Below are 576,716 nucleotides of genomic sequence, written 5' to 3' on the forward strand. Positions count from 1 at the left end.
AGAGTTCATTTTAGTTTCGTCAGTATGTACTGTACTTCCTCGATTCAATGGAGCACGTTATCATGATTTCATACGGGATACTCTACCTGTGCTGCTAGAACATGTGCCTTTACAAGTACGACACTGTGGTTCATGCACGATGGAGCTCCCGCACATTTCAGTCGAAGTGTTCGTACGCTTCTCAACAACAGATTCGGTGACCCATGGCTTGGTAGAGGCGGACCAATTCCATGGCCTCCACGCTCTCCTGACCTCAACCATCGTGACTTTGATTTATGGGGGCATTTGAAAGCTCTTGTCTACGCAACCCCGGTACCAAATGTAGAGACTCTTCGTGCTCGTATTGTGGACGGCTGTGATACAATACGCCATTCTCCAGGGCTGCATCAGCGCATCAGGGATTCCATGCGACGGAGGGTGGATGCATGTATCCTCGCTAACGAAGAACATTTTGATCATTTCCTGCAACAAAGTGTTTGAAGTCTCGCTGGTACGTTCTGTTGCTGTGTGCTTCCATTCCATGATTAATGTGATTTGAAGAGAAGTAATAAAATGAGCTCTAACATGGAAAGTAAGCGTTTCCGGACACATGTCCACATAACATATTTTCTTTCTTTGTGTGTGAGGAATGTTTCCTGAAAGTTTGGCCGCACCTTTTTGTAACACCTTGTATAGGGTGGTCCATTGATCGTGACCGGACCAAATATCTCACGAAATAAGCGTCAAATGAGAAAACTACAAAGGACAAAACTTGTCTAGCTTGAAGGGGGAAACCAGATGTCGCTATGGTTGGCCCGCTAGATGGTGCTGCCATAGGTGAAACGGATATTAACTGCGTTTTTTTTAAAATAGGTACCCCCATTTTTTATTACATATTCGAGTATTACGTGAAGAAATATGAATGTTTTAGTTGGACTACCTTTTTTCGCTTTGTGATAGATGGCGCTGTAATAGTCACAAACATATGGCTCAAATTTTAGACGAACAGTTGGTAACAGGTAGGTTTTTTAAAGTAAAATACAGAACATAGGTACGTTTGAACATTTTATTTTGGTTGTTCCAATGTGATACACGTACCTTTGTGAAATTATCATTTCTGAGAACGCATGCTGTTACAGCGTGATTACCTGTAAATACCACATTAATGCAATAAATGCTCAAAATGATGTCTGTCAACCTGAACGCATTTGGCAATACGTGTAACGACATTCCCCTCAACAGCGTGTAGTTCGCCTTCCGTAATGTTCGCATATGCGTTGACAATGCGCTGACGCATATTGTCAGGCGTTGTCGGTGGATCACGGTAGCAAATATTCTTCAACTTTCCCCACAGAAAGAAATCCGGGGACTTCAGATCCGATGAACGTGCGGGCCATGGTATGGTGCTTCGACGACCAATCCACCTGTCATGAAATATGCTATTCAATACCGCTTCAACTGCACGCGAGCTATGTGCCGGACATCCATCATGTTGGAAGTACATCGCCATTCTGTCATGCAGTGAAACATCTTGTAGTAACATCGGTAGAACATTTACGTAGGAAATTAGCATTCATTGCACCACTTAGATTGCCAACCCCCCCCCCATGAACCTTGGACCTTGCCGTTGGTGAGGAGGCTTGCGCGCCTCAGCGATACAGATAGCCGTACCGTAGGTGCAACCACAAACAACGGAGGGGTATCTGTTGAGAGGCCAGACAAACGTGTGGTTCCTGAAGAGGGGCAGCAGCCTTTTCAGTAGTTGCAAGGGCAACAGTCTGGATGATTGACTGATCTGACCTTGTAACAATAACCAAAACGGCCTTGTTGTGCTGGTACTGCGAATGGCTGAAAGCAAGAGGAAACTACAGCCGTAATTTTTCCCGAGGGCATGCAGCTTTACTGTATGATTAAATGATGATGGCGTCCTCTTGGGTAAAATATTCCGGAGGTAAAATAGTCCATTCGGATCTCCGGGCGGGGACTACTCAAGAGGATGTCGTTATCAGGAGAAAGAAAACTGGCGTTCTACGGATCGGAGCGTGGAATGTCAGATCCCTTAATCGGGCAAGTAGATTAGAAAATTTAAAAAGGGAAATGGATATGTTGAAGTTAGATATAGTGGGAATTAGTGAAGTTCGGTGGCAGGAGGAACAAGACTTCTGGTCAGGTGACTACAGGGTTATAAACGCAAAATCAAATAAGGGTAATGCAGGAGTAGGTTTAATAATGAATAGGAAAATAGGAATGCGGGTAAGCTACTACAAACAGCATAGTCAACGCATTATTGTGGCCAAGATAGATACGAAGCCCACACCTACTACAGTAGTACAAGTTTATATGCCAACTAGCTCTACAGATGACGAAGAAATTAAAGAAATGTATGATGAAATAAAAGAAATTATTGAGATTGTGAAGGGAGATGAAAATTTAATAGTCATGGGTGACTGGAATTCGAGTGTAGGAAAATGGAGAGAAGGAAACATGGTGGGTGAATATGGATTGGGGGGAACAAATGAAAGAGGAAGCCGCCAGGTAGAATTTTGCGCAGAGCATAACATAATCATAGCTAACACTTGGTTTAAGAATCATGAAAGAAGGTTGTATACATGGAAGAACCCTGGAGATACTAAAAGGTATCAGATAGATTACATAATGGTAAGACAGATTTAGGAACCAGGTTTTAAATTGTACGACATTTCCAGGGGCAGATGTGGATTCTGACCACAATCTATTGGTTATGAACTGTAGAGTAAAACTGAAGAAACTGCAAAAAGGTGGGAATTTAAGGGGATGGGACCTGGATAAACTGAAAGAACCAGAGGATGTACAGAGTTTCAGGGAGAGCATAAGGGAACAATTGACAGGAATGGGGGAAAGAAATACAGTAGAACAAGAATGGGTAGCTTTGAGGGATGAAGTAGCGAAGGCAGCAGAGGATCAAGTAGGTAAAAAGACGAGGGCTAGTAGAAATCCTTGGGTAACAGAAGAAATATTGAATTTAATTGATGAAAAGAGAAAATATAAAAATGCGGTAAATGAAGCAGGCAAAAAGGAATACAAACGTCTCAAAAATGAGATCGACAGGAAGTGCAAAATGGCTAAGCAGGGATGGCTAGAGGCCAAATGTAAGGATGTAGCGGCCTATCTCACTAGGGGTAAGATAGATACTGCCTACAGGAAAATTAAAGAGACCTTTGGAGATAAGAGAAAGACTTGTATGAATATACGAGCTCAGATGGTAACCGAGTTCTAAGCAAAGAAGGGAAAGCAGAAAGGTGGAAGGAGTATATAGAGGGTCTATACAAGGGCGATGTACTTGAGGACAATATTATGGAAATGGAAGAGGATGTAGATGAAGATGAAATGGGAGATATGATACTGCGTGAAGAGTTTGAAAGAGCACTGAAAGACCTGAGTCGAAACAAGGCCCCCGGAGTAGACAACATTCCATTGGAACTACTGACGGCCTTAGGAGAGCCATTCCTGACAAAACTCTACCATCTGGTGAGCAGGATGTATGAAACAGGCGAAATACCCTCAGACTTCAAGAAGAATATAATAATTCCAATCCCAAAGAAAGCAGGTGTTGACAGATGTGAAAATTACCGAACTATCAGTTTAATAAGTCACAGCTGAAAATACTAACACGAATTCTTTACAGACGAATGGAAAAACTAGTAGAAGCCAACCTCGGGGAAGATCAGTTTGGATTCCGTAGAAACACTGGAACACGTGAGGCAATACTGACCTTACGACTTATCTTAGAAGAAAGATTAAGGAAAGGCAAACCTACGTTTCTAGCATTTGTAGACTTAGAGAAAGTCTTTGACAATGTTGACTGGAATACTCCTTTTCAAATTCTAAAGGTGGTGGCAGGGGTAAAATACAGAGAGCGAAAGGCTATTTACAATTTGTACAGGAACCAGATGGCAGTTATAAGAGTCGAGGGACATGAAAGGGAAGCAGTGGTTGGGAAGGGAATGAGACAGGGTTGTAGCCTCTCCCCGATGTTGTTCAATCTGTATATTGAGCAAGCAGTAAAGGAAACAAAAGAAAAATTCGGGGTAGGTATTAAAATTCATGGAGAAGAAATAAAAACTTTGAGGTTCGCCGATGACATTGTAATTCTGTCAGAGACAGCAAAGGACTTGGAAGAGCAGTTGAATGGAATGGACAGTGTCTTGATAGGAGGATATAAGATGAACATCAACAAAAGCAGAAGAAGGATAATGGAATGTAGTCTAATTAAGTCGGGTGATGCTGAGGGAATTAGATTAGGAAATGAGACACTTAAATTAGTAAAGGAGTTTTGCTATTTGGGGAGCAAAATAACTGATGATGGTCGAAGTAGAGAGGATATAAAATGTAGACTGGCAGTGGCAAGAAAAGCGTTTCTGAAGAAGAGAAATTTGTTAACATCGAGTATGGATTTAAGTGTCAGGAAGTCATTTCTAATAAGTATTTGTATGGAGTGTAGCCATGTATGGAAGTGAAACATGGACGATGAATAGTTTGGACAAGAAGAGAATAGAAGCTTTGGAAATGTGGTGCTACAGAAGAATGCTGAAGATTAGATGGGTAGATCACATAACTAATGAGGAAGTATTGAATAGGATTGGGGAGAAGAGAAGTTTGTGGCACAACTTGACCAGAAGAAGGGATCGGTTGGTAGGACATGTTCTGAGGCATCAAGGGATCACCAATTTAGTACTGGAGGGCAGCGTGGAGGGTAAAAATCGTAGAGGGAGACCAAGAGATGAATACACTAAGCAGATTCAGAAGGATGTAGGTTGCAGTAGGTACTGGGAGATGAAAAAGCTTGCACAGGATAGAGTAGCATGGAGAGCTGCATCAAACCAGTCTCAGGACTGAAGACCGCAACAGCAACAAATTGCCATCGATACAATGGGGGCTAATTATCCTTCCTACCATAATGCCCCACCATACAATCACCCAGCATGGTCGCTGATGTTCCACTTGTCGGAGCCATCGTGGATTTTCCGTTCCCCAATAATACATATTATGCCGTTTTACGTTACCGCTGTTGGTGAATGACGCTTCGTCGCTAAATAGAACGCGTGCAAAAAATCTGTCATCGTCCCGTAATTTCTCTTGTGCCCAGTGGCAGAACTGTACACGACGTTCAAACTCATCGCCATGCAATTCCTGGTGCATAGAAATATGGTACGGGTGCAATCGATGTTGATGTACCATTGTCAACACCGACGTTTTTGAGATTCACGATTCTCATGCAATTTGTCAGCTACTGATGTGCGGATTAGCCGTGACAGCAGCTAAAACACCTACTTGGGCATCATCATTTGTCGCAGGTCGTGGTTGACGTTTCACATGTGGCTGAACACTTCCTGTTTCCTTAAGTAACGTAACTATCCAGCGAACGATCCGGACACTTGGATGATGTCGTCCAGGATACCGAGCAGCATGCATAAGTACACGCCCGTTGGGCATTTTGATCACAATAGCCATACATCAACACGATATCGACCTTTTCCACAATTGGTAAACAGTCCATTTTATCACAGGTAGTGTATCATGAAGCAAATACCGTCCGCATTGGCGGAATGTTACGTGATACCACGTACTTATACGTTTGTGACTATTACAGCGCCATCTATCACAAAGCGAAAAAAGTGGTCCAAGTAAAACATTCATATTTCTTTACGTACTACACGAATATGTAATAAATAGTGGGGGTTCCTATTTTAAAAAAACGCAGTTGATATCCGTTTCACCTATGGCTGCGCCATCTAGCGGGCCAACCATAGCGCCATCTGGTTTCGCCCTTCAAGCTAGACGAGTTTCGTTCTTTGTAGTTTTTCGTTTGACGCTTATTTCGTGAGATATTTGGCCCTGTCATGTACCACCCTGTATATATATTAAAAATAAGCTACATACATATGCATGAATAAATAAGCACTGTGTGCTGGAAAAAATTTCTATAATTTCTATAATTTTTTTTCCAGCACACGGTGCTTATATATCCATGCATACATAGTATGCTGCTTATTCAGAAAAAAATAAACTGAATGTATTTACACACAGGCATACGTTTTGAAACACGCATCTAGTCTCAAATGCACGCACAAGCATACGCACAGACACGTAAGCACTCACACATGCAGGCACACTATACATCACACACATACAATATTTACACTGTGATAAATGTGCCATACTATTTGGCACAAGCTCTCACTCACCCAGTCATTCACTCTCTCTCTCTGTCACACCATTGAGTCCCCCACCCCTACATGCAGTTGAAGTAAATAGTGTGAGTACAGGAGGTTCTCGATCCCGTCATCACCAATGGCTCTTTTATCGTCATGAGGCGACAATCCAACTTTAGACTGCAGTAAAGTACACCTCGTGACCGAGCGGGGTATCCGCGTGGTCTAGGGCGTATTGTCACGGTCCGCGCGGCTCCCCACGTCGGAGGTTCGAGTCCTCCCTCGGGCACGGGTGTATGTGTCGTCTTTAAGGTAAGTTACTTTCAGTTAGATTAAGTAGTGAGTAAGCTTAGGGACCGATGATCTCTGCAGTTTGGCCCCACAAGACTTTACCACAGATTTCCAAATTTCGAATTCTAGTTTGCTGTACCAGATGCGGAGGTTGCATTGGAGCACCACGAACACCGCCATACAGGCACTGCCAGTAGTCTTTGACCGTGAAGACATGTGATGCTGCATATCGCACACCCTTAGCCTGCCTCTAGGTGGCTGCATCTATTGTACGATATGAGTACATTTTGGATCTTAGACTCACAAAATCCACAGTCTACAATCCATACTCCGATCTTTCATTAAGCCGGTAACCTCCTTGTTCTGAGGTCAATACCAAAGGATTATCGGCTGCGTATCCCAATGTGTCGAATTCATTACCATGACACCTCGTTACTTGGTACCGATCGCACTTTTCCACCCAATAGGTGAAGCTGTCTGTATCAGTATAAAGTAAATTTGGTTCCACAAAATGAGTTTTAGAGAACTCATAGTGGAAGCAGTACACGTGGAGTTTGGAGATGTCCACTATACACATATCCATATAGATAGGTTTCATAAATTGTACTGAAACCTTCGACACCTCCACAACAACAAAGTTCTCACTGAAAACAGTAACCACCTAAAATTCGGTCTCGTGGTGCACCAATGCCCATCCCATTCACTCCTAATCAAAATATCGCGTTCATTTCTTACATTCTGCATTGTTTTACTGACAGTGGAATTATACATTAATTTATAAAAATCTTTTTCGAAATCCCTGGTTGTACCCAACCTCTTATCGGGAATTAATTCACTGCTGGAGATTACCATGAATTATGTACCTCTGCTTGTGTCCAATGGTAGTCATCAGTTTATTGATAGTGCTTCCTCACACAACTTGTTCCTCTGGATATAAAGGCTAGTCGCTTCTCATTTCATGCATGCTAACAGGGTATTTGAGGTCTGCCTCCACCACATACCCTACACCAGAATCAGCTGCCAACCCAATATTTTTCCACCTCATCCCACTAATTTGTTTCAGGCATACTTTGAAACCCACCAAGCAGAAGTGGCTGTGTCATTGCGTGACTGTATAATTATTTACATCTAATTTTAGAACACAACTTGAATTGAGAGACGTGTTGAACCTTGTACCCATATGTGGATTATTTGCTTTGACATGTCTGTGGACACTGGTAAAGTCCTGCACGGACCCCGCACTCAAAAAAAAAAGAAGCATACCAGCATTTGTCAACAAGTTCGACGTGTGCCTCGTTTTCTTGAGAATTACGTCCGAGGGCAACCCAGGCGATGTGTAATAAAAGGTGGTGTCCACAGAATATGTGGCCATGTATACAGTCCAGAACGTTTCAAAAATTTCCACAAGCATGGGCACGTTGTTGTGCATGTGTACTCTTGCTTATTCACCCAAACTGGGAATTTTGAATTCCTGCCAGACATTCACAGTATGCTCATAATCTGCACTAGTTCCAGCATTGCCCGTAAGAGTACTGCTAAATCCAGATATGTTCGGTAGCCTGGTTTTGTCGAGTTTAACTTTACTATCCAGATACTCACCTGGGAAAACTTCTTTCCTAGTCACAACCTGACACTTTACTTTGGGAGGATATGCATATAACTCAATTTGTATTGGTAGAGTTTCAACGAGTTTCTGGAGTGGTGCCTGCATAAAACGTAGCATGTCAAGGAATCGGGGTGTAATTTTTGACGTCATTCGTTTGGAGAATGATATATGATTCCCAACACTCTCAGGCAGGTCACTGACCTGATTTTTCTCACAGCTGAAACTAGCCTATTGCTCAGCTATAAAGTGAGTTTCATACCCGCCTAAATTATGGAAGAAAACAGGTATTTGACGCAGTAACTGATACTTCAAACTGCATACATTGTGAGCTGCACCACAGAATTTCCCCAGTAGATAACAGTAGCCCTATTGGGAGTTTCAACTTTTCTGCGTAATGGAAGCCTACAGATATGACAGTTAACTGCATCATTGTATAAATTTTTATCTTCCTTCTTATTCGGTGGTGAGGATATTGGTGCTCTAAAGCCTATGAACATCCGATGAGAGTTTTTCAAGTTCAGTGAGCAGCCAAACTGCAAGATTATCCCCAACATAAGATTCATAGCGATTAAGACTTGAATCATATCAGTATGCAGTTTGGTATTCTGCTGCATATGATACATGTTTTTGCGTGAAGGTGGTACGTGAAGCTAAGGTGTTCCCTTCACAGCCGGTGATAAGGGGCAAGCAGACATTCATGATCTGCATATCCAACTAATGGACATTGTTACTGGTGGTGAACATTTTTGAATTTAATGAACTTTTTTTTCTTCTGTAGACGTAACAACGTGTTCCCTTTCCTTGACTGACAGTCCTTCAGATGCCTTTTTAAATATTTTCTTCTGACAAGGTATTTAGGCACATGAAGAAAATGTTTTTTATGTTCTTTTTCCGACAGTTGGCTGTAAAGGACGTGGGACATGTCTTTGATCCAAACATAACGCTGATTATCACCTTCAGAGATCAGTCTGGAACCGTGCGACCGCTACGGTCGTAGGTTCGAATCCTGCCTTGGGCATGGATGTGTGTGATGTCCTTAGGTTAGTTAGGTTTAAGTATTTCTAAGTTCTAGGTGACTGATGACCTCAGATGTTAAGTCCGATAGTGCTCAGAGCCATTTGAACCATTTTGAACCATCAGAGAAGAGTAGCATGTTTCGAAAAATGGAGTGGTTCAAAAATGGTTCAAATGGCTCTGAGCACTATGGGACTTAACATCTCAGGTCATCAGTCCCCTAGACCTTAGAACTATTTACACCTATCTAACTAAGGACATCACACACATCCATGCCCGAGGCAGGATTCGAGCCTACGACCGTAGCTGCCGCGCGGTTCCAGACTGAAGCACCTAGAACCGCTCGGGCACCAATGGTCGGCAAAATGGAGTAGTCCAACTACGATATGCTTGTCCCGGTCATTTTGCTTGCTTTTTTGCTTCTTCTCCAGACCATAAAAGTGAACTGATATTTCAAGATTTTGTGCTTGAAATTTTGGTATGTCCTGTATCTCTACGGAGAACTCGATATTGTGAAAGTTATAACATCCACGAGTGTTAAGACCTATTCCATACTGAAATGTGCGCCGCAAATCTTTTGTGTAATTGCTTTCGCAACCTAGGACTGATCCTGCAAAACAAGCGTTATCCTTTTCGTTTTGAATGTTAATACAAGCCTGCTTGTTCTTAATATCCTCAAGGGGTTTGATATAACTGGATCCTTCATTTAAGAAGTCATAGACATGAATACGTATGTCGAGGTCTGGTATTTGGCTGAGTGCTTTAGCTGACACTCTTACTTCCATCTTGGAAAACAGGGCCAGTATAGCATCCAAGCTGGATTCACGATGCCACTCGATGACTGATGTACTCCGAGATATAACGCCATTATCACCCCAGGTGTAGTGCAGGCTTTCCTCCTCATCAGCAACTGCTGTTTTGAAAGGGGGGAGGGGGAGGGCGTGAGCCTACTCGCAGCAGAGTAGTGCAATACATTTAATGGCATTACATATCAGATTATATAGGGCTCTGAGGAGCTCTGCCTCCAACACCAGCAAGCACGCATCTAGAAACTTGGCTGGGTCACGATAACTCTCCTCCCCCACCCTCCCCTCTTCACCCGGCCAGATTCTCAACTCTAGTGAATGAGACACACCTCTCATAAGCCCCAGAACCGACGAGTGTTCTAAAGGCTCATAACGCTCCTAATATGATGTCCTTCACCATCAGGAAAGGATAGAGCACTATCGCTAGCCTTGGGTTCATTATCATTAACACTACAACTAGGCACTGGGGAGGAATACCCTCTGGGGTGACTGCTGAGGCACACATACGTTTCACTGCAGGCGAGGGCAAACAGTTGGAGGCGCAGCAGGAGGAGGTGGTGGCGGTGACCTCCCGTGGGAGCATCCAGGCTGTGGAGAGGACGCTCATCCATGCTGCTGCATGTTTCAGCTTTCACCATAGCCAGCCTGGGAGGTGAGATATCGTTGTTCTGACAGAACCACCCTTGGACGCGAGAGGGTATGCGAAAGTATGGGGGCCGTCACTGCAGCAGCTGTGGATGCTTCTGCTACTTATCACACAGCAAAAAAGGTTCAAATGGCTCTAAGCACTATGGGATTTAACATCTGAGGTCATCAGTCCCCTAGAACTTAGAACTACTTAAACCTAACTAACCTATGGACATCACACACATCCATGCCCGAGACAGGATTGGAACCTGCGACTATATCAGCAGCGTGGTTCCGGACTGAAGCGCCTAGGGCCGCTCGGCTACAGCGGCCGGCTATTCCACAGCAATGAGCGGCACTTTGCATGGCGGTGCATGTTGCTCGGGTGCATGTTTGATGCCCCCCTATAACCAACACTCCAGGCACACATGCCACAGTAAGCTGTTGTTGTGACGGTCTTGATGGCACTTCTGTAAGATAAGAATAACAGAAAAAAAATTAAGCACAACACTCAAACTTTTTTAAATATATTCTGAAAACAAATAACAACAATTAATAAATTAAGCATATCAGCATTCCAGAATCTGCTAGCTCTCCCACACAATCAAATACTTCCTCCTCCTCATCTAAAAGGGCGAGATGTCACTATCTTTCAGAAGCCACCACCTTATGCACTCACTCTGGTATGTGACCCTCTCCAGAAGTTTGTGGAGCCACCGATCCATCACACTAAAGTCGTCTACAACAAGATGCTGATTATAAGAAACAACAACAAAAAATACATATTAAATTTGCCTACAGCGAGATACTGGTTATGTGTAACTACGAAAAAAAGTTAAAAGTTCATACCAGCTGGAAGCGATGACTGCTGGTGACCATTCTCGATGCATATCCCTGCTAGATTCTCATTCTCCACTTGCTCCATAGCAACACTTTCAACAATGAAGGATATATGCCTGAAACAACTGTATGTGATGGAAAGAAAGTCTAACAGCAATATATTACAAGTGTAGTTACGGTCTCGCTACATTTCAGCCACCATCAGCCGCTCAATGTTGGCCTGCTGCAGCTCTAATGCTGCAAGAGCGAGATCAAAAATTATATGAACACTTGTTATGATCTGAATACATCAAGAGCTCTTTTCTGAGCATGTAAACTATCGCACGGAATTTGGAGATGTACAGGGTGATTATAATTAAAGTTAAACTTTCAAAATGCTGTAGAAATAACACCACTGGTCAGAATGACGTCAAATTGCAACGAAATTTATCGGAGCAGGGGAAAAACGTATGGCAGCAGGAAAAAATAGTGCGAAAATTGATCAATGGATGGCGCTGTATGTGTCAGAATACGTAAATGAAAATACCTGTCATGCACACGATCCATTGAACCTGGTATAAACACGCCGGGTACACGGATTTTCCTCCCTTCGCGTCTGACACGTTCGGTATGACTGTCTCAATGCAGGATAGCGTTCTGCTTGTAAAGCTGTATTACAAGAATGATGAGTGTGCACATGTCGCTCAGCAGAAGTTCCGTACATTGAAGGGCTTGAAAAAAGGCGTTGGTCTTATAAGTGCCGTGGGCTTGGAGAAAATGATTCGGAAATTCGAAAAGATGGGTTCTTTTGTGTGCAACCTGGTAGAGGGAGGAAACGAATTGATTCGACGTCAGTGGAAACAGTGACCACAGCAATGCAGGAGGAGACAAGTGGTGGTGTACAAACATGTAGTGCACGGAGAATTGCCCGAACATTGGACATACCAATGAACACGGTGCGTAAAATCCTTTGCTATCCATTCAAAATTACCCATGAGCACGAGTTGCTTCCTGTTGACCTGCAGTGACGGTGTGGGTGCTATTCTGTCATTCTGCGTAACGCATTAATCTGAGATGTACCCTTTAGCCTGTGGCTCCTGCAAGATGCAATTTCCACCCCCACACTACTACAGAAGTCACACAGACGCTCCTAACGTTCTAAAGAGAAATGCCTGAAAAACTTTCAGCAATAAATATCTTCTGGAGTCGTCCACTGTAAGGAAATGACACAAAAATTCACAAAATTTCTTACGTAACTAGTGGGATACTTGGGTACTGGAGTAGTGCTAGTTAGTGTAAGAAAAATATGAAACCAACGAAAATTATTATTTATTTTGCAAAAATACTGAGAAATCACAATGGCACTTTTGGTTATGAACTGAAGAAGTTATTTCCAGGTTCTTTTCGGAATTTGAAGTTACCTCTTAAGGATAGGATTCGCTAATGAAATTTCTATACAAAGTTTAAGATTATTATTGACTTGACAGAATGGCTGAGAGCCGCACCTACTCAACTGGAATAATTATCCGTTAGAATGTTGCTGGGTACGGTCGAGGCTGTTGCGTGTGAAATGCAGTGAAGTGTACTGTTGTGGAGGAAATATGGGGCTCGCAAGAGCTGTAGCGCACAATACCGTAAGCTGCGATGACTGCTGTCTGCGCCGCTCGCTGCTGACAAATAAGATAACTCTCGTTCTATCTGGATTGACCTTTGCCAATCAAACTCTCCCTATGCCTTGATGAAGTCAAGGACTCCTATTCGCCCCTAGTCTGACTATTGGCGTTGTACTCCGGTCAGATAACCAGTCCACCCCGATGCCACTCAAAAATTCGCTCGCAGGCGTTTAAGTATAACTCTGTACGTTGACATGGCACAATAAGTGTGGCGGCCAACACAGTGAACAATGCTTAATTGCAAGGACTCAATATAGAGTCGCACTCTGATTCGCTCTCAACAGAGGTGCTCTCCCAGTGAAGTACTGAGGAGAGACTTGTTCCTCGCTCTTTGAGTACATGTATGAGCGCACATGCTCTCGTTACGTGTTCGCGCTCCAAGAGCGACAACGGAACGCCACCTCTCCATGCCAGACGTGAAGAGGTATATCATTCGGTCTCTTCCATTACTCCTTCAGCTCAAGGCGTCAGGAATATCGTCTGCAAATCAGCATTGCTCTTCTAAAATGGGAGAATGACGTTCTGTTTAAGGTGACCAATCCAGAAATCTGTAGCATCGCCGTTTGGCGTTTGCTGTCTCCCTGTGAAAACCTCTGAAACTGAGTGCTATGTTTGCAAAGAATGCGTAGGCAGGGTGCTCCCACACAATGTAGCGGAATTTGCTTTTAAGCCAAACACGGGGTCGTTCTCCCCTTTCACTCGGGCAAACTCTGTCCGCTCCATGGGCAGTCGCCGTCCGACGTAGATAGGCTGAATCATTCTCTGAAGGGACTGGCCTCTCGGCGTGTGGTCTGCCTCTCCGGAACTAAAAGCTCTTGTGACCATCGTGTCTTGAATGTGTGTGTGTGTGTGTGTGTGTGTGTGTGTGTGTGTGTGTGTGTGTGTGTGTGTATGCCAGCCTCGAGTATCTCAACTTGTTATTTGCATATCGTTTACATGAATTCATACAACATTGACTTTATCTTATCGAGTTTGGGTTCGAATGAAGCGTCTTGATGTGCGGAATGTGATGGTGAGGGCGGAATATGTAAGCAATGAAGGTCAGAAGACCATGACGTCTTACACTGCCAGCAAGAGGGACCTTTGCTTTAGAATTTCTTGCTCGCATGGAAGTGGACAATGATCGGCCATGGCAGATTTTGTGGACAGACGAAGTCCACTTCCATCTGACAGGATATGTCAATACACAGAATTGTCGAATATGCTGAATGGAAAATCAACCAGTACCACTTCATCCTGAAAAGGTCACTGTGTGGCGCGGGTTTAAGGCATCATTTATCACAGAGCCATATTTTTTCGATGAGGCTGGAACTTCCGATCCTGTTACCAGTACTGTCACTGGTAAGCACTATGAGTGTCTTGCGCAACCACATCATTCCAGTCCCCAACACCGTGGATGTGTGGATGGGATCATTTTCATGCAAGATGGTGCAGCTCCGCACACTGCAAATCCAGTTAAGCAGCTGCTGAAGCACCATTTCGGAAATGTTAGAATTATCAGCCGCCATTACCCTACATCCTGGTCGTCCCGATCACATGATCTCAAGCCGCGTATCTTCTGGCTGTGTGGATTGGCCGTGCGGTTTTAGGTGACATGTCACTCCAGCGTAAGTTAGTTTTAGTGTGTAAGTCTAGGGACCGATGACCTTAGCAGTTTCGTCCCTTAGAATTTAACACACATTTGATCTTGTGGCTGTGGGGACATCTGAGATATGTTGTGTTCAGTGTTCCGATTTCAAACTTAGCTGCATTGAAGGCATGCATTGCGCAACACATTCTGAACGTGACTCCGAAAACACTTTGATCAGTTGTGGAACATGTTGTTTCTCGATTTGCAGAAAGCGGTGGACAGCGTATTGTATATGTTTTGCGCCAGTCACGCCGAAATTAATAATTCTATTTGATTTTGACTGATGTTTATATGCTCTTTCCGGCTCAGGACAACTAAAAACCAATGTGATTGATGGTTTTATGCGATTTTTGGCCTCAGGACAATTACAAACCGATTTTTTCCGTCCAATGTGATATGACCTTGCCATCGTGGATCGGTATACGTAACTAACAGTATCACACCTGTACACCCATACACACTGAGTAGTACAGTTTTTTTAACGTCAAACATAAGCTTTAGGCATTGTTGTATGATTCATTTGTCATTTATAGTCGACCACTATTAAATTACAATGCTAAGAAGGCCATCTATTGCTTCATTTTGCTGCCATACGTTTTCCCCCTTCTCCGATAATATTCCGTTGCAATTTGACCTCATTCTGACCAGTGATGTTATTTCTACAGCTGTTTGAAAGTTTAAATTTAATTACGATCACCCTGTACTTTGATGGTTGTGGCACAACCTCTTCCCCTTGCTGGAGACTTTCTGCTTCCAGCTGACGTTCTAAGTCAGTCAACATTTCGGGAATGAATGCTGCAATAGCAAGAAAAATAACTTTTATAACCACTTGTTATTAGATGGGTAGGTCACATAACTAATGATGAAGTATTGAATAGAATTGGGGAGAAGAGGAGTTTGTGGCACAACTTGACAAAAAGAAGGGACCGGTTAGTAGAACATGCTCGGAGGCATCAAGGGATCACCAATTTAGTATTGGAGGGCAGCGAAGAAACAGATAGAGGGCTCTTCCAAAATCATCCTTTGTTTGTTGTCAAGTTACTGCATGTGGCTAAATGGTTCAAATGGCTCTGAGCACTATGGGACTCAACTGCTGAGGTCATTAGTCCCGTAGAACTTAGAACTAGTTAAACCTAACTAACCTAAGGACATCACAAACATCCATGCCCGAGGCAGGATTCGAACCTGCGACCGTGGCGGTCTTGCGGTTCCAGACTGCAGCGCCTTTAACCGCACGGCCACTTCGGCCGGCTACTGCATGTGTCCAGAAATTTGGATCCATCTGCTATCTTTAGAAAAACACTCTTCGTTCATTCTGGGACAGTCCCAATTACAGCTGCATCGCTGGAAATATATGTTGCTGGGAGGAAAATGCTAATAAAAAAATCTGTTGATCATGGTAGATGCCCACTGCCAAACGACAAACAATTATCTGCTGATTTCTCGTTGACTGCTGGTGGCCACTTCAGGCAACCCCTTTGGCATGGAAGTGGAGGGAGGGGATGCTGCTAGTGTGTGTTGGGAAGGCAGCCCAGTGTGTGTGGTCAACCAAGGCAGCTGTGGTCCACCCTGGTTGGCAGCTCCTACAGCTCGGTTGTGGATGCCAGACACCACGCCAGGCAGCGCGCATCGTGCGGTTCGAATCACTGCTCAATCAGCATCAGGCCATTGTGCGACTGACACACCTTACTGGAGAGTTGCGAGCATGTGTCATGCCACGTCTAGCACCTGGTGGGGCAACCAAAATATACGATACAACTGGAAGATAAATAAGAGTATTCCTGTCCTACAAAATGCAAATTATGTCCTCTGCAGTGCATAATTCCCCAATCTCCCATCCTCTTTTTTTTTATTTCTATCGCCCATCTAAATCTTATAAACAATTTCAATCAACAATTTCCGTTTATATTACGTCCCCTGAATTGACCGTTCAATTTTATATGGACAATTAAAATTTTCCTGCTGAAATTGGAAATTCCTACCAACAGGGTAGGTGGGGGAGTGGAATCGGTGGGGAGGTGGAGGGGTCAGGAACCCATACGCTAGGTGAAGAAAACTCATGATGTCATCCGAGGTTGGGGATGAGTGGAGGCAATTAATTGATCAATTTAATTAATTTGGATATCAATTTGATATCAAAATTTTGCTTATGCTGCCTTTACCCTACTACTCAGCTGTGTCACTTAAAGAGCTATTGAGATTGGCACTCAGAGTTTTGTTGGACGTCCTCCTGAGGGATGTCATGCCAAATTCTGTCCAATTGGTGCATTAGATCGTCAAGATACCGAGCTGATTGCGGGAGGGCGCCCATAATGCTCCAAATATTCCTGATTGGGAAGAGATCCGGCGACCTCGTTGGCCAAGGTGAGGTTTGCCAAGTATGAAGACAAGCAGTATTGTCATGTGTGGGGAGACATGGCCTTGCTGCAATGTATGTCCAGGATGACTTCTCTTGACCAGGAACGCCATCTTCACCTGTGCCAGTCTTCTTTTTCTGTCCTCCTTGCTCCATCCGTAAGGGGTTATTTTGCTGCCTAGGTAGCAGAATTCGTTAACTCGTGTACTTCATGATCACCAATCCTGATATTCAGTTTCTCGCTGTCCTGATATCTGCTAGCCCACATTACTCTCATCTTTCTTCGACTTCCTCTCAAATCATATTCTATACTCATTAGACTGTTCATTGCATTCCACAGATCCTGCGATTATTCTTCAGTTTCACTGAGGATAGGCCGGTATTGCACTATCAAATTTCTTTGTCAAAGATTTGATCAAAGATATGATCAAATATATTTGACAAAGGTCTTTGACGTGGCGCTAAAAAGGGGTATTACACTGTCATCATATTTTTCGTCAGAGTTCAAGATGGCTGACAATAACTTGTTATCAACCGCAGCAGTTGCATGTACCACAATTACACTGTGTGCGCACATGCGGAAGAGAAGCGGGGGAACAAAAGGAAACGTACCTGGGTGAAGACGTGGGTTATACGACGACACGATAAAAGCATTGAACAAAACTTGTTAAGTGAGCTTATAGTGGAAGACGTCAAGTCGTACATCAATTACTTAAGAATGGATGAGCATACATTTCTCTATATGCTCAGTGAAGTGTATCAAAGGTTCAAATGGCTCTGAGCACTATGGGACTTAACTTCTGAGGTCATCAGTCCCCTAGAACTACTTAAACCTAACTGACCTAAGGACATCACAAACATCCATGCCCAAGGCAGGATTCGAACCTGCGACCGTAGCGGTCGCGCGGCTCCAGACTGTAGCGCCTAGAACCGCTCGGCCACCCCAGCCGGCTGAAGTGTATCCTCATATCACAAAGCACAATACTCACTTAAGAAATGCTATATCTGCAGAAGACAAGCTCACTGTAACACTCCGATTCCTTGCGCAGGAGAGAGGTTAAGTTAGGTTAGGTTAGGTTAGGGTAGGCTAGGCTAGGTCTCCAATTTTCTTAATCTATTTTTGTATTCAGGGTGCGTCACGCTGTAGAGCGCCTCATCAGCTTCATACATCTCTATTAATCTTGTAGTTGGCGGTACATACCAATTGTATTTACTGGCAGTGTTTATAAAAACATTATAGATGACAGAACGCTGCAGCAATGCTAGCGCTCCTTTGGTAACAGCCGGCCGGTGTGGCGGAGCGGTTCTAGGCGCTTCAGTCTGGAACCGCGCGATCGCTACGGTCGCAGGTTCGAATCCCGCCTCGGGCATGGATGTGTGTGATGTCCTTAGGTTAGTAAGGTTTAAATAGTTCTAAGTTTTAGGAGACTGATAACCTCCGATGTTAAAGTCCCATAGTACTCAGAGCCTTTGGTAACATGTCACATTGCAGTGAACAGAAGACAAGCGACTTCTTTGATCAAATATACAGCGAGGCCCTAGATTTGATCAAATATTTGACGACATATGACAAAGTTCCCTATTACACCATCAAATTCGTTTGACAAAGATATCTGACAAAGATATTTGACAAAGAAATTTGATAGTGTAATACCGGCCCTAGCAATGTCATCATTCAATATCCTTTGGTATCCTTTCACATAGAATTTTAACCTCATATTTGAATATATCTTTTATTTCCGTCACTGCACCACAATAATTTTCTATTTTATTGCCATCAGCTAGCACCTGTGCCCTTTCATTAAGCACCCAACTCAGTCCCTGACCTCACCTGGCGACCACACCTATACCGTCAGCGGAGCGTATCGCGTCGATTTTCTGCCGATGACAAACAATTCCCGAATCGGTATAGCCCAGTACTCCCTTCACTGCCAATTCAGTGTGGAAATTAAATATCGGCAGTGACAGCGACCAGCCCTGCCCGTGTGCTTTTCCCTCGCACGCCTGCCGTCCGCTGCAGGGGCCGCGCACCCAGGTGGGGGTTAGGTGCCAGCGGCAGCCAGCCGTGTCGCGCACAGCCCGGGCCGTAATTAACATTCCTGTCCCGCGCTGCCTCCGCCACTGCTCCAGACGTTTGCAAATTACACGGCCTGCCGCTAATTGCACGGCCCTCGTTAATCAGCACCAAGACACACACACAGCGCCTTCACACACTCTCGGTCGGCCGACAACCGTTGAAACCGAGGCATCCGTCGCTCTCACTCCACCCCCTCCCCTTTCCCAATCTACACCACTCTTCTGCAAACACACTCGCACGCACGCGTTCTTTGCAGCGTTTGTGTAGTTTTCTGGTTGCCCCACAGTGGGTGGCGTTCTTCTTTGCAGTAACGCAGGCTTCCAAGGCGAATTTTTTAAGACAGTTGAGCTTCCGACGTACCCCTGTAGCAGTCAGAAAGATCCGCATCAGCTGGATTGACCGGTAATTAGACTCTCACCACAAAGAGGTGGAGCCCCTCCACGCCCACACCGGCATGATGGCCAACTCAATAGGTCTACTGCCATCTCTGCATAAGGGTTAGTTTTCACTAAAGCGAGGTGTCGCAGGATGTGGGTACTGCGATGTTTGCGTACGTCTGGTTAAGGTTAACCATTAATACGTGCTGATCTGGAGATAGATTGGGTCGAAATCGAGCGTAAGGTAGCGGTTTGAAGGGCTGAGAAAAAAAAAGTGCCAAGGCAAGAAGCAAGGGAAAAAAACCTCTGCGATAGTTAGGTCAGGTGGTAAGAGCAGTAGCGGTTGTCTTGCTGCCAGCGATAGGTTGTGTAAGGATAGGCTTTGTTAGTAGTGGGTATCATGCATGTCGATACCTTGACGTTGTGCGGTTGTGCTGCTCGGCGGCCGGCGCTGGGTGCTGGTGCAGAGTCCTCGTTCAGCGTCAGCAACCTGCAACAGTTAGGTTAATTATCGTTCTTGTGTCCGATAAGTCATAAACCGGAAGCACAGTGTGAGCGAATATTGGCGGATTTTTTGTGCGTCTGTGGGCGAGCTCGTCGGCGTCCCTGCTGTGGCCTGTTGGTCGGCTCTAATAGCAGCTGGTAGTTGCCAGTCAGTGTTGCTGCTATGCAGGGGCTTGCCGACGTTTGTCGCTTGTTTGCGTGTGTTAGTTTACTGTGGTGTCACCGCTAGACACCACACTTGCTAGGTGGTAGCCTTTAAATCGGCCGCGGTCCGTAGTATACGTCGGACCCGCGCGTCGCCACTATCAGTGATTGCAGACCGAGCGCCGCCACACGGCAGGTCTAGTGAGACTTCCTAGCACTCGCCCCAGTTGTACAACCGACTTTGCTAGCGATGGTTCACTGACAAAATACGTCCTCATTAGCCGAGACGATAGTTAGCATAGCCTTCAGCTACGTCATTTGCTACGACCTAGCAAGGCGCCATTATCAGTTGCTATTAATATTGTGAATCATGTAACGGCAAGACCGACGTTCACCATTTATGGATCAAAGTTAAGTATTCCACCAGCTACGTCCGTTTTTTTCTAAAGTCTAAATTCCTTGTCCTGTTCCAGACCTCACGCCAGCCTGCGTGAGCTAAAACGCGTGCCTTTCGGCTTCCTCTAGATTCCTGGGTTGGCTCTCCTGCCAATCCACAACATTTACCATAGGTGGCTATGCCCTAGCTAGCAGCGCTCATATTCTGAGGTGGGCCGATTTGGTTGTAGTAGTGCGTACCCCCAAGACGCAAAATTCATGTCCACGTAATCGATTAACGGAGTGAAGCTCCCTGTGCAATCTTGCGAAATGAAACAAGTCGCGCAACGGATAACATCTTATAAAGTCTGTTTTAATAGGGGTAGGTTCAAATGGCTCTGAGCACTATGGGACTTAACTTCTGAGGTCATCAGTCCCCTAGAACTTAGAACTACTTAAACCTAACTAACCTAAGGACAACACACACATCCATGCCCGAGGCAGGATTCGAACCTGCGGCCGCAGCGGTCGCGCGGCTCCCAGACTGTAGCGCCTAGAACCGCTCGGCCCCTTCGGCCGGCTAATAGGGGTAGGCCCACCGTTAAAAGTTAAGAGTGGTCCATGAAATACACAGATCTACTACCACACGACACCACATTTCAGTTAAGGAAGACACCTAACTACTAAATGAAAATGCGTGTTCATAAACGATGTAATCCATTTTCCCTTAATGTGCTTACAAGCAGGCAAAAACTTCAACGAGGTAACACTGAATGCAAAGTTAGAGAGAAAACTACGTCTAATTAGGATATTGATACCAATTTTAGGATCATATAATGAATGTTGCGAATGGCCAAGCGTCGAGCATTGAGCCGTAGTACAGTTAGCTTTGAAAAGCGCGCCGCAGCGCGTAGCGTGAAGTAGTCGCCCTCCGTTTTCTGGCGGTGGCGCCGTTTTGGCAATTGAAGGCTTCGGTGTCTCCCTCTAGCGGGAAAGGGGAAAAGTGGGCTGTTCGCGTGGGTTTAAGAGGTGGCTGTATGGGCTCTCGTGTAGAGTTGGCAGTCGGGGCATCAAGAAGCAACTTCTCCGCCGGTGCTAGAGGGACAGCACGCAGACCGCGGCATCAGCGTAAGCGACGCGAGCAGCGGCTCCGTGGTATGGGGCGTTAACTGCTCGTCGCGAAAGGAATCCTCCTGAGCGTGGGTCCGTAAGGGGCCTAATCTGCAGTTCGGCCGTATGCCGTCGACCGGCGAGGAGGTTCTGAAAATCGGCGCGTCTTCCTGCGTCCGTTGAAACGGCTGGCAGCGGGCGGCTCGGCAGAGCATTTGGAGGTGCTGCGTTGGTTCAGTCCTGGGAGCCGTAACGCACCAGCAGTTGAGTATTGATTGTTGACAGATTTTATGAAGTTTAATTGAATTCAATTTACTTATCATAGTTAATTATACCAGCCGTATTTTTTTTTTGGGGAGGGGGGGGGGGGGTTGGTTTCCCGCCATTCATTCTCGTCTGCCCACCCGCGGGAAGGTGGTGATATTAGAAAGGGTGGTCCGTTTGTCCACTTTTGAGGACTAAATGGGTTGAGTCAGAGTAAATCTGTGCTTCGGATTGCTACTTTCCCCCCCAGCTTACTTACGGGTTTATTTGACTGTTAGCCTCTGCCATGTCTGTGAAAGTCTAGGGCAACAATGACTGTACTGTTTCAAATGCAAGGCAGTAAGAACTGATCCATTCTCTCGCCTGTCATAACTAGTATTACTGGACTCACGTGTAAAAGGTACTCTAAGAAAGAAGAAAAATTCCTTTTGTCTCTTGGTAAGAACTAGTCAATTGCATAACGAATTCCTGCTCATCTGGAAGCTGTAATTTACCTAAATTTATGTTTATGTGTGTTTGGCTATTAAAGGCAAGGTTGTTAATGTACGCCGTAGTGCATTTTTTTTATATTGTTTCTAGTCAGCAAAAACTGTTGTGTGTTTTTCCAATTCAATACCTTTTAAGGCTTTACACAACGTGCTTATGTGTTTTATATAGGTACTTGGTTATTAGTGTGTTTTCTTGCCATGCAAAAGTTTGCCATTTCATTACGGGTAGAAATTGTTGCCTCAAGTTCGCAAGTCCTACCTGGCGAGTGTGTGTGTTTGCCGTAAGTTAACTGGCAGAAATTTGTTAAATTTATTTTTTATATATTTTGGAAATGTGAGTGAACCCGGGAGGGGGGGGGGGGGGGGGTGCATGACTCATGCGTTTTGGTTTTTCTGTTTTGAGAACTTCTGTAAACAGGATTGTCATTATATGTTGCAGACAAATTAGGTTCTGCGCCATTTAATGAATGGAGTGAAATTCACCTCTAATTTAGCAGAGCTTGAAATATTATACAGCGTCGCTTTGTATATGTTAAATTGCTTGCCTGTACTTGCTTTTTACTGGCGTGAAATTTTTTATTGTAATTTAATCATTTAAAAGCCCTTTCCTATCGTAAATTGTGACTTATTTGTTAAATGAGTGTCTTTTTTTTTTAAAAAAAAAAACGTAAGGTCTTGCACCAAATTTTAATAAAAAGTGTTACTCAAAATTGTGTGTAATTTCACCAGTTATTCCTTGGCACCTACTTCCACTTTACATTTTGTGTATTGATTGAGATTAATAACCTTTGGTGAACCAGTAGTAATTTTACAGTTCAAGCATATCAGAAAGGGCTACTGAAAAGTGGACTCGGAAGAACAAGCACTGTTCACAGTTGCAACGTACATCCTACAAATCAAACAACTAGTGCAGTCATAAACTACCGAAATGACTAACTCTGCAAAGTTAACAAATACCGTGCCCCCTGAACTACTCCAAGGAAAAGCATTGCTGGCCGAATCTCACCAAATAAACTTCCAGTACTTGGCTCCGTGAGCGGAGCCTGTGAGTGACACTCAATAGTGTACTGGAACCATCTTCGCATGTATGGCTCATAGGGGCTGCAAAACTGTCGTTCGTGGAGGCAGGAAGTAATGTGTCTGTCAACTGAAATTCTAATTTCTCTCTCAAGTTTCGGAAAATCTCCAAGTTATCTACCAATGACGGTAATCGTTCTGAGCATCGTCCAGTATCCAGCCAAGTTTTGCCGAGATTGAGACCACCGCGCCAATGAACTTTCAATATTTCAACAGAGCATAAGCAAGATTGAGACTTTTTGTTTATTTTGTGCGCAGGGGCACGGGCAGAAGCTAACCGTCTATCTAGCCACTATAATATAACAAAAAATAAAATTTAGATATATGGAAATAATGAAATTAATTAATGGCAGATAAGAAAATAATAAATAGGTGGTCTGAAATTGGAATTTTGATTACTGTTTCGTATGAAATTTTCCGGCGTGTAGGACAAGCGCAATAAGCTGAGCTATGCCTGTAAATGGGTAAAAAAATCTTTTCGTATTAGTTCCACATAAACGAAATAATCTTTCTTTTCTTGTAGGTTTATGCTTACCAATTAATAATACTATGACCGATCACTGTATCCACCTACAACATCTTGACCGTGTCCTTTATATTGTTGTAATCGGATCTTCGTGATAGCTCCGAAGTACAAATGTGGGCTCGTTTTTTTTCTATATATTGCAGTACTACTTGGAATAATGACTCACACAACTTTTCACTGGGAAAATAATATTATATTCTGCCTTCGATGCATATAAAAAATACAGACTTTTTACTTATTCTCACAACCAAAATGGCTACCTCCGATTACGCTCTAAAATAACATGCGTCTACCTTCGTTCATTAACCGAGAGCGAGTCCTTCTTACCGAGGAACAGGAAAAATATCTTCTGTTTTATTAACATTTTAAAATTAAAAATACGTAACGGTACGGGCAGGCTCTACGCTGGGCTACCGCTTCACATCTCCTCTTTGCCTTTGAAGCAAACGAAAACATAAAAGCAAGAAATGCAAAAGTACATTATAAATGCACTCCCTACTGTATTCTGTCGGAAATGTCTTTATTTAGGGAGACAGTATACAGTAGCTTTGTTTACAATGAGGCTCATAGTTTGGTTACTTGGTGCAAGTCAATGGAGTTTCAATACCCTTATGTTTGAAGAAGTATATTTACATAGCTTCATTTTCTTGTCTATTGCAAGATCATACACATAAATACATTCACATACATTTACATTACATAACTGCACGTCCATGTTGTGCTAAAGCCTTAGTTAGTTATTTATCCTTACATTTGTTAATCTGTATAGGGTGAACAAGGGAAGAAATTTAAATTTTTTAAATTGTCCTTTCACCCTGTTTTAAAAATTGTTTTTCTCATTTGCTTTCGGTTCATTGGCAATTCTGAGAAGGTGTCTGAGCCGTGTACGGCTCGCGTTGATGCCGGTCATAGCTTGGCGTCTTGTAATAGCGATAGTGGCGCCACGTTTTCTTAGTGTGTTCACTGGCTCCACTACGTTTGCTCGCCTTGTCTGTGCGTGAGTGGCAGCACCAGCTCTTATCGATAGCGCGTACTGTGGTACCGTCTTTGGAGCGATCTCTAGTATTTCCGGGTCGTCGTGTGTGGAGCTAGTTGAGTTGGGACGGAGCAGCAGTGAGGTCTGGACAGCCAGTACCGCTGGGGACACATATGAACTGTCTGATGGAAGGATGTGGTCGCGAGAGTGCAGGACCACGTCAAGGACCGGATTCAGCGAGTTTTAGTTGATTGGACCATGACATTCGAGTAATGCAACTTTTACCTGTGTGTGTGTCTGCCTGTCGAGGTGACCTAGTTAGTTGACGATTTATACTAGGATCTTTCCCGTGCCTGACTTGAGTGGGAACGACCGTTGGTTGGTCGTTCGGTCGGTCACAGCAGCGGACGACGTGTATTTGGTCTTCCGACCGCTTCTGGCTTTTTTGTGTCTGTGCCGAATCATAATTCGTCCATGTTGTTTTACAGTGACTGGTTTTAGTATTGTGAGTTATTGGAGGAATTGTTTTCCCGGAACCGTGTGTATCTTGTGCTTTTAATGAGCAGTTATTTTAATGCTGTCTGCGTACTGGGTTTGGGGAGGAGTTGCGATCGGACATCAGTTCGGTTGGGGCGCAGCAGCGAGCAGGTCTGTACAGCACGAGGGGAAGCCGGGGCCGCTGACGGCGTGCTGCCACTGCCGGATCGAGGAGGGGTAGCTGTGAGAGCGACGGCTTCGCTGCACACTGAACCCTGGACGTTTGAGTGAAGAGTTAACTGCTAATGCAGCCCCGACTATTCTGAGATCTCGCCTATGGGCGGCGGGTAGTTGCTTCCAAGGCCGCTGAGCCCGGCGGCTACGAATGAAGTGTTTAGAGGCGGTGAAATATTGCAGCCGTCTTTCTTTATTTGTCATTCATCATTGAATTCAGTATTGTTCTTATTAGTGAAGTGCAACCACCGGTATTTTCTGCCCTGTGGCCGCTAACGCCCCAGTTACCTGCCATGGAGGTTAGCATACTTTCCCGGCAGTGTACCTTTCCTCATCATGTTGTGCTCTAATTTAGGTATCAGTTTTGCCCATTCCTCTAGTTCCACGTTTTCGAACGTAAGTTCGGCTGGTTTGTATCCTGTTGATGTGTGTGGTGCCTACCACACACCCTGACTCCAAAACAGTTACCAAATTTTACCAATTTGTCGGGGGACGATTGTTAGGCTCGGACAAACACTGTCGGGTGCGTTCGCTTTGTTTCATTTCAAAACACAGGAAACTGTCGGAGTTTTATTAAACTCTCGTCCGTTAACAACGCTGACCAGGAGGATGGAATAGCATTTATATGCTGTGATGACGTGTTGTTGTTGTGGTCTTCAGTCCTGAGACTGGATTGATGCAGCTCTCCATTCTACTCTATCCTGTGCAAGCTTCTTCATCTCCCAGTATCTACTGCAACCTACATCCTTCTGAATCTGCTTGGTGTATTCATCTCTTGGTCTCCCTAAACGATTTTTACCCTCCACGCTGCCCTCCAATGCTAAATTGGTGATCCCTTGATGCCTCAGAACATGTCCTACCAACCGATCCCATCTTCTAGTCAACTTGTGCCACAAACTTCTCTTCTCCCCAATCCAATTCAATGCCTCCTCATTAGTTACGTGATCTACTCACCTTATCTTCAGCATTCTTCTGTAGCACCACATTTCGAAAGCTTCTATTCTCTTCCTTTCCAAACTATTTAACGTCCATGTTTCACTTCCATACATGGCTACACTCCATACAAATACTTTCAGAAATGACTTCCTGACATTTAAACCTATACTTGATGTTAACAGATTTCTCTTCCTCAGAAACGCTTTCCTTGCCATTGCCAGTCTACATTTTATATCCTCTCTACTTCAACCATCGTCAGTTATTTTGCTCCCCAAATAGCAAAAGTCATTTACTACTTTAAGTGTCTCATTTCCTTATCTAATTCCCTCAGCATCACCCGACTTAATTCGACTACATTCCTTTATCTTCGTTTTGCTTTTGTTGATGTTCATCTTATATCCTCCTTTCAAGACACTGTCCATTCCGTTCAACTGCTCTTCCAAGTCCTTTGCTGTCTCTGACAGAATTACAATGTCATCGGCGAACCTCAACGTTTTTATTTCTTCTCCATGGACTTCAATACCTACTCCGAATTTTTCTTTTGTTTCCTTTACTGCTTGCTCAATATACAGATTGAATAACATCGGGGACAGGCTACAACCCTGCCTCACTCCCTTCCCAACCACTGCTTCCCTTTCATGCCCCTCAACTCTCATAACTGCCATCTGGTTTCTGTACAAATTGTAAATAGCCTTTCGTTCCCTGTATTTTACCCCTGCCACCTTCAGAATCTGAAAGAGAGTATTCCAGTCAACATTGTCAAAAGCTTTCTGTAAGTATACAATGCTAGAAACGTAGGTTTGCCTTTCCTTAATCTTTCTTCTAAGATAAGTCGTAGCGTCAGTATTGCCTCACGTGTTCCCATATTTCTACGGAATCCAAACTGATCTTCCCCGCAGTCGGCTTCTACCAGTTTTTCCATTCGTCTGTCTCATAAAAGTTTTGCTTGTTGCTCGGGTCACGCATCGGCATGCGGTTGCGCGGCGTGGGTTGGGCATTGTTGTCCGCGCTACTGATTTCTCTCACCGGCGGACGGCTGGTTATAGCTCCGCTTACCACCCACGCCGATGATGTTGCCGTACTTTGTTTGCTAACTATTTCGTTCATTAGTCTTTGTTCTACCTGTTTGATATCATGTTCTAAGCGTTTTTAAAATTTCCTCTTTCTCCTTCCATGTAAGTACGTTGTTCGCGTACACAATGTTCGGTTAATGCTGTGTTTTCATCTTTTGTATTATCCTTTACTGTTTCACAAAGTTGCACAATATCTGAGCTGATTCTTTAATCAGTAATAAGTAATCCTATCTCCACGATGATTTTTCCTACACGTCCTGGTAAGTCGTCACAGAACGAACGCAGCTTCGTTACTTCTGATTGTAAATTATCTATGTTCACCTGCGTATTCTTTTGCATTACCTGTAAATTATCCTGAGCTTCTCTGATTCCGAATAGCTCCTGTCCATAAGTGCGTGTGGGTGTTTCAAATTTTGTTCCCGCTGTGCCTTTTAATTTCTCATTCATCGTGAACTGAAGTTTGTACGTGTTCGTTAATTTTCCTATCCGCCTCCATGGAGATTTGCGAAATCTGCTGTGTGAACTTCATATCCAGATTACTGAGTTCTGTGCGCATATTTTTTTTACTTCGCCTGATATATGTGTCATGTTTGTATTTACCTTCCCGATCTCGGAGTCATGTCTCTTTGTATTGTGTCTTAACTCCACATGTTTGAATTTATTGTGTTCATGTCTGTTTGTATTGTTTCTGTAAAGGCTCGACATAAGCCTTGCATATCTTCCCTAGGTACTTCTGGCCTACGCATGTCAACATCTGCGTCTGTACTACTTCCATTTAGAACATTCCTCTGCCTTGAGGTGTCATTAATTTCTTCAACTGTACTCAAAGTATTGCTTGTAATGAAATGTTCTGTATTCACGGGCGTCGAATGCAACAATGGAACGGAGTTGGTAGATCCCAGCAGCCAAATAATCACCGCTTGACGGTTCCAAACCACTCGTTATGTTTTGCAAATACAAGTCTACTACGTTGGTATTTTGATTTTGAAATGACATTTCATTATCGTTTTGTCAATCCATTATGAAAATCTTTACGTCTCTGCAGTTACCAAAATTAATATTTTCTCTGTTTGGATTTTACTTCCGCGCTATTTCTCACGCTACAGAATGCACTACAGAATGTACTTTTAATCTCAATTGTTGTTCACTCAATATGCTTTTCGTACTGATAAAGAAATTTCATTCTCTCTACTTGATTCCAGTTGCTTTAGCCTCTGAAGCTTCAGGTTCTGGATTTTAGGAAATAGGTACTTGGATTTTATAATAGGTCTACTAGGAAAGTATTCTCTACATGCATTGCGCAGTCCTACCTTGTAGTTGTCTTGTAACTGGTACTTCCCTCTATTGAACTTTTATTTGTCCACTCTTCGTATTGTTGTCTTCTTCCTTCTAATTTATTATTATTTTTTCAGTTAGTATATTTCCTGTATTACATTATTGTCTCCGGCATGTCATCAGAGTACATGGAACATCAAGAAATTACTAACATACATGTATATTCTTTGTCTTAAGAATATTAGTACTCACTGTTTTGCCCACTATGTATCGTACCTGTCACTTGTCACTATGTAATACGATAGTAAAAAATAAAATTTAGATAAATGAAAATAATGAAATTAATTAATGGTCGATACGAAGATAATACAGAGGTGATATGAAATTGGAATTTTGATTACTGTCTCTTATGAAATTTTCCGGCGCGTCGGAGCAGCACAATAAGCTGAGTTATGCCTGTAAATGGGTAAAAATTCTTTTCGTATTAGTTCCACATAGTACACAGGTGGGCTTCTCGGTTTTCTGCATATTGCAATACTACTTGGAACAATGACTCATTCAACTTTTCACTGGTAAAATAATACTATATTCTTCATTCAATGCACATCAAAGACACAGACTTTTTACTTATTCTCACAACCAAAATGGCTACCTCCGATTACGCTCTAAAATAACGTGCGTCTACCTTCGTTCACTAACAGAGAGCGAGTCCTTCCACTTACCGAGGAACAGGAAAAACATTTGATGTTTCTTTAACATTTGAAAATAAAAAATACATGACGGTAGGCGCAGGCGCTACGCTGGGCTCCCGCTTCACATTTCCTGTTTGCCTTTGAAGAAAACGAAAACATGAAAGTAAGAAATGCAAAAGGCACACCGTACCACGTTCCAGAGCAGCCGTTGGGACGCTGTCTCTCGCAGTTCCCGCGGAACACTTCCAGCTGCCGTTTTCTTTAAGTAAAGGAGACATTCCTCCATGTAAGCATCGCGCCTTTGCTTGAGTGCTTTCTAGCCGCTTGGTGGCTTACCATCCATCGTGTTAACATTGCGAGCCTCAAGTAGGGGGAGATGTGAGGGTGGCGGCTGCATCGGCCCTGAAGATCACTTAAAGCTACACATTTATGGCTGAGGCAAAAGTCAGATGCTTGAGTCCTCCGACGTCTCTCTCTGTTAGGCCGCTGCGCCTAATAAACGAAAAACAAACTTCTCGCACACCGAAATGAAAAGCTAATTAAATTCCTAGCTTGACCATAAGCAATATGTGGAATTACATCTACATCTACATCCATACTCCGCAAGCCACCTGACGGTATGTGGCGGAGGGTACTTTGAGTACCTCTATCGGTTCTCCCTTCCATTCCAGTCTCGAATTGTTCGTGCAAAGAAAGATTGTCGGTATGCCTCTGTGTGGACTCTAATCTCTCTGATTTTATCCTCATTGTCTCTTCACGAGACGTACGTGGGAGGAGGCAATATACTGCTTGACTCCTCGGTGAAGGTATGTTCTCGAAACTTCAAAAAAAAAGCCCGTACCGCGCTACTGAGCGTCTCTCTTGCAGAGTCTTCCACTGGAGTTTATCTGTCATCTCCGGAACGCTTTCGCGATTACTAAATGATCCTGTAACGAAACGCGCTGCTCTCCGTTGTATCTTCTCCATCTCCTCCATCAACCCTACCTGGCACGGATCCCACACTGGTGAGCAGTATTCAAGCAGTGGGTGAACAAGTGTACTGTAACCTACTTCCTTTGTTTTCGGATTGCATTTCCTTAGGATTCTTCCAATGAATCTCAGTCTGGCATCTGCTTTACTGACGATCAACTTTATATGATCATTCCATTTTAAATCACTCCTAATGCCTACTCCCAGATAATTTATGGAATTAACTGCTTCCAGTTGCTGACCTGCTATATTGTAGCTAAATGATAAAGGATCTATCTTTCTATGTATTCGCAGCACATTACACTTGTCTACATTGAGATTCAATTGCCATTCCCTGCACCATGCGTCAATTCGCTGCAGATCCAACTGCATTTCAGTACAATTTTTCATTGTTACAACCTCTCGATATACCACAGCATCATTCGCAAAAAGCCTCAGTGAACTTCCCATGTCATCCACAAGGTCATTTATGTATATTGTGAATAGCAACGGTTCTACGACACTCCCCTGCGGCACACCTGAAATCACTCTTACTTCGGGAGACTTCTCTCCATTGAGAATGACATGCTGCGTTCTGTTATCTAGGAACTCTTCAATCCAATCACACAATTGGCCTGATATTTCATATGCTCTTACTTTGTTCGTTAAACGACTGTGGTGAACTGTATCAAACGCCTTTCGGAAGTCAAGAAACACGGCATCTACCTGGGAACCAGTGTCTATGGCCTTCTGAGTCTCATGGACGTATAGCGCGAGCTGGGTTTCACACGATCGTCTTTTTCGAAACCCATGCTGATTCCTACAGAGTAGATTGCTAGTCTCCAGAAAAGTCACTATATTCGAACATAATACGTGTTCCAAAATTCTACAACTGATAGACGTTAGAGATATAGGTCTATAGTTCTGCACATCTGTTCGACGTTCCTTCTTGAAAAAGGGGGATGACCTGTGCCCTTTTCCAACCCTTTGGAACGCTACGCACTTCTAGAGACCTACGGTACATCGCTGCAAGAAGGGGGGCAAGTTCCTTCGCGTACTCTGTGTACATGAGCATTTCGCTAGTAGTAATACAAATTATGAAAATAGCATCTCAGTTACCCATGCATTATGTTGACAGACATAGGGAGCCCTAGCAATGCATCTTCAAGTGATCGATAAGCCTCATATCTGCTCTGCTGAGCTGCAGTTTCTCACCATGCTCTGCAAACTGTAGAGTAGAAAGCTGCAAGTGACACGTGTTGCAATCCGCTACACACTGGCTGCTGACTGCGGCAACGTCCCTTCTCTACACGTGCAGATCAAGTGTTCTGAACCTCTGTGGATCAAATGCCTCTCTCAAGATATCCACTCAAAGTATTTTTCTCAGATCCCTAGACGAAGTGTTTCACACCAAAACAATCTTCCCACTCCTTTCTACAAAGCCCACACAGTTCCCTTCTGCAAATGAAAAGGATCTACAAAATGATGGCCATGATGTTGTTGTGAACAAAATACACTACTGGCCATTAAAATTGCTACAACACGAAGATGACGTGCTACAGACGCGAAATTTAACCGACAGGAAGAAGATGCTGTGATATGCAAATGATTAGCTTTTCAGAGCATTCACACAAGGTTGGCGCAGGTGGCGACTCCTACAACGTACTGACATGAGGAAAGTTTCCAACTGATTTCTCCTACACAAACAGCTCTTGACCGGCGTTGCCTGGTGAGACGATGTTGTGATGAATGACAAATAAAGAAAGACGGCTCCAGTATTTCACCGCCTCTAAACACTTCATTCGTAGCCGCCGGGCTCAGCGGCCTTGGAAGCAACTACCCGCCGCCCATAGGCGAGATCTCAGAAGACAACATACCATCACGTTTCCGACTTTCATAAAGGTCGGATTGTACCCTATCGCTATTGCGGTTTATCGTATCGCGACATTGCTGCTCGCGTTGGTCGAGATCCAATGACTGTTAGCATAATATGGAATCGATAGGTTCAGGAGGGTAATACGGGACGCCGTGTTGGGTCCCAACGGCCTCGTATCACTAGCAGTCGAGTTGACAGGCATCTTATCCGCACGGCTGTAGCGAATCGTGGAGCCACATCTCGATGCCTGAGACAATAAATGGGGACGTCTGCAAGACAACAACCATCTGCACGAACAGTTCGACGACGTTTGCAGCAGCATGGACTATCAGCTCGGAGACCATGGCTGCAGTTACCCTCGACGCTGCATCACAGACAGGAGCGCCTGTGATGGTGTACTCAACGACGAACCTGGGTGCACGAATGGCACAACGTCATTTTTTCGGATGAATCCAGGTTCAGTTTACAGCAGCATGATGGTCGCATCCGTGTTTGGCGGCATCGCGGTGAATTGCACATTGGATGCGTGTATCCGTCATCATCATACTGGCGTATCACCCGGCGTGATGGTATGGGTTGCCATTGGTTACACGTCTCTGTCACCCCTTGTTCGTATTGACGGCACTTTGAACAGTGGACGTTACATTTCAAATGTGTTACGACCTGTGGCTCTACCCTTCATTCGATCCCTGCGAAACCCTACATTTCAGCAGGATAATGCACGACCGCATGTTGCAGGTCCTGTACGGGTCTTTCTGGATACAGAAAATGTTCGACTGCTGCCCTGGTCAGCACATTCTCCAGATCCCTTACCAATTGAAAACGTCTGGTCAATGGTGGCCGAGCAACTGGCTCGTCACAATACGCCAGTCACTGCTCTTGACGAACTGTGCTATCGCGTTTAAGCTGCTTGGGCAGCTGTACCTGTACACGCCATCCAAGCTCCGTTTGACTCAATGCCCAGGCGTATCAAGGCCGTCATTACGACCAGAGGTGGTTGTTCTGGGTACTGATTTCATAGGATCTATGCACCCAAATTGCGTGAAAATGTAATCACATATCAGTTCTAGTATAACATATTTGTCCAATGAATACCCGTTTATCATTTCTTCTTGGTGTAGCAATTTTAATGGCCAGTAGTGTAGTTCAATAATTGTCACCCTGTATGTATGCGAACTGACCTTCGTGTACATCTTTTAGAAACGTAAGTAGACTCACCAAAAGTAACGTTGCTGTAGTTATTATATGTCGAGCAGGGAGAACTGGTTTTGCTGGCCGATATTTTCGGCACCCATGTTGATTTCCTTGGAACAGTTCATTTTGTCGAGGTACAGTAGGTCGTCATGTCTGAACGAAGATTACATTGTAGAATTGTGCTGCAATTGATTCAGGCGAGCAGGTGTGTGGCCTGTTCCACTGCCTGCACAGGGTGAGTGTTACCTTAGCGATCCTCTACGTGAGGTCCTCCGAGCAGCGCGCGACTGCTTGCACCCATCGCTACGCTGTGCCGCCGGCCGTCTTCCGCCGATTTATTGTTTCCGCAATGCCGGCGCAGTAAACGTGGTGGCATCCTCTGCGTGTTTACTAGGCGTTTCCCGCCTGCGATGCTAACGGCTATGCTAGCGATCTTCACTTCGTCATTGCTAACAGCCGATAAGGGAGTGGAGTCTGTGTTTGTTTTGTTTTACTTTTTATGGATCTTTGTTATTTTTTATTACTGTTTTTATTTGTAAAGTATTGACTCGAAAGAAAAATATAAATTTCTCATTATATAGAGCCAATGTTAATACGATCCGTTGTTGGTAACAAGGGAGCAGGGCTCTTTAGTCTATAGACAAACTAAATGTTAGAAAGAAAAGCTAATTTATCAGCTACTGCTGTCGGAGGACAATTAGTCGAAATGCGACTGGAAAAACCTGTCAGATATCTTCGTACACTATGCTGCCGATACACAATATGATTATGACTGAGAACAAACATGTACTTTCACTGGACACTCATCTTATTCCAAATTTTCCTTCACTACGCTTGTCTGGTACTTCATCTACGTAACTCTCGTCCCCTAAGGAGAGTTTATTCTTAATTTCTAAATTATCATGCTCTACACAGTTTCTGTGCTGTGAACTGTATGAGACTTCGCTGTACTCTCTAGTCTACACACTTTTTTTTACTTCGAAGTATCACGGTTAATAGCCAAGGTAATCCTGACATTTTCCTTCCACAAAATTGTGACTTCTTTCACAATATTTGGAGTCCAGACAGCTGAAGATGAAAAGTAGGAAACTTAGCCAAATACGTGTTTAAACAAAAATGCTAATAAGTTGCAAATCCAGACGCTTGAAAATCATCTACTTCGCCGAAAAAAGCCTGTGGAATCACACCACTTTTAGTTGCTGTATCGAATGGCATGACTAACTCTCCCTTATTTCACGGGATCTCCCGTGTTGTAGCAGTTCTTCCGTTTTTAATTTTTGTCATCGGCTCCGTTTCCGACTGCCTGTTTCTCTCGTATATTTCGTGAGTGACCACTGTGGTACTAGGGCATGGTGAAAAGTAATACATCCGATTTGTTGCCTTTTTAAATTAAACAACCTTTATTAACATTCTATAACTTTATTCTTCATTTTTTTTCTCAACATAGTCACCCTGTTGATGATCACATGTCTCCAATGAGACTTGCTTGTTGATACCATTGCTGTAGAGTGTTTGACTGCTTCGACTGCTTCATTCAACAGAGTGAATTCTCGAAAGTGTTGTTTAAGTTTTGGAAACAGATGGAAATCGGATGACGCCAAGTCGGTGTTGCATGGACGATGATCACTGACAGCTGTAAGTAGGCTGTTTAGGTTTTTATGTTGGTAACATCACGTAGCGCTCTGTATGAAAATCACTGGCTGTGCTGTGTGCAGTCTGCGGTGTTGTTCCATTGTGTCGAACTTTTGAAGCTTTTGTCCCATTTGTTGCATTAATTGTAACAACAATGCACTGGTGTCTGAAACATGTTCCTCAGTGCTATCCGGCAGTGCATTTGAACCGGCAATATTTGCATTTTGAAAAGCAGAAAATATGTCTTGACTTATTTGAGGAAACGGCGAGGCCGCAAAACCTGAATCTACAGGATTTGCAAGATTGTGTCCTGTCATTTCGGATTCCTGAGGCGAGCTGTTGCCGACCGACCGATCTATAATGCTTCCCTTATCGCTAATTGTTTCTCTGTCTACAGCATTATTTGCCGCCCGCTCCATTTCCCTATGCCCAATTACCAAATGGCTGCAAGCAGTCACGCGCCGCTCGCAGGCCTATCCTACAGAATCGCTAAAACTACGCTGTGCCGGCAGTGGAATTGGCCACAGCTGCTCGCCTGAATCACTTGCAGCACAATTCTACAACATAATCTCCGTTCAGACATGACGACCTACTGTACCTCGACAAAATGAACTGTTCCAACGAAATCAACATGTGTGCCGAACATATCGGAGAGCGAAAACCAATTCTCCCTGCTCAACATTTAATAATTTCAGCAATGTTCATTTGGTGAGTCTAATTATGTTTCTCAAAGTTGTACATGAAGGTCAGTTTGCATACATACTGGGTGACAATTATTGAACTACACTACTGGCCATTAAAATTGCTACACCAAGAAGAAATGCAGGTGATAAACGGGTATTCATTGGACAAATATGTTATACTAGAACTGACATGAGATTACATTTTCACGCAATTTGGGTGCATAGATCCTGAGAAATCAGTACCCAAAACAACCACCTCTGGCCGTAATAACGGCCTTGATACGCCTGGGCATTGAGTCAAACAGAGCTTGGATGGGGTGTACAGGTACAGCTGCCCATGCAGCTTCAACACGAGACCACAGTTCATCAAGAGTAGTGACTGGCGTATTGTAACGAGCCAGTTGCTCGGCCACCATTGACCAGACGTTTTCAATTGGAGAGATCTGGACAATGTGCTGGCCAGGGCAGCAGTCGAACATTTTCTGTATCCAGAAAGGCCCGTACAGGACCTGCAACATGCGGTCGTGCAATAACCTGCCGATATGTAGGGTTTCGCAGGGATCGAATGAAGGGTAGTGTGGTGTGCGTACTGTAAGACCTTCGGTACACACACCATCAGATTAGTCTACTTGTCGCTCTAACGAAGTAGGCGAGTGTCAGCAATATGTCTCGTGGTCTTATTGTGGCGTGTTTATCTTCTGCCGTTAGGTCAGACGATAGAAATGCCACTTGCACGCTTAGAGTAGCAGATTGACGGTGACTAACTTTAAACACAACTTGATTAATTTTCACACACATTTATTAAAATAATAAAAAGCATAGAAATTACTTAACTTGATTCTGGATGCTGTTTACAATTGACAATCTAAAGTTCCTTTGGTCTTGGTACGTTAATCTTAATCTCACATATCTCTGATACTTGACAAAGTGTCTATACATTTCTCTTCACGGCTATGTACAGGAATATGATAATCTTATTAGGCGCAGACTGAAACTTCACTACAGACTGGTACAGACTAATGCAGACTGGTACAGACTAATGCAGACTGACTAATCGGAGGTCTGTACACTCGTTATAATACCTCGCGCGTTCAGGTATCACTGCGCGAGTGTGATCCGCGAGGAGAAAAGGTTCTACGTTAGTAGCAATCTCATTGGCTGCGTTACATATTAATACGCGGATCGACGGAAGCAGAATTTGGTCCGTCTCTATGACAGCGCCATCTCGTAGTGCGGAGACGGACGAGCGCTGCGCCTGCGCTGTTGTGCTTAGCGGGGCGCGCTCTAGTGGGAAAGTTCTGTACGCGCTGACTACGCGGAACTATGTACACAATAGGTAGAGCCAAGGGTCGTAACACATCTGAAATGTAACGTCCACTGTTCAAAGTGCCGTCATGCGGTCATGCCGAGACGTGTAACGAATGGCACCTCATACCATCACGACGGGTGGCACGCCAGTATGGCGATGACGGATACACGCTTCCAATGTGCGTTCACCGCGATGACGCCAAACACGGATGCGAACATAATGATGCTGTAAATGGAACCTGGATTCATCCGAAAAAATGACGTTTTGCCATTGGTCCACCCAGGTTCTTCGTTGAGTACACCATCGCAGGCGCTCCTGTCTGTGATGCAGTGTCAAGGATAACCGCACCCATGGTCTCCGAGCTGATAGTCCATGCTGCTGCAAATGTCGTCGAACTGTACGTGCAGATGGTTGTTGTCTTGCAGACGTCCCCATCTGTTGACTCAGGGATCGAGACGTGGCTGCACGATCCGTTACAGCCATGGGGATAAGATGCCTGTCATCTCGACTGCTAGTGATACGAGGTCGTTGGGATCGAGCACGGCGTTCCGTATTACCCTCCTGAACCCACCGATTGCATATTCTGCTAACATTAATTGGATCTCGACCAACGCGAGCAGCAGTGTCGCGATACGATGAACCGCAATCGCGATAGTCTACAATCCGACCTTTATCAAAGTCGGAAACGTGATGGTACGCATTTCTCCACCTTACACGAGGCATCACAACAACGTTTCACCAGACAACGCCCGTCAACTGCTGTTTTTGTATGAGAAATCGGTTGGAAACTTTCCTCATGTCAGCACGTTGTAGGTGTCGCCACCGGTGCCAACCTTGTGTGAATGCTCTGAAAAACTAATCATTTGCATATCACAGCATCTTCTTCCTGTCAGTTAAATTTCGCGTCTGTAGCACGTCATCTTCGTGGTGTAACAGTTTTGGTTCAAATGGCTCTGAGCACTATGGGACTTAACTTCTAAGGTCATCAGTCCCCTAGAACTTAGAACTACTTAAACCTAACTAACCTAAGGACATGACACAGATCCATGCCCGAGGCAGGATTCCAACCTGTTCAGTCCCCTAGAACTTAGAACTACTTCAACCTAACTAACCTAAGGACAAGACACACATCCATGCCCGAGGCAGGATTCGAACCTGCCACCATAGCAGGTTCCAGACTGTAGCGCCTAGAACCGCTCGGTGTAACTGTTTTAATGGCCAGTAGTGTATATGGATCATATAGATATATCCCTGGTGTAGTTGTGCAGTTGAATGGTTCAAATGGCTCTGAGATCTATGGGACTTAACATCTGAGGTCATCAGTTCCGCCGGCCGAAGTGGCCGTGCGGTTAAAGGCGCTGCAGTCTGGAACCGCAAGACCGCTACGGTCGCAGGTTCGAATCCTGCCTCGGGCATGGATGTTTGTGATGTCCTTAGGTTAGTTAGGTTTAACTAGTTCTAAGTTCTAGGGGACTGATGACCTCAGCAGTTGAGTCCCATAGTGCTCAGAGCCATCATCAGTTCCCTAGAACTAAAAATACTTAAACCTTGAATGAAATTTTCACTCTACAGCGGAGTGTGCGCTGATATGAAACTTCCTGGCAGATTAAAACTGTGTGCCGGACCGAGACTCGAACTCGGGACCTTTGCCTTTCGCGGGCAAGCGCTCTACCGACTGAGCTACCCAAGCACGACTCACGGCTCGTCCTCACAGCTTTACTTCTGCCAGTACCTCGTCTCCTACCTTCTAAACTTTACGGAAGCTCTCCTGCGAACCTTGCAGAACTAGCACTCCTGAAAGAAAGGATATTGCGGAGACATGGCTTAGCCACAGCCTGGGGGATGTTTCTAGAATGAAATTTTCACTCTACTTATTTAGTTCTTACAGTATAATGCCACGCTGTATAATTACGTGTGTTAGTGTTGCAAGATTATTATTTCCTTTCTGGAATGTCATCTTCGCAAGTAATTTTATTAATTGAAAAATAATTATTTGGAGTAAAAATATCTATGCAGGAACGGTGTATCAACTTACTAGAAGTATAAATGAGATACACATAAAAGTATGTAATTAATTCATAAATTCAAAATGCTATTATTCGGGTTCTGGACGGTAACTAAAACTGTTCTTTGTTAATTTGATTATTCGGATCATCCTAAATTAACGTAAAATAACATGGTTAAAGAGTGACATTTCTCTTTGAGTAAGTTCAGTAATGTTATTGGGAAAAGTAGAACAAATTTGTGTTTCTTTGCTTACATTTTTTCACTAAACTCAAATTGTAAAATTTATAGAAAAATTATGTTAATGATTTAGAGTGCAAATAGAACAACACTTTTCAGTTTTTGTCCCTTCAGGACTGTCGACCGATACCTGTAGCTCGTAATACGTTTCTTCAGACGGAAAACGCACTAGGTAAGGTCGTACTGATTCTCATCCCAGTGATGAATACAACCAGTGTCGATCGGTTGATGTTCCAAAAATAATGACTAAGGCAAGGAGTGCAGAGATTGTGTACAGTGTTATAAGGACAACCCGCCCTAAAAACTGCTAAACGCATGGAATAATAATAATCCTCTTATTTTAGGCCACGGTTAAATACCTTTTAAAACCGAAATCATTAAAAACTTTCGCATACATGAATCATTACAGTGTCTAGTTGTCGCAATATTAACTTGCTCTTGTTCACAGCTAATACGTTAGTGTAATAAAATTACGGAAGTGTAAAGATGCGACGAAAAACACAGACAAGTTGAAGTATCGATCACAAAAATAGTGAAATCATCAACGTTAAATCTGGTTTCTTCGTGAAACACCAGTTTCAGATTGATAATTAAAAGTATAATTTCAAAGGATCGTTTTACAAGAGACATGGAACATATTACTGGCCTGGCGCAGAAGGACTATTTCCAGTAAACGCACATCTCAAAGTAATAGTCTTTAAGGTTAATGTTTTTCCAACATTTTTACAGAAAGTAAATTCCTTCCGTGAAATGATATTCTAGAACACCTGCCGAATACCCATGTACCCTGACAAGCATGGAAGCGCAAAAATCATACGAATAACGCGATTTCCTCAACAGTTCTAACTCAAAATTCCTGTTCTTTCTCGTTGCCCAAGAGCCATTCTCAGCAAATGTACATCGCTGAAAAAGAAAATTTTTCTTTTTAGTTTGAGATTCCGGTGCCACCTCACATTTTTTCTGTTCAGTTACTACGTGAGACTTGTCTAATATTACCGTAGGCATCAACCACTTTTATCGCGGTTTCATTTCCGGCGTGAAGAGTTGTACGCATGTCTCACCTACAGTAACAAATCACTGCACAAAATCAGCCCTATTCCATTTAAAAGCTGTGGAAACATTGCTGAGAAAATAATTTTATCATTGTGAATTTTAAAATTTTCCCGGCGAATGGACTGTTCAAAGAAATTTCAGGCTTGCAGCTGCTCATCGTTTAATTCATTGCACGACTGGGCAACTGCCGATCGTCTTCAGGTTAACAATCGAAGACAGACGAAGACTTGCTCCGTTCCGCCGTATATAGCACGCTGCAACTTTCCCGCGCGTGCGTCGAAATCGAGTTGACAAACGGACCATACTTCCCGGCTGGACTCAGCTGTCCTCTGCATTTTTCTTTCTAACATGCCCGAAAGAGCAGACACCATTTTAACGCTGGAGCCATTATCAATCAAGATATGCAGGAATTACGACATGTAGCTGCTAGTGAGCGTTGATTTACATAATGAGGAAATATAGAAAATTTGTACCCGATCAGGATTAGAACCTTGGTCTCGTGCTCACTAGGCAGACGCTGTGACCACTGAGCCATCCGGACTCAGTGGTCATCGCAGGAGAGCTTCCGTAAAGTTGGGATGGTAGGAGACGAGGTACTGGCAGAAGTAAAGCTGTGAGGACGCGGCGTGAGTCGTGCTTGGGTAGCTCAGTCGGTAGAGCGCTTGCCCGTGAAAGGCAAAGGTCCCGAGTTCGAGTCTCGGTCCGGCACACAGTTTTAATCTGCCAGGAAGTTTCTTACTCAAACCTTAGTAACCTAAGGACATCACACACATTCATGCCCGAGGCAGGATTCGGACCTGCGACCGTAACGGTCGCGCGTTTCCAGACTTAAGTGGCTAGAACCATTCGGCCACAGCGGCCGGCTGTGCAGTTGAAATTTATCTCCTTTAAACCTTCCCTAAAATCATTTTCACTTGTTATCTCCCGTACAACCACATGAAATATTGGTCACACTAGTATCGAATGCTCTGCTTATTGCTGTTACATACTTTTCTGTCGTTTACCTCGTCAGTGACTTTGTAATGAATTGTGTCCGATAGAGACATACGAATTATTTAACTGACAACAAGATGACGAGCGCGATTTTCCTGTCGTGTGCTCCCGCGCCGCGGTTTTAGGGAGGGCTGCCGGAGTAGTACGGTCAGCGCGCTACGTTATGCGGCCGCACGCGCCGCCCACCCGCTGTCAACAGAGCGTGGGCCGGCCGCTCCCTGGCCAGGTAAACACCGAGCGGCCGCCTTCCCGCTGTGTCGCAGGCGCGCGCAGACAGCGGCCGCGCCGCCGGGCGGCGCCTGAGCCGGCATTAAGCAGCACCGCTCTGGCCGAGCAAACACGACACGGCACAGCACTGTCCGCTGCGCTGCGCTGCACTCCGCACCGGAAACCGAGGACACGACACCGAAGTCGCCAGGCAGGATACTTCGAGACGGAACTCCAGAAGCTGCTGTGTACTGAAAGTTTACCGTCTTACCTCCTTGCCTAGGGACGCCAGATGAAAGTTGATGTCGTCAAGCCCTGAATCAAAATTACGCAACGGATAACTGGGGAGAGGAGCTTGAGAGCGCTACCTAGAGAGCGTGTCCTTTCTGTACGATACTAGGCGAGGGGCTGGAGGACTCAGACGCTGATGTGTGGGTCCCTGCATTCTATAGCTTTCATTTTAAATAAATTCCTTAAACTTGCCTTCTTTGTGATTTTTAAGGTATGTTAAAGATAGATGACAGTTGATTTCCCATTTATTTTAAACATTATCACTCGACTTTACAGCGATAGCAGCAATTGTTTCAGTTTACAGATATTACAATTTTACAACTTATAGCTCGGGTATATTATACACTAACCTGCACGCACACTTCTAAGGGTAAGACGGAATTGCGTTGGCCAATATTTTACATAGGACATTCACTATGTGAGGAGGATAACGGGCAAACTGGGGACCAGATACTTTAACACAGGGGGTCAAATTTCCGGTATTAAACGAGCACATTCATTACCTTACACAATCCGAAGCTGGAAATAAAAGAATTAGTACAAATATTCAAATACCTCTCTTCCATGCGTGAACATTGAGACAGACGCACTGAGGGCACGTCTGCTCACTTACCCGTCTTCTCAAACACGCCTAGAATATGGACGGCACCCGGAAGTCTTCCTGGGCCCCGGCGGAGGGGGTGGTCGAAGCACTGGGCCGTGACCAATCTCTCCACCCCAAATCTTGTGACACTGGAAAGTCTTTGACTTTTACCTGCCTGTGCTGTCTCTCTGATCCCCTACCCAGGAGTAAGGTTGGCACTGCTATACTACAGAACTACTTCCCAACAAAGATTTGGCCACGCTTTACGGAAAGGTGTGAGGAGGATTAGGAAAGTTCATGTGCAGATTCACATCCACGTACAAGAAATGCATAATACACGACACATATAAATACGTATTACGAAGCCTGACATTTCTTTCCACCCGTCCACATGGGTTCTGTTGCATCCGCGGGCGGCCGCGTCGTATAATAAAATTGGCTGCGGAGCCGCCTCTGTTTCTATTTCCCGGTGCGAGCGAGCAGCGAAACCTGCTGCTTGTAGAGCGGAAACTACTGTACCGTTTCAGTACTTTTACATCGAATAATAAAAAGTGTACAAGTTCACCGATGAAAAATAGTTCCACACCACGGGGTCTACATCTACATGTACATACATACTCCACAAGCCACCATACGGTGCGTGGCGGAGGGTACCTCGTACCACAACTAGCATCTTCTCTCCCTGTTCCACTCCCAAACAGAACGAGGGAAAAATGACTGCCTATATGCCTCTGTACGAGCTCTAATCTCTCTTATCTTTGTGGTCTTTCCGCGAAATGTAAGTGGGCGGCAGTAAAATTGTACTGCAGTGAGCCTCAAATGCTGGTTCTCTAAATTTCCTCAGTAGCGATTCACGAAAAGAACGGCTCCTTTCCTCTAGAGACTCCCACCCGAGTTCCTGAAGCATTTCCGTAACACTCGTGTGATGATCAAACCTACCAGTAACAAATCTAGCAGCCCGCCTCTGAATTGCTTCTATGTCCTCCCTCAATCCGACCTGATAGGGATCGCAAACTCTCGAGCAGTACTCAAGAACAGGTCGTATTAGTGTTTTATAAGCGGCATCCTTTACAGATGCACCACATCTTCCCAAAATTCTACCAATGAAACGGAGACGACTATCCGCCTTCCCCACAACTGCCATCACATGCTTGTCCCACTTCATATCGCTCTGCAATGTTAAGCCCAAATATTTAATCGACGTGACTGTGTCAAGCGCTACACTACTAATGGAGTATTCAAATATTACAGGACTCTTTTTCCTATTCATTTGCATTAATTTACATTTATCTATATTTAGAGTTAGCTGCCATTCTTTACACCAATCACAAATCCTGTCCAAGTCATCCTGTATCCTCCTACTGTCACTCAACGACGACACCTTCCCGTACACCACAGCATCATCAGCAAACAGCAGCACATTGCTATCCACCCTACCCAAAAGATCATTTATGTAGATAGAAAACAACAAAAAAATAGCTCTGAGCACTATGCGACATAACTTCTGAGGTCATCAGTCGTCTAGAACTTAGAACTACTTAAACCTTACCAACCTAAGGACATCACACACATCCATGCCCGAGACAGGATTCGAACCTGCGACCGCAGCGGTCGCTCGGTTCCAGACTGCAGCGCCTAGAAGCGCACTGCCACTCCGGCCGGCAGAAAACAACAGCGGACCTACCACACTTCCCTGGGGCACTCCAGGTGATACCCTCACCTCCGATGAACACTCACCATCGAGGACAACGTACTGGGTTCTATTACTTAAGATGTCTTCGAGCCAATCCCATATCCTCGTACCTTAGTTAGGAGTCTGCATTGGAGCACCGAGTCAAACGCTTTCCGGAAGTCAAAGAATATGGCATCCGTCTGATACCCTTCATCCATGGTTCGCAAGATATCATGTGAAAAAAGGGCGAGTTGCGTTTAGCAGCCATTCTCCCTGATTTCCACACAGAATTAAAAAAAAAATGTAACACATAGGTATTTGTAGTTTGCGGCGTCATGTAAAATAACTCAAAAAGTTTTGTGGAAAAGTAACTTTAAAAATTAAACTGTGGGGTCTTTCCGAGCCTCAAGAAGGAATGTTTTGCCGATGACCCTTCCCACAAGTGTGGAAGGTTGCTCCGTTTGAGAAAAGGACGTTTGCTAGATAAATAGGGGTCACCTGATGTGGTCCAACACGTCAACAACAAATTCGTGGTGAGCTGCAAGTGGTTTCCACACAACACCTCCAGCGAGCTAGGTGGCACTGTGGTAGAAAAATTGAAATGAGCCTACGGCATTGTGGGCCGGGATTCCCCCATTCGGGGCAAGTACTTATTGCATTCGACGCCACATTGGGCGACTTGCGCATCGGAGATTGGGATGACATGATGATGAGGACAACACAACACCGTTCTTGAGCGGAGAAAAATCTCCTGCCCCAGCCGGGAATCGAACCCCGGCCTCTTAGCATGGCATTCTGCTGCGCTTATCACTCAGCTACCGCGGGAGGACGGCGCCAGGCCTTCCGAATGCGTGTCCAGGAGGCAGTGGTTAACACACTGGACACGCATTCGGGAGGACGAAGATACAAAGCCCTTGCGTCCATCCTGATTCAGGTCGTCCATGCCATCCCTAAACTGCTCCAGGAAAATGTCGGAATGTTTCTTTTGAAAAGGCACGGCTGATTTGCTTGCACCAATCCGAGCTTATGTTCTGTCTCTTATGACATCGATGTCGATCTTCCCTCTTTTCCTTCAAAGCTTCTATAATCCGAAATTCATAAGTGTGCAAGCGAACCTGTTTATGAAGTATCTTGTCTGCTATTGAGCGAAATTATGTAATTTGTGTCTCCCCTCCCAACTCTTACTCCCTGGTGACTACACCATACTAAAAACTGTTAAGCTTACAGCAAGTTGCGTTCAACACATCATTGTTATTGAAAGCATCGTGCGATGGAGTGCTTAATATGTCTTATTTTTGTGTATATTGTTCAAAACCTTTCACTCCCTATATCTTGTAGCTGCTACCATATGAAAATACATCTATAGAGTTCATTCCCAGTTTTTCTTCGATTTCTTCATTGTGGACACCCTCCTGCCATTGTTCCCATCTACTAGTACCTGCAATCATCCTAGCTACTTTAATATCCGTAACCTCAACCTTATTGATAAGGTAACCTGAATCCACCCAGCTTTCGCTCCCATACAACAAAGTTGGTCGAAAGATTGAACGGTGCACAGATATCTTAGTCTTGGTACTGACTTCCTTCTTGCAGAAGAGAGTAGATCGTAACTGCATTAGCCTTGCTACACCTCGCTTCCAGTTCTTTCACTATGTTGCCATCCTGTGAGAATATGCATCCTAAGTACTTGAAACCGTCCACCTGTTCTAACTTTGTTCCTCCTATTTGGCACTCCATCCGTTTATATTTCTTTCCCACTGACATTACTTTCGTTTTGGAGATGCTAATCTTCATACCATAGTCCTTACATTTCTGATCTAACTCTGAAATATTACTTTGCAAACTTTCAATCGAATCTGCCATCACAACTAAGTCATCCGCATATGCAAGATTGCTTATTTTGTGTTCACATATCTTACTCTCACCCAGCCAGTCTATTGTTTTCAACATATGATCCATATTTAATATGAACAACAGTGGAGACAGGTTGCAGCCTTGTCTTACCCCTGAAACTACTCTGAACCATGAACTCAATTTACCGTCAACTCTAACTGCTGCCTGACTATCCATGTAAAGACCTTTAATTGCTTGCAAAAGTTTGCCTCCTATTCCATAATCTCGTAGAACAGACAATAACTTCCTCCTAGTAACCCGGTCATATGCCTTTTCTAGATCTATAAAGCCTAGATACAATTCCCTGTTCCACTCGTAACACTTCTCCATTATTTGTCGTAAGCTAAAGATCTGGTCCTGACAACCTCTAAGAGGCCTAAACCCACACTGATTTTCATCCAATTGCTCCTCAACTAATACTCGCACTTTCCTTTCAACAATACCTGAGAAGATTTTACCCACAACGCTGATTAAAGAGATACCTCTGTAGTTGTTACAATCTTTTCTGTTTCCATGTTTAAAGATTGGTGTGATTACTGCTTTTGTCCAGTCTGATGGAACCTGTCCCGACTCCCAGGCCATTTAAGACCTGACATTCCACTGTACTTGATGAGTTCCGACTTAATTTCATCCACCCCAGCTGCTTTATTGCACTGCAATCTATTGACCATTTTTTCTACTTCCTCAAACGTGATATTATTTCCATCATCATTCCTATCCCATTCTACCTCGAAATCTGAAACATTACTGATCGTATTTTCACCTACATTGAGCAACTCTTCAAAATATTCCCTCCATCTGCCCAAGGCATCCACAGGATTCACCAGCAGTTTTCCTGACCTGTCCAAAATACTTGTCATTTCCTTCTTACCTCCCTTTCGAAGACTGCTAATTACACTCCAGAATGGTTTTCCAGCAGCTTGACCCAATGTCTCCAACCTGTTTCCAAAGTCTTCCCAAGATTTCTTCTTGGATGCTGCAATTATCTGTTTGGCTTTGTTTCTTTCTTCAACATAACTTTCTCTGTCTACCTGAGTTCTAGTATGTAGCCATTTTTATATGCCTTCTTTTTCCTTTTACAGGCTGCCTTGACTGTGTCATTCCACCAAGCTGTTTGATTCCTCCTACTTTTACACACTACTGTTCCAAGACATTCTTTAGCCTCTTCTAGTACTGTGTCCCTGTACCTTGTCCATTCCTTTTCCAATTACTGTAATTGACTACATTCAACTAACTTGTACCTTTCTGAGATCGCTGTTATGTACTTGTGCCTGATTTCCTTATCCTGAAGTTTCTCCACTCTTATCCTCCTACATATGGACCTGACCTCCTGCACTTTCGGCCTCGCAATCCCAATTTCACTGCAGATTAAATAATGATCAGTGTCATCAAAGAATCCCCTGAATACACGTGTGTCCCTAACAGCCTTCCTGAATTCCTGATCTGTTATTATATAGTCAATGACAGATCTGGTTCCCCTGCTTTCCCACGTATACCGGTGAATGTTCTTATGTTTAAAAAAGGAGTTTGTGATTACTAAGCCCATACTGGCACAGAAATCCAAGAGTTGCTGCCCGTTCCTGTTGGCCTCCATATCCTCTCCAAATTTACCCATAACCTTTTCATACCCTTCTGTTCGATTTTCAATCCTGGCGTTAAAATCACCCATGAGCAGAACACTGTCCTTGTCCTTTACTCTAACAACTACATCACTGAGTGCCTCATAAAAACTATCCATCTTATCTTGATCAGTCCCTTCACAATGCGAATATACTGACAATCCTAATTTTCTTGCTAGACACTGTCAAATCTATCCACATCATTCGTTCGTTTACATACCTTATTGCAACTACGCTGGGTTCCATTTCTTTCCTGATGTAAAGCCCTACACCCCATTGTGGTATTCCTGCTTTGACTCCTGACACGTAGACCTTGTATTCTCCCACTTCTTCTTCTTTCTCACCCCTTACCCGAATGTCACTAACAGCTAAAACGTCCAGCCCCATCTTACTTGCAGTCTCTGCCAGCTCTACTTTCTTCCCAGAGTAGCCCCCATTGATATTAATAGCTCCCCATCTCATTACCATTTGTTTGCCAAGTCGTATCTCAGGAGTCCCTGGTTTGTCAGTTAGAGGTGAGACTCCGTCACTTCCAAAGGTCCGAGGCATTTTGCTCTGATTGTTGCTAGCATATTTAAAGTACCAGGGAAGCAGGTTGCTAGCCTTACTTGCCCCGAGTCCCATTGGGTTTTACCCCTAACGGCTGAGGGACTAACCGGTGGATTTGGTAGTCTTTGCCGTATGAGCACAAAGGTGACCACGACTCAGAGTATGTCCGAGATGCCCAGCCTTATTCCAAAGTAACTGGTATCCCGACCGTCGGGACCACTTACTTGGCCACTCATACGTTGCCCGTGGTTCATGAACTAGGACATGACTACAGGAACCCACAACATGAACCAAAGTCAGTATAAATTTGAAAACTTAAACCACGGAATAATGTAGATAGAGAGGTAAAAATTGACACTCATGCTTGGAATGACATGGGGTTTTATTAGAACCAAAAAAATACAAAAGTTCACAAAAGTACTAGGTGCTCCCGTCCGCTGCTGGCGCGCCGCCACGTTGCGTAAGCGAAGGTCAGCGTTGCCAGGCGGGGTCAAAGGTCAACTGATAAGAACTTTAACATTAACATGCTGTTGCCTCCTTGAGCCCCCGGTTCTAGATGTACCCTTGTCCGGTTCTCAGCTACGCTACCGATCACTTTATTTATGAAAATACAAAGTACAGTCACCAACAAATTTTACATATTCACATACTTCTTTACCTTTAAGCCAAATGAAGACAGACTCATTAACAGATATTTTTCTCTTACTGCGGGTATACAAAGACAATGGAGAAGGGGACATATACACAGATTTACCAAAGTCTTTATTAGCAAGTTCTCCAATGTGATAGGTACGGTAAGCAATAATGTCTCTGTCTACAGGAGAATACGTCGTCGTTCTAAGCAGACAATTTACAAAACAATTGAGAACATCGAATTCTCTACATCTGCCGCAGACAAGAAGAATACAGTGAAGAATATTGCTGCAACTGCACTTGTCGATGGACCATGTGTTTTCTGTGGATGTAGACTTAATTTTAGCATTGACATTAACGATTCATTTACTCATGGTAATGGTTGGCTTACTGTAGCCATTGTACGAGGTGGTACTGGAGTTCCGTCTGTTGGTGGCCTTGAAAGTTTTGTAGACAGAGACATTACTGCTTACCGTACCTATCACATTGGAGAACTTGCTAATAAAGACTTTGGTAAATCTGTGTATATGTCCCCTTCTCCATTGTCTTTGTATACCCGTAGTAAGAGAAAAATATCTGTTAATGAGTCTGTCTTCATTTGGCTTAAAGGTAAAGGAGTATGTGAATATGTAAAATTTGTTGGTGACTGTACTTTGTATTTTCATAAATAAAGTGATCTGTAGCGTAGCTGAGAACCGGACAAGGGTACATCTAGAACCGGGGGCTCAAGGAGGCAACAGCATGTTAATGTTAAAGTTCTTATCAGTTGACCTTTGACCCCGCCTGGCAACGCTGACCTTCGCTTACGCAGGTACGCCGATATGTTACAGAATCGCATCATCCCCAGCCTGGCTGATAAACACCTGCTGGAACGTACGATGTTTATGCAGGATGGCGCTCAACCCCATATTGCTAGACGCGTGAAAGATCTCTTGCGCGCGTCGTTTGGTGATGATCGTGTGCTCAGCCGCCACTTTCGTCATGCTTGGCCTCCCAGGTCCCCAGACATCAGCCCGTGCGCTTATTGGCTCTGGGGTTACCTGAAGTCGTGATCGACCGATATCTCTAGGGATGCTGAAAGACAACATCCGACGCCAATGCCTCACCATAGCTCCGGACATGCTTTACAGTGCTGTTCACAACATTATTCCTCGACTACAGCTATTCTAGAGGAATGATGGTGGGTACATTGAGCATTTCCTGTAAAGAACATCATCTTTGCTTTGTCTTACTTTGTTATGCTAATTATTGCTATTCTGATCAGATGAAGCGCCATCTGTCGGACATTTTTTGAACTTTTGTATTTTTTTTGGTTCCAATAAAACCCGATGTCATTCCAAGCATGTGTGTCAATTTGTACCTCTCTATCTACATTATTCCGAGATTTATTCAGTTTTCAAATTTGTACTGACTTTTTGATCACCCTGTATATGAATGAAACCATGTCTTTCTTTGTGGTGTTGTTGCCCACACATTTTGCGGTCGAAACCGACAGTTGGGAGTGTGATGAGTAACAGTTGGATGACCTTCGACACTGCTGACGTCGCACGGACGATTTAACCCTTTCGCAAGGATCTCGTGGGCCAGAAACTTCACTGAACGTGACAGAGCCCCTGTGGAGTGTAGTAGAACCGCAGTTTCTGCTCTGGTGCCGTTAAAAACTATTCTAAGAGATTTGAATTCGAATCGAAGCAGCAAAAAGTACTTCTAGATTTTCAGCCCTCCTGCTTCGCGGCCTCCTGTAGCGTGATGAAACAGACATGTGACATTGACGCATGTGTGAATAAAACGGCAAATGGTTCCTCTAAGATCCCCCAGTATTGCAACATCCTCGGTGCCACTCGCCCATCTTCGTTGAAAAATTTTGGAAATTTGTGGTAAGTTCCTATGGGACCAAACTTCTGGGGTCATCTGTCCCTAGGCTTATGCACTACTTAACCTAACTTACGGTAAGGACAACACACACGCCCACGCCCGAGGGAGGACTCGAACCTCCGACGGGAGGAGTCGCGCGAATCGTGGCAAGGCACCCCAGACCGCACGGCTACACCGCGCGGCTCGTCTTCGTTGAGCACTTTGAAAATGTACCTGTGCTGAGACAAACTGTGAGAAGAGTCTTAGGCACCTGCAGGCCGGTTAAACTGCTGTTCTTGAGCCTTCTAGGAGGCATGGTGAATCGGTGGGGTATCAAGGGGTTGCCTCCTGTGGGCATCTAGAAATCCGTCAGGGGCTCATTTGCATACATTTTTAAAGCGCTTAACAAAAGTATGCGGGCTGCATTGAGGGCGTTGCCGAACTGGGAGGTCTTGAGGGAACCTTCGCCGTTTTATTCACGCACGTGTAGTGCCACATCCCCCCACGTGATCACAGGTGGCGCGAAACAGTAGGGCTGAGAAAACATGAACACGCTTTGCTGCTTCGGATCACGTTCACATTTCGTCGAATGGTTTGTAATGGTCTCCAGTGGCTCTACCCTGTACACCACAGCAAAAATTGCAGCCGCACTGCACTCCGAAGGTGTGCGATCACGTTCAATAGGGTCGCAGCCCAACGGTGTCCTTAGAGTAGGGCTGAATCGTCCGGGAGGTGTCACAAGTGTCGAATGTTGTCAAGAACATCGTTCCGTTCCTCAGCACACTGCGAACTCTCGTTCTCGACAGCGAAATGTGTGCGAATCGACGGCTCAATGGAAGGAGTGGTTTCACTGACGGCCGTTATGCCAACCGCTAAGGCCTTTTCGTGTCGATTGTGAGCGGCGGTGCGTCTGAAATGATTTCCTCGGCCACCCATAAGAGATCGCGTCCTTTCGAAGCTTGGCGTTGCTGTTCCGACCTCCATCAAAGAGGCGTCAGAAGAAGGGGTGAAGTGTGGGTAAGAGGAGGTGTGACGACCTTCCGATCTTGTGACGCGTCCACGGTGGCTTTGGGCAGTGGCGTCACTAACACACCTTACGCCTCTTCTGAATTATGGCCGTTTTTTGCTGTGTCGACCGCGTGCTGTGTGAAGCATTGCACAGCCCATGGGTGACGTCCCATAGCACCACGCTTTTGCGTTCTTACAGAGGAACGTTGTTGGCACTTTTGAGCCAAACTTCAAATTTCTACATCGTGATGAGAGACAGCTACAACGTTTCGAAAAAATGGTCTTTTAGTTGTGTTGCACAGTGTATTCGGCATCTATTTTCCCCAAGACCAATGGTGACCACGTACTCCTGAAACGAAACCCTCACATTTTCTTAACTACATTAATTGTCAAGACCTTCGTACAGCACTTAACTCGATAGTATTTTTTTCATTATAACAGCAGATCTATGAGATATAAATTCAGTAATATAATTTCTTTATGGATCTAGAAAGCAATCTAACGCTGCCGCTTTTAATAAACGAAGCCACACTGAAATCTTAAGTGTCTTCCTCGTCATAAAAGATGTTCTACGACAATTTGCTTACATTTTGGTTATTGAGGTTTCGAGTCGTTTCGTTCGAAGTTAGTGCTTTATCTCAAGAACACATGAGGTAATTTATTCGCATCTTCAATAGTAACGGCTCTACACAGTGTCATTATTGAAGACATGACCTTTCAGGGCACAGATACCACTTTTAATATAATGAAGAAAGCCACACAACGTTGAGTCACTTTATGTTCATTTTTGTTCATTACCATATTCAACATGAGTTCACCTTCAGTTCTTGTTGTTGTCGTTGCAGCCTTTAGTCCGAAGACTGTTTTGATATAAATCTCCACGTTAGTCTTTTCTTGTGTAAGTGTCTCCCACTCTCCGTAACCACAGCAGCCTACATGTATTTGAACCTGTCTGCTGTACGAGTATTCAAGCCTCTAAAATTTTTACTTCTCACATTTCTTTCCATTATCAGACTGACGATTACTTGATGCATTGCGATATGGTCTGTTAACTGTTACCTTCTGAAATTATAGTTGGTTCCCTTTTTCCCCCCAGTTCGATTCAGTACCTCTTCATTAGCTATCCGATCTATCTAATCTTCAGAATTCCTCTGCAGCACCACATTTCAAAACCTTATGTTTCCTTCTTGTCTCTGCTGTTGATCGTCAATGTTTTTCTTGCGGTAAAAAGGTACACTTCAGTTTGAAACTTTCAGAAAAGATTTCCCAAAGCTTAAATTTATTTTAGATCAAATATTTCTTTTTTTCAGAAACTTTTTTCTTATTCTCGTCTGTTTGCATTTTATATATTCTCTGCTTCGACCTTCGTCAGTTATTTTATTGTCCAAATAGCAATATGTATTACAAGGTATATTTTCTTATTTTATAATCCGCTTCCTCTTTCCTTCCCATAATATTGTCTTCATATTCTCCACCTTAATCTAGTCCTATACAGGGTGAATCACTAACTGCTGCTACCATGAATAACTCCGAAAGTACGATAGGAGCTGAAAAGTTATTGGGACAAAAATTGCATGGGACAACGGAGGCCATAATATGACGTTTCTTTCTTATTGCTAGGTGGGGCCGCTTGAGAGATATGTGGGTCAATATGGTTTTTTTTTTTTTTTTAAATGAGATACCATAGTTTGATACTTACTTTCTCATAGTGGCTATCGAGACGAATCCAGAGATGTGTAACAGTCAGGACTTTGAAGGTCAACGAAGGTCACAAAGGTGCATGAACGTCAATTTACAGAAGGTTTTCGAAGTGATGACCATTGGTATCAATGCGGTGCTGCAATCTTCTTATCAAGGATTTAAATAAAATCAAATTAATAAATGTGTCATCCATCTGAATCTGAAGTTGAGCCTATCGGCAGAATTCAATGCGACGCATACAATCCGTACCAGTTAATTCTTGGCGGAGACTGATGTAAGGGTGATATTCATGGCGATGCAGAACGCGAACAACACTACTCTGACACATGCCAGATTCCCTTGTGATTTTACGCGAACTAACACAAAGATCTCGAACCACAGTGGCAAGAGTACCTATTTCCGTTTCCTCGTTAGTAACTTTCCCCTTGCTGGATATGTTTCTGATGCATTAGAGATCCAGTTGTTCTCAATTTATAATACACATTTTTAAATGTAAGACATGTAGGGTGAGTACGTTGAGGATATCTTTCAGCGTACAAGTCTTTGGCTCTCACTGAATTTCGTTGGCCTTCTCCGTAAATGAGCAGCATATCGACTTGTTCTTCAAAGGAATACATCATTCACATTCGCTTGATTCGACGATACTAGTCTTACCGTTCCTATTAGTGTTGTATTTCGAAACCGTCGAATTGTGTTTACATGTCAACGCCACGTTAGATGGATACGCTGTATTCGGCGAATATTTATTATTTGCTTGATATACGATTTGCTTCGATAAGTGCCGATGTGATAAGAAATACCATCGATCCATGATAAGATTGCAGCACTGCATTGATACCAATGGTCATCACTTCGAACACCTGTAAATGGACGTTGACCTTCAAAGACCTTACTGTTACACATCATTGGATTCGTCTCAAAGCGACACCACCTAGCAACATAAAACAACATGTTATAGTCCCCGTTGCCCCATGCAACATTTGTCCCACCAACTTCTCAGCTACTATCATACTTTCTGAGTTTTTCTAGTTAGTAATAGTTAGTGACTCGCCCTGCATATTATTTCCACCTTTGGGCCCTCCCTACTCCACTTAATATTGGCATGCCATCTAAGCTTTTTCATTGTTTGGACTGGTATATCTCCTGTAAGAACGTCGGGCAGTTCTTTTTCAAGACGCAGTACCGTGAGGCTCACCGACACTGCCTTCGCTTCTGACGTTGCCTCCCCGTTAACGACATCTGAGCTGTGCTTGCTGCGAAGTCTGTACTTGAGACGCACAACATTTCGGGTATCCGTTCTCATGTAGGACCTATTCGTTTTATTAAGTAACATTGCGAAACTGTAGCTAAGCTTTATGGAAGTCAAGAAACACGGCATCAACTTGAGTTCTGCTATCTACTCCTTTTTGTTTCTGATGAACAAACACAGAAGATGGCTATGTTGTCTCCGATAATCTCAATGGATTTCATGCACACTCGTTTGTTTTCCGAGCGCCTTGTATTTTTAAGCTCAGTCCTTCAGCATGACGTTTCGTTTGCTCAGTAAACATGTGCGTGATTATACAAACATATTTTCCGTGTACAGCGTGGCTAGCAGGGATTGCGTAGCCTTTAAAATTACACAGGTAATTTACTTGTGGGCATTGATAAACGGTTTACATATACTAATAGCTTGCCTACTGAAAATACAGGCTTATATTTTTCTAGAGAATATTAAAAACTTGAGCAAACGGTTTTGTCTGCTGGTCGTGATGACGCAATGCACCAGTACTGTTAGCTCCGTCGTGGTTTGCCTTTTCATTGGCGATATTTAACAAGCACAAATACTTCTCCTTTTCTCTGCGCTTGAGCGCTGCGTTTCGACTGTTTACTCAGTACGTACTTTATATGAGCAATTATACTCCGAAATTACACTTTATGCCCCGTATTCTCACACACCACTTCTGTCCAGTAACCTATGCTGTCTACCGAAAGTATGAAGAGTGTACAAAAGGGAAGGCACGAAACAGCACTGTGGGTGTAATTGATGTCTTTATTCAAAAGTAATCACCAGAAGCTTGAGCTCAACTATCCCATTGTTTTAGGAATCGAAGGATTCCCTGTTTCCATAATTCCCGTGGCTGTGACATGAGTCAGTTCTCTACTGTATCCTTCAGTTCGTCGTCCGAATTGCATTGCTTACCTTTGAGATTTTTTTTCCTTAAGCAGCCCAGCCTGTTTGCTCTTGATTGGCTTGCGTAGACTGCGGAGTATCTCACAGTACATGTCCCTATTAATGGTTCCAAGATGTTTCATCATATCATCCCAAAGCGTTATACATGAATTTCAACCAGTTTGATTGTTACGGAGTTTTGTACTTTTTCATTTGAACGCTCCCTATTTCTCGACAGAACTGCTACTTGCGACTCAAGTTAAACCTACCAGCACTTTCTTGTCAAATTTTCCTGATGATTGTTTTCGTGATGGCTTATTCAGGGACTCTCTTATTCAGGAATTTACCATTTTAATTCATAGTTTGGTTCATTTTTATTTTTATTTTGAATGTTACGAGCCTTACTGACTCTATGCCTTCTCCACATGCCTCATTCTTCTCTGTCTTAAACGTTGATTGTCGATTTGGTGCTGATATTTTTCGTTACTGCGTCATCTCTAACGTTGTCTCGCCATCTGCTTCTGGGTCTTACTCTTCCTTGCATTCTATCTATTTTTCTGAAGTGCACTGTATTAGGGAATCTGTTCTCTGACATTCTCTCCCAGTTCAGCTTACTGTTGCTTACCAATGTGACGATACATTAAAACGTTTGTATAATTCCCACAGTCCTTTACTTTCTTTTTATCCTCCATTTTCTAGTATTTTCAGCGATTACAGGCGCAAAAATAATTTTTTAATACATTCCTTGCGAATGTTAACAGTTTTACTAAATTTTTCCCTAAACGCTTTAACAGCAAATCTATGTAACAAACCTAGCATAATAGTCAACTGATATAAATGAACTTAGAATTGGGTCCCTAACATAATAGAAATCACAAGGACGACGTAACCTTAGAATGTGAAACACTGTATCTCAGTCTGATTTTTTTGATCTATTTTAGATGGAGCGCATGAAACTGGACGCAATGAAGGAAACAACGTGGTTCGAACCCCCGCCCAGCTGCATTAATTCCGTCTATAGGTGAGTCCGTGCTCCACATCAGTCATCAGCAGTCAATGCCCGGGTGCCGGGATGGCTGATACCAGAAGATCGAGGAAGTGTATACATCACACGCTTCTCAGTATGTAACTGGCTACGATGTGGCGTTAAAGCCCAGTACCCATTTCTTATCACTGAAACGAGGGAAACACGCCGTAATTAGAGACCAAATTTTACACTTACCTGTCACAACGCGCCTTGGGGATTTAGTTCCATCTTCAGATGGACTTCGGTTGGTCTGCACAGTCCCCGTCAAATATTCTCCACTATTTTCCGGATTTACGCTGTGTGGTGCTCTGCACCTGACCTTTAGGATTGTTTTCAACGTACGATTTTTCCAATGTTCGAAACAGGCTGTATGTGCTAGGGGAATCACCTAAAACTTGCACCCCAAACACTGAGGAAATAAAAAAATGGCTCTGAGCACTATGGGACTTAACATCTGCGGTCATCAATCCCCTAGACTTAGAACTAATTAAGCCTAACTAACCTAAGGACATCACACACATCCATGCCCGAGGCAGGATTCGAACCTGCGACCGTAGCGGTCGCGCGGCTCCAGACTGAAGCGCCTAGAACCGCGTGGCCACACTGGCCGGCACTGAGGAAATAGTGTTACTGATGTGAAATTTTCACAGAATGGATTAGTAGTCAGGCGCTCGTATTGTTAGCCAATTAACACATTATAATAATTCTTAGGAAGTGTATTTTTTTGTGCAAACGTATACTCTTTTAAGTAGAACAATGGCTATTGACATTAACAAAGAATCTGAGTGTCATTGGTGTTTATTGCAGGAGTTAATTGCGAGTCGTTTACGAGATATTGTATTCTGAAAAAGTTTCAACACCAACACTTCTTTGTGCCATTCAACCTGTGTAATTGCTAGGCGCGATGTTATGTTAGCTTACAGTGTGCTTGCGATGTGTTAGTCAGTTAGTGAGTGACAGTCCATGCAGTAAGTCGTGAGTGAACGATGAGATTCACCAAAGCAGAAAAAAATGGACAAGCTCATGGTGTATGGAGAGTGTAGGAAGAATGCAGTTCGTTTTTGTACGCTGTATGCGGCAAGATATCACAATAGACGTAAACCACCTCTGCAATTACTTATCAACCCCTGCAACGAGTTACGCGAAAGTGGCAGTATAATCGTTAGACAACGTAACAGAAGGAAACAAGTGACGACAGAAGAGAATGAAGTTAATATTCTTGCTGCTGTTGCAATTGATCCGCACGTTAGTTCCCGCGCAATCGCACGAGGAAATATTGTGAGTCAGGCAAGTGTCCTACGCATTATCCATCGACATAGGTTTCATCACTATCACATCTCTCCATCGAGAGCTGCATGGAAACGACTATCAAAATCGTCTGAACTTCTGCGTATGGGCAATACGGAGGGAGACTCGAGATGTATCTTTACCAATCATGGGCAGGTAAACCACCGAAACATGCACTATTGGTCTGTTGACAATTTCCATTGGTTCCGTCAGGTGGAACGTCATTTTCCATAGAGTGTAGCCGTGTGGTATGGGATAGTGAACCATTAGCTCATAGACCTGTTTTTCATAGACGGGACATTTAACATGTACAAGTATTGCAGCCTCGTAACAGTCCATCTTCCACGGGTGCTAGAAGGCGTTCCTCTGCAGACTAGGAAAACCCTCTGGTACCAACGTTGTGGTTGTCCAGCGGCCGGCCGCTGTGGCCGAGCGGTTCTAGGCGCTTCAGTGCGGAACCGCGCTGCTGCTACGGTCTTAGGTTCGAATCCTGCCTCGGGCATGGATGTGTGTGCTGTCCTTAGGTAAGTTAGGTTTAAGTAGTTCTACGTCTAGGGGACTGATGACCTCAGATGTTAGTCCCATAGTGCTCAGAGCCATTTTGAACCATTTGTTGTCCAGCAACAGTGCACGAAATACTACAGCATAGCATATCTTCACGAATTGTTTGCAAGTCGTCGGATTGAACGCAGAGGGCGTGTACCTTGGCCGGCTCGTTCCCCGGGTTTGGCGCCTTTAGACTTTCTTCGTGTCGGAGTAGATGAAGAGGCTTGCACAAGATAGAGCAGGATGGAGAGATACATCAAACCAGTCTTCGGACTGAAGACCACAACATCAACAGGCTTTCTTCTATGGGAAAAGCTGAAAGATGTTGTCTACAAGGACATACCAGCTACACTCGATGAAATGCAACGACGGATTACTGCAGCCTGCTCGGATATCTCGGCTGAAACGCAAGCACGTATGCAGCAGTCGTTCCATGCCAGTGTGGAAGCGTGTATTGGCGCTGCCGGTGGTTCATTCTGAACACAACCTGTGATGACCTGTTGTCTCGATACTGGCCAGTATCCGCATGACTAGTGCCTACACATGTGTTTTGTATTGTACAAGTGTCGGGGTGGGGACTTTTCAAAATACATCTTGTAAGCGACTCACACTAGAATCCCGTAACAAATACCACTGACATTCTAATTTACCCCTTTTATACTCTAGTAACGTCAACAGGCATTCTTCCATTTCAAAAAGCGTATGTTTCAACAACAAAAAAACACTTTCTAAGTGTTATTACAGTCTGTTGATTAGCTAGCAATATGGGAACTTGTCTGCCAATCCATTCTGTGAAACTCGCACATAAATAGCACTTTCCACTTCCACAATATTTGCGGTGGAAGTTTCAGGTGTTTCACGCTGTGTATTCTCATCGGCTCTGTTATATGATTTCAATTAGACACCACCCAATAATGAATTAGGACTTCAATGACGACTAAATGAAACAAGAATCACAATTAATTCAGTTTATTATGATACATTGACTCATAAAACATCTGACAAGTAACAGTACTTCTGAAATAAAACTTAAGCACATCTGACTGAAGGGTCTAGGGTGATATTTTAATAATCGTGCACAAAAATGAAACAATTTCAGTCTGGAAGATGTATCGCGATTGTCTTGATGTACAGTACTAGAGAAGGGAATGCGTAGTATCTGTGACCGGAGTGTGAAGCAAACTGATCATTCGAATCTGAAGGAAAATCTTTAGAGTGAACCTTGAGGTTACTGAAACTCTATAAAAATGAATTTACTGCACCGAAGGATCATCTCACGGTCGCGGTTCGACCCCCTTTACTAGCCTGTAGGAGGACGCTGAAGCGACTGCCGAATCAGTCATTGGCGGCGCACGAACGATGCGTGCCTGCAGCTGAGTTCCAGTAAGCCCGAAATGTTTCTGACAAGGTAACCTCCCCATCACACCCCCCTTCAGTTTTAGTTATAAGTTAGCACAGTGGATAGGCCTTGAAAAACTGAACACAGATCAATCGAGAAAACAGGAAGACGTTGCGTGGAACTATGAAAAAAAATAACAAAAATATACAAACTGAGTAGTCCATGCGCAAGATAGGCAACATCGAGGATAGTGTGAGCTCAGGAGCGCCGTGGTCCAGTGGTTAGCGTGAGCAGCTGCGGAACGAGAGGTCCTTGGTTCAAGTCTTCCAGCGTGTGAAAAGATTACTTTCTTCATTCTCGCAAAGTTATGATCTGTCCGTTCGTTCATTGACGTCTCTGTTCACTGAAATAAGTTTAGTGTCTGTGTTTTGCGACCGCACCGCAAAATCATGCTATTAGTAGATGAAAAGACGTGCCTCTCCAATGGGAACGGAGAACATTTGATCGCAAGATCATAGGTCAACCGATTCCTCCACAGGAAAACACATCTGATATATTCTATACGACATATGACAGGAATATGTTGTCGACCCACCTAACTTGTACACATGGTAAATGGGTAAAAAGATTCTTCTACCTCGCCCGATTTAGGTTTTCTTGTGGATGTGATAATCACTCCCAAAAAAGTGATGAAAACATAAGAGTTTGTCACATAAACTGCAAAATGAATGCAACAGTTTCACAGTCGCACAGTTTTCCCTGTGCTCTGTCAAAACATGTTTTTAACGTTAGACCGTCAAATCCTGCATATGTCCAAGCAAATCTGAATATGTCCTGGAATTCTGGAGAGGGAAGTTGATTATGTGTGAGTGCCTGAACTTTGATAATTGTCTGAAAATAAGAAATTAAACATTTCACTCGAAGGAAGACTTGAACCATGGACCTCTCGTTCCGCAGCTGCTCACGCTAACCGCGGGACCACGGCGCTCCTGAGCTCGCACAACCCTTGATGTTGCCTATCTTGCGCATGGACTACTCACTTGGGATATTTTGGTTATTATTTTCATAGTTCCACACAACGTCTTCCTGTTTTCTCGATTGATTTGTGTTCAGTTTTTCAAGGCCTATCCACTGTGCCAACTTATAACTAAATCTGAGGGGGGTGCGATGGGGAGGTTCCCTTGTGAGTCCCTTGCTCATCTGCTCGGAGACGTACCTTGGCGGCTTCACAGGTCAGCGGGGGAGAAGCCTGGTGGTGGAGATCCCGGATATGAAGAAGTCGAAGTGTCGAAAGCCGAATATGGAATGATTCTTAAAAGGAAAACTCGTATTTCTGCGTGTTTCGCCCTTTACTTTGCCCTTATTGACTGGGCTATGAATATTCCAAGCGCCGACCATTAAAGGTTCCTAAAAAGATGCTGGTCCCGTTCCCTGAGTTTTTCCTTCAGGTGGTTAACCAGTAACGCGCTTTCCACCATCTACTGCCGAAAAAAGGCATCTCGGTCTCTTTCAGCTGCCGTTGAAGTGGGACCTCGGCAGCACAGTCTAGTTTCACTCCTAAGTTCCAGTTTATTTCATTGCCAAATTCTGGTAGTTCTCATACTGCGTAAACGTTCCTTTTTTATGGACCTGGCTGTCGGTGGCGCCTCATGCTTACAAAGAGTTCCCAAACTGCGGGCTCTCCCCCATTTTCTAGATGTTACCCGCGGAGACCAGTGCGTTCCAGAGAAAAACAGCTTCCCAGTTTTGTTCACAACAGTGCGTTTCCGGCCCGTGTTAAAGCCAGCAATTATCCTCTTTCAACTTCCGTGTCGTAAAACAGTCACTTCTGGAGGACGTACGCCGTGGAGATCGTATCTATGCTACCAGTGACGTGTACGGCGTCCGTAACTCAAAAGGGAAGTCTGGCTAAGCGACAGGTGTTGGCCTGCGGCCCGTCCACTACACCCTCCTGAGTATTCCCCCGGTGTGGTCCCTCTATCCGACTGTGAAGCCTCGTTGCTCGCTCGAGTGCTGGCAGCTCATTCCAGTGAGCTTCCAAAGGGCTTCATACTTATATGTACAGGACATGTTGAAAGGGTACAGTACCGCCCGACATTGAAAATAGGTACAACATACTTCATTATTCTTGTCAGAACAACACATTTTTTTCTAATAATAACTCAATTTCAATTAATACAGCAAAGCCGGATACCAGTGTGGGAAAGAATGACAATTTATTTATTTAATTGATCACATGTGCACTCCCACAAAATAAATCCCTACATCCAGTTTGGTGAGATCTGTGAAATGGATGAATGTATGGTCGTCTGCTAACTGCAGATAGTGAATGTGAATATATGATCATCTTTGAGACGATCCTTTGGACATCTTTGGTGGGACCAAAGAGATGAAATTTACCTGAGCTTTGAGCGCCTGAAATGTGGCTGACCAATACGGTAGCAAGGTGCTCCCCCACTTCGGCAGAGGTGCGAGACGACCTGAAGAACGGCCATTTTTCAGCACTCTGCCGCTGGATCTTGTGCTGTTAAGACCTGTCTTAGGTGTGGTCAGTAAAGACAAAAGAGTGGACACATGGTATGCATGTGGAATATTTAAGAGTAGTTTGAAATAATAATTTCTCTATTTCAGCAACTTTTGTGGGGAGAATTAAATGTCAAGCAGGTAATACTAATGGGATCGTAGTAATCTTCGGAAGTGACCAACGGTCACAATGAAACCACATGTAGCAATAAGTTGAAATACTTCCGAGTGCTTATGTTAAGCCGAATTACTGGCGTGTGTACTATAAGTTGGAAGTATTTAAGAAATGGCGTGTGTAGGACTTGAAATTAGAGACGAGTACTTCCACGTGGTGAGTACTGTGTGAGTCTCAATCTGTGTATGAGACAAAGGATAAAGAGAAGTACTCGTCCATGGTATCAGTTGAGGACTCGCGTGTGTGATGAATATGTTCTTAATATTACTTTGCGTGATATGTTTCCATGTGACGCTTGATTCAAACTATAATACTCTGAGAGAGAAGCAAGGTGAGTCAGCCGTCTATCCAGCAACGCCACTTGGCTTGCATTGCATTGCACAGGAAGACGTGCATATATCTCCAGAGTTCATAGTAGGAAAATAGAATTATGAAGTGGAGCAGTGTCGTGTGAAACTGGGATAAATATTAATTGAAGTGGGAAAGCTGAAAGTGATAATGTTGTGACTATTCCCTGTGTTGTATTTCATGTTGTAGTGTGGCGTATGTCATGTAATTTAAGTATGTGTGGTTTGCATGGGAGAGTAGCAAGGTAGTTTCAGAGGTAGTGGGTTATGCTAATTCCTTCTGTACCGCTCGGTCTGGAGGAAAGTTTCGTGATGATGATTGTGAGATTCGAAGTGTGAGACATAGTAAAAGATCCACCATCCTATCCAGAAAGTGCACTGTAGTGTTAAATAATTACGAGACCATAAGATAGAGATTCACCAATGTAAAGCCATGCCCACTGGGCGGAATTTCTCATGTGTTATTGTTGTAGGTTATAGAATTTATCGGAATAAATAAGATAGTGAAAAGAAAAAGATTGGTGGACTTTTCCTTCGAATTGTATGTTGTCATGATATCCAGAATTTATAATGTGTGCACCAGTCATATTCAGTGCGATGGCCACGTGTTGATAAAAGCCGTTAAATAAAAAAAAAAAATGTGGTATTGCCAGTGCATAGTGAACAGTCATAGTTCTGTAAATTACTGATAGTCAGATTACGTTTCCGTTGCGTATTATTCATATAGGAGGATAATTTGTAACTTAGTTGTGAGTACGAGAGTTCATGTTACTCGATAAATAAGAATGAATCCACTCGCTTGGCAGACCACTCATCTTGCAGGCCTGACTGCTTGATGCCACAGTATGAGCAAGGCATGTGGGTGCCTCTCAATGTAACCGAATAAAAATTTAAATGAAGATATAGTAATAATTAACTACTGACAGTCACTGGTACTAATATACATTTCATTTTTCTGTTATCGTTATAGTGTGATACCCCCGCTATATCCGCTGGGCAGAACAGGTGATTAAGATTGGGGAAAGGGCCAAATAAGGTTGGGGTCAGTTTCGCCTTCTGATTGTAATTTGATAACACTTTTACAACCAAAGCGGCACATAGCCGGACCTTTACAGAATGCAACTCTTTCAAGGCTGAAGGCCTCCAAACAAGAAATCTTAAAAACCAACAAGATAAAAATGCAATTAAAAGGCAAATAAAATAAATAAAAAACATATCACGGCTAAGTGGAAAACCTTAAGGCAAAGCAGATAGAACAAACATATGCAAGGTGCATTACCAATGGCTGAAGGCTACAATTAAGTTTCAAAATTTTAAAATATATTACCATAATCTTTTAAAGGCAGAAGGCCGCAATGTTTAAGCTTGAAAGATAAATTTAAGAATTAATTTTGCAAAATTTTTAAGAAAAAAAAGAAAAAATATCCATAAGCCTGAATTTAAAGTAGCTGACTCCAGATAATTAAACACCGGTGGCACTCAGAAGCCTCCAGGGAGGTCGGTCTGCCCTCATTCACTTAGGCGAGACAGGTGGTGAGGGTAACTACACTTGATCCGTCGGAACCAAACCAGGGGGCAGCCACGGACCGACCGACACAACAACTTGCTTCCCCTCAATTAGCACATGAGATCTCAAACAAGAAAGGTTACAAACGTGATAATCCACAATGGCGTATGTATTAGCTGTCAACATTACACACAATGCTGGACAGCGACAACAGGTGAGGGAAGGACGCTGCCTGAAATTACGTTAGTGGCCAGGGCAGGTAACCGGAACACTAACGGCTACAAGGCAGAAAATTCCACTGGCGAATTTTAGTCAACCAAAATTGTTAATTGCACCGCACGGCAGCTAAATTTCGGCTGTAGAAATACTCGGTGTTGCTCACATGAAAACCTCCCCTACAGCAAACCACCGACGTGGCTTCGGTTGTTTGAAACCACTACCCAACTTTGACGTCCTGGGTCGGTGAACCACGAAGCTCGTAGCGATCGGACAGCTCCACACACGCTCCGACGCTGTGCAGGGACTGCCAGCGGACCCAGCCGACTGCACCGCGCGGAGATAACTTCCCTCGTCCGCAACAACCGACCGACTGCCTCCAGACCCCCTAGCCGGAAACTATATGCACTAACCCAAAGATGGTACACAGCGCAAACATCGATACACATCACTGCTGCCACACGTAGAAGGAAGAAGAACCACGACGTAACCGCAACAAGGGCGGGAAACGAAACACAGATAAACAGCGAAGTTGACGAAAACGCATAGTTGAGAGTGAGCACAGCTCATAGTGGTTTTCATTCCGAAGACTGGTTTCATTCAGCTCTCCATGCTATTCTATCCTGTTCAAACCTCTTCATCTCCGAAAAACTACTGCAACTTACATCCTTCTGAATTTGCTTATTGTATTCATCTCTTGGTCTCGCTCTACAATGCTCCCCCCCCCCCCCCCTCTCAACACCCTTCCCACCAATACTAATTTAGTGATCCTTCATCTCTCAGAATGTGTCCTATCAACTGTTGGCATCTTGTATGTACTCAACTTGTGTCACAAATTTCATTTCTCCCTATTTCTATGTTAATTATTCTGATCTAATGTGTCTTTACATTCTGATTTTATGTTAGTTGCAGGACAGTTTTATCCTCTGAGCAGACTCTATATGCTGCTTACTTTACTTAGCTGAAGGAACATATGCGTGCAGCTCTGTGAATAGGACTGTTGTCATCTTGGAAGACGGTGATGTCCACAGCTTACTCGCCACGAAAATGTAGAAGGAAAGGTAACAGCTGGTCATCAAGAATGTTCAAATAAACACCTTGGTTCGTTTTCATGGAAACGAGAATGAGCGAGCCCAGTTCATGGCATGAAAAACACCACCAAGACGTCTCGGAACCAGGTCTGGCCTGAGCCACATCCTATTTTCACAGTGGTATGACCGCCATATTGACCCATCGGTGAACACAACGCCTTGCGTCATTTGAAAAGAGACAAGATCGCTTCTCGTCGGACCACACTACACATCTCCAGTCAGCTATTGTCTAGTTTCTATTGTCTATTGTCTAGTTTCTACATCACTTGGTCCATTGCAGATTGCAGTGAGCAATGGCCTTTAGCGAGGTAGCCGCCTCCACATTTTGGTTGCATCCAGATCTTTTCGCAGTGTCGCTCGGAAACTGCCGGAAATAACACGGCATTCGCTGAAAACAGTAATTCGTGTTGGTTTTGAAACCGACTGTCCTCGACAAAGTGTGATACTCTGCTCTGGTCCCTGCCGTTTAGGATCTTTTTGCGAGCACTTTTCCTATGTTGTTGTGACGACACGTAACGTTTATTGCTGAACAGTTGCTCTTACAAACAGCCTCCCATACGGACAAACAGGTTGCGTCTTTACCTATGGTTACTCGTACATTACGCACCTGGGTTGTGTGTTGCTCTGTTTAAAAAGAATTGCTGGATGTAGTCATAGGGTCGAGCCGCCCACGTCTCCTTTCACGCCCCGCAGCTAATTCGCTGCAAGTAATAATCTGTATCTGTGATCCTGCAGTCAAATAGTCTATGTATTGGCTAGAATTGCGAATTAATAAAATACACAGAAATACAAGATAAAAGTCGAATGAATAGCTTGATAACAAGTGTTCTATTCTAACGTCTCGAATTGATGAAGACGACGGAGAATTAGGCTGAATAATGTTTATTCAAGAGATGACATCTCAAACAAACGGGAAGGGGTCCAACAATATTCAGTTAAAATACACACGGAAAATACTCTTATCAAATGCAGTAAAGTTACATTGATAGCTTTACCAGAATGGTAGCAAAATCCTCAAACTAAATAGTCATCGATGACACGCGAAAACTAAGTCCATTGCGTAATTACAGCAAACGAAATAATCGTAAGTTGGAGGCAGTTCATATCAACATGATGATTCAGAAACTAACACACGCAATACAAAGAACCGTAACTCATGCCCTGTCTATCCTCATTTCCTCGGTTCCTTAACACAGGGGGAATAGGTTAGTCCTAGTCTTGAGCACAAATGGACCTGTCGAAATACAAAGTCCCTTCAAATGTTACGGTATTCGTACAGCCGTTCAGCGCCCAGAATCAATTACCTATTCGACTGGATCATGCACGTTACCACAGGAAAGTCAGCCTTCTTCAATGACTGGACATAAAGTCCCATCGCTCCCTTGAGCTCTTCACTAGAAAAGTCCCAGTCTCCACTTAACTCCCGTAGTGTCCCCCATTGTCCATCTCTCACTCGCCACCAAAAATACATCGTTCTAAATCTCTACAGACATGATTTGACTCACTTGACCACTTTCCCGCACTAAACTAATATATCATAACAATATTTAAACAAAAAAATGTTATAAACATCTAGCTGCATTCAGACCGCTTACGGAAGTGCACTCACGTTAAATGACAACGAATTATCATTAAATGTAGCTTAAACAATTATTTAGTCCTGCTTGTCAGACGTGCCTTCTGGCATTCTTTTACAAAGGTGGCGTCCGCTAACACAAGTGACAGACGACTTTTAAATTAGCACAGGTTTTTAACAGTAATTGCAATCAACGTTTAAATAAAGTTACTGGCAAAATAGTAAACTGTTCATTAAGTAATAACACAAGAATGACAAAATATTAGGTATTCTGCTGCTTTCAATTGCTGTGTAAATGTAGAGAATACAATGTTCTGGCAAACATAATGAAAAAGATGTGCAAGACGATGTAAATCCATAAATAAAATAGATAGATATACTTAGCTTTTAGGGATGATAGCTCAGTGCAATGCTATCATCTGAGACACAGTTTATTGAAATCGCATGAAGCGATTAAAAATTGTTTTTTCGGAAGGCCATTGTGAAAATTTTTTCACTGTGAGATATTAACTTCTGTAGTTTTGTAGATACTGAGATACTGTTGTGTCACTGGATGCACTTCATTTTTCTGAGCTGGCAGGTGTATTCAGATTTTCATTAATGTTTGATGTGCGTTATTGTCGGATCTTAGAGAGCAGTGACCTGGCCGTCTTTAAGAGTGTCTGACACTCCGCCATTTCCTGGAGCATATTCTCTACAAAGGCAAAGCGAGCTTCAGCCGTGCAGGTTCCCCGCTCTGGCGTTTACCCGTTTCCGGCGAAGCGCTCGTTCTGTCTGCACCTGAGCTCGCCTGGGGCGGAAACCGTCAATTAGCCAGGCTGGCCGCGGCGCGCCGTATGCACTGGCTCCACTTGAGGGTTCAGATGTGCAACAAATTCATCTCTCTTTAATACCAGGCCCAGGTGGACGAATATCTCGCCCCCGTACTCACTCGTAACGTTACATTGTGTTACACGGCAGTAAATAGTACACCATTCCTCGTAGTCACTTTGAACTGTTTGCCTTGATACACCAACAATTAGGGGAACTTGATTCGCGATGTGGTACATCAAGACACAATAGCTCCTTTCTGCTTTTCTGTTGCGTCTCCAGTTTGACAAATCTTACTGCACTGCTCCCGAACAACCGACTGGCGTATACCCAGCATTTACATAGGTGGTTTATGGTCACGTGACCGAATGGTGCCAGTTCTACACCGTCTACAGTGCTCAAAGCGACCATTGTGTTCTTTTAAGAGGACTACAGGTTTTTTGCCTGGTGGAGACGAGGAGGGGGATACTACTCTTCTTTGTTAATAACTTCCATTACTACTTTAGAGGTTGGCAGCAAAATAGCCAAGCTGTGTGATGTCCACTATCAAAACAGGCGCAGGATATAGGGTTAAAACTCAACTCATCCAGAACCAAAGCGGTACTGATTGATCGTACTAGGCTCGTTTGCCCGGAATATCCGAATGCCTACCATCTTCAACCCTACATGGGATAAACATCAACTTCTCTCCTTCAGCAAGAAGTTTACGACTAATAATAGATGAAAATATAAATCTAACTGAGCACGTAACTGTAATGTTCGAGAAGGCATCAGAATCTCTCCATGCCCTACAAAAATATAAAAAGCTCTTCCGTCTTGACCTGTAAGAAGGAACTTGTACAAAGAAGGAACTTGTACAAATACCTATAGTGATTAACCAGAACATTATAAACACCTACCTAATAGCTGGTATGTCCAGCTTTGGCTTGGGTAACAGCGGCAGCATGTCGTCCCATGGGAGCAATGAGGCCTTGGTAGATCGCTGGAGGGAGCTGGCATCAAATCTGCACACACAAGTCCCGTAAATTCCGGGAAGGGAGGCGATGAGCTCTGACGCCACGTTCTATCACACTCCAAATGTGTTCGATAGGGTTCAGATCCGACGAGCTGAGGGGCCAGTGCAACAACTGTAACTCGTCACTGAGTTCCTCCAACCATTCCATCACATTCTTGGCCTTTCGACACGGGGCATTATCTTGTTGAAAAATGCCACTGCTGTCGAGAAACACGATCTTTAAGAAGGGGTGTAAGTGACCTGCACCCAGTGAACTAGAGACCTTGGCCACCAAGGTGCCTTGCACGAGCTCCACTGGACCCATGGATGCCCACGTGAATGTTCCCCAGAGCATACTGGAGCCGCCGCCAGCTTGACTCCTTCCGGCAGTACAGGTGTCAAAAGAGCTGTTTCCCTGGTAGGTGACGCCCTCCCGTCGGTATTCATCAGACACTGCAGCACTTTCCCACTGCGCCATCGTCCAGTGCCGATGGTCGCATGCCCATTTCATTTGCAGTTGCCGATTTCTTTGTATTAACATTGGCACATGCACGACTTGTCGGCAAAGGAATCCCATCGTAAGGAGTGTCCAGTGCACTGTTTATTCTGACAGACTTGTGCTTCGCCCAGCATTAAAGTCTAATGTTAGTTCAGTCACAGTTTACTGCCTGTCCTGCTTTACCACTCTGTTCAGCCTACGACGTCTGACATCTGTAATGAGGGGTGCCCGCCGAACGTCAAGACGTCTGGACGTGGTTCAGCTTGGTTTAGCCACGAGTTGAAGACACTCACCAAGCACTCCTCGAACATCCGACAAGTTGGGCAGTTTCTGAAATGCTCATGCCGAGCCTTGAGGCCCTCACAATCTGCCCTCAGTCAAACCAAGATAGATCGCACGTCTTCCACATCCTACATACGGACAGCACACTCACTGATTATACGAGGTGCATTCAAGTTCTAAGGCCTCCGATTTTTTATCTAATTAACTACTCACCCGAAATCGATGAAACTGGCGTTACTTCTCGACGTAATCGCCCTGCAGACGTACACATTGTTCACAATGACGCCATGATTCCATGGCAGCGGCGAAGGCTTCTTCAGGAGTCTGTTTTGACAACTGGAAAATCGCTGAGGCAATAGCAGCATGGCTGGTGAATGTGCGGCCACGGAGAGTGTCTTTCATTGTTGGAAAAAGCCAAAAGTCACTAGGAGCCAGGTCAGGTGAGTAGGGAGCATGAGGAATCACTTCAAAGTTGTTATCACGAAGAAACTGTTGCGTAACGTTAGCTCGATGTGCGGCTGTGTTGTCTTGGTGAAACAGCACACGCGCAGCCCTTCCCGGACGTTTTTGTTGCAGTGCAGGAAGGAATTTGTTCTTCAAAACATTTTCGTAGGATGCACCTGTTACCGTAGTAACCTTTGGAACGCAATGGGTAAGGATTACGCCCTCGCTGTTCCAGAACATGGACACCATCATTTTTTCATCACTGGCGGTTACCCGAAATTTTTTTGGTGGCGGTAAATCTGTGTGCTTCCATTGAGCTGACTGGCGCTTTGTTTCTGGATTGAAAAATGGCATCCACGTCTCATCCATTGTCACAACCGACGAAAAGAAAGTCCCATTCGTGCTGTCGTTGCGCGTCAACATTGCTTGGCAACATGCCACACGGACAGCCATGTGGTCGTCCGTCAGCATTCGTGGCACCCACCTGGATGACACTTTTCGCATTTTCAGGTCGTCATGCAGGATTGTGTGCACAGAACCCACAGAAATGCCAACTCTGGAGGCGATCTGTTCAACAGTCATTCGCAGATCCCCCAAAACAATTCTCTCCACTTTCTCGATCATGTCGTCAGACCGGCTTGTGCGAGCCTGAGGTTGTTTCGGTTTGTTGTCACACGATGTTCTGCCTTCATTAAACTGTCGCACCCACGAATGCACTTTCGACGACACATCCATAACTCCATCACCACATGTCTCCTTCAACTGTCGTTGAATTTCAATTGGTTTCACACCACGCAAATTCAGAAAACGAATGATTGCACGCTGTCAAGTAAGGAAGACGTCGCCATTTTAAGTATTTAAAACAGTTCTCGTTCTCGCCGCTGGCGGTAAAATTCCATCTGCCGTATGGTGCTGCCATCTCTGGGATGTATTGACAATGAACGCAGCCTCATTTTAAAACAATGCGCATGTTTCTATCTCTTTCCAGTTCGGAGAAAAAAAATCGGAGGCCTTAGAACTTGAATGCACCTCGTACACGCACCGTGCGTGTGTCTGACTAGCAGTCATTCGTCGTCAGGTGACGCTGCTGTCGCCTGAAAGGATTTCTGTCGACAGTAGTGGTCATAATGTTCTGGCTGATCAGTGTAAACTTCCATTTATCGGTTACAGCGATGTTATCCTACAAGGCCTTTCACAGGAAAGTTCACAGTGCCTCGAACTGGTTACGAATGCCACTGTTGCTTATGTCTGCGATGTTCGACTCTTTGCTCACATTTCACCACCACATGCACAGCTATCTTGGCCGCGTGCAGGCAAACGCAGAGGTTTACATACCATCTGTCTTCTCTACTATTTTATCAGTGGGCACTTTCCTTCACATCTCTCCTCGTTCTTAAAGTCCTTGTCTGAACAACACAGAAGAAAGACCCGTCCCCATAAGAGCAAAATCCTTTCTGTCCCACTCAATCGTTCAGCCACCTTCTGGAAGTAGCAGGAACCCGCATTGTATTAGAGAGTTAAATAACAACTCCAACTGTAGAAGACGGGGAATGAGATATATGCTAAAGCAACAATGAGAGTACCAATGTCCCTGTATGCACTCGTTATCCTTGTACATCCCTCGTTCCAACCTGATCTTCCTCTTTTGTCTTAAATTTCCTTTTTCCAGAACTCCCCATATCAGTAAACGTCTATTCTGCAGACCAATAAATTCTTCTGTTATATGCCGCTATCGTTATTGCTATTAATGTCACAGCTATTGTCATTATTGTTATCATTATTCTTCTTTCTTCATTTGGGTCATCTAAGGACCACGCACGAATTTCATTGCTTCCTTCTTTGGTGTTCTTTCTTTTTCCTACAGTATTCTTTCATCTTTTCACTATGTATCGTTTTTCTATCCTCAGACCATTTTGCCATTGTCTTCTTCTCCCTCCTGCATTGGAATCCTTCCATTTTTACCACTTTCCTCTTGAAAGTCTCTCTTTATGTTGCATCTTTTTCACTTATGTTGTTTCTTTCCAATTTTTTCCTAAATTCTTGAATCTAGGCTATTGTTGACTTCTTGTCCCAAAGATATTTAGAAATCTGTTTGGTTAACCTGCTGCTGTTCGTTCCGTATAAGTGTCAAAATATACCAGTCGCCTCTCTCGTAGTATTTCATTATGTTTTCTATGTTGCAACAAACTTCTTCATTGCTTCCTAATTTCCATACCTCTGTATTTTTTGGTGGCCCAAGTATATTTCGGGCAACGGCCATGCCGCAGTGGTTGCACTGGTTCCCCTGAGATCACAGAAGTTAAGCGTTGTCGGGCGTGGTCAGCACTTGTATGGGTGACCATCCAGGCCACCATGCGCTGTTGCCATTTTTCGGAGTGCGCTCAGCCTCGTGATGCCAATTGAGGAGCTACTCGACCGAATAGTAGCAGCTTCAGTCAAGAATACCATCATAGCGACCGGGAGAGCGGTGTGCTGACCCAACGCCCCTCCTATCCGCATCCTCCACGGAGGATGACACGGCGGTCGGATGCTACCGGTAGGCCATTCGTGGCCTGAAGACGCAGGGCAAGTATTTTTCGAATAATTTTTCTTTCACGTTTGTGTAATTTGTAGTTCAGTACTAAACATTCACTTGCATAAAGACATTCTGGTTTTACTACTGTGTTATAGTGCTGTATCTTCAAAATTTTAGACAGACACCATTTGTTGGAGACATTCCTAGTTATTGCATAAGCTCTCTCCACTTTGTGTACTCTTTCTTCTACAGCGAATTTTTCTAAGCCATTTCCTCGGATAATTTCTCCCAAATATTTAAATTTATTTGCCCTCTTTATTGGGCCTATATCTGTTGCTAGGGATTCTGGAGCATTTTTTGTATTTGTCATAAATTTTGTTTTCCCTACAGATATTGTTAAACCTGCTTTGTTGGCTGTTTCTTCTAAGAGATTGATTTGTATTCCAGCATTTGTTAGGTTTTCAGAAAGAATGGCAAAATCATCTGCAAATGCTAAACAGTGAATTTCAATACCTTTGTTTTTAGTTCCCAGTCTGATTGGTGATAACATCTGTTCTTTTAGTTTTTGTTTCCATTCTCTTACTATTTTCTCTAGTAACAGTTAAAGAGGAGTGGAGACAGGCTGTCACCTTGCCTTACACCTGTTTTTATGTTGAATACCTTCGATATTTCACCCCGAAACTTTACTTTTGATTTGGAGTCTGTGAGCGTTTCACGAATAAGATTTGCTAATTTAGATTTGATGCCAAATTCTCTGATCAGTTTGTCTAGTGTTTCCCTATCAACCGAGTCAAAAGTCTTTTTAAAATCTATAAATGTTACAACTACATCTTTGGAGTTTGTAAGTCTGTGGCGAATTATGGACTTTAAGTTGAAAATCTGTTCTGAGCAAGATCTGCTCTTTCTAAATCCACTGTGATATTTTTCCAAATGCCTATCAAGTTTTGTTTCTACCTTGTTTAGTAGTATTGTTCAAAATATTTTATAAACCAGTGGCAACAAAGATATACCACTGTAGTAATTTACATTTTGCTTGTCACCTTTCTTGTGCAAGGGATGGATGAGAGCCACTTTCCAGTCTACTGGCATATTTTCAGTTTCCTATATTTCTTCAAACATGAGCTGAAGGTTAGTTATGATTTTTGGTTGAGACCATTTAATAAGTTCAGCTGTAATAGAGTCTTCTCCACTGGCCTTGTTCTTTTTCAGGGTACTTGTTGCTTTTTTAATTTCTTCAGCTGTAGGTGGTGGATCTGCTTCCGTATTTTCATGGAGATCTGGAAATTCTAGTTTACAGTTTGGTTCTTCACAGTTCAATCATTTTTCAAAGTAATCTCTTAGTATTTTACATTTATGGCTGTTGCCTAGGCCTACTTTACCATTTTCATCTCTGAAGCAAATACATGGAGCTTGGTAGCCCTTTAGATGACTTTTAAACATCCGATAGAAATTCCGGGAGCTAGTTTTTACGAAGTTGTTATGTATGTCAAGAAGTTGTTACTTCTCAAAAGATCTTTTAGCACTTTCTATAATTCTTGCTGTATCTTTTCTTTGCATTCTAAATTCATCAAGGTGTTCAGGCTTCGGAGAACATTTCCATTTCTTCCACTGTTTGTTCTTTCTGTAGCTGCTTCTTCACAGATTTCATTCCATCAGACTTTTTCCTTCATTTTTGTTGTTCTAAATACATTTTTCGCGGCCCTATTGATTTCTTTCGATATTTCTTTCCATTTCTCTGATTTAGTTACTTTAATTTCTTCCTGAAATTTTTTTTTACCTCTTTGGTGATGTTGAGCCTGTCTGTATTATGTTTAATTAATTTTTACTGTCTCTTTTAGTTTTTATTGGGGGGAATTTTCAGTTTAATTTTAGTCAGGTAATGATCAGAATCAAATTCCATGTTTCTTGCTACCTTTACATCCACGATTTCTTTAATACTGCATTTAGAAATAGAACCTAGCATTGGATTCAGAGAGATCCATGTTTTCGTCTTTCCGGGTAATATTTTGAAGACGGTTGACATTACCTCCAACTGAAATGTTATTATTATTATTATTATTATTATTATTATTATCATTTCTTTCCTTTCTCAGACGTTATGTCTGGTTAAAAATGGACAATGATGCGGACCTTTATCAAGCGTGACTTTCTTTTATCTGCACGGTATATGTTACATTGCATTTAGGAACTTTTGGGTAATTGAACATGTATCAATAATTACAGATTTCTGTAGTTATATATATATACTTTTGGATGTAGCTGTATTGCGTTGATGTACTGGTGGATGTTGTGTGGTATGACTCCTGTAGTTGATAGTATAATCGGTATAATGTCAACTTTATCCTGATGCCACATGTCCTTGACTTCCTCAGCCAGTTGGATGTATTTTGCAATTTTTTCCCCTGTTTTCTTCTGTATAGTTGTTGTATTGGGTATGGATATTTCGATTAGTTGTGTTAATTTCTTCTTTTTATTGGTAAGTATGATGTTAGGTTTGTTATGTGGTGTTGTTTTATCTGTTATAATGGTTCTGTTCGAGTATAATTTGTATTCATCATTCTCCAGTACATTTTGTGGTGCATACTTGTATATGGGAAGTGTTGTTTTATTAGTTAATGTTGTATGGCAAGTTGTTGATGTATTATTTTTGCTGCGTTGTCATGTCTTCTTGGGTATTCTGTATTTGCTAGTATTGTACATCTGCTTGTGATGTGGTCTACTGATTCTATTTGTTGTTTGCAAAGTCTGCATTTATCTGTTGTGGTATTGGGATCTTTAACAATATGCTTGCTGTAATATCTGGTGTTTATTGTTTGATCCTGTATTGCAATCATGAATTCTTCCGTCTCGCTGTATATATTGCCTTTTCTTAGCCATGTGTTAGATGCATCTTGATCGATGTGTGGCTGTGTTAGATGATACGGGTGCTTGCCATGTAGTGTTTTCTTTTTCCAATTTACTTTCTTCGTATCTGTTGATGTTATGTGATCTAAAGGGTTGTAGAAGTGGTTATGAAATTGCAATGGTGTAGCCGATGTATTTATATGAGTGATTGCTTTGTGTATTTTGTTAGTTTCTGCTCATTATATAAAGAATTTTCTTAAAGTGTCTACCTGTCCATAATGTACGTTTTTTATGTCGATAAATCCCCTTCCTCCTTCCTTTCTGCTTGATGTGAATCTTTCTGTTGCTGAATGTATGTGATGTATTCTATATTTGTGGTGTTGTGATCGTGTAAGTGTATTGAGTGCTTCTAGGTCTGTGTTACTCCATTTCACTACTCCAAATGAGTAGGTCAATATTGGTATAGCATAAGTATTTATAGCTTTTGTCTTGTTTCTTGCTGTCAATTCTGTTTTCAGTATTTTTGTTATTCTGTCTATATTTTTCTTTTAGTCCTTCTTTAATATTTGTATTATCTATTCCTATTTTTTGTCTGTATCATAGATAATTATAGGCATCTTTTTTTCCATCGCTTCTATGCAGTAGCTGTGGTTATCCAATACATAATCTTTTTGTTTAGTGTGTTTTCCCTTGACTGCTATTTTTCTTACATTTGTCTGTTCTAAAAACCATACTTATATAATTGCTGAATACCTCTGTTATCTTTAGTAATTGGTTGAGTTGTTGATTTGTTGCTGCCAGTAGTTTTAGATCATCCATGTATAGCAAATGTGTGATTTTGTGTTGGTATGTTCCAGTGATATTGTATCCATAATTTGTATTGTTTAGCATGTTGGATAGTTGATTCAGAGCAAGGCAGAACCAGAAAGGACTTAATGAGTCTCCTTGGTAAATTCCACGCTTAATCTTTATTGGCAGTGATGTGATGTTATTTGAATTTATTTGGATATTAAGTGTGGTTTTCCAATTTTTCATTACTATGTTTAGGAACTGTATCAGTTTAGGATCTACTTTGTATATTTCCAATATTTGTTGTAACCATGAGTGGGGTACACTATCGAAAGCTTTTTGGTAATCAATGTATGCGTAGTGTAGCGACCTTTGTTTAGTTTTAGCTTGATATGTCACCTCTGCATCTATTATCAGTTGCTGTTTACATCCTCGTGCTCCTTTGCAACAGCCATTTTGTTCTTCATTTATAATTTTGCTCTGTGTTGTATATGTCATTGATTTCTGTGTAATGATTGAAGTTAATATTTTGTATATTGTTGGTAGGCATGTTATGGGGCGATATTTAGCTGGGTTTGCTGTGTCTGCTTGATCTTTAGGTTTCAGATAAGTTATTCCTTGTATAAGTGTATCAGGGAATGTGTATGGGTCTGCAATGTAACAGTTAAATAATTTAGTTGGATGTGAATGTGTTGAGGTGAACTTCTTTAGCCAGAAATTTGCTATTTTATCTTTTCCAGGGGCTTTCCAATTGTGTGTAGAATTAATTGCTCAGGGCACTTCATGTTGCAAAATAATCACTTCAGGCATTTGTGGTATCATCTTGTATGTGTCTGTTTCTGCTTGTATCCACCATGCACGTCTGTTATGTTGCACCGGATTTGACCATATGTTGCTCTAAAAGTGTACCATGTCTGTTATGTTTGGTGGATTGTCTATTTTAATGTGTGTGTTATCTATTGTCTTGTAAAACCTCTTTTGGTTTGTATTGAATGTTTGGTTTTGTTTCCTTCTATTTTTACTTTTTTGTATCTTCTAAGTCGTTTGGCCAATGCTTGTAATTTCTGCTTCTTTCATCTAATTGCTCTATCGGTTTTTGTTGTGAGATTTTACCTAACCTTTTTCGTTTTTTGTCTATTTCATTTCTTATAAATTGTGTTAGCTATCTGATGTCTTTTCTCAGTTTTTCTATTCTGATCTGTAGTCTGTCTTGCCAAGCTGGTTTTGTGGGTTTCTTCTGTGTGTTGGTTGGTTCTGATCTCTGCCTAGTGTGTGTATTTAGTGTAGTAAGTGCTCCTATATAAACCAGAAGTTGTAACTCTGCCATAGTTGTATTTTCATTTATTTTGTTGTGTATGATTGTGTTGATAGTTGTTATTGTTGTTTCGACTTGTGGGTTATTTGGTGGTCTATGCAAGAATGGTCTAATGTCTGTATTTGTGTCTTTGTATTCTACATATGTCAGCTGAAATTTTTCTTCTATATCTAACATGTGTGTCACTTCGTGTTCTATTTGCGCTTGTTCTGGTGGCTGTCTTAAGATTTCGTTTTCCTCTGATTGTTTAATTGATGCGTGTTGTTCTTTGTTTGTTTGCTCTGGGATGTTTGAGTATTACTGTGTTTTCTTCTTCTTCTGAGTGCACATTATTTTGTTCCAGTATTTGTTGTACTTGTTGTCTGATGGTTTCTAATTCTGACTGGGGTATCCTGTTATTTTTGATTATTACATGGATCTGATCAGCTAGTCGTTGTTCTGTTAAAAATTTTAATTCTGGGTATCTGGTAATAAATATTGTGTATACTTTTGATCTGTATCCAGTTGAGTTGGTTCCTAAGTTTGTTGCTTCATAATAACAGTACATGAGGTGTCGGTTAACTTCATCTGACCATCTCATCCTCTGTCTTTGTTTTCCTTCTAGGGTGGTTTCAGGAAGCATGTCCTGCAAAACAGCTCTATTTGGATTTAAGTCATTTTCCGTGTGGTTAGCAGTGTCGTTACCATTGTGGACGGGAATAAGGTTCAAGCGTCATCCCCGACCATGACAGAGGCTTCATTAGTTCTGTCCTGAACCAACAAATCACACTAAAAGGGGGGTTAGCCCTATTAGTGGTTTGTTCTTTTCGTCGCCTTTTACGACTGGCAGAACATACCGGAGGCCTATACTTTTCCCGGGCCTCCACAGGTTATTGTTATTATTATTATTATTATTATTATGTTCTTATTATTGTCAGTATTCAAGGCTGCAGCTGCAGCAGCATCAAGTCATGCCAGTATTAATTTTGTTAGTACATAGACAATATAACTTACTCACACCACCACTGCAGACACTCAGATCATTTTAATACTAGTTGCCATTCTAAAATTGTTATTTTCTTAGGTGACTATGATGTAATATGTAATGTATATATGAAACCCCGGTGCGATGTTAGAGAGGCTCTGATGGCCCTAATGAGATCAGGTTAAATAAATAAATAAGTAAATAAACGCAAGCTCGTCGCGTAAAACTGACTGTGGGGGTAAGCAGACCTGCCTCAACTTCTCTCGACCCCTTACTACCATTGTTTACGTAGACAGCTATATAAATTATATCCGTCTGGGGGGGCGGGCTACACTGCATTACGGAATTACTAATACATATTTCAAACGCAAATTTACCCGCCCCCCTCCATTCCCTACTAGCGCTTTAATTTTGAACATCCTTTCTTAGTGAGCACTTACATTATATTTCGAATGTTCTCCGAAAAATTCATAGTTCTAGAATTAATAGTTTAGCCTGAGAGTCGATACATCAACAAAATTTTAAAGCCCCGTTTAGTCCATTAAGAGACTGAATTTTGAAAAAGCTCTCTTAGTGGGTGCTACGTCACACAAAGAACGTTTCTAATGCTATGAGTCACCATGTCCACAATTATATGTTTAATTAATAGCGATAACTGACACGTGAAAGTATACAGTAACGGAAGTAAAACCCTCACGTAGCGGGGATCCGTCAGCAAACCGTTTACGAGGAAATTACGGGTGAGTGGTTGCAAGATGCGAGTGACTTCAGTGTAAAATATTGTCCTAATTGGTACAAATGTATTTTAAATGTGAACTCTTTATTAAATCGCCACCTAATTGGCGTCAGATTTCACCTTTGACCTACATCAACAATAAACACCGTACTTTCTCAGCCGGTTACTTGTTATAATTTTCTGTATACTTGCACCTGTTAACGACGTGATCCACGTGTCATCCTCTTATTTAGAATAATACTCCACTCGACTATGCAAAATGACTCTGAGCACTATGCGACTTAACTTCTGAGGTCATCAGTCGCCTAGAACTTAGAACTAATTAAACCTAACTAACCTAAGGACATCACACACATCCATGCCCGAGGCAGGATTCGAACCTGCGGCCGTAGCGGTCATGCGGTTCCAGACGGAAGCGCCTAGAACCGCACGGCCACACCGGCCGGCTTAGACTATGCAGCAAGTTACGAATTCTTTCAAACATCCTCAGAATCACCTAGTAAATCTAAACCAGACTGTATAATTTGCTGCTCCTTTTCTTCAGCCGTGTAAACATTAGGGGCTTAGCTCTGAATTTTGAGATGATCCCAGGGAGAAAAATTGAAATTGGTCCGTACTGGAGCGTCAGACGTCATCTTAAAACTGCAGCCCCCACCTTCGGTGTACCGCAGTACCCAATCAACGACCGTGGGTAATATTTCAACTCAATTCGATGAGAACTTCCTCCACAAGCTTACATTTCTAATATACTTATATTATCCAGGACAATTTTCCATGCTGAAGTCAGATGTGGCACGTTGTTGTCGTTGTTGTCTTCAGTCCCGAGACTGGTTTGATGCAGCTCTCCCTGCTACTCTATCCTGTGCAAGCTTCTTCATCTCCCAGTACCTACTGCAACCTACATCCTTCTGAATCTGCTTAGTGTATTCATCTCTTGGTCTACCTCTACGATTTTTACCCCCCACGGTGCCCTCCAATGCTAAATTTGTGATCCCTCGATGCCTCAAAACATGTCCTACCAACCGATCCTTTCTTCTAGTCAAGTTGTGCCACAAACTTCTCTTCTCCCCCATCCTATTCAATACCTCCTCATTAGTTACGTGATCTACCCACCTTATCTTCAGCATCCTTCTGTAGCACCACATTTCGAAAGCTTCTATTCTCTTCTTGTCCAAACTAGTTATCGTTCATGTTTCACTTCCATACATGGCTACACTCCATAAACATACTTTCAGAAACGACTTCCTGACACTTAAATCTATACTCGATGTTAACAAATTTCTCTTCTTGAGAAACGCTTTCCTTGCCATTGCCAGTCTACATTTTATATCCTCTCTAATTCCACCATCATCGGTTATTTTACTCCCTAAATAGCAACACTCCTTTGCTACTTTAAGTGTCTCATTTTCTAATCTAATTCCCTCAGTATCACCCGACTTAATTTGACTACATTCCATTATCCTCGTTTTGCTTTTGTTGATGTTCGTCTTATATCCTCCTTTCAAGCCACTGTCCATTCCGTTCAACTGCTCTTCCAAGTCCTTTGCTGTCTCTGACAGAATTACAATGGCATCGGTGACCTCAAAATTTTTACTTCTTCTCCATGAATTTTAATACCTACTCCGAATTTTTCTTTTGTTTCCTTTAGTGCTTGCTCAATATACAGATTGAATAACATCGGGGAAAGGCTACATCCCTGCCTCAATCCTTTCCCAACCACAGCTTCCCTTTCATGCCCCTCGACTCTTATAACTGCCATCTGGTTTCTGTACAACTTGTAAATAGCCTTTCGCTCCCTGTATTTTACCCCTGCCACCTTCAGAATTTGAAAGAGAGTATTCCAGTTAACATTGTCAAAAGCTTTCTCTAAGTCTACAAATGCTAGAAATGTAGGTTTGCCTTTCCTTAATCTTTCTTCTAAGATAAGTCGTAAGGTCAGTATTGCCTCACGTGTTCCAACATTTCAACGGAATCCAAACTGATCTTCCCCGAGGTCAGCTTCTACCAGTTTTTCCATTCGTCTGTAAAGAATTCGCGTTAGTATTTTGCAGCTGTGACTTATTAAACTGATAGTTCGGTAATTTTCACATCTGTCAACACCTGCTTTCTTTGGGATTGGAATTATTATATTCTTCTTGAAGTCTGAGGGTATTTCGCCTGTCTCATACATCGTGTTCACCAGATGGTAGAGTTCTGTCATGACTGGCTCTCCCGAGGCCATCAGTAGTTCTAATGGAATGTTGTCTACTCCCGGGGCCTTGTTTCGACTCAGGTCTTTCAGTGCTCTGTCAAACTCTTCATGCAGTATCGTATCTCCCATTTCATCTTCATCTACATCCTCTTCCATTTCCATAATATTGTCCTCAAGTACATTGCCCTTGTATAAACCCTCTATATACTCCTTCCACCTTTCTGCCTTCCCTTCTTTGCTTAGAACTGGGTTGCCATCTGAGCTCTTGATATTCATACAAGTGGTTCTCTTCTCTCCAAAGGTCTCTTTAATTTTCCTGTAGGCAGTAATTATCTTACCCCTAGTGAGACAAGCCTCTACATCCTTACATTTGTCCTCTAGCCATCCCTGCTTAGCCATTTTGCACTTCCTGTCGATATCATTTTTGAGACGTTTGTATTCCTTTTTGCCTGCTTCATTTACTTCATTTTTATATTTTCTCCTTTCATCAATTAAATTCAATATTTCTTCTGGTACCCAAGGATTTCTATTAGCCCTCGTCTTTTTACCTACTTGATCATCTGCTGCCTTCACTACTTCATCCCTCAGAGCTACCCATTCTTCTTCTACTGTATTTCTTTCCCCCATTACTGTCAATTGTTCCCTTATGCTCTCCCTCAAACTCTCTACATCCTTTGGTTCTTTCAGTTTATCCAGGTCCCATCTCCTTAAATTCCCACCTTTTTGCAGTTTCTTCAGTTTCAATCTGCAGTTCATAACCAATAGATTGTGGTCAGAATCCACATCTGCCCCAGGAAATGTCTTAAAATTTAAAACCTGGTTCCTAAATCTCTGTCTTACCATTATATAATCTATCTGATACCTTTTAGTATCTCCAGGATTCTGCCAGGTATAGAACCTTCTTTTATGATTCTTGAACCAAGTGTTAGCTATGATTAAGTTATGCTCTGTGCAAAATTTTACAAGGCGGCTTCCTCTCTCATTCCTTCCCCCCAATCCATATTCACCTACTATGTTTCCTTCTCTCCCTTTTCCTACTGACGTTTTCCAGTCACCCATGACTATTAAATTTTCGTCTCCCTTCACTACCGGAATAATTTCTTTTATCTCGTCATACATTTCATCTATTTCTTCATCATCTGCAGAGCTAGTTGGCATATAAACTTGTACTACTGTAGTAGGCATGGGCTTTGTGTCTATCGTGGCCACAATAATGCGTTCACTATGCTGTTTGTAGTAGCTAACCCGCACTTCTATTTTTTTATTCATTATTAAGCCTACTCCTGCATTACCCCTATTTGATTTTGTATTTATAACCCTGTAATCACCTGACCAAAAGTCTTGTTCCTCCTGCCACCTAACTTCACTAATTCCCACTATATCTAACTTTAACCTATCCATTTCCCTTTTTAAATTTTCTAACCTACCTGCCCGGTTAAGGGATCTGACATTCCACGCTCCGATCCGTAGAATGCCAGTTTTCTTTCTCCTGATAATGACGTTCTCTTGAGTAGTCCCCGCCCGGAGATCCGAATGGGGGACTATTTTACCTCCGGAGTATTTTACCCAAGAGGACGCCATCATCATTTAATCATACAGTAAAGCTGCATGTCCTCGGGAAAAATTACGGCTGTAGTTTCCCCTTGCTTTCAGCCGTTCGCAGTACCAGCACAGCAAGGCCGTTTTGGTTGGTGTTACAAGGCCAGATCAGTCAATCATCCAGACTGTTGCCCCTGCAACTACTGAAAAGGCTGCTGCCCCTCTTCAGGAACCACACGTTTGTCTGGCTTCTCAACAGATACCCCTCCGTTGTGGTTGCACCTACGGTACGGCTCCTGTATCGCTGAGGCACGCAAGCCTCCCCACCAACGGCAAGGTCCATGGTTCATGGGGGGGGATGTGGCACGTAGGCCCACATTTTCAGTTACCTTCCGAAAGAATAGTTTATGTACACATGTTTACAGGAAAGCTACTGCTTCTGTTGTCGTATACATTCGTCCATGTAAGATTTCGCTATTAATTATTATACATCCTGTACGCAGGTTGATTCAACTGCGCCTACCGATCCAATTTATGCAACCTACACTACGTCTGAATCACGAACGGTATCCAGAAAGGTGACAGCCATGTAATGAGTATAGGTTCCCTCTCAGAGCTTTGGGCAGTACTGATGTTGGCCGGTTCGCTCTGGAAATGTGAAGCACATTGTCAAAATGTTTCAGGATATCTGCAAAAATATACAAAAACATCTATTGTACTAAATCGGTTTGTGAAAGTGCTTTAGCACAGTAACACAGCGAGTCATATAGCAATGTTTTCATTGGGTTTCATAAAACGGATCAGTAGGGGCAAATAAATCACCCTGTATATGAGCCCCACTGAACAAAGCATTATCAACGCCCTTAAAAGAGCACTCTGGTTGTTTCGAAGGTCGCATACACAATGAGCCGTGTGATACATTTACTGGCGCCAACAAAAACTAAACTGAAAGGTAACTGGCTTACGCCAACAACTGTCGTTAGGTTCACTCTTCGCGATATTGAAGCATATCAAAAGTGATTCTGATATTCATAAGGTAAAACGTAAGGACTGTGGCACAAGCCCCTGACCAAACTACCGGCCTGACTGCGGTCTTTCTATTTACCACGGTATTGGTGGGGGGAGGGGGGGGGAGGGGGTTGCATCTGTGGCCTTGGCCGTCTTTTATCCCCGGGAAGATGGCTGGTATTCGTTTTGACAGAAGGCAGGATGGACCTGAGGTCTTCCTGGACGGACTGGAATGTGGAAAAAACTTTTGCCCCTATCCAGGATCTTCAGAGGTGGAGCCAAACTTTCTACCCATTAGGCAGCCAAGACCACTCTCATTTCTATGCATGGACACAATCTAAGCAAAGACGCGATGAAATACATTTAGAAGAAACAAGATGCATCACATATGGGTAATCGGACAGACTACACTCCTGGAAATGGAAAAAAGAACACATTGACACCGGTGTGTCAGACCCACCATACTTGCTCCGGACACTGCGAGAGGGCTGTATAAGCAATGATCACACGCACGGCACAGCAGACACACCAGGAACCGCGGTGTTGGCCGTCGAATGGCGCTAGCTGCGCAGCATTTGTGCACCGCCGCCGTCAGTGTCAGCCAGTTTGCCGTGGCATACGGAGCTCCATCGCAGTCTTTAACACTGGTAGCATGCCACGACAGCGTGGACGTGAACCGTATGTGCAGTTGACGGACTTTGAGCGAGGGCGTATAGTGGGCATGCGGGAGGCCGGGTGGACGTACCGCCGAATTGCTCAACACGTGGGGCGTGAGGTCTCCACAGTACATCGATGTTGTCGCCAGTGGTCGGCGGAAGGTGCACGTGCCCGTCGACCTGGGACCGGACCGCAGCGACGCACGGATGCACGCCAAGACCGTAGGATCCTACGCAGTGCCGTAGGGGACCGCACCGCCACTTCCCAGCAAATTAGGGACACTGTTGCTCCTGGGGTATCGGCGAGGACCATTCGCAACCGTCTCCATGAAGCTGGGCTACGGTCCCGCACACCTGTAGGCCGTCTTCCGCTCACGCCCCAACATCGTGCAGCCCGCCTCCAGTGGTGTCGCGACAGGCGTGAATGGAGGGACGAATGGAGACGTGTCGTCTTCAGCGATGAGAGTCGCTTCTGCCTTGGTGCCAATGATGGTCGTATGCGTGTTTGGCGCCGTGCAGGTGAGCGCCACAATCAGGACTGCATACGACCGAGGCACACAGGGCCAACACCCGGCATCATGGTGTGGGGAGCGATCTCCTACACTGGCCGTACACCACTGGTGATCGTCGAGGGGACACTGAATAGTGCACGGTACATCCAAACCGTCATCGAACCCATCGTTCTACCATTCCTAGACCGGCAAGGGAACTTGCTGTTCCAACAGGACAATGCACGTCTGCATGTATCCCGTGCCACCCAACGTGTTCTAGAAGGTGTAAGTCAACTATCCTGGCCAACAAGATCTCCGGATCTGTCCCCCATTGAGCATGTTTGGGACTGGATGAAGCGTCGTCTCACGCGGTCTGCACGTCCAGCACGAACGCTGGTCCAACTGAGGCGCCAGGTGGAAATGGCATGGCAAGCCGTTCCACAGGACTACATCCAGCATCTCTACGATCGTCTCCATGGGAGAATAGCAGCCTGCATTGCTGCGAAAGGTGGATATACACTGTACTAGTGCCGACATTGTGCATGCTCTGTTGCCTGTGTCTATGTGCCTGTGGTTCTGTCAGTGTGATCATGTGATGTATCTGACCCCAGGAATGTGTCAATAAAGTTTCCCCTTCCTGGGACAATGAATTCACGGTGTTCTTATTTCAATTTCCAGGAGTGTATATTAATATTTTACCGGATACTTCCGAACTCAGAATAACACCACGACACATTCAACTGCCAGATGCAACCGCGTGCCCGCTGAGCCGGGTGAATCTTGATTACACAACGAAAACCGGCCAGAGATCGCCAGTGGCTTCCAGTCGCTCAAAGATCGTAGTGCGACCGCGGACGATATTGAAATAGCTCGATGAAGTTAATGGAGAGAAAGAACAACGTTATTACATTTACGAGGGGTAGCCATAAAGTTGTAGTTATCACGATAATAATGTAGGCTGAAGCAGTCAAAAATATTGTACCACCGCCAGGATTCGAACCTGGCTCTCCCACTTACTAGGCAGATGCGCTAATTGCTGTGTCGCTCTGGCGCTGCAGCCGACACAGCTGCGCGGATTGCTGTGTTATGTCTCCCTCCCACATACAGATGCCAATTCGTGCCTCTAGCCTATTTCTATTCCTACTGGTACAAATTTTAATTCAGTGCATCAGTCTAAATCATTATCATAGATAAAGGTGAGACTCAGTATGTCTCAGGAACATAAACTGTGCATGATTAACATATTACCTACACCTGTGGTACAGGGGAACTAACCCCATTTCGCTCACTGCTAACATACTACTCCAATACTGGAGAGCCTAGACAATACTGATGCAAGTTTAGAAGGACAGTAGCAGTGGGCCGAGCAGTTAATTGGGATTCGCTCAGGGAGGCAGATGCAACAGTTAGCACATCTGACTAGTAAGCAGGAGACACGGGTTCGAATTCCGTTGCTGGTACAAATTTTAATTCATTGCTTCAGTCTAGATCGTTATTAAAGACAAACGTGAAACTTAATATTTCTCAGGAACATCAGCTGTATATGATGAATATACCTTAATTGTCATTTTGGAAAAAAATATAAATCTAGCGCGATCATGGAATTGGTCTTAGTCCTTCTCTACAAATTCAGTGTTCAATGAAACATATTTTTCTCAACCAGAGATGACTTGGCAGAGACCTTAAGCCTACCACATCGAGAACCACCTTGTCCTCATACTGGGAATGGCTGCCAGGCAAATATTTTTGTATGCAAGAAGGAAGGAAAGAGGAGTCACTAGGTGCGTTTTCAGGAGAATACGGGGATGTGAGCCAGGCGTGAGGTAAAATTTGAATCAGCACGTTTCACTGTGTCGTCTGCACAATGAGCTGAATCACTGTCAAGGTGCAAAACCACCACCTTGGGCAGCTTCCCACAAGGCTTTCTTTTACAGCCTCCCGTTACCTCCTCAGCAGATATCATTTATGCTCCTGTGGTGGTTTGCCACTTAAAACGATAACCTGTTAGCACCACATCATGGCCATCCCAGAAAATACTCAGTGTGACTCTGTCCCTCTCTTCTACTTTTTCGGTGGTGGTGGATCCACGAGTTTCCTCTGTTTGGCTCTGAGCACTATGGGACTTAACTTCTGAGGCCATCAGTCACCTAGAACTTAGAACTACTTAAACCTAACTAACCTAAGTACATCACACACCTCCATGCCCGAGGCAGGAGTCGAACCTGCAACCGTAGCGGTCGCGCGGTTCCAGACTGTAGCGCCTAGAACCGCTCGGCCACCCCGGCCGGCTCCACTGTTTGCTTCGCTTTGTTGTCTCTGGGTCATAGTGAAACACCCAGCACTCATCCAAGGTGATTTGGCGCCTTAAGAAGTCAACTAGATTGGACTGACAAAGCTACGCCATTTCCCATTCTGCGCAGAAATCGTTTTCAATGGGCGAGAAAAGCCGTGGAATCAAACGGGCGGCGACCTTTATCGTCTTCAAAAAGTCTTATAATATGCAAAATTCTTATCTATGGCTCCTTTTCACTTTCCCCATCGCCGCCTAAATCTGGATTTGAATTTCTTCGAGCACCAAGGCCTCCACTTCTTCTGTGACTCCTTGCTCTTCGCATAGAGATGATTCGACACTTGGTTCTTCGTCAGTCGGACTTGTTTGATCACACTGCAAGCGTCTGCGTCATCTAACCACCATCTCATATACCTGTGCATTGTTGCCGTATTCTTCCAACATCGCACAGTGGTTTCTTGTAGCATTGTTTCACTTAGAATGTAGAAAATGAATTACCGCACCAAGCATCACCGTATCAGTGGGCTGCGTAGCTTCGTTTCGCCGCGTCCATCGGCGTGCTACAGTACTGCAGTGCGAGGATTTATGCGTAGGCCGGCCGCTGTGACCGAGCGGTTCTAGGCGCTTCAGTCCGGAACCGCGCTGCTACTACGGTCGCAGATTCAAATCCTGCCTCGGCCATGGATGTGAGTGATGTCCTTAGGTTAGTTAGGTTTAAGTAGTTCTAAGTCTAGGGGACTGATGACCTCAGATGTTAAGTCCCATAGTGCTCAGAGCCATTTGAACCATTTATGCGTAGCAAGACTGCAGGTACGTACCTGAAAACAAACAAAAAATTAATTACGTTACTTTCTTTTTCGTAGGTGATAATTAAAACTTACTGCCTACCCATCGTAACCCCTAAGATAAAAATACGACGCATCACGAACGGATTATTCGAATGGGACATAAATTGGTAGGTGTGTTGTACATGTACAGACAAAGAAATGATTACAGTTTCAGAAGAATTGTATAATTTATTCAAGAGAAGGAACTTCACAAACTGAGCAGGTAAATAACGCATTGACCCACTTCTGCCGCTTATGCAAGCGGGTATATGGTTTGGGCTAGTAGAAATCCTTGGGTAACAGAAGAAATATTGAATTTAATTGATGAAAGGAGAAAATATAAAAATGCGATAAATGAAGCAGGCAAAAAGGAATACAAATGTCTCAAAAATGAGATCGACAAAAAGTGCAAAATGGCTAAGCAGGCATGGCTAGAGGTCAAATGTAAGGATGTAGAGGCTTATCTCACTAGGGGTAAGATAGATACTGCCTACAGAAAAATTAAAGAGACTTTTGGAGAAAAGAGAACCACTTGCATGAATATCAAGAGCTCAGTTGCAAACACAGTTCTAAGCAAAGAATGGAAAGCAGAAAGGTGGAAGGGTCTATACAAGGGCGATGTATTTGAGGACAGTATTTTCGAAATGGAAGAGGATGTAGATGAAGATGAAATGGGAGATATGTTACTGCGTGAGGGGTTTGACACAGCACTAAAAGACCTAAGTTGGAACAAGGCCCCGGGAGTAGACAACATTCCATTAGAACTACTGACAGCCTTGGGAGAGCCAGTCCTGACAAAACTCTACCATCTGGTGAGCAAGATGTACGAGACAGGCTAAATACCCTCAGACTTCAAGAAGAATATAATAATTCCAATCCCAAAGAAAGCAGGTGTTGACAGATGTGAAAATTACTGAACTATCAGTTTAACAAGCCACAGCTGCAAAATACTAACGCGAATTATTTACAAACGAATGGAAAAACTGGGTAGAAGCCGTCCTCGGGGAAGATCAGTTTGGATTCCGTAGAAATGTTGGAACACATGAGGCAATACTGACCCTGCGACTTATCTTAGAAAGAAGATTAAGGAAAGGCAAACCTACCTTTCTAGCATTTGTAGACTTAGAGAAAGCTTTTGACAATATTGACTGGAATACTCTCTTTCAAATTCTGAAGGTGGCAGGGGTAAAATACAGGGAGCGAAAGGCTACTTACAACTTGTACAGAAATCAGATGGCAGTTATAAGAGTCGAGGGACATGAAATGGAAGCAGTGGTTGGGAAAGGAGTGAGACAGGGTTGTAGCCTCTCCCCGATGTTATTCAATCTGTATATTGAGCAAGCAGTAAAGGAAACAAAAGAAAAATTCGGAGTAGGTATTAAAATTCATGGAGAAGAAATAAAAACTTTGAGGTTCGCCGATTACATTGTAATTCTGTCAGAGATAGCAAAGGACTTGGAAGAGCAGTTGAACGGAATGGACAGTGTCTTGAAAGGAGGATATAAGATGAACATCAACAAAAGCAAAACGAGGATAATGGAATGTAGTCAAATTAAATCGGGTGATGCTGAGGGAATTAGATTAGGAAATGAGACACTTAAAGTAGTAAAGGAGTTTTGCTATTTAGGGAGTAAAATAACTTATGATAGTCGAAGTAGAGAGGATATAGAATGTAGACTGTCAATGGCAAGGAGATCGTTTCTGAAGAAGAGAAATTTGTTAACATCGAATATAGATTTAAGTGTCAGGAAGTCGTTTCTGAAAGTATTTATATGGAGTGTAGCCATGTATGGAATTGAAACATGGACAATAAATAGTTTGGACAAGAAGAGAATAGAAGCTTTTGAAATGTAGTGCTACAGAAGAATGTTGAAGATTAGGTGGGTAGATCACGTAACTAATGAGGAGGTATTGAATAGGATTGGGGAGAAGAGAAATTTGTGGCACAACTTGACTAGAAGAAGGGATCGGTTGGTAGGACATGTCCTGAGGCATCAAGGAATCACAAATTTAGCATTGGAGGGCAGTGTGGAGGGTAAAAACCTTAGAGGGAGACCAAGCGATGAATACACTAAGCAGATTCAGAAGGATGTAGGTTGCAGTAAGTACTGGGAGATGAAGGAGCTTGCACAGGATAGATTAGCATGGAGAGCTGCATCAAACCAGTCTCAGGACTGAAGACCACAACAACAACAGCATTGATTGATAGTGTTTGTTGCCAAATTCTGTCAATTTGGCGCCTTAGACCGTCGGAGTCCCGAGCTGGTTAGAGAGCCCTGCCAAAACGATCTCAGTGGATGCGAGATCCGGTGATCATGCTGAATGAGGTAGGATCTGCAAGTACGAAGACAATCAGTAGAAACTGTCGCCGTGTGCGGGTGGCCATCATCTTCCTGAAATGTATGCCCAGGATGGCTTGCCATGAAGGGTAACAGAACGGAGCCTAGAACATCGCTGTTGTACTGCTGCGCTATAGGGGTGCCTTGGCTGACAAGTATACGGCTCCTTCTATGACATGGATTGGCACCCCATCACTCCTGGTTGTCGGGCGATATGGCGGATAGCACTCAGGTTGGTGTCCCGCCAGCTGGCCGGTGTGGCCGTCCGGTTCTAGTCTGGAACCGCGTGACCGCTACGGTCGCAGGTTCGAATCCTGCCTCGGGCATGGATGTGTGTGATGTCCTTAGGTTAGTTAGGTTTAAGTAGTTCTAAGTTCTAGGGGACTGATGACAACAGCTGTTAAGTCCCATAGTGCTCAGAGCCATTTGAACCATTTGGTGTCCCACCGCTCTCAGGGGCGTCTCCGTACATGACTTCACCGGTCATTGGGGCTCAGTTTGACTTTGGACTCGTCACTGAAGACTGTTCTACTCCAGTCATTGATATTCCACGCCGAAGAGGCGTTTGGAGACGCCTCAGACAGCAGTGAGTTCCCAACCCGACTGTCGTCCGCTACAAGGCCCATCAACCAGGAGGTATGGTCTGGGGTGCCATTTCATTTCACAGCAGGACTCCTTTGGTTGTAATTCGCGGCAGCGTTACAGCAAAGCAGTACGTCGACGATCTTCCAGGAAATTGGAAATTTGTGGTAAGATCCTATGGGACCAAACTGCTGAGGTCATCGGTCCCTAAGCTCATACGCTACTTAAACCAACTTACGCTAAGGACAACGAACATACCCCAGCCCGAGGGAGGACTCGAACCTCCGACAGAGGGAGCCGCGACGATATCCTACTCCCCGTTTTGCTGCCCTTCATAGCAAGCCATCCTCTGCCTCCTCGACTTACATTTCAGAAAGACAATGCCCGCCCGCAGACGGCGAGAGCTTCTGCTGCTTGCCTTCGTGCCTACAAAACCCCAAGTTGGCCAACAAGGTCGCCCAGTCGCTCCTCAGTTGAGAACATTTGGAGCATTATGTGTAGGGCCCTCCAACCAAATCGGTATTTTGACGATCCAACGCGGCAGTTTGACGGGCTTCGGCATTTTATCCCTCAGGAGGACACACAGCAAGTCGATCAATCAATGCCAAGCCGAATGATTGCTCGCATAAGGGCCAGAGGTAACCTACGCTTTATTGACTCCCTCTGTTTGTGAAGCGCTTTCTCTTTGATAAATAATAAAATTATTCTGAAATTGTAATAATTTGTTTGTCTGTACATGTACATCATATCTAACGATTTCCATCCCATCCGGATAGTTCCTTAATGGTACGTGGTATTTTTTTAATTAATTTCTTTATTTTATGTGACTTACATAAATTTGTAGACGACGATTTCTGCTATATAGAATTCGGACATTGATTTCTGGGTGCTCCCTGGCGAATATGCAGACGCAGTCAATACGTCGAGGAGGTTATTAACTCGTGAATAATTTTCTGGAATTTCCTACGCTATCAGACCGACATCCACGTTTCATTTGTGAATTGCATTGCACTCTGGCAGTCTCAGGAAGTTCAAAAGTGAAAGTAAAGAATAACTTTAGTTTTTCAGATGTCTGAACAATCTTTAATAGTTATGCAACTGATCAACAAGATCTTCGAAGCCATAGCTGCAGCAGTAATTAATTTCAGGTTTCTTTCCACAGTTTCTACAAAGAGTAACGTTGAATGTATTACATTGTTGAAGATAACTTAAAATGAGGTTGATATAATAATAATAATATCGTCTGAGAAAGGAAAGAAATAATAATAGTAATCAACACCTGAAAAGAAAACGTTGAAGCTTAAATCCAAAACAATATTTCTCTTCTAAGGACGACACATAGTTACGTTGCTGTAGTTATGCAGATATGAAAAAACGTGCACAGGATCGCCTTTTATAAAGAGCTTAAAAACCAATTTCTGGAGCACCGTAAAACGTATTCAGACGGTTCCCTATCCCATATACGCTTGTGTTACTTGGTTGCAGGTGTTCAATTAATCGACTGGCCTGAGGAAACCTGAGTACTTCGAGATGCAGTCACCAACCCAGGAAGAAGCCACACGAAACGGCGTTTTAATAGAACTCCCCTAACGCTTACCATTTTATTAATTGTTTATAAACCCTGACTTCCCTCGCGAAATCTGAATAATCAGAAGAAGTCAATGGGAAAAATCCGTAACTGTGGCAGTATGCGGAAAATTCACCAAAGTCAAAGAGTGATCTTACTGCCACCGTAAACTGTCCCTCGCGTAAACTGCACTCAGTTCTACATTAAGAATGTTCCTAATTAAATTTGAGTTCAAAACTCGACAGCGTACGTCGTATCCATTCAACAGAGGAATTCACCTAAGTCCAGTCTATTGATCACTTCCAGCAAAATTCAAATCAAAAATGGTTCAAATGGCTCTGAGCACTATGGGACTTAACATCTGAGGTCATCAGTCCCCTAGAACTTAGAACTACTTAAACCTAACCAACCTAAAGACATCACACACATCCATGACCGAGGCAGGATTCGGACCTGTGACCGTAGCGGTCGCGCAGTTCCAGACTGAACCGCCTAGAACCGCTCGGCCACACGGCCGGCAATTCAAAATCAACATCGCTATGTTTTCTGGTAACGAATACATCAATGACCCACGTAAATTCCGCAACTATATCTCTGTTTCAGCACAACATTCAAGAAGAAGTTCTTAATTCTACCCCGACACTATGTAGATTTGTTCATGTCCAAATCCAGTATTGCACTGTTTCTTATTTTTTAATATTCTATTAGTGCATGAGTTCGTAGCGGTTTTCCATAACCATACAACAGATACACATAACACAGACTTGAGTCATCAATAATATTTCTCCTTCCCTATTTACAACACTCTGCCAATAATGAGTTAACTTTCCGATGCCGTTACTGTAGAAACCATGTGGTTTTGAGGCAAAGAACTCGTCGAGCCGTGTTCGGGGTGCATTTTGATCTGGAAAGAGAGTTCCATGAAGGCTGTTCGATAGAGAGTGGAAAATGTGAAAATCTGAGGGCGCAGCATCACGGGAATAAAGTGGGTGCAGCATGATGTCCCAACGCAACTCCTGTATAATCTAACAGAAAGTGGGCGGACGTCACCATGGAGTAGCATCATCCTGGATTGCGTCTGAAAGACGTTTCAGTTATTGACAATAAATGTCAGTAGTGATGATAACACCTCAAGGAAGCAGTTCGTAGTACACCACACCGTCGCTGTTCCACTAGATGCATAACATTAGCTTTTGTGGATGCACGGAGGTCTTTGTACGGGGGGTTGTTGCTTTATTTGGGCTCAGTCATCCGTTTCTTTCCTTGTGCTAGCATAAAGACACCATTTCTCGTCACCAGTAACGAAACAGGAAAGGAATGGTCGGTGTTGTTCACTAGCCAATTGATGAACAAGGAGGCATCAATACACGGCCACCCGTAGTTCTTTGTGATTTTGTCTTAGAGCATGCGATACCCATACACCCGATTTTTGAACCTTCCCCATCGCATGCATTGTCGCACGATGCTGGAATGATCACAGTTCATCACATTTTCCAGTTCTCGAGTACACTGACATGGATCATTGTGGATTAATGCGTTTAAAGGATCTTCATCAAGCTGCGAAGGTTTTCGTGAACTTGGAGAGTCACTTATGTCGAAACGATCCTCCTCAATGTTGTGTCCAATGGCATTATCCCCATATTCGGCGCCAATGTATCTAGCCGCTTCCGCTCTGTCATCCCTCTATTGAACTCAAACATAAGAATATGTCGGAAATGTTCCGATTTCTCCACTTGGCACTCCATTTTCTAGCGACCATACCTCCACTCACTATCTCCAAATGACAAAATGACAATATGTAAACTCAGACAGCTGCAGTTAACTACAAATAAAAAATGACAATCGGTAAATAGACCCATAGCAACCGGAATACCAGCGCCCAAAACCAAAACGCTACGAACTTATGCACCAATCTGTTATATTAGTTCTTTGTAATCAAGATTACGTGGTCTTTGATGCCTGCCACATTGTCTCCCGGCTGCTGGCCATCCGCTGTTGGTGGCGGAGTGTCCAGTCCAGCGCTCGTAATGCTGACACCGGTGCCCACTGATACACATCGTGCTTTCTGCAACACATTTTTCACAATGATTAAACATAGAATTTCCCCCATTATGGACTATGACTGCACTCTTATTAAACATCATCTGCAAGCGACAAGGTCGCGGGGTTGGCTTCCAAATAGCCCCGCTCACAGTAATCGGACCGTTACAGTATCTGATCCTTTTTTAACTGCTTGGAATCAAGTAACAGCACCAGATGCATTTCTGTTTTCGATGACCATCGGTTTCGGTCACCAAGGCTCTTAACAATATAGAGAAAGAAAGACATAGAAATGTTTTATGAAAAAGAGTAAAGAACGCGCATGTTGTTGTTGTGGTCTTCAGTCCTGAGACTGGTTTGATGCAGCTCTCCATGCTACTCTATCCTGTGCAAGCTTCTTCATCTCCCAGTACCTACTGCAACCTACATCCTTCTGAATCTGCTTAGTGTATTCATCTCTTGGTCTCCCTCTACGATTTTTACCCTCCATGCTGCCCTCCAATGCTAAATTTGTGATCCCTTGATGCCTCAAAACATGTCCTACCAACCAATCCCTTCTTCTAGTCAAGTTGTGCCACAAACTTCTCTTCTCCCCAATGCTATTCAATACCTCCTCATTAGTTACGTGATCCACCCACCTTATCTTCAGCATTCTTTTGTAGCACCACATTTCGAAAGCTTCTATTCTCTTCTTGTCCAAAGTAGTTATCGTCCATGTTTCACTTCCACACATGGCTACACTCCATACAAATACTTTCAGAAACGACTTCCTGACACTTAAATCTATATTCGATGTTAACAAATTTCTCTTCTTCAGAAACGATCTCCTTGCCATTGACAGTCTACATTCTATATCCTCTCTACTTCGACCATCATCAGTTATTTTACTCCCTAAATAGCAAAACTCCTTTACTACTTTAAGTGTCTCATTTCCTAATCTAATTCCCTCAGCATCACCCGATTTAATTTGACTACATTCCATTATCCTCGTTTTGCTTTTGTTGATATTCATCTTATATCCTCCTTTCAAGACACTGTCCATTCCGTTCAACTGCTCTTCCAAGTCCTTTGCTATCTCTGACAGAATTACAATGTCATCGGCGAACCTCAAAGTTTTTATTTCTTCTCCATGAATTTTAATACCTACTCCGAATTTTTCTTTTGTTTCCTTTACTGCTTGCTCAATATACAGATTGAATAACATCGGGGAGAGGCTACAACCCTGTCTCACTCCTTTCCCAACCACTGCTTCCCTTTCATGTCCCTCGACTCTTATAACTGCCATCTGATTTCTGTATAAGTTGTAAGTAGCCTTTCGCTCCCTGTATTTTATACCTGCCACCTTCAGAATTTGAAGGTGGCATATATCTATCAAATTCTAGGACATACAATTATGAGACAGGGATACACATTTACGTATCTCTCAAGCTGAGACTACAGAAGTTCAATATATCGTCCACCAGCGACACGAACAGTATCACATCGCTACTCGAATTCCCTCCATACTCGGGTAAGTACGCCCATCGTCACTGATGATACGGCAGTACGGAACCGGTTCTTCAACTCTTCTGGGTCCTCTAGTAGTGCTGGTGGATAAACGTTGTCCATAAAGAAATCCCACAGTGAGCGTGGAGGCCAGCTGACAAGTGCAAAGTCGCTGGCTGTTTGATGACGAATCCAACAGCTCGGTGCTTTCATTCAGATATTTGTGGACTTGGTGAGTCCAGTGACCTCATTCTCCATGTTACTGCAATATGAAACGGTCCTCGTTCAGCTTGGAAACATACAGTTTTGTAATATATCAAGATCGTTGTGACCATTAACGGTCTTTCCATCAAAGAAGAATGGGCCATAAACAGATGAGTGGGATACTGCACAAACCATACTGACTCTGTACGAATCTCGCACATGTTCACTGTCTGCATGTGGGTTCTGTACACCCATAATTCTAACACTGTATTTGTTTACGTTCCCGTTAAAGTGGAAAGTCGATTTATCACTTAACACGATTTGTTGTGCGAAACTCTTATTTTTGCCAATAGCACTCTGAAGCACGCCAGAATATGCCACACGTTTGCTTTGGTCGTCATGACGCAGAGCCTGTAACATCTGTAACTTGTACGGCTTCATAACCAGCCGACGTCTCAAAACACGCCAAACTGTTGTAGACAGTTGTTGCTCCAGACTGGCACGACAAGTTGATTCTGTAGGACTACGTTGGAAAGCGATTTGAAGTCGTCCGACTTTTCGTCGGAAACACGAGGGCGGATCCCGTTTCTCCAAACTGTCGATCCCATATATGAAAGTTGTATCCATTCGGAGGACCTGTTTGGTACTCCAACCTGAGACGTCTTTGTAATGCAATCACGGAACTACACTCCGCAGAACTCCAGAACACAACATGATTTCTGCTGAAGAGTAGCCATTTTGCAACATTTGACGGTAATCGTGCAAACAGAAGACAACGGACATCTAGCGGCAATGAATATAAACTAGACAATGTATTCGTTCTTCCAATGACCGAGCCGTTGCGCAGCGATCGATAGTTTCGACAACATAATAATTTGTATCACATAGTCTTTTTGAAACACCCTGTACTTTTCAGATTCGCAGTTGGATGTAATGGCTCAAAACTAGAATTATTGTAGAAACAGGAAGTGTGGTGTGTTGTTGTTAACTGTCTTGCGCCGCATTGAAGCTATACTTAATGACAACTGCAAGGCACGCGGTGGTCGACCACAGCAGCGCAAACGCTGGCTGGTGCAATACCTCGCTCTTCAGCCAAGAGAATTAAAAAATATAGGATGAGAAACAAAATTTGTGGCTGTTTTTCAATTTTAAATTAAAATTCAAAGACAAACAGCTAAAAAACGAAAAGTCTACTTTAAAAATACATCACATACAGGTGAAATTCTTCTGATAAAAAGCACTGAAGCACGGCACTTTCACTTAAAATCTGAAGTATCTGCACTGGGTGAGAAGTGTTATCAGAGGAGAGAATATGTTCAATAGGGTTAAGGGGTGTGTGTGAAGATGTAGGGGCTGTCAAGTAGGAAAACTAGGGAGAGGATTGGTAGGAGGGAGACTGATAGGGGGAATACAGGAAGATGCGGAGTAGTGCGATGTATGGGGAGGGTAATAGTTACAAGAGGAAAGGGATAGGTGTGGGTGGAGAGAATAAGTGGTTATAGACTGTAGGAGGGATAAATATGGGAGCGGATCTCACTGTCTGGGACGGGGAAGTTGCACTGAGTCAGGATATGAAGTGTGCGTAGGTATAGGGGTGGAGGGATGTGTTTGTGAAGGTGCGGCAGCATACCAAGGTTGGTGATCAGAGGGGAGACAATGGTGTTATTGTAATCTAGTCTGCGGATGGTATAGGAGATGCGGAGATGTTCGATGTGGATGAGAAGGGTGGGAATCTGATAAGATGGTAGAGGATCTATGTGGAGGAAGATAAACAGATGCGCAAAGCAAGGCGGAGTGCATGGAGTCGCAAACACTGGCGCGTTAAGCCCCATTTACTCGATCGACTTTCTTCTCTCAGTTGACTGCTCGAAACAAGTGAGTCTACTGCAGCGCCCCCGGCGCTTTACTCGTTTACTAGTCTCCTCTCTCTCGAGTGGTCATCTTCGTTTACATGTCAGCGCCAAAACTGTTTGCGTGTTGAGAGATGTCTGCTGTGCAGTTTGGCACCTGGACGATGAAGAACGAAATATATTAACACATTGTAGGCACCAGCAGTGATAATAAGGGTTTATTATTGACCAAAGCAAAATTCATAGTGGATGTACTAGTCAAACTTCGTGTAGTAAATTCTATACTCTCCTCAGAACTGAAAGAATAGTAAAAGTATCGTCCAAACATTTCAAAACATATACGTACATTGTCTAGGGAAAACATATACTTACAATCAAACAATACCTAGAACGATAAAAGCAGAGCCTTTTTACTTTGTCCTTTGTACCTTGTTTTATCTCTAAGTGCCAAATAACATCAAAAATTATTTTTCTCGTCAAATAATTTCACTTTTGAAATAATCATATCGAACATCGAAAACTGAAGCTACGATTTCTAACACTAATTATGCAAGGTGGCCAATGAAAATTATATGATTCTAAAGGTACTTTACCATTGGTGTGGACAAGAAAATCATGTGTGTTCATAGCCGTTAGGAGAGGTAAAAGGAAACAGATTACACACATGACAAAAGTTTTCCTCTGTCTCTCATACTGCTACAAACTTTCACTCCACGTACCGATCAGGTTCTATGATAGAAATGACACCATAAGTAACAACGTTCGGGTAATCACGTTCTCTGGACGTTCATGTTTAAGTGTTGTAGACAGTTCATTAGCAGTAACACACGCGTACCGGGCAGCCACAATGCCACAGCTGTTGAGTCGTTGTTGATGCCAGCAGTGGAAAACGAAACAACGTAGTTCAAATGGTTCAAATGGCTCTGAGCACTATGGGACTTAACTGCTGTGGTTATCAGTCCCCTAGAACTTAGAACTACTTAAACCTAACTAACCTAAGGACATCACACACATCGATGCCCGAGCCAGGATTCGAACCTGCGACCGTAGCAGTCGCGCGGTTCCGGACTGAAGCGTCTACAACCGCTCGGCCACGTCGGCCGGCCGAAACAACGTAGTAACGAAGCCTTTGGCTTGCTTTGTTGGGGTCATTTTCTGGCTCACTTTTGCCTAAGAGTAGACGGAAGTAACTTTGAGACCATTTCTCACCGTTACCACAGAACTTGAAGTAGGTTCCTACTTTTTAGTTTCTTCATTTTGAATACATATAACTTTCCTTGTTGTACGGAAACAATATTTATTTTAGACTAGCATAAAAGAACACTAGCGGGTCGGACTGAAAGAGAAAGAGCTAGAGTGGCAACTTTTGCGCAGACAAAGTAATAGGAATTTAAAAAAATGTTTAAATGTACGCTGCATGTACTTTCAAATAATTTTGAGAACTATAATTACGGTTTGATGAATTTACAGTGCAGATTTTGTAACGCAAAACATTTCGCATCTGACGTTACTTTGCGTGATACGGCGGCATTCACATTGTGTTGTCGTGAGGGAACAGTTAATTTTCCGCCGTTAAGACAAAATTTATTTATCAACGCAATGTATCAAGAACTCACTTCAAATGATCGAACAATTAAAGAGAAATCAAAGAATTATTTTAATAATTTTCGTTGTTAAAATGCAGCGTTTGCTATGATCAGTTCTGAGACTAAAATTTCAGAGATAGTTTTACGTGGAGTATATAACTCTCAGATACACGAATTTTTTCATTAAAGATCAGGTCCAATGACTTCATACTTATGGTCTTTCACCATGGTATGCGCAGTCATATTTTTATGACATCGACACAGATGGTCGAATTTCGACCACAGGTGATACTGGTTTTCATTAAAGCACATTTATCTATTTACGTTCTTAGTTATGAATAATGTAGGCGTTTTCGTTGTAAAACGTAAATATCTTTTTGCTTTCACATATTTCCTCTCTCTCGCTGGAGAACACCGTTAGGAAAAAAACCAGGGCCCTATGCAATCTTTTCAGTGCGTCACGAAAAGAAAGCAAACTACAGAATGAATAAGAAAAAGTAAAAACACAAATTGCATTTCTAAATTTGCAACATACTCGGAAATATAGGACTCTGCACTCGGCACAATTTTTATTCCGCTCGCTCACAGAAAGATGCCCACCAAACGACTGGAAAACTGCTAGAGTCACACCAATACCCAAAAATGGAAGTAGGAGTAATCCACTGAATTACAGGCCCAAAACACTAACGTCGATTTGCAGTAGGGTTTTGAGTCGTTTACTGTGTTCGAACAAAACGAAGCACGTCGAAGAAAACGATTTAACGACACGTAGTCAGCACGGATTCAGAAAATATCGTTCTTGTGAAACACAACTAGCTCTTTATACTCATGAAGTAATGAGTGCTATCGACAGGGGATGGCAAATTGATTCCATATTTTTAGATTTCCAGATGGCTTTCAACACCGTTTCTCACAAGTGCCTCCTAATCAACCTGCGTGTCTATTGAATATCGCCTCAGCTGCGCGACTGAATTTCTGATTTCCTGGTCACAGTTCATGGCAATAGTCGGAAATTCATCGAGTAAAACAGAAGTAATATCCGGCGTTTCCAGTACGTGTTATAGGCCCTCCATTGTTCCTGATCTATATTAACGACATAGGGGACAATCTGAGTAGCCGTCTTAGTCTGTTTGCAGATGATGCTGTCATTTACCGTCTTGTAATGTCATCAGATGATCAAAACGACTTGCAAAATGATTTAGATAAGATATCTGTATGGTGCGAAAAGTGGCAATTGACCCTGAATAAAGAAAAGTGTGAAGTTATTCAAATGAGTACTAAAAGAAATCAGCTAAATTTCGTTTACGCGATGTCACACAAATCTGAAGGCTGCAAATTCAACTAAATACTTGGGGATTACAATTACAAATAACCTAAACTGGAATGATCACATAGAAAATATTGTGTGTAGAGCAAACGAATAACTGCGCCTTACTGGCAGAACACTTAGACTGTGGAACAGGTCTACTAAAGAGACTGCTTGCACTACGCTTGTCCGCCCTATTCTGGAGTACTACTGTGCGGTGTGGGATCCGCATCAGGTGGGACTGACGGATGACATCGAAAAAGTTCAGAGAAGGACAGCTCGTTTTATTTTATCGCGAAGTAAGGGAGATAGTACGACAGACATGATACGTGAATTGGAGTGGAAATCATTGAAGCAAAGGCGTTTTTCTTTGCGACGGGATCTTCTCATGAAATTTCAATCACCAGTTTTCTCCTCCGAGTGCGAAAACATTCTGTTGGCACCCACCTACATAGGGAGAAAAGATCGTCACGATAAAATAAGAGAAATCAGGACTCGCACAGAAAAATTTAAGTGCTCTTTTTTCCCGCGCGCTGTTTGAGGGTGGAAATGTAGAGAGACAGCTTGAAGGTGGTTCATTGAACTCTCTGCCAGGTACTTTAATGTGAATAGCAGGGTAATCACGTAGATGTAGATGTGATTGACGTTACAGACACACTCTCGACGTGGTTGGCTGCTGACTTAAACGCAGTGGGGATGAAGGTGTAGTTCATAAACGAACTAGTTCAAATGAACTATTCCCGGAACGGGACTGTTTGGAGCGGTCTTTCTTTTAGTGGACCAGAGTTCTTTTACTCCTCGATTCCCTTACGCAGTGGAGGTTTGAATGCGCATGAACAAGTTTCCGCTCCATTGATATTCAGTACACCCGATTTTCAGGACCTAAGCGTCCGTAGTTCTGAAATCCTAACGGTGAACTGTGTGCACTGAATCGGATAGGAAGACGCAGATCGTTCCGTTAGTTTGTAACCTCCCCCTCAGTTATCGACCTTAATGACAGTGAAAAATTAAACCGCGTGTACCTAATGGAAATTTGGGAAAGCAATCGTCACCGAAGTTAATCTGTCGGTAAAGAGCGAGGATAGGGTTACATCTAAATGAAAGGCAAAATGCAAATGATACTGGTGGAAATTAATTTTGAAAAGGGGTCAAGTTAATAAAGAAACTAAATGTGCGGTCGTTACGTTAACAATTAACTAGCGGTAATTAGATATTTGAGATTTGGGGGAAATTACGGTCGCCAGTCCTAAGGACAATTACTATAGTAACTAAAAAAGAAAGGTTATTACACATACAATTAGCACTAGAAGCGTGGCAACTGAAGGTTAACATGTGTAGTGTGAAAACTGAAAGTTTGTCAGAAGTAATACATTTCTCTACACTCTGACTTACTTTAGCAAAAGAATTAATAAAACCGGAAAATCGAAAGTTAATTTAGTGACTGAAGTTAATAGTGAGCTTTCTTTCTGAAGCACATCGAAATTCAGTAAAATACGGTTAGTCTTGGACTACCTCAACAATCATTTCAAAAGCAACTTGACTCTACGCAATTTAGAAATAAGAGATTAAACTTTGAACTTGAATTAAATGATTCTGAACAATTAACAATAGTAAAATTTTGTACGTACCAAGCTGAGCTGCAGTCACAGGTAAGCTAAAATACGGTAACAAAACTCGCACTCTTAATTTGTGCTTGAGTAATCTAAATATTGTAGCCAGCTATGAATACTTTAACTGAACTTTGAAATTAAAGCAGTGAAATCGAATTATAATGCTTTAATGCTGGCGTTTGAATTTCAACGACACTCGGGTTCATTTCGGAAAAGGAAGGGACCCTGCTTGGCAAAGCAATTGGGACAATGAGCAACAAAGGTTCATGCTACGTTGCTGTAATTTTGTGATTTGAACAGTTTGAAAAGCTGAGGTCTGCCATACAGTTCTGAAACTTTACATGCTTTTAGTCTTCCTTGTTGGTTGATTGAAGGTTTGAAGTCGCCGATCGAGGAGGTGACGACAGTCACTCATTGTCGGCCGTCGCTGTTGCAGAAGCTGGATGCTGGCGCGCCTTCTTCTTGACACGGTCACCAGGCGAAACGGGCTCTTGATGTGTGCCAGCTAATGCTTCCCGTCCGCGACACCGTGCTAGAAACTACCATAGCCAGTCGATCGCAATTACATGCTGCCAAACCCCGAAAGCCCGGCAACTTGCGGGAGCGTCACACAACACACCTGCTCAATCGCACTACTCCAACCATACTCCCCCTCGCTGCCCGCGCTCCACGTGGCAGTGTTCACACTACCAAAGATCCTAAACACTTAGGTTCTCCATACAACCTATCGATGTATTCGTTCGATAGCATAGTTTTCCCTAGGCAAGACCCAGCGTAAAATACAAATAATATTTACAAAACAAACCAATTATACATCGACATAAATGCATAAATATATACAAATAGTAAAACAATTACAATATACAAAGACACAGAAATGTTATATCTTCAGGTAAAAAAATAAGGAAAAAAATTTATATTACAATAGATGGAAATAGGAGGATATGCATTTCCGGCGTTACAAGTTCACTTAGTTCAGACTACATTGGTCGTCATCTAAATATTTCTTCCCCATCTTGTGCACTACTTTTGCGAACTGTTAAATAAGAACGAGTTTTTCCTTTTTTCAGACCTTATCAAAAAAGAAAAAGAGCTAGGAAGCAGATGTACGCTCTTGGCGACAATGAGAATACATTAATCTTTAGTGCTTCCCATTTCTTAAGTTTCCAAGTAAAGATCTGTGTTCAAATTGAAAGTGCTCAGCCCATTCTGACAGAAAGGTTGAGACTAAAAAAAGAAAAAAAAATCCTTAGAATATGCACATAACAGTGTTTCGTTTTACTGCTGCTATCATTTATTTGTACTTTGATAGTAAAAAATAATTACAGTACTGGCCATTAAAATTGCTACACCACGAAGATGGCGTGCTACAGACGCAAAATTTAACCGAGAGGTTCAAATGGTTCAAATAGCTCTGAGCAATATGGCACTCAACTTCTGAGGTCATTAGTCCCCTAGAACTTATAACTAGTTTAACCTAACTAACCTAAGGACATCACACACATCCATGCCCGAGGCAGGATTCGAACCTGCGACCGTAGCGGTCTCGCGGTTCCAGACCGCAGCGTCTAGAACCGTACGGCCACTACGGCCGGCTAACCGAGAGGAAGAAGATGCTGTGATATGCAAATGATTAGTTTTCAGAGCATTCACACAAGGTTGGCGCCGGTACGACACCGACAACGTGCTGACATGAGGAAAGTTTCCAACCGAGTTCTCATACACAACCAGCAGTTGACCGGCGTTGCTTGGTGAAATGTTGTTGTGATGCCTCGTGTAAGGAGTAGAAATGCGTACCATCACGTTTCCGACTTTGATAAGGGTCGTATTGTAGCCCATCGCGATTGCGGTATATCGTATGGCGACATTGCTACTCGCGTTGGTCGAGATCCAATGACTGTTATCAGAATATGGAATCGGTGGGTTCAGGAGGGTAATACGGAACGCCGTGCTGGATCCCAACGGCCTCGTGTCACTAGCAGTGGAGATGACAGGCATCTTATCCGAATGGCTGTAACGGATCGTGCAGCCACGTCTCAATTCCTGAGTCAACAGATGGGGACGTTTGCAAGACAACAACCAGAAGCACGAACAGTTTACAGCAGCATGGACTATCAGCTCGGAGACCATGGCTGCGGTTACCCTTGACGCTGCATCACAGACAGGAGCGCCAGCGATGGTGTACTCAACGACGAACCTGGGTGCACGAATGACAAAACGTCATTTTTTCGGATGAATCCAGGTTCTGTTTACAGCATCATGATGGTCGCATCCGTGTTTGGCGACAACGCGGTGAACGCACATTGGAAGCGTGTATTCGTCATCGCCATACTGGCGTATCACCCGGCGTGATGGTACGGGGTGCCATTGGTTGCACGTCTTGGTCACCTCTTGTTCGCACTGACGGCATTTTGAACAGTGGACGTTACATTTCTGATGTGTTACGACCCGTGGCACTACCCTTCATTTGATCCCTGCGAAACCCTACATTTCCGCAGGATAATGCACGACCGAATGTTGCAGGTCCTGTACGGGCCTTTCTGGATACAGAAAATGTTCGACTGCTGCCCTGGCCAGCGCATTCTGCAGATCTCTCACCACTTGAAAACGTCTGGTCAATGGTGGCCGAGCAACTGTCTCGTCACAATACGCCAGTCAGTACTCTTGATGAACTGTGGTATCGTGTTGAAGCTGCATGGGTACCTGTACCTGTACACGCCATCCAAGCTCTGTTTGACTCAATGCCCAGGCGTATCAAGGCCGTTATTACGGCCAGAGGTGGTTGTTCTGGGTACTGATTTCTCAGGATCTATGCACCCAAATGTAATCACATGTCAGTTCTAGTATAATATATTTGTCCAATGAATACCGGTTTACCATCTGCATTTCTTCTTGGTGTAGCAATTTTAATGGCCAGTAGTGTACGTATTTCATTTCAGCCTGTTCACCAAAGTAATTCAATAAGGAGGTATCTCAAAAGGAATAGAAAGGAATAGTTCCGTAAAAGGAACTACTCTGCCCGTCTCTGGGGCACAGTTACGAAAGGAGCACGTACTTATGGTAGTCGATGTTGACCAGAAGTCGTCCATGTAAAACGGGCCTGAGACAGCGCGGCTGCTGATAAGCCCTCAGTAGGGCGGGCGTGGCCAAGCCCGGTGGGTGACGCCCGCTGGTCGCCTATCAGACACACATCTCCGCTATAAAACCTACGCCCCTGGACAGGGCGGCGACACTACACGTGTAATGTTCCTCCCTTCCTTTTTCCTCCCTCCGTGTCGCCGACCTTCTATTCTGCCGCAGTCGCGCATTACTCAGTCGCGCCCTTACGGGCCGCCCGACAAGAGCCGCCATCCGTTTGTGGAGTTTATGGTGGAGGCGGCAGGCGGCGAGCAGACAATGGCCGCGGCTGCCCAGTCAGCCGATCCACATCGGCTTATATGGTACGCTGCTGCAGGCGCTAGTGCACGCACCGGCCGACGAACTAGCTACCGCCGGCTGTTAATAACCGGCTGGGGTGGAGGAAATCTGCCGTCCTCGTACTTCGTCGTCTGGAAGCAGTCTCTTGTAAATGGCTGCTTCTTACGTATGTGCTGACGCTGCCTTTGGCTAACAGCTATACACGTTTCTTGTTCATTTTTTACAGAACTACTGAAAACCACACAAGAGAAGATAACATCTTGGACCTACTGATAACAAACAGACCCGAACTTTTTGACTCTGTAAACGCAGAACAGGGAATCAGTGATCATCGGGCCGCTGCAGCATCCCTGAATATGGAAGTAAATAGGGATATAAATAAGGGAGAAAGGTTTATATGTTTAGCAAGAGTAATAGGAGGCAGATTTCAGACAACCTAACAGATCAAAACGAAAATTTCTGTTCCGACACTGACAATGTTGAGAGTTTATGAAAAAAGTTCAAGGCAATCGTAAAATACGTTTCAGACAGGTACGTGCCGAGTAAAACTCTGAGGGACGGTAAAGACCCACCATGGTTCAACAACAAAGTTAGGAAACTACTGCGAAAGAAAAGAGAGCTTCACTGCAAATTTAAACGCAGCCAAAACCTCTCAGATAAACAGAATCTAAACGATGTCAAAGTTAGCGTAATGAGGGCTATGCGCGAAGCGTTCAGTGAATTCGAAAGTAAAATTCTATGTACCAACTTGACAGAAAATCCTAGGAAGTTCTGGTCTTACGTTAAATCAGTAAGTGGATCGAAACAGCATATCCAGACACTCTGGGATTATAATGGCATTGAAACAGAGGATGACACGCGTAAAGCTGAAATACTAAACACCTTTTTCCAAAGCTCTTTCACATAGGAAGACCGCACTGCAGTTCCTTCTCTAAATCCTCGAACAAACGAAAAAATGGGTGAGATCGAAATAAGTGTCCAAGGAATAGAAAAGCAACTGAAATCGCTCAACAGAGGAAAGTCCACATGACCTGACGGGATACCAATTCGATTCTACACAGAGTACGCGACAGAACTTGCCCCCCTTCTAACAGCCGTGTACCGCAAGTCTCTAGAGGAACGTAGGGATCCAAATGATTGGAAAAGAGCACAGGTAGACCCAGTCTTCAAGAAGGGTCATCGAGCAGATGCGCAAAACTATAGACCTATATCTCTGACATCGATCTGTTGTAGAATTTTAGAACATGTTTTTTGCTCGCGTATCATGTCATTTCTGGAAACCCAGAATCTACTTTTTAGGAATCAACATGGATTCCGGAAACAGCGATCGTGTGAGACCCAACTCGCTTTATTTGTTCATGAGACCCAGAAAATATTAGATACAGGCTCCCAGGTAGATGCCATTTCCCTTGACTTCCGGAGGGCGTTCGATACAGCTCTGCACTGTCGCCTGATAAAGTAAGAGCCTACGGAATATCAGACCAGCTGTGTGACTGGATTGAAGAGTTTTTAGCAAACGGAACACAGCATGTTGTTCTCAATGGAGAGACGTCTACAGACGTTAAACTAACCTCTGGCGTACCACAGGGGAGTGTTATGGGACCATTGCTTTTCACAATATATATATAAATGACCTAGCAGATAGTGTCGGAAGTTCCATGCGGCTTTTCGCGGATGATGCTGTAGTATACAGAGAAGTTGCAGCATTAGAAAATTGTAGCGAAATGCAGGAAGATCTGCAGCGGATAGGCACTTGGTGCAGGCAGTGGCAACTGACCCTTAACATAGACAAATGTAATGTATTGCGAATACATAGAAGGATCCTTTATTGTATGGTTATATGTTAGCGGAACAAACACTGGTAGCAGTTACTTCTGTAAAATATCTGGGAGTATGTGTACAGAACGATTTGAAGTGGAATGATCATATAAAATTAGTTGTTGGTAAGGCGGGTGCCAGGTTGAGATTCATTGGGAGAGTGCTTAGAAAATGTAGTCCATCAACAAAGGAGGTGGCTCACAAAACACTCGTTCGACCTATACTTGAGTATTGCTCATTAGTGTGGGATCCGTACCATGTCGGGTTGACAGAGGAGATAGAGAAGATCCAAAGAAGAGCGGCGCGTTTCGTCACAGGGTTATTTGCTAAGCGTGATAGCGTTACGGAGATGTCTAGCAAACTCAAGTGGCAGACTCTGCAAGAGAGGCGCTTTGCATAGCCGTGTAGCTTCCTGTCCAGGTTTCGGGAGGGTGCGTTTCTGGATGAGGTATCGAATATATTGCTTCCCCCTACTTATACCTTCCGAGGAGATCACGAATGTAAAATCAGAGAGAATCGAGCGCGCACGGAGGTTTTCCGGCAGTCGTTCTTCCCGCGAACCATACGCAACTGGAACAGAGAAGGGAGGTAATGACAGTGGCACGTAAGGTGCCCTCCGCCACACACCGTTGGGTGGCTTGGGGAGTATAAATGTAGATGTAGAAGTAGTGGATTCCATCTAACGATTCGTGCCGCTGTCTTACGTTCTTAAAGATACAGTGTGAAGCGATTAACATTGCGACGTGGCATACAGGACGTTGCTAAGGCTGAGTGTAGTCGAGCTGGTTTGGAAGGAGTTATAATTTGAATAATAAATCGTGCAGTCTACGATCCGCCAATAACTTTTCACAGTTGAACCTATCATAATCCACTTGCTAAATTACCAACAAAGGTAAGCATGTAGTTCTACACTGTGAGGTGATGAGAAGAAGAGAATAGCAACATCAATCAATGTTTCTCAGCAGTTACAGGAGTCTGAACTATTATCTTGATCATAAACTGGTGTGTAGTGTATGTATTTAATAAACATTGGCTGATCACAGTGAGAGTCATTACGCAATTAATGAGGATTACAACGTCAATCAGGATAGTTTTAACTTTTATGGTACTAACGATTACGAGTTAGGTAGAAGGAAGTCAAAACGGAGACGCAGCTGAAAGTGAAAGCCCAAATTTGAAGACGGGCACTGCATTATAAGATCCAGGAATAGACAGTAGTCGTACTGAGAACAGAAGACAGAATGTGATAAAACAGTTTTCACAAAACCTGGTAGTAGATCATCAAAAATTGCGGCAAGAACTGAACAGAAAACTTAGATGACAATAAGAAAATTGTGGATTTGAAGTAAAAACTACATGATCATAAGTAAAAACTGAACAAAACACTCAATGGTAATACTCCTATATTGAGAACAGATTTGAATAAAATGTTGGATAAAAAAGTGGGAGATATTTATAACGATAAGCAAGATCAGTTCACTACATTTAAGAAGAAATTTAGCGAATCACTAGACATGTAACATTTGATTTCAATCAAGGGGTTAAGACATGCTGTCAGCAGATAGATATATATGTAAGCAGATTAGAGGCTCAAGTGAACTCACAACAGAAAACTATTAAACAAGCTCTAATGTATAGCACAGTTGCGAGTAACAAAGTACTTCTTGCACGAAATGAGTGCGAACAAAATGAAACGTGTCATTAAAGGTATCAAAGGGAAATTCGTTTCGATCCACAACTATGATTGCAGCAAATGATCAGTGTGTAATTTCTTTCAGACACACTGGGAACTAAATAGTTATCTGGAAAATACCCTCAGTGACAATGACTTGATTATCACTTTGATACAATATTTTCCATAAAAAGAATGAAAACATATATCGTCATGAACGTTCTATTGACCTTTTAGAAGAAACTGAATTTTCATCGATGCAAAACGCTGTGGCAAGATAATTTTGGGCCGCTGTTATGGATCAGCAAAATGGTAATCGATCAAAACACTCGCAAAATTACGTGCACAATGATTATCACTTTAGAAATTACAAAGGAAGTAGGACAGATTTTGAGCGGTAGAACAAACTGCCAGTACAAGGCAAAAGATTTCAGCATCATTTACCTCTCTGCAGTACCAGTGACACCCATCTAGAAAATGAGCGGATGCCAGTAAAATAAACATAGTTCTCGAGGAGACACGCTCTGATAGATGCAAATAATTTAATGAGTCCTCTTTGAGGATATAATGCTCAAATACGATAAGGAAGACGTTAAGATTGAATTATTGAGGGAAGAAGAATAAACTACAGATCACGCTTTAATTGCAGTGGTTCAAATGGCTCTGAGCACTATGCGACTTAACTTCTGAGGTCATCAGTCGCCTAGAACTTAGAACTAATTAAACCTAACTAACCTAAGGACATCACACACATCCATGCCCGAGGCAGGATTCGAACTTGCGACCGTAGCGGTCGCTCGGTTCCAGACTGTAGCACCTAGAACCGCACGGCCATTCCGGCCGGTTGCAGTGATTGAACTTAGCGTTGATGGTCGTAAAGCTGCAGTTTCCCTAGATTCTGCAAGTGATGCTACTGCTGTAATCAGATATTTTTAGCTTTGCGAAACAGAAGAGATACCTGTACATTCAGTAAACAGTGTGCGTATAGTCACAGCGGCTGGTCACGGAACTTGTGCTGTTAGTGGGCAGGCGCTCGTTAGATGCCAGAAATTAATAAGATACCTTCATGGGACTGTGTTGATTATTGAGTCTATAACTGCAATTAGAGTTTTGCTAACGATTGGTTGACCAATAGAAGATACAGAATTCGCTTTGGAAGATGGTATTTATTCGTTTTCGATCATAATAAAGAACTGGAGCTTGATTTCGTCAGATTCGTCAGAGGAGGAGAAAAGGAGCATGTGTGGGTTTGGGAGTTAGAGTTATTAAGAAGAAGATATGTGGTGGGATAGAAGCACAGATTTACACGAAGGGTAATGTGTCCATGGTGAGAGGAGAGGAAAAACTGAGAAGCCATGTAAAAAATTCAGGTAAAGAATAATGCTTTGAGTAATTTGCCCACATCATATAAAGCAGTGTGCTCCAACATGTGTGCCACCACAAAGTGAAGAATGAGACACAGACTTTTACATATTATCGTAAAACGTTAAGGGATTTTGATTTTAGACATCGCGAATTTTTGTATTTTTAAAAAATTAAATCTAATTTGTTTCCTGCAATTTTAAGCAAGAAATTACTTGTTTATTCTTTAATTATTTAATACGTGCTGATAACTGTTATATTCCCATAGAAATTAAATGTAATTTATTTACTTAATGTTGTTGTTATATTTCGCTTATTTAAATTAATTGTATTCTCACCCGTACCACTGCACTGGCTATGCCACTAGGGTGAGAGCACTTTGTAACACTGCATCTTTTGTGTACAGTTGGTATAAGGTTTTTTAAAAAAATTCTGATAATTAACAATAATGTTCCTCTCTTATTTTTTTATTTCCTTGCTTTGATATTTACTCCCGTTTTTAGCCATTTCATTAACTTTATTCCTTATTTTGTTCCCTGCCAAAGGACCGATGCACGCAAACAAACCTGATATACTGTATTTTGTCAAAATGCAGTATATCCGGTTTGTTTGCGTGACCATCCTCCGCAGCAAGCATAGAAATACTTGTTTTGTAAATAAAACTGCCTTTTCCTACTGCCAATATTTATTTATCCCGTGTAAATGTATATAAGTGGCACCACGAAAAAGCGGTTTTATTTACAAAACAGGTATAGTACATCAGTTCAACGGTATTGCAGTTATTCCATCCTGGATTTTCCACAGAGTATTTCAGTTCAGTTTTATCAGAGCTGTGAATATTGACTGCTACACCAGTATCGTTTCCATAACTGGATTGCCTTTGAATAATTCTTTGACCAAAACTTAACAAAATGGAAAGACTATTTGTGATATAGGTGGCTTCGAAATGTGGAATAAGTATATAAGGCTTTGAAAAGAATCTCTGTCTGCCAAAAATCAAAGGATAACAGCAAATACTATATGTGCAAAGTAAGTTGACACCTGGTGCTGTAACTGTAAATAGGGAATGCCTTTGAGTTCACTCCCATCAGCAGGTGCACTAAATATCTACTTAGTTTTTGTATATAGTACCTAATTCACAGGAATTGCTTTCTTGGGGAGTGAAATTACCAGCCAGTATGAAAAGCAATGCTTTCTTCCATGTTCTGCCTGAACAATGAACACCACTCTTGCCACGACTGGGGTTGCCAAGTCCAAAAATAGGAAAGGTGGACTCAGCATTATATGTAGGTGTACAATTTTCCCTAAAAGCTAGATTACCTGTTTTCACTACAAATAGGACCAGTAGGATATTTAGCTGCAAAAAAAAAAAAAATTAAAAAAAATAAAAAAATAAAAAAAAATTGCCATTCAGTGCAAGAATGAAAGGAATGTTATAACATGAAGTTATTCGTATGTCTATCGGATTGATTGACTGTAACAATGCTTGAATCAGAAACAGTTTTGGTCAGTAAACTGTCCAAAACAATGAGTTTTTTTAGATGTCCTTAGCGTGATATCGCCTCAAAACAGCATGTTTACGTAGATCGTTAATTACCACTGTATGTTTGCAATGTAAATGCTGTATTAGCTGTATAACATGTAATGCTAAAATTTAATTTGTAGTACTGGTAACCAATTTGCAACCAATAACATAGTAATATCATTTTTCACATGAAAAATGTGATGATTTCTTCTAAATCGAAAATCGTTCGCTAGGTGGAACGCACAAATTTTTAGTAGATGTTGGTGACTTCAATTTTTATTCCAAATGTTTGTTTATACATTCACCAAGCACACTATTGTAATTGCAGAAAGGCGATAACAGGTTAAAATTAGTTTTTGAATGTTTTAGTTTTAGGCAGAGTTTCAAAGCTACTGCTGTCGTGAGGAACATGCTTACAGCACAGTCTAATAATGCTTAGATCTTGTTACGCTCTTTACATCTTGTGAATAGTTGGTGCCATTCACAATCATTACATGGAAGTAGATATGCCAGTGGCGCTCTTCAGTTTGTATTATTGTGTGTTTTCACTTTCAAGGCCAGTTCGTCAATACTTTTCCACACAAGGGACATTACGTTTGCACCACCCACATCTCCCTTTTTCTCAGACATTAGTTTTCTTTACTTAGGCTCTTGGTAATACCTTCAAAAATAATCTAAATCTAGTGATAGTAGAAATAAGTTGGGTTGTTTTTTCTTTTAAAACAAATAGGGGATGGGGGGACTACTTTCTTCCTTAATAATGAATTACAACAAAATATGATGCCATGTGAAGGCAGTGAATAAAAATAGGCATTGTAATTTAGTTAATTTATATGTTAGTAACCAAAGTCTGCAATAACCCTTATAGTATATTGTCTTTCATAGTCTATCTGTTACATTGATATTCTACTGGACACAAATAATCAGTAAGTGAAATAAAATCAAGCAGAAGTTTTATAAAAAATCCGGTTACAAGTTAAAACATTTTGAAATGGAACTTACTGGAAACTAATACAAATCTCCATTTCACATTCTGTGGTAAAAGCCCTTCTGTTTCAAAATACAAGATGGTGGTTGACTGACAAAGTAAGGCTGAACTTCCAACATGTTATAAATAGTTTTAAAACAATGGAAAATCGAGGATGGAATAAAGACAGTATAATGAAAAGGATAGATTGTTGCTCACCATGTAGTGGAGATGAGTCACAGACAGGGAAAAGAAAAATACTGCTGAAAAAGTGAGCTGTCAACCAGAGGCCTTCCTTCTGAATTATGCGACATACACTGATCAACCAGAACATTATGACCACCTATCTAATAGCCAGTATGTCCACCTTCGGCACAGATAACAGTGGCGACACATCGTGGCACGGAAGCAGTGAGGCCTTGGTATGTCGCTGGAGGGAGTTGGCACAACATCTGCACACACAACTTACGTAATTCCCGTACTTTTGGGGGGGGGGGGGGAGGGGCCAATGAGCTCTGACGCCATGTTCAATCACATTCCAGATGTGTTAGATTGGATTCAGATAAGGTGACTTGTGGGGCCAGCACATCAATTGGAACTCACAACTGTGTTCATTGAACTGCTCCATGACACTCTTGGCCTTGTAACGTCTTGCTTTGTTGTTGTTGAAAAATGCCATTGTCGTCGGGAAATATGATAGTCATGTAGGGGTATATGTGGTCTGGAATCAGTGTACAATACTGCTCGGTCATCATGGTACCTTGCACGAGCTCCACTGGACCCATGGATACCGATGTGAATGTTCCCTAGAGCATAATGGAGCCACCGGCAGCTTGTCTCTGTCCTGCAGTATAGGTGTCAAGAAGCAGTTGCCCTGGAAGATTACAGATTAGCTCCTTCCCATCAGCATGATGAAGAAGGTATCTGGATTCATCAAACCATACAGCGCTCTATTGCTGTGTCAATGCCCAGTGCCAATGGTCACTTGCCCATTTCAGTCATATTTGCCAATGTCATTTGTTAACATTGGTTCATGCATGAGTTATTGGCAGCAGAGGTCTATTTTTAGGAGTATTTGGTGCACTGTGTGTTCAGACACCCTCGTACACTGCGCAGCATTAAAGTCTGATGTTGGTCTCACCATAATTTTCCACCTGTCCTGTTTTACCCGTCTGCCCAGCGTGCGTCATCAGAGAACCGGAAATGCTTCAGGAACTCGGGTGGGAGTCTCTAGAGGAAAGGAGGCGTTCTTTTCGTGAATCGCTACTGAGGAAATTTAGAGAACCAGCATTTGAGGCTGACTGCAGTACAATTTTACTGCCACCAACTCGCATTTCGCGGAAAGACCACAAAGATAAGATAAGAGAGATTAGGGGTCGTACAGAGGCATATAGGCAGTCATTTTTCCCTCATTCTGTTTGGGAGTGGAACAGGAAGAGAAGATGCTAGTTGTGGTACGAGGTATCCTCCGCCACGCACCGTATGGTGGATTGCGGAGTATGTATGTAGATGTAGATGTATTTTTTATTACAGCGTTATTAAACTACTTTTTTGATATGTTTAAGTTCATTGCACGAAGTGGTCTATATTCAAGAAACGGACAGTAGTTCAAAGGCAGTATAGTGACAATTATTTAGCTTGCGGTTTTCTTGTGTGTTGACAAAACACTTCCAATCCCCAAATGTGTTGTGTGTGGTGAAAAACTCGGTAGCGCTGGTAAGGTTCTCAATAAACGGAAATGACATTTGCCAACAAAACATTCCCCCATGTTAAGTAAAGAAGTGAATTATTTTAGTTGGTTGTTGGAAGAAAGTAAAAACAATTGAAGCTCATAACTATGTCGCTATACGTTTCGTATAAAGGCAAACGAACTTAGGCCAAAATCCCCCACACTATAGCAGAAACATTTTAATACCAGGGTATAAAGTAATGGGAAAAATAGTCCCTGGTTCAGAAGCTGCTACTGAAATTCCTAAAATTCCTGTCTCTGCTGACACAATCTGCTACCTAGTTAGTTGCATGTATAGCGGCATCGAAGACGTATTAAAGGAGAAAATAAAGAGCAGTCGTAAGTTCTCGCTTGAGATTGACGAGTCTAATGATATTGGCGATAAGACACAACATAATTCCTACATTAGGTATAATGATGGGGATGTATTGCAAGTGCCGGCCGGAGTGGCCGTACGGTTCTAGGTGCTACAGTCTGGAGCCGAGTAACCGCTACGGTTCCAGGTTCGAATCCTGCCTCGGGCATGGATGTGTGTGATGTCCTTAGGTTAGTTAGCTTTAATTAGTTCTAAGTTCTAGGAGACTGATGACCTCAGAAGTTAAGTCGCATAGTGCTCAGAGCCATTTGAACCATTTGTATTGCAAAAATGATTCAAATGGCTCTGAGCACTATGGGACTTAACTGCTGTGGTCATCAGTCCCCTAGAACTTAGAACTACTTAAACCTAACTAACCTAAGGACATCACACACATCCATGCCCGAGGCAGGATTCGAACCTGCGACCGTAGCGGTCGTGCGGTTCCCGACTGTAGCGCCTAGAACCGCTCGGCCACTCCGACCGGCTTTGTATTGCAAGTAGTTTATTTATTTACTTATTTTTTTATTTTTTTGCAAAGAACTACCCCACCAAGCTACTGGTGAAGAAATATGTTGTGCGAGTAATGAATATTTGATCCATAATTAATTAATGTGGGAGGACTGCGTTAGTGTTCGAACAAACCGGAGCCATTTCTGTGATAGGCAGAGCGAACGGATTCGTGAGTAAAGCATGCAAAGTAAATCCTAATATAACGGACCTACCATTCTCTCACACACCACAAAGCCATTGTAGCTAAGTCCTCGCCATATCCTCTGAAAATTTTGATGGGCAAAGTAGTAAAAGCCATGAATTGTATCAAATCACGGCCCTTAAACATGTAGCTTTTTAACGTTTCGTGTCAGTAAATTGGATCAAAGTACATTACACTTCGGCTACATACAGAAGTACAATGGTTATCTCGAGGTAAAGTGTTAACGCAAGTGTTAAAAAGAGGAAGTACTTGAATTTTTTACTACTGAGGGGCATGAATGAGCGAATTTATTTGCAGGTGATGCATAGGTACCTAAGGTACCATACCATTACCATATTTTCGTACACTTAAGTGAACTAAACAGAAAAAAACATGGTAAAAACTAAAACATTCTTACCAGACTGTATAATATTCAATGATTTATCAGTAAGTTAAATTTATTCATACAAACAACTGAGAATGTATTGTGTGAGACGTTCCCTACTATGGCCCTTTGCTGCTGATAATGTGTTGATGGACTTAATTAAAGAACATTTAGTACGTTTGCAGCAGACTTAAAAAAAAACATTGTGGAGAATATACTTTATATTTTGTTGAATATACTGACAGGGTTTGTGATCCTTTCATGGAGTCGAAAAACCTTCACAGTAATTTAGGTTTACGACTACAACAGGAGCTCACAGATTTGAAAGCAGACGGAACATTGAAATCAAAATTTTTCGAACTGACTTTACATTTCGGTTGTCACTAAGCAGTGAATAACCGGTTATCTCCGAGCTGCAAGTGAATGTGTCACTACCATTTCCAACTACATACTGGTGTGAACTGGGCCTTCTCGACGTGGGCTGAAATTAAAACATCAGAGACAGAGACTCAAATCCATCAGAGACGAAATGAGGCTTGCTTTGTCAACGATTTTCTCACGAATCAGCCGTGTGTGTGCAGGCTCGAGAATCACACTGAAAGAATGAGTACATTTATTTACTTTAGCATTAGTACTAGAAATGTCTATTTTTAACAGTGAATTAAAGTTATTGAGGTTTTATTAAATGCATGACTCTAGCAAATGCATCAATGCTTCACAGTTGCTAAATGTGTATGGGAGTTCGATATACATCCTAAACTCCTTGTCCCTACTCGCTGCCCAACTCCTCCTCCGCCTTCTCTTTGCTCATCTCTTCCTCCTCTCGCTCTGCATCACCTCTTCCGCCATTTCTCTGTCCATCTCCTCTCCCCTTGCTATGCCTATTTACTCCTACCCCCCCCCCCCCCCATGTCCTCCTACCCCTCCTTCTGATCCTTTCGGGATTGAAGTCGCTTAATAACTGAAATGGGCAAGTCAGTTGAGATCATTGGTATGTGAGATACAAGAGACACCTCTACAGCTGCTGGATCTGTGAGTACAGCAGCTCGAAAGATCTTGCGAGAGGTGCGTACGAAGACTCCGAAATTCGGAACTTCCTATGTAATATCAAGTCAAAGCAGGAGGCAGATGAATTTTCCAAAATGATCAAAACAGTGTATAAATATTAAATAGAAACTAAAATTCAGCAATAGCCCCTAATGCATGATGATTTCTTATACTGCAGAATAGACTTAAATTCAGAATAGTTTAGACTTTAAATTCCAAAACATAATATTGATGATCTGACTGAAAACATCACTGTGTAGAAAGAATAATAAAAAATGTGATTCATATCAGTGTACCATGATGTCTACACTGCTACCTAAAGGTTTACTGCATAATGTTCCTCCACAAACAATAGGCGAAATAGTTGCTTTGGATGTTTTCAGATCACTTCCTAAATCTTGTAGAAATTTCTCACAGATCTTAATGGAACCGTTTCAAAAATTATTTCACTTATTTCCACTCGGAAAATCTTAGAGTAAGATGATAATTAAAAACACTGAAGGAGAATTATTTTGTGAGTGGTGTTAGGGTCGATTGTATCTTATTAGATAACGGACCACACTTTCACTCTAAAGCATGCAACTTCATTCAGTGAAGTAGAGAAGATCTGCCACTTTGCTACTTCTAAATACTGTCAGTGTCTGATGCTACTGAGGAATCATACAAGATTTAGGAAGATGTTCCAACAATAATGCGGAAAGAAACCCAAGAGTTGGTTAATAACTTGTCCAGTTTTGGGTGATGTGATGATCAGCTTATGCCATGAAAGTAATGGTCCGCATCCCTCTACAATTTTACATGGTAAAGAGACCAAAAATATTTTTGATGAGGCTATTGAGACTGCCACAAACTGAGTTGACTGCTGTAGAAACACAGTAAGCAGCGTTAAGCAGTTATAGACGACGGCACTAACTAGAAAATAAAGCACAACTGCTTAGTGAAACTCACTGTATATAAAGCCGGAGGTTATGTGCTGATATGACTGCATTTCAAATGCAAAGGGTGGAATCAAGAAATTTCTGCATTACTGTTATTTAGGATTTGCATAGTGCATCATAATTCTGCCATGTTAAAGAGGCACAACAGTGAAAAATCGTGTGGTGGACATGAAGATGCACCATTGACATATAGAGAAGTATGAAAGTGAATAGTATTGTAGAATGGGACTTTTCATATTGTGCTTTATTAGGATGTAACAGTCTGGTTGAGTAAGTTTCCGAGTGATTTTAGCGTAATTGATAATTCTCCTAGTGATGATGTATACTATATTGTTGCTTGCGATGTGCCAGTGCATGATGTCATGTCGCTACTATATCAGCCTGTGAAGGGGGTTGGCTCATAGGAGTGATCCAACATCAGTTCACATGATACCAGAAGTTGGCGTGGTTTTCACTATGTGTCGCTGTTGGTCACAATTACACAGAGCAATTTGCTCACTGGTCTGTCTACTGCAGGCTGCACAGGGATCAGCATGTTTGTCAGCAAATCTATGTGGGCTGCATGTCACCGTGAAACTTCTGATGCATGTCATGAACAAAATGTCAGATTCGTTACAAAACACGGTACCCACAACAGCAATGAATGGGTAAAACGAAATAATGTTGTCTTCGAGTGTATTCGCGTCTGTCTTACAAGAATTACGAGGTATTTATGTAAAAACTTATTTACATATGTAAAATGCAGATTACAGATCTCTCCCTGTCTCTTATTTTCGCTCTTCATTTCCGAACGTGCCAACTGTTAATGTTGATGAGCTTACCACGGAAATCAAATACTTCTTATGTGTACCTTTCATGCATGTCAAGATTAATGTTGTTGTTACATGGCTGTGTAATTGCTTGGTGTTTGTCTACAATGATAACGCTCATTAAGGGATGATTCTCCATAAATGTACACTTTTTAGAATATAATAAATTTTCTTCAAAAGAAAGACTGGAACTTCTTAATTAAAGTTTATCAATTTATTCTCTGAAAATATATTTAAACAGTAACATTGATAAGAAAACAGGTCTATAGCACATTGCAGTTAGTAGACAGTGAATTAAATTTATATGCCTTTTTAATCATTTCGTTAAGTATATTATGAGAAGAACAACATTTCTTAAAAGTCTAATTATTACATGAATTTGTTTCTCAGATGAAACAGTTGAAAATTTTCGCATTAAAACGTGCTTATTGATGAACAGTTACCATCATAGCGATTTCTATAGTTCTGTATGATGAAAAAAAATGTGTAAGTAATTGTGTTTCTAGAATTTTTTCCACTTATGTTTCCTTTAACATTGCGTTTTGAAGATTTTTCATTGGTATATGTTGTACTCGTTTACTGAAGTTGTGTTTTCTTGTGCCAGCTTTTATTACATTACATAATTTACGTCATTATCAAATCATCATATAGTATTCGGGTTACTGTCCCTTTACTGTCTACTGGGACCCTTCTTTTATGGTTAATTTCTCATTGAAACTTTATGTCATCATAAACTTTCAATAAAATTTATTTTTTGAGGTATTGAGATGTGTGAGGACCCTATACCTTCCCACATCAGTACATTTGTTATACTTTCGAAGTTTCTTCATACGCTTATTGCTCAGTGTCAACGCAGAGCATGAGTTATATTACTACAGCTACAGTTCGTTTAACTGTATCCAGCATTGAAGAGTAATGTTCGCTTACTGACAATGACTTTACAAATCGTGATTGTTGTTCAGTTTATGCACTTGGCATAGCATAGCTTTCAGTTGGAAGTTTGAGTCTGTCATTGTTCTTGGTCAGCCGCACTTACATGAATTGTAAATGTTCGAAAGTAATGGATTCTTTCTAATAATTCGCACCATGTTCTTGCGGTGTTAAAGTTTCAATGCGAAGCGATTAATGTTGTATTATAGCGTATAGGATACTGTTGAAACTAAGTGCAGTTGAACAGCTTTGGAACGAGTTATAATGTTAGTAATAAATAATACACTCTGTGACTTGCCAATAATTGTTCTCTGTTGAATCCGTCCGCTTCCTAAATCGCCAGCAAAAGAAAGCGCATTGTTGTAGATTTGGAGGTGATGTGAAGAAGCGTATAGCAGCATCTATTGACATAGTACACCAGCAGATCGCGTTATAACGCTTTCCAGTAATTCATTGTTCTTCCCTTCACTAGCCCATTTTATTTTCTCTATTCTCCTGCAAACCCACATCTCGAATGCTTCAATGTTGTCTCCTTCTGTTTTCTTCACTGTCCATCTTCTACAACTATACAGAAAACCACTCCACTCGAAGTATTTAACTTACTTTTTTCTAAACTCCAGCCCAATTTACTGCATAAGAAGCGTTTCTTTTTCTGGAAAGCTAACTCTGGCATTGCAATTCTTGATCTTATATCTTTGCCACTCGTTCCGTTATTAATTAACACGTCTAAAATAAAAATTAAATCGGTGGAACAAAATATTTTATAGTTTGTTCAGCTTCTCTTGGGGCAATGTCCCCTAGTTCAGTTTGACACTCGTAGACAGAATTTCTAAGATTTCGTCACGCTTGCCGTAGTGCTTGTCACTGTTGCCAATATATGCAAGCTGACACTCGAGGCCGTGAAGTAGCTATTACTCAATACTCTTATTGTTTGACCTTTAGATGTGTCCTTAATTTAATTTTGTATCACTTTCAATGCTACAAGTACCACATGTGAACAAGAACGTCGCTTTAACGTGTATTCATGAATTTTTGTTACTTTAGTGAATCATTTCCCCCACAATAAGTCATCAGAATGAAGCGCAAGCTGCAAATGTTGTCAGCACTGTCGGAGATATTTCCCACAGAAAATTCCTCGCCAGGTGGCTACCATAGAGATTACCTTAGTTCCCCAATCTATGAACTGACATGACAAGAATAGATGGATAAGCTATAGCCTTCTATCAAAATCAATTTTAAAATACGTATTGATAACCGATTGTGGCGATGAGTGAACACCACTATCGCCAAATTAAGTGATAAATGCTCACATCCAGTGTTTTGCACGTTTGTCAGGGTCAAATAATCATAAATTTTCTAGAGATTAAATACATTTAGAGACTAGCATTGCGACTTTGAATTTTAAGAAAAATGACGTTGCTACAATAATGATGACTGTTGTTTTAGAGCTCTGCTCTTTTGTCAACACGCTGGTGTTTTACATGCAGTGTGTGTTTCAGATTTAAGTGCTTTGCTTATTTTTATTTATTCAGTTAACATTAGGAATGATGGAAACATGCAAGTTGTCATTTTCATGAAAATTGGGCTTCTTTGCTTGGGCAGGTACTACAGGAATCTGTGATCTACGAGTATCAGCCAATTCTGTTCATATTGATTTGGTCTGAGTTAGGTTATAAAATTTTAAAAATAACGTAGTACTACTATTTTCACTGTTATTTAAGGCTATCCTTAGTTATGTAAATGTATTTTAGTAGATATTTTAATTATTACTTTCAGAATAATGTCAGGCTATGTGCATAAATCAGGTGGACAGATGCGACCAGAAGAACATAAATGTGATGAAAAATTTGGACAGAGATAGTGAAAGTAAAAAAAAAAAGAAACTTGATAGCTACTTCTTGCCAAAAGATAATCTAGTGTCAAACAAAAGTAACTATTCGATGTCAGCAGAAGCATTAACATGTTCTGAACAAAAACCTAAATGAACTGCATTTGATGTTTGCCACCTGCCAGAGGAGACGTAAGCAAACAAAAGTTTGAGTTCAATGACTGAGACTGGAATCCAAGTAATCCTGGGCAATGGCTTTCTCCCTTTTCTACAGTGTCTAGGGGTAGCGTCTTTGATTCATAATCAAAACGTCTTCGGTCCCGGGTTCGATCACCGCCACTGCCTAAATTTTGATAAATAATCAGCATTGGCGGCCGAAGACTTCCGGCATAAGAAGTCAGCCACATTCTGCCAACGGCCTTGTCAAAGAGGGCGGAGGAGCGGATAGAGCTTCAGGGCACTCTCTTATCCTAGGGGTGGGAAACTGCCCCTAAAGGCGGAAGAATCAGCAATGATCAACGACATGAGGATGCAGAAGGCAATGGAAACCACTGCATTAAAGACACACAACGTGTATCCACAGGACATGTGGCCTGTAATTGAAGAAGTGTCATGATGATCTCTCCATTGGCAAAAGATTCCGGAATAGTCCCCCATTCGGATCTCCGGGAGGGGACTGCCAAGGGGGAGGTTACCATGAGAAAAAGATTGATTAATCTACGAAAGGATAATGTTCTATGAGTCGGGGCGTGGAATGTCAGAAGCTTGAACGTGGTAGGGAAACTAGAAAATCTGAAAAGGGAAATGCAAAGGCTCAATCTAGATATAGTAGGGGTCAGTGAAGTGAAGTGGAAGGAAGACAAGGATTTCTGGTCAGATGAGTATCGGGTAATATCAACAGCAGCAGAAAATGGTATAACAGGTGTAGGATTCGTTATGAATAGGAAGGTAGGGCAGAGGGTGTGTTACAGTGAACAGTTCAGTGACTGGGTTGTTCTAATCAGAATCGACAGCAGACCAACACCGACAACGATAGTTCAGGTATACATGCCGACGTCGCAAGCTGAAGATGAACAGAGAGAGAAAGTGTATGAGGGTACTGAAAGGGTAATGCAGTATGTAAAGGGGGACGAAAATCTAATAGTCATGGGTGACTGGAATGCAGTTGTAGGGGAAGGAGTAGAAGAAAAGGTTACAGGAGAATATGGGCTTGGGACAAGGAATGAAAGAGGAGAAAGTCTAATTGAGTTCTGTAACAAGTTTCAGCTAGTAATAGCGAATACCCTGTTCAAGAATCACAAGAGGAGGAGGTATACTTGGAGAAGGCCGGGAGATACGGGAAGATTTCAATTAGATTACATCATGGTCAAACAGAGATTCCGAAATCAGATACTGGATTGTAAGGCGTACCCAGGAGCAGATATAGACTCAGATCACAATATAGTAGTGATGAAGAGTAGGCTGAAGTTCAAGACATTAGTCAGGAAGAATCAATACACAAAGAAGTGGGATACGGAAGTACTAAGGAATGACGAGATACGTTTGAAGTTCTCTAATGCTATAGATACAGCAATAAGGAATAGCGCAGTAGACAGTACAGTTGAGGAGGAATGGACATCTCTAAAAAGGGCCATCACAGAAGTTGGGAAGGAAATCATAGGTACAAAGAAGGTAGCTGCGAAGAAACCATGGGTAACAGAAGAAATACTTCAGTTGATTGATGAAAGGAGGAAGTACAAACATGTTACGGGAATACAGAAATACGGAAATACAAGTCGCTGAGGAATGAAATAAATAGGAAGTGCAGGGAAGCTAAGACGAAATGGCTGCAGGAAAAATGTGAAGACATCGAAAAAGATATGATTGTCGGAAAGACAGACTCAGCATACAGGAAAGTCAAGACAACCTTTGGTGACATTAAAAGCATCGGTGGTAACATTAAGAGTGAACGGGAATTCCACTGTTAAATGCAGAGGAGAGAGCAGATAGGTGGAAAGAATACATTGAAAGCCTCTATGAAGGTGAAGATTTGTCTGATGTGATAGAAGAAGAAACAGGAGTCGATTTTAGAAGAGATAGGGTATCCAGTATTAGAATCGGAATTTAAAAGAGCTTTGGAGGACTTACAGTCAAATAAGGCAGAAGGGATAGATAACTTTCCATCAGAATTTCTAAAATCATTGGGGGAAGTGGCAACAAAACGATTATTCACGTTGGTGTGTAGAATATATGAGTCTGGCGATATACCATCTGACTTTCGGAAAAGCATCATCCACACAATTCCGAAGACGGCAAGAGCTGACAAGTGCGAGAATTATCGCACAATCAGCTTAACAGCTCATGCATCGAAGCTGCTTACAAGAACAATATACAGAAGAATGGAAAAGAAAATTGAGAATGCGCTAGGTGACGATTAGTTTGGCTTTAGGAAAAGTAAAGGGACGAGAGAGGCAATTCTGACGTTACGGTTAATAATGGAAGCAAGGCTAAAGAAAAATCAAGACACTTTCATAGGATTTGTCGACCTGGAAAAAGCGTTCGACAATATAAAATGGTGCAAGCTGTTCGAGATTCTGAAAAAAGTAGGGGTATGCTACAGGGAGAGACGGGTCATATACAATATGTACAACAACCAAGAGGGAATAATAAGAGTGGATGATCAAGAACGAAGTGCTCGTATTAAGAAGGGTGTAAGACAAGGCTGTAGCCTTTCGCCCCTACTCTTCAATCTGTACATCGAGGAAGCAATGATGGAAATAAAAGAAAGGTTCAGGAGTGGAATTAAAATACAAGGTGACAGGAAATCAATGATACGATTCGCTGATGACATTGCTATCCTGAGTGAAAGTGAAGAAGAATTAAATGATCTGCTGAATGGAATGAACAGTCTAATGAGTACACGGTATGGTTTGAGAGTAAATCGGAGAAAGGCGAAGGTAATGAGAAGTAGTAGAAATGAGAACAGCGAGAAACTTAACATCAGGATTGATGCCACGAAGTCAATGAAGTTAAGGAATTCTGCTACCTAGGCAGTAAAATAACCAATGACGGATGGAGCAAGGAGGACATCAAAAGCAGACTCGCTATGGCAAAAAAGGCATTTCTGGCCAAGAGAAGTCTACTAATATCAAATACCGGCTTTAATTTGAGGAAGAAATTTCTGAGGATGTACGTCTGCAGTACAGCATTGTATGGTAGTGAAACATGGACTGTGGGAAAACCGGAACAGAAGAGAATCGAAGCATTTGAGATGTGGTGCTATAGACGAATGTTGAAAATTAGGTGGACTGATAAGGTAAGGAATGAGGAGGTTCTACGCAGAATCGGAGAGGAAAGGAATATGTGGAAAACACTGATAAGGAGAAGGGACAGGATGATAGGACATTTGACATGAGGGAATGACTTCCATGGTACTAGAGGGAGCTGTAGAGGGCAAAAACTGTAGAGGAAGACAGAGATTGGAATACATCAAGCAAATAATTGAGGACGTAGGTTGCAAGTGCTACTCTGAGATGAAGAGGTTAGCACAGGAAAGGAATTCGTGGCGGGCCGCATCAAACCAGTCAGTAGACTGATCACATCACAAAAAAAAGACAGAATTATTAGAAAGGGCGTTTCAAATATTGACCATTGGAAAGTTTAACACATTTTAGACAAACAAAGCAGAAAATTTACCAAGCATTACTTGTATTCCAGATGCTGTAACGACAAACTTGAAGAGAAAAGGGATTGGTTACTGTGGACTGACAACCAGAAAAAAAATTTCTGTTCGACAGGCTTATTATTTCAGAATGATCCCAAAAGAAAGTTACATTCTGGAATATTTTGATTTGCAGAAAAAGACGGAATACATAATATTTAGAATGAGAAATGGAATTCGTATCTTTTTCGTTTTCTTTGATAAATCTCGAAAAGTAGCCACACTCGACAGCTTACATAACATACAGCTTTGATAACATTATCACTCAGTTCATCAAGAAAATATCTGATTAATTTCTTAGTTGTGTAATTGTCATCTAAAGCTGTATTTGTTCTTAAAATGATTTCAAAAGTTGCATAAATGTTTCTCATTTCTTCATATAGAGAATTCATCTGAGTAATAATATCGTCTATGATTACATCTAAAATCTCTTTTTGAAATTGTTGTTTTTCAGCTCGTGGTGTGTCAGGTGCTCCACCATTACCCCAAGCAAAGAAAACCTTCCTTTACCTTCCTGTGTTATTTGGAAAAAAACTCACTCAGTCCCAATTTCAATAGTTATTCTTAGTTGTGCTTAAGAATTCAGGTCAGAATGCTCATACATCCTTATCTATGGTAGCCACAATAGCTTTAATATTTTTGATTCCAGTATCAAGGGAAATATCTTTTGATTGTAGAATCAAACTTCTTACACTTATATGGTCTAAAATGCCCATCCAAACATTCAATAAAATCAATGTTGGAAAGTGGCAGTCCATTTTACCACCTTCCATGTGCAAGAGATAGGGCGACAGTCCATTTTACCACCTTCCACGGGAATCTCCTCAATAACACAATTCCAATAATATGTCACACGCCATACTTTTGGCATTACAGACCTTAGTTTGCATATCAAATGGTAATGAAAGTGCAATTGGCTGCTCGGAATACGATATTAAGTAATGCCTTTTCCATTTGCACGTACATACATTTCGATAACAGTGCAGACCTGGAATGGATAGGATGTGACGAGCCACGAAGAAATATTTTTCTCTAAAAGCCACTACGCAGACCGTGTCGAAGGATAGGAGTGGGTCATAAATATCGTGGCCGCAAGGGACGCAGCGTGGATCTCGACAGAACCGCGTAGCTTGTTTCTCCACAGGGGGCCAACCGTGCGTTTACTGCCTCAGGTGTCCCGAGGTAGAGGCGACTGCGCAATTCACACTAATTGGATGGGCAGCATTTTCGGAGATGGAAAAGGAAATATGTAGCTAAAACAGCACGTGGAACTCACGTGAACAGTGTGCGATATCTATACAGAGATGACTGGTAGTAAAGGCCTGGGCCTCCCGTAAAACACTCTCTCTTTAGTGGAAGAGTCTGAAAATTTCGATGTGAGGGTGATTACACTCTTTATGTTCCAAGATGCTACTCCAGGCGGGTATAAAATGCATGTGAGCAGCGGAAAATATTGAACGCTACAATGATGGTTTGGCGCTGTCTGACTGTCCCCCTGAAGCAGATCTTAGGATCTCTTAAAGCTCTTTAACATATAAATTACAACCTCAACATAAATGAATGAGTGAGGTAACTAATACTACTAAATGATAAACGTTGTTTCTCACTATACATTTATTGTAGATGAACAAAAACCATCATATTACAATTCTCTATAGTTCCTGACTAAAAATTGCTGATCAGTTGCCCAACTCTGCCCCTTTTTATGGCCACGCGATCTAACATAACTAACGCGAAATGACTAACATAATTTATGTACCAAACTCTAGAAGACACTACTTCCAAAGATGATCTGTGGTGGTGTGGAACCTCAGTGGAAATAAACTAGCGTGATCACAGCTGTTTAGCTTTATAGCTCTAAAAAGCCGAAGCATTTAGCAATATCACCATATGTGCTGCATCCGGTTCGTCAAAGTGATGGTTCTCGTACACGTCTGCGACGATGGAAGAACTCCAGCCACAAAATAAAAACTCTTTCAAACACTAGGACGGCAGAAGGAGGTCTTCTGACTAATACACTCTAATACTTTCTTCTCCTCTCTTTGTTCTACAGTCGAGAAACACGTACTCCCAGCCACAAGGACGGAGTTCAGATTGTCCGCAGCTCGTGGTCGTGCGGTAGCGTTCTCGCTTCCCGCGCCCGGGTTCCTGGGTTCGATTCCCGGCGGGGTCAGGGATTTTCTCTGCCTCATGATGACCGGGTGTTGTGTGCTGTCCTTAGGTTAGTTAGGTTTAAGTAGTTCTAAGTTCTAGGGACTGATGACCATAGATGTTAAGTCCCATAGTGCTCAGAGCCATTTTTGAACGGAGTTCAGATAACGTCTCAAAATAAGTACAGGCAGAAGAAGTGCTCTCAGTCACTGAATGCTGCGTAGTCACCGACGACTTCCAACCCAGAGGCGAAGTCCAGAATTGTATAAGTTCGCAACAGTACAGTGCCTAACTGTTCTAACTGCCGGCCAGGGTGGCCGTGCGGTTCTAGGCGCTACAGTCTGGAGCCGAGTGACCGCTACGGTCGCAGGTTCGACTCCTGCCTCGGGCGCGGATGTGTGTGATGTCCTTAGGTTAGTTAGGTTTAATTAGTTCTAAGTTCTAGGCGACTGATGACCTCAGACGTTAAGACGCATAGTGCTCAGAGCCATTTGAACTGTTCTAACTATAAACTCTCTTGTGAGCAAAGACAGCAAGTCCGCCTGTACCAACAAAGCCGATACTGAGCGACCGTCAGACACGGGCGCTCAAAAACGGAAGACCTGTTCCTCCCCACTGCTGGCTCCCCAGTAAGACTCGGCCGCCCTCCCTCGTAACTGCAGAAGGCGAATCATCTTCACGACCCCAGGATATTCTCCCTCTCTATAGATTCTTCCAAACGCCGACCAACCATATTTTAGTCTTTTGTCGTCCAGCGGGGTAAGTTTGGGAGGAAATCCTGTACTGATACAATGGTACGCTTCTGAGTAAAAATCCTCGGAAATAACCCAGCCTGCATGATTTCCGAGGTGACGCTTCCTCATTCCACTCAGTTGCGTCCAAGATTTGCGGAGTTCCCCGCTATCCTTCCGGCGCAGCTACAATATGGCCCTAGCACTTCCTGTGTGAGGCAGGACCAAAACACCTGTGCGGGCTTTTTCCACCCAGGGCTTGAGTTCTGCCTGCCATTTCATCTCCACTGGCGTTTCAACCTCTACTAGTATATGCAATCATTCATTATGCCGTTTTTTATAATAAAGACACTCCATCACCCTTTTCATTCAAAAGCGTTGACAATTACACTCCTGGAAATTGAAATAAGAACACCGTGAATTCATTGTCCCAGGAAGGGGAAACTTTATTGACACATTCCTGGGGTCAGATACATCACATGATCACACTGACAGAACCACAGGCACATGGACACAGGCAACAGAGCATGCACAATGTCGGCACTAGTACAGTGTATATCCACCTTTCGCAGCAATGCAGGCTGCTATTCTCCCATGGAGACGATCGTAGAGATGCTGGATGTAGTCCTGTGGAACGGCTTGCCATGCCATTTCCACCTGGCGCCTCAGTTGGACCAGCGTTCGTGCTGGACGTGCAGACCGCGTGAGACGACGCTTCATCCAGTCCCAAACATGCTCAATGGGGGACAGATCCGGAGATCTTGCTGGCCAGGGTAGTTGACTTACACCTTCTAGAGCACGTTGGGTGGCACGGGATACATGCGGACGTGCATTGTCCTGTTGGAACAGCAAGTTCCCTTGCCGGTCTAGGAATGGTAGAACGATGGGTTCGATGACGGTTTGGATGTACCGTGCACTATTCAGTGTCCCCTCGACGATCACCAGTGGTGTACGGCCAGTGTAGGAGATCGCTCCCCACACCATGATGCCGGGTGTTGGCCCTGTGTGCCTCGGTCGTATGCAGTCCTGATTGTGGCGCTCACCTGCACGGCGCCAAACACGCATACGACCATCATTGGCACCAAGGCAGAAGCGACTCTCATCGCTGAAGACGACACGTCTCCATTCGTCCCTCCATTCACGCCTGTCGCGACACCACTGGAGGCGGGCTGCACGATGTTGGGGCGTGAGCGGAAGACGGCCTAACGGTGTGCGGGACCGTAGCCCAGCTTCATGGAGACGGTTGCGAATGGTCCTCGCCGATACCCCAGGAGCAACAGTGTCCCTAATTTGCTGGGAAGTGGCGGTGCGATCCCCTACGGCACTGCGTAGGATCCTACGGTCTTGGCGTGCATCCGTGCGTCGCTGCGGTCCGGTCCCAGGTCGACGGGCACGTGCACCTTCCGCCGACCACTGGCGACAACATCGATGTACTGTGGAGACCTCACGCCCCACGTGTTGAGCAATTCGGCGGTACGTCCACCCGGCCTCCCGCATGCCCACTATACGCCCTCGCTCAAAGTCCGTCAACTGCACATACGGTTCACGTCCACGCTGTCGCGGCATGCTACCAGTGTTAAAGACTGCGATGGAGCTCCGTATGCCACGGCAAACTGGCTGACACTGACAGCGGCGGTGCACAAATGCTGCGCAGCTAGCGCCATTCGACGGCCAACACCGCGGTTCCTGGTGTGTCCGCTGCGCCGTGCGTGTGATCATTGGTTGTACAGCCCTCTCGCAGTGTCCGGAGCAAGTATGGTGGGTCTGACACACCGGTGTTAATGTGTTCTTTTTTCCATTTCCAGGAGTGTAGAAGACAACGCAGTCTGTGGGTGCGCCATTCTGTACATCGTCTTTCTGCTGTAAGCGTGTGCTGTTCACAACGTGCAAGTGTGCTGTTGACAACATGGTTTATTCCTTACAACAGAGGATTTTTCTGGTATTGGAATTCCACCGCCTAGAACACAGTGTTGTTGCAACAAGACGAAGTTTTCAGCGGAGGTTTAATGTAACCAAAGGACCGAAAAGCGATACAATAAAGGATCTGTTTGAAAAATTTCAACGGACTGGGAACTTGATGGATGAACGTGCTGGAAAGGTAGGGCAACCGCGTACGGCAACCACAGAGGGCAACGCGCAGCTAGTGCAGCAGGTGATCCAACAGCGGCCTCGGGTTTCCGTTCGCCGTGTTGCAGCTGCGGTCCAAATGACGCCAACGTCCACGTATTGTCTCATGCGCCAGACTTTACACCTCTATCCATACAAAATGCAAACGCGGCAACCCCTCAGCGCCGCTACCATTGCTGCACGAGAGACATTCGCTAACGATATAGTGCACAGGATTGATGACAGCGATATGCATGTGGGCAGCATTTGGTTTACTGACGAAGCTTATTTTTACCTGGGCGGCTTCGTCAATAAACAGAACTGGCGCATATGGGGAACCGAAAAGCCCCATGTTGCAGTCCCATCGTCCCTGCATCCTCAAAAAGTACTGGTCTGGGCCGCCATTTCTTCCAAAGGAATCATTGGCCCATTTTTCAGATCCCAAACGATTACTGCATCACGCTATCTGGACATTCTTCGTGAATTTGTGGCGGTACAAACTGCCTTAGACGACACTGCGAACACCTCGTGGTTTATGCAAGATGGTGCCCGGCCACATCGCACGGCCGACGTCTTTAATTTCCTGAATGAATATTTCGATGATCGTGTGATTGCTTTGGGCTATCCGAAACATACAGGTGGCGGCGTGGATTGGCCTCCCTATTCGCCAGACATGAACCCCTGTGACTTCTTTCTGTGGAGACACTTGAAAGACCAGGTGTACCGCCAGAATCCAGAAACAATTGAACAGCTGAAGCAGTACATCTCATCTGCATGTGAAGCCATTCCGCCAGACACGTTGTCAAAGGTTTCGGGTAATTTCATTCAGAGACTACGCCATATTATTGCTACGCATGGTGGATATGTGGAAAATATCGTACTATAGAGTTTCCCAGACCGCAGCGCCATCTGTTGTTGAAAATTGTAACTACTGTAATTTCGAAAGTTTGTCTGCCTGAAAATGTACTGTTGTCCCAAGCATATTGCAACAAACGGTGTGTTTCTATCGCTGCTCGTTTAGTTTTTATTGCCGTTTCAAATATACCGGTCATTTTTGAAACACCCTGTACATTCTTGCGAAAACAGCGAGAGCATCACTCTGCACGTCGCCCCACCAACAAGGCGAGTGTACATAGCCATTATAGACAGACTAGGGACAAAGAGTGTTCTGCTTCACAGAAGAACTCGGTAAAATTGTATGACTGACGCTTCAATCAGGAATAAGCATTTTTGTAGGCTGACAAGTAGCACGGAGCAGATGTAGCAGTCTGCCATCCCGCACAATCAACGCCACACCGTGCAGCAAAGGTAAATGATGCATTGCAATCACGCAGGGAGTACATTACATAATTATGATCTCACATGCGTGCCTCTTCGTCCACTCCTGTGTTTAGTTTGAAGTAGATACTAAACCGTCGTTCGTGTTGCGTTCAGACAAGCAAGACTATAATATTGGACTTCAGTTAGGAATGGTTGTCAAACTCCGTTAATTAACATTGTTTAAGTACAAATGTTGCAGAATCCTTTTCTCTAGAGTTTACTTCTGCTCTTACTTGTTTGTTTTAACTTCATGGGTAGCAAAGCATTGTCATTTATAACTATCTAATACTTGTAGCGAGATTCGTGCGCCCTTTATTGAATTTAATTACCATTAAACAATTTCTATCCTGAAACATTTTGTAAACAACATGATAACAAAAACAGTATAATAGTACATGGAATAGGTTGTTTGTCCTAAAATAGGCTACCTACTCTGATTAAAAAAAATTACTTGGTAGAGAAAATAACCGTTCTTCTGATGTTCAAGCAATTCCACAATTCAGGATCCCGACCTGGCAGGGCCAAAATATAATTATTTCTACACATACTCAGAGCGATCCTCGCATCCTAAGTGACGGAGAGCAGTGTCGGTACGTTAGAGCGTTTCAGACTTGGAGAAACAAACTGGATTTTATAGTTTCCATTTTTGTGGTAATTTTTCTGCTATAGGCTTCACTGCCTCAGTTATTGCACTCCATCCTGATTCAGACACGCCATGAAGAGATCGAATGCCAGTTTTTATTTTAGTAATTCTTTCGATTTGTGTGGGCTTGCAGTGAAGGGATTGTACAGAGCTGGTTCGGGGAGCTGAAGAATGTAGCTACTGCTCCATTACTTCTTGTAGCACATAATGGCACTAAGTCGGTTGTATGAACTGCACAGAGAGAAAATGTTGTCAGCAGATAAATGATTCTAATTTTTGCTTGCACACCTTTCATTTGCTCAGCCATATTTGACCACTATCAAACCACTGACCACAATGCAGCTGTAAATCAATTTCACGGTTCTTAAATACATTTATGACAGCATTAATAATGGTGTAAAGTAATTAATTATAGCGCATTTCACATAAACAGGTGGAATGACGCATTGCAGTACTGAAATATTTATAAAGATCTATGTGGAACGAGCGTAAGTAGAAAGGCAACGTAAAACTAGTTGTCAAAAAATCAGCTGTCTGGCTGAGATTCAGTCGAGCAATGTTACCAAAATGCAATTCACCCATCAAAGAAGGAGATTAAAAAACTTTCATCCAATCGACTCGTGAATACTGCTAATCAGTCTAGGATCCAAAGAAATGCATCACACTTCGCCACACATCCTTTTAATAAACGCGAGAAGATTACGGAGATGCTCATGAGTCACCAGTGGCAAACATTTCAAGAGAACGTTGTGCATCACACGAATGTTTATTTTTGAAATTCTGATACCATATGTTTCAAGAAGATAGTGGCAACGAATTCGTCGCTCCCACATACATCTCGTGAAATAGCCGAGGTGGGAAAATGAGAGATATTGGAGCTAACAGCGAATCATGCCGGCAGCTGTCCGGGCCTGGAACTATTCATATTCATCCATAAAATCGAGGAAACGATAGTAGTATAACAAGTCCCCCCCCCCCCCCAGAAACACACACACACACACACACACACACACACACACACACACACAGTAATGTGTTTCGCAGAGTATAAATGTAGAGTTGGATGAAGAGAAAGCGGAAAAACACATTATTATTATTATTATTATTATTATCTCACAGTTAAATAACTTCCAATCATAAATGGGTGTAGTCTGGCGTTCTCTCCAGAAAATACTACGATAATCCGATATAATTTCTTTTTTCATCTTTTCTTTCTTCCCCTTTCAGATAGATAGAACTATAATAATGTATATAAGATTTTGTGCTTCCTTCTACACACCTCTAGTACTGCCATCAGTGAAATTATTATTTTTCATCTTGTACTATTGTGTGTTGACACATTTAATTACTCATTATTTTTTAACAAAATATTACTGTGTGTGTAAAATTGTACATTCGTGTGAAAAGTCAAAGGACTGTAATCTATGTAATACAGGGTGTTTATAAATGAATATCTGAGTTTTAACGCTTTATAATATTTATTACATTAAACTTGCAGTTATGAATGACATGTCAAATGAAAGAGCATCTCAAACAGTTTTACCAAGAACCTTATAAATGTTCAATGTGAGCACCATATGTCACACGGCACACATCAAGTCTATAGCCCAAGCGCTGGATAGGCCGCAAGGGGTCCAATGACAAGGCCTGCTTTGCATGGCCTCCACGTTCACCCCACCTAACGCCATGCGATTTTTTCCTTTAAGGCTTCAAGGATCGTGTGTATGTGCCTCCGCTACCAGCAGACCTCCCTGAATTAAGAAACCGGATTGATGCAGCTGTTGCTACAATCACTGAAGACACACTTATCAATGTTTGGGAAGAACTCGGCTATAGACTTGATTGTGCAGTGTGACAAATGGTGCTCACACTGAACATTTATAAGGTTCTTGGTAAAACGGTTTGAGTTGCTCTTTCATTTGATATATGATTTATGACTGTAAGTTTAATGTAATAAATATTATAAAGCGTTAAAACCCCGATATTCATTTAGAAACACCATGTAATTTCGCAACAGAGACAAGCTCTGTAGTGTACTGACAGGTCGCATGTGAGGCGGTAAGCCGGTAACAAAGTACTTTGGATAGAGTGGTGACTCGCCGTCGCGTGCGAGAGAGGAGTGGTAAGCGAAATGTGACAGTGTGAGAGAAAGTGCAGTTATTTAGATGTGAAACACAGAATGACAAGTGTACAAATAAGTGCGTTTAGTCGTTCACCGTTATACGCAAATCTTTCTTGAATTAATTCACACAGGGCTTTGAACAGATTGCGAGATCAAACACCCTCTTGTAGGTGGACAGTTTACCGTGGTGCAGCGTTTGCACATAACTTGTACTCTGGTTATTATTTTTCAAGTTTCAGTGAAACTGGCACAGACTGACGTAGTATGGAAGACTTTTTTTAAAAAAATTTCTATTTTGTTGTGAAGTGTGATTTACGCACGGGCGTATGTTTCGTGGACTGTGATATTACTCTTGTTTCGTATGCTGGTTGTGAATACTGCTCACCGTTGCATTAATATGCAAATTGCCACATGCGGACTGTGAATTAAAATATGAATTTTTTTTTTTCAAATGAGTTATTTTCTGCGGTGCAACGCCCTAAGAATCGGATGGTTAGACGTGTTTAGTGTGTTTGTTCCTATTACAAGCCGTCGATGAATTAATATGCGCTACACCGTAGACTGTGGACTAAGGGACGCCTTCAGGTGAGCTGTTTTCGTGGTGGTACGGACTGTGGATTAGACACACACAAGTGTTTTGTCAGCCCTTTAGTATTCGTCACTCGCAGATGAATTGGTTTTTAGTATACCACGTTCAAATTGCGAAGTAAACGACTTGTTATGTGAACTGTTTTCCTTCTGATGTGATACACAGAGTATGAACTAAATTTGTAATCGAACAAAGTATTTAACAGTGTAAATTAACCTTTGGTGATATTGGTAAACCGAATATAGTTCGTTCTGAGTAGATTAATTGCTCGCCATAAAGAGCGACACCTTCGGCCACTTGAGGACCACGTTCCAATTTCAGCTCTTCATTCTTCATTCTTTTCTTTTCTTCCAATATGCTTTCATCTGTTCACTTTGTTTCTTCTATCTTCAGGCCATTTTGAACCAGTCTTTTTAGCTACCCTGCCATGGAATCCTTCCATTTTCAGTACTTTTTCCCGAAAGCTTCTCTGTTGTTTATATCTTCTATTTTTCTTTCTGAATCCTTTTTTACTTCGTTGACCCAGCTTGTTGATGACTTCTTACCCCACAAATATTTAAAAATCTTATTAGTTAATCTACTGTCTTGCATTCGAAACAGATATCCATAAAACATGAGCCCTCTTTTTCTAATTACGTTTGAAATATTTTCTATATTTTGGTATAGTTCAACATTACTCGGTAATTTCTAGCCTTCTGCTGTGTTTTGCGGTCCTAATATTTTCCTTATAATTCGCCTTTCTAGTACTTCTAATTTATCTAAATTATTGTTTAATCCCAGGCATTCGCTTGCATGTAGGCATTCAGGCTTCAGTACTGTATTTTAATGCCATATTTTTGCGTTTTTGGATAGGCATTGTTTGCTGTAGAAGTCTTTGGTGATATCATTTGCTCTCACCATTTTATACAATCTTTCCTCTGTTGCAGATTTTTCCAAAGCATTTTCTTGGATAATCTCCCATAGATACGAGGGTAATCCCAAAAGTAAGGTGTCTTATTTTTTATAAGTACATAGACCTGTTTATTTCTACAATGGTTTACATCCGTTTACAGCTTGAACATTTAGCTATTTTTCGACATAATCACCATTTCTGTCGATACATTTTTGTAGGCGCTGTGGCAGTTTTATATGCCCATGTCATACCAGCTCGCCGCCATGCTGTTCAGAAAGTTATGAACCTCTTCTTTCACCTCGTCGTCGGAGCTGAATCGCTTTCCGGCCAAATGTTCTTTTAACCTAGAGAACAGGTGATAGTCACTGGGCGCCAAGTCAGGACTATAGGGTGGGTGGGTGATTATGTTCCACTGAAACTGTTGCAGGAGAGCAACGGTTCGCAGAGCGATGTGTGGGCGAGCGTTGTCATGGAGAATGTGTACGCCCTTGCTCAACATTCCTCTTCCCCGGTTCTGAATTGCCCGTTTGAGTTTTTTCAGTGTCTCACAGAACCTGTCAGCGTTTATTGTGGTCCCAACGATTCAGCTCCGTCGAAGAGGTGAAAGAAGAGGTTCATAACTTTCTGAACAGCATGGCGGCGAGCTGGTATAACATGGGCATACAAAAACTGCCACAGCGTCTACAAAAATGCATCGACAGAAATGGTAATCATGTCGGTAAACAGCTAAACGTTCTAGCTGTAAACTGAAATTGTAGAAATAAACAGGTCTATGTTCTTATAAAAACAATAGGAGACCTTACTTTTGGGATTACCCTCGTATTTGAACTTTCGTACCCTCTCTATTTGGCCAATATATGATTTCAGAAATTCTGGAGCATCCTTAACGTTTGTTACAAATTTTGTTCTTTCAGCAGAAATTCGTAAGCCAGTTCTGCTGTCTATTTCTTTCAGGAGATTTATTTGTGTTATAGCAGATGCCACGTTTTGGGGTAGTATATCAAACTCATCTGCAATTGCAAAACAGTTGATTCCGATATTTTTGTTTCCTCTTCTTAACCTTACAGGTGAGATGTTGATTTAAATAAGTCTTTCATTCCAAATTCTTACTATTGTCTCTAAACACTATTAAAAAGAATTGGGGATAGGCCGTCACCTTGCTGTACACCAGCTTTTACTTTCAAAGGCTGTGAAATTTCTCCCATAAATTTTGCTTTGAGACTGTATCTGTAATTTTTTCACAGATTAGGTTTGCTAGTTTAGAAATTACGCCAAATTCTCGAATTATTTTATCTAAAGTTTCTGTGTCAGCAGAATCAAAAGCCTTTTTGAAATGCACCAACACAAGTAAAATATCCCATGAATTAAGTAATCTATGACGAATTACTGACTTGAGATTAAATATTGGTTCTGAGCATGACCTTCCGTTCCTAAAATCACCTTGGTATTCACCTAAACGATTATATAGTGTTCTTTCTATTCTGTTTAATAAAATCTTGGAGACTACTGTATATGCTACTGGCAGTAAAGAGATTCCTCTGTAGTTGTTTACATATTGTTTATTCCCTTTTTTGTGGAGTGAGTGAATCCAGGCAACTTTCCAGTCCTCTGGGATTTTTTCTGTTTTCCATATGTCTTCAAACAGTTAATTTGGCTCCTTTGCTATATTTGGCAAGGACCACTTCTAAAGTTCACCTGTAATAGAATCTTCTTCACTAGCTTTGTTGTTTTTGAGGGTCTTAATTACTTCTTCAATTTCTTCTATGACTTGGTTCTGGACATTTCAGAAGCTGATGGAAATATCTTGCTAGTATTTCACAGTTTTCAGTATTGCTGAACCGTATTTTGCCATTTTCATTTTTGAAACAAACATTTAGTGTTTGGTACCCCTTTAATTCATTCTTAATGGTTTGATAAAAGTCACGAGTATTATTTTTTACAAATTTTTTTGTTTATTTCCAAAAGTTTCTCCTTTTCAGAGGCTAGTTTGGTATTTCAGATTAACCTGGCTGTTTCCTTTATTGGTTGCTTAAGTTGATCATAATCTTCAATTTTCTTTGAGCATTTCCATTTTCCCACTTTTTATTCCTCTCTGCCATGGCTTCTTTGCATATTTCATTCCACCGTATTTTCCTTTTATTTTTTATTGACCCAAATATTTGCTATGCTTTATTGCTTTGGATATTTCTTGCCAGTTGCCATTTTAGCTACTTTAATTTTGTATTGATAGTGTAATTAGTTCTTTTGTTATAGTGAGCATGTCTGTATTATATTTTATTAGCTTTTGTGACTTTCTTTCATCTTTATTGGGTAGGAGTCTGACTTTAACTTTAGAGAGGTAATGATCAGAATCAAAGACGCCATTTACTACTTTCACATTCATTATTTCCATTGTTCTTGTTTGCAAAATAGACACATGATCCAACTGTAATTCTCCTAACATTGAGTTGGGAGATATCGACGTTTTAGCTTTTCTTGGAAGTTTCCTAAAGAAGGTCGACATTAGTTACAGGTGGAGAGCTTTGACACAAACTGGTTAGCTTCATACTATTCGTATGGGTTCTTCTATGAGCAGGGTAGTGTCCTATTACATTTCTAAATTTGATTTACAGAAATCATTGTGCATTGAAGTCCCCTAATAGTAATATGGTCTTCATCTTCGGAATTTTAGATATTTCAGTTTCTAAAAGATCCCAGAATTCCTTTGTTTTTTGTGGATTTCTCCAGTTGTTTTCATTTATTGGTGCATGGCAATTAACAAGTGTGTATATCTCGTTTTTGCATTTAACTGACACGAAAGATACTCTCTCTGAGATGGATTTAAATTCTGTAACATTTCGTATTATACATTTATGTACATAGAAAGCTGTACTCAGTAATGGCATCTGATTCATAACTTTGATTGCTGGTTTGTCTTTTAAGATTCTGTAGTTACAAGTATCGACTACATTTTGATCTAGGAACCTCGTTTCATGAATTGCTGAAATCTGAGTTTTGTTTTTCTCTGAAAGTATTTATAGTTCTTTTTGTTTGCCAGTCTTGATTAGAAAATTCACATTTTAAATGCCTAGAAAGAATTTCTTTTTGAATTCTATTTTAGAACTATTCCAAGGTTGCTCTGATTAAACCTTCTGATTGCAGTTGTTGGGACTCTGCAGAATCCATGGTCCCAAGGCATTGCGTGGCACAATGGTGGATTTCTCTCTCGAGTTACCTCCTGGGGTAGTGCATTCATTTAGCGGACTTTCCATATTGCAATTGAAATTGTATTACATTCAAAGCAAGGAATTGGATTCCAAGATAAGATCGGATTCTTAGTCCAAAATTTGGTTTTTTGTTGGTGGTTCACTCCACTAGGCTTTTCCATTCTGTCCACCGTTAGGAATTAAATCAGACTTTCTCTTCCGCCTTAGAGAGCGTCGGTCGGGTGTCACCTGTAAGCCTAGGCAGGGGCCCTCAGAAGATACTATCATCTGGAACCAAATGGACCCAGGTTTCTTAACGAGGTTGCTACTCCTCCTCCTCCATCCCCATCACTTGTTATATATCCGTATCTATTTTGTACAAGCTGTAAATAAATAGTTGCCACTATTAAAGTTCCAACCGTCCTATACAGCAAATCTTGACATATCAACTCACAAAAGTCTTTCTCGCCACAAACAGTTATAAATTGTTTAAACTCTCTCTCCTTTCTCTCTCTCTCTCTCTCTGTCTGCCTGTCTCTTTACCTAATCTATTTGCATACAAATATAATTAATAAATGCGCAATACTTTTGTGCGATTGCATGGTTTCATACTGTAGTGTCTTAAATTACGTTTTGTCTGTTCTATGGTCCTTTAAACCATTTTCATTAACTTCAAACAACATTTCAGCCGTGAAAACTAATCCTACAGTTAATTTTTTTTTTCAAAATAATGGTTAAATGCGAAAAGTGATTCAGTTTAGGGACGTATTTTCTTCCTCACGTCATTTGCATTCTGGGAATTGCTTGCAGCGTTCCCACAATATTCAGATTTTTGCTGTCTTTGTCTTCCCCTATATTTAAATATTTATTTTTCTTTACTTTTAAGTGTTACTCTTATTTTTACGTGTATATTCAAACATGCCAAAAGTTTCTAGTATTTTGGAGAACCAGCAGTAGAATACGCTCGGCATATTGACTCTGCCAGTGTACACATTAGTTTCAGGCAATTGGGAGTTTACTGTGTTTATTGTAATACTAACGAAGCAGATTTCTTCATCAGCAGGATGGTTTTCATGTCGTTTGGTTCGATTTCGTCTTATCTGAAAGATTATTTCAAAAACATATTTAGCTATCCACAGACATTTTCCGGCCCCAGTTTCTACATCTGCATTCTTTATCCACAAGCCACCTTATAGTGGATGCTGTAATGTAACCTTTACCACTACTTCTCCTTTCATTTCCTGATCCACTCGCAGAAAGATCGAGGGAAAACGAATATCCATATGCCAGTGCATAAGATGTATAGGACTTACTTTCTCGTATCTCATCTTCATGGCCTTTACGTGCAATGTATGTTGGTGGCAGTAGAATCGTTCTGCAGTCAGCTTTAAATACCGGTTCTCTAAATTTTCGCAATAGTGTTCCTCGAAGTGAAGGTCGCCTTCCCCCTCCCCCCCCCCCCCCCCCCCCAAGGACTCCCATTTAAGTTCCCAAAGTATCTCCGTAAGATCGTAAGATGCGTGTTGTTTGACTCTACCGGTAACAAATCTAGTAGCTCATCTGTGGAGTCCTTCGATGTCTTTCTCTATCCGACCTGGTGTGGATCCCAAACATTCGAACAGTAGTCAAGAATAGGTCGCACTAGCGTCCTATATGCGGTCTCGTTTGCAGGTGAACCACCCTTTCGTAATATTTTCCCAATAAACCGAAATAGACCGTTCGCCTTCCCTGCCACAATCCTCACACTCTTGTTCCGTACCGCTTTGCAACTATATGCACAGATACTTAAATGACATGACCGTGTCGAGCAGGACATTACTAATACCCTACCCGAACATTACAGGTTTGTTCTTCCTACCCAACCGCATTACCTTGCATTTGTCCACATTCAGCGTCAGGTGTCATTCATCACACCAACTAAACAATTTGTCTAAGTCATTCTGTGACCTCCTACAGTCACTTATCTTCGGCATCTTTCCCTATACAACAGCACCATCAGCAAACGAACGCAGGTTGCTGCCCACCCTGACCGACACATCATTTATGTATATAGAAAATATTAACGGTTAAGTTTTATTAGTTAGATACCCATTACGTCACAACACATACGTATGTTACACTAACTTTACGTACATGTATTTCAGAAAGAAGGAAACGTATTTGTTTACTGGTGCAGTGTGGTTGCATCATTGGCATCCACACCTTTAAGGACTTGCCCTTCAGTCACACCACAGTAGTTTTGAATCGTTTATTCCATACTCAGAGTCACAACAGACCCCTCTAATAAGGGAACCTCCCCATCGCACCCCCCTCAGATTTAGTTATAAGTTGGCACACTGGATAGGCCTTGAAAAACTGAACACAGATCTATCGTGAAAACAGGAAGAAGTTGTGTGGAACTATGAAAAAATAAGAAAAATATACAAACTGAGTAGTCCATGCGCAAGATACGCAACATCAAGGAGACTCTGTGCTCAGGAGTGCCGCGATCCTGTGGTTAGCGTGAGCAGCTCTGGAATGAGAGGTCTTTGGTTCGACTCTTCTCTCGAGTGAAATGTTTACTTTCTTTATTTTTCGCAAAGTTATGATCTGTCCGTTCGTTCATTGACGTCTCTGTTCACTGTAATAGGTTTAGTTTCTGTGTCTTGCGACCGCATCGCAAAACCGTGCGATTGTTACTGAAGTCGCGAGCTATATTTGCTGGTGTCATATTGCCCACGGAATACATCTCACGTATTTAATGCACTCTCGTCCAAAGTAGCGAACAGTCAACTGACAGCCAGGGATTCTCGTTAGCAGGAATACTCTCTCTTACGTGCGCTGTAGTCGACTAACGTCGTGTGTTTCGATGTTTGTTTAGGTGTAGTGTCCCCATACTACGGCGCAGTTACCTCGCATCGGACGGACGGACGGACAGATAATAATTGTCTGAAAATAAAAAAGTAAACTTTTCACTCGAGGGAAGACTTGAACCGAGGACCTCTCGTTCCACAGCTCCTCACGCTAAGCACGGGACCACGGCTGTCTTGAACTCAGAGTACCCTTGTTGTTGCGTATCGTGGGCATGGACTGCTCAGTTTGTATATTTTGCTTATTTTTTCATAGTTCCACACAACTTCTTCCTGTTTTCTCGATTGATCTGTGTTCAGTTTTTCAAGGCCTATCCACTGTGCCAACTTATAACTAAATCTGACGGGGGTGCGATGGGGAGGTTCCCTTGTAAGCTGTAGCGGGTAAACCAAATGACACCTCCAATGCTGGCAGCGCCCCCTACCGTGGCGGCTTTGAATCGCGCTGAGAGCTCGCGTGCTTTCCGGCCACAGGCTTCGTCCGCAGTGAATTTATTTGCATAAATATTAATACGGACCGAGACAGGTAGTTAGCGGTCATTAGTTTAAGAGAAAGTTCATTATAATTCCAGATGCTCAAGGACAATGTACGATCCCGCCGGACCAGTTTGACTCGAACAGCAGCACGGGACGTGTGCACACGACACGTGTTAAGTTTTGTCCTGCGTGACGATGAATGTCACTGCCGTGCCTGGAGCAGCGACGGCGGTGTGCGACGAGACACAGCCGAGCGTCCACCGCTGACGTAGAACAGGAAGTGTACTTCGTCAGAACAACAGCAGCAAACAATGGTTACCGTCCCACTCTCACTACATCTACATCTACATCTACATCCATACTCCGCAAGCCACCTGACGGTGTGTGGCGGAGGGTACCCTGAGTACCTCTGTCGGTTCTCCTTTCTATTCCAGCCTCATATTGTTCGTGGAAAGAAGGATTGTCGGTATGCTTCTGTGTGGGCTCTAATCTCCCTGATTTTATCCTCATGGTCTCTTCGCGAGAGAGAAATATACTGCTTGACTCTTCGGTGAAGGTATGTTCTCGAAACTTTAACAAAAGCCCGTACCGAGCTACTGAGCGTCTCTCCTGCAGAGTCTTCCACTGGAGTTTATCTATCATCTCCGTAACGCGCTCGTGATTACGAAATGATCCTGTAACGAAGCGCGCTGCTCACCGTTGGATCTTCTCTACCTCTTCTATCAACCCTATCTGGTACAGATCCCACACTGGTGAGCAATATTCGAGCAGTGGGCGAACAAGTGTTCTGTAACCTACTTCCTTTGTTTTCGGATTTCATTTCCTTAGGATTCTTCCAACGAATCTCAGTGTGGCATCTGCTTTACCGACGATCAACTTTATATGATCATTCCATTTTAAATCACTCCTAATGCGTACTCTCAGATAATTTATGGAATTAACTGCTTCCAGCTGCTGACCTGTTATTTTGTAGCTAAATGATAAGGGATCTTTCTTTCTATGTATTCGCAGCACATTACACTTGTCTACATTGAGATTCAATTGCCATTCCCTGCACCATGCGTCAATTCGCTGCAGATCCTCCTGCATTTCAGTACAATTTTCCATTGTTACAACCTCTCGATACACCACAGCATCATCGGCAAAAAGCCTCAGTGAACTTCAGATGTCATCCAAAAGGTCATTTATGAATATTGTGAATAACAACGGTCCTATGACACTCCCCTGCGGCACACCTGAAATCACTCTTACTTCGGAAGACTTCTCTCCACTGAGAATGATATGCTGCGTTCTGTAATCTAGGAACTCTTCAATCAAATCACACAATTGGTCTGATAGTCCATATGCTCTTACTTTGTTCATTAAACGACTGTGGGGAACTGTATCGAACGCCTTGCTGAAGGCAAGAAACACGGCATCTACCTGTGAACCTGTGTCTATGGCCCTCTGAGTCTCGTGGACGAATAGCGCGAGCTGGGTTTCACACGACCGTCTTTTTCGCAACCCATGCTGATTCCTACAGAGTAGGTTTATAGTCTCCAGAAAAGTCACTGTACTCGAACATAATACGTGTTCTAAAATTTTGCAACTGATCGACGTTAGAGATATCGGTCTATAGTTCTGCACATCTGTTCGACGTCCCTTCTTGAAAACGGGGATGACCTGTGCCCTTTTCCAATCCTTTGTAACGCTACGCTCTTCTAGAGACCTACGGTACACCGCTGCAAGAAGGAGGGCAAGTTCCTTCGCGTACTCTGTGTAAAATCGAACTGGTATCCCATCAGGTCCAGCGGCCTTTCCTCGTTTGAGCTATTTTAATTGACACTATTCTTAAAATACTAAAAAATGGTGAAGCTAAAACACTAGAGCATGCACCGACAATGTCCCAAGTGATTGCTAGTAAACGATCTGTAGCACCATTTCTTGGTAGATAAGTAATAACCTAAAGAAAAAATAAATGTTCATTGCCATTCTATATCACAGAAAGAGTAACTAAAAATTTGTTCAGCTACAAACAGTCCCCACTGAAGAGAAGTTACAAAAAGGGTACAGTGTGCAGAAACTTATTTCTTGGAATACTGGATATAAAGAGGCACAAAGAGAACAATCCTGAACAGCTACTGAATCAGTAGATAGACTTCAGTTATCCCCCACCCGCTGGTACAGCCAAAATAGGTACCGAGAAACCTTTACTGGTTGACCATTCCATCATTGTTAAGTTGCGCCCCATTATAAATGGACTTCCCAGTAATTTATTTTAGTATCGTGGGATTCTGAATGTATTATTTTTATATTTAGTATTTCGAATGCATTATTGTGTGTATTTAGCACCTACAAGTTTTTCTCTTTGATGCTTGTAAATTCTTTGGTTTGCTTATGTTTGTACCAATGTGCACAATATGTTGACCAGTTACGACAGATAGTAATAAGAAGCTTTGGTCGTGTATGCAACCATTATAAATTAGCATTCATCTAATCATTGACAGTTTCGTTATCATCAGCGTGTTCCACCGAATACGAACAGCGTACTCAGCAGAAATTAGCAACGTGAACGGTGAATGAACTTCGGACCTGTTGGTAAAGGAGATAAATGTGTTGCCTTCTACGCATATGACATTCTAAATCCACTTATTAATGTGGCGCAACTTCCTAGCAGTCATTCCATAAGCTCCAGAGCACCGTCACACCTGTCTCTTACTCTAGATACATCAGCAGGGCGAAGATTCACTTAAAACTCAAATTGCTGCGAACTGTGATATCCAGTAATTACATAAATGGATCTCAAGATGACCCGTAGCGAAGGCTGAAGCCAGTGATCAGAATAAACGAAAAAAGTGACTCGGACGGTGTGTGTCTTTCTACATTATATTTAAAAGTTGCAACGGTGCCCTCAGACATCGTTTCTTCAATTGTGACAGCGTATTTGCCCGTTAATATTGAAGAAGCGAGAAAACTATCTCATGCCTATTTAAGATAGAGCCCTAGCTTCAAACAAAACATCAAGAACCCTCAGCAATAAATATGCAAGTAAAATGTGTCGAAGAATATCGTTTGTGACTAGGGAAAACCCAAATCTCCATGCTGTAGGCAGCGATAGATTTCGCGTTCCCTGTTGCAAGCTCACATACCTAGTGTTCTAATTAAATAACCTTAAACTGATCATCTCGAATCCTCAGCAACAGAACCAGTAAAATGTAACCAATATTATGTCGGAAAACATCGCTTTTACGAGGAAGAATCAAAGCCACAGGATGAACACCACGATTTTGTAGCAATTTTCTTTAACGAAATTTGAAACAAACTATTTGCTATTACAGACACCATGCCTCTCCGGCAGCGAAATTTATTTAAAATGTAGTAATAGAAGTTTTTCTCCTGAAATGCTTCTTACTTCCCTGCTTTCGCCAGCTCTCATATACTGAGGAGACAGAGATAATCAAATTCGTACTGTGAGGGTAGTAATACAGGGTGATTCAAAAAGAATACCACAACTTTAAAAATGTGTATTTAATGAAAGAAACATAATATAACCTTCTGTTATACATCATTACAAAGAGTATTTAAAAAGGTTTTTTTTACTCAAAAACAAGTTCAGAGATGTTCGATATGGCCCCCTCCAGACACACGAGCAATATCAACCCGATACCCCAACTCGTTCCACACTCTCTGTAGCATATCAGGCGTAACAGTTTGGATAGCTGCTGTTATTTCTCGTTTCAAATCATCAATGGTGGCTGGGAGAGGTGGCCGAAACACCATATCCTTAACATACACCCATAAGAAAAAATCGCAGGGGGTAAGATCAGGGCTTCTTGGAGGCCAGTGATGACGTGCTCTGTCACGGACTGCCTGGCGGCCGATCCATCGCCTCGGGTAGTTGACGTTCAGGTAGTTACGGACAGATAAGTGCCAATGTGGTGGCGCTCCATCCTGCTGAAATATGAATTGTTGTGCTTCTTGTTCGAGCTGAGGGAACAGCCAATTCTCTAACATCTCCAGATACTGTAGTCCAGTTACAGTAGCACCTTCGAAGAAAAAGGGACCAAAAACTTTATTGGCTGAAATGGCGAACAAATGTACAACTAAATGAAACTTTATAGCTCCCTTAATTCGCCGACAGAAAGTGCTTAGCTCTGCCTTTTGTCGTTGCAGAGTTTTAAATTCCTAAAGTTGTGGTATTCTTTTTGAATCACCCTGTATTGTTGTATTTATTTAAAGGAATTTTCTGTTGAAGCAAAGTGTTATAACAACTTAAAAATGGAAAATAATGGAACCCAAGCATGAAGCATTCAGAATACTTTGACTTGACAGCTAACTGGCTACAATCCACACCTTTAAGAGAGAATTGTGCAGTTTCTCTTGAGCAGCATGACAACAAATTGCGTGTACGAATACTTGATATTGAAACAGTAAACGTTACGGTTTGTATCTAGTACCTGCCAGTGAGATTGCTGATAGTAGTATAGAAACTCATGAGATATCTAGAAATTAGAAAGTTGACTGTGCTGTTCCGATAACATTTGCATGTCTTTTGTGCTATCCTTATTTTTTATTTGTTTGTTTTCTGTAATGATACACTAAACGTACATAAACAAGTAAGAAGAACATCGAGCAGTCTTCAAGGATTTCACATTAACTACGAAACGATAATCAGTTGTGTTGTCTCATTTTGTATCTTTTTCTTCCAGCATCTCTCCCTTTAGCTGGTTTCCAATAATGCTCCCCTGCCTTCTGGATTCGAAAAGTATGGCCGAAAGCACATCAATGCGACGTTATTCCACTGGGAACTTTCGAAAGTCATGGCGCTAGCCATGCCACCCACACACATACTAAGAGGACCTACGGCGGCAACAGAAGCGGAAAAGGATGGCCGAACACTGACTGTAGAGAGTTTTACTGTAACGCGACACGCAGCGCCGCTTTGGTGGTCTCTCACGGATACAGCCAGGTGTGTGCCACGACTCATTAACATAACACGGCACCCCTGGTCATGTTCAAATCCCGTTAGCACAAGTGGTTGTCGTTTATAGTTATTTACTGGTACTCACGTTTCAACGGGTTTGTTGTGGTACTGGATAACAGTAAGATTTGAAGAAGCTGGGAAGACTAGAGGTGCGTATAAAAATAAAAGGCAGGAGAATGAATCCCTATCCAGAGGGTCACATTACGTCAGAATGCATGTACAGGCTTGCGCGTGGAGAAATGTGTCAAGAAGAGTAGCGAATTGTCGGACACTGATCTGAAGCAGATTTGTTTATTTTATCTTCAACCCGGGCAGGCACCCGACAGGGGACTAAAAACCCCACACTGAATTGTATTATTATTAATAATAATTCCCGAATCTACTGCTCTGTAGCAGGGGGAGTCACGATACTTTCTCAGGGAGCATCAGCATCACACAGGTGACGGACGGGGGGGGGGGGGGGGGGGGGGGTGCTGGGAGATGTCCTCACCGACTTGCCGGCGCGGCGGACTTGAACAGAATAAAATGCCTCTCGCTGATCAAACGTTCTCTGAAATTCTGGTACTTACAGTTTCAGTTTTAAGAATGAAATGAAGTTCAAGTGGCTTTTAAATGCACGATTTAAACATCTCAGGAAAGAACTACTCTAGGGGGTGCCTTGGGAAAAGTATCCTCCATAGCTTTAGGAGACGTAATTGGGCCTGCGTAGTCTGTAGAACCTAAAGAAAGAAATACTTCCTTGTAACACTGAACATAAATTCCGTTCTAAAAACTGGAAGACTGAAACAACTATATAAAGCTTTAAATGAACTCAATTTCTATTTTGGCGTTACAGGAACCACGGTTCACAGATGACATTACTATGGAATATGAGAATTGTTGCAGCACAAACGAGGTACTCGACATCTAGCAACGGCATTTACCGTCAACTATAAAGCGATGAACTGCGTGACCAACTTTTATTCACCATCAGAAAGATTGTCCCCTCTAACATTACAGTTTGGAAACATCGAGGTCTCCAAATCCAAATTCAGGAGAGTCTCAAATTGACCATGTTGCCTTTTCAGGTGGAAATACTAAAGAAATATTGAATATCAAGGTGAAGATACAAGTAAATATTGAAACAGGCGGTTACTTAATGACAACTGTGGGAAATTTAATTCCCAACGCAAGACTAGGAGCTAGAGGGATTACATATTTAAGACTAAAGTAGAGAAATTACGAAACAGCAAAAAAAAAAAAATCATCGAGAACAAATTAAATAGCTTAGAAACTACTGTCTGCAGAAGCATCAGTACCAAAACGATAGACGCTGCCAAGGAAACAGCTCTCTCGAAAAAGAAGAAGAAACATCGTTGGTGGGATCAAGACTGCGAAGTTGCCTGAGAGGGTAGACTGAGAGCGGGAAACAGCTGGTATTGTACAAAGAAAGAAATTGATTAATTGTAATTTATAGACCAAAGTAAGCGAACGGCAAAGTTTTTTAGATTCGATAGGAGCAATTTTAAGTTTCTTCTACATGATATTGAAGAACAAATTCCAAAAAAACTACGTAAGAAATTTTTACATAACTTTCAGTATTAAATTAAATTAACGAGGTATCAATCGCCAAAGTGTATGTTTCAACACAGAAAATGGCGAGCTAGACATCAATAGTAAAAAAAACTGTGAATTTTGAGCAGAGTACCTTAATAAGCCCCTCAATTGTGAGAAATTAGTGATATCTTTTGAGAAAATAGAACGTGGAAACATTTTCCAAAATTCAAAACCACTAAATAAAACTGAAATTCATGATATAATTAAAGAACTCAGAATTAAAAAAGATTCTGAAGATGATTCAGTTTTCGCGGAAATGTGGAAAAGTGCCAGTGAAGAGCTTCAAAAACGATTGAAGGAAATACTGGAAAGAATGGGAATGCACTCTCTTGCATTCTTCACACAAGAAATCAAATATGACTGATGTTATCAGCTATCAAGGAGTCTCTTTTGTGGCTGTTACGTACAAAATTGTGACCAAGATCCTTCAAAATCGCTTGGGAGAGCAATTAGATCATCATTTCGGTGAACGCCAACCGAAATTTAGAAAGAGCCGGTCCTGTGAAGAACAGATCATGAACGGATTATGAATTTGAAACTTATCGCAAGGAACTATTATCTAAGAAGCAAAGACATTGTCGTAACCTTCGTAGACATCAAGAAAGCCTAAGTCTCTGTAGATATAGACACACTCTTCAATGCACTATACGATATTGCCTAGAAAAAAAGTTCGGCAATAATTAAAGAAACGTTGACAGAAACAATGCCAAAAATAAAATTTCGTGGAGAAATTTCGCGACCATTTGAAGTAAAAACTGGTGGAAGAAAAAGTGGTGGCCTCTCCCCATTGTTCTTCAATTGCTTTTTGGAGAAGGTAATAAGGGAATGGAATTTCAGACTTCAAGAAAAAGAAATTCAAGGAATCAGATTAGGATATTAAAACTCGAACGTCAGCCTCAGTTGTCCAGCCTTTGCAGCTGTGAGGACGGGGCGTGAGTCGTACATGGGTAGCTCCGTTGGTAGAGCACTTGTCCGCGAAAGGCAAAGGTCCCGAGTTCGAGCCTCTGTCCGGCACACAGTTTTAATTTGCCAGGAAGTTTCATATCAGCGCACACTCAGCTGCAGAATGAAAATTTCATTCTAGGAACATTAAAGATCCTCCAAAGTACGTAAGTCAAGATACTATAGAATCAACAGAGCTAATAAATTTAAGTACTTAGGGGAACTAATGCAGCAAAACCGTTCTAGATTAAGAAGCAAACAAAAATAGAGGCCGGAAAATGGAAATGGCTTATCAATTAACGAAAGAAATTTACAATTAAAAAATTCAATCTCAGTAAAAATAAAAATGCAAGACTACAACACTGTCAAAAAACAACAGTGCTTTTATGGAGTGGAATGTTTAGTCTTCAACAGAAAGGGAGAAACTGAGTAGCTGGAGAAAAAGGAAAGGGAGAAACTACGGAAAAGACTCCGTAGAAGAAAAGCTGGGAGTACGTTGGATGACTAGAAGTAATGAAGTAAATTTACAAATCACCTGATGCTCTCAGGATAAGGAGATTTCTTTTTATGGTGCCTTGGTTCACATCAATCCGGAAAAAGCGACTAAAAGTTGTAAGAGGTATGCACTGCCTGCGATATGCAAGGTATAAGAGAATCGCTGACCAGAGAGCAGTGTTGACTGAGTACAAACTGTGTAGCTGTAGCAGTAAGTTGTCGCTAGTCTGCGGTTGTCTGCTGTCTGCTCTGGTCGGGGGTCCGGAGCCTGAGCGTTATAGTACAAGGTAAAGCAGCCTCGCGCATAGCTAGTAATGTTATCTGAACTCCCATGTAAATCTTTTAAAAATGTCCTAATAATAATCTTTGTCATATAAAGTAATTTCTAACAAGCATTCATTTCAATTTAAATAATTTACTAATTTCTCCAATCCATGATCATTCCGATTGTTGCAAAAGAAAAATCAGTTGCTTCCTTTCATAAATCACAAATGTATAGGCCAGCATTACACAGAGCTGTGCCAGAAAAAGCTATTGTAAGAGCAGATATATTCGCCGTTTTTATTGAGGTAAGAATTTTTGCTTTTTTAGTCAGAATGATCTTACAGGGCCATGACGCAGCACTGCTGTCGTCCAAAAATTTACCAGGTTACTGAATTTATTTTTTTATTTTAAGGTTTAGGAATTTTTCTGTTTCGAGCTTACATTAAATGAGAAAAGGATTTTGTGGGTACATAAATGGGAACCAATTTTGTAGAGAGGTTACACTAAATTAGAATCACATTCATTATTCATATTCAATTTATTTTAATTTTTTTCTGGGGAGGTTACACTTGGTGACCCTGCCAGGATCGAATTTCTTTGTGAATCTCTGAGAAGTAGTCATATATCTGCTCTTATTTACTTAAAATGTAGTTTGCATCTGGCGCAACGCATTTACTAATTTGTCACTCTTTCTTTCACAGATCACCGGTTGCTTAGTCTTTGTTTCATTTTGTGCTTAATTTTGATTTGTGAAAAATGCCGCAAAAAACTGTTAACAGTAGATCGCGATGTGCAATGAGTGAAATAGCCGGCTCGAATAGTTTGACCGATAATATTTGCGACACTCAGTGTAATAGTGATAATCCCCTAATTACAGATAATCAGTGCATACCGACCACTAGTAATGATTTTATTCCAAATGATGAACAAAAAAATTCAATTATGTCCACAGTAAATGTAACAATTGATGACCGTGGGATGTTCCATTACAATGAACGCTGTCCAGCTTGACACGCCTAATTTGCAAAATTTATGTAGTGAACAGATAATTGTTTCTAACAAAGGTGAACAATATACACAAAATATGTCAGATTTATTTGATTCCGGTGTAGTGACTAACAGTGCACATCCAATTAGCAAACCTTTTCGCGAATTGGAGGATGACCAAATGGTTTCACAAAACGTGACAAATACAGATACACCATCACACAGTACAGAGAATAGAGTCAGTAATTTTGACTTGGATCAAGTTGTAGCATTATTGCTACAATTCAATGAAAAACAAGACAACAATTATAAACAAATTAATGAAAGTCTTAAACAGTCGAAGAAAGAACAAGACAACAATCACAAACAACTTAGTGAAAATCTCAAACAACAAATTAATGAAATTAATGAAAAACTAGATAACCATTGCAAACAACTCAATGAAAGTTTCAAACTGTCAAATGAAAAACACGAAAAACTTAACGAACAGAACAAACAACTTAGTGAACAGATTACAGCCGTTACCGTGCAACGCCATGATACTAAAGAACAATTATGTGAGGAAATTAAGGCTTATGCTAGTAACAGTAGTGAAGAAATTAGATCTGTTGCACAAGAATTAAGTAATAGACATGCAGCCACAACAGAATCACTTAGAGATGAAATTAGTGCAGTCGCTGAACAATGTTCTGAAAAAGCAACACAGTTACGCGACGAGTTTAAATTAATGTCAGCAGAACTTTCACACACGCTGGATGCGGAAGTCGATAAGAAATTTGAACAACAGAACAGCCAAATTGACGAATGTTTTAAAGTGACAGAAATGAAAATTGTTTCAGCCTCTAACACGGCACAGCATACGCCACATTCCGAACATTTCTCACACTCACATAGCCTGTATAATTTAGGTAATTTACAGAGAGTGCGTGTCTTAGATTCAGAACAGTCACAGACAAACAGATTGTTACACAAACCTGAACCTGCTCAGTCATGTAGAGACGATAATTTTGATAATAAGCACTTTCTATTGATGAGAAAATTTAAGGTATGTAAGAATGACAGAGCACAGATACATCCTTTGGACTGGATACGACAATTTGTTTTTGAATTTTCACCGACATTACCTGTAACGCAGAAACTAAAATTTATTTGCAGCGCGTAATAGGCCTCAGGGGATTCATTACGCTTTGATGAATATGTGCTGTAGCGTGCACAGGGCTCCGAGCCGTAGTAGTGCTATTTCATCTTTAGTTTTCTGCACTGCTGCCTTCTCTTTTACTATCCTTTATATCTATCAAAACAGCTCTTCAACTATCGATCTATCTAGGATTAGGAATGAGTAAAGAAAACCCGATATGACAAATTTCACCGAAAGTGACAATTTTCATTAGACACTCCAGAAATGACAAGAACTATCCGCATAATTTTAATAACAAACAAAATTTTAATCATCAGTATGTACAAAATTTTCAGCAGTCGCAAACACATTTTGGTAACAATACAGGTTTTTCTCCACAACAGCATCAGAGCCAGCCGGTTAGCATACCTAACCAACAATGTAATGTGCAAGGTCAACCACGCTTTAATGTTTCGCCGCCTACACGTATAGCGTCGGCCACACCAAATAGTAACGCACAGCAACAAGGCAATCATTTCGTACAGAAAACACACCATTTCAACTCATATCGCAATGCACCGTATAGAAATGACCATCATGACAGACGTAAAAGTAATGAGCACAATTTTCATCGTACATTTAATAACAGTCGGTCTTACCAGCAGCAGAATCACCCGCAACAACAGATTATCATGAATGAACCAGACAGTAGATATCATCCCGAACGTAATACGTCAGGAAGAAATAACAGAACAGTACAAATAGTGGAAATGCCACAGCATCCTCCCAAAAATAACAGCACGTCAGAAATAATTTGACCAGATACAGTACAGGTTGCATCTTTCAGCAATGTAAGCACTACTTTTGACACACAGAATTTTGTTTACGAAAATGTTATTACTTGTGACGACATCCGATACACACTTTTGCATTAAAAGACAGAATCACAACGTATGTAGACGACATTCTTATTGCAGAAGCTAACTGGTCTGAACACAATCTGATTCTTGAACAACTGTTACGAACTTTGGCAAGACTACTATAAAATTTCTTGGACATGTAATTTCAGCAGAAGGCATTGCGCCTGACCCGGAAAAACTTCAAGCTTTACGTGACATTACTGTACCTACGACGAAGAAACAACTACGCAGCTTTTTGGGTTTAATTAACTTTTTTCGTAAATTTATTCATTACTCTGCTTTATACACCCCTAGATTATGTCAATTGACGGGTAAAAACACTATTTGGTCCTGGGATAGCCAAGCGCAGTCTGAATTTGTCAACCTGAAAGAAGTTTTGTTGAATGCACCACTTTTATCACATACAGATCTTACCAGAAATTTTTCTATTGCCACCGATGGTTCTAACACAGCTTTAGGCGTACACATTTTCCAGGAAATTGGAGATGGTACTACAGTAATTAAAAACATCACCTTTGCGAGTCGCATTCTGTCACCTGCTGAACGTAATTATTCTGCCACAGAACTTGAAACATTATGTGTTGTATGGGCATTTACGAGATTTCGGCATTTTCTTTATGGAAGACATACGACAGTTTACACAGGTCATAGAGCTATCCAGTTTTTACTTTCCGCTAAATTTACACACGACAGATTAAGCAGATGAAAACTTTGTTTACAGGAGTTTAATTTTACAATTGTTCACATTACCGGTACACAAAATATTGTAGCAGACGCACTATCCCGTTCTCTCAGCAACAATCAGCAAGACATCGCAACCAACTTCTGCAAAGCAAATTTCAGCGTCATGTATATTCAACAAGTTGCATTTGAAAATTTCATTTCGTCGTCATTACGAGACATAGCGCAAGACCAGAGTAAAGACAACGTGTGGAAAGAAATTAAACACCTTTGGCAAGATAGGAATAATGTTACCATTAGAAACCATTACACTGTACGCAATAATATTCTGTTTCGCCGCTCTCACCCTGACAGCAACAATTGGTTATTATGCATTCCTGACGAGCTTGTTAACAAATTAATTTGGTATACTCATTTAAGTTACGCACATTACGGAGCCAGAAAATGTTTTCTTATACTGAGACACAACTGTTATTTTGACAATATGGAGAAACGTATTCGACGAGTTTTAGCGTCATGTAAAATCCGCCAGAAAGCTGAGTCAGACACGACTTCACATATTCCTCCATTACATCCCACTGTACCTGTTAAATTGAGACACATGGCCGCTGTAGATATTTTTGGTCCGATTCCCAGAACTAATAGAGGTTTTTGCTACATCTTAGTCGCTGTTGAACTCACTTCGAAATTTGTTACCTTCACTCCGTTAGGCAAAGCTACTGCTAAATCTGTTTCGAATGCATTTGTAAAACATTTTTTATTTCATGTAGGGCATGTATTGAAAGTAATTTCCGACAATGGATCACAGTTTCGATCTGCTATATGGACACGTATGTTACGAGCTAGAAACATTTCTCTGATCTATATATCCAGGTACCATGCTTCTTCGAACCCTTGTGAACGACTAATGAAAGAAATTGGTAAACTGTGTAGAATATACTGCCATAAAAAACATATTGATTGGGACACACACATACTCTCATTCCAGGATGTAATTAATTGCATACCAAATGAATCTACTATGCTATCTCCGACTGTTATACTGAAAAATGTTGAACCACCCAACAAAATTAAAGAATTAGTAACCTTTCCTACATCTCGTTGACTACGACACCATGAAATAATTGACATTGCGCTGAACAACATCAAACATGCCGCAGAGCGCCGGAGAAGACACCAGAAACAGGTTTGTACACGCCGTGACTTTCACATTGGGCAGAAGATATTAGTAATTATTATTATTATTATTAAGCATTACAATCCATGAAGGCTTTTTGCTGCAGAATGGACAATGTTGAACCACTTTGCTCTGTCTTTACAAGTAATTTGCCACTGTCTGTCATGTCCTAGTTTTCTGAGATCGTCTTGAATATTGTCCAAGTATCTCATGCGTGGGCGTCCAAGAGGTCGTCTTCCGGTGGGAATCTCTTCAGTCACTTTCTTGATGGTCCTGTTTGGTGGTGCTCTGATGACATGCCCTATCCATTTCAGTCTTTTGGCTTTAATTTTGGCCACTATATCGGAGTCTTTATATAATTTGTAAATTTCATTGTTATTTAGCAATCTCCATTCATCACTGATCCTATCTCTTATGGGTCCAAATATTTTTCTCAAAATTTTTCGTTCAAATACTCTTAATCTGTTTTCCTCTTTTTTTGTGAGAGTCCAGGTTTCAGATCCATAGGTGAGTACTGGTATAATCAATGATTTGTATACTTGTAGTTTGGTGTTCCTAGAAATTAACTTGCTTTTGAAAACTGTCAAGAGACTATAGTAGCATTTGTTAGCCTTCTGAATTCGTGATTCTATTTCAATTTTTATGGAGTTGTCAGAGGTTACTATTGTACCAAGGTAATTAAATTCATTTGTCTTTGTGAAAGCTGTGTTATTAATTTGCAGTACATTATTATTTGATGGATAGCGGGATAAGATAAAGCACATTGTTTTGTCTGTATTCAGCTGGAGGCCTGTGCCATTTGTGGCTTTAATTAATTGTGCTGTAAGAAGCTTCAAATCATTCTCACTGTCAGATAATAATGCAATGTCATCAGCGTATGCTACAATGTTAATTTTGCTTTCCAGTTGTGCTCCAATTTGTAGTAGCTTTACTTTTTGGATTATTCTATTGATTACTATGTTAAAAAGAACTGGTGAGAGTGAATCCCCTTGTTTGACTCCAGTTTTAACCTCAAAGTCTTCAGAAAGTTTGCTAGCTACTTTTATTTTGTATTTTGAGTTTAAAGTGCAAGATTTTATTAAATTTATCAATTTGTTAGGGATGCCAATCTGCCTCATGCACTTCCATAAATATTCCCTGTTGATACTGTCAAAAGCTTTTTTAAAATCAATGAAAAGCATATGTACATTTTGATTGAATTCATATTTCTTTTCACCCAACATCCTTAGGATATATATATTGTCAATAGTCGATCTGTTAGGTCTAAATCCACATTGGGCATCATCTAGGGAGTCTTCAACGTAAGGGCTTATCCTTGCTAACAGTATATTTGTCAGAATTTTATATGTTGTGTTTAGTAACGCAATTCCTCTGTAGTTTGAACAATTTGTTGGGTCCCCCTTCTTGTATATAGGGCACACAACTACTTCTTTCCAATCATGTGGGACCTGTTCCTGCTTCCAGATGTTGGTGATGATTTTGTGTAAGCAGTTTACAAAAGGAAATTTACTGAGCTTCCATATATCTGTGTCTATACCATCACTTCCAGGAGCTTTATGTCTCTTCAGCTTCTTGATGCTTTCTTTAATTTCTGCTAAGCTGGGCTCTTCGTCCGATGGGTCAGCAGTAAGATATTCATTGTCATCTTCCTGAGAGACGCTTATAGTTGGAGCATTTAGTAACTCATTAAAATATTCCTTCCATCTGTTAGCAATGTCACTTCTTTCTGTTAGCAAGGAGCCATCTGGGTCTGTTATGAACTGTCCATAATTTTTTATATTCCCACTTTTAAACATATTTATGCTCTTGAAAAATCCTCTGGAGTCTGTGGTACGGTCATTCTCAGCTCTTTTTAATTTGTAATTCATAAAATCCCTTTTCTTTTTCCTAATGAGTTTCCTGGCAAGTTTCTGTTTCTCTTCAAAAATAAGTTTGTTTTGTGTTATTGGTTTTTGTAGGAATTTTTCCCTTGCTAATTTTCTATCTTCGATAGCGTTCGAGCACTCGGCATCAAACCAGGGGTTCTTAGTTGTAGTAAAATGTCCCAAAACTGAGGTAGTTGCTCGTGTGATATTTTCTTTCAGAGCGTTCCAGGCTTGATTAGTATCATCATTGTTAATTTTACTTTCCACTTCAGGTTTGTGTGTTTCTAATTCTCTAATGTACTGGTTGAGAATGTTTGGGTTTTTCAGTTTCATTGTATTAAACCTAGGAACACCATTTAATTTAGACCATTTATGTCTTGAGAGTGAGATCTTGAACTTGGCTTTTACAAGAAAGTGATCCGAATCACAGTCTGCTCCCCTTTGACTTCTGATATCATGTATGCATTTATGATGTTGTTTTTCGATTAATACATGATCAATTTGATTTTTTGTGATGCCATCTCTTGAAGCCCATGTTTGTTTATGTATATCTTTATGTGCAAAATATGTACTTTTGATCAACATGTTTTTGGAAGTGGCAAAGCTAATAAGTTTTGTTCCGTTTTCATTACTCTGCTGATGTAGACTATGAGGTCCAATTGTAGGTTTATAATGATTTTCATGTCCTAACTTGGCATTGAAATCTCCTAGAATTATTTTAATTGAATTTTTCGAGAATGTATCATATACCTGTTCCAATTTGTTGTAAAATTCTTCTTTAATATTGTCCTCTTTATCCTCTGTTGGAGCATGGCAATTTATAACATTTAAAGTCTTATATTTGCATTGAATCGTAATGTGAGATATCCTTTCATTCACTGCCTCAAATTTCCTAATAAAAGGTAACAATTTGTTGTTTATTATAAATCCTGTCCCTAGTGCATGTATTTGTGTATCATTTCCCCCATACATTATTGTATACTTATTTTTGTTTATATTTCCATTACCCGTCCATCTGGTTTCTTGTACTGCAACTAAATCCATTTTATACCTTTCAAGTTCCTGTATGACATTTATCAGTGATCCTGATCTATAGAGACTTAATACATTCCATGTTCCCATATTCATAACCTTTAAATTTTGCAAGTTCGTCATCAAGTTTGGTGGCCCAGCATTCTTGTCATTCTGATTCGTAGCAATCCATTTTCTCCTACAGGATCCTGTGATAGGGTCGCTGGCCCTAAGCACAACCCCCAACCTGGAGGACCAGGGTCTTGATTTCGGGGATGCCTACCCCTAGAGCAGTTGCTTTCACTTCAGCTAACGAACTTGCTCTGCCCGGCCTGTTGGTCCGCGGGAGGTATTTGATTTCCCTCCTACCACCCATATCTGGGAGGCGTTCCCCGATCCGCCACCTGGGGACGCGCCCTCTAGGAGTTACAGGCTCTCCCGAGGGAAGATATTAGTAACCACACATTATTTATCTAACAGAAGAAAGAGTAGGTGTAGTAAATTTGAGCTTCTATCTGAAGGTCCATATCGAATTCGCAGCATTCCTCACTCCAATGTAGTACACGTCGAAACTTTGAGAACCAGAAAAAGCAAAGTCAATCACCATGTGTCCAATATTAAACCCTTTATTGAATGAACATACTTTATGATTTATCACAATGTAATGCTATTTTCTGATTTTTATATGACCAATTATGCAATTCTATCTATGTGACTACTTACTGATGATTATCATATTCTTTCTTGGCAAGTGCCCGGGAAGGTAAGGTTAGCAGGTCGCTCTTCTTGTCGTTATATATCAGACCGTGCACATTTTCCATTTTTCGTGTATGTATGATTGTTTTCCTGTTTTGTTTGTATGCACTATGAAATGTTTAAGATGTAACAAACACCAGTTGACTTTGACATTTTGCCTTATGATATCTCAACATCGTGACTATTTTACATTTTTTTTTTTTTTTTTTTTGCTACTACATTATGATATTCTGTGTACATTTTTGCACCTGAACACTGTCTATGTTTTTGACATAATACGTTTTCTGTCATGCTATGCTGTATGCTTAATTATATCACTAGAAACCAGTTTTTATTTAATGGGTATATGATTTAAATGCAAGATTTTAATCGTTATTCATCATTTTCAGAAAGCAATAACATGTTAAAGAAATAAATTAAACAAACCACAGTGGATTACTATGAAATGGGAATTTCACCTTCGGAATGAACGAAAGAAGATGCTATACCTCGTCACGAAGAGTAAATGGATCAGAATTAACAAACATTAACAAGAATATACTATACACATCGTATGATAGCAGTCTTAAGTAATTATTTTTCTTTCAGAATACGAGGCGATTGATGCAGGCTGCCAGACAGAACTGCACATCTTAGTTTTAGTGATGAAATATGCTAGAAATAAGAAACTCTATACTATGAATAGTTGTATGAAGTAAATGGTAATATGAATAATGAATAATGAAGTATCTTTTTTGCAGATGATAATGAATGGTAATGAATAGTTATATGAAGAATATGCTAATATGAGTAATGAAGTTTTTCTTTGCAGGTGATGATAGTAATGAAGTTATGGAAATATGAATAACGAAGTTTTTCCTTGCAGATGAGAATAATGATGTAGTTTATATATTTACTGTTAGTTAAGAAATACTATGTAGTTATTTATTTGTTGCAGTTCGTTTTGACAGTATGTCTTATGTTGCATGGTATAATGACTGAATGTTTTGGAAAGGACAGCTAGAGTACATACATATTGAGTACACATTTCATTACGTGTTAATTCGAAGTTCACTACTTTTCAGCATAATATGCGTTTCTTCTTTCAGCTTAATAATCCATTTAGTATTTTTTCGAGGAGAAGCTATTCATGAAATTAATGTGCTATAAGCAGTCCATCATTAAACCTGTTCTAGTACTTGCATTTTTTACTCATTTGTGTGTGTCATTCATGAATGTGATCACATATACTCTACTTGTTTCATATCCTTGCTACAGCTGACTCATGACGAATGACGTTACCTATCCTCATTTGCAGCAATAAGTCAAAAGCAAATATTGTTATGCCCCAGCAATTAATTATCGATCCCAACGCAATGCATTGCTAGCACAAAAAGAAAAAAAAATGTATTACCAGTCACAAATAATGCTACCAGTTTATAAGAGAGTTCTGAGTAATACTGAATGATGTTTTCTAATCACAGACCTTGAGTAACAGTTACAGTGTGTTACATTTTAAATATGTCATATGTCACTTGAATGATGAGTTCTGAGTAATAGTGAATGATATTTTGTAATAATGCATACATGCTATGCCAATAATTTCTGTAAATAATATTTTTGTTATACTCTATAAATGCTACGCTAATAATTAACTCTCATTTTGAATGATGACTTCTGATGGTTTGTAACTGCCCAATGACTGCCAATAATTATTTTTAAATATGTCATATGTCACTTGAATGATAAAAAAATGTTTTGTAATATTCAGTACTTGCTACATGTTTAGTAACTGGCCAATGAATGCCACTGTTTCTTATATTTTAAATTTGTATTATGTCACTTACATGCTAAATATATGAATACCAGTAGCTTGATGCTACACTCGTTAGCTCCTGTTTTGAATGATGACTTCTGATGGTTTGTAACTGGTCAATGAGTGCCATTCTGTAACACTTCATACATAGTACAGAAATGTTTAGTAACTAGGCAATGAGTGCCACCAATTACTCAAATCAGTTGATAAACTAGTGTAATTCTCAGTTATGACTAGCATATGACTTAATGTCCTTCACCTTCTGACCTAATTACCAGAAATTACTGCAATATCCGTTTGTCCTGTCCATCCTTATGATCATGGCGCACCATACTTGGTTTTTGCACTAATTCTACGTTGGTGAAAGAGTATGGATTCTGCAAGAGTGTGGTGTTGACACATCATGCTGTCCACCACCTTGACCGATGGAGATGTTATTATGGTCCCACTGGTTGGTGTACCTAATGTACTACCAAATTGATAACATTGAATATTAATACGACATTTCAGTGTCTTGGCTACACTGATTAATATTTCAAGGAAGAGAACTTCAGATTGTCTCACTTGGTGGTGTGCTTCTGTAAAAAGATATGGACTTTCAGTGCAGCTACGTGCAACCTACTGTGCTACAACCATGATGCAATCCTTCCCTTTCCTATCCTAGTTCTTGTAAAATGGTAAAAAAAATATATATACAGTGCGTGTGCACTTTATGTCATTTGTTAATATGTTTTGTACTCATTGCATATACATTTTGTCATTGCTTGATATGTTCTGTACTTAGTGCGTGTGCACTATATTTCATTTCATGTTCTGCACTTATATATATGTATATATTCTGTGACTGTAAACTTAGTTAATTAAGAAAAATTTGTTGCTCATGGCAAGTCCAATTGACTCACCATCGCTGCCAAATTTTTGCCCCGCTAGTGGAGGGTTATGTAAGAGGTATGCGCTGCCTGCGATATGCAAGGTATAAGAGAATCGCTGACCAGAAAGCAGTGTTCACTGAGTACAAACTGTATAGCTGTAGCAGTAAGTTGTCTCTAGTCTGCGGTTGTCTGCTGTCTGCTCTGGTCGGGAGTCCGGAGCCTGAGCGTTATAGTATAAGGTAAAAGCAGCCTCGCGCATAGCTAGTAATGTTATGTGAACTCCCATGTAAATCTTTTAAAAATGTCCTAATAATAATCTTTGTCATATAAAGTAATTTCTAACAAGCATTCATTTCAATTTAAATAATTTACTAATTTCTCCAATCCATGATCATTCTGATTGTTGCAAAAGAAAAATCAGTTGCTTCCTTTCATAAATCACAAATGTATAGGCCAGCATTGCACAGAGCTGTGCCAGAAAAAGCTATTGTAAGAGCAGATATATTCGCCGTTTTTATTGAGGTAAGAAGTTTTGCTTTTTTATTCAGAATGATCTTACAGGGCCATGACGCAGCACTGCTGTCGTCCAAAAATTTACCAAATTACTGAATTTATTTTTTTATTTTAAGGTTTAGGATTTTTTCTGTTTCGAGCTTACATTAAATGAGAAAAGGATTTTGTGGGTACATAAATGGGAACCAATTTTGTAGAGAGGTTACACTAAATTAGAATCACATTCATTATTCCTATTTAATTTATTTTAATTTTTTTGTGGGGAGGTTACAAAGTATTTGACCATTCAGAAAGATATACCGAAACGCAAACCAGCTGGTTCAGGATAGTGACAAATGACTTGGCAGAAATCATCATTACGAAACAAAAATTCTAAACAGGCCACTTTTCGAAACACGATTAGGAAGTCTGGGGGTTTTCAAGAAAAGGTCAGAGAGCGCAACTGTTTGGCCAGAGGAAGGAAGAAAACACAGTGAAACAATGAAGAAATACTGGAAAAAAAAGGAAAATCCGGCAAGAAAACATCACAAGGAAGTTACTTCACGTGGTCCACAGATGGTCGAAATCGAAGAAAGAGTAATAATAATAACAGTAGTTATAGTAATGAATATACGATATTGCTTGGTTTTGAACGATTTCTAAAACCGTTGTAAAAAAATATCAAAGGTGCAGACATTGGGAAGACCGAATGCGAAATCAATCCTAAATGGTTGACCTTTTGTCATCGTTTAGCAAGTGTCACTTACACTGAAGAATAAACAGAACACGCCATAGAAAAAGCACGGAAATACAGGTAAACATTACAAAGTCTAAAAGTAAAATCAGTCTTAATATTTAGCCTTTGTTAATGGTTTAGCAGTTTTTGGACAACTTATAAAATAGTTGTAAGAATATATCAAAGGTACAGATACAGAGAAGACCAAAGACGAAATCATTCCTAAATGCATGACCTTCACTTGTCGTTTAGCACGTATCGCTAAGACTGAAGAATAAACTGAACACTCTATAGAAAAAACAAGGAAGCAGCGGCAAACATTAGAAAGTCTGAAACCAAAATCCATCTGAATATTTAGCGTTTATTAATGGTTTAGCAGTTATCACTGAGACTGAAGAAGAAACTGAACATGCCATAGAGAAACAGCACAAGGTAACAGCAAAGGCAGGTCTCCACTGTCGGATCAAAAGTATCCGGACACCCCTATATAAAGCGGAACTGACCACTAAATGTCACGATAGGTGGACTCGCCAGAATAATAGGAGGCGGGGAGCACTGTGTTGTTAGTAGAGAAGCAGTAACGCCATATCTGGTCGGTCAGGACAGAACAGTGGCCTTAAAATTTGATTGGTCCATGAATGTCACCTGAGTGACAAACCTATCAGCGACGTTTCAACCCTTCTAAAGCTGCTCAAGTCGACTGTTGGTTATGTGAATGTGAAGTGGAGGCGCGATGAAACAGACGGAGTTAAACCAAGACCAGGCAGATTTCTAGTACTGAACGTCAAGAATCGCGGAGGGTGGTTGTAAACAATCCTATGAAACCAGCGGAAGGAGCCAGTCGTGAGTTGCAGAGTGCTGCCAGCGGTCCATCTAGCACAATGACTGCCCAGGGCGTTAAGTAGACTGGGGTACAGTGCTCCAGCTGGTGCTCTTAACTCACACGGTTCTGTAATCTTGTGCTTAGCGACGTTTGAGGTGCTGTAACGAGTGACGTCACTAGACATTGGATGACTGGTAACGAGTCATTGCGAGCGATAAATGACGCTGTACCTGAACCGTGAATTTACTTTCAGAATCTTTTGTTAAAGAATTTACTTTATTTACTAGCGATTCATCAAGAACATTAACACATTTAATCACACTAGGTGAGCGTGGAATTAGTTGCCAGGGAGTAACTGATGAAAATGAAATTACCTTTAACAAATGGGAATTTTATTCATAAAAGCCTTTTCAAAAACAGATTTAAAATTTATAAGCAGAAAAGCAGCCTCGAAATATCAAGTTATAATTTTATTTAGAGGCAGAAAGAACAATATTGACAGTATAAGCCTTCGAGCTGAGAAGCTTGCCGCTCCCTTTCAACACGGCCGTAGTCACGACCGCTCACAACCACCTCTGAAAGACTACACTGGTGCAAATCTGCAACACACCAGATTACGTTAAACTAAAAATTTTAACAACTCACGCAAACACATTAACTATGCACCCCATAAGAGGGATGGGAAACGATACAAAACACTCACACTAAGACATTATTTGCCACCGAAAGTGCAATTTGTTTTTAAAAGGACTCTTATGGTGGAAGGGTGGCAACTTTATAAAAATGACTATTTAAACAGAACTCATGAAATTTAGACTTACATAAAATGTACAACATGCTCTACATTACACATATACCGCCTCGCAAGGTGATAGGCAAGATAAAAACATATTTCAGTAATTCGGCCTTGCCACCTTAACTCTATAGATTCGTTAACACCGAATCCGATAAACATGACAGAGGCAGCTATTGACGTATGGCAGATTGATAGGGCGATTACTGAACAATCCGAAATGCAGATTGCTCTAACCCTCCCCAACTTCACAAGGGAAAAACCGACCACCCAATTCACCAATAACCACCTACCTGCGGGTGGGTAAACGGAGAAGAGTGGTGGGAAGACCCCAAAACAAAGCGGCTGGTGACCTCACCAAGAAAAAAAGTTGAATTTAACAAGTAAATGAAACAACATATCTCCAATCACTTAACCTCTAATAAACTGCGATTTCTGGCGAAGACTCGCCGCAGCACCCTCCCCCCCCCCCTCCCCCCCCCCCCCCACCCTGCGCTCTCCCGAACCGTCCACTGCCTGCCGCTTCAACTGGCGCAGGAAGGTGCGCCGATCTCCCGTCTCACGGCGTCGCAGCTCGCCCCGGCCAGCCGGATGTCGTGGTTTCACTCCTGTTGCTCTCGCGTGAACCGCGAAGCCACTACCCCTTTCTATCCGGCGTGGCCCACTGGACTCACGTGGGGATCTCACATGCGCCGACGCTCAAGGCGGACAAGTCGTGTCTCAGTGCGCGACCGACCAACCGACTGATCCAACCGCCAATGACCGTTGCCGGAGCAACTCCAACAGACTGGCGGCCTACCGCGCAGACTCAGATGCAGGAACTCAGCCCCGACCGGGCTACCACTAGCTGAGTTCTATTACTGGTGGAGTGGCAAGACTCTCATTTTCTGGCTTAAAGTTTGATCCAAGCTTCGACGACACACAGACACTAACTGCCGCACAAATGCGAACGAGAGACTGACCTAGCCTCACTCCGACTGACCAACTGCCGAGTTTTTTTTTTTTTTCTTTATTGTGATTTTAAACACCTTATACAAAGGCGGGCTGTCAGCAGCACAATACGCCGCTCGTCAGCCTTGAGTTTGACAACAAGTAGTACATGAAGGTGGCTCAGAGTAGACAGTAAAAACGGTGGGCAAAAAATGTAGACACTAAAAATCGAAAAAACATGGAGTCGTTCACGCTGGACGAGAAACATCACTAACACGAGGCGACACGGTGCACATAACATGGATGTTGGCGACGGCACGTGAACGGTGGTGGCGTGACGGCGAACAACACTACACACAAACGAAGGCACACACACGAAACACTGACGGCGATGATCTCCGGCGCGCGAATGTCCACTGAGCGTGTACGAGTCCGGGGACCTGCCAAGAGAGGAGGTGGAGGAGGAGGAAGGGGAAAGGGAATGGGAGAGGGGAGAGCAGAGATGCCATGGGCAAAGGAGAGAGGGGGAGGCCAACTGCCGAGCTGATAGCGCCCCTTAAATGCACGTGAACAGGCAACCTTTCCACTTTCCCACCAGAGGGAGACACCAAAGCTGCGATTGCGACAGCGGCGCCACCGCCAGAAATGAGAAACGGAGGGCGACTGCTTCACACAACGCGCTGCGGCGCGCTCTTCAGACATCATTTTTTTTTTTCTTTTTTTTTTTTTTTTTTACCACGGCTAAGTACCCTGTGGCAATCCAGGGTTCGACGAATGCTTCGAGAACTTTACATACTATCACGTGTACTGCCAACAGTGAAGCCCGGAGAAGATGGTGTTAAGGTATGGGGGTTGTTTTTCGTGATTACGATGTAGCCTCTCAATGCGCTTAATAAAACGCTATATGCGGGAGGATATGAACACATTTTACACCGTTTTGTATTGCATATGACAGAGAAAGAGTTCCGAGACGATGAGTGTTTGTGTCAACATGACAATGTTCACTGTAATAAGACAGCATCTGTGGGGCAATGGTTTGTGGGCAGTAACATTCCTGAAATAGACTGGTCTGTTGCGAGTCTCGACCTGAGGTCACCAGCACATCACTGGGCTGAATAAGAATGTCGACACACTCCAGGTCTCAGCGTCCTGGATCACTACCTTCTCTCGTTTCGGTTCCTGAGCAACAGCGGGCTGCTATTACTCACCGAGAGTTTCTCAGCAGAGTTCAAGTCTCAAGAAGTGAAGGGTGGACACAGCCCATTTTAATAGGCAGTGATAGGTGCCCGCATACTTTTGATAGTGTGTATCTTACAAGAAGCCCTATTACTTGGAAAATCTGTATAAAAAGAGAAGGAAAGCTACACTAAAGATGAGAAATGGGATGATTTTATAACCATCTTCTCAAAAATAGTTTGGAGAGATCGTACAACCCTTAGGGTTGGATGACTCTAGGTCTCGTCTCTGGAAAGCAGGACCAGGTGACGGATGTCAACGATTAACTAAGAGTTATCGAGAAATCTGGACGGGTCTGGGCTACCCGAAGATCGGCAGTGGAGGAGAGGGAGTCGTGCGAAGTGAGTGGAAAGAGGGTGACGAATGATGATGATGATGATGTTAATGTGCGGTTTGTGGGGCGCTCAACTATACGGTTATCAGCGCCCGTACAAATTCCCAACCTTTGCTCAGTCCAAACTCACCACTTTCATGAATTATGATGGAATCGCGAGGACGATACACACACCCAGTCATCTCGAGGCAGGTGAAAATCCCTGACCCCGCCGGGAATCGAACCGGGGATCCCGTGCTTGGGAAGCGAGAGCGCGACCGCGAGACCACGACCTGCGGACAGGATGACGAAGGTGACGAGGATTAAAACGATGCGGACAGCGAATTAATGTACCATTTTCCATTACTGGATAAGTAATATAGTTTTGATTTGTATATTATGAGTGGAGGAAGATCTAAATCTATTCGATTTTCTCGTCATGGTAAGCGTAAATAACTATGTGAACGTCAAATAATGTCGAAACGGACAAATTTTAACTTAATTGGTATGTGTTAGCGGCTCTCCCAGTTCTTGGTGTCTAATAATAAAATTTCTGAGTATATTGTGACTAAACCTAACTTTGTCTGAAATTTCCCGGTTACTAATTTACAATTATCCGAAAGGTTGTAGTTTTTCGATGAGGAATAATCAACAACAATCTAACCAAGAACATAAACCTACATTTATGGTAAAATAATTCAATTCATTATTCTTGCAGTACTAAAAAATTTTCAGCCTAAATTTGGTCAGATTTCACTACGCTTAATTTCCCTTTTACGTGAGAAGAGTTCATTGTGTTTTGCGGTTACCGGCTATGTCCGTCAATGGAAACAACTGTTCTGGATAACACTTTGGCTTCAGATGGGGAATATTTCCATAGAAGGTCATATTCCTATATGCTTCCTTTGTGTCAGCTAGTAAGAGAAATATTACCTAATTTTAGGTGAACGAATCGAGAAGTTTAATAGGATTTTGTAACCGCCAAATACTAAGTACCTGATAGTTAAAATCTTCTGAAGAATATACAGCAGACGGTGCTGAATGCGAATTGGACAAAAACGATGACACAAGATCACGCAATTTAATATTATCATATTTCAGTGTGATGCATTAGTACGCACATTGAACAAAATATTGGTCACCGCAAGAGGCATCACGCCAGTACCGTCTAGCCTCAATAATGGCCACAGTTCGGCAGGGAAGAGTGTCCACAAGTTCCTTCAGGTACATCGTATCCAGCTGAAGCCAGTCATTGGCTGACTAGCTGCCACAGAGCTACGCAACCGCGGCAGTGTTGACAGTTGTGTTTCACCACTGTTCCAAATAGCCCGAGATATTTTCTACGAGATTAAAACCGGATGATTTGGTGGGGCCAGTCGACATGCGGCAGTGCCTAAGTGATCGTCAAACCAGAACTTAGAACTTACGCTTATTGCACTGAGAAGACGGCTGCTGTCATCTTGGAGGACGGTCGTCTCCACAGCTTAGTCGTCATGGACACATACTGTGCCGAAAAAAAAAATGAGTACATCTTTTAAGAGGTTCCAATTCACTCAAGATTTATTGTTGCGACAGCGTATACGGAGCACATGGAAGCCTTACATTTACAGTTCAATAGGTCAAGTGGTTCTGAGGTACCAGTATCGACTCATGCTGTAACATCCATATTAGTACATGGTGTTGCCTCAACGGGCGGCAGTGCGGGTGCTGACACTGGCATCCAATCGATCTTACATACGGCGAATCCTGTTCTGGGATATGTTATGCCACGCTTGCTCAAGCTGTTCAGGTAGTTCTGTAAGAGTTTTTGGTTGACGAGTCACAACAGTCACTTTTCGTCCCATCATATCCCACACGTACTCGACTGGAGACAAGTCCCGAAATGGTCCTGGCCAGGGAAGTTGCTCCACATCTTACAGAGCCCATGGAGTTTCGTGGGAAGTGTGAGGGCAAACAGTATTCTGTTGGAGCAACACATCATTTTCCTGTTGCAATAACGGCAAAAGAATGAGTTTACTACACGTACCCGAACGAATGTTGACTGGAATACTCTCTTTCAAATTCTAAAGGTGGCAGGGGTAAAATACAGGGAGCGAAAGGCTATTTACAATTTGTACAGAAACCAGATGGCAGTTATAAGAGTCGAGGGACATGAAAGGGAAGCAGTGGTGGGGAAGGGAGTAAGACAGGGTTGTAGCCTCTCCCCGATGTTGTTCAATCTGTATATTGAGCAAGCAGTAAAGGAAACAAAAGAAAAGTTCGGAGTAGGTATTAAAATCCATGGAGAAGAAATAAAAACTTTGAGGTTCGCCGATGACATTGTAATTCTGTCAGAGACAGCAAAGGACTTGGGAGAGCAGTTGAATGGAATGGACAGTGTCTTGCAAGGAGGATATAAGATGAACATCAACAAAAGCAAAACGAGAATAATGGAATGTAGTCGAATTAAGTTGGGTGATGCTGAGGGAATTAGATTAGGAAATGAGACACTTACAGTAGTAAAGGAGTTTTGCTATTTGGGGAGCAAAATAACTGATGATGGTCGAAGTAGAGAGGATATAAAATGTAGACTGGCAATGGCAAGGAAAGCGTTTCTGAAGAAGAGAAATTTGTTAACATCGAGTATAGATTTAAGTGTCAGGAAGTCGTTTCTGAAAGTATTTGTATGGAGTGTAGCCATGTATGGAAGTGAAACATGGACGATAAATAGTTTGGACAAGAAGAGAATAGAAGCTTTCGAAATGTGGTGCTACAGAAGAATGTTGAAGATTAGATGGGTAGATCACATAACTAATGAGGAAGTGTTGAATAGGATTGGGGAGAAGAGAAGTTTGTGGCACAACTTGACCAGAAGAAGGGATCGGTTGGTAGGAGATGTTCTGAGGCATCAAGGGATCACCAATTTAGTATTGGAGGGCAGCGTGGTGGGTAAAAATCGTAGAGGGAGACCAAGCGATGAATACATTAAGCAGATTCAGAAGGATGTAGGTTGCAGTAGGTACTGGGAGATGAAGAAGCTTGCACAGGATAGAGTAGCATGGAGAGCTGCATCAAACCAGTCTCAGGACTGAAGACCACAACAACACAACCCGAACGCTGGTCAGGATTCCGCCCAGAATCACCGAAGTTGAACGAGAGTCGTAACTTTCGCACCCCCCACCGTAAGGTCTGGGGCCAGTGTGTCTTAGAAGAAGGCAGTCTACGAGACAGTACTCACCAGGTCTACGTTGTACGTGCAAAGCGACCATCACTTGGGTGCAGGTAGCATTTGCTTTCCTCGCTGAAGACCACATAGCCTTATTCCGTCATCCAAGTGATCCACTGACGGTACCAGTCCAGCTGTGCACGTTTATGCTGTGTCGTGATTTGAAGACAGCATAGAGCTGCGCATTCACGTAGTCCAACTGCTGATAACTGGTTTGCAACAGTTCGTGTTGACACGCCTGGCTCAAAAGCCCTCTTACCTGTGCTATGGTAGCTGTACGATCTGCCGCTGCTGCCCTTACGACACGACAATCTTAGTGGGCGTCTGTCCTCCGTGGACGCCAGAACCTTGTCTATGGGTATCAGAACGTTCACGTGACGGCTGATAGCAGAATCGTTGTTGCACAACAGTCGCAGCACGCCCAACCTGTGTGGCAGCTCTCCGAAAGAACCATCCCGACACTCGGAAGGCCACAGTCTGACTCGTCTGAAAATCTCTGAGTTGGTAGTAGGAAGCATGAGTGCGTCTCCGTGGTATAGTTTCCTGCTTTCTTCACACGTCTGCATCACACTGAACGTTTTGCCTATGAGCATTTCCCATTAAAGGGTAGATACAGATGGCGCTCTGATAGCAATCCGCTGTGTTATCTCTTGGCGGACGACGTTGAAACCGTTTTCAGTTGAAATGTTTTTATGTGTAAAAAAATTTAAGCCCCAAAAACTAATAAATTTATGTAAACCTACGCAAGGAACGCTGTATTTTTGTATTAATTCCGTGTATTGTCTTTAAGTTGTCTTATAAAGTAATTTTGTAATTAATTTTTCTTATATGTGGGAGAGCATACAGATTTTAAAACTAACAAAGGAAATCAATTGAATCTTTAATTGGCAAATAATGCATCAGACGCAGCGCAAGCGGCGTCAACAATCAAATTTTATGCTATCACCCGCGCCGGAGAGGAACGCAGCGAAGACACTCGAACATTTTTCCACGCAAGAGGCTTCCAGAAGAGGAAGAGACAGTAAATTTGCCTTCAATTGTCTACTTGTATATAAACACGAGCGGCGTCTGGCTCTCTCTCTCTCTCTAGATATCTCTCCTGAGGCCCGCTCCCTATTGATGTCTCCGCACCGCGCGGGATTAGCCGAGCGGTCGAGGGCGCTGCAGTCATGGACTGTGCGGCTGGTCCCGGCGGAGGTTCGAGTCCTCCCTCGGGCATGGGTGTGTGTGTGTTTGTCCTTAGGACAATTTAGGTTAAGTAGTGTGTAAGCTTGGGGACTGATTACCTTAGCAGTTAAGTCCCATAAGATTTCACACACATTTGAACATTTTGATGTCGCCGGTCTTGTATTTGAAACATATTTTCAAGGTGTGCAAGTGAATCGTCCATGTATGAATAATTATTAATGATTATCAGCGTTTCAATAACGTTAACCTTGCCTGCCAACTTTTCTATGTTTCAGCTAGGAGAACTGCAAGACTGCCAAAATATCGTTTGCTGGCCGAACATCACTGATGTTCGAACTTGTAGTAGCCACTCGAGCGTCCCTGAAATCTGCTAAGCCGATCTGTAAATGCAGTTTCCGGGCAGCACTTCTGCGCATAACGCGTAATATTAGTGACCGGCATATGGCCAACAAACGGTGTGCGCGTTTTGTCCACTCCAGCGTTATCAAAGCAGGTTAGACAAAATCTTGAATTCTTGATCTTCTTATCAATTTCGTGTGATAATTTAAACTTATCATCATTTTTTTACTTGGCTGCTTCTTTTAATTAACGGCACTCCAGTTAATTTCCTCTTGTTGTTGTTGTTGTGGTCTTCAGTCCTGAGACTGGTTTGATGCAGCTCTCCATGCTACTCTATCCTGTGCAAGCTTCTTCATCTCCCAGTACCTATTGCAACCTACATCCTTCTGAATCTGCTTAGTGTATTGATCTCTTGCTCTCCCCCTACGATTTTTACCCTCCACGCTGCCCTCCAATGCTAAATTTGTGATCCCTTGATGCCTCAAAACATGTCCTACCAACCGATCCCTTCTTCTAGTCAAGTTGTGCCACAAACTTCTCTTCTCCCCAATCCTATTCAATACCTCCTCATTAGTTACGTGATCTACCCACCTTATCTTCAGCATTCTTCTGTAGCACCACATTTCGAAAGCTTCTATTCTCTTCTTGTCCAAACTGGTTATCGTCCATGTTTCACTTCCATACATGGCTACACTCCATACAAATACTTTCAGAAACGACTTCCTGACACTTAAATCTATACTCGATGTTAACAAATTTCTCTTCTTCAGAAACGATTTCCTTGCCATTGCCAGTCTACATTTTATATCCTCTCTACTTCGACCATCATCAGTTATTTTACTCCCTAAATAGCAAAACTCCTTTACTACTTTAAGTGTCTCATTTCCTAATCTAATCCCCTCAGCATCACCCGATTTAATTCGACTACATTCCATTATCCTCGTTTTGCTTTTGTTGATGTTCATCTTATATCCTCCTTTCAAGACACTGTCCATTCCGTTCAACTGCTCTTCCAAGTCCTTTGCTGTCTCTGACAGAATTACAATGTCATCGGCGAACCTCAAAGTTTTTACTTCTTCTCCATGAATTTTAATACCTACTCCGAATTTTTCTTTTGTTTCCTTTACTGCTTGCTCAATATACAGATTGAATAACATCGGGAAGAGGCCACAACCCTGTCTCACTCCTTTCCCAACCACTGCTTCCCTTTCATGTCCCTCGACTCTTATAACTGCCATCTGGTTTCTGTACAAATTGTAAATAGCCTTTCGCTCCCTGTATTTTACCCCTGCCACCTTCAGAATTTGAAAGTGAGTATTCCAGTTAACGTCCTCTTATCAAAACATAATTTTCAATTACCACTAAAGTACGCCACACAAAACGAGAGAGAAAACTTTCCTTTCCGAAAATAATAATTCCCAGTACATGTGCTATGCCCTAGATGGTAAATGCCATCATTGGATCAAAATCGACGTCGTCTTTCCAGGTATACTATTTTTTTCCGACATTGCAGAAGAAAGGGTATTTGTTGGGCACGGAGACTCTTGAAATGAAAATCCTGGTCCTTGTTCACTGTAACCTGAATGAGTAGGCCCAAGTCATAGAACGGGCAACAGTCCTAAAACGTCACACAACCACCTCCGGCCTGAATACAATCCCCACACGCTGCGTATTATCCCCCTCAATGGGTCACCTGTACACTCGACTCTTCGTTACCTTTTGAAAGAGGCAAAACTGCAACTAGCCAGATCACATTATACGCTTCCAGTCAGCTTTTCTCCACTTTCTGGTCGTGTAGCTCATTGAAGACCTTCAGTTCTTACGTGTCGTTGTGAGTAACGGCCTGTAACTAGGGAGCTGATTCCAGATTCCCCTTGCGTGCAGATCCTTTCACAAAATTCGCCCAGAGGCTAGTTGAGATGCACCTGTATTCATTGAAATCAGAAAGTCCTGTCTGGTTTGAAACGTATTGTCACTGATGTAGTATAGCAATGCTATCTGGCCTGTAATGGTCAGGATCTTTCTATGACCATACAGTATCTCTCGGTGTGTGAGACTGTGAAATATATCAGGGTAATGGACCAACTCAGACTCCGTCACACTCCCCATAAGATTCCAAGTTAACTGCAAATCACGCAATGGAATAGATATCTTGGAATGCCCTAACATAGAATCACAAGGTGGGAAATCGCAGTAATCCTCCGATATAACTGTCCATTCAATCAATAGAATAAAACAGTGAATTGAAGGGAACTATGTGCTTCTCCAAATAAAAATGCAAATGAAACATAAACCGATAATGCCGGCCGGAGTGGCCGAGCGGTTCTAAGCGCTACAGTTTGGAACCGCCCGACCGCTACGGTCGCAGGTTCGAATCCTGCCTCGAGCGTGGATGTGTGTGATGTCCTTAGGATACTTAGGTTTAATTATTTCTAAGTTCTAGGGGACTGATGACCTCAGAAGTTAAGTCCCATAGTGCTCGGAGCAATCTGAACCATAAACCGATTATTTATTATATTAACCAATTACAAAGTTAATTTCTGACGACGACTAACAAGGTAGGCAAGCGGAGGAATGGCTACAGTATCTTAGCTGCATATTAAATCGTGAATCCAGTACAACCCAAAGATTAATTTAGAAACTATACAAAGGCATGAATTGGGTTTAGCGGAGCTGTGGGAACTGTTCGCTTAATGTATAACATTAAATCCCATCTGTTGAGGCGTGCTACAGTAAGTTGGTGGACCGTGGTCGTAGTCGAGAATCAGAATCGGACTCGCCAGGACTCAGACACGTCCAAGAGACACGATGTCTCGAACCAGCGACCTATCTACATCCACCATCAAACCGTCACTCTTTCTTTCACCAGCTCCCGACGCAGCAGTTTGTGTGGACCTGTCCGCAAATGCGAATCAAGAAAAATGTCACTCTTTTACGCCAATAGCGGGCCAACGCCATGTTTAACAAATCCCCATCCCGGAATGTCGTCAGTCACTGACCAGTCAGAGCACATTTTCCTCGTCAGTTTGTCCTAGAAGTTTCCATCTGACTATGGCCGGCGATGGGCGAATAAGAACGTAGTTTAACACTTCTGAATTTCCGAGGCCAAACCACATTCCAAGACTTGTACTTTTGTCATAAACTGTGGTGTCCCAGCAAGCACTTGTGCCCTGGGCCATCTCAAGAGGCGAATCTTGACACAGGTCGCTAACCCCAACTTAGTGAAAAGGACCGGTATATACATCAAGCTTACGTTGGTGGCCACTAGACACGTACAAAACAGCACGAATCTCTGGGTGCCCACGACACACCTGCCGCATTCAGGGCAGTGTGTGGGCTGTGCATTTCTCACATATTCACAGGCTGGAACTATTAGCCCCTTTAATGATTGTAAGGTGGCTGTAATTTCGCACCTTACAAGAACTCATCCACATACTTTGCTGTGATCTACAAACACAATTAGGTATCATGTGATGGGTTGTACATCACATATATGAATATATAAAGGAAACTGACATTGTCAGGTACGTCTTGTAAACAATTATTATTGCATGAAAGGTGATGGAGTGTCTTTATTATCAAAACGGCGTAATGAATGATTGCCTGTACTAGTAGAGGTTGGAACGCCAGTGGAGATGAAACGGCAGACAGAACTCAAGCTCTGGGTGGGCCCGCACAGGCGTTGGTCCTGCTTAAACTCAGGAAGTAGCTGGACAGACGTCGTGGCACCTGAGCTCTGGAGCACAATAGGGCGACAGCCGGCCGCTATTGTTGTAGGCCTGTAAGGATTACCGGATAATACTTCCGAACGCTGAAAATCTTGGACGTAGGTGAGAGGAACGAAGAAGCGGCACCTCAGAAACCACGCAGGCTTGGTTATTTCCAAGGATTTTTACTCAGGAGCGTACCATTGCACGAGTATAGGTTTTTCCTCGCAAACTTTCCGCGCTGGACGACAAAAGACTAAAATACGGTTGGTCTGCGTTCGGAAGAAATTGTCTAGAGGAAGAGTATTCCGTGGTTTCTAGAATATGATTCTTTTTCGGAATTACGATGGTGGGGAGCCAAGCCTTGCTGGAAAGCCAGCGCTGGAGAAACAGGGTCTTCCGTTGTGAGCGCCCATGTGTGACTGTCGCTCGATATCAGCTTTTTTGATACAGATGGACTTACTGTCTTTGCTCTCAGGAGAGCTTATAGTTAGAACAGTCAGGAACTGTACTGTTGCGAACCTATACGATTCTGGACTTCACCTCCGGGTTGGAAGTCGTCGTTGAGTATGCAGCGTTCAGTAATTGAGAGCACTTCCTCTGCCTATACTTACGTTGAGACGTTATCAGAACTCCGTCCTTGTGGCTGGGAGTTCGCGTTTCTCGTCTGTAGAACACAGAGAAGAGAAGACAGCATTAGAATATATTAGCCAGAGGACCGCCTTCTGCCGTCCTAGTGTCTGAAAGAGTTTATTTGTGGCTGGAGTTCTTCCATCGTCGCAGACGAGTACGAGAACCATCACTTCGACGCATCGGACGCAGTACACACGGTGATATCGCAAACTGCTTCGGCTTATTAGTGCTATAAAAGCTAAACAGCTGTGATCACGTTATTTTATTTCCACAGAGGTTCCACACCACCATAGATCATCTTTGAAAGTAGTATCTTCTAGTGTTTGTTACGTGGATGACGTCAGTCATTTCGCGCAGTCATGATAAGGGGCAGAGTTGGGCAATTGATTAGTAATTTTACTTAGGAAATATAAACTTTGCAATAATCTACGATAAATATATAAGCAGGAACAAAGTTTATCATTTAGTAGTATTAGTTGTCTTTATCATTCATTTATGTTTAAGTTGTAATTTATATGTTAAAGTCCATTAATAGATCCTAAGATCTGCTTCAGGTGGTAGTCAGACAGGGTCAAATCTCCATTTTATCGTTTATTATTTTCCGTTGCGCACATTTATTTTTACACCCGCCTGGAGTAGCATCTTGGATGATGACCACTGAAATGTTATAAAATACATTTCTCTGTAATAAATCAGCATAATGAGACTAAAGTGCCCTTCCTATCGCCATTCGTGACAAGGGGCAGATAAATTTAGTATAAATGGAAGGAGGCAAGCCAGAAGGCTTGTAACCTCCCAACCACTGTTCTCTCACCGTTTTACCTGGATGAGAGTGGAAAATCATTCCTTGCTGGCGTGTTCTACAGTCTGCATAGATACACCAATTAAACAAGCAACTATATTCTCGGTGTGGTCATGAAGATGTCCATAGACTACAGCACCTTTCTTTCCCTCTGTCTCGTCTCTACACCACCCATCTTACGGCCCCAAATCCATACAACGTATGACTGGGACATACACACTGCTTCATTGCTATGAGTTATATCAATTTTTTAATTGTGGTAAGGTCTTATGGGACCAAACTGCTGAGGTCAAAGGTCCCTAAGCTTACACACTACTTAATCTAACTTAAACTAACTTACGCTAAGGACAACACACACACCCATGCTCGATGGAGTACTCGAACCTCCGATGGGGGACTTACATCAACTGTGGGAGGAGAGCGTGGGCCACCTGGTTCCAGTTCTACGACATTACAACATTTTAACAACGCTCCAAAGCAATCAGTGTTGAGTGTTCTTCAAACTAGGAAATTATGCGTATTGCACTGTGAACTATATTGTAATTGTCTTTCAAGACGATCTTCCTGAACTTCTTTAAAAATAATATTCACTGCCGTTTTAAAGGGTGGCACCAAATTTACAGGCTGCATGATTTCCTTTCCTGTAATCATAAAAAGAAGAGCAGGCATACCATTGCTTTTCTCGTCCCATTGCTACCCTTACTTTCTGTTGTGTCTAGGCAAGACAGCCTAGACACAATGAGAGGAAGCCGAAAGGCACGCGCTTAACTCACGCAGGCTGGCGTGAGGTCTGAAACAGGATACGTAATGAATGCTATAAAGAAAAGTACGTAGCTTCTGGAATACTTAACTTTAATCCACATTTGTAGAACATCGCTCTTGATGATACATTAATAGAATCTCAATATCAATTGAATAAGGCGCCTTGCTAGGTCGTAGCAAATGTAGCTGAAGGCTATGCTAACTATCGTCTCGGCAAATGAGAGCGTATTTGTCAGTGAACCGTTCCTTGCAAAGTCAGCTGTACAACTGGGGCGAGTGCTAGTACGTCTCTCTAGACCTGCCGTGTGATGGCGCTCGGTCTGCAATTACTGACAGTGGCGACACGCGGGTCCGACGTATACTACCGGACCGCGGCCGATTTAAAAGCTACCACCTAGCAAGTGTCGTGTCTAGCGGTGACACCACACTTTCATTCGTCACATGACTGTCACATATCGCTATGAGATATTGTTTCGTTTTTCGTTCACAGTTACGTAGTTATTTTACTGAGAGCACTGGGAGGAAAGATTTGCGTTTTCCTCGTTAGGAATGTACGCTCCTAGTGCGGTCTCTAGACCCTTTTCGTCGGGAGAAAGTGGTCAGTGAGTGTCATTATGAGGAGCAAGCATCCCTGGGGAGTTCTCGGGGATGGGGCTGGGGCCTGCTGCGTGGTTTTGTTAACTAAACCCAGCACCTGTCCTTTTTTGGGCAGAAACAGCCGTTCCACCACTGCCATCACAGTAGAATAACTGAGCTTGGCATTTTCACCCTTTCTCCACGAACATCGAAGGACAGCCACAGTACTGCCCGAGCTGTGTGAGATACTTGGTTGCTTTCACTCCAATATCTTGGCATATCCAATTCAATGAGTCGCCCCCACCACCACGCTTGGTGCAGAGAGGTTGACCAATCGGTGGGATGGTGCTCCAGACCAGAATCAGCCTCTTGATTGTTAATGTGAGTTACATACGCCAGTAGAGGTAAGTTTCTGCTGCGTTCACTGTTCACTGTTCTTTTCGTGAAATAAGTGACATTCTCTTTCGTCACATTAACAAAAGCACTGAGTCAGCCTCCCCGTGTGGAGATTTTTTGGGAAGTTGGGAGTTGACTTCAGAGAACGGTTTTCTGGATTATTTATATTCCAGTGGCTGCCTGATCCTGACTGGAGCACACTAGCGGATTATTTAGGAAATGTAAGTGTCCCAATTGTGGTAGCATGACCCTTATTTTGAGCAGCTTGCCCCTCACTGATTTTGCCTCGCAACTTCAGCAGCCTATCTGATTATAATTTTTGGCCTCTTTTGTCTCTTTAACTTAGAATTCTCGAACTGCTCAGGTGAGGAAATCTTACTCGGTTTCTCCATAGAGTTTTCCAAATAATTTAATGCCTCCCCGACAGTATTAGCATCATTGTGTGTAATTTCTGCAGAGATTTTAGAGGCTTTACTCTTTGTCAAATTTACGTGAACTGTGTTCATATAAAGAATAAATAAAAATCTGTTGTTGTACTCAGACTTGACCTAGATTACAGTATCTTTTAATTGTCTTACAGCTTTTCCATGATTCTATTACTTCGTTGTTACTAACTCTATTCGCAAAGCCGACAGTATCCACATACACCGATACTAAATGTACCTACAAAAATATATCATCGTACGACACGTGATGCAGGAGATATGACTGCATAGACACTAAGATGCGTAAAAAACTGCAGCATCATGCACGACGTTTCAGTTTGTAATTTCATTACTGTTGACTCTATGCACAACACATTTCACAGACAGTAGCCATATATACCACTGTATGGACTTGCAAAATTATATCATTGTACAGCACACAGTTCAGGAGATGTGATGCTATAAACACTAAGCTGCGTGAAAATGAAACTCCAGGACAAAATTCCCTAACTTCAAACAAATTTCGTACACATATTAGTTACTATTTGTACAGAAATACTGTGGGAGTAAGAACTGTTATGCTGATCGCAGTAGGAATGAGTGTGATAACGTGGAGAGGGGAAGATGGAGAGACAGCAAGGGGATGGAGATAATGGGAACAAATAGGAGGGAGGACGAGATGGACAGAGAGGGGTTGAAGGATGAGATGGATTAATGGAAGACTTGAACAAATACATACCCGGGCAACGGCGGGCATTAAGCTAGTTTAACTATAAAAGTGGAAAACTTGTATCCCACTTAGATTCTCCGGCCGATTGCCGTATTATTGTCGTGAACCTGTCTGCATTTACATCTAACGTATTTACTGTCGTGATGGTGTCCAGTTCTAACATTGGTCTGTTATAGCTTAGAAGAACTCCACTTTAAGCTGTCAGTCGTCCTGACAAACATCATAGGTAAGGGAGCTACTTAACAGATCCACTAATTAAGCATTATCAGGAGTGTGCAAGAGACAGTCTTTGGTAATTAAAAAAGCAATGTTGAATAACTCTTATTTTATGGATCAGTTATGTACCATAGTCCGAACTTGTGGTACAGTAAACCACGAAAATGAATTCAGTAATACTACATCAATATACACACATCAAACAAAGTTTTGCATCACCCTGGTTACCAGAACTCCTGAAGATAGACTTTGACTGTAGATATTGTATCACAGACACAGTCCCTTTGTCTGTTCAGAGATGTCACTAAACCCGCCCAAAGATGTGAACAACCATGCGTGATTAGCGCGTGTTAGACGGAGGGGGTCCGGCAGCCGATCAGTTCCAGTCATTCCACCAGGAAGGAGCTACACGTCTCGTGTTGTCTGTACTTCAACCATGCCTAGACGGTCAACACCGCGGTTCGATGGCGTCCGTATTTTTACTTTATGCCAGGAAGGGCTCTCAACAACGGAAGTGTCCGGGCTTCTCGGAGTGAACCAAAGCAATGTTGGTCGGACATCGAGGAGATATACAGAGACCGAAACTGTCGATGACATGCCTCGCTCAGGCCTCCCAAGGGCTACTACTGCAGTGGATGACCGCTACGTACGGATTATGACTCGGAGGAACCCTGACAGCAACGCCACCATGTTTAATAATGCTTTTCGTGCAGCCACAGTACGTCGTGTTACAACTCAAACTATGCGCAATAGGCTGCATGATGCGCAAGTTCATTCCGACGTCCATGGCGAGGTTCATCTTTGCAACCACGACATCATGCAGCGCGGTACAGATGGGCCCAACAACATGCCGAATGGACCGCTCAGGATTGGCATCACGTTCTCTTCACCGATGAGTGTCGCATATGCTTTCAACCAGACAATCGTCGGAGGCATGCATCAATGCAAGAGGACGTGCTAGTGTGTATTAGAGGTATCGGTGTGTACAGCAGTCTGGACCACCACCTCTGAAGTTTTCCCTCTATTGTGGTACAACATGCAATGTGTGGTGTTCATAAGCAATAAAAAGGGCGGAAATGATGTTTATGTTGATCTCTATTCCAATTTTCTGGAGATGTTCTGGAAGTCTCGGAACCGAGGTGCTGCAAAACATTTTGGTTATGTGTACATATACACTGAAATGATAAAGAAACTGGTATGGGCACGCGTATTCAAACATAGAGATACGTAAACAGGCACAATACGGCGCTGCGGTCGGCAACGCCTATATAAGACAACAAATGTCTGGCGCAGTTGTTAGATCGGTTACAGTTGCTACAATAGTAGGTTATCAAGATTTAAGTAAGTTTGAAGGTGGTGTTACAGTCGGCGCACGAGCGATGGGACACAGCATCAGGAATCCGCTAGACATCAAATCTCAGACATCGCTGCGGCCGAAAAAGATCCTGCAAGAACGGGACGAACGACTACTGAAGAAAATCTTTCGACGTGACAGAAGTGCAATCCTTCCGCAGATTGCTGCAGATTTCAATGCTGGGCCACCAGCAAGTATCAGCGTGCGAAACATTCAACGAAACATCATCGATATGGGATTTCGGAGGTGAAGGCCCACTCGTGTATCCTTGATGACTGCACGATACAAAGCTTTACGCCTCGCCCGGGCCCGTCAACACCGACATTGGACTGTTGATGACAGGAAACACGTTTCCTGGTCGAGCCAGTGTCGTTTCAAATTGTATCGAGCGGACGGACTTGTATGGGTACGGAGGCGACCTCACGAATCCATCCTGCATGTCAGCAGGGGACTGTTCAAGCTGGTAGAGGCTCTGTAATGGTGTGGGACGTATGCAGTTGGAGCGACATGGGACCCCCTGATACGCCTAGATACTACTCTGACAAGTGACACGTACATAAGCATTCTGTCTGATCAACTGCATCCATTCATGTCCATTCCGGCGGACTTGGGCAATTCCAGCAGGACAATGCGACACCCCACACGTCCAGAATTGCTACACAGTGGTTCCAGGGACACCCTTCTGAGTTTAAACACTTCCGCTGGCCACCAAACTCCTCAGACATGAACATTATTGAGCATATCTGGGATGCCTTGCAAGCGCTGTCCAGAAGAGATCTCTAGTCCCTGGTACTGTTACGGATTTATGGACAGCCTTGCATGATTCATGGTGTCAGTTGTCTCCATCATAATTCAAACATTAGTCGAGTGCATGCCAAGTCATGTTGCGGCACTTCTGCGTGCTCTCGGGGGCCCTACACGATATTAGGCAGGTGTACTACTCGCTAGAGTAGAACACTCCTTTCTGATGTGTACAGGAAAATTTGGCATTGCTAATCACATGGAATACTTTGGAGAAATCAGTATTTACGCATTACTGGAATAGGAAAACGTGCGAAACACAATGCATTGCGCGTACATACACACACATACACACACACACACACACACACACACACACACACACACGCACAAGAGCTATGAAACCTTTACTCGTCTCATAACAAATCCCAAGCTGAACTACCGTTATGTGGTTCGGTGCTAATAGTAGGTGGCTAAATTCACTCCATTAAATAAGAAAAATTGGAAATTTGTGGTAAGATCTTATGGGACCAAACAGCTCAGGTCATCAGTCCCTAAGCTTACACACTACTTAATCTAACTTAAACAGAACAACAGAAACGCCCATGCCCGAGGGAGGACTCGAACCTCCGACGGGGGAAGCCGCGCTGACCGGGACAAAGCGCCTAAGACCGCGCGAATTAAATGAGAATTAATAGAAATGCAGGAAGCAAAACACTTCAACGATGTTTTTAAATAAAGAATGAAAGCAGTGCGGAAGCGCTTATACTTACTGGTATTACAACATGACTAAACTGAGCTGCGGCCATGTGGTTCAGTGAGCGAGCAAGACAGCATAAATTAACATAATTAAATCGTAATTAATAGTAATGCAAAATAGGAAAACAGTTCGGCGATGTTTTGAACATTTAAAGAAAGCAATATGGAAGCATTTACTGGTATTACGACATCATTAAGCTGACCTAAGGTCATGTGGCTCAGTGCATAAAGAAAATGGCATCAATTTACACGGTGAAATCGTAATTTATTAGTAATCAATAAGGAAAACACGTCTGCGATGTTTTAAACAGTTAAATTGCATAATAAATCTACATCGAGCAGTCATACCATACCAGCTGCTCCCGTCGGACCAAAGTATACCTGAGCAAATCAGGCGCACATATTTCTACCGTTGAGAGTTGCCAAATAACAAGTGACTCTTCACCGTTGGTGAGCTGGCTTTCTCTCTCCTGGCCGTCGAGCGAGATTTTACCGTCACCTCATTAATGCTAACACCGGTAGAAAAAAAAAAAAAAAAATTCTACATCTTCTCAAACGGAATCAAGTATAGCCTCCACAGTTCCTTTTGGAAATTGGCTGTATTATCACACTAAGAGAGGAACGCAACTACTATTACAATGCTGACAGAACAAATGGGGAAGCAAGCCTTCAAACCTACTAAATGTTAGTTATTCCTCCAACTATACAGCTCTCCTTCCTCTTTTAGCGCCTGAAGGAGTTTAATCTGGCTCGAATTAGCAAACCTGTCGCCACGATGCAGGCCAACGTGTTTCATGCTCTCCATGCAACGCTCATCATCTCCGAATAACTATTGGAACCTACATCTATATGAACGCACTCACTGCTTTCATGCCTTGTTCTTCCTCTAAAACTTTTACCCGCAACTCTCTCTTCATGACGTAACCAACGATTCCCTCAAGCCTTTGGATGCGTCCTATCAACCGACCCCTTCTTTTAATCGAGTTGAGCTATACGTCTATTTTTCCCCGATTTGATTTACTATCGCTTCATTGGTTACTCGACCTACCAATCTAATCTTCAGCATTTTTCTGTAGCACACATTCCAAGAGTTTCTGTTTCCTTCTTGTCTGAATTGCTTACCTTCCACATTTCACTTCCGTACAAGGCGACACTCCTTACAGAAGTCTTCAGAACAGACTTCATACCACTTAAATTTATATTACATATGAAAAAAGTCCTCTTCTTCCAAATGATTTTCTTTTTATTGCCTGTCTACATTTTATATCCTCTCTGCTTCGGCTCTCATCAGTTATTTTGCTGCTAAATAGCAAAACTCCTCTACTAGTTTTAGTATCTCATTTTCTAATTTAATTTCCTCATAATCACCTTATTTAAGTCGGCTATATTCCATTACCCTTGTTTTACTTTTCTTAGGTGACTATCCTTTCTTTTCAACTGGTCTTCCAAATTGTTTGCCTCCTCTGACGGAATTATGAGGTCATCGGCAAAACTCTTAGTTTTTATTTCCTTTCCCCAAATTTTAATTCCCTTTTCAGATATCTCCTAAGTTTCCTTTGCTGCCTGCTCAATGCGTAGGCTGAATAGCATCAGGGATACGCTGCAACCCTGTCTCACTCCTTTCTCAGTCACTGCTTACCTTTCATGTCCTTCAACTCTTATAACTGCATTATGGGTTGTACATAAGTTGTGGACGTCTTTCCGCATCCCGTTTTAATCCCTGCTAACTTCATAATTTGGAAGAATGTAGTCCAGCGAACATTGCCAAGAGTTTTCTTGCAACTGCAGATGCTATAATCGTGGGTTTACCGTTCTTTAAGGGAGAATATTTATGAAATTGACCGATAATATCAACTTTAAATTTATTTTTTATTTATTAGTACACCTCGTGGACAATAAGTTCCCAAAGTTTTAATGATGAAATCGCACGCCCACTTCTCGAAGCAACACTTCAATACAAGCTCGGTGAATAAGAATTCTGTGGATTATTTTCAGGCAAACATGCACGGGATACATCTAGAAGGCTGTGATGTATACGCTTTGGTTTTATAGATCATCTGTGCTGATTTATGAAGGGACAGTTCTTGTTTTGCACCATTTTCATCTGATAAAGTTGTCAGAATTGCAACTTATGAAGACTGGTAAAGAAATGAAAGCAGAAAACACGAAACCAGAAGAGGAGCCTTGAAGGGAAAGAGGACCGTGAGTACAAAACTGGGGCCTTTTGAAGAGGTAACACGCGAAAAACTTTGGTTTGAACTTTAAATTCCATTTCATGAAAATGATGTTTTTTTAAGGTTTATTTACCTTTCCTCAGAACCTATGAAGACTTGAATAATGAAAATTTTATACACTTATTTCTATAAACGCAATAAATGTTTTCTCATAGGTAAATTTTGAATTTCTGAGTGTAATCTGAGACATGGGGTAAAGTGCTTGGAATTTTGCATGAATTTTATGTTATACTTACAGAACTATAACTAAAACATTATTAAAATTGCTCCTTCGATGTACTAAAAGAACCTCATGAGAGAAGCTTACTATGTGCAAAGAGATTAAACAGGGAAAATTTTGTAAAAAGTCCTTGAATAGATTCTGAGAAAAAGGTACATATATTATTTTGAGAATAACATGTTTAAATTTCATAAAAGAGTTAAACATATGTAATCCAGGGAACTTAGCAGTAAATGTGTTAAAGCGCGTTACAAAATATCATTCCTGTACCTTCAGAATTGTGGATTTGGCGCATCTTCTAAATAGTGCGTGTTTTTCATAAGTGTCTCGCCTTAACTTGTCTTCTAACGTAAGTTACAGGATGTTGCGTATTCGTAAATTTCTCCGGAACCTAAACTGACTTTCGATGAGATCGATTTCTACCAAGTTTTCCAGTCTTCTCTGTATAATTCACCACAACAATTTGCAAGTATTACTTATTAAACTGATAGATCGGTAATGTTCACACCTATCACCATCTGCCTTCTTTGGAACTGGAAGTATTACATTCTTCTTGAAGTCCAGCGCCGGCTCTCTTAAGGAACTCAGTAATGCTGAGTGAATGTCGTCAGCTCCAGAGCCTTGTCTCGACTAGAGGTCATCCAGTGGTCTCTCAAATTCTTCTCGCAGCATAGTATACGAATTATTATCTTACGAAGCTGAACTGTGCTTCTTCTGTATAAACGTGTTTGCCGACAGTGCGATATCAATACTTCTAAACATTTATCGCAGTACTAGGCAGGAAAAAAAAGAAAAATAATTCTTGGACTTGCTCGTACAATAACGAGCAACCATTAATTCGTTCGGCCACATGTATACGATAAGCGGTTGCTACATGTAAAATGGAATTGGCTATTTTCATTGAGGGATTTGCAGTATATAGGCGAGTGCATTTTCGCGTTTGTAAGACGTCGTTCGGAACTCGCCTTGCTACCTTCGTACTTAACGCTTTCAGGTACGACCTGCTGCAATGTGGACAGTGAACAGATGCAGCCAATATACTCCCGGATGGTGAGTGAGGGGTTGGACATTAGTAAATATAGAAATGAACTACGCACGTTTATATTTTGTAATGTGCCATGTGTAGGTATAGGCAGAAATATACATTTCTTACTTTGTACACGGCATAGTTCTGCACAGCAAAGAGAAATTAGAGTGCAGGTATCAGTGTCTAATGAAGAAAGACACCAAAGATGAGGTAGCAGGCGGAATTACCCAACTTAGGCGAAAAACCAAGCAGAAACCACCGTAAGCAAAAACCAATACATTGATAACGAATTGTTTTTCGATTTTAAAAACAAATCAAATTGTAAGCAAATGTAATTACAGACCACTGATGATCGTTTACCTCAATAAAGCGAAACGCGTATGGTGCAAAAACACACATTTTCTTGTTGTAAAGACGGAACGAAAATACCCTCAAGAATTGTAAAACAGCTACAGACAACGTGGCTCTACAAATGAGTTCAGAAAAGGTAAGCTTCATTTTGCGGTATTGCGATCAAAAACATCGTATTCTGTTCATCGTAAGCTTGAATTTTTCGTAATTGTTGAACAGTGCTTTAGTCGAAGGGAACAGTGTAAATAGATGATGAAAGATGGGACCAGATCCTTGTAAAATCAGGAAGGAAAACTGAAATCTGCTATAGATAGAGTGGTTCCCTTTCCACCAAGTATCAGTTAGTTACATCGCCTAAGAAGTTGTTTACTAGCATCAATGGATAGAAATTAATCCTATATCATTCGCTTACGCCAGATATCAATAATGTCCCAACCACACACAACTGGCGTTACTAATTTGTCAACAAATCTTTGGGTCTTGGACCTTAAAGAAAAAAGAAAAGAAAAAAAGCACTACCTCGGGGATTACAACTATTCCTATCACAAAATCTATTGTTGATAAAAAAAAAAGAAAAGACAATTTCTTGACGCTATCTCCGTACGCATTGGTATTTCAATACTACTACACCACCATCAGGGGGCTTTCCATTTATTTGTTATTGTCTTCGCAATAGAGTTGCAGTTTTATTGTTGCTGGGTTTCCACATTGTCAGGACTCTGCTAACTGTATTCATAATGCGTACTGTTTTATTCTTTCCGATGTACTGATCTTTTTTTCAAATATTTATGGTCAAGCAACCACAGACATAAAGAGTAAGCTCTACTTTCCTTAATCATCTAAGGATACAAATACCTTACACTGTTCAGAGAACAGCTATAATGCGTTGCAAAGCCACTTGAAAACTGCAGACTTAATGGGTCGCTACAAGCAGACACATTGTGATTACAGCCGGGTTTGGTGAACGATCTCATTTTTCAATTTCATCATAATTTTTGTTACGTTTGCTTTTACTTTTTCTAGTTAGATTTATGTATTTAATGAGGGGTGATGTTTCATATACTTCATTAATGCTGATAATGTAATTTTTTTTAACTTTCAAATTACACTAAACCCGACTCACGGGTGTGGATCTTAAACCTTGCGCTGATGAGTGTTACAATGGATCCACATAGCGACAGAATTAAAATAAATAGACATAAGCGTATTACTGTGCGACTGCGTGTCCATGCCATGACATGGAACTTCCTCATTGCACCTGTTCATTGATAAAAGGTGGTTAAATGGCTCTTCAGAAGAGTTTACACGTTCCAGGTTTTCTGCAGTCACAGGTCGGCTGGAGTACGGATAACAGGTGCATGACAGTGGGCGCTTGAAAGGACGCGGCAACTGGAAACGTACTCGTGTTAAAGTATGCTCGGCAGTACGACGCTTTTGGGCAAAACGTCTAAATTTCACACATATTCACAGCGAAGTTCTGGCAGTATAGACAAAATCTAATGTCATGTCCAGCTGTAATTAAATGGTGCCAGCAATTCGACCAAGGCCACGCAGACGTGGGTAATGCTGATCAAGAAGTCCAGACTTGCACGATCCGATTTCCATGTTTTCGACAAACTGAAAGAGTATCCCGGGGGAAAAGATTTTTCCAACGAATGAGGACGCCCACAGAACGGTTCTCGAATGGCTCCGTGACCAAGAAGTGGATTTCTGCTGTCGACCAATTGAACTATTAGTAGAACGATCCGGCCATTGCTTACAGATAGATGGTGACAGTCAAAACATAGTGTCAGGTACAATATGTGGTGTCAAAAGTATCCAGACACCTGGCTGAAAATGACATGTAAGTTCGTGGCGCCCTCCATCGGTAATGCTGGAATTCAATATAGTGTTGGCCCACCCTTAGCCTTGATGACAGCTTCCACTCTCGCAGGTATAAGTTCAAACAGGTGCTGGACGGTTTCTTGCGGAATGGCAGCCCATTCTTCACGGAGTCCTGCTCTGAGGAGAGGTATCGACGTCGCTCGGTGAAGCCTGGCACGAAGTCGCCGTTCCAAAACATCCCAAAGATCTTCTATAGAAGGACTTTGTGCAGGCCAGTCCATTATAGGGATGTTATTGTTGTGTAAACCACTCCGCCACATGCTGTGCATTATGAACAGGTAGGTGCTCGATCGTGTTGAAAGATGCAATCGCCATCCCGTATTGCTCTTCAACAGTGGGAAGCAACAAGGTGCTTAAAACATCAGTGTAGGCCTGTGCAGTGATAGTGCCAAGCAAAACAACAAGGGGTGCAAGTCCCCCTCCATGAAAAACAAGACCACACCATAACACCACCGCCTCCGAATTTTACTGTTGGCACTACACACGCTGGCAGATGACGTTCACCGGGCATACGCCATGCAACACCCTGCCATCTGATCGCGACATTGTTTACCGTGATTCGTCAATACACATAACTTTTTTCCACTGTTCAATCGTCCAATGTTTACGCTCCTTATACTAATCGAGGCTTCGTTTGGCATTTACCGGCGTGATGTGTGGCTTATGAGCAGCCGCTCGACCATGAAATCCAAATTTTCTCACCTCCCGCCTAACTGTCATAGTATTTGCAGTGGATCCTGATGCAGTTTGCAATACCTGTGTGGTGGTCTGAATAGATGTCTGCCTATTACACATTACGATCCTCTTCAACTGTCGGCGGTCTCTGTCAGCCAACAGACGAGGTCGGCCTGTATTCTTTTGCACTGTACGTGTCCCTTCACGTTTCCACTTTACTATCACATGGGAAACAGTGGACCTAGGGATGTTTAGGAGTGTGGAAATCTCGCGCACAAACGTATGACACAAGTGACACCCAATCACCTGACCACGTTCGAAGTCCGTGAGTTCCACAGAGAGCCCCATTCTGCTCTCTCACGATGTCTAATGACTACTGAGGTCGCTGATATGGAGTAACTGCCAGTAGATGGCAGCACAATGCACCTAATATGAAAAACGTATGTTTTGGGGGGTGTTCGGATACTTTTGGTCACATACCGTATCTGTGTAGAAGGGTAGAAGGACGGATCCTCAAAATTACAGACCAATATCCTTAACATCGGTTTGTTGCAGGATTCTCGAACATATTCTCAGTTCGAATATAATGAATTTCCTTGAGACAGAGAAGTTGATGTCCATGCATCAGCACGGTTTTAGAATGCATTGCTCCTGCGAAACGCAACTCGCCCTTTTTTCACATGATATCTTGCGAACCATGGATGAAGGGTAACAGACGGATGCCATATTCCTTGACTTCCGGAAAGCGTTTGACTCGACGCCCCACTGCAGACTCCTAACTAAGGTATGAGCGTATGGGATTGGTTCCCAAGTATGTGAGTGGCTCGAAGACTTCTTAAGTAATAGAACCCAGTACGTTGTCCTCGATGGTGAGTGTTCATCGGAGGTGAGGGTATCATCTGGAGTGCCCCAGGGAAGTGTGGTAGGTCCACTGTTGTTTTCTATGTACATAAATGATCTTTTGGATAAGGTGGATAGCAATGTGCGGCTGTTTGCTGATGATGCTGTGGTGTACGGGAAGGTGTCGTTGTTGAGTGACTGTAGGAGGAAACAAGATGACTTGGACAGGATTTGTGATTGGTGTAAAGAATGGCAGCTAATTCTAAATACAGTTAAATGTGAAATAATGCAGATGAACAGGAAAAGAATCCTGTAATGTTTGAATACTCCATTAGTAGTGTAGCGCTTGAGACGGTCACGTCGATCAAATATTTGGGCGTAACATTGCAGAGCGATATGAAGTGGGACAAGCATGTAATGGCAGTTGTGGGGAAGGCGGATGGTCGTCTTCGGTTCATTAGTAGAATTTTGAGAAGATGTGGTTCATCTGTAAAGGAGAACGCTGGTGCGACCTATTCTTGAGTACTGCTCGAGCATTTGGGATAGCTATCAGGTCGGATTGAGGGAGGACATAGAAGCAATTCAGAGACGGGCTTCTAGATTTGTTACTGGTAGGTTTGATCATCACGCGAGTGTTACGGAATGCTTCAGGAACACGGGTGGGAGTCTCTAGAGGAAAGGAGGCGTTCTGTTCGTGAATCGCTACTGAGGAAATTTAGAGAACCAGCATTTGAGGCTGACTGCAGTACAATTTTACTGCCGCCAACTTACATTTCGCGGAAAGACCACAAAGATAAGATAAGAGAGATTAGGGCTCGTATAGAGGCATATAGGCAGTCATTTATCCCCCGTTCTGTTTGGGAGTGGAACAGGGAGACAAGATGCTACTGTGGTACGAGGTACCCTCCGCCACGCACCGTATGGTGGATTGCGGAGTATGTATGTAGATGTAGATGTAGATGTAGATGTAGATGTGTCTCTTGCAGTGCATCTCTCTCCGTCCGAACAGGCCATGGAAGGCCCAACGGTGCCGAATGACCACGCTGTCATCCTCAGCCGATTGGCGGCAATGGATGCGGCTATGGAGGAACATGCGGTCAGAACAGTACTCTCCCAGCCGTTTCAGTTTTCGTGGCTACTTCTCAGTCAAGTAGCTACTCAAGTGACCTCAAAAGGGCTGAGGACCCCCCACTTGTCAACAGTGCCTGACAGACCCAGACGGTGACCCATCCAAGCGCTGGCCAACACCGACAACGCTTAGCTTCGGTGATCTGACATGTACAGGTCTTACAACTGCGGCAATGCCATTGGCCCTCTCGTAAGTGACACAGCGTATTTTAAGAGATCGGCGTTCAAAATGTAAGCACTTTCGCTTCTGTGTGAGAGCACGCCAGAATTGTACACACGACTGTCACAGGGCAGAGAGCGTCCAACATCAGCGTGGAGCAGAGGAAGGAAGGGCGTGTATAGCATTAGTTACTCGTCAGTTATTTACGCCGCCAATTTATTAAAAAAATTATAACGGCCCCGGGAGATATTAAAACGGCACCACGCTTTGTAAATAGCGTATAAACACGCCGGTTAACTAGTGGAAGGTATAAAAATAATAAAAGGGAAGCGAAAGATGGCCTGCGTGTTCAGTGGCTGGGAACGGCGCAGCGGCTTTGAAGTCACAAAAAGCGGCGCGTGATTCACGGCGGAGAAATCCGTGTGGATTTATGGGCGGCGCGTGCGTGTGTGGGCCGCGGGCTGCCGCACAGGTGCCGTGGGCGGCGGTGGGCGGCGGTGGGCGGCGAGGCCAGAGCGCCGTCCACACGGGCACTCCGCTCCTGTTCTGACGACCCCAATCACTCTCTCTGGTGGGGCATTGCTCCTCGGAGCTTGCGAGAGCTCGGCGGTGATGTGGCCCCACGTCACCTTGGCTGCTGTCTTCCCGGCAACTGGGCGTGTCCGACGTTGATAAGTTACACATTCTAGACATACTGCCCAGTGACATTCTCGTCAAGGGTCTTTCATTATCTGTTGCAGCCTCAGGTCACTCGAATGCTAGACAGATGCGTTACCCGCTTCAACTTCTTAGCACGCCACAATCAGCTGATGTGTTTCGAAACAAAGAAAAAAAAGTGGTATTAATCCTAGCAATACCAAAGCATTTTCCACAACACGAATTACCAAGGAGGAGGAATACTTCACGCCCACCCTCTAAAAAATCTAAAAATCTAAAAAAAAAGCAAAATTCGTTAATTTTGTTAACTTAAATTAACATGTACATTTTTTAAAAGGTACTGATGTGTAAGCAGGGTCCAGAAAATAAAAATCGTTTAGCACACTCTCAGAAGTGTAAAGACACTTTCATTGATGTGTGCCACCAACGGTCTATGACCACGATAAAACCTTTTTAAGTGCAAATTTCGTTAATTGTTTTGATCTTAACTCGCAAAAAAAAGTTCAAATGTGCGTGAAATCTTACGGGAGTTTATTTAACTGCTAAGGTCATCAGTCCCCAAGCTTACACACTACTTAACCTAAATTATGCTGAGGACAAACACACACATCCATGCCCGAGGGAGGACTCGAACCTCCACCGGGACCAGCCGCACAGTCCATGACTGCAGCGCCTGAGACCGCTCGGCTAATCACGCGCAGCTAACTCCCAACATACTTTATAAAAAAAAAGTACTGGTGTCCAAGTAAGGCCCTAAAATTGAAAATATTGTATATATCTTTCACTGGGAAAAGTGACACCTAGTATTATACTTAAATTTTTATGTTAAGTTTTAATAAAAAATTTTAAACGTTTTTGGAATCTGGTATGACATATAGAAAAACTGACTAGAGTACAATAGTTTCAAAAGGTGGACATGAAGTACCCCTCCCACTTGGTATTGTGACGGTGAAGATACCAGCAAACTGAACAGGTTACACATTGGTGAGTAACTATGTAACGTATTCAAGTGTGTGTAACTGTATGCAGAAGTTACTCTGATGTCGTAGTTATTTTTTCTAGTATTTTACCAGCCCATTCTTTCTTTCTTTTCAAAGAGGGTATCGGATGATGATTTGCTAAAATGTCTGAACTGGTAATGATTTAATTTGGGTGAAATGAGGGTGAAATGAATGATAAAAAACTTAGTTATTTAGCCACTTGATCTGTACGTTATTTACACACAATTTATCGAAATAGCGTCGAACAAGTTAGAGTACAGACCCCGCATCCATGATTTTGAGGGTTTGGCTATATGCGTGCCATTACTAAATTGCACACTTGAAACTGTGCTTGTTAGTGGAAAGACACTTTCACATTTTTTGTCGACCTGAGAAAAGTTTTCGCAATATAAAGTAATGCAAGAGGCGTAAACTCCTAGGAAAAATAAACTAGAGGGAAAGGTGTGTAATATTCAGTATGCCTAAGAACGAAGACGGAGCAACAAGGATGCATGGTGAAGAGAAAAGTTCTCGGATTATAAAGGGCATAAGACAAGGGATGCAGCCATTCTGCACTTTGTTCAAGATGTATATCGAAGACGCTAGGACGGAGAAAATAATAATAATAATAATTCCTGGGTGGAATTTAAATCCTGGACGGAACAAAATGAAAGGATTCATTTACGACTTTTCTGTCCTCTACGAAAGTGAGTATGAATTCAGAAGCCTCTTTATTGGAATGGATAGTCTATAGAGCCCAGAATACGGACTGAAAGTAAACTAAAGAAAGGTGAAACCAACGAGGAGTAGCAAAAATTAGATTAACGATGAACTGGGAATAACATGGCAGACAAAGTGAAGATATTCTGCTAATCTAGGAACAATTTAATTCGTGGCAGACAAGACGGAGAGGATATAAGCAGCCGACATCCTTTTCACTGGAATAATCCTCAAAAAGTTTACTCCACCCACGAACAAGGTAGCTTACAAAACCCTACTTCTGTATTGAGTACTGCTCATCAACCAGGTAGGGCTGATACATGAAATAGAGAAGGTCCAAAGGAGAGCAGCGAGTTTCGTCACAGGTTCCTTTAGTAAGTGTAAAAGCTTCAAAAAATGCTCACCCATCTCCAGTGGCACACTTGTTGTGCGTCGCGATGTTGTTTACTTTTAGCATTCCGAGAGCGTACTTTCGCAAAGACAGCGTTCTACGGAAGTGCATTATGGACCATGGGAAAACAAGAAACGTAGTAAATTAAAACATCTGAGATTAGACTTTGTGCTGTAGGAGGATGTTGAAATGTAGGTTTAATAAACATTGAAGAGGTTCTCGGCAAAGCCAGCGAGGAAAGGAATGTGCGGAAGACATTAACTAGATCGTTATAATACTATAGGAAGGTGTAAATTGTTCCGGAAAACAGAGATATGAACACTGTAAATGTTGAGTGTTTACACGGAAAAGTAGACACGCACAACGTTCGGTTAGTGGGATGCAATAAAACAGCGTTGTCCTTGTGATCAGTCCTAATAGCCTATAAATGAATTTTGGACATTGGGATGCGACATGGATACCGCTGCCATTGAGACTCGTAGTGATAGTCCAAAATTACACTTGGGATATTGGGGTGCTGGAAGCGCAGCATCGCCATTTACATCTTGAGTGATAGGCTAAAAATTAGCTGCGGATTGAGATGAGAGACACACAACGCGGCCACAGCGATCTTGGTGGCCTAAAACTGTATTGTTCCAATTTTTTCAGGTTACCAAAAAATGTCAGTTCACATCAGTACTTCCTTTGTTAATAACTAGCGGAATACCCATCTTCGCCCAGTTACTTTCAGACTTATTTTTACATGAAATCCCCTCTGGTCTTCTATGCTCATGACCATGAGTTCTAGCGGTGTCCCACTCTCACAGTATTGTTTGTTCCTATGTGGAAAGCCATATGTGAAGCTAGTTTTATTGAAATTACACTAAGCGTACAGAGCTATTGCCCCATGCTAGGTCATTACCATTAATTCCAACGATAATGGTTTCGATTGCTTTTTTCTTTCCTTTCATAACTAATTTATTCTAAATACATATTTTACTGATGGATGATATTTTTGGGGGTTCTCTCAAGAAGAAGTTTTAGGGCTGACGTTGAAACACTCAGTGTCGCTATTTCCTGAAATTCATTTGTCCGACCACAGCTCCATCTCTTTCTGCCACAGAGTCATCTGTATAGGTACGGAGCTACTTTTCTGCGGGGTGGCAGGTTGTAACTTTGTGTGTGTGGACCCGGCTCCTAACATATCTAATGCGACATTATGTTTTCTTGTCAAGTTTTCTGTTAATCTTTGTAATGTTTTAATGTATTTAATTGGAGAAAGTCACAGTAACAAGTTTTTATTTTCAGCAGACGGGCATTAATCATGCGTTATATGACCTGTTCTTTGAACTAACCTTTTTAGTGTATTAACGAGTTTTGAATGTTTTATATAAACCCACCAGTACTGTCTAATCAAGTTATTTTTTTTTTCGAGATCAGAAAATACAGATCTGTTTCTAGCCCAACATTGGTCTTCATAAGGTACTCCTGCCCACAGCCAGATGACTCCACTGGATCTCGCAGTGTGAGAATTCTTTGCACGAGGTTTCATCAAGGCCAAAACTTATAATCTCGCTTCCAGCTACACAGACAAAATTAAAAAGGCCCATTGCCACATTTATCAGGAACATCGTAACATACCTGCTTTAGACAGTTTGACAACATATCCTGGACATCTGATACATGGGACCGACAAAGAGTGTATCTGAGGTTGGCTACGTAATTGCACACCTCTCAGAAACCACCGAGAAGTGTTCTAAGGGATTCATGTACTGAAATCAGAAAAGCTTATTCGCACTTACTAACTACTTTTCCTTGGTGAAATGCGAGTGCTGAATCGATCGATTTATGTAGTAGGTGATGAGTGCTACCACGTCGACTGTGGTGTTGATAAGACTGATGGGGGCACATCGAATACAGCCCACCTCTCTCGCCCCTAGTCATTATCTCGACGGACAAGTCAAAAGAGCAGCAGTTCGTTTCTGGTCACAACCGATCACTTAATGATTTAATTCGCTTGATATTGTAGGTGATATGGACTTTGCACTACGTGCCTGCTTGATGCAGTTAACAACAGGAGAACGACAACAGTACACAAGATCAACCAGGTGTGGCGTAAGCGCGATCAGCCTGGAGAATGTTTCCAATTCCAGTCACATTACATAGAATAATCTGGTTGAAAGTACAAAAACCGTTTCCAAGAATGCATTGACTGTTCCAGACATCACAAAGCGTACATATCTGCAATAGCCTCCCATGGTCAAATGCAGACCTCACACTTTCGACAAATCACGTCCAATCAGTCCATATCTTTGTTCTTAAACGGCTAACACTGTTCATGACACCCGGTCCCACTCGCAGTTTGTCTATCTAACGGCTACCAGGGCAACAAAAATTTGATTCTCAGTATTTCATACGAATACTAACAGAAATTAAACCTTTAAAATGCTGCTACAATCTACTCATTAAGAGGTATAATCTTCTGTTGGAGGCGTAACACATTAACTGGTTTTACAGTTAGAAATTGTGTATAGCCTATGTCTTAAGGCAGCGTATTCGCCATAAGCAAATACCCAGAAAATACCCAGCCAGTATTTGAGAATGAGAGTGCTCAAAGACATCCAGCAAACTTTAAACATAATTTAAAAGCCTTTATCAAACATTTTATAACTCACCCCACCCACAAAATGACGAAAGAAGAAAAGTTATCGCTTGCTACAATTTCATTGTTCATGCAGTTGGTTGGTTGGTTGGTTTGGGGAAGGGGACCAGACAGCGTGGTCATCGGTCTCATCGGATTAGGGAAGGAAGTCGGCCGTGCCCTTTCAGAGGAACCATCCCGGCATTTGCCTGGAGTGATTTAGGGAAATCACGGAAAACCTAAATCAGGATGGCCGGACGCGGGATTGAACCGTCGTCCTCCCGAATGCGAGTCCAGTGTCTAACCACTGCGCCACCCCGCTCGGTGTTCATGCAGTAAAACGGACTCAACAGCCATGGCGTCCACGTACAAGCATTAAATGTTTCTGCAAAATTATATCATTGTATGGTAGACACTTCAGGAGACATGACGTCATGATCAGTGAGGTGCGTGAAAAACTTACTTTTGCTTAAAACTTACCGTAAATTACCCTGACCACACTCATCCACTGTTTGATAATGAGAACTCTTACAGACTTCCAAGAAACTTCAAAAATAATTTCAAGGCATTGTTAAACTTATCTCTCTTATATGATTAATGTCAGTATTTAACACTTTAACTTATTTGTAAAGTAAGCAGAAGTAGAAGTCTGAAACTGTTTTATAGGCGAGGGGTCCCTTCATTTATAGAATAGGTGGTTTGCTAATTATTCAAGAACCAAAAAGACTACACATGATGGAGGAGCAGTTAATACGTGAACACAGTAGTAGTAAAAAAGACTGTTCAGGTGCGAGTAAGACTCGTGCGTTGAGAATTCCGTACAAACTTAATTATGTATACAGGGTGTTACAAAAAGGTACGGCCAAACTTTCAGGAAACATTCCTCACACACAAAGAAAGAAAATATGTTATGTGGACATGTGTCCGGAAACGCTTACTTCCCATGTTAGAGCTCATTTTATTACTTCTCTTCAAATCACATTTATCATGGAATGGAAACACACAGCAACAGAACGTCCCAGCGTGACTTCAAACACTTTGTTACAGGAAATGTTCAAAATGTCCTCCGTTAGCGAGGATACATGCATCCACCCTCCGTCGCATGGACTCCCTGATGCGCTGATGCAGCCCTGGAGAATGGCGTATTGTATCACAGCCGTCCACAATACGAGCACGAAGAGTCTCTTCATTTGGTACCGGGGTTGCGTAGACAAGAGCTTTCAAATGCCCCCATAAATGAAAGTCAAGAGGGTTGAGGTCAGGAGAGCGTGGAGGCCATGGAATTGGTCCGCCTCCACCAATCCATCGGTCACCGAATCTGTTGTTGAGAAGCGTACGAACACTTCGACTGAAATGTGCAGGAGCTCCATCGTGCATGAACCACATGTTGTGTCGTACTTGTAAAGGCACATGTTCTAGCAGCACAGGTAGAGTATCCTGTATGAAATCGTGATAACGTGCTCCATTGAGCGTAGGTGGAAGAACATGGGGCCCAATCGAGCCATCACCAACAATGCCTGCCCAAACGTTCACAGAAAATCTATGTTGATGACGTGATTGCACAATTGTGTGCGGATTCTCGTCAGCCCACACATGTTGACTGTGAAAATTTACAATTTGATCACGTTGGAATGAAGCCTCATCCGTAAAGAGAACATTTGCACTGAAATGAGGATTGACACATTGTTGGATGAACCATTCGTAGAAGTGTACCCGTGGAGGCCAGTCAGCTGCTGATAGTGCCTGCACACGCTGTACATGGTACGGAAACAACTGGTTCTCCCGTAGCACTCTCCATACAGTGACGTGGTCAACGTTACCTTGTACAGCAGCAACTTCTCTGACGCTGACATTAGGGTTATCGTCAACTGCACGAAGAATTGCCTCGTCCATTGCATGTGTTCTCGTCGTTCTAGGTCTTCCCCAGTCGCGAGTCATAGGCTGGAATGTTCCGTGCTCCCTAAGACGCCGATCAATTGCTTCGAACGTCTTCCTGCGGGGACACCTTCGTTCTGGAAATCTGTCTCGATACAAACGTACCGCGCCACGGCTATTGTCCCGTGCTAATCCATACATCAAATGGGCATCTGCCAACTCCGCATTTGTAAACATTGCACTGACTGCAAAACTACGTTCGTGATGAACACTAACCTGTTGATGCTACGTACTGATGTGCTTGATGCTACTAGTACTGTAGAGCAAATGAGTCGCATGTCAACACAAGCACCGAAGTCAACATTACCTTCCTTCAATTGGGCCAACTGGCGGTGAATCGATGAAGTACAGTACATACTGACGATACTAAAATGAGCTCTAACATGAAAATTAAGCGTTTCCGGACGCATGTCCTCATAACATCTTTTCTTTATTTGTGCGTGAGAAATGTTTCCTGAAAGTTTGGCCGTACCTTTTTGTAGCATCATGTATAGGCGAATATCCATACCGGGAATAGAGAATATCGACCACTTTTGTCTGTTAACAAAATTGATACTGGCGAGGTATCGGTCCCAAGGATCCCAAGATTTTCGAGAATACTTTAATGCCAATAACAAAATGTGACATAAAAGAGTGCAGGAGGTAGCGGACCATTATAATAAAAAACAGTAGTTGTCCATTCAGGTTCACCGGGTCGCGACGGTAAAAGTCAAACATCAGGCAAGGAACGACTTTCTTGCATTTCGGAATTTGTCCATCATCAGACATCTAGGAGGGATAACTACACGCTTATTAGTTTGATAATGTTTGTTTAACACACAGCTTCAAACGCCATATCGACGTGAATTAACAGATCTTGGATTTCTCATGATGGATAAATTCCGAAATGCGTCATATGGGAAAAAAGACATTACTGGCTTGATGTTTGACTTTTACCATTGCGAACCAGTCCCCCTAAATGCAGAACAACTGATTATTTTAATTTCAAGTTTTAGGTCCGATAACAAATGAAAAAACAATTTTTTCATGTGGTTGTTGTTGTGGTCTTCAGTCCAGAGACTGGTTTGATGCAGCTCTCCATGCTACTCTATCCTGTGCAAGCTTCTTCATCTCCCAATAGCTACTGCAACCTACATCCTTCTGAATCTGTTTAGTGTATTCATCTCTTCGTCTCCCTCTACGATTTTTACCCTCCACGCTGCCCTAAACTGGTCATCCCTTGATGCCTCAGAACATGTCCTACCAACAGATCCCTTCCTCTAGTCAAGTTGTGCCACAAATCTCTCTTCTCCCTGATTCTATTTAATACTTCCTCGTGTAATCTTCAGCATTCTTCTGTAGCACCACATTTCGAAAGCTTCTATTCTCTTCCTGTCCAAACCATTTATTGTCCGCGTTTCACTTCCATACATGGCCATACTCCATACAAATACTTTCAGAAACGGCTTCCTGACACTTGAATCTATATTCAATGTTAACAAATTTCTCGTCTTCAGAAACGCTTTCCTTGCCATTGCCAGTCTACATTTTATATCATCTCTAATCCGACCATCATCAGTTATTTTGCTCCCCAAATAGCAAAACTCCTTTACTACTTTAAGTGTCTCATTTCCTATTCTAATTCCTTCAGCATCACCCGACTTAATTCGCTACATTCCATTATCCTCGTTTTGCTTTTGTTGATGTTCATCTTATATTCTCCTTTCAAGACACTGTCCATTCCGTTCACCTGCCCTTCTGGGTACTTTGCTGTCTCTGGTACAATTACAATATCATCGCCGAACCTCAAAGATTTTATTTCTTCTCCATGGATTTTAATACCTTCTCCTAATTTTCCTTTTGTTTGCTCTACTGCTTGCTCAGTATACAGATTGAATAACGTCGGGGAGGCTACAACCCTGTCTCACTAAAACCACTGCTTCCCTTGCATGCCCCTCGACTCTTATAACTGCCGTCTGGTTTCTGTACAAATTGTAAATAGCTTTTCGCTCCCTGTATTTTACCCCTGCCACCTTCAAAATTTGAAAGAGTGTATTCCAGTCAAAATTGTCAAAAGCTTTCACTAAGTCTACAAATGCTAGAAACGTAGGTATGCCTTTCCTTAATCTGTTTTCTAAGATAAGTCGTAGGGTCAGCCTTGCCTCACGTGATCCAACATTTCTACGGAATCCAAACTGATCTTCCGCGAGGTCGGCTTCTACCAGTTTTTCCATTCGTCTGTAAAGAATTCATGTTAGTATTTTGCAGCCGTGACTTATTAAACTGATAGTTCGGTAATTTTCACATCTGTCAACACCTGCTTTCTTTGGGATTGGAATTATTATATTCTTCTTGAAGTCTGAGGGTATTTCGCCTGTCTCATACAACTTGCTCACCAGATGGTAGAGTTTTGTAGTGCTGGCTCTCCCAACGCTGTCAGTTGTTCTAATGAAATTTTGTCTACTCCCTGGGCCTTGTTTCGGCTTAGGTCTTTCAGTGCTCTGTCAAACTCTTCACGCAGTATGATATCTCCCATTTCATCTTCATCTACCTCTTCTTCCATTTCCATAATATTGTCCTGAAGTACATCGCCCCTGTACAGACCCTCTATACACTCCTTTCACCTTTCTGCTTTCCCTTCTTTGCTTAGAACTGCGTTTCCATCTGAGATCTTGATATTCATACAAGTGGTTCTCTTTTCTCCAAAGGTCTCTTTAATTTTCCTGTAGGCAGTATCTATCTTACCCCTAGTGAGATATGCCTCTACATCCTTACATTTGTCCTCTAGCCATCCCTGCTTAGCCATTTTGCACTTCCTGTCGATTTCATTTTTGAGACGTTTGTATTTTTTTGCCTGCTTCATTTACTGCATTTTTATATTTTCTCCTTTCATCAATTAAATTCAATATATCTTATGTTGCCCAAGTATTTCTACTAGCCTTCGTCTTTTACCTACTTGATCCTCTGCCACCTTCACTATTTCATCCCTCAAAACTACCCATTCTTCTTCTAGTATTTCTTTCCCCCGTTCCAGTCAATCGTTCCCTAATGCTCTCCCTGAAGCTCTCTACAACCTCTGGTTCCGTCAGTTTGTCCAGGTCTCATCTCCTTAAATTCATACCTGTTTGCAGTTTATTCAGTTTTAATCTACAGTTCATAACCAATAGATCGTGGTCAGAGTCCACATCTGCCCCTGGAAATGTCTTACAATTTAAAACCTGGTTCCTAAATCTCTGTCTTACCATTATACACTCCTGGAAATGGAAAAAAGAACACATTGACACCGGTGTGTCAGACCCACCATACTTGCTCCGGACACTGCGAGAGGGCTGTACAAGCAATGATCACACGCGCGGCACAGCGGACACACCAGGAACCGCGGTGTTGGCCGTCGAATGGCGCTAGCTGCGCAGCATTTGTGCACCGCCTCCGTCAGTGTCAGCCAATTTGCCGTGGCATACGGAGCTCCATCGCAGTCTTTAACACTGGTAGCATGCCGCGACAGCGTGGACGTGAACCGTATGTGCAGTTGACGGACTTTGAGCGAGGGCGTATAGTGGGCATGCGGGAGGCCAGGTGGACGTACTGCCGAATTGCTCAACACGTGGGGCGTGAGGTCTCCACAGTACATCGATGTTGTCGCCAGTGGTCGGCGGAAGGTGCACGTGCCCGTCGACCTGGGACCGGACCGCAGCGACGCACGGATGCACGCCAAGACCGTAGGATCCTACGCAGTGCCGTAGGGGACCGCACCGCCACTTCCCAGCAAATTAGGGACACTGTTGCTCCTGGGGTATCGGCGAGGACCATTCGCAACCGTCTCCATGAAGCTGGGCTACGGTCCCGCACACCGTTAGGCCGTCTTCCGCTCACGCCTCAACATCGTGCAGCCCGCCTCCAGTGGTGTCGCGACAGGCGTGAATGGAGGGACGAATGGAGACGTGTCGTCTTCAGCGATGAGAGTCGCTTCTGCCTTGGTGCCTATGATGGTCGTATGCGTGTTTGGCGCCGTGCAGGTGAGCGCCACAATCAGGACTGCATACGATCGAGGCACACAGGGCCAACACCCGGCATCATGGTGTGGGGAGCGATCTCCTACACTGGCCGTACACCACTGGTGATCGTCGAGGGGAAACTGAATAGTGCACGGTACATCCAAACCGTCATCGAACCCATCGTACCACCATTCCTAGACCGGCAAGGGAACTTGCTGTTCCAACAGGACAATGCACGTCCGCATGTATCCCGTGCCACCCAACGTGCTCTAGAAGGTGTAAGTCAACTACCCTGGCCAGCAAGATCTCCGGATCTGTCCCCCATTGAGCATGTTTGGGACTGGATGAAGCGTCGTCTCACGCGGTCTGCACGTCCAGCACGAACGCCGGTCCAACTGAGGCGCCAGGTGGAAATGGCATGGCAAGCCGTTCCACAGGACTACATCCAGCATCTCTACGATCGTCTCCATGGGAGAATAGCAGCCTGCATTGCTGCGAAAGGTGGATATACACTGTACTAGTGCCGACATTGTGCATGCTCTGTTGCCTGTGTCTATGTGCCTGTGGTTCTGTCAGTGTGATTATGTGATGTATCTGACCCCAGGAATGTGTCAATAAAGTTTCCCCTTCCTGGGACAATGAATTCACGGTGTTCTTATTTCAATTTCCAGGAGTGTATAATCTATCTGAAACCTTCCAGTATCTCCAGGTCTCTTCCATGTATACAACATTCTCTTATGATCCTTGAACCAAGTGTTGGCTATGATTAAGTTATGCTCTGTGCAAAATTCTACCAGGCGGGCTCCTCTCTCATTTCTTGCTCCCATTCCATATTCAGCTACTACCCTACTACGTGGCATAATTGCAAATTTAAAACTTTTTTCCTTTACTTGTACTGTAAAACCTTACTTCTCATCAAATTTCATGATTCAAGTCAAAGGAGGATATAAGATGAACATCAACAAAAGCAAAACGAGGATAATGGAATGTAGTCGAATTAAGTCGGGTGATGCTGAGGGAATTAGATTAGGAAATGAGACACTTAAAGTAGTAAAGGAGTTTTGCTATTTGGGGAGCAAAATAACTGATGATGGTCGAAGTAGAGAGGATATAAAATGTAGACCGGCAATGGCAAGGAAAGCGTTTCTTAAGACGAGAAATTTGTTAACATTGAATATAGATTTAAGTGTCAGGGAGTCGTTTCTGAAAGTATTTGTATGGAGTGTAGCCATGTATGGAAGTGAAACATGGACAATAAATAGTTTGGACAGGAAGAGAATAGAAGCTTTCGAAATGTGGTGCTACAGAAGAATGTTGAAGATTAGGTGGGTAGATCACGTCACTAATGAGGAGGTATTGAATAGGATTGGGGAGAAGAGAAGTTTGTGGCACAACTTGACTAGAAGAAGGGATCGGTTGGTAGGACATGTCCGGAGGCATCAAGGGATCACAAATTTAGCATTGGAGGGCAGAGTGGAGGGTAAAAATCGTAGAGGGCGACCAAGAGATGAATGCACTAAGCAGATTCAGAAGGATGTAAGTTGCAGTACAGTAGGTACTGGGAGATGAAGGAGCTTGCACAGGATAGATTAGCATGGAGAGCTGCATCAAACCAGTCTCAGGACTGAAGAACACAACAACAACAAGTCAACGGGAAGTACCATATAGGATTTTATGAGTAAGTTTGCGAGTATCAAAATATATGACATAAATAGCCGTACCTCCTGAGTGCATTGACTTTGCTTCAATTTTTTACACCGCCAAGGACCGTAGATCTTAATATGTGATATAAATTTGAATGTGATACATCTACCTTTTCCGGAGAAAAAGGGATTTTCACAGTCAGATGAACGGACAGACAGTCGGCTAACAAATGGCAAAAGAAAATTTCGTATGATATAATTACAAATTTACAGTTTTCAATTTTTTCATGTGGTTGTACTGCGAAACCTTTTTTTGTGTCAAATTTCATGATTCTCGTCCAAAAGAAAGTACCCTCTAGGTTTCGATAACTTTGCGAGTACCAAAGTACGTGGTATAAATGACCATATCTTTTGATTGCATTGAATTAGAAGCTTCAATGTTTTACACCACAAAGGGACCTAAATTTTAGCATGTGACGTAAATTTCAATGTGTTACGTCTACGGGCTTAAGAGACGGACAGACAGACAGCAAAGTCAACCTATATGGGTTATGTTTTTACCGACTGAGGTAAAAAGGTAAAACAACGAATGAAACACTCTGCTTCTGTAGCTGAAATTTTAAGTATCTCGTAATCTACATACGAAGCTAGACAATTTTATTACAATATTCAAAGTCTTCACTTGAGGCACTGTAATAGCCTCACTTTCGTTAAACCTAGATCTGTGTTATTTTTCTGTTTGTTATGGAACTAAGTATTTAATATGTCGTTAAAGAAAAAGATAAAATTCATAATAGCCAAATATTTGCTTTGAGATACATGTATCTTTGCGTTGGAAGTTGAACATTGTCGTCTGAGAAGTACTGTGTGCCTGAGAAAAAACGTCTGTACTAAATATGAGCTGTACGATCTATGCTTATGAAAGCAGACAAATGATTGCAAAGAAGTCCGTGTTGTGCTGAGACATCACGGCACAAGACTATAAACATTGCTTACACACAATGCTTCCTATGATTTGTGGTGAGTTGTACTTCTATTGAAGGCGTTGATGCACATCGTGGTAACATATGACTATAATGATGTTACACCGAATTTGCAGTGTCTCTTGAAGCTACCCAGATGCTCATAGTAAAAGTCAGACAACAGCAAACAGAATACTACAATAGGTTGAGACAGAATAGGTTTTAGTGGCCATATGGCCGACAATGTTATGTGATTGTTTGCAGCCAGAGACACATAGCTACATTTCCACTACAGTCACAGCTAATCACGAGCCATTATGATTCATAGTGACAAACATCTACGAGAAACTGCAGAGAGCCCGGGCTTCAATCCAAGGTTTGGTAGTCATCAAATTTTTCTCCGTAAGGTGAAAATTTTTCCCGTCACCAGTACGTGCATCACCAGCCTAAGGATACAGCTGCAACGCAAAAGCAATTGTTAACGTCCTTTGCTGGAGAGGCTGGCTTGGTATGTGATGAGCTATTAGCGTTCGGTAAAATATAGTCTAATGAAACGGTCCAACAATTTTATCAGTGAGTATACCCACATGTCTAGACCAGCGGAGAAATACTCCTATCAGAGCACAGAAAATTCGAATGTGTTCCTTTTTATTTAAATAAAAGACTGACTGACAACTGGGGTACCGGCTGCCTCAGGAGCTTTAAAAATTTTCCCAAAAATTTTGGCATGCAAATATGTTCGCGCTTTTTTTAACATGTATCTCACAGAAAACTCCCACAAGCTCCTCTGACTGTAACTCGTCCACACCCAACTGTCGGTCACTCAAGTGACTCATATTCATCCACTCCCAGTTGCCCTGTCTCACTCACTCATTCCGTTCAACTCATTGTCATTATCTGTTTGTGTCTCTATGTCGTTGTATCCTTTGTCACAGCCACAGGCTCCTTCGTTCTGTCTTACCACTATTGTCTCCCATCACTCACTCTTTCTCTCTTGCTGCTTATATCTCATTCCTCCCTTCCTACTGCTGCTGTCTCTGCTCACTGTTCTCTCTCTCTTGTCGTCGTTGTCACATACGCTGTCTCTCATAGTTACTGGCTCTCACCCACTTCCACTTTCTGTTTCTCTTTGTTTCTACCTCCTCCTCCCTCCCCCTGGCATTGTTTCCTTCACTCTTTTCCTAGCACTCTTCTATCACTGTCAACTATGTTCACTGCCATTTTATCCCTCTCTTTCTCTCACACTGCCATTGTCTTCTTCGCTCTTTCTATAACGTATCCACCCTCTGCTATCTTCCATTATTTATTACCTTTCTGTCTCTTTGCTACAGCCACTGTCTTTTTCACTCTCAGCGCATAAAAGTGAGAATATGTTCGCATGCCAAAATTTTTTTGGGAAAATTTTTAAAGGTGCTGAGGCAGACAGAATGAGGCAGCTGGTAACCCACTTTTCAGTCTGTTTGTGTTTTTTTATTTTTTAATAATCAGGAAGATTTTCACATTGTTATGCCCCTATAGGAATATTTTTCCACTGGATCTCTTATTTCCTCTGCTGCAGCAGGACATGTAACTCATACGAAAAGAAAGGTATTGTTCAGTAAAATTTAGGTAGTTTACTTCTGTGAAATTGAAATAACGTAAAGCTAATTTTACTCCTCAGACCGGATTTTATGTGCAAAACAATCCTGCATATGCTTCAGTACTACACCGTTGAGTTCCCCGATGATAACTGAGACACTTTATAGACTATTTCTCCCTCCTACGTCACGTTTACGCCTCACACCGGTTTTTACTTGCGTGTTTTACGTTTATAAGTAGGATAACTTTGAACTTTCGTGTAATGGAAGCGGATGAAGACATCAAGAAAATTTTCAAGGCCGTTCGAGATCGGGGACATAGGAATACTTCGTAGAAATTAAAGCCATTTTCTGTGCATAGCCGTCTCGGAATCCGCGGCTGGATTTTGTTACCCAAAAAACAAGTTTTTGCGGCGGTTCTCGATAAAGTATCAAGATTTCTGAAAACGAGGAGATGGTTCTCGTAGATAAATTCCTACAGGATATGACGTTAAAAACTGAGAAATTTGCTGTGGTTATTTATTATGTAGATTTTGCCTCGTATTGGATTTTACTTGTAGAAGTAGGGTAAATTTTAATCTCTGTATCTTGGAATCGGACAATGGCATTAAGAAAATTTTGAACATTGTTCGAGTTAGGGATCTTAGGAATCCATTGTAAAAATTTCAGGCATTTTCTGTACATAGCCGTCCTGGAATCCTCGGCTTGGTTTGATCTGATGGTGACGGCGAAAATACAATAACAAAACCTTTTCTTGGGGTTTTCCTAAGTTAAGTAGTGTGTAAGCTTAGGGACTGATGACTGCAGTTAAGTCCGATAAGATTTCACACACATTTGAACATTTGGTTTTCCTAAGACCGGTCTATGAATTAATTCTGTCTCCGAAAGTCCCATATGGCCCACTGTAGACCACACCAAATGCAAAAAGAGCAGATCGATTTGCTCCTTTTGCCTAAGCAGGAGGAAATTTGTAACACTGATGCTTTGTACTGTAGAATAGTGACACTAAGACGACCCTTCTATTGGGTAAACAAATTGTCCCTAGTTCAAAGGCTATTCGAAACACTTGATCCTATCTTTTTATCACCAATAGAACCCGAGGTATGAGTACCGGAAAACCCCGCTTTTATACGCTGCGCTTTGGAACACGTTAGGTACGCATGCTGTCGCATGTATAACGATTACTCCGTCAGTAATGATCATCACGAGAGCAGAGATGCCAATCGGCGGCTGCCAGGGGACAAGGGGGGGGGGGGGGGGCGGTGACAGTGGTACCGGCCACGTCACGTGACGATCGCCGCCGCCCATCATGGGCCTAACTCACCAGGCTGGGTGGACGGCAAGGCTCGACGACTGGTCACCTGACCGCCAGCTCGCTCTGCCTAATTAGAAGCGGGCGCCGCGCCGTCCCGATGCTATCTGGCCCCTACCTCTGGCCCAGCGGACAGCTATTTAGGCCCGTGCCCGGCTCCATTACTGACGTCCGTCACACGAGTTGTGTTCTCATTAGGCTGTCCACTGCTTCGGCGGCAGACTGAAGGAAAGCCTAGTATAGGAGGCCGCTACCGCAATTCAGTTAACAACTACCGTCAAATGAAGTTGACCACTTCTGGATTTTGAACGTAAATATTTCTGAAACCAATAAAATCAATATATTGGTTTTTCTTCCAGAGCATGTGTATGAAGCTGTTGTAATAAAATTCGTAGTGTTTATTTTCTTTTGTTCTAACTCAGAGGTCGATAAATTTTTTTTGCTCAAGAGTCAATAATGACCGTTGTTGAGCGGTACTTCGAGGCGCGTATGTACGGATCTTATCATTTATTGGGATCCTACATACATAAATACACTACTGGCCATTAAAATCGCTACACCACGAAGATGACGTGCTACAGACGCGAAATTTAACCGACACGATGAAAATGCTCTGGTATGCTAATAATTAGCTTTTCAGAGCATTCACACAAGGTTACCACCGGTGGCGACACCTACAACGTGCCGACATGAGGAAAGTTTCCAACCGATTTCTCATACACAAACAGCAGTTGACCGGCGTTGCCGGGTGAAACGTTGTTGTGATGCCTCATGTAAGGAGGAGAAATGCGTACCATCACGATTCCGACTTTGATAAAGGTCCAATTGTAGCCTATCGCCATTGTGGTTTATCGAATCGCGACATTGCTGCTCGCGTTGGTCGAGATCCAATGACTGTTAGCAGAATATGAAATCGGTGGGTTCAGGAGGGTAATACGGAACGCCGTGCTGTATCCCAACGGCCTCGTATCACCAGCAGTCGAGATGACAGGAATCTAATCCGCATGGCTGTAACGGATCGTGCAGCCACGTCTCGATCCCTGAGTCAACAGATGGGGACGTTTGCAAGACAACAACCATCTGCACGAACAGTTCGACAACGTTTACAGCAGCATGGACTGTCAGCTCGGAGACCGTGGCTGCGGTTACCCTTGACTCTGCATCAGAAACAGGAGCGCCTGCGATGGTGTACTCAACGACGAACCTGGGTGCACTAATGTGAAAACGCCATTTTTTCCGATGAATCCAGGTTCTGTTTACAGCATCATGATGGTCGCATCCGTGTTTGGTGACATCACGGTGAACGCACATTGGAAGCGTGTATTCGTCATCGCCATACTGGAGTATCACCCGGCGTGATGGTATGGGGTGCCATTGATTACACGCGTCGATCACCTCTTGTTCGCATTGACAGCACTTTGAACAGTGGACGTTATATTTCAGATGTGTTACGACCCGTAGCTCCATCCTCGATTCGATCCCTGCGAAACCCTACATTTCAGCAGGATAATGCACTTCCACAAGTTGCAGGTCCTGTACGGGCCTTTCTGGATACAGAAAATGTTCGATTGCTGTCCTGAGCAGGACATTCTCCAGATCTCTCACCAATTGCAAACGTCTAGTCAATGGTGGCCGAGCAACTGGCTCGTCACAATACGCCAGTCACTACTCTTGATGAACTGTGGTATCGTGTTGAAGCTGCATTGGCAGCTGTACATGTACACGCCATTGAAGCTCTGTTTGACTCAATTCCCAGGCGTATGAAGGCCGTTATTACGGCCATAGGTGGTTGTTCTGGGTAGTGATTTCTCAGGATCTATGCACCCAAATTGCGTGAAAATGTAATCACATGTCAGTTCTAGTATAATATATTTGTCCAATGAATACCCATTTATCATCTGCATTCCTTCGTGGTGCAGCAATTTTAATGGCCAGTGGTGTATGTTATGAGCCCCCATGCAAAAAAATGTATCCACTGTTTAAAAGTCCATAACTTACAAACTAATTGACGGAGTTGTCTCATTTTTGGTGAAAGTGTAGCTTAATGTCCAACTTAAAGATAACACTGCAATTGTTCGAAATGGTCACCATTAACATCCACACACAAACGATGCCGCCGAACTGCAGCACGAACTACTGACTGCAACGTGTTCAGTTGGATATTTGCTCATGAATGTACGATGGATTCTCGAAGTTCCATCCAATGTGCGTCGCTTTTGTTGATAAACGACGTCCTTTAGTGTTCCCCACAGGTAAAAGTCCAGAGGAGTTAGGTCTGGGGAACGTGGTGGATACTCCACAGCACCTCTACGGCCTATCCATCTTCCTGGTAGATTTTCGTCGAGATACGCCCTAACACGATTTTGATAGTGGGCTGGGGCACCATCTTGTTGAAAGTAAAATCTTCCGTCTCCATACAAGTCTCGGATGGCACGTAAAATGGATGTCTGAAGCTTCTGAAGGTACACCTCGCCGGTAACTGTGCCGTCAAAGAAGAATGGCGCAGTGAAGCCCCGGTAAGACAACCCACACCACACATTTACTCCTGGCAAACTCACGGCTTTGTCTACATGGACGTTCGGATTTTCGGCGGCCCAGTAGATGCAATTGTGGCGATTTACTGTACCACTGAGTTTTAACTGTGCCTCATCAGACCGACACAATCATCTCTGCATACTCTTCATTGTTGCACACCATGTTAGTAAACCAATCGCAGTACTCCATTCTACGATCTGGGTCGTCCTCGTTCATTGCGTGTAGCAATCGTGGGATGTAGCACTTCCACTTTGCTGTCTTCAAAATTCGCCGAACACTTGAGCGACTCACTCCAGTTTCACGGGCACACTGTTTCACAGACTTCTGTGGTGAGCGAGGAAATTTTGGTAACACACGACGGGAGTTAGCTGGACTTGTTTCTGTTACGGGTCGTCCAGATCGTTATTTGTGTACATCTTTAACACAGCCCTCGGTTTCAAATTTGTCTCGAATGCGACGAATCGTTAAATGTGTCGGTGGCTCTGTTTGATACCCATTTCGCCATTGCCGTTGAACCTCATTAATGTTTTCGTACTTAAAATACCACTGCAAAACTGACTTCCTTTCACTGAATGCGCCAGCCATGTTTACTCGAGTAACTAGGTGCAACTAAGAACGAAACACTGACTATCTGGCGACTGTCAACTGAAAAAAACAAAACAACGCAATACAACGCTTGTGTGGCGATTTACGGAACTACAAACTATTACACTAGCAAATATGAGACAACTCCGTCAATTAGTTTGCCAGTTATGGACTTTTAAACAGTGGATACATTTTTTTGGACCCCTCTGTAGTAACAGCCCGCTATGTTCGCCGCCAGTCCCGAATACGGATCGTCAAAACTCGGCACCATTCGGAACACAAAGTGTCGGCTGTTCTCTGGTTCAGACTGTGCTACCATCAACGACTCCAAAGTTGTGACACTGTAGTTGACTGACAAAATGTTGTTTTTCTGTCTCTATTAGCGTATGGTTAGTTGATTAATGACAGTAATTGTACTTATATTTAAATGCATTATGCAATATGAGACACAATCACAAATATTTATTAAATTTTGTAATGTCTTTTTCGTTGTATTAGAACAGCCTTAATTTAATTTCATATTCCTTGCTACAAAGATGTACCAGTTGGTGCACATCGACAGCGCAGAAAGATACGTATATATCTTCTTTTCTGTGTTTACTTCGTAGATTCTTACTTAACTTGCGTGTGAGTTTCGTATAGGAGGTGTAATTTCGAGTTTTAGTTACTGTAATCGTAAATTCAGGCAGATTGTAGCGCAGTCGTTAGGCATTTGTACAGAATAGTTCATACATTCTTTGCGTGTTTCCCTTGCGTTATCTAGGCACGGACTCGTGTTTCAGTAACTGTTGTTCAACATCGATTAGAATGGACAGGGACTGTGATTGCTGTGTTCGGATGAGGGCTGAGTTGGCATCCCTTCGCTCACAGCTGCAAGCGGCGCTGACTTCGGTCGCGCAGCTTGAGGCTGTTGCCAATGGGCACCACTGTGGGGAGCCGGACTTGGGTATCACGGGGATGTCAACCTCGTCCCGTCTGTCCCCAGATCGGTCTGCCGCTGTGGTTGCCCCGGTTGCTGCCCGCAGTGGGGATGAGCCCTCGCCTGTGGTTGATTGGGAGATCGTTCCAAGGCGTGGCAGGCAGCGAAAGACATCCCCGGAGGCTGATCAGAAAGCCTCCCCGGTGCGTCTGACAAACAGGTTTCAGGTACCGTCTCTGGCTGAGCCAGATGCAGCTGCCTGCCCTGTTTCAGAGGATGATTATCGGTAGTTGGGAGCTCCAATGTTAGGCGCGTAATGGGGCCCCTTAGGAATATGGCGGCTAAGGAGGGGAAGAAATCCAGTGTGCACTCCATGTGCATTCCGGGTGGAGTCATTCCTGATGTGGAAAGGGTCCTTCCGGATGCCATGAAGAGCACAGGGTGCAGCCAGCTGCAGGTGGTGGCACATGTCGGCACTAATGGCGTGTGTCGCTTTGGATATGAGGAAATTCTCTCTGGATTCCAGCGGCTATCTGATTTGGTGAAGGCTGCCGGTCTTGCTTACGAGATGAAGGCAGAGCTCACCATCTGCAGCATCGTTAACAGAACCGACTGAGGACCTTTGGAGCAGAGCCGGGTGGAAGGTCTGAATCAGAGGCTCAGACGGTTTTGCGACCGTGTTGGCTGCAGATTCCTTGACTTGCGCCATAGGGTGGTGGGGTTTCGGGTTCCGCTGAACAGGTCAGGAGTTCACTACACTCAGCTGGTGGCTACGTGGATAGCGGAGGCTGTGTGGCGTGGACTGGGCGGTTTTTTAGGTTAGAAGACCTCGGGAAAGTACGGGGTGGGCTGAAATCTCAAAGGGTGCATGGCAAATACAGGACGTGCTTGGATCAAGGAACAGTCGGAATTGTAGTTGTAAATTGTTGTAGTTGTGCTGGGAAAGTCCCTGAGCTTCAAGCGCTAATAGAAAGCACAGAAGCTGAAATCGTTATAGGTACAGAAAGGTGGCTAAAGCCTGAAATAAGTTCTGCAGAAATTTTTACGAAGTCTCAGACGGTGTTCAGGAAAGACAGATTAGGCAGAATTGGTGGTGGAGTGTTTGTGTCTGTAGTGAAGTCGAAGTAGATACTCCGTGCGAATTGGTATGGGTGGAAGTTATACTTAACAGCCGAACTAAGTTAATAATTGGCTCCTTCTAGTGACCCCCAGACTCCGATGATATAGTTGCTGAACAGTTCAGAGAAAATTTGAGTCTCGTATCAAATAAATACCCCACTCATACGGTTATAGTTGGTGGGGACTTCAACCTTCCCTCGATATGTTGGCAAAAATACTTGCTCAAAACCGGTGGTAGGCAAAAAACATCTTCCGAGATTGTCCTAAATGCTTTCTACGAAAATTATTTCGAGCAGTTAGTCCACGAACCCACGCGAATTGTAAATGGTTGCGAAAACACACTTGACCTCTTAGCCACAAACAATCCAGAGCTAATAGAGAGCATCATGACTGATACAGGAATTAGTGATCACAAAGTCGTTGTAGCTAGGCTCAATACCGTTTCTTCCAAATCCGTCAGAAACAAAGGCAAAATAATTTTATTTAAAAAAGCGGATAAAGTGTCACTAGAAGCCTTCCTAAGAAGCAATCTCCATTGCTTCCGAACTGACTGTGCGAATGTAGACGATATGTGGCCCAAATTCAAAGATATAGTAGCAACGGCAATTAAGAGATTCATACCTCATAAATTGGTAAGAGATGGAACTGATCCCCCATGGTACACAAAACAGGTCTGAACGCTGTTGCAGAGGCAACGGAAAATGCACGCGAAGTTCAGAAGAACGCGAAATCCCGAAGATTGGCTAAAATTTACAGACGCGCGAAATTTTGCACGGACTTCAATGCGAGATGCCTTTAATAGGTTCCACAACGAAACATTGTCTCGAAATTTGGTAGAAAATCCGAAGAAATTCTGGTCGTATGTAAAGTACACAAGCGCAAATACGCAGTCAATACCTTCGCTGCGCAGTGCCGATGGTACTGTTACCGACGACTGTGCCGCTAAAGCGGAGTTATTGAACGCAGTTTTCCGAAATTCCTTCACCAGGGAAGACGGATGGAATATTCCAGAATTTGAAACACGAACAGCTGCTAGCATGAGTTTCTTAGAAGTAGATACCTTAGGGGTTGCGAAACAACTCAAATCGCTTGATACGGGCAAGTCTTCAGGTCCAGATTCTATACCGATTAGGTTCCTTTTAGATTACGCTGATACAATAGCTCCCTACTTAGCAATCATATACAACCGCTCGCTCACCGATAGATCTGTACCTACAGATTGGAAAATTGCGCAGGTCGCACCAGTGTTTAAGAAGGGTAGTAGGAGTAATCCATCGAACTACAGACCTATATCATTGACGTCGGTTTGCAGTAGTGTTTTGGAGCATGTATTGTATTCAAACATTATGAATAACCTCGAAGGGAACGATCTATTGATACGTAATCAGCATGGTTTCAGAAAACATCGTTCTTGTGCAACGCAGCTACCTCTTTATTCGCACGAAGTAATGGACGCTATCGACAGGGGATCTAAGGGTGATTCCGTGTTTCTGGATTTCCGGAAAGCTTTTGACACCGTTCCTCACAAGCGACTTCTAATCAAGCTGCGGGCCTATGGGGTATCGTCTCAGTTGTGCGACTGGATTCGTGATTTCCTGTCAGGAAGGTCGCAGTTCGTAGTAATAGACGGCAAATCATCGAGTAAAATTGAAGTGATATCAGGTGTTCCCCGGGGAAGAGTCCTGGGACCTCTGCTGTTCCTGATCTATATAAATGACCTGGGTGACAATATGAGCAGTTCTCTTAGGTTGTTCGCAGATGCTGTAATTTACCGCCTAGTAAGGTCATCCGAAGACCAGTATCAGTTGCAAAGCGATTTACAAAAGATTGCTGTATGTGGTGCGAGAGGTGGCAGTTGACGCTAAATAACGAAAAGTGTGAGGTGATCCACGTGAGTTCCAAAAGAAATCCGTTGGAATTCGATTACTCGATAAATAGTACAATTCTCAAGGCTGTCAATTCAACTAAGTACCTGGGTGTTAAAATTACGAACAACTTCAGTTGGAAAGACCACATAGATAATATTGTGGGGAAGGCGAGCCAAAGGTTGCGTTTCATTGCCAGGACACTTAGAAGATGCAACAAGTCCACTGAAGAGACAGCTTACACTACACTCGTTCGTCCTCTGTTAGAATATTGCTGCGCAGTGTGGTATCCCTACCAGGTGGGATTGACGGAGGACATCGAAAGGGTGCAAAAAAGGGCAGCTCGTTTTGTATTATCACGTAATAGCGGAGAGTGTGTGGCAGATATGATACTCGAGTTGGGATGGAAGTCATTAAAGCAAAGATGTTTTTCGTCGCGGCGAGATCTATTTACGAAATTTGAGTCACCAACTTTCTCTTCCGAATGCGAAAATATTTTGTTGAGCCCAACCTACATAGGTAGGAATGATCATCAAAATAAAATAAGAGAAATCAGAGCTCGAACAGAAAGGTTTAGGTGTTCGTTTTTCCCGCGCGCTGTTCAGGAGTGGAATGGTAGAGAGATAGTATGATTGTGGTTCGATGAACCCTCTGCCAAGCACTTAAATGTGAATTGCAGAGTAATCGTGTAGATGTAGATGAAGATGAGCGTCTCTACAATGCGCATTCACGAATCCTGGTTACTTCCTTTTCAAATTAATTGATCGGCACTAGTCGTGCACGCCCGTGAGTTGTCAGTACAGTACGACAAACAATAAAACATTCTCCCTTTCATATTTTCTAACCCCGCAGTGTGCGCACGACTTACCTCCCTGGTCCTCAGGTAAGCGGCCAACTTTACTTAGCCCACGGCAGAATTCACCAACGTCAATTAAAATTAAACACATCTTTAAATATTACTGTCTCTGTAAGTACAGGGTGATTCAAAAAGAATACCACAACTTTAAAAATGTGTATTTAATGAAAGAAACATAATATAACCTTCTGTTGTACATCATTACAAAGAGTATTTAAAAAGGTTTTTTTTCACTCAAAAACAAGTTCAGAGATGTTCAATATGGCCCCCTCCAGACACACGAGCAATATCAATCCGATACTCCAACTCGTTCCACACTCTCTGTAGCATATCAGGCGTAACAGTTTGGATAGCTGCTGTTATTTCTCGTTTCAAATCATCAATGGTGGCTGGGAGAGGTGGCCGAAACACCATATCCTTAACATACCCCCATAAGAAAAAATCGCAGGGGGTAAGATCAGGGCTTCTTGGAGGCAGTGATGAAGTGCTCTGTCACGGGCTGCCTGGCGGCCGATCCATCGCCTCGGGTAGTTGACGTTCAGGTAGTTACGGACAGATAAGTGCCAATGTGGTGGCGCTCCATCCTGCTGAAATATGAATTGTTGTGCTTCTTGTTCGAGCTGAGGGAACAGCCAATTCTCTAACATCTCCAGATACTGTAGTCCAATTACAGTAGCACCTTCGAAGAAAACGGGACCAAAAACTTTATTGGTTGAAATGGCACAGAAAACGTTCACCTTAGGCGAGTCACGTTCATACTGAGCTGTTTCCCGCGGATTCTCAGTGCCCCATATACAGACATTGTGACGGTTGACTTTCCCGTTAGTGTGGAAAGTTGCTTCATCACTAAACACAATCTTTGAAACGAAAGATTCATCTGTTTCCATTTGAGCAAGGATAAAATCACAGAAATCGATTCTTTTAATCTTATCAGCTGCAGACAGTGCTTGAACCAATTTCAGACGATAAGGTTTCATAACTATCCTTTTTCGTAGGACTCTCCATACAGTTGATTGTGGAATTTGCAGCTCTCTGCTAGCTCTGCGAGTCGATTTTCTTGGGCTGCGAACAAATGCTTGCTGGATGCGTGCTACATTTTCATCACTCGTTCTCGGCCATCCAGAACTTTTCCCTTTGTACAAACACCCATTCTCTGTAAACTGTTTATACCAACGTTTAATACACCACCTATCAGGAGGTTTAACACCATACTTCGTTCGAAATGCACGCTGAACAACTGTCGTCGATTCACTTCTGCCGTACTCAATAACACAAAAAGCTTTCTGTTGAGCGGTCGCCATCTTAGCATCAACTGACGCTGACGCCTAGTCAACAGCGCCTCAAGCGAACAAATGTACAACTAAATGAAACTTTATAGCTCCCTTAATTCGCCGACAGATAGTGCTTAGCTCTGCCTTTTGTCGTTGCAGAGTTTTAAATTCCTAAAGTTGTGGTATTCTTTTTGAATCACCCTGTATTTTGGTTTGTTACTGAGCAGGAAAATTACATTCTTAACAAGCTGTTAATGTTAATTGAAGATTTTGGATTCTACTGTTACTTGCTAGATGCTCGTTATCATAAAATACGGATCAGTGTTCATCAGAGACAAGGGTATCATCAGGAGTACCCCAGAGAAGTGTGATACGACTTGTTGTTCTCCATATACGTAAATGATTTGGCGGAGAATAGGGTGGACAGCAATCGGCCGTTATTTGCTGACGATGCCGTGTTGTACGCTGAGGTGACGAAGTTGATTAACTGTAGAAAAATACAAGATGACTTACATATTATTTTCAGTCGGTGTGATGAATGGCAGCTAGCCCTAAATATGGAAAACTGTAAGTTGATGCGGACGTAGGATCATACCTGTAAGATTCGGGTACAATATTGCTGGTGTCCTGCTTGATGCAGTCAAATCGTTTAAATATCTGGGCGTAACGTTGCAAAGCGATATGAGGTGTAACGAGATTGTGAGAACTGTGCTAGGGAAGGCGAATGGTTCACTTAGATTCAGTGGAAGAAGTTGAGGAAACAGTGGTCCACTTGTAAAGGAGACAGCATATAGGGTGTATTTCTTCAATTCATCCAATTAACGTCTGTACACACGCTGCATTTTCACACTGACAATTCTTACGATCTCAGTTGTATGACGCAACTGACAAAACTGCGACCTACGTTACAAATTCGTAAGTTAACATACAGACACTTGCAACAGTGACTTCCTCACTCCTCCACTAGATGTTACAGACAACTGTTGCTGCATCCACTAAAAAAACTTAACTGTGTCACATCATGTCACTTTCTTACCACATTCACGAAGCTTTATCCATAAAAGAACCTTTCGAGGAAAGACTGTCAATTTCAGCCCAGTTCCACCAAGAATCAGCAAAGTTTTATTCTTGTATAAATATGTATGCATAATAGATTAAACTTCGTTAAGGCTCTAGTTGTTGTTGTGAAGGATCAATGCACGACGTACACAAGCCCTAGACACATGAGTTGTTTTAAGCGAGTCAAAAGAATAAAAGTTCTAGATTATTAAATATGTTAACAAAATCAGTGCTGTTAACAATTAGTATACACACAGAGCTTCAGAGTGCTGTACGTTTAGCTATTTTCACGAATTTAGAACTTCCGAACAGCAAATGTACAAACTATAATAAAAGAATTTTCTTCATAAATGTGTAGTTATTTAACATAAAAGGCTTTTTGAACGTCATCCCACTTGGCCGTTCAATTTCCGGTCTTTCGGAAAAGAGCTTCTTGCGCCACATAACGTGACAGATAACAGTAGATTCCCATCTTCATCTACTCCGTGGCCGAGCGGTTCTAGGCACTATAATCTGGAGCCGCGCGACCGCTACGGTCGCAGGTTCGAATCCTGCCTCGGGCATGGATGTGTGTGATGTCCTTAGGTTAGTTAGGTTTAAGTAGTTCTAAGTTCTAGGGGACTGATGACCTCAGATGTTGGGTCCCATAGTGCTCAGAGCCATTTGAACCATTTTTTTTTTCATCTACTCGAAAACCGTTCTGGAAACATCGTTATTGACTCTCTTCCTCGTCCTCCTGTCAAAATGCAGGAGCTGGCTTACGGATCACCATAATGTGAAGATACTACGGTAGTCCGACAGCATCTGCTTTTTTTTTCTTTACACGTCAAAGAGAGTTGCAATAGTGGTTGTTTTGTGGTTATTTCTATTATAGTAGTACGTTCTGTAACTGGCATCGATGGAACTGTTATTTTTCATTTTCTACTGTTGTGTGCTTAAAATGTTTCTTAGTGTATAAAACTGTGTATTTGCTTAAAAATTTAAAATATTGTAATATATGTAATATTTCACTTAAGGCCTTATCGCAATGGTGACACCAGTTCCCATCAGTTCGCCGAAGTTCAGCGCTGTGGGGCTTGGCCAGTACTGGTGTGGGTAACCATCGCGGTCTGCCGAGCGCTGTTGGCAAGCGGGCTGCACTCAGACCTTGTGAGGCAAACTGAGGAGCTACTTGATTGGGAAGTAGCGGCTACACTCACGAAAGTTACAACGACCAGGAGAGCGGTGTACCAACCACATGCGCTCTATATCCGCATCCAGTGACGCCTATCGGCTGAGAATAACACGACGGTCGGTAGGTACCGTTCGGGTGGAATATACTTTAGTGTTATTCTACAAGAGACGAGCTTTAATAGGTATCAACAAGTCGCTGTGTGTCAGCAGCAACGAAGGGGCCGGGGGCAGTTGTATAATGTGGACTGTTTTCGCTGCATAACGCTGACTGCAATCAGGTAGTGGAGAGGATGAAGCGAAAAAGGTAAAACCAAAGTTAATGACAATGTAAATGAGTGTATTAAGACAGGTCCAAGGAGTAGCCGTCTGGGAAAAGACAACAAATGTATTGATAAGGGCTCACTCTGAAATACAACGTATCTAAGAAAGAAAAAAAGTCGCACCAAGAGGGAAATACCCGAACGGTACGGAAAACAGTAGCTATGATGAACATGTAGAATAACTTGATTACAGTTTCAGAAAGAGCTTCACGAATTGAACAATTGGGTACCGCGTTCGTCCTCCACTGGTTCTTATACAAGCAGTTATTCGGCTTCGCGTTGATTGACAGAGTTGTTGGACGGCTTCCTGAGTGATATAGTGCCAAATTCTGTCCAATTGACACATTAGATTGTCAAAATCCCGGGCTGGTTGGAGGGCTGTGCCTGTAATGCTCCAAATGTTCTCAGTTGAGGATAGATCTGACGACCTTGCTGGCAAAGATAGGATTTGGCAAGCACGAAAACAAGCAGTAGAAATTTGCGCCGTGTTCGGGCAGGCATTATGTTGCTGAAATGTAAGCCCAGTATAGCTTGCCATGAAGGGCAACAAAACGGGACGAAAAATATTTTCTGTGCTCTTGCTTAATTTTATAAAACAAAATGTTATCCTTTATAATAAAGTATATTCTCTAAATTAGAAAGTTAACTTGAGATTTTTGTTGTCCTCCTTTACTGAGATTTGGTGAGAATTTCCCGGAGCCCCTGCCTCTCTTGGGCTCACGCAGTTAATGCAAGTCTCCTAATTAACATTACATTTGCTCAACTTGGGCGCCGTTTGTGATGCTGCAAACGTCAATTAGTGCCCGCAGTTCATCGACTCGAATTGTGATGGGGGTCGCAAGAGCAGCCGGCTTCGCCATTCTGTTCACTGTGCTGCCTATCTGCAGGTGTCATCTTCTCCTTCTCCTCCTCCTCCATCTTCTTCTTTGTCTTCTGCTGACTATCAATTCCCAGTTTGTCGGCCTCATGCCGTGGATGCACTGGACAAACAGACGCCTCTCTGACCTGAACTGAATGCTTTGCACGTGTGCATGCCTGGGTTTCCCTTATTTGAAGCAAGTGCTAGATTTCATTCGGTGAGTTCGCCGGTCGAATGGTTGAAATGGCTCTAAGCACTATAGGACTTAACATGTAAGGTCATCAGTCCCTTAGACTTAGAACTACTTAAGCCTAACTAACCTAAGGACATCACACACATCCATGCCCGAGGTAGAATTCGAACGTGCGACCGTAGCAACAGCGCGGTTCCGGACTGAAGCACCCAGAACCGCTCGGCCACAGCGCTCTGGTCGAAGTCGCTGAGTATCAGTCAGTGAGCCAGACGTGTTATCCTCTAACGTTTATAAAGCTGATGTTTTTGTTTTCAGTATGAATTTGTATTAAAACTTTTACAATACGTATGTAAAGCAGCATGCTGACAAGTCAAAACACATGAGCGAGCAAGAAGTTAATCACATGTGAGAAGAAGCTAAGCTGAAGTTCACCAACAAGAACTCTCTTTAGTGATTATATCAATCAGGAGGGCGACATACTCGCAAAGCTCAAAGGAATGTTCAAACAATGTTGTCTTCCATCTGCAAAGTGAGCAAGTGTTCAGCGAGATTTAATGTACACAAAGTGTATCTGAAATGAATGCAGAAAATGAGAGTGCTGGTAGAGCGGGTATAACAAGCATATTTCACTTGCCAACCCTAGCCCGCATCCCTTAGCGTAGGGCGGTAGGCGTCGTTGAACAGTGTCGAACGCCGCCAAGAGGGTAGGCATAGGACATGCCATCCGAGTCGTCATGGTAACAGGTGCGCAGAGCAAAGATTTCAATGTATTTGTGGCATTAAGATAAAAACGACTTAGGGTTGAAGTCGTATGACCTTCATTTACGAACGCTGTAGTCTACATAGTGGGGATGTTCGCCGGCCCCTGTGGTCGAGCGGTTCTAGGAGCTTCAGGACGGAACCGCGCTGCTGCTACGGTCGGAGGTTCGAATCCTCCCTCGGGCATGAATGTGTGTGATGTCCGTAGGTTAGTTAGGTTTAAGTAGTTCTAGGTCTACGGGACTGATCACCTCAGATGTTAGGTCCCACAGTGCTTAGAGCCATTTGAACCATTTGAAGTGCGGATGCTCCGGACAGGACAACAATACGGATTTTCCGCCCCTTACTGGGACATGAACGCGTTGCTTTTGGCTGTACAAATGCGTGTTTGATAGATGTTGCATAGACGACAGCACATGTAGATACTGCGGAGTCTGGTTCGCACTGTGCCAGTTTGTCATCGAACGGGGACACTCTTGCGTTTGTTACTGTGTGAAACAGGCAGGAAATGGAGCGCTATTCTTGAGAAGGTTCATGTCTTTATGCCCCTAACTCGACCTAACTTAAACTAACTTACACTAAGGACAACACACACACTCATGCCCGAGGGAGGACTCGAACTTCCGACGATGAGAGCCACGCGAACCGTGACAAGACGCCTGTGACGTCACGGCTACCCCGCGCGGCGGAGACTTTCCCAACCGCATATCTTATACGGATGAGGCATCCTTTACACGAGAATGTATGTTCAACAGCCACAATCAACACGTGTGGGCACGGGAAAATCCGCACGCCGCCTTTGTTCGTGGTCAGCAAGTTCGTTTCGCAGCCAACATCTGGGCCGGCTTGGTAGGCGCTAATTTGGTCAGTCCATTCATGTTCCCCCGGCGACTGACCGCAAACAGATACTTACTCATTTTACGATAAATTCTGCCAGAATTGTTGGAACATGGTCAACTCAATGTGCGACAGCGAATGTAGTACCATCACGACGGTGCATCTGCGCACTTCGCACGTGTAGTGCGGATGCATTTGAATGAAGCCTTTGGTGAGAGCTGGATGGGGCGCAGTGGGCCGCTGGCACGGCCTGCACGTTCCCCGACGTGAGACCCACCAAGCTTTTTCCTCTTGAGCCACCTACACTACTGGCCATTAAAATTGCTACACCAAGAAGAAATGCAGATGATAAACGGGTATTCATTGGAGAAATATATTATACTAGAACTCACATGTGATTACATTTTCACGCAATTTGGATGCATAGCTCCTGAGAAATCAGTACCCAGAACAACCACCTCTGGCCGTAATAACGGCCTCGATACGCCTGGGCATTGAGTCAGACAGAGCTTGGATGGAGTGTTCAGATACAGCTGCCCATGCAGCTTCAACACGATACCACAGTTCATCAAGAATAGTGACTGGCCTATTGTGACGAGCTAGTTGCTCGGCCATCATTGACCAGACGTTTTCAATTGGTGAGAGATCTGGAGAATGTCCTGGCCATGGCAGCAGTCGAACATTTTCTGTATCCAGAAAGGCCCATACAGGACCTGCAACATGCGGTCGTTCATTATCCTACTGAAATGTAGGGTTTCGCAGGGATAGAATGAAGGGTAGAGCCACTGGTCGTAACAGATCTGAAATGTAACGTCCACTGTTCAAAGTGCCGTCAATGCGAACAAGAGGTGACCGAGACGTGTAACCAATGGCACCCCATACCACCACGCCGGGTGATAGGCCAGTATGACGATGACGAATACACGCTTCTAATGTGCGTTCACCGCGATGTCGCCAAACACGGATGCGACCATCACGATGCTGTAAACCGAACCTGAATTCATCGGAAAAAATGACGTTTTGCCATTGGTGCACCCAGGTTCGTCGTTGAGTACACCATCGCTGGCGCTCCTCTCTAGACTGCAGCGTCAAGGGTAACCGCAGTCATGGTCTCCGAGCTGATAGTCCATGCTGCTACAAACGTCGTCGAAGTGTTCGTGCAGATGGTTGTTGTCTTGCAAATGTCCCCATCTGTTGACTCAGGGATCGAGACGTGGCTGCACGATCCGTTACAGCCATGCGGACAAGATGCCTGTCATGTCGACTGCTAGTGATACGAGGCCGTTGGGATCCAGCACGGCGTTCCGTATTAACCTCCTGCACCCACCGATTCCATATTCTGCTAACAGTCATTGGATCTCGACCAATGCGAGCAGCAATGTCGCGATACGATAAACCGCAATCGCGATAGGCTACAATCCGACATTTATCAGAGTCGGATACGTGATGGTACGCATTTCTCCTCCTTACACGAGGCATCACAAGATCGCTTCAGCAGGCAACGCCGGTCAACTGCTGTTTATGTATGAGAATTCGGTTGGAAACTTTCCTCATGTCAGCACATTGTAGGTGTCGCCACCGGCGCCAACCTTATGTGAATGCTCTGAAAAGGTAATCATTTGCATATCACAGCATCGTGTTCCTGTCAAATTTCGCGTTTGTAGCACGTCATCTTCGTGGTGTAGCAATTTGAATGGCCAGTAGTGTATAATCTGTTGTCTGTGAAACACTGGTAAAGAGCTGATAACGAGCATCACGGCAATAAGAGTTATTGTGATCGCTTCTCAGTTTTGGTTATTGATAACTTGATACCAGTGTCTGAGTTTAATTTGTACAGCACTGAAGATGATCACCATGTGATCGAAAATCGATTCTGCTATCAATAAAACATCAATATTACGGCCAACACTGACCTTCCTTTTAATTTAACATATATGGTCGTTGTGCACACAGCACTCCATGGAGTCGCCAATCAATACATTAATGTGTTTCACTACGGAAAAAAGTTGGTGCAGATATGATTAAAGGAGTAGTACGTCAAATAAGCTACCCCTGATTCTGCTCCTCACACGAAATGCGGGTTCCCAGCGAACACAAAAAAGAGACGCTACAGTAATTCGTCAGTAGCTCTGTATAAGAACAAACGAGCTTTTCGCTTCCTGTCTCAGCCCCGACTCCGCGGTGATTTGACAGGTCACGCTGAGAACACAGCTATCCGCGGCAGTGCGTAAAGGATTAGGTAGATGAAACGAGGCGAGACTGTGCATCATCAATTAGAGAGATCGGCCGGTAGCGGGCCGGCGGCCGATAAGCGGCGATCCGCATCTCGTTTGGCGGCGATCGGGCCGCGCTAAAGGATGGCCGCGGTCGCTGGCGTATCGCTCTGCATCTCGACGAGTGGCTAATTAAGGCCGAGCGGCTCCAGCCGCTAATGGAGTGTAATTCGTAGCAGCCGCGAGCCGCTCAGCGCTACCTAACAAGCTCCATTACAAGGCGGACACCGGGGACCGCTGCTGCTGTCTGGCTGACCAAAAGGGCTTCAGGAAGAGCTCGTTTACTTCTACGGTCATATGAAACGGAATAATAGAAAAGTTACTTGAAAATGACAACTACAAAAAGGGAACAGGCTCTTTTTAGGAAATCCTTTCAAAATTTGGATGCCTTGCTTCTTCCAAGTGGAAATATCATCCACCCTGTAACAAATCTTAAAAACATATCGGTACTTACTACATAGACCTATCATTAGGCACTTTTACGAAATATTACCCATGTATTGTGCGTTCTTATTACTTCTCATCGTCTTTACCAGTTTGGCTGTAGTTGCTGTCCTTCATGCAACTTTAACACTTCACGCTATGGATGTTCTCGACCTGCCTCTTCATTTTTAGCCCAGGTTTTTCCTTCCAAGACTTTTTTATGACGACGTCATTTCGAATTAGGTGTCCATTTAATTCAGTTTATCTTCGCTGTGTCGTATTAACGTCTTTTTCTATTTAGTTTCATTTAGTTTTTGTTCATTTTATTTTCTTTCCGTCCAGGACGTTTTTGTGGCTCTTCTCCTTCTCCACATCCCTATTGCTTCTAATTTGATCTTTTTCTGTTTTCACAGAGAACACATTTAAAAACCGTAGCTTAACATGCTCCAAATAAACATCTTGACGAATTTCTTTCTTGTTTCTACATTGCAGTAATTGTTAGTTCATTGAAAGGGACCTGTAGCCACCTTTCATTAGTCCGGTAACCCATTTTCGCTAGCTTTTCTTTCTTTTCCTTGTTTCTCTTTTCTCACAACTCTCATAGTGGTGTGATTGAATGAATGTGGTTGTGTGTCACGTTGCTAGACGGTGGCGTAGTCTGCTGCAGAAAGTCTGCGATAGTCGTAGAGATTCAGCAGCTATTGTACAGAATAGCCAACTCTCGCAGTGGTCAAATAGGCAAAGAGATTTGCGCTACTTGTGAGAAATCCACCTGCGTTGCCGGCCGAAGTGGCCGAGCGGTTAAAGGCGCTACAGTCTGGAACCGCACGACCGCTACGGTCGCAGGTTCGAATCCTGCCTCGGGCGTGGATGTCTGTGATGTCCTTAGGTTAGTTAGGTTTAAGTAGTTCTAAGTTCTAGGGGACTTATGACCACAGCAGTTGAGTGCCATAGTGCTCAGAGCCATTTGAACCACCTGCGTTAGGTTGGTGGCGGAAATGGCATCTTTGGGTTTTCCGGGACACGAGGAGCATGGAAGAGGCTGGAAAAGAAAAAAGAGGGCAGTCTGCCGCCGGTACGGGAAGCGTCCACAGCTGTGCTCCAGTCGAAGAAGGGTGAGTTAGACTGACCGCGTGGCGCGTTATTACTTGGCGAGAGGAGAGCTGTTAGCTTTTGGTCTCGCTTTTCAACTCTGAAAGATTGCTTTGCCGTGTCGCAGCAAGGAATGCAAAACTTTGGCACATTTTTCTTTTAGAAAATTTCTATAGCAGACTTGGATCCGCCGGAAGAGCGCCACACAAAGGTGTCGATAAGAAGTGAGCACTCGCTCCTGTATGAATGTCTGTTTGCCTTCAGCTGTGCCTGTATAAACTTTTATTTTCCTAAATATCAATAGCTTTGCCTTCTCGTAAATTTTGCTTGCTTTACGTATCTTTCGTCCGTGGGGAGCCAACCACGTGGTTGAACGTTAGAGTTTGTTGGGCTACCGTCATCACTAACTGTCCGATCTCGTGTTTGTTTTAAAGAATGTTAACTGTTCATGATTGTGTGATGTGATATTGTTGCAACTTGACCACGATACCTAGAATTTGCGTCTCCTCGAACCACGTGGGCACGCAAGTGTACTGCGAAACGTGTACCGTTTCACGAGTTATTGCGATCAGTTATCAGGCAACAGCAGTTGTATGAATGATTCACACCAATGATTTTAGGTGTAGATTATAACGGTGAATGTGTCGATGCTTTTCTTTAATGTTTTAGGAATTAATGTTATCAGGAATTGTGTACATGCCTCACATCCATGTCTTAGGAATAAATGATTTTATCTACAATTTTTTCTTGTGTTCCGAGGTTACGTTTTTACACCTAAGCCACTCACCTCGTAGCTTTCCCGTTATCACACCCAACTCGTTTCCTTACGCACAAGTCTAGTGATTAGTTTCCCCTTTTATTTTAAAACAAATGCTTTACATTAAGTCTTATTTTCAGGTGTGTTGCTGGGAGCTGATCTTCTGCACAGTGTTCATGCATTTTCTATTTTATTTTAAATGTTTGATTCTTGTGAACAGTCCACGGGCAATACTATTAATTAAATCGCATCCCCTATGAGCGACATCACAACGTATGCATTTTTATGAGTTTTTGATCCGTGATCAAATTAATTTATTTTCCGATTCGGCCAAACCTTTGATTAGTTGTATGGTTAGAATCGGTGGCGACCCTAATCTTCTCACGTTAATTTCACAATCAATAAGTATTTCAATTCCCAATAATAACACAATAACCCGTAGAAACAGGTTAATTACATCATAAATGATTCTTACTTCTGAAGGCTTGTTTGGTTGTTGAAATTCTTCTTGTACAACTTATTATGTGCGCAGTTCGTGGTCTCGTGGTAGCGTTCTCGCTTTCCGAACACGGGGTCCCGGGTTTGAGTCTCGGCGGGGTCATGGATTTTTCACTTGCACCGGGATGGCTGGGTGCTCTTTTGTCGTCTTCATCATCATCATTCATCGCCATTACGGTCGGAGGAAGGCAACGGTAATCCACCTCCATTAGGACCTTGCCTATCACGGCGGTGCGAGTCTCCCGCATCGTTCCCCTACTCTCTGCCAAGAAGCATGGGACTTTATTTCCAATCCAGTACTCATTATACATCTGATGTCTGTTCTTATTGTACGTACCAAGTGACAAAATTCGTTTGCTCGCAACAGTATAGTACAGGGTGTTTCAAAAATGACCGGTATATTTGAAACGGCAATAAAAACTAAACGAGCAGCGATAGAAATACACCGTTTGTTGCAATATGCATGGGACAACAGTACATTTTCAGGCAGACAAACTTTCGAAATTACAGTAGTTACAATTTTCAACAACAGATGGCGCTGCGGTCTGGGAAACTCTATAGTACGATATTTTCCACATATCCACCATGCGTAACAATAATATGGCGTAGTCTCTGAATGAAATTACCCGAAACCTTTGACAACGTGTCTGGCGGAATGGCTTCACATGCAGATGAGATGTACTGCTTCAGCTGTTCAATTGTTTCTGGATTCTGGCGGTACACCTGGTCTTTCAAGTGTCCCCACAGAAAGAAGTCACAGGGGTTCATGTCTGGCGAATAGGGAGGCCAATCCACGCCGCCTCCTGTATGTTTCGGATAGCCCAAAGCAATCACACGATCATCGAAATATTCATTCAGGAAATTAAAGACGTCGGCCGTGCGATGTGGCCGGGCACCATCTTGCATAAACCACGAGGTGTTCGCAGTGTCGTCTAAGGCAGTTTGTACCGCCACAAATTTACGAAGAATGTCCAGATAGCGTGATGCAGTAATCGTTTCGGATCTGAAAAATGGGCCAATGATTCCTTTGGAAGAAATGGCGGCCCAGACCAGTACTTTTTGAGGATGCAGGGACGATGGGACTGCAACATGGGGCTTTTCGGTTCCCCATATGCGCCAGTTCTGTTTATTGACGAAGCCGTCCAGGTAAAAATAAGCTTCGTCAGTAAACCAAATGCTGCCCACATGCATATCGCCGTCATCAATCCTGTACACTATATCGTTAGCGAATGTCTCTCGTGCAGCAATGGTAGCGGCGCTGAGGGGTTGCCGCATTTGAATTTTGTATGGATAGAGGTGTAAACTCTGGCGCATGAGACGATACGTGGACGTTGGCGTCATTTGGACCGCAGCTGCAACGCGGCAAACAGAAACCCGAGGCCGCTGTTGGATCACCTGCTGCACTAGCTGCGCGTTGCCCTCTGTGGTTGCCGTACGCGGTCGCCCTACCTTTCCAGCACGTTCATCCGTCACGTTCCCAGTCCAGTGAAATTTTTCAAACAGATCCTTTATTGTATCGCTTTTCGGTGCTTTGGTTACATTAAACCTCCGTTGAAAACTTCGTCTTGTTGCAACAACACTGTGTTCTAGGCGTTGGAATTCCAACACCAGAAAAATCCTCTGTTCTAAGGAATAAACCATGTTGTCTACAGCACACTTGCACGTTGTGAACAGCACACGCTTACAGCAGAAAGACGACGTACAGAATGGCGCACCCACAGACTGTGTTGTCTTCTATATCTTTCACATCACTTGCAGCGCCATCTGTTGTTGAAAATTGTAACTACTGTAATTTCGAAAGTTTGTCCGCCTGAAAATGTACTGTTGTCCCAAGTATATTGCAACAAACGGTGTATTTCTATCGCTGCTCGTTTAGTTTTTATTGCCGTTTCAAATATACCGGTCATTTTTGAAACACCCTGTATTTGCTGTCTGAATGTTTCCTGTTACTTCCATTTATCGCTCACCATTAAGGGCATCTCAATCACGCTGCTAATATCTGCTGTGGGGGCACAAGCTACTGTATTGGTCAGTCCACCTGTATCGTTTCCAACTGCTGCGTAGAACATCAACTGAACATTAAAAACTGGGAACTGAGGAAATCAGCTTTTTCTGAACAGTGTAACAGATAAACACAAAAGTCTGTTTGATAGAACAAAGGTTTTGTCCAAGGGTCGGGATTCTGTTACTAAAGAGGCTGTAATAATTAGAACGTGCGTGAACAACTTTAGCCAGCACAGTGGATATAATGTTAGCGGTGCAAGAAATGAGCTCTCGATGCGTAGTAAAAACAAATAAACAAAAAAATGAACCAGAGAAATTCGTGCGGGCAGCGGCGTCGCCGCCAGTGCAGATGTTGGCAACACCTGTGGCAGCGTGACGACGTACACCGACCAGTCAGAAGCTGTCCATAGTACAGATGGGTCGAACTCGTTCATTCCCGTGAACTACTTCATTCACTTCACTCTTTGCCGTGAAGCGTTCAAATGAAGTAGTTCATTCATGAAGTACGGAAGCCTGGCGAAGTTCGCCGCTCAGCCGCGGCTACGCTAGCATCGCCTCGCTCGTGCAATAAAGCTTCGTAATACTTCATAAGTTTACCAACAGATGGCTGAACAATGCAGTAACGTGCACGCAACGTTTTACACATTTACAGCGTCTGAGTTAACTTGAACAGAGCATGGTCGAAGGGGACAAAGGAAAGATAAACAGAGAAGCCTGTCACATATAAAGAAGGTATTACGTTTAATGAAGCTCGACATTTTCTCACGAAGCGCCCAAAAAAGTCTTTATCTGCCAAGTGAAACCTTATTTGTTGTATTCATGGACTGAAAACTACAAAATAGAATGAGTATGTTTACCACTGTCACAAAGTCTATATACCTACGTTAAGTAATTATTCAGAAGTTTTCTTGTAGATTTTATTTTTGTTGAGAGTAATAACCCTCAAAATTCAAAACGTAAACTGTCACCTGTAGTCATTGGTACCATTTCAGGTAAAATCCCTCTTTATTTTATTCGGAAAGCAGTTTTTGTGTTTATTCACGCTTATACAATGGCTAGCAACTCGCGATCGCGTAAAAGTAGTGAAATTTGGGGTTTATTCGCCGATTTAGGTGATGGGAAAGCAAAGTGCAACTGTTGTTCTAAGAGTATTTCGCCGCGCGATTCGTCGACAGGCAGTAGAGGGAGGACTGAAGTGAAGGGAAAATGAGTGACGCAGCGCCGATGTGGGAGAGGGAGAGGGGAAGAGAGTGAGTGAACTAGAAAAAAGTGTGGAGTGTGCTATCTGTGAAGAGTTTGAAGTACCAGTTCATTGAAATTGAGTGGTTAGTTCACACTTCACTGGAGTGAAGCGTTCATTTGAACGACTCACTCTCGAGCTCCCCACCACTAGTCCATAGGCTATACAAGGCCACCACAGCAGCCGCCAAGACTGTCAGTTGCTCCTGAGGAAAGAGGTGATGGTAATCATCGAAAGCTTGAGGTTTTACCCCATGACTAAAGTGGCGAGAAGTTCGAGAGTGTCTTCATATTTCTTCATAAAAATGTCCGCCTGCTTAGTTGGCTGGTAACGTGTTTGCCTAGCATGCAGAGGGCCCGGGTTCGATTCCCGACCGCGTTGGAGATTTTCTCCGCTCGTGGACTGGTTGTTGTGTTGTCCTCATCATCACCGACACGCAAGTTGTCAAAGCGGCGTCACCTAAAATAAAACTTGCAACCCGGCGGCCGAACCACCCTGCACGAGGCCTCCCGCTCAACAATGCCACACGAACATTTTTTTCATAAAAACTCTGAGTTGTACTGTGGTAGAAAGTACACCTTCAATTCTAAGCAGCTCTATAAATGGCCGGGTTAATTGTTTCAGAGGCAGGAGGAGGCCAGCGGCGTACAACCGTTAATAGGCTCACGTGTAGTAAAGTGTGCTATTTAAATCAACCTTCGTGTTGATGAAAGCCTTACCTCTTTTTATCCTTATTTAACCTGATCAGTTGAGACCCTTTCTAACATCGGACCAGGGTCTGGAACACATACGAACCACTTTTCAATTGCAATGACGTTTTATATTTTTCCAGTAGCGCATGTCAACTTCAAGAAATTGTTGAAGAAATACTATTTTCTAACTTCAGCGCAAAAAAATTTCAGGCTTTATACTTCCCGATTTCAGTAAAACCAAAAAACTACCCCAGGGCAAGGTGTCAGAGCAGCACAAGTGCAGATATAACATCTAGTAATAATGTAAACTCTTGCAGGACTTGAAAATGCGAATAAATACCCAAAACGCTTTGTGCTAGGCATGAAAACACGTAACTTGTCCAGTGGTTTATTATTTCAATCATTACTGACACACTCATATTGTTTGAGGAACTTCAATTATGTCGACTGAAATAAAGGTGGTGTATTTTTTCCTGTGTTTTGTGTGCCAGATAATGATATATTTACACAAACTGGAAGTAATATCATTGACATTATTTTAAACACAAGATGCACAATATTACACATAAATTGAATTTCTTGTACATGTAGAGCAACTTTCAGAATGTAAAGAACATAATCTCACTGGCACACACAGCAGAAAAATTTATCGCCACATTATATGCGTTGGAAATTCTTCTTCTTCTTCTCCTTCTTCTTCCTCTTTTCATTCTGAGCATCTGAGGACCACGTTAATTTGCATGAGCTTCTTTTCTTCTGGTCTTTCCCTGTCCAATATTCTCTCATTCTCATAGTTTCTAACCTTCTTCACTCTTCTGCCCACGATCATTTTCTTCTGGGTCCAGTTCTGTCCTCGAAACCTGTCAAAGCTTGAATTTTTTTAATTAAAAATCATCCTGCTGTACATCTTTGCTTCCTGTATTTCCATTTCTTCTATATCCCTCTGAACCTCTTGGATCCAGCGTATTAAGGTTCTCTTGTTCATCAGAAACTGTATTATCTGCTATGTTAATCTCCCATGGTCCATTCTAAGGATGTGTCCGAAGAACATGCTCCTTCTTTTCCTGAAGATGACCAGGGTTCTCTTTATCTTTGTACAAATTTCTCGGTTTGCTCGTCTTCTAAATCGGCCCTCTTCTGTTTTTTGATGTCTAGATATCCCTCCGAAAGTCTTTCGTTACACCAGTTCTAACCTCTTAAGTTCTTCTGCTGCGTATAAGGCAGCAGAGCGGATCACTGTTTGATGATGTCTCAGTTTTGCTTTGATCGAAATATTCTTTATATTGCAGATGTTCAAGGACAGTTTGTATGCTAAATTTTGTTTATTCGTTCTCCCACTGATTCCTTTACCGCCAGCCCAGTTTCTGTCCATTCTCCCAAGTATTTAAAACTCTCCATCTCCTGCATTTTCCGTCGCTATATCGTCATCCGTCTAGGAACTGCCTTGATGTTTGTCATTTACTGCGTCTTCCTGATAGAGATCTGTACGTCTGCTTCACCTTCTTGTCTCTGTAGTTGCGTGGTTTGGCTAACCGCTTCTTCTAATGATTCTGACAATATCACAGTATCGTCTGCGAATGCTAGACGATCTACCCATATTCCTATTTTTTTGCACCCCAGTCGTATTCCAGCCACTCCTTTCATTTCTCGTGGCCACTCCCTGATCGCCTTATCAAGTACACAGAGAGCAATTGGAAGAGTCCGTCTCACTGCCTCACTCCGGTTTTAATCCCGAAGGCCTCTGAAAGCTTTCCTTTGAACTAGAGCTTCGCTATTGTGTTGCTTAAGGTTTGTTTAATCAGTTCACTGGATTTTCTGTCTAGACTCATCTCCTCTCAAATTTGGATCAGTGTTCGGCTATATACTGCATCGTAAGATTTCTTGAAGTGTACGAATGTGAGCATGAAATTTTTGTTCGTCTGTTTTTGACACCAGATTACGTGTTTCGGATTCAAAATTGTCTGTGCGCATTATTTCCCCTTTCTGAAGCCTCCTTGTTACTCTCCAGTTTGTGGATTTAGTTGTTTTTCCGCTCTGATTAGTAGTGTTTATGAGAATACGTTATAGTGCACTGGTATTAATGATATTCCACTGTACTTTTTCATATACAGGATGTATTTGTGCCAACGCTCAACCTTCTAGAAGCTGCTCCTCTTTCTAAATTTTATTTACAATATGTGTCACTTCGGTGATTGTATTTGGATGGTTTACTCAAAAGAAAGATATTCACAAACTGAGGCAGTCAGTAATGAGATGGTCCAACTCTGGCCCGTATACAAGCTATTATCTGGTTTGGCATTGATTAATAGAGTTGTGGATGTCCTTGTGAGGTATATCACGCCAAATTCTGTCCAACTGGAGTGCTAGTACATCAAAATATAGAATTGGTTGAAGGGCTCTGCTCATAAAGCTCCAGACAACTGGGGAGAGATTTGGCGATCTCACTGCCAAGGCTGGGTTTGACAATCAGGAAGACAAGCAGTAGAAATGTAAGCCCAGGATGGCCTGCCATGAAGGGCAACAACATAGGGTGTAGGATGTCGTCGATTTGCCGCTGCACTGTAAGGATACCGCGAATGGCAACCAAAGGATTACTGCTGTGAAGTGAAATGGTGCCCCAGACCATCACTCTTGTAGTCAGATTCTGTGGTGAGTGACAGTCATGGAGGTATCCCACCACTTTCTGGGGCACCACCAGACACGTCTTCATTGGTCATCGGGGCTCAGTATGAATTCACTGAAGACAGTTTTCCTCCAGTCAATGAGATTGAGATTCCAGACAGAAGACGTGTCTGGAGACGCCCGCGACAGCGGTGGGATAGCAACCTAACTGTCCTCTGCCATACAGCCCGACAATCAGTGATGGTCATTTCATAGCAGGACATGCTTTGTTTATCATCCACGGCATCCTTACAGCACGGCAGTACGTTGACGATATTCTACGCCCAGTTTTGTTGCCCTTCACAGCAAGTTATCCTGGGCTTGCATTTCAGCAGGTTAATACCCTTCCGCATACGACGAGAATTTCTACAGCCTCTCTGCGGGCTTGTCAAAAGTCTTGGCCAGGAAGTCCGTCGGATCACTCCCAAATTGAGAACATTTGGAGTATTGTGGGCAGCGTCCTCCAACCATCTCGGCATTTTGATGATTTAACGCGCCAGTTGGACGGAATTATCCCTCAGGAAGACATCCGGAAACTTATCAATAAATGCCAACCACCTGGAAATCGGCCAGACGTCGACCAACGTTTTATACCTGAAGACATGACGCGCTATAGAAACTCGTTCTGCTGGGGAATAAATGTGACCGAAGATGGGAAAGTGTTATTTTATAAATTTGAAATACAGTCGCAAACTTCAACCAGTTCTATGGACATTGAATGATGTTGTTGTTGTTACTGACTATAATGATGATGATAATGTGAACTGCCAGCAATTGAAGCAGAGACAGTGAGAAAATTATGTAACAGTGGAGCTCGTTTCCAGTAGTCTGAAAGTAAGCTACAAAAGGATTGAGTACGATTGTGGCTTTCCGTGTGTGTGTGCTCGGTATGGTAAACACTGTCGCCTTTTGGAGCGGGCGCACCAAACAAAAACAGAGCAGGTGTGCCGAGCATACCAGGCAGGAACAGAGCAGGAAGGCGCGGCCACCTGCTGTCCGCTGATGTGCCGCAGGCTTGCACCTGGTTTGTTGTCAGGAGCGCAGACCAGCCGGTCCGCCCAAACAGGGCAGGCGGCACCTTATACGTCAGCGGCGGGGCTGTGGTGGGGGCAGAGGACAGGAGAGAAGTCCTGTGGGAGTCGCCCGTGGGCACACAGCGACACTCGGCCACCTGGGAGAACGACGCCGCAAACGTGTTCCGCGTCCCACATACAGTAACAGCCATCTCCCTCAGGTGGCGACGTACGCTTCACAGCATTCGTGTGTCATCATTTTTAACCCTAGTGGTGTACGAATGCGGGACATTTGCCACGCCGGACATTTGCCACACTTGCTCCTTCGCCAGGTAGCTTGAATGGCGATCCCTGAGGTTAAGGGACGCCCTTCCTCGTACTTCTTCTATCCGCTTTCAAACCGCCGTCTCCACGTCTTACTCGATACAACCAGTACTTAAGGGACCTTTTTCTTCGACATCTTGGCGAAATAAAGAGCTACTTTTCCAAAATCGAAATATTTACAACTTTCGGGAAACGAAAGCAATACCGACGATTATGTCAGTATGTGATTAGTTCTGCCAAGTATAAATTAGGATCCCTCTGTCTGTACGGAAGCTTCCTCTCACGCTTGCTGATTGCGATAGAAACAGTCCATTGGCATGGGTGCAACAAGAAAGGAACGATGTAAAGAGAATGCGAATGTACGCTAATCATTTCTTTTTGATCACTTCATTTGTGCCTACTTTAATTACTAGAACTGCATGTACAAAAGACAACAAGGAAAGAAGAAATGGGTATGTGAATGTTTGAAAAGAAGAACGACATGCTCCATATTAATTTACTCTCTAAAATACGATATCCCTTGCGGCGAAACATTAGTTAATAAAGTGTAGCGGGACAATGTTCAAAACATGACTGAAAATACGTTCACTAAATAGAGATAAGAACATCTATGATTGACATGTCATCTAAAGTCGACGTACAATTTTAAAATGTTAGAAATAAGGAAACGAAGTAATACAGAATGCTACGCTTGTAACGTACGTTGTTGTTCTACATTGTTTAGCTCTGGTATTTACAGGGTCACAGAGAAAGCACCCTAGGTTTTGGAGGGAAAAGCCGTAATTTAATGATCTGCACTACAACAGAAACAAGAAGCACAAGTTCAGGAAAAATAATGTAATGTGTGTTTCAGCTCACAAGCGACATTGAAGCAGATAGTTCCTGTGACTTAGTATGGACAGAGGTTATATTCGACAACCGGAATAAATTAACAACTGGCTCCTTTTACCGACCCCCGGTCTCAGATGAAACAGTTGCTGAATAGTTCAAAGAAAACTTGAGTCTCATCACAAATATGTACGCTGCTCATACAATTATAGTTGGCAGTGACTTCAATCTCCCTTCCGTATGTTCACAAAAATACGTTTTCAGACCCTATTGCTTCTGTAATTGTTTTTTAAAAATTATTTTGAACAATTAGTTCACGAGGCCATTCAAATTGTAAATGGTTACGAAAACACATTTGACCTCTTAGCCACAAATAATCCTGAGCATCACGACGGATACAGGGATTAGTGAACACACAGTCGAGCGAGGCTCAATTCCGTAACAAAGAAATTCACCAAAAGTAAACGCGAAATATATCTATTTATAAAAGCAGCTAAAAATTCGGTTGACAGCTTTATAAGGACAGTCTCCAATCCTTCCAAACTACGTAAGTGAAGACCATATGTGGCTTAAGTTCAAAGAAATAGTATCAACAGCACTCGAGAGATTCATACCAAATAAATTAATAAGAGACGGAACTGATCCCGCATGGTACACGAAACACGACAGGAAGCTGCTGCAGGATCACCGAAAAAGTCACGTATAATTTAGACGAACGCAAAATCTCCAAGATTGGTGAAGTTTTACTGAGGTTCGAAATTTGCTGCGGATTTCAATGCGAGATGCATTTAATAGTTTCCACAACGAAAGTCGCTCTAGAAATGTGGCAGAAAATCCGAAGAGATTCTGGTCCTATGTTAAGTAAACCAGCGGAAAGGCTCAGTAAGTACCTTTACTGCGTGACAGCGATGAGGAGGAGGAGGGGGAGACAAGGGACCCAACCCTTCGTAGCACGTAAAATCGTGGCAAATGTTCGGCGTGGCAAATGTCCTCACACATTGGTGGTACACCTCTGAAACTGTCACACGAACTGTACACCAGGGTCACAGTGAACCTCAAATATTTTCTTGAGAAACTGCCTTAATGTAGAATATTTTATAATGAAATTGGATCTCATGTACTAAACGCATTTTATCTCAGCTCTGTCATGCACTTTTTCAATCAATGTTAGTATTAATACGCCCAAAATTCGAGACTAAGTAAAAACTGCCATGGAAGCTTTTCAATGACGAAAGTGATCCGGATGTAAAAACTTTATTTGCAGTTTAATTAGATGAAGATGCTATTCATTTAATAAAATGCACATATCAGACAAAAATTAGGAGGTTTTCTCAGTTACTAATAAATAGAATCAGTCATTGTTTCCACTCTCTAGTAATATGGCCTACAATGTTATTGGTAAATGGCAGGCCTCTTCTATTGGGGACAACTGTATTCGAACAGTGACCATTCTTGCCATGGACGACTGTACTTTCTTCATTCCTGTCTGAAATTCGGCGGACTGATTAGTTTCGCAATTGTCCTTAACTGCTACTGGAGCATCAGCTTTAGAATCGCTTGCATCACGAAAGTCACTTATGTCATTTTCACGACTGAGTTCTGCTAACAATGCATCCCTGATAACATCTTCCCTTGGTAATATGTCATTCCTATGTCCCATTTTCACATAAATGTACTTCGCATTCGGCGATAGAATAGTTACACGGCGTATACTTCACAGTCAAAAATATTTCTCGCAAATAAATTAAACAACAATGTCTTACAATTTCAGTCGTTCGTCCTCTACTAGGTCTCTCTCAATGCTGAATTTACATTGGTGCAGCGGGCTGTGTATTCACAGTAACAAACAAAAAAACTCTGTGGTCAGATTGACTCTGGTGTACATTTCTAGGGTTAACACAAGCATGTACAAATCCTCCTAGCCCCTAAACAGCTCAATTCTGTCTGTGTAATCAATTTGTTGGGCTCAGACTACGATGACTTGATCGCTTAGCCAGTGCAACGTTTGTAAGAAAAAAAGTTAAAAATAAAAAAGAAATAGGAGAAATGGAACGTGATATGTTATCTAAAGAGTTACTAATGAAACGAAGAAAACTTATTCTCTCATTACTCAATGAAATGAAGATGTATCCACAAGACTGACGTATTTATCTGAGGATTTGGATTTCCTTGATTGGAACGCAAAATATCGCTGTGATAGAAGCTACAACATCACACATATTACGCTACTGTCCATTAAAATTGCTACACCACGAAGATGACGTGCTAAAGACGTGAAATTTTACCGACAGGAAGAAGATGCTGTGATATGCAAATGATTAACTTTTCAGAGCATTCATACGAGGTTGGCGCCGGTGACGACACCTACAACGTCTTGACATGAGGAAAGTTTCCAACCGAATTCTCATACACAAACAGCAGTTGATCGGCGTTGCCTGGTAAAACGTTGTTGTGATGTCTCGTGTAAGGAGGAGAAGTGCGTACAATCACGTTTCCGACTTTGATAAAGGTCGGATTGTAGCCTATCGCGATTGCTGTTTATCGTATCCCGGCACTGCTGTTCGCGTTGGTCAAGATCCAATGACTGTTAGCAGAATATGGAATCGGTGGGTTCAGGAGAGCCATACGGAACGCCCTGCTGGATCCCGACGGCCTCGTATCAGTAGCAGTAGAGATGACAGGCATCTTATCCGCATGGCTGTAACGGATCGTGCAGCCACGTCTCGATCCCTGAGTCAGCAGATGGGGACGTTTCCAAGACGACAACCATCTCCACGAAGAGTTCGACGACGCTTGCAGTAGCATGGACAATCAGCTCGGAGACCATGGCTGCGGTTACCCTTGACGGTGCATCACAGACAGGAGCGCCTGCGATGGTGTACTCAACGACGAACCTAGGTGCACGAATGGCGAAACGTCATTTTTTCGGATGAATTCAGGTTCTGTTTTCAGCATCATGATGGTTGCATCCGTGTTTGGCGACATCGTGGCGAACGCACATTGGAAGCGTGTATTCGTCATCGCCATACTGACGTATCACCCGGCGTGAACGTATCGTTACACGTCTCGGTCACCTCTTGTTCGCTTTGACGGCACCTTGTACAGTGGACGTTACATTTCAGATGTATTACGACCCGTGGCTCTACCCTTCATTCGATCCCTGCGAAACCCTACATTTCAGCAGGATAATGCACGACCGCATGTTGCAGGTCCTGTACGGGCCTTTCTGGATACAGAAAATATTCGACTGCTGCCCTGGCCAGGACATTCTCCATATCTCTCACCAATTGAAAACGTCTGGTCAATGGTGGCCGAGCAACTGGCTCGTCACAATACGCCAGTCACTACTCTTGATGAACCGTGGTATCGTGTTGATGCTGCATTGGCAGCTGTACATGTACACGCCATCCAAGCTCTGTTTGACTCAATGCCCAGGTGTATCAAGGCCGTTATTACGGCCACAGGTGGTTGTTCTGGGTACTGATTTTTGAGGATCTATGAACCCAAATTGCGTGAAAATACAATTACATGTCAGTTCCAGTATAATATATTTGTCCAATGAATACCCGTTTATGATCTGCAGTTCTTCTTGGTGTAGCAATTTTAATGACCAGTAGGGTATGATAGCGACGCAGCAGTGTCTGCCGAAAGGAAAGAGCTATGAAGACCTCAAACAAGTAACTTTCATTTGACCTCAAGTACAGAGTAATATATTCTTGAAATACGAGGGCTATTCGGATAGTAAGTTTAGATCGGTCGATAAACGGAAATTATTATGAAAATCAAGAACGTTTTATTTGCAAAAGTAAGCCACACCTTACAGAAACTTCCCTACATAATCGCTGCTCTGACTCAGACATTTGTCGTAGCGTTGTACCAACTTTCCAATACCCTTGTCATAGAAGGCAGCCCCCTGTGCTTTCCACCAATTCTCTACACTCGTCTGTAACCCGTTGTCTGTTCCAAAATGTTGTCTTCATAGCCAGCCGTTCATGTGAGCAGAGATGAAACTCAGGACGAGCCACTTATGGGCTGTGTTGTTGGTGATCAAACACTTCCCATCGTAAACTGTGCAGGAGCATCTTCATTTCGCCTACAAAGTGCAGCTGAGGATTGTCATGAAGAAGGAAACACATGACAGTTATGCTACGTGGGCTGCATGACATCAGGCGAAATCTCTCACCAGGCCCTCATACTATTTTCTAGGCATCTTTTCGTGATCACTGTGAGCTCAGAATTGAAAATACCAAAGTCCCGCTTTCAGTGGGAATAATGGGGATACTACCGACACATCTGTGTGAAACTTCATCAGCTTTTCAAAGTGGTTTCCATTTCGCGACTGATCGGAACTTACTTTCCGGATTGCCCTCGTATAACATGCTGTGTACGAGGTCTTCAAAACTAAATAATACAGCTGTACGTTTTTATGCACTATGTATACTCCACGTTTGTTCTTTCTCTCCTACAATTTGTTCTGAAATAATTGATTCTCTTGAGGATGAGGTCTTTTCTGGAAGTCGGATCGATTGTTCAGGTTAGGGCAATAGAATTCCACATTCTGTGTTACGATTATTCTCGTCATGACACTCTTTTGATGTTATTTGCCGCAGGTATGGCTGGCTTCCACGTGATAGAATAGTCTAACAGATCGTGACTGCTCTGTTTGAGAGCGCTTGATATGATGCCGCAACGATAACAGATTCGGAATATATTGAAACGTCCCCTTAGAACAATTTCTGAATTACTGTGCTGATAAACCTCTTACATTATTTGCTTTTCAAACAGCTGAGCAAAACTGAACGTACTCAAACATTCACAATATTTTTAGCGCAACGCAATCTGACTTTCAAAAATCCCTACAAAAGAATGGCCCTGACTAACATTAACCTGTACCTTTCACAAATCACTTACCTCACAAAAATCTTGGTTACTCGAACTACTGCAATATAGCGAGCGCCACTACTGCCAGCTAAATAAAAGATTCAAACTACGGAAGGCACTAACTACTGATAAGCATAGTTAGCAAATGAAAGATTTTGATAGACAATAAACAATGTATTTACCTCAATAGTGTTCAAAAGTCATAATGTATATAGCAGTTCATGATATCCAGTATTACAAATTTCAAAACTCCGCCATCTCTCTCCCCACATCCACCACTGCTGGCGGTTCACGTCCAACTGCGCAACGCTACGCGCTGTTAACAGCCAGCAGCCCAACACTACAATGGCAGACAACAATGCAGACTAACCACAGACTGCACACAGCACAGCCAGTGATTTTCATACGGAGCACTCCGTAACGTTGCCAATAAGAAAACATAAACAGCCTACTTACATAGCCCCCATGCTCCCCATAAAAAATTTTACAAATTGTTTTGGGCACTGGCCAATACAGATTTTAAAAAAAAATTTCATAATTACAGTAAGAAAGATATCAAATGCACACACTTATTAATACAAAGTTGGTCAAAAGTTAAAATTTTCTCACAGTCCATAAAAAAAACAGTCCTGATCATTCATCACAGTAAAATTGCAGTGTTTTTCTCAAAGTCTGAGCAGTAAAAGCAAATGCACATGGAAGTAGTGGATTTCCATGCAGTCTTGAAGAACTAGTGTTGTCCTTCCAACGGAAAGACAGAGCTGACTCTCGACATACAGACAGGTAATGGGCCACAACAGAGCAAACCCACAGCAGAGTCATTCGAAGTTTAGAAGAATATTGGTAGGTAGGTCATCACAGAGCAGACCCACTGTAGTCCTGGTAAAGATTACGGTATTGTGGGCCACCAGAGGTGCAGACCCATCATTAAAGAACATAACAATACAGATAACATTTGTAGTACAGGCTTTACAACAGAATAGAAATAAACATATACATCAGTGTTACAGGAATTATGACATAAGTAAATAAATATAATAATGAGAATAGTTTTCGAAACATTAATTTCACACATGAGAATTGAAACAGAACAGAACTAATAATGTGTAAATATCTTTACAAAGAAAATTACATATTATAAATGCAAATTATATTTGAGGATAACAGTATTCCTCATCATCAGTGAACGTAGCTTAGTACCAGAAAATTCTACAACATAAATCATATTAGCTAAACATATAAAGACAGGAAGAACACAAATATACAAGAGTACACAAACATATAGCAGAATAGTACAAGGATAGGACAGGGTTTGTTTTACTGCAGTATTTTGCAAACAAAACTTTCTTTACTTCTCAGAGATCTCCCTTCGTTCTTCATTATTTCCAAAAGTCCTATCTACACCTGCTTTCTGTACTTGTCTCGTATAGCCTCTCAGTGCACTTCTTCAAATTCATCGGAACTCATTCTCTTATAAGCTACCCCCTCTTAAGCTAACTTAAATCTACTGAGCTCAGATGCTAAACTAAGGGACGAGGCAATGCAGCAGCACAAAACAATTAACACAAACAGCAATGACAAAAAAAAAATAGAAAATTGCAAAGCAAGCTACAGTAAATCTAAATTACCAAGCAACGCAACATTACAACTAATATGAGCCAATGTGCAGCAACAAGAAAAATAGATCAGTAGTAAAACTAGCTTAACAGAGTAATACAAAGCGAAATTTAGTAGCACTATGCCTGTCAAACAGCAGCAGCCAATGCAATAACTTACATCTGAACATGACATAGCTCAAGCAGAAAAAATATTACATTAAAGACAACAATGCAGACAAGGGAAATGTATATTCACATCTTAATGTCTATGTAATTAAAGTGGTGCAGCACAAGAAGTTATTCTACCAAAAAAATTACCAAGTAGTTGAAAAGAAAATTCCGTATGCAATTCCAGTGAAGGGAAATGTCTTTTTATACTCCTTCGTTTTTTTGAATAGATCATAAAATTATTTACTGGATCCGTAGGCATAAAATATCTATATTAGTACATCTATAAAATTTTATTTTAACCAATGCCGCAGTGCAGCCAGGAACATATGATACACATGATACACAAAGTAAGCATGTACCCCCCTGAGGATTAATGTAATTATACCCATATGGCACTTCTCTCAACTAGCAAGACAATAGCCGTGAAATGTTTCACATCATTTCATTTCAGTAAATATCATAAATTAAGAACTCTACAGTGTAATCATGCTTTCAAGTTTGAGGGTGTCGTATTTATGATGCTTTCTACAAAGGAATGTCAATAGCGAGGATAATGGCCTCTGTTTTCTTTTCTCCACCTGTGCCTCTGAAAGGCACACACTAATGGCTTTTTTTCCGGGCGTCTGTTGCACAGCTGGGTGCCCATGACACATTACGTGAAGGTGGTCACTTAACTTTCTTACCGAAATATTTACGACAGCAGCTTCTGCTACAGTGACAGTCTCATATAAAAATATTTCACAGGTCAAGAATTTGCGTTACAAATCTGTAGAAACAAAATGCTACTGATATAACAGTGTCCAAAAAATTTCCGACCGCATTGTAATACATTCACGCATTTACATACATTTCATAACTCTTAAAGTTCTTGGTTTCCAACAACCTATTTCACAAACCAGAGTCCCTAACCACCACTCATTATTCCTTACCTTATTCGTCGACACTTCTTCAATATTTCATCATAACAGATACGTAGCATAATCAAATAACTCATATAGCATCAGCCTATTAAACATAAACATACCTCAACAGCATATACACATCGTCATCATAATAATAACATCATAACAGATCAATCACATCTCAAAATAGTCGTAGCTTTCTGAATATTTTAAAACTTACAAAAAATTCTCTGCTCGTTTCAAAAGCGTCATCTACCTCAAACGTACTTTAAAAATCATGATCCCATACCAAATATATCATTCAAAGCTCTCATAGTATCACAATGGTTCTGAAAAAATATGAACAGTTCACAAAGTACAGACAAAATACAATTTCATAAGTGGGAAGTTATACAACGGTGTAATTACGTAAACATCAGTCACTGACGTAGTAAAAAAAAATGTTTGTCTCTCTCAGTTAAATGATCAGATAGCTGTGTAATTACGTGTTAGAGAAATATGGTACCGATGTGTAAAGTTGTGTAAGCAAATACCATATTAGCTAGGGCTCCTTGTGCTTGCCAAACACATGATACACAAAGTAAGCGTGTACCCCCCTGAGGATTAATGTAATTATACCCTCAGGTGTTACAGATTACAGCAATGGAATGAAATGTATCACGGAAAACCTTTGTATCATTGTACTTCAAATATCTTTAAAAATAAATGTTTTAAGTACAAAATTAATCACTCAAATATGTGTACTGTAGCGCTAAACTGTGCGTCTTGTAAGATAATCTCTGTGGAAGTGTCGTAGTTATCGTCCTCTGAAAGCTAAGTTCCGCAAAAGTCAATGTACTTACCTCATGATCAACAAAAGTGAAATGCTTTGCGTATAGATATCTTAGTTATTACGCTTATTGACGTGATGAAGAAAGTACTGTGCTGTAACGTATTGTTGTGCTACGGAAAAGGCTGTCTCATTGTAGCTATACCACAAAGGTTTCTACTAAAACATGTTTTACTTTCCACAATAATTCAGAAAAACTGTGCAGATATAAAACAGAAACACTGCAAAAGCAACATTGTAAATTGTCACTCATTAGTAGCGTTGTGATAAAATCGTGTAGCTGTCACATAAACTAACCACTGTGTCATCTGGTATCTCACAGAAAGTACTTTAAATCCAGAATGTATCTTCAAGTAAACCAAAATGTTGCATTAAAATCTCATTAGCAGTACTGGTAAATGTTCTAAGTATGTGAGCCTTATAGTCGTTACGTAATTGTGCAACTAACAAGCAAGAATGTACATACACAATAACACTGTGACGTCTGTTCACTATAACAATGCATTCATAATTTCTGTTGAAATAAGTTCTCTTGGTTCTTGACGGGATATTTAACTTCAAACATTGTTGCATGTTAACAGATTCTAAGTCTGACAAAGTCTACTAGCAATATAAAGTGAAAAGTTATATGGCAAAGACAAAGTTAAAAAGCAGATTATCTCTCAATAAACGGTTTTACATGTGAAATGTGGTGTAACCCTTTGCTCTTCCTAGTACGCAGAGTTTCAACTTTAACGCAATTATCATGTGGTATACGTCGGTAAAGGATACTGGAATTTTTCTCAAGGTTAGCGTCTATGTTATTTTTCCCTGAGACAGCGGGCGCACGTGGCTGCCTGCAGTGCGAGTCATTGTCTGTTTCTTTGTTGGCGCGCGTCGTTACTCGGATTAGGAGACCTAACTTCTACAAATTCACCTTGCCCAGAGGGCGCAGCCCTGTTTAAATCCCGCCAGTTCTGATGAAATTCAGGTCTGTCGTTATGTCGGTAGTTAACATAGTTTCTTGTTTGTCGGTCATGTGGTGGAGAATTTCTCCCGGAATCATAACTGCGTGGTGGACCGTTGCGTCTGAAGTTATTCTGTCTCCCTTGATAATAATTATTTTGGTTCCCATATTGTCTGTTTCTATGGTTGTCTCTGTCACATTCATTACTATGGAAAAGCGATCTTTTTCTGTAACTATTATTCTGCCAACGGTTGTCATACAGATGGTGTCTGTTTTGGTCATGATTTATGTTATTATTTCTCTCGTCGCGGAATTGTGACGGATGTGACCTGTAATTGTTGTGTTCCTGTTTTCGCGTTCCGCGATTGTCAGTGTCAATTTCTAATTCTTGTAACAGACCCTGAAATGCTTCAATGTCATCTTTGCAGCGTCCTGCTAAAATAACATGTCGTAAATGTTCAGGCAGTTTGATTAAGCAAATGCGGATGAGTTCTGAGGGGCTGTATGGGTTTGACAGGTACTGATGCTTGTGCAACATGTCTTCAAAATATTTCACAAGACTGGAAAATTCAGATTGTTCGAAATGTTTCATCATTATGATGCTATGTTTTACTCGGTCTTGTGTAGATTGACACCAATATGCTGAGAGGAAGGCATGATAAAAATCTTCTTCACTGTGACAATCGTGAATGACCGATCGCATTCTTACAGCTGGTTCATTCTCCAAGTAGCCACACATAAATTATAATCTGTGTTCTAATGACCAGTTGGGAGGAAAACAATGAGAGAATTGATGAAGCCACGCTTGTGGATGAATGTCGTTGCCAGAATTCTTAAATGTTTTGAATTTAGTGTAGTAATGAAGAGCTTATAGTCAAAATCATCATGTCGGCGAGTCGCATGTCGGTCATTGCTACGTCGTTTCGGCGGTTCCATCTCAAAATTCGGTGTACCTTGCCAGTTTCTTTCATAATTTCCGAAGTGTCCTGTGTTATTATTTTGTGGTTGTTTCGTATTTCTATGTCACTCTTCCCATACTGGAGCGCGAGTGTCCTCTGAAATATGTAGTTCTTGTATTACTTGTGCCAACTGATGTACTTCCCGGATTTCTCTTTTGGACAGTGTATTGATTTGGTTTTGATTTTGTTTGAATTTTCTAATTTGTGCATACTCTTCAGTATCAGTAAAGGCTACAGGTCTTGTGTCATTCAGATCATCATCTACCTTTGTAGATAAATTATTTAGCTGATCCGAAAGTTCAACTACTTTCTCTGATAATGAACTAATTTCCTCCATGTGTCTTCCTGAACCAATTTTCAGAGTATCTACTGTGTCCTTTAAGTTTTCTTGAGTTTTTGCAAGTTGCGTAACCAAATCGGTAGATGCAACTGAGTCAATTTTAGCTTGCAAGGTCTCATGATTTTCATGAACAATAGTTTGCAGTTCTTTTATGGCTGCTTCGTGATTCTGTAATGCATTTTCATGCCGCGAAAAAATAGGTTGGAAACGCTCACAAATTTGTGTTTTTACGTCATTACAGACTTTTTGACATTTCGATTCAATGTTATGTAACTCAGTAGTTAAATCTTCACGTGTTTGTTCAAGTGTGGTGTCTAACTTCCGAAGATTTTGTTCCATTGTGTCTAACTGTTGCTGTGTTTGTCTCTGGTATTGTTCCATGGTGTCTAACTTTTGAAGATTTTGTTCCATTGTGTCTAACTTTTGAAGCTTTTGCTGTGTTTGTCTCTAGTATTGTTCCATTGTGTCTAACTTTTGAAGATTTTGTTCCATTGTGTCTAACGTTTGAAGCTTTTGCTGTGTTTGTCTCTGATTGTGTTCCATTGTGTCTAACTTTTGTCCCATTTGTTGCATTAATTGTAATAACTATGCACTGGTGTCTGAAACATGTTCCTCAGTGCTTTTCGGCAGTGAATTTGCACCGGCAACATTTACATTTTGACAAGCGGAAAATGTGTCTTGACTCATTTGAGAAAACGGTGAGAACCCAAAACCTGAGTCTACAGTATTTGCAATATTGTGTTCTGTCATTCCCGATTCCTGAGGCGAGCTGTTGCCGACCGATCGATCGATAATGCTTCCCTGTTCACTGCCTGTTTCACTGTCTACACCATTATTTGACGCCCGCTCCATTTCCCTATGCACAGTTACCAAATTACTACTTTGAATATTAGTTAATCCATTCCATGGTGGCGTTAACACACTGCTTTCGTCATCACTGTCATTTCTCAGTTTACTTTGGAGCCTAGTATTACGTTTTTCACACGCCATTATTGTCACAATATTTCACACGACAACACAGAAAAACACAATTTGAAGAGCAACAATAAGAGAACACATTAACATAGCACTGAAAATAATATCTCGTTAATTGCAAGCGCAGCTGCGAAATACTTGGTGCAAATCTACATACATGCCACAACTGTTTTACTGTACAACAGTGAAAGGCTGCAACTACAAAGGAGAGTCTCTCTACAATTACGCGCTAGGAATAAACAAACTCTACACTAATTACACAAACTACAAGAAAAAATCAGAAGATTCCAGTGAGGTATCCTCGGCTAAGGGTCGACATATGAAACGTCCCCTTAGAACAATTTCTGAATTACTGTGCTGATAAACCTCTTACATTATTTGTTTTTCAAACAGCTGAGCAAAACTGAACGAACTCAAACATTCACTAAAGTGACACACAATATTTTTGGCGCAACGCAATCTGACTTTCAATAATCCCTACAAAAGAATGGCCCTGACTAACATTAACCTATACCTTTCACAAATCACTTACCTCACAAAAATCTTGGTTACTCGAACTACTGCAATATAGCGAGCGCCACTACTGCCAGCTAAATAAAAGATTCAAACTACGGAAGGTACTAACTACTGATAGGCATAGTTAGCAAATGAAAGATTTTGATAGACAATAAACAATGTATTTACCTCAATAGTGTTCAAAAGTCATAATGTATATAGCAGTTCATGATATCCAGTATTACAAATTTCAAAACTCCGCCATCTCTCTCCCCACATCCACCACTGCTGGCGGCTCACCTCCAACTGCGCAACGCTACGCGCTGTTAACAGCCAGCAGCCCAACACTACAATGGCAGACAACAACGCACACTAGCCACAGACTGCACACAGCACAGCCAGTGATTTTCATACAGAGCGCTCCGTAACGTTGCCAATAAGAAAACATAAACAGCCTACTTACAATATTTTTGCTTGTATATGCACTTACAAAATTGATACGCATGCTCGAGCACAGACACTCGTGTAACTGTGTGTTATCTAAAATCTGAATCTCAAGGCACTTGAGTGCTTAAAATACTTCCACAACTTTGCATATTACTTTTGCCTTAATATAACAGATTTTCAAGAGTACTTTCAAAGAAGTTACGTTAACTTGTTTCATAATTTGTTGAAGATCATCTGCTCTAGAAGCAAGTGGTACAAAGTCACCATCAAAATAAAGGTGGTTCCATTAACGCGGATTCTACTTCTTCCCAGTCGGAGGTTCTAAAATATTGCTCTAACGCTGCTGAGAACAATTATTATGGTGAGCAATATCATGACTTCACTCCTCTTCTAAATTTAAATTTTCACTACACTTTAAATTTTAACACTTGACATATTTATTCCAATAAGGTCTGAATCACTGCCGTGTTTCTCAAGTGCTGTTATTATAGTTATTGTAGAAACTGTGTCAAACTCTTCCTCAAAGTTTGTTAAATCCCAAACAACGTGATGATTCAGAGTCCTTGCCCCCGTTCCTCAAATATGTTCTCGACATAAGACATCCACTCCTAAAGCCAGCCTGTCCTTTTTAACCCTTTTAGACCTGGTGTCCAATCTGTTATACATAGACCTTTTATCCAATTTATGCCAATAAATGATCTAATTCACCTCTGAGTCCCAGTGGCCTGTTTACCGGACATCTGTGCTTTGGGTTTCGAGCTTCTTGCAGTCCTCTGTCGCTGGAATGGTGTACTACGAGGGGCGTTTCAAAAATACAAAAATACGTGCAAAGTCCGAGAGATGGCGCCACCGGCGCGTGTCGAGGTCATGTTTAGTTAGTAGCATCTTTGGAAAGAACGCACACCGAGCTTCAGCCATATTGGTCTTTGTGTTTGGCATTCGTGTGAATCAAGGAAGTCAAGTCCTATGAAACGCCCGTCGAACGTGTACCTCACCCCTCATGGTAGTGTACATGTGCGTCAGTGAAAAAGACCAATAAAAAGGTGTTAGCATGTGGACGTAATGTGCTGTTCCAGTCTCTTCTGTACCTAAGGTCCATCACCGTTCCCTTTGGATCCCTTCGTAATTCGGTGCTCTCCGATACACACGATCGAACAGCGGAGGAGTGGTACTCAAGCGTCAACTTTAGGTTACAATATCTCCGGATGTAATTAAAATTTTACAATGCAACAAACGGCACTGATTACGTATTTGTTTATATGTTCAGATGTGCAAACAAAACTAACGGGGTTCCATTTAAAAAAAACGTAGGTTTGTGTTAAAATACATACTTCCGTGCATTTTTTTATGGTTTATGTTAACCAATTACACTAGCCCCTCTCCTCACGTTCGATCTGTGGAATCGATTCGTCAGTATTTGATGTGGTTTTAGGAAATACACTCCTGGAAATGGAAAAAAGAACACATTGACACCGGTGTGTCAGACCCACCATACTTGCTCCGGACACTGCGAGAGGGCTGTACAAGCAATGATCACACGCACGGCACAGCGGACACACCAGGAACCGCGGTGTTGGCCGTCGAATGGCGCTAGCTGCGCAGCATTTGTGCACCGCCGCCGTCAGTGTCAGCCAGTTTGCCGTGGCATACGGAGCTCCATCGCAGTCTTTAACACTGGTAGCATGCCTCGACAGCGTGGACGTGAACCGTACGTGCAGTTGACGGACTTTGAGCGAGGGCGTATAGTGGGCATGCAGGAGGCCGGGTGGACGTACCGCCGAATTGCTCAACACGTGGGGCGTGAGGTCTCCACAGTACATCGATGTCGCCAGTGGTCGGCGGAAGGTGCACGTGCCCGTCGACCTGGGACCGGACCGCAGCGACGCACGGATGCACGCCAAGACCGTAGGATCCTACGCAGTGCCGTAGGGGACCGCACCGCCACTTCCCAGCAAATTAGGGACACTGTTGCTCCTGGGGTATCGGCGAGGACCATTCGCAACCGTCTCCATGAAGCTGGGCTACGGTCCCGCACACCGTTAGGCCGTCTTCCGCTCACGCCCCAACATCGTGCAGCCCGCCTCCAGTGGTGTCGCGACAGGCGTGAATGGAGGGACGAATGGAGACGTGTCGTCTTCAGCGATGAGAGTCGCTTCTGCCTTGGTGCCAATGATGGTCGTATGCGTGTTTGGCGCCGTGCAGGTGAGCGCCACAATCAGGACTGCATACGACCGAGGCACACAGGGCCAACACCCGGCATCATGGTGTGGGGAGCGATCTCCTACACTGGCCGTACACCACTGGTGATCGTCGAGGGGACACTGAATAGTGCACGGTACATCCAAACCGTCATCCAACCCATCGTTCTACCATTCCTAGACCGGCAAGGGAACTTGCTGTTCCAACAGGACAATGCACGTCCGCATGTATCCCGTGCCACCCAACGTGCTCTAGAAGGTATAAGTCAACTACCCTGGCCAGCAAGATCTCCGGATCTGTCCCCCAATGAGCATGTTTGGGACTGGATGAAGCGTCGTCTCACGCGGTCTGCACGTCCAGCACGAACGCTGGTCCAACTGAGGCGCCAGGTGGAAACGGCATGGCAAGCCATTCCACAGGACTACATCCAGCATCTCTACGATCGTCTCCATGGGAGAATAGCAGCCTGCATTGCTGCGAAAGGTGGATATACACTGTAGTAGTGCCGACATTGTGCATGCTCTGTTGCCTGTGTCTATGTGCCTGTGGTTCTGTCAGTGTGATCATGTGATGTATCTGACCCCAGGAATGTGTCAATAAAGTTTCCCCTTCCTGGGACAATGAATTCACAGTGTTCTTATTTCAATTTCCAGGAGTGTATATCCAACGGTAACGTTAGGTGACTCACCCTGTATAACAAAAGTGATGCCTGGTTATACTTTTTACATGAACTGGCTGTAGTGACGTCACCGAGTAAGGTGGTTTTTGTAGACTACAGCTGTACCCATAAGACAGGAGCGAGCTTGTTGATAACAACATTGGAACGCGAAGCAGGAAAGTACGTCGGGCCGACATGGGCACAAGAGTTGCCTAGTGGCGTGCTCAGTGGGAATGCGAGTAACTCTTGCCGCAAGCAGCCGTCACTTGAAGAGGTTCATTCGCGAAACAAAGGCACACTGCCGGGTTTAAATAGGTGACAGCTAAGTAATACCAGTGTCTTTAGTGTCACAGCTCTCTTGGACGACGGTGCTGCTGTACATGGGCGGCCACAAGAAGCTTCCGACAGTTCCAGTCTGTGGTGGGGCCCAGTTGGACCCTCTGAGTTCGCAAGGGACTCGGAGCCAGCCAGCAGCGGGCCACACCGAGCCTTCAGCCAGCACGGCCGCCTCCTGTCCGGAGGTCCCGTCGCACCCCGTCTGTTGCAGAGGAAATCCAGCCACCAGCATCCGCCTTCCACAGTCGCGGGGAGTGAGTCGGCGTGGTGTAGGTGCCACTTTCGTGGGGGGCCGGAGCGCGGCCATCGTCGAAAAGTTCACTGGTGGGGTCCGTTGATGTCGTACTGGTAACGTGGCTGCTTCCTCAGCAAAGCAGAGAGACCAAACCGCCGACTGATCGGGATTCGACGTGGGCGGGACGACAGACAACTGAGGAAATTGGAAATGAGGTCCCATACTTCTTGGCAGAGCGTAGGGGAACGATGCGGTAGACTCGCACCACCGTACTAAGCGAGGTCTTAATGGAGGTAGTTTGCTGTTGCCTTCCTCCGACCGTAATGGAGATGAATGATGATGATGAAGACGACACAACTACACCCAGCCATCTCGGGGTCGGTCAAAATGGCTGACTCCGCTGGAAATCAAACTCAGGTCCTCGTGCTCGGGAAGCGAGAACGCTACCGCGAGACCACGAGCGGCGGACATCTGAGAAAAAGAAAAAGAAAATGTTTACAGATTGCCGCAGCGTCTCTCTGCAGCCATGTGGTGCCCCACAGCCTCCACTCCAGCTTCCCCATACCTCCGGTGACATCGCAGCAAAGATATCTCTAATGTTCCCATACTGTAGTGATGTAAAAAGTGAAAAGAAAAGAAAAAATAGCGCCATTCAGTATGAAATAAATCAGCTATCAGCAATTGAAGAAGACTTCCAAAACAACAATACCAGGAACTTCTATAAAAGTTCTAAACAAAGCCTTCAACCGTACCAACCACTTACCTTGTGCTTCAAGATTGATGGAAAATTAGCCTCAAAGAACAAAGAAAACCGTGAAATATTAGCAAGGCACTTCAGTAAGTTGTTAAATTGTGAGGAGTCCAGAACAAACTTTCCAGAATAAAATCTAGCGTACACCCACACAAATTCTGAATCATTAAAGATGAATAATAATAAGGCCTCTGGAGAATAGTCAGTAACTGGTGAAATTTGGAAAATTGCAGGTGTGGGAACAGTCAAGAAGCTACATGGAATCTTTCAAAAACTCTGGGAAGCAGAATCTATACCGGAAGATTGGAAAACAACATTAATTCACACAATCTACAAAAAAGAAAATAAAACTGACCTCAGCAACTATAGAGCAATACCTTTCCTTTCAGTGACTAACAAAATTCTTTAAAAAGCATCACAAAACAGGCTGGAAAGCCAGCTGAATCAGCAATTAGACGAGTACCAAGGAGGGTTTAGAAAAGGACTATCTTGTGTGGAACAAATTTTAAAACTGAAATTTATGATCAGGTAGAGAAAAATGCTATCTAAAAGCATTTCTACAACGTTTGTGGACTTCAGAAAAGCATATGATTCAACTGACAGGAAAACATTATTCAGCATCTTAAAATACTTTGGAGCTGTCAACAAATCAGTGCCAATCATAAAAGGCACGCTAAAAAATACAAAATACAAAATCAAATTTTTAGCTGAAACCTCCAAGACTTTTGAGATCAAAACTGGCATTAGGTGAAGAGATGGACTGTCCCTACTGCTGTTCAATTACGTTCTAGAAAAGATAATCAGGGACTGGAGGAAAAGAACAGAAAAAGGAGGAATTAGAAGAATTACAATTCAGGGAAAAGGGGATAATCTCAGTTTTCATTGTCTGGCTTTTGCAGATGATCTTGCCATCTTTACTGAATCTGTTGTAGGCTACAAAATTTAAATATTTATTTGAAATAATACAACCAAATGCTTTAGACAAAGATGCTAGCCTAATAAGGCCAAGGGAAATGGAGGTGTCTTCACAAAAACAAATAAACCTGTATAACGAGAATCTATTTCCACAAAATGCAAAACCTAGGCATTAGAATACTGTCATTAAACCAGAATGCCTTTATGCACCAGAAGGCCTTTCGTTACATACAGCCAAACAATCAGGTAAATTAGAAAGAAGGAGAGGAAGATAAACAGGCAAATCTCGGGACCAAAATATGAGAATGAGAAATGGAAATTAAGAAATAGTAAAGTAGTTTATGAAAAATAGAGCGAACATCAGACACGCTGAGGAAGAGAAGAGCGGCCTTCTATGTACACTTAAAAGGACTGGATGAAAACAGGATAACAAAAAGAATTTTTACCTTCTTTGACAGAATTCCAAAACATCAGTGACGTGTATAAAAGAATTAACTTCTTTTAACAGACCTCCAGGAAGTGGAAATAATGGAGAAAGAAATATGATAAAGAGAAATGTTCAGAGCAAAATTAAAAGGTTTCAAGGGCTTCCAGGAGATAGCGATGAAAAAGACAAGCGCAATATGGGCAGAAGAAAGACGGGAAAAACACAGAAGGTATGTAAACGAACGACTGATGTGGATAGATTTGACAGTGTCTAGCAAGAAAATTAGGATTGTGTCAGTATATTCGCATTGTGAAGGGACAGATCAAGATAAGATGGATAGTTTTTATGAGGCACTCAGTGATGTAGTTGTTAGAGTAAAGGACAAGGACAGTGTTCTGCTCATGGGTGATTTTAACGCCAGGATTGGAAATCAAACAGATGGGTATGAAAAGGTTATGGGTAAATTTGGAGAGGATATGGAGGCCAACAGGAACGGGAAACAACTCTTGGATTTTTGTGCCAGTATGGGCTTAGTAATCACAAACTCCTTTTTTAAACATAAGAACATTCACCGGTATACTTGGGAAGGCAGGGGAACCAGATCTGTCATTGACTAATAATAACAGATCAGGAATTCAGGAAGACTGTGAGGGACACACGTGTATTCAGGGGATTCTTTGATGGCACTGATCACAGTAGTGTGTAAAAGTAGGATGAAGCAAACAGCTTGGTGGAATGATACAGTCAAGGCAGCCTGTAAAAGGAAAAAGAAGGCGTATCAAAAATGGCTGCATACCAGAACCCAGGTAGACAGAGAAAGTTATGTTGAAGAAAGAAACAAAGCCAAACAGATAATTGCAGCATCCAGAAAAAATCGTGGGAAGACTTTGGAAACAGGTTGGAGACTATGGGTTAAGCTGCTGGAAAACCATTCTGGAGTGTAATTAGCAGTCTTCGAAAGGGAGGTAAGAAGGAAATGACAAGTATTTTGGACAGGTCAGGAAAACTGCTGGTGAATCCTGTGGATGCCTTGGGCAGATGGAGGGAATATTTTGAAGAGTTGCTCAATGTAGGCGAAAATGCGATCAGTAATGTTTCAGATTTCGAGGTAGAATGGGATAGGAATGATGATGGAAATAGGATCACATTTGAGGAAGTGGAAAAAATGGTCAATAGATTGCAGTGCAATAAAGCGGCTGGGGTGGATGAAATTAAGTCGGAACTCATCAAATACAGTGGAATGTCAGGTCTTAAATGGCTACACAGGATAATAGAAAGGCCTGGGAGTCGGGAGAGGTTCCATCAGACTGGACAAAAGCAGTAATCACACCAATCTTTAAACATGGAAACAGAAAAGATTGTAACAACTACAGAGGTATCTCTTTAATCAGCGTTGTGGGCAAAATCTTCTCAGGTATTGTTGAAAGGAAAGTGCGAGTATTAGTTGAGGACCAATTGGATGAAAATCAGTGTGGTTTTAGGCCTCTTAGAGGTTGTCAGGACCAGATCTTTAGCTTACGGCAAATAATGGAGAAGTGTTATGAGTGGAACAGGGAATTGTATCTATGCTTTAAAGATCTAGAAAAGGCATATGACCGGGTTCCTAGGAGGAAGTTATTGTCTGTTCTACAAGATTATGGAATAGGAGGCAAACTTTTGCAAGCAATTAAAGGTCTTTACATGAATAGTCAGGCAGCAGTTAGAGTTGACGGTAAATGGTTCAGAGTAGTTTCAGGGGTAAGACAAGGCTGCAACCTGTCTCCACTGTTGTTCATATTATTTATGGATCATATGTTGAAAACAATAGACTGGCTGGGTGAGATTAAGATATGTGAACACAAAATAAGCAGTCTTGCATATGCGGAAGACTTAGTTGTGATGGCAGATTCGATTGAAAGTTTGCAAAGTAATATTTCAGAGCTAGATCAGAAATGTAAGGACTATGGTATGAAGATTAGCATCTCCAAAACGAAAGTAATGTCAGTGGGAAAGAAATATAAACGGATTGAGTGCCAAATAGGAGGAACAAAGTTAGAACAGGTGGACGGTTTCAAGTACTTAGGATGCATATTCTCACAGGATGGCAACATAGTGAAAGAACTGGAAGCGAGGTGTAGCAAAGCTAATGCAGTGAGCGCTCAGCTACGATTTACTCTCTTCTGCAAGAAGGAAGTCAGTACCAAGACTAAGTTATCTGTCCACCGTTCAATCTTTCGACCAACTTTGTTATATGGGAGCGAAAGATGGGTGGATTCAGGATACCTTATCAACAAGGTTGAGGTTACGGATATGAAAGTAGCTAGGATGATTGCAGGTACTAGTAGATGGGAACATTGGCAGGAGGGTGTCCACAATGAGGAAATCAGAGAAAAACTGGGAATGAACTCTGTAGATGTAGCAGTCAGGGCGAACAGGCTTAGATGGTGGGGTCATGTTACACGCATGGGAGAAGCAAGGTTACCCAAGAGACTCATGGATTCAGCAGTAGAGGGTAGGAGGAGTCGGGGCAGACCGAGGAGAAGATACCTGGATTCGGTTAAGAATGATTTTGAAGTAATAGGTTTAACATCAGAAGAGGCACCAATGTTAGCACTGAATAGGGGATCATGGAGGAACTGTATAAGGGGGGCTATGCTCCAGACTGAACGCTGAAAGGCATAATCAGTCTTAAATGATGATGATGATGATGATGATGATGATGAATTCAGAAATAGCAATATTTTCATGAGGGCACGGATCAGGCGAAAACCAAATGACTTTCTCCCACACTTTTGCTTTTTTAGATCTCACGTGTTACAAATTAGGGATAATCCGACTGTGTAGGACAGCTTCATAAAAATAGTAAATTGTAAAATGTAATTAATTACAATTTAGTACAAATCTACATCTATATCTACATACATACTCCGCAATCCACCATACGGTGCGTGGTGGAGGGCACCTCGTACCACAACTAGCATCTTCTCTCCCTATTCCACTCCCAAACAGAACGAGGGAAAAATGACTGCCTCTATGCCTCTGCACAAGCCCTAATCTCCCTTATCTTATATTTGTGCTCTTTCCGCGAAATATAAGTTGGCGACAGTAAAATTGTACTGCAGTCAGCCTCAAATGCTAGTTCTCTAAATTTCCTCAGTAGCGATTCACGAAAAGAACGCCTCCTTTCCTCCAGAGACTCCCACCCGAGTTCCTGAAGCATTTCTGTAACACTCGCGTGATGATCAAACCTACCAGTAACAAATGTAGCAGCCCGCCTCTGAATTGCTTCTATGTCCTCCCTCAATCCGACCTGATAGGGATCCCAAACACTCGAGCAGTACTCAAGTATAGGTCGTATTAGTGTTTTATAAGCGGTCTCCTTTACAGATGAACCACATCTTCCCAAAATTTTACCAATGAACTGCCTTCCCCACAAATGCCATTACATGCTTGTCTCACTTCATATCGCTCTGCAATGTTACGCCCAAATATTTAATCGACGTGACCGTGTCAAGCGCTACACTAGTAATGGAGTATTCAAACTTTACGGGATTCTTTTTCCAATTCATCTGCATTAATTTACATTTATCTATATTTAGAGTTAGCTGCTATTCTTTACACCAATCACAAATCCTGTCCAAGTCATCTTGTATCTTCCTACAGTCACTCAACGACGACACCTTCGCGTACACCATAGCATCATTAGCAAACTGCCGCACATTGCCATCCACCCTACACAAAAGATAATTTATGTAGATAGAAAACAACAGCGGACCTACCACACTTCCCTGGGGCACTCCAGATGATACCCTCACCTCTGATGAACACTCACCATCGAGGACAACGTACTGGGTTCTACTACTTAAGAAGTCTTCGACCCACTCACATGTTTGGGAAGAAATCCCATATGCTCGTGCCTTAGTTAGGAGGCTGCAGTGGGGCATCGAGTCAAAAGCTTTCCGGAAGTCAAGGAATATGGCATCCGTCTGATACACTTCATCCATGGTTCGCAAGATATCATGTGAAAAAAGGGCGAGTTGCCTTTCGCAGGAGCGATGCTTTCTACAGCCGTGCTGATGCATGGACAGCAACTTCTCTGTCTCAAGGAAATTCATTATATTCGAACTGATAATATGTTCGAGAATCCTGCAAGAAACCGATGTTAAGGATATTGGTCTGTAATGTTGAGGATCCGTCCTTCTACCCTTCTTATATACAGGCGTCACCTGCGCTTTTTTCCAATCGCTCAGGACTTTACGTTGAGCAAGAGATTCGCGATAAATGCAAGCTAAGTAAGGAGCCAGTGCAGTAGAGTACTCTCTGTAAAACCGAATTGGAATCCCATCAGGACCTAGCGATTTATTTATTTTCAATCCATTCAGCTGCTTCACAACCCCATGGATGTCTATCACTATGTCCTCCATACGGGAATCTGTACGAGACTCAAACAGCGGTATTTTTGTACGATCCTCCTGCGTGAAAGATTTCTCAAATGCTAAATTTAAAATTTCAGCTTTCGTTTTGCTGTCTTCCGTTGCCAGGCCAGACTGATCAGTGAGTGACTGGATGGAAACCTTCGACCCGCTTACCGATTTTACGTAAGACCAGAATTTCCTTGGGTTTTCAGCAAGAGCTTTTGCTAAGATATGACGGTGGTAGTGGTTGAAAGATTCGCGCATCGCTCTTTTTACAGCAGCACGAATTTCTACTAACTTTTGCCTGTCTTCATTCTCCCGACCTTTCTTGTATCGCGAGTGCAACTGTCTTTGCTTCCTGAGCATTCTCCGAATTGCGCTGTTAAACCACGGTGGGTCTTTTCCGTCCGTAACCCACTTTTTCGGCACATACTTGTCCAATGCGTGATTTACAATGTGTTTAAAATTTTCCCATAATTCTTCCACGTCCATCGTACCGGAAGTAAATGAAGTCGATTCATTTACTAAGTGGGATGCTAACAACTGCTTATCTGCTCTTTCTAGTAAGAATACTCTCCTAGCCTTCTTGACCGACTTTTTAACTTTCGTAGCCATAGTCGTAATGACAACATCATGATCACTAATCCCTGTCTCAACACTGACACCGTCGATGAGGTCTGGTCTGTTCGTGGCTACCAGATCTAAAATATTTCCATTACGCGTTGGCTGGCGATTTAGCTGCTCAAGACAGTTTTCGGATAATGTGTTCAAAAGTAATTCACACGACGGCTTGTCTGTACCAGCTGTAATGAATCCATAGATATCCCAGTCTATACTAGGTAGGTTGAAGCCGCCTCCGACTAATATAGCATGATCCGGGTACTTCTGCGATACAGATTGTAGACTCCTTTTGAATGATTTTAGAACTGTCACGGTGGAACCTGGTGCCCGGTAATAACACCCAACAATTAACTTAATTTTTCCTAGCCCTGTTAAACGTGTCCAGATAACTTCACAATCACACTCTACTTCGACCTCAAATATTTGTTATGATGCGTTTCAACGTTTGATATCTCATTTTCTGGCACATGACATCTACATCACGTACATGACACCGGAAAATGTACCTGAATGTGTCTGAAAACAGGTATGACACTTTAAAGCTTGTTATCAAGTGAGGTTTAGCAGTGGTTAGCACTGTGAACTCGCATTCTGGAGGATGATGGTTCAGATCCCCGCCCACCCATCCTGATTTACGTTTCCTATGAATTCCCAAAACCGCTCCAGGTAAATGCCGGGATGCTTCCTTTGAAAAGGCACGACCGATTCCCCTCCCAATCCTTGAGAGAATCTACGCTTGTGTTCCCTCTCTAATAACCTCGTTCAGGATGGAATGTTAAACACTGATCTTCCTTCCTCTTCTTTATCAAAACTCGTTGAAGAAATTATTTCTTACTTGAGCAGAATGACTGCAACAGAAATGTGAGGAAATTGAAGAATAATTAAAGAACGGGAAATACGATTTAATGTAGCGAGAAGAAAACAACTTTGATTTCAAAAAGAGAGAGGGGAATACTAATGTGGATGATAAAAGATGAGAGTAGTAGTGAAATTGCAGAAAATCAAATAATAATAAATTAATGGAAGAGGTCCTTCGAAGAATTGTATGAGATACAAGTTAGACCTGATGGGTTGGGTACGGAGGATGAAAAAAAATTACTTGAAGAGGATGAAAGATTTCCAATAATTATAGAAGACGTTGAGATGGAACATAAGAAAATGAAATGTGGAAAAGCGCCTAGAGGAAACTGGATTGCCCTCCGATTGATGTTGCTCCATCTGTGCAAAATTTATGAGGAAGGTGAGTGACCAAATGACTTCACAGAAACAATGATGGTGCCAACCCTGAAGATTGTTACTGCCTTGAAATACACAGAATATATGACAGTAAAACATCAAATTTAACCCCCCGCCTCGAAAAAAAGAACAAATAGATCAAGATTGATAGCTCATTTCGGAAAAATTATACTAAGAATATTGAATAGAAGACAGCAATGTAAAGATTAGAAGGATATGGATGAAGAACAGTTCGGCTTCAGAAGGTGCAAAGGTACAAGATATGCAACTAAACTGTAACGAATATTGGCGGAAGACACCTAGAAACAGATATGCCGCATTTGTTGACTTGGAATACAGTTCGATGGACCAAACTTTTTAGTGTGCTGAATAAGATTGGAATTAACTGGAAAGAAAGGAGACTATCAAGTAATTTATATGCAACACAGAGAGTAAAAGTAAGAATCAGAGATGAGATGACAGTAGGAATTAAAATTCGGAGAGGGATTAGACAAGGCTGTTGTCTTTCACCTACCCTGTATAACATTAATTTGGCTGCTTTAACTAAAAACTACTTCCAACAAAGGAGTGGTTCCGAAATGGGAGGAAGGATAATTAAATGTGTAATATTTGCTGATGACATGGTATTAATGAGTGAAAATGGAAAGATGGTTAACAGTATGTTTAAAAAAGTGGACATCAGCTGTCAGGAATATGGAAGAAGATAAATGTGAATCATACCAAGGCAAGGTTTTTTCAACACAAGTGATGAGCTTGTAGAACAGTTTAATAACTTCAGGTACCTAGTATGAAAAATAACTAGCAACGTGTAAGGATCATTTTCTGTGACTCATTAAATGAGCAATTAAGAAAGAGTTCATTAACGTGTTTGAATGTTGACCTGCATGGTGCCTAAACATGCATAGATAGGAAAAATGCTTGGATACTTCTGAGGTGTAGAATTGAAGATGAATGGAAGGTGTGAAACTAGTAGGTAAGACATCTTCCGCAAATGAAAGGTAGTGTTGCCTCCTTCAACTGTGGAACGAAAGTTACTGCTTGCGTGTAGAGACATCGCCTATACTCACTTTTAATCTTTTCCGGACAGCGAGCTAGCTGCTAGAAGCGGCGGCAGCGCGGTGAGGAAAGCTGACGTGGCAGCCAAAATGGCGGTGTCCAATTTTCCGGTCTGGTGGGCTGTCCGCCCCAAGCCGTCAGCACGACGTCACACCCTCTGGCGCTGTTTACCAGCCCAGCACAGCACACTTCACAATACACAGAGGTCCAGTCTGAGCTCTCTTTTTCTTAGCGCCAGGCGCTCTGTTGCAGAGCTATTAGGCACGTTAGTAGATGCCATCTTCTAATCTACGTCACAGCTGAAATTATTAGACCTAGACCGAGCGAGGTGGCGCAGTGGTTAGCACACTGGACTCGCATTCGGGAGGACGACGGTTCAATCCCGTCTCCGGCCATCCTGATTTAGGATTTCCGTGATTTCCCTAAATCGTTTCAGGCGAATGCCGAGATGGTTCCTTTGAAAGGGCACGGCCGATTTCCTTCCCAATCCTTCCCTAACCCGAGCTTGCGCTCCGTCTCTAATGACCTCGTTGTCGACGGGACGTTAAACACTAACCACCACCACCATTAAACCTAGAGGTTTAAGGAAAGGTACTAAGTTATGGAAAGTCAACCCAGGGTCCTAGACTTAATAATGTCTAGTCTGGGAACGAGGGCTACTGATAGTGACAAATCACAGGAACGATCACACAAACTTGTGTTGGAGATGCGGATTCCATGATGCCATGCATTGGGAAAGAAGTGGCATACAAAACACTGGTTCAACCAACTGCTGCGTGTTGCTCGTCCATCTGGGGCCTTTGTTAGGTGAGATTAATAAGGCAGATAGAGAAGATCCGAAGATCATTCAGAATGAGCGAGGGCATTGTGGATAGCAGATGCTACAGGAGGGGCGTTGAGTATCACTGAAAGGATTGCTACTGAAATACGAAGCGTACGTTCCAAGAAGTGTCAGGCCTCATATTATTTCTTCCCACATAGGTAGCTGTGAGGTCGCCTGTGACGTATAAATGTAGATGTGTTGTTACTGAAATTTTTCTAGACTTACAATAAAGATCACACAACTAAAAAGTGTATGTTAATATGCCCGCATCTCGTGGTCGTGCGGTAGCGTTCTCACTTCCCACGCCCGGGTTCCCGGGTTCGATTCCCGGCGGGGTCAGGGATTTTCTCTGCCTCGTGATGGCTGGGTGTTGTGTGGTGTCCTTAGGTTAGTTAGGTTTATGTAGTTCTAAGTTTGGGGGACTGATGACCTAAGATGTTAAGTCCCATAGTGCTCAGAGCCATTTGAACCATTTTGTATGTTAATAATGTGAAGTTAGAGCTGGTGTAGTGAGGGAGGACAGTAGGATGAGTAATTATCATGGAATCTAAAAAGCAGTAACTATAACTGAAAAATTATTTCATACGGGATTCTCTGTGACCATACATGTCCACCAGCTGATTCTACCATGTCATTCAACTGACTTGATGTAATGAATTCGGTTACAATTACGCTGTGGCTGTAAATGGAACTCTCTGCTTCATTTCAAACAACTTGCAGGTATCAATCTTTGGACGCACCATTCCGCGCTGCAGATATGACAGAGCCAGACGAACACAAGCACGCTTGAGGTGCTGACTTCTCGATCATTTGCCAAGGATGCATGTCTTGGACACGAAACGATTTCGACGCCACTCACTATGGTCAGATACCAATGAGATTCTTCTCATACAATGCGAAGAAACTCCCGCCCTGCTAGAGGAAGGTTCTGGGAGGACACTCGAGCAACAAAGGATTCAAAGCGATATCAAAAAGACGCCGATCATACTCATTTTCAAGAAATCTCTTTAGACAGGTGCGCAGAATTGCATGTTTATAACACTGATGTCAATCTGTTGCATAGTTATGGAACACGTGTTATGCCTTTTGGAGATCGAATATGTCAACAACGACAGTTCAAGGAAGGAGCCAGTGATCATGTAACTGATTGGTCGGCACGGCTCACTGGCGTGCCGAAGGTCAGAATTCGATTTTTTACTGGTAGGTGGACTTCATGGGGTGCTCTCAGTCTCTTGATGCCTACTGAGGTGCTATTTGACGAGTAGTAGCGGCTCCAGGTCACGAAAACTGACGAAGGCCTGGAGAACCATGTGCTGACCCCATTCCCCTTCATACTGCATCCAATGACGCCATTGCAGAGGATGACACGGCGGTCGGTCTGTACCAACGGGCCCGGCAGGGCCTGTAGAAGGATTTTGTGTTTTACTTTCTTACCGATGATGATGGGTACGTAAAAATCATGATCATCGCACACTGCTGCGAAAAGAAAAGGGATTTTTTTTTTCTCAAGTCATCTTTCTTGCATTCTTGCTGTTGGATTGATGTTGCTATCCATTTTCTCTTATCTTGTGCTAATCTTTTCAGCTCTATAGTCGCCATCCCCTACAATCGGTTTCGCTTATACCTGTTGCAGAGTGGACTGGCCGTAAGGCTTGCCACCAGTCTCTACTGCTGCATGGTCCACCTCAGTGACAAAGGGAGAGGGCACTAAGTAAGGTAAATCAATATCTTTGAAACGAGATCTGGGTTATTCAGAAAATTATCTTTCGTTAGATCTGCATCTCAAGTTGATTAAATTGTTATTTCAAAAGTCGTTAATTATTCGCTCTCAGACTAATTTTCCCCCATGATTTGAGATCACCAGCGGCTTGTCTAACCAGCGGACTATGGGCTCATGGGGACGGACGAATTTTCTGGGTCCTAATTTGATTATTCTACAATATCGCAACATGGTGAATACTGGCAGAGGCTAGCCAGAGGTTAGTTTCAAATTCAGGCCACGGGTACTTGTCGCTGAAGGACACGAGAATGCACGCCGTTTTCGCAGAAGTTGCTGCCTCTTCAGCATTCCCAATCCCTGGACGTGGTGTCTGATCGATGCACACGGGAACTAACGGTAACCGCGGCGCTATCTAAGATGGCTGGGAAGCTTACTCTGTCGAGGGCTTCTCGGCCACAAAAGTGTCGAGAGACGTCACGATATATTGTGACTCTTTGATTGAGTGGTGTGCAGTTACACGGTCGTGAGTTCGGGACCAGCCGCCATCTTAGCGTCAGCGAACATGCTGTGGACGCCGTTTGTCGCCACTGATCGTTCCGTTCGCGAGGTTGCAGATTTAAATTCATCTCCGAGTTCACATTCAGTAGCATTCGTAGTTGCGTTGCTAATCGTTCAGTACGCTATAGGCCGGGCGCTATTTAATATGACACCGAACTAATTTTTTGAAGTGGTCTGCCCAGGCTTCCGTTACCACTCATGTTACTGAACAATGTGATCAATGTTTCCTCTCCAGACGCTTTCAAGAGCTGGACTGTTATAATCCAATGCTGTTCATGTGATTGGATGTTTTATATTTTATGTTCTTGTCCTCCAGCAAGAATCAGTAGGGCCTGGCGTTCACAAATTTACCGTCATACTCGAGTACCTCGCCAATTTATGACGTGTTACTGGAGGAACAATATAACAGATTTTAACAAAAAGACTCATTTCTCTTGTCTGCTGTTTTCCTCTGTTGTCCTACTGATTACGTCAATTAACCATCAACTGAACCCCTGTCAGAGGAAAACTAGTTCAGTGCCAGCCAGTCGAGACAACAGCCGAACGGTAGATGAATGGCAAACCTCACCACTTGCAGAGAAAGAGAAACATCGTCTGTACAGGTAATTATTTGGCCACAAAACTCAGCAAATTAACCTTCACCATTTTTCACGCCATCGTCTACAGAAGCCAACGACCACTACACTGTGTTTCCAGTCCCTATAAATTTTCCCTTCTACTCTTCTTTCTGTGGCCAGGGTAACCATTACCGGATACCGCAGCACATGTTCCATTAATCAGACCTTTCTTTCTGCTAATGACATTCCATAAACTCCTCCTTACACCTTTTTTAGTATTTGTTCTTTTTATACTTTACTTGTCCTCTTAATTATAATCATTCTTCAATAGCAGCAGTTTTTATTTGCTTCCAGTTTCACACTCCAGAAATTTCCAGTGATCGTCGTTTCACTTCCGCACAGTGCTCTTCTTCAGAGATACGCCGTCAGGAACTTTTTCCTCGTGTACACGTCAACGTCTGACACCAGTAGAACTCTTTTTCGAAGAACAATCTTCTTTGTATCTACTATGTTGTGGAATGTTGTGAGGAAGAGACTTCTCTCGCTCTCCCACACGGGGAATATTGCATGAAAACAGTGGTTTCCCCACAACTGCACTCTTCCAAAGCAGGAATCACATACTGCACAAGGAGATCTCGATAACGTATAGACGTCATGGTACACCTGGCAGGCCCTCTGGGTGTATCCTCTTCAAACAAGAACGACCAAGATTAAAGGTGCTTGTGAATCCACACCACACAGTCGCATATGGGAAGTGCATAGCTGTTTATGCAGAACACGCAGTTTAACAGTCCGCCAATTCGGCAGTTCCGTGTATTCACTGCACCCCGTAGTGCTAATTGTGCCTTGTCAGCCAATAGAATATTGCCCCGCTACATGTCACCAACTTCGATACACGCCATAAATCAAAGAGCGAATTCAGATTACTGCTGCGGTTCATGAGGCTTCAATTGCTGCACCCTCTGGATCGTGTACGGGTACCGGTGTAAAGCAGACCGCAAATCCTTCTGCACTGTTGACCATGGGATGGACAATTTGCATGACGCTGCGGTAACACTAGCACCACCCGTAACACGGGCTGCATGGTCAGTTACAGCAACAACAGCCTCGCCAATAACTTCCACGTGGATAGGAAGCCTTCTTCTCCCAGGTCACCAGTGTCTTCTAATTTCATTGTCATCTTCTTTAAACCATTTAATGTTAGTGGGCATCTCCTTACACCTTTCAGTCGGCGATACTTTCCTAATGCAGAACTGTAATTGCTGCCGTTTACATAAAACAGTCTCATTAAAAGAGCACCGTCTCTCTTGTAGATAACCATAGTGTTCACTCACGCTGCGGCTTGTCAAGTGACAGCGTGGATGTCACACCGTCATACAAACAGTGTAAGCACCTGGTGACTACAACTGGAACTATATCTTTTTTTTTCAGTGTAAATCGATTCCCATCAATGCCTCAGCATATCTACAGAGTTTCGCTGCTGTATCATGACTACTGCCCAGACTGGATTTGCAATTTAGTTACACATGTAACAACTCGGTACTTGCAGTAAGCTGTGTTGCAGTATGCAGTCATTAATTTCCAATACTTAACACTGTACTTTACTTCGATACGTTTTATGTAACACGAGGCTGAGTCAAATGAAAACCTTAAATATTTTTTTAAATGTTATTTATTGTGCAGAAGTGGTACAAAGCTGTATCACTTTTCAACATAATCTCCCCCACGCTCAATGCAAGTCCTCCAGCGCTTACAAAGTGCATAAATTCCTTTAGAAAAAAATTCTTTTGGTAGTCCGCGCAACTATTCATGCACTGCGTGGCGTACCTCTTCATCAGAACGGAACTTCTTTCCTCCCATTGCCTCTTTGAGTGGTCCAAACGTATGGAAATCACTTGGGGGCAAGGTCTGGTGAGTATGGCAGATGAGGAAGACACTCAACATGCAGGTCTGTGATTGTTGCAACTGTTGACGGGCAGTGTGGGGCCTTGCATTGTCATGTTGCAAAAGGACACATGCTGACAGCAATCCACGTCGTTTTGATTTGATTGCGGGCCGCAGATGATTTTTTAGGAGATCTGTGTATGATGCACTGGTGACAGTGGTCCCTATAGGCAAGTAATGCTCCAAAACGACGCCATTTTCGTGCCTAAAGAGAGTCAGCATAACCTTCTCTGGTGATGTTTCTGTTCAAAACTTCTTTGGTTTCGGTGATGAGGAATGGCGGCATTCCTTGCTCGCTCTCTTCGTTTGCGGTTGGTGGAAATGAACCCAGGTTTCGTCCTTAGTAACGATTCTTGCAAGGAAGCCATCACCTCCTCGTTCAAAGCGCCGAAGAAGTTCTTCACAAGCATCAACACGTCGTTCTCTCATTTCGGGAGTCAGCTGCCGTGGCACCCATCTTGCACACACTTTGTGAAACTGGAGCACATCATGCACAATGCGGTGTGCTGACCCATGACTAATCTGTAAACATGATGCAATGTCATTCAGTGTCACTCGGCGGTTTTCCTTCACTATGGCTTCAACTGCTGCAATATTCTGTGGAGTCACAACTCGTTGTACCTGACCTGGACGAGGAGCATCTTCCACTGAAGTCACACCATTTGCGAACTTCCTACTCCATTCGTAGACTTGCTGCTGTGACAAACATGCATCACCGTACTGAACCTTCATTCGTCGATGAATTTCAATAGGTTTCACATCTTCACTACGCAAAAACCGAATAACAGAACGCTGTTCTTCCCTGGTGCAAGTCGCAATTGGGGCGGCCATTTTTATACTGATACTGCGACGGTATGTGTGCATCTGCAGTATGCTGCCACCTACACGCCATTCTGCACGCTGTTTGTAGCACGCAACTTACAGGATAACAGCGTGAAATTTCTATTTGTTATTACAAATTTACGGTTTTCAATTGACTCACCCTCGTATATTGCACGTGAGTGAATGAAAACCGTTGCAGCAGTATTCAATACCTTGATCCGGTTCAGCAGCTATATCCCTCCGCGCTTTGGCCTTTTTCAAAACGTTCTTGTAAGCTGTGTCACAAGAAGCTGTTCTCCTCGCCTCCTAAATAAGTTTTTTTTCTGTTTGTATTTTTTCGTGCCCCACGCGCCAATCGATACGGCTAATATGCCTCGTGTTACCGCTGCCTCAGCCACCAGTGTGCCAACACAACAGTGAAATCATGGAGGTAAGAATAAGGGGAGATGGCGCTACGTATCCCAGCCGTACTACGTTTTGAAGCCATGGGGGCGTGGCTCGCTGGCATGACACTCTGACCAAAACATTGCCAGTGTGTGCTATAGCGCTGCGTGTATTACAGTCGCTAATTGCACCATATACGCATGTAACGTCATCAGATTGGTTGTTTCAAAGTTTTTGTTTAAAATAGAATCTCGTAAAAGCGAAATTCCGCATTTCTTCTGATTAAAAATAGTTTTTAATGTAATATTCCGAATAGCTAGCCTTCAATGTAAACGATACAATTTTGTTAATTCAGTAATAAATGTGCATCACAAACTAAATAATAGAAACTGACAACTAAGTTAGCTATACCCTCCCTCCAAAGCCCCATAAATATATCTTGTTTGTAATACGTACTGGGACATTTCAGTTACGTTACACTACTGGGAAACACTGTTCATTACCACCAATATTTACTGAAATACGGTACATAGAATGGCAAATCTACACAGTGTCCTGTTTAGGCCTATACTTTACGCCAGTTAATGTAGTGTTAACTTTTAATTTGGTACATGATGAAGACAAAGTGAGTTACTCAACACTTCCATTATCGACGATACGTACGTATTATACTGAAACGTGAACTTGAAAACTAAGAATTTAATTCTTTGAATTAACATACGTTTTGCAAATGTTTTGGGTGTGTAGGGAAAACTGATGGTACAGCATTTTCTCGGAGCCTTACTGTTGAAAGGCAAGTTCGGTCTATGTCCTCTTCTCGGAAATGCTGAGAACATATAGTGCTCCATTTAGACGCACGCCAATTCTTCCTCCTCACGGCATTCTCCCACAGAGCTTTCCGACTTTCATTTTTAGGAAATCTAAAATCCCACAGGAGAAAAACACGCTATAGTACAAGTACCGATGTAGCACACGTTCATTCACAATGAAATTGTAAAATCACACTTAACGAGACAACTTACACATGAAATGTTATTCCCTTCGATTTCGCATCACAATCAGAACGATTCGTACATCCGAACACCACACAAGTCACCATAATAGCGCAAAATCCTTCCAAAAGCGAGCGACAAGCCTATGCACACAAGCTTACAGCAGCAATGTTTTGGTCGGATTGAGATGGCTACCCTCGGCTTCACATAGCTTCACAGCTGTGACGTCACGACGTCTCCCTCTATTCTTACCTCCATGAGTGAAATGCACCACGGTGGCAGACCAGTACTTTTGGATATAACATGGCGCCGACCCCTGTGGCAGGCCAGTGGTCACCGTGTCTCTGTTGTCCTCTGCGTGACCGACACGATGCATCGATGGGCACTTCAGCTCTAGGTCGCAGGCGGGACACCCAGGACGAGTTCTGTCTAGCCAGGCCTTAAGGGATTCTGCCACCAGAATAAAAGTGGAGCTCACAATGGCCAGCACTTTTGTCTTGCACCCGATATACATGTGAGGCCGCCACTGTTCGCTACTCACTCGCAGATGAGTGATAATCTCCCAGCAAAGATATATCAGATGGTGATGCAAAACTGGGGATCTCAGATGACGTTAAAGGCTCCAGATGTGCCGCAGCCTTCTTCACAGACACCTCGACATCACTGAAGCCCGGTGGAACACCTTGAAACCAGTGGACCGTGGTCAACGCATCTTACAACTGTTTCCCGACAGTGACCAGTTCCCAATTTCCCCTGTATATGTACACAAAAGAAGCAGTTACTAACTATCTTTACTTGTGTTCGAGTGCACGATGAGAAACACACTTCTAACTCAGCAATACTTTACAATTAGATGGATTTTGGAAACTTCACCTCACTTTCCGATATCTATGCAATGAAAAATTGATTTAGTTTCTCAATTAGCTACACATCAACGTCGACATGTACGTGACTAGTCTGCAATTCACACTTAAGTGTTTGGCAGATGACTCATAGAAACATTTTCAGACTATTTCTCGACCGTTACACTCTCGAAGAGCACCTGACAAGAATCAAAATAAATATCTTTTCATGCAAGCTCTAGTTTCTATTATTCTGTTGTAATTGTCATTTCTTCTGATGTAGAAGGGAGTCTACAATACTCTCATTCAGAGCAGAAAGTTGGTTATTCAGATGCTGTTAAAAGACCTTGTCGCAACGGAAAACGGCTCTCTTTTACTGATTGCCACCACAATTAGCGTGTCATATCCGTGACACTCTCTCCCCTATTTCGTGATAGTACAAAACGAACTGCCTTTCTTTGAACCTTTACGATGTCATCCGTCAATTATAAATGGTAAGCATCCCATGTCATACAGTAGTGGTCCCCCAGAGAACAGACAAGCGTAGTGTAAGCAGTCCCTTTAGTACATTTGTTACACTTTGTCTGTGTTCTACCAATACATTACCATATTTGGTTCGCCATCCACACAACATTTTTAATGTGATGCTTCCAGTTTAAGTTGTTAATAATTATAATCTCTAGGTATTTAGAAGAATTGACAGATTTTATTGTGTGATTTATCGTGGCACCGAAATGTAACTTTTTTTTTTTTTTTAAACGCATGTGAAGGATATCACCTTTACTGTTTAGGGTCAAATTCCTCTTTTCGCGCCATACAGATATCTTGGCCAAATCATACTGCAATTCGTTTTGATCTTCTGTACATGACAATAACCGACAGCATCATCTGTGACCAATTTAAGAACGCTGCTTCTCTCCTGATTAGTTTATCTAGATAAGAACAGCAGACGTCTATAACACTTCCTCGGAGAATCCCAGATATCTCTTGTGTTTCACTAGATGACTTCCACTCAGTTACTACGAACTGTGGCATCTCTGTCAAGAGGCCACGAATCCAGTTGCACAACGGAGACTATACTCCTCAGGTACGCAGCTTGATTACAAGTCACATGTGAGAAACGGAAGGCTAGATATGTGGAACAACGTAAGATCCCCTGTTAATAGCACTCATTAGCTTGTGTGAATAATGTGCCACTTGTACTTCATTGTATTTGTAATGCTCGAACATATACAGGGTGTTACAAAAAGGTACGGCCAAACTTTCAGAAAACATTCCTCACACACAAAGAAAGAAAATATGTTATGTTGACATGTGTCCGGAAACGCTTACTTTCCATGTTAGAGCTCCTTTTATTACTTCTCTTCCAATCACATTAATCATGGAATGGAAACACACAGCAACAGAACGTACCAGCGTGACTTCAAACACTTTGTTACAGGAAATGTTCAAAATGTCCTCCGTTAGCGAGGATACATGCATCCACCCTCCGTCGCATGGAATCCCTGATGCGCTGATGCAGCCCTGGAGAATGGCGTATTGTATCACAGCCGTCCACAATACGAGCACGAAGAGTCTCTACATTTGGTACCGGGGTTGCGTAGACAAGAGCTTTCAAATGCCCCCATCAATGAAAGTCAAGAGGGTTGAGGTCAGGAGAGCGCGGAGGCCATGGAATTGTTCCGCCTCTACCAATCCATCGGTCACCGAATCTGTTGTTGAGAAGCGTACGAACACTTCGACTGAAATGTGCAGGAGCTCCATCGTGCATGAACCACATGTTGTGTCGTACTTGTAAAGGCACATGTTCTAGCAGCGCAGGTAGAGTATCCCGTATGAAATCATGATTACGTGCTCCATTGAGCGTAGGTGGAAGAACAAACTAAAATGAGCTCTAACATGGAAATTAAGCGTTTCCGGGCACATGTCCACATAACATCTTTTCTTTATTTGTGTGTGAGGAATATTTCCTGAAAGTTTGGCCGTACCTTTTTGTAACACCCCGTATATTTCCAAAATCCTACGACTCGCTATTTGGTTCCCTCCCCCAAATCAACCAACCAACCAAAATTCTATTGCAAATCTGTATCGCTAAAATGGGGCTATAATTCAGCTGAATATTTGCACTTCCTTTCTTGTGTGTTGGTGTGGCCTGTGCAACATTTCAGTATTTAGGCAGGAAATGTCGTCGAGCCAGCAGTTGTATATAATTGTTATAAATGCAGCTATTTCATCAACATACTCCGAAAGGAACCTAACTGGTATTCAGTCTGGCCTAGATGACTTGCTTTTATTAAATGACTTAGTTGTCTCGCTACACAAGTCATATGCTTCTAAATTACTCACGCTGGCACATGTTCTTGTTTCAAATTCTAGAATACGTACTGATTCTTTTTTTGGTGAAGGAATTTCCGAAAACCATTTTAGAAAGTTCGCTTTAATGGTGCTGTCATCTATAACATTACCGTTGATATCGCGCAATGAAGGTACTGATTGTGTCTTGCCGCTAGTGTACTTTATATACGACCGTAATCTTCTTGGATTTTCTGCGAGATTTCGAGACAGAGATTTTTGTTGCGGAAACTATTAAAAGCATCTCGCATTGAAATCTCCGTCAAGCTTCTAACTTCCATAAACCACTGCCAGTTACGAAGATTTTGCGTTTTTTTTTTAATTTAACATTATTTTTTCGTTGCTTCTTCAAGAGGGTGCTAACCTCTTTTGTGTATCATGGGGAACTGTTTGTCACCAAGAGGTCTAGAATGTTGTCGCAACCATACACTTCGTATCGGCTCCTGAACTAATTGCTCAATATAATTTTCTGAGAAAGCATTCAGTACAACTGTGGACAATGTATGCACAATACTTTATGCCCACCCCATAAACCATAGTGGTACGTATAGGTTAACAACTCAAGTTTCGTAAAAAGTAGATTCAGAAAGCCTGTCCGTTTGCGTTCAACTATTTTCGTTCGGGAAAGTGTAGAAGGAATAACATAATAATGGAGCTTCATTTTGTTAATAATTTTGTACTATTTGTTTCTAGTGCAGATAAATTTCAACGATGAATGGAAGAAATTAACCCTCTGACTGCTCTACACGCGTTCACTCGCATCAGTGCTGTTGTCCCCGGGTACGCGTTTAAAAGCGCCGTCGACCCTTCCATCGGGTGCTCTAGAGACGTTTTTGCGCAAGCACTTGCCGCAGCCTTTGCGCTCCCTACGTGCTATGACGTGCTGCTAATCGAATCCCTGTGTGCTCCAGACGAGTTAACGTATGAGGTACTTAGGCCAGGTAGAGTGCTGAAGTAGCCGCATTTTCCTGCGTTTGGAGTGTTTGCATCTGCTGTTGTGGTCTTATTTGTATTGCTGTTTCCATCTTCGTACTTGACTGAGAAAGTGCTACTGAGGTTGCACAGGTGAAGGAATCGTGAAGATGGTGACAGGCAGTTACACCTGGTACGTGGCATCACAGGGTACAAGAAACTAAAGTAGAAAATCAGACACATCCATATAAAAATCATTTCAGTAGTGGTGCTGGAGAGACTAGTTGGCGAGTTAATATCATTACATGCAGCTATAAAAAATTCTGAAAGTGTTAAATAAAAAAGTCTCAATAAAAACTGAAATAATTGAAACGTACTTAACCATTGCATCTTATGGTGTAATAAGTAGGTTTCGATTAAAGCTGAATAGCCCACACAGAATATCATGAATATTAATGTGTGTAGTGGCATAGTATTGTTTTTTGACTAGGTATTAAAAGCTTTTAAAAGAAGCATATCGTTTCAGAAAAAAAGCTGCTCTTACGTCCACGGCTAGATAGACATAAAGGTTTTGAGTATTAATCATACAAAAGAATACGCACCTCTTTCCAAGCTGCCATTTTCAGTAATCATCGTTTAGATAGCTTCAATCGTTTATGACCTACAATGAGTGTTACAACCACATGATTTGTGTTGCACACACACAGAACACTGGATGCATAGTGTGCAACCCACCCACAGGTACAATATCCAGTATATAGGGAATGGTGATAAATATTGTCTTGCCCTCAGCTTTGAATAAAATTTAACTATATTAGTTACGTTTCATACAAAACACTAAATGACGTAAAATGAACCATACGCAAAGTCTACGCAATATGTTTGTACTTCTACAAAACTCTCAAAAATTTCGCGCAATGTTTAACTTAATTTAATGCACCACAGTAACTAAGACAAATAACAAAAAGAAATTCAGTCCTCTATCGAGCGAGGAAATCAGTTTGTAAGATGTGAAAGAATCAACTTTTTTCACTGAATATCCTGAAATTGGATGTAAAGTATTTCATAACGGTCGGCATGTCCGCTCAAGTGCACTGCTGCAAAAAAAAATAAATAAATAAATAAATAAAAAATAAAAAAAAAAAGTAAAAAAAATAAAAAATTAATGGTTCAAATGGCTCCGAGCACTATGGGACTTAACATCTGAGATCATCAGCCCCCTAGAACTTAGAACTACTTAAACCTAGCTAACCTAAGGACATCACAGACATCCATGCCCGTGGCAAGATTCGAACCTGCGACCGTAGCGGTCGCGCGGTTCCAGACTGAAGCGCCTAGAACCGCTCGGCCACAGCGGCCGGTCTCAGTGCTGCACACTAACTGCATTGTACCGCTTCTCATTGGACCGCTAGGCGAACTTTCCTCTTGTGACGAAGTGTTAAGGTTGCTGTCACATACAAAACAAATCGTACATGAAATTACCGAAGACTTCTCATGAAACGGAATCAACAAACGTGGAGTGTGAAAGTTGTCACTGTGGTTATCTACGATTGCTGATATATTAGAGTGATATAACGCATAGATTAATACTTCCCTTGAGTTGTTATTGCTATGGTTATATGGACAGCAGGTATTATGGAAGAGTAACTATTAAAGAATACTAAGCCACTGAGGTTAATCCAGTGTGACACGCCGCTTTCGGTACATGGCTCTGCCTACTAAAAACTCCAGGAAAGATGTAATTCTTAAGTCTGAAACAGTAATGACATACCTATGTGTTTGTCATTGCATAATTCATTTCCAGGGGAGCTTTAAAGTGAAAGACTTAAGTTGTCGGAGTATCTGTATTTATTTTGAATTGGGGATGGCAGAAGCCACGACAAAATCGCAAGCCCGGTACTCTGGGAATATTCAGCATGAGCGATCCAGCCTGTGCGTCATAACAAGTGCCGGCCGATGTGGCCGAGCGGTTCTAGGCACTTCAATCTGGAACCGCGCGACCGCTACTGTCGCAGGTTCGAATCCTGCCTCAGGCATGGATGTGCGTGATGTCCTTAGGTTAGTTAGGTTTAAGTAGTTCTAACTTCTAGGGGACTGATGACCACAGATGTTAAGTCCCATAGTGCTCAGAGCCATTTGAACCATCATAACCAGTACACTGGTAGGGGCCGGAACGTGGCCACCCATCGCAAATAGCAGTCAGTGTAAGGCGACAACAAATCCGCTCTCACCGCGGAATGCACCGGGCACACGTGTAGCAGCCAAAGGACTAACGTGCCAAGTTTGGTAGCAAGCTTGAAGATCAGCAGTTATAAGACTAATACGAAGACCTTGGCTCTGAACAATGGTAAGTGACAAGTTGGTTGTTTTGAGAAATTTTGTGGGAAAGTTTCAATAAAATCTCATAAGTAAAATATTTCAAGTACCTGCATTGTGATTTTTTATTGAGATAAGAAATTTCTTTCATATATTTTAGAGTAACGACATATTTTTAAAATCACAAACTGTATCCAAAATTTTAGTCTTAAAAATATATCAGTTAGCACATCTTTATCTACAAATTGAGTATACGTAAGTAGCGTTAGCTTTGACTTACCTCTGTTTACTTGCTGGGTAAGTAAAAAAAAATACTGTGATGCCTCTTAGAAACATAAATTTAAAAGTTCCGAATTGCTTCCGTTTATGATACTAAGATTTACATTACCAGTATTTGCAGGAATGAAACATACAAAACTCAATAATTAATCCATAATTCAGCACAACATAAAATCAATTTTATTGTCATCTTACTACAGCACGTAAACAATGTTAAGAATGGCCCGTAACATATACTTTCACTGCGCGATAACAACGTTGAAGTCACTGATGACAGTGCCACTAAAGCAGAGTTATTAAACACGGTTTTCCGAAACTCCTTCACCAAAGAAGACGAAGTAAATACTCCTGAATTCCAATCAAGAACAACTGCCAAGATAAGAAACATAGAAGTAGATATCCTCAGGGTAAGAAAGCAGCTTAAATCACTTAATCAAGGCAAGGCCTCCGGTCCAGATTGTATACCAGTCAGGTTCCTCTCAGAGTATGCTGATAAAATAGCTCCATATTTAGCAATTATATACAACCACTCGCTCACAGAAAAATCCGTACCTAAAGACTGCAATCTTGCTCAAGTCACACCAATACCCAAAAAGGGAAGTAGGAGTAATTCTCTGAATTACAGGACTGTATCACTAACGTCGATTTGCAGTAGGGTTTTAGAACATATACTGTATTCGAACATTATGAAGTACATGAAAGAAAACGATTTATTGACATATAGTCAACACAGATTCAGAAAATATCGTTCTTGCGAAACACAACTAGCTCTTTATACTCATGAAGTAATAAGTGCTATCGACAGGGCATGTCAAATTGATTCCACATTTTTAGATTTCCAGGAGGCTTTCGACACCGTTCCTCACAAGCGTTTTCTAATCAAACTGCGTGCCTACTGAGTATCGCCTCAGTTGTGAGACTGGATTCGTGATTTCCTGTCAGAAAGGTCACAGTTCGTAGTAATAGACGGAAAGTTATCGAGTAAAACAGAAGTAATATCCGGCGACCCCAAGGGAATGTTATAGGCCCTCTATTGTTCCTGATCTATATTAACGACATAGAAGACAATCTGGGTAGCCGTCTTAGATTGTTTGCAGATGACTCTGTCATTTACCGTCTTGTAAAGTCATCAGATGATCAAAACGACTTGCAAAATGATTTAGACAAGATATATGTATGGTGCGAAAAGTGGCAATCGACCCTGAATAAAGAAAAGTGCCAAGTTATTCACATGAGTACTAAAAGAAATCAGCTAAATTTCGATTACGCGGAAGTCACACAAATCTGAGGACTGTAAATCCAACTAAATACTTAGGGATTACAATTACAAATAACCTAAATTGGAACGATCACGTAGACAATATTGTGGGTAAAGCAAACCAAAGACTGCGATTCATTGGCAGAACTCTTAGAAGGTGCAACAGGTCTACCAAAGAGACTGCTTACACTACGCTTGTCCGCCCTATTCTGGAGTATTGCTGTGCGGTGTGGGATCCGCATCAGGTAGGACTGACGGATGACATCGAAAAAGTACAATGATGGGCAACTCGTTTTGTATTATCGCGAAATAGGGGAGATAGTGCCACAGACATGATACGTGAAATGGAGTGGCAATCATTAAAACAAAGGCGTTTTTCGTTGCGACGGGATCTTCTCATGATATTTCAATCACCAGTTTTCTCCTTCGATTGCGAAAACGTTCTGTTGGCACCTACATAGGGAGAAATGATCAACACGATAAAATAAGAGAAATCAGGGCTCGGACAGAAAAATTTAAGTGCTCTTTTTTCCCGCGTACCGTTCAAGAGTGGAACGGTAGAGAGACAGCATGAAGGTGGTTCATTGAACCCTCTGCCAGACACTTTATTGTGAATAGCAGAGTAATCACGTAGATGTAGATGTAGATCTGCCACAACACCGTAAAGTAAATTCACATAAATTGGGGTAAGATACAACTTATTGCTGTTTACTTGCGTGATTAATTATTGACATTTTCTAATTAGCAACAAGTGTTGGAGTGGTCTTGCAGTCTGGAGAACTTATCACTATCTTTATCTGAGCCATAGTTATCCACATTATCCTCAGATTTTCTACAAATCGGCCTTCAAAAGCTCACATTACTGCTACTACCAACCATATTTTTGGGATATACCATGCACTCATCTAAACAAATGTGCCTTTAGTGAAAATCTGAAATTGGAAAGCTGCCATATCTCGGCTTATCATCGAACCATCGAGTAATATGAGTGAAGCACATCACTTTGCATGTTGAGCTTGCAACAACAGCGCACTGCTGTATGTAATCAACAGATTGAGAAGAAAAACATGTAAATTTACAATGAAGTCGTAGAACCAGTCAATGAGTTTGATATTAGGGCAGCTGAAGGCAATGACTATATAGAAAAGGAAGAAAATTGACGAACGAGTAAGCATGGCCTGGATTTTTTTAAAAGTAGAGAGGGATATCAGTAATAAACTCCCGATGTGTATGAAAGCCACATTTTATACTCAGTACGTATTTTACGTTTTGACATAGGGGAGTGAGACAAGGACTTTTAATGTGAAAACTACTCATAAGCTGAATGTTAGTCAACGAACTATCGAGAAGTGGGTATTGGGGACTATTAGGAAAGAGACAGTAAAATCAATAAACTGTACTGAGGAATTGACTGTAGTGAACGTTGACATGTATACATATTGGGCGTAAGTTGTAACATGTTGTAATCTTCAGTCCGAAGACTGGTTTGACGCAGCTCTCTTTGTTAATTATCCTGTGCAAGCCTCTTCATCTCCGAATAACTGCTGCAACCTACATGCTCCTCATACTGTTTACTGTATTCATCTCTTGGTCTCCCTTTACGATTTTTACCCACCACTCTTCCATCCAACACTAAAATGGTGATCCCTTGATGTTTCAGAATGTGTCCTATCAACCGGTCCCTTCTTCTAATCATGTTATGCCTCAAATTACTTTTCTCCCCAATTCTGTTTAGTACCCCGTCATTAATTAGATTTAAAACAGCCGACCCGTTGCAAAGGATAAAGTAATCTTTACCTAGGTTTCGATAAGTTTAAACCTATCTTAGGGCTATATTTGATTTTGACTAATGGAGCTACGGAGACGTTTGTAAAAATGGCAATGACGTATTACTCCATGTTAATATAATAGTGCCGACTTCTGAAGAAGATAGGTTTAAACTTATCGAAACCTAGGTAAAGATTACTTTATCCTTTGTAACGGGTCGGCTGTTTTAAATCTAATTACGTGGAACCGTTGCTGTTACGCAGCTATGTTTAAAATAACCTCGTCATTAGTTACGTGATCTACCCACCTAAACTTCACCATTCTTCTGTAACACCAAACATCAAAAGCTTCTACTCTCTTCTTGTCTAAACTGTGTATCGTCCATGTTTCACTTCCAAACATGGCTACACTCTATAAGAATATTTTCAGAAAAGACTTCCTATACTCGATGTTAACAAATCTCAATTCTTCAGAAACGCTTTTCTCGCCATTGCCAGTCTATATTTAACATGGTCTCTACTTTGGCCATCATCAGTTTTCTGCTGCCCAAGCACAACTAATCTATTACTTTCAGGGTCTCGTTTCCTAATCTGATTCCCTCAGTATCACCTGGTTTAATTCGGCTACATCCATTACTACTTTTTTGCTTTTGTTGATGTTCATCTTATATTTTCCTTTCAAGACCATGTCCGTTCCGTTCAACTGCGCTTCCAAGTCCTTTGATGTCTCTGACAGCCGTCCGGTGTGGCCGTGCGGTTCTAGGCGCGTCAGTCTGGAACCGCGTGATCGCTACGGTCGCAGCTTCGAATCCTGCCTCGGGCATGGATGTGTGTGTTGTCCTTAGGTTAGTTAGGTTTAAGTAGTTCTGAAGTCTAGGGAACTGATGACCTCAGATGTTAAGTCCCATAGTACTCAGAGCCATTTTGTCTCTGACAGAATTAGAACGTCATCGGCAAACGTCAAAGTTTTTATTTCTTCTCCTTGGACTACGTCAAATTTTTCTTTGGTTTTCTTTACTGCTTGCTCAGTGTACAGACTTAGTAACATCGGGACAAGCTACAGCCCTGTCTCACTCTCTTCTCAATCAATGCTTCCCTTTCATTCCCCTCGACTCTTGTAACTGCTGTCTGGTTTCTGAACAAGTTGCAAACAGTCTTTCGCTCGTTGTATTTTACCCACGCTAACTTCAGAATTTCAGACAGATTTTTCAGTCAACATTGTCAAAAGCTTTCTCTAATTCTACAAATGTTATAAATGTAAGTTTCCCTTTCCTCAACCTGTCTTCTAAGAAAGTAATAGGGCCAGTATTGCCTCGCGTGCTCCTACATTTCTCTGGAATCCAAACTGATGTTCCCCGAGGTCGGCTTCTACCGATTTTTTCATTCTTCTGTAAACAATTCGTGTAAGTATTTTGCAACCATGTCTTATTAATCTGACAGTTTGTGTAATATTCACACCTGTGACCACCTGCTTTCCTTAGAATTGGAATTATTACATTCTTCTTGAAATGGGAGGGTATTTCGCCTGTGGCATACATCTTGCGCACCAGATTGAAGAGTTTTGTCGTGGCTTGTTCTCCCAAGGCTACCAGTAGTTCTGACGGTATGTTGTCTATTCCCGGGACCTTGTTTCGACTTGCATCTTTCAGTGCTCTGTCAAATTCTTCTCACAGTATCGTATGTTCCACCTCATCTTCATGTACGTCCCCTTCCATTTCTACAACACTGCCCTCAAGTACATCTCCCTCGTACAGACCCTCTACGCACATGAGACGCACTAAATATAGTTTTAAGTTCACACGCCAAATACAATATGGCAACCCGTAAGTACTGCTTGTGACGTGGAGAGCGTTCTTGCTTTTTATTGGTTCTATTTTACGTGGCTCGTTGCCGAAATATCGCAGAATTATCGCATCAGTTAACTCGTCCCGTGCGACGACGGATTTAACATAATGTCGTCGGATTTACAGTCGAGTTGACGACCTCACTTCAGCGTAAAAGTGTAATCGTCAACACGGAAACTTGTTAATTTGTGCTTAGTTCAGAAGTAGTCGGAAGTTCTCATCCATGACGAACAACTTTTAAAATTTTTTATAAAAGGAATCCCTGTCGAAATAAATTTTGTTTTTTTAATTCTGCGTACCGGTTTCCGCCGATAAGCCCTTGCTCCGGCATACGCTTAGCAGCCTTAAACACTAACATAAAAGCAACGTCAGTTACGATATGAAATGATGCATTACCCAGATGACGTGAGGAGCCGGTGCACGCAGCCCCTGTGTTGTCCCGACTCGTACCTGTCACGAACAGCGGACTAGCTAGCAAAAGCTAAAGGGCAACTCCGTCCACAGCTCCTTCGTAATATAAATAATCGACATCCACAAATAAACTACACAAACAGAAATTCTCGTATTTTACATGAAAACGTAAACTTGCTCATAATCTACTAATACATCTAAAAAAAAGTTTAATATACCGATAGCAACAGCAAGAATATTGAAAATTGCCCTCTGTCGTGTACTTGACCGAACTGTTAATTGGCGTTTACGTTCTCATGGTGACTAGCATAAAACATTTTTTCTGATAAGGACAGTCCCACAGAATAGAGAGTATACAGAATGGAATCTCGGCTGCAATCCAAGTGCCAAAATTTAGTGCACATGCACAAAGTCTGCCAAATTGAAACCGAGTAAAGAGCTGTGTCTGAAGCCAAAGCCAACGGGCACGTTTTTTTTATATTTTTTTATTCTATTAAATGTGCGTTTTAGCTGCTGGGCTTACCTACAAGTAAACAGTTGTTTGACATACTGTAAAAGTTACAAATGTACACTAAAGAGCCACAGAAATTGGTACACCTGCCTAATATCGTGTACGGCTACCGCCAGCACGCACACGTGCCGCAATACGACGTGATACGGACTCGGCAAATGTCTGAGGTAGTGCTGGAGGAAATTAACACATGAATCCTGCAGAGCTCTCCATAAATTGGTAGGCGTATAAGAGGGTGGAGACCTCTACTGAACAGCACTTTGCCAGATATTATCAGTAATGTTCATGTATAGGGAGTTTGGTGACCATCGGAAGTATTTAAATTCAGAAGAGTATTCCTGGAGCCCCTCTGTAGCAGTTCTGGACGTGTGAGATCTCGCACTCTCCTGCAGGAATTTCCCAAGTCCATCGGAATGCACAATGGGCATGAATGGCTGCAGCTGATCAGACAGGATTCTTATGTACGTGTCACTTGTCAGAGTCATATCTAGACGTATCAGGTGTCCCACATCACTCCATCTGGACACACGCACATCATTACAGAGTCTCCACCAGCTTGAACAGTCCCCTGCTGACAAACAGGGTCCGCGGATTCATGAGGTTGTCTCCATACCCAGACACGTTCATCCGCTTGATACAATTTGAAACGGAACTCGTCTGACCAGGCAACATGTTTGCAGTCATCAACGGTCCAATGTCGGTGTTGTGTCGTGGAGTCATCAAGGGTACACGTGTGGGCCTTCGGCTCCGAAAGCCCATACCGATGACATTTCTTTGAATGGTTCGCACGCTGACACTTGTAGGTTGCCCAGCACTGCAATCTGCAGCAATTTGCGGAAGGGTTGCACTTCAGTCAAGTTGAACGAATTTCTTAAGTCGTCGTTGGTTGCGTTCTTGCAGGATTTTTTCCGATCGCAGCGATGTCGGAGATTCGATATTTTACCGGACGCCTCAATCCAAGGTACACTCGTGAAATGTTCGTACGGGAAAATCACCACTTCACCGCTACCTCGGAGATGCTGTGTCCCACAGCTCGTGCGCCGACTACAACACCACATTCAAACTCACTTAAATCTTGATCCTGCCACCGTAGCAGCAGTAACCGATCTAACAACTGGGTCAGACACTTGTTGTCTTATACAAGCGTTGCCAACCGCAGCGCCGTATTCTGCCAGTGTACATACTCTATGTGATCAAAAGTTTCCGGCTACCTGGCTGAAAATGACTTACAAGTTCGTGGCACCCTCCATCAATAACGATGAAATTCAGTATGGTGTTGGCCCACCGTTAGCCTTGGTGACAACTTCCACTCTCGCGGGCATACGTTCAGTCAGGTGGTGGAAGGTTTCTTGGAGAATGGGAGCTCATTCTTCACGGAGTGCTGCACTGTGGAGAGGTACCGATGTCGGTCGGTGAGGCCTGGCATGAAATGAGCGTTCCAAAACATCGCAAAGGTGTTCTATAGCATTCAGGTCAGGACTCTGTGCAGGCCATTCCATTATAGGGATGTTATTGTCGTGTAACCACTCCGCCACAGGCTGTGCATTTTGAACAGGTGCTCTATCGTGTTGAAAAGGACTCAATCGCCATCCCCGAATTGCTCTTCAACAGTGGGAAACATGCGGGTGCTTAAAAAGTGGTGCAACCCCCCCTCCCCCCCCCCCCCCCATGAAAAACACGACCACACCATAACACCACCGCCTTCGAGTTTTACTGTTGGCACTACACACGTTGGCAGATGAAGTTCACCGGGCATTCGCCATACCCACACACTGCCATCGGAACGCCACATTGTGTACCGTGATTCGTCACTCCACACAACTTTTTTCACTGTTCAATCGCACAATGTTTATACTCCTTACACCAACCGAGGCGTCGCTTGGCATTTACCGGCGTGATGTGTGGCTTATGAGCAGCCGTAGACCATAAAATCCAAGTTTTCCCACGCCCCGGCAAACTGTCATAGTACTTGCAGTGGATCCTGATGCAGTTTTGAATTCCTGTGTGATGGTCTGGATAGATGTCTGTCTATTACACATTTCGACCCTCTTCAACTGTCGGCGGTCTCTGTCAGGCAACAGATGAGGTCGGCCTGTACGCTTTTGTGCTGTACGTGTTCCTTCACATTTCCACTTCACTATCACATCGGGAACAGTGGATCTGGGGTCGTTTAGGAGTGTGGAAATCTCGCGTACAGACGTATGACGCAAATGACACCCATTCGCCTGATCACGTTCGAAGTCCGTGAGTTTCGCGGAGCGCCCCATTCTACTCTCTCACGATGTCTAATGACTACTGGGGTCGCTGATATGGAGTACCTGGCAGTAGGTGGCAGCACAATACACCTAATATGAAAGACGTATGTTTTTTGGGTGTCCGGACACTTTTGATCTCTGTATTTGAATAAACATGCCTATAACAGTTTCCTTGGCGCTTCAGTGTATAACGAGTAGTAGTAAGAGGAAAGACCACACTGGAAAGTAACTAACGGTTCCCACAAAGCGGCTGATAGCAGTACATGAGAAAAAATTAGTTTTCCGATTTTCTCGCTGTAAACGATAAAAGCTCATTAAATTGTAAAAAAGTGCTATATGTAAACGTAGCAAATCCACTTGAGGTTCTGGAGTTAGTTTTTTGGCAGTAGTTCTCCTCTTCCTTTAAAAAAAAATAAAAACGACTTGTTTCGCATTTGCGTAGTCCTTCACTACTGCGTGTAACACCTCCCATTCGATTCTGAGGAAAGTAATCAGCGCACAAAATTGATTTATTTAGTAACTTATAGGCATCAAGGGATGACAAATTTAGCATTGGGGGGCAGCGTGGAGGGTAAAAATCGTAGAGGGAGACCAAGAGATGAGTACACTAAGCAGATTCAGAAGGATGTAGGTTGCAGTAGGTACTGGGAGATGAAGCAGCTTGCACAGGATAGAGTAGCATGGAGAGCTGCATCAAACCAGTCTCAGGACTGAAGACCACAACAACAACAACAACAACAACAACAACATATCCATCTCACAACTCGGCGATGCAGTGTCTGCTTTTTTGATATTGGTCATAGTCACTGTGATAATTTCTATGTACTTTGCTGCATAAAATTAATAGGACATGCGATGAAAAATGTGGTCGCTGCAAACTTTACGTCTGATTCATTTTAGATGATACGTTACTGTATACTAAATTTAGCAACGCATCAAAATTGTTTTTAAAGTTTAAAGAAAGGTCACATCTCACTACAGCATTGAAGAAATAGAAGTTAAAAAACATTATTTGAGCTCTCTGGCAACGAGCGTGCAGCCTGATGGCGCCATATGCAATAGCCTGCAGTAGAGTGGTGAACAGTTCGTGCAAGTAGACGCACGTTTCTCAAGTTAGTGATTGCGATTTATTGTTGTACTTATTGCTGGAAGAAAGCGATAAAGAAAAAGATACTCCACACCAAAAGTTACATAACGGAAAAGCTGAAACACATCACATATTTAGAACAAAGTGTGATAAAAATTTGTTTGCGACACTTATCAGTCATCATTTATTGAACAAATATTATTTACCGGGTGATCAGAAAGTCAGTATAAATTTGAAAACTGAATAAATCACGGAATAATGTAGATGGAGAGGTACAAATTGACACATATGCTTGGAATGACATGGGGTTTTATTAGAACCAAACAAATACAAAAGGTCAAAAAATGTCCGACAGATGGCGCTTCATCTGATCAGAAAAGCAATAATTAGCATAACAAAGTAAGACAAAGCAAAGATGATGTTCTTTGTAGGAAGTGCTTAATATGTCCACCATCATTCCTCAACAGTAGCTGTAGTCGAGGAATAATGTTGTGAACAGCACTGTAAAGCATGTCCGGAGTTATGGTGAGGAATTGGCGTCGGATGTTGTCTTTCATCATCCCTAGAGATGTCGGTCGATCACGATACACTTGCGACTTCAGGTAACCCCAAAGCCAATAATCGCACGGACTGAGGTCTGGGGACCTGGGAGGCCAAGCATGACGAAAGTGGCGGCTGAGCACACGATCATCACCAAACGACGCGCGCAAGAGATCTTTCACGCGTCTAGCAATATGGGGTGGTTCTAATAAAACCCTATGTCATTCCAAGCATGTGTGTCAATTTTTACCTCTCTATCTACATTATTCCGTGCTTTATTAAGTTTTCAAATTTATACTGACTTTTTGATCACCCGGTATATTACATAGTATGTTAGAAACTCACAGGTCTGGGCCTAATTCTAAACATTTCCATAAATTAAATTTTAATGCAGTTTACTGTCTTCGTTTAACATAATACCTGTGTGTTACTTTCCGGATGAAAACATTGTTCAAAATGGTTCGAATGTCTCTGAGCACTATGGGACTTAACACCTGAGGTCATCAGTCACCTAGAACGTACAACTACTTGAACCTAACTAACCTAAGGACATCACACACATCCATGCCCGAGGCAGCATTCGAACCTGCGACCGTGGCAGCAGCACGGTTCCGGACTGAAGCGCCTAGAACCGCTCGGCCACATAGGGCGGCCGGTTCATTGTTACCTGAAGCTAAAAGCAGTGGCAGTCCACAGCTTTGCACATGTCGACTGTAAAGAATTTAAAAGCTTATATGATAAGAATTTAATTAAACATTAACACAACTTGTTTCCATTAGAGTTTCCTTTCTTAAAAGTTTTCATTTAGTCGGTTAGATGAGTTCAGTTCCCTAAGAAAGTCCGTTTCGAGCCGTAGTAATAAGCAGCTATCGTGCTGTGTTCTCTCAGTTTCAATACGCCGTCGAGTGCAACGCTTGACTTTGTACAAATGAAAGGATCCGCTATCTGCTTTTCCTTCTGTGTATTATGTGGCAGGGCGGCAGCTTGTACTGCAGTCGGAGTTGTAGCTTCTCCCGCTGACGCGCCAATGCAGCAGTATGTCCCGTCCAGTACTCGGCGTTATGCAGTGTCTAGGCACAACTCGTCCACCTGCTTACACAGACTATTTGCTTGTTAAAATTACCAACAACAGTTTAAAACTGATTACAATGAAACATTGTAGTGGCTTCAACAAATTACTGCCATCTGTCGCGTAGACAATCGAACTGCATGGTTGTGTTTTGGCTGCTGTGTAACTGGTATTATGTGAAACATCTTCAGGAATAAAGCACAAAATCTGCATACCAAGGTGGGTTATGCAAGTTATCATCAGCAGCAGCAGCAACATTTTAACATCCACAGCTGGATAAAAGCCTGCTATAGACCTTTCCAAGCATTCCGTCTCCAACTGTACTGTCTGATGTACTCATATGCGTGTTTTACGAAGTCGCCGTGGTCTATCGTTACCTGTTGGAATCCAGGAAAGAACTTCCTCCGGCTGCCTACTTTCTGTTCGTCTGGTTCCATGCCTAGACAACCACCTTTCAGTTTCATTACGGTCAGAATCAAAATGTTCACTGCAGTCCATTCCTCAATGCGCTTGTTAGTTTCCCTGTCTCTCTCCTAATAATTCCCAATATCAAACTCTCGATATATATATGCTCCCTCTAAGCACGCTTATTGAATCTCGAGAACGCGTCGTTATTGGTACGATTTGTTGCTATAAAATCACTTATAACGTCATATTTTCGCATTTAGTTTTTTTTTCTTTTTCGTATTTTAACTCGATAGTCATTTGAAGTACGCCGTTTTAAGGCAACGGCACATTTAAGAGCCATCAAACAATTGTTGTTGTTGGTAGGATTGTTATAATCAAATGTCAGTTAGTAACATATCGGGATGAAAGCCTTCAGTAGACCGTAACACAAAACGTAGGACCGAGCGAAGTGGCGCAGTGGTTAGCACACTGGACTCGCATTCGGCAGGACGACGGTTCAAACCCGCGTCCGACAGTACTGATTTAGGTTTTCCGTGATTTCCCTAAATCGCTACAGGCAAATTTCAGATTGGTTCCTTTGAAAGGGCGCGAATTACTTCGTTCCCCATTCTGCCCTAATCGGACGGGACCAATGACCTCGCATTTTGTCCCCTCCCCCAATTCAACCAACCAACAAAATATAGGATAGGTCATCATAGGTGTTCAGTGTAGTGGAGGTGACAGTGAAGTCACGATACAAAAAGGTGGGTATGGAGGTCACATCCCACCGTACTCAAATTTTATTTTCTCACCTTTGCGTTTAGTAAATTGTTGTGAGTCTTTCATACTAAATTAATAGAAATAATTTCTGTATTATTTAATGTTATGCATGTATCAGTGCGCTCTCTTCAGGGGTGACTTTGTTCCATTTTAACATTTACATACTAAAGTCCTTCCTGACTAGATGTATATCTTTCCTTTTTATGGATAATGAAATTTTTATTTATATATACTGCAGACAGAACAAAAAAAAATGGTTCAAATGGCTCTGAGCACTATGGGACTCAACTGGATGGCTCTGAGCACTACGCGACTCAACTGCTGAGGTCATCAGTCGCCTAGAACTTAGAACTAATTAAACCTAACTAACCTAAGGACAGCACACAACCCCCAGCCATCACGAGGCAGAGAAAATCCCTGACCCCGCCGGGAATCGAAACCGGGAACCCGGGCGTGGGAAGCGAGAACGCTACCGCACGACCACGAGATGCGGGTGGGAACTCAACTGCTGAGGTCATTAGTCCCCTAGAACTTAGAACTAGTTAAACCTAACTAAGCTAAGGACATCACAAACATCCATGCCCGAGGCAGGATTCGAACCTGCGACCGCAGCGGTCTTGCGGTTCCAGACTGCAGCGCCTTTAACCGCACGGCCACTTCGGCCGGCACAAAACAACATGACTAGCACACGGACAAGGGAGGAAATGTGCGTTTTAATAGATATAAGGAAGGAATTTTACTCACTTTTATTTTCGTAAAGAAACTGTGTGCTTCGCGACCAAAATAAAGCCGACAACTGCCACTGGAGAACGCTGAGAGCGTAAAATCATCTTACCCAGTTAGTCCTGTGTGCCGACGGCGCTGTTTCTCGTCCTCGATGGTGAGTGTTCATAGGAGGTGAGGGTATCATCTGGAGTGTCCCAGGGAAGTGTGGTAGGTCCACTGTTGTTTCCTATCTACATAAATGATCTTTTGGATAGGGTGGATAGCAATGTGCGGCTGTTTGCTGATGACGCTGTGGTGTATGGGAAGGTGTCGTCGTTGAGTGACTGTAGGAGGATACAAGATGACTTGGACAGGATTTGTGATTGGTGTAAAGAATGGCAGCTGACTCTAAATATAGATAAATATAAATTAATGCAGATGAATAGGAAAAAGAATCCGGTAATGTTTGAATACTCCATTAGCAGTGTAGCGCTTGACACAGTCACGTCGATTAAATATTTGGGCGTAACATTGCAGAGCGATATGAAGTGGGACAAGCATGTAATGGCAGTTGTGGGGAAGGCGGATAGTCGTCTTCGGTTCATTGATAGAATTTTGGGAAGATGTGGTTCATCTGTAAAGGAGACCGCTTATAAAACCATAATACGACCTATTCTTGAGTACTGCTCGAGCGTTTTGGTTCCCTATCAGGTCGGATTGAGGGAGGACATAGAAGCAATTCAGAGGCGGGCTGCTAGATTTGTTACTGGTAGCTTTGATGATCACGCGAGTGTTACGGAAATGCTTCAGGAACTCGGGTGGCAGTCTCTGGAGGAAAGGAGGCGTTCTTTTCGTGAATCGCTACTGAGGAAATTTAGAGAACCAGCATTTGAGGCTGACTGCAGTGCAATTTTACTGCCACCAACTTATATTTCGCGGAAAGACCACAAAGATAAGATAAGAGAGATTAGAGCTCGTACAGAGGCACATACGCAGTCATTTTTCCCTCGTTCTGTTTGGGAGAGGAACAGGGAGAGAAGAGGCTAGTTGTGGTACGAGGTACCCTCCGCCACGCACCGTATGGTGGATTGCGGAGTATGTATGCAGATGTAGATGTAGATGAAGCTCCATCGTTCTGTGTGACGACGGCTTGAACAATCGTACGATAAGATGTCAGAAACCGCATAAATCGGAATCGCTCTTTTTCTACGGTAGCTGAAAACAGACAGGGAACACGGCGTTTGGTCGCTGTCAAGTGCACGCTGTAGCCGCGTCCTGTGCCGGCGACAGAAAAAGCCTCAGGCTGCCACCACCGCCCCGAATTGTAAAGCTCGACGAAGTGACTTCTCTCACCCTCGGCCTTCGCTTCAAGGCTCTCGCGCCTAATAAACAAAAGCGAATCGAAGGCAGAGGCACGAGAGAAGCGGCCCGGCCGGACAGTGGCGGCGGAGGGTGGTTCCCGCGCCCGCAGGTGCGACGCGGCGGCCGACCGACGCCTTTGTGTCGTCACGTCTGGAGCGCGGCAGAGGCGCGGCGCGCACAATGCGTGTAGCCACTGCCGTGACCGTCCCCGAGTCGCACCTGCCGTTTATGGGCCGGCGGCCGCATTCAGCGGCACGTAGCGAGGCCGCGGCGGCGAATAACAGCGGACCACCAGAGGCGGCGGCGGGGTTCACAGGGGCCACGTGTGGGACACAGAATACACTGCCGGAAAAAAATGCAGCGCCAAAAAGTAATTAATGTAGAGTAGTTAATATAGAGTAGTTAAGTTCTCTCCGTTGTTGTTGTTGTTGTTGTTGTGGTCATCAGTCCTGAGACTGGTTTGATGCAGCTCTCCATGCTACTCCATCCTGTGCAAGCTGCTTCATCTCCCAGTACGTACTGCAGCCCACATCCTTCTGAATCTGCTTAGTGCATTCATCTCTTGGTCTCCCTCTACGATTGTTACCCTCCACGCTGCCCTCCAACGCTAAATTTGTGATCCCGTGGTGCCTCAGAACATGCCCTACCAACCGGTCACTTCTTCTTGTCAAGTTGTGCCACAAACTCCTCTTCACGCCAACTCTATTCAATACCTCCTCATCACTTATGTGATCTACCCATCTAATCTTTAGCATTCTTCTGTAGCACCACATTTCGAAAGCTTCTATTCTCTTCTTGTAAGTTCTCTCCAAGAAGAGAAATTTGTTAACATCCAGTATATATTTGTCAGGAAATCGTTTCTGAAAGTATTTGTATGGAGTGTACCCACGTATCGAAATGAAATATGGGCGATAACTTGTTCAGACAGGAAGAGAATAGAAGCTTTCGAAATGTGGTGCTACAGAAGAATGCTGAACATTAGATGGGTAGATCACACAACTAGTAAGGAGATACTGAATAGAATTGGGGAGGAGAGGAATTTGTGGCACAACTTAACTGGAAGAAGGGATCGGTTGGTAGGACATGTGGAGATGACGAAGCTGGATAGAGTAGCGTGGAGGGCTGCATCAAATCAGTCTCTGCGATGAAGACCACAACAACAACTTTTAAGTTTTGGGAATACATTTGTCTAGGTAACATTGCAGGGTCACAGATTAATATAAGTGCGAGATAAGCCATTGCATACGGGAAACCCTGGCACATTAAGAACCGGTGTAGCCGCCGGACTGTTGAGTGTAATCGTGCAAACGTACATGCATGTGTTGCAGAGGTGCCAGATGTCATTTTGTAGGATCGACTTGCACGCCTGTTGCTCTTGGTCGATTAAGGTTATTTGTGGTTGACGTTGTAGTTGTCTGGTGATGTCTTATATGTCCTCGATTTGTGTCAGATCTGGTGATCGAGCAACGAAGGCAACAAGTCGACACAGTGTAGAGCATGTTCGGGTGCATCAGTGGCATGTGGGCAAGCGTTACGCTGTCCAGAATCACTCCCTGGAACACTGTTCATGAGCGGGAGCACCACATGTCGAATCACGAAGGACGACTTTGCAGTCATGGTGCTTGAGATAACCACGAGAGTGCTCCTGCTATCACACGAAATCGCACCCCAGAGCATAACTCCAGGTGTAACTCCAGTGTGTCCAGCACGCAGACAGATTGGTTGCAGGCCCTCAACTGGCCTCCTTATAACCAAAAAACGGCCATCGCATTGTCACAGAACCAAAACAAAATAGTTCTTATCTCAGGACCCGATAAAAGCTTTCAGGAGGCTTCCCATGGCTATCAGATGGATGCCGGACTGGAAGTCCGACCCGAAACCTTTCCAGTTGGGATTCTCTCCACTCCACATCCAAGCCTGCTGCGACATTTGACCGAAAAAAAAAAGAAAACGCAATGGGACGGCTCTGGCATGCTATGCTACTAGTTGCAATAAAAAATAAATAAATAAGCTCTGACAACACAACGTCAAAGGTAACATTTTCGCATGAAATATGCCTACATCTCCAAATAAATACACATATCAGGCAAGGCAATGCTTTATATCCATCTTTTCAACTATGATGTAGAGCCAATTGTAAGAATTTGGAATGAAAACCAGAAAGGATCCAAAATACCGCCAATCAAGAACAAAGGCGTTGCAATAAATTGCGTAGCATTTGTCAATTTTTTGCCACACCGTCAGATGCAGCTGTGCATGTCGATCTGCTGGAAGAGACAGTCAATGTAATAGGCTTAAGAAAATCTGCAGAGGGAAAAAATTATGACAAATACAAAAGTACTCCAAAATATTTAATGACAGCTGCTAAATAAACAGAAAAGGTAAAAAAAAAAAAATATTTCGGGGAGATCAATTGAGAAAGCGATTTAGAAGAATCTGCTGTAAAGGAAAGGATACCCAAAATGCAAAAGCGATTGCTATAATTAAGCGCCCATCTAAAAAAAATTAAAGTAAAACACTGCAATACAGTAGTGAAGCGAGAGTGCCTGCATGCTAGTGAACGTCTAGTATTAAATTATGAGCTTGATAAATCAGAAATCAGAAAGAAGAATTATACGGATAATATTAGGTCCTTAGAAAAATGCAGCAATTTGTAGATTAAGACCTAACGGAGAAATTTATCAGAACATATAAAATATACCAGCCACAATAAAAAAAGGGAGACTACTACTTTTTGGATGTATTTACTGAATGGATGACAATGGACTAAACCAAACGGATCTTCAAATATCTAAAGGAAAAGAAATGAACAACCACCTAGATTCAACAGGTCAGGAAAGAGTCGGAAGGAATAGCATAAGAGAAGACATAGTACTGGTAAGAGAGATTTATAGGAAAAAGTTTTAGAACTGGAAGGATTCCAAGCAAGGCAGGAGGGAAAAGCAAAATGGTGCAAGAAGGTCTGAAGACAAGAAAAAGAAACATATCGAATGAAACAAGATGTGTACTGTTACCAATCACCATTTATTTAACTCCAAGTCGCGTTTCATATCCATTATCTGGTGCCTTTACATTTGTTAATGTGACGTATGTGTGTGATTTGTTGCGATTTTGGAAGAACTTGTGTCACTCTCTAGTGGAGAAACAAAACACTATTTCAGAACATGGTTTTGGACTTTTTTCACTAAAACTAATGTATTTCTAACGGTAAAAATAAAATAAGTAAAATAGAATACCTCCCATGGTCGTTGGGTTCTTTCACTGTAGTAACTCATCACAGTGAGACTGTCGTATTTTGTTGACAAAGATGACGTCTGGAAACTATTTTACGTGTAAGGATCGTATAGCAAAAGAGAAACATTATCACAAAGTTCAAAGAATGTACACACAAACACCTACCTTAGTATTTACTATAAATTTTTAGTTACGTTATCGTGACATCTCCAAAATGTACAAAGGATTGTCCTGAGTTACAAATGTACCACCATACCAACAGCTTATACACCCTGTAAGCTTGAAGTTATATGCACATCAACTAAAGGCACAAATTATACATTATCAGCATAGTTTTCAAGCATTAAACAATGTATTACCCCAGCCTTTAGTTAGTTAGTTATTACGCTCTGCTTTGGAAAGTTTGCTCTCATCCAATCACTCCTTCCACTCTCTCTCTCTCTCTCTCTCGCTGCTTTTCTCTTTTTCGTCCTCTCCCTCTGCCTCCAGTTGTTCATCCCTATCTCCGAACCCCAACCAAAATAGTTATTTATGTATAATTTTACCACTGTAGCCTACTTAATTGTTGTACTTAAAGCTTGCAACGTATCACCAGATTATATAAACGAGTATGAAATTTAAGCTACATAAATTTTATAGAATCGAATTTATATACCATGGGAAATATTTATTCCAGGGCATGTATTCAACAACTCAAAAAAATCTCCAAAATCCTTTAAAACTTTTTCCGTAATAATGTTATTATAGTGTATATCCTTTGTACTTTGCAATAATTTTCTCTTTTGCTATATTATCCTTGCACCTAGTAGTTTCCAGATGCCTTCTTTGTTTACAAAATATGACAGTATACATGTGATGTGTTCCGACACCGAAAGGAACCAGTGACGACTGGAAGTATTCTCTTATTTAACTTTCACCATTAGAAATATGTTTAGTTTTTGTCAAAAAAAAAAGCCAAGAACCGTGTTCTGATATAGTGTTTTGTTTGACCACTATACAGTGACGCAAGTTCCTCCAAAAACGTAACACAACACACACATACGTCATACCAACAAATGTAAATCCACCTGATGACAGAGGTTCAAACCTTTGAAACGTATCGTGGAGTCAAATATACGGTGACTGGTAACAGTATACTTGTTGTTTCATTCGATGTCAATAATAGTCACGGTAAAGCCTAAGCTTTAATGTTCGCATTAAAGCAAACGTAGTGCAACAGTGAAGGAATACTGGAAGAAAAGGAAAGAACAAAAAAGAATTGTAATTGGAATATGTCCGTAAATGGCCCCTACGCACAAGAAAAAGTAAAGTATTGTTGCAAGTTCTTATAACGAGAGCATAATAGCAGACATTGATCGAATTCAGAAATGCGCTAATAGGAACGCAACTCATCACTGCAGCCAATTCGAAAGTGTGGCATAAACCCTGTGGGAGCTTAAATGGGAATCCTTGGAAGAAAGACGACGTAATCCACGTGAAGCCGTGTTGGATTAATTTAAAGAACCCATTTTCGGAGAAACTCTACTGCCACCATCGCATATCACGTGTAGGGAATTTGAGAACTAGATAAATGAGTCAGGTATTTTCGAAGGAATAAAATATTGTCGTTTTTCACTTGCTCAGTGCAAATGGAATGTGTCAGAAGATCGAAAATACTGATATGAAGTATAAAAAGTTAAAAATTTCAATGCCCAGACTGACAGATGCCTCGACGGAGCCAACAACAAAAATATTTCGTTAATTCTCTTGGGCTACATGGAAACCGAAGTGTATTTTACACATGTCGATTAGGAGGAGGAATTAGTTACAAGATTCCTCGCAGCAGCCGCATACACAGAGAAATCGAACACAGGATGCCCTGTTAGCGGAAGAGCTCTTAAACAACGTATAAAGTGCTACACGACCTAATCTTGTAAGTGAAACGTACTGTTAGTGTAACAAAAGGAAGACTGTATTAAAATAACACTACTCTGACTCAAAATTAAAATATCGTGAGCTGTTACGATTACTTGTGTTTGTCGAAACTTCTAATTATTGCAATGTAGCAAGACACAATTGATTCTATTTCTCACTCAAAAGATCGATTATTGAATCCAATCAAATTATAATTGGAACCGGTCGTGGACATGATTTTCATTAATGAGTAATCGAAAAATAAAACATGAAAATCGTATGAAATTATTCTCTCCAAAAATATTGCATACAAAGAACAAGGCAAACAGATTTTGTAAAACACAATATGTACGTGTGTACAGCTGTTTACAACGCCGACCCACAACGCCAATTTACTCACAGCGCAACAATATCACGACTGACGAAATGTAATAGTAAGAACAAAGAACAGAAACACACACTTTTTGATTTGTATCAGCACAGTCACTCTTTATTCACATGATCGCAACCACACTAAATTCAGCGCACATAATTAGAATGGAAGTGCAGTGTAGTGGCAAAATTGTATATTAATTTCACTGTACAAGTTGCCAGTTGCAGTGCAACATCCATTTGTGTTTAATTTTAAGCAAGCAACAATGTGAACGGTTTTTTGACTGTTTCCTCAGAGTTTTAATTCAAGAATCAACAAAGCGCCATGATTCATGCTTATAATTCAGCACAGAGGAAGATATTTAAGTTAAAGTATGACGCATCAACAAAAACAAAACTGTAGTGCATTAGAGCACTGTATTCTCAGTTATAATGTGTATGAAGTTACCGAGTGGTCAGTCTATAATACTGGGCGCGCCCTAACTAAGGTACAGCAGTTCCTCAGCACATTACCGTGACTGCAGACACTGAGGTAGACAGATATTCGAAAATGGACAAATGCACACTTCCTTAATTGCACTGAAACTCCTCGAGTAATGGTGTAGACATGTTCTCCACAAATACAATCCTCTTAATATTGCTCTCTTACAAAATGTTCCATCACACGTGCACTCGCATTCCTCGCTATCAACATTCCCAATGCGCCGTGTCCGTGACGCAATCCATGTGCTACAATCCCTTAGTGACCACCCATAAAATAAGTGTTGTTCACAGACATTCTCCAACATAAACGTTATCATTATTTTACTACATCTTCATGACAAATGATTTCAGATGTATAAATTTTCAACAAAATCTGAATGTGATATTTCACAAACGCTTAAGCTTACGTATTAAAACTTGTTGAAGTTACGTAAACGGCCAACGGATGGCACCACAAACTTGTCACCTATTATGAACACACAGCCATATAGCAAACAAATGCGGAAAAAATAAAATAACAATATGTACGTGTACAGCCTCAGTGTTACACCTGATTGGTTGATAAAGGTTGTGTGCTGTGATTAATGCTGCTCGTTTTGAACATTTATTGTAACATTTATTAAAAGAATAAGGAAACTAAAACATTTAACACTGTTTTAGGTTCAGTCACACCCAACGACCTCCTGGATTTCCGATATTTGGTTGCTTAACGAAGTACACTGAAGAGCCAAAGAAACTGGTACAGCTGCCTAATACCGTGTAGGGTACCAGCGAGCACGGAGAAGTGCCACAACACGGCGTGGCATGAACTCGAATAATGTCTGAAGTAGTGCTGGAGAGAATTGACACCATGAATCCCGCAGGGCCGTCCATAAATCAGTAAGAATACGAGGGGGTGAAATCTCTTCTAAACTGCACGTTGCAAATGCAGCCCAGAACTGCCCAATAATGTTCCTGTCTGGGGCGTTTGGTGGTCAGCGGAAGTGTTTAAACTCAGAACAGAGTTTTTTGAGTCACTCTGTAGCAATTCTGGACGTGTAGTGTGTCGCATTGTCCTGCTGGAATTGCGCAAGTCCTTCGGAATGCACAATGGACATGAATGGATGCAGGTGATCAGACAGGATGCTTACGTACGTGTAACTTGGCAGAGTCGTACCTAGGCCTATCATGGGTTCCATATCACTCCAATTGCACACGCCCCACACCATTAGAGATCCTGCACCAGCTTGAACAGTCCCATGCTGATATGCAGGGTCCATGGATTTATGAGGTTGTGTCCCTAGCCATACACGTCAATCCGCTGGATAAAATTTGACGCAAGATTCGTCCGACCAGGCAACATGTTTCCAGTCACCAACAGTCCAATGTCAGTGCTGGCGTGCTCAGGCGAGGCGTTAAGCTTTGCCTCGCACAGTCATCAAGGGTACACGAGTGGGCCTTCGGCTCCGAATTCCCATATCGATGATGTTTCGTTGAATGATTCGCAGGCTGACATTTGTTGATGGCTCATCACTGAAACATGCAGCAATTTTCGGAAGGGTTACACTTTCGTCACGCTGAACGATTCTCTTCAGTCGTCGTTGGTCCCGTTCTTGCAGGATCTTTCTCAGGCCGCAGCGGTGTCGGAGATTTGATGTTCTACCGGATTCCCGATATTCACGGTACACTCGCGAAATGGTCGCGCGAGAAAATCCCCACTTCATCGCTACGTCGGAGATGCAGTGATCCATCGTTCGTGCACCGACTATAACACCACGTTCAAACTCACTTAAATCTTGATAACCTGCCATTGTGGCAGCAGTAACCGATCTAACTGCTGCGCCAGACACTGGTTGTCTTATATAGGCGTTCCCGACCGCAGTGCCATATTATGCGTGTTTACGTATCTCTGTATTTGAATACGCAAGCATATATCAGTTTCTCTGACTCTTCAGTGTATATTGTGTGTCGGAAAAAGCAAAGCACCCAGAAGAGGAGGAAGAAAAGAGATATATCTTCCCGGGTTGTGAGGGTGTGTGTTGTTATTTCAAAGATTACAAGATCGACCCAAATTTACAAAGAACTTGGCGGTCTAAGCTCACTAATCACTGTTATGCTGCACCCCGTCTGGGCTAGATGCATGCACTGACTCGGCTGGGAAGGATGTGATAATGCCGTAGTATCCTCTCCTGCGCCAAGTTGGCCCACAACTGTTGTGAGACGACCTTTATATCCTGGATACTGGCAACGGGAAAGAGTTGTCCGAGCTGGTCGCACGCGTGTTCTACCGGTTACAGATCTGGGGATCTTGCTAGCCACAGAAGTACCTAAACATCCCTCAGACTGCTCATAGAGACACGTGCCATGTGTGGACGAGCATTTTACTGTTGAGAAATGACAGCACGATTCTGTCGCGCGAGAGGTAACACATGAACACGCAGGACGTTCACGATGCACCGTTGTCCCATCAGAGTTTCCTCAGTCACATCCATCCGTAACCTGAAGTCATACCCGATGACTCCCCACACCATGACTCCAGGAATAAGACCGTTTTGTCCATCCTAAACATTGGAAGAATGGGTCCTCTCCCCAAGTCGGCGCCACACGTGCCAACGATGTCCATCTGGGATATTGTAGAAACGTGATTTATCGCTGAACACAATGTAACGCCGTTCATCAGCTGTCATGCTTCCCGGTCGCCGCATCGTTTCAAAGGCGGCGGTTTGAATTATGTCAACGGCAACCTACATGTGGACCGAGCGAGGTGGCGCAATGGTTAGCACACTGGACTCGCATTCGGGAGGACGACGGTTCAAACCGGCGTGCTCCCATCCTGATTTCGGTTTCTGGTGATTTCCCTAAATCGCTTCAGGTAAATACCGGGATGATTCCTATGAAAGGGCGCGGCCGACGACGTCCTTCCCTATCCTTCCCTAATCCGATGGCACCGATGACCTAGATGTTTGGTCCCATCCCCCAAATCACCCAACCCACCTACGCATGTGATGGCAATTCGCCAGTTCGCCTGCTGCCAGCCACCGATCAATGGTGCGAGATGACACATGACGCATATTGTTGCAGGGAGTTCATTACTTATTCTGGGACAGTAGGTGCAGATGTGAAGGGATTATGTTCGCTTGCAGTCCAGTTTGGGGTCACTGTCACATCCGAATACCCTAAAAATATGGATATTTTAAGATTCGACCAGGCTGCCAAATGAAGGCCTACAACGAGGCCTCTTTGAAAATTGGTCAGATGCAGATAGCAATCTGTCTCTAACGAGTACGCGGTATTGCCGTGCCCTTCGCAACGATCGCTCAACATCTGACAATGTTCATACCCCTTCTATACTTACAAAGCTTTTTTTTTAAAAAAAAAGAAAACACTGAAGACGAACAACACACATGTACTCTGGTGGCCGTTCCATAGAAAATTGCAACACTAATCGTTTAGATACATGGCGGTGGTGTGTATGTGCTTGCCATTATGGTAAAATCATGACTCCTTTTACCAGCATAGTAGACTGCTACCACAAAACACTTATAAGGATTACAGGAAGACCAAGCATCATTTCCAGCTGGGCAGACGCCCCTGTAGGGAACAGAAATTATCGGGGAGCTTTGCATAAATTATCATCAATGCGATAATCGCATTTGGATTAGGGCAAAATTTAACAGAAGAAATTAAATAACGTATTTATTTACGTACTTTGTGTTAACTTTCGTGAGGTTCCGTTGACTTAATGAATGTTTTAAGTACGCTGAAGCCCCAAAGAAACTGGTATTGGCGTGCGCATTCAAATACAGAAAGAAATATGTTAGCAGGCAGACTATGGCGCTGCGGTCGGAAACGCCTATGTAAGACAAGCGTCTGGCGCAGTTCTTAGATCGGTTACTGCTGCTACAATGGCAGGCTATCAAGATTTAAGTGAGTTTCAGCGTGGTGTTATAGACGGTGCACGAGCGATTGGACACAACATCTCCGACGTAGCAACGAACTGGGGATGTTCCCTAGCGACCATTTCACGAGTGTACCGTGAATGTCAGGAATTTGGTAAAACATCAGATCTTCGACGTCGCTGACGTCGGAAAAAGCTCCTGCAAGAACAGGACCAACGACGACTGAAGAGACTCGTTCAACGTGACAGAAGCGCAACCCTCCAGCAAATTGCTGCAGGTTTCAATGCTGGGCCATCAAAAAGTGTCAGCGTACGAACCATTCAACGAAACGTCTTCTATATTGGCATTCGGAGCCGTGGACCAACTGCTGTACCCTTGATGACTGCACGACACAGAGCTTTACGCCTCGTCTTAGCCCGTCAACACCGACGTTGGACTGTTGTTGACTGGAAACATACTCCCTGGTCGGACGATATTCGTTTCAAATTGTATCGAGCGGATGGATTTGTACGGGTACGGTGACAACCTCATGAATCCATGGACTCTGCATGTCAGCAGGGGACTGTTCAAGCTGGTGGAGGCTCTGTAATGGTGTGGTGCGTGTGCAGGTGGCGTGATATGGGACCCCTGACACGTCTAGAAACGACTCGGACAGATGACACGTACGAAAGCATCCTGTTTGATCACCTGCGTCCATTCGCGTCCATTGTGCATTCCGACGGACTCAGGAAATTCCAGCAGGACAAAGCGACACCACATACCTCCAGAATTGCTATAGAGTGACTCCAGGAACACTTTTCTGAGATTAAGCACTTTCGCTGGCCCCCCAATAAACTCTCCAGACACAAACGTTATTGAGCATATCTGGGATGCCTTGCGACGTTCGGTTCAGAAGATATGTCCATCCCCTTGTTCTCTTACGGATTTATGTACAGCGCTGCAGGATTCATCGTGTCATTTCCCTCCAGCACTACTTCAGACGTTAGTCGAGTTCATGCCACGTCGTGTTGTGGCTCTTCTGCGTGCTCGCTGTTCCCTACACGATATTAGGCAGGTGTGCCGGTTTCTTTGGCTCTGGAGTGTATTTTGTTACATATTATTCTTTATATACATAATTGATTTGGCGGAACGTTAGGCAGCAATCTGCTGTTGCTTGCTGATGATGCTTGTTATACGATAAGATATCGAAGTTGAGTGACTGTAGGAGGATACAAGATGACTTAGACAAAATTACTAGTTAGTGTGATGAACGGCAGCTAGCTCTAAGTGCAGAACACTGGACGTTAATGCCGATGAGTGGGAAAAAGAAACCCGTAGTGTTCGGATACAGCATTAATTGTGATATCTGCTTGACACAGTACCATCATTTAAACATCTGTGCGTAACAATGCAAAACGATATGAAATAGAACGAGGATGCGAGGATTGTGGCAGGAATGGCGAATGATCAACTTCGGCTAGTGGGAAGAATTCTAGGTAAGTTTGGTTCTTCTGTAAAAGAGACCGCATATAGGACGTAGTGCGACCTATTCTTGAAACTGCTCGAGTGCTTGGGATCTGTGTAGCAGGTCGGATTAAAGGAAGACAGCAAAGCAGTTCAGAGGCGACCGCTAGACTTGTTACTGGCAGATTCGAGTAACACGCAAGTATTACGAAGATGCTTCGGAAACTCAAATGGGAATCTCTGGAGGGAAGGCGATGTTATTTTCGAGGAACACTATGGAGAAAATTTGGAGAACCGGCATTTGTAGCTGACTGCAGAATGATTCTGTTGCCTCCAGTATACATTGCGCGTAAGGACCACGAAGGTAAGAGACGAGAAACTAGGGCACTGCTGAAACATATAGACCGTCGTTTTCCCCTCGTTCTATTTGCGAGTGGAGCGGGAAAGGAAATGACAAGTAGTAGTACGAGGTACCCTCCGCCACATGCCGTAAGGTGGACTGCGGAGTGTCGATGTAGATGTAGATGTAGACATAAAAACTTGGCGAGTAATTCAGAGACTTCCACGACAAACGGTGGCGGCCGCACCTACTGGAAGCCGTTTCCTGTCCCACGTGTTCCCGCTCGAGCTGACGGCGTCCTATGGCGACCGAACATTGCTGCCGGTTTCGAGGACCCTACAAACTTTGCCTTATTCAGTGCTAAACGTCAGTAATACGCCACACTGTATTAATAATGCCGGTATATTTCAAGTATAGTGTAACAGTTATGGCTAATTGGCAAGGGGCTGGACGTATTGTTGTGCAATGAGTAGAACTGTCATGAAACTGTGATCTGCTTTACGATGAATCATTTTATGTTTGTGACTTGTGTTTCGATTACATTGCTGAAAGAAGCAGGCATTCATCTAAAAGTATAATTGATGACCTTATTTTGATTAGTGTTGTGTCAAGAATTCCAACACTGAATAAATTTTTTAAAAGAATTTACGAAATCTTCACTGGAAAAGTAGATCTACACATTTCGCATAACAGTTTCAGCGGAAAGTCATAAAGAGAACCATAACTGTGCGTGATCTTCTGCGAGAAGGAGCAATAAGAAGTCTTGTGATGTGCGCCTGATGTTGCACCCATCCACATGCAACTCTCACGTGAACAGTAAAGCTGTTACATCCAGCCACACTCTCACGGCTGTTAAAGTAGAGTTGTTGCAGTATCTCAGTCACTAATATACACTACTGGCCATTAAAATTGCTACACCACGAAGATGACGTCTTACACACGCGAAATTTAACCGACAGGAAGAAGATGCTGTGATATGCAAATGATTAGCTTTTCAGAGCATTCACACAAGGTTGGCGCCGGTGGCGACACCTACAACGTGCTGACATGAGGAAAGTTTCCAACCTATTTCTCATACTCAAACAGCAGTTGACCGGCGTTGCCTGGTGAAACCTTGTTGTGATGCCTCGTATAAGGAGGAGAAATGCGTACCATCACGTTTCCGACTCTGATAAAAGTCGAATTGTAGCCTATGGCGATTGCCGTTTATTGTATCGCGACATTGCTGCTCGCATTGGTCGAGATCCAATGACTGTTAGCCGAACATGGAATCGGTGGGTTCAGGAAGGTAATACGAAACGCCGTGCTGGATTCCAACGGCCGTTTATTGTATCGCGACATTGCTGCTCGCATTGGTCGAGATCCAATGACTGTTAGCAGAACATGGAATCGGTGGGTTCAGGAAGGTAATACGGAACGCCGTGCTGGATTCCAACGGCCTCGTATCAGTACCAGTCGAGATGACTGGCATCTTATCCGTATGGCTGTAACGAATCGTGCAGCCACGTCTCGATTCCTGAGTAAACAGATGGGGACATTTGCAAGACAACAACCATCTGCACGAACAGTTCGACGACCCTTGCAGCAGCATGGACTATCAGCTCGTAGACCATGGATGCGGTTACCCTTGACGCTGCATCACAGACAGGAGCGCCTGCGATGGTGTACTCAACGACGAACCTGGGTGCACGAATGACAAAACGTCATTTTTTCGGATGAATCCAGCTTCTGTTTACAGCATCATGATGGTCGCATCCGTGTTTGGCGACATCGCGGCGGACGCACATTGGAAGCGTGTATTCGTCATCGCCATACTGGCGTATCACCCGGCGTGATGGTATGGGCTGCCATTGGTAACACGTCTCCGCCACCTCTTGCTCGAACTGACGGCACTTTGAACAGTGGACGTTACATTTCAGATGTGTTACGACCCGTGGCTCTATCCTTCATTCGATCCCTGCGAAGGCCTACATTTCAGCAGGATAATGCACGACCGCATGTTGCAGGTCCTGTACGGGCCTTTCTGGATACAAAAAATGTTCGACTGCTGCCCTGGCCAGCATATTCTCCAGACCTCTCACCGATTGAAAACGTCTTGTCAATGGTGGCCTAGCAACTGGCTCGTCACAATACGTCAGTCACTACTCTTGATGAACTGTGGTATCGTGTTGAAGCTGCATGGGCAGCTGTACCTGTACACGTCATCCAAGCTCTGTTTGACTCAATTCCCAGGCGTATCAAGGCCGTTATTATGGCCGGAGGTGGTTGCTCGGGGTACTGATTTCACCCAAATTGCGTGAAAATGTAATCACATGTCAGTTCTAGTATAATATATTTGTCCAATGAATACCCGTTTATCATCTGTAGTTCTTCATGGTGTAGCAAATTTAATGGCGAGTAGTGTATCTTGAAAAGGTAATTTGTGTGGAGATATGAAACGTTGGTATGATGTTAAGTATCAAGGCAGAAATACACATTTTACTAAATGCAGCAGATTATTATATGCATTGTATGTTACTTAAACCGAAATAACAGCGGCGTAAGTTTTGTGACGCTTCTCCTATCGGGTGGTGATCAAGAATGTATTTTAAAGTCTGGTTATTTGCTCACACTCATGATTCTGGACGCTCAAAGAATATCAAATCCATTCCAGGCGAGAACACACACAATATATGGCCAACATTAAATAAAAATGGTTCAAATGGCTCTCAGCACTATGAGACTTAACACCTGAGGTAATCAGTCCCCTAGAACTTAGAACTACTTAAACCTAAATAACCTAAGGACATTACACACATCCATGCCCGAGGCAGGATTCAAACCTGCGACTGTAGCGGTCGCGCAGTTCCAGAGTGAAGCGCCTACCGCTCGGCCACATAGGCTGGCGGCGAATATTAAATACCCAGTACAGTGCAATGGGTTATTATATTCAGGAATTGTAATATTTGGGCCCTTTGTGTTGATCTGACTGCGTTTATGTATCACTTTTTTCCTGCATAATATCTAAAGTTCCAGTTCTCTAAATGTGTGTGAATTCCTAAGGGACCAAACTGCCGAAGTCATCGGTCCCTAGACTTATACACTACTTAAACTAACTTATGCTAAGACCAGCACATACACCCATGCTCGAGGGAGGACACGAACCTCCGACGGGAGCGGCCGCGCAATTCCGTGATATGTAGAGAGCCTGTATAGGGAGAGAGTGCCCAACCGGACGATAAGGCAGCCATTTTTCTGCCAAACTGCGGGCGGGACTTTTGAATGGTCAGTACTGAAGCAGTGGAGTACACACGCACCGGATCAAAAGCACAAGACAATATGGCGAAATAATTCGTTAAATGCCTTTCTTTACAGCTATAATATACTCATAGTAGCCTACTACGTACAGCACAGAAAAATCTCCTTTAAAATTCGTTTACTAGAGATATTGCAATGAAAGTAACGTAAAAAAAATAGTATATAGCATTTGTTTTGTATCGGAAGTGCGTAACGCTAAAGATTTAACGTACCTGTATTACGTCAGATGAATGAAAGTCGTAAGCAGTTGTTTACTTGTGACATGCAAGAAGTGTGAGACGTATTAGTACTTCTCGTCACGTCTTTAAACTTTTTGCATGTCACAAGTAAACAACTGCTTACGACTTTCTTTCTACCTCTCGTAGATAACAAGTGAAAAAGATTACAAAAATCAGGTAATGTTAAATGTAGGCTACTGTAATAAGGATCAAATATAACAAGAAAACTACCGTATCCCTTCTACCCCACAGCAAGTAGGCCTACTAAAAATTGTCTTCAAGAGTACCTACAATTATTTACTACGAATAATGTTTCAGCAACCACGACACCTGCGGAAAACGTGCCTACAACTTGACTGCGTCAACAGTCAGGCAATAATACTGAAACCAACATAATGCCTAGTGTTCTGATTCGGAACGAAATAAAGTTTGACGCTAGAAAGTCGAATGAGCATGGCAGAACAATTACAGGAACTTCACGTTTCCAGCAAGGACTGTCAGATATTGGCTTCAGAAAAGCTTGTGATGCTACCAGTATGCACGAACTGTTAAAGGAATAAGAGCTTAAAAATTGGAACAACCAAATGCAGCACAACCTGGCATCGTTTAAGAACGTCTGCAGAACGAATTACAGATGTCAAAAACAATACTGTACAATTACTAACGTGTTTACTTCAAACATGTAGGCCTACCGACTGCATCACAAAACGCTTCATTATTTCAACTCGTATTTAAGATCGCAAACGCTAACTACGTACTAAAAACGATGTACAACTAAATCGAACATGCATGCACAACGCATAACTAGTCTCTCAATAATTCAGATACCTTTTAATCGTTTCCAAAAGTCCTCTGAACTTCAACTCAAAGGCACGGCGAACACAGGAAGCGCGAGAGACGCTTGGCGCCATTTTTCTGCCAAAGCTGATCAACCAATCACGGCCAACTTCACCTATGGCCACTCTCTCTGTATACAGGTTCTCTAGTGATATGGAGCCTCAAACCGAGCGGCCAATCCGCACGGCCCAAACAAACCAGCCGGATCATACAGCTCTGGACCCTTCGCAGCAAAGCTGCGTCCACAATAACGAGAGCAACATGAACACACACTACCAATTCTTCCACATTCGTCGGAGGAGTAGAGTACACGTGCTCCTTCAGGTGTCCCCACAGGAAGAAATCCAGGGAATTAGGTCAGGCGAACGTGGTGGCCATGTTCGGTTTCGCATTACAGTGTTCCCTTACGGTAATATTCCCGATGTTTCCACAAAGTCAAGTCAAAGTTAGGGTGTTCTCTTGCTCTTGTGCTCTTACACAGCAGCCGCCACTGTTTATAACAGATTAGCACAAGAGATAACATCATATCTATGATTTTGTCCGTCGCTAAGCAACATGTTTCATACATTTTCCTATCATCATTTATACGGAGAGTAAAATTAATGTACTGACGGTCGTAATGGGCGAATCGTTACAGTTTTCTAGTCCAGTAATTGAATCTGGGAATCTTACTGGATGCCGTAGGTAATTACAGGACATTAATCATCCGTTTTGGAGACGTAACAAGGTTGAGCCCTCTCATCGCTGAAGACGAGGCTGTCATCTCTCCGTTATTCCAGTTTTGGACAGAAGTACAGAGAGGTAATTGAACCAGCCAACAAACGTCACAGGGAAAATACATGGTTTAACACGTAGCTAACAAGTCTCGCGCGCTGCACATCGGTAAGGCCGGTATTACACTATCAAATTTCTTTGTCCAATATCTTTGTCCAATATCTTTGTCAAAGATATTTGATGGTGTAATAGGGACTTTGTCAAACGTCATCCAATATTTGATCAAATCTAGGGTCTCGCTGTACATTTGATCAAAGAAATCGCTTGTCTTGTGTTCACTGCAATGTGACATGTTACCACATGGAGCGCTAGCATCGCTGCAGCGTTCTGTCGTCTGTAGCGTTTTCATAAACATCGCCGGTAAATACAATTGGTGTGTGCCGACAACTACAAAATTAATAGAGATGTCTGAAGCTGATGAGGCGCTTTACAACGTGAGGCACCCTGAATACAAAAATAGATTAAGAAGATTGGAGACCTGACCTGACCTGACCTGACCTGACCTAACATAACATAACATAACCCTCTCCTGTAGCAAGGAATCGGAGTGTTACAGTAAGCCTGTCTTCTGAAGATGTAGCAGTCCTTAAGTGAATATTGTGCTTTGTGATATGAGGATACACTTGACTGAGCACATACAGAAATGCATGCTCATCCATTCTTAAGTAATTGATGTACAACTTGACGTCTTCCACTGCAAGCTCACGTAACAAGTTTTGTTGAATGCTTTTATCGTGTCGTCGTAAAAGCCACGGCTTCAGCCAGATTAGATTAGTTTTTCGTTCCATTGACTTGAAGATTTACCCCAAAATATTATCCCATATGACATTATGGAATGAAAGTAGGCAAAGTATGCAAGCATTTTCATTTTTATGTCGCCTATGTATGCTAACACTCGAATTGCAAATACAGATTTGTTAAGGCGTTTCTGCAGTTCTGTGGTGTGCTCCTCCCAACTGAATTTATTATCGAGTTGTAATCCCAGGGATTTAAGACTGTCAACCTCGTATGTATGGTTCCTTTTTTTCCTCCACTTCTTTTCCGCATGTGCACACAATGCCATTGCGGTACGTGCAACTGCTGCGGTTAATAACAAGTTGTTGTCAGTCATCTTGAACTTTGACGAAAAATTTGATGACAGTGTAATACCCCTTCTAGCGCTACGTCAAAGATCTTTGTCAAATATGTTTGACGGAATATTTAATCACACCTTTGATCAAATCTTTGACAAAGAAATTTGATAGTGTAATACCGGCCTAAGTGTGAGTGGATTCTGACCTCGGCCGCTGTTGGGATTGGTGCCACGTTACTGAAGCTCCAATAAGAGACGCACGAAACATTTCACGCGTTCGACTGTTCTTCAGCAAAGCTCGATCACGTTTCTGTCGCTTAACATTTTTAGTAGCTACGACGCATTCATCACGGGAACAATAAACTCTCGGTAGGAGTGCTGTGTGGTGCGGTAAGGCGGCACCAACCTCCATAAACGCTCGCCCGCAGTAACCGTCGCAGGCGAAGCAGAAACGCTTTACGGCGAAGCCTCCATTACAGCCGCAGAGTTGTCAGAAACTAGTCGCACGGGCGATGGGAGACGTTACGTGCGGGGGGCTTTGTGCAGTGCCTTTATGGGCTAATGGGGCCGAGGAAGGCGTGAACCCAGGGGAAACGAAGCCAGGCAGAGGCAGCGAGGGCGCGGCCCTTTGTTCTTCGCCAAGGCGAGCCCGTGCAGTGGCGAACCGCGTAGACGAACTGCATGCGAGGAAGCGCTGCCGGCATACCGTGAACGTCAGACTTAAACTGTATGCCCGATTCAGCAGCTCCCCTCTGAGCTAGATGACGATGGAACAAGTCTGACTGCCAGTATTTGGCCAACAGTGCCACACCGACAGGCGCACCCTACACCTCGAGCGAGTCATCGACTTTACTTTGCTCGACTCCTAAACAAACACACTGACACATGCACAGTGTTGAGATACGAATCAGTGAACGGATGATTGTATTACGGTGGTCAAAATAAATGTTGCATATGGCTTTGTTGACAAAACTCGACATAATAGAAAATAGAACTCGTTTTATTCTGTGAGGTAACTTAGTGCCAAAAAAAAAAAAAAAAAAAAAAAAAAAAAAAAAAAAAAAAAAAAAAACCGAACGTAAGCACATTTTCACTTGATAAACACAAGCAAAACCAAAACACTACCGTTCCTTTTCACTGTCAACTTGCATAGCACATTGTTTATGAACCATATCGCTCTCCCCATAGTTGGATACACTTTTGTATGCGGTTAGGCATACTGCTCATCACATTATCCAGACACCCCCGTGGGATATCGTCGCATTCCTCCATAGAGGCCTCTATGACCCATTGTAAGGTGTCTGGTTTATTTATTTATTTATCGTATCCAAGACATGACCATTTTACAAAAAAAAAAAAAAAAAAAAAAAAAAAAAAAAAAAAAAAAATTATATTACAATGCAAGAGAAACAGTTATAATACAATAATACATGGTTATAAGGTAAATTAACTACAATAATATAGAAAAGTATGTAACATATAATGATAAGCGCTAAGGATGCGAAACAGAGCGATTTTCATATCCCACGTGAAGCCCAATACCCTGCAGCTTGAATAGCCTTGTCATTTGCTTCAAATAGGTCTTGAGTCGAACACGGGTTGTTTAGTTTCCTGCAGACCAGTAGATGTTGTGGGTCTTGCTGTTCTCCACACTCGCAGGGCTCGTCTGCACTGATGTAGCCCCATTTTTCCAGGTTTGCTCTGCTTCTTGATACGCCTGTTCGTAGTCTATTCAGGACTTTCCAGGTCGTATATGGGAGTTCAGAGCCAGCTGTAGGTTCTTCCCTGGGGCTATTCCCTGGTCTTCCTGGGTCCACATTGTATCACAGCTCTTCTCGTCGTGCTCTAGGCGATAAAAGAGTTGCTTCAGTTGTTCGTAGGAAACTCTTCCTTGATTTAAGTCGGCGAGGTTGAAGATTGTATCCGAACATTGGATGCCTGGGATCTGTCTCCTGTTTATGTTTCTCGATTTCTGCGGCAGTCCTTCTTCTGATGTCTGGCGGGGCTATGCCCATGAGGTGGTACAGCTGCTTTGTGGGAGTTGGGCGGAGGCATCCTGTCACGATGCGTCCAGTCTCATTCAATGCTATATTTAGTTGTTCAGCGTGGGTGGAATTTTGCCAAACGGGTGCCGAGTACTCCGCAGTGGAGAAACATAAAGCTAAAGCTGACGTGCGGAGAACTGTAGGTTGCGCTCCCCATCTGCTATTTGTTAGCTTGCGGATGATGTTGTTCCTGGCACTCACTTTCATCTTTGTGGCCAAACAGTGTTCCTTGTAGGTAAGAGCATGGTCAAGTTTAATCCCAAGATATTTTGGTGTGTCGCAGTGAGATAGATGTTGTCCCTTCCAGCTTATGTTGAGTTTCCTCCTTGCTTCATTATTACGTAGGTGAAAAGCACAGACCTGGGTTTTTGCTGGGTTTGGCTTGAGGTGGTTATTATCATAATAGTCACCCAGCTTTTCAATCGCTAAAGTTAATTTACTTTCTACCTCTTTAAAGGTTTTTCCCTGGGTGGCAACGACTGTATCGTCTGCATAGATGAAGGAGCGAGCGTCCATGCTGATCGGTTGGTCATTGGTATAAATATTATACAGCAATGGGGCGAGGACGCTACCTTGAGGTAGGCCGTTTTTCTGGGTCCGCCATCGGCTCTCCCTCGACTGCAGCGTGATAAAATACCGTCTATTCTGCAACAGGCACTGGATGAATTGCGCCAGTCGGTAGTCTTTTGTGGTGTTATATATTTTTGATATTAACTTACTGTGGTTTATGGTGGTGTCTGGTGGGACAGCACTATTGCAAATCTGCTCACTTCGGCATACACTCCTCTCAATGGAGCTGAATCTGGAAAATATGGTGGTCATTCCATCCGATGATTCTGTGTTCCGCTAAGAAGGTGTTCGCAAGGGTGTGACGTTTGGGGTATGCATCGTTGTCCATCAGCGTCAATCTCATGCCAATAAGTTCACCAAAAGGAACCACAATGCATGCAAGGATGTCCTCCCGATACTTCACACCAGTCTTCATGCCACCTCTTGGTTCAAGGACTGTTCTGCGGCCATACACGATTCCACTCCAAAACATGACTGAATTGATTTGTTAAGGGTAGCAGCCTACGATGGTCTTACGATATAAACGTTGTCTTCGCTGCCTCCACACACGAATATGAGAATTGTCGTGGTGGATCGTGGTGGAGACTGATACGGGTCTGTAACCTCCCCACAAAAATTTTAAAAGAAATGACGATACTAATTAGAAATGCTAATGGACATTGCTCTATGCGTAACCTGCCCACAATGAAATGTACTGACAATGGGAACAAAAAAGTGAAATTCGCAATCTGACTCAAATAAAAATTCTTCACCAGAAAATTAAAGTCCATTCAGTGATAAGAAAATTCAATTAAACCGAAATATCGGTCTTTGGCCCTGTGTAAAACAATCAGAATTAAAGTCTTACCTCAGAATAACTGGATGTCAAATTTCTGCTCTTATTTCTGCGCACGGCTTGGAGCAACTGCATTGCAAATAATAATATTCCTTTTTTCTGTGAATTTACTGAAATTTTTCTTCAAAAGAAGTGGAATGAAATGGGAAGTGCAACGAAATCTTTAGTTCAATAAAAAAATAAAATTTTGAAAAAAATGCTTTAAAAATAAAAATTATTATTGGGGGACTTGTTGGAGATTGATTACAATAAATAAGTTTTACATTGTCTAATGATTATATTAATTAACAGTATACCTCATTCAGCATCTTGACCAGTGTTGCCGACCGCCTACATCACACAACCGCACTGGGCTGCTACTACTGACCGACCGCTCTGCATGACGACTAAACCGAGCTACCGACTGCCACGACTACAGACAGAGTATTGCCCTCAACTAGACAGAGCTACAGACTCGCAACGACTACTGACAGACTCGCAACGACTACTGACAGACTCAGAACCGCTCGCAACACTCGCGCGGTCAAGCGCATACTCTCTGGTCACAGATGCTACAATGCCTCGCCATCGCTGCTATGTTACATACGTGTTTCATAACCCTCCACTGGGGGGGCAAAAATTTGGCAGCGATGGTGAGTCATTTGGACTTGCCAAGCGCGGCAAAATTTTTCTTTAATTAACAAAATTCTACAACTTACAGAATATTTAAATGTTGTGCACACGCACTAAGTACAAAATATATCAGACAAAGACAAAATGTGAGTACAAAACATAGTAGCAAATCAGAAAAATGTATATACAAATTATTTGACAGATAACAAAGTGCACAGGCACTGAAAAAATTCTTTAGCATATTCAGAACAAATAAACAGACTGGTAAGAAAAAATATCATGATGACAAGTGACATAAGTGTACTCGCACTGGAGTTCAGCGAATCGAAAAATGTATAACCTATGAACATAAATGATGTTACCAAAAAAAAAATTTTTTTTTTTTTCTTTATGTGATAAGAATCAGGATAGGAAAGGGAAGGATTGCATCATGGTTGTAGCACTTTAGATTGCACACAGCTGCTCTGAAAGTCCATATCTTTCCACAGAAGTACAACACCAAGTGACACAACTTGAAGTTCTTTTCCCATCAGAATTTATCAGTGTAGCCAAGACACTGAACTGTCGTAGTAATGTTCCATGTTTTCATTTTGGCAGTACATTAGGTACACCAAACAGTGGGACCATAATAATGTCTTCATCGCTCACGGTGGTGGACAGCATGTCGTGTCAACACCACGCTCTTACAAGGCACACCAACGTAGAATTAGTGCAAAAACCAAATATAGTGCTCCATGATCACTAGGATAAACAGGACAAATGGACATTGCAGTAATTCTAGGTAGTTAACTCATGAGGTGAAGGACATTATGTCACATAATATTGACAATTACAGTCTTCATTGATAGTTTGTGGCATTCATAGCCCAGTTATTGAACATTTCTGTACCAAGTATGTAGTATTACAGAAAAATGTTCATTAATTGTTTTACATAGAATCAGTAGCCTTCTTTTCCTGGTTACAAAATATTATGAAATAATCGCATTCTTTTCAGTTACAGAGTATAATTAAGAATCATTAACCTTCTCCTAATTACAGTTAATTAATCATTTGTCATTCCAATAATAATCATTAGCCTTTTCCTAATTACAGTTGATTAATCATTTGTCGTTAATTAATCATTTGTCTAATTACAGTTAATTAATCATTTGTCTAATTACAGTTAATTAATCATTTGTCGTTAATTAATCATTTGTCATTCTAATATAGTAAGAATCATTAGTCTTCTCCTAATTACAAAGCATTATTAAACAGTCACATTCATTTCCAATTACAAAGTATGAACATTGAAAACAAGAGTTAATTAATGGCATAATTAATAACAATTCATCGAGTGACATTAATTATTGGCACTCAGTGGCCACCAAGTATTGAATAGAATAAAACATAGTTCATCATTCAGTATTATTCAGATTATTACAAAGTCATTATTAAAAATCAGTTAATTACAGTCATAGCATTAATGATCATGCGCATTATAAATAGTCTCATTACAATAAAACATTGTTCCTCATTCAGTATTATTCAGATCATCATGAAGTCATTATTAATAATCAGCTAATTACAATGAAAGCATTAATAATCACAGGCATTATAAGTAGTCTCATTACAATAAACAGTGTTCCTCATTCAGTAATATTCCGATCATTACAAAGTCATTATTAAAAATCAGCTAGTTACAATCAAAGCATTAATAATCATGGGCATTATAAGTAGTCTCATTACAATAAAACAGTGGCAGTTATTAGCTAGTGACAAAGCATTATTTTATATATATACTTTTTTTTTTGTCTCATTAAGAAGTCATTACTGAAGCGACATACTATTCAGAGCTAATCAGTATTACTCAGAACTTTCTCAAAATGGTATCACTACTTGGGACTGGTAACACATTTTTTTTTTTTTTTTTTTTTTTGTTAGCAATGCATTGCGTTGGGACCGATAATTAATTGGTGAGGCATAACACTATTTGCTTTTGACCTATTGCTGCAAATGAGGATAGGTAACGTCATTCGTCATGAGTCAGCTGTAGCAAGATTATGTAACAAGGCAGTATGTGTGATCACATTTATAAATGATAAACACAAATGGGTAAAATACAAAAAAATGCAAGTACTAGAACAGGTATAATAAGTAACAGGTTTAGTAAGTATCATGAAAAGCTTCTCCTGGAAAAAATACAAAAACGGATTATTGACCTGAAAGAAGAAACGCACACTATGCTGAAAAGTAGTGAACTTCGAATTAACAGGTAGTGAAATGTGTATAAAATGTGTTCCATAGCTGTCCTTTCCAAAACTTTCTGTCATCCTACTATGCAATATAACACCTGCTGTCAAAACAAACTGCAACAAATACTTAAATAATTACGTAGCATAAATACATAATTTCAACATTATCCTCATCTGTAAAGAAAAAACTTCATTATCAATCACTTCATTATCCACATTATCATAACTTCATTATTATCATCACCTGTAAAGAAAAACTTCATTATTCATAATACCATATCCTTCATCATTATTCATCAGTATTCATTATCATCTGCAAAAAAATCACTTCATTACTCATTATATAACTATTCCTTATCACTAGCATATTTCATCACTAAAACTAAGATGTGTAGTTCTGCCTGACAGCCTGCATCAATCACCTTGTATTCTGAAAGAAAAAAATTAGTTAAGACTGCTATTCTATGATGAGTATTGTATATTCTTGTTAATGTTTGTTAATCCTGATCCATTTACTCTTCCTCATAAAGTTATTGCATCTCCTTTCGTTTATTCCGTAGGTGAAATTCCCATTTATGTTAAATTTATTTCTTAGAATCATCATTCCTTTCTGAAATTGATGAACAGAGATTAATGTCCTGCATTTAAATCATATACCCACTAAATAAGGACTGGTTTATGGTAACATACTTAAGCATACAGCATAACATGACAGAAAACGTAATATGTCAAAGGCATTGACAGTGTTCAGAGGCAAAATGTACAGATAATAATACAATGCAGCAGCAAAAAAAAAAAAAAAATGTAAAACAGTCACGATGTTGAGATATCATAGGGCAAAAAAAAAAAGTCAAAGTCGACTGGTGTGTGTTATATCTTAACTATTTCACAATACATACAAACAAAACTGGAGTACAATCATATACACAAAAAGGTGGAAAATGTGCACGGTCTGATGTGTAACGACAAGAAAAGCGACCTGCTAACCTTACCTTGCCGGGCACTTGCCAAGAAAAAATACGATAATCATCAGTAATTAGTCACGTGAAATAATTGCGTTAGTAAATGGCATCATAGTGTGTTGAATCATACAGTGGTTTCACTCAATAAACGGTTTAATGTTTGAGATATGGTGATTGCCTTTCGATTTTCTGGTTCTCAAAGTTTCGACGTGTACAACATTGGGGTGAGGGATGCTGCGAATCCGATACGGACCTGCGTATAGAAGTTCAAATTTACTGCACTTACCTTTTAATTTACTGGATAAATAGTGTGTACGTATCAATATCTTCTGTCCAACGTGAAAGTCGCGGCGTGTACAAACCTGTTTTTGCTGTCTTCTCCGGCGCTCTGCGGCACGTTTGATGTTGTTCAGCGCAATGTTAATTATTTCGTGGTGTCGTAATCGACGAGATGTAGGAAATGTTATTAATTCTTTAATTTTGTTAGGTGGTTCAGCATTTTTCAGTATAACAGACGGAGATAGCATAGTGGATTCATTTGGAATGGAATTAATTACATCTTGGAATGAGAATATGTGTGTGTCCCAATCAATATGTCTTTTGTGGCAGTATATTCGGCACAGTTTACCAATTTCTTTCATTAATCGTTCACAGGGGTTCGAAGAAGCGTGGTACTTGGATATATAGATCGGAGAAATGTTTCTGGCTCGTAACATGCGTGTCCATATGGTGCTACGAAATTGAGATCCATTGTCAGAAATTACTTTCATTACATGCCCTACATGAGATAGAAAATGTTTTACAAATGCTTTCGAAACAGTTTTAGCAGTAGCCTTGCGTAGCGGAGTGAAAGTAACAAATTTTGAAGTGAGCTCAACAGCGACAAAAATGTAGCAAAAACCTCTGTTAGTTCTCGGAATCGAACCAAAAATATCTACTGCGGCCATGTGTCTTAATTTAACAGGTACAATGGGATATAAAGGAGGAATATGTGAAGTGGTGTCTGATTTAGCTTTCTGGCAAATTTTACAAGACGCTAAAACTCGTCGTATACGTTTCTCCATGTTGGTAAAATAACAGTTCTGTCTCAGTATAAGAAAACATTTTCTTGCTCCGTAATGTGCGTAACTTAAATGAGTGTACCAAATTAATTTGTTGACCAGTTCGTCAGGAATGCATAATAACCAATTGTTGCTGTCAGGATGAGAGCGGCGAAACAGAACGTCATTGCGTACAGTGTAATGGTTTCTAATCGTAACATTTTTTCTATCTTGCCAAAGGTGTTTAATTTCTTTCCACACATTGTCTTTATTTTGCTCCTTTGCTATGTCCTGTAATGACGATGAAATAAAGTTTTCAAATGCAACTTGCTGAATGTACATGACACTGAAATTTGTTTTGCAGAAGTTGGTTGCTACGTCTTGCTGATTGTTGCCGAGAGAACGCGATAGTGCGTCTGCTATAACATTTTGTGTGCCGGGAATGTGAACTATTGTAAAATTAAATTCCTGTAAATAAAGTTTCCATCTGCTTAATCTATCGTGCGTGAATTTGGCCGAAAGTAAAAATTGTATCGCTCTGTGGTCTGTGTAGACGGTGGTATGTCTGCCATAAAGAAAGTGCCTAAATCTCGTGAAAGCCCATACAATACATAATGTTTCAAGTTCTGTAACGGAATAATTTCGTTCAGCGGGTGACAAAATGCGACTTGCAAACGCGATGTTTTTAATTACTGTAGAACCATCTTCTTCAATTTCCTGGAAAATGTGTACGCCTAAAGCGGTGTTGGAACTTTCGGTGGCAATGGAGAAATTTCTAGTAAGATCTGGGTGCGATAAGAGTGGAGCATTCAACAAAGCATGTTTCAAATAACATTCTCGTGAACAAAATTCTGCGTGTCAAAAGTAATGTTTGCGTTACTGTAATATGCAATCTGTGCTGTATCTGGTTAAAATCTATCGTACGTGTTATTATTTACTGGAGAATGTTGTGGCATATCCACTATATGAAATGTTCTGTTATTTCTTACTGACGTGTTACGCTATGGATGACACCTATTGTCTGTTTCATTCGTGATAATATGTTGTTGCTAATGTTCTTGCTGCTCATAATATCGACTGTTATTAAATGTACGCTGAAAATTGTGCTCGTTATTTTTACGTCTGTCAAGATAGTAATTTCTATACGGCGTATTGCTATGCGAGTTGAAATAGTGTGTTGTCTGTACGTAGTTATTTCTTTGCTGCCATGCGTTACTATTTGTTGGAGCTGGGACTATACGTGCACGCGGCGAAACATTAAAGTTTGGTTGACCTTGCAGACTGCATTGTTGGTTAGGTATGCTAAGCGGCTGACTTTCATGCTATTGTGGTGGAAAACGTCTATTGTTACAAAAATGTGGTTGCGACTGCCGAAAATTTTGTACATACTGATGATTACGATTTTTATCTGTAATTAAAATTACGGCGGTAGTTGTCATTACGGGAGTGCCTACTGAAAATTGTCACATTCGGTAAAAATTTGTCATATCCGGTTTTCATTACTCGTTTCTTAATACTAGGTAGAGCAATAGTTAAAGAGCAGTTTGGATAGATATAAAGGATAGTAGAAGAAAAGGCAGCAGTGCAGAAAACTAAAGATGAAACAGCACTACTACAGCTCGGGGCCCTATGCTCGCTACGGCACATATTCATTAAAGCGTAATGAATGCCCTGAGGTCATTTACGCACTGCAAATAAATTTTAGTTTTTGCGTTACAGGCAATAGCGGTAAAATTCCAAAAGTAAATCGCTGTATTCTTGCTAACTCCAGTTTCTGCATAATACGTAATGCTGATGAAAATACAATAGCAAATTGTTGCATCAGGTTCAAAGCTAGTTTCTGCATTACAGGTAATAGCGGTGAATGTACAAAGATAAATTGTCGTATACAGTGCAAATCGTGTATCTGTGTTCTGCCATTATTAAATTCCTTACATTTTCTTACAAATGTAAATTGCTTATAATCAACCTTCTCGTCATTGAATTTGATAACACGTTCAGGTTTGTGTGTGAATCTGTTCGTCTGTGTCGTTTCGTACTTCAAGTTGCGTAGCTTTTCATATTTTAAGTCGCGTGGCTTTTCGGATTTTACGTCTCGTAGTCTCTGTAATTTGCTCACATTATACGTGTTGCGCGAGTCTGACGGATGTTCACAACGTGGCGGATTCTGTGACGTATTGGTGACTGAAATAGTTTTTAATTCTGTTACTTGAAAACTTTCGACATTTTGGTTGTTCTGTCGTTCACTTTTATTATTGACTTCCGTATTCGCAGTGTGTGAAACTTCCACTGACTCTAAATTAACTTCGTCGCAAATCTGTACTGCGTTTTTAGGGCATTGTTCAGTGATTGCATTAATTTCGTGTACCTGTGTTTCGTTTGCTGAACATTGTTCGGTGACTCCAATAATCCCGTCTTTATGTGATTCTGTTGTGCCTACACGTGTGCTACTTAATTCTTGTGCAACAGTGCCAACTTCTTTATTACTGTTTTTAGCACAAGCCTCAGTATCCTCACGTAAATGTACTTTATTGTCCCGACATTGCACGGTAACAGCTGTAATCTGCTCACTAACTTGTTTGTTCTGTTCTTTAAGATCGTCTTGTTTTTCGTTTGTGAGTTCGAAACTTTTATCAATTGTTTCGCTAAGTTGTTTGTAATGGTTGTCGAAACTTTCACTCTGTTGTCCGATCCGTTCAATAAGTTTGTCTAGTTTTTCGTTCTGTTGTTTGAAATTTTCATCAATTTTATTAAATTTTTCATTAAACTGTTTGAAATTTTGCCGCAAAAATGCCATAATTGGATCCGATTCAAAATTAGCATTTCTATTCTCTGTGCTATTCAATGGTCGATCTGGAATTGTCTCGTTTTGCGTGACCATTTGGTCATTCTGTAATTTACAAAAAGGTTTGCCACTCGAGTCCGTCGTATTTTCGGTACACTGACCACTTTCATTAGACAAATTTGTCTGTTCGTCACGAGAATTTTTGAAATCGGGTGTGTTAAGCTGGGTAGCGCTCATTACAATGGAGCGTCCCGCGTCATCAATTGTCGTCAAATTAACAGACGAGACAATTGAGTTCGTTTGTTCACCATTAAGATAAAAGTCATCATTAATGGTTGTAATGCACTGATTGTTAGTGGACGCAGGATTGTCATCATTACACTGCATGTCACATGTCCTATCGGTAAAGTCGTTTGAGCCGGTAATTTCGCTCGTAATACCTCGCGATACACTATTCACAGTCTTTCGCGGCATTTTAACAGTAGTCACAATTATTCACAAAACAAATAAGCACAATGCAAAACAACACACAAATACAACAGAGCAACGAATTGCCGTTGACCTGTAGAACGAAAGTCACAAGATTAGTAAAAGCGTAGCGCCAAATCCTAATTATATCTAAGCAAATAAGAGCAGATATCTGACTGTCGCTCAAAAGACTCTCAACGAAATACGATCCTGGACTGGGTGTCGCCAAGTGTAACCTCCCCACAAAAATTTTAAAAGAAATGACGATACTAATTAGAAATGCTAATGGACATTGCTCTATGCGTAACCTGCCCACAATGAAATGTACTGACAATGGGAACAAAAAAGTGAAATTCGCAATCTGACTCAAATAAAAATTCTTCACCAGAAAATTAAAGTCCATTCAGTGATAAGAAAATTCAATTAAACCGAAATATCGGTCTTTGGCCCTGTGTAAAACAATCAGAATTAAAGTCTTACCTCAGAATAACTGGATGTCAAATTTCTGCTCTTATTTCTGCGCACGGCTTGGAGCAACTGCATTGCAAATAATAATATTCCTTTTTTCTGTGAATTTACTGAAATTTTTCTTCAAAAGAAGTGGAATGAAATGGGAAGTGCAACGAAATCTTTAGTTCAATAAAAAAATAAAATTTTGAAAAAAATGCTTTAAAAATAAAAATTATTATTGGGGGACTTGTTGGAGATTGATTACAATAAATAAGTTTTACATTGTCTAATGATTATATTAATTAACAGTATACCTCATTCAGCATCTTGACCAGTGTTGCCGACCGCCTACATCACACAACCGCACTGGGCTGCTACTACTGACCGACCGCTCTGCATGACGACTAAACCGAGCTACCGACTGCCACGACTACAGACAGAGTATTGCCCTCAACTAGACAGAGCTACAGACTCGCAACGACTACTGACAGACTCGCAACGACTACTGACAGACTCAGAACCGCTCGCAACACTCGCGCGGTCAAGCGCATACTCTCTGGTCACAGATGCTACAATGCCTCGCCATCGCTGCTATGTTACATACGTGTTTCATGGATCGTGGTGGAGACTGATACGGGTCTCACAAGAAAAGAGTGTTGTGTCTCACTGCTTAGTCCACACTGTCAGTCTTACATCTGAAACTTCCTGGCAGATTAAAACTGTGTGCCGGACCGAGACTCGAATTCGGGACCTTTGCCTTTCGCAGGCAAGTGCTCTACCATCTCAGCTACCCAAGCACGACACACGTCCCCTCCTCACAGCTTTACTTCTGCCAGTACCTCGTCTCATACCTTCGTAACTTTACAGAAGCTCTCCTGCGAACCTTGCAGCACTAGCACTCCTGAAAGAAAGGATATTGCGGAGATATGGCTTAGCCACAGCCTGGGGGATATTTCCAGAATGAGAGTTTCACTCTGCAGCGGAGTGTGCGCTGATATGAAACTGCTTGGGTAGCTCAGATGGTAGAGCACTTGCCCGCTAAAGGCAAAGGTCCCGAGTTCGAGTATCGGTCCGGCACACAGTTTTAATCTACCAGTAAGTTTCATATCAGCGCACACTCCGCTGCAGAGTGAAAATCTCATTCTGGAGTTTTACATCTGTTCGCGAGCTGTTTTCGTGACCTTTTTCCGTTCCAGTTGAAAGTGCGTGTTCAGATGCAACTATTGATCCCCTCACGAAACTAGCCCCTCTCCGAATCCAGTTTAGAAGAGGAGCCTTGAGAGGTCTTGTGGAACGTACTCCCAGCTCATGGAGCTATTTCGTATCGTTTATGTTGACACTCCTGTAGTTGTTTGGAACTGCCACTGTAGCATTGTAGTAAGGGTTTCTGCTTGCTGTTATATACAGATATCGCCTCCTGCTCTGACGATCCTCCACCAACCCTGCAGCTTGTTCCAGATTCTAAGGCCCGCATCTCGTGGTCGTGCGGTAGCATTCTCGCTTCCCACGCCCGGGTTCCCGGGTTCGATTCCCGGCGGGGTCAGGGATTTTCTCTGCCTCGTGATGGCTGGGTGTTGTGTGCTGTCCTTAGGTTAGTCAGGTTTAAGTAGTTCTAAGTTCTAGGGGACTTATGACCACAGCAGTTGAGTCCCATAGTGCTCAGAGCCATTTGAACCAGATTCTAGGAGACGACACTTTGATACCAACACTCGCTGTGACGTCCACCTGTCTCACTCCCTCCTCCATTACAGTGACTATACCAGGGCCGGTCACGGCGTGCTAAGCCTCAGCGTGTGCGGACAACGGCCTGTAACTCGGCTTTGCTCAGTGTTTCTCAGCAGTACCCGGTACAGGGAGACATTTCACTTAGCATTGTGATGCGGCATTTTTCGGTCTGCACAACTCCCTGAGTTCGGCAGAATCGTGCTCTCACAGCGCTGTTTATCCTTCGCTATTTGTTCGTGGTATGAGGGACGTTCACAGGTCCAGCTGCCGTTTGCACACAAAGAGGCAATCTAGCAATCTATCGTCAAAATCTCTTAAAATGAATGGAAATGACAGAAGACAGGGGTGAGAATTCTCAATTTGTATAAGCGACAGGTGCTGCTTACGTACTACGATACGGCATTATAGTACCATGCAAAATGAATTTAATTTTTTAGGTGACAATGAAAGAGCAAAAAATTGCAACGATCGACAGACGGGGACCATTGTTCTGTACATCAAGCACTTGAAGAAATTGTTTGTACGAATAGTAAAATTTCCCAAGTCGCACACATTATTCCATTTTCAGTTGCAACAGTTTTCATTGGGAATGAGCGAAGAGTATGGAGACTTGATACATTACTGCAAAGTGCGTTAGTTAAGTGAAAGGGCATGCCAGGAACGATTTTTCGATTTAAATTTCGTTATCGTTGAATTTATGAAGGAAAAATGAGGGCAGGAACGAAAATTAGAACATCCCGAATGGATTACAGACTTCGCATCTCGAGTGGACTTGACTGCACACTGCCGAGAGTAAGACACTGCAAGTTAACTTCTTTCCGATATGATGGGGGCGCATTTAAAAAGAAAATCGCTTTGTAGAAGGGACACATTCTGACAAAGACAATCAAGTTCCCCATGCTCATTGGCATTAAAGAATGTGCGAGGTTGATAAAATATATTGTGGCCTTGGAAGAATTACAGCGATACTGTCAGACTTACACCTGTTCGCGAGCTGTTTTCGAGACCCATTTGCCGTTTCTGTTGAAAGCTCCCCTGTGCATGTTCAGCTGTAACTGATTGATCTGTGAGATAATTCTAGTTTTAGTTACAAATCTTTTTACGTTGATACTGTCCCGGAAGTCTACATTGCTTTTCTCACTATTTGTTCAAAGTCTCCATAAGGAGGCTGGAAAAGTGCAACAATATTTGTGTGAAAGACATTATTTCAATTATGAAAGTAAATGAGTCACTATTATGTATCAACTTGAGCGCGGAACACTGTGAAATTGTCTGCGTCTTCTGTATTCCGACAGTTTGTACCTGACAAAGATTATGTTGTATCCTCAGCGCGCTAAAAATAATTAATAACACTGAAAAATTGTTTTGTTTCTGATCTATGTTGTTGAGAAATGTGAAATATAAAGCCAGGCAGTATGCAATACCACTGAACTACCGTTAAATGCGACGCGTTCGCCGTTTTCCCCTCTTCCCCCTCCTTGCGCTCAGACAGGGCGGCGTGGCGATGGAGGAAATGTGAAGTGAGGCTGAGCGCTTTGGCACTCGGCCGCCGTCATGACCTGTGAACCGAAACCTTGGCCACCTCTGGACTGTACCACCCTGAAGCGTCACAATCCTCGTAATTACACAGAGCAACTAATGCAATGTTTTCAGATTGTCACAGACTGCACATACTGCCACCTCACAGTAGAAACATGGGCTGTTTACGCTAGAATTAATTTACAAAGAAACCAGTGTATTGATGTCATTAGTATTTCTGGATCACAGTGCTCATTATTAATGTTTCGGTAAAGCGCAAAATTCATTTTGACCAATTACTACATTTGTGTTTCGTAGGCTGGCGGCTTTGGAAGGCTTGCTTCCCCGCGGAAACGTTTGCTTCTCCTCTTGAAGGAGGACCAGGAGCTCAGGGCGTGGTACTGATTGTTGAGAAACTAGTGTGGAAGTGGCCAGGGCATATAGCGAGAGGAAATGTTGGGTGCGAGATGGAAAAAGGTGATTCTATGCTGCGTTCCTCGTGATAACAAAAGACCTAGAGAACAACCTCATGGAGGGCAAATTGACTACCAAAAGGAAAAAGCAGGACAAGTTAGCACCCTAGAAATTGAAGATCACCGTGTATGGAGGCCTTTAACTAACTGTGGATGGGATCTGGCCGGGGATGATGATGATGATGAAAACAAAGAAACTTTGGGGGTTGTTTGGGGAAGGAGACCAGACAGCGAGGTCATCGGTCTTATCGGACTAGGGAAAGAAGTCGGCCGTGCCCTTTCAGAAGAACCATCCCGGCATTTGCCCGGAGTGATTCAGGGAAATCACGGAAAACCTAAATCAGGATGGCCGGACGCGGGATTGAACCGTCGTCCTCCCGAATGCGAGTCCAGTGTCTAACCACTGCGCCACCTCGCTCGGTACGAAACTTTCTTTGCAAATCGTACACAAACGGCGCGGTATTCTTGGTCTGGATCAAACAGGGCAGAAAATTACACAAAATGAACAACAACACAATAGCTGCAAGAACTCGAAAGGCAATTGAAGAGACATTCATCACACTTGAGGACGCCAGTAGGAATATGGCACAGAAAACAAACTGTATGGCAGGCTAATGAACGACGCAGGGAGAACATGTTACCCTCATGTTACCCTAAGAGAGTTTAGCAATGTAAGTATCTGGAATCTGTAGTCACCCACTCAACTGGCATCTATAATGAAATTAAACGGCGATTAATAGCAGCCAATAGTCTATTTTGCATTATAACGCTGTTTTCCTCAAGGCTCTAAACACATATCAACCAAATCAACCATTTACGAAACATTTATAAGACCAGTGCTTACAAATGCCTCGGGAACTTGATCATGAACACTAAAATATATTCAAATGCTAGATACCTTTGACAGAAAGGTACTTCGAAGAATCACTAGCCGAATCCGCGCAAGCGGAAGATGCAGGCGGAGATGTCATCATGATATGTACACCACATATAAAGATCCAACCATTGTACGAATTAAATAGCTAACCGTGAGGAGTGCACGTAGTACGGAAGTGTAACACGGAAGCAGCGATACCGGATCGAAACTTATGGCGTCAAAGAGGACATGATCGACCGAGAACCAGATGGATGAATGAGTTATGGAGAGCCTGCAGAAAATGGGCAGCAGGAGATAGAATGCACGGGAACTGTATCGTCATAACTGATGGCGAAGGGCAGGTTCACTGTAAACTATATAGTTTCAGAAGAAGAGTAGAGCAGCAATACGGAATAATTATTTGCAGAAAAGTTCTAGAAATATCAACGTAGTTACTGAAGTGTACTGCGTACCATTGGAAAAGTGTGAGGTTGAATCCTTGGTACTCATCCTATAGTTCATCAAACCATGAATCAGCAAACATATTCTTGACAATATGATCCCTCTAAATTAAAAAAGCTCCTCTGCGTAATTAGGGGTGTAGGCGCAGCAAAAATAAGAATAGTAGGCAAATTCTTTTAATGAACCAAAAGAGTATTCGAACATTTATAACAACGAAACGTCTATAAATAAACAGAAAACTGTATCAAGAGCCATCAGAGCAATATAATAAATTACCGACGCACATTTAAGCGACTAGTAGATACATTGCATCCATTGCGGATGTTTCTTGCAACTAAATATCATGTGTTAATTCGAGTATTATCAAATAGGAAAGGAATTATTAGCAGTTGGCCCTCAAATACGTGATGTATTATGTGATTGCCTCCTTTTCTAACGTTTTGCTGTAGCCGTCAGTGTTACAGATATTCACTCACTAACGATAAACCTACTAAAGGTAAGTAAAAGTCACTAAAACTACCGTGCCGCCTTGTTCAGTGACCGATCGCAGCTAAGCTCGTTGCAACGAACTATCCAGCCCCTTCATGGAGCAGCCAACGGTCGCCATTGCAGCAAGTGATCACCCAGGGTCACGACTTCCTTCTCTCGTCAGACGCTCGCGCTTACTTGCCCTCTTTCGATATCCCAGGCTCTTCATAAAACCCGAATTACTTGCCTTTCATTGACAATGCGTTTTACTTTGCTCAGTCTTGTCTTTCATCTAAGTGTGTGCGCTACTTGCATTTTGATTGACTTGGAATGGGACGGACGAGGCCTTAAGGAATCGAACATCACTTATAACGATCACACATACGAAGATTTATTAATACCATCACAATTTTCTTCCTAAATTACAGCTGACTTAATTAATAAAATAATTAAGCAAATCTGAATATTATTTTTAACCATGTAAGGAAGTAATTTTAAAATCCAAGCAGATTGTTAGTTTTCTTTGTGCCCCTTCTTTTCTTTTTTTACCTAAAACGGAAAAAATAAAATAAAGTGAACTTAAACAGAAAAATTTTGCAACCTCTCAAAATTTCATAAGTTAAACAGATATTTTGATAACATTTTGAAGTTTCACAGCTTAGACAGAAATCTTACAACCTTTGAAATATCAACTGACCGAATGAAATTAATTCATCACAAAATTTACAGAGAACATGACAATTTGATTCACGAAAGCAAAATGTGAGGTAAATGTTACCAATAAGGAAATGATCGGGACTAGAGGTGTCAGCCCGATGTCACCGGAAAATTTCGGGACGCCTTACAAGAGAAGCTGCCCTGCAAGAACTGGGACCTCCGGCTTCTGCAACACACAGCAACACATCGTTTAAAGCACTTGCATTTTAATATGAACGGGCAGTGAAAATGTAAGAAGTACAATGCACGCCTTAATTACAAGGCTAAAGGGTTCCTTTCGTTCCCACTTAACATTTAAACCACAGAACTGCAGCTAAAGATAAGTGGCACAAGCCAATAATAGCATCTTTAAAATTTGCTTAACAGTGGGCCCAAAGAACCAAACCATTTCTCCAAATTGACAACAACCTTTTAATCCACAGCACACAAAGGAAGTACATAAAAAATCATTAATGAAAATAACTTATTAGATCAAAATGTCAACTAGTCCCCAGCGAGAGGAAACAGTTCAGCAGTTACCAGGTCCAACTTAATTAGCGAGGAAAACGTATAAGCGTTAGCACCTTTTACTACCGGGTGAACGAAAAGTCAGTATAAATTTGAAAACTTAATAAACCACGGAATAATGTAGATAGCGAGGTAAAAATTGACACACATGCTTGGAATGACATGAGGTTTTATTAGAACAAAAAAAACCTTATTGCTAGACGCGTGAAATATCTCTTGCGCGCGTCGTTTGGTGGTGATCGTGTGCTTGGCCTTCCAGGTCCCCAGACCTCAGTTCGTGCGATTATTGGCTTTGGGGTTACCTGAAGCCGCAAGTGTATCGTGATCGACCGACATCTCTAGGGATGCTGAAAGACAACATCCGACGCCAATTCCTCACCATAACTCCGAGCATGCTTTACAGTGCTGTTCACAACATTATTTCTCGACTACAGCTATTGTTGAGGAATGATGGTGGACATATTGAGCATTTCCTGTAAAAAAACATCGTCTTTGCTTTGTCTTACTTTCTTATGCTAATTATTGCTATTCTGATGAGATGAAGCGCCATCTGTCGGACATTTTTTGAACGTTTGTATTTTTTTGGTTCTAATAAAACCCCATGTCATTCCAAGCATGTGTGTCAATTTGTATCTCTCTATCTACATTATTCCGATTTATTCCGTTTTCAAATTTATGCTGACTTTTTGATCACCCGGTATTTAAAGTTTCCTCAAGGCTAACTTATGCAGATTTATCAAACGAAAGGGTGCGCACAGTGCCAGGCTTCGACAGTCAATACCAACAAAACACCTGAAAACACCAGGCAAAAGTGCGCAAGATAACCCGGCACCAACTAAAACCACCCCAGACAGCAACGAATTGACGCACAGGGTAACATCAGGTGTTGCTCAAGGTTGTGAGACGGCTAAACATCTTGCAAATCACCAAGCGCCGGCCGGCGTGGCCAAGCGTTTCTAGGCGCAACAGTCTGGAACCGCGCGACCGCTACGGTCGCAGGTCCGAATGCTGTCTCGGTCATGGATGTGTGTGATGTCCTTAGGTTAGTTAGGTTTAAATAGTTCTAAGTTCTAGGGGACTGATGACCTCCGATGTTAAGTCCCATAGTCCTCAGAACCATTTGAACCATTTTCAAATTACCAAGCAGTTCATTAAAATCCGCTCGCCAAATAATTAGAGGCTGTGGCGATGCTCAGACACACAGGTCAGGACAGAACCGTGCAGCGGCAGTAGCGGACACAGGCGACAGGAAGCCAGAGTTGATCACAAGAAGCCATGGCGGAAACCGGCTGAAAACTCCACTGGGAAGGTGCGAGCAATCCAAGAACGGTGGAGGTAGCCTTCCTCGCTTATCTAAGGCGTGTCCCGCACGCCTCGACTCAGTAACGGATTCTGGACGCGCCGCTGCCGGAGCCGCACACCCAACTCAGCAAACACGCCTCTGTCCTCCCTCCAAACCTGCGATGAGCCAACTGAGTCTACACGGCCTCAGCCCACTGCCCCAGATCACTTCCGCCGCGCTTAAGCAGAGATGTCATTTAAGGCGTGGCACGGCTGCGATGGTCGTGTCACGGCTCAATAATAATACGCATAGGAACAAATCTACACTTGTGCTCATAAATTAACGATAATTGCAGAATGTGTTGCCACACAACGTGGCACTACACAAAACTGGCGCTAATAACATAGACACATAGGGAACACACACGACACAGAACTGTAAACCCACTGTATTGGTGATAGGTCGAGAAAACCGTCTCGAAACACATGTGCTACAAAACGCCACTGTTTCCTGCGCATGCACCCCGACATCAATATGGGATATGATCACCATGGACAGGTACACAGGCCGCACAACGGGTCGGCATACACTGAATTAGGTGGTCGAGCAGCTGCTGGGGTATAGCCTCCCATTCTTGCACCAGTGCCAGTCGGAGCTCCTGAAGTGTCCTAGGAGTTTGAAGACGTGCAGCGATACGTCGACCGGGAGCGCCCCAGATGTGCTCGATGGGGTTTAGGTCTGGAGTACAGGCAGGCCACTCCATTCGCCTGACATCTTCTGTTTCAAGGTACTCCTCCACGATGGCAGCTCAGTGGGGCCGTGCGTTACTATCCATCAGGAGGAAGGTGGGACCCACTGCACCCCTGAAAAGGCGGACATATTAGTGCAAAATGATGTCCCGATGCACCTGACCTGTTACAATACAGTTCCTTTGTCAAAGACATGCAGGGGTGCACGTGCGCCAATCATAATCCCACCCCACACCATCAAACCACGACCTCCATACAGGTCCCTTTCAAGAACATTAAGGGGTTGGTATCTGGTTCCTGGTTCATGCCAGATGAGAGCCTGGCGGTTCAGACTATACCTGGACTCGTCCCTGAACATAACCTGGGACCACTGTTCCAATGACCATGGACTGTGTTCTTGACACTAGGTTTTACGGGCTCTCCTGTGAGCAGGGGTCAGTGGAATGCACCTTGCAAGTTTCCGGGCGAATAAACCATGTCTGTTCAGTCGTCTGTAGACTGTGTGTCTGTAGACAGCTGTTCCAGTGATTGCTGCAGAGTCCCGATCAAGGCTACCTGCAGTACTCCGTGGCCGTCTGTGGGCACTGATGCTGAGATATCGGTCTTCTTGTGGTGTTGTACATTGTGGACGTCCCGTTGTGTAGCGCCTGGACACATTTCCTGTCTGCTGGAATCGTTGCCATAATCTTGAGACCACACTTTGTGGCACACGGAGGGCTCGTGCTACGACCTGCTGTGTTTGACCAGCCTCCAGTCGCCCTAGTATTCTACCCCTCATAACGTCATCAATATGTGTTCTTTGAGCCATTTTCAACACGCAGTCACCATTAGCATGTCTGAAAACGTCTACACACTTACTCGCTTACATGCACCAACACACCTCTGCGTATGTGGACTGCTGCCAGCGCCACCTTGCGACTACCGCAGGTCAAATGCACCGCATGGTCATACCCCGAGCTGATTTAAACCCGCAAACCGGCCACCAGAGCTTTGCTTCATCATGTATCAGCATTATCCTTAATTTATGAGCATGAGTGTACGTTTCACATTACAGACTGACTGCATCTTTGCCAACATTTCCGTGCTACAGGTATTTCCAGATGATTCACCCGATTTGACAAGACTATAGCTTCTACATGACTCAAGATAGAAACTAAAAGTTTTCGTTGGCACCAGCTATTAGTTGCCCGTAATTTCACTGAGGGGATCTTCCGACGCAGTTAGCCTGCCCGACCGCTTCTTCATCTGGCTTCTTGTGGTACTGCGAGGAGGGATCTCACGTCGCACCGTTGGCCTCTGAGTCTCCTTGTCTCAGAGGATGACTTTTTTGTGGGGATTTGTTAAAAACTCCGTCTATTTATCTCGCCTTTCAACTCATTTAGTTGAATTGAGGCGCCGCACAGCAGAAGCAGGAATGCATTAACTGGATACATGCTCGCAGAAGTATGAGAAGAGTTTCATTATCGTATAGATGTTTGTCGAGTGTCCGTTGAAGCGTAAATGAAAATGTTCGTTCTAAACGTAATGCAAAAAAATATGCCAATATTTTATGTGCGTGTATGTAAGAGATATATTCTTGTGAAATCGGATGGTTCTTTTGAAAATAATAGACTTTACAGTCTTCCGTTTGCGTTAAGCTTTAAACCAAGTTCCAGTCTGCATTACCGTTCAAGATATTGTGAAGTCGGATGAAACTAGTCAGATGAAACTTTTGGGAACACTCTGTCACTAATTTCCATACATGTAGTGAGATAGCAGATGTGTCCGTTCAATAAAGGTTGCTGCTTTTAGAAATAAATACGCTGCATGAGGCAGCTTGACTGTGGATCATTCAAAAAGTTCAGAAAAGTAGCTCTGTATCTCAATGAGCACTGAAACGTCCCCTTAGAAAAATGATGAATGACTGTGCTGGTAAACTTCTACGTTATATGATTTTCAAACAGCTGAGCAAAACTCAACGTACTCAAACAATTTTCTCTTTACTTATTCTGATCATCACTAAACTGACACACAATATTTTTAGCGCAACGCAATCTGACTTTCAACAGTCCCTACAAAAGAATGGCCCTGACTAACAATAACCTATACCTTTCATGAATCACTTACCTCACAAAAATCTTTACTCGAACTACTGTAATACAGCTAGCGGCAATACTGCCAGCCAAATAAAATAAAAGATTATAAGTACTGAATACACTAAAAACTGATAGGCATAGTTAGCAAATGAAAGATTTTGATAGAGAACAAACAATGCATTTACCTTAATAATGTTCAAAAGTCATCATATATATCTATCAATACATGACAACCATCTTTACAAATTTCCTTTTTCTGGCGGATACACGTCCAGATCGTCCGCTTGTAGTAACCTCTCAAAACTCTGCCATCTCTCTCACCACCTCCATCTGCCCAACGCTACGTGCTGTTCACATCCAACTGCCCAACACTACAGTAGCGAATATTTCAACAATGAGTCCAACCAGCCACAGATTGGACCCAGCACAGTCAGTGATTTTGATGCAGAGCGCTACGTGGCGTTACCAACATGAAAACCTAAACAGCCTACTTACAGCGCTATCTACAACAATGGAGAGTGCCGCATGCTGACCACTTGATTATTACACCGGTGTGTTTGGTTATTGTCTCCTCGATACGAAAAGAAGCTTTCGCTTCTTCCAGTATTCAGGTACGTCGTGGAAGAATGTATTGCATAATGGAAGCAGAATGCTTTCATAGCTGCTTGGGTGTTGGAAAGAGGCACGTCTGCCGCCTACCGGCTGTGGTAAGACTGGCTTACACAAACAGAGACTACTCGCCGTGACGCAGCTGCGGTTCTTCTGGAAGCAGTTCTGCAACGCACGATGACGCGGGCCTTCTGATGCCTCAGAGTCTGCTCAGACACACGAGGGTTCTCCGGAGGGAGGGAGGTGTTATCTTAGCGCGACGGCGGGGGCGGCGCGTGAGGGACGAATTAGGCGGACAATGGCGGCGGGCAGACCGGAAGCTGCTGTCCAGGCAGAGCCTGCCCCAGGGGGAGGGGGGGGGGGGGCAGGGCGGAGGCGCAGCAGTAGGCAGAGAAGGACGGAATGTCACCACAGAACCTCCTCAGCAACACTTGCTGAGAATCATCTCAGTGCGGAAACATCAGACCATTTGACTCGGTGTTTCTATACGCCGGACCATGTTGGTTGGCAGACTGTTCATTCCAGGCACATCGCCTGATACGCAGGAGCTGGAATAAAAGATGGGAAGCATACTGTCATGGGAAAAATATTTGTGCATTTTTGGTCATGTACTATAACTTTACGTATTAGAACCAAAGATCACAACCAGAGATGTTTTTTGGCAAAGCAAATCTCTACATTATAAATTAGTCCTTTTGCAAAAAGTAATTAAAAATTCTGTACCAACTGGCTCCGCACAGTGGGGAAAAATTATTCATACATACACAGAAAATTACAGTATACATGAAAATAATGATAAGGTTCATACTTTGTAGCCATTCCTCTTCTATGTATCACTTCCGTTAACATCTTTAGCACTGAATGTACCAGCATTTGGTAGTCGCTGACGTAATGCACTACTGGCCATTAAAATTGCTACAACACGGAGATGACGTGCTACAGACGCGAAATTTAACCGACAGGAAGAAGATGCTGTGATATGCAAATCATTAGCTTTTCAGAGCATTCACACAAGGTTGGCGCCGGTGGCAACACATGCAACGCGCTGACATGAGGAAAGTTTCCAATCGATTTCTCATACACAAACAGCAGTTGACCGGCGTTACCTGGTGAAACGTTGTTGTGACGCCTCGTGTAAGGAGGAGAAGTGCCTACAATCACGTTTCCGACTTTGATTGCGGTTTATCGTATCGCGACATTGCTGCACGCGTTGGTCGAGATCCAATGACTGTTAACAGAATACGGAATCGGTGAGTTCTGGAGGGTAATACGGAACGCCGTTCTGGATCCAAACAGCCTCGTATCACTAGCAGTCGAGATGACAGGCATCTTATCCGCATGGCTGTAACGGATCGTGCAGCCACGTCTCGATCCCTGAGTCAACAGATGGGGACGTTTGCAAGACGACAACCATCTCTACAAAGACTTCGACGACGCTTGCAGTAGCATGGACAATCAGCTCGGAGACCATGGCTGCGGTTACCCTTGACGCTGCATCACAGACAGGAGCGCCTGCGATGGTGTACTCAACGACGAACGTGGGTGCACGAATGGTAAAACGTCATTTTTTCGGATGAATCCAGATTCTGTTTACAGCATCGTGATGGTCGCATCCGTGTTTGGCGACATCGCGGTGAACGCACATTGGAAGCGTGTATTCGTCATCGCCATACTGGCCTATCACCCGCCTTGATGGTATGGGGTGCCATTGGTTACACGTCTCGGTCGCCTCTTGGTCGCATTGACGGCACTTTGAACAGTGGACGTTACATTTCAGATGTGTTACGACCCGTGGCTCTACCCTTCATTCGATCCCTGCGAAACCCTACATTTCATCAGGATAATGCACGACCGCATGTTGCACGTCCTGTGTGGGCCTTTCTGGCTACAGAAATCGTTCGACTGCTGCCCTGGTTAGCACATTCTCCAGATCTCTTACCAATTGAAAACGTCTCGTCAATGTTGGCCGAGCAAGTGGCTCGTCACAATACGCCAGTCACTACTCGTGATGAACTGTGGTATCGTGTTGAAGCTGCATGGGCAGCTGTACCTGTACACTTTATCCAAGCTCTGTTTGACTCAATGCCCAGGCGTATCAAGGCCGTTATTACGGCCAGAGGTGGTTGTTCTGGGTAGTGATTTTTCAGGATCTATGCACCCAAATTGCGTCAAAATGTAATCACATGTCACATCTAGTATAATATATTTGTCCAATGAATACCCGTTTATCGTCTGCATTTCTTCTTGGTGTAGCAATTTTAATGGCCAGTGGTGTATTTTGCCATTCTTGTTGTAGATATTGTTTCAGAGCAGTCTTACTTCGTATTTCATGTTTTCTGACTGTTCAACTGTATTAAGGTCTGCGCTCTGTGTTGGAAACTTGAAAACATGGGGAGTATGGTACAACAACCGCAGACCAACAATTTCCTCTGTATTCCTCTAATCTTGGTCTTGTTGACAGTAGTAATTCGTGTCTAAACCCAAACTATCAAGTCTCTTTTTTCAGATTTATCTTTAAGATATTTAGCTGGTGGAATCCTTACATGTTACTTTCAACAAAAGTAAGATGCTCAACACCAACACGTCCCTATACGATAGTTCCTCCACCATCGTGCTTTACTGGGGGAATGTGTTTCGGATCCAGCTCAATATCTGTTTGTCTGCGCACCAAAGTTCTGCCATCATTTACAAATATGTGAAATTTACTTTCATCTGTGAACAGCACCTTGTTCAAAAAGAAATCGCGTTCTTACTTACATGCTCTCAAACAAATTCAAGTCCCAGTCTTTTGTTCTTTTTCCTGATGAATGCTTTTCTTCTAGGTACCCTAGCTTCATAAGCTGCATTACCTAAAATGGCTGGTTCAAATGGCTCTGAGCACTATGGGACTCAACTGCTGTGGTCATAAGTCCCCTAGAACTTAGAACTACTTAAACCTACCTAACCTAAGGACATAACACACATCCATGCCCGAGGCAGGATTCGAACCTGCGACCGTAGCGGTCGTGCGGTTCTAGACTGTAGCACCTTTAACCGCTCGGCCACTCCGGCCGGCATTACCTAAAATATAGTGAACAGCCCTTGGTATGATCTATCCGAACTGATCATTAACAATCGCAGACAATGCAGACGCTATCAATTTAGGATTCTTTTCGAGCGTCCGTGTTAACACATTTCGTTCTCTTTTTGTTTGATTCTATGGTCGACCTCTTCTTTCGCTAGTAATACACTATTTATTTCCGTATTTCGCGATATTATGGACTTCACAGCAGCCCGGCTTCTTCCAATAATTTCAGATATTTCCCAGCTAGTTCCGAAAATGATTTTCCCTTTTTATTTTGGGACATAACTATTTGCGTTTCCTCTACAGCTGTTTCCTTCCCTATGTGGCCCATATTGTTGTTGAACGGCATTCACCCTGTATCGAAACCAAAATGCACGAGGTCCAGCTTGCCACTGAAGGCGTTCCTTGCTGCAAGCGGTTCGTTAGTCGTTTCTGTATTTACATTTCCAGTAGCGTATGAATGTTTTTTTCTCCATAATAGAAGCCAGTTGGTACAGAATTTTTATTTACTTTTTGCAGATTATTAAGGAAACCCCATACTGTTAGTTTACCAAATAACGTCTCTGGTTCTCCGTATTAGTTCTAATAAACGAAGTTATTCTACATAACAACGGGGTATGAATACTTTCTTCCATGGCACGTGTCCCCGGTGCTGCAGGATGTTATGCAGATTTACCTTCAAAGAAAAGAGAGCAGGATGACTTATTCATCACATATGTGATATTATATTATGAATATAAGAGTTAGTTACGGGGCAGACATGTGTTGAGCTAAATGTGAGAGGGTGACAGGAGTTGGGGTGCTCCAGAAGATACCACTGTTGTTGACCGCGGGGCTGTTCTCCAGTACATGGTCCAGCATAACGACCAATGAACACCAGAAGACAGGACACTCGCAGCGGAATTCCTTTCTGGAGTCTCACAGGGAGCTCCAGTGCCACAGGACTTTCAGCGTTGATAAGGACACGAGATGGCCCTGTGAAACTATCGGTGAAAACATTTGAGGAAAAGAACAAGGTGCAAAAATAAGGATTCCTTACTCTGGTAAAGTATTCCGGAACCACTACGCTAACACTGGAGGCCACAAATACGGCGGTATAAACTTTGTAGCTGAGTGCAGCTACAAACTTCAAACGTGTTTTTCACAAGGCAATAATATTTTTTTGTTATTGCTTGCACATGTAGTTGTGTATAACTAGGATGGCAACACCAAGAACTTAATCAGTAGCTAAAATACTATGCAGACTACACTACTGACCAAAATATTTTGACCACTGTCGACCGCGAGACTATCTGCCGCCTGGTGGCTTTTTTTGGAGCCTGACATTAAGCAAGGTATACACCCTTCACCTAACCTAAAAGGTTTCTACGCAGGTTTTGTTCCTGCCATACAAGCGACGTCAGTGCAGGGATTACGGTGGCAGCTTGAACTAACAACTAGATGGTTCAAATGGTTCAAATGACTCTGAGCACTATGAGACTCAACTTCTGAGGTCATCAGTCGCATATAACTTAGAACTGATTAAACCTAACTAACCTAAGGACATCACCCACATCCATGCCCGAGGCAGAATTCGAACCTGCGACCGTAGCGGTCGCTCGGTTCCAGACTGTAGCGCCTAGAACCGCACGGCCACTCCGGCCGGCAACTAACAACTAGAAACAACGGATGTGAATTTGACCAGTCAGTTGTGAGCAGGCAGTGTTAAGTAGAGGACGAGTGGCAGTAGTGTGTGAACGTTGTTGCGACACAAATCGCAATCGAGGAACGAACTAAACCTCTCTAAATCAACTATTTATTGAAGGTATCCTCTAGAATGTTTCAAAGAAGAGAGAAGTATGTGCAAAGTCTGTCCCGCACACCTTGACTCCTGATCGACAACAACGGCACGTGGACGATTGCCGCGAATTGATTGGAAAACGTCAACAATTCTATTTTGGAAAAAATCATCAAGTGTGACGAGACTTGGTGCTATCAGTACAAATCTACCACGAGACAACAAAATGGAGAAAGCGTCTCTGATGCTTCGGCAAGACCGAAGATGGTGCGAGTTAGGTAACACACCAAAGAAGGGCTTTTCTGACAGTTTCACGTGGTTGTATGAAATTTCCCTGTGTCGTATGTATGTCTGGGAGATTATGTAGAACGCGCGGAGCATGAAAACCACCATCTTAACGTCTCTACTTGTAACGACGATGCGCGCTATTCGAGAATGGCATAACAGAGAATTATTGTGAAGGTGGCTCGATGGACCCCGTGCCAGAGTGATTTGTAGAGTAGTCACGTAGATGTAGATGTAGATCGTTGGCTTAGGTAATTTTTCAAGATTAAAATATGCCATTGTTAAACCTCTTTGTAAGAATGATGAAAAGAAAGAATTAAATACTTATCGTCCAGTTTCCTCTCTGATGACGTTTCGTCTTCTTTTTTTTCTTTAAAATATTCGAAAAGTAATATACTGAAAAATGTTATTTGGTTTAACAAGGAAAGAGGAATCTTAATACACTCCTGGAAATTGAAATAAGAACACCGTGAATTCATTGTCCCAGGAAGGGGAAACTTTATTGACACATTCCTGGGGTCAGATACATCACATGATCACACTGACAGAACCACAGGCACATAGACACAGGCAACAGAGCATGCACAATGTCGGCACTAGTACAGTGTATATCCACCTATCGCAGCAATGCAGGCTGCTATTCTCCCATGGAGACGATCGTAGAGATGCTGGATGTAGTCCTGTGGAACGGCTTGCCATGCCATTTCCACCTGGCGCCTCAGTTGGACCAGCGTTCGTGCTGGACGTGCAGACCGCGTGAGACGACGCTTCATCCAGTCCCAAACATGCTCAATGGGGGACAGATCCGGAGATCTTGCTGGCCAGGGTAGTTGACTTACACCTTCTAGAGCACGTTGGGTGGCACGGGATACATGCGGACGTGCATTGTCCTGTTGGAACAGCAAGTTTCCTTGCCGGTCTAGGAATGGTAGAACGATGGGTTCGATGACAGTTTGGATGTACCGTGCACTATTCAGTGTCCCCTCGACGATCACCAGTGGTGTACGGCCAGTGTAGGAGATCGCTCCCCACACCATGATGCCGGGTGTTCGCCCTGTGTGCCTCGGTCCTGATTGTGGCGCTCACCTGCACGGCGCCAAACACGCATACGACCATCATTGGCACCAAGGCAGAAGCGACTCTCATCGCTGAAGACGACACGTCTCCATTCGTCCCTCCATTCACGCCTGTCGCGACGCCACTGGAGGCGGGCTGCACGATGTTGGGGCGTGAGCGGAAGACGGCCTAACGGTGTGCGGGACCGTAGCCCAGCTTCATGGAGACGGTTGCGAATGGTCCTCGCCGATACCCCAGGAGCAACAGTGTCCCTAATTTGCTGGGAAGTGGCGGTGCGGTCCCCTACGGCACTGCGTAGGATCCTACGGTCTTGGCGTGCATCCGTGCGTCGCTGCGGTCCGGTCCCAGGTCGACGGGCACGTCCACCTTCCGCCGACCACTGGCGACAACATCGATGTACTGTGGAGACCTCACGCCCCACGTGTTGAGCAATTCGGCGGTACGTCCACCCGGCCTCCCGCATGCCCACTATACGCCCTCGCTCAAAGTCCGTCAACTGCACATTCGGTTCACGTCCACGCTGTCGCGGCGTGCTACCAGTGTTAAAGACTGCGATGGAGCTCCGTATGCCACGGCAAACTGGCTGACACTGACGGCGGCGGTGCACAAATGCTGCGCAGCTAGCGCCATTCGACGGCCAACACCGCGGTTCCTGGTGTGTCCGCTGTGCCGTGCGTGTGATCATTGCTTGTACAGCCCTCTCGCAGTGTCCGGAGCAAGTATGGTGGGTCTGACACACCGGTGTCAATGTGTTCTTTTTTCCATTTCCAGGAGTGTATTCGGAGGCGCTGCGCAGCGGTCCCACCTTAGCTATCGTTGGAAGAGTTCCTTAATTGTGCGATGATTATTTTTGTCTGTACATCGCCTTAGCGTGAACAACACACAGCGAGCGACATGACGCAGTTCTCAACAATACATGAGTCTCTGCAGCGGCCCACGCCGTTGCTTAGCAGCAGTTTGAGACGAGGCAACAGGCGCGCAACATGAATGTATCCGTCCCCAGACAGCGAATTCTTAAGGAATGCAGCCGCGAAATGCGTTAAGAACACGGGGCAACAATACACGTCAGAAGGTAAGTCACTATCAGACATCTGAGTTCCGTCAGTTGCTGGCACAGAAAAATTAAGCGTCAGACCAACCGTATCTTTCTGTGGACGCATAACATAAATTCTCACGGATACATATGCTGACGGAAAGAAAATCGCAACACTGAGTTGTGCGACATAAACGAAAGTTGGTAGGCGTGTTTCTACATCTGGAAGATGGTGTCTTTTCAATTTTCTCGCCAGCTGCGTAAGTGTGCCGTTACTAGCGCCACTTTGAGGATACAAATCAGGTTTGCTTTGACGGTGGCGAGCGTTAGTTACCTTTGAGATTGGATGTGGTGAGTTAATGTTAGTCAAGAATGCCTGATAAGTCTCTGTTGGATTCCTTTCATGTTAATTTCTTAAATCTGTTGTCATTTACGACATAAATTCCTCTTCTAAATTTACTGTGGTGTTTCTGACTCTATCTGGGAGGAGACTGAGCAGTGGAACGTGTTACTTTTACACGTAAACAAGAACGATCTGTCACACTACTACACTTTAAAACACAGTTTGTATGTAATTCATGTCACACAGTCTCATACGGAACCTAAATCTGCTTTCTTTTGTATACTGTATATGATAAGATACTGTCATCCCCCTTCTCTTCTGTGTGAAAGGGTGAATGAGCAAATGTACTTCTAGTTGCATGCTTGAAGGTAGCAGAAAAGCCTGTCTGCTAGAGAACAGTAGGACCAACGTCGGAACAGGTAGCTACGCTTTCTAAAAGCAGAGAGGTTTCCATTCTTAGTATGGTCCTGTCCGTCCCTTGTCATGTTGGTATAGGAAGCTGCCTCTCTGGTCACTTCCGTTTGTATTTGTGAGGTACCCTTGGTAGGGGCCCACGGGCAGTCAGTCCGCGGCGAGCGTCTGAAGTGGTAAGATCTCCGGCTAAGCACGTCTCTGCTAAGTCAGTAGGACAATGGATTTCTTAAGTTCAGTCTAACTGAAAATTTAATCACCTTAATTTCAGGTTTAGACCTAAAATATCTTATGTTATTTTAAATTGCAAAGCAGTGTGATTCGAGTGTGAAGTTCAGAATAGCTTCCAGTAGTTGCTTTGTCACTACTTTGTGAGTAGAGTGGAACCACGTGTTGATGATCCATAACTCTAACTAAGATCATCAATCTTAAATACGAAGGTGCGTGAGATTATAACGTCTCGTCTTGACAATATTTTTCAATATAGCAACTTTTCTTTACGTTCAACCCACGTGGGCTGTACTTTGTGAGACCAGTACCACGTGCTTATACAATTGTTTGACCCATCAGGTTAATAGTAAGACGATAGTAACCAGTTCGAGGTTTTTCTTTAGTAAATTGCGTTTCGATGTAATTTATTTTAATTATCAAATTTACTGTGGAGTTATACTCTTTATGTAAACCAAGTTGACCACGTGAAGTATGTGGTGTAAGCATCAAAGTAGCCCTCAACAATTCTTTTCGGGAAGATTTCACAGAGAGTTAGTATGAATTTAGTATATCAGTGTGTGGTAATTTCATGACGGACGGGATTGCGCTACAAACGTAACTTCTTTGGGTGAAAATTGAATCGGTTGGTTGTGGTTAATTTCCTCTTGCATATGTTTCAACGTTCTTCGGGTGTTATTTTATGAATGCAGTTTTGTATGCTGTCTCTCAATCTTGGCTCCACATTTGATGTGTTCCGAAAGATTACAAACTCACATTTTCACAATCCTAAATAAGGCACCAGTTTACTTATGAATCAAGTTAATATGCTGAAATTTTAACGGAACAATGATCAATGTTAAAATAAACGTCCAAATATAAACTGATTCATTTCTTTTTATTTACATTGTTTTTTATATGTACATCACTGGTTATCGTAAGATGACTACTATAAGATTTTAATTAATGTAAGTCTGGTTGGGAATTTGGTAAGCTAGACTGGATATCTGGTGAAACAGTTGCTCAGTAATGCAAGGTTAACTTCCCCAGATAGCTCACAGCCTTTAACCCGCTTTTATTGTCTTGAATACCAGCACCGCTTTCAGAACAACTTAATGCATCAACATTACATGCCTTTAAGGCGACAGGCACGCAATTATCAAGCATCTCGCTTAGTTTGAACGACCTGACAGTTCATATAACGTCAAAGAATGACATAAAACCATAAAGAGTCAGCGATTGTAAATGCGCTAGATACATTTTCGGAAAACAAATAGTACACCCTTTCAGAGGTTTCCAATTCACTCAAGATTTATTGTTGCAGTCGAGCATATGTTCATGAATTGGTTACATTTACAGATCAGTAATACAAGCGATTCTCAGGTACCAGGTATCGACCTATGCTGAAACACCAGTATTATTACATGGTGTAGCCTCCAGGACTGCAATGCCGGCGCTGACTCTGGCATTCTGTCGATCGCACAGGTAGCGAATACTGTCATGGGATACGATATGCCACATTTGCTCGACCTGTTCATGTAGTTCTGTAAAAGTTCTTGGTTGTCGAGTAGAAGGAGTCACTTCTCGTTCCACTGTATCTCACAAGTCCGGAGGTCGTGTTGGCCAAGGAAGTTGGTACACGTCTTGCAGACCTCGCTGGGTTTCATAGCAGTGTGTGGGCGAGCAGTATCCTCTTAAAACAACACATCACCTTCCTCTTACAAGAACGGCATTTTGCATGTACCGAGCGCTGGTTAGCGTCCTCTCCAGAAACACCAAAAGTGAACCAGAGTTGCAGTTGATCACATCTCAGACCATAAGGCCTGGGTGGGGACGGAGTGTCTTAGACAAATGCACTCTACGAGACAGCGCTCACAAGGTCTACGCCGTAAACGCAAACGACCATCATTTGTGTGCAGGCAGCACCTGCTTTCATCGCTGAAGACCACGTCGCGGCATTCCACCTTCCAAGTGATCCTCTGACGGCAGTGGTCGAGCTGTGCACGTCGCTGTCGTGGCGCGAGTGGAAGACGGGCTAGAGGTCTGTACCCGTAGTCTGTTTGCTAATAACCGCTTCTCAACAGTTTGTCTTCACACGTCTGATTTGACAAGCCCTCTTATCTGTGCTGTGGCAGCTGTACGATGTGCCACTGCTGCCCTTACAATACGACGGTCCTAACGGCGTCTGTACCATGTGTACGTCCAAAACTCCCTCTAAGGGTGTGAGAACGTTCACGTGACCGCTGATACCGGCGTCGTTGCACAACTGACGCAGCACGTCCAACTTGTGTGGCAATTCTCCGAAAGGACCATCCCGCGAAACTGAAGGCCACAATTTGACGCCTTTCAGACTCGCTCAGTTGGCTGCAGGAAGCACGAGTGCGTCTCCGTGGCATGGTTGCCTGTTCGCTTCACACGTTTGCATCACACTGACCCTTCTCGCTTTGAGTATCTCCTATTAAAGCAAAGGCACAGCTGGTGCTCTTGTAGTTATGCCACTACGCTGTCTGCTGGCGGACGACATTGGAACCATTATCAGTACATCCACGTCGTCTTTCTAGGTGAACTAATTTTTTCCGGCAGTGCAATATAAAACTCTGCCTTGGTTACTTTTATTCAATGAGCGGTAGAATTTGAAGCTTTTCGCTTTTAAACTGCCGGCCGCTGTGGCCGAGCAGTTCTAGGCGCTTCCGTCCGGAACAGCGCTGTTGCTACTGTCGCAGGTTCGAATCCTGCCTCGGACATGGATGTGTGTGACGTCCTTAGGTTAGTTAGGTTTAAGCAGTTCTTAGGGGACTGATGGCCTCAGATGTTAAGTACGGTAGTGCTTAGACCCATTTAAACCATTTTTTGAAGCTTTTAAACTATCTTCAGACTCTGCCAGATGAAAACACAACAAAGAGAAGTAGTTATCTCACAAAGCAAAAAATATTACATATGCAGGGTTGAAAACAAGTCAGTTAACCGGAAATACATGACAGTGTTTTGTAGATTTAATGGTTTATACAAGATAATTTTTACTGTTGGAATTGTTCAAAGCGGTCATCCATCATTATCTACATATTTTACACATCGCTTAAATACTGATTTAACATCTTGTCACGTAACACCCCATTATTACAAAATATGTGTTCAAATTAATTTCCGTCAAATCCCTTAAATGCTGTAGGTTTAATGGTTTCTTAGCGAAAACATCGTCTTTCAGAACCCCCTTCCTCCCCCCCCCCCCTCCACACACACACACACACACACACACACACACACACACACACACACACACACACACATTGAGATCCGATGAGCCACTCGTGAAAATTGCCATTCAGGAATGCATTGACGTGTAATCAGTTTGCGGTGGAACACAGTCTTGCTGCCAAATGAGGTTGTTTCGTACAGCTTCAAGTATAGTGGCAGTGTCTAATTCAATAACAATTTCTCTTGACATATCGAGATAGCTTTCTGCAGTCGCGGTCCTATAGAAAAAATGAGGACATATCACTCATTTGCTGCATATACCAGCCCAAACAGCATCTCCACGAACACTTAACTCCTCATCAACAAAAATCGCGGATTTTTGGAGGACCAGTAGACGCAACGGCATACACTGCTGGCCATTAAAATTGCTACACCACGAAGATGACGTGCTGCAGACACGAAATTTAACCGACAGGAAGAAGATGGTGTGATATGCAAATGATTAGCTTTTCAGAGCACAAGGTTGGCGCCGGTGGTGACACCTACAACGTGCTGACATGAGGAAAGTTTCCAACCGATTTCTCATACTCAGACAGCAGTTGACCGGCGTTGCCTGGTGAAACGTTGTTGTGATGCCTCGTATAAGGAGGAGAAAAGCGTACCATCACGTTTCCGACTGTGATAAACGTCGCATTGTAGCCTATCGCAATAGCGGTTTATTGTATCGCGACATTGCTGCTCGCGTTGGGCGAGATCCAATGACTGTTAGCAGAATATGGAATCGGTGGGTTCAGGAGGGTAACACGGAACGCCGTGCTGGATCCAAACGGCCTCGTATCAGTAGCAGTCGAGATGAGAGGCATCTTATCCGCATGGCTGTAACGGAGCGTGCAGCCACGTCTCGATCCCTGAGTCAACAGATGGAGACGTCTGCAAGACAACAACCATCAGCACGAACACTTCGACGATGTTTGCAGCAGCATGGACCATTAGCTCGGAGACCATGGCTGCGGTTACCCTTGACGGTGCATCACAGACAGGAGCGCCTGCGATGGAGTACTCAACGACGAACCTGGGTGCACGAATGGCAACACGTCATTTTTTCGGATGAATCCAGGTTCTGTTTACAGCAACTTGATGCTCGCATCCGTGTCTGGCGACATCGCGGTGAACGCACATTGATAGCTTGTATTCGTGATCGCAATACTGCTGTATCACCCGGCGTGATGGTACGGGGTGCCCTTGGTTACACGTCTGGGTCAGTTCTTTTTCGCATTGACCGCACTTCGAACAGTGGACGTTACATTTCAGATGTGTTATGACCCGTGGCTCTACCCTTCATTCGATCCCTGCAAAACCCCACAAAAAAAATATATGTTCAAATGTGTGCGAAATCTTATGGGACTTAACCGCTAAGGTCATCAGTCCCTAAGCTTACACACTACTTAACCTGAATTATCCCAAGGACAAACACACACACCCATGCCCGACGGAAGACTCGAACCTCCGCCGGGGCCAGCCGCACAGTCCAAGACTGCAGCGACTTAGACCGCTCGGCGAAACCCTGCATTTCAGCAGGATAATGCACGACCGCATGTTGCAGGTCCTGTACGGGCCTTTCTGGCTACAGAAAATGTTCGACTGCTGCCCTGGCCAGCATATTCTCCAGATCTCTCACCAATTGAAAACGTCAGGTCAATGGTGGCCTAGCAACTGGCTTGTCACAATACGTCAGTCACTACTCTTGATGAACTGTGGTATCGTGTTGAAGCTGCATGGGCAGCTGTACCTGTACACGCCATCAAAGCTCTGTTTGACTCAATGCCCAGGCGTATCAAGGTCGTTATTACGGCCAGACGTGGTTGTTCTGGGTACTGATTTCTCAGGATCTATGCATCTAAATTGCGCGAAAATGTAACCACATGTCCGTTCTAGTATATTTGTCCAATGAATACCCGTTATCATCTGCATTTCTTCTTGGTGTAGCAATTTTAATGGCCAGTAGTGTTTTCCGTAATTAATAAATGTAAGCAACGGTAAGTGTAATATTAGTGCAAGAAAGGAACAACCTTGTCAGTTTAAATGATGCTGCCGAGTGTGGTGTAGTCGTGTAATTGCCGGCAGTTTGGTTTGGCTCTGAGACCGAGGTTGGTGGAGGGGAGGAGAGACTTGGGCGCCTACGGCAGGTGCAGGCTGACACAGCGCGGCCGGCCAGTCTGACGCTTTGTCCGCGTTCTGGTCCGCTAGCTGGCAGGCGTGCGGCCCGCGGGCTCCCAGGATGGACGGTCGCCTCTGTTTACAGGGGAGGCAAAGCCGCGGCCGCAGCCGCAGCCGCAGCCGCGGAAAAACTCGCCACTTCCGCTGCCGCGGGGCGTCTGCCCACCCGGCGACAGCGTCTCGTCATTCGGCGTGCACGGCAGTTCAAAGCAGTTTCCATGACTCAGACGTCTCTTTGTACAAACTGTCAGTCCGAGACAAAAAATTGACTAGGTGCGAGTAGCTCTCGCGCGCTAGAAGTTCCGTACAAATTAATTATGTGTACAGAAACTTCGCCGGCCGAAGTGGCCGTGCGGTTAAAGGCGCTGCAGTCTGGAACCGCAAGACCGGTACGGTCGCAGGTTCGAATCCTGCCTCGGGCATGGATATTTGTGATGTCCTTAGATTAGTTAGGTTTAAGTAGTTCTAAGTTCTAGGGGGCTAATGACCTCAGCAGTTGAGTCCCATAGTGCTCAGAGCCATTTGAACCATTTTGAACAGAAACTTCCTGGCAGATTAAAACTGTATGCCCGACCGAGACTCGAACTCGGGACCTTTGCCTTTCGAGGGCAAGTGCTCTACCGTCTGAGCTACCAAAGCACGAGGACCAGGCGTGAGTCAAGCTTCGGTAGCTCATTTTGGGAGCCGGCACGGTAACTCAGCGTGTTTGGTCAGAGGGCTACCTCCTCTGCAATAAAAAAAAAATGAGTTAATGGATTAGCAACGAATGACATGCGTGTCTTTCGACGTCCGCCCCGAGCAGATCCAACGAACGAAAACGAACAAAATGAGATTAAGAAAAAAAAAAAAAAAAAAAACGTTGTAGAGCACTTGCCCGCGAAAGGCAAAGGTCCCGAGTTCGAGTCTCGGTCGGGCACACAGTTTTAATCTGCCAGGAAGTTTCATACCAGCACACACTTCGCTGCGGAGTGAAACTCTCATTATGTGTACAGAAGTTTATCAATTCAGGCCGGCCGCGGTGGTCTCGCGGTTAAGGCGCTCAGTCCGGAACCGCGCGACTGCTACGGTCGCAGGTTCGAATCCTGCCTCGGGCATGGATGTGTGTGATGTCCTTAGGTTAGTTAGGTTTAAGTAGTTCTAAGTTCTAGGGGACTGATGACCACAGATGTTAAGTCCCATAGTGCTCAGAGCCATTTGAACCATCAATTCAGGGAATCGAAAATATTGACAATTTTTGCCTGTTTTAGATATTGATACTGGCAAAATATCGATCCCAGGGATTTCAAGACTCCGAGAATTTTATTTCAATTTTGAATTTGGATAACAAATGACAAAAGAAATATTTTTTGTGTCATAAACAAATTACAAATTAAGAATTTCGAGTTTTTCGCTGTATTTGTACTGTGAAACCATTCTTCTTCCCAAATTTCATTATTCTAGACCAGCGGAAAGTACCCTACACGTTTTGATGAGTGAGTTCGTAAGTATCAAAATATGTGACATGAATGGCTGTATCTTTTGACTTCATTGACTTAGAAGTCAACGTTTATTGTACCGCCAAGGGACCATACACCTTAGTATGTGACATAAATTTCAACTTTATACGTCTACCCATTCCTGAGACAAAAGGGGTCTTAACAGACGGACGGGCAGACCGACAGTCTGATAATATATGACAAGAAAATCTTTTTTCGTACGATATAATTATAAATTTACAATTTTCGGATTTTTTCCTTTACTTGTACAGTGAAATCCTGCTACGTGCCGCATTTCATTATTCTAGCAAAAGTCGTTTACCACTTCAGTGTCTCGTTTATTAATCTAACATTATCAGCAACACCTCGTTTAATTGCACTACACATCATTACGCCTGTTCTACTTTTGTTGATGTTCGTCTCGTCTTATTATCTATTTTCTAGTACTACGTACTCCGTACAGCTAATCTTTCTAGTCGTTTGCTGTCTCTGATAGAATTAAAGGGGTCAAGCCTCAAGGTTTTTGTTTCTTCTCTCTCTATTTTAATTCCTTTTCTCAATTTCTCCTTAATATCCTTTACTGTTTGTTTAATGTACATAGTAAATTGGCGATAGGTTACAACTCTGCCTCATTCCTTTCCAAACAGTTGCAACCCTTTCACGTACACCGACTCTTAGAACAGCATTCTGATTTCTGTACAAGTCTTATGTAGATACTGACTAGATTGAAAATAATCGTTAGTTGTGACCCTTAAATCTTATATTGCACGACTGGCTTCACAGGGTTATAGCTGTATCACCGGGTGCCACTCAGTGGTTTTCTTATGTCATGGATGTGCGATGTGCTGGTCAGTCACTCACAAAACGTCTAACTCGCGCCTATGCGACATTTGGAACTGTAACAGTAAAAACAACAGGAAACGCCGTGCTAAACGGACCGTCACGCCTCAGATCAAAATCGATAATTGTACAGATTATACATAATATGTAGACGTACACAAGGTGATTCCGTGATGATGACACAAACTTTCAGAATGGTGCGGAAGGGTAAATGTATCAGTCTGAGGTAAGACACCGTGGCATGGAAACGACTGTGTCTGATACGTCTGACAGTGGAATACGTGTACCGGTACTGTTGTTGCTAAGATTGTAGGGTAGGCTACTTTTAGAGGTGGCAGTATGGGCCGAAACGAGAGACAAATGTCTAGTAAATATAGGCTGCAAAATGTATAACTTAAGAGCTATGAGAACTTGTTCATCTCCTATACTGTGAAATACATCTCCTCTACTACAAGTTCCTCGCTTTCTGTTTATTTGGAGGTGGTAGTACGGAACAAAAACAGAACAAATGAGCAATAAATATGGGCTCTAAAATGCATATCTTCTGAGCTGTGCGCACTAGTCCAGTAAAAGAGATGTGTTCCACAGTAGCGAAAATAGACAAGTGCTAATAGCCCCTAAGATATGCATTTTAGAGGCAATATTTATTAGTCACTTTTTCTTGTTTCTGTCCATACTACCACCTCTGAAAGTAGCCATATGGCATTCTGTTTTGTCTTATATTCTACTTTCGACCCAACAATTTACAGACCAGGGTCCCTTACCTCAGATTGGTTCAATTACCCTTCTCCACCATCCCTGAAAGTTTGGAACATCTTCACAGAATTACCCTGTATACTGTATCGTTCACAGAATATGTGTAGCGCATACTTCAGTTTCATTACCTGTCAATATAGTGACATCTGGAACTTTGAGTACCCACTTGCCATTGGTGTTACATTCGATGAACAAAGGTTTTCAGCTAACGTTTGAACATGAATACTCGATAATAATCTACTAGGACTTGTTCCTGTACCTGCATGATTAACCAAAGCACTTTGATACTAGTTTCAATAACTAAATATAATTTGTATAAATGATAGTCATTCGTTCTCAGAACATTATGGTGTGGGGATAGCTTGCAACCACTAGTTCAGAAACATTGTGTCTGCGAAAAAACATGATCTGTGTGTGTGATCTAAACTATACGGTGTGTAATGGGTGATTTTTTCTCTTGGTGACTGAGGATGGTGCACTGAATAACATGAATAACAGTACATCAGTATTTACTACATTTGCAAACTAATAATTATAGCTGTTTGAAGTAGTATGTTTTTAGGTTGGTTAGTAGCTCCAAGTACATGCGGCAAGAGTGAGCCATTAATGGTTATTGATGTGTTGGCAGAAGAGCCAACACCGTGTTGCTAGAGGAGGCCGAAATGCACGCGTTTAATCTCACGCAGACTCGCGTGAGGTCTGGAACAAGGTAAAGTAATTATCCTATCAAGAAAAGAACGTAGTTGCTTGAATACTTAACTTTAATCCATAATTGGAGAACATCGCTCTTGTTGATACATTAATTACAATCTCAATATTAACTGGTAATGGCGCCTTGCTAGGTCGTAGCAAATGACGTAGCTGAAGGCTATGCTAACTATCGTCTCGGCATATGAGAGCGTATTTGTCATTGATCCATCTCTGGCAAAGTCTGCTGTACAACTGGGGCGAGAGCTAGGACGTCTCTCTAGACCTGCCGTGTGGCGGCGCTCGGCCTCCAATCACTGTCAGTGGCGACACGCGGGTCCGACGTCTACTAACGGACCGCGGCCGATTTAAAGGCTACCACCTAGCAAGTGTGGTGTCTGGCGGTGACACCACAGTTATTTTCCCCTGGGCAGCAGGTCAGGTGTTGAACTGTGGACACATGGACATAAAACACTTAGTCTATAATGCCTGGCTTAGTTCACATAGTGGTTCAGTTACAGTCATGTAGAAACCATCACATTGTGAAATTTGTAACATGTTTATGGACTTCTTGATTTAGTTCACAGCTAACCTGTCACATCTAACAAAAATTATCACATTTCAATTTCACAATTTCTTCACATCAAGATTAGACCCAAATTTTTTCAGATCAATGAGTTTTATTTGCGCGCAATTCCTGATATCCGAAGACATTCTAATCGTGAAGATACAAAACAATAGCGTCTTTCGTTAAAGAGGAAATACAGGTCGACTGATTTCCAGATTGTTCTAGAACTCTCTTTGTCAAATTAATTGTTACAAAGATATCTGACTTTTTACACACAGACAAAATATGGTTTAAAATATATCTTTTTACAGTTAGAAATATCTGAGAAACAGAACGGTTACAAAAGATATTTTGTATGGTCCTGAAATAAAATGTAGAACTCCCAGAAACGTTCTACGTGAAAAAGTTTCTTTAAATTTGAAAAGATTCTATTTTTATATCAAGAGAAATTGTTTTTTTGTGAAATTAACTGCGTTTTTTAAATACAGTGAACACTTTTTACGTAATGAATAATAAATTATAATTTTCCATAGCTCATATGAAATACGGAATTTTGATGTGTGCGTTTTTTGTATTAATTGCCTAAATGAAATGAAAGTAAATTACATCTTTTAAAGATACAAATTCTCCTCTACTTTATGTTTTTGTTATGTTATGAAGTGAAAATCATAGGGTGACCAACTTCTCGTATTTTTACGTTTTCACGTTAAAAATTACAAAAATGATTTTGCACATTGTAGACAAATTTGGAAAGTGTATACCACGAAAATAATATAGTGTGACTTATATTTGTGTCAAAGGCTTAAATGGTGTATTTTACTACCGAAATCGGAACAAATTCTAGCCCAATTGCAAGTGGCATTGTAACATTCGATTGAGTCAAAGTGGTATCGTAATGTTTTGTTGGCTCAATAATTCTTGAATCTTGATTTGTTACGAAGGAAGAAAATTATTGAGGTACCGGAAGTACTCTTCAGTGCATACTGTAAGGTGGCTTCCGGAATACAGACGTAGATACAGATGTAGATGCAACCAATTCCGTACTGCTGTTTCACAGTCTGTCGGCTTTGCAAAAAAGACATCTCAGCTTTAATTGAACGAATTCAAGGAAGATTTTGTTCATACATCTTCTAATGGATAATGGGACAGCAGCTGTTTTGTTTAAGTTTAGCAACACAAGTGAGAGACGTGCTAGAAGAATCTTAACATGTCGGTATAGCTCGTACGAAATATTAGCGAGATGCCCGAGGAACTTAAATGAGAATCCCTGAGAGAAAGGCGACATTGTTATCACGAAACCAAGTGGGATAAGTTCCGGGAATCGGTATTTGAGGTCGTCATCGCCAATGTTCTGTTGCCACCTCCGTGTATCTAAAACGGAGGACGAAATACGATAGGTACGTGCGTGTAGAGAGGGAAAGTCTTTCGACGTGTACTGACTGCGTACGAGAGGGAAGAGAACTAAATAAAACGTGTGCCGGCGGCTTTAGTGGCTTGGGCTAAGTCACTTTCTCCAACTGTCCTATAGCGTTACGATCAATGGCTGGCAGGGAGGTAACGTCACCTGCCCAGTTTTTGACATCTGATATTTACTAATTACGGAAAGAGAACTCTGAAAGTCTTTGAATGAAAACGTCTTGGCTTTACTTTCACGACAAAGGTGAGAATGCATTACCACTTGCGGTGAGCGAAATATATTTCTTCTCAGGTATTTTCATGCGTGTAGGCCTTCGCCCCAAGGCCTGTTCCACCGATACTAGAGAGAACTGCCTACGTTTCAGCCGTCCAGCATTTCATATTTCTAGAGGTATAAATAATTCAGTACCACATCTACTCTCGCAGAGAAGTGTTTCGTGCGTCCGGAAGAGAATCGTAGTAAAGTGCTCTGTTGTTGCCACTGCCTGCGTTGCGTGCGTGGATTTGCATGGCGCATGTATAAGACATCGGCCCTCGCCAGCGCATTTACATTTGCTGCTCGCAGAGGCTGGCGGACCCTAGGAGCTTCTGAAGCGGCGGGCAGTTTCAGTGACCAGTTGTGTGGGTTCTTGGGGCCGATGTATGACGTCATTACATCTAAGCGCCCTATCAGTAGATATGGATTTCCTTCACTGCTGTCCATATGAGGCGTAGCGACCACTCGATGAACGGTGACTGTGTATACGCTTCTCTCATAAATGTATAACTCCAAATGAAAAATAACCGGCAGTCCCATACTTGTTAGACATAGTTAGTTTGTTTCTGATACTGCTCTGTCATCTGTTCTGTATTTTACTCAAAAACCGACATGCACATAGACAGTTTGCTTACTTGATAGTATACAGTTTCTAGTTATATCTCGACAAAATAATCAGCATGGAGCAACGTCTGGCCAATAGTTCTTAAAGCAGCGAAATACAACGTTGTGCGTTTCACGAAATGTGAAAGCGTGGTACTACTTGGCTACCTTGTTAATCAGTCACAACTGAAGTCAATCATATACAAATATTTGCGAGCAGTGTTGTATAGAGATATAGTTTGGATACTAGGTAAAGCAAACGGCAAGCTACGATTCATTGGTAAGATCCTCGAAAACTGCTGTTTATGTGCAGAAGATATCGTGCACAAAACGTATAGACCACATCTGTATACTGCTGAAGTGTATCAGATCTAAAGTCGGTCAGACTAACACTGGAAAGTGAGTGTGTACAAAGAACGAAGGCCCGAATGGACATAGGCTTGTTTGATTGTTGAGAGTATGCAGCTGTAGCAAAAATGAGAAAAAATTTTAAATGGTAGCACTCAAGGAAAGACTGCATATATTTCGCGAGAACGTGCGTTGAAAATTTTAAAAATTCCTTCACGTAAAAGAACTACAAATTTTCTTCGGTACCCTAGTATCTGACCTGTAGAGATGGTGTTCATGAAATCAGGCAAATAACGACTCACTCAGAGGTATACGAACAGTCTCTGTCTCCACATTGCATCTGTGAATGGAACACAATGAAGCCTTAATGTACGGTCCAGTGTAATATACGCTCTGCCACGCATCCAGTGGTTCACATAGTATAGATGTAGCTGTAGATTGTATGCTGTTTCCTTATATTGTGTTTAATATGTTAATAAGATTTTCCTTCCCATGTTTTGCAAATTTACACTTATTTCATTTTCGAACGAAACATATTCCATCTTTTTAAGTGAGACATCATCAATGATCAGTAGACTTTTAGAACTGTGATTTATTACTAATCTTTATGTTTTTAACTCTTTTCCTGAAACTAATGTTTTTTTTTGCAGGGACTAGACCAGGACAGTATCATGTTTCCAACTATCCGTTTGTCACAGTTAGGCATTTCACTGTTATACAGGGTATAACAGGTATAAGTGCAAACACTTTAGTGTGTGGTATTTTAATATGCACACACATCAGTGTGTTGGTTGCTTTTCTGTGCGTCGAACAATCTTTCCATAAACATGTTACAAATTTCACAATGTGATGGTTTCTACATGACTGTAACTGAACCACTATGTGAACTAAGCCAGGCATTATAGACTAAGTGTTTTATGTCCATGTGTCCACAGTTCAACACCTGACCTGCTGCCCAGGGGAAAATAACTGTGGTGTCATCTTTCCCTGTTATGAAAATCCGAGGACCGGTTCGTAACCAAACCAGACGACAACTGTCACTAGACAATATGTTATTTACTTTATTAAGTACGTAATTGAATAACTCCCTTTTTCAAAAACTTTTGTTGCTCTTGCACAGCGTAATATTTGCTAGAAAAGTTTAAAATATTATGGAAATATTGTGAAGTTCAAAATATTATTACGTAAAATGGAGAGATGGTTATTTCAGTTTTCCCTGTACCACTCGTGAATGATGCGTGGCTAGAGCGACTATCGGTACGCGTCCATATGGGCTCCAGTTTATCTGGCTATCACGTCATGGCCAGTTGGCGAGGTGTGCGTTGGAGAAGAGAATAATACGTTACCCGACGTTAGCGTATGAAGTGCGATTCCCTTGACCTGAAGCCTAGAAACAAATATAAGCCCATTCGTCTTACTTATTGCAGGTTTTACTCGTTCTACATCTACATCTACATCCATACTCCGCAAGCCACCTGACGGTGTGTGGCAGAGGGAACTTTCAGTACTTCTATCGGTTCTCCCTTCTATTCCAGTCTCGTATTGTTCGTGGAAAGAAAGACTGTCGGTATGCCTCTGTGTGGGCTCTAATTTCTCTCATCTTATCCTCATGGTTTCTTCGCGAGATATACGTAGGGGGGAGCAATATACTGCTTAACTCCTCGGTGAAGGTGTGTTCTCGCAACTTCAACAAAAGCCCGTACCGAGCTACTGAGCGTCTCTTCTGCAAAGTCTTCCACTGAAGTTTATCTATCATCTCCGTAACGTTTTTCCGATTACTAAATGATCCTGTAACGAAGTGCGCTGCTCTCCGTTGGATCTTCTCTATCTCTTCTATCAACCCTATCTGGTACGGATCCCACACTGGTGAGTAATATTCAAGCTGTGGGCGAACAAGTGTACTGTACACTACTTCCTTTGTTTTCGGACTTCATTTCCTTAGGATTCTTCCAATGAATCTCAGTCTGGCATCTGCTTTACCGAAGATCAACTTTATATGATCATTCCATTTTAAATTACTCCTAATGCCTATTCCCAGATAATTTATGGATTTAACTGCTTCCAGTTGCTGACCGACTATATTGTAGCTAAATGATAAAGGATCTTTCTTTCTATGTATTCCCAGCACATCACACTTGTCTACATTGAGATTCAATTGCCATTCCCTGCACCATGTGTCAATTCGTAACAGATCCTTCTGCATTTCAGTACAATTTTCCATTGTTACAACCTCTCGATATACTATAGCATCATCCGCAAAAAGCCTCAGTGAACTTCCGATGTTATCCGCAAGGTTATTTATGTATATTGTGAATAGCAACGGTCCCACGACACTCCCCTGCGGCACACCTGAAATCACTCTTACTTCGGAAGACTTCTCTCCATTGAGAATGACATGCTGCGTTCTGTTGTCTAGGAAGCCTTCAATCCAATCACACAATTGGTCTGATAGTCTATATGCTCTTACTTTGTTCATTAAACGACTGTGGGGAACTGTATCGAACGCCTTGCGGAAGTCAAGAAACACGGCATCTACCTGGGAACCCGTGTCTATGGCCCTCTGAGTCTCGTGGACGAATAGCGCGAGCTGGGTTTCACACGATCGTCTTTTTCGAAACCCATGCTGATTCCTACAGAGTAGATTTCTAGTCTCCAGAAAAGTCATTAAACTCGAACATAATACGTGCTCCAAAATTCTTTCATAACGCTTCTTAGTAAAAATTCAGAGAGAGATGGAGAGAAATATACAAACACCGCGAGAAATTCGTGCTTGAACATCACTGCAGATGTTAGCCAAGCCTTCAGGTTGCGCCGTTGTATTTGACGACGAACGACACAGGTGCAACGCCCTCAATACGTAGCACGTGCCAGTCGTCGTGGTCGGAACAGTGTTCCGTGAAGCTACGAGGGCCATATGTAAGAGATCAGTGGTGCATTCGAACGCTGGCAGACTGTTGACGCATGCGTGGAGGTTGTTTCCGTAACGACGGCAGCCGAAGTGTTTGGTGTTTCAAGAGGCACCGTATAGAACATTTATACCGCGTACAGGGAAAGAGGAAGAACATCAACTGCTAAGTCATAACGGGGACGAAACTGTATGTTTAGTGATCGTGGCGAAAGGTCATTAAAGAGGACTGCGACGAAAAATAAGAGAACGACATCTGAAGAAATGACTGCAGAAATGAATGTCACAATCAAGAACCCTGTCAGCACCAAAACAAAACGAAAGAAGTTGCAGGTGTAGAGAATTGTAGGGCGAATTGGAGTTACAGAATTACTCATCAATGACGCAAGTGCCCGAAACAGGAGAACGTGGTGCGAAAGCCATAAAACTTGGGATATGGGGGACTTGAAGAACGCCATTTGACCTGGTGAACCGTTTCCAACTTCTGGAAAAGTTTACATAGCAAGAGTAAAAGATGACGGGGATTCGTTGATGATATGGGTAGCTGTATCGTGGTATGCCATGGGCACCAGATTTACTGTACAAGGTTGCCAAGACTTATGTGATGATTTTCGCTGATTAGTTCCACATAATGGTAAAATGTTTGTTCCTCAATGGTGCTGCTATGTTCCAAGATAACGGCGCCCCTTTTCACACAGTTCGCAGCTTACCAGACTGGTTTCTTGAACTCGAAGATGAACTGTCGTATCTGCTTGTCCACCAAAGTCACCACATCTCCCTTTGTGCTTTACTTTTGGGAAAAGGGTGCGTAATCGCTGCCATCTCCATCGTTTCTATTTGAATTTGCCACTATTTTGCAGGAAGAATGGTATACGATAATCTTGAAAACCGCACAGGATCTGTATTTATCCATTACGAGTCGAATGGAAGCTATTTTAAATGCCAATGATTTTGCTACACCGTCTTGGGCATGGTAATGTGTTGCGTTTTTGATGTTTCCATATTTTTCTCCAGCCCTTGTATTTAAATGTTGTGACGTGCTCTAGATGTAAGCTCTATTTCCATACTATCAGATCCTTTCTTTTGTTGTGGATTGAACCCAACATTTACCCATATTTAAAGAGATCTGCCATTCGTCGCAAGAAGTGAAAATTTTTGTCCAAGTCTTTGTACCCTTCGTTATGATAATCCAATAAGGCTATTTTACTGCAGGCAACAGCGTCGATTGTGCTTTTGATCTTCCCTGATAAACCGTTTATGTATATTGAGAACGTCAAAGGTCCCGTTACGTTTCTTTGGAACGTATCCGATGTTACTTTCTTTTCTTGACTACTTACTAGGGTGCATTAGTCAAATATTCATCAAGCCGATCATATATTTGGGAAGATACTCAGTATCATCGTATTTTGGTTATTAGATGAAGATGCTGTTACACTGTCGAGAGCCTTTCGCAAATTTGTGAAGACATAATTTACATCTTCACCTGCGTCTTCCATCAACAAGACGTCTTATACAAAAAAGCAAGCTATCTTTTTCGTTGTTGCGACAAAATATTTATGTAGTGCAGTCGTAGCCATTAGTGAATAGTACGCTCTCGGATCGTTAGAATCACTGAAGGTGACAGTGTAGGAGAAAACTTCTAAAAGAAAGTGAGACATATCGTACCACACTAAGACCGTGGTGCAACAAGAGTGGTACATTGTCAGGAGAGAGTGCGTGTTTCCGGTATCCTGCAGACACAGTTCTGCAGCGCTACGGATGATAGGTACAACACAAAGTGGTAATGAATTGGCGCGGCACTTGGAATCGTACTCCAAAGAAAGTAATCATTCTCGTATATATATATATATATATATATATATATATATATATATATATATATATATATATATATATATATATATATGGTCACGGAGGACGATTTCACTATGTTGTATAATGTACTACAGATACAATGTAGCCCTGCAAATGTGTATAACGTTTCGCGAATAGAAACTGTCCGAATTGCTCAATGCCTGTTCTATTTTGTACATTACTAGTCGACCTGTGTGAATAATTCGCACTCCATCCTAATCGGTCACCGAAAGGTAATACAGTAATGGAGAAATAAGTAAATGCAAATATTTATTAATGAAAGGTAACAAATATTAGTCTTATTTTAAAAAATCGATATCGTTATATACAATACGGTTAACTATTTAAGGTATAAAAAGCAGATATTGTCTTCGTGCTACTAGCTAGGGCATAGCCACCTATGGTAAACTAACATACACCAACAAGCGACAAACGTCGGCAAGCCCCTGCATCTCAGCAACACTGACTGGTAACTACCAGCTGCTATTAGAGCCGACCAACAGGCCACAGCAGGGACACCGACGAGCTCGCCCCCTGACGCACAAACAATTCGCCAACATCACCCTACACTGTGCATTCGATATATGACCTATCGGTCACAAAAACGATAATAAACCTATCTGTTGCAGGTTGCTGACGCTGAACGAGAGCTCTGCACCGGCACCCAGCGCCAGCCGCCGAGCAACACCACCGCACTACGTCAAAGGTATCGACCTGCACGATACCCACTACTAACAAAGCCTACCCTTGCACGACCTGTCGCAGGCAGCAAGACATCCGCTACTGCTCTTACCACCCGACCTAACTATCGCAGAGGTTTTCTTTCCCTGGGCTCTTGCCTTGGCACTTTTTTTCCTCTGCCCTTCAAACCGCTATCCTTCGTTCGACTTCGACCCAACCTATCTCCAGACGAGCGCGTATTGATGGTTAACCTTAAAAAAATGGTTCAAATGGCTCTGAGCACTATGGGACTCAACTGCTGAGGTCATTAGTCCCCTAGAACTTAGAACTAGTTAAACCTAACTAACCTAAGGACATCACAAACATCCATGCCCGAGGCAGGATTCGAACCTGCGACCGTAGCGGTCTTGCGGTTCCGGACTGCAGCGCCTTTAACCGCACGGCCACTTCGGCCGGCCGGTTAACCTTAACCAGACGTACGAAAACATCGCAGTACCTACATCCTGCGACACCTCACTTTAGTGAAAACCACTTTAGTGAAAACCTGACATCGAAATAAGTGTCCAAGGAATAGAAAAGCAACTGGAATCACTCAACAGAGGAAAGTGCACTGGACCTGACGGGATACCAAAAAAATGGTTCAAATGGCTCTGAGCACTATGGGACTTAACATCTATGGTCATCAGACCCCTAGAACTTAGAACTACTTAAACCTAACTAACCTAAGGACAGCACACAACACCCAGCCATCACGAGGCAGAGAAAATCCCTGACCCCACCGGGAATCGAACCCGGGAACCCGGGTGTGAGAGGCGAGAACGCTACCGCACGACCACGAGATGCGGGCACGGGATACCAATTCGATTCTACACAGAGTACGCGAAAGAACTTGCTCCCCTTCTAACAGCCGTGTACCGCAAGTCTCTAGAGGAACGGAAGGTTCCAAATGATTGGAAAAGAGCACAGGTAGTCCCAGTCTTCAAGAAGGGTCGTCGAGCAGATGCGCAAAACTATAGACCTATATCTCTGACGTCGATCTGTTGTAGAATTTTAGAACATGTTTTTTGCTCGAGTATCATGTCGTTTTTGGAAACCCAGAATCTACTATGTAGGAATCAACATGGATTCCGGAAACAGCGATCGTGTGAGACCCAACTCGCTTTATTTGTTCATGAGACTCAGAAAATATTAGATACAGGTTCCCAGGTAGATGCTATTTTTCTTGACTTCCGGAAGGCGTTCGATACAGTTCCGCACTGTCGCCTGATAAACAAAGTAAGAGCCTACGGAATATCAGACCAGCTGTGTGGCTGGATTGAAGAGTTTTTAGCAAACAGAACACAGCATGTTGTTATCAATGGAGAGACGTCTACAGACGTTAAAGTAACCTCTGGCGTGCCACAGGGGAGTGTTATGGGACCATTGCTTTTCACAATATATATAAATGACCTAGTAGATAGTGTCGGAAGTCCCATGCGGCTTCTCGCGGATGATGCTGTAGTATACAGAGAAGTTGCAGCATTAGAAAATTGTAGCGAAATGCAGGAAGATCTGCAGCGGATAGGCACTTGGTGCAGGGAGTGGCAACTGACCCTTAACATAGACAAATGTAATGTATTGCGAATACATAGAAAGAAGGATCCTTTATTGTATGATTATATGATAGCGGAACAAACACTGGTAGCAGTTACTTCTGTAAAATATCTGGGAGTATGCGTGCGGAACGATTTGAATTGGAATGATCATATAAAATTAATTGTTGGTAAGGCGGGTACCAGGTTGAGATTCATTGGGAGAGTCCTTAGAAAATGTAGTCCATCAACAAAGGAGGTGGCTTACAAAACACTCGTTCGACCTATACTTGAGTATTGCTCATCAGTGTGGGATCCGTACCAGATCGGTTTGACGGAGGAGATAGAGAAGGTCCAAAGAAGAGCGGCGCGTTTCGTCATAGAGTTATTTGGTAACCGTGATAGCGTTACGGAGATGTTTAACGAACTCAAGTGGCAGACTCTGCAAGAGAGGCGCTCTGCATCGCGGTGTAGCTTGCTCGCCAGGTTTCGAGAGGATGCGTTTCTGGATGAGGTATCGAATATATTGCTTCCCCCTACTTATACCTCCCGAGGAGATCACGAATGTAAAATTAGGGAGATTAGAGCGCGCACGGAGGCTTTCAGACAGTCGTTCTTCCCGCGAACCATACGCGACTGGAACAGCAAAGGGAGGTAATGACAGTGGCACGTAAAGTGCCCTCCGCCAGACACCGTTGGGTGGCTTGCGGAGTATAAATGTAGATGTAGATGTAGATAGATGAACCCTTATGCAGAGATGGCAGTAGACCTTTTGTGTTGGCCATCATGCCGGTGTGGGCGTGGAGGGGTTCCACCTCTATTTTTAAAAAATCTTGCATTTTAAGCTTTCACGACGTAGTGAATAATCCATTAAATTTCAAGCATGCAGCCATGCAAAGATTACTTCTTCAACAGATATTTCGGCGACGCATCCTCCGACCATCATCATCCGGCCATCCTCAGAGTGAGTAGAAAGACTGACAACAAGGTGCCAAGCGTGCGTGGTCTTGTATACTCCACCGCGGCGTTACTGCGCATGCGGGTCACAGAAGCCGGTCGGCAGCCACCTGCGCTGATAGCGTTCAGACATTCGATTCGCCTGTCGATGTGTATTCGGCAGCGGTAACACCTTGACGACTTCTCTGCAATTTAATTGCACCAAAACCCACATTCAGTGCCTTATCCAAATTAAACCCTTACCTCTATTTATTAAGTTATCGGTTAGTATAATTTCAAAGCTTCCTCGAAAATAGAATCCCACAGGAAGAGTTCGATATTAAAATCTTCACGTCGCTGTAGTTCATCGAATGAACCGTATCTATGCAATGTTCTGTCACAGCTGACTTGTCTGGCTGTAGTAAGCGTGTGCATCTTCGGTGTTCTACGCACCTCTCATGCGTGTTGTTTGTGCTATGCAGGGTGAACGTTGATAAAACCGACAAACTGCAGGGACGGACTCCTGGCTGGAAATGGAGGGAAAAAGGTCATATGAACATGTATCTGGAAATGCCACTTCCTCTTGCCACTGCGCGGAAGCTAATTTGCGGATCAACTGCCACAGCAGCAAGAACATTAATTTCCCCCTCTTCTGTCGTCACTTGTTTCCTTCTGTTACGGTGTCTAGATGTTACGCTACCACTTTCACGTAACAGGTTGAAGAGGTTGATAAATAATTACCGAGACTGTTCCCATCTATTGGGATATCTTGCCGCATATACTGTAAAAGAACGAACTGCATTCTTCCTACACTCTCCATACACCACGAAAATGTCGGCATTTTCTGAATTGTTAAATCCCACCATCCACATACGACCTACTGCTTGGTCTGTCACACACTAACTTAGTAGCAGGTCGCAGTGCTCTCAAGTAAAACACAAGCACACTGTAAGAAAACATAACAACATCGCACCTAGAGACTGCGCAGATTGAATGGCACAAACAAATGTCGGTGTGGAAACTTTTAAAAATACGATATCTCGTAAACGACTCACATTACAGTCCTGCAGCGAAGACCTCTGATGTTTTACTTTAACCTACTTTTAGTGTGTTAAGTTTGTTAATATCAAAATGCATTGTTCTAATTTAAAAGTGTATTTTTGCACTAAAAACACACTTTCTAAGTATTATTACAATCTCTAGACTACTAACAATACGATCCCCTGACTAACAATCCATTCTGTGAAAACCGCACAGCAAAAGCACTCTCCATTTCCGCAATATTTGGGATTCAAGTTTTACGTGATTGACCCTATATATGTACTCGTAACATGTCTCGACTGCTGCCGTCAATGCAAACACAGATATCTGACTTTTCACATAACCTGTGGAGGACTAGTCGACATGTCGGACAACGCAGTATGTAATGTGAGCCTTGTGTACATGGACAGCCGGCCTGAGTGGCCGAGCGGTTCTAGGCGCTACAGTCGGGAACCGCGCGACCTGCCCCGGGCATGGATGCGTGTGTTGTCCTTAGGTTAGTTAGGTTAGAGTAGTTCTAAGTTCTAGGGGACTGATAACCACAGCAGTTAAGTCCCATAGTGCTCAGAGCCATTTTTTTATACATGGACATTGTAATGCCAGAAGAGGACGTCTCCGAGACGTTGTACGAACGCCGGCAGAACTTCAAAATCACTGCATGCTTTCTGTCGATGGCATGATTTCAACCTAAAAGCTGATGTTTGAAAGCATATGCGGAATATAAATTTTCAAATTTGCAACAGGTCTGATAATATTTGAAAGATGTAGAGTAAAAAAGCGAAATTATGGTAGTAAGCAAATGAAAAGTGAGAAAGAAACCTGCAACAAATCCGAAAGAAGTAAATTAGGAAAAGATTATAAATTTTCTTATTTAGGCACGTTAAACGCAAATGACAACAGATTCTGGCGGCAGTCAGGAAGCTGACGGCGCTTTTAGTGAAAGAAAACCATTACTGGTGTACAATTCGTTTAATACAGAACGGAAAAACAGCGAGACATTATTCTGGATAGTTGTCTTGTATGTGTGTGAAACCTGGGAACACAGCCGCGCGGCTCCCCCTGTCGGAGGTTCGATTCCTCCCTTGGGCGTGGGTGTGTGTGTCGTCCGTAGCGTAAGGTAGTTTAAGTTAGATTAAGTAGGTCGTAAGCTTAAGGACCGATGACCTCAGCAGTTTGGTCCCATAAGACCTTCCCACAAATTTCCCATTTCCTGCTGAATACAGACAGAAAGCGCTTAGAAGCAATGAAAAATTGTGGTGATGCAGAAGGCTGACGAAAATCAGCAGGACAGAAAGAAAATGACGAAGGAAAACTTAACTTTTTGGACATTTAGGTAGACCTAATAAGTTTAACAAACACACTGAAAGCAATATTATGCGAAAGATAAACGAGGGGGTGCCAAGAAAGAAAACTGAAGAACATATAATGGATGGGACAAAATATGAAAGTTATTAAGTAGTGAAGGGTTGGCAGGGAGAGTTTTATTCATGAAATCTTTAAAGTAATACTTCACGTTTATAGATGATTGTGCAATTGCATATCAACAAACAGGGATCGTATCGGTTTTCAGAGACTGAACGATATCACAAAATGTTGGAAGGTAAGAAACAGAACACGACAAGCCTGACGTTTCATGGATAGCGCCTAATAGCTGTTCATGACGCTACCCGCACAACATGCCAGCCACCACGGCCACGGTACACAGCGGCACAGATGCTACTCGTCTAACGTAAGAGAAAACACAGGTGGTTAGAGAACAATTACTTGTGTCCGGAGTAGTAGTCGATAGTCTGAACAGCACAGATTGTTTTCTTCAGACCTTCGAGGTTGCCTTTCCATACCTCACCGCGCATACTTGAACTCAATGGACATGAATATCAGACGCGGAAAGAGAGAGAAAGAGGGAGGGAGGAAGAGAGAGAGAGAGAGAGAGAGAGAGAGAGAGAGGAGAATAATTCTCGACTAGGAAAAAATTCTTCTCGGTACGGCGTACTTAGTGCACTAAAACGAAATAAATAGACTATGTATCAACGTGTCGACGTGTTTTAGTAGTCTTGGTCTGGGTGTTACGCTGTTGATGCCATCCAAGTACAGCAGAAGATATGACTCACATAAAAAGGGCGATCTTCTAACAAACTGATGAAACATGTGACCCAAAAATTTTGCCCACTAGATGGTCACATTGATCTGCACTTCCAGATTTTGACGCTACACAGTGTTTACGTAATTATTAAAAAATGGCTCTGAGCACTATGGGACTTAACATCTGAGGTCATCAGCCCCCTAGAACTTAGAACTACTTAAACCTAACTAACCTAAGGACATCACACACATTCATGCCTGGGGCAGGATTCGAACCTGCAACCATAGCGGTCGCTCGGTTCCAGACTGAAGCGCCTAGAACCGATCGTCCACCTCGGCCGGCTGTAATTATTAGTTTGATAATAAATTCAAATGTGAAGAACGCCGAGAGACTTTGCTTACTTTGATTCCTGTACGTCACATACGAACATCTTTTGGGTTAACTAATCAAATTTTTCGAGTGCGAAAGTACGTCATACGAAATTTTCGTGGTGCTAATTCATTTACGAATGATAAAACTTGCCTTAATAACCAAAAGATTAGCTGATAGAATCTATAATAGAAATAAGATTAGCCGAGCGGTCTAAGGCGCTGCAGTCATGGACTGCGCGGCTGGTCCCGGCGGAGGTTCGAGTCCTCCCTCGGGCATGAGTGTGTGTGTTTGTCCTTAGGATAATTTAGGTGAAGTAGTGTGTAAGCTTAGGAACTGATGACCTTAACAGTTAAGTCCCATAAGATTTCACTCACTTTTTTTTTATTTAGAAATAAGAATAATCATCTCAATGACTCGCCAGTAGCCAGTAGCTTACCTATTAATAACGCTCACTGTAAGAGGAGCCTACAGAATGCTTTTATGGCCAACTCCTATTCCACTGACAAATTTCTTTTTAGGAACAGTTCGTGCAATTACCAGTGTCACATAATAAGTGTGTTAGGTAAAATCTTCAGCATATTTTCAGGATCTGCTTAAATAAGTACTGTAAAGTTATCTTCAATGTATGTACATTTATATGTTTGCGTCAAGTTTTGTATTAATTTTTAACCTAAATATGTTTAGGATTTTTTACGTATGCCATTTTCTAACTGCCATTTCGCCGGATATCTGTGAAAAGAACTTTAGTATATCTTTTCTATCGTAAATATGTTGTTTTTATTACATGTTTTACGTCCTGAGAGTACCTCACAATAGACGTATGGAAAGAAAAGCAGATTAATCAATAAATATATGTATCTATCCTCTACCTATGTATCTGTCTATCTCTGTGTCAAAGGACCTTGGGGTATTTGAGGGGAGAAGCTTCTGTTTACCAATGTTACGAAAAGCACCACACAGAAACGAACAATCCGGTATATTTGTAGCCTGGTACAGTTAAGGATTTAGTTAAGCTGGAGGCGAAAATACGATGAGCAGATGAATAGTTAATGGACCTCCACTTCTCTGTGGTAGCTGCTAATACTCTTATGAGCGATCAACACCCAAACTGTTGGCTGAGACGTGTGGGCGACGCACTTGCCTTTTTATCGTATGATGAAGTGGGGTTGCGTAGCTACCACTGCCATATCGCTAAATAATACTGCTTCATTTCCTGCCTCCATTTCATGATTATTTTATTGAGAGCACTGGACATGTGGGGCTTGCGAGGAGACTTTGTGTCTTTCGTTCTGGGAAGGTGTCAGGGTTTCTGTTGTCGGCAGAAGGCAGTCAGTGAATCTCATTAGGGCAGGCGAGCCCCCCTAGGAAGATGGCCAGCTTTCAGAGTTGTAGGCAGAGCCAGTGCCTGGCCTAGATGAGGGCAGGGCCACACCATGTCACCACTTATGTCCCCAGTGCATGAAATTTTTACTTTTTCTGCATGACCATCGAAGATCGAAAAGTCGCATCACCACCCAGAGCTAACGTGGTTGCTTCTGCTCGTAAATGCATGAAATGCAAATATGGACCACCATCAGCTGTATAATGGAAGGACGACAATGAACATCTGTCCTGTACCAGGACTCGAACCCGGATTTCCCGCTCGTTGCGAGAGGTCGCCTTACCATTTGGCTATCCGAGCATGACTCAAGGACAGACCGAGTCTTCCATGTATTGTCAATTATGTGTGTGCAACCTGTAGTCATGCATCCATCATGTATATTCCTGTGCAGAGGAGACACTATGCTTGAAAGTCATTTGCACAGTGTCCGCGGTTAACATGCATGCATATCCGAAGAAACTTCGCATCGTAAATAAAGGTCGTCGGACTAGGGCCTCCTGACGGGTAGACTGCTCGCCGGGTGCAAGTCTTTCGATTTGACGCCACTTCGGTGACCTGCGCGTCGATGGGGATGAAATGATGATGATTAGGATAACACAACACGCAGTCCCTCAGCAGAGAAAATCTCCGACCCAGCCGGGAATTGAACCCGGGACCTTAGGATTGACATGCTGTCGCGCTGACCACTCAGCTACCGGGGGCGGACACTTTGCATCGTAATTCACCTATAGTTTTGACATGTTTACCGCAGTTTTACACATTTTCCATCAATTTTCGTAATTTAACCAGGTTTTCCGTAATTTAAGCACATTTTACCCAGTTAGTCGAGTTCCAAACCACCAATCTCGACTACCTGTCACGTCAACAAAACGTCTCATCACGACGATCTTGTGATGTTATCAGCCAGTGTCATTGTAGCATGGTTCTCGATTTATGTATCATAGCTTAACTACCCCCCCCCCCCCACGCTCCCCTCCACCACTACTTTACGAGTCCTATACACCATATAACAGAAGCACTGTTTCTTAGTGTAGGAAATAGTCATCAGCAGAGAGGAGATGCAAAAACTACGCTCCTTGACCAAACCCTTTATAAATGTGTGAAAATTTAATTAAGATTACCCATCTTCTCCTGTGTGGATAGGAGTCATAAAGTATTCTAATATTAGTGGATCCTCAGCAAAACTCTAGATAGTCTCTCTATGCATCTTGTAACTCTTCCTATGTCTTTAACCAGCCCTCCCTGCGACATTGTACCCGATTTAACTTGGAACTGACCAGAAGTAGGAGGGCGCTAAACATGCTACATTCGACGTCTCATGAAGGAACAGAACGAGTTGAGTTCCATGTAAACAATACACTTCGATATTTTGCTTTTGGAAAGAGTATACCACGTGTTCCAAACTGGCTCAACTGACTGTCGGTAGTGATACGGACTGGTATTCTCATCCCAATACTGTAACTCGCATTTTGCGAAGAATGTTCCATACCAATTTTACTCATGTCATCCAATTACACATCATCTCTCTAGAATACATGTATGCTGAGGAGGTTAGCACTTCTTATTGGTGTATAGCAGATACGAACCTGATACACTTGAGAGTATTGTGGTGACATAACAGACGGTTAAAAAGAAGAAGAAATATATGGTTTATGTGTGATGGACTCCAGATGGAAGGAGTTTGAAACATTTTACATAAATCGCTTATGCTATCAATTCTGTAGTATTGTTTTAGTGTTTGGATTCCATGCCAAGAAGGCACTGGAAAGAGAGAAATGATAATAGAACATAAACACACACTCCTAAGGCTACACGGTTCTGCAATTAAATGTACTATAATGTCAAAGCAGTGTGGTTTCCAATATGTTAGTCATGTGGAATACAATGCTGTTAATACTCCAATGCAGGAAATATATTTCCAACATCTGACATACACTCACTGTGCAAGTTTTCTATTCTACTGACTATGGCGATTTGCTTTAAGATGATAAAACCTTCTACCTTCTACACTAAAGGGAAAAAAAAGATTCTTTGTGATACATGCACTACGTAGTTTTCCAGAGGTGTACAGTGCTCACTGTCCACATCCGATTACGATTTGGAAACTGTGCTTTGCTCACATCAGTCCTATAAAACGATCATAAGTAATGGAAAAATGCATAGAACAAATTACGTTTTATGAGAAAGTAGACAAAACGCTTAGCAGCCGTGTCTGATATGTGAAATTACATGTCATGCTGCGCTAACTCTGTGAACAGAATGCAGTCTCTTCTGCACAAAACACCTGTCAATTAAAGGTATACACATGGATTACAGTATCTCACAAAGCCATGTCATTGACTTAGAATCACTGCAGTTATGAAACTGAAGACTCGATTTATGTCCAAGACGAGGCAGGAAAATGGAGTACTTCGAATAATCTTTGTTCTCCTAGAGGAGGGTGCCAAAACAGGTTTTCCATAGGTTTGGTGGACATGATTCGTCAGACATGTGTTGGAAGTTGTCTGCCGGGGAGATTCGCTGTAAACGATTGCAGGTAGACAGCGCTCTAAGTCACTCACAGAACACACAGTTGCATATGATTTGAAAGCAGGTTATACCAAACAACTGACACGCCCTGAGAGAGTGATGGAAAAAATTGGTTAAATATGCGATAAATAACCTATCACAACATCTCTCTCTCTCTCTCTCTCTCTCTCTCTCTCCAGAATGCATAATCAGTCTACCATTACACCCTATTCGTTACAACCCCTCTCAACCAATTACTCCACCTACTGTCATCCGTTAACATAGATCCATGTCATTTTAGATGCACATGCTTCTCTTTTAGATGAAAGCGTCCAAGACAGCACTCATAGTGCACATATTCCTCTTACCTCAGTAAACATACTACAAAAAATTGTTAAAAACCATGCAACAACTGTTCTGTAAGTTATTTGTTAGCTGACACCTGGTGCTTTGGTCAGGGCCACAAGATCAAAGGAGACCAACATCCAGTCTGCAGTCGTGATACTTAGTATTGTGATCTGTAATAATGATATTGGGCGGTTTTTGACCTCTGTGACAGCGCCTGGACGACAGACATAGGTGCAGCTAGATCAAACAGCAGGTAATATACGGCACTTCATTCCATTTCTCGGTACTTACAGTTATTACATCATGGGAAGCATGGGCAGACGTGAGCTCTATCCAAGTGGAGGAGCCCTGCCTCCTACAAACTAATTAAATAAAGAATACCCATTAATGTATTATTATTGACACTGATCTGAATTTGGTATCATGAGATCTTTGCTCTCCAGAAGAGATTGAGTTTTTTTCTGTCAATTTTCAGATAGAGAGGGGAAGGGAGGGCTAGGATATTTTCATAGGGAAGGAGTTAATTAATTGATCAATTTAATTAAGTAATCAATTTATTTGATATCAAAAGTGTGCTTTTATTGGGGAGGGTCGACAATATTTCCCAGAGGGATGGAGGAGGAGGAGGGGAGGACAAGGGGTCTAGGGTTTCCCAGAAAGATGGATTATCCCAAAGGGGTGATAAATAAATTCCCAGGTGCTCATAAATCAATTAGCTTAACAATAGGTTTACCTCTGAATGTATGCTTGCTCCTGAATGTATACAACCTCACAAACAAATTGTGCCAGAATGAACTTTACCCTACTACTCACTCATACCTTACATCCCAAAAACAGTTTGTAATGATTGGAACTCAAAGATTGCAATTTAGGGATGTAGCATCAGCCGGCCCACAAGGATCGCTTTTAGGTCCATTACTTTCCTCATTATATTTTAATGTTGTGTCAACTTTTCTCTCCCACTGTAGATATCACCTATATGCTGACGACCTGTAGTCATATCCAAGTGCAAGTCTGAGAAACTAATGTACAGGAATCCAGCATGTAAATGCTGATTTACTTGCCTTATATGAGAAGATGCAGAATATAGGTTTGAAATTTAACCCATCTAAAACGCAAGTTACATTAGTCGGTCACGAAGTTCAGTAAATCTAAGGGCTCTTAATCCTAAACGGCACAGAAATAACCTTTTGTTCTTCTGCAAAGAACTTGGAGTTAATTCTGGACCATCACTTAAACTGGACTGAACACACAACTGCAGTTAGTAAGAAGTGTCTGATTCACTTTATTCACTATATAAATGTATAAAAGTGTTCCCTTTTGAGATAAAAATTTTGCGATGCTGTTCTCCAAGAACTTTCATACGAAAGTTCGCTTGGACCAGCACTGGCAATAAATGCTTGTATGTGATATAACTGTGACATACGCTATTTCAGCTGTATCACTAGTCCTACAAACAATTATCATGGCTGCACGCTGACAATTGTAGATACTATCACACTCTATATTTTCTCTATCGTCTTCTCGATCATTGCACTCCCTCTTATGTATCTCCAATTTTTGCACTACCAACTGAACAGCACAGCAGAAATACTCGGTCTCAACAAAGTAAAATCCTCTCTGTACCATTACATACTATCGCCATGTTCTCTAAATCATTTTCTGTATCAGGAATCCAACTGTGGAACAAATTTCATAAAAAATATCCTCAAAGGACGTTCAAGGGCCCAACTTCTATCACAAAAGCCATCGCTAGCATATACTAGTCTGCAACTCACTCTCGTCAGTCCTCCCATCCCCCTCAACTTCTCCTTTCCTCATGTTGGTAAAGTCGGTTGTTTTAATTCTGTTCACTTCTACCAGCTACTGTCACCATCATTTCAATCTTCTCCTCTTTCTTTAGCTCTTCCGCTTCTACAATACTAAGCATGTATTTAAATGTGCGTAACTAATCTATATCATTCTTAATGCCCTTTACTGTTGATATCATTATTGCTATTAGTGTGAACAAATATTTTCATTATCGTTGTCAATATTATCATTATTAGTATCAATTATTATTACTATTTCTGTGAACGTTTTTATAATATCTTTGGTATGTATTGTTCATGGTCAGATGTAAGAGATGACCTTAAGGCTCTAATCTGGTCAGGCTAAATAAGTAGTAAATAAATAAAGGATATTCGTCACCAATACCGTGTCTCTGTAGAAGTCGTACTTCGTCCGTGGAGATGAAGTCCAGACGAGCTGCACCTGTGGTTCAAAATGGTTCAAATGGCTCTGAGCACTATGGGACTTAACATCTATGGTCATCAGTCCCCTAGAACTTAGAACTACTTAAACCTGACTAACCTAAGGACATCACACACATCCATGCGCGATGCCGGATTCGAACCTGCGACCGCAGCAGCGCGGTTCCTGACTGAAGCGCCTAGAACCGCTCGTCCACAGCGGCCGGGGCACCTGTGGTTCCAATGCTTTATCAGACATACAAAAGATAATTCCTACGATTCACCAGCTTCCAATTGCACTACGGAAGTGATATATTTACAATACGTGGGCGTGACTGTACTAGCTACCACATTCCTTCCAACTGAATGTGTGGCGAAAATCAGGCTGCAGATTGAAATGAGATTCGTCTCTGAAGACCACGTTCTTAAATTTAGTAATGACCAGTGTGACGCCTCCAGTTTGTGGTAAAAGTATTTACACTGATATACAATTAACAAAGAATATTTATCAAAAGTAGTGTAGTGAAACTTTAGATTTCTCGGTGACATATAAAGATTCCATGAACTACTACATAAGAAAGACGACCTATTTCTTTTCTCTTATCGCTTGTTTTTGTGATCTTGTTGCTTTGCTCTTGTCTTGTCTTGCGCTTGTGGCTCTGTATGTCATTCGATATATATAGGCTTGCTGCCTATTCATGTAAACTGAACTACCTTTAAACAATAATTATCAGTGTTGAATTTTAAGAATTCGTTCTTGCTATGAAACGGAACCCCTTTCCTGTCCTTACCATTTGCTAAATATGGCCAGCGAATTGTATGAGTGTAATCTTATGTGGTATTTTAATTTAATTCTCAAAAGTAGTTGTAAATTAGGTTTCTTTCGTTTCTCGCGCTCTACATTCTTAACAACCTGCATTGAAAGCTATTTACGAAGTCAAATTTTCAGTTAATACAGCACGGTTATCTTTGATTGTTGAAATTTATCTTTACGTAAAACCACGTTAGCAGAAACTTACATTAACTTTGGCTTGAGCCAGACTAAGTAATATTTCAGATTAAAAGAATTTTCAGTTTATTTCGAGTCACAAAGAAAAATATTTGAAATCCATACCAGAGACAAATTTTCGCAGCAGTAAAATATATCTAAGATCTCAGAATAATAAATCCTAATATCGCTTTACATAAAGGATATATTTGGAGTGCAATTTACACTATTAAATCTAGGTGGAGAAGTTCATAATAATAAAAGGTACTTATTCTTGCTTTCCCAATAACTGTTTAGGGAAATACTTTCTCTATTTTCCGTAATTAAATCAGGTAGGGTCTAGTTTACCCCATTTCGGTACGCTGTCTCCTTTTTCGTTTCCTCTTTTCTCTGTTAGGTTGACCTTTTGTTCACTACGAATAACGAAGTCTCGTACCCACCGTAAAGTTACTAGTTTTGTCTGCCGTTTCGAGCAACATTAAAAAACAGAATCGACGGCTACCTTCTCAAACTAAGACAGATCGAAAGAAAAGAGTGGAGGATAAGTGGGGTGGGAGTTCAGGAAAAGAAGAGGAAGGAAGACAGAGAAGAGAAGAAGATGAAAACTTTACAATAGTGTCCGAATAACGTAAGTTGAAGTATTTCTTCGGAGTACACGACTCAGTATTAGAAAGGCCTGGATATCCATAAAACAGTAAATTAAGAGAACCGAGTATTTTTTCATTGAATTGCTTTCGAAGGGCAGTATACATTAAATGAGCACAAAAGAATTAAAAAAACGTGAGACGGGATAACCCTTGAGGCAATATAAGGCAAGATTATAAGGCAGTATTGTTTCTTAAAGAGAATATTCCATCTAGTAGACTGTCAACTAACTGAACGACTAGAGACGGGATGTTCATATTCACAGTGCACGTACATTAGTATGTTCTGCAGAAATGATTAGCATTTGAACCATGTCGGCCCGTGGGTTCAAGGTCAACATCGCTTTCGCGGGACAACAACATTTACCGGTGAAGTGTGCCTCGGCTCTCTTCGTCGCTACAAACCAAAGTTAAAATGGATCAGTGTGACTTGCGCAGACATGAAAGGTTGCCTCGCAGGCGTATGCGCGAACCGTACCGTCAGATTGGTGAGTTTGAAAGAGGGCGCAATATTGGCATGAGAGACTGTGATGCATTCATCCGGCAAACTGCCTCTCGTGTGGGACGAAGTGTTTCAGCGGTGCAACGGGTGTGAACAGAGTGGTTCACGGAAGACTGTAGATCACGACGAGATGGGTGAGGTCGCACCACCCAGACCACTACCCGACGAAATCGACCCCGCATCTGAATATCATTGCAGGACAGATTTGCGTGAAACTCGGCTCTGGCGCAACAGTAAAACAGTGTAAGGCTAAATTTACATTGCCCGCGATGCGATGCGATGCGATGCGATGCCGAGCCGAGCGGAGCGATGAAGCGCTGAAATCGCGTGACAATGGACAGGCTTGGTTTAACAGTGGCAACAGAGCGGTGTCCGTTTAGACAGCAGGCTGGGCCGAGCGATGTGATGCGGTGCGATGCGATGACTTCGCTGTAGTCGCAACCGAGTTTGCGTTTCGCGCGAGTGTTTGGAGCGATTGCTTGTTTGCGCTTGCGTCTGGAGTAATTGCTTGCTTGCGATGGACATCAATGGCACCCAGACAATTCGGAAAATTCCAGTTGGCATACATGTGTTTTGCAGCGGTTTGATGCAGTGGTATAGTAGCAGAAGGCAGGTGTACAGGGCTCAGAATTTCACATATTATGGCGCACGTTTCATGCACACATTGTGCGACTGTAGTTAGACCCATCCGAAACGACTGTGACAGTGCATGGAAAGACATCCCAATCGACAAATATCTGAAAAAGAATGAAATGAGCGTAATTGAAGGATGTGTAGGATCTCCGTAGGATTTGCAGTTAATGTGCTAAGGACAAAAAATTTATTAAGTATACAGTGTACTTAATTATTTACGCATATTTTCACGTCTATATTTTCAGGGGAGGTACTGAAGAATAAATGGAAGAACCTACGTGACACTTTCCGCTCTGAACTCAAAAAAACTCGAGCTGAACGTTCAGGAAACGAAGGTGGCATGCCGCCTTTCCAATCCAATTAGCCGTGGTACGAGCTAATGACCTTCCTGACTGACATAATGACGCCACGGAAGACGAAGGCTAATTTTCATCACAGTAAAAGAACAGCATCGCAACACGACGACGCACACGACGACGTACCATTTTCACCAGCTCTTACAGAGAGAGAGAGAGAGAGAGAGTGCTTCACCTGATGAAACCAATCAAGTCAGGTCTTCAAGACTGTCTGTAGGTTCAGAGGGCAGCGTTTCGATGTCTCCTCCCTCACCCACCCTACACACAAACCAAAACAAGAGATCCAAGAAATCGACAAACTCTGAGTTGCTAAATATAGAGAAGCAAAAGTTGAAGCTAATTGAGCAACAAATGTCGAAATCAGAAACGCAAGATGACAGCTGTCATTTTGTAGTGAGTTTGCTGCCAGCAATGCGAAAACTATCATTAGCAGCTCAGTTGAGAGCCAGGATAAAAATTCAGCAGGTTCTTTTGGAAGAATTGGAACAATCAACGACTTCCACTGCACATACGTTGACGTCACCCTACGCACCTGAAAATCCAGTTGAAATCGTAATTGCTGGAAATCCGCAGAATGAAATAGTCATTTCTGAAATTCAACCTGATGACATTGTTATTTCAAGCCACCAAGATTCTGAAAACTTTGATACTTAAGTGAGTGAACTGTGATGTATTTTACTTCTCATTGTCAACTATGTCAACATTTATTAAAAGAAAGTTTGAATCTATCACAATTTGCAAATTTTTCATAATAAAATGATTGCTGTAAACTTAATATTGTGTACTTACCTGATGGTGATCATAACTTTCTCTTCAGGGGTAATAGCCATTCTGAAATTTGTGTTTTGCTTCTGCAATCTATTTGAAACAGACGACACTATATAATCAAATGTCTCTGTACTCATTCTGAAATAATTCCAAAATTTATCCTCATCTTTTCTCAAGTCACTGTACAAATGATGAAATTCTCCTAAAGCCCTCCTCTCCTTGTTGATTTCATGCACCCATTCACGACTGCGTTGAATTCTCAGAGCACTGTTTGCTAATAAAAAAGAATTTACTGGGTCGAGGAAAAACGACATCGTGTCGAGGCTGCTCAATTGCTGGCCAGATCGCGCGCGCAGTATCGTGTGCAATGTGAACGCTCCATCGCATTGCATCGCTTTGGCCATTGTGCCTCGCATCGCGTCGCGTCGCGTCGCATCGCATCACAGGCAGTGTAAACGTACACTAACACACCGTACAATATCAGCGGTGACAGTCCGTCGCCGTTTAATGCAGAGTGGGTTACGCCCATGTCGTCCACTTCTCCGCTTACTTTTGACGAATGTGCAGAAACGTGCTAGATGGCAATGGTGTATGGAGCGGCGTCACTGGTTATAGGATTGTTATCAGATAGTGTTTCTGGACAAATAAAGGCACTGTTCGTCTGAAAATGATGGCCGCATTTCGGTTCGCCACAGACAGGGGGAGCGGCATCTCAGTGGCTGCATTCGCACATGCATACAGCGCCAACTCAGGGCCTTATGGTGTGGGGTGCTATTGGGTACCACCACAAATCATACTTAGTGCGCGTCCAGGGCACTGTGACGAGTGTGAGCTACGTGAATGACATCCTGCGATCCGTGACCATACCCTTTCTGCACAACACCATAGACGCCATTTCCGAACAAGACAAAGCAAGACGACATGTTGCTGCACGAACTCGTGCCTTCTTGGTTTCCTAGGATGACAACTGTAACGTCTCCTAACAAAACACATATTATATGTGGTAAAAAAGGAGAAAAGAATAATTGAACTGGATGATTGCAATTCCGTGGACGACGATTGTGTGAACTTTATGTAATAAAGGGAAACCATTATGTGCCATGTTTTATACTTGTATATAATTATGTACCAATTTTTTTTAAAGATAATATCTGTGTCGGCGAGTACTGAAACCGCCACAGACGATACTTATTAAATATCAAACAAAGATGAGAATACGCCACAACGAGTATAAGTAGTAGAGACCGAGCATTAATTTCTCTGTCGTCTTCTTGGAGATATGTGAGTAGGAAGAGCCTGTGACGTTATATTGTATGCTTGTGTAGCATTCTTTTGTCAATACTGAGAAAAGGTTGCCATTAGATACTGATTTGTAAAGGTGTGTAATAACATAATCTTTCTAAATATTTTGAATAGTGTTACTTAGTGAAAACTTGCATTATGATTTGTAATAAGCTTGCCTGGTATTTTATCCCATCCTTTTAAGACGTTTTCAGCTATTTAAATATTATTCGTGGCGCAGAGCTGCGCTACCAACGAATGAGCCGCTGCCGCGGCGCATTCAAACTGCATTAAATGAAACCAATCACACCGCAAAGAAGCGGACAGGTAATAGTGAACTAAAATTATTTCTTTCAGCTTTCGGAATTGCAGGGCAGAGCAGCAGATTTTATGATGTGTTTTACAGGTGGACGCGGGCTGCGGATGATAGATTATTAACAGTACAAAAGGATAATTCACCTTCATGACATAAAAGAAATCTTGCTGTGCGTAGATCTGGTCTGGCAAACATTATAGTAAAAACATTTCTACTCTGATAATAGTCTCATGTTCTCGAGTTAGTCGTGGTAATTATTGGTGTTTTACTGTTAACAAAAATCTACTGCAAAATTTTGGTGTTGAACAAACATTGCGTACTGTAACATCAGTATTGATAACGAAATAATTTTCAGTAACCTTCGCAATAACTGTAAAGTAAGGAAGATATGTTGAACTGTATAGCGAGTTACAGTAACGAAACAATGTTCATTTAATAGAAAGCCAGATCCAGAATAATAAGAACATATTTTGTTTTGTTGAAAATTAATGATCCAAAGAAAGGCACAGCACAGCATCCCGAAAAAGTATTTCAGGGCACTTTTCGTAGCAACATATTTTATCTCATGTATTAGTTGTAACGCGAGCAATAACAAAGCAAAGAGAGCTGGCGAAACCGTTTACTGTAGCCCACCAAATCACAAGACTTGTCGCCAGTCGACAATATGTGGGATGTGGTGAAACTACAGGTTCTGCGCTGTAACACCGTGCCAACCACCACAGATGAACTCTGGAACCAGGTGAATGCAGCATGGATGGCTCTAAGACAGGACGCCATTCGCGACTCATAGGCGTCGGTGGCGTCACGCATGGAACAGGTTATCAAGGGCTGTGGCGGACCCTGTGCCTACCGGGCCACAGGACACATGCTGAACCCAGCTGACTGAAATGCTAATCATTTCTGTAGAACACACTAATGTACGAGGGTCACTCCAAAAGAAATGCATACTATGTTTGTAAAAATACAGTTTTCATTCTGCATGTGTGAAAGTGTTACAGTGTGTAGACACATCTTCCCGCTTGTTTTCAAACTTAATTCAACCTGTTCCCGTGAGTGGCTCCGTCACAGCATGTCTTCAAGATGGCTGCTACACTTGACGTTCGTCAGAAGCAACATGCTGTCATAGAATTCCTGTGCTGTGACAACGAGACAGTGGGAAACATCCACAAGAGGCTGAAAAAGGTGTTTGGAGATGCTGCTGTCGATCGCAGTACAGTTAGTCGGTGGGCAAGCAGTTTATGTGATGAAAGCTGGCACGGCAATGTTGAGGATTGTCCTCGCAGCGGCAGGCCTCGTACTGCACACACTCCAGACAATGTGCAGAGAGTTAACGAATTGGTGACTGCTGACAGACGCATCACAGTGAACGAATTGTCACGCTACGTTGGGATAGGGGAAGGAAGTGTTTGCAGAATACTGAAAGTGTTGGTGTTAAAAAAGGTTTGTGCCAGGTGGGTTCCCAGGATGTTGACAGGGCTCACAAAGAAACAAGAAAAACGATATGCAGCGAACTTTTGGAACAGTACGAGAATGGTGGAGATGAATTTCTTGGAAGAATTGTGACAGGTGATGAAACATGGCTCCATCACTTTTCACCAGAAACGAAGAGGGAATCAATGGAGTGGCTTCATGCAAATTCACCTAAAAAAAAATTCAAGACCACACCTTCTGCTGGAAAAGTTATGGCTACGGTGTTTTTCGATTCAGAAGGACTCTTGCTTGTGGACATCATGCCAAGTGGAACCATCATAAATTCTGATGCAAATGTTACGACACTGAAGAAACTTCAAGCTCGACTGAGGATGTTTTGCTGTTGCACGACAATGCACGGCCACATGTCAGTCAAAAAACCATGGAAGCGATCACAAAACTCGGATGGACAACACTGAAACAACTGCCTTACAGTCCTGACCTGGCTCCATGTGACTATCATCTGTTTGCGGAACTGAAAGACTCTCTTCGTGGAACAAGGTTTGAAGATGACGACTCCCTTGTGCACGCTGCCAGAGGCTCCAACGGGTTGGTCCAGAATTTTACTGTGCGGGTATACAGGCCTGAGGCAGTTGAAAGGGATGGAAATTATGAGGAGAGATGAAAATATTGTTCCTAAAGGATGTATCTACACACTGTAAAACTTTCAAACGTGTAGAATAAAAGATGGATTTTTAAAAAAATAGTGTGCATTTCTTTTGGAGTGACCCTCGTACATGTTCTGTGAATAAGAACGTCCTATCTCTAGTCGTTCAAAGTGTTCTGTTCTTTTCTGAACATGAGTATTTCTGTAGCTGTATCGTCCACAAGGAGGAAACATAATTTTCTGACAATGAATGTAAAAATTATTTATGTATGAAATAATAGAGGTCACAAAATAGAGCCCTGTGGTGTACCATGTCTGACTGCTTTGTGTGACTGACTTCAAGTAGACCTGATCTTGGTACCTTGCTTTAATCTAAGAAAAGGTTTATTTATCTTGCTAAATGGGAGGGGCGAGGACAGAGAACAGAACAGGACGTAATGCGAGTGTGTGGTGCTGGTTAACTCCGCTGTGTGTGTGGCCGACGTGGGCAGACTTACTGCGGACGTGACCGCGGCTGGCACACACGCAGACGGCCGCACACGCACGATACGACCACACCGAGGCGCACCCGAGCCAAGAAATATCGTGTTTTCCTCCTGGACGCTGCCCAAAACACCCCACGTCTTACTCCAAGATGGCAAACAATAATTCAGTAAAGGCCCTCATATCTTACATCCGTGAGACGCTACAATGTTTACTGTGTTTATAAACAAGTAACTGCAAACGATTCATGTGCCCTCTGCGTGTGTTTTCAAAACAGCAACAGCACGGATACTTTTTGCACGCACACTTGCAAGAGGTAGCTAGTGTAATGCTTTAAGCGCAGGTGTGGAACTCATAAAAATCAATCGAGAGAATGCGTTTATAACTATACCAGATTTGTGAGAGGGGTGAAAATTTCTCATAAGCGGGACGCAGCACGTTACCCTCAATGGCGAGTCATCTACAGACACTGAAATAATGTTTGGTGCCCACGACATTTATTGTCTCCTAACATAAAATGGAGATCTAATTGTGCGTAATAAATGTGTGTATAGTGTGTGCAGCTACTGATACTGACACATGAGAGAACAGTGTGGCATTACATTATTTAATAAGTTATTTGTAAAAAAATGTAGTGTATACCAGGAGTAAATCTAATGATTGTCTCTAGTTAGACGTCTGTAAATATATGTGTATACGAATTAGCTTATTCTAAATTGATCTAAACTTGTAAATACTTTGACATATCCTATACCCTTGTAAAAAGAGATCTACGGATGAATACAGCTACTAAATATTCGCATCTTGTCAGTGTAATGGTTCGAAAGACAATGATATTTTTTCTCGTCTTTCTCTTCGAGATCGAAGTCAGCGAGCGAAAGTATATACGATGGCGGTGGTTTAAATTACCCGCGCTGTGATTGGCGTAGCAAGCATACATTGTTAGACCAGAGACGTAATTTATATTGTCGTAAAGCGTCGTATTTTAAATATTCCAAGGTACCTTGCGGATAGAATCAGTTGCAAATTCAGGCTTTCCATAGATGATGCAGTTATCTAAAACGAATTCTATCCAGTAAAAATTGCAGTATTATCCAGTTAGATCCGAACGCATCACCTCGGAGCGAAGACTCGCCACTAGCTCTTAATGTAAGGAACTGCAAAATTGTGCACTTAAGAAACATGAAAGCGTGGTATCCTTTTATTACAGGATTAACGAGTCCCAACCACAGCATATCATGTTACAAAAATATTTGGAACGAACCTTGGGCAACAATACGAAGTGAAACTGACACACAGCCTCAGGTAAAGCAAACGGCAGGCTGCGACTCATTAGTAGGGTGCTGACGAACAGCTGTTTATCTAGAAAGGAGATTCCATACGAAACTCTACTGTAGTCCATTAGTCTATACTTGATTATCTGCGTCAGGTCCGCTACATAGAGCATGTGCTGGTCGCCCTGGAAAGGTCAATATTTATTCATACGAACTGTGCAATGAATTGAGGCATTAATAACCTTATCAGTCACTCATGGCTCAGAAATAGGTCTAAAATCGTCTACATTATCCCTTTCTCCCTTCTTATAAAGCGGCTTTACCACTGAGTACTTTAATTGTTTAGGAAACTGACCATTTTTAAAGAAAAAATTTCAAATATGGCTAAGTACGGGGCTAACATGTGGAGCACAGTGCTTTAATATTATGTTAGGCACTCCATCATATCCATGAGACTCCTTAGTCTTCAGTGATTTAATTATTGACTCACTCTCCCCCTTGTCACTATCACAGGGTAGTATTTCAGACATCAATCTCGGAAAGACACTTTCCAAGAGAGTTACATGATTCCCTGTAGGAACTAAGTCTTTATTTAATTCACCAGCAATGCTCAGAAAATGATTGTTAAATACTGCACGTATATCTGACTTATCAGTAACAGGAATATTTTTACTACCAACTGACTAGATATCGTCGACCTTGTGCTGCTGCCGAAAGACTTCCTTCACAACTGACCATATGGTTTAATTTTGTCCTGTGAATTAGCTATTACGTACCACAAACTCTTTGTTTTCCTAGTAACATTTTAACCACCTTACAGTACTGTTCGTTGCCGGCCGGAGTGGCCGAGCGGTTAAAGGCGCTACAGTGTGGAACCGCACGACCGCTACGGTTGCAGGTTCGAATCCTGCCTCGGGCGTGGGTGTGTGTGATGTCCTTAGGTTAGTTAGGTTTAAGTAGTTCTAAGTTCTAGGGGACTTATGACCACAGCAGTTGAGTCCCATAGTGCTCAGAGCCATTTGAACCAGTACTGTTCGTTATGGGTTATTGTAGCTTGATTGTAACTATTTCTAACATTTTGATACAATTTCCACTTTATTCTACATCTTATCTCACTAGTCAGCCACCCAGGCTGCCTTTTACTGTAAGTACCCTGTTTAGAACGTTCTACTGGACATCTGCAAGACCATCTCGATCGTGTTGTCCTCTGTGAGATTCTACTGCTTAACGCCGCTCAAGGGCATAGGGGGTGCCTGCAGGCAGTCTGGTTCGACATATTTTGAAAAACTATCAGCTCAGCAGAAAGGCAGTCGTAACAGAGTGCAGGGAATAGAGTCCGCCTTTGCTGCGGCGTCTGCACACATTTAAGTTCAGCTGCAGGACTCCGACTCCTGAATTCTAACATTCAATTCTTGATACAAGGTACAGTTCATATTATAACGAACAGTTCTTATATCGATATAATAACTTCCACGAAAAGGAGCTGAAGGCAAGTTTATTCTCTTAAGACCTTTAAGTTTTAAATTTGACCATAGAATGCCATGAGTTGATCTAATTTTACTTGGTTGCTTCTGTTTTTGGAATTTGTCATATGTGTTTGTCACTATGAGAGCACACCACCACATACCAACACACGATTTCCATGTTATGGAGGTTTCGACAATATTCATTACTACACAACTGTGAAGAGTCCCCGAGCTAACTGTTGTGAGTAATGTTGTTTATACTGTTTTCTGGATAATATTGTAATCGATTGTCTTTAATATTGCCTAGTAGACCAATAAGACTGAAGATCATCTCATCTAGCGATTCAAACCAATCCCCTTGTATAAACTGTAGCACCTCAGACGTGTTAAAAAATTTATACACATTTTAATTTTTGATTTCAGCAATTTCTTATACGCTATTGATGTAGACTTTGCTACAAGATTTCAGTTGCCGCGCTTAAATAAAATTGTTCTACTCGCAATAAGAAAACTGAACGCTACATTGAAAATGATTTTTTTTTTTTTTCATGTGAGGGGGACCATGGAATGACTCCATCAAAAGTGATAACCACACGCTTTATGACAGATACTCGATTGGGAGACGAGACGTTCAGCTCCTTTTTCGTAGAATGTGGTGTGATGCTGACAGATCCACAACTGCACTTTATCGTCCGCTGAGACTAAAGTCCACGCATGTCTTTCTTCAGGTCGAAAGATGTGAAAAATCCAATGGTGAAAGATCCAGGCTGTACAGAGATCACAGTGTTTCCCAAACAAATCGCGGAAGCGCAGCGTTCGTCCGTTTGGAAGTGTTGGGGTGGGCGTTAACGTGCAACGGGATGGTACCCTTCGACAGCATTCCGACAGCCCGAGGGCAAACGGCAAGGTCCTCAGCGAAAACGCCTGACATCTCCCACGCAAAAGAAATTCAGAGCCGTTCATGAAGGTACGAGAATGTGGAATAAGTTCACAGATATGTGAGTGGCTCAAAGACTTCTTAAATAATAGAACCCAGTATATTGTCCTTGAGGGATGAAGTAGTGAAGGCAGCAGAGGATCAAGTAGGTAAAAAGACGAGGGCTAGTAGAAATCCTCGGGTAACAGAAGAAATAATAAATTTAATTGATGAAAGGAGAATATATAAAAATGCAGTAAATGAAGCAGGCAAAAAGGAATATAAACGTTTCAAAAATGAGATCGACAGGAAGTGCAAAATGGCTAAGCAGGGATGACTAGAGGACAAATGTAAGGATGTAGTGGCTTATCTCACTAGGGGTAAGATAGATACCGCCTACAGGAAAATTAAAGAGACCTTTGGAGATAAGAGAACCACTTGTATGAACATCAAGAACTCAGATGGAAACCCAGTTCTAAGCAAAGAAGGGAAAGCAGAAAGGTGGAAGGAGTATATAGAAGGTCTACACAAGAGCGATGTACTTGAGGACAATATTATGGAAATGCAAGAGGATGTAGATGAAGATGAAATGGGAGATACGATACTGTGTGAAGAGTTTGACAGAGCACTGAAAGACCTGAGTCGAAACAAGGCCCCCGGAGTAGACAACATTCCATTAGAGCTACTGGCGGCCTTGGGAGATCCAGTCCTGACAAAACTCTACCATCTGGTGAGCAAGATGTATGAAACAGGCGAAATACCCTCAGACTTCAAGAAGAATATAATAATTCCAATCCCAAAGAAAGCAGGTGTTGACAGATGTGAATATTACCGAACAATCAGTTTAATAAGCCACAGCTGCAAAATACTAACTCGAATTCTTTGCAGACGAATGGAAAAACCAGTAGAAGCCGACCTCAGGGAAGATCAGTTTGGATTCCGTAGAAATACTGGAACACGTGAGGCAATACTGACCTTACGACTTGTCTTAGAAGAAAGATTAAGGAAAGGCAAACCTACGTTTCTAGCATTTGTAGACTTAGAGAAAGCTTTTGACAATGTTGACTGGAATACTCTCTTTCAAATTCTAAAGGTGGCAGGGGTAAAATGCAGGGAGCGAAAGGCTATTTACAATTTGTACAGAAACCAGATGGCAGTTATAAGAGTCGAGGGACACGAAAGGGAAGCAGTTGTTGGGAAGGGAGTAAGACAGGGTTGTAGCCTACCCCCGATGTTATTCAATCTGTATATTGAGCAAGCAGTAAAGGAAACAAAAGAAAAATTCGGAGTAGGTATTAAAATCCATGGAGAAGAAATAAAAACTTTGAGGTTCGCCGATGACATTGTAACTCTGTCAGAGACAGCAAAGGACTTGGAAGAGCAGTTGAATGGAATGGACAGTGTCTTGAAAGGAGGATATAAGATCAACATCAACAAAATCAAAACAAGGATAATGGAATGTAGTCGAATTAAGTCGGGTGATGCTGCGGGAATTAGATTAGGAAATGAGACACTTAAAGTAGTAAAGGAGTTTTGCTATTTGGGGAGCAAAGTAACTGATGATGGTCGAAGTAGAGAGGATATAAAATGTAGACTGGCAATGGCAAGGAAAGCGTTTCTGAAGAAGAGAAATTTGTTAACATCCAGTATAGATTTAAGTGTCAGGAAGTCATTTCTGAAAGTATTTGTATGGAGTGTAGCCATGTATGGAAGTGAAACATGGACGATAAATAGTTTGGACAAGAAGAGAATAGAAGCTTTCGAAATGTGGTGCTACAGAAGAATGCTGAAGATTAGATGGGTAGATCACATAACTAATGAGGAAGGATTGGGGAAAAGAGAAGTTTGTGGCACAACTTGACCAGAAGAAGGGATCGGTTGGTAGGACATGTTCTGAGGCATCAAGGGATCACCAATTTAGTACTGGAGGGCAGCGTGGAGGGTAAAAATCGTAGAGGGAGACCAAGAGATGAATACACTAAGCAGATTCAGAAGGATGTAGGTTGCAGTAGGTACTGGGAGATGAAGAAGCTTGCACAGGATAGAGTAGCATGGAGAGCTGCATCAAACCAGTCTCAGGACTGAAGACCACAGAAACAACAACAACATATTGTCATCGACGGCGAATGTTCATCAGAGACAAGGGTATCGTCAGGTGTGCCCCAGGGAAGTATGATAGCACCGCCGTGGTTCTCTGTATATATAAATGATTTGGTGGACAGGGTGGGCAGCAATCTGCTGTTGTTTGCTGATGATGCCCTGGTGTACGGTACGGTCTCAAATTTGAGTGACTGTAGGAAGATATAAAGCGACTTAGACCAAATTTACAGTTGGTGCGATGAATGGCAGCTAACCCTAAACGTGGAAAAATGTAAGTTAATCCGGATGAGTAGGAACAGCAAACCTGCAGTGTTCGGATACAGTATTACTAGTGTCCAGCTTGACACAGTTGAGCCGTGGCGCTCGTTACTGGCGCGCCAGTCTCTTGGATGTCCATTATCGATCCTTCGATGTTTCTTATCTTTGCTTGTCTAGTTGTTTTCCTCATTCGCGGGGCGATTGGTAGTTGACGTTTGCTCGGGCTACCTGCTGAGACACCGCGAGGTACGAGGTGGAAGCAACCAAGTACGTATATGTGGAGTTGGTTGTACGCGGTCTGCCGGTTCAGTATGGAGGACATGTGTTGGCTGCCTGCCTGTCTGCTCTCCTGATTTTGCTCGTCGTGCCTTGCGACCGCCTAGCTTGGGTTTCTGCCTGGTGTATCCTACACGAGCCATGCCGGACGTCCAGCAGAAGCCAGCAGAAGTTAAGCAGCCTTATGTTTCTTTAAAAAAATGGCTCTGAGCACTATGGGACTCAACTGCTGTGGTCATAAGTCCCCTAGAACTTAGAACTACTTAAACCTAACTAACCTAAGGACATCACACACATCCATGCCCGAGGCAGGATTCGAACCTGCGACCGTAGCGGTTGTGAGGTTCCAGACTGTAGCGCCTTTAACCGCTCGGCCACTCCGGCCGGCGTTTCTTTAAAGAAAAGGAGCAAATGTATAAGACCTTTTGAAACCAATTTTGGTGGCCTCTTAAGTGTGGCCTTCGCGTTTACACTGCGTTTGGGGAGAGCTAATTCTTTTAAATTTAAATAGTTGGGGTTCCCTGTCCTTTATAAACTTTTCGGGGTTTTATTTGAATTTTCTCTTTGGGGTTCCTTCCTTGTGTTTGGTTAAATGTTTACTTGTATAGCGGGAAGTGGCTCCTAGTTAAAACTCGGAGAAGGTGTTTGATGTTACAACCGCTTCCGGCATTTGTCTTTTCAATTAAGTGTTGCCATCCCTTCGAGCGACCTGGTGTCACTCCTCGTTAATTAATGCTGGTTTATGTGAACTTAATTTTGAATTGGCCATTTGAATTAATATTTTGGAGCGGAGTATAGCACTAAGGCAACCTCATTGACCACCTTGTGCCCCGGTCTAGTACCTTAGTTTTCAGTGGCACGAGTTAGCTCCACTTCCGGTTTTACTGATGTGCTCCCTTCAAAACCATGTCTTGTATAAGTTTGCCCCATGTGTGTCTGGGAACACAGAGATGAGCTTTAGTGTGATTTCAGTGCTAGTCAGTTAATGGAATCTTCATTTTGGCTTGGCTTCCACTGAGGAGTTTGAGTGGAGCGTAGTGTGTTTGATTTGTTATTCATTTAATTACTGTAAGTTTGTTTATTTAATGGGGAGCAAGACATTTAAAGACTGTGGGTATTAACTTCCCTAGTTGCGGGGTGTTGCTAATTCGTTCCAAATGGCCTACTACTTATTCAGTGGCAAGGCTGTTGATTAGTTGGTTACTGTGAGTACAAATTCACGCTATTTATTTGTTACCGAAATTGTTGAAGTGTCTGTGTCGTGATTCAATCACTAGCTACGTGATTGAGCTAAGATATAAACCTTACATTGCCTCCTTAAAATTTGTTTCTAGCAGGAACCCTTAAGACAACCAAGTTTTGTAACTGCTTATATTAACCTTTACTGGGAGCAATATTTCATGTAGTTAAATTTTGTCTTAAAATGTGTATTTCTCTGATGTAATAAACGAGCGATAAAAGAAAAAAGCAAAGGGGCCTGGTCCTTCCCATTCTGTCCGGTTGTAACATGTATCAACAGTCAAGTCGTTTAAATATCTGGGCGTAACGTTGCAAAGCAATTTGAGGTGGAACGAGCATGTGAAAACAGTGGTAGGGAAGGCAAATGGTCGACTTCGGTTTATTGGGACAACTTTAAGAAAGAGTGGTTCACTTGTACGAGGTGCATTCAAGTTCTAAGGCCTCCGATTTTTTTTTTTCTAATTAACTACTCACCCGAAATCGATGAAACTGGCGTTGCTTCTCGACGTAATCGCCCTGCAGACGTACACATTTTTCACAACGCTGACGCCATGATTCCATGGCAGCGGCGAAGGCTTCTTTAGGAGTCTGTTTTGACCACTGGAAAATCGCTGAAGCAATAGCAGCACGGCTGGTGAATGTGCGGCCACGGAGAGTGTCTTTCATTGTTGGAAAAAGCCAAAAGTCACTAGGAGCCAGGTCAAGTGAGTAGGGAGCATGAATAGTCACTTCAAAGTTGTTATCACAAAGAAACTGTTGCGTAACGTTAGCTCGATGTGCGGGTGCGTTGTCTTGGTGAAACAGCACACGCGCAGCAGGAAGGAATTTGTTCTTCGAAACATTTTCGTAGGATGCACCTGTTACCGTAGTGCCCTTTGGAACGCAATGGGTAAGGATTACACCTTCGCTGTCCCAGAACATGGACACCATCATTTTTTCAGCACTGGCGGTTACCCGAAATTTTTTTGGTGGCGGTGAATCTGTGTGCTTCCATTGAGCTTACTGGCGCTTTGTTCCTGGATTGAAACGTCTCATCCATTGTCACAACCGACGAAAAGAAAGTCCCATTCATGCTGTCATTGCGCGTCAACATTGCTTGGCAACATGGCACACGAGCAGCCATGTGGTCGTCCGTCATCATTCGTGGCACCCACCTGGATGACACTTTTCGCATTTTCAGGTCGGCATGCAGGATTGTGTGCACAGAACCCACAGAAATGCCAACTCTGCAGGCGATCTGTTCAACAGTCATTCGGCGATCCCCCAAAACAATTCTCTCCACTTTCTCGATTGTGTTGTCAGACTGGCTTGTGCGAGCCCGAGGTTGTTTTGGTTTGTTGTCACACGATGTTCTGCCTTCATTAAACTGTCGCGCCCACTAACGCACTTTCGACACATCTGTAACTCCATTACCACATGTCTCCTTCAACTGTCGATGAATTTCAATTGGTTTCCCACCACGCAAATTCAGTAAACGAATGATTGCACGCTGTTCAAGTAAGGAAAAAATCACCATTTTAAGTATTTAAAACAGTTCTCATTCTCGCCGCTGGCGGTAAAATTCCATGTGCCGTATGGTACTGCCATCTCTGGGACGTATTGACAATGAACGCGGCCCCATTTTAAAACAATGCGCATGTTTCTATCTTTTTCCAGTCCGGAGAAAAAAAAAATCAGAGGCCTTAGAACTTGAATGCACCTCGTAAAGGAGACCGCTTATAGGACGCTGGTGTGACCTATTCTCGAGTACTGCTCGAGTGTTTGGGATCCGTACCAGGTCTGATTAAAGGAAGACATCGAAGCAATTCAGAGGCGGGAGGCTAGATTTGTTACCGGTAGGTTGGTACAAGACTGTTACGAAGCTTCTTCGGGAACTCAAATGGGAATTCCTAGAGGGAAGGCGACGTTCTTTTCGAGGAACACTATTAAGATAATCCACAGAACCGGCATTTGAAGCCGACTGCCGAACAATTCTACTACTACCGACATACATCCCGCGTAAGAATCACAAAAATAAGATACGAGAAATTAGGGCTCATGCGGAGGCCTACAGACAGTCGTTTTTCCCTTGATCTGTTTACGACTGGAACAGAGGGGCGAAAATGACAAGTAGTGGCACAGGGTATCCTCCACCAAGTTCCGTACGGTGGCTTGCGGAGTATCTGTGTAGATGTAGACGTTCCGGTAGAGTCATGATGACCTCCTCCTTTGTCTGCAGGGCCCTCTGGCTGTAGAGTTCCTCGAGCGTGGAACCATAATCTATGCGCAGCGCTATAAAGACGTTTTACAGAGACTGTGACGCTGCATAATGTCAAGACGCCCGAGAATGCCGTCAGACGGAATCTTCTTGTTGCACGATAACGACCAGCCCCACACTGCCAATTGTACTAAGTTACGCTTCAGCGATTTTGTTGGGAAACACTGCAACTAACGTCGATCAGTTGCAGAATTTTGGAACACGTATTATGTTCGAGTATAAAGACTTTTCTGGAGACTAGAAATCTACTCTGTAGAAATCAGCATGGATTTCGAAAAAGACGATCGTGTGAAACCCAGCTAGTGCTATTCGTCCACGAGACTCAGAGAGCCATAGACACGGGTTCACTGGTAGATGCCGTGTTTCTTGACTTCCGCAAGGCGTTCGATACAGTTCCCCACAGTCGTTTAATGAACAAAGCAAGAGCATATGGACTATCAGACCAATTGTGTGATTGGATTGAAGAGTTCCTGGATAACAGAAGGCAGCATGTCATTCTCAACGGAGAGAAGTGTTCCGAAGTAAGAGTGAGTTCAGGTGTGCCCCAGGGGAGTGTCGTAGGACCGTTGCTATTCACAATATACGAGTATATAAATGACCATGTGGATAACATCTCAGTTCGGAGCTGCGAGACCGCTACGGTCGCAGGTTCGAATCCTGCCTCGGGCATGGATGTGTGTGATGTCCTTAGGTTAGTTAGGTTTAATTAGTTCTACGTTCTAGGGGACTGATGACCTCAGATGTTAAGTCCCATAGTGCTCAGAGCCATTTGAACCATTTTTGATAACATCGGAAGTTCACTGAGGCTTTTTGTGGATGATGCTGTAGTATATCGAGAGGTAATAACAATGGAAAATTGTGCTGAAATGCAGGAGGATCTGTTACGAATTGACACATGGTGCAGGGAATGGCAATTGAATCTTAATGTAGACAAGTGTGATGTGCTGCGAATACATAGAAAGAAAGATCCTTTATCATTTAGCTACAATATAGCCGGTCAGCAACTGGAAGCAGTTAATTCCATAAATTATCTGGGATTAGGCATTAGGAGTGATTTAAAATGGAATGATCATTTAAAGTTGATCGTCGGTAAAGGAGATGCCAAACTGAGATTCATTGGAAGAATCCTAAGGAAATGCAATCCGAAAACAAAGGAAGTAGGATACAGTACGCTTGTTCACCCACTGCTTGAATACTGCTCAGCAGTGTGGGATCCGTACCAGATAGGGTTGATAGAAGAGATAGAGAGGATCCAACGGACAGCAGCACGCTTCGTTACAGGATCATTTAGTAATCGCGAAAGCGTTACGGAGATGATAGATAAATTCCAGTGGAAGACTGCAATAGAGACGGTCAGTAGCTCGGTACGGGCTTTTGTTGAAGTTTCGAGAACTTACCTTCACGGAGGAGTCACGCAGTATATTGCTCCCTCCTACGTATATCTCGCGAAGAGACCATAAGGATAAGAACAATACAAGACTGGAATAGAAGGGAGAACCGATATAGATACTCAAGGTACCCTCCGCCACACACCGTCAGGTGGCTTGCGGAGTATGGATGTAGATGTAGATGTAAAGAACATCCTGCGTATAGCCCTTACCTTTCACCGTGTGCGTTTCACGTTTTTGGCCACCTGAAGAAAGATATGCGTGGACGTTGGTTTCAGTCGGACGACGAAGTGCAAGAGTGGGTGTTTTGTGTATCTGTCGACTGCATTGCGCGAAGCGGGAATTGATCGCCTCGCCTCCCAGTGGAATAAATGTCTTTACACGTGTTACGGTTACTTATGAATGGAAACATTTCATTATCCCCCTGCGGCGGCTGTTGGGTTTTTATTTTACTGCGCCTTATAAATTTAATCCAAATCTAAGCTCGAGTGGAATGGAAATAACAAAATGACATTCCTGCAACTTGATAGAAAATCTTGTTAGACTATCGTTAGTGTTGATTAATAAACGATGTAACAACCTGGTATAGCGCACTTGTCTGACTGTGACAGTATTGCAAGCCAGATGAGCTGAGCTCAGAACGGCGACACCGCTTTCTAGGTGGGTGCGTAACATAGGCAGGGCGAGCTTCGCGCAGGCAGCAGGGTGTGGGCAACTGCAAGTGGGTGACCGACCCGGCTGGAAATAAAACACGGCACGTCGCCTGCGCAGCTTCGAGGAGGACGCGGGGGAAGGGGATCTTAAGTTATTCCCAGCCTGCGGGGACGCGGACACACACACCTGTGGAGGCGCACCTGTTTCAGCTTTGCTGAGCCCACCGAGGAATGCCACGGCGGGCGGGTGGAGCCAAGTATGAGGTGTGACGTCTGAGCTCTGCTCTGTGTGTGTGGGTGGGTGTGGGTGTGTGTTGAAAAGCGTCAAGCCGTTTCAGTTGGTCATTTTTCATTCAGTGGGACACGTAGATTCGATGTAACGTAATTAAACTAATGCATCATTTTTAATAGCAGCTCCTTGTGTTGGCCTTATTTGCAGTTAAAATTGTGGGATGTGAGGTTCGCAAGTTATCCAAAACACCGTTTTTTCTCAGTACCCAAACATGTTTCGGCACTACTGTGCCATCATCAGTGGGTTTTCGTTTTTTATTTGCTCTGCAATGTGAACATTTTTGTTAAATGGTTATAAAATTATGTGCATCTTTAGTTCAAGCAAGAGATCGTTTCTTTTTGTAAATACAAAAGAAATGTTCACATTGCAGAATAAATAAAAACGAAGACCCACTGATGATGGCACAGTGGTGCCGAAACATGTTTGGGTACTGAGAAAAAACGGTGTTTTGCATAACTGGTGGACCTCACATTCCACAAATTTAAACTAATGCAGATTGTGCAAACACGTCTTTCGTGTTAGATAAAGCGGTAACAGTGATTGTGAGGGACGAATACATTTTATTTTCCTTACTGCACTACAGTTAACCTTGTGCATGCTGTGGCTTTCTGGGAGTCGGACATTCAGGGAGAAACGCAAGGGAATGGAACTCCGCGGCTAAAGTACAAGATGTTCTGAGAATTGGTAAGGTTCACTCTGATGAAAGCAGAGGGAGTCACACGAAGTTTCCATAACATAACAGAGGACCGGACACTCCGGCAGAGGGCCGGCCGGTGTGGCCGTGCGGTTAAAGGCGCTTCAGTCTGGAACCGCGTGACCACTGCGGTCGCAGGTTCGAATCCTGCCTCGGGCATGGATGTGTGTGATGTCCTGAGGTTAGTTAGGTTTAATTAGTTCTAAATTCTAGGCGACTGATGACCTCAGAAGTTAAGTCGCATAGTACTCAGAGCCATTTGAACTCCGGCAGAGGCATTCACCGCCCAGAGCCAGTCATTCTGGAACAATACGAGCCAAGGCAGAAATACATTAAATAGGCGAGGTCTAGCTAGGGAATGGTGCCTTTTACGGCCTGTGTTCTGTTCGAGATAGGTGCACCACCAGCATTAGGTAATAAATGGACAATAACATCATGTAAAGTATGTTAATTAATGTATACATCGACTTTTCGCCAATTAAGCTATAAATGAAACTTTGACATCATGTTATAAACAACACAAATGTTAATATGTAACAACAATTTTACAGTTAAAAATAAAAATTAAATGCACTGATGATAGCACAAATGTGCTGAAACATATATGTGTGAACAAAACAAAAAAAAAGTGTTTTGCACAAGGCGGAACTTCTCATCCCACTTTCGTTGCAAGCACGGACACAACAAGAAGAACTGCACCACAAGATGATTAACTAATGCTGGTTTTTTAAATTGTAAAATTGGGGGGTAATTACAGGCCAGATAAATTTCATATCAAAAAATTATTTCATTTTTGAAATGTATGGTTCTGACTAATAAACGTTTGAAATTGTCATTCTGCATGTTATAACCTAGACCTCGCTTCATGTAACCCAGCCGTACAGAATCAACGTGAATTCATCGTCATGTTCTTCAACCCACTGTAGCACGATTCTGGCCTCGTAACACGAACAGTTACCCTTGTGGAAGATGCCATTGCCATTTCGAAAGACCTCAAGCACGAAAGGATAGATCTAGCTGGGCCGTAATAATGTCAATGTGGGCCTCAGCTGTCACGGTCCCTTCGATAACTACCACAGTTCCCATGTAAACTCAAATGGAAGTCACCCATAGCCTAAGATTGCTCCTACAAACCTATGTCCGTGGCGAGGTGCATGTTTCGAGCAAATGTTCTGCGGGGTGACGGTGACTGGTGTAACAAGAGACACGTTCCAAAATGAGAAATTCACTCCGCAGAGGAGTGTGCGCTGATATGAAACCTCGTGGCAGATTAAAACCGAGACTCGAACTCGGGACGTATGCCTTTCACGGGAAATTGCTCTACCATCTGAGCTACCCAAGCTCGACTCACGACCCCGCCCTCAAAAGTTCAATTCTGCCAGTACCTCGTCTTCTACCTTCCAGACTTCACAGAAACTCTTCTACGAAGAGCACTTGCCCGCGAAAGGCGTAGGTCCCGAGTTCGAGTCTCGGTCCGGTACACAGTTTTAATCCGCCAGGAAGTTTCATAAGAGACACGTGATTCAGCCGACACGGGAACACGTTTCCACTGATCCACTGTCCAACCTCGACGATCCCGTTCCCACTGCAGTCGTAATTGACTTTGTCGTTGGGTCAATATGGGAGCAGAGCTTGTGCACTGGACAGCGTGCTCCGAAAACCTTACGGCTCTAAGAGCAATGTGCAGTGAGGTCAGAAAGTCCTGTCACCCCCTCCTCTTTTCTGGTCATGATGTATATTTATACTCCATATGTCTTTTCTTTACTTTCAGATGGCGGACACAAGTACCTATTGTGTGGAAGAACGTGTTCTGGCAAGAGCATGGGCTCATCAGTGAGCGCACACAAGGAAAACGATAAGATTTGTGCAACAGGATTTTGGGGCTCAATTCCATAGTTTTGTGTCGTCGTTGACACTGTAGAGTCTTGTACCAGGGGAAGTAAGGAGAGGATGTCGTTTGGTGTCCGGTATCGTCTTTCTATAACACAGCTGCACACATGTATTAATAGGGTTCTTTATTCATAAGGACAAGAAGCTACTTATCTTTAAGCAAGTTGTTGTGGTACGAGCTATTCCGTAATAGTCCACGTTATCCTCACTGCTGGTGAAGTACCAGTTCCGCTGTGTACGCTACTCTCTGGTAGCCGGTGCGTTGAACTGATAGACGCCAACTAGAATAGTAACCGAGCTAGTTACTGCGCTGACTGCAGTTGCGACTGAATCGGCTGACTGAACGACTGACTAGGCCTGTAACTGCAGCTGACTGGGTGACTGTATTAATGCCCTGTCATTTGTTAGATTACCAGATGCCAAGTTTGTCTTATTTGCAGATGATACAAACATTGCAGTAAATAGTAAGTCAAATATAAATTTAGAAAGGGCAACTAATCAAATTTTTACTGACATTAGTAAGTGGTTCATAGCCAATTCACTGTCATTAAACATTGAAAAGACCCACTATATGTAGTTTAAGACTTCCAGGAGATTTGCTTCTAGTGTGTGTATAAAATATGACGACTTGGAAATAGGAGAAGTTGAGAGTGTAAGATTCTTGTGATTACAACTTGATAATAAATTCAGTTGGGAGCGACATACTAACGAACTTCTAAAGCGCCTAAACAAGTCTGTGTTTGCAATGCGAATGATGTCAGGACATAGGAGATATAAATATAATAAAACAGGCATATTTTGCTTATTTTCACTCCATTATGTCATATGGTATCATATTTTGGGGTAACTCCACAAACCGAGAAAAAAGTTTTAAGAGTACAGAAGCGTATAACAAGAGTAATGTATAGTGCAAATCCAATAACATCATGTTGAAACCTATTCAAAGAATTGGGCATACTAACCACAGCTTCTCAGTATATTTATTCCTTAATGAGGTTTGTTGCAAATAATACATCTCTTTTTCGAACTAACTGCTTAGTACACAGTATCAATACTAGGAATAAGTTACTACTAGAGACAGCCAATGAGAGAATTGTTAGCTGCAGACGAGCGCGATGCTTCATGCCAGTAGCTTTTATTGCGGTGACTGATGTTCACTGGTATTGTTTACTGCTTCATCTCGACGAGTTGCATGTCAGTTCGTTACTGATTTATTCACGTAGTTTCTCATATGACCTCATGAAGAAGAGTGGGAACAATTCTAGACCTGCTCTCCACAGAAGAAATCCAGAGGTCACTCGTGATATAACCCAGTACTTTGGCATCTGTAGCCAGTGACGCTGGGCAACAGATTTCCAACTCAGTGAGTTTGTACCGTATAGGGAATACAGTGTACAGGGTGTAGGTGATAAGTGTTTACTACTTTTTTTATTCATTTATTTACATGTCAAGTTCCGTAGGACCAAACTAAGGAGCCAATCTCCAAGGCCATGGAACGCGTCAGTAGATGAAATTACAACGTAAGAGTAATAACAGATAAAAACAAAATGTTTGTAAACCCAAAAAATGTCAAGCCGTAAGTTTAAGTAAATGCAATCAAAATACAACAAGGGTCAGTTTAGTTTTTCAAGGAACTCCTCGACAGAATAGAAGGAGAGAGCCATGAGTAAACTCTTAAGTTTCGATTTGAAACTGCGTGGATAACTACTAAGATTTTTGAATCTTGAGGTGGTTTACAGAAAATGGATGCAGCAGTATACTGCACACCTTTCTGCACAAGAATTAAGGAAGTCCGATCCAGATGAAGGTTTGATTTCTGCCGAGTATTAACTCAGTGAAGGCTGCTCATTCTTGAGAATAAGCTGATATTGTTAACAAGAAATTGAGAAGCCAATGTGTAAATAGGCAGACTAGTGAACAGGGATCCACAAGAGGTTCCCGAACTTACACCACTTACCACTTACTGCCCGAACCGTCCCTTTCTGAGCCAAAAATATCCTTTTAGAATGGGAAGAGTTACCCCAAAATATAATACCATGTGACATAAGAGAATTAAAATAATCAACGTGGACTAATTTTCGTGTCGAACGATCACTTACTTCAGATATCGTTCGAATAGTAAAAATGGCACCATTAAGTTTTTGAGCAAGATCCTCAATGTGGGCTTTCCACAACAGCTTACAATCTATCTGAACAAAAAAATGGCTCTGAGCACTATATCTCAAGCTCTTCGATTCTCTTCTGTTCCAGTTTTCCCACAGTCCATGTTTCACTAGCATATAATAATGTGCTCCAAACGTACAATCTAAGAAATTTATTCCTCAAATTAAGGCCTATGTTTGATACTAGCAGATTTCTTTTGGCCAGGAAAGGCCTTTTTGCCACTACTGGTCTGTTTTTTTTTTTTTTTTTTTTTTTTCTCTCTCTGGCCCTTATGGGTTATTTTGCTGCCTAGATAGCATAATTTCCTTAATTTCATCTACTTCGTGATCCTCAGTTCTGATGTTAAGTTTCTCGCTATTCTCATTTCTGCTACTGCTCATTGCTTTCGTCTTCTTCTACACTGAAGAGAAAAAAAACTGGTACACCTGACTAATGTAGTATAGGGCCCCCCGAGAGGACGCAGAAGTGCCAAAGCACGACGTGGCTTGGACTCTACTAATGTCTGAAGTAGTGCTGGAGGGAACTGACACCATGAATCCTGCATGGCTGTCCATAAACCCGTAAGAGTACTAGAGGGTGGAGAACTCTTCTGAAAAGCATGTTGCAAGGCAGCCCAGATATGCACAATAATGTTCATATCTGGGGAGTTTAGTGGCCAGAGAATGTGTTTAAACTCGGAAGAGTTTCCCTTGGGCCACTCTGTGGCAATTCTGGAAGTGTGGGGTGTCGCATTTTCCTGCTGGAATTGCCCAAGTCCGTTGGAATATACAATGGACATGAATAGATGCAGGTGATGAGACAGATTGCTTACGTATGTGTCACCTGTCAGAGTCGTATCTAGACGTATCAGGGGCCCCATATCACCCCAACTGCACACGCCCCACACCATTACAGAGCCGCTACCAGCTTTAACAGTCCCCTGCTGACCTATAGGGTCCATGAATTCAAGAGGATGTCTCCACAGCTGTGCATGTCCATCCGCCCGATACAATTTGAAACGAGACTCGTTCGACCAGGTAACTTGTTTCCAGTCATCAACCGTCCAATGTCGGTGTTGACGGGCCCAGGTGAGGCGTAAAGCTTTGTCTCGTGCAGTCATCTAGGGTACAGGAGTGGGCCTTCGGCTCCGAAAGCCTATATCGATGATGTTTCGTTGAATGGTTCGCACGCTGACACTTGATGGCCCTGCATTGAAATCTGCAGCAATTTGCGGAAGGGTTGCACTTCTGTCAAGCTGAACGATTTTCTTCAGTTTCCATTCGTACCTTTCTTGTAGGATCTTTTTCCTGCCGCAGCGATGTCGGAGATTTGATGTTTTACCGGATTCCTGATATTCACGGTATACTCGTGAAATTGTTGTACGGGGAAACCCCCACTTCATCGCTACCTCGGAGATTCTGTGTTCCATCGGTCGTGCGCCGACTATAACACCACAATCAAACTCACTTAAATGTTGATAATTTGGCATTGTAACAGCAGGAACAGATCTAACAACTGTGCCAGACACTTGTTGTCTTATATACGCGTTTCCGACAGCAGCACCGTATTCCACCCGTTTACATATCTCTGTATTTGAATACACATGCCTATACCAGTTTCTTTGGCGCTTCAGTGTATTTACTCTGAACAAGATGCGGTGTCGGTGCATGCAGCATATTGCTGACTGAACGGTTTTCTGTCTAGAATAATTGATGTACAAAGATCCTCTTCAAATTTCTGAACGAAGTACTGGAAAGTCTACATCTACACATACATTTGCTTTGTAAACCATTGCGAAGAGCATATCAGAGGCCGCTTGCCACTGTATCAATTCTTAAGGCTTCTTCTCGCGCCTTCACGTACGGAGCTCAGGAAAAATGATTGCTCTAAATCTGTTAAGACAAATACGTGCATGGTTCCACTGCAAAGAACGTGGCCGCTTTACTTCCAATCCGCCTTCTGTAATCGTCTCGTCAGTTTTTAAAGATTAAACCACAGTCGTCCTTTCTTCGTCGATAACAGCCTGCCTTGTGCTGTGATCATTGCGAGAACATTTAAAGAATGAATGCCTCGTGCTCTTTCTCTAAAGGGTCGCCATATATTGGCAGAGACAAACTTGTTTTCAGTAAGCTGTTGTCACTGTCGGTCGATGGCGGACCACACTTCCATAATTCGCGTGATACGTCTCTGTCATGGCTAATCCAGTGGAAGCGAGCGGCGAATTGCATATTACTCTCCAGGGTAGACGGGCTAATATTGCAACTGGGTGATTCATCAAATTCTGTTGCACCCGAGGGATGCGGTACCCAAAAGTAACCGTAACAATTTATGAAGCTCGAAACAGCGGCTGCCCGCACAGCCCCGACCAAATTGCAAGCCGTCCCGTGCGGCGACAAGGGGCTACCGACGGCTCCATCAATCAACTCCTGACACCATCCATTGTATGCTACTGCACCTCATATTCTCTTTACTAACCCACAGCTGTCCACTTTACGGGGCGTCCACTAGCACTGGCACTGTAATTATTTTTACTAAAGTGACAAAAATTGTAGGATAGCGATATGTACATATATTGTACAGATGGCAGTAGCATCAGGTACGCAGGGTATAAAGGGGCAGTGCATTGCGTATTCAGGTGAGTCATGTGAAAAGATTTCCGAAGTGATAATGGCCGCACGACGAAAATTAACAGGCTTTGAACGCGGACTGGTAGCTGGAGCTGAACGTGTTGGACATTCCGCTTCGGACATCGTTAGGGAATTCAATATTCAGAGACCCACAGTGTCTCGCGTGATTCGTGATGATATAAAATATTTTTCTCTTTCTTTTTATATGAATATCGCTATTACGTGGCGGGGTTTTCTCAAAAGTAATTGCTAATTTGGTTATTAGTTTACTTTTGGTTTTTTCTTTGATTTGAATTAAATTGCTTTTTGTAAGACGATTTGTTCAATGAAAGTTAATCCTTAGCAAAATAATTAATCACGTTAATAATTGTAAGAGACACTGATATTATATAACATTGCATATAAGATGAAAAATGCAATGAACTTTTTTAGGTTCTTGTCTCGGCTAAACGTTTCTGCTCAAACATGAGATCTCTGATTATTATTTGCATTTGTCCACACACTCGCTGGAGAATAACTTCCTACCATTTTATTTCGTAATGCATTGTAGTCTGGGTCGTGGCTCTGGATCTCAGCTGTTAAACTGAAAATAAAAATCTTAAAGCTGTCTTCCTTTGCAGCGGCTGTGGAAAAAATGTGTTATTATAGTTGAAGTGGGTGAATAATTCGCTTCCGATAATTTCATAAATTAAAATTGCCACGTAATAGCGGCTGTGGCTGCAGCGGCGGCTGCAATTGTTGGGCTGAAAATAACTTGAATTACTGCTATTCAAAGGAAGCGGACATGAGATAGGGCTCACCTCTTACAATTAAAAGTGAATAATAGGATGAAACTAATGTATTATCTGATTACAAGTACAACAATGCTTACCTTCAACAGCGCTCGCCAAGATGTCCGACTACCCGCATCGAAGACAAGAGAGAGATTGATAACCGGTAAAAGATGACAAAAGATGGTTCCTTTTCCATCTACGTGGTCCGTTATTGTCAGAATGCATCTTATTTATTCTTTGCACTCGAAAATGACGCACAGAATTTTATATGACATTAATAATAATAATAATGCACACGAGAGAAAATTACATATCGCCTGAGCGGTAAATGTTCACGTATAATCCAATATTAAATGTTTTTTCAACTACCACTTTTAATTTTTTGTAATGGTTCTGCTGGGGACGGTACAAGTGTCAAATGTGTGCCGAGAATACCAATTTCAGGGATTATCTCTCACCACGGACAATGCAGTCAGTGGCCGATGGCTTTCACTAAACGACAGAGAGCAGCGGCGTTTGCTTAGAGACGTCATTGCTAACAGACAAGTGACAGTGCACCAAATAACCACAGAAATCAATGTGGGACGCAAGACGAACGTATCCGTTAGGACAATTCGGCGAAATTTAGCGTTAATGGGCGTGAAAATATAATCGCATGTCAGTTCTAGTATAATATATTTGTCCAATGAATACCCGTTTATCATCTGCATTTCTTATTGGTGTAGCAATTTTAATGGCCAGAAGTGTATTATGCTTATAAATGTCACTGTTGTTTTCGTCTAGCGAATGATTGTTGACTACAAACTTCCTGTGGGAGTAAACGTATCATGATATTGTTGTCAGCAAGCGAGACTGATTAAAGAACTATCTTCTAGAGGGTCTAGAGTACACACCACATGTTACCCTTACTGCACGTTTCTATGCAACGAACACTTTCTTTCTCAATGAAGAACTGCTCCACAATGTGATGCCACAAAAATTTAGAGAATGCAAATATGAAATGTAAGTAAACTTTTTTACATTTAAAGTGAATTAAACAAACTGCGAACAGTCACTTCTTTTACCATTTATCTATTTGGTTAATAACAAGACACATTTTTCAAGCTCTTTCGACTCATCGTCAGTGCTTATACATGCATGTTAGTTGTCTACGGCGAATGAAAACCCATTTGCTGACAGCCGATTCATAATTTGCTAGAAAGTTTTACCTCCATTTTCTAACGACTATGTTTGTTCGTTACGCTTGATAACAATATCTGAATTTTTGGCAAAGATAAAATTTCATCTTCTTGGGTATACAACGAAACATAGTTTATATATAACAAGAACGCGACAGAACACAGTATTCATCCCTGTTGAACAGATATGGTGGTTACTCGCCATTCTGAAAATTTTGTACGCTGTGTCACTTTCTGGTTTTTCTTCAGATACTCTACAAAATGGCATAATCCGTTTACTCGTGTAGAACTGTAGGCGTTTAGATGTTGCAGTTACTCCGTTACTGTCTTAACACAACGAAACCAATAGGCCACAGTTGTTATCGCACTATAGTTAATACACGTTTTTACACGAACACTTAAATTTGTTTCAGGAGTTACAAAGAAATCTGCTCCAGCAGTCACTCAAGTTTCTTTTGAAACCAGCATGCCACGTTCCACGGTGTACTGTAATCTCTCTGCACGAGAACGCAATAGAACACAATATTGATCCCTGTACAACATATATGTTGATTACTGCCCATTCTGAAAATGTAGTACGCTGTGTACTCTCCCTATTTATATATTCATATATTTCTAATTTACCAGTTATTTACATTCTCTCTGTAAGGGGCGGGGGGTTGCCATCGACCATATCTTTGGCCTTAGAGTAGAATAACTAAAAGTTCATGAAAATAGACCGAGTTAATGAGGAATATTTTCTGTGGTCCATTACATAAACAGTTAAGGAAAAGATTAGTGAAGTGTTTTGTATGGAGCTAAAACACTGACACTAAGGCGGAGAGAATTTCATATAACTTTTGCTGCTGTGGCTTACGGAAGTAATCTTTTGGTTGCTTTGTCTCAATATTCTCTCTTACCTTCTCCTCGTTAAAGGTAAGTATAAAATGGGTAAATAGCTTAATGAATAACGTAGTCCACGCCAAGGTGTTTCCAGATACCCCGTTTATTTTAGCAAGTCTACACACATTACTAAATTAAAATACCCATCGCGTTTTTTCTCACCGCATGAACCACGGACCTTGAAAGGTCTTGCGAGCCTCAAAGATACAAAAAGGTTTACTATTGGTGCAACTACAACTGAGGGGTATCTGTGGAAAGGGCAGACAAACTTATGGTTCCTGAAGAAGGGCAAGAGCCTTTTCAGTAGTTGCAGGAGCAACAGTCTGGGTGATTGACTGAGCTGACCTTGCCAACATGACCTTGCTATGCTGGAACTGAGTACGACTGAAACCAAGGGGAAACTACAGCTGTTATTTTTCCCGAGGGCACGAAGCTCTACCGTGTGGTTAAATGATGGTGCCATCCTCTTGGGTAAAATATTCCGGAGGCAAAATAGTCCCCCATTCTGACTCCCAAGCATGGACTACTCAGGACGATGTCGTCATCAGGAAAAGCAAAACTTGTATTCTACGGGTCGGAGTGCGGGATGTTAGCTCCCTTAATCGGGTAGGTACGACGGCATATTTTAAAAAGGGAAATAGATTAGTTGAAGTAAGATATAATGGAAATTAGTGAAGTTCGGTGGCAGGAGCAACAGGACCTCAGGACATGTGACTACTGGGCTGTAAATACTTACTTTCCTTTACGCGATCAGATTCAGAAGACGGCGCGCAGCTTTGATTAGGTTCTGTTTACTGCCTTACCCCTCCAATCACACTATCCCAATACGCAGCGAGTCATTATGGATTCCATCGATCCACTTTTTATTTGGTCTACCTAGTACCTATAAATACAAAATCAAACACGATATTGCTGGAGTGGATCTAATAATGAATAAGAAAATGGGAATTCCGGTAAGCTGCTGTGAACACCATAGTGAAAGCATTATCGTAGCCAAGGTAGACACGAATCCAACATCCCCCACAGCACTACAGCGGTGTTGGTTTGTACGCCAACGACCTCTGCAGATTATCCAGAGGCTGAAAGAATGTACGATGAGGTAAAAGAAATTATTGGGGTGGTTAACGAACAGGAAAATTTAATGGTGGTGAGGGACTGAAATTTAATAAAAGGGAAAAGAAGAGAAAAATAGTAGGAAAATATGCACTGGAGAAAGGAATGAAAGAGGAAGATGCCACGTAGAATTTTTCACACAGTATAGCCTAATTTAATCATTGCTGACGCTTGGTTTAAGAATTATGAAAGAAGGTTGTGCGCGTGGAGGAGACCTGAAGACGCTGGAAGGTTTCATACTGATTACACAATGGTAAGACACACATTTCAAAAACAGATTTTAAACTGTGACATCTCCATGTGCAGATGCAACATGTGTTTATAGGAAATTAAGAATGTGCGACCTGGTTAAACTGAAGAAACCAGAGGTTGTTGCTAGTTTCAAAGAAAACAATAGGCAACGATTGACTGAAAAAGGAGAAAGCATTACAGTAGAGGACGAATGGGTAGCTATGACAGATGAAATAGTGAGGCAGTAAGGAATCAAGTACGTAAAAAGACAAGGGCTAGTAGAAATTCTTGGATATCACAGGACGTATTGAAGTGGGTTGATGAAAGGAGAAAATCAAAAAAACTTCAGCAAATGAAGCAGGCGGAAGGGCATAAAGTCGCGTAAAAGTTGGGTTTGAAGCGCAAAATGGCTAAGCAGGAATGGATAGAGGACAAATCCAAAGCTGCAGAAGCATGTATAACCAGTGGAAAGGTATATACCGCATATATCAATATTAAAGAGGTCTTTGAAAAAACAGAGGCAGCTGTACGAATACCGAGAGCTGTGATGGAAAACCAGTACTAAGCAAAGAAGAGAAAGATGTAGAATGAATATATAGAGAGGCTATACTAGGAAAATGAACTTGAGCGCAATGTTATAGAAAGGGAAGACGAAACAGACGGAGATCAGATGGTAGAATGTGATAATGCTAGAAGGATTTGACAAATCAGTGGAAGACCCAAGATGAAACAAGGCCCCTGGAGTAGACGACATTCTGTCTGAAGTACTGACATCCTTCGGAGTACGAGCACCAACAAAACTATTCTACCTGTTGTGCATGACGCCCTCCGACTTCAAGAAGAATGTAATAGTTCCCATTATAAAGCAAGTAGGTGCTGACAGGTATGAACATTATCGACCTGCCAACTTAGTACGTGATGGTTTTCAAAATACTGAAACGAATTACACTCTAAGGTAAAAAAAACGACGCACTACGAAGGAGTTATGCAAATTGGTCACAAATTGATATTCATGCAGGTATCGACAGAAAATGCAAACTTGTAAACTTGACGGCCAATAGATGACCGTGTGACTCTGCAGCGCAACTTCACCGTGCAGCTAGTAAGGATAGTAAACAAGGGAAATGTCTCCAGAATGAGATTTTCACTCTGCAGCGGAGTGTGCGCTGATATGAAACTTCCTGGCAGATTAAAACTGTGTGCCCGACCGAGACTCGAACTCGGGACCTTTGCCTTTCGCGGGCAAGTGCTCTACCAACTGAGCTACCGAAGCACGACTCACGCCCGGTACTCACAGCTTTACTTCTGCCAGTACCTCGTCTCCTACCTTCCAAACTTTACAGAAGCTCTCCTGCGAACCTTGCAGAACTAGCACTCCTGAAAGAAAGGTCGTGCTTCGGTAGCTCAGTTGGTAGAGCACTTGCCCGCGAAAGGCAAAGGTCCCGAGTTCGAGTCTCGGTCGGGCACACAGTTTTAATCTGCCAGGAAGTATCATATCAGCGCACACTCCGCTGCAGAGTGAAAATCTCATTCTGGAAACATCCCCCAGGCTGTGGCTAAGCCATGTCTCCGCAATATCCTTTCTTTCAGGAGTGCTAGTTCTGCAAGGTTCGCAGGAGAGCTTCTGTAAAGTTTGGAAGGTGGGAGACGAGGTACGGGCAGAAGTAAAGCTGTGAGCACCGGCCGTGAGTCGTGCTTCGGTAGCTCAGTTGGTAGAGCACTTGCCCGCGAAAGGCAAAGGTCCCGAGTTCGAGTCTCGGTCGGGCACACAGTTTTAATCTGCCAGGAAGTTTCATATCAGCGCACACTCCGCTGCAGAGTGAAAATCTCATTCTGGAGACATCCCCCAGGCTGTGGCTAAGCCATGTCTCCGCAATATCCTTTCTTTCAGGAGTGCTAGTTCTGCAAGGTTCGCAGGAGAGCTTCTGTAAAGTTTGGAAGGTAGGAGACGAGGTACTGGCAGAAGTAAAGCTGTGAGTACCGGGCGTGAGTCGTGCTTCGGTAGCTCAGTTGGTAGAGCACTTGCCCGCGAAAGGCAAAGGTCCCGAGTTCGAGTCTCGGTCGGGCACACAGTTTTAATCTGCCAGGAAGTTTCATAAGGGACATGTCGATAACAGGGTAAAAATTATATGCAGTTTCATCCCATATGCTCTGCTGGAGAGTAACTATGCCAAGCAGACAGGCTCGTGAACAGTATAATCAGGTATCAGTATTTAAGGGAGGACGTGTAGTTGGGCTCAAAGAAGCGGGTTGGAGAATTCAGCGAATCGCTCGGCAGTGAATAGGAGTGACGCCACTATACGTCGATGTTGGCAGGAATTGTTGAACCATGGCCGAACACAGCGCCAAGAAGCGTGCGGTCGACCTAGAGAGTCCACACAACCAGAGGACCGATCAGTTGTCAGAGGCACTCAGAGCTCCGAATTCATCGCTGTCATCGTTCCGACGTACGACCGGTGTTTCAGTGACCACAAGGCGTCTCACAGATAGAGCTCACAGCGCCCCTTGACCTCTGTGCACCAACAAGCCCATTTGCAGTGGTGTCGGACATGTTCGGCCTGGAAGCTCATTGAGAGGAGTACGACTATCCCGCTTCGAACTGAGTCCCGATGAGAAGCGAAGAGGTGTCTGGAGGCGCCCCGCACAGCGGTGGGATACCAGCCTGATGGTTGCCCGCCATACGGCCCGACAGTCGGGAGTGATGGTTTGGGGTCCCATTTCATTTCACAGCAGGACCCCATTGGTTGTTATCCACGGCACCTTTACAGCACAGCAGTACGTCGACAATATCCTACGGCCTGTTTTGTTGCCCTTCAGGCAAGCCTTCTGGACTTACGTTTAGGCTGCACTATGATGAATCAAACTCTGGTGCAGCGTTTTTCGGTCTGTATGTGAAGGCTAACCTCTGGAACTACTGTAGGAATTTTGACACGATTTTGGCTAGTAGACAGACTGATTCAAGAGGAAGGTTTGTGTGTATAATTTATAAGCATTTCGTTCAGAAAGGCCGAACTAAGACGATGTTTGTCGATTAAGTCGTACCTTCAGAGAACTTACGTAGTGTATGTTTTTTAGGATTTGGAGTTACTTGTTAGTATTAGTATTTGGAGTTAATATTCAATTACCTAACGTTGTTCTCAGAAGTTATCTGAAGATAACTGAAAATGAGACTACAACAGAGATAAAATTGCTCAAGTCAGTGCCTAAAAAATAACACAGAACATCTGAAGAGAAAAAATAAGACGATAACGTTCTACAAAACAGCGAAACAAAACTGAAAGCCTTAGGTGGTAGCCAGGGAGATGTGATATATTTCAAGAGGAGAAATGATTAGAGGATTTTAGAATGTGGATCTGGAGAAAATTGGACGGTGTGAAATGGACAGATAAAATGAGAAATGAAGCTGTGTTACAAAGGGTGAACGAAAAAGGCAACTACTGGAAACAATGAAGAGGAAGAGAAGAAGCCTGGTTTAGAGAACTTACGAGAAGATGCTGCTTAATTAAGGATACATTGGAAGGATTGGTAACTGGGAACAGGACCAAGGGAAGAAGAAAATACCAGCTGATTGATGATATCAAGATGATGCGTCTTCCTTTCGAGACACTGTCCATTCCTTTCAACACTCCTTCCAAGCCCTTTGCTGTCTCAAACGTCAAAGTTTTTATTTCCCCTCCTTGAACTGTAATTGCTTCTCGAAACTTTTCTTTGGTTTATTTTATTATGTGCTCAATGTATAGACTGAATAACATCGAAGAAATAAGGCGAATATCAACAAAATCAAAACAACAGTAATGGAATATAGTCGAGTGACATCAGGCGATGCTATGAAAAAGATGGCGGGAAACCGGAAGGACTGAATAGTGCTGAATTTTGTAGTGAAGGATCTGCCTACTGTGCAGAACACATCATCATCATCGTCATCATTGCCAGGAACATAAACACTTTTCTATACAGTTGATGAGTTATGTGATCTCACAAGCTGAAACATTTATGTTTGTGTGGGCTCCGGATATCTTTCCGTGGGTGAGTGATCTAGATGTAAACGGGATGGGAGATTAAGTGCTATAAGAAATGTGCAATGTGTGAAGGGATGTATGAAACGGCTAGAATAGTAGTTTTTTAGGGAAACAATGGCTCTGAGGATTCGTTTGAAATGGAAGACATGGGTCAGTTTACACAACGATTAGCCAAAGAAGTATTACCAGTGTGCACCGCTACGTTGGATGCCTCCTAGTAGCGTTGGGGGCACGTGATGCTCTAAGAAACGTGTGTAAGCCGAACAGAGACATATGGCGGATTATCCTAGTGAAGATAAGCGGTGCAAATGGAGAAGTCCACTGAGATAAGAGATTTTGCTGAAGGGCAGATAATTTTTCCGCAGTGCGAGTGAACGAATATCTCGAAAACGGCAAACCTGGTCGAATGTTCACGTGCTACTGCCGTGAACATCTACAGAAAGTGATAGAAGCCCAGTGAAACTACCACTAGGGGCTAAGTGGTTGAACGTCCACGACTTTTCAGAGAACGTGGGGTTTGGAGGCTTGTCTGCCCAGTAAAGTAGGATAGATAGCGATCTGTGGCTACTATGGCGAAAGAGCGCAATGTCGGTGGCCGCACGTGTGTTGCAGAGCACGCCATTTAGCGGACACTGTTGAACAGGGGGCTCCAGAGCAGACCACCTGTAACAACAAGAACGCTGTACTATTGTACATATAATTGTTTTTCTTCTGATTTTCGAAAAATTAGTGTAATCGATATTCTGATTTCATTTCTTTTCTTTTCATGTCATTGTGTTAAGAAAACTGTAAACAAATTTCGATGTGAATATTAATGTTTATGTCAAATGTCAAACAATATTGTAACAGAATTGAAATGTAAGAAACGTTGAATCTGTTGTAAGATGTTAAAGTTGTAATTGTGCGTCTGGTCCATACGTAGGCAATGTATTGGGATATGTAGAATGCAAAACCTCTGGTGAATACCCTGTCTGTAGGGGAGCGGTAAAAGGTGGATGGCAGGCGAGCGGGGGAAAATGCACACGGGCACTGCACGGCACAACGGGCTCAGCAGTAGTAATCGGAGTTGGGCATTGGTCTGAGCAACACGTTCTGGATCGAGGAGGCTCTCCTGGAAGACGTAGTTTCATTGAGCCTCGGATGTGCCGTCCCGACGCCTATACAGCATGGCAAAATTCCATAGGCACTAAATGGAAAAGTATTGCGACGCTATGAAGAAGCAAAGTGCCGATACGTCAAGAGCCATAGCTGTGGTTGTATGTGTGCCCTGTGCCTCGCCATCTCGCTACCTGCCGACCGCCGCATCGATACGAACAGGTTGAAACTTTTAGTACTGTATTCGTGTGGGCTAGTGTTACTTTTGTTCCATACTGTTCAATAACAACTTAAATTTTACCAGAACTGTCCTATCATTTAATTATCCTCACAACTAACCTAGACAGGGTCCTTTCCACATGTTGTGCAATCCGAGTGTCCCGAGACGAAGATTTAAAGTTTATGTTAATAATAATTACTTGCAGACCTAGCTATGTTAGAATGATGTTTAAAGAACTGTTTTGTTAATGAATCTATAGGTAAATAACAAAGGTCTGACAAAGTGGGAAGATAATTTTGAAATTGGTTTAGTAATGAAGTTTAATAATTTTGAGGCAAATATAATGGTAATTAAATGAGCAGGAAATAAGCTAAAAAGAGTAGTAACTCATATAGTGGAAATTTTGAGTGCTTAATGATTTCAATAAATTAATTGTTTTAATACAGTGATCGTAACAGTTTCAGGGTCCCCCCCCCCTCTTTCTTATTCATTTGAATTCTGAAGTGTTCTAAACTGATTAGACCAGTAAAGTTAAAGCCAATACAAAAACCAAAATTTATCAGTGTTTTACATTTATCAAAATTGACATTGTGTGTGTGTTTCGAAAGTGCTATTTCTAGGGTAACCTATGCCCGATTTTAATCAGATCTATAGACTGTACGAAGTTTGTAGTAAACGTTATAGTGTATTGTTGTGTATTTATGGCTTGTTCATATTAGTACAGAAAGTGAAATTATTAGTTCAGTAGATTTTCTGGTTCTAAAATTTACCATATTATGCAGTGTTATTACGTGTTGTTTTGCATACACGTACTCCAACTTGTACAGGGAAGAAACTCAATTAATGCCTAATCAGGCTGGCGACCGTATTATTAACAAATTGGTAACATCTTCTGTGTTGTTTCTTGTCCGTCCTGACGTGTAGTTGCATTTCGGACTTGCTTGACGTACCATTGTTATTACTGAGTGTGTGTAAGTCTGATTTGCCTCCATTCAGGTACACGCGGTCAATGTCTATACAGAATCCTTTCTCTTAAGGTGAAGCCCGTCAACTTACTATAGTACAGGCTTTAAGGAGTATCGTGTGCACTAGCGCAGCGTTACACACCCCTTGCGTGTTCACATGTTGTCCCAACGACATCGTCATTTTAAGATTTATTGGGCTCGGAATTATCGACATTGGTCCGTGTATCACTGGAAACTTGTCGGATCGTCGGATGAATCACGTTTTAGCCACGCCAGGTCGATGGTCGTCTCCACAAACGCCGTCATCCAGGCGAACGACTGTTCGAGCCACGGACGCAGGCTGGTGACAGCAGTATTACGCTATGATAGACATTCTCCTGCGCTTGCACGGAACGTGTGGTAGCAATTAAAGACACCAGGTTAGCTGCGGACCAGCTGCGTCCCTTCATGCTTGATGTGTCCCCTGACGCCTGTGTCATCTTTTAGCAGAATAACTGTCCGTGTCTCGAAGCCAGAATCATGCTACAATAGTTCGAGGATCCCGATAGTGAAGTCAAGTTAATGTCGTAGCCACCAAATTCGCCTGATACGTATCCTGTGGGTCGCTATTCGAGCGCCATCACTACGTGCACAAATCAGTGGACAGTTGTTTGTGGGAATTACTTGAATTGTAGGAGCAGTGACACGCAGAATTAGTGATACATTGCGTTACGAAGATTGGTCGTCATAATGTTTTGGCTGGTCAAATTACTCCTTGGGGTGGTCAGATGACAGGCTTGATGGGAGAGGAAGGTGGATACGCACAGAGTTCTCTGGAATCGACAATGCCTATCATGTAAAATGACAGCGTCACTGTTCGAAGCAAGTTAATAGTCCAGATGATGCTTCCTAGCAACTTCAGGATTTTTCGATGATACGCTTTTCCGGTTTATATATATGAAATTTCAGAGGAAAATATTGTTGCTAAAAATTCTGTAAATACATGTATAATATGACTGACAAATTGCAAGCATATGCAGGAATTAGTCAAAACGTTCGTACCGTGTAGAAAGCTCATGTTCACAGTAACTTTAATTACGAAAATCTTTATCAGTTACTAATAGCAAAAAACGCTGTCAAAGTTACATGAGATAAAGTTTTTGTTTGTATATAGTCATACTGTGGGAAGCATCGACTTGGGATTGAGATGCAAACTGTATTTTATTTTGACCTTTGGATTGCAGACACATCTTATCGCTCTTATTTTTAATCTTTGTATTTATGTTTGACATTTCCTTGTTTACTCGAGATCTTGTCAAATCTCATTTATACATAACTGTGTAAAATAAAATAGTTAAATCAAATATTGCTGACTCATTGAATCGGAATTATCGAAAACCTGAATGTGACTACAACATTGTTACAACGAAAACTGCTTCGATTGACACATTCAGGTATCTTATTTTAAGCAATTAATTAAAAAATAAGAGAAGGCACTTTGAATGTCTATTCTGGAAAGCTGTTTAGAGAGCGTCATTTAGGAGCAATGACGTTTCGCCTGTAGCTGCTTCGGTAACATTTAGCAACCAGAAGACGTCACAAGACCGAGCGAGGTGGCGCAATGGTTAGCACACTGGACTCGCATTCGGGAAGACGACGGTTCATATCCGAGTCCGGCCATCCTAATGTAAGTATCCGTGATTTCCCTAAATCGCTTCAGGCAAAAGCCGGAATGGTTCCTTTGAAAGGGCACTGCCGACTTCCTTTTCCTTCCTTCCCTGATCCGATGGAACCGGTGACCTCACTGTTTGGTCACTTCCCCCAAAAACAACCCAACCCAACCTTGTCCCAGAGCAATCAAAGAACTCACAGCATCGTTTGCACCAGGTGGTTAGTTTGTTACAGCACAGCGAAGCCCTTCAAAATACATTACACCTCATTTGCTATAATCTCAACACCGGTAAATCAACAAAACACTCAATTATAAATACAGTACAGGACCTACTGTTAATTAACCATAGAAATGAAACAGATAGGTCTGCATACATTTCTAAGAACTGAAAGTACTTGTCTGATTGTGCAAGGTGATGTATTGTGGATATCGCCAATAAATGTTCGAATTACAAGGCATCACTTTCGAGAAACGTCTCTTGTACAAGTCAGCCAACAGCAGAGTATTTTCACAAAGATGAGAGTTTGCAATTGTTCTTACGATTCACTTCAATGGAAAATTCATTGTCTTTATTTATTTTCAAACTCTGTGCTGGCAATACAATCCTGGCGGAAACTTTTTTTGCAAATAAACATAGTTCTCACACGTTTATAGATACGGTGTAGACAATAATGTTGTTAATCAAAATACAGAATACTCACAAAATTGTAACTATAGGCTTTAGCTTAAGTAATAGTGAAACGAATGTAATGAAGATACCTACACAGATAAACTTTACTCTAGAACCAATACCCTCTCTCTAGGAATCGACAGTGATTCCGCGAACAACAACTCAATGACACTTAAATCTGTCAGTTCATCTATGAGATCCAGAGAATGGTAGATACAGGCACCCAGCTTTATACCGTGTTCCTTGAATTTCGGAAGCACTTCACACATTTCCACAATCATACTTAGTGAACAAAATGCGAGCTTGCGGAATATTGGACCAGATTTGTGGATACGTAATCGTGTAATTCATAAAATGTGTTATTAACGGGTGGCGGGTGTTCTCTAGTGGAGAAAGGTGGGTCGCGGTGAATCACATGCAGCTCATTGCCAGTGGTAGCCTTTATCTACGTCCCAACAGTGCTGTGACTGCTGTTGGGAAAAAACGGAACAGGCGTAGGGCCTGGAAGACACGGTGAATGACCGGCGGAAAATGGACTAAGCATAACTGTCAACAGACAGAGGCGAAGGCAGTGCTCTGACAACCACGGTTGCTGCAGAGGCAATAACACGTCTTTAATACAACAGCTGTAACAGCGGCCAGATGGCCTAGCGAAATGCGGAAATGGTAACAAAACTGCCTGTGTCTGAGAGTCATTCCTACCAAGATTCGACGCTTCCAGAAATTAGGGAATAGTCAAGGGAAAGCGACGCTGCGAGACAAACTCATCCAAGAGCCCTGAAAAATCCATACATATTATACAATGTATGTATGTTCCATGTCTCCTCCTAAACTACTGAATCGATTTGAACCAAACTTGGTACCCATATCACTTACTGTGTGGAAACACTTAGTCACTTGCAACAAACTTTCTACATAATATCAAACTTTTTACAAACTTTTTCTCGCTGACACGCTCCGAAAAATGACGAAAGAAAAAAAGTTTATCACTTACTACATTTTCGTTGTTTATACAGTAAAGTTGCACCATCAGGCAAGACATTCTAATTTATTGGTTCTTTACTACTAACTCTATTCACAACACATTTTGTAGACAATATTCGCGTTTACCACTGAATGTACCTACAACATTAATCATTGTACGATAAATAGTTCGAGAGATATGACGTTACAAACACTGAGATCCGTGAAGAATGCAGTCTCATGTTTGACGTTTTTAATTAATTACTTCTTGGCTACTAACTCTATTCCCAATGTATTTCACAGAAAGTATCCACATATCCCGCTGAATGTACCTGCAAAATTATATCATTGTGCGACCTGTACTTCGGAAGATAAGACTCCGTAAACATTGAAATGCGTGAAAATGAAACTGCAAGGAGAAATTTGTTAGAGATACAGGTGAAATATGTGTACAAATATGTGTGAAATGTCTTAAATATACGTGAAACATGTGTGACATGTGTGCCATGTTTGACATGTGTGAAATATGTGTGACGTGTGAAGTTACGGGTAAAAAGCTCAACCTAAAGCCTTGGACAGATTTCAACCGAATTTGGTACAAACGTTGCTTACTGTCAATAAAGAAATACTGTGGGGGTAAGAACTACAACCTCCTGTTTGGGTGACGGTCATTGAAAGGGAAGGGAAAGGGTGGAGGAGATGGAGAGACAGAGGGGGAAAGGAGGGGATCGACACAGATAGGGAGGAAGAAGAGATGGATAGTAATAGGGAAGAGGAGGAAATGGACAGAGAGACGGGAGAGAAGTGGAAAGAGAGAGGGAGAAGGAGGAAATGACCAGGGAGAACAGGAAGGAGGCGATGGACAGGGAGAGGCTGAGAAGTAGATAGACAGAGTGGGGGGGGGGGGGGGGGAGGAGATATGAAGAGGGAAGTGGGGTGGGAGGCGATGGACAGAGAGAGGGACTGTAGAAAATCGACGGAAAGAGGGGCAGGAGGAGATTGAGCCTGAAGGAGGTGGACGATGAGTGGAGGAGAAGGAGATACATAGAGAGAGGGGTTTTGGGAAAAACAATACCATAACGCTGTGCCTCACAACTTTTCCTCTTTGTTCGAGAATCACCTGAGCTAAGCAACCTAGGAGACATTCTGCCTGTCACTTTGTTAATGATGACTTAGTAGACCTCATCTCACGTTGAAAATATTTTCGGTCACGTCCTAATTGCAACACATAGGCTACAACTTTACACACACTGGTGACAGGACCTGCGCCAGTGTGCCACTGTTTTTACAGAAGGCTCGAACCCACATCAGATAGCAATCAGATAGCGTTGTTGTAGCGCATCCTGGCTGTTGCTACATCATCTATCCCGGCAGCAACAAGGACTTTGTGATGTCTGCTTAGTCAGGCTGCCAGCAGCACTGCGCAAGGTGGCACGACCAGACTTGGCTAGAGGTGAAGCTGGATGGCCACTGGCTTCAGGCCACCAGTGCCTTGGTGACTGAGAGGGCCTCAATTCGAACCCCGAGTCATCAGTGCTGTGGCTGGACCCCTGGCAGGTGATCCTGACATTAAGATGGTGGAGCGTAAGCTGCCTCGTCGTAGAAACCAACACTACAGTAGATACCGACTCGATGACTCGCCGATTCGACGAACAGAGCCATTCTTACAAAGGGCGTTCAAAAAGTTTTGCACAGTCGTCTCTAATTTTTTTTAATTTTTTGCAGGAGGAGAATGAATTTTTTTCTGAACATACTTGGAACATGTAGCTATAAGTTGGTGTATAAAAGTATTTTCTTTTATTTATAGGTCAGCCATAATGTAACGTGAAGTAGATGTCAGGTTCCAACTACGGTCGGTGATGGAGTTCCTCTTCAACTCTGCCACATCGATTTACAAGAAGTTGCTCCCTGTTTATGGGGAGCAGCAGTATCCAGCGTGGTTGCAGACGTTTAAAGAAGGTGATTTCTCTCTACTGAACAATCCACGATGGGGTACACCATCGACGGCAGTAAGTAATGTAAATAAGAAGACCATTGATCAAATCATCCGAAATGACAGATGTGTGACGACACGACAGCTTGCTGAAATGATTCGTTTGTCATTTGATAATGTGGTATCACTGGTACAGTCACTAGGGTAAAGAAAAATCTGTGCACGTTGGGTGCCTGGATTATTGACAAGAGAAACGAGGAAGAATACGTGCGAGGGTCTCATGAAGACCTTTACTGAAGAGTGGAAACAGTGTTTTGACGGCGTCATTACCCAGGATGAAACATGGTTGTTTTTGTTCGAACCTGAGAGCAAAACCCAATCCATGGAGTAGCGTCATCCGGGTTCCCCTCGGAAGAAGAAACCAAGACCTTCACGAACAGCAGGCCGAAAGGTGATGGCCTCCTTCTTCTGGGATCAGTGTGGTGTCATTTTCATTGACTTTTTGGAACCTGGCTGCACCATTAACCGGGACCGATACTGTTTGTCAGTGGACAAGCTGCGACGTGCCTTCAAGACCCACAAACCAAAGCTTCAGGGTCAGCTCATCAGACTACACCATGACAATGCCAAACCCCATACAGCCCTTATGACGCAGGAGAAAATCAGGAAAATGGGGTGGAAAATTATTCCTCATCCTCCCTACGGTCCGGACTTGGCTCTATCTGATTTTTACCTCTTTGGTTGTCTGAAGGCCCACCTGTGCGGTAAAACATTTCATAGTGAGAACGATCTTATTTCCTGTTTCAAGCGATCAATCCCCAGAATTTTACCAAAGTGCATTTACATCATGGAAAGAACGTTGGGCCAGATGCGTCACAGCTGATGAAGGCTACATTGAGTAGGCTCAATGTATAGCTAAATGTTCCAAGTATGTTCACAAAAAATTTCATTCTCCTCTTGCAAAAAGTAAAAAAATTAGAGATGACTGTGCAAAACTTTTTGAACGGCCTTCGTACATTGCATCATTGGTTTAAAAGGACTGACCTGTCATTTTAGGTGAGATTGTCTGTCGCATAACAACATCAGCAAAGGGTGCTGGTCTGTATTACCTGAATTTACTTGCATTTTTATATCGGTCGTATAGTAAAGGATCTTGAAAAAGAAAGAATATAGCTTCGAAATTGATAGATAATAAACAAAAAATCATAAGAGCAAGTGAATGGAGCCAAGATAGTAAATTATAGTGTTGGAAATGCCGTGTGGCTAGGGCCTCCCGTCGGTAGACCGTTCGCCTGGTGCAAGTCTTTCGAGTTGACGCCACTTCGGCGACTTGCGTGTCGATGGGGATGAAATGATGATGATAAGGACATCATAACACAACAGCCAGTCCCTGAGCGGAGAAAACCTCCGACCCAGCCGGGAATCGAACCCGGGCCGTTAGGTATAACAGTCGGTCACGCTGACCACCCAGTCACCACGGGCGGACAATCATAGTGTTCATTCTCTGTAATAAAATATTTAATATCTGAATTCACGAAGTTGCAGCAATATAGAAACTACAAGAAGAGGAAAGAGTTTTATGACAAAAAAACTGAGCAAAATGAAGAACAGTTTGATAGCACACATCCTGACGAATTGTTAGTTTACTAATAGAAGGATGAGTGGGATAAGAAGGAGTCCACGACCTGAATACAACAAACAGCTTCACATGGATGTAGCCTGCAGAGATGAAGAGACTTACACAGAGTAGAATAGCATGGAGAGCTGAATGAAACGGATGTATGAAAACTGCGCCCAGTGAAATTTACACCCATACAAATATTTGTGGAATTTGCGCCCGGTGTTCCCGGAAACTACCTACTGACTTGTCACGGCCCAGCTGCACACTGAGAGTCCTCGTCCACGGCAAATGCTCCATTCGTCCGCAGCGGGGTGCTCTGCCGCCTTGTCTGAGACGCGTCGACGCCTCTACGCAAATGATCATAAACGTAAACAAAACATCCTTCTGACAAAGAAAAGCTCTCTTACATACTCATATTGCACTGTTTGTTTCAACGCTTAAATCTTGCTTTTCCTTCTTTGATGGTGCTTTTTATTTTCTAATGAAAGGGTCCTGTAGCCACCTTTCATTAGTCCGGTAGCCCATTTTCATTACCATTTCTCTTTCTTTTCCTCGTTTCTCTGTTCTCTTTACTCTCATAGTAGTGTGATTGAATGAATGTGGTTGTGTGTCACGTTGCTAGACGGTGGCGTAGTCTGCTGCAGGAAGTCTGCGATAGTCGTACAGATTCAGCAGCAGTGGTACAGAATAGCCAACTCTCGCAGTGATCAAGTCGGCAAAGAGGTTTCCGCTACTTGTGAGAAATCCACCTGCGTTAGATTGGTGGCGGAAATGGCATCTTTGGGTTTTCCGGTCCACGCGGGGCGTGGAAGAGGCTGGAGAAGCGGAAGGCAGTCTGCCGCCGGTACGGGAAGCGTACACAGCTGTGCTCCAGTCGAAGAAGGGTGAGTTAGACTGACCGCGTGGCGCGTTGTTACTTGGCGAGGGGAGAGCTGTTAGCCTTTGGTCTCGCTTTTCAAATCTGGAAGATTGCTTTGCCTTGTCGCAGCAAGGAATGCAAAACTTTGGCAGATTTTTCTTGTAGCAAATTTCTGTAGCAGACTTGGATCCGCCGGAAGAGCGCCACACAAAGGTGTCGATAAGAAGTGAGCACTCGCTTCTGTATGAATGTGTGTTTGCCTTCAGCTGTGCCTGCATAAGCTTTCACCTTTCTAAATATTTAGAGCCTTGCCTTATCGTAAATTTTCCTTGCTTTATGTGTCTTTCGTCCGTGGGGAGCCAACCACGTGGTAGAACATTATAGTTGTTGGGCTACCGGCATCACTAACTGTCCGATCGCATGTTTGTTTCAGATAATGTTAACATGATTGTGTGATGTCATATTGTTGGAATTTGGCACTATAACTAGAAATTGTGTCTCCACAAACCACGTGTTATCAGGAATCGTGTACATGCCTCACATCCTTATCTTAGGAATAAATGATTTTATCTACAATTTTCTCTTGTGTTCCGAGATTACGTTTTTGCCCCTAAGCCACTCACCTCGTAGCTTTCCCGTTAGCACATCCAATGCGTTTCCTTATGCACAGGTCCAGTGATTAGTCTCCCCTTGTATTGTATAACAAATGCTGCAGATTAAGTCTTATTTTCAGGTGTGTTGCTGGGAGCTGATCTTCTGCACAGTGTTCTTGTATGTGCTATTTTATTTTAAATGTTTGATTGTCGTGAACACTGCACGGGGAACGCTATTAATTACATCGTATCCCATATGAGCGACATAACAACGTATGCATGTTTGTGAGTTTTTGGTCTGTGATCAAATTAATTTATTTTCCGACTCGACCAAATCTTTGATTAGTTGTATGGTTAGAGTCGGTGGCGACCCTATTCTTCTCACGTTGATTTCATAAGCAATAAGTATTTCCATTCCCAATAATAAGGAATATCCCGTAGTTACCGGTTAGTTACACTAATATAAAAAAATCATTTTATGTACTGTCATCTCAAACAATTTGTTTGCTTGATTTTGTGTAAGTTATTTTATGGTGCATGTTATGTACTTTTAAAATATATGTTACATGATGTACAGTTTTATAATGCTGATATATCTTCCAGTTGGTAATAATGACAATGATATGCAGGACTGATTGTAAAGAAAACTGATTTCATGTTTTGACGTCAAGTACAGAGGGCACGCGCAAGTAGCTCTAGGAGTTCGGAATCCTGGCCTTTTAGTTAGTATGACGATGTGGGTCATGTGCAATATAGGTACCACACGCCGATCCACAGGTATGGCTCATATTTCATGTTATACTTATTCTTACATTTATTTTGCAGCATCCTTTAGCAAGCAGAAGAAATATGACTTTTGAATTACTTTAGAATGAGATTTTTCACTCTGCATCGGAGTGCGCGCTGATATGAAACTTCCTGGCAGACTCGAACTCGGGACCTTTGCCTTTCGCGGGCAAGTGCTCTACCAACTGAGCTACCCAAGTGAGGTACTGGCAGAAGTAAAGCTGTGAGGAGTTGCCGTGAGTCGTGCTTGGGTAGCTCAGCTGCTAGAGCACTTGCCCGTGAAAGGCAAAGGTCCCGAGTTCGAGTCTCGGCCCGGCACACAGTTTTAATCTGCCAGGATGTTTTTGAATTACTTGTTTGTAATTTACTGTTCACGTTTCCCATTTCAGTTTCTGAAGAGTGGGTCTCAACTATAAGTTTTGTGATCATATAGTACACAAAAAAATTATGATCACTCACGACTAAAAGAAATTTTGCTCGAGCGTCTTCCGGCGTCTTCTGATCTCGGCTTTTCTACCCGCTCGACAAGTTGCAAAGGTCAGAAAAGGGGCTTAATAGAAGTTTCCTCGGCCTTTTCTGACTGCATATCTCAATGGACACAATTTACGGGACACGAAATGAAACCAGTCTGCATCAAAAATATAAATTAAGACCACTCACGTCAGCCATCAGCACCTGAGTATATATTTATCAAGAAAGTGCGTTATTTTGATAAACCAGTTGGCACGTTCTGCAGCGCCACTCGTGTTGACGCGCATGGTCCAGCCAGAGGACTGATGCAGATGCGGCCACACACGCCGCTCCACCGCTTGCTGACAAGTAGTTTCCGGACACAGGGTCCGCTGACGCCGCCACCTGTGCTCTCGTGTCAGCACAGCAGCGCCGCCCCTCAGAGGCGACATGTGGCTGCCCGCAGCCACGCCCACACACACACACACACACACACACACACACGGATCCGCCTTCACCAGCCTCACTCGGCCGCGTTCAGCGACTGCTCTTCTGGACTATCGCGAGGGCGGATGTACAGCACCACAGATCAGATGGTGGCTGCGTGCTCTCATTGTAGACACTTTGTTCCTTTTGGAATGATACCGCCTCTCTGTGATCATTCTGCTACAACAAACACAGGATGCCCCAAGCAAATTTTTTGATGTTACTCATACTTTGTGTACAGGGTGGTCCATTGATCGTGACCGGGCCAAATATCTCACGAAATAAGCGTCAAACGAAAAAACTACAAAGTACGAAACTTGTCTAACTTGACGGGGGAAGCCAGATGGCGCTATGGTTGGCCCGCTAGATGGCGCTGCCATAGGTCAAACGGATATGAACTGCGTTTTTTAAATAGGAACCCCCATTTTTATTACATATTCGTGTAGTACGTAAAGAAATATGACTATTTTAGATGGACCACTTTTTTTGCTTTGTGATAGATGGCGCTGTAATAGTCACAAACGTATAAATACGTGGTATCACGTAACATTCCACCAGTGTGGTCGTATTTGCTTCGTGATACATGACCCGTGTTAAAATGCACCGTTTACCAATTGCGGAAAAGCTCGATATCGTGTTGATGTTTGGCTATTGTAATCAAAATGCCCAATGGGCGTGTGCTATATATTTTGCTCGGTATCCTGGACGACATCATCCAAGTGTCCGGACCGTTCGCCGGATAGTTACGTTATTTAATGAAACAGGAAGTGTTCAGCCACATATGAAACGTCAACCACGACCTGCAACAAATGATGATGCCCATGTAGATGTTTTAGCTGCTGTCGCGGCTAATCCGCACATCAGTAGCAGACAAATTGCGCGAGAATCGGGAATCTCAAAAACGACGGTGTTGAGAATGCTACATCAACATCGATTGCACCCGTACCATATTTCTATGCACAAGGAATTGCATGGCGACGACTTTGATCGTCGTGTACAGTTCTGCCACTGGGCACAACAAAAATTACGGGACGATGACAGATTTTTTGCACGCGTTCTATTTCGCGACGAAACGTCATTCACCAACAGCGGTAACGTAAACCGGCATAATATCCACTACTGGGCAACGGAAAATCCACGATGGCTGCGACAAGTGGAACATCAGCGACCTTGGCGGGTTAATTTATGGTGCGGCATTATGGGAGGAAGGATAATTGGTAATCTAAATGGTGCAATGTATGCTGATTTCCTACATAATGTTCTACCGATGTTACTACGAGATGTTTCACTGCATGACAGAATGGCGATGTACTTCCAACATTATGGATGTCCGGCACATAGCACGCGTGCGGTTGAAGCGGTATTGAATAGCATATTTCATGACAGGTGGATTGGTCGTCGAAGCACCATACCATGGCCGGCACGTTCACCGGACTGACGTCCCCGGATTTCTTTCTGTGGGGAAAGTTGAAGGATATTTGCTATCGTGATCCACCGACAACGGCTGACAACATGCGTCAGCGCTTTGTCAATGCATGTGCGAACATTACGGAAGGTGAACTATTCGCTGTTGAGAGGAATGTCGTTACACGTATTGCCAAATGCATAGAGATTGGCGGACATCATTTTGAGCATTTATTGCATTAATGTGGTATTTACAGGTAATCACGCTGTAACAGCATGCGTTCTCAGAAATGATAAGTTCACAAAGGTACATGTATCACATTGGAACAACCGAAATAAAAGTTCAAACGTACCTGCGTTCTGTATTTTAATTTAAAACCCTACCTGTTACCAACTGTTCGTCTAAAATTGTGCGCCATATGTTTGTGACTATTACAGCGCCATCTATCACAAAGCGAAAAAAGTGGTCAAACTAAAACATTCATATTTCTCTACGTACGACACGAATATGTAATAAAAATGGGGGTTCCTATTTTTAAAAAACGCAGTTGATATCCGTTTGACTTATGGCAGCGCCATCTAGCGGGCCAACCATAGCGCCATCTGGTTTCCCCCTTCAAGCTAGACGAGTTTCGTTCTTTGTAGTTTTTTCGCATGATGCTTATTTCGTGAGATATTTGGCCCGGTCACTATCAATGGACCACCGTGTATACACTACATGATCAAAAGTATCCGGGAACCCCAAAACATACGCTTTTCATATTAGGTGCATTGTGCTGCCACCTACTGCCAGGTACTCCATATCAGCGACCCCAGTAGTCATTAGACATGCAGAGAGAGCAGAATGGGGCGCTCCGCGGAACTCACGGACTTCGAACGTGATCAGGTGATTAGATGTCACTTGTGTCATATATTTTATGACATGACGGTACATAAAATGATGTTTTATATTAGAAAATAAAAAGCACCCTAATAGTAGGAAAAGCAATATTTAAGCGTTGAAACAACCAGTTCAATATGATTTCCTAAAACTGTTTCCGATATGATAGTGAAGTGGAAACGTGAAGGGAAACGTACCGCACAAAAGCGTACAGGTCTACCTCATCTGTTGACTGACACAGACTGCCAACAGTTGAAGAGGGTCGTAATGTGTAATAGGCAGACATCTATCCAGACCATCACACTGAAATTCCAAACTGCATCAGGATCCACTGCAAGTACTATGACACATAGGCGGAAGGTGAGAAAACTTTGATTTCATAGTCAAGTGGCTGCTCATAACCCACACATCACGCCGGTAAATGCCAAACGACGCCTCGCTTGGTGTAAGGAGCCTAAACACTGGATGATTGAACAGTGGCAAAACGTTGTGTGCAGTGATGAATCACGGCACACGTGTGGCGATCCGATGGACGGGTGTGGATATGGCGAATGCTTGGTGAACGTCATCTGCCAGCGTGTGTAGTGCCAACATTAAAATTCTGAGGCGGTGGTGTTATGGTGTGGTCGTGTTTTTCGTGGAGGGGGCTTGCACCCCTTGCTGTTTTGCGTGGCACTATCACAGCACAGGCCTACATTGATGTTTTAAGCACCTTTTGCTTCCTATTGTTGAAGAGCAATTAGGGGATGGCAATTGCATCTTTCAACACGATCGAGCATCTGTTCATAATGCACGGCCTGTGGCGGAGTGGTTGCACTACAGTAACATCCCTGTAATGTACTGGCCTGCACAGAGTCCTGACTGAATCCTATAGAACACCTTTGGGATGTTTTGGAACGCTGACTTCGTGCCAGGTCTCACTGACCGACATCGATACCTCTCTTCAGTGCAGCACTCCGTGAAGAATGGGCAGCCATTCCCCAAGAAACCTTCCAGCACCTGATTAAACGTATGGCTGCGAGAGTGGAAGCTTTCATCTTGGCTAAGGGTGAGGCAGCACCATACTGAATTCCAGCATTACCGATGGAGGGCGCCACGAACTTGTAACTCATTTTCAGGCAGGTGTCGGGATACTTTTGGTCACATAGTGTATTTCATGAAGCCAGCCCTTATTACATTAGTAGAACATCTGACAATTACAACATTTTTGTGTTCACACATGCAGAGCACATAGCAGCTAATAGTTAAAAATGTACCCACCAATAATTTCAAAAAGCTAAGCTGATTCCCCACACTTTTACGAGGGGCGTTCAATAAGTAGTGCAACACTTTGTTTTTAGGTAGCTTGGTTTTATTCAGGATTCCAATACACCATATTATTATCTGCTCCTCTGGCTACAAAGCCCTATGTTACAACATAATCTCCGTTAAATGTGACGGCCTACGTCACCTTATTGTGAGGTCCTTTATGCCGGCGTGGTACTATTCTGCCCGTCGACGTCGCAGCCACCATCTTCCTGTATGAATGACCTCCCCATCATTCACGCACCGCTTCCCACGGAGTGCGTCCGTCGTTGAAACAGACAGATGGAAGTCGGAAGGTGCGAGGTGAGGGCTGTAGGGTGGAAGAGAAAGAACAGTCCCGTGGAGTCTTGTGAGCTCCTCGGGAGCGCAGACTTGTGTGGGATCTTGCGTTATCATGGAGAAGGAGGCGACGAACACACTAAGGTCATTTCTTCAACTTCCTGCGGGTATTTATTTACTATTATTTATTTGGTTACTTATTTATTTGCTGCCAGTTACAAATGACCTCGTTGCTAAGTAGGTCGTACTTTCACAATACGACATTCTGCATGTAAAGAATGTCATATTTATTTGTTATTACTTATTTTTAATAAGGATTAATAATATTGCAGCTTTAAATACACTACTGGCCATTAAAGTTGCTACACCAAGAAGAAATGCAGATGATAAACGGATATTCATTGGATAAATATAGTATACTAGAACTGACATGTGATTACATTTTCACACAATTTGGGTGCATAGATCCTAAGAAATCAGTACCCAGAACAACCACCTCTGGCCGTAATAACGGTCTTGATACTCCTGCGCATTGAGTCAAACAGAACTTTGATGGCGGGTACAGGTACAGCTGCCCATGCAGCTTCAACACGATATCACAGTTAATCAAGAGTAGTGACTGGTGTATTGTGACGAGCCAGTTGCTCAGCCACCATTGACCAGACATTTTCAATTGGTGAGAGATCTGGAGAATGTGTTGTCCAGGGCAGCAGTCGAACATTTTCTGTATCGAGAAAGGCCCGTACAGGACCTGCAACATGCGGTCGTGCATTATCCTGCTGAAGTGTAGGGTTTCGCAGGGATCGAATGAAGGGTAGAGCCACGGGTCGTAACACATCTGAAATGTAACGTCCACTGTTCAAAGTGAGGTCAATGCGAACAAGAGGTGACCGAGACGTGTAACCAATGGCACCCCATACCATCGCGACAAGTGATACGCCAGTGTGGCGATGACGAATACACGCTTCCACTGTGCGTTCACTGCGATGTCGCCAAACACGGATGCGACCATCATGATGCTGTAAACAGAACCTGGATTCATCCGAAAAAATGACATTTTGCCATTCGTGCACCCAGGTTCGTCGTTGAGTACACCATCGCAGGCGCTCCTGTCTGTGATGCAGCGTCAAGGGTAACCGCAGTCATGGTCTCCGAGCTGATAGTCCATGCTGCTGCAAACGTCGTCGAACTGTTCGTGCAGATGGTTCTTGTCTTGCAGACGTCCGCATCTGTTGACTCAGGGATCGAGACGTGGCTGCACGATCAGTTACAGCCATGTGGATACGATGCCTGTCATCTCGACTGCTAGTGATACGAGGCCGTTGGGATCCAGCACGGCGTTCCGTATTGCTCTCCTGAACCCACCTATTCCATATTCTGCTAACAGTCACGGGATCTCGACCAACGCGAGCAGCAATGTCGTGATACGATAAACCGCAATCGGGATAGGCTACAATCCGACCTTTATCAAAGTCGGAAACGTGATGGTACGCATTTCTCCTCCTTACACGAGGCATCACAACAACGTTCACCAGGCAACGCCGGTCGACTACTGTTTGCGTATGAGAAATCGGTTGGAAACTTTCCTCATGTCAGTACGTTGTAGGTATCGTCACCGGCGCCAACCTTGTGTGAATGCTCTGCAAAGCTAATCATTTGGATATCACAGCATCTTCTTCCTGTTGGTTAAATTTCGCGTCTGTAGCACGTCATCTTCGTGGTATAGCAATTTTAATGGCCAGTAATGTATTTACTATACCATTACGCATTTCATTGGTTTTGTTGGGCATACAAAATTTCGTCATAAATAGCACTGGTAAATTAAAAACAATAATTATCCAATATGAATGTGTACTCACAGAGGAGAACCAAATAAATTAAGAAATTATCTATCTCCAGCAAAATACGAAACATAACCTTGGCTTGCTGATGTTCTGTGCTCCACACTAACACCAAAAGGTAACTACGTTATCATCCACCTGATGATAATGTGAACCTTTGAAACCTGTAGTGGTGTAATAAATAACTGATAAATAATTGTCACAGAAAACTATATTTGCGAGATGACAGTACCACAATGACGATTCGTAAAGGCTGCCCGAAGATGCTCAGATTTCAGTGAGCTTTATGAATTCTCTCTCTCTCTCTCTGTCTGAGATGTTTGTTTCGCAAATTGTATATTCTGTTAACGGCAGTTTCGTTGTCAACGTCGGTTGCGGACTTTTATAGATTTTTCCCCAGTATTGTGTGAGCAACCTCCAACTTTTCGAGTTCTTGTAGCACTCTGCTTTACATACCACAAATAAGGTTCCTATTTATATGGTAACAGAACACAGAACCTTAAAAATATAAGGCGGTACAAACTACCACTATAAATTAGCACAACAAAAACAGCAACAGAATTCATGTTTGTAGTCCTCAAGTGCTGCCGTGAGGACACAGGCAAGCGAACTGAGATTTCTATATAAAAAAACTGGGCAGGTGACTCTCTTACATACATGGGTGCGCGATTGGTCGAAGATACAGGGAATCAGATATCGATTCTTCGCCAGTCGACTGTACAGTCATGTTTTCCTGCTCACTTGCACACATGGTCTGGATCACTTGTTAAGTTTGAAAAGAATCTACGACGACTCGTGGTACCATCTCTCACATCCTTCATTACACATAAAAAGCAATAAACTACAGTTTTCTCCCTCTCTCTCACTCTCTGAGCTTGGGCTCACTGGACATCGGCGCACTAAGATCTTTGATGCGACAATGCCAGTCTGTTGCAAGATTATCTCTGGCCGATGTTCTTGATGTGGTCTCTAGCAGAAAATGAGGGCTATAAGGGGTTCTGTTTTTTCACTAGCCCGAACGAGGAATTGCGGGTTTCCCTGAGTTTCCAGAAAACTAATGCACCTCTTTCGAGTATTTGGTTGTTACGGGTTTTGTAATTTTCCAAAATTCATTCTCTTAAACTTTGTTCAGTCTAACTTCCAGACCTTTGTGTCAGCTGACTTCATGACTATCAGGCCTAGTGCGTAAGAGAAAGGGAAGCCTAAGATAGGTTATGTTCATTTTTCACTTTAAAGAGACAGGTAGTCCGGGCGTATCATGCCAGTTAAAGAAAGTTATAATTCATTAAGTTTATTTCTTCACGATGAATTTGTTTGTGACATCCGGAACTATCTCCTTGGCTTAAATCCGTACCAGTTTATAAGATTATCATTTGTACTAACTTCCTTCGATCGTTCGAAACAGATAATTACCATATAATTTCGTTTTTTTTAAATTTTGTTGCAACCACGTGGGCCCTTATGCATCAACCTGCATTTCCTACCTTGGCGTCCGCCCCAGTAGCTGAGTGGTCAGCGTGACGGATTGCCGTCCTCTGGGCCCGGGTTCGATTCCCGGCTGGGTCGGCGATTTTCTCCGCTCAGGGACTGGGTGTTGTGTTGTGTTCATCATCATTTCATCCCCATCCGGCGTGCAGGTCGCCCAATGTGGCGCCGAATGTAATAAGACCTGCGATATGGCGGCCGGACCTGCCCCGCGAGGGGCCTCCCGGCCACTGACGCCAAACGCTCATTTCCATTTCCTACCTTGGCCCGTTTCCTTAGTGGGTACTAGTGTGCCTTCTACCCATTATATATGCTTCCACAGCATCCATATACCCATAAGGTAAGTATATCCAGAGGCAATTTTGACTTTGCACTTGATACGGGAAGCAAAACTTCAGAAAAATCAAGGAACATCCGAAGGATTTGTCGACAAAGAAAAAGGCTCGGGAAGGTAAAAGTTTACAAGATGCTTGAAAGTCTCAGACAAAATAGTGTATGCTAGGAGAGATGGATAACATCGAATGTGTACAATACACTGCAGGGAACAATAAGAACGGAAGATTAAGAGAGAAGTGCTGGGACTGCAGTCGTTCGTCTTTTCTGTTCAATCCGTACATCGAAGACGCACTGATGAAAATAAAGGACGTGGTAGTAATTAGGAGCAGCAGAAAGGAGATTATCGACCAATTTAACATACAAATTGTATACCAGTAGACGAAATGAAGGAACGGTGCTACCATGGATTCAGAAAAAAAAGATGGCGGACGAAGCAAGGAGGGTAGACTCGTAAGAAAGAGACTATCTCAGGTGAAACGACATTTCTCGCCAAACGAAGTGTGCTTCTATGAAACATAGGCTTCAATTTGCGAAAGAAATCTTTGAGGATATACGTCCGGAACGCAGCATTGTGTGGAAGAGTCATGAACGTTAAGTTATGCGAAGACTAAATTCAGTATTAAATCTTAAAAATATTATTCTCGCTATCAGAATCCTAGCAGAGTCAAAGGTAGGCCCTTACTTTGCGATATTTATGAACATGTATGTCTGGAAAATAACATTGTATTAAAGTGAATCATGGAGTGTGGGAAAAAAAAGAAGAGGAATCTAAACGTTGCTGTGTTACAGAAAGGTACCAAGAATTAAGTGTACTGAGAGGATAAGGTACGAAGTGGTTCTCTGCAAAATCGGAGAGGAAAGGAATGTGTGGCAAAAATGACTAGAAGAATGGTCAGGTTAATCGGACTTGTACTAAGACATCAGGGAACAACTTGCGTGGTACTAGACGGAGCTGCAGAAAGCAAGAACATTAGAGGAAGGCAGAGTGGGCAGTGCACACTATAAGATTTTTGAAATTTTTGTAAACATAGTCAGCGATCCTAAAGTAATTAAAATTTAAAACAGTCTTGATCGCAGTCTTGTTAAAATATTGTTATTGGAGTGAGTGACCGGCTTCGACTCTATGAAAGAGTCATCTTTAGACTCCAGAGCGGTGGATAAGCACTCGTGTAACTGGAGCTCATGGAGCAGTTACAAGAGCGTCGAGGGCCGACGGACGTCATCTAGCAGTGTCCATCCACCGCTCCGGAGTCTGAAGATAACACTCTTTCATAGAGTCGAAACCGGTCACTCGCTCCAATAAAGAATATTTTAACAAGATTGCAATCAAGACTGTTTTAAATTTTAACTTTAAATGCACATTGTCTTATCAAAATATCTGGAAACTCCTATGTACTGCGGAACTGACCACTAGACGTGACACGAGGTAGACCGTCAGTATAAAAGGAGTAGGGGAGTATTGTATTGTCAGTAGACAAGCAGTAACAGCGGAATTGGTCACTCAGGAAAGCGAAAGTTGACCAGTCATTGCATGTCATCTGAGTAACAAAAACAGCCCTTCAAAAGGTGCTCATGTTGGTGACGAGATTAACCACAGTTAAACCGAGAGCAGGCAGGCAATCGTGTGCTGACATATAGGGGCTGTCGGACATGGCGGGTGGTTTAAAAGTAATAGCATGAAGTCCGCGGATGGAATGACCCAAGAGTTGCAAAGTGCTACCATAACTACGCGTGGAGAGTTAAAAACAATAGGGTACAGTGGCTAAGAAGGTCTTCATAACCAACACATTTCTTGAGTTAATGCTAAGCGACGCTTGAGGGGACATAAAGAGCAACGTGGAAGACTGGAAACGAGGGATTTGGAGTGATGATCCACGTTACACCCTGTGGCAATCCAGTGGAATGGTTTGGGTTTGGCGAACGCCTGGAGAACGTTAGCTGACATCAACAGTAGCGCCAGCAGTGAATCACTGAAAGGTGATGTTGTAATGCTCCAGTGCTGGTTTGCTTTTCGTGGCTAGAGTATTGTTCCCTAATTGCACTGATGGAAACGCTTAATGCAGAAGGATATGAAGACGTTTTAAAGCACTGGGAGTGGGCAAGAAGAACAACAGTTCGGTGGCGATGTCTGTATCAGTATGACAATATACCGTGTCATAAAGCAACATCTGCGAGGCAATGGTTTGTGGACAATGACATTACTGAAATGGACTGCCCTGCCCAGTGTTCCGATTTGAACCCCATGGAACACCTTTGCGATGTGCTAGTCCGTCGACTTCGCTCCAGATGCCGTGCCCAACAACGCTACTCTATGTGAATCTTCAGGTTTTGCCGGCGCAAAAACTGTTCCATTAAGTTTCGGGTGTGCAGCCGCAAGAATTCTCCTTCTTCTTCTTGGATGTTCTGGTTCGGCGCAGAGAGGACGGCGCTTTCGGACACGAAATTTATCGGAAGCCGACGCACACGGATTTGTATTTACGTGCAAATAGCTGCCACCATCCAGCCCAAACGATGAGTGTTCTCCGAACTTTGACCCACAGAGCGCATATTATTTCTGACGAAAGCAGTCTACAAGATGAACTTAACCACTTACAAAGAGTGTTTGAAGACAATGGTTACTCCCCACAGCAAATACAGAAGGCACTGAAAATAAAACAGAAAGAGATCACAAAGAAAGCAGAAGAAGACGAACAAATCTTTAAATCGATGGCCTTCGTGCCATATGTGGGTAGCCTCTCATCAAAAATAGGACGGATTCTCAGTAGACACAAAGCAAAAGTGATTTTTCGTCCTCCATCCAAGACAGCTGCACCCGTGGGCTCCGTCAAAGATGATTTGCTGCTCCGACAATCTGGAGTTTACAAAATTCCATGTGAATGTGGCCTTTCTTACATTGGGCAAATGACTCGTACTGTCCAAGAAAAATGTACAGGACACCGGAGGTACGACTTTTACAACCTAACAAGTCGGCAGTGGCAGAACACTGTATTGACACTGGTCACAGTATGTTGTATGAGAACGTCGAAATTCTGGCAACTACATCATCTTTTTGGGACCCGATAGTCAAGGAGACAATTGAAATTCGCTTTACGTCGAATTTAATTAATAGAGATAGTGGGTTCAACCTTGATAAATCATGGAATCCGGCACTCGCTGTAATAAACTCACAAAGACGCCGCCACGGTGCAGCTCACAATGATATATCGACATGCCAACACAGATCGACTGCGGAGTCATAGATGTACTCACGTATTGTGCACGTCTCTGCCGGCGACCAACGTCTCTGGCGCATTTGCATCTGTGGCCGCATGCGCATTTGCGCGGTACACGAGTATAAAGGGACGCAGCGAGCACTGGAGCGGCAAGTCTTGCGGCTCACTCTGAAGATGGCTGAACGTTACACTGCCGAAATATTAGAAGAAGAAGGAGAATTGTTGCGGCTGCACACCCGAAACTTAATGGAACAACGCTACTCTAGAATGAAATTTTCACTCTGCAGCGGAGTGTGCGCTGATATGAAACTTCCTGGCAGATTAAAACTGTGTGCCGGACCGAGACTCGAACTCGGGACCTTTGCCTTTCGCGGGCAAGTGCTCTACCAACTGAGCTACCCAAGCACGACTCACGCCCCGTCCTCACAACCTTACTTCTGCCAGTACCTCGTCTCCTACCTTCCAAACTTAACAGAAGCTCTCCTGCGAACCTTGCACAACTAGCACTCCTGAAAGAGAGGATATTGCGGGGACATGGCTTAGCCACAGCCTGGGGGATGTTTCCAGAGTGAGATTTTTACTCTGCAGCGGGGTGTGCACTGACATGAAATTTCCTGGCAGATTAAAACTGTATGCCGGACCGAGACTCGAACTCGGGACCTTTGCCTTTCACGGGCAAGTGCTCTACCAACTGAGCTACTGAGCTACCCAAGCACGACTCACGCCCCGTCCTCACAGCCTTACTTCTGCCAGTACCTCGTCTCCTACCTTCCAAGAAGTAAGGCTGTGAGGACGGGGCGTGAGTCGTGCTTGGGTAGCTCAGTTGGTAGAGCACTTGCCGGCGAAAGGCAAAGGTCCCGAGTTCGAGTCTCGGTCCGGCACACAGTTTTAATCTGCCAGGAAGTTTCAACGCTACTCTAGTTTGACTCTTGAGAAACAGTCGGCTGCCATTCCTGCACTGACATTCGGACACCTCATTGGAAGTGACCTCAGCAAATTTCAAGCCGTCACAAAGGGGAATGATGGACATAGCCGATATTAATATCCGCTAATAAGAGTCCGGATGATTTTCATCAGATAGCGTACTCGACAAATAGTCGAGGACGTTTGGTGTAAGTGCTACCTTGTGATGAAGAGGTTGGCAGAAAAGCGCAAGTCTCGGCGTGGTGGATGAGACCTGTCAGAAGTCTGATGCCCCCCTCCAAAATAAACAAAAAAGGTACCTCTTCGCTTTGTACAAGTGAGGCGAAACAATGATTCATAGGCAAGTATAAATAGCTCCGGGCAAATTAGCACAGATACGGCAATAGCAGCAACATACGTTTCGGGCCAGAGGTTCCAGCTCGGCTGCAGAGGTGCACCTGTCAGCTACAGCGGTGGGTAGGGCCCAGGTAATGGACGGCCCCTGTAATGTCGCAGCGTGGGAAGCACGCGCCCACCTGACAGTGTGTCGTGATTTGCTACCACGCCAGGGAGCGCGTCCAACAGGGCACATCAGATAGCTTGTACCTCCAGCTAGTGGTCCCGTCTTCCGGCTGGGTGAATCGCCCCGTCTCTTGTTTTAACGGTCTCATCTCGAGTCGCTGCTGCAACACAGCGCGGCCGCACACACGCCGTGCGCTGTACTCAGCTGTTTTTTCTTTTTTTTAATATAAATGTCGTCGTTTTGGGCGCGTGTTCCCTCTACGTCGTGCATTCAGGCTACTGCGGCTGAACACAACGTGGAAAGTCCCTTTCATCCGCGCCGCTTTTAATTAAGCTCTGAGCGTTAACCACCGCCGTGTTAGCTGCTGACAGCTTTAGAGAGCACGGCGCCTATGGCGCAGGTAATTTTAAGACCAGAGTTACTCGGATAATTACATTTACGGTGAGGACATACTCTCCGTAAGGCTTCCAGAAGGTACGTAGAGTCGTTCTAGCTTCTTTCACGACTGCAGCGTCCGCTAGCAAGTGAAATATTTTCTCTTAATTGAAACTGGATAGCGACACTCGAAACTGTCTTGAGCCGGCTGTAACCATATATCTCACACACTGTTGTTGCATTGTGTTAATTGGTATGTTTCCTTTCTGCAGTAATTAGAAATAAAGCCTCAGTCCAGTTGGAATTGATTTAACCCTTTCGTGGATAAAATGGAATTTGTATAGACTTCTGAAATATCAAGACGATGATAGTTTCCTTTTAACACCATTATTAGAATTTCACTACCAAAATATTCTTTTTAAGTTCTCCGTTTTTGGACAGTAGGAAATTGGGTAGCTACAGGGGATTGGCAAAATAATGTGAACACCTGTACTTACTTGGGAATGGTTTATTAATAAAGGGGTTGGAGCCCCATTTGCACGTAATACAGCTGCGATTCTTCTTTGAATACTGGCATATAATGATTGTATAGTCTCCAGTGGAATGTTATGCCTCCTGGAATGTTATCAGAACCTGTAGTGACGAAGGAGGCGGAAATCTACTCCGCAGTCTGCGCTCCAATACCACCCACAAGCGTTCGATAATGTTCCAGTCTTGGGAATGTGCTGGACAGGGAAGACGCTGCAGTTCAATTTCATACTCCTCATACCATGATTGTAGAGTCCTGGCTGTGTGAATGGGTGCATTATCGTCCTGAAGTATAGCATCATTGCGACATTTGAATCATGGGGTGCACATGATCACCTAAAATATTGATTGACTGTAACATGGCCGTTGAGAGTAATGGTGGGACTAGCAGAGTACCATCATAAGGCTGCCCACAGCATCACGCTTCCACCTCCATGTTTAACCGTTGGAATCAAGCAGTCACGACTGTAGGCTCCTTTTAGCTTTCTTGAGACGTAAACCGGCCCTATAGTGGAAATAATGAAAATGTTGACACGTCGGACCACATGACGCGTTTCCTCTGATCAGCCGTCCAGGATTTATGCTCCTGACACCATGTTTTCCGCTTCTTTGCGTTGGTTGCCGTGACTACTGGTTTCGGTATAGCAGCTCGTCCATAAATATTCGTGAATCGCTCTGCTAATCCCGCAGGACAGGACAGGTAACGTAAATTGTGGAAACGGGCCAAAATAAGGGGCTGCCAGTTACACTCAAACATACAACTTTATTATTTGATCAAACATTACAAGAGCCCAAAAAAATGTTCATAAACACACAGCTTTAATCTTCGCGGCTTAATTACCGGCTGAAAGCCACTATAATTTAAAAACGGCTGAAGGCCAATAACTTAAAACTCAAGCATAATTAGAAATTTAAAAGGCAAACCTTATCTTAAAACAGCTCTTTAGTTAGGCTGAAGTAAACAAGTTAAATTCAAATCGGCTGAAGCCCTAACACTTAAAACTGCATATAATTAATTTTTTTGAATACCAAAGGCCTTACGTGAAACAGTTCTTTAATTTAGGCTGAAGGCCTTAAGAGCAAACAACTCAAACTCAAAATCGGCTGAAGGCCCAATATTTAAAATTCAACAACATTAAAATTTTTAAAATGCCAAAGGGCTTACATGAAACAGTACTTTAAACTAGGCTGAAGGCCTTAAGAGCAAAACAACTCTAATTTAAAACAAAAATCACCTGGAAGCCATACAAGTACAAACAACAAGAACAAATTTTAAAAAAATAGGGCAGTACACCGAAGGGCGTTCAGGTGTTCGAGGGTCGGCCTGGAATTCAAACACTAACGCTCGCTTAGGTGAGACAGGCAGTCGGCCCAACTATTTTAAATCCGCTAGGAACCCAACCGACAGACAGTCAACAGACCAATGATCAAGATCAGTTCCGCTCCACACTTGCACCAAAACTCAAACTGTTATGTCCTAGCCAGTAATGCCACCCGAGCCCGCTGCCAGAAGGTTGGCACCGAGCGAGGTGGCGCAGTGGTTAGCACACTGGACTCGCATTCGGGAGGACGACGGTTCAATCCCGTCTCCGGCCATCCTGATTTAGGTTTTCCGTGATTTCCCTAAATCGCTTCAGGCAAATGCCGGGATGGTTCCTTTGAAAGGGCACGGCCGACTTCCTTCCCCATCCTTCCCTCATCCGAGCTTGCGCTCCGTCTCTAATGACCTCGTTGTCGACGGGACGTTAAACACTAATCTCCTCCTCCTCCTCCTCCTCCAGAAGGTTGGCAGCATCAAAGCTCGGACGCCGTCCGCATAAGCAGCGCCAGCGAGAGAGGAAATCGCCGGAAGTCTGCGCGCGCCACCGCTGGCTTCTGGCTTCTTAAGCGCTGGAGTCGCGAGCGCTAGGACAGTTCTGTATTCGCCGCTCAGTTGTATACTCGCCACCGAATTGTGTACTTGCTAAGTACTAGTCAGTTGTGTGTTCATCGCGGCAGAGTTGTTGTTTGTCGTCAGCCGACGCTGACCTAGCCGCTCCGACTCGAACTAGACAGATTTCTGTAGACACCGAGTTCACTACTGTGTTACTGTATCTTCATTAATAAAAGATAAGTACCGACTTTTGTTTAATATGAGTGTTTGGGCTTTCATCTTTCTGTTCACTGTTCCAGCGGACCGGTCGGCCCGCTATTAAAAGTGTGGCGGTGACTTCGTAAGCCATTTCTACAGCCAAGTGTTTGTCGCTACGAACACCGCCACAAAACAAACGATGCTAGCTGCGGAGACCGGAACAACAACCAGATAGGATCACAGACAACCCATAGGCGGTGTACGACCCAAATACACGTCGTCCAATCAGACGATCGACCAACCGGCCAAGCAAGGTCGCTGACACTCAAACTTGTGTGTCGGCAATCGTTGAGCGAGTGATGGCTATCCTGTCCTTCCTCGCTACTCCACGCCAACCGACCAGTTCAGAGCCAGTGCGCCGACAACCTTTAAATACTTGTCAGTCAAACCACATAAACTACACACAGTTTCACGAACACTTGCACGAAGAACTAGACAATGCTAACGACAGTGACTGAGCAAGACAAGGACGAATCACGAGTTGGCACACACAGCCAACCCATAAGCGATCGCCGGCCAAATATACGTCGTCCGACAAGACCGACGATCAACCAAAGTCGTCCCCACTCAAATCATGTGCGTCGGCAATCATCGGCGAGTGATGGCTATCCGCGCCTCCCTGGCGCTGCATGCCCCACTGCTGCTACAACGCGACTGCGTCAACCGACCAACTGCTACACATCAGCACGGAGACAGCACTAAAGTAACTGGGCAGTGAACATCACAGGCTACACACAGTTTCACAAACTCTGGGACAAAGAACGCGACCAATGCTAAAAGCAGTGACTGTGCAATCACCAGGATGAACCACGAGTTGAGACACACATCGCCAATCCATGAGCGATCGGCGAGCAAGTACACGTCGTCCGGTGAGACGACCAACCGACGATCAACCAAGACCGTCCCCAGCCACGTGTGGCGGCAACGGTCGGGCGAGTCGTGGCTATCCGAACCTCACTGCCGCTCCAACCCGACCGAACTTCTGCCGCGTCCCAACTGTCCGACTGCCAGGTCCGACCTCCACTTCTGGCGCGTTCCAACTGCCTGCATTGCCCGGTCCGAACTGCACTCCTGGCGCGTTCCAACATGTTGCACGACACACGACGACCAGGAAGTAATAGCAGTCCCAAAGAGAATACGGCAGGGCCTATATCGATAAGCGCTGCTGCTGCCGCTTACGGGCAGGCGAGGCAGCAACTCAGTGACACCAGTAATTGAAAATTAACATAACGAGGTGGCAGACGGTAAAAACAGCGTGTTAAATAAGAAATGGCACGAACACGAGGCTCAGTTCGCTTTATGGAGTTCTCGGCGGATAGTGTCGATAGATACGGGGTCTTGAACATGGCTGTTGAGCACTTTAGCCGCCGTAGTTTTGTGCTGTTTTGACACAATTCGTGTTGGCGTACGACAATCTCTGTTATTTAGTTTTGATTTGCGCCCACAATTACGTTTACACGATGATCTCTTTCCACGTTTTGTTTAGGCTGTCATGACTGTCGAAATAGTTCCTCTTGAAACATTCAGTAAGTTGTCGGTCTTGGTTACTCATGCTTCAGCCAGATGGGCCCCCACAATCTGCCTCTATTTTGGAACTCTGTCAGCTCTTTCATTGCACGTCGACTTGGGAAACTGAATGCAAACACGAAGTGTCCACTGCTCATAAACAATCTGCACTGATGCCTAGTTCGTACTGAACACCGAGCGAGGTGGCGCAGTGGTTAGCACACTGGACTCGCATTCGGAAGGACGACGGTTCAATCCAGCGTCCGGCCATCCTGATTTAGGTTTTCCGTGATTTCCCTAAATCGCTCCAGGCAAATGCCGGGATGGTTCCTTTCAAAGGGCACGGTCGACTTCCTTCCATAATCCGATGAGATCGATGACCTCGCTGTCTGGTCTCCTCACCCCAAAACAACCAACCCACCAACCGTACTGAACACGCACAGTCCAGTGTGATACATGTCTTATCTGCGATGTTAATCGTCAAACACAACCATCCCATTACTTCAACAAAAAATGTGTGTGAAATCTTATGGGACTTATCTGCTAAGGTCATCAGTCCCTATATCCCATTACCACTGTTTACCTTATTTTGCCTATCCCCTGTATGTTCCACGAACCGATGTGGGCTACCGTTATCTGTTGACTGAGAGATTTTGTAACTGTCTGTTTCAGACAATAGAGAATAGGTAGAGAATAACGTTAACTGACAAATTATGCACTCACGTAATATTTTATATGAACACCGTCAGTGTACTGAAATATTCATTGTTTTTAAATTTTCAATAAAAGTTATATGTTCACTACGTAAAGAGCCTCACAGGCCATGACACTTAAAAACGCATGGTGAGTGACAAAGCGGTAAATCACAAGCACAGCAAATAACTTTCGTTCCCTGATCTTTTGATTTTGGGTTGCGGTACCTGAATCGCTTCTTAGTGTCGCTGCCTTTTGGGACATGTTTGCCTGCCAGACATCAGCTGACACACAAGAAACTACTCCGTCCACCGGAAAGAAAGCGGGCACTCAACACCTCGAAAACACATTAATCAATTGACTTGCTAATGTAAGACGAAAGGACTACTGTTCTGTCTTTTCCCGTTCTACTTGGTACGGTACGCATGAGCTGATAATACCGAAATAAACAAAAAAAAAGTAGACAGCTCCACCATTTTACAGGTCTGCCGAAACTGTATATTTCTCGTAGCTGATAGAACCTGTCGTCTCCACCCACTGTGGCATTGTGATGGCTCACTACTTCAGGACAAGACACAGTCATGATAGACCAAACTTTCATATTTCTTCGAATAAATACCTCTTTAAGGCTGTTATAAGTAAAAAAGCAGACCAATTGCTATGTTGTCCTACCATTTCGTAGTAGCAGCATCAGAACTTACTGCAAACTGAAAATTCCAGTTTTTTGAACAGTGTTTATAAAGAGGCAAATGAAAATAGGTTGGCAATGATTAACGGAGACAACAGTTTTCCTCTTAGCAGGATTAGGAACCACGTACTATCCCGCATCAAAACAGAACGCTCTTGCGTGCGGCCAACCCGTGTGTTTGAAAACAACCTTTGAGTGCGATATATCACAGCCGTCGGTGTTCTACTAACAAGGGAACCTCCCCATCGCACCCCCCTCAGATTTAGTTATAACTTGGCACAGTGGATAGGCCTTGAAAAACTGAACACAGATCAATCGAGAAAACAGGAAGAAGTTGTTCAAATGGCTCTGAGCACTATGGGACTCAACTTCTGAGGTCATTAGTCCCCTAGAACTTAGAACTAGTTAAACCTAACTAACCTAAAGACATCACAAACATCCATGCCCGAGGCAGGATTCGAACCTGCGACGTAGCGGTCTTGCGGTTCCAGACTGCAGCGCCTTTAACCGCACGGCCACTTCGGCCGGCGAGGAAGAAGTTGTGTGGAACTATGAAAAAATAAGCAACATATACAAACTGAGTAGTTCATGGGCAACATAAGCAATATCAAGGATGCTATGAGCACAAGAGCGCCGTGGTCCCGTGGTTAGCGTGAGCAGCTGCGGAGCGAGAGGTCCTTGGTTCAAGTCTTCACACGAGTGCTAAGTTTACTTACTTCATTTTTGCAAAGTTATGATTTGTCCTTTCGTTCATTGAGATCTCTGTTCACTGTAATAAGTTTAGTGTCTGTGTTTTGCGACCGCACCGCAAAACCGTGCGATTAGTAGACGAAAGGACGTGCCTCTCCAATGGGAACCGAAAACATTTGATCCAGGAAAACACGTCTGATATATTCTATACGACACTGGTGACGGCATATGCGTCACATGACAGGAATATGCTGTCGACCCACCTAACTTGCACACTTGGCGAATGGGTAAAAAGATTTTTCTACCTTGCCCGATTTAGGTATTCTTCTGGATGTGATAATCACTCCCAAAAAAGTGATGAAAACATAAGAGTGTGTCACATAAACTGCAACAAATGAATGCAACAGTTTCACAGTCGCACAGTTTTCTCTGTGCTCTGTCAATACATATGTTTTTAACGTTTTCAATTTTTTCCGTGTGTAGACGGTCAAATCCTGCATATGTCCAAGCAAATCTGAACATGTCCTGGAATTTTGGAGACCGAAGTTGATTATGTGTGAGTGCCTGAACTCTGATAATTGTCTGAAAATAAAAATTTGTACTTTTCACTCGAGGCAAGACTTGAACCAAGGACCGCTCGTTCCGCAGCTGCTCACGCTAACCACGGGACCACGGCGCTCCTGAGTTCACATCTCCTTGATGTTGCCTATCTTGCGCATGGACTACTCAATTTATATATTTTGCTTATTATTTTCATAGTTCCACACAACGTCTTCCTGTTTTCTCAATTGACCTGTGTTCAGTTTTTCAAGGCCTATCCACTGTGCCAACTTATAACTAAATCTGAGGGGGGTGCGATGGGGAGGTTCCCTTGTAAGGGAGGGCAGCAACTGTGATGGGCGGCGCATGCGCCGTGTACGGTACGGAGACCTGTATAGAACGAGTTTTTGCAGCCTTAACATGAGTTTTCAGCGTAACTCAGCAGCAGCAGCTTTCTCCTACTTTCTCTTACAGTTCCACAACTGTAAATTCCGTGTTTCTCTCTCCTTTCCTCGTCATTGTCCCACAAACTTCTTTTAACATACCAAGTAATACAGTCGCTAAGGAGTACGTAATAAAAATTATTGTTAAGTTTATTGTTGAGTTACTTATGAGAAAAATTACTCACTTCAGACATCTTTTGAAACTGTGAAACGATGAGAACAGGTGTACGTCACGAACAGTGAGGTTGCAGCGTTCATACCTCCGCGCCTGTTAACTCGAGGAATCATAGCGTTCTTTTAGCGTGTGCAGTGCTGTCCCAATTTTTCTCAGGTTCACAGTTGTTCTTTATGGCGACATCACCCGGATGTGGGTAACATACGACCCGACGATCAGATCAGTGCTCAAAGTTAGTGCGACATATATCACCCATCAACCACGAAAGGGTTAACTGTCTACTTGAAATGTGATCAGAGAATGGAGGAAGAAATTAGCAGAATCAGACCTCAAACGTTCGACGCTAACTGGCTGAAAAAAAGATGATGTAAGATTTGGCCGTTCATAATTAGCGCGTGATTTTTTAATCATCACAGACACTGTAGAGACCGGAACAAGCACACTAGACAAGAAATTAGTCGACCCCAGGAGATGTTACGCTAATGTCGAGTGACACCTCCTTTAACCTTGATGACGACCTGATATTGACTGTGGCTGACTTTTGAATATATAGCAGCCATACGATCGTTGTGTCACAGCAGAACATATTGCAAGAATTCTTGGCAATTTTTACGCTGGTGTAGTTTTTATCTATTCTACATAAGGACACGGAATGAAGCGTTGGGCAAGCATGGGCATAACTTGTAGTGGCTTGGGTATGCCACCATTGCCTCGATTGCCTGATGTATGGTCGTAATTCCCATTATATATTCTCCAACTGATGTTTTACATTAGAAAATAACGACGTAGTTCGTTGAAACCGGTAATGTAACCCATTTTGTACAGAAAAATTTTATTTGCCGTGACTATAGCTTCACTATTGTAGAGTCATATAAACATATGAAATAACGCGGTTACCGAACAAAAGCGAATATTTCTGTTTAAGAATATAGACAGTATTTTTGCTTAAATTTTCTGAATTTATTGATGATTGTTATTGGTCTCTTAAAACTACGCTCTAAAATTAATTAAATATTGATTACATTGTCATTTTTTTCCTCCACGATACGAACTTCATAAGTTCTTTTCACATAATGGTCAATACTGGTAACACTTTTATCACTAGTTACGAAGGAATAATTCGACCCCTGTCTTGTAAAGGGCACATTTTTAATCAGTAATAATTGGTAACACCCGCTTTAACTATACTTCAAAATCATTTCGAGGGGCATTGCTCTCCCTGTCAGAGTGTTGACACTCAGGTCATTAAGATTAAAATCCTAAAAACTCTAAAACATGAGTTGAGTATCTTTCAAATTGTATTCGAGTGCCACTTAGAACAGCAATGCAAGGATTTATGTTTCGAGTAAGTACAGCCCGCGTTACATTCACAGCAACTAAATACGCTACTGATCATTAAAATTGCTACACCAAGAAGAAATGCAGATGATAAACGGGTATTCATTGGACAAATATATTATACTAGAACTGACGTGTGGTTACATTTTCAAGCAATTTGGGTGCACAGATCCTGAGAAATCAGTACCCAGAACAACCAAGAGTAGCGATTGGCCTATTGTGACGAACCAGTTGCTCGGCCACCATTGACCAGACGTTTTCAGTTGGTGAGAGATCTGGAAAATGTGTCGGCCAGGGCAGCAGTCGAACATTTTTCGTATCCAGAAAGGCCTGTACAGGACCTGCAACATGCGGTCGTGTATTATCCTGCTGAAATGTAGAGTTCTCAGGGATCGAATGAAGGGTAGAGTCATAGGTCGTAACACATCTGAAATGTAACGTTCAGTGTTCAAAGTGCCGCCAGTGCGAACAAGAGGTGAGCGAGACGTGTAACCAATGGCACCCCATACCACAACGACAAGTGATACGCCAGTATGGCGATGACGAATGCACGCTTCCAATGTGCGTTCACCGCGATGTCGCCAAACACGGATGCGACCATCACGATGCTGTAAACAGAACCTGGATTCATCCGAAAAAATGACGTTTTGCCATTCGTGCACCCAGGTTCGTCGTTGAGTACACCATCGCATGCGCTCCTGTCTGTGATGCAGCGTCAAGGGTAACCGCAGCCATGGTCACTGAGCTGATAGTCCATGCTGCTGCAAACGTCGTCGAACTGTTCGTGCAGATAGTTGTTGTCTTTCAAACGTCCCCATCTGTTGACTCAGGAATCGCGACGTGGCTGCACGATCCGTTACAGCCATGCGGATAAGATGCCTGTCATCTCGAATGCTAGTGATACGAGGCCGTTGGGATCCAGCACTGCGTTCCGTTTTACCCTCCTGAACCCACTGATTCCATATTCTGTTAACAGTCATTGGATCTCGACCAACGCGAGCAGCAATGTCGCGATACGATAAACCGCAATCGCGATAGTCTACAATCCGACCTTTATCGGAAACGTGATGGTACGCATTTCTCCTCCTTACACGAGACATCACAACAACGTTTCACCAGGCAACGCCGGTCAACTGCTGTTTGTGTATGAGAAATCGGTTGGAAACTTTCCTCATGTCAGCACATTGTAGGTGTCGCCACCGGCGCCAACCTTGTGTGAATGCTCTGAATAGCTAATCATTTGCATATGACAGCATCTTCTTCCCGTCGGTTAAACTTCGTGTCTGTAACACGTCATCGTCGTGGTGTAGCAATTTTAATGGCCAGTAGTGTAACTACGCCGAAGTGTGTGAGCACAGCACTTAAGGAAGGAGGGAAGATTAGGTTTTAATGTCACACAGCGTTTAAGTTCTCGTTTCACCGCCAACAGAAAATAACATATAAATTTGTCTCTCTTTATAATATGATAGTTACTTTTTCCAAATAGAAAAGCAGTGTTATTTGCTGTAGCTTGTTACTGATCAACTTATGTTGTTTGGGTACAATATTTCCTTTTTTTGTATATAAATTTATTAGATCTTGGGTACATAGCAACAGCAATAAGTAACTTGGCTCAGTGGCAATGACATGTAGGTGTTGTAAATATAGATGTCTATGAAAATTAGTAAAGGAAATAACAGAAATTATGTGAAAGAACGTCAACGTGATAGCTCCTGAAGCATGCAGATTTGAACTCGGGACGTGACTTTATCGCGAAGGTGTCCCGTATTGTAGTCGGCACTGTCGCCGAGAAATGCCAGGGAGGCTAGTGATAAAGAGAGGCGATTAAAATTTTTGGAGCGGTCGCAGAGACGGCTAATTACTGCACGGCAGTAACAGTCGCTGGCAGAGCCACGCAGCTATTTAGAAGCAGCCAACACGCCGCGCTCTATTCCTCTCAGATGTCTGTCGGCAGCGGGCAGCGCGACACGCTCACACAGTCACCGCCGCCATTGCTCTCATCTTCGTATCCCCTCGCGCGTAATCACTAGACACTAAATTGAGTTTAAATTTCTGACATGTCCGAAAGAACAGACACCATATTGATCCTCGGCCGTTATGATTCAAGACACAAAGGAATTAATAACATTACATGTCAGTAGGCACTGATTTAAATCAACAAGGGAAGTTGAAAAACAGTGCCGGACCGGGAATCGACCCCGAATCTCCTTCTTGGCAGGCATATGGTCTGATCACTACACTGTCTCAACACAGAGGTCATCGCAACTGCGCGGATTAGGTTGCGTTCACACTGCCGGCCTGGCCGAGCCGAGCCTGGCCGGGCCGCCGCCCGCTTCGATATCAAACACATGGTTTTGAATTGCGGTGTTCACACTGGCGGCCGGGCCGCGCCGACACGGCGTGAGCCTCCCGGAGCCGAGCCGGCGACATCCCGAGTGTTTAATATTGCCGGCGCGAGCCGACCGCAGGCGCGAGCCTGTGGAGCAGCACTACAGCTTCTGCAGCAATTACTTTTATTTCATTTATTTAATCTACCGTATTTACATGCATTTGCAACAATAGCTTTCCAGCGATCGCGGCATTGCCGCCACTGAATAGTTCGCATTTACTTGTAAACGGAGACAGATATGAGTGTCACTGAGGGACCGAAATGTGTCCCTACCAGATGATAATGCATTATAAAGTCATGCTGTGGCAGTTCCTTATCAGTGGAAATAGAACCACTAAGTCAAAGGGCATTATCTCAAAACTCTTCGCCTATCAATCTGTCTATCTTACAAGGAAATGAAAAGAATTCTGTGAGGTAATCAGTGGCTCCACAGGATGAACCATTACCACTGCCAAGCGCTGCATCATGAAGAAAAAAGAAGAAAAAAGTTGGAAAATTCTGAAGGAGTATTTCTGCGATTCTTCGTTGAAGACACAGCAAGACATTACCCAAAATGACGAAGCTAATTATTCCTAATGATTCTCAGGAGTCCCATAAACACTCTTCCCCTCAGAGGTAAGCGTTTGTGAAATTTAAAATACAAAAGCATGACTACAATTAATTGGAGGCAGTGAATGCTGTACAAAGTTCTACTGCAAACCAGAAAGTGTGTACTAACGAATCTTACCTTATCGTTATACACAATTTTTCTTCTGCTGTTATACTTCTGCGAAAATTTGTGTTCTGTTTAGAAATTTTGTCTTGAATGTTCTGCAGCACATACTGAAATGTATTATGATTCATTCTGTAATTTGAATAAAATTTTTCAGGATAGTTTTTAAGTTCTTCATATAAAGAAAAAAAACTCTCCTAAATGTCTGTCGCTATTTATGGGATGAATCCATAACCTCCTAGTTCTTCTGTACTTCAAAACTCGACGAGTTACTGCAGAGTCCAAACAATACCAATAAAAGAGTGAAGACATTGTTCTACACGACAGCACAGACTAGCTAAAGGCGAGCAACTGTTGACTGCAGCTGCGTTTTCTACTCACTTGCTTGTCAGCTGTCGAAGGGTGGGGATCTTTTTAAATTTATTTATTTGGCCTCCCGCCAGCCATTTAGCCAAAGAGTGGGGATTACCTTGACAGTGCAGCGCAGCCCGCCAAGGAAGAAAAAAAAAACAATGAAGAACAATTAAACGCACATCTGTGCCGATCTATAGTAGTTTCATTAACTCTCCATTATTTTTTCTGCCAAAGTAGACAATGAGCTACAGAATTGCGCTTCAGTTATCTTTTAGTTCGAAATACGAAATTTACATCGTACTAATTGTAGGATGTTGATGACAAATAACTGTTTCTCTTTTGTGATGCAACGTGTGGCCAATTATAAAAACATAGCAGATGATTGTCCAGTAGCCGAGGGAAAAATTCTTATACACTTGGATTTATCTAGAGAATGAGACCATTAAAATAATAAGAGGGGCCGGCACTAGATCTGCGCTGATCACTAGTAATTAGTTTTTTTTCTGTGCTGCATTATATGACTACACTAAACGAACTCCGTGGCTTGCGGACGCGGCACTGACGCCACTGAATAGCTTGCATTACTTGAGACCAGAGACAGATATCAGTATCATTATCATTTCAAAAACTTTTTGGTACTTTTAGCTACATTTCATTCGCAACAATGTATGGTCTAAAACGGATCTAACAGCAAGCTACCCGCTACATAACTTTTTCACTACAAGATTTGTAAATCAAGTGCACAACGTTGACAAATAGCATCATTTCACAATGACTGTTAAGAAATATGGAAAGATAAATGATTCAATACGAAGCTAAGATGTTGCACTACCATGTGTACAAAAATCAGATTCTTTAGCAGCATATTTTCTTCAAAATCGGTTGGAAAGCGTTAAGAAACTAAGAAATCACGCGAAACGAAAAGTAGACTTTTTCTTTTTTCACGACGTAAGTAACGCTTTTAAGGAAAAAATAAGTTCATAAAACGATGTGGCGAAGTCTTATATACCGCTAAGAATTTTTAAAACATGAAAATCGGAGAAGTGGATTTTCCCCCATTTCGCCGTCCCGGCTCGGCGCGGCGCGCAATGTGAATGCACTACACGTCGGCCTGAGCTGGCTAGGCACGAGCCGGCCCAGTACGCGTCAGCCCGGCCCGGCCCGGCCCGGCTGGCAGTGTGAACGCAGCCTTACCCTAGCTCGCCTGCTATCAGACCCAAATTTTCAACTTATCCACACACTACTGATATAGTGACTCTTGCCTATTTCCGAAAAGAACATGTTTGATGTCTTATAATTAAATGTTTCCCTGAGACATTTAAGTCTCTTTTTATTATCTACGATAATGATCGAAGCAGACGAAATGAATTAAAATTTGTGCTGCGGCCCGGGCTTTTTTTAAATCTCATTTTGTTCATTGTTGGTCGTTGTGGACGTCACATGATATCCGTTAATTTCGTTTATTGATCCTTCCGCTCAGTTTCTTTATTACAGAGACCAGTCAGCTCTCTGACCGAACATGCTGAGCTACCGTGGCTGCTATGGACTCGAACCCGGGTCTTCTTGCTTGCTAGGCAGAAATGCTAACCATTACACTACCACAGCGCAATGGTCAACATTGCTGCACGAACTACGTAAGCCGAGCTCCCTCCCCAACAAAAACTTCAATTCATTTTTCCCTTATATATTGTCACTACTGCCAGGGCTCTCCGATATTGGCAACCACCATAGCACTGGACGTAATGGGTCGTCCTAGTACCATTGGTGATCCTATAGATCTTATAATTAAATGTTTCCCTGAGACAATTAAGCCTCTTTTTATTATCTACAATAATGATCGATGCAGACGAAATGAACTAAAATTTGTGCTGCAAGCGGGACTCGTTTGCGGGTCTTCTTCCTTGCTAGGCAGAAAGGCTAATCGTTTTATTAATAATATTATTTTGTTCGTTTTATCTGCTCGGGGCGGACGTCGCAAGACACCCGTTTTAGTTCGTCGCTGATCCATTAACTCAGTTTTTTATTACAAAAGGCAGCTAACCCCCTGACCCAACACGCTTAGTTACCGTTCCGGCTGACCGTTACACTATCACAGCACGATGGTCAACATTGTTGCACGAACTACCTAAGCCGAGTGCCCTCCCCAACACAAACTTCAATTCACTTTCCTATTATGTATTGTGACCACTGCCAGGACTCTCCGATATTGGCAAGAAGCACCCCAGCATTGGACGTAAAGGCAGTAGTGACAATATATAAGGGAAAAATGAATTGAAGTTTGTGTTGGGGAGGGCACTCGGATTACGTAGTTCGCGCAGCAATGTTGACCATTGTGCCGTGGTAGTGTAATGGTTAGCATTTCTGCCTAGCAAGAAAGAAGACCTGGGTTCGAATCCTGACCGCCGCACAAACTTTAATTCATTTCGTCTGCTTCGATCACCTTTGATGTCTTTAATTCCTTCGTCTCTTGGTTTATAATGGCTGCATGATCAAAATGATGTCTGTTCTATCAGACATGTCCGGAAGAATAAACACCACACATATAATTAAAGTGAGAGCGGCCAACAGTCACTTCAGTACTGATGCAAACCACGCTCCAACTCTTACAGGAATCGGCGAAATGCCGCGAGTAATGAGAATAATGAGCAAGGAGCACTATCCCAGTAGCGTGCGTATAAGCTCAGAATTTGGGTCTGACGAGAGGCGTGCCAGGGTGCGCTGCCTATTGTGTCTGGATGACGCAGTGGTGCATCTGCCTAGTAAGCTGCCCTCTGTAGTAAAGAAAACTGAGTAACTGGATCAACGATGGAGTTGAACAGGTCTCATGTGACGTCCGCCTCGAACAAATGCAAAGACCAATAACGAACCAAATGAGATAAAAAAAAAAAGCAAGCAGGAGACCTGGGTTCGAACTCCAACCTGGCAAATATTTTCAACTTCCCGCACTGATTTAAATCAACGCCCACTGGCATCTAATGTTGTTATCTAATTCGTGTCTTGAGATATTAACATAGTGTAGCATACATATTTCAGGAGGTAGCATGACAAATATAAAACGATATTGAGGGTGACATCTACATCTTTACTTATGTACACATTCGCAGGCCACCATAAGGTGCATGGCGGAGGGTACATTGTACGACTGTTAGTTATTCCCATTCCCACTCCATTCGCAAATGGAGCGAAAGAAAAATGACTGTCTAGATGGTTCTGTACTAGCCCTGATTTCTCGTATCTTCGCAGGCCGTATCTGACACGTACGTTGGTTGTTGCAGAACTGTTGAGTAGCTGGCCGAAAATGACGAACCACGGAGCATTTTCATAACACCCGCTTGTTAATCGAAACAAGTGTTAACAAATCTACGTAGGTGCACTCCTCTGAATTCTTCGGAGTCTCCCTTCAATCCAACCTGTCGGGAATTCCAGACCACCCGAGCAGTACGCAAGAAAGAGTTGCACAAGTGATGTCTTCGCTGTCTCCTTTATAAATGAGCTACACTTTACCATAATTCTCCTAATAAACCATAATTCACCTTCCCTACGACCGGCCTTACGTGCTCCACCATTTTCAAGTTTCTTTGCAACGTTACATCTAAATATTTAAACAATGTGACTGTGTCCAGCAGCAAAGCACTAATTCTATATCTGATCATTACAGGACTCTTTTTCCTACTCGTCTGCATTATTTACATCTTCCCATATTTTCTCTACTAAATTTTGTTTGTCGACGTTTCTGCGGCCTGCTTTGAACCGAGAGCTCGCCAATCTCTCTTTTCTCATATTTTCCGAATTTACACAGAACTAATTAGAAACTCTATCCAAGTCTCCTGTTTCCTCATACAGTCACTCGACGAAGACACTTTCCCTTACGCTAAGCATGATCAGCAAACAGTTCCAGATCGCTGCTCACTGTGGCACTCCTGATGATACCTTTGTCTCTGATCAAAATTCGCCGTTCTGGATAACGTACTGAGTTCTATTACATACAAAATCTCCGAACCATCACGTATCTCACAACATATTCCTTACGCTCGAACCTTCGTTAACATCCTGTAGCATTGCACTGTGTGGCAATTTAGAAACATGAAATCTACCCTTGGCCTTCATCCATGGTTTGCCTGATATTGTGCGAGAAAAAGGCAAGCTGAGTTTCGGACGAGAGATGCTTTCTAAACCCGTGTTCATTTTGTGTACAGAAGTTTTTCCATCTGAAAGATATTTATTGTATTCGAACTAAGAATATGTTCCAAAACCCTGAAACAAATCGATGTCAAGGATATTGGTCTGTAATTATGTTGGTTCATTGTTTTAAACTTCTTGTATGTGGGAGTAATCTCTATTTTCCCCCTCAGTCGATTGGGACTTTCCACTGGGCTAGAGACTCGCCCTATATGAAAGCTTAGTAAAGCGCCAGTGCTGAAAAGTATTCTCTGTAAAACCGAATTGGGATTCCACACGGACCTGGTGACTTATTTATTTCCATTCTTGCATCTGCTTTTCTACGTCAAGAATGCCTAGTTATATGTCCTCCACAGAAGGAGTGTGTGTGGAGGTCCGACGATTATAATGTGCATGTGCGACACTCTTGAGTGAATGGTTTTAAACACCAAGTTTGAAACATCAGCTTTCCTTTTGCTGTTGTCTATTGTCACATCAGACTGGTCTACTACTGACTACTACCTAGATATAAGCCTATGACCCACTTAGCGATTTTATACAGGACCAGAATTTTATAGGATTTTCGACGCGGTCTTCCACTAAGGTATGACGCTGAAAGTTGTTTGCTTCCCGCATCGACCCCTTTATAGACAAATAATTTTTGCTTGTCGAAATTTCTACATTGTTTTTGAATTGCAAATGTAAAAGTCTCAATTTTCTCGATTTATTCCAAATTTTGTTATTAAACTCCCACCCTGGATTCCCTCACTCGGCACATATTTCTCCAGAACCCCGATTTATGATAAGTTTGAACATTGCCCATAATTCTTCTACGTCCGTCATGTTAGAACAGAATGATGCCCATTCATCATCTGAGTCGGATGCTAGGAACTGCTTATCTGGTCTTTCCAACATAAAAACTCTCCTGGCCTTATTGGTGGATTTATTAACTTCAGTAACCATGGTGGCTATGGTGAATCCGGGATCGCTAATCTCTATCTCTATAGTGACACTGTCGATAAGGTCAGACTTGTTTGTAGCTACAAGGTCTAAGATATTTCCATTGTATATGGGTTGTCGAACTAGCCGCCCAAGACAGTTCTCTGAGAAAGCGTTCTGAACTATTTCGCTCGTGTCACATGTGATGAATCCATAGACGTCCCAGTCTATAATACCCCACGGGCTAACGTCGCCGCCAACTAATATTACGTCACCGGGGTACTAGTGTTATACCGAGCGTATACTTTCTTTGAACGATTCAGCAGATGTTACAACGAAATCGGGTTGTCGGTAAATATATCCGACGATAAATTTCAGTTCGCCTAGATTGGCTTCTCGTGTCCGTATAACTTTACAGTCAGATGCGGTTTCGGTCTCGGTGGACATAATATTTTTGTTGATTGCAATTAACAGTCTCCCTTTTTCAAACTATCACCTAGCCTAAAACAAACCATGTGCACTCCACATGCACTCCTCTACCAGAGCAGCTACTTCCGTATGTAATGCACAGATCCAAAGAAACCGAAAGAAAGCCATCGGAAAAAAATGAGTAGCAAACCTATGGAGAATCTTATAAAGGAGCAACAGGTAAAATGAGTTCGTCACGTCCATCGAATTTCAAAAGATCGCCTGCCAAGGTTAATGAGGGTAGTAAGAGTAGATGCCAAGAAGTAACGAGGACTGCTAAGAAATGTAGAACAGAAGACACACCTCAGGAGAGAAGAGGAATAGAGGGGTAGTAGCCGCGACTGTAGGCAGGGACAGCTAGCTGGAGGTTCCTCATATCCTCTACATCGAGAAGTGGATCAGGGTCAAATTATGCAGCCATGTAACATACGTATCTATCCTTCGGCACACCTACGCGGAGCTTCGCAGAACGGGCTGACTCGCTGTATTCATCACACATGCGAGCGCACACACACACACACACACACACACACACACACACACACACACACACGCACACACACACATCCGTGTTATTTACCAAAATTTCTGCTTTATCAGTGTACTGCATCATTTTGAAAACTCCAAAAGAAAGTAAGTCAAGGGCTGCAGAAATGCGCTGGAAGTTCAAGAGAAACCTTCAAATCCAGAAGCGGATTTGTCTTGATCAACACCTGAAGCTGAGTCGGAGGAATAGAAACGTACCTGGTGACTTCCATATAATCGAAATATGACGACCCTAGATTTGTCAAGAAAGGGTGTGATAAGTGCAATGTATTTTTTCACGTAATCTGTGTGTGCGCTGCTGGTCGTAACCAATTCCGCTGTGGGAAATGCATGTAACAACTGCTGGAAGAGTTAAAAAAGTGTGATCTTTCACAATTTGTGCAATAGCATGATAGTTTATAATGATTCAGGTAGGCCCATTTACGATTCAAATTGCCCTACAAATTTTTAATTTTTCCATTGTTTCGACGTTTTATCTTTTGCTGTTTACAATGAAGAAGAATAGATCTTGAAGCAACGTAACATTACCATACAAAACTGATAACCATCACCTATTCGCTATTACAATTTAACTTCTTCTTCTTCTTTCTGCGGCGTCTCTCGCATCCAAGTTTCCATCTCCTTCTACCCTGCTACTCTTCTTCTTGCATGGCCCTGTCCTGCATCGCGCGCCTCACTCCATCGTTCCAATGTAGGCGGGATCTCCCTCTCCTTCTGTGTGTTGGAGGTCTCCAGTGCCATACTTTAGAGGGAAATCCATCCTCTGGCACACTTCTAAGATGCCCATACCACGTTAGCCGTTTATTTTCAGTTGTGTCTACAACATCTTTTCTCTCTTCCATCTGTTCTCGTGGCATTTCATTTGTTATTTTGTCTTTACCTCATAACTTAGTCCCCAAAACTCCATTTCTATTGTCTCCAATTTCCTCTCACTGACGCTGGAGTATTCCCACAGTTCAGTACCATACAGAGCAGTGCTCTCAACTATAGTTTCCTATATCCTCCTTTCCAAATTATTTGCCGTCGTTTTGTTCCAGATAATGGAGTGCAAGTGCTTAATTGCCACCTTTCCCTTTGCTATTCTGTGCTTTATTTCCAAGTTGCTTCCGCCTTTATCCGAAATAATTGTCCCTATTTATTTATATGAACGGCTACGCTTTACTTTAGATCCATCATCCATAACAAGATATTTACCTGCACATCCGACAACCACCTATTCAGTATTTGTAAAGTAAATTTTCATGCACCTCTACTCAAATTCTTCTTTAATCTTTCTTAATATATAAAACACATCCTCTTCTTCCTCGGCAAAGATGACCTGATCGTCGACGAAATTTAGGGAGAACAAGGTGTCATTGCCTTCTCTAATTCTCACTTCCTTTTGCAATTATTCAGTGCTTCATTCAAAAATATTTTAAAGAGGGTAGGAGCTAAACAACATTCTTGTCTCTGTCCTTTGCTAACTTTAAGTTTCTGTGATAGTAACATCCCAACTTTAACGTGGCAAGTACCAGGTGATCAAAAAGTCGGTATAAATTTGAAAACTTAATAAACCACGGAATAATGTAGATAGAGAGGAAAAAATAGACACACATGCTTGGAATGACATGGGGTTTTATTAGAACCAAAAAAATTAACAAAGTATTGCTAGACGGGTGAAAGATCTCTTGCGCGTGTCGTTTGGTGATGATCGTGTCCTCAGCCGCCACTTTCGTCATGCTTGGCCTCCCAGGTCCCCAGATCTCAGTCCGTGCCATTATTGGCTTTCGGGTTACCTGAAGTCGCAAGTATATCGTGATCGACCGACATCTCCAGGGATGCTCAAAGACAACATCCGACGCCAAATGCCTCACCATAACTCCGGACATGCTTTACAGTGCTGTTCACAACATTATTCCTCGACTACAGCTATTGTTGAGGAATGATGGTGGACATATTGAACATTTCCTGTAAAGAGGGTGTTTGCTTTGCTTTGTCTCATTTTGTTATGTTAATTATTGCTATTCTCATCAGTGAAGCGCCATCTGTCGAACATTTTTTGAACGTTTGTATTTTTTGGTTCTAATAAAACCCCATGTCATTCCAAGCATGTGTGTCAATTTGTACCTCTCTATCTACATTATTCCGTGATTTAATCAGTTTTCAAATTTATACTGAGTTTTTCATCACCCGGTATAATCTGAATGAAGCTTTCTAAAGGCTTGTATATAACATGCATGAATGTTTCGAATTTGAAGTATTAAAGTTTCACAATAACTCTTATTTAATAATTCGCTATGAACCGGCTTTCGGCATTTTAGGCCATCATCAGTTAACTTAATGCTAAGCAGATAGTCCACACAATTTCAGGGAGAACTCGTAGCTGCAAGAAGATTGTTGTACAGAGATAGGTGACATTTTATGACTATAAAACAAACAAACACCATACGAACAGCCCTTGAAGGCCCAACGGTACCAACCAGCCGCCGTGTCATCCTCAGCCCTTAGGTGTCACCGGATGCAGACACGGAGGGTCGTGCGATCAGCACACAGTTCTCCCGACCGTTGTCAGTTTTCGTGAGCGATTTTGTGACTATATTGATATAAAACAGAAGCATACAGAAATATCTAAAGAGAGTCTGGACAAAAAAAATCTTGTACTACAGTATATTCAAACATTAGAACTATATGTTTATGTTGTTGTTGTTGTTGCTGTGGCCTTCAGTCCTGAGCCTGGTTTGATGCAGCTCTCCATGCTACTCTATCCTGTGCAAGCTTCTTCATCTCCCAGTACGTACAGCAGCCTACATCCTTCTGAATCTGCTTAGTGTATTCATCTCTTGGTCTCCCTTTACGATTTTGACCCTCCACGCTGCCCTCCAATATTAAATTGGTAATCCCTTGATACCTCAGAACATGTCCTACCAACCGATCCCTTCTTCTAGTCAAGTTGTGCCACAAACTCCTCTTCTCCCCAATTCTATTCAATACCTCCTCATTAGTTATGTGATCTACCCATATGATGTTAAGCATTCTTCTGTAGTACCACATTTCGAAAGTTCCTATTCTCTTCTTGTCCAAACAATTTATCGTCCATGTTTCACCTCCATACATGGCTACACTCCACACAAATACTTTCAGAAACGACTTCCTGACACATAAATTTATACTCGATGTTAACAAATTTCTCTTCTTCAGAAACGCTATCGTTGCCATTGCCAGTCTACATTTTATACCCTCTCTACTTCGACCATCATCAGTTATTTTGATCCCCAAATAGCAAAACTCCTTTACTACATTAAGTGTCTCATTTCCTAATCTAATTCCTCAGCATCACCCGACTTAATTCGACTACATTCCATTATCCTTGTTTTGCTTTTGTTGATGTTCATCATATACCCTCCTTTCAAGACACTGTCCATTCCGTTCAACTGCTCTTCCAAGTCCTTTGCTGTCTCTGACAGAATTACAATGTCATCGGCGAACCTCAAAGTTTTTGTTTCTTCTCCATGGATTTTAATACCTACTCCGAATTTTTCTTTTGTTTCCTTTACTGCTTGCTCAATATACAGATTGAATAACAACGGGGAGAGGCTACAACCCTGTAACACTCCCTTCCGGACCACTGCTTCCCTTTCATGTCCCTCGACTCTTATAACTGCCATCTGGTTTCTGTACAAATTGTAAATAGCCTTGCGTTCCCTGTATTTTATCCCTGCCACCTTTAGAATTTGAAAGAGAGTGTTACAGTCAACATTGTCAAAAGCTTTCTCTAAGTCTACAAATGCTAGAAACGTAGGTTTGCCTTTTCTTAATCTAGCTTCTAAGATAAGTCGTAGGGTCAGTGTTGCCTCACGTGTTGCCAAATTTCTACGGAATCCTAACTGATCTTCCCCGAGGTCGGCTTCTACCAGTTTTTCCATTCGTCTGTAAAGAATATATGTTTATATAAGCCAAATATGTTGTACATGTGATCAGTGGCTCAGGCTAATAAGTCATTTGAACAAACTGGTGAATGTAGAAAACAGCCGAAAAAAGGAGGGCGATGGGGGAGAAAGAAATCTACGGAATGTGATTGTGGAGCAGTTATAGCAAGTTTTTATCTAACGGTAAGGGATATAATAACTGGTTGCTACTACTTTAATAAGGGTGAGTAATGGAACTTTGTTTGGTCATCAACGACCAGGTTAACATTATCTGATTGGTATTTATTAATGGCTAGAATTTCAAGTTATGTTGGTTTTCTGTCTTCAGTTCCTTTATGGAGAACCTCACCTTTCACATCATCTACTGAAATTAATTAAGAGCATGTTCAGCAAAGGAGGAATCTTTCTTTTCCAGTCTCCAATTCCTTTCATGCTTAATTAGTTCGGATTTTCATTGTTAGCACAAGCTAGAAAGTGGTACACTGTCACAGGCCTTCTACAAGTCTCTAAAACCATGTGTGTCTCCAGGTTATGTATACACAATCTAACACTCGTAGTAAAATATTTATCACCCCTCTGGAGCCCAGAAAGTTGAAATAATTCTTTTAAGGGGGTTAGGACGTCAAACCGGCCGACTTGGAGCAGGAGAGGCACCACAGGACATTTTAATTTCCACTGTCTATACTTTTACAAGTAAATTCATAAAACTTTGTCAGCATCACCAGGAAGGATTCAGGATTCACACTCATTGCCGTGGAAGTTCGAAAACATAACAAAATAAATTTTTTTTACGTGTGAAATTTCATCATTTTTTCACTTACTAATGGCTGCGTTTGTTGCTATAGGTACACTTTGGTACATAAGTTAGAGAGATTCTTCGATGAATTTTGCACATCGTACATACTATACTTACAGGTGTATGAAACTCTAGAATTTATTTAATTTATGAAAAAACGAATGAGCTGTTATATTTTAAACTTCATGTTTAGGAAAAACACAAATGTTATAGTTAATTACCTCAATTTTTACCACAGTTTTTAATAGATTTGGAAAATTCTAGAGTTTCATACACCATTAAGTATGGTTTGTGTTTTGTTACTAGAGGAGGCCGAAATGGAGGCGTTTTAGCTCACGCAGGCTGACGTGAGGAGGGAAGGACTATACTGCGTGAGGTCTGGAACATGACAAGGAATTAGAACGTAGAAAGCGGACGGAATTAGTTTCATACTTAACTTTAATCCATTAATGATGAAAGTCGCTCTTGACGGTACATGATTCACAATATTATCTGTTCAGAATAGTAACTGAATATGGCGCCTTGCTAGGTCGTAGCAAATGACGTAGCTGAGGGCTATGCCAAACTGTCGTCTCGGGAGACGAGAGTATATGTAGTCAGTGAACCATCGCTAGCAAAGTCGGCTGTACAACTGGAGCGAGTGCTAAGGAGTCTCTCTAGACCTGCCGTGTGGCGGCGCTCGGTCTGCAATCACTGATCGTGGTGACACGTGGGTCCGACGTACACCAACGGACCGCGGCCGGTTTAAAGGCTACCACCTAGCAAGTGTGGTGTCTGGCGGTGACACCACAGCTTGTATGCTGTACAAAATTCATCGAAGAGTCTCTCTCACTTATGAAGAAAATTGTAGGTACAGCAACAAATGCTGGCATTAGTAAGTGAAAAAAATGATGAAATTTCACACTTAAAAAAAATTACTTCGTTATGTTTTCGAACTTCCACTGCTATGAGTTTGAATTCTGAATCCTTCCTCGTCATGCTGACAAAGTTTTATGAATTTATTTGTAAAAGTATAGACAGTGGGAATTAAAATGTCCTGTGGTGCCTCTCCTGCTCCAAGTCGGCCCGTTTGACGTCCTACCCCCCTTAACCTCACCGTACCCTAAGTGTGAACTGTAGGGTAGTTACGTAGATATAGATGGAGTAGTTAGGAGAGCTGTTGCCACCTAGAATTCGAGCCTACAGTTCCGTCTCTGCGCGGCTGGGTGTCGCCTCTCGTTTGGATCAGGGGGTCGGAGTGTCCGCCCGCGGTTTCCGGACGATCTGTCACCGCTCGGCCCGCCTGCCACCGGTTTATAAGCGGCCGCCCTCCACATCCGGCGCCGCGAGGTATTCGGTCGCGTGTCGCCGAGATGCAGACGTAGACGCCGCGCTGCTGCGCTGAGTCACGGCCGCGAATAGCGCGCCACCCGCTATTAATACCGGGGGCCGTTAATCAGGCGGGCAGTCTCCGTAATGAGCGGCCGGCCAGCGGCACAAAGGCGCACCCATTCAAGCCTGCCTCCTCAATGAAACTGGCCGCCGCGCGCGCATTTGTATTCGTCAACTCTACCTCTCCCTAAAGAACACTCCGTCGCCACCAAATTAACCTTTATAAACAAACAAACGCCCTGCCGCGTGTAACAGGTGTTCTCGACCCAGTTTTTTACACCTGTCGCTGTTTAGAGAAAAAAAACTTAATGCTACCACTTTTATCTGAACTTTGTGGTACCGGAGAGCTACACGGGACGAATTTGCATTTATTTCAACGAGCCAAGACCTTGAAGAGGCAGTGTACTGATTACTCGGTGATAAGTACACTACTGGCCATTAAAATTGCTACACCAAGAAGAAATCATTGGACAAAGATATTATACTAGAACTGACATGCGATTACATTTTCACGCAGTTTGGGTGCATAGATCCTGAGAAATCAGTACCCAGAACAACACCCTCTGGCCGTAATTACGGGCTTGATACGCCTGGGCATTGAGTCAAACAGAGCTTGGATGGCGTGTACAGGTACAGCTGCCCATGCTGCTTCAACACGATACCACAGTTCATCAAGAGTAGCGACTGGCGTATTGTGAAGAGCCAGTTGCTCGGCCACCATTGACCAGACGTTTTCAATTGGTGAGAGATCTGGAGAATGTGTTGGCCAGGACAGCAGTCGAACATTTTCTGTAGCCAGAAAGGCCCGTACAGGACCTGCAACATGAGGTCGTGTATTATCCTGCTGAAATGTAGTGTTCTCAGGGATCGAATGAAGGGTAGAGATACGGGTCGTAACACATCTGAAATGTAGCGTCCACTGTTCAAAGTGCCGTCAGTGCGAACAAGAGGTGACCGAGACGTGTAACCAATGGCACCCCATACCATCACGCCGGGTGATACGCCAGTATGGCGATGACGAATACACGCTTCCAATGTGCGTTCACCGCGATGTCGCCAAACACGGATGCTACCATCATGATGCTGTAAACAGAACCTGGATTCATCGGAAGAAATGACGTTTTGCCATTCGTGCACCCAGGTTCGTCGTTGAGTACACCATCGCAGGGGCTCCTGTCTGTGATGCAGTGTCAAGGGTGACCGCAGCCACGATTTCCGAGCTGATAGTCCCTTCTGCTGCCAACGTTGTCGAACTGTTTGTGCTGATGGTTGTTGTATTGCAAGCGTCCCCGTCTGTTGACTGAGGGATCGAGACGTGGCTGCACGATCCGTTACAGCATTGCGGATAAGATGCCTGTCATCTCGACTGCTAGTGATACGAGGCCGTTGGGATCCAGCACGGGGTTCCGTATTACCCTCCTGAACCCACCGATTCCATATTCTGCTAACAGTCATTGGATCTCGACCAACGCGAGCAGCAATGTCGCGATACGATGAACCGTATTCGCGATAGGCTAGAATCCGACCTTTATCAAAGTCGGAAACGTGATGGTACGCATTTCTCCTCCTTACACAAGGCATCACAACAACGTTTCACCAGGCAACGCCGGTGAACTGCTGTTTGTGTATGAGAAATCGGTTGGAAACTTTCCTCATGTCAGCACGTTGTAGGTATCGCCACCGTCGCCAACCTTGTGTGAATGTTCTGAAAAGCTGATCATTTGCATATCACAGCATCTTCTTCCTGACGGTTTAATTTCGCGTCTGTAGCACGTCATCTTCGTGGTGTAGCAATTTTAATGGCCAGTAGTGCATAAAGACGTTAATCTGTTGTTTTCCTGAGAACAAGACGATGGAGCATTCCCCAAGGATTTCGAGTACTCGAAGTATGCACGGGAAAGTACAGATGTTGCGAATTTATCATTCACATGTTGCAAATCCCAAATAGAATTTCCTAACCGTTGTGAGGCCTTTGTACGAGGGTCGTTCAATAAGTAAGTGCAACACATTTTTTTCTCAGCCAATTTCGGTTGAAACCACTCGGAATTTGTTGTGGGACATCGTGGATTATTCCCGCTTCATCCTCTATAGTTTCATAGAGTTCCAATAGGTGGCAGCGCTATACGTAGCCTTCAAAATGGTGTATGTATCGGAGTTGCGTTCCAAGTAGGAAGCTGTCATTGAGTTTCTTTTGGCGGAAAACCATGTGTTTATGTGCACTTGTAGAATGTCTACGGAATCCAGGCAGTGAACAAAAGCAAGGTAAGTCGTTGAGCGAGGCGTCAGACATCATCGCAACAAGGTCGTGCAAACCTTATAACACTGCAACCGTTTTTACGTAGCTTATGCAATCAAGTACCAAATTTGGTTTATCACGTACTATGCCCCAACAGAACAAATAGTCCTGTCACGCAAAAGCCACAGATGGAGGCAGTTCGTACAATGAAATTATTTTTATCCAAGCAATTACGGTATAAAGCAACAGAGCAGTGTTACCCTCTGAAAGGAAGTTTGTTGTGTTGACCGTGTTGTACCTAACGGAGGTGGCTTATCGGAAGTGAAAGTCAAAATTACGTAAATATTTAAACAGTAACAATGTTTTACCTATTTACACAGTTCAAAGAGTAAAGAAAACGGTCGCCAGCATAATTGGGCAAGAGAATGAGTAACATTCTTATTCAAGAACTGAAAATAAGTAACGTCAATGGGTAAACACAGCCTATACTTTTGTCACTCGAGGTTCCAATGAATCTGGCACCTGAATACAGTATGTTCACGTTAAAGTTGGAGCTAACAGATCAGAACAAACTATTTCCATAAATATAACACATAACAAAACACATGATTATCTTGAGGACTTAGTCAAACTGAATGATCTCAATAACGTTACTCTTAATATTCACTGTAGAATCGTAAATTGGACATAGATTCAGTACTACTTTTCAAACAAATTCCTATCTGACAAAAAATTGTAAATGTAGTTCACTGCAAATTTAGTTACTGTGCATAAAGTCTTTCACTACTAAACACCTTTCTACTTAGAATGAAAACTAAATGGAAATCGCTAACAGGTTACTTCTCACTGTCTTTTGAATAAGGAAATTATTGTTATCATTAATTGTGGTCTTTCTATTAATCGTTAGCTAGCATGAGCACAATAGACAAACTGTTGGTCCTGTTATGCCATTAATATGCACTTTTAATACACAAGAGGAGCCCAATATTGTACAGAATTTGACTTGAATAGCAAGAGTAATTGAAACTTGCTATAATTAAGTTACTTTGTGCATTTGAACTACTTTTAATTGATGGGGGCCCTTAATCTTGACCACTGCACCAGAACAAACTAAACACACTTTCAATACAGTAGAGAAACGAGTACTCAGCAAGCATGAACATATAACTCTCAACAGTTGCAGTTCTGAACTTTTACTGCGTGAAACACAAATTTGAGATATTTGTAAGATCCTTTCAACAAACAGTATTAATTTTAGCACACCCTAATGCCACATTAATTTTAGTATGCCTTCAATAAAGAACACTCGGTAAACACTTTAGCGTGATAAATCACGGTAGGTACAAGAGTTCAGTCAAATTTTACGTTATATTTGAGCACACTAACACATCTAATAAGCTGATCCTTCACTGTGCATTACTATAGAATTCCATTACAGTGATTGGGCAATGTGGTGGCGATTGCGTGTTGGTAGGTGGATTTGCAGGTAGAATTGCTGGACTCTGTCATTTCTTGGTGGCGATGATAGACACCAATTCCAGAATAGTTCCAACTTTTTATCCATCCATCCGAGGCATTGGGAAGCGCCAGGAAAAGCCTCTCTCGGAACGAGCACAATACACAACTTTTACATGAGCAGTTGATAGTTTGGTAGCTCATCCCCGACTGACTCTTGGTTCCTCCTTTCCTACCTAGGCCAACCACAATTTGCGCGCTCTACACAGTGCAGTTCCCGAGAGGAACCGCAACACCTTTTACATGCAAAATAACTAAGAACCCTAAGTGAAGGTCAGCAGTTTACATAACAGCAACCGAACATATCAAATAAAACAGAACCTTTGCACATATTGACATTTCTAGAAAAAAATTATTTAAACAGAGTTATTCAACCTCAAAGATAACCAAAGAGATTATATGAGAAAGACAAAACATCATTTGTTCATATTGTGCATATTACACATATACCCTTCATTACAGTATCGAATTAATCATACACTAATTACAGAAGCTCAACAATGGGATGTTGAACATTAAATAAAACAAAAAGCAAAATAAATCAGTAGAGCATTAGAGCTATGCTGTTACAACCTATCCGTTCTCCCCCGTGCAGGCCGGTCGCACAGTGTTAGAACGTAAGGATACTTCAGCGTGTTCGTCGCCGCAAAAAATGCAAACGAACTGCTCCATGACAACGCAAGGCCCTACACACGTCTGTGCATGACAAAACGTCATTGGCGTTGTGCATGACAAAACGTCATTGGCGTGTTCCTCATACGCCCTACTGCCCAGATCTCGCACCTTCCTATTTCCATCTGTTTGGCCCAATGAAGGACGACTCCGGGGGAAGCAGTACGTGGATGATGCGGAGGTTATTGAAGCAGCGAGACGTTGCCTCCGTGGTCGATCAGCTGATCGATACCATGCGGGCTTCCAGGCAACCCAGTAAGATGGCGTAACCCCGTCGCATTCAACGAAGATTATGTTGAAAAAGAGAGTTTTGTAGTCAAAAGAGTGGAGAAGAATATGGTGTATTCGAATCCTGATAAAATCAAGCTCCCTTCAGAAAATAGTGTGTTTGATTACTTGCTGAACGACCCTCGTAATTGTGCAACCTGTCATTTGTATCTGCTCGTAGCTATCTATTGAACTGGGGGAAGGGAGAAGGAAGTGTGAGAGGGCGTTGCGTAATCTCGCCAACTACCCCTTAATGACAAGAAACCATAACAGCACAAAGCAGTCCATTTGATCTGGGCAGAAGCTGTGCCGTTACAGTAAAGGACGCAGGCGACACTGCATTAAGTTGATAGTTTCGTGTTTTACTGGAATCATAGTACTCTACGTCTATATTACGCAATGTTGCTTAGTGTGAGCCGGCGGTTATTCAGCGAACAAAACTCGTCAACACCTGTCGGGCTGGTACCAGACCCTCTGTTTCCTCGGCATAAATTTAACCCCCAAGTAAGAAAATACCTTGTTTGTAGTAAATGACCATAATTACAGTCGTGCACAATAACATTCAATTCAACGACACGCTAAAACACTACATCACACTGCATAACGAGGCCGTCACGAACGCTGGTTGCCTTTGATACTGTGCGTCGTCATTCTGTTCAGATCAGTAAACGGAATCTCGCGTTCTGCGAAACCGTTTCAGATGACCCAGAGAGCTGATATACCGCATATCTCTACCGAACAATTTACGTGTTTTCCCTAAAAGAACATAAATTTCGAAAGAACAGGTTAGAATGAGAGGGCAGTAGTTTCTACGTGATCAGTGCGTTTTCAGAGGAAGCAACATGTTCATTGACTCATCTAAAACCGAACTCTCTCGGAATTTTAACAGTAAATTGCATTGTGATGCACAACGCACATCTTGTAACGTCTGTTATGGGGTCGGCTCAGTATCTGCGTGACACTTCCGCGTTTACGAGACTGACCTGTAAAAAAACGTGCTGCTCTTCTTTGGATCTTACCTATTTCCTCTATCAATACTTTCTGGCACGAGCACCAGACTCACGAGCAGTACTCAGTTATTGGTGAAATGTTCTGTACGCTACATCTTTCGTGTGTAGACTACACTTCCCGAAAATTCTTCCAATGAGTCTTGTATTTTATGTATGCTGTATGTTAACCGGGGACCTCGAACGACGGAGAGGCTCCGTCCCCGCCGCAGCCGCTGTGGTCCACAACCCCACGACGACTACCGCAGTCCACTTCACCCCTCCGCGCGCCCCACACCGAACCCACGGTTATTGTGCGGTTCGGCCCCCAATGCCACCCCCGCCCCCCAAGGAACGTCTCACACCAGACGAGTGTAACTCCTATGTTTGCGTGGTAGAGTAATGGTGGTGTACGCGTACGTGGAGAACTTGCTTGCGCATCAATCGCCGACATAGTGTTACCACCCCAGTCTACACTAACTAGACGGGGGCAACACTGAGAATTAGGATCGAGGAGGGAGCCGTGCCAGTCTCAGAGATAAACATTTCATATCGACTGCTCAGGTAATCTGAAATCTGTTTTTTATCGTTCTTGCTAAACAGAAATATCTTCATACCTTTATGTTCCTATTTACAAATGTATTCAGTAATGCCATAATAGCCTTATGATCGCTTATTCCCTGTTCTAATTTCACTTTGTAGAAAACTTTGGACTTGTTTGTAACCAGGAAATCTTAGATGTTACCTTTCCTAGTAGATTCTCTAATTAAATGCGCAAGGTAATTTTTGGATAAGAGCAATTTCACACTGTTCCCCGTCCGTACTATCCGTCCCAATCGCAAAGTCTACCAGCCTACAGCCGATAAGTTGTAATCTTCCCCTAATAATATAATCTGACCAGGAAATCTGTGTATACCTCGTGATAACAGCATGAACGCAAAATTATAGAGGTTCGAGCTCACACAGAGGTTTACGAACAGTCAACCACCGGTCTCCCAGCGCACCCTCACGACCTGGATAGGAAAGGGGCGAACTGACAGCGGCATACAAAGCCGTTAGGCGACTTTCGGAGGATAGATGGAGATACACTCGCCGATACCATTCATTGCCCTAACAGTTATTTTTCGATACTAGTTATTTTGTAACTCTTGCTAATAATAAGCGAATCGCCCATAGATAACAACGAACAGACGCTATATCTGATTTCTTACTTTTGAACGTTTTGTGCTATGGAAAAAGGTTTCCGCCATCGCCGTATTAAATATCCATCAAAACTGTGTTCTTTTTCGTACGATGTCTTTAAATGTAACAGTGAGAAATGCAACGTCGCTATATGAAAATATTATGCCACGAGAATCAATTAACACACAGCAGCTGTTGCAGGTAAAATTCAAGGTTTGATTTCTGCTGCAGTAAACCAACCGCAATAAATATTACGCTACGGATCACCACACACGAGAGTTAAGTAAAGTGACGAGGTGATAAGATTGTAGACCCATTTACTCCTGGAAAAGATGTTACGTTTGAGGAAAGCAAAAAATAAGCTAATAAGGTGTGTACGAAATAGTAGGAACCGCTGTATTTCATCAGCTTAAGTCTGCGAGGTGTCCCACTGTGAGGATAAACAATTATACGAATGAGACATTTTTCCAAGCAATCAAAGTGTTGTGTATCATACGTTTACTCATCAGTTCAGCAGACTAACGTACAAACAGTGTCTGCTGCGTTAGTGTCATTCCATGTTGACCAACAGTCGTGTTTCTATCCCATTCGAGGTCATCATTTCTTTTTTTTACACAGAAATCCGTGGGAAGTCACTTGTAAAAACGTAACATGTAAAACAGCGCATTTTAGAGAGATCCTGCAAAAAGTTAGTCCTCGGATTTCGCGTCCAATCATTCGGTGGTAGCACAGCTCGATTATTTGTAGTTATTTATAGATGCAAACATATGTAAACAACGTGATGTATCTGGCGGCGACACGACGTTATTATCATTACTACTATTATTATTACTTGTATTATTATTACTTAACGTTATATATTCCAAGACGAGAAGAAATGGTATAAGTAGTTGACATTATGTGAACGCGAAAAAGCGCTAATAAAGTACTCTCGTGATTCTGTCTCACCTGTCTTCCCGTTTATTGTCTCTAAAACTTAAGCGGTATTTATATTACAAAAACGACTTGTGAAATTCCGCAGAGTTCGCAGTTTATCGTTGTGTATAAAGTGCGACACGGTATATGGATGTTGCATCCCATGGCAAATGGCCTTAAATAACATTTATAGCTAAAAATGGGACGCAAAATCCGGAATTGTTGCGCGAGATGATTACGAGAGAAATGATAGGGAATTAGAATGGAGAACCTGTATTCTGCCACAAAGCTGTTAATAACTAATAAGTAAACTGAAGCCTTACAAAAATTTTAAAAAACCAAACGGTAAGTTTTCCGGGCATAAACAGGAACTGATAATCTCCTTATCTACGATAGGAAAATACAGCAGATCGCTGGCCATCAATAATTAGTAACAGCTCAAAGAACTTTAAAATATTTAGTCTTCGGTTATTTCCGTAAAAATACAATGTGTCAAACAAATGAGTCAGTCTTTTTTGCGAAGTTATTGAATAATTAGATACAGACCAGAAATAACTGTGCGCCATGCATTTAAGTATTGCGACCTCCGCGTCAGTGTAAATTAATGTCATTCGGGCGGCTGTATGAGTACCGATACGCAGTAATTTTAACTGTATGGAAATAACCAGTTACTTCACTGGGAGGACGAGTATCGTCTAGCCAGCGCTCTGTTAAGTAAAAAGATAGGGCGATGTGTTATGAAAGTCATTGCCCGGCACAGGTAACCGGTTATTACGGCAACAGTGATTTATCAACGGCTGGTTTTTACTGCAGTTAAGTTATTATTTGCCGACTCTTCCGCACAGTGACACGAATACTGAAATTCCAGCCTGGTTCTAACTTTACATGGCGTTTATTGCGCCGTAGGAACTTACAGAAGCGCCTACATTTCAGATAGCGGGTACTTTCCAACGACGCTCTGTAGACTTCGAAAACAGTAGGAGGCTTTTAAGTATCACTATTATTTTTAGTTCAAATAACCCTTTTAGATGGTGCGATAAACCAACATTGCTTCTGCTTCTTTGTTTTCAAATGTAGTCTCATTTCGACCCACACTTCCAACAATCTTCGAGAATGTTGTTCCTTCTCTTCTTGTGTCTAGTTTCTTGCAGTTCCAGATTATTTTAAATCACTGTCGTTTCGGGTCCTAGTATTTTTCATGGGATTCTTTTTCAGTTTTTTCTAATTTTTCGAACTCCCTCTTCTTAGTCAGTAAAAGAGTTTCTCCTGCATACAGTACTTCTTGCCTCACTACTTTTTCACGGTGTTTTAGATTTGTATTCCAGAATAAAGATTTTTAGTATATATTTTTCTTGTTACATGAAAATCCCTCTCCGTTTTATGTATTCTAGTCTCTGCTGCTGTCTTCTCCTTCATGTTGTTTGATATCTATTTTCCCAGAGATTTAAAACAGTCTACTTTAAATGCTGTGATATTTATTTTAAGCTTTCGAGATGCATTACTGATTCCTGGCATGAACTATGTTTCTTCATAAGAGATTTGTAATCCTTCTTTTGTTTCTTAATGTTTTAGTTCTGCGATTTGTTCTTGTACGCTTTCAAGTGAATCTATAATAAGTGCTATGTCATCTGCAAATACTAAACTATTTACAGTGATCTTGTTTGGATGTCTTCCTATTTGTGTATTCTTAGTATTTATGGCCTTCCTCCATTCTCTAACCACTTTCTCTAATCCACAGTTAAAAAGAGGGGGCAACACGACATTTCGTTGTCCTACTCCCAAACTGGCGCAATGTCAAACATATATAACTCCTGATTCTGTTTCAAAATTTCCTGGCAATTCTCCATACATTTTACTTTTGATGTTTTGTTGGTTACATCTTCATCTACGAGGGGCGTTTCAAAAGTCCGTGCAAAGCCCGAGAGATGGCACCACCAGCGCGTATCGAGGTCATGCTTATTTAGTAGCATCTTTGGAAAGAACGCACACCAAGTTTCAGCCATATTGCTCTATTTCTTTGTGAATCAAGGAAGTCGAGTGATTATCAGAAAATGGAAGAAGAAGAATTTAGTGTGGTGATTAAACATTACTTTATGAAAGGCAAGACGCCTCAGGAGATTAAAGAGAAGCTTGATAAACATTACGGTGACTCTGCACCTTTGATTAGAACAGTTTATAAATGGTTTCAAAATTTTCGGAGTGGCCATATGGGTACAAGTGATGCTGAACGTTCTGGACGCCCTGTTGAGGTTACGACTCCAGAAATCATTGATAAAATCCATGATATGGTGGTGGATGACAGAAGAGTTAAGGTGCATGAGATTGCTAGTGCTGTAGGCATCTCGAATGAACGGGTACATAGTATATTGCATAAGCATTTGGACATGAGAAACCTATCCGCAAGATGGGTTCCGCGACTGCTCACCCTTGACCAAAAACGGAATCGTGTGAAGTGTTGCAAGAATGGTTTTCAGCTGTTCAGGAAGAATCCACAGGACTTTAAGCGTCGTTTCGTCACTGAGGGTGAAACATGGATACATTACTATACTCCTGAGACCAAACAACAATCTAAACATTGGGTTACCAAGGGAATATCTGCACCAAAAAAGGCGAAGACCATTCCTTCGGCCGGAAAGGTTATGGCGACTGTCTTTTGGGATTCGCAAGGGATAATGCTCGACTTTCTGGAAAAGGGTAAAACTATTACAGTTACATCTTATTCATTGTTACTGGACCGTTCGAAAACCGAGCTGCAAGAAAAACACCTGCGATTGAACCGCAAAAAAAGTCCTTTTCCATCACGACAATGAACCAGCACATACCTCAATAGCTGTGGTGGCAAAATTATTGGAAATAGGATTACAACTCGTTTCACATCCCCCCTAGTCTCCAGACTTGGCTCCTTTGGACTACTATTTGTTCCCCAATTTGAAGAAATGGCTGGCGGGACACAGATTTTATTTAAACAAGGAGGGGATTGCAGCAACTAATAGCTATTTTTCAGACTCCTACAATTCCTATTATTCGGAAGGGATCAACGAATTAGAACAGCCTTGGACGAAGTGTATAAGTGTAAAAGGAGACTATGTCGAAAATAAAAAAAGGTTTACACCAAACACGTAAGTAGTTTTTATTTTTGCATGGTCTTTTCAAACGCCCCTCGTACATCTACATGGATACTCTGCAAATCATATTTAAATGCCTGACAGAGGGTTCATCGAACCACCTTCACAATTCTCTTTTATTACAATCTCGTATAGCGCGCGGAGAGAACGAACACCTATATCTTTCCGTACGAAGTCTGATTTCCCTTATTTTATCATGGTGATCGTTTCTCCCTACGTAGATGTCAACAAAATATTGTCGCATTTGGAGGAGAAAGTTGGTGATTGGAATTTCGTGAGAAGATTCCGTCGCAACGAAAAACGCCTTTCTTTTGATGATGCCCAGCCCAAATCCTGTATCATTTCAGTGACACTCTATCCCATATTTCTCGATAATACAAAACGTGCTGCCCTTGTTTGAACTTTTTCGATGTACTCCGTCAGTCATATCTGGCAAGGACCCCACACCACGCAGCAGTATTCTAAAAGGGGACGGACAAGCGTAGTAGATCTGTTACATTTTCCAAGTCTCCTGCCAATAAAACGCAGTCTTTGGTTAGCCTTCCCCACAACAGTTTCTATGTGTTCCTTCCAATTTAAGTTGTTCGTAATTGTAATTCCTAGGTATTTAGTTGAACTTACGGCCTTTATATTTATCGTGGAACCGAAGTTTAACAGATTTCTTTTAGCACTCGTGTGGATGATCTCACTATGAGAATCCAGAAATACGGAATCGATATGAAATGCCTTGTCAACTTCCAATTTTCGCACCATTCAGATATCCTTTCTAAATCGTTCTGCAGTTTGTTTTGAACTTCTGATGATTTTATTAGTCGATAAACGACAGCGTCATCTGCAAACAGCCTAAGACGGCTGCTCAGATTGTCTCCCAGATCGTTTATATAGGTAAGGAACAGCAAAGGGCCTATAACACTACCTTCGGGAACGCTAGAAATCATTTCTGTTTTACTCGATGGCTTTCCATCTATTACTACGAACTGTGACCTCTCTGACAGGAAGTCACAAATCCAGTCACATAACTGAGACGATATTCCATAAGCACGCAATTACACTACAAGCCGCTTGTGTGGTACAGTGTCAAAAGCCTTCTGGAAATCCAGAAATACGGAATCGATCTGAAATCCCTTGTCAATAGCATTCGACACTTCATGCGAATAAAGAGCTAGTTGTGTTTCACAAGAACAATGTTTTCTACACCCATGTTGACTGTGTGTCAACAGACCATTTTCTTCGAGGTAATTCATAATGTTCGAAGACAATATATGTTCCAGAATCGTGCTGCATATCAACGTTAATGATATGGGCGTGTAATTAAGTGGGCTAATCCTACTACCTTTCTTGAACGTTGGTGTGACCTGTGCAACGTTCCAGTCTTTGGATACGGATCTTTCGTCGGGCGAACGATTGTGTATGATTGTCAAGTATGGAGCTAATGCATCTTCATAATATGAAAGGAACCTAATTGGTATACAGTCTGGACCAGAAGACTTGCTTTTATTAAGTGATTTAAGTTGCTTCACTACTCCGAGAATCTTTACTTCTACGTTAAGGTTGAATTAATTATTTGTTTTTTGCTGTCTAGTCCAGACTTTCTAAAAGTTTTGAATAATGTATTCCTATCGATAGAATTGTACGCCTTTTTAAAATCTGCAAATTTTGCAACGTATTCCAAGTCTCTAATGCACGCAGAATCTATAATGAACAATGGACTGAAAGATACTTTTGTACAACATGAGAATAGTAACTAACTTTGCAATGCAGGCTTTCACGGCCGGTATTTGCGTCCTTGGTGAAATTTATTTTATGTACATTAGGTTGGCTCCGAGGCAAATTTCCTTGCCTGATGCTTCGCTTCCTAACGTTGGTGACATCTCCACTTTTTAACCATTAAACCAAGTTCCTTAGCGGTTAGCCTGACCACTGACTCTGTTTCCAGCCAGAAGGACTACGGCGTCAGCAAACACGGGATTGCCGTCTCTCCCTGTTGCCCTGTTGACCTTTCTTTCACTTACTTCACTGCTTTTCCGATGTTCAAAGTAAAGAACAACAGTGAAAACTGTAGTTATGTTTCAAATGTGTGCTTGCAACTTTTGAGCCTACGTTTTTATTGCCTCCACTCAGTTCCTGCAGGCGTAATAAATCCTTCGTCCGTCTCAACATTTCATCTCCAGTCTCCTAACCGGATGAGGAAAGTCTGTAGCTTATACTTACACTGAACAGTTCTTGCTTAGTCGCACACTCCTTATTGTCTCGCTACGAGCTGTTCTTCGGCTCTAATGATCACGTCGTCGACGGGATGTTAAACTTTTAGCTTTCTTCCCTCTTACGAGTAATTCAGCAGAAAGTCTACTTCCCAGTTCCGCGCCAGAGGAAATATCAATATTTCTGCAATATTGAACCCATTTACCAAATGCTTCCACTATTTATAAGTAACCCTCGCACTAAGTAAAGCTCACCATTTTGTATTTCTTAAAACTGTCTCGTACTCAAGCATGAAGCACACAGTTGTGGCTATTACTAACATTTTATACTAAACAGACGTAAATATTTGTATCGTTTTTGGCTCCATACGCCAAGAAGCATGTGAGCTACAAGTTCGCTATTTCTGATTCCATACCACCGCTATAACTACTAAGACATGGGCACAGCGAACAATCTAACCATCCAATAGCAAATCATATCATGGATCCGATATTACAGATCACAACTAGGAATCGGGACGTTACTATTTGCTAGGTAAATGCACACTGCGGCATTCCTGGCTAAGAAATAGAGACAAATTAGCTAAAGCAGTCTGTGACGCAGAGAAGGAACACGTGGAATTCTCAGCTGCAAGCCTTTTAAATGTGTTCAAATTAATAATCAGAGGGAAGTGGAAGACATAATGATAAGAGAACGATGAATGCAAAGGCAGAAATTGTGCTAAAGTGAAATCGGCACTGATTACTAACATCTGGCACGAGGTGCTCGAAGATTCACGAACAACATAAGGCGTCTCACATCCAGCCACGGCTGTTACATGGAGCATCTACTTCGTATTGGTCTAATAACATCCCCATTGTGCGACGGCGGTAAAGAAATGATGTCAACAATATCTTTTTGAATAACAAAATAGATACGATACTGCAGGTCACCTACTACAAAGTCTGGTCACCGTCGGTTGCTGTTTGCCGAAATGTGTCACTGCACTGCTCTCCTTGAAAGACCTCATAATATATCGCCTTTTTGTTAGAAGATCGGGTCTACTTTAAGTACGTTTCTGTTGTAATTTTATGCTGATTCGCAATGTGTTAAATCCTGTGAGCACGCTGCTCTTCAATGTAGTAAATCTTATATAATGCAAGATGATGACTGTATGAGTTCTGCTCAGATGCCAAAATAAATTTATAAATATATATGTAGCAGTAACTACAGCCATAAACTTCGTGCAATTAACAAAACTACAGCGCAACTCTTCTGCATAGAAATTGTTTGTATAGACGTGTGTGTGTGTGTGTTTGCGTGTGGGGGGACGGGGGGGGGGGGGGGTGGCCGAAAACCAGGCGGTGCGTAATTTAATTTAGAGGCAGTAGCTCGTTAACCGTTGTGTTTCTATAAAATTTTAATCTGCACTTCCTTTTTTAGTCCAGCAGCTTCCTAAAAGTAACGAGCATGGTCATGCATGATGTGTGCTTTTTGCACCCTTGACCAGGTGCCGACGCTTCCTTTAAGTTGGCAGTGAGGTAAAGCTAGAAAAAAATTACTAAAATATAACATAAGAAGTGAAGATATGGATACATATTCTGCCGCAGTAGCCTTTTCAGAATTAGAAAATTCAGTAATTAAACGTATTTTCAAAAATAATGCCAGTTGATGAAATCTTCTCGGAACATCAGCCGAGTGTCATCATAGCACAGAAAGCCTTCATTTTCATGTAATGCGTTTTATAATCACGGGGAAAGTGGTTTACTACGTGGCGCCAGTGAAACAGGAAATGACTATAACGACAGTCGAATATAATAGTTGTTGCAGTGAGTGCATTTTCATTATCTCACCAATAAGGAGAACATTTTTGTCCCAGTAAGTGGTTTCAAATGGTTTAAATGCTGCTCGACCTGAATAGGAAGTAATTCATGTCTTCTCCACTCTTGCATAGGGCCATTTGCTACTTCATAGGAAAAAAAATTGAAGCAACAGGAATTTTTACCTACGTAGCACGTAGACAGTGATACGGAAACGAGGGCCGTCGATCTCAGTAGCTGTGTAAAAAGTCAAAATACCCCAGAAGCCCACAAACGCTATTACAATTCCACATCCCACATCAGCCAGTCTGCCGGATTTTGCGGAAAGACCCCTCCATTGTGCTCATTGTGCATCTGTCGCACCCGTTATCAATAGATGATACAGGCAGGAAACTATAATGTTGTGTATTGTTGTTTAATTCCTGCAATTTATTTTGCTACCCATAAGACCATCGGCTATGTGAAGGACTTAGGAGAGTGAAAATTTGTGCCGCACCGGGACTCGAACCCGAATTTCCCACTTTACGCGAGCAGTCGCTTTGACCGCTTTGACCATCCCTGTACAACTCACGGCCACACCCAAACTTCCATACGTCGTCGTTCCTGCGTCACAACCTGTACTCGCATACACGTTGTGTAATTCCAGTACAGGGGAGTACATTGTAACTGAAAGTCACTGCCTGGTATCGGCTGATAAATATGTTACTGGAGTGCCTATGTTGTTAAGAAGAACGATGAAATGTTCCCTCGGACATGCACTAAAAAAACTAAAGCCGAGTGGTGCACGGATAGCCAAAGCGGATAAGGCGATCGTTCGTGTGAAGCGGGAAATCCGGTTTCGATTCCCGGTCCGGCACGAATTTCATTCACTGTCCTCATGCCCTTGCACAGCTGATGGTTGTTCGTATTCGCAACTGAGAATTCATTTCATGTATTCCATAAGGGCTGTAGTTGCTGCAGTGCCTGGTCCTTCGAACAAGCATTCGTGTCCAAAGGATTATCGCGTCGTTCCTCTAAACAACACAGGCACTGTTGTTGTTGTGGTCTTCAGTCCTGAGACTGGTTTGATGCATCTCTCCATGCTACCCTATCCTGTGCAAGCTTCTTCATCTCCCAGTATCTACTGCAACCTACATCCTTCTGAATCTGCTTAGTGTATTCATCTCTTGGTCTCCCACTACGATTTTTACCCTCCACGCTGCCCTCCAATGCTAAATTTGTGATCCCTTGATGCCTCAGAATATGACCTACCAACCGATCCCTTCTTCGTATCAAGTTGTGCCACAAATTTCTCTTCTCCACAGTCCTATTCAGTACCTCCTCATTATTTATGTGATCTACCCACCTAATCTTCAGCATTCTTCTGTAGCACCACATTTCGAAAGCTTCTATTGTCTTCTTGTCCAAACTATTTATCGTCCATGTTTCACTGCCGTACATGGCTACACTCCATACAAATACTTTCAGAAACGACTTCCTGACACTTAAATCTATACTCGATGTTAACAAATTTCTCTTCTTCAGAAACGCTTTCCTTGCCGTTGCCAGTCTACATTTTATGTCCTCTCTACTTCAACCATCATCAGTTATTTTGCTCCCCAAATAGCAGAACTCCTTTACTTTAAGTGTCTCATTTCCTAATCTAATTCCGGCAGCATCACCCGATTTAATTCGACTACATACGATTATCCTCATTTTGCTTTTCTTGATGTTCATCTTATACCCTCGTTTCAAGACACTGTCCATTTCGTTCAACTGCTCTTCCAACTCCTTTGCTGTCTCTAACAGAATTACAATGTCATCGGCGAACCTAAAAGTTTTTATTTCTTCTCCATGGATTTTAATACCTACGCCGAAATTTTCTTTTGTTTCCTTCACTGCTTGCTCAATATACAGATTGAATAACATCGGGGAGAGGTTACAACCCTGTCTCACTCCCTTCCCAGCCACTTCTTCCCTTTCATGTCCCTCGACTCTTATAACTGCACTGAAGTATCGTATTTCGCTACGAACTTTGGCCCGCTGATTGGAGCCTACCAGAACAGTTAAACACAAAACTGTGCTTACTAGGAGTTGGAAAACCACTTTTCACAGAAAGCGCTGAAACCATTAGTTGTCATTGCGTTTGGTGCAATATGATAAAGTGTCACAGCTTGCCTTTACTTTACGGGGGTTTTCATATAAACAGTGATAGCACGGAGAGCCGCTATTTACATGCCACCACGTTCATTTCTTCCCATTCCAGTGTTGTTCCTGTGTTATGAAGTGCATGCGAAGGTCCCACAAAGCCCTAGCAACTGAAAGCGTACATTAAGCGGACGTTCTACAGTTTACATCGGAATATTTGACGGTAGTTTTCCTGTGTGTTATCACAGAATCAAATGAGGTATTAATGAAGGAGAGAAAATTAAGTGAAAATGAGAAATCGTGTTTGATGAATAAATTGCGTCGTTCCGACATTTTCTGTTTTTACAAGTGTGCATTGACTTTTGGACCACGATAAGTCAAATTTACGTCAAGTTGAGGCCTAGCAGCAATAACTTGTTTATTTCGGAAACACATGCGTAATTGTATTATTTCGGTTTTACACGGGTTTATGAGCGTTAAATATTTGTTTACAGTCGTCTAAAATCCTTTGATGTGACATAAACCCCATCAACTGCGATGAAATGTGCGACCCCTTAGATGAGAGTCAAAATTAATTTGGAGGGGGCTGTTGACTGAGGTAATACAGTCGAGTTAAATCTTGGTTTTAAGTAGTTGGCACGTCTCCAGAGTAGACAGTCAGATGTCTGTGCCATCAATCAGCTGCTATCTGGAGTGTAAATATTATTCTATTGGTTTTTATTTCAGTAAGTAAGAAAATAATACATGGCAGTTTATTTCTGAGCTCTACCGCTCTGTCTTAAGCTGGTTGCCACAGAACTGCTGTATCTCGTTAGGAAGACAGAGAGTGTGGCGCGGTGGCAGAATCGTGTACGTAGCTTGTGGAATAGGCCGCCTAACCATATAATTAAAACATTAGATGATATTCGTTGTATTGGCTACTAGGTTTCGGAAGCAAGCCTTAAAATCTAGTCTAGGAACCGTATGCACCAGTCTTTTGTTATTACTGATCAAATCGCGCTTCATTTCGTTTGGATTATCTTAATAGTGTGAATTATTACGATTTTTTATGACGTATTTTCGGTAGGACGTGCTACATAGCTGTGACGTATTTTGTTAGTCATGATGGAAAACACACTGACAGCTGACAAGTGAATGTCTTCATTGTGCTACCAGTTTCCAATTACAAGACTGTCATCAGACCGCAAAATGTCAGCTTGGCACATGCGTGTACAAGACATCATGATTTGTGTAATGACCACGTAAGATAAAATCTGCATCTTTCATCTTTAAGACATCAGATGTGAACAAAGTTACGTTACACACACCTAACCTTTAATTAGGTTCACATGTGTCATTTTAAAAATTGAAATATGATGCGTCTCTAACATCAGTTTGTAGCAGAAATTTGATGTATTATGTCCAAGCGTTACGAATTACCTAGAAGTCAACTGGCTTTTTATGTACCACCAACCAAATTTCGAAAATGTTGCTCTTATGGAATACAACAGGATTTCTGTTTTCACTAACTAATGAGTATTATCGAAGAGCATGTCAAGCTGATTCCATATTACCATATTTCTAGAAAGCTTCTGGATTTGTGTCTCGTAAGTGGGATTTCGTCCCAGGTATGCAGCTGAATTTCTGATATACTGAGTATTATCGAAGAGGATGTCAAGCTGATTCCATATTACCAGCCGGCCTGGGTGGCCGAGCGGTTCTAGGCGCCACAGTCTGGAACCGCGCGACTACTACGATCGCAGGTTCGAATCCTGCCTCGGGCATGGATGTGTGTGATGTCCTTAGGTTAGTTAGGTTTAAGTAGTTCTAAATTCTAGGGGACCGATGACCTCAGAAGTTAAGTCCCATAGTGCTCAGAGCCATTTTGAACCATATTAGCATATTTCTAGAAGGATTATGGCTTTGTTTCTCGTAAGTGTAATTTCGTCTCAGGTATGGGGCTGGATTTCTGATATCCTGTCAGGAAGCTCTCAGTTCGTATTAATTGATGGTAACATGACGGGCTCTTCGCTGTTCTTGATCTACGCCGTCGATCCTAAAAGTTCCGAGACTGATTTTAATACCGGCGTACAAGCGATTTCAGCGCAATAATTACGGTGGCAGCTTTAACTAACAACTGTAAACAACAGGTGTGTGTTCGATCAGTAAGTTGTCATCAGGCAGTGTTAAGCGGTGGGCGTGAGGGTACAGTGTGTCAACATTTTCGAGTTACAAATCCCAATAGATTAAAGTGTTCAAGACGTTCTGTATAAAGTTCTGAAGAAGAGAAAAGTGTAAGGAAAGTTTGTCGTGCATACTTTGATCCCTAAACAAAAACAACGATGTGAGGACGCGTGCAGCGACTTGGTTGGACTGCAAAACGGACAAGTCTTTTCTGGAAGAATCATAATTAGTGAAGAGACTTGGTGTTATCAATATGAAATGTACCACGAAACGACAAATTGCGGAAATTCAAATGAAAGATGAAAGCTTTGACAACATAACCGACATTCAAGCCGACATGACGCGCGAGATGAGCAATATCCCAAGAAGGACTTTTCTGGCAGTTTTACGTGGTCGTATGAACATTCTGTACTTTGTACTCAAATTGAGGGGAGACTGTGGAGAACACCTGAATGATTAAAACCATCTCAACTTTTCTCTTTTTTTATTCATCCTGCTTCGAAACTTACTGGATCGCGTAAGTTACTAGACAATCTAAGAAGCATTCTTAGACTGTCTGCTGGTGATACTGTCGTCGTTTACCTTCTGTTAAAATCAACAGACCACGAAATTGGATCAGACGAGAAATCTGTATTGTTCTAAAAGTGGACTTCGAACATGAGTAATAAAACTTTTAATATCCTTCCCAACAGAATTGAGAGAATTCCGTTGAATGTCTATAATCTGATAAATTGCACAAATTTACAGGTTGTCGTTTCAGGGCGTACAGTTAGGAACAGTTGAAACAATGAAATGCAAATTTTTGTACAGAAGGCGTAAGCTACACAATGCGTTCGTACTTCAAGAAACTGTAATTTATAAAATAACAATAAATATGTATCTTTTTTCTACAGTTTTTTTCATAAATGTAACGTGGAGAAATAGCTCATTTAGTTAGCTAGGTTATGTATCATCAATGAAGACAAGTAAATGAAAAAAATGTAAAAAGAATATTAACATACCTATCAAATGTTAAGGCATGGTGGAAAAGTATCTGTCCAGTAACTCGCGTTGCTCTAGTTGCGCACCAAACTCCTATTTTCAGACCACGCAGAAGCTCTTGATGTTATGGATGAGGATTTTTCAGAACTCCAACGTCGACCGTTTTGAAACATCACGTACACCTATAAATGTAGTCACGCATCAACAGAAGAAAACAGCATTCCAGGATCAACTTCTGCACAATGACCGAACGGCAACAAGCAGTTGCAGTTCTGACATCGAGAAACAGTATCTCAATTGGTCAGTCGATGGACTGTCGTTACATTCTAAGGTTTCAGTTTGAGTTTGTGCATAGTAGCTACTGAAACAGCAGTGTCTCCGGTCGGAGTGGCCGAACGGTTCTAGGCGCTACAGTCTGGAACCGCGCGACCGCTACGATCGCAGGTTCGAATCCTGCCTCGGGCATGGATGTGTGTGATGTCCTTGGGTTAGTTAGGTTTAAGTAGTTCTAAGTTCTAGGGGACTGACGACCTCAGAAGTTAAGTCCCATACTGCTCACAAGGGAACCTCCCCATCGCACCCCCCCTCAGATTTAGTCATAAGTTGGCACAGTGGATAGGCCTTGAGAAACTGAACACAGATCAATCGAGAAAACAGGAAGACGTTGTGTGGAACTATGAAAAGAATAAGCAAAATATACAAACTGAGTAGTCCATGCTCAAGATAAGCCACATTAAGGAGAGTACCAGCTCAGTAGCGCTGTGGTCCTGTGGTTAGCGTGAGCAGCTGTAGAACGAAAGGTTCTAGTCTTCCCTTCAGTGAAAATTTTAATTCTTTATTTTCAGACAATTATCAAAGTTCAGGCGCACACACATAATCAACTTCGCTCTCCAAAGTTCCATGACATGTTCAGATTTGCTTGGACATATGCAGGATTTGACGGTGTACACACGGAAAAATTTGAAAACGTTAAGAACATATGTTTTGACAGAGCACAGGGAAAACTGTGCGACTGTGAAACTGTTGCATTCATTTGTTGCAGTTTATGAGACAAACTTTTGTGATTTCATCACTTTTTTGGGAGTGATTATGACATCCACAAGAAAACCTAAATCGGGCAAGGTAGAAGAATCTTTTTACCCATTAGCCAAGTTTACAAGTTAGGTGGGTCGACAACATATTCCTGTCATGTGTCGTATAGAATATATCAGACGTGTTTTCCTGTGGAGGAATCGGTTGACCTATGACCTTGCGATCAAATGTTTTCGGTTCCCATTGGAGAGGCACGTCCTTTCGTCTACTAATCGCACGGTTTTGCGGTGCGGTCGTAAAACATAGACACTAAACTTATTACAGTGAACAGAGACGTCAATGATCGAACGGACAGATCATAACTTTGCGAAAATAAAGAAACTAAACTTTTCACTCGAGGGAAGGCTTGAACCAAGGACCTCTCATTCCACAGCTGCTCACGCTAACCACGAGACCACGGCGCTTCTGACCTCACACTATCCTTGATGTTGCATATCTTTGGCATGGACTACTCAGTTTGCATATTTTACTTATTTTTTTCATAGTTCCACACAACTTCTTCCTGTTTTCTCGATTGTTCTGTGTTCAGTTTTTCAAGGGCTATCCACTGTGCCAACTTATAACTAAATCTGAGGGGGGTGCGATGGGGAGGTTCCCTTGTCAGAGCCGTTTGAACCATTTTTTTTTTTTTTTTTTTTTAACACCAGTGCCAGCCGTCAAATGACGCAACGTTTTCCTCAGACTTCCTTCCAAAAACGCTTATAGCTCATCTCCTTCGACTAAAACCAACACACCTCCTGTCATAACCAGTGGAACGAGCCTCACCGTTACTGAAAATACTGTGAGTGGAATGCTCCCAATGTACAGGGTGTTAAAAAAAAGTAGTCCATATTTTGAAAGATGGTAGTGTGAACCAAAACAAGTAAAAAAAAGCCCACCAAACATGAGTTGTATAATGCCTGTCTTAGATGCTATGAGCACGTGTGCATCTTAGCTACTGTGAAACACGTCTTGTAACCCAGAGACTTTTCTGAGAAGCACACAGCACGTGGAAAAGTCTCAGGAAGTGTCTAATGCAGTCCACTTACGAGGAAAGAGAGTTGAATTAAATTAAAATCGAGTTTACAGTCACAGATTCGTACTTCTTGGCCAATCACGAGTTCAGTGATGGTAGTCACACGCCCATAAATTAATTTATTAAAAAGTCAGTGAAATTAATCAGTCAATTTACGCATTAAGATCACTTTTCCCGACCAGCTGTGAACACCAATTGCTCGCCTCAGTAGAGGACCATCGAATGGATGGGGCGGAGCAGTTTTCATGTTCACCAAACAATTAATTCAGGAAATTTACAAGATAGCGAAAATCTGTAGAAGTTCAGGGCTGTTACGTTCCATTTAAATCTGCATCCACGCCGACGGGTGAGGACATGAGCCCGCGCTTGGAGAACTGTCGCCGCCACGGGTGCGCCGACCTGCCGCTCCTACCAGAAGCAGCGGAAACGATTTGCATTGCCACTCCCAGGCAAGTTGGCTGCAGGGGCGGTTTTATATCAGTCGAGGCACGCTGCTGCGCTTTATCCCAGGTCACAAAACTGTAGACATATGTTCTCCCAGACCCATTTCATTGCACTCTGTAAAAAAACTGGTTCTCTACTTATGAAAAAAAAACCTTTTAAAATAATAAAACATGACCTATGCAAGGAATCTTTCAACGAAATCGTATCATTACGACGCATTTATGTTGTTATTTCGAGCAGTACCCCTGTTAGTCATGGACAAAAAAAAAAAAAATTGGCATAGTCTTTGTCAGAACGTGCAGAATCTTATGTGAGGCCAATAAGACGTCAATTTTAATCTAAATATGGTGTGCCAATCATTACATAAAAAATAAATAAGTTAGGTAATTAAGTACTGTTATTATATAGATGCGATAAATCACTTTAACGGGGGCCAAATGAACAATTAAAGTCAATATAATTCCAGTAAACCTGCAAAAGTAAAAAAAAAAAAATATTGTAGGGGCCTACATGCCCACGAAATACGTAATTTTGTTTTGAAGATGACAGCCAATGAGAAAATAGGTGCAAAAATACTATTGGTCAGTTTCAAGCAGTAATGGCGGACAGCATCAGCTGGTAATATACGTAATTTTATGGTAGCTAATTTTACTGCACAAAAATAAAATATGTATTCCCTCCAAAAGAAGTTACACACAAACATTAAAATAAAATTATGATGAGCATCAAAATGTCTGAGAAGAATTTTGAAAGAAAATTATTAATTGAACTTTAATTTGGCGGGTTTTCAAAACTGTCAACAAGACGTAATAATGGAAAGAATATTTATTGGAACTAAACAAAATTGAACCTTGATGTTGTGACTGTATTTTTAAAATAGATAATTAAACTGCAACTGCCTTTATTTTTGAAATGAGAGAGAGAGTAATAATTTTCTTTTAATGTCTTAACTGTTGCTGCAGGCAGTGCGATGACGTCAGCAGTGGTCCTCGCGGACGATGTGTGAAGTTAATTCTGGTTTGTGGCGTGAAGATAATGATGGATCCTCCTGCTTCATTAATATTCCAGTTACGGCGGTGGTCCACGTCTCCGTTGTAGTCGAATCAGCTGGCAGCACTGGCGCGATAATAATAGTTCCACTATGTGCGTTGTCGTTACGCGCGCGGCGTTTTATTATTAAAAGTTTATTAATCACGCGGTGCGGGTAGGCCGGAATTATCGAATGTCTTTAGTATTTACGATATATAGCCGGTTAATGCCAATACCTCGCACAGTTCTTTCACCGTGTTGCTACTGTCACATGTGTTTATCACTATAACAGTCCGTTAAATATCAGTTCAATTTACGTCGTCGTCTTTAAGGCAGTTTGGATGATATAATAAATGTTTCTTGATCAAATCACAGCACTGTTCTTTTACTTAACATTTTAATTTGTCCCACTTTCACGCAATTCTAACGTTAGTGTCTCCACACGACAATGGTGTCCGGTTCACGGCTACTTGTCACAAGTTCAGACAGTATGTAAAATCGTCACTGCAAACACTCGATATACTTTTCAGGTTTTACTGTTCACTTAATAATGCACGATCTCCTATTAACACAGCGGACGCACTGTAATTAATTGTTCCTCCGCGTATCACCGTCTTTCACGGCGAACTTTTCAACGTTTCTCCACCCGCGAACCCGCCACGATACCACAACACTCGCACGCTCTCTATCGATAGTCGTTCGCTCTCTCCCTCTCTGACACAGTACTTCTCCTAGCCTAACCAAAGATTTACAAAGCATATAAAACCAGAACATTGATATTCGCACAATATAAAATATAAAACAGTAGCAAAATGAATGAAGAAACAATGTGACGTATTAAGAAATAAAGAATAGTTGAAATAAATGATATATACGTACTATGACAAGGTAATGCACAAAAGAAAAAAAATATTACCGACCTTCGGGGAAATCAATGTCTTTACAACTTCTTGTTTGGCTTCACTTCGTTATTAGTAGTAGTAGTGTGGGACTTGCCTTCATTCTATTCTACATGTATTGGCTTCCATCACTTTGTAAGCAACCGTATGTAAATTCAATCCGTTTTAGTCAAGATGTTGCGCAGTAGAACGCTGGAAGCAACTTCAGCTGTAATTAAGATGCAAATACGCTATTTGCACCACTAGTAACTGGCATTGCGATTCCATTGATGCTAAGGCGGCAAGCTTTGTCGCAATGCTCATATTACGTGACCCTTCACGGCTAAATACTTTCTTTTGTGATTCTCAACTTCCAAAATTCATCTCAGTTTTTTCCGATTATGCCTATCTCTAGGGACTGGACGAGTTCAGTGTTAGATTTTCATTGCTTTTTGTGTATATTCATTTTTACCCGCAGGAAATAGGCAACTCACCGTACAGCCCAGAATTGTACGTTGGCCAGATTCCATTCTTTGCGACAAGACTACACATCTAGACATAACTATCCAGAGTGACCTTAAGATGAATGACCACATAAAACAAATAGTGGTATAAAATAAATAAAATAAAATAAAATAAAATAAAATATTAATTATTTTTATCTGTATGATTGGCTCTCCTATGAGTCGTCAGGTTTTGATTATTCGGTATCAGACGCTTGACAATGGCTTTTTCGTAAAGGCAATGTTACTCGTAGTTGACCGTGAAATAAAACTGAAATAATCGGACTTCGTAATTAAATCGTTTCCAAAGACTGCTGCGGTAGGTGCGGACTCATAAACTAAATCTCAATATTACAATAATTTGCCAGCCATGCCAAAACGTCGTACAGAGGTGATTGTCTACTAAACAAAAAATTACACAGTTAGTTAAATCAGATATATTCAATGAATAAGCCTACAGTTCATAATCCTACTTACTTTTATAAATATAAATTCTTTACAGAATCGAGTGCCTAGTATGGTTGCAACTCGCAGTAATTTTCTATATCATGAAATATGGCGGTGTGCCAGACAATAAACTAAAATACGTGCTTCTCGCACCACTTCAACGAGAGCTCTCCCTTTTTTTTTTAATCAAACATACGACTAACGAAAATGTACTTTTGTTTTATCAGCGACACAGCGCTGCAGTTGTGTGCCATAGGCTTTATTTATTTGTCACTGATTATTTATTTAATTAATATCTCGCGTTTCCGAGGAAACTCACGCTCGGCATGCAAATGTGCCTTTATATTGCCCCCTGAATTGCGAGGCGAAAGGACACACCTGCAGGCGAGCAATTCACCTAAAGGCACAAGAAAATCTAAGTTATCTACAACTATTTACATGACTTACATTATACTGTATATTATACACAAAATTTGAATGACGCGCGTGCGCCGAAAAAGTTCTTATGTTGGCAAAACAGAGTGCGCGCATGCGCAGAAGCGTCTGTGTAACTACGGCACTGCCGTTATTTCGTAAATTTAGATCACGCGGCACAGTATTGCAGTTCATATTGTTCGTGTGCGCGCGCATTTCTTAGTCGTTGCACAAAGAAAATATTCCACCAAGATTACATATGAAGACTACATTCTATGACAGGTAACTTAGTTTTAAAATTACAATATTTGTTATAATACAATACAACTTTAGATTGTTGAATGTTCTTAGTTACATAGCATTGCAATGAAATGCTTCAAAGAAAAATGTCCGTATTTTTCAGGTGCGTTGACCTATACACATGGTGTCGTTATCACAGTTCATATTTATCTGCTGCACAATAATTTTTTACAGGTTAGTATCGTCGTGGTAAAGTTTTTTTGATCACAGTAACATCGTTGTATAACAACGTGATTGATACATAAGCATGTCCATATCCTATTTCCATTATAGTCGTTGTGATGCAGTTCGTTGTGACAAAAAGCATTGTTTATTACAGATCAGACGTGACCCGTCGAGTAATTAGTCCATATGCAGTTCGTTTTCGATATTCCGTGGAAGCTTGGTTGCAGAACCTCGGACGGCACATAGCTGGCGTCGATCCTTGGACAGTCCAGGTAAGCGTGTCCGTCACATTTCGAGAACATTTCATTCCCTGAAGTTCCAACCAAAATTCTTCCACCCGTCGTGTTGTTTTCTGGACAGGCACTTTGTGTCCATTTAATCCAGTTAACATCTTGAAGTTGGGTACTGTAGTAATGTCGCTAGACGATGCACGAATTATGCACTCCACATATTCAGTTTTTTTTTTTTTAAATATAGCTCACCTAAATGTTCGTGGTTACTCATCGAAGAAATCGTTCATCGCGTTAACAAAGGTACGATGCATCATGAATGTCATTAACAGTTTCTTTCACATAGGTTTCTGCGTAGTTGCAGACTTAGTAATGTACGTTAATGTCCGTGAATAGTGGTTCACTACGCAATTTTTTTTTTTTTTTTTTTTTTTTTTTTTTAAAGTTTTTCACATTTTGGCACTCGTTATCGTTCAAATTTTCACACAGTAACAGTTACATTATACATCAGTTTAAAAAAAACATAAGTAATAATACATACACACGTCACATATTTTCTTAGCATAAACATAATACAGTTGCACATAAACATGTTTACATCATCATTACATAGCTATAGGTTATTACATTGTGTCATATTTGATTACATGAATTGCAGATATTTACATCCTCTTTAGCGGTTTTGCTGGGATATTATCGATGTTTTTTGTGATGTCATCTGAAATTAAGATAGGTTAGACACAACATTCATTACATCAGTAGGCAAGACCAGGCGTTTTCACTACTCAATAAATATTCAAAATAGTAAGAGAGAGAAAATGTTCGATTCCTCGCGTTTTGTGCGTGTGTGTATAGTGTCTGTGTGGCCTTGGCTACTGGTAGATGCTTTTCTTGCTGAGAGATGTGCGTCTAATCTATTTCTCGAAGTAAAAGATCGCTTCACAGATGACGTCTGTCAGTTCGTCAGGTGTCATACCAGGTCAGTGGTACCTACAGTCACAAATGTTCCGTGAAAAATTTATATATCATTCACTGCTACGTAATCATAAATTTTACTTTAATATTCAGTCTTCTCGGTGGTGCCGCGGCGTTGAAAGAAAAGTTCTTCTGTCTTCAACTGCGTCACTGGAACCGCTGAAATGAAAATTTCTATACTACTTATTATCTGTGTTGTAGCAACAGAGTTTTTCGAGTTGCTTAGCAATATTTTGATGGGTATGACTTTTACATTATTCAGCATGAAATGCTCTAAGATCTCGGTGTGCGTATAGCCCAATAATTTTGTTAGTTCTACGATGTTGTAACAGATACGCACCAGGGTGCGGTATGTTAACAATTATATAAGGTCCTTCATATAGCAGACGCCACTTAGCGTTGCGTCGTTTGAGTGCAACAGATTTATGATGAGTACGAAGTAGTACAAGCATTCCTACCTCGAATTTTTGTTTTCTTTTTATTATGTTTCTGTGATGTTTGTTTCGTATCTGTGCGTGATGTGTCAGCGTAGTGAATACTTCTTTTATTTTCTGTTCAGGTGTGATTTCCTTGTCTGACAACTTAGGTAATGGTTCTATCCACTGATCGTTCTGTTTGCAATTGAACATGATCTCGTTAGGTGTGTAATTTGTATCGTAAATATTTAAGTTATTGTGTACGTCTTCGAAAAGACTTAGGTAGGACACCCAATTAGTATGTTTTGATGAAATATAGGTCCTCATGAATCGATTTAATTCTCGGAAAAGTCTCTCAGTCGCGTTACATTGTGGACTAAACCTCGAAATAAATATACTTTTAATGTTATTGTCCTTCAAGAAATTTCTCCATTTGTACCCAGAGTAGTATGCTGCATTATCTGACAGAATTGCTTTAGGTTTTCCCACGTGCGTCAGGTAATCACTTGAGAATCTTCGTATTATAGCATTTGCAGTGGCGGATTTTAAAGCATAAAGTTTTACGTGTTTAGAAAATATATCGTAAAAAGCTAAGATATATTTGACGCCTCCAGAGCTTGCTGGATGCGGTCCACTAATGTCAGTACACAGAATTTCCAGGGGTCTACCAGGTAAAATAGAATGTAAATCTGTTTTTGTGGATAAATTCTGAGGTTTTGATTTTTGACATATGACACATGTTTTTAGTTCCCTGTAAATTTTTCTTCTCATATTGCTAAAATAACAGTATGTACTGAGCTTTGCCAAACACTTTTTCGTCCCATAATGACCCCAAACTAAGTGTGTGTGCCAAATTAGATTACGTTCAGACTCTTTGGGAATGCATACACACCAGTTAGTAGCATTTGGATGTCGGCGGTAAAATAACACATCATTGTGTAACTTGTAATACTGAGTCAAAGGATGGTTGTGTTTTTCTACCAGTAATGTTATTATCTTATACCAGTGAGGATCAGATTTTTGTAATTCAGCCATGTTTCTGCACATATCAATATAATATTGGTGATACTGCTTGTCTTGCATTAAGAGAATCCTGTAGTCATTTATATTTTCTAAGTCACTGTTGGTATCATTCATACCTTGTGGAAGTCTAGACAAAGTGTCTGCAATGGTGTTGTCCTTACCTCTTATGTACTTAATTTCAAAAGAGTAGTTCTGAAGTGTAACTGCCCATCGTGATAGTCTAGGATGTACAAGTTTACAAGTTAACAAAAATGTCAGGGCCTGGTGATCGGTGTAAATTACCGTATGTTTTCCAAATAAATAATAATTGAATTTCTTGAATGCCCATACTATGGAAAGTGTTTCTAACTCAGTAGTGGAGTATGTACGCTCACATTCAGTTAGAGTGCGACTCGCAAACCCAATAATTCTTATCTGTTCCTCCTCTTTATTCTTTACAACTTGAAATAAGCAACAGCCCAAGCCAGTACGTGAAGCGTCACAAGTCATACAAAAATCTAAATTGAAATCTGGATGGCTCAAAATGTTAGCATTCACTAAAGCATGTTTAATTGTATTAAAGTCATTCTGGCACTGTTCCGACCAGATCCAAACTTGATTCCTTCTGAGTAGATTTAGCAGATGTTTACTGTTCAAAAGTGGTTGTGGCAAAAAACGTCTGAAAAATGAACATAGCCCAAGGAATGATTTTAACTGCTTTTTAGTTCGAGGGCTAGGAAAGTTTCTGATAGCATCTAATTTACTGGGATCCGGACGTATGCCCTGTGAATTAATGATATGTCCTAAATACTTTATCTCACTGCAACCAAATTTTGATTTTCTTAGGTTGGCTGTGACTCCAGCTTGTGCAAATTTTTCTAAAATTCTTTGAAGTGTGTCAACGTGTTCATTCCAGGATTGTGTAGCTATCAGTATATCATCTACATAGTGTGTGACTGTCTCAACTAAATCGTCGCCAAGCACGGTATCCAGGGCTGTAATGAATACCCCAGAGCTGACATTCAGTCCGAAGGGTAGAACACAAAACTGATAGGTTCGCCCCCCGAACATAAATGCAGTATATTTCCGAGAATCAGGAGTGATACCCACCTGCCAAAACGAATTAGCGAGATCTATTGTGGAAAAATATTTTGCATCTAGAAATTTCTGTAATTGCTCTTCTAAATTTTCAGGTTTTGTGTGAACCGGTAAAATTATTTCATTAATAGCTCGTGCGTCTAACACTAACCTAATGCCTCCATTTGATTTTTTGACAACAAGTAGAGGACTACAATAAGGTGAGGTGGATGGTTCAATGACCTTCCAGTCTAACATTTGTTTTAATTCTTGCCACACAGCAGGTCGTTGAGATAACGGTACGTTATATGTCTTATGGTAGAAGATCTTGTGAGGCTTAACTTCAATCTTGTACACATACGTGTTGATAACACCTAATCGTTTGGTAAAAACTTGTAAATATTTGGATAACACTTCCTGTAGTTTTATACGTTCATGTACACTGAGAGCTGTAGCTTCACTTATCTTATGATCAAGCAATGTTTTCAAGTCCATTAGCTCTCTGTCAGATGAGTGTGTTTGCATGTCTTGAATGTCTTTGTCAAGTACTAACTGAACCTTGTACCCTGTACAGTGTTTGTCATGCTTTAGAGTTCTCCTGTCCAAATCAATAATAATTACACTGCCTTTATCATTTAAAATACATTTACCTTTGGAGAAGTCTATAATGCAGTCCTTCTCGCTCATAATATCTATTCCTAATATGCAATTAGTCACAAGGTTTTGTACAACCAGGAATGGCCATTGTATGGTTCCATTACCTATTTTAACGTTTACAAAAACTTGCTTCGTAACCCTACATGACTTATTACCTAGTGCAGTAGTTATTTTACAGTTTTGGGCAGGAAACTCAGGCACAGGTTCCAATTCACACATCTTTTTATAAAAATTAAAAGATAAAACGCTCACAGCTGCACCTGTATCTAGGATAATAGTAGTTGGAATCCCACCTACTACACCAGTAGTAGATGCTAAAACAATTTCATTTGTGTTTAAACGACATTGTGTACTGTCTTGTAAAAGTTCATCTGATATATTGTTATTGTGGTTGTATCTTATAAATAAAACAGGTAGTTTTTGTTTAGAATTACTCGGCATATCATTATTCTGTTGTTCAAGTGTGGTGTCAAATAACTGATTAACATTGAAGTCGCCCCCCAAGGATTCTTCAGCCACGACCTGGGGCAAAGTAGTGACTGTTTCTAGTTTGTTGGATTAGCATTTGTACTAGGCACTGACACAGATTGAGGTTGTGCATCAGGTGTCATTTCTATTATATTCACATTCGGATATTGCCTATTATGATCTCCAAACTTTTGCGGTTGTTGTTGCTGTTGCGCATTATAACTTACCTGTCGGTTGTAAGGTATGCTCCAATTTTGACCTGGTGGCTGCTGTGGTAAAGCAGAGTTTGAATGAAAGTACTGATCGTTACGAGTCCAACCTTGATGCTGTCTTGGCTCGTAGTTATTATTATTTCTATTTCTGTTTGTGTTTTTGTTATTACCTTTGTATCCGTTGTTACCGTTGCAGTTATTACCGCGGTGCCTTTTGTATGGATTGCCGCATGAAATGTTATTACTGTTGTAACTATTGTTCGTATTGGAATACGCGTGTTGATTTTGATTTCCGTACTGAGACGGCATGTGAGTTTGCTGTTTTTGTTGTACCGCGTATCCAACTGTGGGCGCGCCAGAATTGTGTTGGCAAGCCTGCATGTTTTGCATACCACTAGTGTAAACATTGTGGCTGCTGTTTTGCCGCGCGAAGCGCTGATCTTCAAGTAACATGTCAACCGAATCTAAAGCTGTTAAAAAATAATCTGAATCGTCATCCGGGATATGTAGAAGTTTTTCCTTAATGTTGAAAGGCAATTTGGCCTTCAACGCTCGGAGTATATCACGTGTTGCGACTGGTTCGTCTAAAAAATGTCCCATGTTCAACTATTTTTCAAAATATCTGCGTAAGTTACCATTTTTACTGTTAAAAGTTTCAGGTTCTAAAATTTGTCTCCTGAGTCGCTCCTGGACGGATTGCGACCAGAATTTGTTCAGAAAGGCACGCTCAAACTCACTGTACGTGGTACATACGTCAGCTTGACTGTATGCCCAGACAGCTGCATCGCCTTGGATGTAACCGACAATATATGAAATCTTTTTCCGGTCACTCCAAGTGCGTGGAAATGCGTTACTAAAAGATTTAAGAAAAATCACCGGATGAATGGTTCGTTTCTCTGGGATAAAAGCCTGAAATTGCCTGTGTTTTATTAAGCTTTCTTCTTCCTTTGCATTATGATATGGATTTGTTCCACTGTAATTACTGCAATGCTCAGCTGGCGAGTAATTACGATAATGTTGCTGTGGTTTACCATGATAATAGCTTGTGTTTGTGGTTGCACGTCGTGGTATGTGTTGTAGTCGTGGTGTGTTTTGTTCTTGTGTGTTTGTGGTGTGCGGTATGTGTGCGTCATACTCGAATGTATATTGGTTTCTGAACTGTACATTTTGACTGATATTTTCGTTACATTCAGACTGTGGTTGATCGGTGAATTGTCTCATGGGTGCAGTGACGGATTGTACTGCGTCACTAATCAGCTGTTTGTTATTAGTGATGTATTCCGCTACGGAGTCGTGCACAATTGTTGGTAAATTTTCACGTATGCATCTATCAAAATGTTTGTCTTTGTTCTCTACCCAATCATGAAATTCTTTATTCATATTTTGAAAATGAGCTGTGGCATCAGATTGTAAGATGTCAGTCAGGTGTTGTTCAACATCGTCAAATTTATTCTGCACGTCAGTAATTCGTTTTTCAAGGTTGTCGTGTACTGAAGGATATGTTTGAATTTGTTCAGTAAGAGCTTCACACGTGACATTAAGGTTTTTTAATTGTGTCTGTAAAAGTGCTACGTCATTTGTAGTCTTTTCTTGTCTCGTATTAAGCTTGGAAAATTTCGTACTGAGTTCAGTCATCTGTTTGGTCAGTGTGGCGTCTATAAGTTCCACACGCTTACATAAAGTGTCATTAGCTGTCTTGAGTGCTATGAGATCAGATTTGATTCCGTCATTTTGTGTCTTTAACTGTTCATTTTGCATCTGTAAGGTTGCCATGTTTTCGGCGTTTTGCTTCATTAGCATTTGTAACATGTCGGCAATGTTTACCGTTTGCAAGGTCTCTGCCCCCGCCGCGTCATTAGACGTGACGTCATGCATTAACATGGGCTCTGACTGAGACTTTGAAATTTTTGTGGTGGACGGCCTATTGTCAAAATTTCCGTTGACACTTGCGTCAATATTTGATGTATCGTCACTACCGGTTGCTGTCGTAAAGTCATTTTCTAACATTTGTCTCTCGTCCGAGTCGGATTGCGTCTGAATAGTACGTCTTTGCTGTTCCATTTTTGCGTATTGTTTTCTAGTTATTACCATGCCACACGTGCTATATATTTCAAGAAATTAATGTTTGACACTGGTTTTAAAATAAAATGCAGTTGAGCATGAATCGGTCGTAGCAACAATGGCTGTCTGTTAATTTAAAAATATAAACTGAATTTGAGATTATTGGTAATGGCTGCTGGCCATGTTACATGATATCGTACAGAAGTCGGCCATATTGTACACTCGTGTATTGGTATTGTTGCATACGTTATTGTTTAAGGAAAAATACTGAGAATGGAATTTATCACTGAAACTGTTATGCGGAAAAGAAACACTACAGAATTTTACTGAAAAGCTAATACACTGAATTATACGTCTGGTCAAGCCTGCTAATGCAAAGATGCTACGTCTTACCTTATTTTGCTGGAAGCTTCTTTGCGTCTTCCCGCAAAATTTTATAATTGGCAAATATCTTCTGATTTTTTTTTTATTTCTCATATAGTCAAGTCCAGGACCAGAAGGTTGATTTTTCACATGAAACAAAGAGAACAATGTAACAAATAACAAAATAACAAGTCCTGTCACGGTCGCCAATATAAAATAAATAAAATAAAATAAAATAAAATAAAATATTAATTATTTTTATCTGTATGATTGGCTCTCCTATGAGTCGTCAGGTTTTGATTATTCGGTATCAGACGCTTGACAATGGCTTTTTCGTAAAGGCAATGTTACTCGTAGTTGACCGTGAAATAAAACTGAAATAATCGGACTTCGTAATTAAATCGTTTCCAAAGACTGCTGCGGTAGGTGCGGACTCATAAACTAAATCTCAATATTACAATAATTTGCCAGCCATGCCAAAACGTCGTACAGAGGTGATCGTCTACTAAACAAAAAATTACACAGTTAGTTAAATCAGATATATTCAATGAATAAGCCTACAGTTCATAATCCTACTTACTTTTATAAATATAAATTCTTTACAGAATCGAGTGCCTAGTATGGTTGCAACTCGCAGTAATTTTCTATATCATGAAATATGGCGGTGTGCCAGACAATAAACTAAAATACGTGCTTCTCGCACCACTTCAACGAGAGCTCTCCCTTTTTTTTTTAATCAAACATACGACTAACGAAAATGTACTTTTGTTTTATCAGCGACACAGCGCTGCAGTTGTGTGCCATAGGCTTTATTTATTTGTCACTGATTATTTATTTAATTAATATCTCGCGTTTCCGAGGAAACTCACGCTCGGCATGCAAATGTGCCTTTATAGTGGGGGAAGCAGATGCCAGACTCAGATTCATAGGAGGAATCTGAAGGAAATGTAACTCATCCACGAAGAAAATGGCTTATAAGGCGCTTGTTCGACCGATCCTTCAGTATTTTTCATCTACCTAGGATTCATAACAGGTAGGACTGACAGAACAGGAGAGAAGATCCAACGAAGAGCGGCGCATTTCGTCACGGGATCGTTTAGTTGGTACGAGAACTTTACGGAAATGCTCAACAAACTCCGTTGGCAGGCGCACGAGAGAATCGTTGTGTATCACGAAGATATTTACTATTGAAATCTAGAGAGAGCATTTTCCAGGAGAGTCCGACAACATGTTTCTTTCCCTCATATACGTCTCGCGTAATAACCACGAGGAGAAAATTTGAGAAATTAGAGTCAATACAGAGGTTTACCGACACTCTTTCTTCCCATACACTATTCGCATGTGGAACAGTGTTGGATGGCTCAGTTAATGGTACAAAATTACCACCCGCCACATAATGTAGATGTGTTTTTATCGTTAATATTATTTCAAATCATTGTCTGCTAGCGGTCTGTAGCACTCCCCCTGGGACCGTCATTTATTCAGGTAATAGAATTCACTGCTATAGCTGATGAAGCCTAATGTCTCCAGGTTCCAGAGAACGGAAGATTAGCACGTAAGGTTGCTTTTATCTGCTGATATGCAACCAGCGACAGGCAGTACATCTCATTTCCATCTGATAAACCTACAGCCCGAAATCAAACCAATCTCCAGTATTGGTTCAAATGGCTCTGAGCACTATGGGACTTGACATCTACGGTCATCAGTCCCCTAGAACTTAGAACTACTTAAACCTAACTAACCTAAGGACAGCACACAACACCCAGCCATCACGAGGCAGAGAAAATCCCTGACCCCGCCGGGAATCGAACCCGGGAACCCGGGCGTGAGAAGCGAGAACGCTACCGCACGACCAAGAGCTGCGGACAATCTCCAGTATTTACAAACTGTTTGACCCCAAGTAACAGCAGAGCTTCTGATGGAATCTGTTTGTTATTACATACAGCCTGCACTTGCGAGACATCGCTAAAGAAAGTGCTCAATATGATGTGCTTTCGTGACTCCGCCCGACATATTATGGAACCACGCACTTCCTGAAGACTCCAGGCTGCCCACTGCTACGCTGTCAGGCGTTGATAACGCGTTCCTGCAGAGTTTGTACATCCTTTTGGGACTTGTACACTCTAAAGGATACAAATGCCTCCACAACCAAGAATCCTTGGAATTAAGAACGGAGGAATGAGCTAGCTACACTATGTGATCAAAAGTATCCGGACACCTAGCTGGAAATGACTTACAAGTTCGTGGCACCCTCCATCGGTAATGCTGGAATTCAGATGGTGTTGGTCCACCCTTAGCCTTGATGACAGCTTCCACTCTCGCAGGCATACGTTCAATCACGTGCTGTAACGTTTCTTGGGGAATGACAGTCCATTCTTCACGGAGCGCTACACTGAGGAGAGGTATCGATGTCGATCGGTGAGGCCTGGCACGAAGTCGGCGTTCCAAAACATCCTACAGGTGTTGTATAGGATTCAGTTCAGGACTCTGTGCAGGCCAACCCATTAAAGGGATGTTACTGTAGTGCAACCACTCCGCCACAGGCCGTGCTTTATAAACAGGTGCTCGATCCTGCTGAAAGATGCAATCGCCATTCCCGAATTGTTCTTCAACAAAGGGAAGCAAGAAGGCGCTTAAAACATCAATGTAGGCCTGTGCTGTGATAGTGCCACGCAAAACAACAAGGAGTGCAAGCCCCCTTCCTTAAAAAAAAACACGACAATTCCATAACATCACCGTCTCAGAATTTTTCTGTTGGTACTACACATGCTGGCAGATGTCGTTCACCGGGCATTCGCATACCCTCTCCCTGCCATCGGATCGCCACATGTGTACCGTGATTCGTCACTGCACACAACCTTTTGCCACTGTTCAATCGTCCAGTGTTTACGGTCCATACACCAAGCGAGGCGTCATTTCGTATTTACCGGCGTGATGTGTGGCTTATGAGCAGTCGCTAGACCATGAAATACAAGTTTTATCACCTCCCGCCTATCTGTCACAGTACTTGCAGTGAATCCTGATGCAGTTTGGAATTTCTGAGTGATGGTCTGGATAGATGTCTGCCTGTTACACATTACGACCCTCTTCAACTGTCGGCGGTCTCTGTCAGTCAACAGACAAGGTCGGCCAGTACGCTTTTGTGCTGTACGTGTCCCTTCACGTTTCCACTTCACTATCATATCGGAAACAGTGGACTTAGGGATGTTTAGGAGTGTTGAAGTCTCGTGTACAGACGTGTGACACAAGTGACACCCAACCACCTGACCACGTTCGAAGTCCGTGAGTTCCGCGGAGCTCCCCATTGTGTTCTCTCACGATGTCTAATGACTACTGAGGTCGCTGATATGGAGTGCCTGGCAGTAGATGGCAGCACAATGCACCTAATATGGAAAACGTATGTTTTGGGGGGTGTCCGGATACTTTTGATCACATGGTGTAACACATTGGACCTCACTGACCAATCCATTCCCTCTAAATGTCTGTGTGAGATGTTCTCGGAAAACTTGGAGAAAAGGGACTGTTGCTCCATCATGCACGAGCCGCATCTTCAGCGATTGTTGGAGCGTCGGAGCCAGAGTCTGCTAGTCGTTGGAAAAGACGGCTGACGGCTACAGATGCTACCCTGTATTCCGCATATTTTTCAATGTAAAGGACGCGAGCTCGACGTCTCTTCCGTTTGCTAGACCATAGCAGAAGAACTTGTGTGCCATATCTCATGTGGAATAGTAAGCTTCCGCTCCAGTGATAATGGCAAAGGTAATGCCACAAAGTAAAAGCATATCAGAAACTTATCAAAACACAAACTAGCCGCAACTGAATTATTTTATGTGTTGCAGTTAACCAGAATTATGAATACCATTTACAGTAAAAGATGTTTACCAAATGCAGTATCCCTGGACAGCAACAAAGGAATATGGTTGTGTGCTGTATTCTGTGGGTCATTCGTAATACCAAAGAGCTCGCAGCAGAAAGGTCTTGTAGCTCTTAAGGTACACATCTTAGAGTTCAAGCTTACTAAACACTTTTGTCTTGTTTTGGTCGATACTATCACATGAGAAAATATGGAATACGTTTTCTTAACACCCTGCATGCATATGACTAGAAAAAGTTAGGTGTGTGGAATTATTGTCATACACAATTAACTCACCTTACTTGTTTTCCTATATCATTATCTTCATCCTGAGTAACTTGCCTATATAACTCTACCAAATGATCAGATGTTGAAAAAAAAACTATTTCCTATATTAGAGTGTAATATCGTGTTGTATTTGATTCCTTCATCCAACTTGTGTTCCAATTCAACATTGCAGTTGTTTTCGACTTTTGGACCAACGAATAAAATAAAACTGTACGTTCCGAAACTGTAAGAGTTTCGTGGGGCTACATATTTTTTTTCAGAGTACGTCATTATGTCCTGTTGCGAGTAGACGTTTTGAGTCGCCTCGCTACAGCAGGTGCCGTAAACATCTTCAGCGAGGAAAAGAAGCCGTGAGCTCAGTATCTTTGAAGCTGTTCTGTAGCCTTTCAGTGTACTTCAGAACGAGTAGCACCTGCAGCGGATGTAATCAACGCGTTTGTTAATTACTTTTATCACTTAAAGAAATGTTGGATTTAGTGGCTATCTATCTAGCCACTGCTCGCTCTTCCAGGGCGATTAATTACTTTTTAATGCCTGATCTATTCACGGAACGTTCATTAAAACTTTTTAGCGAAGAAGAGCAGAAAGTTTGTGCTTCTTTCTTGGAATACATGTAGCACCGGTAGACCGTCCGTTGTTAACATCAAGCTTGGAATGAGTGGTTCTAAGAAATGTGAGATCATCGCACGATAGATTTAAACAGCTCCTGTAGATTAATTGTTACCAAATCACTTCAGTACATTTTCTCCTGAGTCAGAAAGCACTATCCCGCAAAGCTGCGGAAAAAACTGGTAGATTTATAACCGCGAAGTCGTAAAAATGCGGATAACTCAAACGTTACGTGTCGAACGTAATGAAATGAAGACGAAGTGTAGAACCAACGGCGTGGCAAGAAATAAGTAAAGATACATACCAGTAGACGTAGAGTTATGGCTCAAAGTAGAAAGACTTTTGAAACTTACAACACGGATTTGTCTGTCTCAGATGGCGTAAGGAACATCGAGATGAAGAGTGATTAACATACGTTTGACCCTCAGAAACAAACCATCATTAACAGTCAAACTGACTTTTAAAATGAATCAAAACTTCGCTAGGGAAATAGGTTACACTATTCAGCAGGGTATCCATTTTGCTCTGAACTGTCTTACAGATAATTTTTATTGCAGAATCGCTCATACTTTTCCTCTTTATACATCTGGCGTCCTCCATTAAACAGGCCTTTCATCGTCGATTCGGTCGCCCAGTACTATGACGTGCACTTTCTCGATGTTTCCAAAAGTCGTTGCACTATTTTCTTCAACGGAAGTACGACGACGTTTGAAATCAGTTTGTTGTTGTTGTGGTCTTCAGTCCTGAGACTGGTTTGATGCAGCTCTCCATGCTACTCTATCCTGTGCAAGCTTTTTCATCTCCCAGTACCTACTGCAACCTACATCCTTCTGAATCTGCTTAGTGTATTCATCTCTTGGTCTCCCTCTACGATTTTTACCCTCCACGCTGCCCTCCAATACTAAATTGGTGATCCCTTGATGCCTCAGAACATGTCCTGCCAACCGATCCCTTCTTCTGGTCAAGTTGTGCCACAAACTTCTCTTCTCTCCAATCCTATTCAATACTTCCTCATTAGTTATGTGATCTACCCATCTAATCTTCAGCATTCTTCTGTAGCACCACATTTCGAAAGCTTCTATTCTCTTCTTGTCCAAACTATTTATCGTCCATGTTTCACTTCCATACATGGCTACGCTCCATACAAATACTTTCAAAAATGACTTCCTGACTCTTAAATCTATACTCGATGTTAACAAATTTCTCTTCTTCAGAAACGCTTTCCTTGCCATTGCCAGTCTACATTTTATATCCCCTCTACTTCGACCATCATCAGTTATTTTACTCCCCAAATAGCAAAACTCCTTTACTACTTTAAGTGTCTCATTTCCTAATCTAATTCCCTCAGCATCACCCGACTTAATTAGACTACATTCCATTATCCTTGTTTTGCTTTTGTTGATGTTCATCTTATATCCTCCTTTCATGACACTATCCATTCCATTCAACTGCTCTTCCAAGTCCTTTGCTGTCTCTGGCAGAATTACAATGTCATCCGCGAACCTCAAAGTTTTTATTTCTTCTCCATGAATTTTAATACCTACTCCGAATTTTTCTTTTGTTTCCTTTACTGCTTGCTCAATATACAGATTGGACAACATCGGGGAGAGGCTACAACCCTGTCTTACTCCCTTCCCAACCACTGCTTCCCTTTCATGTCCCTCGACTCTTATAACAGCCATCTGGTTTCTGTACAAATTGTAAATAGCCTCTCGTTCCCTGTATTTTACCCCTGCCACCTTTAGAATTTGAAAGAGAATATTCCAGTCAACATTGTCAAAAGCTTTCTCTAAGTCTACAAATGCTAGAAACGTAGGTTTGCCTTTCCTTAATCTTTCTTCTAAGATAAGTCGTATGGTGAGTATTGCCTCACGTGTTCCAGTGTTTCTACGGAATCCAAACTGATCTTCCCCGAGGTTGGCTTCTACCAGTTTTTCCATTCGTCTGTAAAGAATTCGTGTTAGTATTTTGCAGCTGTGGCTTATTAAACTGATAGTTCGGTAATTTTCAAATCTGTCAACACCTGCTTTCTTTGGGATTGGAATTATTATATTCTTCTTGAAGTCTGAGGGTATTTCGCCTGTTTCATACATCTTGCTCACCAGATGGTAGAGTTTTGTCAGGACTGGCTCTCCCAAGGCCGTCAGTAGTTCCAATGGAATGTTGTCTACTCCGGGGGCCTTCTTTCGACTCAGGTCTATCAGTGCTCTGTCAAACTCTTCACGCAGTATCATATCTCCCATTTCATCTTCATCTACATCCTCTTCCATTTCCATAATATTGTCCTCAAGTACATCGCCCTTGTATAGACCCTCTATATACTCCTTCCACCTTTCTGCTTTCCCTCGTTTGCTTAGAACTGGGTTTCCATCTGAGCTGATGATATTCATACAAGTCGTTCTCTTATCTCCAAAGGTCTCTTTAATTTTCCTGTAGGCAGTATCTATCTTACCCCTAGTGAGATAGGCCTCTACATCCTTACATTTGTCCTCTAGCCATCCCTGCTTAGCCATTTTGCAGTTCCTGTCGATCTCATTTTTGAGACGTTTGTATTCCTTTTTGCCTGCTTCATTTACTGCATTTTTATATTTTCTCCTTTCATTAATTAAATTCAATATTTCTTCTATTACACAAGGATTTCTACTAGCCCTCGTATTTTTACCTACTTGATCCTCTGCTGCCTTCGCTACTTCATCCCTCAAAGCTACCCATTCTTCTTCTACTGTATTTCTTTCCCCCATTCCTGTCAATTGTTCCCTTACGCTCTCCTTGAAACTCTGTGCAACCTCTGGTTCTTTCAGTTTATCCAGGTCCCATCGCCTTAAATTCCCACCTTTTTGCAGTTTCTTCAGTTTTAATCTACAGGTCATAACCAATAGATTGTGGTCAGAGTCCACATCTGCCCCTGGAAATGTCTTACAATTTAAAACCTGGTTCCTAAATCTCTGTCTTACCATTATATAATCTATCTGATACCTTTTAGTATCTCCAGGGTTCTTCCATGTATACAACCATCTTTCATGATTCTTAAACCACGTGTTAGCTATGATTATGTTGTGCTCTGTGCAAAATTCTACCAGGCGGCTTCCTCTTTCATTTCTTAGCCCCAATCCATATTCACCTACTATGTTTCCTTCTCTCCCTTTTCCTACACTCGAATTCCAGTCACCCATGACTATTAAATTTTCGTCTCCCTTCACAATCTGAATAATTTATTTATTTCATCATACATTTCTTCAATTTCTTCGTCATCTGCAGAGCTAGTTGGCATATAAACTTGTACTACTGTAGTAGGTGTGGGCTTCGTATCTATCTTGGCCACAATAATGCGTTCACTATGCTGTTTGTAGTAGCTTACCCGCATTCCTATTTTCCTATTCATTATTAAACCTACTCCTGCATTACCCCTATTTGATTTTGTGTTTATAACCCTGTAGTCACCTGACCAGAAGTCTTGTTCCTCCTGCCACCGAACTTCACTAATTCCCACTATATCTAACTTTAACCTATCCATTTCCCTTTTTAAATTTTCTAACCTACCTGCCCGATTAAGGGATCTGACATTCCACGCTCCGATCCGTAGAACGCCAGTTTTCTTTCTCCTGATCAGGAGAAAGAAATCAGTTTATCTTTGTTTAACTGTTGAAAACAAAGGGATTATTTTTAATCCCTCAAATCTTTGGACGCATTCCAGTTGATGAACCATCTGAAACGAAGAATTTTATGACAGCTCGGTATTTGCATTGCTCTTTTTAGCCGTAAAACACACACACACACACACACACACACACACACACACACACACACACACACACACACACACACAGAGAGAGAGAGAGAGAGAGAGAGAGAGAGAGAGAGAGAGAGCACATTAAAATGAAGCATAAACGTAAGTATTTCCTTGATCAAATTCAGACTTGGCTTACGTCTTTACACAGTTCATATAAGCATAACAAAACCAACAATTTGTGAACTGCTTGGAATGACACGAACAAGCAGAAAATCAACGCACCCAGCCGTCAGCAAAGATACGTATGGCTGCGTCCCACCTGTATCTTCGGAGAACACTGTGGTCCCGTCCATGACTGGAGAGACAATACGGTCTAGTCAGTCGCACTGATAGTGTGGATTCTCTGTTACCTCCACTGCACAAGCGACTGACTGTAGGTGGAGGTTTCCTGTGAGTACTGAGAAAGAGGTTTCAACGTCGTGAGAGCGTTATCAGCAATGCATAAAACTACAGCAGCTGTGACAAATGTGCGAATAAATTGCCTTGAACAGTGGTGTAACCAGAGTAACTGGCGCACGGAGCACCCTGCAAACTCCGACTCTGTTCCCCACCCTTATCTCCCCTGCTAGTACCTCCCACTTTTCTGTTTTTTTTTCTTTTTTTAAAAAATAATTCTCATCGTTACTTAGCCTGTTTGTTCGTTTATTATCAACATGACTTTACAATGAGGCCAAATATATACATGTCAATAATTATTTTTTGTATAATATAATTCTAAACAGATCTACACAGTCCAATGTCACACTGCTTGCAACAGTAAGAGATTCTTTTTTAACTGTTTCTTTGCAGATCAATCCAAAACCATCACAAACCAATCATACTCTTCACGCGTTCGTTGCGTTGGCTCATTTGACTTAACGAGAATTGTTCTACCTAGCAGCCATAAACAAGAAACAAGTGCTCCCACATGAGGAAGAGGTAAGGCTTAAGCTTATATTCCTCAACACAGTCCAGGCCGAATTTCTTCATGATTTCCTTCCATATGCCTCCAATGCCTGCCACCTTTATCTTCTTTTTCCACTGCTTTTTCTTTTTCGCACCGAGCCAGGTGGCGCAGTGGTTACAACACTGGACTCGCATTTGGGAGGACGACGATTCAAATCCGCGTCCAGCTATCCAGAGCTAGGTTTCCCGTGATTTCCCTAAAGCGCTCCAAGCAAGAGCCCGAAAGGGCCCTTTGAAAGGTGAAGGGTCTCTATGTGAGTCTCTTCATGAGATCTTATTTAAACTCACCCAGTACTCTGGCACGTGAATCTACCGTGCACTTAGCAAATGTTCTCCGGTATAAAAAGAGTAAGCAGCTGAGTGCGTTCATATCGACCACAGTACACATATTTTTCATATTTCATACTAAACTTGCCTGCCAATTGTCCGATTGAGAAACACTTGTGAGAACTCCACTAAACTTCGTTATCTCTGAGTCCCACACTCATGTTTACAATGTCTCATTGCCATATTCCACTGTGTCTATCCTTTCCTTTCCCTACTGGAATAATAAAACAAATGAATGTTTGTGTGTGCAGGTACGAATTCTATGTGCGTAACCGTGGGAACAGAGAAGTCTCCTACAGTGACAGTAAGGTTCAAATGGCTCTGAGCACTATGGGACTTAACTTCTCAGGTCATCAGTCCCATATAACTTAGAACTACTTAAACCTAACTAACCTAAGGACATCACACACATCCATGCCCGAGGCAGGATTCGAACCTGCGACCGTAGCGGTCGCGCGGTTCCAGACTGTAGCGCCTAGAACCGCTCGGCCACTCCGACCTGTGACAGTCAGGCCAAATTTAGTGGATGCTCAGTGGGTAGCAAAGAGGTTTCTGTCTGCCCTGGTCGAACATTTTGTATAGGTTGACACAACACAGTAGGCCTGCTCTCTGGTCACTTCCGTTGGAGAGGTAAATGCCAGTTTTTCTAGAGGAGCTCTTCACTGTCCGCTGAAAGTTTGTTATGATCGGTTGCTCGTAAGATCTTCTTCTCGATAGTTCTGTAAGCGATGAATTTGTGTAAGTTTACAGTCTAACTGAAGCCCTAATGCCTTTCTCTTACAGCTTTGAAGTCTATTAATTTGTGTGACGAATTTTATTCTAACATTGTGAGTGTTTAATGTTTTGAAATTTTGACGATTTCGTAGGCTATTCTTCTATTCGAATAAGAGGGTCACTCCAAAAGAAATGCACACTATTTTTTTAATCCATCTTTTGTTCTACATGTTTGAAAGTTTTACAGTGTGTAGATACATCCTTTAGGAACAATATTTTCATCTCTCCACATAATTTCCATTCCTCTAAACTGCCTTACGCCATCTTGGAACCAGCGCCTGTATACCCGCACAGCAAAATTGTGGACCAACCTGTTGGAGCCTCTGGCAGCGTGCACAAGTGAGTCATCATCTTCAAACCTTTTTCCACGAAGAGAGTCTTTCAGTTTCCCAAAGAGATGATGGTTACATGGAGCCAGGTCAGGACTGTAAAGCGGGTGTTTCAGTGTTGTCCATCCGAGTTTTGTGATCGCTTCCAAGGTTTTTTGACTGGCATGTGGCTGTGCATTGTCGTGCAACAGCAAAACATCCTACTTTTGCCGATGTGGTCGAACACAACTCAGTCGAGCTCGAAGTTTCTTCAGTGTCGTCACATATGCATCAGAATTTATGGTGGTTCCACTTGGCATGATATCCACAAGCAAAGAATCCTTCGGAATCGAAAAACACCGTAGCCATAACTTTTCCAGCAGAAGGAGTGGTTTTGAATTTTTTTTTCCTTGGGTGAATTTGCATGATGCCACTCCATAGATTGCCTCTACGTCTCTGATGAAAAATGATGGAGCTATGTTTTATCACCTGTCACAATTCTTCCAAGAAATTCATCTCCACCATTCTCGTACTGTTCCAAAAGTTCGCTGCATACCGTTTTTCTTCTTTCTTTGTGAGTCATTGTCAACATCCTGGGAACCCACCTGGCACAGACCTTTTTTAACGCTAGCACTTTCAGTATTCTGCAAACACTTCCTTCCCCTATCCCAGCGTAGCGTGACAATTCGTTCACTGTGATGCGTCTGTCAGCAGTCACTAATTCGTTAACTCTCTGAACATTGTCTGAAGTGTGCGCAGTACGAGGCCTGCCGCTGCGAGGACAATCCTCAATATTGCCGTGCCCGCTTTCATCACGTAACCTGCTTGCCCACCGACTAACTGTACTATGATAGACAGCAGCATCTCCATACACCTTTTTCAACCTCTTGTGGATGTTTCCCACTGTCTCGTTTTCACAACACAGGAATTCTATGACAGCACGTTGCTTCTGACGAACGCCAAGTATAGCAGCCATCTTGACGACATGCTGTGACGGCGCCACTCACGGGAACAGGTTGAACAAAGTTTGAAAACAAGAGGGATGGATATATCTACACATTGTAAAACTTTCACACATGCAGAATGAAAACTGTATTTTTACAAAAATAGTGTGCATTTCTTTTGGAGTGACCTTCGTAGTCACCTGAACACGTCTAAGGGTGCCGAAATAGACAACGGTTGAGTTTAATCAGCTTCTCATTTTTCTGACCTCAAGTGCTGTGCACTATATGATCCCACTGTGATTTTGTCACTGCTTTTGCAATCCATTTTATTCTGTAGCTTGCACTTTTTGGTCTACTTGTCTTTGTTTGTTACCACCACGTGTTGATGTTCATATTACAGAGCCTCCGCCGGCCGGTGTGGCCAAGCGGTTAAAGGCGCTACAGTCTGGAACCGCGCGACCGCTACGGTCGCAGGTTCGAGTCCTGAGTCCTGCCTCGGGCATGGATGTGTGTGATGTCCTTAGGTTAGTTAGGTTTAAGTAGTTCTAAGTTCTAGGGGACTGATGACCTTAGAAGTTAAGTCCCATAGTGCTCAGAGCCATTTGAACCATTTTGAACAGAGCCTCCAGCTCTCACATCTTGTTAGCGTGGCAACAAATTCAGTGCAGTTCCAATCCATTTATCTCAAAATTCCTATTTTTGTGATACTTACTTTCTTTTCGTTATCACCACCTGCTCGTGCTCTAGTTTAAGAATCTTTTGTGCTGTGGTAATGTTCCTATTGTACTGTGCATTTAAATTAAACGTGCTTCTTTGGTCATGTTCTGATATTCGCTTGTGTATATTAATGGTAATTTTAGATATTCATTCCACGTGTTAAAATCGAGGGAACAGTATCTCGTTGCTAACCACGTCTGGTCATAGTGGAAGGCCTTTGTTCTTTTCTCCTCTGTGTGAATCCCATTAACTGCATGTGGGTTTTAAGTATGTATATGGTCGACCTTTTGATTATTCCCGTTCCTCCACCCGAATTTAGTAGCGGACGCCGAACCAAGATTTAGGATTTATCAACTAGGGAACTTCATATATATCAGGCAGCAGCAAAAGTCGCAATTTATTGTATTTACAAGTGTTTTAGCTAAATTATCGAAGTCAATAAATGCTCATTTTTGCCTCAATTATTCTTTGATTTAGCGACATTAGAGCCGCACTCCTGATACGATATCGATTCAGAGATTAACGTCAACTTCAACTTAATTTGCATTAGAAATCAAATTCACTGAAATTCATTTACACCTGATCGGGCGAACAGCGTATACTAAATGATTATGTTCTGTTCGATTAATACATGTCCACAAAATAACTGGCGTCCGCTAGAGGACTCTTTGTTTTAGGTGTATTAACGTAACTGTGCTTTCTTTTTCACGGAAATGACTCAGTATTGAACTGAGTGGAGGGAAAAAAAGGCATAAAAAATCAAAAATTAGCATGGTGAAGCAAAGACAATCTCGTCGTGCAGCAGTTACATAAAAGTTAAATTTATACAGGGTGTTCGGGTTGGACATAGAACAACATAAAACGTAATAACTTCAGATATAATTGAGATGTTTGTAGACGGTTCACTTCTACAAATATGGCAACTTTTCGGTGTTTGCTTGCGGCGGTTTGATCTGCGTGTGCATGCGCGTAACTACTTTGTTCACGTAAATGTGTGTCAGAAGCAATGTGTACTCCACAACAGAAGGGGAGCTTTCTCTAGCGAAGCTGAAATCTGTTTATTTATTTTATTTATTTATTTATTTATTGTTCCGTGGGACCACATTTAGGAGAAGTCTCCATGGTCATGGAACGAGTCAATACATGAAATTATAACACGATTGTAGAAACAGATAAAATGAAATATAAGAAACATATTCAGGCGACAAGTCGTTAGTTTAAATAAAGAAAATCAAGAATGTAACACTGGAATTTGCTTAATTTTTTATCTCTTCCAGGAGCTCCTCCACAGAATAGAAGGAGTGAGCCATGAGGAAACTCTTCAGTTTAGACATAAAAGTGTTTGGGCTACTGCTAAGATTTTTGAGTTCTTGTGGTAGCTTATTGAAACTGGATGCAGCAGAATACTGCACTCCTTTCTGCACAAGAGTCAAGGAAGTGCATTCCACATGCAGATTTGATTTCTGCCTAGTATTAACTGAGTGAAAGCTGCTAACTCTTGGGAATAAGTTAATATTGCTAACAACAAACGACATTAAAGAAAATACATACTGTGAGGGCAATGTCAAAATTCCCAGACTATTGAATAGGGGTCGACAAGAGGTTTTCGAACTTACACCATACATAGCTCGAACAGCCCGTTTTTGAGCCAAAAATACCCTTTTTGAATCAGAAGAATTACCCCAAAAAATAATACCATATGACATAAGCGTATGAAAATATGCGAAGTGTACTACTTTTCGTGTTGAAATGTCACTTATTTCAGATACTGTTCTAATGGTAAATAAAGCGGCATTTAGTTTCTGGACAAGATCCTGAACATGGGCTTTCCACAACAGCTTACTATCTATCCGTACGCCTAGGAACTTGAACTGTTCCGTCTCGCTTATAACATGCCCATTCTGTCTGATTAAAATGTCAGTTCTTGTTGAATTGTGGGTTAGAAACTGTAAAAACTGAGTCTTACTGTGATTTAGCATCAAATTATTTTCCACAAGCCACGAACTTATATCATGAACTACATTATTTGATAATGTTTCAATATTACACACAAGATCCTTCACTACCAAGGTGGTGTCATCAGCAAACAGAAATATTTTTGAATCACCTGTAATACTAGAAGGCATATCATTTACATAAATAAGAAACAGCAGTGGCCCCAGCACCGACCCTTGGGGAACGCCCCATTTAACAGTGCCCCATTGGGACTGAACATCATTACCACTCTCAATATTGCGGAGAATTACCTTCTGCTTTCTGTTCTTAAAGTAGGAGGCGAACCAATTGTAAGCTACTCCCCATACTCCATAATGTTCCAACTTCTGCAGTAATATTTTGTGGTCAACACAGTCAAAAGCCTTCGTTAAATCAAAGAAAACACCTAACGTTCGCAACCTTTTATTTAATCCGTCCAAAACCTCACAGAGAAAAGATACTATAGCATTTTCAGTTGTTCAGCCATTTCTAAAACCAAACTGTACATTTGACAGCAAATTATGTGAATTTAAATGCTGCAGTAACCTTGTATATACAACCCTCTCGATAACTTTAGCAAACACCGATGGCATAGAAATAGGTCTATAATTGTCAACATTATCCCTGTCTCCCTTTTTATAAAGTGGCTTCACTACCGAGTACTTTAATCGGTCAGGAAACCGACCACTCCTAAAGGAAAAGTTACAGATATGGCTAAGTACTGAGCTAACATACGTGGAACAATACTTCAGTATTGTGCTAGATACCCCGTCATATCCATGAGAGTTCTTGGTCTTTAGTGATTTAATTATTAACTAAATCTCCCTCTTGTCAGTATCATGGAGGAGCATTTCAGGTAACAGTCTCGGAACACTTTTTTCTAAGAGCGCTATATGATTCCCTGTTGGGACTAGGTTTCTATTTAGTTCACCTGCTATATTCAGAAAGTGATTATTAAGTACTGTACATATATGCGACTTATCAGTAACACGGACATCCCCACTACGCACTGATTCTATATTCTCGACCTGTCTCTGCAGACCAGCCACTTCCTTTACGACTGACCATATGGTTTTAATTTTATCCTGAGACTTAGCTATTCTATCTGCATACCACATACTTTTGGCCTTCCTAATAACTTTTTTAAGCACCTTACAATACTGTTTGTAATGGGCTGCTGCATTTAGATTTTGACTGTTTCTAACGTTTTGATATAATGGTACAATGGTACAATGTCGTTTTCGGCGTGAGTATGGATTGCGACTAACTGATGATGTTCCTACTTAAGTACGCTAGCTAACCGTTAGATACCAAGTTCTAAGCAGATGGACATGGATTCTACGATGAGAATTGTAGAAAACAGAAATTTAATTTTTCCTGACGTTTTTCATTTCTTTTTTTTTATTTGGTTCTTGAGGAACCATTGTACTCGGAGACACCAGTGCACTGCGCCGGTTGACCAGCACGGTTACTTCCCTGCTGCACGAGCGCTGTCGAGACATTTAAGGGCAGACGTGTGTCGGTGGCTGTTAGGAAGCTCTAGCAGTCTCAAACAGACCTCGCACGGTAGGCAGTCCCCTGCGCCGTATGCAAAGTGACGCGACGCCAGAGGGAAGCGCGCTGCCCGGTGGAGTAGCGAGGCGCGCTGGTCCGGCCACTCAGCCCTGCGGCCTCGCCGGGCCTACCTGCGTGTCACGTCCGCCGGTCGTAAAGGCGGCACCCAATTTGCGAGCCGAGGCGTCCGGCGGCCGTTAAAGCGCTCGCTGGCCACCATGCCTCACGTGGTTACCACATGGGCAGGCCGGCCATGCGGACATCTGAAGGGGATGCGGAATCGCCTATCCCCGCAATGTTAAAATATCCCTACTATAGGGAACATTTTCTCAAAAACTACAGGAGACAGAGAGATGAAATTTTTACTGTATGTTGTTGTTGTTGTTGTGGTTGTGGTCTTCAGTCCTGAGACTGGTTTGATGCAGCTCTCCATGCTACTCTATCCCGTGCAAGCTTCTTCATCTCCCAGTACCTTTTGCAACCTACATCCTTCTGAATCTGTTTGCTGTATTCATCTCTTGGTCTCCCTCTGCGATTTTTACCCTCCACGCTGCCCTCCAACACTAAATTTGTGATGCCTTGATGCCTCACAACATGCCCTACCAACCGGTCCCTTCTCTTATCAAGTTATGACACAAACTCCTCTTCTTCCAATTCTATTCAGTACCTCCTCATTAGTTATGTGATCTACCCATCTAATCTTCAGCATTCTTCTGTAGCACCACATTTCGAAAGCTTCTATTCTCTTCTTGTCCAAACTATTTATCGTCCATGTTTCACTTCCATACATGGCTACACTCCATACAAATACTTTCAGAAACGACTTCCTGACCCTTAAATCTATACTCGATGTTAACAAATTTCTCTTCTTCAGAAATGCATTCCTTGCCATTGCCAGTTTACATTTTATATCCTCTCTACTTCGACCATCATCGGTTATTTGCTCCCCAAATAGCAAAACTCCTTTACTACTTTAAGTGTCTCATTTCCTAATCTAATTCCCTCAGCATCACCCAACTTAATTCGACTACATTCCATTATCCTTGTTTTGCTTTTGTTGATGTTCATCTTATACCCTCCTTTCAAGACACTGTCCATTCCGTTCAACTGCTCTTCCAAGTCCTTTGCTGTCTCTGACAGAATTACAATGTCATCGGCGAACCTCAAAGTTTTTATTTCTTCTCCATGGATTTTAATACCTACTCCGAATTTTTCTTTTGTTTCCTTTACTGTATGTGCATTGATATTTTATAACAATACTGAAACAACAGTTCATGTATGAAAGTATTTTCTTACAGAGATCTTTTACATTTATTTTTAAGTGAATTTTTTCCACAACTTTTTTCTAGGTTATCACCCCTAAGTCTTTTGTAAATCAAGTAATTAAAAAATCGTTGTTTCAGTGTGTAAAAGAAACCCATGTGACTAAGTCATAAAAATTTCACATTTCTACGTTCACCAGTACCTGAGATAATGTTCCTATAAGAAGTAAAAAGCAATCTTACGGGAATCGCAGAAAGAAGATTAAAACATTCGTGATCCATAGTTAATACCCCCTTCACAGTCTTCATAATCATCTACAAGTCTTCTTTTGGCACCCCTCTGCACCTGCCTTGATTTTTTCACTAATGTCTTGATTATATTGTCAGCATGCCTTAGTCAGTGCTGATCGAAGTCAACATAGCACGTACTGTGTGGGAACCAACAGGCAAACCCAACTTTTGAATGACCTGGCATTTAGTTATATTCCCAAGATTGAAGGTTGCCACAGCATCATACACACCAAAATTTAGAGTATTAATTCTGACAAACACTGTTTTTGGGAGACGATGCCATATTCAAGCACTCGTTGGGGTTCTGCGTTTTTCCATGAAGACATTTTATCAAAAGACTTTCGTCAGACAGATCTCTGAAAATGGGCTTTATTTCTTCCGTGATGGCTAATGGTACACTGTGGTGGTGAATGTATTTCTCTCCATTTATTAGTCCCCTGTTGTATTTGCACCAGCTCTTTTCACCTTTGGGGCACAAACCATGTTCTGGATGCTCATCCGTGGATGTGGTGTGGCTATAAAAAGCCCATATAGCTTTCCTCATTTCTTCAAGATTGCCTGTATTTTGACTAATTGCAAGGCCATAGCAATTTTGAATGCGGTCTATTATGGAATCAGTCAATCTTCCTTTGCCATGCAAGGTTTTCCCATCATAACTGATTTTAACCTCCTCAGCCTGGCACCCATTCTCTTCTGCACATGTCCCATACATTCAAGTTTGCTTATATTTACACTGTGCCCATATGGTTTGCTTTCCAAAACTTTTTTGAATGCTTTAGACACTCGACATAGCGAACATTATACCACTCTGAAGAGCAATGAAAATTTTTTTCACCCCAGCCACAGCCATGCCACCACTACTACCATAATAATTACCAACACAGTCACCACTATGTTTATTTTTCAGCCTGTCTATGCATATAAAGGATTTAGACATTATTGCAACATCAATAACCTTGCCAGTGTCAACACTACTTGCTGTTACTATACCATTGCTGGAGGTGTGACCCCTTTTTTGCCAAGTGCCATCAAAAGCTACTATGAGGTCACAACTGCCATCATTTTCTTTCATTGCTTCTTCCATGAGGTCACAACTGCCATCATTTTCTTTCATTGCTTCTTCCACAGCTACCTACATTGACTTATGTGCTACATCTTCAACTGCAGATCCTAGTACATAGTTGTAAGCATCAAACTTTGAAGGCACACTTGGAAAATTTAGAACACCACATATCACCAGCTGCTTTGCGCTTACCAACTGCTCGCAAACCATAAACTAACCTAATATTTACACTATAAAATTCAGTTTTCCTGTGTCCATTATTTACAGTTACTGAAGCAGAACTTGGAAACTTACAGCTGTGCTTACAAATACTGCATGTTAAATTAAACTGGGCAGCCAGGCAAACATGGGAATCTACTTTCAGAGAAACGTTTCCTTGACATTTTTGCAGCACACACTGTGTTCAAGAGCTTCGCACAATATACTCGTATCAATGAGTTCAAAAACTTCTTTCCCTTTATCAAGTAAATTATATTTCTCTTCCAAATCTCTTCGTTTTTTATGAGAGTGGCTCTAAGCACTATGGGATTTAATATCTGAGGTCATCAGTCCCCTAGACTTAGAACTACTTAAACCTAACTAACCTAAGGACATCACACACATCCATGCCCGAGGCAGGATTCGAACCTGCGACCGTACTAGCAGCGCGGTTCCGGACTTAAGCGCCTAGAACCGCTCGGTCACAGTGGCTGGCTCTTAGTTTTTTATTAGAAGCACTGTTTTCATTTAGAGTAAGTTCGTTCGGCAAATCAGTAGTAAGTGGACTCACATTTTCCAACAGTGATGATGATGAACTGCTTTGCTTTGCTTATTAATCACCATCTCTTTTCTTTTGCCAGTTTACGCTCTTTTTAAACACTTTTGCTCTAACTCTAGGCATTTTCACTGTGAAAAATGAAGCACAAAACACGAAATAACTCGACAACAACAACTTTCATATAGCACACTGTTTACAAACATTGCCGTCACAAAGTCAAAGAGTAACTTGAGGAAACCAGAGGGAAACATTTTCGGACAAATAGTGTATAAAGAGACGCTGGAAAGCGGGATATTTGAATTCATGTCACATAAATGTACGGCCAAAAAGTTTATGGCAGCCATGAGAGATGTGTATAACTAAAGCGCAATACCCGGTCTCACAAATCTATAAAAATAAAATAGTTATAATTGTTATAGGCCTATGTGTGATACGTCATTTTAAAAGGGAAACTTGGCGGAATATAATACGTCACTAAAACGAAAATCGATTTTTTTACCCAAAATCCGATTCCGTATCCCCTTAAACCGCCTTCACGTGGGGCGTGGGAGCTGACTTGGACGTGAAGCTGGACGAGTTTTGTGATGTCACAATGTTGAACTTCACGCGGCGAAGCATTCACGCATCTAAGAAACATACGTTTCAAGTGCTGTCGGGTTACCACAACATGCTATGAATCGTGGACCAAAACGACAAAACATTAACGTCACAAACTGAACCCAGCAAACGCCGTATTAAAATACGACTTACCAAAATTGTTGTGCCATATGTTATAGTTTTTGTATTATACCCTGTGAACAATCAAAATTTCAAGGCACCAACATATTAAAAAAGGATCGATAAGGCGCCGTTTTCATACGCTTTGTTACAGTAAAGAGTTGGAAAACAGAAAGACGATGGCTAAAAATGGCATCAATCCTTTAATGTAAAGTATACGATTGGAATAAAACCTTCCTTCAAATTTTATACAACAAATGTCTGTGTGCATCTCCAGTGATTATACAGAATTGAATTTTCTCATTTTCAGAAGCTGGAAATGGTGATATGTGTTATTCCTAAAAATATTCTAAAGCCAGATCGCATAAGTAGAGTATTTCTTAATTTTTTAAAACAACCTGTTTCGACAGACTTTCCTGTCATTTTAAGATGTTAAATATCTTTTGCTTACAAAATTTGATCATTTTAAGTTGGATGTCACGCCAAGTTGTCATGTGGATAAAGAACAGTACATATAAAAGGTTTGTCATAACCAAATAAGGTGTTTTATGTCTTTAAATGTTTTAGTTATGACAGTCCTTTTATAATGTGCTGTTTTTTATCCATACGACAACTTGGCGTGAGATACAACTTAAACTGAACTCGTTTCATAAGAAAACTATTCTTTAAGAACGCAGATTGTTTTAAACAAAGAAAGGTCTACGCGATCTTGGCTTTAGAATGTTTTTAGATTGTATAGAAGTTAAATCTTTCTTCGAGATGAATTTCGAAGGGACGGAGGCAAATAAGTTACAACTGCATAGGGACTTTAGAAAGTAAGTTACACATGTCGTCCCAGGCTGCAACCATAGGGACGCACGGAGTGGCCGTGTGGTTTGAGGCGCCATGTGACGGATTGCGCGGCCCCTCCCGCCGGAGATTCGAGTCCTCCCTGGGGCATGGGTGTGTGTGTTGCTCTTAGCATAAGTTAGTTTACGTAGTGTGTAAGCCTAGGAACCGATGAACTCAGCAATTTGGTCCCTTAGAAATTCACACATATTTGATTTTGCAACCATTGCGCAAAAAGAATGTTGAATTGTCCGAAGAGAGCATATATTCCATGCTCCCTGCAAGCACAATGTAGCTACGATACGGATAACGGGTGCACCATAGTGTGCGAGAGAAATTGCCTGGCAGCTGGAAACGTATTTTAAGTTGAAGTACGTGGGACAGCACGATTCTTGTGGGAAAAACGTGAAAATTGCTCACAGATTCACTTTCACGTTCTGGCGGTATGTGGACTAGGCGTAATGTCGCTTCCAGCCGAGCGATTTGACCAAGGTGGCACAGAGGGGATGACGGTGGTCGCCATTGTCCATAGGCGACAAAGTCCTCGCAAGCTTCTCGTCGTGTTGAAAGAACTTCTGGGAGGAAATAGATTTCCAGCGACGAGGATGTTCCCGTAACGATTCTCGAATGGTTTCGTCACCAAAGAGTAGATTTCTACTGTCGAGGAATTGAAAAATTGGCAGAACGTTTACAGAGACTGTGTCGAAAAATTGTGTCATACATTTACGTCACTTTGAAACACACAGCAGCATTCAGTAAACGTTTCTGGGCCTGCCACAATAATGTGTAACTTAATTCTTGAAGTCACCCAGTACAAACATTGATGATGTGGGCGATGTAGGCAAAGAAAAAAAAATTGCTATTTACAGCCGTCGGAAACTTTTTTTGAAGTTCAAAAATATTATTAATGCAGATTTGTCTTCGAGGAAAATTAATACATTTAAAGATCTGTTCTCAGCTTACTGAGCACATTTTAATGTATTGCTATCGCTATGACAGTCTTCCGCATTTCACAGCGCATCTTTGTGACTTGACATCCCTCCTGACCCCGCAAGGCCAGCCCCTTAGAATGGCGCCCAGGGAAGGGACACAGATTGCAGGGAATAGTATTGTAGTAATTGTGCTCCGACAATCAAGTGTTTGATGATGGACCGGGAGGAGAGGACAACCTGATGGGAGACCATAAAACTGGAGTGGCACTTGCTTCCTCGAGCAAATAATATCCCAGAGTCTCTCCAGATGACTGTCTCACCACGGGGTTTTATTGCGGCTATTACAGGAAAACTGTAGCAGACGGTGTTCATCACGACTAGAAGTGCCTTTGTGTTGTTCTATATAGGGCGAAACGACCCTCCGACTTGTCCTCGGAGACGTCATGACGTCACAGCCGCGAACGGTGTCCATCCACTCGTAGCGATGTGACACACGCGAGACAAATTATGAGAACCATTACATCACTGAATCGCGATGTAGACGTTTATAGGCGATGCCAGAACAATATCCTGAACTGTCAAACTTATCAAATCACTCCAAATAAGGGTCGCAGCCTCACTTAGGGCAAGGTTAAAATTTTCAGTACTGCTACTCCGACACCAGTGGTAAACGCCCTGTTGCAATTTAACCCATTTCAGGATTCCGAGATCCGGCACTGGACTGGAAAAAAGCACCTTTAACAGTCAATAAACCGCCTCAGATGATTCCTTTTGTGTGGATCCTGTATCCTCCCACGCTAATATACACTACTGGCCATTAAAATTGCTACACCACGAAGATGACGTGCTACAGACGTGAAATTTAACATACAGGAAGAATATGCTGTGATATGCAAATGATTAGCTTCTAAGATCATTCACACAAGGTTGGCGCCGGTGGCGACACCTACATCGTGCTAACGTGAGGAATGTTTCCAACCGATTTCTCATACACAAACAGCAGTTGACCGGCGTTGCCTGGTGAAACGTTCTTGTGGTGCCTCGTGTAAGGAGGAGAAATGCGTATCATCACGTTTCTGACTTTGATAAAGGTCGCATTGTAGCCTATCGCGATTGCGGTTTATCGTAACGCGATATTGCTGCTCGCGTTGGTCGAGATCGAATGACTGTTAGCAGAATATGGAATCGGTGGGTTCAGGAGGGTAATACGGAACGCCGTGCTGGATCCCAACGGCCTCGTAACACTAGCAGTCGAGATGACAGGCATCTTATCCGCATGGCTGTAACGGATCGTGCAGCCACGTCTCGATCCCTGAGTCAACAGATGGGGACATTTCGAAGACAACAACCATCTACACGAACAGTTGGACGACGTTTGCAGCAGCATGGACTATCAGCTCGGAGACCATGGCTGCGGTTACCCTGCATCACAGACAGAAGCGCCTGCGATGGTGTACTCGACGACGAACCTGGGTGCACGAATGGCAAAACTTCATTTCTTCGGATGAATCCAGGTTCTGTTTACAGCATCATGACGGTCGCATCCGTGTTCGGCGTCATCGCGGTGAACGCACATTCGAAGCGTGTATTCGTCATCGCCATACTCGCGTATCACCCGGCCTGATGGTATGGGGTGCCATTGGTTACACGTCTCGGTCACCTCTTGTTCGCATTGACGGCACTCTGAACAGTGGACGTTACATTTCAGATGTGTTACGACCCGTGGCTCTACCCTTCATTCGATCCCTGCGAAACCCTACATTTCAGCAGGGTAATGCACGACCGCATGTTGCAGGTCCTGTACGGGCCTTTCGTGATGCTGCCTTGGCCAGCCCATTCTCCAGATCTCTCACCAACTGAAAACGTCTGATCAATGGTGGCCGAGCAACTGGCTTGTCACAATATGCCAGTCAGTACCCTTGATGAACTGTGGTATCGCGTTGAAGCTGCATGGACAGCTGTACCTGTACACGTCATCCAATCTCTGTTTGACTCAATGCCGGGCGTATCAAGGCCGTTATTTCGGCCAGAGGCGTTTGTCCTGGGTACTGATTTCTCGGGACCTATGCACCCAAATTGCGTGAAAATGTAATCACATATTAGTTGTAGTATAAAATATAAGTCGAATGAATACCCGTTTATCATCTGCATTTCTTCTTGGTGTAGCAATCTTAATGCCCAGTAGTCTATTTGTCAAGTGATTTGGTCTTAAACCTTTTGATCTGCTTCGTCGCAGAGTGTATATTACGATAACGCAACTACCTCTGGTTCAGCCGAGCCCAGCGTTCAGGAGTAATCGCTGCCTGCTAACAGTGCTTTCTGTGTTAGTGACTGTTTATGTTTGGCACGAATGCTTAGAGCGAGCGCAGCGACTCCAGATCGGGACTATTTTTCGAAGTTTTGGGGAAAAGTATTTGTGGCTGACTTTTGGGGAAGCGAGGTAGTATTTCAAATACCTCATCTGATAAGGACACAAAATCCCTGCCCCAATTAAAAAGCGAATTGGATAATAGCAACTCCGAATCGACGTCTTAACAGGCTCGGAAGAAATAGTTACAAGCAGTTCTGTAGAAGACAGAGTGTGTTCTAGAAGCATTCAGTGATATTTTACTATGTAGTGCTATGGGCTATTCTGAAGGGAAAACATTGTATTCCAACTGTTTTGAAGCACCCTAAAAGTGGCCACAGAAAATTTAGTCTCTGAGATAGTGTGTGACTGTGTACCAGCACCTGCTGACCAACGCTGCAAAGAACTGGCATACATGCAGGTTCAAGTGCGACCAGAAAGCTCAGCATTACACCTATCTCAGGCAGTGAAGGTCTGTCGAACACAGTCTTAAGCACAGGAAGAAACAGCCAGCACACATCTCATCATCAAGAATGCAATGTCAGTATGGGAGCTGGATGGAACGTGACAGAGTGATCAGGCCATGACATATCAAGATATGTGTTTGTCATGCCACGATGGTCAGCTCATGCTGGACGTCGTGCTACGGTAGTACAGTACAGGGTTATTACAAATGACTGAAGCGATTTCACAGCTCTACAATAACTTTATTATTTGAGATATTTTCACAATGCTTTGCACACACATACAAAAACTCAAAAAGTTTTTTTAGGCATTCACAAATGTTCGACATGTGCCCCTTTAGTGATTCGGCAGACATCAAGCCGATAATCAAGTTCCTCCCACACTCGGCGCGGCATGTCCCCATCAATGAGTTCGAAAGCATCGTTGATGCGAGCTCGCAGTTCTGGCACGTTTCTTGGTACAGGAGGTTCAAACACTGAATCTTTCACATAACACCACAGAAAGAAATCGCAGGGGGTTAAGTTGGGAGAGCGTGGAGGCCATGACATGAATTGCTGATCACGATCTCCACCACGACAGATCCACCGGATTTCCAATCTCCTGTTTAAGAAATGCCGAACATCATGATGGAAGTGCAGTGGAGCACCATCCTGTTGGAAGATGAAGCCGGCGCTGTCGGTCTCCAGTTGTGGCATGAGCCAATTTTCCAGCATGTCCAGATACACGTGTCCTGTAACGTTTCTTTCGCAGAAGAAAAAGGGGCCGTAAACTTTAAACCATGAGGTTGCACAAAACACGTTAACTTTTGGTGAATTGCGAATTTGCTGCACGAATGCGTGAGGATTCTCTACCGCCCAGATTCGCACATTGTGTCTGTTCACTTCACCATTAAGAAAAAATGTTGCTTCATCACTGAAAACAAGTTTCGCACTGAACGCATCCTCTTCCATGAGCTGTTGCAACCGCGCCGAAAATTCAAAGCGTTTGACTTTGTCATCGGGTGTTCAGGGCATGTAGCAATTGTAAACGGTAAGGCTTCTGCTTTAGCCTTTTCCGTAAGATTTTCCAAACCGTCGGCTGTGGTGCGTTTAGCTCCCTGCTTGCTTTATTCGTCGACTTCCGCGGGCTACGCGTGAAACTTGCCCGCACGCGTTCAACCGTTTCTTCGCTCACTTCAGGCCGACCCGTTGATTTCCCCTTACAGAGGCATCCAGAAGCTTTAAACTGCGCATACCATCGCCGAATGGAGTTAGCAGTTGGTGGATCTTTGTTGAACTTCGTCCTGAAGTGTCGTTGCACTGTTATGACTGACTGATGTGAGTGCATTTCAAGCACGACATACGCTTTCTCGGCTCCTGTCGCCATTTTGTCTCACTGCGCTCTCGAGCGCTCTGGCGGCAGAAACCTGAAGTGCGGCTTCAGCCGAACAAAGTTTTTCTACGTATCTGTAGTGTGTCGTGACCATATGTCAATGAATGGAGCTACAGTGAATTTATGAAATCGCTTCAATCATTTGTAAAGCCCTGTATGTGTGGAAACAGTCGCCAGATTTGGATTGCACAGAGCGATGAACGGTTACCCAACCACATGTTGTAACAACAACAACGTATGGCGGGTGACCATGCCGGCCACATAGCTTTCGCCGCAGTACTATTTCAACTACTGAACACTGCAGCCAATGTGCACCTGTCTGCTTCTATTTCTCGGCACCGCCTGCTTTGGGCTGAACTGGTGCGACAGCACTGGTGTCTATGGTCTAGAAACCACAAACGTCATGGAGTCTAACACGTCGCTCTTCAACCAACTGCATTTATAAAATTTGCAAAGCTTTTAAAAATATATTAAATATGTACATTTTTATAAATTATTAAAAAGGAGGTCGTACACAGAAGACATTAGAATTTATTTCTTTTAAAATATAGAAATGACGGTAGTTTTTAAAATAAAAATGACCAATTCACAGGACATGTACTGTGAAAGAATAATTTCGGAGCGGGAAGGTTAAGTGGTGTTGGTGGTAACGGAGTTGGTGGGTTGGTATGTGAAAATGTGCAGCAGGTTGGTTGGTAGGGTTTTGGACAGGGTAGACTTGCATGGAGGTCACACAGTAGATACTGAGGAAATTGTAAGGTGGGAAAGAAAGAGTGTACCCCCTCTATAAGCAATAGGAGAGAAAGAAATTGGTAAATGTCAGGGTGGATTTCTTTGTCTGGGAGTGGGAGTTTGTGGAATTTGCGTTGGGGGAGAGTATGGAAGTTGTGGAGGTGTAGAGTCAGTGAGATGGTTTGGAATTACAAGCTGCCAGGGTTGGTAACACAGGAGCTGTATAGTGCATACAGGGATGTTAAGTGAGGATAGTGAGAGAGGGGGTGTTGATGGATTATTGAAGAATTCGGTAGGATAGGTAAGCAGATGCGGTAAGTGATAACGAGTGCGTAGTGTTCAAGGTTTGTAGGGATACATAAACTGGTGGGAGCAAATAAGCAGGCGTTGGAAGAGTAGAGAATGGGATGGACCAAGGCTGTGTAGGTGTGGAGAATGGTGGAGCTATGCAATGTCCATGTTTAGCTGTTTAGTAGTGAGCTCTCTCTTTGGTGATTAGTAGAAGGGCCTTCCATCGTAGTTAACAGTCAGGAGCTAGTCTGAGATATTTAGTGTGCTTCAACATAACAGTGTCTCACAGCTTCCCTGCCCCATGCATTCGCCGATTTGTCATTCATTGTACATGTCTGGGATAGTGTAGCTGTTTGGTCACGGTCCACCAGCAACCACGGTTGATTCTGTGTGCACTGTCTTACAGTCTGTGTGCAGCTGGACTCCCAGTCTCCCCTTGACTTTTTTTTTTTTTTCAGTCATCAGTCTTATGACAGGTTTGATGCTTCCCGCAACAGATTCCTCGCCTGTGACAACCTCATGTCAGAGTGGCCCTTGATTACATGCCACGTTTAGAGACTCTGGTTGCAGCGAATGTCTGCTTCCAAGCTACACTGATTTATCCAAATCTGACATCGTTTAATGTTCTGTAATATTAACCAGTCTGTGGCTTAATGGCTGTCAGACAACCAGCCCAAAGGTCCCTCATTTCGTCCTAGGAGTTATTGCTCCTTTCATCTCTGGTAAGGACTTGTAAATGTTATACACAGCCAAATAACACAGTGGTTCAGGATCCACATTCAACTGTGGGCTTTCCTGCAGATGGCTGGGTAAGTCAGTTCTCATTCAGAAGTCAGAGGAAGATGAGGACATATCAGCCAATAAGACTGTGTCTAGTAACGCACTGTGGTGTCCAGACCAGCCAAGAAGTTCAGAACAGCTTTTCTTATTTTTATGTTGTATTATATTATACTACTGGGTTGGTGCATAAGTTCATAGTGTTTCTCCATAAGTTCAATAGACACAATACATACACATAACAGAGATTTTAATGATCAATAATTTACTCTCCTTCACTATTTAGACCAGTCTGTCAACGCTGGGGTAACTTTTCGATTCTGCGACTGTAGGAATCACGTGGTTTTGAGGCGAAGAACTCGTCAAGTTCGGAGGGCATTTTCAACCCTAAAGGAAGTTCCACGAAGGCTATTCGATAGAGAGCGAAAAAGATGAAAATCTGAGGGCGCAAGATTACTTAATAAGGTGGGTGCGGGATGACTTCCCAACTCAACTCCTGTATATCACTATCAGAACGCGGGCGGCCGTTATCATGGAGCAGCATCACTTGACGCAGTCCTCTTGGTCGCTGTTCTTGGACGCCGTCTGCAAGGCGTCTCAGTTGTTGACAAGAAATGTCAGTAGTTGCAATTTTGTATGATGACATGTTGGAGACCGTGGCTGTTTTTGAAGACAAATGTTGATCGTGTTAGGACAGCAACCAGCCACAAATTTACTTTGAGTTCCTTTATTCAAAGGAAACCGTTACCGGTTTCGAATCGTTGCGATTCATCATCAGACGGTTTACACGCTTTCTTTCTACATTTGGTGTGTTTTTTACAGATTAATTGTCGTGAAACGTCGGTTTCGATTGATTGTTTCTATAACGTTCATCCAATCGACGTAAATGCATTCCCACTGCATCTTCATTGTTGCACACGTAATAGTTCTCACTGTACACTTTGATTTGTCACTGAGTTCATTCCAACCACGCACCACATGTTTTGGTACATACAAAGAGCTTACAAACATGTACAGTGAGAACTATTACGTGTGCAACAACGAAGATGCAGTGGGAATGCATTTACGTCGATTGGATGAACGTTATAGAAACAATCAATCGAAACCGACGTTTCACGACAATTAATCTGTAAAAGACACACCAAATGTAGAAAGAAAGCGTGTAAACCGTCTGATGATGAATCGCAACGATTCGAAACCGGTAACGGTTTCCTTTGAATAAAGGAACTCAAAGTAAATTTGTGGCTGGTTGCTGTCCTAACACGATCAACAAATGTCAGTAGTGATGGTTCCACCACGGGGAAGCAGTTCGTACTACACCACACCGTCTCTGTTCCATCACATGCATTACGTTATCTCTTGTGGATGCGCGAAGGTTATTGTACGGGGAGCTGAGGCTTTGTTTAGGCTCGATCATTCCTTTCCTTTCCGTATGTTAGCATAGCATGTAGGCCCCGGGAGTAGACAACATTGCATTAGAACTACTGACAGCCTTGGGAGAGCCAGTCCTGACAAAACTCTACCATCTGGTGAGCAAGATGTATCAGACAGGCGAAATACCCTCAGACTTCAAGAAGAATATAATAATTCCAGTACCAAAGAAAGCAGATGTTGACAGATGTGAAAATTACCGAACTATCGGTTTAATAAGTCACAGCTGCAAAATGCTAACGCGGATTCTTTACAGACGAATAGAAAAACTGGTAGAAGCCGACCTCGGGGAAGATCAGTTTGGATTCCGTAGAAATGTTGGAACACGTGAAGCAATACTGACACTACGACTTATCTTAGAAGAAAGATTAAGGAAAGGCGAACATACGTTTATAGCATTTGTAGACTTAGAGAAAGCTTTTGACAATGTTGACTGGAATACTCTTTTTCAAATTCTGAAGGTGGCAGGGGTAAAGTACAGGGAGCGAAAGGCTATTTACATTTTGTACAGAAACCAGATGGTAGTTATAAGAGTCGAGGGACATGAAAGGGAAGCAGTGGTTGGGAAGGGAGTGAGACAGGGTTGTAGCTTCTCCCCGACGCTATTCAATCTGTATATTGAGCAAGCAGTAAAGGTAACAAAAGAAAAATTCGTAGTAGGAATTAAAATCCATGGAGAAGAAATAAAAACTATGAGGTTCACCGATGAGATTGTAATTCTGACAAAGACAGCAAAGGGCCTGGAAGGGCAGTTGCACGGAATGGACAGAGTCTTGAAACGAGGGTATAAGATGAACATCAACAAAAGCAAAACGAGGATAATGGAATGTAGTCGAATTAAGTCGGGTGATGCTGAGGGAATTAGATTAGGAAATGAGACACTTAAAGTAGTAAAGGAGTTTTGCTATTTGGGGAGCAAAATAACTGATGATGGTCGAAGTAGAGAGGATATAAAATGTAGACTGGCAATGGCAAGGAAAGCGTTTCTGAAGAAGAACATCGAGTATTGATTTAAGTGTCAGGAAGTCGTTTCTGAAAGTATTTGTATGGAGTGTAGCCATGTATGGAAGTGAAACACGGACGATAAATAGTTAGGAGAAGAAGAGAATAGAAGCTTTCGAAATGTGATGCTACAGAACAATGCTGAAGATTAGATGGGTAGATCACATAACTAATGAGGAGGTATTGAATAGGATTGGGGAGAAGAGGAGATTGTGGCACAACTTGACTAGAAGAAAGGATCGGTTGGTAGGACATGTTCTGAGTCATAAAGGGATCACCAATTTAGTACTAGAGGGCAGCGTGGAGGGTAAAAATCGTGGAGGGAGACCAAGAGATGAATACACTAAGCAGATTCAGAAGGATGCAGGCTGCAGTAGGTACTGGGAGACGAAGAAGCTTGCACGGGATAGAGTAGCATGGACAGCTGCATCAAACCAGTCTCAGGACTGAAGACCACAACAACAACAACATGTTAGCATAAAGACACCGTTTCTCGTCATCAGTAACGATACAGGATATGAATGGTCGGTGTTGTTCACGAGCCGAATGATGACAAGCAAGCCTCTCTGCATGTGGTTACCCGCTGATTTTTGTGATTTTGTCTTACAGCGTACACCCATACACTCGAGTTTTGAACCTTCCCCACTGCGCGCAAATGTCGCACGATGGTGGAATGATTACAGTTCATCAGATCTGCCAATTCTCGAGTACGCCTACGTGGATCATTGTGGAGTGTGTTTATACGATCTTTGTCCAACCCCGAATGTCTTCCTGAGCGTGGAGAGTCATTAATGTCAAAACGATCTTCCTTAAAACGAGAAAACCATTTTCTTGCCGTGCTCTGTCCGAAGGCATTATTCCCATACACAGCGCACTGCTGGGACCCGTGTATTGAACTCAGACAGAACAATATGTCGGAAATTTGCGATTTCTCCGTTTGGTACTCCACTTTCTAGTGTTCACATTTCCACTCACCATCTCCAACTGACAAAATGAAAACTCACAGCCAGATAGCAACACTGAACTAAAAAAAAAGAACGACAGTCCATAAATAAATCCATAGCAACAGGTATGCGAACATGCAAAACAAAAACGCTACGCACTTACGCACCAACCTAGTGCTTTATATTTTCAACAGATGACTGGTTAGCATGACCACTAATAGTATCTCACGTTTACAACTTCAAACCCTGTTTATGATGGTGGATTTTTTCTTTCACAGTTTTGTAAATCCGTCGCACGCCATGTCTTACAAGAATGTAGCCTCTATACAAATGCCGTTAGTGCACTACACGTAAAATTTAGACTTCATATTTAGCACGCAATTTATTACTTGTGGTACAGACGCACCAATAGCAAGAAACTATTTGTAAGCACTATACTCTCACCAGTCACAAGTTTTCGTTATTATTTCTTCCCGTAAGTCTAACATTCGTTCATCTGTTGTTGCTCTATTATTATTTTTTGTAACGAAATTTCATGAATTAAAATTAAATCAGCTACTGATGTACCAAGTGGTTAATTAAAGTGTAGCTACCAACAGAAGTCCAGTGTTGGCTGTAATTATCTTAAGGTGTGAAACTTCATAGGAATTCTGATGCATTAATAGAAAACCGATCTGCACTGGAAAAAATAGTTCCAATTCTGGCCACCTTGCGCGGACAGTGAATAACATGCTGAAAGATCTGAATGAAGCTTGTGTGGAATATGTGATGCAAATAAAGACAGCAAGAACAAAGAGTATGGTCATCAGTACAAGACGCAAACTGTCGAATGTAAAAATAGGGCAATCTACGATTAGCCAGGTAAGTGCCTATAAATATCTCGGAAGCACAATAACTGAAGACGTGAGATGTCACCAGGAGATGAAAACTCGAACTGGCATAGCGAAGGAGGCATTCAACAGAAAGAGGAGACTCTTATGTGGCAAATTAGATAAAGGACTAAGGAAAAGGCTTGGCAAATGTTTTGTCTGGAGTGTGGCACTATATGGAGCAGAAACATGGAAGCTGAGACGAGAGGATGGAAAAAGGTTAGAAGCATTTGAGATGTGGATGTGGAGAAGAATGGAGAGAATAAGCCGGATAGAAAGAGTGAGTAATGAAAGAGTATTGGAAAGGGCTGATGAGAGAAGATGTCTGCTGAAGGTTGTAAGGGAAAGGAAAAAGAACTGGTTGGGACATTCATTGAGAAGGGAGTGCTTGCTAGCAGATGCTTTGGAAGGATTGGTTTGTGGGAGAAGACTGAGAGGAAGAAGGAGATACAGGATGATAGACGACATAAAGGGAAGAGGAAATTATGCAGACCTGAAGAGGATGGCAGAAGACCAGACAACCTGGAGAACTGCCATGTGAAAACATGCCTTTTGGCACAACACTGATGATGCGAATGATGGTGATGATGTGCAAATCTGTCGCTGTGATACAAGAAAGATGTACAGAGTGTTTCCATATGTAATGGATTAGGAATAGAATGTGGGCAGAAAAGGTCAAACAAGTGAGAAAGACATGATGTTGATTTCATTATCAACTGCCACTTACGCACTTGGTTCAGTGTGAGCATTGGAGACATCGACGAGATGCTGTAGAGCGCCAGATTTGTACCTGGTGGTCAAAATTTGAACTACTTTTTTTTACAGCGTAAATCGGTTCCGCATTAACGCATTAGCATATCTTCCAAGTGTCACTGACAGCCCACACCGGACCTCTGTGAGTAGCTCCACTTTAATTACAACCATCCGGCATAATACATCTTAACAAAAGAAAATTAGTTTCGAAAGTTTTTTTACCTTTTTGAAAGAATAATCGACGATAAGTCAGGAGAGGGGATGGGGATGAGGGAGCATATCGGTAGCCCGCCAGAAATCCTAGAGTCGGTAATGGTAGAATGTAGCTCGTCTGTGGAGACTTCCTCTCGTCGCAAAATAAAATGCTAGAGAAGACTATATTTCGTCGGTATTGTACATCTCAAGTGATCATATGTTGAACTCGTCCACCTAATATCTCAGAGTATTATTAACATAAGAATCTAATGAACCGTATACCATTTAGAAAGTCTAAAGAATCAGGTACGGAAAACGGTTATTAAACTTTTAGATGCAGAGTTTTGAAACTAAAAAATTTCATTTTTTTCTTTACAAACCCCGAATAAAAGCTAGCCTTGTTTGTCTATCGAGGCACTTACAGTAATTAGAACTTATTGTAATTCTCTATTGTTTTCTGCCGACCGAAGCTACATCCTGGCAAGCAAGCTGGGCGCGGCCAACACTTCAGCCAGCAGTGCAAGTAGTTCACACAAGTGCCGCTAGGTTGCAGCATGTCGCGGAAAGTGGCCGTTGCCCCTGCTGGTGATCGCTGCGCCACGAAGCGCAGCGCACAACACGTATGGAATACGAGAAGTTCACTATTCCCAAGGGAAGAAGTGCAGAAATGGTAATGCACTAAAGAAAAAGAAAACAAAATATATGCTTGTCTCAGTAAGGGATAATTTTGTTTTTCTTTGTGTCACAGATAGGGCCGGTTTGGGAATATTTCCTCACACAACCGACATATTATTTACAAGGGAACCTCCCCATCGCAACCCCCTCAGATTTAGTTATAAGCTGCACAGTAGATAGGCACTGCTGCTGTTGTTTTGGTAAAACAGCATTTCCAGTAAAGCCATGCTCTGCTCGTTCAGACCCATGCTCACTGTCTGCAACCGTAATGCAGAGATCGCGTTGCCACACCAAAGTTGGCAACGAGAATCGATATCCCAGACATCAGCGAGGGCTCGCTGCAATCCGCAGCTCCTGAAGGCCACACCTCACCTCTTAGCATAGCAGCGCCCTCACACTGAGGTTAATATTAGGTCAAGCTAGCAAGGGCTCTGTCCCAGTTCGAGACCTCAGCTACAGCAGTCAACATCGTCTGGGACCAACGAGTAGTTAAAGTTTGCATGGGGGCTTAATTAAATACAAGATTGAAAATACTTTTCAGTTTTTTAGTAGCTGTATGTCCGATTACGCTGTGTCTCGTAAACGGTTGGCCCTGATTAGTATTATTACGATATCTGACTGCAAGAACAACAACAAAAAATGAAATGAAAAATTTTCATAAACACAGTTAATTAATTAAGTCCCCAGCAACTATAAAATCTACGAAGCCAACAAGCACAAGTGTAGCTGTTCTGTATGTGGTAGTATGACTCAACGCACATCTGGCACAGTTCTTCTTCAACAAGACAAGAATTTTAAATACCATTTATACAGAAGTAACTAAAGGAAATAAAATTACCATAATTACTCAAGAAAACCAGAATTACACTCTAATTCAAGAACACAAGCCAGATGCTTTGTTGACTGAACCTGTCATGACGCATTATTTAAAACATGGAAATAATGAAAAAAAACACGTAATATTTTACCTTCATATATATTGACGAAAAGCACTCTGATCGTTACAGTATTTCCATTAGAATAACATCTGCTACCTCTCCCATCAATAACTGCATAAAACATGGAACAACACTCTCCACTATTACATCTCACTCCGACTTCACGACAAGCAGTGCCCACTAGCACATCTCGGCACGAATTGACCAGTACGAGCTCTGGACAAGCACTGACTACTACGAACTCTGCCCACACACTGACTGACTTCTACGAGCTCTCTCCTAGCACTGTCTTCTACGAGCTCTAAACAGGCACTGTGGAGGCGGCTTAATAGTACTCTTTGGCGCAATCTCTGGCGCAGTGGCTCAGTGTAGCCACCTTTCATATGCCCCTCCTCCACAGGCCAGAATTTGATGGTATTTTTGCCAGCATTGGTGGTGAAAATACCAACAAATTCGTCCAGAAAAATACAGACAAAAATAAAAGATAATATTAATACCTAAATATCACATAATTAGTTAAAATTTTGGCTTTGCACTGACCTTTCAATAATCTAATATATAAAATACAGTAGGCAATACAAATTCTTTTCATACATGTGGCTTTACATAATAGTTTACACAATACATAAAAAAAATCAGTTTATACAAATGTTTACATAAAATGCTTTCAATGATTAGTTTATACAAAAAAAAGACACCAACAGGTGACATCTTTTCAGTAGAAGCAGTCCATCAGTTGCACCCAGCAATGCTGAGCAGGTGCAGACACAAACAAGTGACTTCATTTCAGTAGAAACAGTTCATCAGTTGCACCCAGCAATGTTGAGCAGGTGCAGACAGCAACAAGTGACTTCATTTCAGTAGAAGCAGTTCCATCAGTTGCACCCAGCAATGTTGAGTAGGTGCAGACAGCAACAAGTGACATCATTTCAGCAGAAACAGTCCATTAGTTGCACCCAGCAATGTTGAGAGCAGGTGCAGACACCAACAAGTGACATCATTTCAGTAGAAACAGTCCATTAGTTGCACCCAGCAATGTTGAGTAGGTGCAGACAGCAACAAGTGACATCATTTCAGTAGAAACAGTCCATTAGTTGCACCCAGCAATGTTGAGAGCAGGTGCAGACACCAACAAGTGACTTCATTTCAGTAGAAGCAGTTCCATCAGTTGCACCCAGCAATGTTGAGTAGGTGCAGACAGCAACAAGTGACATCATTTCAGTAGAAACAGTCCATTAGTTGCACCCAGCAATGTTGAGAGCAGGTGCAGACACCAACAAGTGACATCATTTCAGTAGTAGTAGTCCATCAGTTGCACCCAGCAATGTTGAGAGCAGGTGCAGACACCAACAAGTGATATCATTTCAGTAGAAACAGTCCATTAGTTGCACCCAGCAATGTTGAGAGCAGGTGCAGACACCAACAAGTGACATCATTTCAGTAGAAGTAGTCCATCAGTTGCACCCCGCAATGTTGAGAGCAGGTGCAGACACCAACAAGTGACATCATTTCAGTAGAAACAGTCCATTAGTTGCACCCAGCAATGTTGAGAGCAGGTGCAGACAGCAACAAGTGACTTCATTTCAGTAGAAACAGTTCTAACAGTGGCACCCAGCAATGTTGAGTAGGTGCAGACACCGGCAAGTGACATCATTTCCATAGAAGTAGCCTCATCTGTGCACCCAGTAATGTTGGGAGCAGGTGCAGAGAGCAGTCCATGATATTCACTATCACTGATCACACAGTTCATCAGCAGAAATTAAACATGTCCTAGTGGCACCAATCATGTACAAAAGGTACAAGTAACAGTCCATAATATTCACTATCACTGATCACACAGTTCATCAGCAGAAATTAATCATTCCTAAGTGTCACACATTACGTTGAAAAGTGCAGGTAACAGTCCATAATATTTACCATCACTAATCAGACAGTTCAGGCATGAACAATAGTTTGAATACACATACAAATGCTTTTACACTAAACATACAAATTCTAATAAACACACAAAGATGGCAGATAATTGTCATATTAACTATTACAAATATTCAAATATCAGAAAAACCTATAATATTTATGGGTGTCAGTGCAAGCCACTACAAACAAATAAAATAATATTTACGAGATAGGTGGGTAGGATTAGGAAAGGAAAACACACAAAACACACTCACTCATCTTTCATCCACATTAAGTACTACTGTGTAATTGAATGGTGTTAACTGTGTAAATGTAATTCTGTCAAAATCTGATGTTCATCATGTGTATCAAGTAGTAGTGGCAGCAATGTATAACAGTCAATAATAGTTAAGTCAACGTCATAGTCATCATGTCAAGACCAATGTTTGCCAAGCCAGATCAAATGTACTGTTGTTGAACAACTGTCAGTGAGCCAAGATATGCAAATACTTCCTCTCTTCAAAAAAAAGTATATACTGCTTAGTGATTTAACAAAGTGTGTGTATAGACTATCTTCCTTCTATTTTAGTGTTCTAGTCTGCTATCTTCATCCTCCTTGTTCCATTAAGTCCAACAAAAAAAATATGCATCTCACTTACTTTACCTCTTATACACCAAAACTCCAATAATCATCAGCATCACATAATCTCAATACTTCACTAATACATCTTTAATACGTCGATAAATATGAACTTTATTACCAATATCATTTCACTTCCGTAACAACTCTTTCCTCTAGTCAGTCTCCTCGAACAAGTACAGATAAAATCCTAATGCAAACCTCATCATCCCATACAATCTGAAGACACATTGCCAACACACAACCTCTGTATAATCCATCTGACCCAAATCTTCTGCTCATTATGAATTATAAACAAAGAAATGCATACATGACCTCTAACAGACTTAGTTCGAATAACTCTCAGTAATTAAGTACGATTACGGAGTGTGAATGATCATAATATTTCACAGTGTGTACACCACTTCAAGAATTATGGCAGAAGCAAACATGTGGAGTATTTCTTGTATCAAGTGTCACTTCCTATTTCAATTGCTCACGAAAAATGCAGTGTAATAACTGTCAATGGTCTAAACCTAGTAATGGTATGTCATGTCGTTAGCTTCCTTCCTATTAGCATAAAGTTATACAGCTTCCATAAAACCTCCAGCTCATGTGACTTCTATGAAGTTCTTTGTACCAATGTCGTTCGTCGAATTATAGCAGTTCATTTTCTTATCTTAAAATATAAGGCACTGAGCGTAAGCAAAACAAGCAATAGCGAGTAAATATACCAGCAGCGAACAGAATGTCAACAAGTGGATGCAGCACAATTCCTACAACGAGGCTCTGCCAAGCGAACAATCTATAATTAATCCAATAGCGTGACCTAAACTCTATGTTCATACACAGTACATCAGCATTTCTATATACCAAATTAAAGAGTAGTTATGACAACAACAGAAATGTATAAATATGCAATCCATACGCATAGCAGTAAACATGTCATTAGCATCATATCAGCATAAGCAAATAAATGTTCATATGTAATCTTAATAAGTAAACATAAAGGCGCAAGCAGATAAATCACAAAGTATAACTTACATACATATCAGCACAATTAATCAGGTGACAATTATAATTTAAATAAATAAGCACAGCAGGCACATAATAAAAAAATATGACATCAGTGAAAAAGCAGTGCAGCCAAGCGATGCATAATATACACAAGTTACAACCCAGTTCATTAATAATCATTGTCAAAATCAGTTAACGTACGCAAGCACGTCGCTTCATAAGTAAATTCATAGAACATGAAATTAGCACAAAGTATGAATCACGTGATTGCGAGCAGCAAATTACATCTAAAGTACGTACCTAAGTGGAAATATGTTACCTGAAAAATGAACTCCATTAATAGTTACCTTTTTAGTTTATTAGTTTCTTCTTCGAAATTATATTCTTCCTGAAAATTTCTCGATAGCAAGTCGTCTTAACGTCAGACACGCACAGAATTTACCTGAAGTTCTTAAATATTTTACACAACCGTATCCTGAAAAATACTGAATGTTAATAACATAATTCATCAACTCACTATAGCTTTATACTGAATTCAATCGGAGAAATTAAACTGTGTGTTTGTTTACGGCTGTCAGTGCATTCGCACTGAGCGCTCGATCAGCTGTAGGCGCGTGACGTAGGAAGCAATTGTTCGCGGTCAACGACTGCCTTGTGCGGCGCGCAGACTTGACTGTTGCTTTGAGTATGTGCCGCCGCCAAAACACAGCGCGGTATCCTTGTACTCTCCGCATGTTTACATCTAGCTGTTGGTTTCTCAAAAGTATGTCATTCCACAAAAATTTTGGAAACTACGAACCTCACGTTTTGTGGTAGGTACAGCATAATTACGAATAGCGTCTAATTTTTTTGGATCAGGAAGAATACCAAGAAATTTCATCTGAGAACGACCAAATTCAGATTTTTCGAAGTTCACTGTAATGCCAACTCTTGCAAAGATACTTAATAATGAATCCAAAATTTTGTTGTGCTCACTCCAAGAACGTTTAGCAATAAGAATGTCGTCAACATATGAAGTAATATTGTCACGAAGATAAACAGGTAAAATTTCATTTAAGCTAAGAATGAATGATGCTGAAGGTACAATAAGTCCAAATGGTAATTTACGAAATCACTTTTAGGTATAATTAGTCAAATCCGGTTATTGTTTACTTACTCACTAGATAGATTGATAGTCGAAGAGTTGGTTTGACAGATGCAAAGAATAGTAAAAGAGTAGGCAGCGGTACAGAAAACTAAAAGAGAAATAGCACCACTACAGCTCGGGGCCCTATGCTCGCTACGGCACATATTCACTTAGAGTAGTGAATCCCCTGAGGACTTAATAAGTTCAAACAGTAATTTTCGAAATCTCATTTGGGTAAATTAGTCAAATCCGGTTATTGTTTATTTATTCACTAGATAGATTGATAGTCGAAGAGTTGGTTTGACAGATGCAAAGAAAGTAAAAGAGTAGGCAGCGGTACAGAAAACTAAAAGAGAAATAGCACCACTACAGCTCGGGGCCCTATGCTCGCTACGGCACATATTCACTTAGAGTAGTGAATCCCCTGAGGACATTAATAAGTTCAAACAGTAATTTTCGAAATCTCATTTAGGTAAATAGTCAAATCCGGTTATTGTTTACTTACTCACTAGATAGATTGATAGTCGAAGAGTTGTTTTGACAGATGCAAAGAATAGTAAAAGAGTAGGCAGCGGTACAGAAAACTAAAAGAGAAATAGCACCACTACAGCTCGGGGCCCTATGCTCGCTACGGCACATATTCACTTAGAGTAGTGAATCCCCTGAGGACTTTAATAGCCGCACATAATTTCCAGTTTGTGTCTTAATGGCAACTTTGGCGGAAGTGCGTACGTAAATTGATCTAACCATGCACATGGATGTATGTCATTCTTCGACTTGCGGAAGATCTTAAATTTCCGGACAGTCAAAAAGTGTTTATAGTCAAAGTTTTCGCCTCGTGGCGACAAAGACCTACCGTGTCTGTCCCAGTCCCAATGTCGATTATTGTCAAGTTCGCGCGCCTGGCGCTCTCTTGTTGCATCCCGTAAATGAAACAAATTATTTTCTTCAAACCCCTCTGCTATCTGTGATTCCAAATTTCTTTTGCTGTCTTTTCCTACAATTTCGCCTTCGATCTGTTTGACTTGCTTTCGTAATGCCTCAACTTCCCTTTTAACGCGTTCATTAAATTTTCCCTGATTTTCAACATGTTTATTTATGCTCTGGTACTCTTCGGTTTCTGCAAATGGCAATGGTGCTGTATCATCCGAATCTCTGTCCCCATGTAAACTAAGATTTGTCAGTTTATCTGAAATTTCCTCAACTCTTTCCGATAAATCACCTATTTGTTCTTTCTGTTTATTTACGTCTTCCGTAAGTGTCGCGACTCGGGTTTCAGTATTAACACATTTAGTAGTTAACTGTTCACATTGTTGTGTTAGGTTATTTATTCTGTCATTTGGTACGGATTCCTCGATTCTCTCAAATATTTCTTCCTTATCGTGTGCACGTTGTAAATTTAACTCTGAAAATTTCTGTACTATCACGCGATCTCTTTCCTCCTGTTCTCTATCCTGTTCCCTTTGTCTAATCTCTACTGCAACTAATCTATTATTATGAGAATTCAAAATCGGTTGTACTTCTTCTCTGATTTCTATCTTTAACTCATCTTTCATATTTTTGAAACATGTCCCTATTCGTGAGTCTAACCGTGTTTCCAGTGTTCCCATATCAGTTTTTAATTCAGATCCCAAAGTTCCCATCTCGGTTTTAATTGTTCCTATCTCTGTTTTAATTGTTCCTATTTGTGATCCCAGTGAGTCTAACCGTGTTTCCATTGTTCCCATCTGTGTTTTTAATTCAGATCTAAACCGTGTTTCCATTGTTCCCATATTTAATATAGCACTCATCAACTGCTCCATAGTAACTGTTTCAAAATTCTTTTCACCCCTAACATTTCCCACAAAACCAGCTTCCTTCGTCATAGCTGTAAGGCTATCTGTGTTCGATACTATTTCAGAATCTTCTATCGTTAATCTCGTATTCTGTGAATTTTCTGATTGAGAAAAATTTTGAAATGGTTCCGGACTATTTTCCCGACTTATTACATTGTTTTCCATTTCATTATTCATCACACTGTTCTCCTGTGTTGGCGAGTTCTCCATGTCAACAATTTCGTCATTCTCACCATTCATCATTTTCGCCTTTTTCATCGACTGCGTAATCATTTACAAAACATAAAAAAAATTCGTCACTGTACGAAAATTACACACAATGACTCTTTATCTCCAACAATACCATTTACATGCAATGTCTCCCTCAAACACGATCAATCGAACAATTGAAATAATTGCACTAGATTGTCAAACGCGTATACAAGACAACAATTTAAATTTTTAAAAAATACCATTAGAAGAATGCCAATTACCAAATCTACACATGCAATACAGACTACAATTACTAAACTCAAATTACTTCAACAATACTACGGTCTACTATTTTTACAATCAGAAGAATTCCAAGGGACGATCCTGGCAGGGTCGCCACGTGCATGGGGGCTTAATTAAATACAAGATTGAAAATACTTTTTAGTTTTTTAGTAGCTGTATGTCCGATTACGCTGTGTCTCGTAAACGGTTGGCCCTGATTAGTATTATTACGCTATCTGACTGCAAGAACAACAACAAAAAATGAAATGAAAAATTTTCATAAACACAGTTAATTAATTAAGTCCCCAGCAACTATAAAATCTACGAAGCCAACAAGCACAAGTGTAGCTGTTCTGTATGTGGTAGTATGACTCAACGCACATCTGGCACAGTTCTTCTTCAACAAGACAAGAATTTTAAATACCATTTATACATAAGTAACTAAAGGAAATAAAATTACCATAATTACTCAAGAAAACCAGAATTACACTCTAATTCAAGAACACAAGCCAGATGCTTTGTTGACTGAACCTGTCATGACGCATTATTTAAAACATGGAAATAATGAAAAAAAACACGTAATATTTTACCTTCATATATATTGACGAAAAGCACTCTGATCGTTACAGTATTTCCATTAGAATAACATCTGCTACCTCTCCCATCAATAACTGCATAAAACATGGAACAACACTCTCCACTATTACATCTCACTCCGACTTCACGACAAGCAGTGCCCATTAGCACATCTCGGCACGAATTGACCAGTACGAGCTCTGGACAAGCACTGACTACTACGAACTCTGCCCACACACTGACTGACTTCTACGAGCTCTCTCCTAGCACTGTCTTCTACGAGCTCTAAACAGGCACTGTGGAGGCGGCTTAATAGTACTCTTTGGCGCAATCTCTGGCGCAGTGGCTCAGTGTAGCCACCTTTCAAGTTTATGACGAAATGTACTTTCCCAAAAGTTGCAAACAGTATCTCAAGAAAACAGTTATTAATTAGTGCATCAAGCGATGCTTTACTAGTCCGTGACAGTGGTAATTATTAAGCAATCCTGTGGCAAATATCTGTGTCAAAGTAAATCTTTCGTTTATTTATTTAATATAGTAGACTAAAATGTCATGTGTTTTTGTGCGATGAGCCTTGTCCCAGACCGAGAGAGGTGGCGCAGTGGTTAGCACACTGGACTCGCATTCGGGAGGACGACGATTCAATCCAGCGCCCAGCCATCCTGATTTAGGTTTTCCGTGATTTCCCTAAAATCACTCCAGACAAATGCAGGGATGGTTCCTTTGAAAGGGCACGGCCGACTTCCTTCCCCGTCGCTCCCTAATCCGATGAGACGGATGACCTCGCTGTTTGGTCTCTTCCCCCAAAAACAACCCAACCCAACCTTGTCCCAGAGCAATCAAAGGACTCACAGCTGTGGCCGGACGAAAGTAGTTCCGTCTGATCACAACAGTTTCAGTTAGTTAAAAAGGGTATCAAATGTAAAGTTTTCGATTGGGTTCGCATCTAACTGGGCTCAAATTTCATCCAAGGCCTACCGAACTTGAGAAATTTTGCGGAAAGTGGAAAATGCTTGATCGGGTGTTTGTGTTGTCATTATTTCATCATCAAATGGTTCAAATGGCTCTGAGCACTATGGGACTTAACTTCTGAGGTCATCAGTCCCCTAGAACTTAGAACTACGTAAATCTAACTAACCTAAGGACATCACACACATCCATGCCCAAGGCAGGATTCGAACCTGCGACCGTAGCGGTCGCGAGGTTCCAGACTGTAGGGCCTAGAACCGCTCGGCCACCCCGGCCGGCATTTCATCATCACCATGATCATTCGTGACAATTGCTACATTGGACTGAGTAAGTATTGGGACTATGTACAGGCGCTGATGACTGCCCAGTTGAGCGCCCCACAAACCAAACATCATGCTTGATCGGGGCACAGACACATCTTGCTACTAATGTAAAACATCTAAAGCCCCAATATAGTCCAAGACAGACAGGTCGAGCACTGCTTATACCTTAGCCTCCAAGTTTACTTGACCTGAATCCTTTGGATTTTTCTGTCTGGAGTCATCTCATGTGAAGTGTACAGCACTGCCATTCATACAGGGTGTTTCAAAATGGACTTTAAAATTTTGAAAATTCATATAAATTAATTCATAGTGCCTACAGAGATGACTTTAGTGTCAATTTGTAGGGAAATATAGGTTTTGTCTCATGTAGTTCGCCAGCCCTAAAGTGAACGTTTTTTGTGCGTTGAGCAAGAACAAAGTGTACAGCCCCTTTTCTTCCGTGAGAGAGCTGTCAACAGGATAGCCGGCCGGGGTGGCCGTGCGGTTCTAGGCGCTACAGTTTGGAACAGCACGACCGCTACGGTCGCAGATTCGAATCCTGCCTCGTGCATGGATGTGTTTGATGTCCTTAGGTTAGTTAGGTTTAAGTAGTTCTAAGTTCTAGGTGATTGATGACCTCAGATGTAAAATCCCGTAGTGCTCAGAGCCATTTTTTTTTTTTTTGTCAACTTGATAGAGTACTTGGATATGTTACAACAATTTTTGATACCACAGATCGATGAAGATGACTAAGAACGAAATGTTTACTTCTTGCACGATGGTGCACCACCCCACTACCTGGCTCACGTCCGGGATTTTCGCAGTGACCGCTTCCAGGTCAATGGATTGGCTGTGATGCGCCCATTTCACGGCCCACACATTCCCCAGACTTGACACCACTCGATGTTATTTTTATGGGAATTCATCAAGGATATCGTGTTTGTACCTCCTGTGCCGGCTTCTCTACCTGAACTCAGAGCAAGAATTTACTCTGCTACTGAACAAGTTACACGTGCAATGCTACAGCGAGTTTGGGAAGAAATTGACTTCGGATGGGATGTGTGCAGGATAACCAACGGAAGCCCATACAACATCTTTAGTTTAAGGTAAAAAGCTTGATGTGTTGCCCTTCAAAATAACAGAAAACCCAGCTCTGCATCTTCTTTCAATAAATTTATATGAATTTTTAAAGTAGTAAAGTCCTTGTATAGTTGAAGGACAGTAGCAGCGAATTATACAGTCTTGTCAAGGTGCACGAGATGATCCGAGGGTATTTGTAGTCCACTGCTGAGATGGATGAAGTATTCCCCAGATCACACATCTGGGGCATTGCTTCCAAACTACCATGAAGACTAATGGAACACTTCCTTTAACAAGTACGAGTGTACGGTAATCTGTAACATATATTGTATTTCTTGTTAAGGTTGAAACTTGTGTCTATCATGAAACTCATCAATTTATTTGGTGTGTTCCCCCCCTACAAGCATCTTTACACGGCTGAGCACATGAGTGAGGCGTGTTCTTTGGCTACCATTGTTTATATTGCTGGGTAAAGCTCGGACGAGCGAGGGTGTCAGCAGCAGCAGAGAGAGAGTGTGTGTGTTGTTTTGTCGCCGGGTGAGGAGGTTGGATGGCAGACGTGCTGCATAGAGCATAAAGTATCATCTGCTCCATGATTTATGAGAGTATTTTATAAAGATGGCTTATCTGGCAAAAGGTAATTTGCATTGAGTTTATTTTCTGCAAGTTCTAGGCAAGTAATTATTGTAGTGTAAAGATATCATGGTCTTTAACAATATCTGTGTTAGCATCCAGGATAATTATCAGTCATGTGTTCAATATTCTATATAACTTCCTCCCATGACTGTTAGTTAAAAATATTTAATTAGGAAAGTAAAGAGCTAAATTTACGCAGTTTAAATATTGTATACAAAAGTCGGCCGCGGTAGCCGAGCGGTTCTAGGCGCGTCAGTCTGGAACCGCGCGGCTGCTACGGTCGCAGGTTGGAATCCTGCCTCGGGCATGGATGTGTGTGATGTTATTAGGTTAGTTAGGTTTAAGTAGTTCTAAGTTTTAGGGAACTGATGACCTCAGATGTTAAGTCCCATAGTGCTCACAGCCATTTGAGCGATTTGTGCACAAAAGTAAATTCTATAGTATGGCAATGCTATGGGAAGATCATAGTTCAAATTAGTTCGGATCAATTCTGTGTCATTAACAGGACTTTAATATAATTTCAAAACAACCTTTTATTTCATTTACAAATACTTCACTGAAGCTAAATCGCACTGTTGAATGAAAGGTAAATCTGGTAATGATTGTACTGTCGCGCCTTGCATTATTGTGTGGACAAAGAGCTGCATTTTTTAAAAGAGATAACAAAATTTCAGTTTACGACAGAAGCCTTAAATGAACGAAGTAAGGCAGTTTGCTACGCAATGGTTTATTTGATTTGAGAGGCACCCACATGCCTTGCTCATACTGTGGCATCAAGCAGTTAGGCCTGCAAGATGAGTGGTCTGCCAAGCGAGTGGATTCATTTTTTATTTATCAAGTAACATGAACTCTAGTACTCACAATTAAGTTAAAAGTTATCCTCCTGCTTGGATATAACGCAACGGAAACGCACATCTGACTATTAGTAATTTACACAACACTGACTGTTCACTACGCACTGGCAATACCACATTTTCTTTCTTATTTAACGGCTTTTATCAACACGTGGCCATCGCACTGAATATGAATGGCGCCCACATTATAAATTCTGGATATCATGACAACATACAATTCGAAGGAAAAGGCCACCAATCTTTTTCTTTTCACTATCTTATTTATTCCGATAAATTCTATAACCTAAACACACAAATTCTATAACCTACAACAATAACACATGAGAAATTCCGCCCAGTGGGCATGGCTTTACATTGGTGATTCTCTATTTTATGGTCTCGTAATTATTTAATGCTACAGTGCACTTTCTGGATAGGATGGTGGATCTTTTTTTTATATCGCACACTTCGACTCTCACAACCATCATCACGAAACTTTCCTCCAGACGGAGTGGTACAAAAGGAACATGCATAACTCACTACCTCTGAAACTACCTTGCTACTCTCCCATGCAAACCACACATACTTAAATTACATGACACACCACACTGCAACATGGAATACAACATAAGGAATAGTCACAACATTATAATCACATCACTTTCAGCTTTCCCACTTCAATTAGTATTCATCCCAGTTTCACACGACACTGCCCCACTTCCTAACTTTTCTTTCCTACTACGAACTCTGGACGTTATATGCACGTCTTCCTGTGCAATGCAAGCCAAGTGGCGTTGCTGGATAGACGGCTGACTCACCTTGCTTCTCTCTCAGAGTATTATAGTTTGAATCAAGCGTCACACGGAAACACAACATGCAAAGTAATATTAAGAACATATTCATCACACACGCAAGTCTTCAACTGATACCATGGACGAGTACTTCTCTTTATCCTTTGTCTCATACACAGATTGAGACTCAAACAGTACTCACCACGTGGAAGTACTCGCCTCTAATTTCAAGTCCTGCACACGCCATTTCTTAAATATTTCCAACTTATAGTACACACGCTAGTAATTCAGCTTAACTTAAGCACTCGGAAGTATTTCATCTTATTGCTACACGTGGTTTCATTGTAACCGTTGGTCACTTCCGAAGATTACTACGATCCCCTTAATATTACCTGCCTGACATTTAATTCTCCCCACAAAAGTTCCTGAAATACAGAAATTACTATTCTAAACTACTCTTAAGTATTTCACATGCATACCATGTCTCCACTCTTTTGTCCTTACGGAGCACGCCTAAGACAGGTCTTACCAACACTAGATCCAGCGGCAGAGTGCTGAAACATGGCCGTTCTTCAGGTCATCTCGCACCTCTGTCGAGTTGGGGGAAGACCATGCTACCGTATTGGTCAGCCACATTTCAGGCGCTCAAAGCTCCGGTAAGTTTCATCTCTTTGGTTCCACCAAAGGTGGCCAAAGGATCATCTCAAAGATGATCATATATTCACATTCACTATCTGTGGTTAGCAGACGACCATACATTCATTCATTTCACAGATCTCACCAAACTGGATGTAGGGATTTATTTTGTGGGAGTGCACATGTGATCAATTAAATAAATAAATTGTCATTCTTTCCCACACTGGTATCCGGCTTCGCTGTATTAATTGAAATTGAGTTATTTTTACAAAAAATATGTTGTACTGACATGAATAACGAAGAATGTTGTACCTATTTTCAATGTCGGGCGGTACTGTACCCTTTCAGATTACGTGTACTTCAGCACTTCATATTATAGTAGTATGCTGACAGAGCGGAGCTGAGTAGTCCGTTGCAAGGTAAGGGACAATTCTAGGGCCTAAACGAATTCTGTGAGAGAAAATTAAGAACATTATTCACTTGCAAAATTTGATATAAATTCGGTAGTGCGTTTTTCTGACAGGACGTATTTTCGATAGGTAATATTTAGCCATTGTGTGTAATTGTTTCATGACAAAGCCATTCTGTAGCAATTCTGGACGTGTGGGGTGTCGCATTGTCCGACTGGAACTGTCAAGTCCGTCTGAATGAGCAATGAACATGAATGAATGCAGGTGACAAGACAGGGTGCTTACTTGCGTGTCCGTTGTCTTAGTCGTATCTAGACATATCAGGGGTCCTACATCACTCCAGCTCCACGCCCCACACCTTACAGAGCCACCACCAGCTGAACAGTCCCCTGCTGACATGCAGGGTCCATGCATTCATGAAGTTGTCTCCATACCCGTACACGTCCATCCTCTCGATACAATTTGAAACGAGACTAGTCCGACCAGGCAACAATTTATTGTCATCAACAGTCCAGTATCGGTGTTGATGGGCCCAGGCGAGCCGTAAAGCTTTCTGCCGTGCAGTCATCAAGGGTACACGAGTGGACCTTCGGCTCCGAAAGCCCATATCGATAATGTGTCGTTGAATGTTCCGCACTTGTTGATGGCCCAGCATTGATTCTGCAGCAATCTGCGGAGAGGTTGCACTTCTGTAACGTTGAACGATTCTCTTCTGTCGTCGTCGGTCCCGTTCTTGCAGGACCTTCTTCCGGCCGCAACGATGTCGGAGATTTGATGTTTTACCAGATTCCTGATATTCACTGTACATTCGTGAAATGGTCGTGCGGGGAAAATCCCCACTTCATCGCCACCTCGGAATGCGCCGACTATAACATCACGTTCAAAAATGGTTGAAATGGCTCTGAGCACTATGGCACTTAATATCTGAGGACATCAGTCCCCTAGAACTTAGAACTACTAAATAACCTAAGGACGTCACACACATCCATGCCCGAGGCAGGATTCGAACCTGCGACCGTAGCGGTCGCGCGGTTCCAGACTGTAGCGCGTAGAACCGCTCGGCCACCCCGGCTGGCACCACGTTCGAACTCACTTAAATCTTGATAAACTGGCAAAGCGGTAACTGATGTAACAACTGCGCTTAACACTTGTTTTCTTATATAGGCGTTGCCGACCGCAGCGCCGTATTCTACCGGTTTATTTGGCGCTTCAGTGTAATTTAAGGAGACAAATTAAAACTAGGGTTGCAGTGCATTCATAGCTACAAAAAAGACAGAAATCAGCCGATCTGCTACCTGTGTCGACATAACATGCCTTTATCTGCTTGTAGCCCTTGAAAACTGACCAATTAACACGAAATATAGAGGTCTTCAATGTCAGTTTTCACGCTTTAGCACTGACTGCTCACAATGTCAAATAGTGGTATGATCTGTGATTAGGACATCATTTTTGAACAGAGTTTCGATAAATTAGAATCAACAGGAGATTACTGGTGATTTTTTGTAGTAGTCAGTCACATAACATTTTTCGAGAATATCAGGAAATTGTAAACGGACAAATTTTTTTATTTGCTATTTAATTTAATATTTTGATTCTATGTATCCTGAAACTAAGGGAGTCAAATTTTTCAATCTTTGTTCGATTTCTACCGCTATTACAGGAAATAATAGAAATAAAAAACCAAAAATCGGTTATTTAAGAAACTGGTCATTTAGAGTGGTTGTAAAAGTCCGGTTGAATCCGTGTAATACCAACTTCCCGCCTCAGCTGCAGAATTCGCAGACATTTGGAATACATTGGCACACTTTCACGTGGATAATACTGAACGCGGACGGTTGATTTACACAAATTTCTGTCCCGGGCCGATAATTATCATTCGACTCCTTGTATACAGGGTGAAAAGTATTTAAACCGACAAACTCTGGGAGGTTGTAGGGGACATCAAAACAAATATTTTCCCCTAAAGTCATTTTTTCCTATGAGGACTATTTAAACCGGTAGAGGAAGATTTCTCTGGCGGCAGATTAATTAAACCAACAAACACTTTTCCATTTTTTTATGACCAAGAGTCAACAACTAGGCAGCAGATACGGCCCAATTAAACAGTCCCCAACAATACAGACCCACACATTAACGAAAAATCCCACTTAATGAGCGCTAGTAACTGTTGCATGTGGGTTATCCTCACTCCAAACATGCGAATTGTGCATGTTGAAGAGTCCATCACGCCCGAACGTTGCTTCATCGGTAAACAACACAGAAGATGGAAATGTAGGGTGCATTTCACACTGTTCCAGGTACCACTGCGAAAACTGTGCTCTGGGTGGATAATCAACTGGTTCCAGGTTTTGGACACGCTGTAAGTGAAATGAACGGAACAATTGCTCTCGAAGGACGGTTCTGGTTCGTCCCCTTTTTACATGCAATTGCACGAGTGCTGATTGAAGGATCCCGCTCCACATGCTGCAAGACAGCTTCCTCAAATTGCAGTGTTCTTACCGTGAGACGGCGTCCCTGTCCAGGTAATCTGCTAAATCACCCGGTCTCACGAAGACGTTAGTACACAGCAGCAAAGGTCGTATGATGCGGGATACGGCGATTAGGACATTGTTGTTGATAAACCCGCTGTGCAGCTCTTCCGTTGTGGTGCGCTACGCAGTATGCGCCAACCATATCAGTGTACTCACTCCAGGTGTATCGATCCATTAGTAAACAGAGACAATGCACTAATACACTGGTGGACAGCAGTTGTCTACAACTGAGGAGCGTAATACGCCCTCTAACAACAGAAGATCGTAATACGCCCTCTAACAACTGAAGAGCGTAATACGGCCTCCACCCGTTTAAATAATCCTCGTAGGAAAAAATGACATTAGGGAAAAACATTTGTTTTGATGTCCCCTACAACCTCCCATAGTATGTCGGTTTAAATACTTTTCACCCTGTATAAGGGCTAAAGGCAAAAGAGAAAAAGAAGACTCTTATAAGTTCACAGGAGACCTGCTCAACTATCGGCTATGGAATCCTAGTATCTGTGTGGATAAACGCTGAACTGCGTCTTATATTTCTGACGATGATGCTCGTCATAGATCGCAAATGCGGTACGGCAAAGTTAAATGAGACGAGCTTCAGTGCGTGCTGACTCGTGTCAGACAAGGACAGCCAGATAGAAGAACCGGACGGAGCGGGCTCCCGTGTACTCAGTCTCCCACATCTTGGAGGGGGGAGCGTCGCCGGGTGTCCGCCGGCGGCCATCGTCCAGAAAAACATAAATAAGGTGGCCATTAAGTTAACGTAATCTGCGTGTAACGAGAGTTTAATGCGCGGCAGGGGCCGTGCGTGTGTGGCCCCGGGCCTCTCCTAACACGTCTCTCTCTCTCTCTCTCTCTCTCTCTGTGTGTGTGTGTGTGTGTGTGTGAGTGTGTGTGTGTGATGTCCATAGGCCGTGCCGGGCCAGACTGCTGATGATCGACCGTGACAGCGCACAGTGGGCTCGCATTCGGGAGGGCGACGGTTCAAACTAGCGTGAAGCCATCCTGATTTAGATTTTCGGTGGTGTCCCTAAACCGCTTCAGTCAAATGCTGGGATGGTTCCTTCGAAAGGGCACGGCCACTTCACTTCTCCATCCTTCCCTAATCCGAGCTTGTGCTCTATCTCTAACGACCTCGTTGGCGTTGGGACATTGAACATTAATCTCCTCCTCCTCTCTGTTCATAACCGAGACTTGAGCTGTGGCGATAGCATCTTCTGGTACCATCGGAAGTTAACATATTCTCGATGCACTTGTTGTTCTTGTTGTTGTTGTTCAAAAATGGCTCTGAGCATTATGGGACTTAACTTCTGAGCCGGCCGCGGTGGTCTAGCGGTTCTAGGCGCGCAGTCCCGAACCGCGTGACTGCTACGGTCGCAGGTTCGAATCCTGCCTCGGGCATGGATGTGTGTGATGTCCTTAGGTTAGTTAGGTTTAAGTAGTTCTAAGTTCTAGGGGACTGATAACCACAGATGTTAAGTCCCATAGTTCTCAGAGCCATTTGAACCATTTTGAACATAACTTCTGAGGTCATCAGTCCCCTAGAACTTAGGACTACTTAAACCTAACTAATCTAAGGACATCACACACATCCATGCCCGAGGCAGGATTCTAACCTGCGACCATAGCGGTCGCGCGGTTCCAGACTGTAGCGCCTAGAACCGGTGGGCCACACCGGCCGGCATTGCTGTTGTTTTGTGGTCTTCATCCCAAAGATTAGTTTTGGTGCAGCTCTCCATGCTAGTCTAACCGCATAGCAAACTTCTTCATCTCTGCATACCTACTGCATACTACATCCGTTTTTAAACCTGCCTACTGAGTTAGATGCATGAAGTGTAAAGGCAGTTACGAATACCAACAACCATTAGCTGTATAAGGGAATGACGACAGTGAAAATTTCTACAGGACCAGGACTCAGAAGTATGGGTCCATCCCTGCGTCGTCCACGGATAGCCGAAGCGTAAAGCGGGAAACCTGGGTTCGAGTCCCGGTGCGGCACATATTTTCACTGTCGTCATGCCCTTCTGCAGCTGATGGCTGTTCGCATTCGCAGCTGCGAATACATTTCATGTGTTTCATAACAGGTGTAGCCGCAGCAGTGCCTGTTCATTCAGACATGCAAACGTGTCCGAAGGAAAATTACATCGTTCTTCTTAATAACATAGGCACTGGAATATCGTATTTATCCGCCGATACCGGCTAACGAGCTTCTGTTAAAATGTCCTCCATACTGTGTGTGCGAATTATCTGGCAGAGGGTTCTTCGAACAGTGTTCAGACTATTTATCTACCGTTCCACTCCCTAACAGCACGTGGGCACTTAAATCTTTCTGTATGAGCTCTAACTTCTCTTATTATGATGATCATTTTTTCACCATGGAGATTGGTGACATTAAAATATTTTCAAACTCAGAAGAGAAAGTTGGTGATTGAAATTTCGTGAAGTGAACTCGCCACAATGAAGAACACCTTTCTTTTAATTATTGCGACCCCAACTCGCGTATCACATCCATGACACTATCCCCTATTTCGCGGTGGTACAAGACGAGCTGTCCTTCTTTGAACTTTTTCGATGTCTTCCGTCAATTCTATCTGGTAAGGATCCCATATAGCACAGCAATACTCTAGCAGTGGGCGAACAAGTAAGCAGTTCCATTAGTAGTTGCATCTTCCAAGTGTTCTCCCAATAAAAGATAGTCTTTGGTTTGCCTTCCCCACAACATTAGCTATTTGATCGATCCAACGTAAGTTGTTTGTAATTGTAATTCCTAGGTATTCGGACGAATAGATAGCCTATAAATTTGTGCGATTCATAGAGCAATCCAAATTCAAGGGGGGCTCATATGCATGACATCACACTTTTCCTTATTGAGAGACAATTGTCACTTTTCCCAGCGTTCAGATATCACGTCTAAGTCATTTTGCGATTGGTTTTGATCTTCTGATGACTTAACTACACGGTAAATGATAGCATCCTCTGCAAACAGTCTAAGAGAGCTGCTGAAATTAATTTATGTAGATTAAGAACAGAGGAGAACCTAAAACACTTCCTTGAGGAACGCGGGATATCACTTCTACACTCCTGGAAATGGAAAAAAGAACACATTGACACCGGTGTGTCAGACCCACCATACTTGCTCCGGACACTGCGAGAGGGCTGTACAAGCAATGATCACACGCACGGCACAGCGAACACACCAGGAACAGCGGTGTTGGCCGTCGAATGGCGCTAGCTGCGCAGCATTTGTGCACCGCCGCCGTCAGTGTCAGCCAGTTTGCCGTGGCATACGGAGCTCCATCGCAGTCTTTAACACTGGTAACATGCCGCGACAGCGTGGACGTGAACCGTATGTGCAGTTGACGGACTTTGAGCGAGGGCGTATAGTGGGCATGCGGGAGGCCGGGTGGACGTACCGCCGAATTGCTCAACACGTGGGGCGTGAGGTCTCCACAGTACATCGATGTTGTCGCCAGTGGTCGGCGGAAGGTGCACGTGCCCGTCGACCTGGGACCGGACCGCAGCGACGCACGGATGCACGCCAAGACCGTAGGATCCTACGCAGTGCCGTAGGGGACCGCACCGCCACTTCCCAGCAAATTAGGGACACTGTTGCTCCTGGGGTATCGGCGAGGACCATTCGCAACCGTCTCCATGAAGCTGGGCTACGGTCCCGCACACCGTTAGGCCGTCTTCCGCTCACGCCCCAACATCGTGCAGCCCGCCTCCAGTGGTGTCGCGACAGGCGTGAATGGAGGGACGAATGGAGACGTGTCGTCTTCAGCGATGAGAGTCGCTTCTGCCTTGGTGCCAATGATGGTCGTATGCGTGTTTGGCGCCGTGCAGGTGAGCGCCACAATCAGGACTGCATACGACCGAGGCACACAGGGCCAACACCCGGCATCATGGTGTGGGGAGCGATCTCCTACACTGGCCGTACACCACTGGTGATCGTCGAGGGGACACTGAATAGTGCACGGTACATCCAAACCGTCATCGAACCCATCGTTCTACCATTCCTAGACCGGCAAGGGAACTTGCTGTTCCAACAGGACAATGCACGTCCGCATGTATCCCGTGCCACCCAACGTGCTCTAGAAGGTGTAAGTCAACTACCCTGGCCAGCAAGATCTCCGGATCTGTCCCCCATTGAGCATGTTTGGGACTGGGTGAAGCGTCGTCTCACGCGGTCTGCACGTCCAGCACGAACGCTGGTCCAACTGAGGCGCCAGGTGGAAATGGCATGGCAAGCCGTTCCACAGGACTACATCCAGCATCTCTACGATCGTCTCCATGGGAGAATAGCAGCCGGCATTGCTGCGAAAGGTGGATATACACTGTACTAGTGCCGACATTGTGCATGCTCTGTTGCCTGTGTCTATGTGCCTGTGGTTCTGTCAGTGTGATCATGTGATGTATCTGACCCCAGGAATGTGTCAATAAAGTTTCCCCTTCCTGCGACAATGAATTCACGGTGTTCTTATTTCAATTTCCAGGAGTGTATTTTACTCGACGACTTTCCGTCGATGATTACGTACTGTAGCCCTTCTGAGACGAAATCTCGGATCCAGTTGCACAATTTGAAGTGGTGCTACATATCTGCGAAATCAAAGAGACATTTATCTCCAGTTGTAGCGAAGTCAAACCTTGGTAGACAAACATAAGCCAAATCGGGCCATAATGAGTATGAGGATAGCGACGCGAGAAGCACTCAACGAATTTCAATGTAAATTTTTGCCAAACGAGCTAAGAAACTTATGAAGTTTTGTCCTTATACAAAACTGGCATTAATATGACGAGTAAGTTTCCTGACCGCGTTACTGCAATAGAAAGAGATCTCCAAATGCCATCTATAGAATGGGAGAGACACGCAATCAAAACTGGTGCCAAAGGAAGGGATTCGTGTGAATTCTACTGAGTGTCATGTCTGAAAATTGCATTGAGCAAATAATTAATGAACCAATGGGTGAGGGAAATATCTTAGACGTCCTAGTAATTACCAGACACAAAGTTTTCGAGTCAGTTAATGTCAAGGAAGAAGTTAGTGGTCATAAGGCTGTGATAGCATCAATGAGGACGATTATTACAATAAATGTTGAAAAAAGTTAGGAAACTTTTGGTTAGCAAGAGTGAGAGGAGACAAATTGCAGAGTATCTAAGTATTCACCATCAATATTCGGCACTAAGGACGAAGATGTAGACCACAGATGGGTAGAACTCAGGAGCGTTGTGCGGTACGCCTCAGATAAGTATGTGCCGAACAGGGTTGTAAGGGATGGAAAAGATCCGCTACGAAAGTTTCTGCGAAATCAAAGAGACATTTATCTCCAGTTTTAGCGAAGTCAAACCCTGGTAGACAAACAGAAGCCAAATCGGGCTATAATGAGTGTGAGGATAGCGATGTAAAAGCATTCAACAAATTTCAATGTAAATTTTTGCCAAACGACCTAAGAAACTTAAGAAGTTTTGTTCTTATGTAAAATTGGCATCCCGATAGAAATCATGTATTCAATCGCTCAGTGACCACATGTGCACCGAAAAATAAAATGGCAGACAGGAGACCGAAATACTGAATTCGGTCTTCCGAAATTGTTTCACTGCGGAAGACAATACGGTTCCTCCTATCAATCGCTGGACGAGTGCCGAAATGACAGGTAGTGAGGCAAGCGATCGCGGAATAGGAAATCGACTACTATTGCTCAGCAGTGGAAAGGCAGCTGGACCGAATGAGGTACGTGTGAGGTTTTATAGATATTATGCGAAAGAGCTTGTTCCCCTTCTAGCAGTACTGTTGCGTATGTCACGGGAGCAACGAAAAGTACCCAGAGGTTTGAAAAAAGCGCAGCTCATTCTTATTTTCAAGAGAGGCCGTCGGAAAGAAGCGCATAATTATAGGCATACTAGCTGACAAACACGGCATTGCCGGGGCAATCATTTGATCAAGTTTTGCATTAGAAACGGAAAAACGGAACTGTTTTTGTAGTGAAGTATCGAAAAAATTTCATTTCCACGAATTCGTGAAAACATCTTTGAAATTATGAAACAGTAGAGAAAGAAATATGCGTAATGTACACATGTGTAAGTAAAGTAACCAAATTAAGAAATGTGGTCCTGGATACTATGGGCACGGTTGCTTCGCGTGTCTACAGTGCGATTTTGCAAATGTCTCTGTGACAACTCTTCTTCATAGCCCCACAGACGGCTGTCGTTTCCGCCTACAGCCGATTGCGCTTCTTACTTGAAAGCTGTCAAGAGGTGCCAGGCGTCAGATATTTATTCATGTTATCTCGGCTATAGGAATGTCCTAGTATTAAAGAATAAATATATTAAAATTTCATGCGTGATGCGGCATTTCTCCACGTATCTCAGTATTTATGACGACATAATCGCCGTTCCGGAAGAAGACAGGCGCAATTTCAAAATTCGGATAAATTGAGCTATGACATCATATGTAAGGCAAAGACGCTACGTATAGGCAATCTATAAAAGCAACGGATCATACTCGTAAACAAACGAATGTAGCATACGATAAAATTATAATCACATTCACGCAGTTATTTACTTAGTCATGAATTATATCGAAACGAGCTGAAGTTAACGAAAATTAAGAACAAAAATTAAAAACAAATCATGTCTGGTAAGAAGTATTCTCGTAATTTATGCGACAAGAAAAGCACAGAGCACTTTTAAATTTCATTACAGTAAAGCGCATGGTGAAGTAGTCGTACTGTTATAAAATAGCCTTAATTTTACATCGATTATTTAATCTAACGGGAGGAGCGCAGGAAAGTGCGGGTTTTGCGAGGAGAGAAAGTAAAATGTATCAGAAAGACGGGAAAATTAAAGGAATGACAACAAATACGAAACAGTAGCATAAAATGTGGAGAAATCGACACACTAAATTCTAAAATAAAAGCCAGTACATGACAAACGAATATCAACAAAAAATAAGTAATATTGGAATCGATAGCTAGAATTAACCTTACGTAAATGCCAGTTACAGATTCCAACCGCTCCATGATCCATATGTAAATTATTTTTCTATTTGTATACACTGAAATTTAATACCATTTCTACTTTTGTTATTGCTCTCTAAAACTACTGCGGTGTATAACAAAACTTGGAATCGGTAACTACAACTGACCTTAGTAACTTTTTTTTGCAGTAGTTCAGAGAGCTAACAAAAATGCAGTACTCATATTAGCCTACATTGTAGTGTGCACACATGCTGAAAAAAACGATCTAATTAATGAATCACCAAATGGCAGGAATCGGTAACTAGAACTGACATATATAGGTCAATTTTAGTTACCGATTTCAGCTTTGCGATTGTTAATAGTTTTGGACATTTTTGCAGTAAATTGGTGGACTTTGTTTTTGTAGGATTTCCACATTTCCTAGTGATCTCAGAACTACTACGAAAAACAAATATTTTAGGTACAGCTTCCAAATTTTTCTCTTTTTCATAGTAATGAAGATAGTAATACCATGCATATAAATCCTGTAAGACTTAGTGCACACACTTGTTTAAACGATATAAGTAACTAATCGTGGAATGGTTCGAATTTGTAAGTAGAATTAACCCATATAGATCAATTCCAGTTACCGATTCCAATATTTGTTAGATCCTACTTTTCTCACTTTTCGTTACTTGTGTACTCGTTCCGTTATATGTAACAATTAGTATTAAAAGTTAACGATGATTCATAATATTACGACTTCACCATACGCCACACTTACTGGATTTAGAGGTTCTCTGTGCTTTTTTTACTCGCATAAATTACAATAATAATTTATTTCAGTCATGTATACTTCTCTTTTTCTGTTGTTATTTATTTTCGTTACCTTTAATTCTTGTCGGTATAATTTGTGGCTAAGTAGTTAATCAGTTGAACTTTATGCTACATTCGTTTGCTTACGAATATGATCGGCTGCTTTCAAAGATTTCCCCTAGGTAGCGTCTCTGCCTTAGGAATGACGTCATTGCTCAAAGCCGACGAGTGGAATCGGACAGTAGAATTGATCCCAAAATTCGACAAATCGACTTTATTGGCTCAATCATCTCAGAAATACAGTGAAACATCGTCAGAACTGCTGTTAACACGTAATGTCGATAGAGGGTATTTGCCTCCCTGTCGAAATATCGATGTCGTGACTTACGTTGGGAAGAACGTCGCCATTATTGTCAGTTTCGTTTTTCAGTTGGGTGAGTGAAGTAGCGTATCCAGTGAAACAACGACGCAAGTGTTGAATAGTGCGACTGAGATTCATTTCAACTGAAATCTTAAATGCGTTAACGACGGAAATGTACACTGTATCACTGTTTTCCCGACCTTTGAGTAACTTCTGCGTCAGAATCGTTCTTAGCGTCACTTTTTTTCTCAGCGTGTAATTAACTTTTGCGTCATAACTGTTCTTAGAGTCATTGTTGATGTAAGAAAATAGGCCTGAATACATCTAAGTCAATTTCATTCCTGTTTTTTAGGAGCAAAAAAGAGCGATCGGGCAAAGAAGGTTATGCGCTTTGCTCTTAAAGGGATAATGGAATATAACAGAAGGACAAGGCAGGTAAATTGTTCCATGATAGGTGAAACACAAACATGTGTCAGTAGTGGAACAAACTATGTTTCAGCGCATTTAGTTAATGCAGTTGCCTGCATCAGGTGAAGGTACACACTCAGGGGCAAACCTATTGTTCTCCTTTGATTGACAGGTCGTTAACCTGTTGTTCTCCTTCGATTCACAGGTCCTTAATCTATTGTTCTGCTAAAAGGATCCTTCATTTTTACTGTCAGGTCTTTAACCAATTGTTCCCCCACCCCTCCCCCCCAATCATTCAGGAAACCTCCCCCGTCGCTGCTACAGGTACACTTTTAGGTCTGAGTTATTGGAGTAGCCTCTCTCACTCTTATCAATTTGAATGACTACTTAATTAGTTTGATCAATTAATTAACCTCTCCCCCTCTGGTAAACTCCCTCCTCTCCCACCCTCTGCCCCAGAAATTGGCGGGAAAAGGACTCAGTTAATCAGTCACTTGGAGGGAATTCGATTGTAGTGTATGGACTATTGTTTAAACAATTTACACAATGTATAGAATTTTGTTTAGTTATTTATCACAGTGTATAGAATACAGTTTATTTATTTAGTTAAAGAATTTGACCAGAATTCCATTGCTGTGGACAATTTAGACACTGTGTGGAATATTGTTTATTTAAACAATTTAGGGGATTCAAGGCAGTGTATGGAACATCGTTTATTTATTTATGTAAAGAATTTTTCAGGAAATCGATCACCACCCACGCCACCCCATCCCTTGCCCCCTCACCCCCCTCCCCTCTCCGCCTTCACTCCTCTACCTGGAAATTGGTGGCTCTGTGGTGGAGAGGAAGAACCTCACGAAGGGAAATTCAAGGGTATGTTGCTTTTTTATTAAAAAAATCCTTTTGCAGGGGTTTGGATTTCACTTGCTCATCATTCTCTGCTGTTTGGAAAGATGCATGTCTTGTGAGAAATAATTACATCGATCGGATTTCTTTTTTTATTCCGATTGCGCAAGAAATACCATCATGAAACACACATCACACGTAATTACACACAGTTAAAAATCTTTCGATCACGAAGCACGCACCGCCCACAACCCCTGTCCACTGGATCTCACAAGATGCTACTGCACACCCTCCCAGGAGTCGGGATGCACCGGCGGTCCCCACAAAGTAACGGCGCAGCCGTCAGCTGCCGAAACACACGCAGATGTCAGTTCGGGTCTGGCAAGGATGAGGCGGCGGCATCTCTTTGATTCATGACACCTGAGAAAAACCTGTCCAAATACGTGTTCACCTAGGCACCGTTGCTGGTGCGATGATGTAGAGCTGTGGGTCCAGCGCTATAGAAATCTGTTCCAATGCTTTCCGGAATGGTACAAGGTGCATTGTTCCCAGCAATCCTAACAGGACATGTGACTTGCATCTAGCCGAGCACGCATTTACCTACCCAGTGTGGCTGATGCATCGCCGTGAAATGTTCTCAGTGTTATAATGACGTCACATGACCATGTAAGTAACAGCCAAGTCCCAGTCTTAATGCGCTATACAAATCTGTTGTAATGCTTCCCAGAATAATACAGGGTGCATTCTCCCTAGCGGTCCTAATGGGACAGCCCGTCTATTACTTATCAGTCCCATCTCGGAATTTCTAAAGTGTCACAGAAATAGTTAACGGTCTCTTTTGTAGGAGCTTTCATGATGTCTCGGCTTGTTCACATGAAAATTCTATTTTGTACAGATCGCCATATTGCACTAAGGGTTAAACAACGTAAAAGTCGTCGAATACATCCCATGTATTCACTGTGCTGCTGTGCAGCGCCGATGGAGGAAACTACCGCCATAAATGTGGCCCATGACCGCAGCCGCAGAAGAGTATGTCAACCAGAGAGAGAGAGAGAGGCTAGCTGGCCATTGACGACCCCACATCCTGGGAGAACACTATCAATACTCCAGTGCAAACACTCGTCGTATTGAATCTTCTCAAATTTCCGCAGAGTATTCATCTGTCACACGCGGTACCAAAGGTAACTCAATGCGAACTGGGTACCACTTCACTATTCACCCACCCAGGGGGAGCCACGAGCCAAATCGTCATAAGCCATAAGCTTTCTAGGACTCTCTGAACTGATATACAAACGATGGGCAAGACCAATCTCGGAACAAAGGTGTTACTGTTTCTGGCCATGACCTGCTTGCTTACTGCTACACTTTCTATGACCATCTCCAGACTCACACGAATATTGGGAACCAGACACACATTTATTAGTTTAACTACAATTAAACAATTAAATATTAAGATTGCTGCCATAGTTGACACCAAGCAATGTACTGGATATGTCTCCTCTTTACGACCAAGACCGCTTGTGACAGTAACATACACTAATTGTTGCGATCGGGTTTTTTAACATCGGGTGGTTTGTAAGACTGTTACGCCTCTCTTTCTAAGACACAGTGGTACCACTCGCAAGAAAAACTTATGACACATGTCCACCCATTGTTGATTTTTTGGCCAGTTTATTTCGTATCGACAGCAATCAGTTATTGACAATGTATTATATACTTAGTAGTAGGGGATGCGTGATAGGTTTGCCTTGAGCATGAGTCTTATAAAGTATGTGTTTGTGTTCCGACATGTGCAAAGGAAATCACTATGTCCAGTCGTAAGGAAGGTATGGATTTGATGTGGAAAACTGTGACAGCAAAGGGAAGAGTATGTCAAATCATAAGAACGATACAGATATTTCTATTTCCAGAGCGACAGCTCTCAGCAGGGTGTATTTCCAATACTTCGCTCATTGTCGAATGTCGTTCAAATGAGACCACAATCGTAACATTTAATTGTAAGTATAGTGATCAAATATATATGTGACCGATTTCCTAGTACGATTCTGTCTAGGGCTGAGTGGCTCGCCGGTGGTGACCTGTGGAATGAATCACGTTTCCCATTAACGGCAGGAACTGTCCAAATGGAACGGCCTGTTGGGGTGCAGGAATGTAGCTGACTTAACCGTGTCGTCCTCTAGACAGCCGAATAGCGAACTAATACTTAGTATGTGTAGGACAGCTTTCGTGATCGCGCGGAAATTTGAGAAGACTCAATATGAACATGTGTTTGCACTGACCATTATTCCCTCGCATGTAAATTGTCCAACCGACTGCTTCTTCACATTTCCTGTCTTTATGTGGTTGAGAGAACATCGATTGTGGTGTGTGTTGAGTGCACCTAGCAGGTGAAAGACGGGTGAAGGACACGTTTGCTGGTTCTCTAGACATGTGAAACACCTTAGTTGTCTTTGTAAATTATAAGGATGATTTGAAATCTGTTATCTAATGGCTCTGACCACTATGGGACTTAACTTCTGAGGTCATCGGTCCCCTAGAGCTTAGAACTACTTAAACCTAACTAACCTAAGGACATCACACACATCCATGCCCACGGCAGTATTCGAACCTGCGACCGTAGCGGTCGCGCGGTTCCAGACTAAAGCGCCTAGAACCGCTCGGCCACCACGGCCGGCAAATCTGTTATCTCACCAACATCGTTATTCGTGAGTGGAAATATCAGTTTCCTCTATTTTTTTCGAGTTTTCAGGTAGAGGTCTTTGTAGACAGCATAAGTTTCTAGTGACTGAATGGTTTACAGCACGATCGATCTCGCTAAAGTTTCGGGTTTGTAGAGAAATAATTTCCAGTCTATATCTTTGGAATTATGTTTCTCCAACAATACTGCTTTGCAAGCGATATTGCTATGTGCTTGATATCGAGAAGTATCTCGAAAATGGGATTATATTCTGGAAAACAATGTGAAATTACATATGTTCTTGTAATCCCAGAGTCTGGAGATGGGTGTAGAAAAGCAAGCAAACAATCAGGTGGGGACCAGAAACAGTAACGCGTTTGTGCCGAGGGGAGCAGACCACGAAATTGTAGAACAGTTCTAAGAGTGACTTCGGTCCACTGAGGGATCGCTGGTCGCGCATCAGGGGAGAATGACTGCCCAACATCGCAGGAAATATATAGTGCAGCGAGGAGTATACCTATGATGCATGTGCTTACGCTGTCTGTTTTCATGGTATATGTACGAGTGTCTGGTGGTAGATAGCTATATGAATGATGTAAGTGGGGTGATTTTGTATGGTGCAGGATACGAATTGTATGTTTACTGCATCGACATGGTACGTGGTGATATGTTGCTAGTCTGAAGATCGGTTTCACGCTTCAATATTCGAGCTCCCACCCTCAGTGGCAGAGCACTGTAGTTGAGTAAGAGCCTTTCCATATTTGAAAATCTATTTTTCTGTACAAAATAAGTTTTTTGCTGCTGAAAGTCTCATCTAAAAAAAAAAAAAAAAAAAAAAAAAAAAAAAAAAAAAAAAAAAAAAAAAAAAAGGGCAAGCAGCACTTCCACAGTGGTGGTATCAGTAATTCGGCGGGTAAATTCAATAACAGCCAATGATAATGCTCCATTCATTCACAAGACATCCTTTGTGCCTGGTTGTAGGAGCCTCTACATAGTGGTGAGAATGTTTGCATTTTGGATACGTTTGTTGAAAGAAGGACTTAACGATTAACAGGAAGGGTAACATGAGATGGACAGAGTGCCATGTTAGGATCATCAGGAGGAATGCATTCAGCAGTATTCTGCGCTATTTTCGTTAATACATTCTGTTAGGGCAAGAATTCCCATGCAGACAAACTGAGATATCATGAAAGCTCCTACAAAAGCGACTGTTAACTATTTCTGGGACACTATACAATTTCCGAGAGTTCGACTTGGCTCTTATTTTACATAGCAACATGACATCAGTATAACATTGAGAACCTTGTAGATGCACTGGCGATGGTGTGTAGCTACGCAAGCAATGCTCGGCGATGTGTCAACCACACTTGGCTGGTAAACCCATGCATGGCTAGACACAGCTCGCATATCCCGTTAGGATCGCTAGGAACAATGCAGCTTGTGCTATTCTGGGAAGCAATGGAATGGTTTTCAGCAGCGTCTGTGAGGATGAGTCTCTCGACAATTAGGTCTTTGCTGGACTGCAGGTAGAGAGAGGGATCACACCAGCAATGGTGAACATGTGCTCGTGGTCCAGAGGGTGACTTGGAACTTATTTACATAGACATATGACGACAGTATAACACTCGAAGGAATCTAACTGTATACCCAAACGTAGACGCGACTTTCACCTGTCGTTGGCAGGGGCGCGATAGCAATGGCTCGTGCTCCAGCACTGGCTCGCTTCTGGCCGGCCCTGCAAAGCGAGTGCATGGGTTGGAACAGTTCGCTGATATGTTGCGTTTTCTACGTGCACTGAGTGTTGGTGCACTGCATTATTTTCGGCTGTTTATGCGTTGTGAGCTTGTTTGAATAGCGTTACATATACATTATTTTTTTTACAATTTATGAGTTGTTTCCATATCTGTTGCATTATTTTGAGAACAGGTGTGCAGTGCATGATTTTGACAGTTGATGATTAGCAAGTGTGTTTGGAGAGTCTTTTACATGCATTATTTTGACAATTTAGGAGTTGTTTGTGTCTCTGCACATCAGTGTACTGCATTATTTTGGTGATTCACAAGTAGTTTGCAGGTCTGTAGACTATTTACTGCGACCTCAAACACGCGAAGGTGAGTGTTTTGTACCAGTGTTATAAATAAACTACGTAAAATCCATCCCTAAATAAATTGTATGCATTATTTCGACAGTTTATAATTAGTGAGTGTGTCTGCACATCAGTGTACTGCATTATTTTGGTGATTTACAAGTGGTTTGCAGGTCTGTAGATTATTTACTGCGACCTCAAGCACGTCAGGGTGAGTGTTTTGGATCAGTATAATAAATATACTATGTCAAATCCATCCCCAAAAAATTGTTCCAAAAATAAATACACTCCTTTCTCTCTCCTGCAGCCCAGAACAGGCTGAGTCCTTTTCCTGTCAACTGATAGGAAGAGGTGCCAGTCGGATAAAATAAGTTAGTGGAGATAGCCCACGTGGCCTATTTCCCCGCTATGATCTTAGGTTAGTGGAAGTAGAAATGGTGTTTTGCATTGTCCTGATGGAATTTGAACTTCCCGCCATTTTCTGGGGAGGGTAGGGGAGGGGGAGGGGTGGAGGTTAGGTTAGTGGAGGTAGCCTAATTGACCTATCTTACTGTCAAAATTTGAATTACCCACCAAGCCGTCATTGTGATGTTGCCATATCTATCGCCGCCATCTTGGATCCGCCATCTTGAATAAATTTGTCAACAATGGAGAGTGGGGTGACGCCCTAGTTGCTCTACTACTGATGTCCCTTGACACCTGTTCAAGTTCAGTGTTGAACAGTTCACTCTGCTTTTTTATTACAGAGGGCAGCTAACCCTCTGACCAAACACACTATCATGCTGGCTTTCTGAGCCAACCTGGGTTCGAGATCTTGGTGACTCAGCCAACTATTCTATACTGAAACTCAGCTTGTCTTGGACTCTCAATTTATGTTACAGTCTTCAAATGGCTTTAATTGCGGATATGTTATTGAAGTTCAATTATTTCAAATCCTAACGACACGTTTTCATGAATCTTAAATGGGTTGTTTCTCTCATAACAAGGCAGCTTAATGTGAAAATAACTAAATATGAAAATTCTTTAACCACCTATATGATGTTTCCCACATTTTATCACAACAAATCCCACCAATAACGATTCTTTAACCACCTATATGACGTCTCACGTCATTTTATCACAACAATAACGATTTCACTATGCTAATTCTTAGAAACAGCATACATTCAAGGGGTGTAACGTTCAACATAAAACGTACCGTATATGGGCTTCTACTGAACACGACAAATCAGTATGGCGTCTTGCTTTCTGCCTGTGTCGTAGGGGGCTTTCTTGCTTCCTATTTGTTCTACTTTACATGGCATGTTGTCGAAATATCGCTGGAATTACTTTGTATTTCGCGTGACGAAATGGCTTCTCGAAGATGAGGATGTTATTCTGGTCTTGAGTCCCGAGACTGGTTTGATGCAGCTCTCCATGCTACTCTATCCTATGCAAGCTTCTTCATCTCCCAGTACCTACTGCAACCTACATCCTTCTGAATCTGCTTAGTGTATTCATCTCTTGGTCTGCCTCTACCATTTTTACCCTCCACGCTGCCCTCCAATACTAAATTGGTGACTCCTTGATGCCTCAGAACATGTCCTACCAACCGATCCCTTCTTCTAGTCAAGTTGTGCCACAACCTCCTCTTCTCCCCAATCCTATTCAGTACCTCCTCATTAGTTATGTGATCTACCCATCTAATCTTCAGCATTGTTCTGTAGCATCACATTTCGAAAGCTTCTATTCTCTTCTTGTCCAAACTATTTATCGTCCGTGTTTCACTTCCATACATGGCTACACTCCACACAAATACTTTCAGAAACGACTTCCTGACACTTAAATCTATACTCGATGTTAACAAATTTCTCTTCTTCAGAAACGCTTTCCTTGCCATTGCCAGTCTACATTTAATGTCCTCCCTACTTCGCCAATCATCAGTTATTTTGCTCCCCAAATAGCAAAACTCATTTACTACTTTAAGTGTCTCATTTCCTAATCTAATTCCCTCAGCATCACCAGACTTAATTCGACTACATTCCATTATCCTCGTTTTGCTTTTGCTGATGTTCATCTTATATCCTTCTTTCAAGACACTGTCCATCCCATTCAACTTCTCTTCCAAGTCCTTTGCTGTCTCTGACAGAATTACAATGTCATCGGCGAACCTCAAAGTTTTTACTTTTTCTCCATGGATTTTAATACCTACTCCGAATTTTTCTTTTGTTTCCTTTACTGCTTGCTCAATATACAGATTGAATAACATCGAGCCGGCCGTAGTGGCCGAGCGGTTCTAGGCGCTACAGTCTGGAACCGAGAGACCGCTACGGTCGCAGGTTCGAATCCTGCCTCGGGCATGGATGTGTGTGATGTCCTTAGGTTAGTTACGTTTAATTAGTTCTAGGTTCTAGGCGACTGATGACCTCCGAAGTTAAGTCGCATAGTGCTCAGAGCCATTTTTGAATAACATCGAGGAGAGGCTACAACCCTGTCTCACTCCCTTCCCAAACACTGCTTCCCTTTCATGCCCCTCGACTCTTATAACTGCCATCTGCTTTCTGTACAAACTGTAAATAGTTTTTCGCTTCCTGTATTTTACCCCTGCCACCTTTAGAATTTGAAAGAGAGTATTCTAGTCAACATTGTCAAAAGCTTTCTCTAAGTCTACAAATGCTAGGAACGTAGGTTTGCCTTTCCTTAATCTTTCTTCTAAGGTGAGTCGTAAGGTCAGTATTGCCTCACGTGTTCCAATATTTCTACGGAATCCAAACTGATCTTCGTGGAGGTCCGCTTCTACCAGTTTTTCCATTCGTTTGTGATGAATTCACGTTAGTATTTGGCAGCTGTGACTTATTAAACTGATAGTTCGGTAATTTTAGCATCTGTCAACACCTGCTTTCTTTGGGATTGGAATTATTATATTCTTCTTGAAGTCTGACGGTATTTCGTCGGTCTCATACATCTTGCTCACCAGATGGTAGAGTTTTGTCAGAACTTACTCTTCCAAAGCCGTCAGTAGTTCTAATGGAATGTTGTCTACTCCTGGGGCCTTGTTTCGACTCAGGTCTTTCAGTGCTCTGTCAAACTCTCATATCTCCCATTTCATCTTCATCTACATCCTCTTTCATTTACGTAACATGTATAGACCTTCTATGTACTCCTTCCACCTTTCTGCTTTCCCTTCTTTGGTTAGAACTGGGTTTCCATCTGAGCTCTTGATATTCATACAAGTGTTCCTGTCGATCTCATTTTTGAGACGTTTGTATTCCTTTCTGCCTGCTTCATTTATCGCATTTTTATATTTTCTCCTTTCATAAATTAAATTCAATATTTCTTCTGGTACCCAAGGATTTCTACCAGCCCTCGTCTTTTTACCTACTTGATCCTCTGCTGCCTTCACTACTTCATCCCTCAAAGCTACCCATTCTTCTTCTACTGTATTTCTTCTCCCCATTCCTGTCAATTTTTCCATTATACTCTCCCTGAAACTCTGTACAACCTCTGGTTTAGTCAGTTTATCCAGGTCTCATCTCCTTAAATTCCCACCTTTTTGCAGTTTCTTCAGTTTTAATCTACAGTTCATAACCAATAGAATGTGGTCAGAGTCCACATCTGCCCCTGGAAATGTCTTACAATTTAAAATCTGGTTCCTAAATCTCTGTCTTACCATTATATACTCTATCTGAAAGCTGTCAGTATCTCCAGGATTCTTCCATGTATACAACCTTCTTTTGTGATTCTTGAACCAGGTGTTAGCTATGATTAAGTTATACTCTGTGCAAAATTCTACCAGACGGCTTCCTCTTTCATTTCTTCCCCCCAATCCATAATCACCTACTACATTTCCTCCTCTTCCTTTTCCTACTACCGAATTCCAGTCACCCATGACTATTAAATTTTCGTCTCCCGTCACTATTTGAATAATTTCTATTGTCTCCTCATACATTTCTTCAATTTCTTCGTCATCTGCAGAGCTAGTTGGCATATAAACTTGTACTACTGTAGTAGGTGTGGGCTTCGTATCTATCTTGGCCACAATAACGCATTCACTATGCTGTTTGTAGTAGCTTACCCGCGCTGCTATTTTATTATTCATTATTAAACCTACTCCTGCATTACCCCTATTTGATTTTGTGTTTACAACCCTGTATTCACCCGACCAAAAGTCTTGTTCCTCCTGCCACCGAACTTCACTAATTCCCACTATATCTAACTTTAACCTATCCGTTTCTCTTTTTCAATTTTGATATGAGGATATATATTGTATATACAGGGTGACAATTATTGAGCTATATGAAATAAAACAGCCATAACTTCTGAATGGTTTGCTTTAGGACGTTGAAGCTGCACGGTTGGCCGTGGCTAATGATGGGAATTAGTATGCGCTGTATGATTTGGTTTAGCAACAAAGCCCACTTCCATTAGGATGGGTTAGTCAGTAAGCAAGATTGACGCATTTGGGGATTGAGAATCTACATTTCGCGATCGAGAAGTCTCTTGACTCGCAAAGACAGACTGTGTGGTGCGCAGTGTTCAGTCACAGAATAATCCATGCGATATTCCTTGAACGGTACGTGAAGGTTTTGGAAGATGATTTCATTCCCATTATCCAAAGTGACCCTGATTTCGACAAGACGTGGTTCATGAAAGACTGAGCTCAACGCCATCGAAGAAGGAGAGTATTTGATGTCCTGGAGGCGCACTTTGGGGTACCCAAAGGCCACTGGCAAGGGCCGCGGTTGGCCGCCATATTCTCCGGATCTGATCACATGCGACTCCTTTTCGTGGGGCTGCATTAAAGACAAGGTGTACAGCAATAACCTCAAAACCATTTCCGAGCTGAAAACACCCATCCAGAGGGTCATCGACAGCAACGATGTTCCTACACTACAGCGGCTCATGCAGAATTTCGTTATTCGTCTGCGCCACATCATCGCCAATGACTGCAGGCATGTCGAACATGTCATAACTAAATCCGAATATCAGTAGTGACGTTTACAAGTTGAAATGGCTCAAATGGCTCGGAGCACTATGGGACTTAACATCTGAGTTCATCAGTCCCCTAGAACTTAGAACTACTGAAACCTAACTAACCCAAGGACATCACACACATCCATGCCCGTGGCAGGATTCGAACCTGAAACCGTAGCGGTCGTGCGGTTCCAGACTGAAGGGCCTAGAACTGCTCGGTGACACTGGCCGGCTTTTACATGTTGAATCTAGCGTGTGCGCGTCGTAGTTTGTAACTAATTTACGTTTTTTTTCACATAGTTCAGTAATTGTCACCCTATATATATATATATATATATATATATATATATATATATATATAACCTTCGAAATATTTTGTGTGTGTGTGAATACATACCCTCAAGACAATGAATACTGATGCTTTCTAAATGGTTCCTATTCTTTCAGATTCCGGCAGTGTGTGAAATTTACGAACCCGTCTTTACAAGCAGGCCTGAGTGCCCGAGCAGTTCTAGGCGCTTCAGTCTGGAACCGCGCGACCGCCACGGTCGCAGGTTCGAATCCTGCCTCGGGTATGGATGTGTGTGATGTCCTTAGGTTAGTTAGATATAAGTAGTTCTAAGTTCTAGGGGACTGATGACCTTAGAAGTTAAGTCCCATAGTGCTCAGAGCCATTTGAACCACTTGAATCACCTTCACCATTAATAAACTTTTCTGCTATTGCCGATTCCTCAGTGCTGCAACTACATTTCGACATTTTGTAAGACAGGCGGCTCATTGCAACCTCACATTCGCCGTTCTGTACTGTCTGAGCGACGCCAAGCTACGCTGACGTCCTGTTGTACGCAGCAGCTAATCAGGGACCGCTGCATTCCCATCCCTATCTGCATGAGATCAGTCAGTACACAGGATGTGTAGTATAATACATTTCATTGTTATCAGTAGGGGCGTTCTACTGCTGCCGAACCTAGCTGCACACAAGTATTTCATTATGGTCATATGCTTTGAACAGCAACTCAGTATCTTTGCTACTTTAACATGTTTGGGACTAATTGTTCCGTTTTGTTAACCGTGTGAAGCTGGGCCACGTTTTGTGAAGCTAATCACATTAAATGGTGCTATAAAACTTAGAATGGGTCATATTAAATCGATAATTAGTGAATAGTACAGCAGAATATAGTTCACACGTGGCAAAGCAAAACTTAAAGATGCAGGTATTAAACTACAAGAGCCGGCCGGGGTGGCCGAGCGGTTCTAGGCGCTACAGTCTGGAACCGCGCGACCGCTACGGTCGCAGGTTCGAATCCTGCCTCGGGCATGGATGTGTGTGATGTCCTTAGGTTAGTTAGGTTTAAGTAGTTCTAAGTTCTAGGGGACTGATGACCTTAGAAGTAAAGTCCCATAGTGCTCAGAGCCATTTGAACCATTAAACTACAAGACCATTCCTCCTTAAGATTTCTCAGAGTACAAACGTTTTACATATTTTCGCCGAATTATAAACAAAAAATACTGTACACCTTAGAGCAGCAAACAATTAACGACTGCAAAGCGAGCCATCTACATAATAGCTCGTAAGAGCAATATGACGATGGATTTTGTTAAAAATGTGAAATCGGTTACGGTTTCATGTATATTGTGTTTTAATGCCTTACTAGTGACTGTTGCTGTTGTATCCGAGTTATAATCTTCATAAATCTATTATTTTGTTGCTATACTAGCTTTGTACGGAGCTGCCACATGAAACCAATACCACTGCAATTGGTTGCATCATCTGTTGCTATGGACGATGACAGTACGTTCTTCGGTAGGGATGGTCTACACGGCCGAATACAGTCAACTCGTCTGTTAAGGTGCGTACACACTATCCCAACGAAGGAAAACTAACGACAGCCATTGAATCTGGTCTAACTTTGCTCGCTAACCATTTGGCGTTAGGCCTGTCATCCTCACCAGACCCGGCGGAATTTCGGCCAACGAAGAGGCCGTTTGTCGTTCGTTGGCCATCGCTGGTCTAGCGTGTTCGCGCCTGTACTGGAATAAGTGCCACGGATGGCCACTGTCCAACAGGAGCAAGTTAAACTCAGACACAGGTGGCCTCGTGCTTACATATTCTCACTCTTGTTGGTCACAAGCTGTGGCAACTGTTTCAAGCTACAGCTGCTGGGGGAGGTCGATACAGGGAAGGGTATCGCTGTTACAGGGTGATGCTGAAGTAGTCATTCGATGATGTCCCATATGTGCTCGGTTGGAGACAGATCTGGTGATCGAGCAGACCAAGGCAACATGCTGACACTCTGTAGGGCATGTTGGGTTACGACAGAGGTATGTGGGTGAGCGTTATCCTGTTGGAAAATACCACCTGTAGTGCTGTTAGTGATTGGCAGCACAACAGGTCCAACCACCAGACAAATTTGCAGTCAAAGTGCCTGGGATAACCACGGGAGTGCTCCTTCTGTCATACGAAATTGCACCCCAGACCTTAACTCCAGGTGTATGTCCAGTGAGTGCAGCACGCAGAGCTTGTAACGCCGGAAATGCATATCCTTCTATTTCCATCTATTGTACTGTAAATTTTTTCTTTATTTTGTTACCTGAAGTTTTGACATTTTGGTGTTTTATATATTGTAATTGTTTTACAATTTGTATATATATATATTTATGCATTTATGTCGATGTATAATTGGTTTGTTTTGTAGATATTATTTGTATTTTTACGCTGGGTCTTGCCTAGGGAAAACTATGCTATCGAACGATTACATCGATAGGTCGTGTGGAGAACCAAAGTGTTTAGGATCTTTGGTAGTGTGAACTCGGCCGCGTGGAGCGCGGGCAGAGCAGAGTCTGGCTGGAGGAGGGCAGTGGAGCAGGTGTGTTGTGTGACGCTTCCGCGAGTTGCCGCGCTTTCCGGGTTTGGCAGCACGTAATTGCGCTCGACTTGCTATGATAGTTTCTGGCACGGTGTCGCGGACGGGAAACATTAGCTGGCACACATCAAGAGCCCGTTTCGCCTGGTGACCGTGTCGGAAAGAAGGCGCGCCAACATCCAGCTTCTGCAACAGCGACGGCCGACAATGAGTGACTGTCGCCACCCCGTCGATCGACGATTTCAAACCTTCAATCAAGCAACAAGGAAGACTGAAAGCACCTAAAATTTTAGAACTGTATGGCAGACCTCAGCTTTTCAAACTGTTCCATTTGCATCACCAAAACACAGCAACTTAATATGAACCTTTGTTGCTCATTGTCCCAATTGCATTACCAAGCAGGGTCGCTTCCTTTTCCGAAATGAACCCGAGTGTCGTTGAAATTCAAACGCCAGCATTAAAGTAATATCATTCCATTTCACTGCTTCAATTTCAAAGTTCAGTTAAAGTATTCATAACTAGCTACAATAACCAAACAGTACTATATTTAGATTACACAAGCACAAATTTAGAGTGCGACTTTCGTTGCCATATTTTACTTTACCTGTGACTGCAGCTCAGCTTGGTATGTACTAAGTTTTACTATTGTTAATTGTTCAAAATCATTTAATTCAAGTTCAAAGTTAAATCTCTTATTTCTAAATTGCGTAGATTCAAGTAGCTTTTGAAATGATTGTTGAGGTAGCCCAAGACTTACCTTATTTTGTTGAATTTCGTAGTGCTTCACAAACAAAGTTCACTATTAATTTCAGTTACTAAATTAACTTTCAATTTTCCAGTTTTATTAATTCTTTTGCTAAATTAAGTCAGAGTGTAGCGAAATTTATTACTTCTGGCAAACATTCAGTTTTCACACAACACGTGTCAACCTTCAGTTGCCACGCTTTTAGTGCTAATTATATGTGCAATAACCTTTCTTTTTCAGTTATTATAGTAGTTGTCCATAGGACTGGCGACCGTAATTTTCCCCAAATCTCAAATCTCTAATTAACGCCAGATAATTGTTAACGTAACGACCGCACATTTACTTTCTTTCTTAACTTTACTTTTTTTTTAAATTAATTTCCACCAATTTCATTTGTATTTTTCCTTTCGTTTGGATTAGCTTCGGTGACGATTGATTTTCCCAAATTTCCATTAGGTAGACGCGGTTTAATTTTTCACTGTCATTAAGGTCGATAAGTGAGGGGGAGGTTACAAGCTGTCCTTGCAGTAATCGATTTGTAACAGTTCGTTTTGTCACTGTGCCGCCAACTGCTGCTCAGACTGCTGCTGCAGATGCAGTACAATGCGCCAGAGCCATTCCCCGAACACGACGGCCTCCCCCCTCGGTAGAGCTACGTGGCCGCCCAGAGCCCTGTCATCTTGCGACCGTGCAGTCTGGTGAGCACCGCTGCCAGCAGTCATGTACAGTGACTACATTCCTGCCCAGCCTTCCTGTAATATCGCAGAAGGAACATCTTTTCGTAGCCCTATTACACGACCTCATTCAAACTAAGGGAGCGTTGATAAAGGCGTCTTTGTCGCCTTAAATGCATTCTTGACTAACATCAACTCACCATGTCCAATCTCTAAGGTACCTAACGCTCACGATATTTACGGCGTGTGTTTAAAGCAAGCCTGGTTTGGATCCCCGTAGTGGCGCTACTAACGCCGTTCTTATGACACTGGCGCGAAATTTAAATAGACGTCATCTTTCAGATGTAGAAACGTACCTACCCTATTTCGTTTATGTAGCGCAACTCGTCTTTGGTGTTGCGACTTTTCTTTTCGTCACTGTACTATGCGAGGAAGAGCTTGTTCATACAGGGTGTTTCAAAAATGACCGGTATATTTGAAACGGCAATAAAAACTAAACGAGCAGCGATAGAAATACACCGTTTGTTGCAATATGCTTGGGACAACAGTACATTTTCAGGCGGACAAACTTTCGAAATTACAGTAGTTACAATTTTCAACAACAGATGGCGCTGCAAGTGATGTGAAAGATATAGAAGACAACGCAGTCTGTGGGTGCGCCATTCTGTACGTCGTCTTTCTGCTGTAAGCGTGTGCTGTTCACAACGTGCAAGTGTGTTGTAGACAACATGGTTTATTCCTTAGTGCAGAGGATTTTTCTGGTGTTGGAATTCCACCGCCTAGAACACAGTGTTGTTGCAACAAGACGAAGTTTTCAACGGAGGTTTAATGTAACCAAAGGACCGAAAAGCGATACAATAAAGGATCTGTTTGAAAAATTTCAACGGACTGGGAACGTGATGAATGAACGTGCTGGAAAGGTAGGGCGACCGCGTACGGCAACCACAGAGGGCAACGCGCAGCTCGTGCAGCAGGTGATCCGACAGCGGCCTCGGGTTTCCGTTCGCCGTGTTGCAGCTGTGGTCCAAATGACGCCAACGTCCACGTATCGTCTCATGCGCCAGCGTTTACACCTCTATCCATACAAAATTCAAACGCGGCAACCCCTCAGCGCCGCTACCATTGCTGCACGAGAGACATTCGCTAACGATATAGTGCACAGGATTGATGACGGCGATATGCATGTGGGCAGCATTTGGTTTACTGACGAAGCTTATTTTTACCTGGACGGCTTCGTCAATAAACAGAACTGGCGCATATGGGGAACCGAAAAGCCCCATGTTGCAGTCCCATCGTCCCTGCATCCTCAAAAAGTACTGGTCTGGGCCGCCATTTCTTCCAAAGGAATCATTGGCCCATTTTTCAGATCCGAAACGATTACTGCATCACGCTATCTGGACATTCTTCGTGAATTTGTGGCGGTACAAACTGCCTTAGACGACACTGCGAACACCTCATGGTTTATGCAAGATGGTGCCCGGTCACATCGCACGGCCGACGTCTTTAATTTCCTGAATGAATATTTCGATGATCGTGTGATTGCTTTGGGCTATCCGAAACATACAGGAGGCGGCGTGGATTGGCCTCCCTATTCGCCAGACATGAACCCCTGTGACTTCTTTCTGTGGCGACACTTGAAAGACCAGGTGTACCGCCAGAATTCAGAAACAATTGAACAGCTGAAGCAGTACATCTCATCTGCATGTGAAGCCATTCCGCCAGACACGTTGTCAAAGGTTTCGGGTAATTTCATTCAGAGACTACGCCATATTATTGCTACGCGTGGTGGATATGTGGAAAATATCGTACTATAGAGTTTCCCAGACCGCAGCGCCATCTGTTGTTGACAATTGTAACTACTGTAATTTCGAAAGTTTGTCTGCCTGAAAATGCACTGTTGTCCCAAGCATATTGCAACAAACGGTGTATTTCTATCGCTGCTCGTTTAGTTTGTATTGCCGTTTCAAATATACCGGTCATTTTTGAAACGCCCTGTACATTTATTACAGGGACTAAGAGCCCCACCACATAGTCACATGGTAACGCTAGTATTTCAGAAAAAAGTAATTATAGGTAACTTTTATAATGAGTAATAATGTTTTAAAAATAATTTAGTTTCGTGACTGAAACACAGTTGAACCGGCCGGCCGCTGTGGCCGAGCGGTTCTAGGCGCTTCAGTACGGAACTGCGCTGCTGCTTCGGTCGCTGGTTCGAATCCTGACTCGGGCGTGGATGTGTATGATGTCCTCAGGTTAGTTAGGTTTAAGTAGTCCCGAGTCTAGCGGACTGATGACCTCACATGTTAAGTCCATAGCGCTTAGACCCATCTGAACCATCTGAACAGTTGAACCATTTTGTTTTCAACCCTCAGAAAAATATATCCATAGTGGATGCTGTCGAACTCCGTGACTGTTCCTTTATGGGGTGTAGAAAATTATCTGCTACCAGTCACAATGAAAGGATATTCATTTTCACACGACCGGTTTCGGGCTTGCGCCCATCTTCATGTGTTTATACATTCACGTACATGTTTGTACTTTGTATAAATACAAAAAATTATTTGCTGGTGACTATACAGATACAAGTGGGACAGTTGTAAGTGGTAAGGCAGCATTTGACGAAAATATATCTGTACTTACATAAAGATGAAGCACCATTATTACAGCTATGCTGTGGTGATAGTTTTGCCACTTAGTTACACACTTATGGTCATTTTCACGTCCATATTTCAGTTTTACCAAGTATAGCTTCATATTACACTATTATGATGTTCACTCGAGAAATACACTATGTTTGCATACAAACATGTGGGCTGTGGTCAAAGAACTTAGATGTAGCAGACGTAAAGATGCTGCTCATACCGTAACTTGTAGGTTATTGTCAAAGAACTTAGCCACAGTAAGTGCAAGGGTGTTGCATAAATAGAAGTTTAAAAAGCTATTATATACTGCGACATTTCTTGATACAAATTACGATTTTTTCCCACATTGTTGTCGGAGAGCTTAGATCTAGGAAGTCCAATGTTGTTATACATATGAAATTACTCACAGCTATTACAAATTAAAAAAATGACAGCTAGAACTATTTTCAGCCACACTATTGTCAGAGAAATTACATCTAGGAGGTACAATAATGTTACACACATGAAATTTTGAAAGCTATTACACATTATACAATGCCAGTTACAGCTTGTGCTTACAATATGACTGTTACAGATTACGATAATGACACGTGGACTGTTGTATGACTGCTACATCGAATTTCTATAGAATATTACTTTGTTATTCTATCAGAGGATAATTATTTTCTGTTCTTGAATATTTCATGAAATATGTGAAGATAGGGTTTGTTTGCAAGTTCCACTTGTTCGTTGAGAACAAGGTCTGGTGAGTTAGAGCTGCGGATATAAATTCCTAGTTCTTCGAGCAGATTCATTTTCTTTCCTTTGCTCACAGTGTGCAGTATTTGTAGGTTTTCTGTAATCGCTGTGGCTGAGTGACCACCTCGGCAATGCTTGGCGGTCCCTGTCCGTCACCACATGAAGTTCAAATGGTTCAAATGGCTCTGAACACTATGGGACTTAACATCTGAGGTCATCAGTCCCCTAGACTTAGAACTACTTAAACCTAACTAACCTAAGGACATCATACACACCCACGCCCGAGGGAGGATTCGAACCTGCGACCGTAGCGATCGCACGGTTCCAGACTGAAGCGCCTAGAGCCGCTCGGCCACATGGGCCGGCCCACATGAAGTCTGGCTGGTCTTTGTATAGCAGTGGTTGTTCCTTCGCGTTAACATCTCCCTGTCACATTACCAGCTTTCGAGTTGGGTGCCTTTAGATGGCTTGAAATGTCCCTGATGGATTTGTTGCTCAGTTGACTGCCAGTAAGTAGTCAACGTTTGAGCCCACTGAACTCTCCTGACCTATCCATTCTGCTGTTACTGCTTCTATACTGACAACACAATACTTCCGCACCATCTAGTGGTCACTTCTGCATTAGATAGGGCCGTCCAGATACTTTTGATCAGATCGTACATATTGCTCACATTGCACATGGTAGAAAGACGTATAAAGACCGCAGAACATGAAGAAGTTATAAAAACACAACGGTGCAGATGAGAGTCGTAACGTGATACACACTTGCAACGTACTACAGCTTAAGTACCAGAGACCCGCTCAGCAGTCGTAAATGAATTTTGACCAAAAAGATGTTGACGGGGCATTTCTGAAAATTTTATACCCGCCCTCCACAGTCAAGTGTTGCCCCCGTATCTGTACAAACGTACAAAACGTCGATGTACGGCAGTAATGCGCCGCGCTCCATTGCAGAGATCGTAAATGGAGGCAGGTTTAGCAGATGGCGTGCTAACAGCTGCGCTTGCCGCGTTTATAGAGCCCGGTCTCCAGTGGCAGCTTAACACCAGTTTCTCCGTGCACTCGCAGCAGATGCCAACCGCGTTTTAACGCACTCACTGAGTGTTAACTGTAGACTTCCTGTGGCTCGCAACGGCAGAAGAGCTCACGCCTCGCAAATGGCCGTCGGCCGCAGTTTGCGGTCTGCGGATCACGTCTCGGCACAGGTGGTGTCTGGAAGCTGCGGCAGCAAAGCGTTTTGCAGGGTGAGGCCTGCACCCGGCACACGGAGAGCTGGAGGCACCAGCACACACCTGCAAACACCCGCCTAGGGGCACCAGAGCCCAGGCCTGCGGGCAACGGAAGGAAAGGAGGGAAGAAATGTTACGTTTAACGTCCCGTCGGCTTCGAGGTCATTAGAGAAGATGCACAAGGTCGGATTGTGTCAACCAAGGCGAAGGAAATCGGCCGTGCCCTTTCAAAGGAACCACCCCGGCATTTGCCTGGAGCGATTTAAGGAAAACACGGAAAACCTACATCTGGATGGCCGGACGCGGTTTGAACCGCCGTCCTCCCGAATACGAGCCTAGTGTGCTAACCACTGCGCCACCTCACTCGGTCAATGGAAGGAAAGTATTGCTCAAATGGTCACTCTCCGACCCTGTCATACAGAAATCACATGTGCCACCTGCAGGACAATAAGCAGCAAACAAAAGTACACAACTAGCCATTAAAATTGCTACACCAAGAAGAAATGCAGATGATAAAGGGGTATTCATTGGACAAATATATTATACAGGGATCGTATAAAGGGTAGAGCTACGGGTCGTAACACATCTGCGATTGTGGTTTATCGTATCGCGACATTCCTGCTCGCGTTGGTCGAGATCCAATGACTGTTAGCAGAATATGGAATCGGTGGGTTCAGGAGGGTAATACGGAACACCGTGCTGGATCCCAACGGCCTCGTATCACTAGCAGTCGAGATGACAGGCATCTTATCCGCATGGCTGTAACGGATCGTGCAGCCACGTCTCGATCCCTGAGTGAACAGATGGGGACGTTTGCAAGACAACAACCATCTGCACGAACAGTTCGACGACGTTTGCAGCAGCACGGACTATCAGCTCGGAGACCACGGCTGCGGTTACCCCTGACGCTGCATCACAGACAGGAGCGCCTGAGATGGTGTAATCAACGACAAACCTGGGTGCACGAATGGCAAAACGTCATTTTTTCGGATGAATGCAGGTTCTGTTGACAGCATCGTGATGGTCGCATCCGTGTTGGGCGACATCGTGGTGAACGCACATTGGAAGCGTGTATTCGTCATCGCCATACTGGCGTATCACCCGGCGTGATGGTATGGGGTGCCATTGGTTAAACGTTCCGGTCAGCTCTTGTTCGCATTGACAGCACTTTGAACAGTGGACGTTACATTTCAGATGTGTTACGACCCGTGGCTCTACCCTTCATTCGATCCCTGCGGCCGGCCGCGGTGGTCTAGCGGTTCTAGGCGCTCAGTCCGGAGCCGCGCGACTGCTACGGTCGCAGGTTCGAATCCTGCCTCGGGCATGGATGTGTGTGATGTCCTTAGGTTAGTTAGGTTTAAGTAGTTCTAAGTTCTAGGGGACTCATGACCATAGATGCTAAGTCCCATAGTGCTCAGAGCCATTTCGATCCCTGCGAAACCCTACATTTCAGCAGGGTAATGCACGACCGCATGTTGCAGGTCCTGTACGGGCCTTTCTGGATACAGAAAATGTTCGACTGCTGCCCTGGCCAGCACATTCTCCACATCTCTCACCAACTGAAAACGTCTGGTCAATGGTGGCCGAGCAACTGGCTCGTCACAATACGCCAGTCACTACTCTTAATGAACTGTGGTATCGTGATGAAGCTGCATGGGCAGATGTACCTGTACACACCATCCAAGCTCTGTTTGACTCAGTGCCCAGGCGTATCAAGGCCGTTATTACAGCCAGAGGTGGTTGTTCTGGCTACTGATTTCTCAGGATCTATGCACCCAAATTCTAGTATAATATATTTGTCCAATGAATACCCGTTTATCATCTGCATTTCTTCTTGGTGTAGCAATTTTAATGGCCAGTAGTGTATATTATGTTCTTCACACTATTAAAAAAAAAAGCATTAACAACTGTATACGAAAAAGATTGTAACAATGTGAAGTCTTTGCTGTTAGATTCAGAAACATTTGACCCACCTTACATTTTAAGGCGGTGGGTTACTCTGTACTGTTAATGAAATAAATAAATAATACTGTATTTCTCCACTGAGGTAGCTCTATTGTTTCAAGGCGCTACAGAGCATCTGGTAGTGGACGGGGACTTTAACAGCGTCCTACGCCCTGGGGATCAGATCCCTCACTGTGTCCCATGTCCAGTGCTTCATGCTACGGTCAGGGATCTCGTTTTGCGTGATACATGGACGGTAATCCACGGTGACCGACACGGATATACATACTTCACGAGCCACTCGGCCAGTAGGTTGGACAGGATTTACGTCTCACGAGGTCTTCTGGCAGCAACTGTCGGTGTTGAGCCGTGGCCCAATGCATTCACCGACCATCAAGCCTTCATCTGCGCCGTGACTCTGCCATAACAACAAACGAGCCGTAGTAGAGGATCTTGGACTCTTAACGTCAAAATTTTCCGGGAAGAAGCTTGTCGTGTTGTAACGTCCCCTTAGAAAACTTATGAATTACTTTGCTGGTAAACCTCCTACGTTATTTGATTTTCAAACAGCTGTTTTTTTTTTTTTTTTTTTTTTTTTTTTTTTTTTTTAGCGCAACGTAATGTGACTGTCAATAATCCCTAGAAAAGAATGGCCCTGACTAACAATAACCTATACCTTTCATGAATCACTTACCTCACAAAAATCTTCATTACTCGAACTACTGCAATACAGCGAGCGCCAATACTGCCAGCCAAATGAAAGATTCTAACTACTGAAGGCACTAACTACTGACTGCCATAGTTAGCAAATGAAAGATTTTGATAGAGAACAAACACTGTATTTACCTTAATAGTACCTTAATAGTGTTCAAAGGTCATATATATATATATATATATATATATATATATATATATATATATATATATATAGTTCATGACATCCAGTCTTACAAATTTCTTTTCTCTGGCGGACACACGTCCAGATCGTCCGCTCTCAAAACTCTGCCATCTCTCTCCCCCACATCCATCAGTGCTCGCGGCTCACCTCCAACTGTCCAACGCTACGCGCTGTTCACATCCAACTGCCCAACACTGCACAAGCGAATACTCCAACAATGAGTCCAACCAGCCACAGACTGCACACAGCGCAGTCAGCGATTTTCATACAGAGCGCGACGTGGCGTTACCAACATAAAAACCTAAACAGCCTACTTACAGTGTAGCCGTCACTGCTACCTGACACAAATGAGGGCGACGGCGTCATACCTATGATTCCACGACACGGTGGTGGACATACTGCCCCAAACCAGCTCTTGGCCGCACGCTCACGGCGTATGAACGAGACAGGGAGCGTTGGCTCCGATCCACCTCTGAGTTTCACTACACGGTCTTGAGAGAGCTAGCGTCGCAACAGTCTTCGCCAGAACGCCAAATGGCCGTCCACCGGACCCAGGCACGGCTTCTGCAGATCACGGCTGACAGATTGGACGGCACGCTGGTTCGATCGAGACTCCAAGATTCCATCTCAGAGGAATGTGCCTCTCTTTATCACATCGTCAGAGAACGGAGACACCGTAAGAGACGACTTATCTCGGCAGATATTTGTGCGGGCGGGCAACGCGCAGAGACACACAACGCCACCTCCCGTGCCCTCACAGATTATTACCGCACTCTCTATCCAGCAGATCAACGGCGTGAGAATGACATCGAGGACGTCCTACACGACCTGCCACCTTCGGGTAGAGCGCAAGGCGACGCCACATTCTTGGAGGCCGTCACGGGGGAAGAAATGCGCAAGGCCCTCTCGCGGGGCGCAAACGAATCATCTTGACCTGAAGGTCTTCCGCTTGAATTTTATAGCACCTTTTCTGACCTAGTGGGGGAAGTTTGGCGGCAGATATGCTGCGAACTCCTGGATCCGGACTTACGCGTCCCCTCCCCCCTTCCCCCTCCCCCACCGAATTTTTGGAGGGCATGATCATCCGTGTGCCAAAGCCAAACGGGGGGTGCGGACTGCAAGACTTCCGGCCGTTGACGTTACTGAATTCGGATTACAAGCTATTCGCCTGCATTCTTCGTGCTCGCCTCCTTGCTACCGCTAAAGATGCCATTCATGCCGACCAAACATGTCTGGGAGGTGGCAGTAATACACACACGGCGATAAGCTCGTGTAGAGATGTGGTGATGCTCATGTTGGTCTGCCGCTTAGAAGGCACCCTCGTGGCAGTTGACCTAGACCACGCACTTGACCGAGTTGAGCACCATTTCTTGTAGAGTGTCTTAGAGAAGATGGGACTGTCCCCAATATCGACAAGTGTGGTTCTCCGTCTCATCCACGGAGCCCCTTCCACAGTCTTGGTCAGTGGCTACCGCTCTCAACCGTTCACTATTGATGCCCTCTGTCAGCCTCTCTCTTCGCCGTCACCCCTGAGCCTGCACTTCATGGTCTACGACAGCTTTTGGAGGGCATCCGCCTCTGCGATGTCCATTTTAAATGTTGTGTCCATGCAGACGATGTAGTATTCTTGACGAGGTCGGCAGAAGATATATGTACGACGATCGTGTGGCTTCAGCAATACGGAGAGGTGGTCGGGAGCCGTATCAACCTGCGAAAGTCGCACTACATGGATGTGGGCAGAGGATTGCATATGAGTACGCCAGTGTCCATTACCAAAGTCCCGGCGATGAAGTGTTTGGGAGTGACCTTCCATGGGAACGTGCAGCGTCTTTTTTTTTTTTTTTTTTTTTTTTTTTGTCATCAGTCTACTGACTGGTTTGATGCGGCCCGCCACGAATTCCTTTCCTGTGCTAACCTCTTCATCTCAGAGTAGCACTTGCAACCTATGTCCTCAATTATTTGCTTGACATATTCCAATCTCTGTCTTACTCTACAGTTTTTGCCCTCTACAGCTCCCTCTAGTACCATGGAAGTCATTCCCTCATGTCTTAGCAGATGTCCTATAATCCTGTCCCTTCTCCTTATCAGTGTTTTTCACATATTCCTTTCTTCTCCGATTCTGCGTACAACCTCCTCATTCCTTACCTTATCAGTCCACCTAATTTTCAACATTCGTCTATAGCACCACATCTCAAATGCTTCGATTCTCTTCTGTTCCGGTTTTCCCACAGTCCATGTTTCACTACCACACAATGCTGTACTCCAAACGTACATCCTCAAACATTTCTTCCTCAAATTAAGGCCGGTATTTGATATTAGTAGACTTCTCTTGGCCAGAAATGCCTTTTTTGCCATAGCGAGTCTGCTTTTGATGTCCTCCTTGCTCCGTCCATCATTGGTTATTTTACTGCCTAGGTAGCAGAATTCCTTAACTTCATTGACTTCGTGACCATCAATCCTGATGTTAAGTTTCTCGCTGTTCTCATTTCTACTACTTCTCATTACCTTCGTCTTTCTCCGATTTACTCTCAAACCATACTGTGTACTCATTAGACTGTTCATTCCGTTCAGCAGATCATTTAATTCTTCTTCACTTTCACTCAGGATAGCAATCTCATCAGCGAATCGTATCATTGATATCCTTTCACCTTGTATTTTAATTCCACTCCTGAACCTTTCTTTTATTTCCATCATTGCTTCCTCGATGTACAGATTGAAGAGTAGGGGCGAAAGGCTACAGCCTTGTCTTACACCCTTCTTAATACGAGCACTTCGTTCTTGATCGTCCACTCTTATTATTCCCTCTTGGTTGTTGTACATATTGTATATGACCCGTCTCTCCCTATAGCTTACCCCTACTTTTTTCAGAATCTCGAACAGCTTGCACCATTTTATATTTTCGAATGCTTTTTCCATCTCGACAAATCCTATGAAAGTGTCTTGATTTTTCTTTAGCCTTGCTTCCATTATTAGCCGTAACGTCAGAATTGCCTCTCTCGCCCATTTACTTTTCCTAAAGACAAACTGATCGTCACCTAGCGCATTCTCAATTTTCTTTTCCATTCTTCTGTATATTATTCTTGTAAGCAGCTTCTATGCATGAGCTGTTAAGCTGATAATTCTCGCACTTGTCAGCTCTTGCCGTCTTCGGAATTGTGTGGATGATGCTTTTCCGAAAGTCAGATGGTATATCGCCAGACTCATATATTCTACACACCAACGTGAATAGTCGTTTTGTTGCCACTTCCCCCAATGATTTTAGAAATTCTGATGGAATGTTATCTATCCCTTCTGCCTTATTTGACCGTAAGTCCTCCAAAGCTCTTTTAAATTCCGATTCTAATACTGGATCCCCTATCTCTTCTAAATCGACTCCTGTTTCTTCTTCTATCACATCAGACAAATCTTCACCCTCATAGAGGCTTTCAATGTATTCTTTCCACCTATCTGCTCTCTCCTCTGCATTTAACAGTGGAATTCCCGTTGCACTCTTAATGTTACCACCGTTGCTTTTAATGTCACCAAAGGTTGTTTTGACTTTCCTGTATGCTGAGCCTGTCCTTCCGACAATCATATCTTTTTCGATGTCTTCACATTTTTCCTGTAGCCATTTCGTCTTAGCTTCCCTGCACTTCCTATTTATTTCATTCCTCGGCGACTTGTATTTCTGTATTCCTGATTTTCCCGGAACATGTTTGTACTTCCTCCTTTCATCAATCAACTGAAGTATTTCTTCTGTTACCCATGGTTTCTTCGCAGCTACATTCTTTGTACCTATGTTTTCCTTCCCAACTTCTGTGATGGCCCTTTTTAGAGATGTCCATTCCTCTTCAACTGTACTGCCTACTGCGCTATTCCTTATTGCTGTATCTATAGCGTTAGAGAACTTCAAACGTATCTCGTCATTCCTTAGTACTTCCGTATCCCACTTCTTTGCGTATTGATTCTTCCTGACTAATGTCTTGAACTTCAGCCTACTCTTCATCACTACTATATTGTGATCTGAGTCTATATCTGCTCCTGGGTACGCTTCACAATCCAGTATCTGATTTCGGAATCTCTGTCTGACCATGATGTAATCTAATTGAAATCTTCCCGTATCTCCCGGCCTTTTCCAAGTATACCTCCTCCTCTTGTGACTCTTGAACAGGGTATTCGCTATTACTAGCTGAAACTTGTTACAGAACTCAATTAGTCTTTCTCCTCTTTCATTCCTTGTCCCAAGCCCATATTCTCCTGTAACCTTTTCTTCTACTCCTTCCCCTACAACTGAATTCCAGTCGCCCATGACTATTAGATTTTCGTCCCCCTTTACATACTGCATTACCCTTTCAATATCCTCATACACTTTCTCTATCTGTTCATCTTCAGCTTGCGACGTCGGCATGTATACCTGAACTATCGTTGTCGGTGTTGGTCTGCTGTCGATTCTGATTAGAACAACCCGGTCACTGAACTGTTCACAGTAACACACCCTCTGCCCTACCTTCCTATTCATAACGAATCCTACACCTGTTATACCATTTTCTGCTGCTGTTGATATTACCCGATACTCATCTGACCAGAAATCCTTGTCTTCCTTCCACTTCACTTCACTGACCCCTACCATATCTAGATTGAGCCTTTGCATTTCCCTTTCCAGATTTTCTAGTTTCCCTACCACGTTCAAGCTTCTGACATTCCACGCCCCGACTCGTAGAACATTATCCTTTCGTTGATTATTCAATCTTTTTCTCATGGTAACCTCCCCCTTGGCAGTCCCCTCCCGGAGATCCGAATGGGGGACTATTCCGGAACCTTTTGCCAATGGAGAGATCATCATGACACTTCTTCAAATACAGGCCACATGTCCTGTGGATACACGTTACGTGTCTTTAATGCAGTGGTTTCCATTGCCTTCTGCATCCTCATGTCGTTGATTATTGCTGATTCTTCCGCCTTTAGGGGCAATTTCCCACCTCTAGGACAAGAGAGTGCCCTGAACCTCTATCCGCTCCTCCGCCCTCTTTGATAAGGCCGTTGGCAGAATGAGGCTGACTTCTTATGCCGGAAGTCTTCGGCCGCCAATGCTGATTATTTATCAAAATTTAGGCAGTGGTGGGGATCGTACCCGGGACCGAAGACGTTTTGATTATGAATCAATGACGCTACCCCTTTTTTTTTTTTTTTTTTTAATTTCATTTTGTTCTCTTTTGTTCGTTGCATCTGCTCGGGGCGGACGTCGTAAGACATCCGTTTAAGTTCGTTGTTGATCGATTAGCTCAGTTTTTTTATTACAGAGGGCTGCTAACCCTCTGACCGAACACGCTGAGCTACCGTGCCGGCTATTAAAAAAAATGGTTCAAATGGCTCTGAGCACTATGGGACTTAACATCTACGGTCATCAGTCCCCTAGAACTTAGAACTACTTAAACCTAACTAACCTAAGGACAGCACACAACACCCAGCCATCACGAGGCAGAGAAAATCCCTGACCCCGCCGGGAATCGAACCCGGGAACCCGGGCGTGGGAAGCGAGAACGCTACCGCACGACCACGAGATGCGGGCATGAAATTGTGATTAGTTTCATTATAATTTGTATATTGGAAATGGAAATGAAGTTCCATGCTTCTTTACAGAGC

General features: G+C 42.6%; 2 non-coding genes and 1 pseudogene across 2 annotated transcripts; 2 read left to right on the top strand and 1 right to left on the bottom strand.

Annotated features, from left to right (window-relative positions):
- The first annotated feature begins 41,170 nt into the window (after window positions 1-41,170).
- On the top strand, window positions 41,171-41,245 carry Trnas-uga. Its single transcript has one exon. It is a non-coding gene; the product is annotated as a tRNA-Ser (tRNA).
- A 31,357-nt stretch (window positions 41,246-72,602) lies between these two features.
- LOC124616839 lies at window positions 72,603-72,720 on the top strand (annotated as a pseudogene).
- A 273,952-nt stretch (window positions 72,721-346,672) lies between these two features.
- On the bottom strand, window positions 346,673-346,747 carry Trnas-cga. The gene has a single exon. It is a non-coding gene; the product is annotated as a tRNA-Ser (tRNA).
- Window positions 346,748-576,716: the final 229,969 nt, after the last annotated feature.

Source organism: Schistocerca americana, chromosome 5 (genome assembly GCF_021461395.2).
Source record: "Schistocerca americana isolate TAMUIC-IGC-003095 chromosome 5, iqSchAmer2.1, whole genome shotgun sequence".
NCBI lineage: Eukaryota > Metazoa > Arthropoda > Insecta > Orthoptera > Acrididae > Schistocerca > Schistocerca americana.